Here is a 576,716-nt window from a genome sequence, read left to right on the forward strand (position 1 = left end):
CTCTGAGAACGTGGTTTTTGTAGGAATTCGCTGAGAAGGCAATACCTGCAAAGAATGGGGGCCAGTGGCTCAAGTAAGGGACGATCAACCAAGGTTCAGGTTGATATAATGCCGCGGCCAGTAGGGTCGGCAAAGTATATAATGTGTGAAAAATATGGATCACACGCCGAGGTTTTATGCAATGAGTGGGAACGTATGACTGTGAACGATGGGGAGAAGTTCCCTAGGGTAGGCAGTTTTAATCCTGAGGTTTTGCAAAATTTAAGGAGAAGGATATGTCTGATAAAATCCGGCAAGCAACGGATTAGACATTATGATTATTTACAGTTATGGCAACAGGAAGGTGAGATACAAAGGGAATTAGCTCAAGCAGCTGGTTCCCATCTTAGCAGGAAACTGATGGCAACTGGAGAAACAATGGCTACAGAGAATGGCATACTGGGATATGATGATAATAGTGCACTTAATAAATGAATTAATGATGATAATAGTAAGCGTAATAAATGTGTTAATAACGATAGAAGTAAAACTGATAAATGTACAAATTCTAACCCGTGCAAGTTGCACCCCGTGTTAAACTTCCCTCAGGATTACAAGCAAGAAAGTGAGCCCAGCACGATGTCGACACCTTCTCCAGCAGCCATCATACGAGACACCCAGGTGGGCACGGCCCAATCGGTAAAGGCAGTAGTAAAGCCCCCTTACGGAGGGTCAGGTGAGGTCGTGTCCACAGGTAAGTATGGTATTGTATGTTATGCACAGACAATTGCACCTCACATTGTAGAGTATAGAGAGGTAGCGATTTCTGTATTAATGGATGGTTTAAAGGAAACGTTGAGAACAAGGGTACAGACCACTCAACCTAACTGGAGAGGTATGTCGGTGGCTGCTTTGAGAGAGACCGCTATTGAGCATGATCGGAACATCGTAAAACACAGGGAGTCACAAGGGGGTAAGCAAATGACAATAAGTAGACAGGCCCTGACAACGAAGCCACATCAGTCTAAACCCCAGACCTCTGTTGGTAAGTCGAATGTGATAAAATGTTATAACTGCCAGAGGGAAGGGCATTATGCACGGAGTTGTATGTTTAGAGACCCACATAAGGTATATCAACCCCCTAGACAACGACATAACGCACGTAATTGTAATCAGGGATCATATAGGAAAAATTTTGGGCCGCACCTGTAATTTGCAGCCAGTGAAGTTGATTATTAGCCTTGATAGTAAGCCTGAGGTTACAGTCGATGTAATTGGTAGGTCATTCCTTGTAGACACAAGGGCGGCCAGGTAAACTCTGTAATTATCTTTAAATATTTCCTTTCCCATCTCTGACGTTCACCAGCAGAACTACAGCTCAAACGTCACATGTCTACTTGGTCTTTTCAGAGGTCTACCCAACCCCAGTATATCTTACCAGCATCATTGTGCCTGGCCACGCACAGAGGGTGGAGAGTGGAAATACTGGTGGGGGAGACTGTGCAGAGATACCGATGGACATGTTGGTGTGACAGCCTGATGGTGAACGGAAATCTGACAATTTTTCTCTTTTTCTATTGTTCTCTCTCTTTTTGTTTTGTCATGTTCTACGGATGGTATGTCACACAACAGTTAAACAAATGGTAATGCAAGATTTATGCTCCTTACAGAAAGATTGCTGATTCAGAAAGAATATCGTATCACTGAAGTGTTCGTTTGGGGAAGACTGAGAGGCAGCACTGTTGAGACGGCATCTGAGCAAGAAGAACAACAAGACTAGAGGACAATTATCGTAACAATTTTCTTTCCCTCCTAAGTATTTTCTCTACCCCCATTACCACTCTTTCTTTCTCCTCCTGCAAGATGGACTTGCCCCAAGAGACTGCATTCCGTGTTTTCCTGTTGACCCTGTTGTTGACCAGAGTAGTCTATTTCGGTGAGAGTACCAGTGAGGTCGAGAAAGGATCTGGAATGGGTTCTGATGATCAGGATGGATTCGTAGAATTCCGAGAGCAACACAATCACCGAGCAAAGGCGAGTATCAGAAAACGATCTGGTAGCCATGACACTAACAGACATTGTGAAGGATTGTTAGCTTAAGAGAGTTGTATCTGTAGGAATTGTGACAACATACTTGAGGACGGGTGCATCCAGAGATGTCAGTCCAGCATTAATATCAATATGGACCGTCATCCATTGAGTGACTATCACTCATTAGTGGGTAAGGTTTTAAACCAAACGGAATGCTGGGTGTGCTCACAAGTACCTCAAGGTCATAGAAAGTCAGGACTAGTGCCATACTCTTTAACGATAGATGAGGTACTTGAATTAAGGGGTGGGAGACCGGTGGACAAGAAATTTAATATTTCTAGGCCTCCTAGTTTGAAGCTCCACCAATATCATGTGGATAGGTCCCTAATATGTTTTAACATTTCCAATCCCCGAAAGCCGGGAAATTGGGAAGTGACATGGAACAACCAAACCATGGCATTTTCACACAGAGCCGATATAATGCCCGTATACTCAGAGCTTATACGCCAAACAGCCAACAGTGGGAGATATTTTCAGTATAGGTACACTCTAGGAAGTAGGCCCATGCGAGTTGGAGAAGTATCACCAGGATACTGTGTGCATATCATACAGCCTGATACGTGTACTAGACAAATGAGAGCGTTAGGGATAGAATTTTTCACCTGGAAGGTTTGTAATATGGTGATGTCATATTCTGTCCCATATGTCCTCCCCGATGATGCATATTTCATATGTGGGAGGAAGGCGTATAAGTGGCTTGCCCCAAACTCAGAGGGATTGTGTTACATTGGAAGAGTGTTACCGGAAGTAATGACCATTACCCATGATAGAATGAAAGACGTTCACCGCAATGCTCAAGCTCCTTACACTCACACCCATTACGAACACATTGTAAAGAGACACCTTATAGATAGGACAGAGCATGCAGCCTCTGACTTGATCCACAAATCCACCGGGATTCAACTCCTGCTCGCGCTAGATATCACCCGTACCGCCAGAGGAGTTATAAATTTTAGGTATATTACCGCGCTAGCGAACCTGATAGACAATATCACCGAGATGTATGATGACACCTTCAGGTATACTGGGAGAGAATTGCAAGCTTACAAAACGGGACTGATCCAGCACAGGATGGTTCTCAATTACATCACAGCGGTGACAGGAGGTTATTGTGTCACCCTAGCAACTCAGTATGGTGTGAAGTGTTGTACGTATATCACAAACAGCACTGAGGACCCAACCGAGGTCATAGATCAAAAGATGGACGATATCTTGCAATTGAAGTGGGAGTTCCGAAGGAGACACAACCTTACCCTTGCTTCTGTGGGTAATGAACTGACCGGCTGGGTTTCATGGTTGAACCCACGCAATTGGTTCTCAGGTTTAGGAGAATGGGCTCAAAATGTTATCGTTACTGTAGGGAAATTTCTCTTATGTATCCTAGGAGTTGTCATAATGATTGGTTTGATATTCAGATGTGTTCGGATTTTAATGAATTGCAAGCGCAGTACCAAATTGATGAGTATGAGGAGCGAGGGCATTGTAACAACAACTGGTTTAATTTATGACCCATCAATCGAGACAATGTTGTGATAAGACGTGATTCCACGGTCCGTTTCTTTCACCCGTTTCTCCTTTGTTTTTCTCCAAGGTAAAAAGACACCCACTCGGAAGAAGAATTTGATGAACTTTGTCACAGCCATTTGATGAACTTTTAGAGACTTTAACTTTTATGGACACTTGAAAAACTTTGCTTGCCACTTACAGCAAAGATACAGCAATCCGGACAAGACATCGACAAGACACCAACAAGACACCCAAGGACAAGCACATACAATAATCATAAGAATGCATTTATAACGCATGTTTCTTATCTTCATCTCTACTATCTTCAGGTAGTGACACACATAGTCGACAGGTAATATAGACACATATATTAGCACTCACATATTTTCCCCCCTTCATGTATCATCAACTAATGTGCACCCCATTTGTTGGAACTAAAAAGCCGAAAAGAGCTCGGTAGAGTTTGTTAGCCCACTTACAGACCGTTAATACGGGATAAGAAGGATTCAATGTATACTTCGCAATACCTCGAAGCTTATTTTTTTAGAACATGTACGGCACGATGATACATGACCCCTCAGACATGGATTTCATACATACATGCTTTTTACTATTTCACTAGGTCATACATTTCCCACCTTCTCCTCTCCTCCCTACTTCCAATCATAATAAGGTATCTCATGGTAATATATATTTTTCTGCTTAATTGTTTAGATAGTGGCAGTTATTGTTGACTGCCAAAGGGTGGACTATCAAAGTCGAAAAATATCATGATTCACATGCCTTGTACTAACCCCAATGCACATGCCCGCTGCTTGTGCACCCACTCCCCCGTGCGTACGCATCCCCTCAGGTTGCGTAGGGGACGCTCCAACGTCTCCTGCGCATGGAGATGTGTATTTACGGTGGAGTTTGTAAGCATCTAGCGAGCGACTCGATCGCAACATATTTAACCCATATAGTGTGTTTTATAGATAATATTCCCCTTAACAATGTCAGCAAGTATGTTTAGTTTAAACGGTTCTTGGACAGAGAGATCCCTCTTTGTATGATAGGAAGGGTCAGATAAAGGTTGAACAGTGGTGTCTAGTATCCAGCTGTAGAGTATTTTAATGGTAACATTTCGGTGTTGGTTAGGAAAAGATTGCTCGCTCCTGCGTATAGTTATGTACAAAAGTAGTTTATGGACATTTACTGTATTTGCTGTTCATTATCCATGCGGCGGGAATCCTGAGGATACCTCCCACCTGAGCAGTTGGAGAAAGACACAGCCCACCTGTTCAAACCCACCTATGACCTTTTGTTATAATGCAGAGACACATTCCTGTGTCCAATGAACAATGAGATTATAGGGACCATTGTATTGTTACTGTATGCTGTGTATATAAGGACCACCATTGCCTGGGCCAGTCACTCACTCTCTCTGAAAGGCTTTCTCATTGAATGCTGAGGGCTGGATCCAGGACGCGCTTGCGAATCATTCTCACGTATGTATTGTTCTCTGTAGCCATTTTGTTATCCTTAGTGTTTGCCATTTATTCTTATTCTGTTTGCTTGTGTTTGTAATTGTATGCTATTGTTCATATTATTCCTTGTTATTCTGTTTAGATTTTGATGTTAGTTTTGTAGTGTATAAGATGTACTGTTTTTCCCTTTTACTCTAAAGAATCATCCACGAAGGTGTTAGAGCCGGAGTGGTTTTTAAATCCAAACCAGGTCTTGTGTTTTCACTAGTTACTGTAAAGGGTTTTCTTAGCGTCTCAATCGCTCAAACAGCTTTCATATTATCAAGGTTAATAAGCGTTACATCATTGTAGTATTACATTGCTAAGGTTTAGAGTATAAGCATACCCTTACTGTGTGTTGTTAACAAGGTTTACTGTGTGTCATTCTGTGAGCGTCTGCGCCGCTCGTGTCTCACTCGGACGGCGCAGCGTCCGCTACGCCGATAGCGTAGCATTACGGTACTCGGGACGCCTTTAGCGTGTTCGATACTAAGCGTGAGTCTGTGAACGTACGTGTCGCTCGTGCGTCGCGCCCACGGCCTAGCGTCTGCTACGCTAAGTGCGTACCCTTACGGTACTCTGTGCGCCAATAGCGTACTTAGTCCGTAAATAGTATATTGCTTATGTTTAAAGGTAATATTTGACATTATCAACACACACACACACACACGCACACACACACACACACACACACACACATTATTGTGCAGGATTACGACATCTAAATCACCTATGGATAGGTTAGCCATTTTATTCCTTTAATCCGAGACACCTATGATTTACACTTGTGTTATTCCTTTGCTCATGGATTAAAGGGGTATTGGGGGCAGACTTCAAGGGGGTAAGATACTGAGGGCAAACTACATGGGGACAAGCTACTGGGGGCAAACTACTGGGGACAAACTACAGGGGCGCAATACTACTGGGGGCATAACTACAGGGGAATTACTACTGGAGGTAAACTACTGGGGACATTACTACAGGGGGGGCTAAACTACAAGGGGGCATTACTACTGGGGGCTAAACTACTGGGACAAACTACGTAGAGCTAAACTACATTGGGCTAACTACTGGGGGCTAACTACAAGGGGGCAAGCTACTGGGGGCAAACTACAGGGCGCATTACTACTGGGGGCATAACTACAGGGGCTCATTACTACTGGGGGCATAACTACAGGGCTGCATTACTACTGGGGAAATAACTACAGGGGCATTACTACTGGGGGCATTACTACTGGGGGGCATAACTACAAGGGGGCATAACTACAAGGGGGAATAATTACAAGGGGGCATAACTACAAGGGGCAAACTACATGGGGCTAAACTACAGGGGCTAAACTACTGGGGCATTACTACTGGGTGGCTAAACTACACGGGGCAAACTACATGAGGACTAAACTACAGGGGCTAAACTACTGGGGGCATTACCACTGGGAGGCTAAACTAAAGTGGGGGTAAACTACTGGTGTCATAACTGCAGGGGCTAAACTACTGGGGGCATAATTATTGGGGCTGAACTACAGGGTGCTAAATGAATGGGGCATTACTACAGGCGACATTACTACTGGGGGCATTACCATTAAGGACATTACTAATTGGGGCACTACTAATGAGGGCATTGTAAAGGGGGCACTTCATAAGGGCCATCACTCCTGGGGACATAAGGGGCACTACTACTGGGGCATTGCATAAGGGGCACCACTATTATGGGCTCTATATAAGGGGGACTACCACTACAGTGGACATTGCATAAGGGACACTACAACTGTGGCCACTGTAAAAGTGGTGCTACTGCTGTAGGCATTGTGTATTACGGGGTGCTACTACTGTGGGCATTATGTGTATTAGGGGTGCTACTACTGTGGGAATTATTACTATTGTGTGACCACACCCCTTTCTTTTTGAGACCACAACCCTTTTGGGGGGGGGGGGAGGCACACCGTAGGGCGCCGGGGGGTGAGTTCTACCACCTCTCTAGTACCACTTTAAGCACTGCCTACAGTATGGATACGTACTGCTCCTCCTTCTTTCTCCTTCCAAACATTGACAGTTGTCAGGGTCTAGGCAATTTTAGAAGTCAAATTAAGTCAAATGTACAGTGTAGTATGTGCATTTACTTGTAGGAGCTTCCTCGGCTTCTCCCTCCAGACATCTGTAGTTTACTATGCACATCCTGTACATCCTTGATTCAGTTAGCTTTTCCTATGCCTGCCCTGGCTGACCCCAGTATCATTGTGGAACAAATGGCCAAGGAGGTGTGCTGGCCGAGAGTTTTAAAGCACAATTTAAATGGGCCTTGAATGCTGATCTGTTACCAATTACAGGAATGTACCTGTGGAATAAGTGTTAAGGTTCCTGTAATGTTAGCTTGTTATGAGCTGAGTGGAGTACAGAGGATGTGGGAGTTCAGCCATTAACCTAAACATCCAGACACCATTCAGCCAGTCTGTGTGATTTATAAAGCAATATGCTCATTAATACTTATTAACAGAACATAGAATCTGGTAAAGTTTCTCGGGAGTGTGAAGCCACATAAATTGCTGCTATTACATTACACGTGTGGCTGTAAACTGCAGCCTAATAACGGAAAGCCTAATAAAACTAAAATAGTTCTTTATTCATTGTCTAATTAAAAGTCAGTTCACTAGGATAGGACTATTATGGTCTCACTAGACTTAGATAATATAGAAATTCAGAGAGTACAATAATTTGAAAACAACAAAAAATTAGACAACCCGATGCTTTTACAATTTCAAGTACCTACGTTTATGCAATTGCCTCAGTTTTACAGAAAGCACATTAATCTGTGCAGCTAGATGCTGGTGTCTGCAAAAGGTGGAAAACTTATATTTTCTATATGCATTTATTGATAGTGGATGGCTCCATTGCAAAGGTAACCATCAGGTGTTTGCATCCTCTATGTAGTGAACATTGGTTAAATGCTGAATGTAGTTATCATTAAATATAAGCAGATGCTTACAAGTTGCTGTGAGCAAGGAAGTTAGACTACATACTGGTTCCAAAGCAGAGTAGGTTGTAATTAATAGAAAAGGATACACATAATAGAAGACAAACAGCAGCAAATCTCTTGGGCTAAGTACTGTACAGTGATTCAGCATGATGTTCCAATAGCTCAGTAAAGTCAGTCTTGTGCACATGCAGATACTTTTATAGAGGCATGTAAACAAGTCCTACACCTGGAGACTAAAACAATGTACCCAACACTGAGAACACACTAACAACCTTGAACCTAGTTTCTAGTAAGGCTCCTGGAATATTAGGAATGTCTGATATGAAACCAGTATCAGGGATGCGGTCAGAATGCCGGTGATTGGGATGCTAGCAGCCTGAATCCTGGCACCACAATACCGACATCAGATGAAATGCCGATGCCAGAAACCTGACACCCAGCATCCCAAACCCAAGTACATGGGGCACTGTTACTGTTAGGCTGCGGGGGAGGAGGTTAGGTTTAGTCACCCCCGGAAAGGGGGAAGGTTAGGATTAGGCTGTAGGGAAGGGAGGGTTAGACTGCTGGGAGGGCATGGTTATGGTAAGGGAGATATTGGAGAAGGGTAATTAAACTTATCTAGCCCCTGTCAGGATTCTCTCCATCAGGATGCCACAGTCTGTCTTCTGACCGCTGGCATCCCAACTGCTAGCAAAACGTATCACACCCATATCTACACATACATTCCTCCTATATGTATCAATTTTGGTGGGACAGTCCAAATTTGTGGATGATGTTGTGACTGATGATGCATCTATATACACACCGAGATGGACTAACGCTGCTGCCAGTGGGTGTCTCAGTAAGCTCAGAATTGGTCGCAGCATTGACATAAAGACACAGACACGGATGCAGCAAAAGTTGCAGCTGTGTCCATGTCCCTGCACCCCAGAATCAGGCAATATATCTAGTCATACTCCAAGCATATGTACATGGAAATTTGGGCCCATTATTCACCGGCTTGAAAGCTGTTGTGTCTGGCACATAACTCCTGGGCAGATAAGGACAATGCAGTCCAGTTCGTGATTGGTGTACAGAGCCCTCAAGTACTGTACTGTAGGTACTATCCCTCTCAGAGCCGGCCCTAAGCAATTTGGTGCCCTAGGCAGGATTTTGGCTGATGCCCACTAGCAGATAATACCACCAACAAGCTTAGAGCAACCCTCTATCAGCACAGCATGTCAGCAAACCTCACCCAACACAGTACCTTTCATCCAGCAGCACAGCACACATCACAGTTGTGGCATCCATCAACCTTCTGCCAGTATTGCATGTCAGCACCCCTCTCCCAGCACAGCACCCTCATCCACAGCACATATCATAGCAGCAGCATCCAGTGGCATAACTACCATGGGTGCAAGTGGATGCAGTTGCTGCTCCCCCTGCACCCAGTCATGGGCAGCCTCAAAGGCTCGCCCCCCCCCCCCCCCCCCCTCACCACTGCTCACGGGAAGAACGGCTTCCGCCGATAGCACTCTTCTCACACATTGCTCCCCCCTTGCAGGCTGCAGCAGAGAAGTCACCAGTGCCATGGTTTGCGGGTATTTAGGGGGTGAGGCCTAGTACAGTGAAGTGCCCGTCTCCATCAAAGACCTCTGCTGTAGTCAGTTAATTTATCTCCTACTTGCTCCCCCTCCCTGACACTCTCTCTCTTGCTCCCCTCTCTCAAACTGACACTGTCTCTCTCTCTCTCCCTGACACTGTCTTTCTCCCTGAGACTATCTTTTCCTCACTCTCTCTCTCTCCCTCTCTGACCCTGTTTTTCTTTCTCTCTCCCTCCCTGACACGTTTGTCTCTCTCCCCAACACACTCTCTCACTCTATCTCTCCCTGCCACTCTCTCTGACACTTTCTCTATCCCTGACACTGTCTCTCTCTCTGTCTCTCTCACTCTCCCTGACACTGTCTGTCTCAATCCCTCTCTGACACTCTCTCTCTCTCTCTCTCTCAGCCAACACCCAACACAGCACCCCTCACCCAGCAGCATAGCACGTATCACAGCAGCATCTATCACCCCTCACCCGGTACCCCTCTCCCAGCACAGCATGTCAGCACTCCTCTCCCAGCACAACACCCCTCACCCAGCAGCACAGCAAATATCACAGTGCCAGTCACTCCTCGTCCAGCATCTCTCTCTCAGCACATGTCAGTACATCTCACCAGTAGCACAGTGCAGATCACAGCAGCACCCCTCTCCCAGCGCAGCATGTCAGCACTCCCCATCTAACACAGCACCCATCAGCCAGAAGTACGGCACAGATCACAGCAGCAGCACCCATCATCCCTCACAGCATGCACAACATGTCAGTATTCCCCTCCACCAGTAGCATCAGAAGGCAGGTGCGGGAGGTGCGGCCCGCACCCAGGTGTTCCCCTCGGAAGGGGCGACACCAAAGTGCCAGCTCTTCTGTAGTGACAGGAGCCGAGTGCTGCAGTGAGATAAACCCCTGCAGCACTCGGTTCCTGTCACAGATAAGAGACGGCACTGCACGCTGAGCAGTCTCCGGGGGCAGCCAGCATCTTCGGGGAAGCTGGACATGCCCCCGGAAGAACAAAAAATTTCCGCGGCCATGCCCCCTTTTGATTAGACCACACCCCCTTTTCAGGTGCCCACGGCTCCCGCGGGGGTGGGGTGGGGTGAGGGGTGGTGGTGATAATACAGAGTGCGCTCCGGGTGTCACCACACCCGGTGACGCCTATGCCCTCCACATACTTGCCCACTTTTGAAAAAGCATTTAAGGGAGATGTGACAGTAACACCTATCAGCGCAGACGTGTACTGCTACATCTGAGAGGTGTGTCATGAACATAACTTACATCCAAAGTAAATGAGCCCCAAAGTAAGTAAGATATCCTTGTTGAAGAAAAGACACTGATATTTTTCAGGAATTGTTTGTGTATTGTGTTTTACAAGAGGTTCCATATACTGTAAGTGACCACGAGAAACGTTATTTAAAATGAGTTCAAGGCTCTGTGGGGGCCTCCTTGTTCTTCTTTACGCTAAAGAGCCTTGTTCTTAAAGGCATTGGCTGTATGTTTGGGGTCGTTGTCTTGCTGCAGAATAAATTTGGAGCCAATCAGACGCCTCCCTGATGGTATTGAATGATGGATAAGTACCTGCCTGTATTTCTCCGTGTGGGGAAAATAAATTCTAATAATCAGTGCTAATGCTCAGACCTCGCTCACACTAGGAATATATTACAACACTAGAAAAATATTTCAAGCCAAGGGTATTTTTTCAAGGTAAGCTACTTATAAAGCGGCATGTTGTGGGTACTGAAGGCACACAAGGGGTGCATGAAATCATCTGGTACCACATAAAGAGGTGTGGAGGGGTCTGATATCACATAAGGGGCACGTGGCAGGATTTCATTGCAAATAAGTGGCAAGGTCTAACGACATATACAGGGCACATGGGGGGGGGTCTGATGGTGCATAAGGGGAACATGGAGAGGTAGTTATGCAACTGAGAAATGTCCTTTTTTTTTGGAAATTGCAAGAATTATACACAGAAGGAACAAAGAAATATGAGACTGCGCTTTGACTTAAAAATATATTTATATATTAATACATTAAAAATGCACTACAATACATAGATACCGGCCAGTATCCTAATACACATATATTACATATAAAAAATTTATATAGTATAACACCACTACAGCAATATATTCCAAATCGTCCTATAATAGGATAATATATTAGTAGCAGTACCGAATAAGATTTCAATTAAAAAGTAAAGATGGAGTTAGCCTCAAAAAATAAATGAGCACACTTTGTACCACACCAAAGCTTTTCCTACGATGTTAATGCTTTTTCCAATGGTTAGTATTGAGAGCTTAAAGATTCATGCAATAAGCACATGCATAAACTTCCATATAAGGGGTCAGTACCCAGCAGATATAATTAAAAGCACCCTGCCATGCAGTCACTGACAATGTCTCTCCAAATGATGATGTAAACAAGCAGCTGTATTGAGAGCTCAAAGTTCATGCAATAAGCACATGCATACACTCCAATGTAGGGTTAATAACCAGCAGAGATTTATAGAAAGCACCATGCACTGCAGTCACTGACAATAACTCTCCCAGTGATGTAGTAATCAAACAGCTGTATTTAAAAGCTCAAAATTTGGGGGCGTGGCTTAGCTGTGTGAGGGGATAGAAGTGCTGGGCCCAAGCTCCTGCATGAGACTTACTATTTCACCCATTCCAGCCTTTTCATTTGTTCCCTGAGCCCCATCGGTTGACTACTGAGGCTCCCCTGCACTGGGTAGGTGGGTCTGCGGAGCCGGCGGGTACCTCCTGTGCCCGTGCGGGTTGCGGCCTTCCTGCCTAGTTGGAGCCGGGGACTCGCGCCGGGCACTGACCCGGACCGGAAGTGACGCAGCGGGGCCTTAATAGCGACATCGGATGGCGGCAGGCCTGCTCCTGCCTCCCCTGAAGCTCCCCCAATTGCCTTGGACCTGACCGCCTGTACGGTGGCCCAACTACCCGTCGCAGCACCCACTGTGTGGCTCTGTACGGCGGGAGAGTGTGCGGCTGCGCCCTCAGCGCCGGCCACGGCGGACGCTGCCATCTGCCTTCGCCCTTCAGTATCTGCTGGCTTGTCGTGCGGGGGGGGGGGGGGGGGGTGCTGGGACTGCCAGGACGATCACCACTACCACCAACGCACTGGACCGGGGACCAGGTACCTGCAATATTCAGGCACAGGACGTGAGCCTGAAGGCGCCATCTTGCACACTGGCAAATTGCCTGGCAGATGGCATGTATAGGAATCTGCTGCTGTACAGTGCATTTTTGTCCCCTGTTCTCCAGGCTTTCCAGGCTTAGTTTTCTCCCAGCATACCCCACGTTACTATAGGATACTCTCTGCTCCTGAGACGCCCCATTTATTCTCCCACCTCGTGGTAGCTGTTACACTATTCTACAGGGGACTTTAAGACTTCATTGTCAGAAAACCTTCGGTGCCTATATCCACCCAGTGCCTATATCTGATCCCTCCGACAGTGCACCTCAGTGGTAGGGGACAGAGGTGATATAAACGCCACCGTGATGTTTTGACCTCTCCCTTGCTCCTGATGCTGTGATACGAATCTTAGCAATTATCAAGCCGATATAACTCTGTCCGTCCTCCTGTATCCAATTTGCCAAGTTCACGCCTGCTATAGTGGGATACACCCTCCGGTATTATGCCACCAAAACGCCAGAAAGACCAGACCCCGGTTCGTCCGGTTGCTTTCTTCAAACTATCTCCCGCATCCCAGAGACCGAAAGGATCTCCCATATCAGATTCCCATTCCAAGCCCTCCCTGAAGCGGGATGACGCGTCTGCGAATCTACGTGGGGGTCCGCCGAAAACTCTCATCTGGATGACGATGCACCTCTCACACTTGGTTCTATGCGGCAGCTTCTGGCTACTTTCAAGGATGATATCACGATGGAAGTTAAGACGGCGCTGCAGTGCTGTCAACAAACCGTCGATGCCATAGGCCAGCGCACGGATCATCTCGAGAATAAGTGTGAGGAGGTTGTGAGGTCCCACAATGAGGTGATTACTCAACTTGAAGAGCTACAGTCTGAGGTCGCGGACCTACGGCGGAAGACCTGTGACCTTGAGGATAGGTCATGACGTAACATCAATAAAGCTCTGCGGCATCCCGGAAACGGTCTCCAACTCGGACCTCAAACAATTTGCGACGGATCTCTTCATGAACCTCCTTCCTACCAACTCCATCGATGATTTCCTCATTGACTGCATCCACCGTCTCCCGAAGGCAAAAAATGCCCCAAAGGACGCTCCAAGGGACACTGATGAGGATGCACTATTTCCACATTAAAGAACAAATTCTTTGGGCGGCTATGCAACCGGATCTACAGGCCTCCACCTTGGGGGACCTACAGGTATATGGGGACCTCTCAGCGGCTACTCTAGCTATGCGACACTCATTCTATCCGGTGACCACAGCATTGAGGAGAGCTGATATCCCCTATCGCTGGGGATTCCCAACCAAATTGCTTATTAGAAGGAACGGCACTACAAATGTGATAACTACGCCGGAGGCTGGCTTGGAACTTTTGGACACTTGGAAATTGGAGGATGCACCCGCAAAGGCTCCTAAGACCCTCAAATTGGCTCAAGAATGGTCAATAGCCGGCAGCTCCACCTGGGGTACCGCTGCTACAACCAGGTCGTATGTTGCTGCTGGACTTGATTTCTTTACTCATCCCTGCATTGTTGTAGGTCTTTATTCTGTTCCCCCGGTCAATGCCTTAGGTAGTTACTGAGCAAAGTATTCCCGCTTATATTTGTGAGCTATAAGTTTTGTTAGGGATGTGCGCACAGTATTAACTTTTCCATGATTTTCTTTACTCGTGTATGCCTTTCATCTTCTACTTTCACCCTCCAGCAGGTTGCTCTTGCTATTTTCCATTCACACGTTCCCTTTCTATATATGGTGCACCCTATTACTGGTAGATGGCCTGCGTTCTCAGTCCCGTCCCCCCCCCCCGTTAAACACGACTCGTATATTTTTACTTTTCTTTATTCTCTACTATTTTTACCGTTGTCAGCCGTGGGCGCTTCTCGCGCGCGATCCCAACCTCCTGGAGGAGCGAGCGGGGCTCGCCTGCCTCTGAGATGACCCCATGCATTGCCTGGGACTTTGAATTTGCTTTTGCATTTATTCTCTGTTTTTCTGATATTGCTGTCATATGCTAATTGCTAAAGAAGTGAGGGAGGGGTTCTCGACCCCATGTATTGCCTCTTTAGGCGACCTTGTTTGGCATCCATGTGGTGCCTACTATGTTTTCTACCTTTACTATTTCTCCCCTTCTCCCTGTCTTTCCAAGTTTTGGTACAAATGTGTTCTTGTTTAGCTCGTTATACAGTTCATGCCTGTAGATTGTATATAGCACTGTTACCTAAGATGCCTGATGGTTAAAGTTCTCTCATTGAACGTGAAAGGTCTGAATTCACCCAACAAGCGTCATTTGGCCCTGAACCATTTTGCGAAATGTAGAGCACACATAGTGGCTCTTCAGGAGACTCATTTTATGTCTTCATCACCGCCCTCCCTTATGAACAGAAAATTCACCATATGTTCAACGGCCCAAAGAAAAAAGCGGGGGTGGCCTTGTTATTTTCTAATACATGCGATTTTTCTCTTGAACATCAAATTTCAGATCGGGAAGGTAGATACCTCATCCTGACAGGTAAATTGGAGGACAAACCAGTCACTTTAGCTACACTGTATGCACCCAACACCAAACAAATACCCTTCTTTAGGAAATTCTTTAAGACCCTCCAGACGCACCGCTCGGGTGCGTTGTTATTGTTGGGGGATTTTAACGTTGCCCCTGATCCCACGGTGGATAGATCCTCGACCCGCTCTGTCTCCAGTGCAAGCCCGCTCCGAGATAATTCTCACTACTTCCGGAATATTTTACACGAGTATGATCTCTACGATGTCTGGAGAGCTAACAATCCGGCCTGTAGGGACTACTCGTTTTTCTCCCCGGTACATGGTTCTTTCCCTAGGATCGACCTAGCAATATTGGATAAATGGACCCTTCAACAGGTATCGAAGGCTTCTATCCTGCCAGTATCATGGTCTGACCATTCTGCCCTCTCTGTCCATTGGAATCTTCAACGTAATAGGACCTCTCCTACCCTATGGCGTCTTGGAGACTATCTCCTCACGAATGCGGAAGCATAACAATCGATATCCCAGGCCCTCTTTCTATACATCGAGACTAATATCCCAGCTGACACGTCTAAATTTACACACTGGTGTGCCCTCAAAGCGGTGGTTAGGGGAGCGGCTATACAAGCTGCTGCTTATATTCGTAATACTTCCCGTGAACAACAGATAGAACTCAAAACCCGTCTTAAGGATGTAGAAAGCCAACTTAAGTCGAACCCATCAAATAAGAAAATTTATCGTGATCTAATCCGCATCAGGGATGAGATAAATAAATTGGCCCTAACTGAAGTCCACAAAAACCTTTTCCGATTGCGACAAAAGTTTTATATGCAGGGGGATAGGGCTGGTAGAATGCTTGCCCGCAAGCTGAGGGGGAAGACCGCTAAGGAGAGGGTGAAATCGATTATCGATTTAAATAACATTAAAATAACAGACCCGTCTGCAATTGCTGACGCCTTTGCTGCATACTATTCCACCCTTTACAACTTGAAAGAAGACTCATCTATCCCACAACCCACACCAGCTTCTATTGCAGCCTTTTTGAAAGACATGCGTTTCCCCTCACTTGACCCTGACTCTCTACAAACTCTAAACCAGCCCTGGTCCCGTACGGAAATTGATCAAGTGATTGACGCACTCCCGTTGGATAAAGCGCCAGGCCCTGACGGGTTCATTAATACATTTTATGAATGCTTCAAAAGCTCCCTCACCCCGATTCTAGACTCAGTCTATAATCATGCTTCCTCCGTCGGGAACTTTCCGGTAGAGATGTTGTAGGCTCGTGTAGTTGCCTTCCCCAAGTCAGGGGAAGGCAACTACACGAGCTATGATGCCTAACTATCACCCCATTGCACTACTAAATACTGTCCTCAAAATTTATGCAAAACTAGTGGCCAACAGACTCAACCCTCTTCTTCCCTCTCTCGGTCATTGTGATCAGGTGGGATTTGTCCCCGGTGGACAGTCCCCCGATAACACTAGATGAGTAATAAATGTGATGGACGCCTTCTCCGCTTCAGACGATCCCTTACTATTGCTTTCGTTGTACGCGGAGAAGGCGTTTGATCGCCTCCACTGGGGATATCTTCAAGCTGTGCTACGCAAGTTTGGCCTTGATGGCAGAGTACTTACCTCCATCTTGCCTTATACTCTAATCCCTTTGGCAAGGGTGTGTGTGAATGGACTCCTTTCTCCTTCCTTTTGGATCACAAATGGTACACGCCAAGGGTGCCCCCTATCCCCGCTCGTATTCGCTCTTGCGATAGAGCCTCTAGCTGAAAAATTTAGATCTACGGCCCATAATTAAAGGCGTGGACTATTTAGGACAATCGCATAAGATATGTCTCTTTGCGGACAATGTTCTTTTAACACTTACTGATCCTACTAACTCTCTGCGAGCTTTACACACACTCTTGACCAACTGTTCTGCGGTATCCTGTTATAAACTCAATAATACCAAAACGGAAGCGCTTCCTATAAACTTCCCACCTCCCCTTTTATCCACGTTGAAAGCTGCTTATACGTATTCCTGGCTAGATAGTAGCCTCAAATATCTGGGGATTCATATCACTCAGAAGATAGATGATCTGATCTCTGCAAACTATCCCCGCTATTGCGTAAGTTCACCAATCTGGTCTCCGATTGGATGATGCAACATGTATCATGGTTAGGACGAATAGCCACACTGAAGATGATGGTTCTTCCCAGGCTTATGTATCTATTTCGGGCCATCCCCATTCTCCTACCTAACTATCTCCTATCCAAATGTAATGCTATATTTAGCTCCTATGTATGGAAAGGTAGGAAACCGAGACTAGCCAGGAAAATGATGATCCGGCCCAAACGAGAGGGGGGCCTGGCCTATCCTGATATACATGCCTATCAATTAGCGTGCCGACTTGCACAAATAGGTGCCTGGTATTCACACTCTGTCAATAAACCGTGTGTTCACCTTGAACAGGGACTTGTTTCCCCACTCCCCCTGACAGATATACTGCTGCTCCCGTAATATTAGGGCAAAATATTAATCTCTAGATCCCTCATGGTCCAGTCTACTCGGAAGGACTGGCTGGAAATAGCACTTAGAGACAGGTATTGTCCTCCCCTCCTCGACTCTTTCACTGACAGGCATAGCCTCCCTGATTCCCGATCTGAGATTTGATGCCTGGATATCCAGGGGAATTTTGTCTCTACAAGATGTAATGGTAGACAACACCCTGCTTTCTTTTGCTCAGATACAAGAAAAGTTTTCATTGCCGCATAGGGAATTTTATAAATATTTGCAACTTAGGCACTGGCTTCACGGGAATTCCAGCTCCTCCCATATCATATCCCCATTGCCTAAGCTTGTTCAGAATTTCCTTGATACCGGGGAGGGAGGGGAGGCATCACTAAATGGTATAATTATATTATCAACTCTCAACCGCTACAGAAAGCCCCATTTCAACTGAAATGGGAGACGGATCTTAGATGCTCCATCTCGGAGGAGGAATGGGAGACGATCTTCCAAACATGCTTTAAAATATCCAAATGTATTTCACATATGGAATTATATTATAAATTCCTCCACCATTTATATTTCACCCCTTCCCGCTTGCATGCGATGCAACATTCCACGTCTAATCTATGTTGGCACAACTGTAGTAATGTTGGCACTTTATTGCATGTTTTCTGGGAGTGCCCAACGATTGCCCAGCTTTGGAACTCTGTTTTTCACCTTATAAGCTTGGTGTTGGGCCACCGTTTAACTCCACACCTACAACTGGCTCTTCTACACCTCTATTATGGCGACTTGTCGCCGGGCGATAAATATATCTTGGGTCACATACTTATCACCACCAAACTTCTAATCGCCTGTCAATGGCACTGCCCCGGGGTCCCCCATGTAACTGTGATAGAAAAGACTATACAGTCTCATTGTGAATTTGAAACTGCAGGGGTTGCTTATGCCTCCACTACATCTTGTCCTCTTCTTCTCTGGCTTTCATGGACCACCTACTGGCATAATCGCCCGCCAGGTGTGATACGCAATGCAGAGGCACTTAGTTTAACCAACTGATTTGCAGTTATTGTTGGATGAACTCAGCTCCACATGGACCTATTGTTAGTGGATTCTCTTTTTTTTTTTCTTTATATAATAATGTGCTTGTCGAACTGCTTGTGTACCCCCCAACCCGTCCCCCCCCCTTTTTCTATTCTGTACCCCATTGCCATTTACTTTTGTTCAACTACAAAATAATAAAAATTAATATTGAAAAAAAAAAAAGCTCAAAATTCATGCAATATGCACATGCAGAGACTACAGCAGACAGGGTCAGACGCCAGCAGATATATTAGAAAACATTTTGCAGTGTATTCATTAACAATACCTCTCCCAGTGTTATCTTTCAGCAAGCAGATTTTATCCTAAGCTTGTCTCACTGGTAGGTATTTCTGCTAGCTCGTTTCCCCAGGCAATAGGGTCTGCTAATGATAGCTGTGGCCGGCCGGCTCCGGAGTTTTTGACACAGGCAGAGAATGCTGCAGTGTCTGCACTATTGTCCTGTCCTGTCCCAAATGTGTTTCTCCGCCTCCAAGTGGGTGTCGGCAGCTTGCTCAGTGGTAGAAGTGAGGAAGCTGCGACACCCACTTGGAGGCGGAGAAACCTCTCTACATCTGCGATGCGATCATTGCGACCATCAGCTTTCTTTGCCTTGCCATCACAGTGTTGCGTCCAAGGCCAAGGTAACTGCATCTCATGGCGCAGTCCTTACAAATCGGAATCTTGAGTCAGACGAGCAGCACCTCTGGTATGAACGAGTACTGCATCTGCATGGTGGGGAATGGATACCAGTAACAGAACAGGGGTGGTCATTCCAAGTTGATAGCTCGCTAGCAGTTTTTAGCAGCCGTGCAAACGCTATGCTGCCGCCCACTGGGAGTGTATTTTAGTTTAGCAGAAGTGCGAAGGAAGGGCTCGCAGTGCGGTTACAAAATAATTTTGTGCAGTTTCTGAGTAGCTTCAAATCTACTCAGTGCTTGCGATCACTTCAGACCATTCAGTTCCTGATTTGACGTCACAAACACGCCCTGCGTTCACCCAGCCACACCTGCATCTTTCCTGGCACGCCAGTTGACACCCAGAAACGCCCTCTTCCTGTCAATCAGTCTGCGAATGCCTGTGCGACTGAAAAGCATCGCTAGACCCTGTGTAAAACTACATCGTTTGTTGTAATAGTATGCCACGCGTGCGCATTGCGCCGCATGCGCAGAAGTGCCTTTTTTTGCCTCATCGCTGCACAGCGAACGAATGCAGCTAGCGAAAAACTTGGAATAACCCCCAGTGTCCTAACAATAGAGCAGAGAAAAATAAGTAATAGAAAATAATGCAATAGCCTATGCAGAAATTGAACATAACTAAATTAATAACTTGTTTATTTTTAATTATCAACAGTTATTTATATCAGGGCCGAAACTAGGATTTTTGACACCTGGGGCAAGACAGTAAGCTGGCGGACCCCCTTCCCCTCACCACCCTTGTAACTGTATGTGTGTATGTGTGTGCGTACAAACTCCATATGGGCAAAGGGTTGGTAGCTGCTGTAAAGCTTCTTAACGAGGGGATAGCTAGACTTTTATCTGGGCTAGGGATGAAGAGAAAAAGGAAATAATAACCCATACCTTGAAACATATACGTAAAACCACACACCTATGCACGTGCATACTGTCACACAACTAAATATATACATGCATGAATACATTCACTCACTCACTCACTCACATATATACATATAGTCACAAACCTGTATACATACATACTGTAAATACTGTAGTCACACATACATATATACATACAGTGACACACAAACACACATACAGACATGTAGTCACACACCTATTCACATATAGTGACACACATGCACACATTAATAGAAACACACATATATGGTAGTCACACACACATACAGTGCCCCTTCCTTTACACTAGAGATGAGCGGGTTCGGTTTCTTTGAATCCGAACCCGCACGAACTTCACTTTTTTTTCCACGGGTCCGAGCGACTCGGATCTTCCCGCCTTGCTCGGTTAACCCGAGCGCGCCCGAACGTCATCATGACGCTGTCGGATTCTCGCGAGGCTCGGATTCTATCGCGAGACTCGGATTCTATATAAGGAGCCGCGCGTCGCCGCCATTTTCACTCGTGCATTGAGATTGATAGGGAGAGGACGTGTCTGGCGTCCTCTCCATTAGAATAGAGATAGATAGATTAGATAGAGAGAGATTGTGCAGAGTCGCAGACAGAGTTAGTTTACCACAGTCAGTGACCAGTGCAGTTGCTAGTTAACTTTTATTTAATATAATATATCCGTTCACTTCTCTCTGCTATATCCGTTCTCTGCCTGAAAAAAAAAACGATACACAGCACAGTCAGTCACACAGTGTGACTCAGTCTGTGTGCACTCAGCTCAGCCCAGTGTGCTGCACAGTCATCAATGTATAAATTAAAAGCTTATAATTAATTGTGGGGGAGACTGGGGAGCACTGCAGGTTGTTAGCAGGAGCCAGGAGTACAATTATATTAATTAACAGTGCACACTTTTGCTGCAGGAGTGGTGACCAGTGCCTGACCACCAGTATAGTATTGTTGTATACTACTAATATCTCTTTAAATATCAACCAGTCTATATTAGCAGCAGACACAGTACAGTGCGGTAGTTCACGGCTGTGGCTACCTCTGTGTCGGCACACGGCAGGCAGTCCGTCCGACCAGAATTGTATTATTTATTATTATATACCTACCACCTAACCGTGGTTTTTTTTTCATTCTTTATACCGTCATAGTGTCATCCTAATTGTTACGAGTATACTACTATCTCTTTATCAACCAGTGTACAGTGCGGTAGTTCACGGCTGTGGCTACCTCTGTGTCGGCACACGGCAGGCAGTCCGTCCGACCAGAATTGTATTATTTATTATTATATACCTACCACCTAACCGTGGTTTTTTTTTCATTCTTTATACCGTCATAGTGTCATCCTAATTGTTACGAGTATACTACTATCTCTTTATCAACCAGTGTACAGTGCGGTAGTTCACGGCTGTGGCTACCTCTGTGTCGGCACACGGCAGGCAGTCCGTCCGACCAGAATTGTATTATTTATTATTATATACCTACCACCTAACCGTGGTTTTTTTTTCATTCTTTATACCGTCATAGTGTCATCCTAATTGTTACGAGTATACTACTATCTCTTTATCAACCAGTGTACAGTGCGGTAGTTCACGGCTGTGGCTACCTCTGTGTCGGCACACGGCAGGCAGTCCGTCCGACCAGAATTGTATTATTTATTATTATATACCTACCACCTAACCGTGGTTTTTTTTTCATTCTTTATACCGTCATAGTGTCATCCTAATTGTTACGAGTATACTACTATCTCTTTATCAACCAGTGTACAGTGCGGTAGTTCACGGCTGTGGCTACCTCTGTGTCGGCACACGGCAGGCAGTCCGTCCGACCAGAATTGTATTATTTATTATTATATACCTACCACCTAACCGTGGTTTTTTTTTCATTCTTTATACCGTCATAGTGTCATCCTAATTGTTACGAGTATACTACTATCTCTTTATCAACCAGTGTACAGTGCGGTAGTTCACGGCTGTGGCTACCTCTGTGTCGGCACACGGCAGGCAGTCCGTCCGACCAGAATTGTATTATTTATTATTATATACCTACCACCTAACCGTGGTTTTTTTTTCATTCTTTATACCGTCATAGTGTCATCCTAATTGTTACGAGTATACTACTATCTCTTTATCAACCAGTGTACAGTGCGGTAGTTCACGGCTGTGGCTACCTCTGTGTCGGCAGTCGGCAGGCAGTCCGTCCATCCATAATTGTATTATTATTATAATATATACCACCTAACCGTGGTTTTTTTATACCACCTAACCGTGGCAGTCCGTCCATAATTGTATACTAGTATCCAATCCATCCATCTCCATTGTTTACCTGAGGTGCCTTTTAGTTCTGCCTATAAAATATGGAGAACAAAAAAGTTGAGGTTCCAAAATTAGGGAAAGATCAAGATCCACTTCCACCTCGTGCTGAAGCTGCTGCCACTAGTCATGGCCGAGACGATGAAATGCCAGCAACGTCGTCTGCCAAGGCCGATGCCCAATGTCATAGTACAGAGCATGTCAAATCCAAAACACCAAATATCAGAAAAAAAAGGACTCCAAAACCTAAAATAAAATTGTCGGAGGAGAAGCGTAAACTTGCCAATATGCCATTTACCACACGGAGTGGCAAGGAACGGCTGAGGCCCTGGCCTATGTTCATGGCTAGTGGTTCAGCTTCACATGAGGATGGAAGCACTCAGCCTCTCGCTAGAAAACTGAAAAGACTCAAGCTGGCAAAAGCACCGCAAAGAACTGTGCGTTCTTTGAAATCCCAAATCCACAAGGAGAGTCCAATTGTGTCGTTTGCGATGCCTGACCTTCCCAACACTGGACGTGAAGAGCATGCGCCTTCAACTATTTGCATGCCCCCTGCAAGTGCTGGAAGGAGCACCCGCAGTCCAGTTCCTGATAGTCAGATTGAAGATGTCAGTGTTGAAGTACACCAGGATGAGGAGGATATGGGTGTTGCTGGCGCTGGGGAGGAAATTGACCAGGAGGATTCTGATGGTGAGGTGGTTTGTTTAAGTCAGGCACCCGGGGAGACACCTGTTGTCCGTGGGAGGAATATGGCCGTTGACATGCCAGGTGAAAATACCAAAAAAATCAGCTCTTCGGTGTGGAGGTATTTCACCAGAAATGCGGACAACAGGTGTCAAGCCGTGTGTTCCCTTTGTCAAGCTGTAATAAGTAGGGGTAAGGACGTTAACCACCTCGGAACATCCTCCCTTATACGTCACCTGCAGCGCATTCATAATAAGTCAGTGACAAGTTCAAAAACTTTGGGTGACAGCGGAAGCAGTCCACTGACCAGTAAATCCCTTCCTCTTGTAACCAAGCTCACGCAAACCACCCCACCAACTCCCTCAGTGTCAATTTCCTCCTTCCCCAGGAATGCCAATAGTCCTGCAGGCCATGTCACTGGCAAGTCTGACGAGTCCTCTCCTGCCTGGGATTCCTCTGATGCATCCTTGCGTGTAACGCCTACTGCTGCTGGCGCTGCTGTTGTTGCCGCTGGGAGTCGATGGTCATCCCAGAGGGGAAGTCGTAAGCCCACTTGTACTACTTCCAGTAAGCAATTGACTGTTCAACAGTCCTTTGCGAGGAAGATGAAATATCACAGCAGTCATCCTACTGCAAAGCGGATAACTGAGGCCTTGGCATCCTGGGTGGTGAGAAACGTGGTTCCGGTATCCATCATCACTGCAGAGCCAACTAGAGACTTGTTGGAGGTACTGTGTCCCCGGTACCAAATACCATCTAGGTTCCATTTCTCTAGGCAGGCGATACCGAAAATGTACACAGACCTCAGAAAAAGAGTCACCAGTGTCCTAAAAAATGCAGCTGTACCCAATGTCCACTTAACCACGGACATGTGGACAAGTGGAGCAGGGCAGGGTCAGGACTATATGACTGTGACAGCCCACTGGGTAGATGTATGGACTCCCGCCGCAAGAACAGCAGCGGCGGCACCAGTAGCAGCATCTCGCAAACGCCAACTCTTTCCTAGGCAGGCTACGCTTTGTATCACCGCTTTCCAGAATACGCACACAGCTGAAAACCTCTTACGGCAACTGAGGAAGATCATCGCGGAATGGCTTACCCCAATTGGACTCTCCTGTGGATTTGTGGCATCGGACAACGCCAGCAATATTGTGTGTGCATTAAATCTGGGCCAATTCCAGCACGTCCCATGTTTTGCACATACCTTGAATTTGGTGGTGCAGAATTTTTTAAAAAACGACAGGGGCGTGCAAGAGATGCTGTCGGTGGCCAGAAGAATTGCGGGACACTTTCGGCGTACAGGCACCACGTACAGAAAACTGGAGCACCACCAAAAACTACTGAACCTGCCCTGCCATCATCTGAAGCAAGAAGTGGTAACGAGGTGGAATTCAACCCTCTATATGCTTCAGAGGTTGGAGGAGCAGCAAAAGGCCATTCAAGCCTATACAATTGAGCACGATATAGTAGGTGGAATGCACCTGTCTCAAGTGCAGTGGAGAATGATTTCAACGTTGTGCAAGGTTCTGATGCCCTTTGAACTTGCCACACGTGAAGTCAGTTCAGACACTGCCAGCCTGAGTCAGGTCATTCCCCTCATCAGGCTTTTGCAGAAGAAGCTGGAGGCATTGAAGAAGGAGCTAACACGGAGCGATTCCGCTAGGCATGTGGGACTTGTGGATGCAGCCCTTAATTCGCTTAACAAGGATTCACGGGTGGTCAATCTGTTGAAATCAGAGCACTACATTTTGGCCACCGTGCTCGATCCTAGATTTAAAGCCTACCTTGGATCTCTCTTTCCGGCAGACACAGGTCTGCTGGGGTTGAAAGACCTGCTGGTGACAAAATTGTCAAGTCAAGCGGAACGCGACCTGTCAACATCTCCTCCTTCACATTCTCCCGCAACTGGGGGTGCGAGGAAAAGGCTCAGAATTCCGAGCCCACCCGCTGGCGGTGATGCAGGGCAGTCTGGAGCGACTGCTGATGCTGACATCTGGTCCGGACTGAAGGACCTGACAACGATTACGGACATGTCGTCTACTGTCACTGCATATGATTCTCTCAACATTGATAGAATGGTGGAGGATTATATGAGTGACCGCATCCAAGTAGGCACGTCACACAGTCCGTACTTATACTGGCAGGAAAAAGAGGCAATTTGGAGGCCCTTGCACAAACTGGCTTTATTCTACCTAAGTTGCCCTCCCACAAGTGTGTACTCCGAAAGAGTGTTTAGTGCCGCCGCTCACCTTGTCAGCAATCGGCGTACGAGGTTACATCCAGAAAATGTGGAGAAGATGATGTTCATTAAAATGAATTATAATCAATTCCTCCGCGGAGACATTGACCAGCAGCAATTGCCTCCACAAAGTACACAGGGAGCTGAGATGGTGGATTCCAGTGGGGACGAATTGATAATCTGTGAGGAGGGGGATGTACACGGTGATATATCGGAGGGTGAAGATGAGGTGGACATCTTGCCTCTGTAGAGCCAGTTTGTGCAAGGAGAGATTAATTGCTTCTTTTTTGGGGGGGGTCCAAACCAACCCGTCATATCAGTCACAGTCGTGTGGCAGACCCTGTCACTGAAATGATGGGTTGGTTAAAGTGTGCATGTCCTGTTTTGTTTATACAACATAAGGGTGGGTGGGAGGGCCCAAGGATAATTCCATCTTGCACCTCTTTTTTCTTTTCTTTTTCTTTGCATCATGTGCTGATTGGGGAGGGTTTTTTGGAAGGGACATCCTGCGTGACACTGCAGTGCCACTCCTAGATGGGCCCGGTGTTTGTGTCGGCCACTAGGGTCGCTAATCTTACTCACACAGCTACCTCATTGCGCCTCTTTTTTTCTTTGCGTCATGTGCTGTTTGGGGAGGGTTTTTTGGAAGGGACATCCTGCGTGACACTGCAGTGCCACTCCTAGATGTGCCCGGTGTTTGTGTCGGCCACTAGGGTCGCTAATCTTACTCACACAGTCAGCTACCTCATTGCGCCTCTTTTTTTCTTTGCGTCATGTGCTGTTTGGGGAGGGTTTTTTGGAAGGGCCATCCTGCGTGACACTGCAGTGCCACTCCTAGATGGGCCCGGTGTTTGTGTCGGCCACTAGGGTCGCTTATCTTACTCACACAGCGACCTCGGTGCAAATTTTAGGACTAAAAATAATATTGTGAGGTGTGATGTGTTCAGAATAGGCTGAAAATGAGTGTAAATTATGTTTTTTGAGGTTAATAATACTTTGGGATCAAAATTACCCCCAAATTCTATGATTTAAGCTGTTTTTTAGGGTTTTTTTTAAAAAACACCCGAATCCAAAACACACCCGAATCCGACAAAAAAAATTCGGTGAGGTTTTGCCAAAACGCGGTCGAACCCAAAACACGGCCGCGGAACCGAACCCAAAACCAAAACACAAAACCCGAAAAATTTCCGGCGCTCATCTCTACTTTACACTCACTATTTAGGCTCTTCTGCTGCTGTATAGTGAGCTCTCCTCTCTCCCATGTTGCTGGCTGGCCTGGCACTGTGTATAGTACAGTGCCATGTAGCCCTGCCCCCTTTTCGGACCTCCGGCTGCCTCTTCTTTTCTGGTGCAGCGCACTGCTGCGATGATTAAGGGCAGCAGGGGGGATGCTGGGGAGTCAACTTGTTCCCTGTGCCCCCTCTTCATCCGGGGCAGACACTAGCGACTATATAGAAGAAACTGAGAGTAAACTACAGCTCCCACAGCAAGGGCTCCTGGGAGCTGTAGGTTATTGTCAGGTTCATCACAGCAATGCAGCCACGGCAGCTAGTAGAGTCTGGAGCTTGTGCTCCGTCGGCTCTAAGGGACCACAGCACATAGGGAGAGGGTGTTTGGGGGATTTTTGCAGTCTATATTTCCTACAACATGTTCCTACACACAGGGTTAATTGTTTTGTCAGAATCCACTTAACCTACCAGTATGTTTGTATATTGTGGGAGGAACCCAGGGATCCTGGGGGAATCCCTCACAAACATGGAGAGAACATAAGAATCCACACCGATAAAGCCTTTGTGGGATTCGCACCCAAGACATACTTGCCTACTTTCAATTTCTCCTCTTCGGGAGGAGACGCTGCAGGAGGCTGCAGCTTCCGGGAGAGTAGGCAAGTGACCCAAGACCTCAGTACTGTGATGCAGTAATGCTAAACAGTACTTGTTATATTTAGATGATTTAAATACCAAGTTTATGTGACCTTTTTCTTATCATTAGGGCCCATTCTCAGCAGAAATCTTGGGGCTTGGAACACTCATGTTTTAGAGCTTCTCCCATTCCCGGGTCCACGGCAGGTACTTACCTTACCAGTTGGCTTGAGAGTCTTACTTTCCTACTGTATATAGTAGTTTCCCTGCAAAGTGAACCTCTGAAGAAATTGATCCACCCTGCGCTGGGAGAGATTAACCTTGCATAGATCACATATGGTCAGTGCTATTGTTGTAGGAAAATAGGTTCAGGAACTGTTGGTGGTGATGTGGGTGGAGCTACCAAAGGGGGGCATCAATTAGTGAATAAACTTAAAAAATAATAATGCCCTCAGCAGTGCCATACATACACATAATGCCCTCAGCAGTGCCATATACACACATAATGCCCTCAGCAGTGCCATATATATTGTACACATAATGCCCCCAGCAGTGTCATACATACACATAATGCCCCCAGCAGTGTTGTACATACACATAATGCCCCCAGGAGTGTCGTACATACACATAATGCCCCCAGCAGTGTCGTACATACACATAATGCCCCCAGCAGTGTCGTACATACACATAATTCCCCCAGCAGTACTGTATTGTGTGCCCCCAGTAATGCTAGGGGGTAATGCCAGTTATACATTGCCCCCAGTAGTGCCAGTTACACATTGTCCCCCAGTTTTGCCAGTTACACATTGCCCACCAGTAGTGCCAGTTATGCATTGCCCCTAGTAGTGCCAGTTAAACATTGCCCCCAGTAGTGCCAGTTACACATTGCCCCCAGTAGTGCCAGTTATACATTGCCCCCAGTAGTGCCAGTTACACATTGTCCTCCAGTTTTGCCAGTTACACATTGTCCACCAGTAGTGCCAGTTATACATTGCCCCCAGTAGTGCCAGTTACACATTGTCCCCCAGTTGTGCCAGTTACACATTGCCCACCAGTGGTGCCAGTTTCACACTATCCCTAGTAATGCCAGTTACATATTGCCCCCAGTAGTGCCAGTTACACATTGACCCCAGTATTGCCAGTTACACATTGACCCCAGTATTGCCAGTTGCACATTGCCCCCAGTATTGCCAGTTACACATTGACCTCAGTATTGCCAGTTACACATTGCCCCCAGTAGTACCAGTTACACATTGCCCCCAGTCGTGATAGTTACACATTGTACCCCAGTAGTGCCAGTTACACATTGTCCCCAGTAGTGCCAGTAACACATTGCCCCCAGTATTGCCAGTTACACATTGCCCCCAAGTAGTGCCAGTTACACATTGCCCCCCCAGTAGTGTCAGTTACACATTGTCCCCATAATAGTGCCCACCCCTCCATCCACTGCTGCTGCCTCCGCCTTCATTTTCCGTGTCTGAGCCTGAGGGGAGGAGAGTGCAGCGTGCGTCTCTCCTTCCCCTTGCTGTGTACCGTCTCCGGTGTGGCGGCCATTTGAAATATGGTGCTGGCTTGTGAGCCAATCGAAGCTCACAAGCCAGCAGCCAAACAGGGGCCGCTGCTGCCGGTCTGCGAGCTCTGATTGACCGCCGGAGTTGGGAGACAGCGAGGGTAAGGAGAGACGCACGCTGCACTTTCCTCCCTTCAGGCTCAGACAGGGAAAGTGCCGAAGTAGAGGCAGTAGCAACAACAGGGCAGACAAGGCCGGGCCGCAGACGTTCCGGAACACCGTTCCTGTTGACGTAATTTTAGAAAAGAGCTTCAGGAACAGTGTTCTGGAGCGTTCCATCCCAAAAATAACCCTACGTAGGGTTCTATGTACTAAGCCTTGGAGAGAGATAAAGTGGACAGAGATACGGGGTGGGAAATAATAGAGAACGAGTTTGCCCAATGCGCAGGATGTCGGACAAACTCGGATGTTTTTTTTTTTAAAGGAGCAGTCATTTACAATGCAAAACCATGCCTTGTGTTTGAAAAACTACAGTTAAGAGTTGGTTGGTACTTTATCTCCATCCACTTTGTCTCTCTACCAGGCTTAGTATATAGGGCTTCACGGGTTGCGCACAGCATCTATTCACGGGAGACAGAGGGACTGGGGGCATGCCAGCAGCTCATACAGCTCTGGGCATGCCGCCTCACTGACGAAAACAGGGTGTGGCTCACGATCACGGTACTGCCACGAAGTCCAGTGTCACCTGCAACAGATGTTGGGAGGTATATATGTGTGTGAGAACAAGAGAACCGGCACTCCGCGCTGTAAAGACCATCACAGCGGCCTCACATGGGTAACTAGGCAACGAGGTATGCACAACGCGCTGCCGTGGTGATCCCGGCGGAAGTCGTCTGTTGTGACTGGATGTGACACCCCGCAAGCTCCTGCAGGCGGAAGCGCGGTCTGTGGTGTCTCCTACCTTTTTAGGTAAGTTGTGATTTTGTCTTAGGTTGTTCTTTTGTTTGTTTTGCCAGCCCTGATAATGGTGCTTTGGGCACCGAACCGTCGGCTTTGAGTGCAATTCAGTACATTTATGTAATCTACTAAAAGCAAGTTTTTTTGTTACATTGGAGTGCCGCAGTCCTTCTTTGGTTCTATATATACAGTATATATATATATATATATACACACAGTATATATATATATATATATATATATATATATATATGCGAAAGCCCTCACTCACTGGCTGACATCACTAATGGGCCCTACACACTGGCCAATGTGTGCGGCTGATATGAACAATCTTGTTCGTAATGAACGATAGATTGCTCATATCGCTCAGTGTGTAGGCACCAATGATGAACGATGGTGCCGGGTCGTTTATGCCTGCAAGCCAATGTGGACAATATTGTCCATATTAGCATGCAGGGCCATGGGGCCGGGTGATGTTAGGGAGTGAAGAAATGTCACTCCCCTCGTATCTCCCCCACCCACCGCCGGGTCGTCCGTCCCGTCGGGCACCTCGGCCGCAAATCGTGAAATGTGTAGGCTGCTTAATTCTCTTACTTCCCTATCTGTTAGGAAGCTAAAATTTAACATAGGTATTCTTCAGGTGGGAAATAGGAAGACTCTGTAATTAGAATTTTATAAACCTCCCCTAAGGGGATGAAAAGTTGACATAATGACATAATTACCGATGCGTGGCTTGTGTTGCGAGAACGATAACGCCCAAACGGACGATCAGATCAGTGGCAAACGCAGGATTTGCATGGGGGGGGTTTCCAGAACTGGGCGGAGCCAAGCACCGGGGTGGGGACTGAGGTGACCTAGTATATGCTGGGTCCGTAAAACTAGTGTGTCTGTGTGTATATATATGTGTAGATATGTATATATATATATATATATATATATATATATCTACACATATATATATATATATATATAAATATACCGTATATACTATATACGCCTATGTATACACATATACACATAGCATATTAAACATGCATGCATATCTATATATATATATATATATATATATATCTATATATATATATATATATATTTATATATATAGATATATATACACATACAGTACACGTATATATACGCATGTATATATATATCATATGTGTGTGTGTTTATATGTATGTATGTATATACATATGTATATATGTATGCACAAATTGCACATGGATATATATGTACTATAATTAAAATAAAGTAAACTTTTATTAAGCACTTACAAGTGCCACCAGGAAGAAAGCAGGCTGCAGAGGACGCTAGACAGCCATTAATAATACTCATGCAGCAAAAAAAAAAAAAATTTGTTTTTTTTTGGTGGAGGGGGGTTTCTGGGTGCTCAGAAAACCCCCCTGGGTGCACCACTGCAGATAAAAATTTGGATTGCATTGGATTTTTAACCTTATCTCTCACTCAATCACTGACCTACTGACTCATCACTAATTCTCTTACTTCCCTATATGTTAGGTATTCTTCAGGTGGGAAACATGAAAACTACGTTATTAAGATTTTAACAATCCTCCCCTAAGGGGATGAAAAGGGGTTTGACATAATGACATCATCACCAATGAGTGGCTTGCGTTGCATGAACGATACCGCCCAAACAGACAATCGGATCAAAATTTGGATTGCACCTCCTGTGTGTATAATTTCATTAACTACAAAAATGGTCCTTTCACTTTTTACTGTATCTGCTACGAGTGCTCCTCTGGTAACGCCAAGAACCGTGGATTAATATTTACTTACATTTAGACGTCTCAAATTTATATCTCTATAGATTTACCAAATTTTTAACACTCATGTATATTTACAACGGTGAAAATCACAAACTCCCATGCGAAGAATGGGTAGAACAGCTAGTATATATATGGTCACACGGCTTGCAGGTTTCCGCGACGTCACTTCCGCACCACGTGGTATGCACAAAGCGCCGGGCAGGAAGTGCGACTGGCGTGGCCGTGGCGGATGCTGACGGGGAGACTTGACGGGGGGGGGGTAAGTGTGTGTACTTAAATGTTTGTTCTCACATTGTTAAGTTGTCCTGAAGACGGGGAGGTGGTCCCCGAATTGTTGACCTCACTTGAATACAGTATTTGTTTTTTCACCAGCCTCTGAGTGCCGCCTCTAACTTTGGACATACTCTCTCTCTCTCTCTCTCTCTCTCTCAGTCTCTATATATATATACACACACACACATATATATATATATATATATATATATATGTATATACAGTATATAGCTACTGTATAAAAGTGAAAATTTGTCCTTCTGTCTGTCTTTCTATACAAATCCACAGTTTACAAGCGAAGATAGTGAAATTTTGCATACGAGTGTATTAAAACACACCGGAGGCAACTAAAAAAATTAGAAATCCCTAGCACCCTTAGGGGGCGGGACAGCAGCACAGAGTATATCAGGAGACAGCATAACTCCGGAATTGCTCGACCCATGTACTCCAAAATTGGTACACATATGCCTTACAATCTGGGAACAAACACTGTGGGGGTCAGACACCCCTAGCACCCCTAGGGGTAAGGCAGCAGCACTGAGTATTTCAGCAGACAGCATAACTCTGGAATGCCTGCAGCAATTTACAACAAACTTGGTACATATATGACTTACACTCTGGAAACAAGCGCTGTAGGGGTCAGACACCCCTAGCACCCCTAGGGTTGGGACAGCAGCACAGAGTATGTCAGCAGACAGCATAACTGTGGAAGGCCTGGAGCACTTTACACCAAACTTGGTACACATCTTACTTACAATCTGGGAACAAACTCTGTGGGGCTTAGACACCCCTAGCACCCCTAGGCATGGGACAGCAGCACATAATATTTCAGCAGACAGCATAACTCTGGAATGCCTGGAGCAATTTACACCAAACTTGCTCCACACATGACTTACACTCTGGGAACAAACACTGCATAACACCTGAATGCCTGGACCAATTTACAACAAACCTGGTACACATATGACTTTCAAGCTGGAAACAAACACTGTGGGGTAAGACACCCCTAGGGGTGAGGTAGCAGCACAGAGTTTTTCAGCAGACAGCATAACTCTGGAATGCCTAGAGCAATTTACACCAAACTTGCTACACACATGACTTACACTCTGGGAACAAACACTGTGGGGGTAACACACCACTAGCACCCGTAGGGGTGGGCCAGCAGCACAGACTATATCAGGACATGCATGATATGTCAGTGATGACAGGGCTGCATGTGACAGGGCCAGTGACATGATGTCAGGAGGGGAATGAAGGTAGCACAAACCCACACACAGAGAGTTATATAGTGGAAGTAGCACGGTCTCCCAGCAGCTCAGAGTATAACAGGAGATACATAATGTGCTACACTATATAAGAAATTGCAAAAAGATCAATAATTTCACAGGGGCACTGACATGATGTGAGGAGGGGAAGCAGGAAGCCACAGACTGAGAGTTGTATAGTGGGAAGAGCAGGGTCCCTTGGGGGACCAAAAAGGGGTCCGGCCACTACACAAAGTGCGTCAGGGCAGCAAGATATGCATATATACTAGATCTCCACCCAACATAAATTAATGAACGACTATCATTTTAATTTACCATCCTCATTCCATAGCGAAGCACGGGTATTCAGCTATCTACAATGTTATTTATACTGTTTGTTTAATATTTAAATTTATTTTTGTAAAAAGACATTCTTAAAATCCTTGGCAACGCCGGGTACTCCAGCTAATATATATATACATACATACATACATACATACATACATACATACATACATACATGTTTATGGAGGCGGCACTCAGAAAAATACATACATCTCACGAGCAGTAGATTTCAAAGTTTCGAAGTTCTCTTTATTACTGTACTTCGCCATCACTCCTGGTGACGATGTAATAAAGAGAACTTCGAAACATTGAATTCTTACTGCTCACGAGATGTATGTATTTATCTGAGTGCCGCCTCTATCAACATGCATAGTGGGCTGTAAAGGTACCTAGGAAAGCACCGGAGACTGAGCTTTTGTATTGGGAGTGATGCTGATAATTAGCACACATATATATATATATATATATATATATATATATAATGCATACTTGCCTACTTTTGAAAAAGCATTTCAGGGAGATTGTGAAAGTAACACCTATCGGTGCGGACGTGTACTGCTACATCTGAGAGGTGTGTTATGAAAATGACTTACATCCAAATGTAAATGAGCCCCAAACTTAGTCATATCTATTTGTTGAAGAAAAGACACTGATATTTTGCAGGATTTGTTTGTGTATTGTGTTTTACAAGAGGTTCCATATACTGTGGCCACAAGAAACCTTATTTAAAATGCATGTAGCCACAGGGATCATTGTGCCTTATAACCAATGCAGGGAAATGGCACTGATGAGCCCATTTGAATGTATTTATCTCTGATTTTTTTTTTACCCCTAAGAAAGTAATAGCTACATAATTGGGGTAAGGCAGGCATGGTGTAAGGTGTAATCAGGGAGATTGCTGGACTATTCAGGGAGGGAATGAGATTGCTACTGTTTCAGGGAGTCTCCTGCAGAATGAGGGAGGGTAGGCAACTATGATATAATGTACATGAACAAACATATTATATATGACTAATGTGCAGAAAATTGTATTTGGTAAAAAAAATGACATACTGTAACCTGGTATCCGTTCACATGGTCGATCATGTTATGGTCGACAGTCATTAGGTCGACCACTATTGGTCGACATTGACATGGTCGACATGGACACATGGTCGACACATGAAAATGGTCGACACATAACCTGCACCTTTAGTTTTATTTGTTATAATGCTCATATTGTTTCTTTCCTATCCACAAAACAGAAGTACAGTAGGCTTGTACAATGTAAGAGGGCAGTTCATGGGAGAGGCCTCAGGAATGTGACAGACTTGATGTGATAAGAGAACTGTACTAGTACTACAGAGAGTGAAGTGGCAGAAGTCAGGTAGCAGAATGTATGGACAATATCCAGGAGCTGGGAGAGGATCAAATAGGCAAACTTTCCAAAATAGTGACCAGAGTGGAAACAAAGTTTCTGATGGAGGAGACTATAGTAACACAGGAATGGGAGAGGAGCAGCCCGCATACTCTAATCAGCGTCAAGTAAATCCACAGTCAGCTCCACAGACATTTCAGGAGCCCCAGTAGTAAGTATTACATTCCCTCATGCTTGCTTTGTGTCTGCAGATGGCATATACTGTACATCCATTATACGTATGTATATGTACAGACTTATTACATCCATTATATGTATATGTACAGACTTATTACATCCATTATATGTATGTGTGCAGACTTATTACATCCATTATATGTATTTGTACAGACTTATTACATCCATTATATGTATGTGTGCAGACTTCTATTATATGTATTTGTACAGACTTATTACATCCATTATATGTATTTGTACAGACTTATTACATCCATTATGTGTATGTATATGTACAGATGTATAACAGCCATTTTATGTATGTGTACAGACTAATTACATCCATTATACTATATATATATATATATATATGTATGTATGTATGTATATGTACAGACTTATTACAGTTACATCATGTTTTTGCTTGGAAGTGATTGTGTATATATAATGCATACATAGTTATAGCATATCAAACTCCTGCATGTTTTTCTTATTACAATTACAATATGGATGCAGTGCTGGCTTGTACAGTCTGTTCCTCCCTGTCACATTGCATTACTGTCATTATCACACCAGACTTCTGTGCTTAGTTTCTGTTCACAGAGTCACTGGTGGTTTCAGTTTCGTTTCCTGCAGATTACAAGCTGCGCACTGGGGAGAAGTTTCAGCCTCAGGGAGTTGGCATCCTACACTGAAACTTTCAAGGCATTTATCTCATAAACTGTAAAAGGCCATACACACTAGACGATTATTATGTCCGATACAGATTGTGAACGATATATTGTTCGTACCCTCGCTTGTTGATTGCAGGTTGGCGGTCAGAGGTTCTGCATGCTCAATGTGAGCAATGTCACTTGTGACATCGCTCATCACGGCATGTGTGTACGGAGCCGCGACGAGTGATGTTCACGATGTGAACATTGCATCTGCTCCTCGGCAGCGGCTCCCTCCCCGGCAGCGGCTCCATTCTAGCTGAGCCGCTGACGAGAGCCGTACGCACAGCATCTCCCACTGCCCAACCAATCTCCACTGTGCCACCAACTTAATAAAAAATTCATTATAATGGGATTACAAATATATATACTTTAGAGATGAGCGGGTTCAGGCCCCTGGACTTCACTACCCGTGCCCAGATCCGAGTCAGGCTCAGGTTTTCCCGCCTGACTCTGAAACCAGAATGAGGCAAAACGTCATCATCCTGCTGTCGGATTCTCTTGTGGTTTGGATTCCATATAAGGAGCCACGCGTCCCCGCCATTTTCACTCCGGAATTGGAGAGTGTAGAGAGAGGACGTGTCTCCGTCCTCAGTGGTAGTGTCTTGTGCTGCATCTGTCCGGTCACAGTGGTTGTATCCTCTGCTGCCATATGTCCAGTGCTCAGAGCCGGCCATAGGCATAGGCAAACTAGGCAATTGCCTAGGGCATTTGATGTGCCTAGGGGCATCAGCAGCTTCTGCTGATTAAAATGATATGCGGCATGCCTATATTCTGTGTGTAGCATTTCATATGCAGATACAGCCACAGTCTCACACAGTATATAGGCATGCCGCATATAATTTTAATCAGCAGAAGCTGCTTGTGCATCCTAGCCACATAGCAATGCAAATAAGATGCATTTTCATAAAAAAAAATGTGCCCATCGTTAGCATTGAGGCAAGATTTAGGAGGACACATCTGTATCCAAGCAGAGGCAGAGGGCACAGTGTTAGTGGCAGTGTGAGTGCTATGTGCATGTGAGTGGGTTGGTTGTGCAGTAGTGTTCGGAATATGTGTAAGGAGTATTATGTGTGTCATGTAAAAATGCATTAATAATGTGCAACATATGTGTAAGGGGCACTATGTGTGTCATTATGTGTATAAGGGCATTAATAATGTGCAGCATATGTGTAACAGGGTACTACTGTATGTGTGTCATTATGTGTATAGGGGCACTAAAAATGTGCAGCAAATGTGTAGGGGGCACTATGTGTGTCATTATGTGTATAAGGGCATTAATAATGTGCAGCATATGTGTAAGGGACATTATGTGTAAAAGGGCATTAATAAAGGTTGTCATAATGTGTAAGATGCATTATGTTTATAAGGACATTAATAATGTATCTCATATGTGTAAGGGGCATTACTGTGTGGCATTATGTGTATAAGGTGCTCTACTATGTGGCATTGCGTATAGAAAGGGCACTACTGTGTCGTCTAATGTGAATAAAGAGCAAGAGGGTGTGGTGTAATGTGAATAAGGAGCAATTCAGTGTGATGTAATGTGAATAAGGGGCTCTACTGTGAGCAGTAACGTTTATAAGGTAAAGTGATACTACTGTGGGATGTAATATGAATTATGGACACTATCGCATGATCAAATGTGAATAAAGTTGCAGTACTGTGTGGCGTAATTGGAATTGGGGGTACTATTGTGTGGCCATGCCCCTTGCCAGCAAAAACACACCCCTTTTTGGGCTGTGCGCCAAACGTGCAAACTGTTCCTATTTAAAATATAGGGGGTACAAACACCAAAATAAGGACTGCTATGGATGAGGGGTGGTGGTTCTGGGAAAGAGGTACAAGGTCAGAGGTGGAACCAGCGGTGGTGCTAAGGGGCACCAGCCAAAATCTTGCCTAGGGCATCATATTGGTTAGGGCCGGCTCTGCCAGTGCTGCTGTATAAGTCCAGTCCAGTGGTGCTGTATTGTGCTGCATCAGTCCAGTGGTGGTGTCTTGTGCTGCATCAGTCCAGTCACATTGGCGGTGTCCTCTGCTGCCATATGTCCATTGCTGCTGTATAAGTCCATTGCAGTGGTGCTGTGTTGTCCTGCATCAGTTCAGTGGTGGTGTCCCTGTGCTGCTGTATATGTCCAGTGGTACTGCCGTATATGTCCATTGATACTGCCGTATATGTCCAGCGGTACTGACGTATAAATCCAGTGATCCTGCCGTATAATTCCAGTGATCCTGCCATATAATTCCAGTGGTACTGGCGTATATGTCCAGTGGTACTGGCGTATATGTCCAGTGATACTGCTGTATATGTCCAGTGGTACTGCCATATAATTCCATTGATACTGCCGTATATATACTGTATATACCCTGTTGCAAAGCTGATTACTGAAGCCATAACAACTATGCTGGTGCTAGACGTGCATCCGGTATAGACCATTAGTGCAGTGGGACTGTGCCAGGTGTTTGTGCCGCACACTTGTGTCACGTAGCTTAGTCATACAGCTACCTTATTCCACCTCTTTTACTTCTTGGCATGATGTGCTGTTTGGATACTATTTTTTTTATTGCCATCCTGTCTGACACTGCAATGCCACTCCTAGATGGGCCAATTGTTTGTGTCGCTTAGCTTAGTCATACAGCCACCTCGGTGCAACCTTTTGGCCTAAAAACAATATTGTGAGGTGTGACTGTCTGGGCCGGGTGTTTTTGTGAATCCGTTAACCCTGGACCAATCAAAGGTGTAGTTGCTGGTGTATGATGAAAGCAGGGAGGACGAAGAAAGTTCAGTTTCATATATTTATTAAAGGCAACAATTCCAGTAAGGAGTTAAATGACAATTATTAGTCACCATATATATATATACTGACATATTGCAAATGAATGGTATAATGATAAGCAGGAACAGTCTTAAAGATGCATTGAAGAAATGTTCATACAACAGAGTTTAAACAGGCTTGTGAAGAATTGTCCAAATGAAGCAGTGACTGGTGCCAAACTGTAAGGAGTGCTAACTTAATATTGCAGACATAAATTAATAACTGTAGAGACTTGTACTGAAGCTTAAAGGTTAAACTGGAAGGCTGTGAAGAATTGTTCTTGATTGCAGCAACAATGAAAATACAATACTGAATAGAATACTTGCAAATTGTGAAGATAACACTTGAAGCACTGTGAAACTGCAGCAGAAGAATGAGTGAATGGTGAAGAATGAGTTAAACTGAGAGCTGATTAAACGAGCACCTGAGTTTAGTAGAATTTTCCAAAGGCTGTATGATTGAAGCAGGCAGACAGGGTAACCTCTCTCAAGACTCCGGAATTCCACTTGTTGCCACTGGGAGAGCGATTGACTGACAGCACAGCAGGGAGTTGGTGGATCTTTTGCATTGAAGGCTGCAGGCAGACCTCTGGGAGCGGAGGCGATATCTGGACCACTAGAATCACACAGAAAACCACGGAGAGAGCACAGAGCTAGGGTACAGAGTAACTACAACAAAGCACTGGCTCAGAGTAACATAATCCCAGCCTACTTAAAGGCAGCACAAGCACGGGATTGGCTAACACCCACAGGTGTTTCACAAGTGCTCTCAGTTGCTCATTTGGTCTCCAACACGGCTGCCTCCTATACTGCAGACACACAGCGGTGCCTTTGGCCATTTGGTCCCGCACTCCCGGATCCAAGAACCTGCGTCACCTCTGCCGCTGACCACGCTGCGTCCCCACACGTCCGCATAGCACCGCGAGCAACCGCGCCGGAAACGGACGGACCCCAGAGGTGAGTGATCGGTTCGTGACAGTGAGGTGTTCAGAATAGACTGGAAATGAGTGGAAATGAATGTTATTGAGGTTAATAATACAGTAGGATCAAAGTTACCCCAAGACGTTTTTATGTTTTTTTTCAAAAATCATCCAGATCCAAAACCAAAACATGAAAGGGTGGTTTTGGCAAAACCTATCCAAAACAAAAACACGAGTGGGGAACTAGAACCAAAACCAAAACACAAACCACGAAAAGTGCCGGCCGCATATCTCTAATATATATATATATATATATATAAGCATACAATTCAGCCGGCACTCCACGCTTCTCACCAGCTGGTCCCGGTGTCCAGTGCAATATTCCTCAGCATATCCACACAATAGGCACGGCACTCCAGGGACTCGTTCCAATGAAGCTTTTATTTAGGTGCTGTTATGATAACAGCACCTAGATAAAAGCTTCATTGGAACGAGTCCCTGGAGTGCCGTGCCTATTGTGTGGATATATATATATATATATATATATATATATATATACACAAATTATGCTCCGGCACTCGGCTCTGCCCCTGCTATGGGGCTGACTTGCTCAGGTGCCCTCCTCCAGGGGTAGAAACCCTTTGCATAGAACCAAGAAGAAATGATGAGGCGGCACTCAGAGTCTTGTAAAACGGCAAAACGTGTAATGGTGCAGATCATCGTTTCGGGGTTTCCCCCTTTGTCAGGAATCCTGACGAAGGAGGAAACCCCGAAACGTTGATCTGCACCATTACACGTTTTGCTGTTTTACAAGACTCTGAGTGCCGCCTCATCATTTCTTCTTGGTTATTTATATATATATACTCTCCAAGGCTTAATACATCTGCCCCATAGGTATCTCTCTCCACTTTATCAATCTCCACACACCCTGCATATCATAAAATGGGGGCGTAAAGTGTGACCACATCCCTTTTTCATGTATGCGCTGAAGGCTTGTGGGCAATAACCTGATCCCTGCATCCCAAATGTTGCTCTTTAGGGCATCTCAGTCTTAGGTGCCCTGGGGCCCCCAAAGCTCTGCTTGGAGATAGATACAGTGGAGAGGGGTGTGGATTATGAGATCTACACTAAAATGGTCTACAGTCAATAGGTCTACCACTAATGGTAGACATGCATTAAGTTGACAGGGTCAACAGAGTCAAAAGGTCGACATAGAACAGGTAGATAGTAGGACTGGTCATCAGGGTCAAAAGGTCGACATGGAAATGGTCGACACAAAAAAAGGTAGACAGAATTTTTTTTTATTTTTTTTTTGGGGGGGGGGGCTGTTTTGTCACTTTTCTGCCACATACATGCCCCATTAGTGTACTGCGCCCCCTTGCCTGGCTCACTTCACAGGTTACTATTCCCAATCATAGTCCACGTGATGGTAAAGTATGGCAAAGTTGAAAAAAAATTAAAAAATCTGAAAAAAAAAACCCAAAACCATGTGTCTACCATATGTGTGTCGACCATTGTCATGTCGACTTTTTGACCCTGTCGAGCTTTTAACCTTATCAACCTGTTGAACTGTATCTTTTACATGTCGCCCTTTTGACCCTGTTGACCTAATTAGTGGTAGACCTATTGACTGTAGACCTTTTTAGTGTAGATCTATAGTCGGAAACCGTGTGTACAGTACATCCCTTGCGCAGCTGCTGTGCTGGACCCGGTCTTGTGGGAATATCGGGGGGAGAGCCTTGACTCCCTAACTTTCCTCCTCGTGGGACACTGCAGCCCACACATATACATATACATACAATCACACACATTCATACGTACTATCACACACTGATACACATATATACTGTCACACACATAGTCACACACACACACACACACACACACACACACACACATGTATGTATATATATATATATATAGTGCAGTATAGTAGCACTCTCCAGACAAATAACAATTTTGCAGAAAAAGGTGTTTTTATTGAGAAAAATCAGTCATTCCAGATACAAATCATATTTCTCACCAACGTTTCGGTCCTTCTCCGGGACCTTTCTCAAGGTATCGCCAACAGTCCAACTATGTCAAAAGGGTCACATACATACAAAAAAGTGGAACTGGCCATACACACACATATATATATATATATATACACAGACACATACATAGTCACACACATACATAAATATACATTTACATATTTACATACAGTCACACACAGCCCCATAACAGAGAGTTGCCCCTTGTATGGCGCGTACGCATCATAACTATTAGCTCCAGGACATGGCCACAAATAGGCCCCCGACTAGAATTGGCCCCCGACTTTGAGGAGAAACAGGCTGTCCCCATATTTACCCTCCCTTTCCCAAGCCACCCCCCACCACCACCCCTGCTGTAGCTGCACGCCACCGCAGGACGGCTGAACAGTGCTAGGGTCGGTGGCGGATCCAGCAAATCGCACTCCCTAGCACAGTCCATTCACCTGTGTCTGCAGTCAGCGGCAGACACAGAGCCACTACATCTGCCCCCCAGACCGGCTGCCCCCACACGTACATGGCTGACTGGCTGTGGGAGGGAGACAGGCAGGCAGCAGGAAAGATGCTCCCTGGCCGATCCGTGCTGCCTGTAACGCACCTGGAGGAAGCAGCCAGCTAGCTCCACCCCCTTAAGCCTGTATGCATTATGGGGTTTATTCAGAGATTAACGCAGATGGCTGCATACGCAGCCAGGTCTGCGCTCATCTCCGCACATGTGGAGGCATCGGCTCTAAGGTTGACCCCTGGCTTTGCGATCCGATGGTCAGCGGCCATCTTTTTTTTTTGAGTGGCTGCAGCCGCCCTGAAAACGTTCCCAACACGTGGAGATGCACCTTCCGACGGCCGCCGCTGTCAATCACATTGCGGCTGCATCCTTCCTGGATGCGGCCGCAATGTGTAAGTTCCCGCACGCACACTGAGGTCAGTGCACGTGCGCAGACCAGATGGACGCGGTCACTGCAGCTGAGACAGCTTTTTTGAATATGAGGGAGGAGTGCCCAAAGGGGGGAGGTGTTGTGAGATGTGATTAATTGGCGAATGGCGTGGGGGGGGGGGGGCGGGGTTGTGCTGTGAGAGGAGCTCAATAAAGGGGTTGGGGTGGTGCTGTCAAAGGTGATCTTTTGGGGGGGGGGGTGCTGTCAGAGGTGACCATTAAAAGGGTTGGGGGGGGGGGGGTTGTCAGAGGTGATCATTTGAGGGGGGGGGGGGGGGTTGCTGTGAGAGGTGATCATTAAAGGCCTGGGAGGATAGTGGTGCTGTGAGAGGTGATCATTAAAGAGACTGGGGTGTTGTGACCAGACTTGCCCCACAGATTCTCCCCTGTCATCCACCACATCTACCCCACAGTCTCTACCCTGGTACCCACCACATCTGCCCATTTCTCTTACGTCCTAGAGGATGCTGGCATCCACATTAGTACCATGGGGTATAGACGGGTCCACTAGGAGCCATGGGCACTTTAAGAGTTTAATAGTGTGAGCTGGCTCCTCCTTCTATGCCCATCCTACCAGACCCAGTTTAGAAAATGTGCCCGGTGGAACCGGTCACAGCTAGGGGAGTTCCTAGGAGTTCTTTTAGGTTTTTTTTTAGTTTTTTTTTTTAAAAGAGTTAGGTACAGGGAGGCTGCTGGCAACATCCTCCCTGCTTCGTGGGACTTAGAGGGGGAGTAGGATCCAACCCTCTGAGGTTAATGGCCCCTATCTCCGCTGACAGGACACTGAGCTGCTGAGGGTGTAGATCGCAAGCCCCCGAGGCGACCGCTCGCTCCCTCAGCACTGCCGCCACCCCCTAACAGAGCCAGAAGATGTTGGTGGTGAGTAGGATGCCGACAAGCGGGGAGCCGGTGAGAATGGCGGAATCAGGGTGGGAGTGCAGCGCTAATGCTGTGCTCCGGAGGGCTCAGAGGTACAGTGTGCGGCGCTGTGAGGGGCGCCCTGGGCCAGCGCAAACATCCTTACACTGGTCACTATTGCTATCAGGGACATCTGTACTACTGCTAGCGCCATTACCTCAGTCCAGTATAATCTGTATAAGTGCGGGAACACGTGCCATCTTAGGGGGCGGAGCTTCTCCTCAGAGCGGATCCAGCACTCACCAGCGCCATTTTCTCCCTGCAGATCACACTACAGAGACGCTGACCCTCCACATAACTCCTGCCATCCTGTGTGGTACCAGGGGGTTATAGAAGGGGGGGAGAGTGTTTATTCACATTACTGTGTAGTCTGTTTAGGTTACTCAGTCAGCGCCAGGCATTTATTATAACTGTCTGCTGGGGCGCTGTGTGGGTTGGCTCCCTAACTCTGTGTTTCTCTGAAGGTACTTGGGGTAAACTGTGTCTGACATTTTCGTGTGTGTGTGTGTGTGTGTGTGTGTGTGTGTGTATGCTATATATCTCACATTACCATGTCTAAGGACTCTGTATCTTGTGCTGCAGAGTATGTAACTATCTTCTCCAGAAGAGTCTATTCCATGTACTCAGGAATGCAGTATACTGTCTCAGCCCTCTGAATCTGAACCCCAGTGGGTGGCTTCTATTAAGGATATGATATCCCAAATTTCATCTAGGATAGCTCATTATGAGACTGAAACACAGGTTTTAAAAAGCTCTGTAGAGGTTTTGTCGTATTCTACTCCCACTACCTCAACAAACTCTCATAGTATATGCCCATAAAAGCGTGCTCTTGCCCAGGTAATGCAAGTCGACACGGATACCGACTCTGTGATGGGTGACGATGATGGAGATATACTGCGGGGAGAGGCATCTCTTGCTAAAGGGGTGCAGCTAATAATTGAGGCCATTCGGGACGTTTTATACATTACTGACAAGGTACCTGAACAGGTCGAGGAGGCTTACTTTACAGACAATAAGAAAGTCTCCCTTCCCTTCCCTGCGTCTAGGGAATTAAATGCATTATTTGAAAAATCCTGGGAAAACCTGGAGAAAAAATTCCAGATCCCAAAGAGAGTTCTAGTTGCTTTTCCTTTCCTTGAAGAGGATAGGAAAAAATGGGAAAACCCTCCTATAGTAGACGCTTCTGTTTCTAGATTGTCTAAAAAGGTGGTTTAACCTGTCCCTGAGTCTACCGCTTTGAAAAAAACGGCAGACCGCAAGATTGAGACTATGCTCAAATCCATATACACTGCTTCAGGCATGGCACTTAGGCCCACTATTGCTTGTGCATGGATTTCTAAAGCCATAGTAAAGTGGTCAGGCACGTTACTAGAGGATTTAGATACTATAGATAGAAGTGACATTGAAATGTTTTTATGTCACATACAGGATTCTGCGGGTTTCATGGTGGAGGCATGAAGGATCTTGGTAATCTAAATGCACGGACGTCTTCCATGGCTGTGTCGGCACGCCGGGGACTCTGGCTGTGCCAATGGTCTGCGGATGCGGAATCCAAGAAGAGTGTGGAGAACCTACCCTTCACAGGTCAGGCTCTATTTGGGGAAGCTTTGGATGCGTGGATCTCCACGGTAACCGCGGGTAAGTCAACCTTTCTTCCCTCAGCCGCTCCGACACTGAAAATATCTTTCTCTGCGTCTACAATGCAGTCCTTTCGGACCACAAAGGTTGAGAAGTCCAAGTCCCCTTCCACCTTCTTCAGAGGTGGTCAGGGAAAATCCAGAAAATCTGCACTTGCAGGTTCCCAGGAACAGAAGCCGGGTTCTGTTTCCTCAAAATCCTCAGCATGATGGTGGACCTCCCAGCCTGGAGGTCGGGCAGGTGGGAGCACGTCTAAGAAATTTCAGTCAGGTCTGGGCGTCCTCAGGCCTGGACCCCTGGGTACAAGATATTGTATCTCAGGGGTACAAATTGGAGTTTCAAGAGCTCCCACCTCACAGATTTTTCAAATCAGGCTTACCAGCTTTGCTGACAGAAAGGGCTATCTTACAGGAAGCCATTCAAAAATTGGAAAGGGCAAATGTCATTGTTCCAGTTTTGCCTCATCTGGAAAACAAGGGTTACTACTCAAACGTTTTTGTGGTGCTGGAGCCGGACGCTTCGGTCAGACCAATATTGAACCTCAAATCGTTAAATCCATATTTGAGGGACGTCAAGATCAAGATGGAATCTCTGAGAGCGAGGAGGAGTGGGAATTCCTGGTATCCTTAGATATCAAGGATGCATACCTTCACATTCCTATTTGGCCGCCACACGAAGCTTATCTCAGGTTTGCACTGTTGGACTGTCACTATCAGTTCCAGGTGCTGCCATTCGGCCTATCCACGGCACCGAGGGTGTTCACCAAAGTAATGGCAGAGATGATGCTTCTACTCCGCAAGCAGGGAGTGAACATCATTCCATATCTGGACGATCTGCTGATAAAGGCATCATCCATGGAGAAGTTGTTGTAGTCCATTGTTCTCACAACTTGACTGCTCCGGAATCATGGTTGGATCCTGAATCTTCCAAAGTCACATTTGGAGCCAACAAGGAGATTGTCTTTCCTAGGGATGATCCTTGACACGGAAGGGCAGAGGGTATTTCTACCACTGGAGAAAGCGTTGGTGATACAAACAATGGTCCAGGATGTCTTGAAGCCTACCCGGGAATCGGTTCATCAGTGCATTCGTCTTCTGGGGTAAAATAAAAAACAAGGCAAATCCGGCCAACATGCCGGAAAACTCAGCAACTTGGTTCAGCACTGCCTTGTTACTTGGTTAAGTACATCATTGTTACTTGGTTAAGTACTGTTGGTCAGCTGTTGCTGAATTGTTTCAAGCAGGTTAGCTTGGTTTGCCTTGTTATGTGTGAGCTGGTGTGAATCTCACCACTATCTGTGTATTCCCTTCTCTCGAAGTACAGTATGTCTGTCTCCTCGGGCACAGTTTCTAGACTGGGTCTGGTAGGAGGGGCATAGAGGGAGGAGCCAGCCCACACTATTAAACTCCTAGTGGACCCATCTATACCCCATGGTACTAATGTGGACCCCAGCATTCTCTACGGACTACGAGAAATGGATTTACCGGTAGGTAATTAAAATCCTAATTTGACAATCTCAGCCTGTTACCTACCGCATCTTCCCCTTAGACTATCCTGTCACTCGCCAAATCTGCCCCACAGACTCTACCGTCATCCACCACATCGGCCCCTTATACTTTCTCAACCTATTTTACACCACATCTTCCCCTTACACTATTCTGTCACCCGCCATATCTGCCCCACAGATTCTACCCTAATACCCACTACATATGCCCCACGGTATCCGTTTGATAGACTGTGTCTAGTTAGACAGTCAATAGATAGACACCATATGTTAGACAGACGTTAGGTCAACAAAAGTCGACAGGGTCAAAAGGTCGACATGAAAAAAGGTAGACAGTACAAAAGGTAGACAGGGTCAAAAGGTTGACATGAAAATGGTCAACATAAAAATGGTAGACACAGGTTTTTTTAACTTTACATGTTTCTGGATGTTTTCATATATTCTCTATCCATGTCGGCATAGAGTTGGTTATAAATCTGGTGGCGAACAAAGGCCTTTCTACTATTGGGGGTCCCAGATGACAAAACTATCCACACAAACCCCAAAAATGAAAAGGAAAAAAATATATGGTGTCTACCTTTTTTTATGTTGACCATTTTCATGTCGACCTTTTGACCCTGTCGATCTTTTGTCCCTATCAGCCTTTTGAACTGTCTACTTTTTCATGTCTAGCTTTTGACCCTGTCGACCTTTTGACCTTGTCGACCTTTTCTGTCTAACATGTGGGGCCAAATGTAATAGAGTGAGAGTTTCAGAAAGTGAGAGATTTGGTAAGGTTTTGCAGTTTTTTTAAAGTGGTAATCATTTACACAGCTAGATCAACCTGGTTTTGCAGTGTAAATGACTTTCTCTTTCTGAAACTCTCACTCTATTACATTTGGCCTGTGGTGTCTATCTATTGACTGTCTAACTAGGCACTGTTGATCTATTATACCACTGCCCCTAAGTTGGTACATAGCGATCTCTGCCATGACATGCTCATTGAACTTGATTATAATAACAGTCTTTACATTTTAAATACTGTACTTTATTAAATATGAACATACAGTATAAAGCATACAGAATAACAAGACATGGTAAGAACCGCATCAAGTACACAACATGCAGTAAGCTGGGTAATTGACTTTTTCTAACAAAATGAGTATACTGTATGACTTTAGCTAGATCACTGATAAGCAACAGTCAGCCCTCGGGCAGCCTGAGGTCTTGCAAGCTTTTCCCTCTTGCCTCTAGCACCTTTCTGCTTTATTGTCAGATTTGTTTATTATTGTTTGTACTGTCACTGTACTTGTTTAACATTCCTGCTGGTATGTTATTAAAGGTAGGCATTTCTTTCAGAAATGTATTGCTTCAATTTATTACTGAGATTAATGGTAATGTACAGATCTTTTGAAGGATAGAGGGTACTGAAGGACAGTCTGAAAGGGTGTATTGGTGAGCTAGAAAAACTGGGTCTGTGGCTATAAAATACATTTTATTAAAAAGCTTATTTTTGTTATTAACATTTGAGAATACATCCTGTGGGTGGTATTCAGTATACTGGTTGTTGGGATCCTAGCGCATAGTATAGCGGCGCTGGAATCCCGACAACCGGCATACCAACAACTATTCTCCCTCTTGGAGGTCCACGACCCCCCTGGAGGGAGACTAGATAGTCGTGCACCACCGTGCCCGCAGCGAACCCGCAAAGGGCTCATTTGCGCTTGTCCCTCTGTCGGCAAGCCGGCAGTCGGGATCCTGGCACTGATATACTGGTTGTCGGGGACCCGGACGCCGGCAACTCATACCACACCCATCCTGTGGTGAGCGCATCGAGCCACCAAGCCCACAAGGGAACTCTTAGTGCTCACCCTGCTGCCGGCATTCTGGCGGACAGGATGCCACTGTCGGGATATTGACAGACTGCATCCAATCCGCCAGTAAATCATACTGAATTTGAATAAAGGCATATCCTGGCAGATATGAGCCTGACCAATATGGGCAAATTATTTTGTAGTATTTCAATAAATTACCATTTGTCCCTTATTTACTTTCTTTAAACAATTTCAGTCTTAGGGAAGCTGAAGCAAACTGTCGAGAGAGATGAGTGGTGAAGTTGCCCAGAGCAACCAGATTCTACTGTAGCTTTTACTAATCTAGCACAGACTATAAAATGACAAAAGCCTTACTTTATCTCTCTCAAATGTATCCCTTATAGCAGTGGTTCTCAAACTGTGTACCGTGGCATCCTGGGTTGGTGGTCCAAGACCAATTAAAATTATTTATGGTCAATGTAAAACCAATGCTGGTGGCTGTCAATCATAAAATATGTTGACAGAAGCAAATCTTGTCCCCTACCACACAATTAAACTTAAGGATGACATATAAACACAATTTACTTACTTTAATTTTTCTTTCTAAATTTCTCAATAAGAAACTTTTTTTCCTAGGGGTGCCGTGAAGAAAATTCTGATACTCTAAGGTGCTGTTATTCGAAAAAGTTTGAGAATCACTGCCTTATAGTGAGATTTTATGCTCATTAGAAATATAGAATTATTTATCTCTAGCACCAGAGATCAATAAATCTAACTTCTATTATACATCGCAACCATTTATTATTATTATTGTTGTTATTGATATTATTATTATTATTAACAACAGTTTCTTACGTAGCACACAGAGGCGTAGGTAGGGTCTTCGGCGCCCAGGGCAAGATTGTGAACGGCGCCCCCCCACCTATGAAACTTTGTGTGAGTGCCGATGGCTTGAGCAAAAAGATGGGCGTGGTCACATTCAGAGAGGGGCATGGTCACTGAAAATGAGGAGTGTCAACATGACTCCCCACCTGTTTCTAGTCAGCCTGGAAACATCCCTTTCCATTCCATATGCATCTTAAGAAATGTATCTTCCCTGGGATGACGGCGTCTAAATTCGGTTTTCACAATTCATGTAGGATATCACATTGTCTGGAAGATTCCTGTTTGTGTAAGAATATTAACAAGGTCATCATCATACAACAGCGGTTCAACCAGACTCAAATCCTGCCCCCTGCATCTCTCAGCCATACCATTTCCCCCTTGCTTCACTCAGCCACACCATCTCCCCCATCCGTTGCCTCTCAGCCAAACCATCTCACCCCTGTGTCTCTCAGCCACACCATAATTTCCTCCCTGCGCACACCATCTCCCTCTTGCGTTGCCTCCCAGCCATACCATCTCACCCCTGTGTCCCTCAGCCACACTATCATTTCCTCCCAGCGTAGACTCTTAGCACACTATCACCTTACCCCACCGTTGTCTCTCAGCACACCATCATCTCCAGCCTGCTTCTCTCAGCACACCATCTCCTGCCTGCGACTGCCTGCACACCATCATCTCCCCCCTGCATCATCTCACTGACAGGGTGAGGGTGACAGCAGTGGATCACAAGAAGAGGGTGGCGCCATGGGAGAGTGAAGCAGTGGGAGATAGACAGACGAAATAATATAGACAATATAGTGAAATAAGCATTAGATCCTGTGTCAGCGTGTGTATGTCATTTTGTATGTACAGGTGTCAGCGTCTGTATGTCAGTGTGTGTCGGTGTGTTTGTACAGGTGTCAGTGTGTGTATGTCAGTGTATGTCGGTGTGTATGTACAGGTGTCAGTGTGTGTATGTCAGTGTATGTCGGTGTGTATGTACAGGTGTCAGTGTGTGTATGTCGGTGTGTATGTATAGGTGTCAGTGTGTGTATGTCAGTGTATGTCGGTGTGTGTGTGTACAGGTGTCAGTGTGTGTATATCAGTGTATGTCGGTGTGTATGTACAGGTGTCAGTGTGTGTTTGTCAGTGTATGTATAGGTGTCAGTGTGTGTATGTCGGTGTGTATGTACAGGTGTCAGCGTGTGTATGTCAGTGTGTATGTACAGGTGTCAGCGTGTGTATATCAGTGTATGTCAGTGTGCATGTATAGGTGCCAGCGTGTGTATGTCAGTGTATGTCGGTGTGTATATACAGGTGTCAGCGTATGTATATTGGTGTGTATGTATAGGTGTCTGTGTGTGTATGTCAGTGTATGTCGGTGTGTATGTATAGGTGTCAGCGTGTGTATGTCAGTATATGGCGATGTGTATGTGCATATGTCTTTTAGAAAGAGACTGTACAATTTAGCCAAATACATCCACCATTTCACTACACATAAAGCAAACTACTAGCTATAGAAACATGGTTTACATGTCGATATTGTAAAAGAACCAAAACCCAATGCACACAGAATACAATAGTTCACTGCTGTAACCCTTTATTTGTTATTTAGACACAACACCGCCAACCCAAAAAGCACCACAGTTAAACGTTCCCCAGAGTTTGCACTGTTGTGTCAAACTCTCCTACTGCTGCTTAGCACCCAAGTCATTTTATTTTGGATAAAATAATACATTTATTGGAATTTATTCAGCTAGTAGTGAACCCTACTTTACTTGGTAGTCATAGGCGGATCCAGGAAAGGGGGGGGGGGGGGCACTTGGGCCCGTGCCCCCCCTTCCCCTCTGTCGTTTCTGACTTCTTCTTTTTTTCAAAAGGAGAACAGCAGCATCACTACTGCTATTTCTGTCAGCCAGATTTGATAAAAGAGTTGGCAGGCACTAGGACCCGCCGCGTCTCTAACAGCAAGTCCGTTTGGTAACCAGTGGGGAGTTCACACCGCAACCTACCACCTCCACTGCCAGCCGGCCAGAGTCCAGCCCAGGTGCCGGGTTCAAATGCCAGCATCGAGTAAGACTGTCACTTATGACGGCACAGAATGCTTCATTAGCCCTCACTGTACCGCACAATGGGGGTCATTCCGAGTTGTTCGCTCGCAAGCTGCTTTTAGCAGCTTTGCACACGCTAAGCCGCCGTTTACTGGGAGTGAATCTTAGCATAGTAAAATTGCGAACGAAAGATTCGCAATATTGCGAAAAGACTTCTCTGTGCAGTTTCTGAGTAGCTCGAGACTTACTCTGCCAGTGCGATCAGTTCAGTGCTTGTAGTTCCTGGTTTGACGTCACAAACACACCCAGCGTTCGCCCAGACACTCCTCCGTTTCTCCAGCCACTCCCGCGTTTTTCCCAGAAACGGCAGCGTTTTTTCACACACTCCCATAAAACGGCCTGTTTCCGCCCAGAAACACCCACTTCCTGTCAATCACATTACGATCACCAGAACGAAGAAAAAACCTTGTAATGCCATGAGTAAAATACCTAACTGCATAGCAAATTTACTTGGCGCAGTCGCACTGCGGACATTGCGCATGCGCATTAGCGACTAATCGCTCCGTTGCGAGAAAAAAATAACGAGCGAACAACTCGGAATGACCCCCAATAATCCCAGCGCTTCCTCCTCCACTTCCTTTGCCACCATGCTACAGTAGGTTAAGTCAAACTCAGCCTCAGCTTTGAGTAGGCGGCCCGTGTGATTGTGACAGGGCTGTCCTGCAGATGTCTTATGCTGCTTGTTGGAGAGCCAGCTGGCTGCTTCTGCTAATCAAAGATGGGCAGTTCATGTCCTGCAGTCTGAGTCTCAGTGCAGTGCCCAAAACAAGCTATGCTGCACCTGCCGCCACCAACTAAAAACTTTAATACAGGTTGAGTATCCCTTATCCAAAATGCTTGGGACCAGAGGTATTTTGGATAACGGATTTTTCCGTATTTTGGAATAATTGCATACCATAATGAGATACCATCGTGATGGGACCTAAGTCTAAGCACAGAATGCATTTATGTTACATATACACCTTATACACACAGCCTGAGGGTAAGTTTAGCCAATATTTTTTATAACTTTGTGCATTAAACAAAGTGTGTCTACATTCACACAATTCATTTGTTTCATATACACCTTATACACACAGCCTGAAGGTCATTTAATACAATATTTTTAATAACTTTGTGTATTAAACAAAGTTTGTGTACATTGAGCCATCAAAAAACAAAGGTTTCACTATCTCACTCTCACTCAAAAAAGTCCGTATTTCGGAATATTCCGTATTTCGGAATATTTGGATATGGGATACTCAACCTCAGGGGTGTATCTTCCTATTGGCCAGGATGGCACTTGCCAGGGGCGCAGGACAAGTGGGGGGCGCCGCCCGGCAGTGCCACCCGCACCAGGGGGAAGAATGACAAAGTAGTTCTCACTGAGTACATCCCTTAGCAGTGCTCATCCACTGCCGGACTCTCAGAAGCGTATTGCACTCTGACACTCTCTGTGACTACAGTCACAATGATGGTGAATATAGCCGGGGAGCGGGGCACTTCCAGGTATGGGGAGGGGCGAGGCACTTCCTCTACCTCATCAGTGCTGCGTGAGCATACCTGTACATTTTCTGTGGTACCGTAGCTGTACTGCATGGTCAATCCTGGCAGTCTGGATCACAGCTTACAAAGAGCTCTGTATGGAGAGGTATCTAGACCAGTGACAGCCTGTCCAGCTGTGTTGAGACTACAAGTCCCAGCACACCTTGTCAACTGGATTTGCTGGGACATGTAGTGCCATCACACCTAAAGAGGGTTTTTTAACTGTATGTATGTGTGCATATATCCCCTCAGTGCCCCTGTCCAAACCCTCCTTGTAATTCCCCCTTAGTGTCACTGCCCGCACCATCCCTGAAACTGCCCCCTCAGTGACCCTGCCCATACACTCCTGTAATTCCCTCTCAGTGTCCCTGCCTGCACCCTTCTTATAATTTCCCCTCAGTATCCCTGCCCGCACCCTCCCTGCAATTCTCTCTGTGTCCCTGCCCGCACCCTCTTCGTAATTCCTCCTCAGTGTCCCTGCCCATACACTCCTGTAATTCCCTCTCAGTGTCCCTGCCTGCACCCTTCCCATAATTTCCCCTCAGTATCCCTGCCCGCACCCTCCTTGTAATTCTCCCTCAGTGTCCCTGCCCGCACCATCCCTGTAACTGCCCTCTCAGTGACCCTGCCCATACACTCCTGTAATTCCCTCTCAGTGTCCCTGCCCGCACCCTTCCCATAATTCCCCCTCAGTATCCCTGCCCGCACCATCCCTGTAACTGCCCTCTCAGTGACCCTGCCCATACACTCCTGTAATTCCCCCTAAGTCTCCCTGCCCGCACCCTCCCCGTAATTCCCTCTCATTGTCCCTGACCTCAGCCTATCTGTAACTCTCCGCTCTGTGTCCCTGGGTGGGGGAGGTGGGGGGCGCCATTTCCTTACTTTGCCAGGGGCGCTCAGACCCCTAGATACACCCCTGCTCAACCTGTAATTATATTGTGCCTTCCAGGCTCCCATAAATAATGGAACAGGTGAACAACATTTCAAGGCCCAATCAGCCTTTTCATCAGGGTGAAACATTGGCAATAAACCATGATGTGTTCCTACAATCAATCATTACCTCATGTCGTATTCTATGAGGCCACGCCTCCTGTGATACCACAACCCTTATCTGGGAGCAAGCTAGGTGTATGTAAATATAACTATTACCGTTGCCCCCCCCCCCCCCCCCCCCCTTTCATTTTCTTCTGGATCCGCCCCTGTTGGTAGTACAAAGCTAGGAATGATTAGTCAAAAGGTTACTTTAAAATATGAATAAAAAATAAAAGAAACATTATTTAATGTGACTTTAATATAGAGGTTTTTGTTAATACATTTGCTAATCAAAGTATATGAACATTATAATATTATTATGTGTACTGCTGGAAAAAAAACATGTCTCCATTGGCTAGTTTCTTTAAATCTACTCTCTGTGACCTTCCATTACTAACAGTTACCGTATAGTGGGCCTGATTCAGGTTTGTTAGCAAAATAGCACACAAATGGACAAAATCATGTTGCACTGCAGGTGAGGAAGATGCAACATGTGCAATTCTCTCTGCACATGTTACATCTGCCCTACCTGCGGTGCAACATGGTTTTGCCTAGTTGTGTATTTTTTTAACTTTACTAACAAACCTGAATCAGGTCCCGTGTTCCTTTACCCTGGAAAGGGAGAGAGGTCTGAGGGATTTGCTTACATGCTCCTAGATAACACAAATGCACTGTTAAGACACAAGGACATGATCAGGTACATCACTGCAAGTTAGAGGATCCAGCAATGGTTTGTGATTTGACCCAAATGCATAGTACATGCACACTGGCATTTCCTCTGTGCCCATATTCCAGAAAGGAAAGTTGCAGCCACCTAAATGTGAGCTCAGCTAAAACACATCACTAGAATGGGAACACTGTTCCCTTTGAACATAACTTTGAAGATTAATGGGACAGAAAGAACAGACATGCAGTAATGAACACTTCATTTTAGTGTTTTGATTTTTATTCTTTCATTATAAGTACTGTAGTGTTCATTCTAGCACTATGCACATTACAAAACCTATGCAGTTCCTCTTTCCTGCCTGTGGTGTCACTCTCTGCTCTGGTGCTCCTCAGCACTCTCTAGTCTGTATCTTAGTGCTGAGATACAGATCAGAGTGTGCAGAGAAGCACCAGGGCAGAGAGCGACATCACAGGCAGAAAAGAGGAATTGCGTAGGTTTAGAAAGGTGCAGGGTGCTAGAATGAACACTATAAAATACTTTGTTCAAAAGTAATGGGCCCTACACACTCATATAGGTGTCAGCGTTTGTATGTCAGTGTATGTCAGTGTGTATGTATAGGTGTCAGCGTGTGTATGTCGGTGTGCATGTATAGGTGTCAGCGTGTGTATGTCAGTGTATGCCAGTGTGTATGTATAGGTGTCAGCGTGTGTATGTCGGTGTGTATGTATAGGTGTCAGCATGTGTATGTCAGTGTGTATGTATAGGTGTCAGCGTGTGTATGACAGTGGATGTCGGTGTGTATGTATAGGTGTCAGCATGTGTATGTCAGTGTGTATGTATAGGTGTCAGCGTGTGTATGACAGTGGATGTCGGTGTGTATGTATAGGTGTCACACACCCCTAGTTACGCAACTGATAGCACAGCAAATTCCATTGCCCTTTACAATTGGAAACAACAGTGATAAAACAAAACTGGGTAATAACAGACAGTTATAGAGGTAGGAAGGCCCTGCTCGAAGTTCCTATTCTACTGAGCTGCAGAATACGGGTGTGGATCATAGGGTCGACCACACTTAGGTCGACAGTCATTAGGTTGACCACTATTGGTCGACAGTGACTAGGTCGACACCTGAAATATATCGACACAGTCATTAGGTCGACATGAACAATATCGACATGGAAAAAGATCGAGTTATTTTTATTTTTGGGTGTTGTTTTCTTCATAAAGTGACCAGAACCCCAATTAGTGCAAAGTTTTCCTCGCATGGCGAGCAATTCCCAATAATACTCCATGTGGATCGTAAAGTATGAAAAAGTAACAAAAAATGTGAAAAACTCATGTCGACCTTTCTCCACGTCGACCCAGTACATGTCAACCATGTTGACCTATAGACCATGTCGACCTAATGCATGTCTGAAATAATAATTGCTACTACACCGTGTGAGAATAATGATTTATTTTCCCTTATCTTTCCTTTGTGTTACATTGCAGCAATGACGCCTATGTGGTTATTCCTCCAAATCAAGCGAAGAGAGAGAGACTTCTAAAAAGTAAGAAAGTGTTTAATGCAACTTATTTTAAACCGTATACATTCCACAGAGTATTACTACATGACACTGCAACTGTTTCTAAGTTGGAAGTGACTCAGGCTTCCACCTTTGAATGGCTTAGATGGATACTAGAATGACAGTATGTAGCATTGTTAAATGAGTGAAAGAAGACAGCTACAGTAAATAGATAAATGCATACAAGAGAAAGTGCTCCTGATATCATATAGTGATAGTTGTGTAGCAGGGTCACCCAGAAGCACCAAGTAGGATGGCGGATCTGGACCCACGTGGGTGGGTGCAGCCGTTGTGAGGTCCTTCCACTGCCGCACAATGTCTAGAATGATGGCGTGCTTGAATGTACCAGTACTCAAGCTCAGCCAATCACAGTGCATCATTTCAAATTTGGCACCAGCTGTGAGCCTTTTGCGGATGGCTGGCCGGTGGCCAATCAGAGATGGCCTCAGCAACCAATGCATTATCGTCCTAGTGCTGGGTCATATTAGCCAGCATGGGGAGTTGGAGGTCTATGTACTAAGCCTTAGAGAGCGATAAAGTGGACGGACAAAAAGTGCCAGCCAACCAGCTCCTGTCATTTGTCAAACACAGCCTGTAACATGGCAATTAGAGCTAATTAGCTGGTACTTTATCTCTCTCCAAGGCTTAGCACACAGATCTCTTAGTCCATCGGTTCTCAAACTGTGTGCGGGTGCTGCGGTACACTTGCAGGGGTGCCTCAGGTTGGGGTCCAGGACCAGTTCAAACTATTTGTTTTCAATGCAATAGGCAAAACTAGTGCTTGTGGCTGCCAATCATAAAATATGTGGACACACAGAAGCAAATCTTGTTCCTCACCACATGATTGAACCTAAGAATGACGTATAAATATAATTGACTTCATTTAAAAAAAAATTCTACATTTCCCAAAAAGAAACTCTTGACCTTGGGGTGCCATGAAAGATATTCTGATACTCTAGGGCACTGTGATTTCAAAACGTTTGGGAACCACTGCCTCAGTCTGATGGTGCAGCTGGAGCAAGTAATAGGCCCTACACATTAGGCGATTTCACTGAACAATATGAACGTTCTCGTTCATATCGTTCAGTGTGTAGGCACCAACGATGAACGATGCGTGGCCCCGCACTCGTTCATCGTTGGTACCGGGTCGCTTATGCATGCAAGCCAATATGGACAATCTCGTTCATATTAGCATGCACTGCTATGGAGCCGGGTGATGGGGGGAGTGAAGAAACTTCACTCACCCCGTCACCTCCCCCCCGCCACCAGGTCGCCCGTCGGCCGTATACGCCGTTAGACAGCTCGGCGGCGGATCGCCGAGTGTGTAGGGCCCATAAGAGCTCCTGAAGATAGAAGAAGCAAGAAGCTGCAAGATGTTGCAAAGAGGACCGTGGAAGTCTTGTATCTTTTCCGCTTTCATTAATGGCCCAGTTTGGATATGTAAACAGCAAAAAATGCATCATTTTAGTTTTGTTCTAGGTCTTATTAATTATGCAGATAACACTGTAGCTTACCTTACCAGCACTTCCACTGAAACCGTACATTTTCAGAGGATATACCACAAAAACTGCCAACTAAGTGCAATATTTTATACAGTATACTAGTTGTCTGAACAACATGACAGTAATGTCAGCGCCAGCGGCTGTGTGTGCCCGAAAAGACCATCAATTGAAATGCTCTATCGGGTGCCATCTAGTGGCACCTGACAAAACACTTGAATTCCCCCCCATAGAGAAAGGAGCAGCATTAACCTATTATTATATAGGATTTGTTCAGCTAGATTGCAAAGGTAAGAAGTATACCATTAATAAATGTTTATGATTCTATATATCTTTAAGCTCTGTGATTTGTCTTTAGAGAATTGTGTTTTTGTAATGTATCTGCAATGAACCAGTTTTGTTTGATTTAGTCTGTTGATTTGATTTCTCTGCAGCAGTGCAGATACAGATGTCATGTTGGGAACAAGCATTATCTAAATAGTAATTGCTCAATTACATCTTTCTGTATTAGATTTTTGCAAGAGCTGTTTAAGGTGTTAGGTACAAAATCCCAGCAGTCTAAGGGGTGATACAGAGGCGATCCGATCGCACTCTGAAGGCTTTGCAATGCGCGTGCGCACCCAGTAAGTCCCAGTGAGATGCTAAAAGCGTCTCACTGGTGCCATCGCCCCCGGTCGCGGGGCTGGAGGGGGCGTGCCAACGGCGTTAGAATGCTGTTGGTGGGGCGCAGTCCGGACAACGTAGGCATGTTTGGATCGTTGCAGGGGCGGGCCGTGGCGGCTGCATGATGTCACACGCAGCTGCTGCGATCCAGAACGCGGTGTGTAGCTACCTGCCAGTGCAGGTAGCTACACAGGCAGAGAGCTACTTGGCAGGTGCGAAAGCTCCGAATCACCCCCTTGATCCCAACAGTCAGGAAAGCGACAGTGGGATCCCGACGGAGAGAGGGGGTGATTCAGAGCTGATTGTAGATGTGCTAAATTTAGCACATGTACGATCAGATCCTCTGACATGCGGGGGGACGTCCAGCACAGGGCTAGGCCGCCCCGCATGTTAGGCCTGGCCCCTCCCGCACAGTTGCGAAAGCATCGCACGGCGGCAATGTTTCGCACCCGCCAAGTAGCTCCCTGACTGCGCAGCCCAGCTGCGCTGATAGGTGGCTACATGCCGCATTCAGGGTCGCAGTGGCTGCGTGTGACGTCACGCAGCCACCGCGGCCCGCCCCACCAACGTCATTCAACGCCGTTGGCATGCCCCTTCCCGCCCCGCGACCGTCTCTGCCCGTTAATCAGACTTACTGGGCGCGCACGCTACATAAGCCTTCAGAGTGTGTTAGGGTATTTTAACCTGTTCAGGTTTGGTCTATTAACTCTCTTCAGTAATCAGTCAGAATTCTGTTCCTTTAGCAACCGGTTGAAGGTCAGTGAATGAAAAGATGACACAGGATTATGTGTAACCTAAACAGACCATAGCTGACCTGCTTTAGGGGCCGTTACAGGTTTTTTTTTGATAGCTTAAAGACAAAGGAATCATGCTTGCCAATACATTTAGCCAATCAGAATACACCATGTATGTCTCAGAACCTGAAATACATCAATTGTCATACAAGATTCTAATTAGCAATTAGAACATTCTTGAATATGGTTTATTGCTTTGTGATTATCAGTCTCTCGGACATATGCTGAAAACATTCTTCCCGATCTTCCTGACTAGCCTTGGACACATCGGATACATCTGGCGTTGCATGTCCTTGAACAATTCATGCTTTAAACAAGATATTCGGAGTATATAGTTTTCTGAATATCTGTACAATATATTTAAGGATACATGAACACATTTGTGATTAACAGTAAATATCTTAATCAATGCGAAAAAGCGTGAATCAATATATTTGCTATATTGCGGAAGCTCCTACACCATCATTTCCCCTCTTTTTGATTCCACTTTGTCTCCCTATTCTACCTACACTAGGCCTGAACTACCCCCTTTCAGTAAACCAGTCCCCTGGACTTATAGCCCAAACCTTGGGGATTACCCCTAACAACAACCAAAGGATAAGCAACTTCATTCTTCTGGCTGGAGAGTCACTGTCAACTTCTTTGAGTGGGAGGCGTGTAATCAGGTATCACGACCTTTCACCTTAATTGAGGTAGGCATGGTTAGCAGCACTTGATATGGACCATCATATCTTGGTTCAAAGGTCTTTCTCACGTTTTTTTAAATAGACCCAATCTCCTGGATTTAGCTTATGCGTAGCTGATCCTTCTGGGTCTGGAATGGAAGAAAACACTCGGCAATGGAGGTTAGTCAATGTTTTACAGACCTCCTATACATAACCTGTTAAATCACCATGATTATGTTGTAACTGTTGTGGATAATAACAACCTGTTCTTGGAGCTGACCCAAACAATATTTTATATGGAGTCAGCTTACTAGGTCTCATAGGTGTGGTCCTAATATTGAACAAGACTATAGGTAGGCATTCTTGCCAAGTTCTTTTGGTTTCTGTCATCATTTTCTGTAGTTTTAGCTTAAGGTCAAAGTTCAGATGTTCCCCCCTCCCACTCGCCTGGGGACGGTAAGGCACGTGGAAGGCCTGCTGTACCCCCAAATTTTTCATTATATGCTGCATGACTTCTCCTGTGAAATGTGTACCTCTATCTGATTCTATAACCTCAGGTACCCCAAATCTACATACTACTTCTGCTATCAGTTTCTTTGCAGTGGTTTTTGCTGTGGCTTTGCTTACTGGCCAGGCTTTGGCCCAGTGACTAAACATGTCCGTTGCTACTAGTACATATTCATATGGACCGCTTCGTGGCAACTGTTTATAGTCGATTTGTAGTCTTTGAAATGGGTAAGAGGCTTTGGGTATAGTTCCTAGAGGTGTCTTGGTTCTTTGTCCTGGATTGCTGATTCCACAGATGCAGCATCCTGCTACAAAGTTTGTTGCAGCTTTACTTAAGCCTGGAGCTATCCAATGCTCTTGTACTCTATTCACCATGGCTTCCTTTCAATGATGTACTTGTCCATGAGTTACTTGTAACATAGGTGGAAATAGAGCTGCTGGTAGACAGTACTTCAATTCTCTTGACTTCCAAAGTTCATGTTCATCTTCTTCTGCCCCCGATCGTGTCCATTTTTCCTTTTCTCCTTGTGATGCTTGTTGTTGAATTTTGATCAACTCCTCTTCACTGGGCATTTGCTTCACATCTTGAGCTTCTAAGACTTGCTCAGGTTCTTTTGATTGTAAGGCAATTCTCTTGGCTTCTGCATCTGCAAATGCATTTCCTTTAGCTTCCATGGTTTGGCTCTTAGTATGTGCTTGTACCTTGATTATTCCAATCCTTTTAGGTAGTTCCAATGCTCTGAAAAGTTCCATAATCAAACTGGCATGTTTGATGGGTTTTCCATTTGCACCTTTGAAGTCCCTACTTTTCCAAATAACAGCGTAATCCTGGGACACCCCCCAAGCATAGCGTGAATCCGTGTAGATGTTAGCTGTCATGTTTTCAGCATGTATGCAGGCTTTGGTCATTGCTATGAGTTCTGCTTCTTGTGCTGACATGCTTGGTGACAATGGTCCAGAATCTATGACTTCAGTTTCAGTTGTTACTGCATATCCTGTCCTTGGGGATCCATTATCATAATATCTTGATCCATCGACGAACAGGTTCATGTCTGGATTGTCCAGTGGTGTATCTTGGACATTAGGAAGAGGTAAAGTCTCTAATTCCATGAGGGCTAGGCAATCATGTGGAGATGATTGTGTTGTATTTTCTGCGTCTGTAGCAGCATTTTCCTCCTCATCTGACGATTCACCATCATTACCATTTCCCCCTCTCCTCCCCTCTTTTGAATTGTTGATGGGAAGGAGTGTAGCTGGGTTAAGTACAGTGCATCTTGTGATGGTGACATGGGAGGCGCTTAATAGTGCTACTTCATATTTGGTGAGTCTGGCTGCAGAAAGATGCTTGGTTTTTGCTTGACTTAGTATTTCTGTTACAGCGTGCGGTACTTGTATACACAGTGGATGATCAAGCACAATGTCTGTCACCTTTTCCTTAAGTATTGCTGCTGCTGCCACTGCTCGGACACAGGATGGTGCTCCTCTGATAATCGGATCCAGCTGGGCTGAATAGTATGCCACTGGTCTTTGTTTTGTTCCGTATTTCTGGGTGAGCACCCCTAAAGAATGCCCTCTGTTTTCATGGCAGAATAGGTTAAAAGGCTTTTTGTAATCAGGCAATCCCAATGCTGGGGCTGTTATTATGGCTTGCTTTAGTTTTCTTACTGCTTCTTCAATGGTGTCCCTGTTTTCTGCTGACGCCTCCTTTTTTGTTAATTCATATAGGGGTTGCATCAGTAATGAGGCTGAGGGTATCCATTCTCTGCAGTATCCAATAAGGCTCAGGAAAGCTCTGATTTCTTTTAATGTTCTTGGGGTTTTTTCTTGAGTTATTGCTTTTGTTCTTTCATCAGTAAGGTGCCTTGTTCTTTGGGATATGCAGTGTCCTAAAAAGACAACTTTTTTCTGTACTAGCTGTAGTTTGTCTTTTGACACTCTGCAATCTTCTTCTTCCAAAAAGATGAGTAGTGATACTGTTTCCTTTTTGCACTTCTCTTCTGTCTCTGCAGCAATAAGCAGATCATCGACATATTGAACTAACTGGGTGTCTGTAAAGTGCTGTCTCCATTTCTGCAGGATTAATGCCATTGCCTCTGAGAAATCTGATGGACTGGTTGCTCCCCCCCTGGGGTAATCGTGTCCAACAGTATTGTTTCCTTTGGACCAGAGTTTTTCTGGTACTGCCTTTAACCAGTCAGGTACGTCAGCCAGATCTTGTTTTGGTGCTGGGTTGGAATCTTGTCTTATATGATATATCTATATGGCTGCTTCCATCTGTTGATGAACCTTCTCTGGTAATTTTACTGGAAAATTTAATTCCTTTTGGTGTGTACTGTATGCAGGCTTGAATCAACTTTAGAACATCTGCTCCTAATAAGTTTTACTGGGCAAGTACTAGAGGTGAGGAATTGGACCGGAATGGGAGTTTCAAGTCTTTAATGGTTAATACCATAGGTTTACTTTCCTTTAATTTCACTGTAGTTCCTTCTAAACTAGTTGCTAGAAGTGTCTTAGTGGTCATTAATTTACTTGGTACCTCCTGTTGCTGTAAAATTGTTCGGCTTGCTCCCGAGTCTATAATGCATTGATATTGGTGACCTGTTGGCAGTACAAGGGTCACTTGATCATTTTCTTGTTCAGATGGTGTTTTGGCAGGGAGGTACCTCGGGGAGCCACTTTTTCATGCTTTAGGTTTTTCTTGCTGGTTTTCACACCATTCTTTGTATTTCCTGCAATTTTTTTTAAATGTCCTTCTTGCTTGCAGAAATAACACTTTCTGTCACCTTGCTTGCTTCCTTCTTTTGAGTTCCTTCCGATGGCCCCTTATGATGGGCTTCTGGTCTTCCACTTGCTTTGTACAACGTGTACTGTTACCTTCGGTATTGCATTCTTTTCTTTGGCTTTTCTTATTTTTTTCATTCTCCCTTTCCTCCATTCCTTCTAGCACCTGAACTATTGCGTCAAGTTCCATATAAGAGGTTTCTGGCCTGACCTGGAACAACTGAGTTCTGTAGACTTCTGACAACCCATTTAGGAATTTAGTTTTTAACAGTCTTTTATGTTGAGGGTTATCCGTTGCATAACCTTCATCAGTGTGTCGTATAGTGACTTTATCATAGTAAGTTCTGATGGACTCAGTCTTTTCCTGTTTCAAATCTGGGGCTGCTGGTGCCCTGAGCTTCTGTGCATGACACCATCTCTTAAGTCTTGTCATGTACATCTGTCCACTTTCAAACGTTGTTCTATTTTCCTCTGTCAGAGCGTCCGCTATGGCTGGGCAATCATCTACTGCATCTGCTTTTAACATGGTGCTTACTGTTTGGGCAGTTCCTGGTCCTAGTATAGCCTCACACAACTGGTAGTAGTCGACCCATGCCGGTGTCCATATGGTTTGAATTCTTTCCATATAGGCATAAAATGCTGCTGGATTTTTTTTCTAGGATCTGGGGACTTGGCAACTATACTTGCGAGGTCGTTGCCATACCATGGTTTGTGGTGTTGACTCTGTACGATATATGGTTCGTTCGTCCTGGCTACATCATCTGGGTTGCGTATTCTCTGTACTTGTACTGGATACAGAGAAACAGGCAATGATGACTGTCTTTCAGCATTTCTAGTTGCATAGATATCTTGGCATGGTGGTTCATGGGGTGAAATCCAGTTTCCACAATTTGGGCAGTGTTCATATCCTTCTGGAACGCAAAACTGACATACCGGACACAATCTTTCTGGAAAATATGTCACTTTATTCTGTACATTATGTACTTGGGCATGAAAAGCTGTAAAGGCTGTGTCTTGACCCCTTGCTTCTCCTCTCCGCCTGATTTGCACCCTTTCGCCTATAGTTCCTGATTGTGGACTATTATTTACTGGGCTCATAGCTTGATTCCAGGTGTCCACCACTCGTTTAAACATGAGGGGAGCTTTAGGTGGCCAGTTTCTTTGGTTTGATCTTGTTGGGGTTTCTTGTGATAAAGTATCAGGACACTGGGGCATACTCTGTACACATAGCTCAGGTAAATCATTCGGATTTTCAACCACAGATCCTTTCAAGATAGGGCTGATTATTCGCCACTCTTTTCCTGGCTCATCTCTTTTCAATTTTACTGTTAGTGAGCTTGTAGATGATTCCATTCTGTTCATACTATGGGTACCTTGGTGTGCATGCATGTCTGAGTATAGGGGTGGGGTATAGTGTGGAGGTGCTGTTGCTGAAATTACAGGCAGTAAGTTTAACGCTGGTTGTGGTGCTATTGGGTACTCTGGTACAATGGGGAAATAATTTTCCTCATCTCTTCTTCTATTTTCTGCTTCTAATTCTTTTGCTACAGTGATCCAGATGGATGCTTGATCTCTACAATTATGCTTAATTATCCAACTCTTGTTACAGGAGGCAAATTTTTCCCATTTCTCTAAGTCTAGTGTCCCTTCTGACGGAAAACCTGCTCTTTTGAAAATTTTTACTTATTCCTTTCAGAGCTTTCCTCCCCTCCCTGTTACTAACAATATCCACGGGTTTGTCGGGCCCTGACATCTTTATAGACCGCGCTCCCATGCCTGGGTGTGTGTGCGGAACCCCTCCTGATGTGGTATTTTAGTAACCCCTTATGAGGGAATTAAAATCTCCTTTCAGAGCCTTCCTCCCCTCCCTGTTACTAACAATATCCACGGGTTTGTCGGGCCCTGACATCTTTATAGACCGCGCTCCCATGCCTGGGTGCGTGTGTGCGGAACCCCTCCTGATGTGGTATTTTAGTAACCCCTTATGAGGGAATTAAAATCTCCTTTCAGAGCCTTCCTCCCCTCCCTGTTACTAACAATATCCACGGGTTTGTCGGGCCCTGACATCTTTATAGACCGCGCTTCCATGCCTGGGTGTGTGTGCGCGGAACCCCTCCTGATGTGGTATTTTAGTAACCCCTTATGGGGGAATTAAAATCTCCTTTCAGAGCTTTCCTCCCCTCCCTGTTACTAACAATATCCATGGGTTTGTCGGGCCCTGACATCTTTATAGACCGCGCTCCCATGCCTGGGTCTGTGTGCGCGGAACCCCTCCTGATGTGGTATTTTAGTAACCCCTTATGAGGGAATTAAAATCTCCTTGTGAGATGCTGACTCTGAAGAATCTCTTCTATCCTTGTACCTAAAGAGCTCCTTAAATCCGTCTGTGGACAAATGACTGGGGTTGTAGTGTTGCCCCTTCCTCCCTGTATTGGTGGAAAATCTATTAGTACTGCTCCCCAAGTGAGACCTGCATAATAGATTATTTCTTCTGGATCACTGAGATGCGTCCCTAATATTATTGTTAAGTCACTCCAAAGGTCTATCCCCCTGCCTATATAGACTCCTGCTTGTACCAGTACCCCTGTTGTTCCTTGTGTTTCCTTTCAGACAGTAGCTGTTCTTTATTACTGACCCAATCCTACCCCTTAACTGTCTTGCATAGGGACATACAATAAATACAGTACAATGTGTGCAGGAGAATCTAGTTACTGGCACTGGTTTCATTGTTTAGCAGACACCCGACTCCCCCACCTTTTCAAAAGCATATTGACAGAGTACATACAACAGTGCAAGGATCCAAAAACAAGGATGACAATAAGTGCTATATCTGACAGACTCTCGACCACCTCTTATATCTGGTTTTTCTGTCTTCTGGATACCCTCTTACTGCTATGTCTGTTATCTGTGTGCACGGCAGCTGTTTGAGGCTGTACGGGCAAATGGGTCTTAGACCTGGGATTATGTGGTTCCTAGGCCAATAGGTTATGATGTTAGACTAATCATTCTCAATGTAATGTTCCAACAATTCCCTTTTTTTAATGACTACCTATTGTACAATAAAATTCATCATCATTTTCCACATAACCAAATGAGACTTCAGTGCTTGTAATTGCCACCAATCTCGGTGCTACGGACCCTTTGTATTTTCTTAACACAACAACACAGGTACAAGATTTGCATACACCTCTTTGGTTATTTATCAATTCAAACTGTTTATCAGCATTAGAATACACCTTGGCCATACGCCACCTTTTAAAAATGTAAAACTTTCCTGGATATTTGATTAATTCCCCCTGTACACTTGTGACAAATTAGCTGAAGATATTTACCCACAATTTAACAATATGACACACATGTATGGTACCTTAAAAAATTTCTTCTGACTGACACTGGGCTCTTTAAGATATTCTCTGATCTTCCCAACTGGACTTCCCCAGATACATTCAAGAAGCGCTGAGTCAAGTGAGCAGGTAGAAATCTACACATTAAATCTCACTTACCGTTTTTTTTTATCAGCGGTTCCTGAAAGATCAGAGGATTTGTTGCCAGTGGAGGAGATGCTGGAAAATCCCCGGACGATGCTCCCAAAAATGTTAGGGTATTTTAACCTGTTCAGGTCTGGTCTATTAACTCTCTTCAGTAATCAGTCAGAATTCTGTTCCTTTAGCAACCGGTTGGAGGTCAGTTAATGAAAAGATGACACAGGATTATGTGTAACCTAAACAGACCATAGCTAACCTGCTTTAGGGGCCGTTACAGGTTTAATTTTATAGCTTAAAGACAAAGGAATCATGCTTGCCAATACATTTAGCCAATCAGAATACACCATGTATGTCTCAGAACCTGAAATACATCAATTGTCATACAAGATTCTAATTAGCAATTAGAACATTCTTGAATATGGTTTATTGCTTTGTGATTATCAGTCTCTCGGACATATGCTGAAAACATTCTTCCCGATCTTCCTGACTAGCCTTGGACACATCGGATACATCTGGCGTTGCATGTCCTTGAACAATTCATGCTTTAAACAAGATATTCGGAGTATATAGTTTTCTGAATATCTGTACAATATATTTAAGGATACATGAACACATTTTGTGATTAACAGTAAATATCTTAATCAATGCGAAAAAGCGTGAATCAATATATTTGCTATACTGCGGAAGCTCCTACACCATCAAGTGCGATCGCTGAATCACCCCCAGAATCCCGACACATCCCTATAAATTTCTCCCTTCCCCTAATTCTAACCCTAACCTCCCCCTCCTGCAGCCTAAACCTAATCCCCCCTGATTTAACCCTAACACTAGCCTATTGCCTAATCCCAACCCCTGTACTTCTGGGATGTGTCAGCATTATGGTCGCTGGGATCCCATTGTCAGTCTCCTGACTGTCGGGATCCCGACTGCCGGTGCTTTGACTACATTCCATTTCAAGTGTATATACATATGCCACAAGAATGTATCATAATTTATTTATTTATTTCGCACATACCTGCAAGTGGGTAGATCAGCAGGTCTATTCACGAAGAAGGGAAAAGAGTGGACAGTGTGCCAGTGGAGAAGTTGCCCATGCAACCAATCAGCTGCTACATAAAATTTTATAGAATGCTCTTGATAATTGTTACTTTAAAGTTGATTGGTTGCCATGGTAACTTCTCCACTGGGTCACTTCTCCAATCTTTTCACTGCTTCATGAATAGACCCCCAGATTCCTTAACCTTGTGGTTCTTAAACTTAGGGATGTAGTTATGTGATGACCGACGGTCACATAACCTCCCCCTACAATCCCGCCCCCTCACAATCCCGACGGTCGTCATGCAGACCAACAGGGACTATTCCCACTCGTGGGTGTCCACGACACCCATAGAGTAGGAATAGAACCCGTGGCGACCGCAGGGGGCTTACTGCACTCACCACCCACCGCCAGGATTCCGCTGCCGGGATCCCGGTGTCGGTATGCTGACCGGAGGTCTCCTGACCAGCGGTAACGCATACCACTCCCCTCCAGACTGCAAACAGTTCATGTTTCGAGGTCAAATGTGGATGTTTAAAATGTAACAGTTGGTAATACACTTGTACCCAGCTAGGTGGTCTGGAAAACGTTAAGGGTGGTATTCAATTCTTTTCACCCCCTTCCACACCCGTACTATTTCTGCTGACGAGTGTGGTATAATCATTTCAGCTCACTACCCTTGGGGTAGCGAGAATGCCCAACCCTTTACGCAGCTAAACCTGATTACTATGGATGCGATAACAGCGATCACTTTAGAAAGGAGAGTGGGTGTGGTATATCATTTGAATACCGCCCTAACTGTCAAGGATCCTGAGGTCAGGGTTGAGAAACACTGCTGACCTCCTTTTTGGTTTGTAAGGGTCAGCCTGAACTTTCACTCTTCCATATGCAGTCAGGAACACTCAGACCCATCTCCTTCCCAAACTTACTTCCAGTGGTTTGACACCACATTCTAGTGACACCCCCAAGAAGAATTTGACTCTTCTTTAGCATCCATATCTCAGTGAGCTTGACTTGGACTGGGCCCCTTGGGATGGGATTCCAGGAGCTCATAAGGGGTGAAATCTGAAATGTATTGTGATACATCCCACCCTTATTTGCATGCAAAATACCGGTATGCAGCAATACTTAGCCTATTGCCACCAGGACAGCTTTTCCCTTATAGAGCTGTCCTTTTGGGGTTTCTTCTCATAGGTGAAGTTGAACTTATTTATTCATATTGGCACAGATACAGGTAGATATCTGCAATGGCACAATATACTTGTCACGATCCAGGTAATTCCTTATCAGTATTTACCTTCCAAATGCCTCCTGAGACTGTCCCAGCGTTCCAAGCCTGGATTCCATCTGCACTGTCTGTGTGCAGCACGCTGCATCTCATTGTCTCAAATCTCTTTACTGTGATTCTGGCAGCATCAGGGTTAAGTTTCACATGCAAGTTACAAACAATCTTTCCCTCCAAAAGCTCACATGGGCGCAGCCATGTTTTCCTAGTCACATGTTACCTTTCAGCCTATCAGCTGCACTCTGGTCTCAGCCTAATTATCCAGCAGCTGCACTCTAGACTTTGCTTAATCAGCCAGCCAATCCCTGCTTCCCATCAGGTATAAATATCCTGTTCCTGGGGTGGAAAGATGTCAGTGCTTCAACTGTCTTCAGTGATTCCAGTGTGCAGTTCTCCCATGGACTTTCTCTGCAGTACAGCCTGACTCTGCAGTGTCTCATCATTGCACCCTGTGACTGGCAGTTACCCGACACCGGCTTCCAGCTTCCAGCGGTGCTCTGCCCTGCCAGTAACCATCGGTGTTCCGCCATCGATCTCCAGTCACCATCGATGTTATGCCATCGATCCCTAGTCACCATCGGTGTTCTGACATCGATCCCTAGTCACCATCGGTGCTCCACCATCGATCCCTAGTCACCATCGGTGCTCCACCATCGATCCCTAGGCACCATCTGTGCTCTGTCATCGATCCCTAGTCACTATCGGTGCTCCGTCATCGATCTCAAGTCACCATCGGTGCTCCGTCATCGATCTCAAGTCACCATCGGTGCCCCGTCATCGATATCAAGTCACCATCGGTGCCCCGTCATCGATCTCAAGTCACCATCGGTGCTCCGTCATCGATCTCAAGTCACCATCGGTTTTCTATCATCTGTATTCCTCTGTACTGTGTTTCCTATTACCAATACCAAATCATCAGTATTCTTCTGAACTGTGTTTAATAAACTCTTTATACTTTTTACAAAGTTGTCTTGGTCACGCCTTTGGGCATTTGTTCTAAAGGTTCCCTGCATGTCCAAGAACCCTGTACTGCCTCCCAGATACACATATACCTCAGCCCCTACAATTGAGGCTTCCCCCTGGTCAGCACCAGCCCTCAGTTGTGACAGTAAGCACTGACCTAATGGATCCGGCCGGAGACCAGGTCCAAGCGACCAGGCCGATGCAAGAACTTGCAGCCCGCCTTAAACGTCAGGAGGCTGCACAGGGCCATGTGATTCGCTGTCTCCAGGACCTCTCCTCTCGGCTGAATGGGATACAAACAACCCTCCGTGGTTCAGGGGCGTCCAGTGGGCCGACTGCAGTACCTTTGGTGGTATCCCCACCCACCATTCCCGTTTCTGCTCCTTGTCTCCATTTACCGACACCTGCCAAGTTTGATGGTTCCCCAAAAGCCTGTCGGGGTTTCCTAAATCAGTGTGAGATATATTTCGAGTTACAGCCTGGCAGTTTCCCAACTGACCGCACCAAGGTTGCTTACATCATCTCCCTCCTCAGTGGCTCCGCCCTCGATTGGGCATCACCTCTATGGGAGCAGTCAGATGCCCTGCTCTCTTCATATGCAGACTTCGTGGCAATCTTCAGGTGCATCTTTGACGAACCAGGTCGTGTGACCTCAGCCTCCTCTGATATCCTCCGTGTCAAAGTCAGAAAAATATCACGCTGCACGTTGCCATATATGCACTTCATGCGTGTGTGCACGCTGCATATTTAATCAAAATAATGTATTTTATAAGTTAATATTCCCCTGAGTTCAGCAAAGTATGGTATATTTAAAATGGCTCTTTGACCTTAGAGATTCCCCAAACAATAGTTTGCATGTTGGGAGGGCTTCACATGTTCTTATGCATAGTTAAGCACAGGAATAGTAATTGAAGATTAATTGTATTCCGAATCAGTTTCTTTCCCGCAGACGGAGTACAATAGCCTTTAATTACACTAAGCTTTGAGATTCAATAGAGGGCCAACACCTGTGTTTACGAATGGGTTTAGGATTCTCTCCAGAAGAATGATTGCTGAGATGTCATTGTCTCAACTGAAAGTGGACATTGAGAATACCGAACAAAACCCAGAGACAGGGGTTGTTTTGTATTCGCCAAACAATAGCTTTCCACAAGACAGGAATGTGTTAGTCATCACCCAACGTTTTGCATAACCAAGATCACATGCTCAGCTCACTGATACAGCTAGCCCACATGCTGTGAAAGACACACACTTCCTGTGGTTGACACACCCCCACAGCTGTAATGCAGGTATGATATATCCACTGGAAATCACAGGGCACACTCACTCACACAGCTACATAGCACCCAGAAGCATGGCTGGCTCATCACCAGGACTGACCTCCTTACGAAGGCTAAGTATTGAATTCACATGGCTTAATGGCATAGAATAGTTTAAATATGTGTTTGTGGTAAAGTAGTTGTGAAATGATTGGCATAGAATAGTTAGTTTGGAGATACAAATGGCTTAAGGTTAATGATGCTTGTGCAGTTGTGTGATTGTTGGGTGTTTGGGATGATACTCTATGAAATCTGTAATGAATTGGAACAGTAGACAATCTGTAGCATAGCATCTCTGGTATACATTTATGGATGGTGATTTATAACAGATTATAGTAGTTTTACATGATACATCTTGCTGAAGGTTAGAAGTCAAAACATACTTCCTTTTGTTACTGTAGTCATGTGCTTGTAGCAATAGCAGGCTGATACTTGTGGGTACCTGGTTATTGAGATACTGTGTTGGCTTGAAATTGTGAAAGGTGATTTAGATGGTTTGGAATTGTAAAATCAGAACATATGCATTATATTGAAGCTTAGACATTTTGGAATATAGTGGAGTCTTATGTCTTCTGCTATGTGATTATGGTATAGCAAAGAATGCCATGTGTTTGGACTTGCAAATCTAAAATGGCTGCTAGCATTCCCTTTTAAATCATATGTTACAGACTTTGGAATCATGGGAGTTTTTCCCAAAATGGAGTCTAGCTTCTGTCCCATGTGGTATTGTAGGGACCATTGTGTTGTTGCTGTGTGTGTTGTGTATATAGGGACAGCCAGCCAGGGTGAGCACAAGTTTCTCAACACAAAGGTTCTCAACATTGACTAACTGCGCAGCGATCGCTCCCACATGTGTAAGTTTCTCTGCAACCATATTGTCTCTTATTTAATGTTATAAGCCATTCCCTCTCTCTCCTTCCCCCCTTTAAATGTAATTGTATCTGTATTGTATTTTATGTGTAGTTATCCGGTTAGGTATTTTATGTTATCTTGGTAGTGTATAACTTGTATTGTATTAGTCTTTTGCAATTGAACGTTCAGTCATTTCCTTAAAAGGCGTTAGACCCTTAGCCCGGTATTTGAGTGTTTATTATATTGCTAAGGGGTTCTCTGAGCGTCACATACGCTCATACAGCTTTTAGACTAACAAGGTTACACTGTGTTGCATTTACACCTTATCACTGCACAAGGGTTTACAGTATAAGTACATTGTATATGGTATAGTTATAAAGGTTTAACACTGTTAGCGTCAGCGCCGCTTGTGATCTCCTCGTGGTCCCGAGCGTCCGCTACGCTGATAGCGTATCATTACGTTAGTCGGCAGCCCATAGCGTTCTTGCCTTTACGCTCTAAGCCGTGAGCGAACGTGCCGCTCGTGCGTCTCATCCACGGCTAAGCGTTTGTTATGCTACGTGCGTACTCTTACGGTATTCCATACGCCAATTGCGTACTGTGTTCTTTAACCTTTTAGCGTGTTTTATACAAGGCATAGAATATCCATTGTCATCCGGCTACGTCAGGGGACACAAACAGTCGGTCAATATCTCGTACAGTTCCAGATCCTAGCGTCCAAACTTTCCTGGAATGATGACGCTCTTTACTCAGGGCGTCTGTGTCTACAGCCCTAGGAGGGGCATATAAGTCTTCTCAAAAAGGAGTTTCTGATCTGTCAACCCCAGGAGGGGTGCTGGAGAAAACAACCCTGAGAGAGGTGTGTGATTGTCAACCCCAGGAGGGGTCACCAAAGTTTCAGCCCCAAGGGAAGTATCCAGAGCCAAGTTCCCAGATGGAAATTTTTGTGCTACAGATGCAGTTATGAACTCCTGTTTGCCGTCTTCAGAGAGCACCACCCTGTTGGCATCCAGCATGGACCAGGTCCAGGATGGTCTAACTGAACACTCAGATACCACTCATTCCGGTTCTAACCGGATTCTGACTCTTTCAGTTCCAGCTGATTCAACGGTCTCCAGACTTAATCCGGTTCCATCCGTCTGTCTGTAGAGTCCTTCGGTTCCAGCCGATTCCGATATCTCTGGACCCAATCTGGTTCCATCCGTAGGTCCAAAGACTCCTTCGGTTCCAGACGATTCCAATATCTCTGGACCCAATCCGGTTCCATCCGTAGGTCCAAAGACTCCTTCAGTTCCAGCTGATTCAACTGTCAATCCGAAGACTCCTAGCCGGTTCAAGCTTTTCCGGACCCAATCCGGTCCCATCCGTCTGTCCAGATCAGCCTCCTTCGGTTCCAGCCGATTCCAGCACCTTCAGATCTAATCCTGTCCTATCCGTTGGTCCAAAGTCTCCTCTGGTCCCAGCCAGTTCAAGTTCATCAGGATTCAATCTAGATCCTTCTGTTTGTTAAGGTAAAGAACTTATAAGAAGTGTCCTGGGGCCACTCCTAAAGGAGGGGGTGCTGTCATGATCCAGGTAATTCTTTATCAGTATTTACCTTCCAGATGCCTCCTGAGACTGTCCCAGCATTCCAAGCCTGGATTCCATCTGCACTGTCTGTGTGCAGCACGCTGCATCTTATTGTCTCAAATCTCTTTACGGTGATTCTGGCAGCATCAGGGTTAAGTTTCACATGCAAGTTACAAACAATCTTTCCCTCCAAAAGCTCACATGGGCGCAGCCATGTTTTCCTAGTCACATGTTACCTTTCAGCCTATCAGCTGCACTCTGGTCTCAGCCTAATTATCCAACAGCTGCACTCTAGACTCTGCTTAATCAGCCAGCCAATCCCTGCTTCCCAGCAGGTATAAATATCCTGTTCCTGGGTGGAAAGATATCAGTGCTTCAATTGTCTTCAGTGATTCCAGTGTGCAGTTCTCCCATGGACTGCAGTACAGCCTGACTCTGCAGTGTCTCATCATTGCACCCAGTGACTGGCAGTTACCCGACCCCGGCTTCCAGCTTCCAGCGGTGCTCTGCCCTGCCAGTAACCATCAGTGCTCCGTCATCGATCCCAAGTCACCATCGGTGCTCCGTCATCGATCTCAAGTCACCATCGGTGCTCCGTCATCGATCTCAATTCATCATTGGTTTTCTATCATCAGTATTCCTCTGTACTGTGTTTCCTATTACCAATACCAAGTCATCAGTACTTCTCTGAACTGTGTTTAATAAACTCTTAATACTTTTTACAAAGTTGTCTTGGTCATGCCTTTGGGCATTTGTTCTAAAGGTTCCCTGCATGTCCAAGAACCCTGTACTGCCTCCCAGGTACACATATACCTCAGCCCCTACAACTGAGGCTTCCCCCTGGTCAGCACCAGCCCTCAGTTGTGACAATACTGTACACAGTAGTACGTTGTAGTACGTTGTATATTGGAAACTGTGGAAATTGTGGTGAGCGCCCAGCAATGGTGGCTGGTGCTGAGAGTAACACAGGAGCACACTGGAAACTGTGGTGAGCGCCCAGCAATGGTGACTGACGCTGAGAGTAACACAGGAGCACACTGGAAACTGTGGTGAACGCCCAGCAATGGTGACTGGCGCTGAGAGTGACACAGGAGCACACTGGAAACTGTGGTGAACGCCCAGCAATGGTGACTGGCGCTGAGAGTGACACAGGAGTACACTGGAAACTCTGGTGAGCACACAGTAATGGTGACTGGCGCTAAGAGTGACAGAGGAGCACACTGGAAACTGTGGTGAGTGCCCAGCAATGGTGACTGGCGCTGAGAGTCACACAGGAGTGCACTGGAAACTGTGGAGAGCACCTAGCAATGATGACTAGCTCTGAGAGTAACACAGCAGCAGGTAGAGCTCACTGGAACTGTGGAGCCAACTCTAGAACAACAACACTCAGGAAGCTAGAAAGCAAGCTATAGTAGAAGTATTTCTGGCAAGGAACAGTAGCCAGTGAGAGATTTATATAAGGCACCCTGGCTACTTATAAGCCACTGGAGTCATGTGTAGGAATCAGGTCGTGGATTGGTTGGGAAGCCATCATCGGCACCCATGTCCAAGCGACGGTGGACTCCATGTATGAATACAAACAGCTTTTGGCAGCAACACAGCGAGGGACACATCCAAGCAACCTCAGAGACAGATGTAGTATTATTATTATTATTATTATTATTATTATCCTTTATTTATTTGGCACCACAAGAGTTCCGCAGCACCAACTTACAGAGTACATATGCACATAATCAAAACAGGAAAACAGTGACTTACAGTTGAAGACAATATAGGACATGTACAGGGCGACTAAACATAACTACAATACATCAGCAGATGACACCTAGATAAGTATCAGGGTGGCCGAAAACTGCAGGATTTGGGGCAGATGAAGATTATTAAAGTAGTGATGAGCGGGTTCGGTTCCTCGGAAACCAAACCCCCCCGAACTTCACCCATTTTACACAGGTCCGAGGCATACTCGGATTCTCCCGTATGGCTCGGTTAACCCGAGCGCGCCCGAACGTCATCATCCCGCTGTCGGATTCTCGCGAGATTCGGATTCTATATAAGCAGCCGTGCGTCGCAGCCATTTTCACTCAGGCATTGGAAATGTTAGGGAGAGGACGTGGCTGGCGTCCTCTCCGTTTATTAATCTTGATGCAAAAATATTTGTGCTTACAGTACAGTGTAGTTTTGCTGACAGTGACCACCAGTATACGTTGTCTGCCTGAAAAACACTCCATATCTGTGCTCAGTGTGCTGCATATATCTGTGCTCACACTGCTTAATTGTGGGGACTGGGGAGCAGCTGTATTATATAGGAGGAGTACAGTGCAGAGTTTTGCTGACAGTGACCACCAGTATACGTTGTCTGCCTGAAAAACACTCCATATCTGTGCTCAGTTTGCTGCATATATCTGTGCTCACACTGCTTAATTGTGGGGACTGGGGAGCAGCTGTATTATATAGGAGGAGTACAGTGCAGAGTTTTGCTGACAGTGACCACCAGTATACGTTGTCTGCCTGAAAAACACTCCATATCTGTGCTCAGTGTGCTGCATATATCTGTGCTCACACTGCTTTATTGTGGGGACTGGGGACCAGCAGTATTATATAGGAGGAGTACAGTGCAGAGTTTTGCTGACAGTGACCACCAGTATATATAGCAGTATGGTACGGAAGGCCACTGCTCTACCTACCTCTGTGTCGTCAAGTATACTATCCATCTAGATTCTATACCTGTGGTGCATTTTAGTTTTGCAGTTGGCTGACAGTGACCACCAGTATATTTAGCAGTACAGTACGGAAGGCCACTGCTCTACCTACCTCTGTGTCATCAAGTATACTATCAATCTAGATTCTATACCTGTGGTGCATTTTAGTTTTGCAGTTTGCTGACAGTGACCACCAGTATATATAGCAGTACGGTACGGAAGGCCACTGCTCTACCTACCTCTGTGTCGTCAAGTATACTATCCATCCATACCTGTGGTGCATTTCAGTTGTGCGCAGTATATACAGTAGTAGGCCATTGCTATTGATACTGGCATATAATTCCACACATTAAAAAATGGAGAACAAAAATGTGGAGGTTAAAATAGGGAAAGATCAAGATCCACTTCCACCTCGTGCTGAAACTGCTGCCACAAGTCATGGCTGAGACGATGAAATGCCATCAATGTCATGTGCCAAGGCCGATGCCCAATGTCATAGTAGAGTGCATGTAAAATCCAAAAAACAAAAGTTCAGTAAAATGACCCAAAAATCTAAATTGAAAGCGTCTGATGAGAAGCGTAAACTTGCCAATATGCCATTTACGACACGGAGTGGCAAGGAACGGCTGAGGCCCTGGCCTATGTTCATGGCTAGTGGTTCAGATTCACATGAGGATGGAAGCACTCATCCTCTCGCTAGAAAAATGAAAAGACTTAAGCTGGCAAAAGCACAGCAAAGAACTGTGCATTCTTCTAAATCACAAATCCCCAAGGAGAGTCCAATTGTGTCGGTTGCGATGCCTGACCTTCCCAACACTGGACGGGAAGAGCTTGCGCCTTCCACCATTTGCACGCCCCCTGCAAGTGCTGGAAGGAGCACCCGCAGTCCAGTTCCTGATAGTCAAATTGAAGATGTCACTGTTGAAGTACACCAGGATGAGGATATGGGTGTTGCTGGCGCTGGGGAGGAAATTGACAAGGAGGATTCTGATGGTGAGGTGGTTTGTTTAAGTCAGGCACCCGGGGAGACACCTGTTGTCCATGGGACGAATATGGCCATTGACGTGCCTGGTCAAAATACAAAAAAAATCACCTCTTCGGTGTGGAATTATTTCAACACAAATGCGGACAACAGGTGTCAAGCCGCGTGTTGCCTTTGTCAAGCTGTAATAAGTAGGGGTAAGGATGTTAACCACCTCGGAACATCCTCCCTTATACGTCACCAGGTCCGCATTCATCAGAAGTCAGTGACAAGTTCAAAAACTTTGGATGACAGCGGAAGCAGTCCACTGACCACTAAATCCCTTCCTCTTGTAATAACCAAGCTCCAGCAAACCACACCACCAACTCCCTCAGTGTCAATTTTCACCTTACACAGGAAAGCCAATAGTCCTGCAGGCCATGTCACTGACAAGTCTGACGAGTCCTCTCCTGCCTGGGATTCCTCCGATGCATCCTTGAGTGTAATGCCTACTGCTGCTGATGCTGCTGTTGTTGCTGCTGGGAGTCGATCGGCATCCCAGAGGGGAAGTCGGAAGACCACTTGTGCGACTTCCAGTAAGCAATTGACTGTCCAACAGTCCTTTGCGAGGAAGATGAAATATCACAGCAGTCATCCTGCTGCAAAGCAGATAACTCAGGTCTTGTCAGCCTTGGTGGTGAGAAACGTTGTTCCGGTATCCACCGTTAATTCACAGGCAACTAGAGACTTGATTGAGGTACTGTGTCCCCGGTACCAAATACCATCTAGGTTCCATTTCTCTAGGCAGGCGATACCGAAAATGTACACAGACGTCAGAAAAAGAGTCACCAGTGTCCTAAAAAATGCAGTTGTACCCAATGTCCACTTAACCACGGACATGTGGACAAGTGGAGCAGGGCAGACTCAGGACTATATGACTGTGACAGCACACTGGGTAGATGTATTGCCTCCCGCAGCAAGAACAGCAGCGGCGGCACCAGTAGCAGCATCTCGCAAACGCCAACTCGTTCCTAGGCAGGCTACGCTTTGTATCACCGCTTTCCATAAGAGGCACACAGCTGACAACCTCTTACGGAAACTGAGGAATATCATCGCAGAATGGCTTACCCCAATTGGACTCTCCTGGGGATTTGTGACATCGGACAACGCCACCAATATTGTGCGTGCATTACATCTGGGTAAATTCCAGCACGTCCCATGTTTTGCACATACATTGAATTTGGTGGTGCAGAATTATTTAAAAAACGACAGGGGCGTGCAAGAGATGCTGTCGGTGGCCCGAAGAATTGCGGGCCACTTTCGGCATTCAGCCACCGCGTGCCGAAGACTGGAGCACCAGCAAACACTCCTGAACCTGCCCTGCCATCATCTGAAGCAAGAGGTGGTAACGAGGTGGAATTCAACCCTCTATATGCTTCAGAGGATGGAGGAGCAGCAAAAGGCCATTCAAGCCTATACATCTGCCCACGATATAGGCAAAGGAGGGGGAATGCACCTGACTCAAGCGCAGTGGAGAATGATTTCAACGTTGTGCAAGGTTCTGCAACCCTTTGAACTTGCCACACGTGAAGTCAGTTCAGACACTGCCAGCCTGAGTCAGGTCATACCCCTCATCAGGCTTTTGCAGAAGAAGCTAGAGACATTGAAGGAGCTAAAACAGAGCGATTCCGCTAGGCATGTGGAACTTGTGGATGGAGCCCTTAATTCGCTTAACCAGGATTCACGGGTGGTCAATCTGTTGAAATCAGAGCACTACATTTTGGCCACCGTGCTCGATCCTAGATTTAAAACTTACGTTGTATCTCTCTTTCCAGTAGACACAAGTCTGCAGAGGTTCAAAGACCTGCTGGTGAGAAAATTGTCAAGTCAAGCGGAACGTGACCCGTCAACAGCTCCTCCTTCACATTCTCCCGCAACTGGGGGTGCGAGGAAAAGGCTAAGAATTCCGAGCCCACCCGCTGGCGGTGATGCAGAGCAGTCTGGAGCGAGTGCTGACATCTGGTCCGGACTGAAGGACCTGCCAACGATTACTGACATGTCGTCTACTGTCACTGCATATGATTCTCTCACCATTGAAAGAATGGTGGAGGATTATATGAGTGACCGCATCCAAGTAGGCACGTCAGACAGTCCGTACGTATACTGGCAGGAAAAAGAGGCAATTTGGAGGCTCTTGCACAAACTGGCTTTATTCTACCTAAGTTGCCCTCCCTCCAGTGTGTACTCCGAAAGAGTGTTTAGTGCAGCCGCTCACCTTGTCAGCAATCGGCGTACGAGGTTATTTCCAGAAAATGTGGAGAAGATGATGTTCATCAAAATGAATTATAATCAATTCCTCCTTGGAGACATTCACCAGCAATTGCCTCCAGAAAGTACACAGGGACCTGAGATGGTGGATTCCAGTGGGGACTAATTAATAATCTGAGGAGGGGGATGTACACAGTGAAAGGGGTGAGGAATCGGAGGATGATGATGAGGTGGACATCTTGCCTCTGTAGAGCCAGTTTGTGCAAGGAGAGATTGATTGCTTCTTTTTTGGTGGGGGCCCAAACCAACCAGTCATTTCAGTCACAGTCGTGTGGCAGACCCTGTCGCTGAAATGATGGGTTCGTTAAAGTGTGCATGTCCTGTTTATACAACATAAGGGTGGGTGGAAGGGCCCAAGGACAATTCCATCTTGCACCTCTTTTTTCTTTCATTTTTCTTTGCATCATGTGCTGTTTGGGGACAATTTTTTTTAAGTGCCATCCTGCCTGACACTGCAGTGCCACTCCTAGATGGCCCAGGTGTTTGTGTCGGCCACTTGTGTCGCTTAGCTTAGTCACACAGCGACCTTGGTGCGCCTCTTTTTTACTTTGCATCATGTGCTGTTTGGGGACTATTTTTTTGAAGTGCCATCCTGTCTGACACTGCAGTGCCACTCCTAGATGGGCCAGGTGTTTGTGTCGGCCACTTGTGTCGCTTAGCTTTGCCATCCAGCGACCTCGGTGCAAATTTTAGGACTAAAAATAATATTGTGAGGTGTTCAGAATAGACTGAAAATGAGTGGAAATTATGGTTATTGAGGTTAATAATACTATGGGATCAAAATGACCCCCAAATTCTATGATTTAAGCTGTTTTTGAGGGTTTTTTGTAAAAAAACACCCGAATCCAAAACACACCCGAATCCGACAAAAAAATTTCAGGGAGGTTTTGCCAAAACGCGCCTGAATCCAAAACACGGCCGCGGAACCGAATCCAAAACCAAAACACAAAACCCGAAAAATTTCCGGTGCACATCACTAGTTTCTATAAATGTGTGCGTGTGTGTGTGTGTAATATGGATTAGATATAATACAAATAGAAAGTTCAGCACTCACCATAGCAAGCTCACTTGTCCTCACAACATCAATAAATAAATGATGGGGGTTTAGTTAGTGAATTGGCCAATGCACGGAAGCCTGCCTACCACTCGCCAAGGTACCCCACCTTCATGCAGGTCCTACACTATCACAACGCCTGTTGTGATAGTGAGCTTGCTATGGTGAGTGCTGAACTTTCTATTTGTATGTATTTGGGTAGGTGGCCATGGGCTGCATGCACCCCACCCTATGAGTGGTGAGTGCAGACACTGCACCCCGCTTCTGGGGTGGCGAGTGCTGTGGTTTTCTATATTTGTTTGTATATATATATATATATATATATATATATATATCAAAACGTGGGAAGGGGCATCATAAAATGGGCTTTCCCTGGGATCAATTTTGTCATGCCCCTTCCCCATGAGGCATGCACCTTATATCCCTAATGGAAAAATGGAGGGGGGTGGGGGGCACCAATTTTCTTTCTGGCACAGAGCCCCAAATTGTCTAGTTACGACTCTGCCTGGCAAAAATGTGCTTAAAGAAGATCAGTGAGAAACAGATAATGAAATCTAGCAATCCTGTAGCTAGTAGGCAATTGAAGTAAGGCAGAGGGTTATCAAAATTTGTATCTGGAGAGTCAGCAGGAATTTGGAAGGGTGCTCATGGACAATGCTAGTGACTGATTTCATACAAATACACTTGCAGTATGTTTGTGGTGTTGCACCTAAAATGTCACAATGAGTAACCTCACAATTTTAAATGATTTATTTATAAATAAAACACGGACAACAGTGCTGGCGTTACAGTTATATCAAATGTTATTGACAAATAATAATTCAAATTGGTGGCTGCGTTAAAGGACGGATAGAACAACAAGCTTGCATTCAAAGTCAAATATTGGTGTTCATCTCCCCACTTACCATAACACCCACCCATCAAGGTGGTGTAGCCATTTCACGGACAATACAATTGACCTACAATGTAGAGAGCTCCTAATAAGCCTAATGCTTAACTTTAAAAACCGGATTACCATTCTGTACTACCATAGCAAGGCCTTATCTGACCCACCACCAGAGTGCCCCCTGTACATATAATACTACACACCAGCCGACCCCTATGCATATAGCACTACACAGCTGCCCCACCTGTACAGATGGAGCCGCGCTCATCTGAGGCGGCTCCATCGCATACGAGCACTCCCGGAGTGACTAGGCGATCCATCCGCCTAATCACGCCGGGAGTGCACAGAGACGCTCTCCCATTCAAAGAATAGGACAGCGACGCTCTCCCATTCTAGTGAATGAGGTGCGTCTCCATCACGGGCGCGTGCGACCAGTCGGAGACGGAGATGCTGAATCCTTGGCGTGCCTAGGCACAGACGGAACCACGACTAGCGTGGCTCCATCTGTATATATAATACTATACATCAGCCCACCCCTATACATGTAGCACTACACAGCTGTTTCCCCAATACATTTAATACTACCCCACTGTACATACTGTATAACAAGACACATCTGCTCCCTAAGCACATATAATGCTACAGACAAGTACCCCCCCACCCACCACACACACACACACACACACACACACACACACACACACACACACACACACTCCCTATACATATAAAACTACGTACCTGATTCTACATTTTGTACTGTAAATGTCAATATTTTAAAAAGTATTTAGCAGCTTAGCAGCTCATTCAACACACCCATGAGGTGGCTGCCTAATGTCTGTTTTTTTTTGGGGGGGGGGTGTCGCCAGTAGCCCTAATCCCCAGCTTTCTTTTCTGTTTAGTTATAGTGGGTTATATTTTTTCTATGCAGGGTACATACTAGCTGCTTTTGCATGAAACCCACACATGTTAGCTTTATTTTTATACTGCAATTTAGATTTCAGTTTGAACATACCCCATCCTAATCTAACTCTGTCTGATAAATCTGCCCCAGCTGCAGTGCAACATGGTTTAGTCTTGTTGCCTGCTTTTTTGTCTTACTTATAAACATGAATTGGGCCCTTTGTGGAGTCCACAAAGTTTCTGCCAGCATGCAGGAGCTGCACAGGTAGGAAGCTACTCTTCTAGTACAAAAGCATCGCCGATGTGCAATGCTTTTGTACTTGTGCGGGGGGAGCCGGGCCTGACATGCGCGGCGGACTAGCCCTGTGCTGGACGTCCCCCCGCATGTCTGTGTGACTGATCGTAGATGTGCTAAATTTAGCACATCTACGATCAGGTCTGAATTAGGCCCATTGTGCGACACACAAGACAAACTCTGTTCATCTGTAGCCATTGTGTCAGACAAGGGACATGGAAGGTATGGTGACAGAATAATACAGTCATTTCCATTCCAATTTCAATGTCAGACATGCAGATGGTACAGTACTCTACGTCCTCTCCTTCTGAAACAGTGTGTCTGCTGTAGGTGTGAAGAATGAGCCTCAGGATGTTCTCCAGCCTCAGGAGTGCTTCCCTCATTGCAGTTCCCCGATTTTCACTGGCACTGGGTTCATTTCTTCCTCTTTCTGATAATGGTCCAGCTCTTTCCTTCCCGATAATGGTCCAGCATTTTCTCTTCCCGATGATGGTGCTGTTCTTCCTGATGATGGGCCTGCTCTTCCTTTTCCATGTGATGGTGCAACTGTTCCTCTTTCTGATGATGGTCCACCATTGGATGGTCTTCTGCGCCCTGAGCTCTACCATGTCTCATTGATGTTTGTTCCTCCATTTCCAAGCAGCTGGGCTTACTCCCTTTGGCTCATTGTAGCTGGTGACAGTACCTACCTACATAATTAACAAAAAAAACAAAAAAACAAGTGAAAGAAAAAACACAGGTATGATTGTGATCTGAGATCCGGTCACTGGTGAATTGCTGGCAGCAAATTCTACTGAGCAAAGGTGATCTCTTTTGTGTGTTAGCTTCAGCTTCAACTTAAGAAATGGCAGTGATATTGCTGTGCACTGGGGTTTTGTCAGGAATCGGCGTTCAGCAGCATCTCACTTACCAGCGTGCTGGTGTGCAGGCCTCCAGAGGTCATGGCCCCAGTCGCAGCTGCATGAATGCACTGTCCTCGAGCGCCATAACTAATGTCGCTGAGTACCTCTGATCCGCATCCAGTGTGTGCCCCGCTGTGTGCCGGCGTCTGTCTGGTATGGGCGCCGCCATAACACCGGCGCTCAGCTGATCCGGAAACCAATCCAGCGGGGTGTGTTCTCACAGAGTTCAACATCCAATCATCACAGAGCAAGGGGTATAAGTTCCAGTCCGTGGCTCAGTCCCATCGCCTCGGACGAGTCACATTCAGTGTGCTAGTTCTCCTGGTTCCCGTGTTCCTGTCTTCAAGTGGATTCCCTGTTGTGATTCTCATCGTCTCATTCTCCAGCCTTCATTCCTTCTGCTTGCTTCAGACTTCAGCCACAGTCTGCTACATCCATCTGCAGTAAGAGACTCTCCTCAGGTGTTTACTCATTGCTAAACTTGTGCACCTAATTTACCAGCATTCCATTCTGTGCATTGCATCCAGCATTTAACAAGTTTGCTGTGTTAGGACTGTCTCCTGCCTGGGCCTTGCTTGGCTAAAGAACTTGTATGTTACAGAGACTGTGTGCTTTTTACAATTACCGAAGTTCTGTCTGCTTCAGTCATAATTACCAGTACCGTTTGCATCCAGTTTTCAAGTTTATCGTTATTTCCTATTTCTGTTACCAGTGACTTTTGAATATTCATTCTATTGGATTCAGTTACCGTTAATTATTCCTATTATCAGTGGTACCAGTTATTATCCCTACTTCAGTTTCTGTTATTATTGGCTTCCAAGTTATCATCTATTGCATTTCATCCCATCTGTTATCCAATTACTCTGTGACCTCTGTGACATAATAAATATCAGCGCATATGCTTCGGCCTCCTCGTTTTATACACCACACCTGCACTGACCCACTAGTGCCCCCTCTGGGGACAGACAAAACCCGAGACCTGACAGTTTGTCCGAGGCCCATGGACCCGGATGGTGGTCAGAGTGTGGGGTCAGGCCCGCTCCAAAGTTTGGTGTCATGACTGGATGGTCAAGAGGTTGCACAGCAGCAGATAATACAATTTATGCAAGGGATGTCTTCTTATCTGGACACTCTACAACAAACCATTTCAAATCCTGTCTCTCCAGTTCCATCTACAGTTCCTGTTTCAGTTTCCAGTTCCTCAGTTTCCAGCTCTCCAGTTGCTCCTGCTTCAACATCTCGCATTTATCTTCCTACACCTACAAATTAGATGGTAATCCTAAGATGTGTCGTGGGTTTCTGAACCAATGTGAAGTCCACTTTGAATTGCTGCCGCAGAAATTTCCAACGCCCAGGGCCAAGGTTGCATATATTGTGTCCCTGTTGTCTGGCTCCGCCTTGAACTGGGTCTCCCCGCTGTGGGAGCGAGCAGATGCTCTCCTGAATAATTACACCGATTTTGTTGCTGCATTCCGACGCATCTTTGATGAACCTGGGCGTACAACCTCCGCTTCCTCAGACCTTCTTCAGATTCGCCAGGGAACAAGTACTGTGGGACAATATGTTATCCAGTTCCAAATATTGGCATCAGAAGTAAAGTGGAATAATCAGGCATTGGTTGCCGCCTTCTGGCATGGTCTATCCGACCGTATAAAGGATGAGTTAGTTACCCGAGATCTCCCAGAGCAACTGGAAGCCCTAATTTCTTTATGTATTAAATTGGATTTACGTTTACGCGAACGAACCAGTGAACATTCTCGAGGTGACCTTCGCAAGCATCGAGTTATGCCTCCAGTACAGTCCTTACCCGTTATTCCTTATGAACCCATGCAGGTGAATAGATCACGTTTAACGCCTGAGGAGTGGTCAAGAAGGTTAAGGGAAAGACTGTGTCTTTATTGTGCTGCTGCTGGTCCTCTTATTGGTTCCTGTCCTGCTCGTTCAGGAAACGCCAGGTCCTAACTTGTAATGGAGGAGTCAAGTTAGGGACCTCAATTAAAGCTCCTTCTTCTCAAGATCTTACTTTGCCTGTTACCTTGAAAACACAGAATGGTCTTCAGTCTTGATCCACCTTAGTGGATTGCGGTGCTGCTGGGAACTTTATCACACAAGTCGCATTGGACAGAATCCATCTTCCTGTCTCAAAGTTGTCTCGTCCTGTCTACCTCACTGAAGTGGACGGAAGTCCTATTGGTGGGGGTTCTATCTTTCAGCAAACCAAGCCAGTGGTCCTGGGAGTGGGCTTTCTTCATTCTGAGCTCATTGAATTCCTGGTCATTCCAATAGCTACCTATGAGATTGTATTAGGTATGCCCTGGCTTCAATTACACAATCCATAATTCGACTGGTCCACATTACAGCTTTCTGCATGGAGTCCTTCCTGCTTCCATTCGTGTTTGGCTCAAGTGCATCCAGTGAGATCATCAGGTGTAAAACTTCAGTCTAGTCTTCCAGATGCCTATCAAGAATTTGCTGACGTCTTCAGCTAAAAGGCCGCTGTTGTTTTGCCTCCCCATCGAGAATGGGATTGCCCCATTGATCTGGTCCCGGGGAGTAAGCCACCTAGAGGGAGTACCTACCATCACTCTGTTCCTGAGACCCAAGCCATGAGTGAGTACATAAAGGAGAATCTTCAAAAAGGGTTCATCCGTCCGTCTTCATCTCCGGCTGGTGCGGGGCTCTTCTTCATCAAGAAAAAAGATGGAGGATTACGCCCCTGCATCGATTATCGAGGTTTAAACGACATTACTATTAAAAACAGCTATCCTTTGCCACTTATTACCGAACTGTTTGACAGAGTCAGGGGTGCTCGTATATTCACTAAGTTAGATCTCTGCGGGGCTTACAATCTCATCAGGATCCGAAGTGGCGATGAGTGGAAAACCGCCTTCAATACCCGCGATGGCCACTATGAATATCTAGTGATGCCTTTTGGGTTGAGCAATGCCCCGGCAGTATTTCAGATCTTTGTCAATGAAGTATTTAGATATCTTCTGTACGAATGTGTGGTGGTTTACCTTGATGACATCTTGATATTTTCTCGTGACTTAGTTTCCCATCGCCAGCAAGTGAAAGAGGTTCTTCGACGTCTTCGGCAGAATCATCTTTATGGAAAATTATTTAAGTGCACGTTTGAAGCTTCTTCAATGCCTTTTCTGGGATACATTATCTCTGGTACCAATCTTCAAATGGATCCAACTAAATTAAAGGCTATAGAGAACTGGTATCTTCCTACGACGCTCAAGTCAATTCAACGCTACATTGGCTTTGCCAACTACTATAGAAAGTTCATTAAAGGATTCTCTACGTTGATAGCTCCAATTACTTGCCTCACTCGGAAGGGGGTGAATCCTTCCCAGTGGTCTGAAGAAGCACTGTCTGCCTTAAATAAAATTAAACAAGCTTTTGTTTCAGCTCCTGTGATACAACAGCCAGATGTCAACTAGGCCTTCGTTCTAGAAGTGGACGCCTCAACAGTTGGTGTGGGCGCAGTCTTGTCCCAAGTCGGCACTGATGGTAAGACTCACCCTTGTGGGTTTTTCTCTCGCAGATTCTTGCCTGCAGAGATGAACTACGCCATCGGTGATCAGGAACTTCTAGCAATCAAACTGGCCCTTGAGGAATGGAGGTATCTGTTGGAGGGTGCAAGATCCCCCATTGCCATCTACACGGATCATAAGAATCTTCTTTATTTAAAGGCAGCGCAGTGTTTAAACCCTCGACAAGCAAGGTGGGCCTTATTTTTCTCTCGTTTTGACTTTAAGTTGCTGTTTAGACTAGAGATGAGCGCCGGAAATTTTTCGGGTTTTTTGTTTTGGTTTTGGGTTCGGTTCCGCGGCCGTGTTTTGGGTTCGACCGCGTTTTGGCAAAACCTCACCGAATTTTTTTTGTCGGATTCGGGTGTGTTTTGGATTCGGGTGTTTTTTTCAAAAAACCCTAAAAAACATCTTAAATCATAGAATTTGGGGGTCATTTTGATCCCAAAGTATTATTAACCTCAAAAACCATAATTTACACTCATTTTCAGTCTATTCTGAATACCTCACACCTCACAATATTATTTTTAGTCCTAAAATTTGCACCGAGGTCGCTGTGTGAGTAAGATAAGCGACCCTAGTGGCCGACACAAACACCGGGCCCATCTAGGAGTGGCACTGCAGTGTCACGCAGGATGTCCCTTCCAAAAAACCCTCCCCAAACAGCACATGACGCAAAGAAAAAAAGAGGCGCAATGAGGTAGCTGTGTGAGTAAGATAAGCGACCCTAGTGGCCGACACAAACACCGGGCCCATCTAGGAGTGGCACTGCAGTGTCACGCAGGATGTCCCTTCCAAAAAACCCTCCCCAAACAGCACATGACGCAAAGAAAAAAAGAGGCGCAATGAGGTAGCTGACTGTGTGAGTAAGATAAGCGACCCTAGTGGCCGACACAAACACCGGGCCCATCTAGGAGTGGCACTGCAGTGTCACGCAGGATGGCCCTTCCAAAAAACCCTCCCCAAACAGCACATGACGCAAAGAAAAAAAGAGGCGCAATGAGGTAGCTGACTGTGTGAGTAAGATAAGCGACCCTAGTGGCCGACACAAACACCGGGCCCATCTAGGAGTGGCACTGCAGTGTCACGCAGGATGGCCCTTCCAAAAAACCCTCCCCAAACAGCACATGACGCAAAGAAAAAAAGAGGCGCAATGAGGTAGCTGACTGTGTGAGTAAGATAAGCGACCCTAGTGGCCGACACAAACACCGGGCCCATCTAGGAGTGGCACTGCAGTGTCACGCAGGATGGCCCTTCCAAAAAACCCTCCCCAAACAGCACATGACGCAAAGAAAAAAAGAGGCGCAATGAGGTAGCTGACTGTGTGAGTAAGATAAGCGACCCTAGTGGCCGACACAAACACCGGGCCCATCTAGGAGTGGCACTGCAGTGTCACGCAGGATGGCCCTTCCAAAAAACCCTCCCCAAACAGCACATGACGCAAAGAAAAATAAAAGAAAAAAGAGGTGCAAGATGGAATTGTCCTTGGGCCCTCCCACCCACCCTTATGTTGTATAAACAGGACATGCACACTTTAACCAACCCATCATTTCAGTGACAGGGTCTGCCACACGACTGTGACTGATATGACGGGTTGGTTTGGACCCCCCCAAAAAAGAAGCAATTAATCTCTCCTTGCACAAACTGGCTCTACAGAGGCAAGATGTCCACCTCATCATCATCCTCCGACATATCACCGTGTACATCCCCCTCCTCACAGATTATCAATTCGTCCCCACTGGAATCCACCATCTCAGCTCCCTGTGTACTTTGTGGAGGCAATTGCTGCTGGTCAATGTCTCCGCGGAGGAATTGATTATAATTCATTTTAATGAACATCATCTTCTCCACATTTTCTGGATGTAACCTCGTACGCCGATTGCTGACAAGGTGAGCGGCGGCACTAAACACTCTTTCGGAGTACACACTTGTGGGAGGGCAACTTAGGTAGAATAAAGCCAGTTTGTGCAAGGGCCTCCAAATTGCCTCTTTTTCCTGCCAGTATAAGTACGGACTGTGTGACGTGCCTACTTGGATGCGGTCACTCATATAATCCTCCACCATTCTTTCAATGTTGAGAGAATCATATGCAGTGACAGTAGACGACATGTCCGTAATCGTTGTCAGGTCCTTCAGTCCGGACCAGATGTCAGCATCAGCAGTCGCTCCAGACTGCCCTGCATCACCGCCAGCGGGTGGGCTCGGAATTCTGAGCCTTTTCCTCGCACCCCCAGTTGCGGGAGAATGTGAAGGAGGAGATGTTGACAGGTCGCGTTCCGCTTGACTTGACAATTTTCTCACCAGCAGGTCTTTCAACCCCAGCAGACTTGTGTCTGCCGGAAAGAGAGATCCAAGGTAGGTTTTAAATCTAATTAAAAAATTCTGCACCACCAAATTCAAGGTATGTGCAAAACATGGGACGTGCTGGAATTTGCCCATATTTAATGCACACACAATATTGCTGGCGTTGTCCGATGCCACAATTCCACAGGAGAGTCCAATTGGGGTAAGCCATTCTGCGATGATCTTCCTCAGTTGCCGTAAGAGGTTTTTAGCTGTGTGCGTATTCTGGAAAGCGGTGATACAAAGCGTAGCCTGCCTAGGAAAGAGTTGGCGTTTGCGAGATGCTGCTACTGGTGCCGCCGCTGCTGTTCTTGCGGCGGGAGTCCATACATCTACCCAGTGGGCTGTCACAGTCATTTAGTCCTGACCCTGCCCTGCTCCACTTGTCCACATGTCCGTGGTTAAGTGGACATTGGGTACAACTGCATTTTTTAGGACACTGGTGAGTCTTTTTCTGACGTCCGTGTACATTCTCGGTATCGCCTGCCTACAGAAGTGGAACCTAGATGGTATTTGGTAACGGGGGCACACTGCCTCAATAAATTGTCTAGTTCCCTGTGAACTAACGGCGGATACCGGACGCACGTCTAACACCAACATAGTTGTCAAGGCCTCAGTTATCCGCTTTGCAGCAGGATGACTGCTGTGATATTTCATCTTCCTCGCAAAGGACTGTTGGACAGTCAATTGCTTACTGGAAGTAGTACAAGTGGGCTTACGACTTCCCCTCTGGGATGACCATCGACTCCCAGCAGCAACAACAGCAGCGCCAGCAGCAGTAGGCGTTACACGCAAGGATGCATCGGAGGAATCCCAGGCAGGAGAGGACTCGTCAGAATTGCCAGTGACATGGCCTGCAGGACTATTGGCATTCCTGGGGAAGGAGGAAATTGACACTGAGGGAGTTGGTGGGGTGGTTTGCGTGAGCTTGGTTACAAGAGGAAGGGATTTACTGGTCAGTGGACTGCTTCCGCTGTCGCCCAAAGTTTTTGAACTTGTCACTGACTTATTATGAATGCGCTGCAGGTGACGTATAAGGGAGGATGTTCCGAGGTGGTTAACGTCCTTACCCCTACTTATTACAGCTTGACAAAGGGAACACACGGCTTGACAAATGTTGTCCGCATTTCTGGTGAAATACTTCCACACCGAAGAGCTGATTTTTTTGGTATTTTCACCAGGCATGTCAACGGCCATATTCCTCCCACGGACAACAGGTGTCTCCCCGGGTGCCTGACTTAAACAAACCACCTCACCATCAGAATCCTCCTGGTCAATTTCCTCCCCAGCGCCAGCAACACCCATATCCTCCTCATCCTGGTGTACTTCAACACTGACATCTTCAATCTGACTATCAGGAACTGGACTGCGGGTGCTCCTTCCAGCACTTGCAGGGGGCGTGCAAATGGTGGAAGGCGCATGCTCTTCACGTCCAGTGTTGGGAAGGTCAGGCATCGCAACCGACACAATTGGACTCTCCTTGTGGATTTGGGATTTCGAAGAACGCACAGTTCTTTGCGGTGCTTTTGCCAGCTTGAGTCTTTTCAGTTTTCTAGCGAGAGGCTGAGTGCTTCCATCCTCATGTGAAGCTGAACCACTAGCCATGAACATAGGCCAGGGCCTCAGCCGTTCCTTGCCACTCCGTGTGGTAAATGGCATATTGGCAAGTTTACGCTTCTCCTCCGACAATTTTATTTTAGGTTTTGGAGTCCTTTTTTTACTGATATTTGGTGTTTTGGATTTGACATGCTCTGTACTATGACATTGGGCATCGGCCTTGGCAGACGACGTTGCTGGCATTTCATCGTCTCGGCCATGACTAGTGGCAGCAGCTTCAGCACGAGGTGGAAGTGGATCTTGATCTTTCACTAATTTTGGAACCTCAACATTTTTGTTCTCCATATTTTAATAGGCACAACTAAAAGGCACCTCAGGTAAACAATGGAGATGGATGGATACTAGTATACAATTATGGATGGACTGCCGAGTGCCGACACAGAGGTAGCTACAGCCGTGGACTATTGTACTGTACTGTGTCTGCTGCTAATATAGACTGGATGATAATGAGATGTAGTATGTATGTATAAAGAAGAAAGAAAAAAAAACCACGGGTAGGTGGTATACAATTATGGATGGACTGCCGAGTGCCGACACAGAGGTAGCTACAGCCGTGGACTACTGTACTGTGTCTGCTGCTAATATAGACTGGATGATAATGAGATGTAGTATGTATAAAGAAGAAAGAAAAAAAAAACACGGGTAGGTGGTATACAATTATGGATGGACTGCCGAGTGCCGACACAGAGGTAGCTACAGCCGTGGACTACCGTACTGTGTCTGCTGCTAATATAGACTGGTTGATAATGAGATGTAGTATGTATAAAGAAGAAAGAAAAAAAAAACCACGGGTAGGTGGTATACAATTATGGACGGACTGCCGAGTGCCGACACAGAGGTAGCTACAGCCGTGGACTACCGTACTGTGTCTGCTGCTAATATAGACTGGTTGATAATGAGATGTAGTATGTATAAAGAAGAAAGAAAAAAAAAACCACGGGTAGGTGGTATACAATTATGGATGGACTGCCGAGTGCCGACACAGAGGTAGCTACAGCCGTGGACTACTGTACTATGTCTGCTGCTAATATAGACTGGTTGATAAAGAGATGTAGTATGTATGTATAAAGAAGAAAGAAAAAAAAACCACGGGTAGGTGGTATACAATTATGGACGGACTGCCCAGTGCCGACACAGAGGTAGCTACAGCCGTGGACTACCGTACTGTACTGTGTCTGCTGCTAATATAGACTGGTTGATAAAGAGATGTAGTATGTATGTATAAAGAAGAAAGAAAAAAAAATCACGGGTAGGTGGTATACAATTATGGATGGACTGCCGAGTGCCGACACAGAGGTAGCTACAGCCGTGGACTACTGTACTGTGTCTGCTGCTAATATAGACTGGTTGATAAAGAGATGTAGTATGTATGTATAAAGAAGAAAGAAAAAAAAACCACGGGTAGGTGGTATACAATTATGGATGGACTGCCGAGTGCCGACACAGAGGTAGCTACAGCCGTGAACTACCGTACTGTGTCTGCTGCGACTGGATGATAAATAATGATATAAAAAATATATATATATCACTACTGCAGCCGGACAGGTATATATTATATAATGACGGACCTGCTGGACACTGTCTGTCAGCAGAATGAGTTTTTTATAGAATAAAAAAAAAAACACCACACAAGTCACACGACGAGTGTTTAACTTTTTCAGGCAATCACAATATAGTATACTACTAACTATACTGGTGGTCAGTGTGGTCAGGTCACTGGTCAGTCACACTGGCAGTGGCACTCCTGCAGCAAAAGTGTGCACTGTTTAATTTTAATAATATGTACTCCTGGCTCCTGCTATAACCTATAACTGGCACTGCTCCCCAGTCTCCCCCACAATTATAAGCTGTGTGAGCACAGTCAGATATATACATAGATGATGCAGCACACTGGGCTGAGCAGTGCACACAGATATGGTATGTGACTGAGTCACTGTGTATCGTTTTTTTCAGGCAGAGAACGGATTATATTAAATAAAACTGCACTGTCTGGTGGTCACTGTGGTCAGTCACTACTAAACTCTGCACTCTCTACAGTACTCCTAAGCTCCAGTAAATCAAGTGTCTCTGTCTCAAATCAATCTCACTCTCTCTCTTCTAATCTAAATGGAGAGGACGCCAGCCACGTCCTCTCCCTATCAATCTCAATGCACGTGTGAAAATGGCGGCGACGCGCGGCTCCTTATATAGAATCCGAGTCTCGCGAGAATCCGACAGCGTCATGATGACGTTCGGGCGCGCTCGGGTTAACCGAGCAAGGCGGGAAGATCCGAGTCGCTCGGACCCGTGAAAAAAAACATGAAGTTCGGGCGGGTTTGGATTCCGAGGAACCGAACCCGCTCATCTCTAGTTTAGACCTGGCTCTCAAAATGTCAAAGCAGATGCATTATCTCGCTCTATGAGCTCCAATGAGGAATCTTCTGAACAAGTTTCTCGGCCAGTACTTAATCCTGTTGTGTTTGCCGCTACTAATGTATCCTTAGTTCCACGTCCAGGCAAGATGTTTGTTTCTCCTGAGCTTCGTCCCAATCTCCTATCCTGGGCTAATACGTCCAAGTTCACCGGTCACCCTGGAGTCCTAAAGACTTTTAAGTTTTTGTCTCAAACCTACTGGTGGCCTCACATGAAAGCAGATATTCAAGAATTTATAGCGTCATGTCCTAAGTGTGCTCAACATAAAGTTCCTCGTCAGGCTCCTGCGGGCCAACTGTTGCCAAACTCTATTCCAAGTCGTCCCTGGTCTCATCTGTCGATGGATTTTATTTCCTTCAAAAGGGTATGATACCATCTGGGTAGTGGTCGACAGATTCTCAAAAATGGCTCATTTTGTTCCACTCATGGGGTTGCCCTCTGCTCCAAAATTAGCGCAGTTATTTCTTCATGAAATTTTCAGGTTACATGGACTTCCAACTGAAATAATATCTGATCAGGGAGTACAGTTTGTGGCAAAATTCTGGAGGGCCCTGTGTTCTGCGCTACAAGTCAAACTTAAATTCTCCACTGCCTATCACCCCCAAACAAATGGTCAGACAGAGAGGGTATACCAAGAGCTTGAGACCTTCCTGAGACTCTATATTTCTTCTTCACAGGATGACTGGGTAGATTTATTGCCTTGGGCGGAGTTTGCTCATAATTTCCATTACCATACATCCACAGACACCACTCCATTCTTTGCAGTTTATGGCCAACATCCCAGAGTTCCGGATTTTCAAGATTTACCCATCATAGATGTGCCTGCAGCTTCTTCAGTTCTTCAACAGTTTTCACAGATCTAGAAAAAGATTAATTTATCTCTCAAAAACGTATCTCATCAATACAAAGTTTTTGCTGATCGAAAAAGTCGAGCAGTTCCTAGTTTACAGCCAGGAGACAAAGTTTGGCTGTCTACCCGAAATCTCCATCTTAGAGTTCCTTCAATGAAGTTCGCTCCATGATTCATTGGTCCATTTCCAGTAGAGCGTGTCATCAACCCAGTGGCTTATAAATTGAAATTACCTTCTTATCTGAAAGTTCCCAACTAATTTCATATTTCTCTCCTTAGACCATTAATTCTTAAACGTTTCCAGAGAGTTCTTCCGGCGACTCCAAAGGTCCAGACTCATCGGGGTGTGGAATATGAGGTGGAGAAGATCCTGGACTCTCGGCATCGCTATGGTCGTCTACAATATCTGATGGACTGGTCCGGATGGTCCTGAGGAGAGGAGTTGGATCAACGCCACTGATGTTCATGCTCCATGGTTAGTCCAAGCTTTCCATAGACTGTTCCCCTTCAAGCCTCGGGGGTGTTCGGTGCCCACCCATAAAGGAGGGGGTACTGTCAGGAATCAGCGTTCTGCAGCATCTAACTTACCAGCGCGCTGGTGTGCAGGCCTCCGGAGGTCATGCCCCAGTCGCGGCTGCATGGATGCACTGTCCGTGAGCGCCATAACTAATGTCGCTGAGTACCCTTGAACCGCATCCAGTGTGTGCCCCGCTGTGTGCGTCTGTCTGGTATGGGTGCCGCCATGACACCTGCGCTCAGCTGATCCAGACACCCAATCCAGCGGGGTGTGTTCTCACAGAGTTCAACATCCAATCATCACCGAGCAAGGGGTATAAGTTCCAGTCCGTGGCTCGTCTCATCGCCTCGGACAACGAGTCACATTCGGTGTGCTAATTCTCCTGGTTCCCGTGTTCCTGTCTTCAAGTGGATTCCCTGTTGTGATTCTCATCGTCTCAATCTCCAGCCTTCATTCCTCCTGCTTGCTTCAGACTTCAGCCACAGTCTGCTACATCCATCTGCAGTAAGAGACTCTCCTCAGGTGTTTACTCATTGCTAAACCTGTGCACCTAATTACCAGCATTCCATTCTGTGCATTGCATCCAGCATTTAACAAGTTTGCTGTGTTAGGACGGTCTCCTGCCTGGGCCTTGCTTGGCTAAAGAACTTGTATGTTACAGAGACTGTGTGCTTTTTACAATTACCAGAGTTCTGTCTGCTTCAGTCATAATTACCAGTACCGTTTGCATCCAGTTTTCAAGTTTATCGTTATTTCCTATTTCTGTTACCAGTGACTTTTGAATATTCATTCCATTGGATTTAGTTACCGTTCATTATTCCTATTATCAGTGGTACCAGTTATTATCCCTACTTCAGTTTCTGTTATTATTGGCTTCCAAGTTATCATCTATTGCATTCCATCCCATCTGTTATCCAATTACTCTGTGACCTCTGTGACATAATAAATATCAGCGCATATGCGCAGGACTTTCTTCGGCCTCCTCCTTTTATACACCACACCTGCACTGACCCACTAGTGCCCCCTCCGGGGACAGACAAAACCCGAGACCTGACAGGTTTTATGCCATGGAGAAGTCAAATGTGGCATGCAGGTGGCAGTTGGTGATGGCCGTGCTTCAAATCAACAGCATCTTCACACTGATATTACACAGTGATATGGGAAATGACATGTTAGTGTTAGAGTCATTGCACCAAAATAGGGTGGTTTGGGGCATCTACCAAAATCATCTCAATTCTGCTGCTGGACCCACTGAGTTCAACTGTCATTGCTGCTGCCATCCCTACTCAATTGGCTATCTCTATGGCCTCTGTTGTGATAGCTGCCAATATTATAACATTTATGGGATATATGTGTGTGTGTGTGTGTGTGTGTGTGTGTGTGTGTGTGTGTGTGTGTGTGTGTGTGTGTGTGTGTGTGTGTGTGTGTGTGTGTGTGTGCGTGTGTTCCCCATATTATATATAAGCACAGGAATGTTATATTATCATGTGCAGAGTTAATCCAGTATGCATGTTAGTAGAATAATCTTTCACGCAGCACCCCTCCATTCTCAATTCCTCAAAGTAACAACAGTATCTGCATAAGAATATAAAAAAGGGGACGTAGTGAAGTAAGATTACATTAAATGTAATAAACAACAGAAATGAACATACTTTGAATTAACAACTCACACATTATAGATTGCCTGGCTGGAATCCCCTGCATTTTGAATACCCCTCACTGCTTAAAACCTGTATATACCTAGTCATCTGTGTGATAATTGCACCACTCATGGCAGCTAGTTCTATGCCTTCAGATCTCGTAACATCAGCTCTGATGGTGTCATTAATTGTCCTTTCCTCAGTACCACATATTGCAGGTAAACATGGTTATTTGTAATATATGGTCCTGGGGAAATAACAAGTAAGCCTCCTTTACATTGACCTTAACCTTCAGGATCATATCCAGAGATACTGTATGTCCCAATAATAACATGCTGAATTGAACTGTTTGGTGCCTATAGTGTTTTAGGGGTCCATTTACTAAGCCTTGCGTGGAGGTAAAGTCAACGGAGATAAAGTACCAGCCAATCCGCTCCTAACTAACATTTCAGGGACTGGGTTTGAAAAATGGCAGTTAGGAGCTGGTTGGCTGGTACTTTAAGTCCGGCGACTTTATCTCCATCCAAGGCTTAGTAAGTAGACCCCTAAGTCTTATACTCCTTCGTTGGGCAATATAATGGGGGTCATTCAGTTGCAGTTGGAGTTGCTGTTGCTGCTGCTTACAGTACATAGAGGCAGCAGCAATAGCACTAATATGGTAAAGCAGCAGGAGGCAGCACGGCTCCTGCATGCATTATTGATCCGAGTTGCATCCTGGGACGCAGTATCGGATCCTCTCCGACACTATCAGCTGGCAAATGGTAGCGCTTTTCTTGCCACCCTCTACGAGTAAAATCTGGTCTTCCAATTAATAAATGCCATGACCTATAATCCAACGCAGTGGTGTCTGTGTCTTTATTTCTTAGTTGATAAGTTATCTTAAGTGTATATCAAGGTTCAATTACAATGAAATAATGGACGCCTTAATAACTATAAACAAGTATTTAGTATCATAAATCTACCGCTTAGAAAAAAAGACCACCTGCCACAGTCAGACGTAAATATACTGACATCAGGCGAGAAAGGGTAAAAGATAATAAAATATTGACGTTTGTGCATGAAGTCCTGCACTTTTCAGCAGTAGGGACCAGTGAAGGTTGTAGGGAGCAGCGCTGGAGGATGGGTGTAGGTAGCGGTGCGGGAGGGAGGGTGTAGATAGCGGGGCGGGAGGTAGGGAGGGTGTAGGTAGCGGTGCTGGAGGGTGGGTGTAGGCAGCGGTGCGGGAGGGAGGGTGTAGGTAGCGGGAGGGTTGGTAGCAGCGCGGGAGGGAGGGAGGGTGGGTGTAAGTTATAACACTTACTATTAGTCGGGCGGCCGCGGCAGCCATGGACACACTAAACGCGGCGGCATTTCAAATGAAGCGCCGGCCGCCAGCCAACCAGAGCTGGCGGACCGGCAGCCAATCAGGGAAGCGGCTGTAGCAGTCGCTCCTGATTGGCTGCCGGTCCGCCAGCTCTGATTGGCTGGCGGCCGGCGCTACATTTGAACTGCTGCCGCGTTCAGCTTGTCCATGGCTGCCGCCCGCCTAATATTAGTAAGTAATATTACTTACACCCACCCTCCCGCACTTGCGCAATGTAATCCCTTGAATCCCGGGATTGGAGGCTCCAATTCCGGGATTCAAATCCCGGCATTTTTGGGCCCAATCCCGGGATCCCGCCTATCCCGATCCCGGGATTGGCCTCCCTACCCCCACCCCCCTGCACATGCACAGGCAACCTACCCGGGCTCCAGCACCACTGCATGCACCATACAGTTTGAGCGCTGTCTTACCTGCGGACCAGTACGGAGAAAGAGCCCCATAGGAAGTTACTGCAGGAGAAGAGCTGCTCGCTGCCGCTGCGTCTCCACCTGCATTAGATTCAGGCAGCCGTCTCAGTCGAGCTCCACTTGGTCAGCTGCGCCAATGCTTCGGCGGGCAGGGGGGGGTTCAAGGTACTCAGAAACCCCTGTGGGCACGTATGCGGTGCCTAGCAGGTGTCCCCCCCTCCCGCAGCAGCGGCAGCAGCAACACCTCTTCCAACTCCTACAGCCACTGCAACCGCCAGGGCCGAAACTAGGAGTTTTGGCACCCGGGGCGAGCCATTAACTTAGCGCCCCTCGCGCGCGCGCGCGTGTGTGTGTGTGTGTGTGTGTGTGTGTGTGTGTGTTTATATATATATATAGTAGCAAAAGGTGCGGCACTAAAGCTGATTCTCTGTAATTAAGAGACACACACGGTCCTGCATTTTAAACACAGGACCGTGTGTGTCTCTTAATTACAGAGAATCCACTTCAATGCCGCACCTTTTGCTTCTGTATCTGCTTACACCTGTGAGGGCACCAGCAAAATAATTCATACTACACTGGGAGTGCCGGACCTTTGGTTACACAATGTATATATCTCTCTCTCTAAACTTCATAAGGGCAAAGGGGATCGCTAGGCATTTTCATAATTTCTATTTTAATTTTTTATTTATTTGGGCTACGGATGAAGGAGAAATAAAATAATAACCCATATATTAATACATACATAAAATCACACACCAATACAAAATACATACTGTCACGCACACATACATTCACTCACATACATACATACATACATATAATCACACACCTGTACAAACACATGTATACTGACACATATGTATAGTGACACACAAGCACACATACAGATGGGATGTAGTTATGTGACCGCTGGTCACAGTACCTCCCCCTATATCCCACCCCCTTACAATCCCGACGGTCGGCATGCCGACCAACAGGGACCACTCCCACCCCAGCGTGGCGAGCACAGCGAGCCCGCAAAGGGGCTTGCTGCGCTCGCCACCCCCCCTTTCCCTCGACGGCATTCCGCTCCCGGGATACCAGCGTCCGTATGCCCGGTCACGCATACCACACCCATACAGATATGTAGTCACACACCTATTCACATACAATCACACACATGCACACATACATATAGCAGTCACAGAAACATACAGTGCCCCTTCCCTGAGTTATACTCACTGTTTAGGCTGTGCTGCTCTTCTCCCCTCCTCTCTCCCACGCTGTTGCTGGCTGGCATGGCACTGTGTGTACAGTGCCGTTTAGCCCCGCCCCCTTTTCGGAATTTCTGTTCACTGCAGCAGTGGCTGCAATTATTAAAGTAACTGGCAGTGGGGTGAGCGGGGGAAGGGGGTGGGGGGTTAGTAATTTGTCCCCTGTGCCCCCTCTTAATGCGTCTCTGCTGTACCGATCACTGCACGCTGCAGAGTTGAAACTGAAAGTAAAGTACAGCTCCCGGCAGCAAGGGCTGCTGGGAGATGTAGTTTATTTTCAGTGTCATCTCTACGATGCGGTGAGTTTGCCTGCTGGCTAGGCGGGAGCTTGCAGAGTCTGGAGCTCGAGCTCCCCGGCTGTATGCTATCGCTGCCGCATAGGGAGGGGGCGTTAGGGGGGATTAGTGACAGTCTCGGCGCCCTCTCCAGTCTGGCGCCCAGGTCACATGCCCCCCTAGCCCCCCCCCCCTAGTTTCGGCTCTGCAACCGCGCAGAAGGACTAAGCGCTGGAGGGACATCGTGGCCGACGGGCATACAGGCATGAATCAGTCTGACTCATTACAGCCGGCACAGACCTGAGACAACGGAGGCGAGATGCCCCCTTTAGGCCAGGAGCCCGGCGGCAGCCGACTCCGTTGCCTCCCGGAGTTCCGCCTCTGCACCCTTGTTTATGGCATAGCGGCAGTGATGGGGAACCTTTGCACTCCAGCTGTTGTTGAACTACACATCAAAGCTTGACCTGATACAGTTTTAGCATGGCCAAATAGCAAAACTTTAGCAGGGCATGCTGGGATGTGTAGTTCAACAATAACTGGAGTGCCAAGGTTCCCCATCACTGAGCCTATGTATTGGATACAGACAAACAACACGTCACACTGAAGTCATGAAACAGTCAGTATGCATTTAATGTCGGTTGTGTTTACAAGCTGTTAGTTTAAATTATCTGGAAATGAGCAAACTTTTTAACTTGACTAAGGCAATATACATCTTTATACCATAAATTTAACAGCTGCAATGTGTAAAATGTGTACTGCAAACTGCAGGCTTTTGCAAAATGGTTGCTTTACCTAAAGCTCAGCTCACACATTACTGTACTTTGAATAATTCATGTACTTGAAAATAAGCTCAACAGCTCCCTATAGAGAACATTTTCAGGAGTTGTTCATTAAAGTGACATCTCCGTAAAAAAATCCCAGACAATTAGGAACAAATTTGCATATTCCAAAGTCGCACGGTCAAGCTGTTTTGTTTGATGCCTTATGACTGTATTACTCCAGTGACAGTATCCAGATCTTAGATTCATTAAAATGAGACAAACGCACAAAATAGCTTTTTTCTTTTTTTTTTACAACTGTTTATTATTATTATGCAGGATCTCATACTGCCTGGGAAGCTGCAGGCACAGCATTACAAATTAGTGACTTCCGATATGTAAGCTGGGGGCCGACAAACAGATACGTCCTCATTTGTGTATATCTAAGGGAATTAAATTTAAGTATATTACATGTTGAAGTCACTTTGCCAGATACTCCTTGAATTGTCTTTTTTTATGTTTGTTTTTGCTATAAATGCTACTGTAAGAAGTGTATGTATTATTTAACAGCTGTTTTATGAACTAGAAATTAATTAATATTGACCTCTACAGTCACTCTACAGCAATAAAGAGCTTTGTTAGGGAGATATAATATTTGTTTGGGGGTGTATGTATGCCGAACACCGTGCATGTATGGGGGAAATGTATAATGGGCACTGTGTGGGTTTTGGGGGTGTAAGTAAGCTGGGCATTATGGGGTGCAGGTATGGGGGGAGTGTATAATGGGCACTGTGCGTGTATGGAGGGATGTACATGCTCTGGGCATTTTGCAGGTATGGGGGGAGTGTATAATGGGCACTGTGCGGGTATTGAGGGGCGTATATACTCTGGGCACTATGCAGGTATGGGAGGAGTGTATAATGGGCACTATGTGTGGGTATGATGGACACTGCCACATTCCCTACTCTTTGCATCATTAGCCGCAGCGAAGCCCTCCAAGCAGCCATTCCATGAATCCTCCAGACCAGGAGCTGCTATTGAAGTCCAGCCATGCAAAGATGCCTCTTCTCTTCAGCTCCTCACTGTGATGCTGAGCCACCTTGTGTATATGCTGAGTACCGGAGTCGCCTTCACAATATGCAGTGTGCCAAGTCTGGATTCTCAATATCGCCATACCCAGCCGTGGAGTCCAGAAGTGAAAGGCGCTGACAACGGCTCATCTCCACTTCTTCTAGTCCTCCCGGCAGTCTGGCTATTGAAAGGGCCCGGGAGACATCACAGGAGCCATCAGATTGACCACAGTCCTCATTTTAGGGTGAAATATGCGCTATAGAGCATATATACAATGCCTGTAAGACACCGGGGCCTCTCCACCTGTGAACAAATTAGCAGTGGCTGACTAGAGAAAGCCCAGAAAAGGTCCCAACAATCCTGCATTTTTTTTCTAGCCACCCCCATTTACCCCCCCCCCCCCCAAAAAAACGCTGACTACTTGTCACTCACTGTGCGAATAAATCCACTGTGCGTGCGCTGAAGGTAACCAGTCTCAGAGCATGCGTAGGTGCATAGTTCAGCTTTGCACAGTGGCAAAAATCTGCTCCACTGTGTATGGCAGCGATATTGGGTGCACCTCCAAATCAGGAACAAATATGTATGTACATCTCTTGCTGTGTGATTAGAATATTTAAAGTCATACTTTCTTATTAAATAATTAGAATAAAATAAGAATTGCTGTAGCCTCTGACATTCATTGTGATCTTACTTGTGGTTGTAAATCTTAAACCTTCAATAAAAATACCTTTGAAAAAAGAAATAATATTCAGTTGTTCTGCATCAACAAACCCAATTTTGTTGTCTTCCAGTATCCAGTAAAGAATTAGAGGAATATGAGCGCATGAAGGAAGCTAGGAGGCCCGGGCCTGTAAGCCTCACTCCAATGAAGCTTGGTGAGTGAAGTCAGAGGGATAGATAAATGAAAGATTGGGGGCCAGATGCATCACCGCTTGGAAAGTGATAAAATGGAGAGTGAAAAAGTGCCAGCCAATCAGCTCCTAACTGTCATTTTTCAAACACAGCCTGTGGCATGGCAGTTAGGAGCTGATTGGCTGGCACTTTTTCAATCTCCATTTTATCACTTTCCAAGTGATGATGCATCTAGCCGTGAATTTTGTTCCCTACTATGTTCACTTCAGCTGATTTTTAACATGAGTGTCACGATCCGGGTATCTGGACGCCATTTCTTACCCATCAGATGCCTCCTAAGGCTGGCTCAGCGCTCCAGGACCGGATCCCATCTGTTATCCTAATGTTCACATTCCTGCATCCTCTCCTGTCTCTCTGAGACGCTGTCACAGTAACGCCTTATTACATCTGGCATGGCGTCTCCCGCGGCCTCCGCCGCCGTCCCTGAGCTTCTGCATGCAGAGTGTCAGAGTGGCGATTACGTCAGCCGCGGCCTCCGCTGTGTCCGCGTGGTCGGATGTGCACTTGTCAGCCTGGCGTCTCCTGTCTCCAGTGGCCGGCGCCGCCATTACTGTTTTCATTACCACATGGATTACAAACCAAACTTCCCTCCAAGTGTCTGCATGGGCGCAGCCATCTTGGATTCTGTCAGCTGATCATTTCCTCCAATCTGTTGTCAGTATTGTTAATCTGCATAATTGCCTAGCCAATCCCTTCCTTGCTGCAGGTATAAATACACTGTGCCTGAGCAAGGAAGGCGTCAGTGCTTTGGTTGTCAAACCTAGTTCCTGTTTGTCTCTCTCCTGTGATTGTCTTCCAGGTTCCAGCTCCTGTCTCAAGACTTCCACCATAGAGACCCGCACCAGCATTCCACCTGCGGTGTAGCCTGACTCTCCAATCCATTGTGGATTCATCTGTTTCCAGCTACAACATTACCTGCTTCCAGCTCAGCTTCCAGCAGAGTACAGCTTCCCTTAAAGGGCCGGTGTCCTTTCTACACTTTACCACTCTCCACCGGTATTATTATTTCTCCGCTCTCAAGTTCTACATTTCAGTTCATATTTCATCGCTCCCAAGTTCATTTATTATTTAACTGGTTCCAGCCAGTATCCACTCCGTGCTAACAACAGTCTGGTTCCAGCCAGTATCCACAGCAGCTGTTTTACCTTCAGCAACCCAGCTTTTCCTGGAACACCAGCTGGCACAATCCTGGGTTATCTCCATTGCTACAGTCGGGCCTGGTAAGGACTTTCCATCTAGAAGATCATAAGAACTATCTCACACTACCAGTGCCCTGTGGCTCCTGCCATCCTGTAGTACCCAGGAACTGTATTTATTATTTGCTGACTTTTACGTTTTCTTTTACTGCTGCTGTGTTGCGGAGTTGTCATAATAAACATCATTGACTTTTATCTAAGTTGTCGTGGTCACGCCTTCGGGCAGTTATTATTCATGTTACTTACATGTCCAGGGGTCTGATACAACCTCCCAGGTTCCGGTACATCTCAGCCCCTACAACTGAGGCTGCCTCCCGTCAGCTCAGGCCCTCAGTTGTGACAGTAAGCACTGACCTAATGAATCCAGCCGGAGACCAGGATCAAGCGGCCAGGCCGATGCAAGAACTGGCAGCCCGACTAGAACATCAGGAGGCTGCACAGGGCCACATCATCCGCTGTCTCCAGGATCTCTCTACTCGGCTGGATGGGATTCAGACAACTCTCCGTGGATCAGGCGCATCTGGTGCGTCAACCACAGTGACTCCAGCTATAACCCCACCCACCTTACCCATTTCTGCTCCACGTCTTCATCTTCCAACGCCAGCAAAATTTGACGGATCTCCAAGATTCTGCAGGGGATTTCTCAACCAGTGTGAGATTCAGTTTGAGCTACAACCTGGCAATTTTCCCAGTGACCGTACAAAAATTGCCTACATCATCTCTCTTCTCAGTGGCTCCGCCCTTGACTGGGCATCACCGTTATGGGAGAGGTCCGACACCCTGCTATCTTCTTACACTGCATTCGTGTCAACATTCAGGCGCATCTTCGACGAGCCAGGCCAGGTAACCTCAGCTTCATCCGAGATTCTCCGTTTACGCCAGGGGTCACGTACTGTAGGACAATATCTGATACAGTTCCAGATCCTGGCATCCGAACTGGCATGGAACGACGAGGCCCTGTATGCTGCATTCTGGCATGGCTTATCTGAGCTTATTAAAGATGAGTTAGCTACCAGAGACTTACCTTCTAAGTTAGATGAGCTAATCTCACTCTGCACGAAAGTTGATTTACGTTTCAGAGAGAGAGCAACTGAGCGTGGAAGATCATCTGCTCCAAAATCTTCTGCTCCTCCTCCTCGTCAACTGTCACCATCTAAAGATGAGCCCATGCAAATTGGCCGTTCCCGTTTAACTCCTGCTGAGCGCCGAAGACGTCTCTCTGAGTCTCTTTGTCTTTACTGTGCAGCTCCGTCTCACACCATCAATGCCTGTCCCGAACGTCCGGGAAAACTCCAAACCCTAGCTCGCCCAGGAGAGGGCCGGCTAGGAGTAATGATCTCCTCTCCATCTCCTCATGATTGTAATCTCCCAGTCTCGCTTCAAGTTGCTCAACGTTATCGGAACGTCATTGCTCTCCTTGATTCCGGAGCAGCTGGGAACTTTATTACTGAAGCCTATGTTAAACGGTGGTCCCTACCCACCGAGAGACTTCCTTCCTCCTTTTCCTTAACTGCCGTGGATGGCAGTAAAATTTTTGATACTGTTATTGCTCTAAGGACTCTACCAGTTCGTCTGAGAGTGGGAGTTCTTCATTCCGAACTTATTTCACTTTTAGTGATTCCAAGAGCCACACATCCTGTGGTCCTGGGCCTTCCATGGCTCCGTCTTCACAATCCTACAATTGATTGGACGACTACGCAAATCCTGGCATGGGGTTCCTCCTGTGCAGAGACATGTTTGTTTAAAGTATTGCCTGTCTGTTCTTCCTCCCCCAGGTCGTCTGATGTTCCACCTCCTCCATATCAAGATTTCACGGATGTGTTCAGTAAAGCTTCTGCTGATATCCTTCCTCCTCATAGAGAATGGGACTGCCCGATTGATCTCGTTCCAGGGAAGGTTCCACCTCGAGGCCGAACTTATCCGTTGTCTCTGCCTGAGACGCATTCTATGGAGGAATACATTAAAGAGAACCTAGCAAAGGGGTTCATTCGACCTTCTTCTTCCCCAGCCGGCGCAGGCTTCTTTTTTGTAAAAAAAAAAGATGGTGGTCTGCGGCCGTGCATCGACTACAGAGGTTTGAACGACATTACCATCAAGAACCGTTATCCTTTACCCCTGATTACTGAGCTCTTTGACAGAGTTAGCGGAGCTACCATCTTTACAAAGCTGGACTTGCGAGGTGCATACAATCTCATCCGGATCCGTGAGGGTGACGAGTGGAAGACCGCCTTTAACACCCGTGACGGACATTATGAGTACCTCGTCATGCCCTTCGGATTGAGCAATGCTCCAGCTGTCTTCCAGCATTTTGTCAATGAGATTTTCAGAGACATTCTATACCGTCATGTTGTGGTCTATCTAGACGATATCCTCATTTTTGCCAACGATTTAGAGGAACATCGTTTTTGGGTTAAAGAGGTTCTGTCCCGTCTCCGTGTCAATCATCTCTATTGCAAATTAGAAAAATGCGTCTTTGAAGTCAAGTCCATTCCGTTTCTAGGGTACATTGTGTCCGGTTCCGGACTAGAGATGGATCCTGAGAAACTACAAGCAATTCAGAATTGGCCGGTACCCTTAACCCTCAAAGGGGTCCAGAGGTTCTTAGGGTTCGCCAATTATTACCGAAAGTTTATACGAGACTTTTCCACCATTGTGGCGCCTATTACTGCTTTCACCAAGAAGGGTGCTAACCCGTCCAAGTGGTCTGAAGAAGCCATGCAAGCTTTTCATCTTTTAAAACAGAGGTTCATCTCTGCGCCTGTCCTGAAACAGCCTGACATCGACTCTCCTTTCATCCTAGAGGTGGATGCCTCCTCCGTTGGAGTAGGAGCGGTGTTATCTCAGAGGGCTAAAGATGGCCATTTACATCCTTGCAGTTTCTTCTCCCGGAAGTTCTCCCCAGCTGAGCGCAACTATGCCATTGGCGACCAGGAGTTGCTAGCCATCAAGCTCGCTCTAGAAGAGTGGAGGTATCTGTTGGAGGGAGCTTCTCATTTAATCACCATACTTACAGACCACAAGAACCTTTTATACCTGAAGGGCGCACAATGTCTCAACCCTCGTCAGGCCAGATGGGCACTTTTCTTTTCCAGGTTCGACTTTAAACTCCAGTTCTGTCCGGGCTCTCAGAATCGCAAGGCCGATGCCCTTTCCCGCTCATGGGAGCAAGAAAATGAGTCAGAGTCTTCAGACAAGCATCCTATTATAAATCCGTTGGCATTCTCCACGGTAGGGATGGACTCTACGCCCCCATCAGGGAAAAGTTTTGTGAAGCCGATGCTAAGGAAGAAGCTCATGCATTGGGCCCATGCTTCCCATTTTGCCGGACATACAGGTATCCAAAAAACCCTGGAGTTTATCTCTAGGTCCTATTGGTGGCCAACTCTGAAAAAGGACGTCTTGGAGTTTATTGCATCTTGCCCAAAGTGTGCCCAACATAAAGTATCCCGCCAGTCGCCTGCGGGGCAACTGGTTCCACTATCCGTTCCCCGTCGACCATGGACCCACTTGTCGATGGATTTCATTACAGACTTACCCATGTGCAACAAGTTCAATACCATCTGGGTGGTAGTTGACCGGTTCACCAAGATGGCACACTTCATTCCTCTCACCAGTCTTCCGTCAGCTTCCAAGTTGGCTCAAGTATTCATACAAGAGATCTTCCGACTCCACGGTCTTCCTGAAGAAATTATCTCAGATCGAGGAGTTCAATTCACAGCCAAATTCTGGCGAAGTTTATGTCAAGTCCTCCAAGTCAAGCTAAAGTTTTCCACGGCTTACCATCCTCAGACCAATGGTCAAACCGAGAGGGTGAATCAGGACTTGGAGGCCTTCCTCCGCATCTATGTGTCCTCCTCTCAAGATGACTGGGTTCAATTACTTCCCTGGGCCAAGTTCTGTCATAACAACCAGTATCATTCTTCATCTGCTTCAACACCATTCTTCACTAACTTTGGATTCCACCCTAAAGTTCCTGAGTTCCAACCGCTTCCAGCAACTTCTGTTCCCGCAGTGGATATCACCTTGCATCAGTTTGCCAATATCTGGAAGAGCGTACGATCAGCTCTGCTCAAGGCATCGTTCAGGTACAAGAAGTTTGCGGATAAGAAGCGTCGAGCAGTTCCTGCTCTCAAGGTGGGTGATCGGGTATGGTTATCCACGAAGAATTTGAGGTTAAGAGTTCCCAGTATGAAGTTTGCACCTCGCTATATCGGTCCTTTCAAGATTGAACAAGTCATCAATCCTGTTGCTTACAGACTCCAGTTGCCTCCCTTCTTAAAAATACCCAGGACATTCCATGTTTCCCTGTTGAAACCGCTGATCTTGAATCGGTTTCATTCCTCACTTCCTCCAACTCCGAAAGTCCAAACTCAACGAGGCGTTGAGTATGAAGTGGCCAAGATCCTGGACTCACGTCACCGTTACGGTCAACTACAATATCTTATTGACTGGAAGGGTTATGGTCCTGAGGAACGTTCATGGACCAATGCTTCTGATGTCCATGCTCCTGCCTTGGTCCGGAGATTCCATTCCAAGTTTCCTCAAAAGCCAAAGAAGTGTCCTGGGGCCACTCCTAAAGGGGGGGGTGCTGTCACGATCCGGGTATCTGGACGCCATTTCTTACCCATCAGATGCCTCCTAAGGCTGGCTCAGCGCTCCAGGACCGGATCCCATCTGTTATCCTAATGTTCACATTCCTGCATCCTCTCCTGTCTCTCTGAGACGCTGTCACAGTAACGCCTTATTACATCTGGCATGGCGTCTCCCGCGGCCTCCGCCGCCGTCCCTGAGCTTCTGCATGCAGAGTGTCAGAGTGGCGATTACGTCAGCCGCGGCCTCCGCTGTGTCCGCGTGGTCGGATGTGCACTTGTCAGCCTGGCGTCTCCTGTCTCCAGTGGCCGGCGCCGCCATTACTGTTTTCATTACCACATGGATTACAAACCAAACTTCCCTCCAAGTGTCTGCATGGGCGCAGCCATCTTGGATTCTGTCAGCTGATCATTTCCTCCAATCTGTTGTCAGTATTGTTAATCTGCATAATTGCCTAGCCAATCCCTTCCTTGCTGCAGGTATAAATACACTGTGCCTGAGCAAGGAAGGCGTCAGTGCTTTGGTTGTCAAACCTAGTTCCTGTTTGTCTCTCTCCTGTGATTGTCTTCCAGGTTCCAGCTCCTGTCTCAAGACTTCCACCATAGAGACCCGCACCAGCATTCCACCTGCGGTGTAGCCTGACTCTCCAATCCATTGTGGATTCATCTGTTTCCAGCTACAACATTACCTGCTTCCAGCTCAGCTTCCAGCAGAGTACAGCTTCCCTTAAAGGGCCGGTGTCCTTTCTACACTTTACCACTCTCCACCGGTATTATTATTTCTCCGCTCTCAAGTTCTACATTTCAGTTCATATTTCATCGCTCCCAAGTTCATTTATTATTTAACTGGTTCCAGCCAGTATCCACTCCGTGCTAACAACAGTCTGGTTCCAGCCAGTATCCACAGCAGCTGTTTTACCTTCAGCAACCCAGCTTTTCCTGGAACACCAGCTGGCACAATCCTGGGTTATCTCCATTGCTACAGTCAAGCCTGGTAAGGACTTTCCATCTAGAAGATCATAAGAACTATCTCACACTACCAGTGCCCTGTGGCTCCTGCCATCCTGTAGTACCCAGGAACTGTATTTATTATTTGCTGACTTTTACGTTTTCTTTTACTGCTGCTGTGTTGCAGAGTTGTCATAATAAACATCATTGACTTTTATCTAAGTTGTCGTGGTCACGCCTTCGGGCAGTTATTATTCATGTTACTTACATGTCCAGGGGTCTGATACAACCTCCCAGGTTCCGGTACATCTCAGCCCCTACAACTGAGGCTGCCTCCCGTCAGCTCAGGCCCTCAGTTGTGACAATGAGTATAAAATGAATGTAAAGATAACCAGTAGTGTTACACATTTGATATTATTGTCCTTTTAAATAAGGGCTGCTTCTACAAATATACCCTACATGTGTTCTCATCTAGTACTGACTGCACTAACAGGATCATTGTCAATGGGAAACATTCAGCTGTTCAACAATATGTGTGGCCAAATGGTATATTGATGGTGTCGTTTGGGCCAAACAGCAAGCTCATGTGTGCCCAGCATTAGTTGATCTTTGTGGTAGCTTCTTAATAGCTTATGTAACTTAACCTCCAAATGTCATATTTGTGGCATCCTTCTGAAATCGCTGATTCACCTTTGGCTAAGAAAAGCTGCATTTCTGCTTTGACAGATTGTCAGATTGACAGATTTGACAGATTAGCACATATGGCAGTACAGCTACACTCCATTTCTGTGCCTTTTCCCTCACTTCTCACAAATGTAATACCACCTAGAGTTTTCAAGTTGTGGACATGAAACATGCGGATACAATTCGGTTGTTTTATCAGCTGCAGTAATTACCACTTAACTACCGATTGTTTGCTCAAAACCATTCATAACATTCTTTTTTTTTTTTTTTTAATGGTATTCAATATAGTTTTAAAAGTATTTTTTTAAATGTTTAAATATATTTTTCACATCTGCAGAACAGATCTCCTTGTCAAAAACTGGGGGACACAGTGGGGTGGCGTGGTCGCATGTGATCTGACCATGCCAGTTAAGTGGTTAATGGGGGTGTCCAATGGAGCAATTTAATTGTTCCGAGCACCACTTAATTATTGCACTTTTTGCGTCCAAATAGACTGCATTTAGCCGCATATAGCAGCTAAACACATCTAAGGAAGATTCCATACGGCGAAAAGTCCCATTTTGGCATCCAAACAGGACACTTTTTTCACATATTTCTGCTCACCACCTCAGGAGGCAGCCAGCAAAAATATCAGCACTGGCGGCCCTCCAACCTGAATGGAGTAACAACGCTGCCGGCCAATTCCACAAATATGCCAATTTGAGAATTGCCACATGCGATGTGGGGGTCACTTTTGACACACGGGTTTACTTAAATACTTTAGCTGCCACCAGCAAGAGGAAATTAGCATATAAACGCAAGGTAGCCTTTGCTTCTACCTGTCACACACAAGCTGCAATACTTAGAAAAGTAGGTAGACGTGAGCCACACGGGCCCTGAGTTCATAAGAATCACAGAATCAGAACTAAAATTAGATATTTAATTTCAAGAATACTTCAGAGCTTTAGTTACAAAAAGGTTACAAAGATTATTAAGAATATTTTAAAAACACACACAGAATACAGCAATCTCAATACATGAAAAGGAATAAAAAAAATACAGAAACCCTAGCTCACTTACTCAAACAAATTTAGGTATTTCTGCTGTGAGGGATTTCACAGAATAACTCAGGTTATCGCCAACATTGTTGAGTCCCCAAGATATCACACTTTCTGTCCCCATGAAGGAGACAGATATAGTCTTCAGCTCCAGCAGGCCCCCTCCCTTGGGATTGTTAACTACTTCCCTGCTGGACACTACACATACACCAGTTTTACATACTTGGTGCTTGGCAACAGGGAAGGGGGGAGGGAAGGGGTGTAGCCCAAAGACATACTGTAGGAATCTCTTTCAAAGAGAGTGAGGTCTGGGCCCTGGGGGGCAGTGCGGATGGTGTAATGGTTAGCATTACTGCCTCACAGCACTGAGGTCATGCTTCGATTCCCAACATGGCCCTAACTGTGTGGAGTTTGTATATTCTCCCCGTACTTGCGTGGGGTTTCTCTGGGTACTCCAGTTTCCTCCCACAATCCAAAAATATACTGGTAGGTTAATTGGTGTGATAGGGTAGGGAATATAGATTGTAAGCTCCACTTGGGCAGGGACTGATGTGAATGGCAAAATACCGTATATACTCGAGTATAAGCCGACTTTTTCAGCACATTTTTCTGTGCTGAAAAAGCCCCCCTCGGCTTATACTCGAGTCAATGGCTGCAGCAGACGCCGTGGGCTGTGTGGGCGTCCGCTGCAGCCGGCTCCAGGACAGACACTAGAGGTCATTATTGACCTCTAGTGTCTGTGCGCGTTGCTATGGGAGAGACGTCATGACGTCTCTCCCATAGAGATGATCGGGTGCCGGGGAGCGGGCGGCCGCACAGAGCGGCGGCCGGACGGAGCGTGCGGCCGGACGGAGCGAGCGGACGGACGGAGCGGAGCAGCGCAGCAGCAGAAGAAGCGGTCGGGAAGCAGGAGCGGGGCAGTGGTAAGTATTGTTTTTGTGTGTGTTTGTGTGTTTGTAAGCGGCGACGGGGGCACTGCAACAGGGGGCAAAGAAAGAAGGGGGCACTGCAACAGGGGGCAAAGAAAGAAGGGGGCACTGCAACAGGGGGCAAAGAAAGAAGGGGGCACTGCAACAGGGGGGCAAAGAAAGAAGGGGGCACTGCAACAGGGGGCAAAGAAAGAAGGGGGCACTGCAACAGGGGGCAAAGAAAGAAGGAGGCACAACTACTGGGGGCAATGAAAGGGGGCACAACTACTGGGGGCAATGAAAGGGGGCACAACTACTGGGGGCAAAGAAAGAGGGGCACAACTACTGGGGGCAAAGAAGGGGCATAACTACTGGGGGCAAAGCAACGGCAGCATGTTTTTATCTGGCACTGTGGGGGAATATCTGTTACTGGGGGTATATGTGGCACTGGGGGCACAACCCTAGCAACAAGCATTACCCCTTGGCAACAAGCATAACACCTACCGCATGAAACCCCTGGCAACGAGCATGACACCCTGAGCATGAACACCCCTGGCACCGTACATTTCCCACCCTAGGCTTATACTCAAGTCAGTCATTTTTCCCATTTTTTTGTGGTAAAATTAGGTATCTCGGCTTATATTCGGGTCGACTTATACTCGAGTATATACGGTATTCTCAGTAAAGCGCTGCGGAATATGTATGCGCTATATAAATAACTTGTAGTAATAATAATAATAATAATAATAATAATTGTTCCGTTGGGTGCCAATTACACAGAGCCACCAGCAAAATAATTGATTCACCCCCCTGAGTCAAGAATAAAAGCAGTCACATTGAGCAATCCAACAAGCTCCTAGGAGGGCTGTAAAGCTAGACTTCCTCCTTAGGTGGTAATGCGGCTTTAAATTACCATTGTACTGTATTTTGAAATGTATTGCCTGACTATTTTTCATGTAGTTTGTTTGCTTAATTTACAGTATTTACTGTATTCTGTTTGTTGTAGGAGGAAGGACGTCAGAGTCAGAAGCAAGATGGCAACAACAACAGATGCAGTCTCAGTCCAAATATCAAAAAATGGTTTGTTTCAGGTTATAATTTTTTTAGGATCTTTACATACTGTAGATAACAATACTTTCATATATGAAATGTGAGATTTTTAGTTGCTGTTAGTTTGGGTCTAATATGAAAGGATGTACTATCTGATGGAAATAAGTTAGTAGGGGATGCGGTCAAGATGCCAGCTGTTGTGATCCCGGCAGTCGGAATGCCAATGCCTGAATCCCGTCAGGGCCAGGAGACTAACGCCAGAATCCAAACAGCTGGCATCCCAACCGTAAATTTAGCTGGGGGGTTAGGGGCGTGTGTGTGGGGGGGTGTTTAGATTAAGGCGCCACCCAGCGTGGTTAGGGTTAGGCTGTAGCTGGAGGGTGGGATGTTTAGGGTTAGGCACCACTGGGAGAAGGTTAGGGTTAGGAGGTGGGGGATAGAGGATAACAGTCTTACAGTACCTCCCCCCGTCGGGATTTCAACTGTCAGGATGCTAGTGTTGGTATTCTGATACACCGACATCCCATACACCAGCAAATCATACTCAACCAGTTAGTAGTTGATTGGGGGGAATACAATTGTTTATGTGCACCCAGATGTGCCCGATCTCCCGTCTAATGTGACGGGAGATCAGGGGACGCTATTCAGTTGTTTTTTTATTGTGTCCATCATGCCCAGAAGTGCTGGGTTTAGCTGCGTAAAACAGCTAAACCAACTAAAGTTGTGAGCGCGATGCGAAAAGTGCTGTTTGGGCGCCGGCAGCTGTTTGTGCCCGAACGGAGCAACAATTGAATTGCTCCGTCGGGTGCCATCTACTGACAGCCAGCGTGAAAAACATATGATTTCCCCCCAATGTGTTCATCTGTTGAACTGGTCTAAAAGTGTATGCATTAATGTGTCTTTAACCAACTGCACTCCTGCACTAATTGCACCTATAAACCCTTGGCCAAATCTGCTTAATTTGGCTGCATATACATGTACAGTGGCATGAAAAAGTTTTTGCCCCATTCCCAATTTTTTTTATTTTTGCATATTCATCACACGTAATTGTTTCAGATCTTCATGAATATAAGACAAAGACAACTTGAGTAAACACAAAATACAATTTTTAAAATATCTAATTTATTGAAGGAAAAAAGTTATCCGATTCCTATATCACCCATGTGACAAATTAATAAACTCCCTCCCCCCAAATGTAAAAACTGGTTGTGCCACTTTAGTGGCTCCCAATTAAAAGCTTCTGATTGTTGAAGGATGGAGTTGTTCCTAAATGAAGCATCTATACCTATGCATGTATGGCACTGTCTTGTTACTGTGTATGAGCATCACAGTGAGTATACTGTACCTCTGTATAACCATACCGCTACCCAGTGGTGGGATTCAAATAAATTAACAACAGGTTCTATGGCCCATGGCTCCTCAGTATCCCCTTTGCAGTGAAGTGGGACTAGCAGAGGGGGAAAGGTGGGAGTAGCAGAGGGCGGAAAAGTGAAACAAGCAGAGCGGCGGAAAAGTGGGACTAGCAGAGGGCAGAAAAGTGGGACTAGCAGAGGGCGGAAAAGCAGGACTAGCAGAGGGCGGAAAAGTAGGACTAGCAGAGGGCAGAAAAATGTGACTAACAGAGTGGTACTAGCAGAGGGTGGAAAAGTGGGAGTAGCAGAGGGGAAAAAGAAGGAATACATATACAGGGCCTGCACTTGACTCCTGCACGCTGGTGGTGGGTAGCTGACCACCCCACTGCACTCTGCTGTCCGCTCCCGCAGTCACACCCGCCCGCCAGCACAGACCGCAACAGGGCAATGCAGCCGCGTCTCTGTGTAGTACTGCAGAGTTCCTCCACGCCCAGTCCACCCTCTCTCAGCGTCTTGACATGCTTACTGCGCATGTCAGGACTCAGGACACTAGGGAGAGGAGGAATGGCCAGGGCCAGGTGCGGAGGAACTCCTGTTGCGGTCGCTGGCCTGTGCTGGCGGGCGGGTGTGTGGGCGGCGCTCATTAGCAAACGGTTCGCAGAACCATACCTAACATTAGGTATCGGTTCTGCAAAACTGGTGCGAACCGGCTGAATCCCACCACTGCCGCTATCCACACACATGACCGGCTGGTCCTCTGTATGCTCCACACCAGTGTGTAACTGTGAGTACGGTTGTACAAACATCTACTGCTACCCATCAAAGAAACCAAATAATATCTTACATTGTAGTAACTATTCCTCCAACTGGTACTTTAATACAAGCCCATCTCCATTTTCTTCATTTAGTTTAAGGGTATCTGGGTGGTAGGTTGACAGCACTTAGGTCGAAAGCAAATAGGTCGACCACTATTGGTCGACATGGGTTAGGTCGACATGAACAAAACGTCGGCCTTGTTAAAAGGTTGACATGGCAATGGTCGACACAGGAAAAGGATGTCATGAGTTTTTTACATTTTTTTTTTACTTTTTCATACATTACCATCCACGTGGACTATGATTGGGAATAGTAATCTGCACCTTGCCTGCAGCATTCAAGGGGACGCGGTGCACTAATTGGGGTTCCTGGTCATGTTCTGGAGAAAACAACACCAAAAACCATTTCAAAAAGTCATGTTGACCTTTTCATGTGTCGTTCTGTCCCATGTCGACCTTTTCATTGTCAACCTTTTTCCCATGTTGAACTTGTCCACATTGACCAATAGTGTTCGACCTATTGACAGATGACCTTATCCAGGTCGACCCATTGATCCATAACCTAGTTTAAGTGCTTACAGCAGATGGGTGTGTGTGTGTGTGTGTGTGTGTGTGCGCGCGCGCGTGTGTGTGTGTGGGGGTTTGTGGGGGGGTGTATTTGGGCGGTAATGGACTATTAATTTAATTATGAGAGATATTTATTGGTCGGGAGATGGTTGGGGCAATTTTATATACATGGGGAGTGATAATAGTGTCCAATTAAGTAAAGCTGGAGTAATGCTAGGGGGTTTAGGGGCTAATACATAATTATTTGTCTGAGTTTGTAGAAATGGGAGTACTATTAATTAAATGTGAATATTTTTACACTTGTAAGGGGTCCAGGCTGTCTAGTATAATGGTCATTGCGATAATCTATGGTGGGTGAGATAGTGTAGGAGAACATTTGAATCTTGAGACAGCCCAGGACCACAGAATAAATGGAGCTGGCGCTGGTACCTTAATGTAACAGGACTAAACATGGGTCTTTACAATGTAGATGTCCATCTTTATTCATGCAAGTCAAGGATGACTATGAAATACAGGGGCTGGGGGTTTTGGGGTTGGTGTTTGCCAACCATGACAGAAAAAGCAAGCTTTATTTCAGCAAAACCTGCTTTATATTAATGTGGTATAAGGATGGGGTCAAAACATCCGAAAACTTAATGGGAGAATGTAATAGGGTGTAAGAATCAGAAAGCAAGAGATTTGGGGAGAATTCTAATTTTTTTTAAAGTGACAATCATTTACATGGCAAATCAATCTGGCTTTGCCATGCAAATTCTTGCCATTTTTTTAAAAAAACTGGAGAATTCTCCCAAAATCTCTCACTTTCTGATTCTCACACCCTGTTACATTCCCCCTGGTGTTTTAGTTCCTGCATCATGTCCAGTAATTAGATCTACTGGTAGGTTGATGCAAATCTGATGGATTCCAGTAACATTTTCATTAGGAAAAACAATTTTGTGGGCTCTATACACAAAGATTTATTAGACCCATCTGGTAGGAACAAAGTGAGCTGAGGGTTATACACAGAAAGGTTCTAGGAGTTCAGGGTCCAAACCCTGCCAAAGAGGCGCTTCCAACATAGTTTGGCTGTGCTCACTACAGTAGTATCGGAAGCACAGCATGGTGTGGCCGCACACCCTTCGTACAGTGTCCATCGATTCTCATGGCCGGCCGTGTTAAGAACAGGATACATTATTAATAATGACTGTAGTTGAACCATTCGAATACCCAAGCTTTTTCTGGCATCCAGGGACAGTGAACTGCTGTAAATGCCTGTTATGCACACCAGTGCCTGCAGGAAAGTACTGGTGTCAGAACTGTTATGCACTCCAGTGTCTGCAGGAATGTACTGGTGTTTGAACTGTTATGCAAAACAAATGGACTCACAGACAAACTGGGAAATATGACATAACGTACACAGAAGGTAATAGGGTAACAAAATACACACAAAGTGAACAGAGAAGCCCAGAGGCTAAGGAACTGGGTATCTCCCTTGTATTAGAACTGCACAGATGGAAAAAGCAAGATGTTGTGTTTTAATACGTAGAGAACCCGAAATGCTGTTGCTAAGGGCAACAGCAAAACCCTAAAGGGTTACCAACGGGTGTGGCAGTAAACTCCTTGGTCAGAGATGGAATGATAGACACAAGGAGAGTCTCCACAATCCTATTTCTCACTTGCAGTGCACAGGTTTTAGCTTACTGCCACTAAACTGACCCCTGACACCTAGCACAGTGAGACAGGATTAGACAGGCAAGTCTTAGAATACAGCCGCAAACTTGCTAAGTTCACAGAGTAGTAACAGAACCCCAGCAAGCTAAACGACTGACTCCAGTCTTACTGCTAGGTCTGGATTGGCAGAGTGTAATACCAAATCCCCAGGCCTATTTGCAGTAAGCAACAAACAAATACAAAGCTACACAGTACTGGCTAACTTTCATGAACTGACTAACCAACAAAGATTCAGCAGCATCTGCTTACCCTGAAAAGAGGCCTTATAAAGCAGGTGCTGTCCACGCCCCACTCAGACCTCACAGACTGTGAGCACAAAAACCAGCACCGGATCCCCTGCCGTGCACAGAGCCTATAACCACTGCACAGCAAAAGACCCGAACCGGAGTATCAGCTGCGCTCAGGTTACTCCACTAGCACTTGTCTCCCGGTTGCCATGACGACGTGGCAGCACAGGGCAGGAGACCCTAACAGTACCCCCCCTCTGACGAGGGGTCAAAGAACCCCTACCACCGGGTTTATCGGGGAACTGCGAGAAGAAAGAGCGTATCAGTCTGGGGGCATGAAGATCACAACTGCGCACCCACGACCGCTCCTCCGGGCCATACCCCTTCCATTGCACCAAAAATGACAGCCGACCCCGAACCACCTTGGAGTCAAGAATCCTTTCAACAACAAACTCCCTCTGGCCACGTATCAGAAGAGGGGAAGGTCTTCCACTGGAAGAAGGATTACTAATCGCCCGTTTTAAAAGGGAACAATGAAATGTTTTATTGATACCCAAAGAACGGGGCAGATCTAACTGAAATGCCACCGGATTGATAACCCTGGTGATCTTATAAGGGCCGATGAACCGGGGCCCTAACTTATGAGATGGCTGTCTCAACTTCAAATTCTTGGTAGACAACCAGACGAAGTCTCCTAATTTGAAGCTGCAGGGTCTTTTCCGCTTATCAAAAACCCTTTTGGTCACTAATGACACAGACACAAGGGCTTTCTTCACTTTCCGCCAAATACCTCTAAGGACCGAAACCACAGAGGAACCACCAGGCGTGGAGTCCAGGGGGTCAAAAGAATTGGCCTTAGGATGATGCCCATACACACAAAGGAAGGGAGAGATCCCTGTAGCAGAGTGAGCTGCGTTGTTATAGGCAAACTCCGCCATGGACAGATGAGCAACCCAGTCAGTCTGACACTTGGAGACATAACACCTGAGGAACTGCTCCAAGGACTGGTTCACCCTTTCAGTCTGCCCATTAGACTGCGGATGGTAGCCTGACGACAAGCTGACAGAAATCTGGAGATCGGAACAAAATGCCCTCCAGAATTTGGCCACAAACTGGGATCCGCGGTCAGAGACCACATCAAGTGGCAACCCGTGGAGACGCACAACATGCAGCATAAATAATTCAGACAGGCGTCTGGCTGATGGCAGCCCAACCAGTGGAACGAAGTGCGCCATCTTCGAAAACCTGTCAACGACAACCCAGATGGCTGTCATCCCCGAGGATTTGGGCAAGTCCACCACAAAATCCATTGAAATGTGGGTCCATGGCTTAGATGGGATAGAGAGTGGATGTAATGGGCCAACAGGAACCCCTCTAGGAGTCTTATTTCGGGCACAGATGTCACATGCCCGAACCCACTGATCCACATCCTTAGCCACCGAGGGCCACCACACCGCCCTAGATAGCAACTCCCGAGTTCTGGCAATACCCGGGTGACCTGCCGACTTCTTGGCATGGAATTCCAGGAACACTCGCTGTCTTAACCTAGGAGGCACAAACAAAAGACCTACCGGAAGGTCTGGAGGAGCCTGCTCCTGTGCTCTAAGGACTAATGATAAGAGGTCCTGGGTAATGCCCACTTTAATACATGATGGGGAAACAATGGGCAACGGCTCCTCGGTGGTCTCCTGGATTGGAGCAAAACTCCGCGAGAGCGCATCAGCCTTGATGTTTTTTGACCCAGGGCGATATGTTATCAAAAAATTAAAGCGAGCAAAAAACAAAGCCCATCGTGCCTGCCTGGCATTGAGACGCTTCGCTGACTCTAAATATGCCAGATTCTTATGGTCAGTGAGAATTGAGACCACAAACTTAGCCCCCTCAAGCCAGTGTCTCCACTCCTCGAGTGCATCCTTAATAGCCAACAATTCCCGGTTACCCACGTCATAATTCATCTCGGCAGGCGAAAATTTACGGGAAAAGTAAGCACAGGGATGAAGGCGATTATCAGACACTCCCATCTGAGAAAGCACTGCCCCAATACCCATCTCAGAGGCATCCACCTCCACCACAAAAGGACGCTCTGGATCTGGGTGTCGCAGCACCTTGGCCGAAACAAATGCCCTTTTGAGACGGGCAAAAGCTGCTTTAGCCTCACAAGACCAGTGAGCAACATCCGCCCCTTTCTTAGTGAGTGCCACCAAGGGCGCCACTATAGACGAAAATCCAGCGATAAATCGTCTATAAAAATTCGCAAAGCCCAGGAAACGCTGAAGCGCCTTCAAACTAGTGGGCTGCACCCAATCCAGGACTGCCTGTACCTTGGAACCCTCCATTTGGAAACCTTCTGGGGAGATAATATATCCTAGAAATGCGATTTGCTGAACTTCAAATTCGCACTTCTCCAGCTTCGCCCCAAGCCGGTGGTCTCTGAGTTTCTGGAGGACTAAGCGTACATGCTTCCGATGTTCCTCCAGGGAATGGGAGAAGATTAGGATGTCATCTAAATATACAACTAAGAATCTATCCAAATATTCCCTGAGCACATCATTCATGAAATCCTGGAAGACTGCCGGGGCATTACAGAGCCCAAAAGGCATCACCAAATATTCATAATGCCCTGAGTGGGTATTAAAGGCAGTCTTCCATTCATCCCCCTCTCTTATTCGGATTAGATTGTACGCACCGCGTAGGTCAATCTTAGAAAAAATGGTGGCAGTACGAAGCTGGTCAAACAAGACCGAAATGAGAGGCAGTGGGTATGAGTTTTTAATCGTGATACGGTTCAATTCCCTGAAGTCGATGCAGGGTCGCAACGAACCGTCCTTTTTACCCACGAAGAAGAACCCCGACCCAACTGGAGACTGTGAAGGTCTGATAAATCCCTTAGCCAAGTTCTCCTGAATGTACTCTGCCATAGCCTGAGTCTCAGGACGTGACAGGGAGTACAACCTGCTCTTGGGAAGCTTAGCATTTGGCAACAAATCAATGGCACAGTCATAGGGGCGATGGGGAGGTAGTACCTCTGCAACTTTTTTGGAGAACACGTCCGCAAAATCTGCATAACACCCTGGCAATCCTGGCAAACTTAGCTGCGAGAGCCTGACTGGAAGGCTCAAGCAACTCCTGAAACAATCAGTACCCCAACTAAGAATCTCCCCAGAGACCCAGTCAAATTGAGTATTGTGGGCCCTTAACCAGGGTAACCCCAACACCAATGGGGCAAAAGTACAGACAGTCACATAAAAGGACAATTTTTCAGAGTGTGTGGCTCCAATAAACAAAGAAATCTGGCTAGTGCAAGAGGTAATTTTACCTTGGGATAATGGTTCCCCGTTTAACCCACAAATCTCAATTTCCGATGCCAAGGGTACTAAGGGAACAGAGTGTTTCAGGGCGAATTGGCGGTCCATAAAAACCCCGTTGGCCCCACTGTCCACAAAGGCCTCAGTCTTGACAGTTTGACCGAGGATCTTCAAGGTCACCGGAATGATAAAAGTCTTCTTGGGAAATTCTGACTTCTGGCCTGACAGGATATTTCCCATCACCCTCAGGCCCTGAAGTTTTCCGGCTTTTCTGGGCATGATACTACCACATGACCTTTATTCCCACAGTACAAACACAACCCCTGCTGTCTCCTCCGCGTCTTCTCACGCGAGGAGAGGCGGGTAGCCCCAATCTGCATAGGCTCCTCAGAAAATTCCTCAGAGTCTGAGGTTCCCTTGGGAAGGAAGGAAATCTCAGTCTCCCTTTCAAGCCTACGCTCTCTCAGCCGTCTATCCACCCGGATGGATAACTGCATGAGCTGATCCAAGCTATCAGGCAAGGGATATTGTACCAGTTGGTCCTTTATCTGGTTAGAAAGACCTCTTCGGTACTGGTGTCTCAGGGCTGGGTCATTCCACTGGGTATCATGGGCCAACCTCCGAAACTCCGTACAGTAAACCTCAACTGGCCTTCGCCCTTGCTTAAGGATCGAAATCTGAGCCTCGGCTGAGGCCGTCTTGTCAGGGTCATCATACAACATGCCCAGTGCCGTAAAAAAAGCATCAACACTTTTAAGCGACGGACAGTCAGGCTGCAACCCATATGCCCAGACCTGTGGGTCTCCTTGTAGCAAGGAAATCACTATGCCCACCCGCTGAATCTCCGACCCAGAAGACTGAGGCCTAAGCCGGAAGTATAGCTTGCAGCTCTCCTTGAAACAAAAGAACTGCGAGCGATCTCCAGAAAAACGATCCGGGAGATTTACTTTCGGCTCCTTAACCCCTGCAGGTGCTGCTGCTGCGGGAGCTCCGCCAGCAGCCTGGGAGGTGTGCATTTTAATGGACAAATCATTAAATTGTCGAGTCAGGACCTGCACCTGATCGACCACCTGTTGCAACGTATTTTGAGGGGTATGCTCCATATTCCCACAAAATTTCAACAGGAGTATTGGGCTGCTGAATATGTTATGCACACCAGTGCCTGCAGGAAAGTACTGGTGTCAGAACTGTTATGCACTCCAGTGTCTGCAGGAATGTACTGGTGTTTGAACTGTTATGCAAAACAAATGGACTCACAGACAAACTGGGAAATATGACATAACGTACACAGAAGGTAATAGGGTAACAAAATACACACAAAGTGAACAGAGAAGCCCAGAGGCTAAGGAACTGGGTATCTCCCTTGTATTAGAACTGCACAGATGGAAAAAGCAAGATGTTGTGTTTTAATACGTAGAGAACCCGAAATGCTGTTGCTAAGGGCAACAGCAAAACCCTAAAGGGTTACCAACGGGTGTGGCAGTAAACTCCTTGGTCAGAGATGGAATGATAGACACAAGGAGAGTCTCCACAATCCTATTTCTCACTTGCAGTGCACAGGTTTTAGCTTACTGCCACTAAACTGACCCCTGACACCTAGCACAGTGAGACAGGATTAGACAGGCAAGTCTTAGAATACAGCCGCAAACTTGCTAAGTTCACAGAGTAGTAACAGAACCCCAGCAAGCTAAACGACTGACTCCAGTCTTACTGCTAGGTCTGGATTGGCAGAGTGTAATACCAAATCCCCAGGCCTATTTGCAGTAAGCAACAAACAAATACAAAGCTACACAGTACTGGCTAACTTTCATGAACTGACTAACCAACAAAGATTCAGCAGCATCTGCTTACCCTGAAAAGAGGCCTTATAAAGCAGGTGCTGTCCACGCCCCACTCAGACCTCACAGACTGTGAGCACAAAAACCAGCACCGGATCCCCTGCCGTGCACAGAGCCTATAACCACTGCACAGCAAAAGACCCGAACCGGAGTATCAGCTGCGCTCAGGTTACTCCACTAGCACTTGTCTCCCGGTCGCCATGACGACGTGGCAGCACAGGGCAGGAGACCCTAACAATGTCTTGTATACAGGACTAACTATTCTGAAAGCTGACTCACGGGGCGGTATTCAAATGATATATCACGCTCAATCTCCTTTCTATCCCCGTTATCCCCGTTATCACTAATATTGCACACATAGTAATCAGGCTTAGCTGTGTAAAAGGATGGGTGCCCTCGCCATCCTAGGAGATAGCGAGCTGAAATGATTATACCATGCCCATCAGCAGAAATAGAACGGGTGTGGAAGTGGGTGAAAAGAATTGAATACCACCCACAGACTTATATTGTAAAGATGTGATTCAAAAAATCCACCTTGGAGAGAATTACATCATGCAGCATTCATATTGAAATTTAGCTTGTCCTTTTCTTATGACTGGTATATAAATATTAGCTAATTCAATTAGAAATATAAATGTGAAAGGTTGCTTATTATGACACATTAACACACAACAGTATATCTGACACATTACAATTATAAACACAGACACAAAACAATTATTTGCCAAGGAAAATGTTTCATTCTCTTTAATGAACAAGTCATTTATTAAATATATGCATTACTATGATATATTATGTAATCACTGAACAGCAAGAATAATAATGCAGGTGATTATTACTGTTGTCACATAGCCTTTGTTCTATGTTTAACACCATAACATTACTTTTTCAGCAAGGCTTTTTATTCTTTGTTGTAAATTTTCTGAACATACAGTACTTGATCACAAAGAAAAGAGACTGTCTGTAGCCTGCAGTAGACATGAGGAATTTCTGTAATGATCAGCATCATTGATCAGTGTGTTAGATAGAAGACAATACCTGGGAGGGAACTAACATAAGTGGACACAGGGGCGAAAATACAGGAGACAATGGAAGGCAGTCGCCTCTGGCCGCCAACCCTGAAGGGAGCACGCTGACCTCTTCCTTTGCTCCAGATGCTGCTGAGTGGTTAAAGTGAATGTGGAGGCAGGGCCCTTCCGACAGCAGCCAGCACCTATGAGGAGAGACTTCATCACTCCACACACTCTAACATCCCCCTCCTCCTCGCAGCTGTGCAGGGGGCACAGGGAGCCACAGAGGGGGACCCTGCCCTTAGCAGATGACCTGGGCTGGGCCCCTCTAACAAGCCCTGGCCCCGGTAATTAGTACACCCCCCCCCCCCATCTGGAGTGTTAGTAGTGAATGTAGACTGGGGGAGGGGAGTGCACCAACAACTATCTCGCCTCCACATTCCTAGTGTGAACATACACCTCTGAGTAGACATACTGTAATGTGAAGACTGATTGATTATGCAGTGAGGGAATATGGTTTGTGTTCGCAGCTAGACTGATCTGGTAACCAAGGGGATTAGTCACTAGAAGAAAATACCCTGAAAAGCTAGTATCAGGATTCAAGTGATGAAATTCATATAGAAGAATCAAGCTAGCTAGTCACATATGCAGGACTGAATACCAGAAGTCATGCAATCAGGAATGAGACAAAGCTAAAGAAATAAGAATCATGAATAACAAGCATGGTGAAGGCAAGGACCTTTTGGTCAAAGCATAGCTGGGGAACAGAGTGTGCTTCTGGCCCTTTTTTTCTCTTGGACTATCTTTGGAAACTCACATGAACCTAAAACTTGCATAATATAGGCACCTTTCAGTCCATAGGCCTCTCTAGCACTGTCTGTGTCTGGTTCACCTCTTACCTTGTTAAACAAGCCTTCTCTGTGTCTGCCTCCAGGTCCACCTCACCCCCTGCCAACCTCCCGGTTGGTGTCCCCCATAGTTCTGGGCTTGTCCACCTTCTCTTCTCCCTGTACACCTCTTAATGGATGCGCTCATAAGCTCTTTCGGCATTCAATACCACCTCTATGATGATGATACACACTATACCTCTCCTCCCCTGACCTCTCCACCTCTGTCCTCACTCTACCATCTCCTCCTGGATGTCTGAGTGCTCCCTGAAGCTCAGTATTAACAAAATTGAACTCATCATCTTTCCCCCATCCAGAGTCTCCTTCCCCCAATATCTTTATCACTGTTGACAACACCATCATCTCCCCTGTTCCCCAACTCCACTGCTTGGGTGTCACTCTTGACTCCTCCCTCTTCTTTGCCCCCCACATCCAGTCTCTGGCTCAATCTAGTTGTTTCCAGCTATGCAACATCACTCGCATCAGGCCGTTCCTCTCCCACAGTGCGACTAAACTTATTATCCACTCACTAGTCATCTCACGGCTTGACTAATACAACATTCTTCCCACTGGCCTCCCACTCTCCCATCTTGCTCCACTCCAATCTGTTCTCAACCCCGCAGCTATCTTCCTTTACTGTTGCTCCACATCTGCCACTCCCCTTCGACAAAACCTGCACTGGCTTGCATTCCCCTACAGAATCTTCTTCAAATTCCTCACCCTCACATACAAGGCCCTCTCTAACTCTACTGTATCTCCAACCTCATCTCCCTATATACTCCCTCCTGCCCTCTCTGGTCGGCCAATGACCATTGCCTCACCTCTACCCTGTTCACTGCATCCCATGCAGAAATCCAAGATTTTGCCTGCACTGCCTCCCTTGACTGGAACAAGCTCCCTTGGTCTACTAGACTCTCTCCAACCTTGCAAACCTTCAAACAGGCACTGAAAACTCACCTGTTCATCAAAACGTTCCCTTCCACATTACCTAGTCTCGAGGCTGCTCTCACAACCACCTACCTCAAACTTTGGCCATCTCTGCCTCTCTGCCACCAGGCGACATTCTGCTTGCTTGTGCTTCATGTCACCTGTCTGTATCCCCCCTCCCACTAGATTGTTAGCTCCTTGGAGCAGGGCCCTCCTGTTATCACAACCCTCTTCTCTTGCACTTCCATTACAGTTCTCTTCTACTCAGTGACGGTACATTTCCTCTCGCTCGTAACCGTTCATTTCTCCCAACAGCTGTTCGCCCCTAGTAATACGCCGATTACTCCTTTGCTTCCTTACATCTCAGCTGTATTGTGCACTGAGAACTGTGGTGCTAATTGTTACCTGTACTGTTTTTAGTTTTTCTGTTTCTGTAATGTTACGTTCTGTGTACCCTGTACTGTTTTAATGTGTGTATGGCACTGCAAAACACTTGTGGTGCCTTATAAATAAAATGTAATAATAATAATAATAATAATACTTGAGTCTTAAGAACTCTAGAAGCTGTATTTCAGTAGTGTTAACAAAGAACCGGTGAATCTTAATGCTTAGTCATTTCTTGGTACCTCTATAAAGCAGGTAGTGACAACCTGTGACTCTCCACTCCAAACTCAAGCCCTAGCAAAGTGCCAGATGTACTAAGCCTCGGGGAGAGATAAAGTGGACGGATATAAACTACCATCCAATCAGCTACTAACTGTCATTTTCAAACACACCCTGTAACATCGTAGTTAGGAGAAGATTGGCTGGCATTTTATCTCTCTCCACTTCATCACTCTAAAGGTCTTAGTACATCTTGCCCTCTGGCTGAGACTGATAGTCCCACAAGTTCAAGATAGTCACAGGTTGCCTACCTCTGCCCTGTGACTTGATTTCCAAATTCAATCTATCAGTTAAGCACTAAATCATACACTCCTATCCAGCTCCAGAGAGAAGACTACAAAAGGAAATTAAAAGAGGAGGAAGAAGTCAAGATACAACAAATGAAAGACATTCAGCGACAAAAGGTATGACCTATGGAAGCTCAACACTCTGACACCTTCTTTCTTCTGGACAGTAATACCCTGTTAGCAAGTGTTTACTTGACCCTCTCTGCTAGCTACTGATCCTATACCTGTATATGACTCTCAGACAATGATACAAAGATTAGAGTTAGGAAGCATAAAGAAGTTGTGAGTGGCTTATCAAAACTTTTCAATTGTATTGACATATAGAATGCAACCTGTTTTACTGGCTTATGGCAGTGTGCTGGGTTGGCTCTTGTGTTTTTCAGCGTTAGACAGTCTGGACTAATTTCCTGTAGAACTGTGATACATTGACATCACAGATCATTATTTCAAAGAGTAAAAGTTCCCACACAGACACATACACAGTTTAATTAAATGTACACTTCCCCAAACCTTTGTCTAAATATAAAAACAAACTGGAAAATCCCCAATAAAAATATGACCAGCCGGCTTAACCATCTACAATACCAACAACCACTACAAAATTGTCAAACCTATTCCACCCCCCAGGACTCACTATCACCATGATCACCAAATGTATGGGAAAACTATTAGATTGGCAAAGAGAGTCTTGATTACTCTTTGTCATAGACATTTAATATTCATTGTTTACAGCTGTTTTTTTTTTATCAGGGGAGGGGGAAGGGGGGTGTAGGTTTTCCAAATGAAGGACTATTCTTATTTTAATTGTCTGATAAGTCCCAAAGCTAAAAATGTTACCTGTGAACCATCAAGGTGAAAATGTGCAAGAAGTTCAGTCGAAATTCCAATCATATTGATATTGAGAAAGACACAACTCCATCCCAATGTGATTACTGCTAATTTAACTTTGTGCAAGCAAAAAGATGTGTTCCTTACAGTGAAACAAGGTAAATTCCCTGGATTGATTTAGCCAAATAATATGCTCATATATAGATAACTATTACAAAGCTGCCCTCCCAGATCTCCATGGGAGTTATTTCTGCTCACCACTTCTAAATGGCTGCAGAGTGGTGTGTGAGCAGGAGGACCAATCACAAGTTGTAATCTCCATGATATGATCAGGATTGCTACTTCTATTTTATCATCTTGCTCCCATTCCCCTCTGCAGTATCATATACAGATGTGTCCTCATACATCTTGCCTCAATACTCCATGCAGCGGAAGATGACAGACGTGAGTGAGCTGACAGGTCCCGTGCAACTCTGTTAGCATTGGGCATCTTCTTTTGCTGAAAATGCATCTTATTTGCATCACTATGCGAATAGGACGTACAAGCAGTTTATGATGATTAAAATGATATGCGTCATGCCTATAGTATATTCTGTATGTGACTGCGGCTGTATCTGCATATGAAATGATACGTTACAGTGATTTCTAGGAAAACACTGTACCACTTTCTATGCAGATATAGCCGCGTTTTGCGAATAAGAAGCATCTTAATGGAAAAAGTCACATGTAAAGACACTTGGCACTACCGAGCCACACCATGGCATGGCGTGACTAGAAGGGCTGCTTTTTGTGCATGGAGGCTAGATGTACATGGACACATCTGTAGCCCCGATATTTGTGTAAACCAAGGAGCCACAAGAAAAAAACAGCTGCACGGAGCAGCTCCAGGGCTCCAGTTCCTTCCTGGAACTTAGGTTTTTTTTTCCTTTTTTTTTTTAAACAGTTTTTTATGTTTGCATTAATGTTTTAATGAAAAACAAAATGAATCCTGCTTATTGTATTAATACTGTGAAACAATGCTATGTAATGCATTCTAGCATTAACAATCCAATGTTATTTGGCTTTGATGTGATTTATGTTACATCTTTCAATAAAACCATTTTTTTACTGCTTTATTCCTATTACATCTGAATATATGTAGATAGACTAAACATATTAAATCACTGTACACTCAGAGACATTTCAATAGAACTGAAGGTTTTTAAACTGAAATAAACATAAGGGAGATTAAACCATGAGATGTATCTCTGGCCCTCATTCCTAGTTGTTCGCTCGCTAGCAGATTTTAGCAGCATTGCACACGCTAGGCCGCCGCCCTCTGGGAGTGTATCTTAGCTTAGCAGAATTGCGAATGAAAGATTAGCAGAATTGCGAATAGAAAATTCTTAGCAGTTTCTGAGTAGCTCGAGACATACTCCTACACTGCGATCAGCTCAGCCCGTTTCGTTCCTGGTTTGACGTCACAAACACGCCCTGCGTTCGGCCAGCCACTCCCCCGTTTCTCCAGACACTCGGGCGTTTTATCCTGGCATGCCTGCGTTTTTCCACACGCTCCCAGAAAACGGTCAGTTTCCGCCCAGAAACACCCACTTCCTGTCAATCACACTCCGATCACTTCAACGATCGAAATTCTTTGTTCGGACGTGAGTAAATCTACTAAGTTTTGTGCTAAAATACTTAGCGCATGCGCACTGCGTACCATGCACATGCGCATTTTCGCCTTAATCGCTCCGTTGTGAAAATCGGTAATGAGCGAACAACTCGGAATGACCCCCTCTGTGTATTGCCTCTTTAATGTGTTAGAGTTGTTTACTGTTTGAGATTGACAGGTTTAGCTTCATTTCAGCTCAATATTGATGATCGCTGAACGACGTGCGGGAGCGCGCCTCGTTCATCCTTCACCATAATTACCCCCATACACACTGGGCGATTTCAGCCTTAAAAAGTAATCTATAATGACATAAATGTCATTATCGTTTATTTTATGGCTTATAACGTCCAGTGTGTATGGGGGTAATTATGGTGAAGGATGAACGAGGCGCGCTCCCGCACGTCGTTCAGCGATCATCAATATTGAGCTGACATGAAGCTAAACCTGTCAATGGGGGTAATTCCAAGTTGATCGCAGCAGGAAATTTTTTAGCAGTTGGGCAAAACCATGTGCACTGCAGGTAGGGGAGATATAACATTTGCAGAGAGAGTTAGATTTGGGTGAGTTATTTTATTTCTGTGCAGGGTAAATACTGGCTGCTTTATTTTTACACTGCAAATTAGATTGCAGATTGAACACACCACACCCAAATCTAACTCTCTCTGCACATGTTATATCTGCCTCCCCTGCAGTGCACATGGTTTTGCCCAATTGCTAACAGAATTCCTGCTGCGATCAACTTGGAATTACCCCCAATGTCGGGCTGAGCTGCATGTCCAGGAATTCCGGCATTGACATCACTGATCATTATTGTTGAACGATAACGTTTAGTGTGTACGCGCTATATCGTTGGATGCTTAATCGTTCAACAATATAGTCGTTCATTGCCGACATTTCAGAATCGCCCTGTGTTTACCCGGCTTGAGAATGTTATTTGTGGTTTTCTCCTGTCCTATAATATTGTTAGGGGAGGAGTTTGTGGAGTCTTAGCTGATTCTAGGCACCTCTAGTAACTGTCTCTGATCTGGTTCATCCTGCCATCCTCTCTGTTATGTCAGTGAATTTATTGCATTGGTTTAGCTCACTCACATGAAGACCACAGGCAACAAGAATGTGGTATAATACCAGGGGTATTCTGGTATAATACCAGGGGTATTCCTTATAATATGCTTTTTTTTTTTTAAGAAGTCATGGCACGGTCATGCCTGTAGCCGCACAGGGCAGGTGTACATGTGTGTGGTTGTTACAGCATGCCATTTTATATTACAGAATGTCATCATTTCGGGGAGATGTACTATGCCTTGGAGAGTTAGAAAGGGAATACAATACCAGCCACTCAGATCCTAACTGCTATGTTACAGGCTGTGTTTTAAAAACGATAGTTAGGAGGACCTAATTGGATGGTACTTTATATCTCCACGTTATCACTCTCTGAAGCTTTAGTACATCTTCCCCTTTATCTTGGATAAAATGGTACTATTGGCCCTTTGGGGATAAGCTTTACTCTCCTGTGTAATTAGGTAGCTGGGTGGGATGTATTAATATACATTGCTGATCATCACAGCGATCCTAATCGCATATGTACTCACGTAGACAGAGGCCCCTGCGATACCAGTGAGAGGGTTGGCAGGGGTCTCTGTCTGGTCCGTCACCTCCCAGCCCCAGGAGGTGACGTGTGCAGGGAGTCCATTGCTCCTCCTCCCTGCAGCCAGAAGGACAAATGGCAGTGTTGCGGAGGAGGTTGGGGGATTGTGGAGTGTACCAGGAGGCCAACAGGACGCAGGTGAGGGGAGACGGTGTGAGTGGCGTGGGGCGGCGGAGTCAGCAGAAGGCCCATAGGGTATCTATAGGGTCTCGCCATAAAAAGATGGTGATACCCTCCACATCAAAACGTGGGCGGCCAGGGGTTAGTACATTTGAAAATACGGTACAACCCCTGAAACCGGTAGTACATCCCTCGACCTGTGCTCTACCTCACATGGGAGAGGGCAGAGCAGTGGTGAATTTCCCATTAGGAACGTGAGGCACAAGCCTAGGGGCGGCACTTGTTTTGGGGCCGGCCTTTTGTAATATACAGCATTGTCAATTAATTAATATTTTTATGTCCTATGCACTTCTTATAGGCTGAGAAACTAGAGGAAAAAAGGCGACAACAGGACAAGGAGAGACGGGAACGATGGCATGAAAGCAGGAGCATGTAGGTTACATACAGTAATTCCAAACTTTTACCATAAGAACACAGCATTCCCAATCATAAAGTAAACATTTGGTCCAGTAAGGGCATTTACAGGAAAACTTCTACATATACTGTAGTGACACCTTTCAATGAATACAATACATTAAAACAATGTTTAATGTTGATAATAATCTATGAAGACCATTTTCACAAAATCTAGTCTAGAGCAATTGTGACATATAGAGGCTGCTAGAAATCCAACTGCCCACAGATCAATGCAGTGTATTCACAAACATAATGGTAGCAAAATTGGTTAAGTCTATTGATGTGGTTTAGGCCTAATTCCATCCGCCCCTGCAGATATACCCATACTCAATATCACTCTGACCCAGCATCTGCATGTGCAGGAGAAATCGGGATTCTTCAGACTAAGCAGCGTTATTTCAATCTTCAGCTGTCCAGTGTTGCCTGTGTTACCTGTTCTAAGTTGACAGGAATGGAAACCAGTGTGGTCTCCTGCTGTAGTAGCCCATCCACTTTAACCACTTAACTAACTCATATTATTTCCGAAAATGTCCCCAAAATTGTGGTTTGTTTTCATTATCAAATAATATACATAAAAAACCTGATGCAGATTTGTTAATAAAAACATACTAAATAAGGGTTAAATAGCTCTTATATAATTTGATAAAAATTTTTTAAGTAGGGACAGTGTGCGTCGAAGGTGTGCGTGTCAAAAAAGGGTGTGGTCTCATTGAGATGGGTATAGCCACACAATAGTACCCTTAATTCAAATTATGCCGCACAATAGGACCCTTACATTATACTGCATAGTAGTGTCCCTTATTCAAGTTACAACACACAATAGTATCCTTATAACTGTTACACTACCCCTTATACTACACAGTAGTACCACTTATGCACACTATGCCACACAGCAATGCCCCTTATACATGTGGCTGACACAGTAGTAGTACCCCTTACACAACACAGTAATAGTACCCCTTACACATTATACCCACACAGTAGTAGTGCCCCTTACAAATTATGCCCACACAGCACATATAGCATATAGCACTATAGAATCTTTTCTTCCCTGGGTATCTGCCCATTAAGCCCATACGGAAATATGGCCCTGGGTATAACATACTGTGGGCGGGATGTACTAATGTACATCGCCGCCCATCGCCGCCCTGCGCCACGATGCTGATCGCATATGTACTAACATATGCGATCAGCATTGCGGAGGACAGCTCTTCCGATAAGAGCTGTCCTCCGCGATGCGCAGCGGCAGCCTGACTTCCGGGATTCGGCCCCAGGAGTCAGTCTGCGCATGCGCGGGGTGACGGGGGCGGCCGCAGGGCATGCTGGGAGGGATCCGATCGGATCGCTCACACAGCGCCGCGGAGAGAAGCCCATAGGCTTCTATGGACTATTGCCAGCTAAAGCTGGCGTACCCCGCCGCGGCGCTGTCCTACCGGCCGGGGGTTAGTACATCAGGAAAATGCAGTAAACAGGGAGTTTACCGCATTTTCCGCTTAGTACATCCCGCCCTGTGTAACCATGGCAGCATCACTGGATGGCAGAGTGTCTGTACTGCAGAGATGGAATAACAGAATGAATGGGAACAATGAAGTGTACTGAGGCCCTCATTCCGAGTTGTTCGCTCGCAAGCTACTTTTAGCAGCTTTGCACACGCTAGGCCGCCGCCTACTGGGAGTGAATCTTAGCTTATCAAAATTGCGAACGAAAGATTAGAAAACTTGCAAATAGACACTTTTAGCAGTTTCTGAGTAGCTCCACACTTACTCGGCATCTGCGATCAGTTCAGTCAGTTTCGTTCCTGGTTTGATGTCACAAACACACCCAGCGTTCGGCCAGACACTCCTCCGTTTCTCCAGCCACTCCCGCGTTTTTCCCAGAAACGGTAGCGTTTTTTCGCACACACCCATAAAACGGCCAGTTTCCGCCCAGAAACACCCACTTCCTGTCAATCACATTACGATCACCAGAACGAAGAAAAAACCTTGTAATGCCGTGAGTAAAATACCTAACTGCATAGCAAATTTACTTGGCGCAGTCGCACTGCGGACATTGCGCATGCGCATTAGCGACTAATCGCTCCGTTGCGACAAAAAAATAACGAGCGAACAACTCGGAATGACCCCCTGAGTGTGGTGGGCTGCCTGTCATGTGGGGGGTTGGGGCCACATGACAACACACAACAGAGGCCCCACAGACACGTCAGCCTACCAGGATTCTTTCTGGTGAGCCCTATGGCCCATTCGCCCCTGCATATACCCATACTCAATATCACTCTATAGTAACTTCCTGTAATTTTATAGTTTTTATGTAATAAAAATAAAATTGTAGGTTCTTTTTTTAAAGTTTGGGTAAAGGAAAAATACTGTGGAGGCAGAAATTCTGCAATTATATCTTTAATTCTGCTTGATTGCTACTTAGCACAGCTGTCATTGATTTACTTGAGTTGTTGAATTAGGCATAAACTAATTTGTTCTTCTTACTGCTTATCAAATTGTCAGTTTTAAATTGAAATGGAAAAAAAGAGGCACATTAAAAGTAAATCAGGATATGGCTGCAGCTCATGTCAGTATTTAGAAAATGCAGTGCTTCGCGGGCTGCAGAGATCCCTGCATAAGCAGTGCTAAAGTTGCTTTGTTAACTCTGGGGCTAATTCAGACCTGCTCGCTCGCTAGGGGTTTTTTGCAGTCCTGCTTTCACATAGTCGCCGCCCATTGTGGAGTGTATTTTCGCTTTGCAAGTGTTCAAACGCATGTGTAGCAGAGCTGTACAAACAGATTTTGTGCAGTCTCTGAGTAGCCCAGGACTTACTCAACAGCTGCGAACACTTCTGCCTGTCCGGGATCGGAACTGACATCAGGAACCCTCCCTGCAAACGCTTGCACACGCCTGCGTTTTTCCAACCACTCCCTGAAAATGGTCAGTTGACACCCACAAACGCCTTCTTCCTGTCAATCTCCTTGTGAATGCCCGTGCGAACGGATCCTTCGCACAAACCCATCTCTGAGCGACGATTTGCTTTGTACCCGTGCGATGCGCCTGCGCATTGCGGTGCATACGCATGCGCAGTTTAGACCTGATCGTCCGCTGTACGAAAACGCAGCCTAGCGATGAGGTCTGAATTAGCCCCTGTATTGTCTGTATTATACATAGTTGCCAACATTTCAAAATGCTTTCCAGGGATATTTTGCTGCTGAGACAGTACATCCATGCAGGTTACTGTAGTCACATGCAAAGTGGGTATAGTTGTTGGCAGCTGCAGAAGCCTGATTTAACTACCTTATGCCATACATCCCAACTTTCTGGATTCGGAATGCAGGGGTGGAGCTTTGGGAAAGGGGCCGTGTCTTCGGGGAAAGGGTCGGAGCCTCACGAATACCCCGATCGTGTCACTGTGGGGGGCCTGCCCAGAACTCATCCGAGATGCTGGGCTACACACAGGCTCTCCCCGTCACTGTGAATAGACGGCATCTACTCTACTCCTCTCCTGATGCTTTGCATGATGCAGAGCAGCGAAGTGTGTGCCACCCCCATCTCCCCCCCCCCCCACGCGGGACACTGCTGTCCCCAGGTGGGACAGCGGGACAGTACCAGGAAAACGGGACTGTTCCGCTGAATGTGGGAGAATTGGGAGGTATGCCTTATGCTACAGTAGTACAAGAATCTGTTTGACTAATACGTGGGTTTGTGCCGCTGCAGCACCAGCCCCATGCTATGTGCAAGAGATACGTTATAAATAGGCTTCCCTTCCACATGCACACAAGCTACACACCCACTACACTCCCACAAGTCAGGGCGGTTATATTATCACCCAGTACCGAGGGCCGTCTTTTCGTATGGGCTCATTGGGCTCTTGCCCAAGGGCCCCAAGAGTATAAGGGCCCTAGGCTGATAGCTGAGGGTCCCCTCTTTCCAGGGGTACCAGATTTTTGAAAATCGGCCCTGGGGAACCGGAGATATCCAACGTGAAAGCAGTGGTCCCCATCTGAGCCTGTTAATTGCTCTTCCCAGCCAGATATCTCAGGTTCTGTCTGACTTAGAGTTTTTTTGAGGGTATAATCCAAAAGCTGGGACTCTCCCCTTTCAGTGGACACTGACAGCTTGTCTCTACTATGCCCAGAACCAGAGATATCAGCCTTCCAGCAGCTGGTCCCTGCTCCAGCTCCACACGCCTAATATGCAGTTTTATACTTTCATCTGTGAATTGCTCTGGCACCTGACCTCTGATCCCCAAGTCCCTAGTACCTCCTGACAGGTGTCCCCAGTACCTCCTGAAAGGTGTCCCCAGTACCTCCTGAAAGGTGGGACTCTTTAGTGTTTTTAGCCCATTCAAAGCTAAGAAATCTATTTTCAGGAACTGGAGATATCTGCAGTCAAGTAAGCTGCCCTCCCACCGGAAAATTATGAATATTAAGCCCACTCCACTATCCACCCTCCCCTACGTATTAAGCACCCCCTACCACCCTTCATTCAGCCCAATGCCCCCTTCTACAGTTAAGCCTCATCTGTGCAGTAAAGGAGTAATTAGCAGAAATGACTGCTCCAGGTCCTACATGCTCAGCGGAAGATAAAACACCCCCTACCGCCCGCAGGACATCAAAGCTGCCGCTGAGGGCACCCCCCACCCCTACCGCTGGAGGATAGGTAGGGGGCCCAGTGCATTGCTGTGCCCAGGGGCCTACACTTCTGTTAAGACGGCCCTGCCAGTACCCATTCTGAAATGCCCTATTTTACAGAAAGACAGATCCAGCCAAGTTCAGTCCGACTCAGAATGAGATACGAAACAATGCATAAATTCACATTTGCGCATACTCTGTATGCAAAAACATTTGCAAAAATATCTGACTCATAATCAGGCCCAGTGTGTTGAGCTGGGTAAAATGTGTGGTGAATTGTTGGGTATAATGTGTTTAACATCACTTGATATAATGTGTGGAGTATTGCTAGGCTAGGTACATGTATAATGGCCCTCATTCCGAGTTGTTCGCTCGGTATTTTTCATCGCATCGCAATGAAAATCCGCTTAGTACGCATGCGCAATGTTCGCACTGCGACTGCGCCAAGTAACTTTGCTATGTAGAAAGTAATTTTACTCACGGCTTTTTCATCGCTCCGGCGAACGTAATGTGATTGACAGGAAATGGGTGTTACTGGGCGGAAACACGGCGTTTCAGGGGCGTGTGGCTGAAAACGCTACCGTTTCCGGAAAAAACGCAGGAGTGGCCGGAGAAACGGTGGGAGTGCCTGGGCGAACGCTGGGTGTGTTTGTGACGTCAACCAGGAACAACAAGCACTGAACTGATCGCACAGGCAGAGTAAGTCTGAAGCTACTCTGAAACTGCTAAGTAGTTAGTAATCGCAATATTGCGAATACATCGGTCGCAATTTTAAGAAGCTAAGATTCACTCCCAGTAGGCGGCGGCTTAGCGTGTGTAACTCTGCTAAATTCGCCTTGCGACCGATCAACTCGGAATGAGGGCCAATGTGTTGGGTTGGATATAAAGTTTGAGCATGACTACGTACAATGTGTTATGGTAGATATAAAGTTTGAGCCGAAGATGCTTGGATGTCCTCAGAGACTTGTGCCTGCAATGCCAGCTCCTTCCCAGGGACTGGAGCTGGTTGGTACAGGATGATTTCACACGTCAGCACCCGGCTCCTGTTACTGCGGAGGAGTCGGCATTTTGGTGTAACCCCCTCCGATGGTGTGGCCGCCCTTCCCCCTTGTGACGCTTGTGGCTGGATATAATGTATTGGGTTGGACAGAGCCGTAACGAGAGATTTTTGTGCCCTGTGCCAGAAAGTGCATTGGTGCCTTCCTTCCATTTTTTAAATAGGGGCCGCGCATGAAGAGGCGTGGTCTCATGGGGAAGGGGCATGACCACACAATAGAACCCTAAAATTCAAATTATGCCATACAGTAGTGACCCTTACTCACATTACACGACATAGTACTGCAGTGTCCCTTATTAACATTACACCCACAGCAGTGTCTCTTATTCACATTACACTGTACAGTAGTACACCTTGTATACATTATGCCACACAGTAGTATACCTTATATTCGTTACACCACACCTTATGTACGTTATGCCACACAGTAATACCCCTTATACTGTACATGTTATGCCACACAGTAGTACCCCTTACACATTGCGCTACACAGTAATACCCTTTATACATATTATGCCACACAGTACTGCTCCTTACACATTATGCCACACAGTACTGCCCCTTACACATTGTCGCACAGGAATAGTGCCCCTTTCATAGTATTACCTTACCTGGCCATTAATAACTCCCCTTCCTATGCCTCTCTCTCTCCTTTATCTCCTTAATACCCCCCCCCCCCCACACACACACACACACACACACACACACACACACACACACACACACACACACACACACACTCAATCAATCAATCAATCAATCAATCAATTAATCATAAATGTCATGATGAATCAGGAATCATTGTCCTATTAATAACAGTATCAGGGGACTGGCCTGTACCCATCTATACACATTCAGTATGGATAAGTGGATCTGGCACAGTAGCCTCATAGGGAGCCATGAGGAGATAATGGGCACAATGACAGGGGGATGGGTCACTGCAGAGTGATGGTGCCCATGGAGGGGTGTCAGTGACCCGGCAGTCATCCACCCCCATCGTCTGGGTGATACACGGAGACTAAAGGCCCATACACACGGTGAGATTCGGGCTATGCCCGATTCTCACTATGTGACAGGGGCTAGGTCGGCATCGCAAGCACATAATGAGTGTGCTTGCGATACTGGCTATGTGCGATTTTGGCTGTCAATTTTGACTATCTCTTGTATAGAGATAGTCAAAATTGACTTGCCTGCACAGTCTATCTAGGCTTGCAATGCCGACTGTGCGGGACCGCGCATCGGCATCGGATCGGGATCGCAAGGTGACTTTCACCTTGCGATCTGCACTAACTTTTCTTACGATTTTGACTATATAGTCAAAATCGTAAAAGAAAATATCTCACCGTGTGTAGACACCATTAGCTGACTGGTACCATGGATTGTCAGGTTGGGGAATTCTGGGAAGGTGAGTCTTCCTGTTACAGAGATCCCAGTGTCTCCCACAGAAAGCCAGTGCCGGTAGGACTACATCTTCCTGCATGTTGCGTGACACTGTTCAGCAGCAGCCAATGGGAAGAGCCAAAGGGGCTGTGGTTTAGTCGGCACTGCAGAATGAATTAAGGATGCAATGGGCCATGTGTAGATGGCGGGGGGGGGGGGGGGGTTAATGCAGTGATAGGGTCCCCTACTTAGGGGTTATGCATTGGAGTGTGCATGGTCCTGGCCCCTTTATAAATGTACAGTATATACTTTATAGTAAATACTGCTAGTGCATGCATGAAAATGTACCTAATTAATAACAGCAGTGCACTGTAGAAATTACACCATAGTCCTGTGCAGTATCATATAACATATGTATAATATATAATTCAAGTGCACAGTCTGGATCCTGAACAGCGCATGCGTCCCATGATATTCACAGAGTCGCAGTAGCGATTGATCTTCCCTGGGCAGTGCCTGGGAGTTGGCTGTGTAGGCTCACAGAGATGTACCGTTATGGGTGTGTTATGGGATTGTTGCAGGCATGTTGCATAACTAGTTGTGAACTCCAACACTTACTTGCTTACTGTGGAGCCATACTCTAGTAATGGGGCAGGTGCAAATTTCGCTGGTGCATCTGATGGAAGCTCCTAAAGGCACATCAATCGGGATTGTTGCCTCTAAAGATACATAAATGAGGCATCCCAGTCCTTGCATAGGCAGACATACACTTATATTCCGGGGAAAAGGCTTTTACTAGCAATAGTGGCAAAAGATGCTAAAGCGGTCCTAGCAGTGTGTGACTCTGAAATCAGCCCCATATTTGTTGAACATGGCTGAGTGTAATGCATTGGGTTGAATACTTTCCGCATGGCAGTACATAATTAGTATAATGTGTAGGTTTGGCTGAATGTAATGTAATTTGCATTGTGTAGTTTGTTTGTTTCTTATATTTTAAAACTGAGCACATTCTGGTTTTATACTGCTATGGATTTGTTTGTTTTTGGGGGGGTGGGGGGGGGGGGGTGTTGTAGAGTTTGTTATAGATATTCCGTCACAAATTATTATATTTTTTTTTGTTTCTATTTTTCAAAAAGAATTTTTAACCACAAGCATTCTGAACTATAGTTCAAAATTGTAACGTTTTGAATTCCGTAGCATACAGTATGCAATTTACAAAAATATGTGTATGTTAGCACAGACATGACTCCATTATAATGTTAGTGGCACACAGGCATGCACTATGGGGGTAATTCAGACCTGATCGCTCGCTAGCAGTTTTTTGCAGCGCTGCGATTAGATAGTCGCCGCCTACAGGGGAGTGTATTTTAGCTGTGCCAAGTGTGTGATCGCAAGTGCAGCCGGGCAGTACAAAAAACTTTGTGCAGTTTCTGAGTTGCTCAGGACTTACTCAGCCGCTGCGATCATTTCAGCCTGTCCGGGGCCGGAATTGATGTCAGACACCCGCCCTGCAAACGCTTGGATATGCCTGCGTTTTTCCAACCCGTCCCTGAAAACGGTCAGTTGCCACCCACAAATGCCTTCTTCCTGTCAATCTCCTTGCGATCGGCTGTGCGAATGGAATCTTCGTAAAACCCATGGCGCAGCAACGATCCGCTTTGTACCCGTGCAACGCGCCTGCGCATTGCGCTGCATATGCATGCGCAGTTCTGACCTGATCGCAGTGCTGCAAAAAACGCTAGCGAGTGAACAGGTCTGAATTACCCCTTATGCCTCTTCTATAATTTCATATGTTGGGAGGTATAGCTTCTGTTATAACAGACTTTTATATTTAAAAGGTACATATAAATACTGTTGTATTCCGGACACTTCTGAATAAGGTCCATGGCTCAGGTACAATTATATTCTCCTTGTTAACCTGGCTATGGCAACAGAAGAGCTAGATTAAGTACAGAATATTTAGTATTAAAACAACAGTTCACATTAATGATCCTCGTATCTAAGAGGGCAATGTATCAATTGTCCTTCTTTATAAGGATATCCTTATGTCTATCCCATGAATGTTTAATTTGCTCTACCGTCTTGGCCTCTATCACCTCTGACGGGAGGCTAATCCACTTGTCCACTACCCTTTCTGTGAAGTTATTTTTTCTCAAATCCTCCCCCACCCCCTCTCCAGTCTCAGTGCATGTCCTCGTGTTCTAATACTTCTCTTCATTTGAACAATGTTTCCCCCTGTACCTTGTTAAAACCCATGATAGTTGAAAGTTTTGATTATGTAATATATCCTTCTGAATATATGGCCTCCAGAATTGAGCATAGTATTCTAGATGAGGTCGTACCAATGACTTATACAGTGGCTTACTTCTACTACTTATACAGTGGATTACATATTTCTTTCTGCTGCTGATTCTTCTTCCCATGCAACCAAGCATCTGACTAGCCTTCCTCATTGCTTGTTACATTGCTTTCCTGCCTTTAAGTCACCTGAAATAGTGACTCCTAGGTCCCTTTCCTCTTCAGTAGTTTCCAATATAGTGCCGTTAATACTATATTTAACCTTTGGATTTTTGAGACCCAAGTACATGATTTTGCATTTTTTTGCCACACTCTTTACCATTCCTCTAGTCTACCTAGATCCTCAATCATTTGTTTTGCCCCTTCTGGTGTGTCTACCCTGTTGCATACTTTTGTACATACTTCCCAACTGTCGCCGTGAAATCACACACACTGTCACAGAGGCCACGCCCCCTTTTTGGGAACACACATCAAGCACGCGAGAAGTCCTGAATCTACCTTTCAGCATGTTGGGAGGTATGCTTTGTGTCGTCTGCAAAAAGGCATACTTCTCCTTCAATACCATTTGAAATGTTACCAATAAAGATGCAAAAAAGCACTGGACCAAGTACAGATGCCTGGGGTACTCCACTGGTAAACACGTGATCTGTTTTATCCATACTTGCCTACCTGACTCTCTCCATGAGGGAGAAAATGCTCTGTTCCTGGACTTTCCTGGTAATGTATGATTGCCATCACCTGTGGTGAAACAGCTTTCTTATCAATTAACTAGCTCACCACAGGTGATGGCAATCATACATTACCAGGAAAGTCCAGGAACAGAGCATTTTCTCCCTCATGGAGAGGGTCAGGTAGGCAAGTATGGTTTTATCCATAGAATGACTGTACATCATACAATACACTCTAAACTTTCAAACAGCTTATTTTAACTCCTTTAGTTTTAGGCAAATTACTCCCTCTGGTGATTTAATTATTTAGCTAACAGGCAGAAAACTAGACTTTTATAGGTTTTTGAAGAGGCTCTCCAGAGTGTAATAATGAATGCAATTTATTGAAGGCTGTGAGCTTACTTTCCGAGCTGTGCACATTAATCTAGCAGTGCTTTCTAGTGTAAAGTGTGCAAACAGATTGCACCAGTTAATAGATATCCACTTCCACTTTTTGCATAGAAAGTGAGCATATTAACATATTTAAAACTATCTATATTATTTCTGATTTCTGTGATGGATTGTTGAAATGTAAGCTAGCATTCTGTGATAATATAATTTTATATGAATTGTTGACACATCCTATATATACAGATCCACTGTGGTTCTGCAAGTGATAAAGTGGAGATGGATAAAGCAGAGGTGGCCAAATGGTAGATCGCGATCTACCGCTAGCTCGCGGAGCATCCACCAGTAGATCTCAACAGACTTAACAGAAAATAACTGTAAGGCACCTGCCACTGCTGCTTCTCAGGGTGCGCGGGTGACGTAATGACGTCACACGCAATGTGAGGAACCTGGATGGTAGTTAGATCCAGTTTGATTCAGCCGGCGGTGGCGACGATAGGAGAAGCAGCCAGCGGGAGGCCATGCAGCGTGAAAGCGGGAGCGTGACTGCGGGAGATGGAGGACTGAAGCTCGGCAGCGTGACAACTTGTCAGGTAAGTTATGCAAAGGGGGGTTTCTTCACAAGGGGAGGGACGATCTGCAAAGGGGGGGATCTGCAGAGAGCGTGGTATCTTCACAATGGGTTTTTTGTACACAAGGGGGGACCTGCAAAGGGTGGAGGATCTGCACAGAGGGGATTATTGTACAGGGGGCTATTATGGAGGGGACTGGAAGGGGGGTATCTGCAAAGTGGGGGATTTGCACGGAGGAGGGTATTGTACAGGGGGCTATTATGCAGGGGAGTGGAATGGGGGGTCTGCACAATGGGAGGATCTGCAAAGGGGGCATTTGCACAGAGGGGGTTATTTGATGTTGTCATTCTTAATGCTGTTTTTAAATGTGAGAGTTATTATTGGTGTTATTTGACAATGGTAGATCACCGGTAAGTAAGTGAACAAAAAGTAGCGGCTCTGCTTGAAAAATTACAGTTAGGGGCTGATTGGCTGGTCATTTATCACTCTATCAGTCTCCACTTTATCACTTATTAAGGCTTAATACATGTGGGGGCATGTGGAGAAGGTGCCCAAAGCAACCAATCAGCTTATAACTGTTATTTTTGTACCACAGCCTGTAAATTGATAGTTAGAAGCTGACTGGTTGGGTGTGGTATGGTATGCCGGTGGCCGGGCTCCCGGCAACCAGAATAACGGCGCCGGAATCCCGACCGCCGGCATACCGACAGTGTGGTGAGCGTAAATGAGCCCCTTGGGGGCTCGCTGCGCTCGCCACGCTGCGGGCATGGTGGTGCGCTACACGCGCCACGCTATTTATTCTTCCTCCAGGGGGGTTGTGGACCCCCAAGAGGGAGATAAAGTGTCAGTATGCCAGCTGTCGGGATTCCAGCGCTGGTACACTGTGCGCCGGGATCCCGACAGCCGGCAGACTGAAGACCACCCGATTGGTTGGTGCTCTAACTCTGTGAAAGATTTGATAAATCTTCCCCTATATTTACATCAGTATTGAAAGCATATGCAGCCACTTTCTTTCTGCACACTTGAGTTTCGCACTAGCTGCAAGAAATCATATCTCTGACTATTAATATTAACAAGACATATTTTTCAACTTCTTGCAGCACGCAACACTTCCAATATATTTAAAAAAAACTTCAAGCACAAAAGTGTCACATGCTAAAAAGGCACAATGATTATCCATACACTGTTCTGATTAATCTATCCGATAAATGAGGCTAAACCAAGCAGTACTCTGGGACACAGGTTCTCAAACTCGGTCCTCAGGACCCCACACAGTGCATGTTTTGCAGGTCTCCTCGCAGAATCGCAAGTTTAATAATTAGCTCCACACGTGGACCTTTTAAAATGTGTCAGTGAGTAATTAATACACCTGGACACCTGCTGGGTTACCTGCAAAACATGCACTGTGTGGGGTCATGAGGACCGAGTTTGAGAACCTATGCTCTAGGAGATTAAATTAATAGTTTATATAGAGGTAGTAAACAATAGGTAGCCTTAGAAAGTTGCTTCATTAAATCACCCATTGAGAAAACTCTGTGGCTTCCTTCTTTATCTAAACTTTCTCCTTCGCACCTGACAATTTCCCACTGACTATATGAAAATCTCTTCGCAGCTTACCATACAGCTTTTTCCAGCTTTGGTCCCCTCACTTCTTTTCTTGCTAATCCCTATACCCACCAGGCTTGCATCTTTCCTTTATTCCTACTTGAGTTAATGAGGGGCTCTTCAGAGTAAACAAGCTGGTGCTTAGCTTGGGGCTTAACCAGTTTAAGGAACTCCGTGAGACCTGGGCTATCCCCCAGTCTGACTTCGCCACTTCCTGACATTAGAAAATAGGTTGGTCCTAACTAAAACAGATCTTACTACGTTTAAAAAAAAAAGTGTCTCTCCCTCATCCCCATCTCACACGGTCTCAATCCTATATAAACTATTATTAACAAACGAGGATTCGCCTGTTCCCCCTTTTGGGCTAGAGCTTGGGAAAAAGATTTAGGAGTCACTCTTTCGGACTTAGAATGGCAAAATGTCTTTATAAAGGCCCACTCAAGTTCTATATGTATAACAATCAGGAAACAGTACAAGATTCTTTTGCGTTGGTACTGACATCACTCCTTACTCGATGCCATTTTCCCGTCAGTTTACAAATTATGTTGGAGGTGTCTTTAAGCCACAGGAACATTGAAACATATTTGGTGGGACTGCCCACGTATAAATACTTTCTGGTCTGATATAATCAGTCTCTCCCAAAAAATCCTGGATACCTCAGTTCCAACAGGACCTGTATTCTGGCTACTTAATCACTCTCATATCCCACTGCCCGAGTACAAGACATCTCTTCTTCGACATCTGAGCAATGCAGCATGCTCTACCATTCCTGTTTTATCGAACTCTGTTAAACCACCCAGTTGCATAGACTGGTTTAATAAAATAGTTTATTTTATTTCTATGGAGGATATATCAGAATCCACATCCGATAAACCCTCACACTTCTCCGGTACATGGCTACCTTGGTTGGAATCTATGTCTTCAGACAAATGCAAATCCTACATGTCTCGTACACAATTACTTTTAATAAAGCCGATCCCTTGCTAATGGGAGATCTCTTATTCCCCCCACCACCACCACCACCACCACCACCACCACCACCACCTTTCTTTCTATTCTCCTTGTTATGTTTTTTGCATACTAAGCTCATTGTTATATTTCCACATTGAAAGACACAAATGCCTTGCTCTTCCCAACATTATTTGTCTTGCTTTATTGTCTACATGCGATCTGTATGTATGCCTTTTGTTTCTTGCAAAAGTTAATAAAAACAGATTATACAAAAAAATAATAATAGTTTAATCTGTTGAAAAGGAAAAGTGATAGTAAAATGATGACGAATTTACAATCACTGTGGCCTGGAACTTCCATCTCACCTAGGTGCAATACTAGTTTGTGGAGGCATCGCGCGAGATCATTGGGTATGTTCCCTAGAGTGCTAGGAAGATCATCTAGTTGCAAAACTTAAGATATTTGTGGTACACATCAGAAATGAAGAAAATAGGAGAATTGTGCTACTAATACTAAATATCTGTGGAAATGACACAAGAATAGCTAGCTGCTCTCTGTAAAGAGGGAAATGTTCCTTACCTTCTACAAAAAGTCCCACTTACATAATAATATACTCCCGGTCAGTGGTTTATTAAGGCGGAAATGGTTGAACAATCTTTTATTAAAAACAATATAATATAAATATATATCATGCACAACGAAAAGAATAGGGGGCACTAACCACAGTGAGATTGTTCCCTCCATTAAAGAACATGGTAAATTAATTCAGTAAGCCTCTGCTGCTGCTGCTGTTGTCCCAGTGCTGTTAATTGGATTTTTTTGGATTGGCATTACTATATTTTTATATTGTAATGTGGGACACTACTATATATTTCTATTATTATGGGGACATTACTATATATTTCTATTGTAATGTAAAATGGCCGCCGCCAAGGAGGAGACAGATGCTAGAGGTCACATTTGACCTCTAGCACCTGTCTCCTCGGCGGCGGGCATTTTAAGAGGGTATTTTTTTTACACTACTATGGTACAGAAGCGCTTCCACAGCCCCCAGCGTGTCTCAATCTACTGCAGGGGCTAGCAGTAACCACTGATGCCCGCACCCACCCTCCCTAACGTTACTGATGCAGCGACCAGGAGATACCTGGCAATACGCAGGAAAGCCCTGGCAACGCACAGGAGACCCCCTAGCAACACATATGAAACCCCTGGCAACGCACAGGAGACCCCTAGCAATGCGCATGAAACCCCAGGCAATGCACAGGAGACCCCTAACAACGCGCATGAAACCCCTGGCAACGCACAGGAGACCCCTAGCAATGTAAGTGGCATTATTGTGTGTGGGCATAAAATGGTGTTAGGGCCATAACTGTGTGTATCATAATATGTAATTGACGTTACAGTGTGTGGCATAACGCATAATGGGTGTTATTTGAGTATTAAATGCATGAATTATTAAACTACCTTTCGGTATACTTAAAATGGTCATTAGGACATAGAACCTGTTGTTAATTTATTTGTATCCCACCACTGGGGACACTACTATATATTTCTATTATTATGGGGGCATTACTATATATTTTTATTGTAATGTGGGCACTACTATATAGTCTATTATTATGGGGACATTACTATATATTTCTATTGTAATGTGGGACACTACTATATATTCTATTATTATGGGGGCATTACTATATATTTTTATTGTAATGTGGGTGTCACGATCCGGGTATCTGGACGCCATTTCTTACCCATCAGATGCCTCCTAAGGCTGGCTCAGCGCTCCTGGACCGGATCCCATCTGTTATCCTGATGTGTACATTCCTGTATCCTCTCCTGTCACTCTGGGACGCTGTCACAGTAAACGCCATATTACACCTGGCATGGCGTCTCCCGCGGCCTCCGCCGCCGTCCCTGAACTTCTGCATGCAGAGTGTCTGAGTGGCGATTACGTCAGCCGCGGCCTCCGCTGTGTCCGCGTGGTTGGATGTGCATCTGTCAGCCTGGCGCCTCCTGTCTCCGGTGGCCGGCGCCGCCATTACTGTTTTCATTACCACATGGATTACAAACCAAACTTCCCTCCAAGTGTCTGCATGGGCGCAGCCATCTTGGATTCTGTCAGCTGATCATTTCCACCAATCTGTTCTCAGTATTGATAATCTGCATAATTGCCTAGCCAATCCCTTCCTTGCTGCAGGTATAAATACACTGTGCCTGAGCAAGGAAGGCGTCAGTGCTTTGGTTGTCAAACCTAGTTCCTGTTTGTCTCTCTCCTGTGATTGTCTTCCAGGTTCCAGCTCCTGTCTCAAGACTTCCACCATAGAGACCCGCACCAGCATTCCACCTGCGGTGTAGCCTGACTCTCCAATCCATTGTGGATTCATCTGTTTCCAGCTACAACATTACCTGCTTCCAGCTCAGCTTCCAGCAGAGTACAGCTTCCCTTAAAGGGCCGGTGTCCTTTCTACACTTTACCACTCTCCACCGGTATTATTATTTCTCCGCTCTCAAGTTCTACATTTCAGTTCATATTTCATCGCTCCCAAGTTCATCTATTATTTAACTGGTTCCAGCCAGTATCCACTCCGTGCTAACAACAGTCTGGTTCCAGCCAGTATCCACAGCAGCTGTTTTACCTTCAGCAACCCAGCTTTTCCTGGAACACCAGCTGGCACAATCCTGGGTTATCTCCATTGCTACAGTCGGGCCTGGTAAGGACTTTCCATCTAGAAGATCATAAGAACTATCTCACACTACCAGTGCCCTGTGGCTCCTGCCATCCTGTAGTACCCAGGAACTGTATTTATTATTTGCTGACTTTTACGTTTTCTTTTACTGCTGCTGTGTTGCGGAGTTGTCATAATAAACATCATTGACTTTTATCCAAGTTGTCGTGGTCACGCCTTCGGGCAGTTATTATTCATGTTACTTACATGTCCAGGGGTCTGATACAACCTCCCAGGTTCCGGTACATCTCAGCCCCTACAACTGAGGCTGCCTCCCGTCAGCTCAGGCCCTCAGTTGTGACAGTAAGCACTGACCTAATGAATCCAGCCGGAGACCAGGATCAAGCGGCCAGGCCGATGCAAGAACTGGCAGCCCGACTAGAACATCAGGAGGCTGCACAGGGCCACATCATCCGCTGTCTCCAGGATCTCTCTACTCGGCTGGATGGGATTCAGACAACTCTCCGTGGATCAGGCGCATCTGGTGCGTCAATCACAGTGACTCCAGCTATAACCCCACCCACCTTACCCATTTCTGCTCCACGTCTTCATCTTCCAACGCCAGCAAAATTTGACGGATCTCCAAGATTCTGCAGGGGATTTCTCAACCAGTGTGAGATTCAGTTTGAGCTACAACCTGGCAATTTTCCCAGTGACCGTACAAAAATTGCCTACATCATCTCTCTTCTCAGTGGCTCCGCCCTTGACTGGGCATCACCGTTATGGGAGAGGTCCGACACCCTGCTATCTTCTTACACTGCATTCGTGTCAACATTCAGGCGCATCTTCGACGAGCCAGGCCGGGTAACCTCAGCTTCATCCGAGATTCTCCGTTTACGCCAGGGGTCACGTACTGTAGGACAATATCTGATACAGTTCCAGATCCTGGCATCCGAACTGGCATGGAACGACGAGGCCCTGTATGCTGCATTCTGGCATGGCTTATCTGAGCTTATTAAAGATGAGTTAGCTACCAGAGACTTACCTTCTAAGTTAGATGAGCTAATCTCACTCTGCACGAAAGTTGATTTACGTTTCAGAGAGAGAGCAACTGAGCGTGGAAGATCATCTGCTCCAAAATCTTCTGCTCCTCCTCCTCGTCAACTGTCACCATCTAAAGATGAGCCCATGCAAATTGGCCGTTCCCGTTTAACTCCTGCTGAGCGCCGAAGACGTCTCTCTGAGTCTCTTTGTCTTTACTGTGCAGCTCCGTCTCACACCATCAATGCCTGTCCCGAACGTCCGGGAAAACTCCAAACCCTAGCTCGCCCAGGAGAGGGCCGGCTAGGAGTAATGATCTCCTCTCCATCTCCTCATGATTGTAATCTCCCAGTCTCGCTTCAAGTTGCTCAACGTTATCGGAACGTCATTGCCCTCCTTGATTCCGGAGCAGCTGGGAACTTTATTACTGAAACCTATGTTAAACGGTGGTCCCTACCCACCGAGAGACTTCCTTCCTCCTTTTCCTTAACTGCCGTGGATGGCAGTAAAATTTTTGATACTGTTATTGCTCTAAGGACTCTACCAGTTCGTCTGAGAGTGGGAGTTCTTCATTCCGAACTTATTTCACTTTTAGTGATTCCAAGAGCCACACATCCTGTGGTCCTGGGCCTTCCATGGCTCCGTCTTCACAATCCTACAATTGATTGGACGACTACGCAAATCCTGGCATGGGGTTCCTCCTGTGCAGAGACATGTTTGTTTAAAGTATTGCCTGTCTGTTCTTCCTCCCCCAGGTCGTCTGATGTTCCACCTCCTCCATATCAAGATTTCACGGATGTGTTCAGTAAAGCTTCTGCTGATATCCTTCCTCCTCATAGAGAATGGGACTGCCCGATTGATCTCGTTCCAGGGAAGTGAGGGTGACGAGTGGAAGACCGCCTTTAACACCCGTGACGGACATTATGAGTACCTCGTCATGCCCTTCGGATTGAGCAATGCTCCAGCTGTCTTCCAGCATTTTGTCAATGAGATCTTCAGAGACATTCTATACCGTCATGTCGTGGTCTATCTAGACGATATCCTCATTTTTGCCAACGATTTAGAGGAACATCGTTTTTGGGTTAAAGAGGTTCTGTCCCGTCTCCGTGTCAATCATCTCTATTGCAAATTAGAAAAATGCGTCTTTGAAGTCAAGTCCATTCCGTTTCTAGGGTACATTGTGTCTGGTTCCGGACTAGAGATGGATCCTGAGAAACTACAAGCAATCCAAAATTGGCCGGTACCCTTAACCCTCAAAGGGGTCCAGAGGTTCTTAGGGTTCGCCAACTATTACCGAAAGTTTATACGAGACTTTTCCACCATTGTGGCGCCTATTACTGCTTTCACTAAGAAGGGTGCTAACCCGTCCAAGTGGTCTGAAGAAGCCATGCAAGCATTTCATCTTTTAAAACAAAGGTTCATCTCTGCGCCTGTTCTGAAACAGCCTGACATCGACTCTCCTTTCATCTTAGAGGTGGATGCCTCCTCCGTTGGAGTAGGAGCGGTGTTATCTCAGAGGGCTAAAGATGGCCATTTACACCCTTGCAGTTTCTTCTCCCGGAAGTTCTCCCCAGCTGAGCGCAACTATGCCATTGGTGACCAGGAGTTGCTAGCCATCAAGCTCGCTCTAGAAGAGTGGAGGTATCTGTTAGAGGGAGCTTCTCATTCAATCACCATACTTACAGACCACAAGAACCTTTTATACCTGAAGGGCGCACAATGTCTCAACCCTCGTCAGGCCAGATGGGCACTTTTCTTTTCCAGGTTCGACTTTAAACTCCAGTTCTGTCCGGGCTCTCAGAATCGCAAGGCCGATGCCCTTTCCCGCTCATGGGAGCAAGAAAATGAGTCAGAGTCTTCAGACAAGCATCCTATTATCAATCCGTTGGCATTCTCCACGGTAGGGATGGACTCTACGCCCCCATCAGGGAAAAGTTTTGTGAAGCCGATGCTAAGGAAGAAGCTCATGCATTGGGCCCATGCTTCCCGTTTTGCCGGACATACAGGTATCCAAAAAACCCTGGAGTTTATCTCTAGGTCCTATTGGTGGCCAACTCTGAAAAAGGACGTCTTGGAGTTTATTGCATCTTGCCCAAAGTGTGCCCAACATAAAGTATCCCGCCAGTCGCCTGCGGGGCAACTGGTTCCACTATCCGTTCCCCGTCGACCATGGACCCACTTGTCGATGGATTTCATTACAGACTTACCCATGTGCAACAAGTTCAATACCATCTGGGTGGTAGTTGACCGGTTCACCAAGATGGCACACTTCATTCCTCTCACCGGTCTTCCGTCAGCTTCCAAGTTGGCTCAAGTATTCATACAAGAGATCTTCCGACTCCACGGTCTTCCTGAAGAAATTATCTCAGATCGAGGAGTTCAATTCACAGCCAAATTCTGGCGAAGTTTATGTCAAGTCCTCCAAGTCAAGCTAAAGTTTTCCACGGCTTACCATCCTCAGACCAATGGTCAAACCGAGAGGGTGAATCAGGACTTGGAGGCCTTCCTCCGCATCTATGTGTCCTCCTCTCAAGATGACTGGGTTCAATTACTTCCCTGGGCCGAGTTCTGTCATAACAACCAGTATCATTCTTCATCTGCTTCAACACCATTCTTCACTAACTTTGGATTCCACCCTAAAGTCCCTGAGTTCCAACCGCTTCCAGCAACTTCTGTTCCCGCAGTGGATATCACCTTGCATCAGTTTGCCAATATCTGGAAGAGCGTACGATCAGCTCTGCTCAAGGCATCGTTCAGGTACAAGAAGTTTGCGGATAAGAAGCGTCGAGCAGTTCCTGCTCTCAAGGTGGGTGATCGGGTATGGTTATCCACGAAGAATTTGAGGTTAAGAGTTCCCAGTATGAAGTTTGCACCTCGCTATATCGGTCCTTTCAAGATTGAACAAGTCATCAATCCTGTTGCTTACAGACTCCAGTTGCCTCCCTTCTTAAAAATACCCAGAACATTCCATGTTTCCCTGTTGAAACCGCTGATCTTGAATCGGTTTCATTCCTCACTTCCTCCAACTCCGAAAGTCCAAACTCAACGAGGCGTTGAGTATGAAGTGGCCAAGATCCTGGACTCACGTCACCGTTACGGTCAACTACAATATCTTATTGACTGGAAGGGTTATGGTCCTGAGGAACGTTCATGGACCAATGCTTCTGATGTCCATGCTCCTGCCTTGGTCCGGAGATTCCATTCCAAGTTTCCTCAAAAGCCAAAGAAGTGTCCTGGGGCCACTCCTAAAGGGGGGGGTGCTGTCACGATCCGGGTATCTGGACGCCATTTCTTACCCATCAGATGCCTCCTAAGGCTGGCTCAGCGCTCCTGGACCGGATCCCATCTGTTATCCTGATGTGTACATTCCTGTATCCTCTCCTGTCACTCTGGGACGCTGTCACAGTAAACGCCATATTACACCTGGCATGGCGTCTCCCGCGGCCTCCGCCGCCGTCCCTGAACTTCTGCATGCAGAGTGTCTGAGTGGCGATTACGTCAGCCGCGGCCTCCGCTGTGTCCGCGTGGTTGGATGTGCATCTGTCAGCCTGGCGCCTCCTGTCTCCGGTGGCCGGCGCCGCCATTACTGTTTTCATTACCACATGGATTACAAACCAAACTTCCCTCCAAGTGTCTGCATGGGCGCAGCCATCTTGGATTCTGTCAGCTGATCATTTCCACCAATCTGTTCTCAGTATTGATAATCTGCATAATTGCCTAGCCAATCCCTTCCTTGCTGCAGGTATAAATACACTGTGCCTGAGCAAGGAAGGCGTCAGTGCTTTGGTTGTCAAACCTAGTTCCTGTTTGTCTCTCTCCTGTGATTGTCTTCCAGGTTCCAGCTCCTGTCTCAAGACTTCCACCATAGAGACCCGCACCAGCATTCCACCTGCGGTGTAGCCTGACTCTCCAATCCATTGTGGATTCATCTGTTTCCAGCTACAACATTACCTGCTTCCAGCTCAGCTTCCAGCAGAGTACAGCTTCCCTTAAAGGGCCGGTGTCCTTTCTACACTTTACCACTCTCCACCGGTATTATTATTTCTCCGCTCTCAAGTTCTACATTTCAGTTCATATTTCATCGCTCCCAAGTTCATCTATTATTTAACTGGTTCCAGCCAGTATCCACTCCGTGCTAACAACAGTCTGGTTCCAGCCAGTATCCACAGCAGCTGTTTTACCTTCAGCAACCCAGCTTTTCCTGGAACACCAGCTGGCACAATCCTGGGTTATCTCCATTGCTACAGTCGGGCCTGGTAAGGACTTTCCATCTAGAAGATCATAAGAACTATCTCACACTACCAGTGCCCTGTGGCTCCTGCCATCCTGTAGTACCCAGGAACTGTATTTATTATTTGCTGACTTTTATGTTTTCTTTTACTGCTGCTGTGTTGCGGAGTTGTCATAATAAACATCATTGACTTTTATCCAAGTTGTCGTGGTCACGCCTTCGGGCAGTTATTATTCATGTTACTTACATGTCCAGGGGTCTGATACAACCTCCCAGGTTCCGGTACATCTCAGCCCCTACAACTGAGGCTGCCTCCCGTCAGCTCAGGCCCTCAGTTGTGACAGTGGGGCACTACTATATATTTCTATTATTATGGGGACATTACTATATATTTATATTGTAATGTAGGGCACTACTATATATTCTATTATTATGGGGACATTACTATATATTTCTATTGTAATGTGGGACACTACTATATATTCTATTATTATGGGGGCATTACTATATATTTTTATTGTAATGTGGGGCACTACTATATATTCTATTATTATGGGGACATTACTATATATTTATATTGTAATGTGGGGCACTACTATATATTCTATTATTAAGGGGACATTACTATATATTTCTATTGTAATGTGGGGCACTACTATATATCCTATTATTATGGGACATTACTATATATTTCTATTGTAATGTGGGGCACTACTTAATATTTCTATTATTAAAAGGCATTACTATATAATTCTATTGTAATGTGGATACTACCATATATGTCTATTATTGCAAAACTAAAGATATTTGTGGTACACATCAGAAATGAAGAAAATAGGAGAATCATGTGCTACTAATACTAAATATCTGTGGAAATGGCTCAAGAAAAGCTAGCTGCTGTCTGTAAATAGGGAAATGTTCCTAACCTTCTACAAAAAGTCCCACTCACATAATAAAAAAACTCCCAGTCAGTGGTTTGTTACGGCGGAAATGGTTGAACAATCGTTTATTAAAAACAATATATAAATATATATCATGCACAACGAAAAGAATAGGGGGCACTAACCACAGTGAGATTGTTCCCTCCATTAAAGAACACGGTGAATGAATTCAGTAAGCCCCTGCTGCTGCTGCTGCTGTTGTCCCAGTGCTGTTAATTGGATTTTTTTGGTTTGGCATTACTATATATTTATATTGTAATGTGGGACACTACTATATATTTCTATTATTATGGGGACATTACTATATATTTCTATTGTAAAATGGGGCACTACTATATATTTCTATTATTAAAGGGCATTACAATATATTTCTATTGTAATGTGGGAAACTACTATATAATCTATTATTATGGGGGATTACTATATATTTCTATTATTAAAGGGCATTACAATATATTACTATTGTAATGTGGGACACTACTATATATTTCTATTATTATGGGGGGATTACTATATATTTCTATTGTAATGTGGGGCACTACTATAAATTTCTATTATTAAAGGGCATTACTATATATTTCCATTGTAATGTGGACACTACTATATATTTCTATTATTATGGGGGCATTACTATTGAGTTCAATTGTAATGTGGGGCACTACTATATATTTCTATTATTATGGAGTGTTACTATATATTTTTATTGTAATGTGGACACTACTATATATTTCTATTATTATGGGGGCATTACTATTTAGTTCAATTGTAATGTGGGGCACTACTATATATTTCTATTATTATGGGGCATTACTACATATTTCTATTGTAATGTGGATACTACCATATATGTCTATTATTATGGGGCATTACTATACTATATATTTATATTGTAATAAGGGATTCTACTATATATGTCTATTATACCGGGTGCACTACTACAGTATATATTCCTGTTATAATGGGGGCATTACTGTATAATGGCCCTCATTCCGAGTTGTTTGCTCGCTAGCTACTTTTAGCAGAAATGCAAACGCAAAGCCGCTGCCCTCTGGGAGTGTATCTTAGCATAGCAGAAATGCTAATGAAAGATTAGCAATTCTGCTATTAAGTATTTCTTTGCAGTTTCTGAGTAGCTCCAGACCTACTCCTAGATTGCGATCACCTCAGTCCGTTTAGTTCCTGTTTTGACGTCACAAACACGCCCAGCGTCCGGCCAGCCACTCCCCCGTTTCTCCAGCCACTCCTGCGTTTTTACCTGGCACGCCTGCGTTTTTTTAGCACACTCCCTGAAAACGGCCCAGAAACACCCACTTCCTGTCAATCACACTATGATCAGCAGAGCGATTGAAAAGCTTCATTCGCCCGTGAGTAAAATAGCATAGTTTTGTGTAAAAATACTTAGCGCGTGCGCCCTGCTGTGCATACGCATGCGCAGAACTGCCAGATTTTAGCCTATTAGCAATTCTGCTATAAATAGCAGCGAGCGAACAACTCGGAATGAGGGCCATTGTTATTAAATTGGGGGCATTACAATATATTTCTATTATACTGGGGTTATTACTATATATTTCTATTATACTGGAGATAGTACTATATATTTTTAGCCTTGCCTGTCAGAGTGCAAAGAAATGGAACTGTGCTGTGTGGACACACCCCTAGTGTAATGTAGCTACTCCTCCTAGTGTCATGTGGTCATGTCCCCTCATGACATGTGACCATGCCTACGCCCACGCTCACACTCAGTACCACTAAGAAAATATTTCTACTTGCACCACTGAAAAAGGTGTCACTATAGCCAACGCCAATACAGGATTGATATTGCTGCTTCCCACCAACACCCTTATGGGGGTGTTGAGCTCGATGGCTAGGACCTCACAACTCGCAGATTGATGTGGCATCAGAAACCCTAAGCATAAAGGACTTCTGGGATAATTTTAAAAAATATAAACGTGCAACGTGCAACAGATGAAGAGAATGTTTCACTGAACGTTTAGAGTGTAGAGGGGGAGAGCCGCTATATTGTTCACAGATATCATAGCTCTGAGGGATTTTTCATCAGACAGTCTCACTGTTTATATGTATATGTGAAACGCTGACAGCCTCTGGGTGCGCTGGTGTCCTCTCTCCTGTGTCTCCTCTCACATGCAATAGGGCAGGCTTGTATTGTATTTCAGGCTGTGTTGTATGTGTATTATACCTGTTTCTCATACGTCCTAGAGGATGCTGGGGACTCCAAAAGGACCATGGGGTATAGACGGGATCCGCAGGAGACATGGGCACTTTAAGACTTTAAATGGGTGTGAACTGGCTCCTCCCTCTATGCCCCTCCTCCAGACTCCAGTTAGATTCTGTGCCCAGAGAGACTGGACACACAACAGGGGAGCACTCCTGAGTTTCTCTGGAAAAGACTTTAGGTTTATTATTTTCAGGGAGCACTGCTGGCAACAGGCTCCCTGCTTCGTGGGACTGAGGGGAGAGAAGCAGACCTACTTCTGTGAGTTAAAGGCTCTGCTTCTTAGGCTACTGAACACCATTAGCTCCAGAGGGTCTGATCACTTGGTATAGCCTAGCTGCTCGTTCCCGGAGCCGCGCCATCGTCCCCCTCACAGAGCCAGAAGAAAGAAGCCGTGTGAGTAACCGAAGTACAGAAGACTTCAGTAAAGAGGGCAGAAGACTTTAGTCTCAGAGGTACCGCACAGCGGTCGCGCTGCGCGCCATTGCTCCCACACACAAGCGGCACTACATGGGTGCAGGGCGCAGGGGGGGCACCCTGGGCAGCAATAAAACCTCAATTTCAGCCTGGCAAAATTGATATACAGTGCATAGGCACTGTATACAGACCCCCGCCAGTATAAAAAATAGCGGGACATAAGCGAGCCATTAAGGGGGCGGGGCTTGGTCTTTCCAGCTCTAATCAGCACCATTTTCTCTTCACAGTGAGCAGCAGAGACGCTGGTCCTGGCCTCCTACACTTCTGTCACAAGTCTCTAATAGGCCTTATTGTGGGTCTGTGCCCTATAGCCCAGTGTGATAGTGGGTGTCGGTACAAGTGTGTCGACATATCTGAGGCTGAATGGCTGGGGAGCAGTCACATAGGGGAAAAATTTCCAGGGAAACTGGTCAAGCCAGGAAGCTTGTCTGCACATAAACATTCTGGAATTAAGAGCCATCTACAACGGCCTTCTACAAGCGGAACATCTTCTTTGCGGTCTGCCCGTCCTGATTCAGTCAGACAACATAACAGCAGTGGTGTACATAAACCACCAGGGTGGAACAAAGAGCAGAGCGGCGATGGTGGAGGCCACAAAAGTTCTCCGGTCTCAACGGTCTTCATTCCGGGCGTGTACAACTGGGAAGCAGACTTCCTCAGCAGACACGATCTCCATCCAGGAGAGTGGGGTCTTCATCAAGAGGTCTTTGCAGAAGTGACAAGTCATTGGGGAATTCCTCAAATAGACATGATGGCGTCTCGCCTCAACAAGAAGCTTCAGAGATATTGTTCCAGGTCAAGGGTCTCTCAAGCCAGTGCAGTGGACGCCCTGGTGACACCGTGGGTGTTTCAGTCGGTATATGTGTTCCCTCCACTTCCACTCATTCCGAAGGTGATAAGGATCATAAGAAGAGCAAGGGTTCAGGCGATACTCATTGTTCCAGATTGGCCACGGAGGGCCTGGTATCCGGATCTTCAGGAATTACTCATAGGAGATCCCTGGCCTCTTCCTCTAAGAGAGGACCTGTTACAGCAAGGGCCGTGCGTGTTCCAAGACTTACCGCGGTTGCGTTTGACGGCGTGATGGTTGAACGCCAAATCCTAGCTCGAAAGGGTATTCCCGGTGAAGTCATCCCCACTCTACTTATAAGCTAGAAAGGAAGTAACGGCGAAGCATTATCACCATGGAGGTAATTCCAAGTTGATCGCAGCAGGAATTTTTTTAGCAGTTGGGCAAAACCATGTGTACTGCAGGGGGGGCAGATATAACATGTGCAGAGAGAGTTAGATTTGGGTGTGGTGGGTTCAATCTGCAATCTAATTTGCAGTGTAAAAATAAAGCAGCCAGTATTTACCCTGCACAGAAACAAAATAACCCACCCAAATCTAACTCTCTCTGCAAATGTTATATCTGTCACACCTGCAGTGCACATGGTTTTGCCCAATTGCTAACAAACTTGCTGCTGCGATCAACTCAGAATTACCCCCCATATTTGGAGAAAATATGTGTCTTGGTGTGAATCCAAGAAGGCTCCTACGGAAGAATTTCAGCTGGGTCGTTTTCTCCATTTTTTGCAAGCAGGTGTGGATGCAGGCCTAAAGTTAGGCTCCATTAAAGTGCAGATTTGGGCCTTATCAATTCTCTTTCAAAAAGAATTGGCCTCCCTTCCAGAAGTTCAGACTTTCATAAAAGGTGTGCTGCACATCCAACCTCAATTTGTGCCCCCAGTGGCACCGTGGGACCACCGTGGTGTTGCAGTTCCTTCAGTCACATTGGTTTGAACCTTTACAGAAGGTTGAGTTTAAATTTCTCACTTGGAAAGTGGTCATGCTTTTGGCCTTGGCGTCCGCAAGGCGGGTGTCGGAATTAGCGGCTTTTTCTCACAAGAGCCCCTATTTGATCTTCCATGTGGATAGAGCGGAATTGAGAACTCATCAACAATTTCTGCCAAAGGTGGTTTCTTCATTTCTCATGAACCAACCTATTGTGGTGCCTGTGGCTACTGAAGCCTTGGCTGATTCAAAGTCTCTCGATGTAGTCAGAGCTTTGAAAATGTATGTAGCCAGAACGGCTCGTATTAGGAAAACGGAGGCTCTGTTTATCCTGTATGCTTCCAACAAAATTGGGGCTCCTGCTTCTAAGCAGACTATTGCACGCTGGATCTGTAATACGATTCGACATGCTCATTCCACGGCTGGATTGCCGTTACCGAAGTCAGTGAAGGCCCGTTCTACCAGGAAGGTGGGCTCATCTTGGGCGGCTGCCCGAGGAGTCTCGGCGGTTCAACTTTGCTGAGCAGCTACTTGGTCGGGTTCAAACACTTTTGCTAAGTTCTACAAGTTTGATACCCTGGCTGATGAGGACCTCATGTTTGTTCAATCGGTGCTGCAGAGTCGTCCGCACTCTCCCGCCCGGTCTGGAGCTTTGGTATAAACCCCATGGTCCTTTTGGAGTCCCCAGCATCCTCTAGGACGTATGAGAAAATAGGATTTTAATACCTACCGGTAAATCCTTTTCTCTTAGTCCGTAGAGGATGCTGGGCGCCCGTACCAGTGCGGACTTAATCTGCAGTACTTGTTGATAGTTATTGCTTTTGTTGCACAAAGGTTGTGTTTCGGTTATGTTCAGCCTGTTGCTATTTTTGGTTCATGCTGTTAACTGGTATTTTCTTAAAAGCCATGTTGTACGGTGTGTTGTGGTGTGAGCTGGTATGTATCTCACCCTTAGTTTAACAAAAATCCTTTTCCTCGAATTGTCCGTCTCCCTGGGCACAGTTCCTATAACTGGAGTCTGGTGGAGGGGCAGAGAGGGAGGAGCCAGTTCACACCCCTTTAAAGTCTTAAAGTGCCCATGTCTCCTGCAGATCCCGTCTATGCCCCATGGTCCTTTTGGAGTCCCAAGCATCCTCTACGGACTAAGAGAAAAGGATTTACCGGTAGGTATTAAAATCCTATTTTTTCTTTATCACAATGGGAAAACAGAAGTTATGCATTGTGTGTAATGCGAGATTTTACCCTAGCTCATCTGGCTCAATATCATGTGAGCAGTGATCACAAAATGCTGATAACAATGTGGGGGAGAGTCCAGATCCCTCCTGGCTGGGGGCTATCAAAACTATGATGTCTGATATGTCATCTCAACTCACTGCAAATGCCAATAAAACTCAGGAACTGCAACAAGCAGTGGCAAATCTAGCTGCTAAACATCCCCCTTTGTCCACTAGAGGTTCACAAAAACCAGGATGATGGAGATAATGTGGACCCCATAAGTGGGGACTCCACCCCTACACAGGGTATTGAACCCCTCACATTGGCTGTACGGGATGTGTTAAAGCTCCCCCTGGACGATGCTAACAATCAGCAGTCATTTTTCCTCCCACAAGACTATCTGACAGTCACATTTCCTGACTCCTATTTATTTAAAATAGCCTGGAAAAATCCAGATAAAAAATATCAGGTGTCCAAATGATTTTTGCATACATTCCCCTTTGCCCCTGAAGGCAGGAAATTCTGGGAAGAATCTCCAGCAGTAAACGTCTCAGTCTCTCGCCTTTCTAAAAAGGCGGTACTTCCTTCTCCAGGCTCCTTTACGGTAAAGAACCCGGCAGATAGGAAAAATGGGGACCTCTCTGAAATCTATCTACACTGCTGCAGGTGTAGCTCAAAGACCGGTCATTGCAGGTTGTTGGATGACACATGCCATTCATTTCTGGGCTACTCAGATTCAGGAAGGTCTTTCGGGTGATATGACCTTAGTTACTACTGTAACTTTCCTAAAACACATTCAGGACATGGTTAGGGTCCTCTGTGACTCCCTTAAAGAGATTGGCAATATTAATGCTAGGACCATAGCTATGGCTGTGTCTGCGTGCAGAGCCATATGGTTGCGTCAGTGCATTGCTGATGCTGACTCCAAACGTAATGTGGAATCTCTTCCCGTCACAGGTGACTGGCTCTTTGGAGGTGAATTGGACGCATGGATCTACAAAACTACTGCTGGAAAATCCATGTTTCTCCCTTCGGGGGCTCCACCTGCTAGACGTACCTACCCGGGCCCGTCTACTCAGTCCTTTCGGTTCTCCAGATTCCAATCTAGGGCCAGGGGGGCCTCCAACGCAGCTAGAGGCACCAGAGGTAATCCTAAAAAAACAGCCATTACCGGCTCCCAGGAACAGAGCACCAGTTCAGCTTCCACAAAGACTTTGGCATGACAGTGCCCACCCACCCCAAGGGGATCTCGTGGTGGGAGCTCAGTTACGTCACTACAGCCACATCTGGGACGTTTCCTGCCAAGATGCTTGGGTAAGGGACCTTATCTCTCAGGGTTACAAGCTGGAGTTCGACGGTGCTCCTCCCCAACGATTTTGTAAATCCGGCTTACCACCTTTGGAAAATATGCGTGGTACGCTACTACTGGCCATAAACAAGTTGGTCCAGTCCCAGGTCATTGTTCCAGTACCTCTGCAACAACGAGGACAAGGTTACTACTTTAGTCTGTTCGTGGTACCAAAACCAGATGGGTCTGTGAGACCCATTCTGAATCTGAAGTCCTTGAATCCTTACCTGAAGGTTTTCAAATTCAGGATGGAATCTTTGAGAGCAGTGATCGTGGGCGTGGATCAACAGGAATTACTAGTGTCCCTTGATATCAAGGATGCTTACCTCCATATCCTCATTTAGCCTCCTCATCAGGCCTATCTGCGGTTCACCCTACTGAACAATCACTACCAGTTTCAGGCGTTACCCTTCGGCCTGTCTACAGCTCCTAGGGTGTTCACGAAGGTAATGGCGGATATGATGTTTCAGCTCAGAGTCCAGGCGGTCAACGTAATTCCATACCTGGACATCCTCCTGATAAAAGTGAGTTCCAGGGAGCTTCTATTGCTCCATATATATCACACTATCCAACTTCTGACTCACCACGGATGGATCCTCAATCTGGAGAAGTTCCACCTGGAACTGTCTCTGCGGATCCTGTTTCTGGGGATGCTACTGGATACAGTAGCACAGAAAGTGTTCCTCCCAGAGGACAAAGTGAGAACACTTCAAGAAATGGTTCGCACGGTTCTCCGACCTTCTCGAGTATCCATTCATCTTTGCATAAAAGTTTTGGGAAAGATGGTAGCCTCGTACGAGGCAATACAGTTTGGAAGGTTTCATGCCAGACCTTTCCAATTGGACATCCTGAACAAGTGGTCCGGTTCCCATCTTCAGATGCACCGGATGATTCGGCTGTCATCCCAGGCCAGGATTTTACTCCTGTGGTTGCTAGAATCTTCCAACCTGCTGGAAGGTTGACGCTTTGGGATTCAGGATTGGATCCACCTCACAACGGATGTTTGAGAGGATGGGGAGCTGTCACCCAGGGGGCACAGTTCCAGGGCAGGTGGTCTGCTCAGGAGGCCCTACTTCCGATCAACATCCTGGAACTTTGGCCCATCTACAATGCTCTGATTCAGGCCTCCCCTATGCTCCAGGATCGGGCGATCCAGGTTCAGTCGGACAACGCCACGGCGGTGGCGTACATCAATCGACAAGGAGGGACAAAAAGAAGAGCCTGCATGCGAGAAGTGACAAGAATACTCTTCTGGGCAGAAAGACATGCAAGCGCACTGTCGGCAATCTTCATTCCGGGAGTGGCCAACTGGGAAGCGGACTTCCTGATTCACCACGATCTCCATCCAGGGGAGTGGAGACTACACCCTCAGGTGTTTCAACAGGTGATCGACAGGTGGGGCTGCCCACAGATCAACATGAAGATGTCTCGCCTCAACAAGAAGCTTCGCTGCTATTTCTCGCTAACCAGGGACCCTCAGGCGAGCACAGTGGATGCGCTGATGTCGCCTTGGCCTTACCAGCTGGTCTACCTATTTCCTCCGATTCCATTGATCCCACGGGTGCTCAAGCGGATCAGGCATCAAGGAGTGCAAGCAATCTTAATTGCCCCGGATTGGCCCCAAAGAGCGTGGTACTACCTCTAAGAAGAGATCTTCAGCAAGGACCGTTCATCTACCCGGACTTACAGCGACTTCGTTGGACGGCATGGAAGTTGAGCGGAACATCCTAGCTCACAAAGGGCTTTCAAAAAAGGTTATTGCCACTATGATGCAAGCCAGAAAATCTGTGACGTCAAAACACTATCATCATAACTGGCGAAGATATGTCTCTTGGTGCGAGGAACGCTCTTATCCATCTGCAGAATTCCACTTGGGAAGATTCCTTTGTTTCCTGTAGACTGGAGTGGATAAAGGTTTACATCTTGGATCCCTTAAGGTCCAGCTTTCAGCTCTTTCCGTCTTCTTCCAGAAGAAGTTGACTATCCTGCCAGAGGTTCAGACCTTCTTCCAAGGGGTGCTTCACATACAAAAGGGTTGACCTGCCTCAAAGCAGTCTATTGCTTGTTGGATTCGGCTTACTATCCAACAGGCCTATGTGTCGGCAGCCTTCCTGTTCCACAGTCTCAGAAGGCCCACTCTACGAGATCAGTGGGGTCTTACTGGGCGGCTGCCCGTGGAGTCTCGGCACTGCAACTATGCCAAGCTGCTACCTTATCGGGGAAGAACACCTTTGTGAAGTTCTACAAGTTTGATACCCTGACCAAAGAGTATACCCAGTTTGGGCAGGTGGTGCTGCAGATGTCTCTGCATGTTCCCGCCCATTCTGGAAGCTTTGGGACATCCCCATCGTACTGAGCTGTCCCCAATATCCCTTATGGATGCTAGAGAAAATAGGATTTGAAATACCTACCGGTAAATCCTTTTATCGTAGTCCTTAAGAGATATTGGGCGCCCACCTCTGTGCGGTGACTTTCTGCAGGTTCTCTGTTATGTGTTACCTGTCCAGCTGTTGCTGTTCCTGTTGCCAGCCATTGCTGGCCTGGTTATGTTATGGTGTGCTGGTGTGTAGATCTCACCACACTTATTGTTGTTATGTTCCTTCTCTCAAGTATGTCATTCTCCTTCGGGCACTGTTTAACCTATAACTGACCTGTAGGAGGAGGCATAGAGGGAAGGAACCAGCACACCCAGTTGAAGAAATTTAAAGTGCACTGGCTCCTTTGGACCCCGTCTATACCCATCGTACTAATCTGTCCCCAATATCCCTTATGGACTACAAGAAAACGATTTACCGGTAGGTATTAAAAATCCTATTATAAACACTAGGTGCTAATTGTTCAGTTTCAATAACATCTCCTGAGAGACTTCCCACAAATACTGACTATTCTTCTTACAATAGTCTGTATCTAATGCACATTTGGAACTAATTGTCCCACATGAAAATTAGCTTTCTATTTGATAGTATTATCTCATGGAGAAAAGCAACCAATTACCAGTTCTCTGAGGTTGTATGTTGTTGATGTTTACCCTGAAGAAATGTTCCCATATGCAGTAAAAAAAAATATTTTTATATATATACTGTGTGTGTGTGTGTGTGTGTGTGTGTGTGCGTGTGCGTGTGCGTGTGCGTGTGTGTGTGTGTGTATATATATATATATATATATATCTTTATCAAGAGCAGCTAATTAGAATCCACACACAGCAAAATACCTCTGTGTAGGTGGCATATTTACTTCTGTAGTGTTCGTCTGAGGCCATCTCTTCTGAGCAGTACACTTCCAATCAAGCGGTAGTGAGAACAGTGGTGCACTCTCTGTCATCTATGAGAAATCGAGACATAAGTCTGAGCTTTTAGCAATACATGTATCTAATGCGTTTTGTCTTTTCTGTAGAACAGTTTCAAAAATGCACTTTGTATCCCTCTCTTTATTTACTCTACTGAAGTATCTTTTGTGAAACTACAGAACTGACAAGAAAATGGAACTTAGACATACTGTGGGAACATAATGAAAAACAATCATAAACATTGTAACAGCCTACAAATGTAAGTCATGCAGTAATTAATTTTTTTCCCCCTTGATCTAGAACAAATAATGAATTTCTGGACCGACTGTCACAGCTTGAAAATAACAGCAGAAATCACAGTAGCATTGAGAAGACCACAAGTGAATGGGTGAGAATGAAATCATAAAGGGGTTTACTTAGATTCATTGTACCCATATAAGAAACCCTAGTAAGAAACTGTGGCTGAAATCCATTAACCTTATGGTGACTATTTACTAATATACTTGCAGCTTTTGTATGCAATAGTTTAGACAAAGGCTTTTCTTTTCTTGTATTATATTTACATTATATGTTTTATCCAGGTGGCCACACAAGTGTTTGGCTAGAGATAGTGTACAGTTAGCTATACTGGTGGTCCTCTAGCAATTTTAGATTTAGGAAACCAAGTTCAAGATGTGTCAAACAACTGCTTTCATCCACTGGGGCCTCAGCCTCTTCTCACCAGGAGGTGTTTGACAGATAGTGTAGACCAGGCATCAGGGTCGGACTGGCCCACAGGGGTACCAGGGAAACCACCAGTAGGCCCCACTGCCTGAGGGCTCACTACTTCCTCTAGGGATCAGGTTCCAGACTGTGCACTTGTATTATACTTGGTAGATATGCTGCATTACAGTGCACTAAACTATTGTATATTTCAAGCCTCTGTGGAGGCTGGCCACACACCCTTTGTAGGCTGGCCACACCACTAAGTATGGGCCCCTATCACTGCATTCCCCCCGGTGGGACCTTCATGCCCCAGTCCGACACTGCCAGGCATTCCCAACCACAGTCCTCAAGGCACACGAACAGTGCAGGTTTTAGTGCTATCCAGGCTTGAGCACAGGTGACTTAATTAGCACCTCAGTTATTTTGATTTAACCATCTGTGCTGCGGCCTGGATATCACTAAAACCTGCACTGTTAGTGTGCCTTGAGAACCGTGGTTGGGAATGCCTGCTGTAGACAGTTAAAAGGTCGACAGTCAAAAGGTCGACAGGGTCAAAATGTCAACAGCCAAAAGGTTGACATGAAAAATGACGACACATATATGGTCAACACAGTACAAAGGAAATTCAGTTAGATACCAACATCCATTGTCTTCCACTTTAAATATCAAATTGGTCCATTTTTAACAGCTGTGGGCGAAAATAAAATATCAGTAAAGTAATGTGAGTAAATAGCCACCACACCATAACATAATATAGCAGCCACTCTAGTGATGTGTCAGTGGAAGGGGTCCAGTCACAATGAGCTAGTCAGATGTGACTACCAATCATCATCATCATCATCATCATTATCATCATCAGTGTATATTTTTGCACTTGCATAAGAAAATATTGTGTTTGAAAAAATACTATTCCATGCACAGTATATGCTGACTAGGATGCATCTGATCCCATTTGTCCGTAGCGTTTGTGGTGCTACACTGCTAGTTCTAGAAGCACACTTAGTAATGTTAGTTTATTCTCATTACTGCACTTTTCATAGATCTGAAAATTCTGTACAGTAGAGTGGATGCTGGAAAGAGGGATTATTTTTCCCCCCTCAAAATATTAACGTATTTTAATAAACCTAGAAAAAAGTGGGGCCAACATCTAACCTCGATAAATGAAAACATAGGAGTAATTTAACTTTATATAATTCACTCATCAAATATATATTTAACAGCTTAATCATTGCAGTAGACTTGCTTATCTATAACTGAAATAAAATTTGCTCTATAAGAAATAATATCTTTGCTACCTAAATTAATTTTTTATTGACGTAATTCTTTAACAGACTAGTGATGTCGAATACCTCCCGAGTCTTTTTTTTTTCACAATCCGCAAAAAAATATTGATCATTTTTTGTGATATGCATAAAACATGTTGGAACCGTCTCAAGAAATAAACGGTTGGAATATCAAATTGTAAACAGCCACATTGATCAGTTTTTATGTATTTACAAACAATTTCTGAAAATTGCTTTTAGTGGATGTGGTTTGTGATTAAACTTGTATACATGTGAGCAAAATTTAGAGCTTCTAGAAAAATATTACAAATAAAAACTACTACAGATTTTTTCTAAGGATCTTTCATACAGCTAGAATTGTTGTAGACATTTTTCCTCACTTAGATTTAAGGGGGTCATTCTGACCCAATCGCACGCTGCAGTTTATCGCAGCGGTGCGATCGCGTCAGAACTGCCGTAGTGCGCCGGCGCATGCCAGATGGCTGAAAGCCATTGGGCCGAGGCGGTCGCGGGGGGGGGGGGGGGGGGGGGCGGAGCGGCGGCATTTTTCCGCCATTTCGTGGGCGCGGTCCGGCCAACGCAGGCATGGCCTGTCCGAACGGTGGGCGGGCCACAGTGGCTGCGTGACGTCACACACAGCCGCTGCAGGCCGGGGAACGATGAGTAGCTCCCGGCCAGCACGCTAAAGCAGCGCTGGTCGGGAGCTACTCTTGAAGTGCAAAGGCATCGCCGCTGTGTGATGCCTTTGCACTTCTGCGGGGGGGCCGGCACTGACATGCGGGGCGGGATAGCCCTGTGCTGTGTGTCCCCACGCATGTCAGTGTGAATGATCATAGCTGTGCTAAATTTAGCACAGCTACGATCATCTCGGAATGACCCCCTATGTCTCCAGCTTTCGCTGTTATGGTGCCAGTACACTTATGAGGTATTAGGTGCTATCCTTTGATTTCGACCGCATCTGTGAGAGAAATCGAAGGATTGTATGCACATTTAAGGTACCATGAGATGCGACCAGAGGCTGCTCCCACTCAGCGGTGATGTGCCCATCACGTGATTACCATGCGATCTATCGCATGGTAATCAGTTAGGCATTTCAGGTGCGATTTCATCGCACCTGAACTGCCGGTGCGATGCCCCGCGATGTCATGTTGCGGGGCATCGCACAAGTGTATGGGCACCATTAGATGTGAACCCCCTTTGAATGAGATCACATTAACAATACTATACAGGTGGTGGACAAAATGTTAACACAAGTGACAAGATTAGTACTGTATGACTAATATGATGTTGGACTCTAATTCACATTTAATACAGCCTGTATAACAGACTCAAGTCTTCAACTGTTCTGGGCAACAGACTGAGTAACGCTGGTGCCGGAAGCACGCCATAGTCAGTATGCAGGAGGGCTGGGCTATTGGTAGTACAGCTTAGGCAGACTGCTGCAGGTATAGGACTTGGGTGCTGTGCACATTGGAGCAGACTGCAGATGGTGTAAAAAATGAGTGCTATGCACCCTGGAGGCAGAATGCAGATGGTGGGCTGGATGTAATGACACCCAAGTTCGGCGTGCGTGTGGGATGCCTGCCGAACTTTGACTTTTTTTGCCCCTTTAAAAAAACAGCCGAGTTCAGCCAGCATCCCGCTTAGCCACCGAACTTGGGTGTCATTATCCGTCCCACAATTGAAGCAGACTGCAGATAATGTTTGAAGCTGAGTGCTGTGCACAATGAAAGCAGGCCACAGGTAACGTGCTGTGCACAGTGCAGGTGAGGGGGAGTGGTCCTAATTACCTGTCCAGGGATTGCAGGAGGAGCCTGGGTGAGCCCCCACCCTCAACGTCCTTACCTATCACTGTTAGCAGCAGCCCAACACATACTGCATACTGATCAGCAGCAGTCTCCTATGCTTGGGGGGGGGTGGATGGGGGGGGCACTGATCTCCCCTCTCCTTTTAAGCGTCATGTTTCAACCACTTTTTTCCTATAGCATGCCTCCAGCGATTATCCATTCCCCCAAGCCAGGCCTGGCCCAACTTTCTACAGCCTGGCTGTGCACAGTGAAGTTAGGATGCAGATGATGGTTAAAGAATGTTTGATTAGCAAATCAAGAAGACTTATGACACAGTCTGAATACTGTTAGGCAATACAGGAGACAGGTGACAGGATCAGTTGCTGAACATAAATGGAGGCAGGAGCCAGGAGATTGATCTCTAAGCAAAGAAGTTGTTGTGGCAATGATTACACTACATGTCCAGGTTTGAGTAGGATGTTCAAGGTGCTGATCTGAGGTTTTAAGTGACACTAGCGGGGTCAGGTCATCTACTACTAGGCATTCCCACCACCCATCTCCTCTTTCACCTCCTTCCCTCATAGAAGATAGCCTTTTGGCATGCTATACCCTCTCTCCAAACCAAATAACCAAATCATGCTTGCATACACAGAGAAGCACAAAAGTGGAAGCAAGGAAGAGGCAAACAACTACAGACCAGTGAGTCTTACATCAGTAGTAGGGAAATTGATGGAAACACTCTTAAAAGAAAGAGTTGTAGATTATCTCAAATCCGGCAATTTACTGGATCCCAAACAGCATGGATTCACTGGGGGGAGATCATGTCAAACAAATCTTATTGACTTTTTTGATTGTGTGACTAAAGTGATGGATAAAGGTGGAGCCATGAATATAGCTTATCTAGACTTTAGTAAGGCTTTTGACACAGTTCCACATCGCAGACTGCTAAATAAACTTGAAAGTTTGGGATTGGATATAAGGATTATTGAATGGATAAGATCTTGGTTGAAGGATAGAAAACAGAGAGTTGTGGTAAATGGAGTGCATTCACAGGAGGGAAATGTTACCAGTGGAGTACCCCAGGGATCTGTACTTGGACCAGTGCTTTTTAATATCTTTATTGGTGACATTGCAAATGGCATTAAAGGGAAAGTATGCCTTTTTGCAGATGACACAAAGGTATGCAACAGGGTAGACACACCAGGTGGGGTAAAACAAATGATTGAGGATCTAGGTAGACTAGAGGAATGGTCAAGAGTCTGGCAATTACAGTTTAATGCCAAAAAATGCAAAATCATGCACTTGGGTCTCAAAAATCCTAAAGCTAAATACAGTATTAATGGCACTATACTGGAAACTACTGAGGAGGAAAGGGATCTAGGAGTCACTATTTCAGATGACTTAAAAGCAGGTAAGCAATGTAACAAGGCAATGAGGAAGGCTAGTCAGATGCTTGGCTGCATTGGGAGAGGAATCAGCAGCAGAAAGAAAGAAGTAATAATGCCACTGTATAGGTCATTGGTACGGCCTCATCTAGAATACTGTATTCAGTTCTGGAGGCCATATCTTCAAAAGGATATTAATACATTAGAAACTGTACAACGGAGGGCAACTAAAATGGTGCATGGCCTACATCACAAAACATACCCAGAAAGACTAAGAAATCTCAATATGTATAGTTTGGAGCAGAGAAGGGAAAGGGGGGACATGATAGAAACTTTCAAATATATGAAGGGTTTTAACAAAGTCCAGGAGGGAAACATTCTCCAAATGAAGAGAAGCAATAGGACACGAGGACATGCACTGAGACTGGAGGGGGGGAGGTTCAGGGGAAATTTGCGGAAAAATTATTTCACAGAAAGGGTAGTGGACAAGTGGAATAGCCTCCCATCAGAGGTGGTAGAGGCTAAGACAGTAGAGCAATTTAAACATGCATGGGATAGACATAAGGATATCCTTACAAAGAAATAAGGATCAAATAAGGTTAGTGATAAAAAATAATATAAAAAAAAAAAAAGGGGCAGACTAGATGGGCCAAGTGGTTCTTATCTGCCGACAAATTCTATGTTTCTATGTTTCTATGTTTAAGCCTGAGCGACTGGTGACTGAACCCGGCCACACTTATAGGCCCTACACATTAGGCAATTTCACTGAAAGCTATGAACGATCTCATTCATTAATGAACATGGTATCCTTCATATCTTTCAGTGCGTAGACACAAGCGATGAACTATGCACTCGTTCATCGTTGGTGCCAAGTCACTTATACATGGAGGCCAATAAGGACAATCTCGTCCATATTGGCATGCATTGCTATGGGGCTGGGTGACGGGGGAGTGTAGAAACTTCACTCCCGCCATCATTTGCCCCCCCCCCCCACCTGGTCACCCGTTTCCGCCGTTGGGCAGCTCGGCAGCATATCGCCTAATGTGTAGGGCCCATTAGTCCTGCTCATATCTGAATAACAGTACACAATTCTGAAGCATGCCTTTGTCACTAAACTGAAAATTGTAAACCTAACCAGAGCAAACTAGCTTCAAAAAAGGAAGGACAGTGAAGCCACTGACACATTTTGGGGCTCATTTATCAACAAGTGATAAAAATCGTTATGGATGCTAAAACTCATTGCGTATGATAAAAAGTTCTCCAGCCAATCAGCTCCCAACTATCATGTGTACAGTTCCTAACTGTCATGTGTTTGAAAAATGTTGGGAGCTTATTGGCTGGAGCACCATTTATCATATGCAATGAGCCTTATCAGTCACAAGTTTTAATACTCGTTGATAAATGGGCTCTTTAGTACCCATCTATTAAAAGATGCTTACTCCTTTAATAATACATAGTGTTTCCATTATTTTATCAACTTCCTACAATATTCCTTCACCTGCTATTGTAGCAGGGCTAACGATTTAGATCCAATTCTCAAATATTTGGAGTATAGTATTCTAAGTTATTATAATTATAGTATTATAATAGGGAAGAGATCTAGCAGAAATTCACCACTGCCTTTTAGTGATCGTTATGACAGCAGTATAATTTGCTACACAGCATAATAATTAGTTCTTCCTCGTACAGAGAAAAAGGCACGCCGTGGAACAAGAGCAGACATCCTAGGAAATAAATGGAAGAGTTAGTTGGGAAGAATGGCCAAATACAAAAACACTGTACATTCTTTTCTAGATGATCTATTATATTACCTGATTAATACATTTTCACATAAGAATGTGTAACTTTTCTTACAGGTTAATGAACAAGACGAAGACTATATACTTCAGCAAGTACTGAAAGAGTCGAGGCAAATGGTATGATAACACTCTGTAACATGTTATTGGCAGGTTATATAATAAAGTGAATGTGATATACTTTATATGAAATAGCTAATGCTGTACATGAGAGGGCTTAGAGTAGAAGAGCAATGACAGTTTAAAAACCTTGTGTTGATAGAACAGAGGAGGTCATTCAGATCTGATCGCTGGGCTGCGTTTTTTGCTGTCCTGCATTCAGATAGTTGCCGCCTACAGTGGGAGTGTATTTTCGCCATACAAGTGTGTGGTGCTATGTGTACGCAGAGCTTCTAAAATTCTGTGTGTGCAGTCTCTGCGCAGCCCAGGACTTACTCTTCCAGTGTGATTGAATCAGGCTGATTGGGTCCAGAGCTGACGTCAGACACCCTCCCTGAAAACGCTTGGGCACGCCTGCATTTTCCAGAACACTCCCAGTAAATGGTCAGTTACTACCCACAAATGGCTTCCTCCTGTCAATCACCTTGCAAACTCCTGTGCGATCGTATTTTTCACAACATCCATTGCTGACCGGTGATCCCCGTTGTTGTCCGACGCGCGTGCAAAAACGCACAGCAGCGTTCAGATCCGAATTACCCCCAGAGTTCAGAAGAGCTGTATTATTTCCAGAAAAAAGAGATTTGTTAGAAGAAGGCATTATAACTTTGGGGAATAAGATGACAAGTAAATGTTAATTGCAGGGCTGCCATCAGAAATTATGCCCCCCCCCCCCCCCCTCCCCCGTCCTATAGGCACAGCGCCCACAGAGCCATTGTAATATTCTTTCTATTAAGCTGGCCGTGAGCCAAACGGAGCTCACGGACTGACAGCCAATCAGGAGCTGCCAGTCCGTGAGCTTCCTGATTGGCTGCCAGTCCGTGAGCTCCGATTGGCTCACGGCCGGCTCAATAGAAAGAATACAACTGCAGCTCTGTGTGCCTCCGTGGCTGCCTGCCCTGCTGGTGCGCAGGCAGCTAGCCTGTCCCCGCGATCCTAACTGCTGCCACCCAAACCCCCTCTCAGTCAGGGCCCGGGACTGGATTCCCCACCGTTCCCCCTTGATGGCAGGCCTGTGTCATACTTGCCTACCTGACCCTCTCCATGAGGGAGAAAATGCTCTGTTCCTGGACTTTCCTGGTAATGTATGATTGCCATCACCTGTGGTGAGCTAGTTAATTGATAAGAAAGGTGTTTCACCACAGGTGATGGCAATCATACATTACCAGGAAAGTCCAGGAACAGAGCATTTTCTCCCTCATGGAGAGGGTCAGGTAGGCAAGTATGGCCTGTGTCAGTGTGTACATATATGGATAAAATAAAAAATAAATGTTGCACGTAGTCACTAAATATCAGTTTTAGTTTGAGGAGCTAAACTTTTGTAGAACAAAATGCAATAGTTAAAAAGTGTTTGAGAGGGGATGGTATCAGGATGCTGAGGAGGCCGGCACCTACTAGGTAAGTATGCTATCCCTAATCCCCAAACCCCCTAACCCTAAACCCCCCTCCCCGCAGCCTAACCCTAACCCCGCAGTCTAGACCAAATCCCCCATACGCGGCGTGACCCTAAGCAACCCTGCATACTTACATTCGGGATCCTGGCGTTCAGAATTCTGTCGCCAGCATTGGGATCCGTATCAGCATTCTAGCGTTGGGATTCTGAACACCAAGCCAGATGTCTTTCAGAGTCATCGGCATATCTACAATGGGTGTAGGGTGTGTGGTGCACACAGGTCCCTGGGTTCAGGGAGGCCCACACTGCACACCTTGCATCCATATAATTATATTTACCTTTCCGATATCTCACGTTAGCCGCGCAGCAGACAGAAATCACAGGGAAAATGGCACAGCGGCCATTTTTACTGTTCCCTCAGTCCCAGCGATGTTGGCAGTGATTCAGTCACCGGACATGAGTGGCTAAATGGCTAGATCTCATCCTATTTGACTACCTGTGTACGTGGCTAATTCAACATGGATTATGTTGCCAGCTTTATGTAGACTTGTATTACATAGATGAATTGTGTCTCTAGATATGCTGTATATTCTAAAATTGTTATATTACTATACCTTTTGTTGCATTTTAAGAAAAGTTCAGTGATCATCATGTATCCCCTCCTTCAGTGTGCAAAGTGGTGCAAGGTGCAGCTTGCTGTGATACACCTCCATTTTCCCCAGGCTAGCTCTCCAGGATGTGGGCAATCTCTCAGAAGCTGTCTCTGCCCATGCAGGCTTTCTAGCTGTCACATACAGTACCTGTATACAGACACAGGTATAGATTATGCAGCAGAGTTCATGTTGAAATGACTTGGACGCCAGACCTCCTCTTATGAAAATATACTCCTTTATTTATCTCTTGCACATGACTTTGAAGGACATGAATAATGTTACAGTGAACTTCTCTTCTCCCTCCAACACAAATACTTGGCATGTCTTACGAATATGGTTACATTACACTTCATCTTCCTCATCAGCACAGTCTTAAAGCACAGTGACAAAAACACAGTTGGCATTTTACAAATGCAGGTCCATAGCTGGCTGGTACTTGTAGTTCTCTAGCACATTTGTCACTGCTCTCCAGGAGCTCTAATTTCAGCTTTAATTGAGGAAACATCCTACGCAAGTATATTTCTCCCTCATCCAACAGGGGACACTGGAGCTCAAGACACTGGGGTATTGACAGGTAGATGAGTGGAGCTGGCACTTAAAATTTAGAAAGTGTGAGTGACTTCTCCCACTCTATTCCCCAGCAGCCCCAGTTGTAGAAATCTGCCCAAGGGATTCAGTCACTTGGGACTGGTCTCCAGCCCTCCTTTGATTTTATTTTTTATTTTGCTTATGACATTGAGGACAGGTTGGTAGCAAGTTGCTGCTGTCAGCCGGCTACAGGGAAGCCTTGGGAGGAACCCACCACCACTTCTAGAGGCTGGTGTCTGGGTCTCTGGCCACCTGAAAGTTGCGGCAGGGGGTACCTGCCGCAACTTACAGGTATATAGAAGGCTGTGTCCACGTCCCCACGGCCCTCCACTACTGAGCCCTCTGGTTCAGCAGTAGTAAGTAGTCCACGTCTCCCTGGCTAGCAGGGGGATGGGGTTCTAGTTACTGCAGATCCTCTGCACCCCTCTGCAGACATGACCAGCGCTGCCCCCAGAGTGACTTGGAGGTGGCTTACAGTAAGCACTATATCGTGCTGTGCTTAGGCATTTTCATGACATTTTAAATCTGGCAGGTCCTGGCGCTAGTGGGAAGGATCTGGGGGAGCTTTAACAGCATTTACATTCGTTGACCTCAGACGGCTGGGGCGTGCTTTCTCTCGGCCATATCTCCCCTTTCTTGGTCTCTCCTGAATTTCCTGCCTCCTGACTGCAGTGTGGCACAGCGTTTGCATCTCAGGCAGCGCTGCCTCTTCTGCATACAGTGCAGACAGGTGAGAGAGCAACATCTAAAAGTCCATACACATTAGACGATGTTGCTCTATGAGCGACGTCGTCTAATGTTTCCCCTCCCGGGCTGGCCAGTCGGCGGCCGCCTGTACACACTGAGCGATATGACCACTCATATCGTTCAGTACGTCACGCCTCTGCCAGCCGTGCATGCAGGTCCTGGACGACAGTCCAGATCCTGCATGCATGCACTGCCGACAGCGATGATCGATTTCGACCCACGGGGCCGCGCATCGGTCGTCGCTGGCGGCATACACACTTGCCGATAAAATGAGCGACATCGCTCAGGGAGGGGGAAAATTAGCAACGTCGCTCATTTTATCGGCAAGTGTGTATGAGCCTCAAGGGCCCTACACACTGCACAATCCGCCGCCAAGCTGTCCAACGGCGGATACGTTGGTGGGGGGGCAGTGACGGGGGGAGTGAAGGTTCTTCACTCCCCCCGTCACCCGGCTCCATAGCAGTGCAGGCAAATATGGACGAGATCGTCCATATAGGCCTTCATGCACAAGCGACGGGGCACCAGCGATGAACGAGCGCGGGGCCGCGCATCGTTCATCGCTGGTGCCTTAACACTGAAAGATATGAATGGTATCTCGTTCATTAATGAACAAGATCGTTCATATCTTTCACTAATATCGCCCAGTGTGTCGGACCTATCAAGACATCCCAAAAAGTGTTTGTTTGTACTAAGTGCAACATAAAATTGTCTCATGTCCATTCTAACAGCGTGGCCTTATGTGACTCCTACAAGTCTGGGATGTCCACCCAAGCGGAAAGCCCCCTTGATCTGACCTGACTCCGCCTTGGGTGTCCACTTTGGCAGGAGTCTGACCTCATTTCTGAATTGGCAGTATCCCATCGAGAGAGTGAATCTGCATGGAGCGAGGGTCCCAGTTCAGGGACATTACCAGACTGGGTGAAGGGTTTGGCCTGATTTGTTGAGAGCCTGGTTCAGGTCATAGTATCATCTTCCAAGGTTGCCAGCAGCACTACATAGAACCTGTCACAAAATCGACTACTCCCAGTGGTCCTACGGTCGGATGACTCGGACGGGGAGGCTCTTTCCCAAGAGGAAGAAGGTGATTTGGGGGGAGAATCAGAGTGTGTGATTTCCTTCAGCAGGACATGGGATACTCTATTTGGTCCAGAACTTGAGGCAGAGCCATAGGTTATCAGTCTGACACTTCCCATTGACAGGATCCCAAGCCTGCCAACAAACCTGTAGCATGTTGGGCTCCCATCCCACCAGGGGCTTCCACGATTGGTGCACGTCTCTTGCAGTTCAGGGAGGCTTGGCTGCATACGTGGCAGTCCGGATCCACAATCTCTTGTCTCATGATTACAAAATCGATTTTGTAGCTTCTCCTGCTTGGTTTTTGACCACAGGTGTACATGTCACCAAACAGAGATGGAAGAGGTTTCAGCAGGCTATCAAAAAGCTTCTGGATTCTGGGGTGTTGATTCGAGTCCCAGTACATCAGCGACTGACAGCAAGGATTCTACTCAAATCTTTTTGTGAGTCCAAAGCTGGATTGCTCTGTCAGGCCTTTCTTGAATCTGAAATAGTTAAATTTCTATTTAACGTTCTACCAGTTCAAGATGGAATACCTTCACTTGGTAATTGCGGGATTGGAGTCTGCAGAGTTCCTTGTGTCCCTGGACCTAAAGGATACTTACAGTATCTGCACATCTCCATCTGGGAACTACATCAGGCGTTCCTTCGATTTGCCATCAAAGAGTCCCATTTTCAGTTTCGAGTTTTGTCGTTCAGGCTGTCAAGAGCACCCAGGGTGTTCACCAAGGTAATGTCGGTATGATTGCTCATCTGCGCTAGCTGGGGTGACCATTGTTCCATATGTGAACGACATCCACATCAAGGCTCCATCAGCGCAGACCCTTCTGGAATACGTATCCCTCACTCACCAGGTACTAATCTATCATGGGTGGTTAGTCAATTTCCAGAAATTCAGCTTAGTACCATCTCAGCATCTCCAGTTTCTGGGAATGGTTCTGGATACGGCCATACAGCATGTCTTCCTCCTAGCAAACAATCTCTGCGATGTTCATCCCGAGTGTGGAGAACTGGGAGGTAGACTATCTAATATGCCAGGATCTCCATCCCAGGGAATGGGCCCTTCATTCAGACAACTTCCAGGAGTTAGTTCGGCGCTGGGGCAGGCTCCAGATAGATATCATGGTCTCCCGGCGCAACCACTAGTTGCCCCCATATTGCTCCAGAACGCGAGATCCGACTGCAGAGGTGGTGCCATGGACATACAGGTATGTGTACCAGTTTCCTCCTTTTCCTCTCCTTCCACGAGTACTCAAACGAATCAAGCATGAGTCCGCCACCGTCATTCTCGTAGGCTCCATATTGGTTGTGTCGGGTATGGTTCAAATGCTGCTCTCCAATAATCCATGGCCATTGCCTCTACTCCCTGACCTTCAGCAACAAGGTCCATTAGTTTACCTCGACTTATTGTGGCTGCATTTAATGGTATGGTTATTGAGGTCATTCTCTTGAGATGCAGAGGTATTCCAGAGTCTGTTATTCCTACCATGCTCCATGCTCAAAATCCATTATCATCGCATTTGGAGATCTTATGTGGCTTGGTGTGAGGGTCGTGATTTTTAAGCTGCTTCCTTCCATCTTCCCTATCTTCTTCTTTTCTCCAGGCAGGAGTGGACACTGGTCTGTGCTTGGGGTCGCTAAAGGTTCAATTGTCTGCTTTATCTGTTTTCTTTCAGCGATGCTTAGACCTGTTACCAGAGGTTCAGACTATTTCCAGATAGTCCTCTGGGTTCAGCCTAATTTTTTTTCCGCCTACGGCCCCTTGGGACATCAACCTTGTGTTGAATTTTCTACAATCGAGCCGTTGGAGGAAGTGGACCACAAATTCTTGCCCTGAAAGACGGTCCTTCTGTTGGCCTTGGCGTCGGCTCGGCGAGTGTCAGAGTTCAGGGCCCTTTCCTGACGGTTTCTTTACCTCATCTCTCATGATGATCGGGCAGAGCTTTGTATAAAACCAGCTTTTTTACCCAAAGTTGTTTCCGCCTTCCACATCAACCAGCCGTTTGTGGTCCCTGTGTTGTCGGCTGACCACGATGTCTTTTCAGTCTCTTGATATGGTCCGGGCTCCTTGTGTCTATGAAGCCCGCACAGCAGCATTGCGCAAATCAGACACCTTATTTGTGCTTTATGATGCTGCTCGGCACAGTTGATCTGCTTCTAAGCAAACGCTGGCACGGTGGTTCCGAATGGCCATCCGTCCCCTAGTGGGTGAAGGAGAAAATAGTATTTTGGTACTTACCGATTTATTTCTTTGATTCCACAGGAGACAGTGGATGCCCATACAGCGCTGCTTCACCTGACGTTGTTGTTGCCTGCATGTGTTGTTTGTAGTGTGTTGTATCTTTGTTCGGCCTTTGCTGCTGTCGTGTTGATTCTTTCTCCTCAGTTACTGTATTCCGCGTCTGTTCTCTGTCTCCTCTTGGGCTCAGTTTCTTTAACTGGAGCTGCTGGGGTATAGAGGGGGAGGAGTCACTCACACTAATTTTAAAGTGCCAGCTTTACTCATCCACCAGTCTATATCCCAGTGTCTTGATGCCCAAGTGTCTCCTGTGTATACTGAGGTTATTTCTAAGTACCAAAATCCTATTTATTCCTCACTGGTGTAACACTATATTCTGCCTCTCTGCAGACAATATACAGAGTGCTTCACACCCAATCTGCCTCTCTCTGCTTCCTAATGGCCAGCAATATACAGATAGTCACACAGATATCTGCCTCTCTTTGCACCCCTTCTCCTTCACATAGGGCAGCAGTATAGACTTCTACATTTACAGCTCTGACACTCTCAGCAGTGTACTCCAATCTGCTGGCCACTCCTCTCCTCTATAGTCATACTGTTCTCACAGTGATGATCCCCCCCCCCCCCCCCCAATGGCTGCTGGGGGCTTTTGTGCATAGGGGACTCTTATTCCCCCTTAATAGTAAAATTCTATATCATTAAGGGATTCCTTCCCCTCTCTCAGCAATATCACTGCAGCTCTTACCCTCTCTTGGGTGTTGCTTTGTGGAGATCTCAATGGGCTGCTCACACGGCAGGATTCAGGCTTCAGGTTCTCTCATTCCCCAGCTCTTTCTCTCTCTATCGGTCTTTATCTCCTTGGAAAATAGATGGGCACTGCCAATACCCCGCCCTTTTCCCTTGGCGGGGGACCACCAGAGCTATCTTCCTACTCTCCAGCTCCAAGATGTCTCTCCTAAAGGTGGGAAAACTTCTCCCATTTATAGACTAAGGTTCTACTGCGCCTTTAATGATGTTTCCCATTTGGTCACACCACTTTTTTGGGTCCCATGGTTTGTCCCATTTTTCCTACAAATCCCTCCCAGGGGCACAGGCATGCAGTATCTGGAATAGGCAGATACATTTAACACTGAAAGGGATGTAATTATATTAATATCCCCTAGAGGGTGTTACATTCAAATCCTTCAGCAGTATAAAAAATAGTTATCTTCATATGTTCTAAAATTTGTGGGTAAACTTATGAGGAGAATGCAGTTTTGGGCAAAGACATCCGCACGGCCAAATCAGCACGGCAACAGCCGCCCAAACTTACACCAAACTGCTCGTACCCCCATAGGATAGCGAGCACTTTTGTGCAAATTCGGCCGGGCGGGTGATGGGTAAGAGATTTGGTGCCGTTGCTGGTGTTTAAACGGCAATTAGCACCCTTTACTTGCAGTTGAATTTCCCCCATAGTGAGATAAAATATTAAATGTTATTTTTGTTTTAATATTGCGTGTATTCAAAGTTTTGACCAATTTACACGAATCACAAGACCCAGACTAAATACTAATATAGTCATTGAACATATAACGGATATACCAGCAGGGAGTCGTGTCTCACACAACAATGCAGTGTCTGTAAAGAATTATACATTGTTAATAGTGAGCAAGACCAGCATACAAAACAATGTTGAAGGAGTAGTGGCCTAAGAACACTTGGGCACCCGACAACAATCCGGCTAGCCGAGCACTATACTGCAAATACCAATAGCACACATATATGTTATCTACCTACTCCATAGAGAGGCATACCTGAGGAGGGCACTGAGACTGAGGGCCTAATTCAGACCTGATCACTGGGCAGCGATTTTTACTGTCCTGCGATCAGGTACTCGCTGCCGACAGGAGGAGGGTTTTTTGTGTGTGCAGATGTGCGATCACATGGGCTGGACAACTGCACAAACAGCAGTTTGTGCAGTCTCTGCACAGCCGAGGACTTACTCACCCGCTGCGATGATCGGGGCCAGAGCTGACGTCATGAATCATCCCACAAAATGCTGGGTCCCTCCTGCGTTTTTCCGAACACTCCCTAGAAACGGTCAGTTGCCACCCACAAACACCCTCTTCCTGTCAATCTTCTTGCGTTCACCGGTGCGATTGGATTTCTCGCACCATCCCGTCACTGACTTGCGCTCCCCGTCGCTGCGGACAGTCTCGTCTGCGCATTGCAGTGCATACGCACGCGCAGTTCAGACCTCATCGCCCGCTGTGCGAAAACGCACAGCAGTGATCAGGTCTGAATTACCCCCTGAGACAAACCACTCATGCTGCACAGTGTCAGTAACCAGTGACATTCAAGCATCAATGCCAAGGCCTGAAACCTCCATCAAAATCCTCGCCATAGAAATTATAGAAAAAGCAACCCAGAAATATCAGCAAATAAACAACAATACCTTCCTTGAACACGATGCACGAGGATCACGAAAAACCTCCCAGTCCAAGGTCCCTGAGTGGTGAGAGTCCTGCCTCCCACTAAATACAAGTCCATCTACGGTAATCAGAATTACACAGTAAAGGATTAGACACTCTCCCATCAAAATTGAATCAGAAACCACCTAGGTGCAGAACAGAGACCATGTCATTGAAACAGGAGTTAGCAAAACACATAACATCTAAGAAGGGCAACAAACGCCACCAAATACCTCCCCCGCCATGTATACCAAACCCCAGCTGGGGCATGTCTCTAACTAAGAGTCAAAGAATAAGCATAATAATGCAGACAGGAGCAGCCACATGAAAGGCCATAGGGAAATGAACTCTAAGCCATACAGCAAATAAATACGTACATAATCAATAAAAGTAATAACCTTGGAAACACAGTGTAAAGTCGGTGGGAGGTGTCATAGCAGCATCCTTAAGGAAGAAGCTCTCCAGCAGTACAATCCCTCGGCATAAGCAGAGAGTAGCAACAATCGATATAGCACTGTTCTATCCAGCTTGTGACCTAGTGGAACTGAAAAAGAAGGAGTTAAATACAACAGAAATTCCCAAAGTCTAGTCCTCAGGCCGCCACAGCCAAGCCCACCTGTGCCAAAAAGTTTTTTTATCTGCACGCCAGTAAACTTTGGTGGGTTCCACTTATATTGGGGCAGATGTTTTACGCCTTGGAGAATGATAAAGCGGAGAGAAGTAGATAACCAACCAATCAGCTCCTAACTGTCATGTTACAGGCTGTGTTTGAAAAATAGGAGCTGATTGGCTGGAACTTTATCTCTCTCCACTTTATTATTCTCCAAGTCTTAGTGCATCTCCCCCAAAGTCTTTCATCTGAACGGACAAGTTATTGGTCCCGACCCCAGCAGGTTCCACATAAAACATTTTGTCTTTCCATACATAAAAGTGATAGGTTCATAAAAACTTTCCCCCAATCCCCAACCCTGAACAAGCCCAGAACAAGTAGGAGAGAGTATATCCTAATTAAGGGGGTAATTCAGATCTGATCGTAGCAGCAAATTTGTTAGCAGTTGGGCAAAACCATGGGGGTAATTCAGACCTGATCGCATGCAGGCTTTTTTTGCAGTGCTGCAATCAGGTAGTTGCCGCTTACAGGGGGAGGGGGTAATCGCTGTGCAGGGGTGCGAACAGATGTGCAGTCTCTGCACAGCTCAGGATTTACTCAGCCGCTGCGATGATCCGGCCAGGAGCTGACGTCAGGAACCCTCGTTTAAAACATCTGGACACGCCTGCGTTTCTTCGGACACTCCCCAGAAACAGTAATTTAACACCCACAAACGGCCTTATCCTGTCAATCTCCTTGCGATCGCCAGTGCGATCACTTTCTTCGTAAAATCCGGCGAAACCCGCCGCCGGTGGCCGACGCGCCTGGCATTGCGGTGCATACGCATGCGCAGTTCAGACCGATCGCACCGCTGCAAAAAAGCTAGCGTGCGATCGGGTCTGAATGACCACCCATGTGCACTGCAGAGGTGGCAGATATAACATGTGCAGAGAGTTAGATTTGGGTGGGGTGTGTTCAAACTGAAAGCTGAATTGCGTTGTAAAAATAAAGCAGACAGTATTTACCCTGCACAGAAACAATATAACCCACCCAAATCTAACTCTCTCTGCACATGTTATATCTGCCCCACCTGCAGTGCACATGGGGGGTCATTCCGAGTTGTTCGCTCATTGCCGATTTTCGCTATACTGCGATTAGTCGCTTACTGCGCATGCGCAAGGTACGCAGAGTGCATGCGCTTAGTTATTTTACTAAAAACTTAGCTGTTTTGCTGTGGCTTCTGCAGCGCTTTTCAGTCGCACTGGTGTTCGGTAAATGATTGACAGGAAAGGGGCGTTTGTTGGTGGTAACTCAGCGTTTTCCCGGAGTTGGCTAAAAAACGCAGGCGTGTCAGGGAAAACGCGGGAGTGTCTGGAGAAACGGGGTAGTGGCTGGGCGAACGCAGGGCTTGTTTGTGACGTCAAACCAGGAACGAAACGGCCTGAGCTGATCGCAGTGTAGGAGTAAGTCTCGAGCTACTCAGAAACTGCTAAGAATTTCCTGTTCGCAATTCTGCTAATCTTTCGTTCGCAATTCTGCTAAGCTAAGATACACTCCCAGAGGGCGGCGGCCTAGCGTGTACAATGCTGCTAAAATCAGCTAGCGAGCGAACAACTCGGAATGACCCCCAAGGTTTTGCCCAACTGCTAACAAATTTGCTGCTACGATCAGGTCTTAATTACCCCCCTAAGGCCATAAAACATACCTGACAAGTTTATGTTTCAACAGGTAAGTGACATTTGGTATTTTAGTAATTATTATTTAAAATTACTTGCACTGTTTCTGAGCATGTTTTTTTCTGATTCTGAGTAGTATTTATTAACTACAATCCTATATATATATATAACAGCACAAGGCAGAAGAAGAAGAGAGGCAGCGGAAAATGAAGGAGATGCAGCATACACAGGTAAAACCACAGACTAATGGTACTGGGTGGTCTTCAGGTTGCCGACTGTCGGGATGCCGGCAAACAGTATACCAGCGACGGAATCCCGACAGCCGGCATACCGACAGTTTTTCTCCCTCGTGGGGGTCCACGACCTCCCTGGAGGGAGAATAAATAGCATGGCGCGCAGTGCCCACAGCGTGGCGAGCACAGCGAGCCCGCAAGGGGCTCATTTGCGCTTGCCACGCTGTCGGTATGCCGGCGGTCGGGCTTCCGGCGCCGGTAAGCTGTTCGCCGGGAGCCCATACCACACCCATGGTACTGCATGTTCCAGTTACAGTAATATTGTTCATGTTGATGCTCTGTGATCCAGCAAAATACACGCAATAACTTCTTATTTACTGATCTGACATATTTCCTGTTCTTAAAGATTGTCTACTTCTTTTGCAGTCAAGGAGCCATGCTGTTGCACAGGACCTGGACGAGGAAATATGTACAATGCAACGTGTGCAGATTGGAGAAAGTTCTAAGGTACAAAAGTAAATTATTGCTTTATCTCTATGGAAACTATGAAATCACCAGTAAATTGTCAGAGATAAATAAGTTCATGTAAAACAAGGGAAAAACAAGGACATCTACAATCTACAGAAAAGCATGGAAAAATGTGGTTTGTACAGAATGTTGGGGCAGATGTATTAACCTTGAGAAGGCATAAAGAAGTAATAAACCAGTGATAAGTGCAAGGTGATAAACGCACCAGCCAATCAGCTCCAATATGTAAATGAACAGTTAGGAGCTGATTCGCTGGTGCGTTTTATCACCTTGCACTTATCACTGTTTTATCACGTCCTTATGCCGTCTCCAGGTTAATACATCTGCCCTGTTATACCATAGAGCAGCGGCTAAACGAAATGTTTTCATCATGTTCCCTCCCTTCCCCAGATTACAGAAATAAGCACACCCCCATAATCCCCAATGTTCTAACTGCTGCCTGCACTGTGCCCTCCACACACACCAGCCACTGCAGCGGGTGAGAAACACTGACTAGGGAGAGGGAAGGGACAGGACTCAGAAGGATACATGGACCATTCGAAGGTGGAAGGGTCTCTTTACTGATGGCAGCACCAGGGCTGTATTATCCATAAGGATGACTAGGCATGTGTCGCGGCCGTGGACCTGTGATGTCCCAGTGAGAAGGGACAGAACCATCCATGAAAGCAGATATGCCTGCAGTGCAGCAGAACACTGCTAAGAAAGAAGAAGCTGCCCATTGGGATCAATAGATTAGGCTGTGGGTTGCAGGGTAAGTGGGAGGCCAGGGCCCTGGAGGCGCCCAGGCCCCTGTAGAAGCTGAACCCCCTGTACTTACAGTAGCTTCGCCTGTGCCATAGAGCAGTGGTTTCCAAACTCGGTTCTCAAGGACCCCCAACAGTTCATATTTTCAAGGTCACACAGAGATGCACAGGTGTATTCATTAATCATCGACACATTTTAAAAGATCCATAGGTGGAGCTAATTTTTTCACTTGTGATTCTGTGAAGAGACCTAGAAAATGTGAACTGTTGGAGGTCCTTGAGGACCAAGTTTGAGAACAACTGCTATAGAGTTGCACAAACCCAAGTTATATTAACTATTATATCATATTAAAATTGAAGCGTATGCAAACATAGGTGACATGCAGATGAAGGTGCTATGTCTATGTAGGCTGAAGCAACACATTGAGAAGAGAACCATTTGACATACTGTACTGCAAAATGATTACAGTAGAGGGTGTGGATCATAGGGTCGACAGTCATTAGGTCGACCACTATTGGTCAACAGTGACTAGGTCGACACCTGAAATAGGTCGACATGGTCATTAGGTCGACATGAGTTTTATATATATTTTTTGTGTCGTTTTCTCCGTAAAGTGACCGGGAACCCCAACTAGTCGACTGGGAACCCCAATTAGTCAAACGGGAACCCCTCACATGACTCGCTTTGCTCGCCATGCTTTGGGCAAGGTTACTATTCCTATTCGTAGTCCATGTGGATCGTAAAGTATGAAAAAGTTAAAAAAATGAAACAAAAAATTTGAAAAACTCATGTTGACCTTTTCATGTGTCGACCTTTGCCATGTTGACCTAGTGACATATCGACCTAATGAGTGCCGACCTAAAGACCAGATACCACAGCAGACCACTGAATGACATGAAAAATTCCAACTAGTTTTTTGATAACATAAGATAGAATTTGGCCCGCAAAATTCATTATCAAGACGTGTCAGCTAAGACTGGTCATTTTTAATGTGATATATTCAAATTTTGCCATTGTACTGCAGCCCATTGATGCACTGTATCATTTTAACTGATTAAAATGATTTACTGTTATAGGTGCAGTTGTGTTACTTACTATTGGTAACTACACATTTGCACCTATGTTGGAGTGATTTTTACATGCACTACACTGGGATACTGTATGAGCACTTTATATATTCAATATTTAACTTCTGTTTGTCAGAGATGTCATCACTTTTCAAGTGTATAGAAATAGAACAAAACACATTAAACAAAAGCATGATTTTAGAAAAATGTTTACAAAATGTTTAAGTTGATGATGAGAGTAGTCCTGAAGTTGCAGCAGTACGGACATTCTAGTGTAGAGGTTCTCAAACACGGCACCCCAACGGTCCAGTTTTTTTTGTATATCCATGGATCAGCACAGATGGTTAAATTAAATTGACTGATGTGCTAATTAAGTCAACTGTGGCCAAGTATGGATATACTTAAAACCTGGACCATTGAGGTGCCTTGAGGAACATGCCTGAGATCCTATGTTCTAGTGCAGAGGTTCTCAAACTCGGTCCTCGGGGGCACACACAGTGCATGTTTTGCAGGTAACCCAGCAGGTGCACAGGTGTATTAATTACTCACTGACACATTTTAAAAGGTCCACAGGTGGAGCTAATTATTTCACTTGCGATTCTGTGAGGAGACCTGCAAAACATGCACTGTGTGTGCCCCCGATGACCGAGTTTGAGAACCTCTGTTCTAGTGCATCCTATGTTCTAGTGCACAGGTTCTCAAACTCGGTCCTCAGGACCCCACACAGTGCATGTTTTGCAGGTAACCCAGCAGGTGCACAGGTGTATTAATTACTCACTGACCCATTTTAAAAGATCCACAGGTGAAGCTAATTATTTCATTTGCGATTCTGTGAGGAGACCTGCAAAACATGCACTGTGTGGGGTCCTGAGGACCGAGTTTAGGAACCTGTGTTCTAGTGCATTTCCACCTGGTTAACCCTTGCAGCCCATTTGTGCTATACTGTATGTACCTCCAACATTTGCAAAGCACTACATTGCAAGGAATATAATTGCTATTAGATAAAATGATTCGGAGCCACTATATACAGGGAGTTCAAGAAGTCCCTACACAGTGACTGTGAGCCATGCAAGTATCTCCACAGAGAATGTGTGCTAAGTAATATGACAACATTGTTTTTAAACACTTTATTTACATAAAATAAAACAGATTGTGTTACGTACATTTCTACATTAAACGTTGTGCCTCTCTGGCACCCCACAGCTGCCGGGAAAATCTGCAGCCGAAGACAGTGCACACTGTGGAGGGACTTTCCGTACTCCCTGTACAAGAGCAAATAAACAAGACTTTAAAAAAAAAAAAAAAACCCGCAGAAATTGAATGAATTGAACGTACATGTTTCTCACATATTAAAAACTTAAAGTTACAAGAAAAATATAGTCCAAATATGCTTCCTTTTACAGAATTACAGGGTTAAACATTTTCACTTTGTTCTCAGGGCATTAGAGAACACCAAGATACTGTTTTGCCTACAGTATGGTGTAAATTTACTACGATGGGAGTTCTATTTAAGATGGAATGTTGCCCATAGCAACCAATCAGATTCTACTTCTCATTTATCTAGCACCTTCTAGAAGATAATACCTGGAATCTGATTGGTTGCTGTGGAAAACATCCCATCTAAAATAGAACTCCTATCTTAATAAATTTACCCGTATGTGTCTAATTATCACTTGGGTGTTCCAACCCTAATGCCATTACAGAGTACCGGTGTATGTCACAGGGGCTACCTCCAGGGGGCAGTGAAGGATCCAGAACAAAATGGCAGGGGGCACCATAACAGGGAAAGGGAGAAGTGGGGGTGCATGCACACTCCGAGATCAGTGGGTGTCGGCTCACAGCAAGGGCCATGGCTTCAACGGGATTCTCGTATCCGTATGATGGGTAGAGGGTTATGTCTTTGAGATAATGATGCAGGGGAAAGGCAAAGGGTAGTGGGGAGAGATATTGGGAGAGGGTGACAGTGAGAGGCAGTTAGTGACACCAGGGAATGGGTGACAGGCAGAGGCAGTGGGTGACGCCGGGGAATGTGTGACAGGGGAGACAGTAGGTGACCCCAGGAAAAGCGTGACAGAGGGAGGAAGTGGGTGACACCGGGAAAGTGTGACAGAGGGAGGAAGCGGGTGATGCCAGGGAATAGGTGAAAGTTGAAGACAGTGGGTGACGCCAGGAAATGGGTACCGGGGAGGAAGTGGGTGACACCAGGGTGAAGCAGTTGGTGACATAGAGGATGACGGGGAGATTCTGAGGTGACTGAGACAATGGGTGACAGGGAGATAGAGGGTGGCAGGGAGATAGTGGGTGACTGGGTAGACAGTATATGACAGCTGTGAAGTGGCTGCAGCTGTAAGGTTACTTACTGTTGGCTCGGGGGATGGGCCCAGAGCAGCATGCCAGGCTGGTTGTGGCTCAGTCTGAGATAATGGCACAGGGGACAAGGCACAGAAACTGCAGATAGGATGGATTGTGACGTCACCCAACTAGTCCCAGCCACATAGGAGGCAGAGAGAAGGGAAGGCCTCCCTGCCATTACTCCACATCCTCTTCCTCCAGCCCGACCACACCTCTGTGTCACAGAGCAGCCATGCGGCAGCATACGCTTCTACTGAATACATAGGCAGCAGACAGGATTAAGCATAAGGGAGCACACACTGTATATGCATGCATTGCTCAGATATTATTTATGTGCAGTCAGCCATCAACAGATATCACAATCTATCCAATGCTAACTGGTGTGAGAAAACACATTTAATTGGATACATGCTATTTTAATCTGTATTGTTTCTAAATTGTGTTCGCTCTTTTCTCTTTGAAAGAGAAACAATCTGTTACTATGTATGTGGTGTCTTTAGAGAGCTAATATATGCAACATAGAGATAACATTTCTCTCTTTAGATTTATTCTGGTAGTCTAATTACCTATTACATAGCTGTTGATTGGTTCAGGATACCGGCTGTACAGTATGTGTGCTGTACTTACAAACGTGTTTACAGAGGTATCTCACTGACAATTCATACATATCTGGAGTGGCCAATACTTGGATCGGGATAGACGGGATCCCAGGATTTAGGCCAAAAATCATCCTGGATTCAATCCCGGGATTGGAAGCTCCAATCCCGGAGATTTCGGGATCAGGTAGTCCTTTGTTTTTTTAATGCCGGGCAGCGTTGAGCGTCTTAGGAGGCTAAAGACGCTTGCCAACTCCCCCTGGGCAGCGTGCCGTGAAGTCAGATGTCACGCTGCACAGCCAGCCACTCGCCTGCCGCACGGACCTTGTATCACCTTGATACCCAGGTTTGAAAAAATGGCCCGGGATTGGCCACCCTATACATATTGAATGACTAAACATTGTACACTAAATTATATACTGTACTTTTTTGAGAGTTCTGTACAATATACCAGATATGTGAAATACCATATGCTGTTTACCCGTATGGGGAACAACCTCCTCCTTCCTCCTCCTCCTCTTCCTCCTCCCTCCTTCCTCCTCTTCCATATTTTTGCCCCACAAATCCTTCTGTGATCCACAAAGCCTAAATTTTGATGCTTTGCAAAAAAAGACATCACAGACTAATAAGGAGATATTTTTATTTATGTTTTGTAGTCTACTAAGATGGCAAATTACAAACTCTGTCAGACTTATACAAATAATTTTTAAGCTAATTGAATCAAATGTAAATTTTAAACAATAAAACATTCTTGTTAAAGTGTGCCCCCCAAAAATAGGTTTTCTGGTAATGTAATTTTTATTACAGCCATCGCTGCAGACTTATATGCAACAGCAAAAGGAAGAAGAAAGGCAGCTGAAGCATATTAATGAACAGCAGAGTAAAAAGGTACTATCTAATCATGTATATCATCCTGTGCACATATTTGTATGTTCCTCACACTCTCAATAAAACACACCAATGTATCCATTCAGTGACCTTTAATGGAAGACCAACCTTACGGATTATTTCAAAGTACATTTCTTACCTGCACAAAGAAGGCAGCCATATTGTGGGCTGAGCAAACATTCTGGAGAATGCAGCCAATCAGTTCAGTAGAAATTAGCAAAGTTTAGAATGATTCGATAATCATGAAAAAGCAGGCTGTGAATTCACTCGAAATTAGCGACATTACTAAGGCCATGTCCCAATGTTCTATGCTAATGTCATTAGTTTCTAGCAGACTTTTGTTAAAAGGAGAACACAAATTAAGTTTCTACCTTAAGGATACTACTTTCCCCTGTAGATTAAGTGGGAACGTTTATTTCAAGTCCTGATCCATTACCTCACATTCCTGGAACCTAAGACGATTGTCACAGTTCTTGATCCCACAGAACCAGGTTGAAATGGTGCCACAGAGCCATTCAGTGTACAATCCTCTTTTCATGCTGTTAGACGCTTACCAGTGGTTACACCTGTGACTGAAAAGTGAGGGACCCCCTCCAAACATCTACATGAGGAAAGCTCCCTCAGAGGGGAAACTATATTGTGTACAGGTAATCGAATGTGGATTTAGCTTTTCCTGCTAACACTGTCTAGCTATATCCCCATGCTATTATAGAATGTAGGTATACCTGCTTGTACTATTGGTGAAAATGTTACTATTTACAGTATATACGTAATGCATTTGAGTAAAAATGTGTGCAACTCTAATTAGACTCTATGGGTGGAATTCAAATGTTTAAAAAGTCGGTTGGGTGTCTGTTTTTTCTTGTCTATTAGATAGAAAACAGACTCCCAACTGACTTTTCAAACATTTGAGTCTTCCCCCATGAACGCTCATATCAGGTTTTGAAAAAGCTTTGGAACAAAGCGTGTTAGACAGTGAGCACTTCTTTAAATGTATTTACCATTGTGGCAATAATTTGCTGATGACATACGCTATTTTATATAGAAATCTACTAGAAAAGATAGTAATAGCAGTCAGGTCTAGCCCATAGAATGTCAGTTAGATACAGCAGTATGAAAGGCTATATATTAGGACTATGATAGATAGGAATGGGCTAAAACTTGCTATCTGAGATGCATGCATTAAGAACTATAATTCCCATTGCAGTCATTTTCTACCTCAGTGAGAACTCTGCAACTTTAATTCCATTAATTAGATTGGCTATATAAATTAAGAATTCTTTCTTATAACTGATTTGATATCATATTAGGGACAGGCTCAGATTAAAGTCCCTCACATGCCAACCAAACAAAATTGTGTTCTGTGATGAATAACCATGATATGATTGGGTGATGATAAGTTATTACTGATGGTAGGGCGCTATTTATATGAATGATCTGATGAGATAGCACCCATGTCACCTGTCACTGACACATATGGTGACCTAAGAATTATTCCAATAGCTGTGCTTCAACAGCGGGATTGCAATTCTAGCAAATGAGATTAAAAGATTACAGGACAATGAAATCTCACATAGGGGTTCATGTACTAAACCTTGGAGAGCGATAAAGTGGAGAGAGAGAAAGTACCATCCAATCAGCTCCTAACTGTCACACACGGAATATAGGCATGCTGCATATGATTTTATTCAGCATAAGCTGCTTGTGCATCTTATTCGCACAGCAACGCGACTTCGATGCACGTAAATGAAAAAAGTTGCACATAAAGACACTTGGCACTACCAAATCACAGCATGGTGTGACTAGAAGGGCTGTTTAACATGACTACAGCAAGGAAGTAGGAGGACATATATGTATGGGCATAGATGATGATCACTGGAAAAGCCCACAAGGGTGCAAGCCATTAATAATTGTCAGCAGGGCCGCCATCAAAGGGGGAGACTGCCAGGACGGGAGTTCCGGGCACTGACAAAACAAGGGGTCTACACTTGGCTCACAGCAGCAGCATATTCTCAGGTCCGGACAGGACAGAATCCCGGGGGCCCAAACATTGCCCTGAACGCCGTCTCCCTGCACCAATGCAGTCCATATAGGCTGAGCTTTGTCTCTGTCTCTAGAGTGAGTGGCTGTAGCTGACCCTGTCGGGATAGGGGGGTATAACCAGGGCCATCTTTTCATATGGGCTCAATGGACAGTTGCCCTGGGCTGATAGCTGAGGGTCCCTTTCTTCCTGGAGCACCACATTTTTGAAAATTGGCCCTGGGGAACTGGAGATATCTGACTTCAAAGCAGTGGTCCCTATCCAAGTCTGTTAATTGCTCTTCCCAGTCAGGTATCTTGGGTTCTGTCTGACTCTGAGTTTTTCTGAGGGTATACTCCAAAAGCTGGGACTCTCCAATTTTGGAGGACACTGGCACCTTGTCTCTATTATGCCCGAAACCAGAGATATCAGCCTTCCAGCAGCTGGTCCCTGCTCCACACGCCTGGTATGCAGTTTTATATTTTCATCGGTGGATTGCTCTGGCTCCTGAACTCTGATCCCCAAGTCCCCAGTACCTCCTGAAAGGTGGGACTAAGAAATCTATTTCCAGGAACTGAAAGCTAAGAAATCTATTTCCAGGAACTGGAGATATCTGCAGTCAAGAAAGCTGTCCTCCCACCGTAAAATGATGAATAACAAACCCACTCCACAATCCACCACTCCCCTACATATTAGACAGCCGCTACCACCCTGAAAGTCATGTACCCGGGCCCCTTCAGTCAGCCCAATGTTCCTTTCTACAGTTTAGGGTTCTCCCTCCCACCCCATCTCCCACCATCTGTGCAGTAAAGGAGTAATTAGCAAAAATTACTGCTCCAGGTCCTACATGCTGAGCGGAAGATAGAACACCCCCTACCGCCCGCGGGACATCAAAGCTGCTGCTGATAGCACCCCAAGGGCCTGCATTGCTCCTAACATAGCCCTGGTTCTAATGCTGTAAAGGGGGTCATCCCCATCTAAGACCTGCTGCTATAACAGTAAGTGTTTCCCTCTCACTCACACACACACCCTCGGTCTCTCCCTCTTTCACACACCCTGTTAGGGTCTCCTCCCTGTGCTGCCACGTCGTCATGGCAACCGGGAGACAAGTGCTAGCGGAGTAACCTGAGCGCAGCTGATACTCCGGTTCGGGTCTTTTGCTGTGCAGTGGTTACAGGCATGGGATCCGGTGCTGGTTTTTGTGCTCACAGTCTGTGAGGTCTGAGGGGGGCGTGGACAGCACCTGCTTTATAAGGCCTCTTCTCAGGTTAAGCAGATGCTGCTGAATCTTTGTTGGTTAGTCAGTTCCTGAAAGTTAGCCAGTACTGTGTAGCTTTGTATTTTGTTGTTGCTTACTGCAAATAGGCCTGGGCATTTGGTACTACACTCTGCCAATCCAGACCTAGCAGTAAGACTGGAGTCAGTCGTTTAGCCTGCTGAGGTTCTTGTGCTATTCTGTGAACCCAGCAGGTTTGTGGCTGTACTTTCAGACCTGCCTGCATAATCCTCTCTCACTGTGCAGGGCGTCCATGTGTCAGTTTAGTGGCAGTAAGCTGAACCTGGGCCCTGCAAGTGAGAATTAGGATTGTGGAGACTCTCCTTGTGTCTATTATTCCATCTCTGACCAAGGAGTTTACTGCCACACCCGTTGGTAACCCTTTAGGGTTTTGCTGTTGCCCTTAGCAACAGCATTTCGGGTTCTCTACGTATTAAAACACAACATCTTGCTTTTTCCATCTGAGCATTTCTAATACTAGGGAGACACCCAGTTTCTTAGCCTCTGGGCTTCTCTGTTCACTCTGTGTTGGTTTTGTTACCCTATCACCTTCTGTGTACGTTATGTCATATTTCCCAGTCTGTCTGTGAGTTCATTTGTTTTGCATCCCTCTCTGTTCAGACACCAGTACATTCCTGCAGGCACTGGTGTGTATAACAGTTCAAACACCAGTACATTCCTGCAGGCACTGGTGTGCATAACACACCCTCAGCCTCCCTCTCTCCTTCTATCTCAATTGCCAGTTGCCTCCATTCCGTTTGGCCGCATGTCCCTGCTGCTCACAGCCGCTTCTCGCTTAGCAGGATCCGACAAGCGGGAGCTTCTGTGTGCTGCGCTCCCGCGCGCCCCCCCGCCGCTCCTGTTTTCTCAGCCCCGGCCCTCTGTCGTGGTCCCCCTGTGCTGGACAGTCTGACTTCCCTCCTGGCTGGCCCCCGTGCTGATCTCCAGCGCCCCCCCCCCCCCCCCGCTCCTCTTGGCCTGCAGTCACAGTGTACAGACATGGAGCACCAGGTCAGGAGCCTGCAGCAGCGGCGGAAGATGGAATCATGTAAGTGGCTGCACTACATTACACTACATTACAGTACACTATACTACACTACATTACAGTACACTATACTACACTACATTACACTACATTACAGTACACTATACTACACCACATTACAGTACACTATACTACACTACATTACAGTACACTATACTACACTACATTACAGTACACTATACTACACTACATTACACTACATTACAGTACACTATACTACACCACATTACAGTACACTATACTACACTACATTACACTACATTACAGTACACTATACTACACCACATTACAGTACACTATACTACACTACATTACAGTACACTATACTACACTACATTACAGTACACTATACTAAACTACATTACACTACAGTACACTATGCTACACTACATTACACCCTAAGGGTAGAGGGGGGATGTAAAGTGCTCTACCTGCCGTTATGTGTAAAAAAAGAACACAGGCTGCCGTAATGTGTAAAAAGGGGGAATCTGTCCGCCGTAGTGTGTAAAAAGGGGACGCTGTCCACCGTAATGTGTAAAAAGGGGACGCTGGCTGCCGCAATGTGTAAAAAGGGGACGCTGTCTGCCGTAATGTGTAAAAAGGGGGGCGCTGTCTGTCATAATGTGTAAAAAAGGGGACACTGTGTTCCGTAATGTGCAAAATGGGGACGCTGTCTGCCGTAATGTGTAAAAAGGGGACACTGTCTGCCGTGGAGTGTAAAAAGGGTATGCTGTCTGCCATTATGTTTAAAAAAGGGGTCGCTGCCTGCCGTAATGTGTAAAAAAGGGGAATCTGTCTGCCGTAATGTGTAATAAGGGGGACGCTGTCTGCCGCAATGTGTAAAAAGGGGGATGCTGTCTGCCGTAATGTTTAAAAAGGGATCTCTACCTGCCGTAATGTGTAATAGGAGGCTGTACCTGCCGTAATGTGTAAAAGGGAGCTCTGCCTGGCGTAATTTGTCTAAGTGGTGCTACTGTGCAGCGTAATTTGACTAATGGAAGCCCTGGACAACAAAATTGCATTCATGTCCTCCTCCCACTCCCTTCCCAAACATTTATTATTATAATTTTTTCTATAAAAATGTACAATATATCCCAAGTATGATGAGCAGGCAGGCAGCGGGCATTGGCGGCAGTGGCGGCATCGGACTGAGATGCAAATTAGTGGCGGAGGACTGGGTCAGTTGATGGTGGGCGAGTTTGTAAGCCATTGGCGGTGGCAGCAGGCATCGGCGCAGGAGCAGTAGCGGGCATTGGCTCAGCGGCGGTAGGGGTCATCGTCAGGATTTGGCGGACATTATTGCTGTAGTGCCTCACCAGCCACTGACCTCACCGCACGCCACTGCCGTCCACTTTATCAGTTCACCAGGCTTAATAAATCTGGGATATAGTTTTGAATTGCTGTTAATATCTACTACTATGTGCAAAAGTCTTATCAGTTACTCTTACCTGATATATAAGCACGTTCATGTATCAAGAAGTAACAGCTGTTATAATACTAGGTTGTATTAAAGACCTGTTATCAACAAAGCAGTTACCTACAGTGGAGCTGTCCAATATAATATGTACTATTACTATACAGACATTTATCATATGATAAGTATCTCCCTGTAAGACAGGAGCATATCTATAAAACATAGATAGTTTGCTATACATGAAGACACATTCCTCATTTCTGAATGATATTCCTGCCATGCTCTGTTTTATATGAGATCTGCCATAAACTGCATTATGATATATGAGATATCAGTCTATGGGCGGGATGTACTAAGGGAAAAATGCGGTAAAACCACCATTTTCAAATGTACTAAGACCCCACCGCCGGTTTTTCGCCGCCCAGGGTATCGCTATCTCTTTTTATTGCCTGCTGCCGCAACCCGCCACAGACGCCGACCCTTCCCCCCGGCATACTTTCCTCCAGGCAGCCCTGGTCCCGGAAGGTAATCTCCTCCTCCCCCTAGCAACGCAGCTGGAGGTCTTTCCGGGTGCAGGGGGGCGGAGGAGGCGCCGGGGACAGTCTGCTGCCTTGTTCCCGGCAGCTGAGGAGAGGGAGAGCCCATGGAGGTGACGGAGACCCCCGCACACCACCTTACAGGTATCGCAGGGGGCCTCCATCACCGCATTGCGATGTTGATAGCATATGTTAGTACATATGCGATCAACATCGCTGCGATGGGCGGCGAGAGGCGGCGATGTATGTTAATACATCCCGCCCCAAGAGAGAACAATTGGTCTATATAATATTTTTTACAGCCTCTGCTTTCATACAGTATTTCACCTTGTTATAAGAGCGTCTGCTTTCATATTTCACCTTGTTATAAGTGGACTACTGTATTTTATTATGCAAACCATTAGAATCTATATTTTCAGCCAGTAAAAACACACTTGTGACTCCATTTTCCTCCATTTTCTATCATTTATAATGCTAAAGAATTTTGGTATGGCCGTCAGATTTGTGGGAAGATTCCAATCCACTACATCTCGTTCTATGGCCATGTCCATTTTTCAAGGTGGGGTAGATTTAAAGACAGATTTAGATTTATAAGTTCACAAATAAATCTGTCCAGCATGTATGTGTAGACTACATGCAACAGCAGCCAGTATTTACCCTGCATCCAAAAAAAAAAAAAGAATGTATTGTAGCCCTTCCATTACAACATGGTTATCCAAAGTTACTTGCTTTTTTTGCTTTTGCTTGCAACTCAGAATCAGATCATCAGCGGGATGTTATGCAGTCTGAGATCGCCGGGGGTGCAGGTTGGCGGCCAATCTCTGACGTTTTTTAAAAGGGACAAGCACTTACAAGGCAAAACCATGCCTTGTAAGTAGAGATGAGCGCCGGAAATTTTTCGGGTTTTGTGTTTTGGTTTTGGGTTCGGTTCCGCGGCCGTGTTTTGGGTTCGACCGCGTTTTGGCAAAACCTCACCGAATTTTTTTTGTCGGATTCGGGTGTTTTTTTCAAAAAACCCTAAAAAACAGCTTAAATCATAGAATTTGGGGGTCATTTTGATCCCAAAGTATTAACCTCAAAAACCATAATTTACACTCATTTTCAGTCTATTCTGAATACCTCACACCTCACAATATTATTTTTAGTCCTAAAATTTGCACCGAGGTCGCTGTGTGAGTAAGATAAGCGACCCTAGTGGCCGACACAAACACCGGGCCCATCTAGGAGTGGCACTGCAGTGTCACGCAGGATGTCCCTTCCAAAAAACCCTCCCCAAACAGCACATGACGCAAAGAAAAAAAGAGGCGCAATGAGGTAGCTGACTGTGTGAGTAAGATAAGCGACCCTAGTGGCCGACACAAACACCGGGCCCATCTAGGAGTGGCACTGCAGTGTCACGCAGGATGTCCCTTCCAAAAAACCCTCCCCAAACAGCACATGACGCAAAGAAAAAAAGAGGCGCAATGAGGTAGCTGACTGTGTGAGTAAGATAAGCGACCCTAGTGGCCGACACAAACACCGGGCCCATCTAGGAGTGGCACTGCAGTGTCACGCAGGATGGCCCTTCCAAAAAACCCTCCCCAAACAGCACATGACGCAAAGAAAAAAAGAGGCGCAATGAGGTAGCTGACTGTGTGAGTAAGATAAGCGACCCTAGTGGCCGACACAAACACCGGGCCCATCTAGGAGTGGCACTGCAGTGTCACGCAGGATGGCCCTTCCAAAAAACCCTCCCCAAACAGCACATGACGCAAAGAAAAAAAGAGGCGCAATGATCTAGCTGACTGTGTGAGTAAGATAAGCGACCCTAGTGGCCGACACAAACACCGGGCCCATCTAGGAGTGGCACTGCAGTGTCACGCAGGATGGCCCTTCCAAAAAACCCTCCCCAAACAGCACATGACGCAAAGAAAAAAAGAGGCGCAATGAGGTAGCTGACTGTGTGAGTAAGATAAGCGACCCTAGTGGCCGACACAAACACCGGGCCCATCTAGGAGTGGCACTGCAGTGTCACGCAGGATGGCCCTTCCAAAAAACCCTCCCCAAACAGCACATGACGCAAAGAAAAATAAAAGAAAAAAGAGGTGCAAGATGGAATTGTCCTTGGGCCCTCCCACCCACCCTTATGTTGTATAAACAGGACATGCACACTTTAACCAACCCATCATTTCAGTGACAGGGTCTGCCACACGACTGTGACTGATATGACGGGTTGGTTTGGACCCCCCCCAAAAAAGAAGCAATTAATCTCTCCTTGCACAAACTGGCTCTACAGAGGCAAGATGTCCACCTCATCATCATCCTCCGATATATCACCGTGTACATCCCCCTCCTCACAGATTATCAATTCGTCCCCACTGGAATCCACCATCTCAGCTCCCTGTGTACTTTGTGGAGGCAATTGCTGCTGGTCAATGTCTCCGCGGAGGAATTGATTATAATTCATTTTAATGAACATCATCTTCTCCACATTTTCTGGATGTAACCTCGTACGCCGATTGCTGACAAGGTGAGCGGCGGCACTAAACACTCTTTCGGAGTACACACTTGTGGGAGGGCAACTTAGGTAGAATAAAGCCAGTTTGTGCAAGGGCCTCCAAATTGCCTCTTTTTCCTGCCAGTATAAGTACGGACTGTGTGACGTGCCTACTTGGATGCGGTCACTCATATAATCCTCCACCATTCTTTCAATGTTGAGAGAATCATATGCAGTGACAGTAGACGACATGTCCGTAATCGTTGTGAGGTCCTTCAGTCCGGACCAGATGTCAGCATCAGCAGTCGCTCCAGACTGCCCTGCATCACCGCCAGCGGGTGGGCTCGGAATTCTGAGCCTTTTCCTCGCACCCCCAGTTGCGGGAGAATGTGAAGGAGGAGATGTTGACAGGTCGCGTTCCGCTTGACTTGACAATTTTCTCACCAGCAGGTCTTTCAACCCCAGCAGACTTGTGTCTGCCGGAAAGAGAGTTCCAAGGTAGGTTTTAAATCTAGGATCGAGCACGGTGGCCAAAATGTAGTGCTCTGATTTCAACAGATTGACCACCCGTGAATCCTTGTTAAGCGAATTAAGGGCTCCATCCACAAGTCCCACATGCCTAGCGGAATCGCTCCGTGTTAGCTCCTCCTTCAATGTCTCCAGCTTCTTCTGCAAAAGCCTGATGAGGGGAATGACCTGACTCAGGCTGGCAGTGTCTGAACTGACTTCACGTGTGGCAAGTTCAAAGGGCATCAGAACCTTGCACAACGTTGAAATCATTCTCCACTGCACTTGAGACAGGTGCATTCCACCTCCTATATCGTGCTCAATTGTATAGGCTTGAATGGCCTTTTGCTGCTCCTCCAACCTCTGAAGCATATAGAGGGTTGAATTCCACCTCGTTACCACTTCTTGCTTCAGATGATGGCAGGGCAGGTTCAGTAGTTTTTGGTGGTGCTCCAGTCTTCTGTACGTGGTGCCTGTACGCCGAAAGTGTCCCGCAATTCTTCTGGCCACCGACAGCATCTCTTGCACGCCCCCAAATTCAAGGTATGTGCAAAACATGGGACGTGCTGGAATTTGCCCATATTTAATGCACGCACAATATTGCTGGCGTTGTCCGATGCCACAAATCCACAGGAGAGTCCAATTGGGGTAAGCCATTCTGCGATGATCTTCCTCAGTTGCCGTAAGAGGTTTTTAGCTGTGTGCGTATTCTGGAAAGCGGTGATACAAAGCGTAGCCTGCCTAGGAAAGAGTTGGCGTTTGCGAGATGCTGCTACTGGTGCCGCCGCTGCTGTTCTTGCGGCGGGAGTCCATACATCTACCCAGTGGGCTGTCACAGTCATATAGTCCTGACCCTGCCCTGCTCCACTTGTCCACATGTCCGTGGTTAAGTGGACATTGGGTACAACTGCATTTTTTAGGACACTGGTGAGTCTTTTTCTGACGTCCGTGTACATTCTCGGTATCGCCTGCCTACAGAAGTGGAACCTAGATGGTATTTGGTAACGGGGGCACACTGCCTCAATAAATTGTCTAGTTCCCTGTGAACTAACGGCGGATACCGGACGCACGTCTAACACCAACATAGTTGTCAAGGCCTCAGTTATCCGCTTTGCAGCAGGATGACTGCTGTGATATTTCATCTTCCTCGCAAAGCACTGTTGGACAGTCAATTGCTTACTGGAAGTAGTACAAGTGGGCTTACGACTTCCCCTCTGGGATGACCATCGACTCCCAGCAGCAACAACAGCAGCGCCAGCAGCAGTAGGCGTTACACGCAAGGATGCATCGGAGGAATCCCAGGCAGGAGAGGACTCGTCAGAATTGCCAGTGACATGGCCTGCAGGACTATTGGCATTCCTGGGGAAGGAGGAAATTGACACTGAGGGAGTTGGTGGGGTGGTTTGCGTGAGCTTGGTTACAAGAGGAAGGGATTTACTGGTCAGTGGACTGCTTCCGCTGTCGCCCAAAGTTTTTGAACTTGTCACTGACTTATTATGAATGTGCTGCAGGTGACGTATAAGGGAGGATGTTCCGAGGTGGTTAACGTCCTTACCCCTACTTATTACAGCTTGACAAAGGGAACACACGGCTTGACAAATGTTGTCCGCATTTCTGGTGAAATACTTCCACACCGAAGAGCTGATTTTTTTGGTATTTTCACCAGGCATGTCAACGGCCATATTCCTCCCACGGACAACAGGTGTCTCCCCGGGTGCCTGACTTAAACAAACCACCTCACCATCAGAATCCTCCTGGTCAATTTCCTCCCCAGCGCCAGCAACACCCATATCCTCCTCATCCTGGTGTACTTCAACACTGACATCTTCAATCTGACTATCAGGAACTGGACTGCGGGTGCTCCTTCCAGCACTTGCAGGGGGCGTGCAAATGGTGGAAGGCGCATGCTCTTCACGTCCAGTGTTGGGAAGGTCAGGCATCGCAACCGACACAATTGGACTCTCCTTGTGGATTTGGGATTTCGAAGAACGCACAGTTCTTTGCGGTGCTTTTGCCAGTCTTTTCAGTTTTCTAGCGAGAGGCTGAGTGCTTCCATCCTCATGTGAAGCTGAACCACTAGCCATGAACATAGGCCAGGGCCTCAGCCGTTCCTTGCCACTCCGTGTGGTAAATGGCATATTGGCAAGTTTACGCTTCTCCTCCGACAATTTTATTTTAGGTTTTGGAGTCCTTTTTTTACTGATATTTGGTGTTTTGGATTTGACATGCTCTGTACTATGACATTGGGCATTGGCCTTGGCAGACGACGTTGCTGGCATTTCATCGTCTCGGCCATGACTAGTGGCAGCAGCTTCAGCACGAGGTGGAAGTGGATCTTGATCTTTCCCTAATTTTGGAACCTCAACATTTTTGTTCTCCATATTTTAATAGGCACAACTAAAAGGCACCTCAGGTAAACAATGGAGATGGATGGATACTAGTATACAATTATGGATGGACTGCCGAGTGCCGACACAGAGGTAGCTACAGCCGTGGACTATTGTACTGTACTGTGTCTGCTGCTAATATAGACTGGTTGATAAAGAGATGTAGTATGTATGTATAAAGAAGAAAGAAAAAAAAACCACGGGTAGGTGGTATACAATTATGGATGGACTGCCGAGTGCCGACACAGAGGTAGCTACAGCCGTGGACTACCGTACTGTGTCTGCTGCTAATATAGACTGGTTGATAATGAGATGTAGTATGTATAAAGAAGAAAGAAAAAAAAAACCACGGGTAGGTGGTATACAATTATGGACGGACTGCCGAGTGCCGACACAGAGGTAGCTACAGCCGTGGACTACCGTACTGTACTGTGTCTGCTGCTAATATAGACTGGATGATAATGAGATGTAGTATGTATAAAGAAGAAAGAAAAAAAAACCACGGGTAGGTGGTATACAATTATGGATGGACTGCCGAGTGCCGACACAGAGGTAGCTACAGCCGTGGACTACCGTACTGTGTCTGCTGCTAATATAGACTGGTTGATAATGAGATGTAGTATGTATAAAGAAGAAAGAAAAAAAAAACCACGGGTAGGTGGTATACAATTATGGACGGACTGCCGAGTGCCGACACAGAGGTAGCTACAGCCGTGGACTACCGTACTGTGTCTGCTGCTAATATAGACTGGTTGATAATGAGATGTAGTATGTATAAAGAAGAAAGAAAAAAAAAAACCACGGGTAGGTGGTATACAATTATGGATGGACTGCCGAGTGCCGACACAGAGGTAGCTACAGCCGTGGACTACTGTACTGTGTCTGCTGCTAATATAGACTGGTTGATAAAGAGATGTAGTATGTATGTATAAAGAAGAAAGAAAAAAAAACCACGGGTAGGTGGTATACAATTATGGACGGACTGCCGAGTGCCGACACAGAGGTAGCTACAGCCGTGGACTACCGTACTGTACTGTGTCTGCTGCTAATATAGACTGGTTGATAAAGAGATGTAGTATGTATGTATAAAGAAGAAAGAAAAAAAAACCACGGGTAGGTGGTATACAATTATGGATGGACTGCCGAGTGCCGACACAGAGGTAGCTACAGCCGTGGACTACTGTACTGTGTCTGCTGCTAATATAGACTGGTTGATAAAGAGATGTAGTATGTATGTATAAAGAAGAAAGAAAAAAAACCACGGGTAGGTGGTATACAATTATGGACGGACTGCCGAGTGCCGACACAGAGGTAGCTACAGCCGTGGACTACCGTACTGTACTGTGTCTGCTGCTAATATAGACTGGTTGATAAAGAGATGTAGTATGTATGTATAAAGAAGAAAGAAAAAAAAACCACGGGTAGGTGGTATACAATTATGGATGGACTGCCGAGTGCCGACACAGAGGTAGCTACAGCCGTGGACTACTGTACTGTGTCTGCTGCTAATATAGACTGGTTGATAAAGAGATGTAGTATGTATGTATAAAGAAGAAAGAAAAAAAAAACACGGGTAGGTGGTATACAATTATGGACGGACTGCCGAGTGCCGACACAGAGGTAGCTACAGCCGTGGACTACCGTACTGTACTGTGTCTGCTGCTAATATAGACTGGTTGATAAAGAGATGTAGTATGTATGTATAAAGAAGAAAGAAAAAAAAACCACGGGTAGGTGGTATACAATTATGGATGGACTGCCGAGTGCCGACACAGAGGTAGCTACAGCCGTGGACTACTGTACTGTGTCTGCTGCTAATATAGACTGGTTGATAAAGAGATGTAGTATGTATGTATAAAGAAGAAAGAAAAAAAAACCACGGGTAGGTGGTATACAATTATGGATGGACTGCCGAGTGCCGACACAGAGGTAGCTACAGCCGTGAACTACCGTACTGTGTCTGCTGCGACTGGATGATAAATAATGATATAAAAAATATATATATATCACTACTGCAGCCGGACAGGTATATATTATATAATGACGGACCTGCTGGACACTGTCTGTCAGCAGAATGAGTTTTTTATAGAATAAAAAAAAAAAACACCACACAAGTCACACGACGAGTGTTTAACTTTTTCAGGCAATCACAATATAGTATACTACTAACTATACTGGTGGTCAGTGTGGTCAGGTCACTGGTCAGTCACACTGGCAGTGGCACTCCTGCAGCAAAAGTGTGCACTGTTTAATTTTAATAATATGTACTCCTGGCTCCTGCTATAACCTATAACTGGCACTGCTCCCCAGTCTCCCCCACAATTATAAGCTGTGTGAGCACAGTCAGATATATACATAGATGATGCAGCACACTGGGCTGAGCAGTGCACACAGATATGGTATGTGACTGAGTCACTGTGTATCGTTTTTTTCAGGCAGAGAACGGATTATATTAAATAAAACTGCACTGTCTGGTGGTCACTGTGGTCAGTCACTACTAAACTCTGCACTCTCTACAGTACTCCTAAGCTCCAGTAAATCAAGTGTCTCTGTCTCAAATCAATCTCACTCTCTCTCTTCTAATCTAAATGGAGAGGACGCCAGCCACGTCCTCTCCCTATCAATCTCAATGCACGTGTGAAAATGGCGGCGACGCGCGGCTCCTTATATAGAATCCGAGTCTCGCGAGAATCCGACAGCGTCATGATGACGTTCGGGCGCGCTCGGGTTAACCGAGCAAGGCGGGAAGATCCGAGTCGCTCGGACCCGTGAAAAAAAACATGAAGTTCGGGCGGGTTCGGATTCCGAGGAACCGAACCCGCTCATCTCTACTTGTAAGTGCTTGTCTCTTTAAAAAAGGCCAAAATCGTCCAGCAACTCGCACCTCCAGCGATCTCGGACCGCATTACATCCTGCCACATATGTGTTCAATGGTACTTAGTTTTTCCCAGGACTTAATATGAAGGTTGTGCCAATCCAAAGTACTTCAGGAGAATTCCCGGATATTGCACCAAAGGACTAAGAGACACAGTACATAAGGCCTAATTCAGACCTGATCGCAAAAGCATAATCTTTCTCTAATGGGCAAAACCATGTGCACTGCAGGGGGGGGGGGGGGCAGATATTACATTTGCAGAGAGAGTTAGATTTGGGTGGGTTATTTTGTTTCTGTGCAGGGTAACTACTGGCTGCTTTATTTTTACACAGCAATTTAGATTTTAGTTTTAACACACCCCACCCAAATCTAACTCTCTCTGCACATGTTATATCTGCCCCCCTGCAGTGCACATGGTTTTCTATACAAGCAGGAAATTATTTTGTGTAGCAGGCAAGGCAGAGTAGGGATCATAAGTAAGAGGTTAGTCCATTCAGCAGATAGTGAGGAGTTAAGATCACAAGCTAGGATCAGAATACAGGCTATACATGTAAAGGAAACATTAGAGCACAGGGATGCTAAAGTATACATGCTATAACCAGCAAGGTCAGAGCAGGGACCCCCGGATCAGATGCAGGAGAAATTCTATGTTTTTGCTTATTGAATGCAATTCTTATCCTCCATGCTTATTCTTTTAGTTAAGATATGTGGTTAAAATTCAAGAAGTCCGACGGAAGGCAGATCCTATAAGCGCTGAGGTGACATTAAATCACAAGGGGTTTTTGAGTGTTACCACTTTAAATGATATGCTGGTATTTCTCTTTTAAGTAGTTAGTCTTCAGCTGATAGTTATCAAGTGGGGAGGAGATTTTTGTGTTGAGAATAGTGTGAGGCAGAATATCTGCCTCTTTGTCCCAGTCCCAGTACGTTCGTCTGACAAACCCCTCCCCCTCCTCAACCCCCTTTTTGTGTGTGGTTTGAAATTTGGTGCCTGTAGGTAAAGAACGGTTACTTGTTTGTTAAGTTTTAGGCCTTAACTCAGTGTTTCCCAACCTTGGTCCTCAGGGCACACTAATACCCCTTTCACACAGCCATAAATTTCCCGGGTTAAAACACATGAACGCGCATCAACCCCGTATAATTCTTGGTGTGAAAGGGTACAGGGACAAAAACCCGGGATTTCTGTCCCTGCATTTTAACCCTGCAATCGACCAGGGTTGGTCCCGGGATGATCCCTGGACCCTGGATAGTGTGAATGGGGCAGGGACATGTCCCACCTTCCCGGGTTGCCTCTGCTGATGCTGATTGGCTATTCAGGGCACTTCCTGGTCTTGTGGTTTTTCTGAAACGCCCATTCTCAGAAAATGCAGGGACATCCCGGGTTCAGTATGAAAGGTGCAGACCCGGGATGTCTCGGCAAAAAATGCTGGTGTGAAAGGTGCCAACCTGGGAATGTCCCTGCATGAGCCCGTGGCAGAATTCCCGGGTTTTGCCCCTACATTTCTGGTGTGAAAGGGGTATAACAATCCTGGTTTTAGTGATATCCAGGCCTGAACACAGGTGACTTAATTAGTATCTCAGTTATTTTGATTTAACCATCTGTGCTGAAGCCTGGATATCACTAAAACCTGCACTGTTGGTGTGCCTTGAGGACCGCGGTTGGGAATGCTTGCCTTAGCTGATGCACTCTTCTTATAGTGGGGTATGTCGTAAACCAGTTGTCCTGGACAGGAAATGGTTACACCAGCTGAACGGGTGGGTTGTGGCACGTGTGTGTTTCCCTGTCTGTTCTTTATTGCTGCCGCCATTTAAAAGTTAAGATAAAATATAGTACTTGTCAATAATAAATTTGACAAAGAATTTTCAACGCTAACACTGTTGTCCGTGTCGTTATTCTTAAGGCCCGTACACACTGGTCGACATATATCGGCCGTTCTCCTGAACGGCCGATATATCGCGGGACCGTCGGCCAGTGTGTACGGCCGATACGTCTGTGAACTCCGTCGTTCACAGACGTATCGCGTCGGCCGCACAGCACAGCCGACGGCCAATATATCTACCGATATATTGGCGCGTCGCTGTGTGTGTACGGGGCGGTCGGCCGACCGCCCGTACACATGCTGCGGCGGCCGGCGGTGATTGACAGGTGAACTGGGCGGGCATGTGTACACGCCCGCCCAGTTCAGGACGGCAGTCCCCAACGGATCGAGCAGTGTGTATGCTGAACACACTGCTCGATCCGTCCATAGATATATCTGCAGATCAATTGATCTGCAGATATATCTGTGTGTACCCACCTTTAGTTGTTAATATTAGGTCATTGTTTACAGATAACATGTAAAGGGAAACACAAAATAACTGAGTTTGCAGTGCACCAAGAGCCACCGCTATACTATAGCATGTTACATAGTGTCAAGTACAAAGTGTAACTGGAGACTATTTTAAGATATTGGCTACTAATTTTAGGGGAAATAATACCTTCATTTCACCATATCTGTAGGAGAGATACTGGCCAGGATTTACTAAAGGGAAAATGCGGTAAAACCCCCGTTTTACCGCATTTTCATATGTACTAACTCCCGATCGCCGCGTTTTCGCACCATAGGGTATCGCCATCTTTTTATGGCGATACGCTATAGAAGTCTATGGGATTCTTACCGCCAGATCCCGCCGCATCCCTCCACCGCCCCGCACCGCTCACGACGACCCCCCCTATCCCCCGGCATACCTGAGCCGCTGCTGGTGTGGCCCCCCTCCTCCTTCTCCCCCGCATCACAGCCTTGTCTCCTTCCGGCTGCAGGGGGGAGGAGGAGGAGCCCAGGGTCTCCCTGCACACGTCACCTCCCGAGTCTGGGAGGTGACGGAGACCCCCGCCGACCCCCACTGACCCTGGCAGACATCATCGCTGGGAGCCTCCTATACCGCATTGCGATACTAATCGCATATGTTAGTACATATGTGATTAGTATTGCTGCGGTAGGCGGCGAGGGGCGGCGATGTCTTATAGTACATCCCGCCCACTGTATCAGGATAGCACTCCACAATACTGTGCATTTTACCTTATCAGTTAATATATGAATATTTGGGGGTTTAGTGCTGCTATCAGCGATGAAGAAATGATGCCTAAAGGAATATCAGCAATTGCTAATGACATTTTACATATAATCCACAAACCTTTAAAGGCCTGGCTTTTCTGTGTGATCACATTTCCTGCGCCTCTCACATATCCTGTCACCATACCTCCCAACTGTCTCGATTTTTCGCGGGACAGTCCCGTTTTTTGGGGGGTCTGTCCCGCTGTCCCACCCACGGGCCGCAGTGTCCTGCGGTGGGGAGGGGCAGTTGGGAGGTTCCCTAGCACTCCCTGCACTGCTCAGTTCAGAACAGAGCAGTGGTGAATAGACGCTGTGCACATGCCCCATTTTCGGCGCCGAGCGGCGCCTTCACACTTCACAAAGTTGGGAGGTATGTGTCACCCTTATACCATACCTTCTGTTGCAGAAGACAGTGTAGTTTTGTGTTTTCCCAGGCAATATTCATTATAGACTGCCTCCTAGGTATTTATGGAGCACTTAGATTGAATACTGGTTAGATTACTGGAAAGCTATTAAGAACACTGAGAAATATTAGTAAGTTTCAGGTGCTTATCATATATGGAGATACAGTATAGTATATTAGATAGTATATGAGATAGTGTTGTGTTTGTGGAGTTAGGGCCTTATTCAGCTTCAGTTGCAAAATTGCAAATTGGATGATTATCAGACGACTGCGCATGTGCTGTGATGTATGCGCAAAGTGTGATCACATGGCGATTGCCAGGAAGTGATCGGTTACATGGCGTTTGTGGGGAGTGGTTGGGAAAACGCAGTCATGTCTTGGCTATTTTTGAGGCGTGCATCTGATGTCAGCTGCGATCACTGTCATTACAAACATAGCACTGCTGCAACTGGGGGAGGGGGCGCAGTGCCACCAGCATCACTATTGGAGAAGGTTCGACCACGCAGCATCAAAATGGGGGCATGCCCAGACATCGGTGTCACTAATGGAGCCATGCTCAGCTCACCCAACCTCTCTCTTTAATGTGAATATGCGCATGGCATGTATTCACACGGCGGCACGCAACAGGTAGTCTGTTTTAGCAGTGCGCCGGTAAATGGACAGGGAACATACTGGCCTTTACATACCGGGCATGGCGCAGCGCCCTGCTAAAACAGACTAACGTGAGCAATACACACCCTGCTTTGGTGGTCCTACACTATATGATAATACCTCCTGCTTTGGGTCATATGGTTATTTATTTATAAATTGAGAGATAACCTACCTGAAGACCCCCCAAAATCCTCCAATATGGCACTACAAGGATCAGCATACTTTCTATCTACTGACAGCAATACTAATGAAGTAAACACGGTGTATTTTGTTCTGAATAGTATCGCCTTTTTAAATTTCCTGCTTACACGCACCAAAAAGCTTTTAATTTACCCCTTTGCTTTAATCTTTATTTAATATACCTAGTTATTAGTTGACCTATAAAAAATCCATCAGATCTACTTCCTTATGTACTGTAAGTCCTGTCTAGTAATCTGTGATATTTATTACAGCCAACGCGGCAGACTTACCTACAACTGCAAAAGGCGGAAGAAGAAAGACGACTGAAGCAGCATAAAGATGAGCAGCGCAGAAAGGTAGCATATAATTATTTATATCGTAATTACAGTATGAGACTTGACTTGCATTTGCACTGCTGCAGGCCATCCAGGAGAATTATAAAAATGGAGAGAAGTGTCCGTGGCGCACAGAAACTGTAAAAGGTGCACTGCGGTAATTAACAGGCAAACAAGTTGTAACAGTGGACGACTGGGCATCATCAACCTAATGGGCCTATTTCTATATTAAGGCTGTTGTCCCATAATTCCCTTTTATTAATATAGCACTCAGCATATCAGTTGACTAGGGACTACTGACATTGTGACTGAAGGGACTCCAAAGTGTGATGTGATTTTTCAGTAAAGGTCCCATGAAGGCCGCCTTTTGTGTATATGCATATGTGTGAGTATAGAAGTCTGTCAAGTGAGTTGATATATACATTTTTGATGTTTCAGCCGCATTGGGATTTGTTTTGAGTTCTATACTCACACTTCTCGTGGTGGTTGGTGATATACCCTTTGACCTGAGATCCTGTTGCTTTACATCGCTTCAGGGCCTGGGAAGCAAAGTTCTGATTGTATGTTCTATCCTTCACAGATGAACAATGTGTTCCAGTAGTATTTATGTACTTGAATTCACTGTATCGCCGGTCTTCAGAAAGGTTCATCAATTAATCGAAACGTCGACTAAAAGGCTACCTTTTTACCATAATAAATAATGAACTGAATTTGCAAATTGAAGTTATTTATGTGAGAGTGCACCCTCCACTTTGTGGATCTTATGGTGTGTGTGTGTGTGTGTGTGTGTGTGTGTGTGTGTGTGTGTGTGTGTGTGTGTGTGTGTGTGTGTGTGTATGTGTGTATGTATGTGTATATATATATATATATATATATATAAAAGCAAATATAAAACCACAGCACTCGCCACCCCAGAAGGTTCACGGGCCTGGAATTGACGTTGCGGTCTTCCAAAGTCATTGAACAGCGCCATTCAGCATGAGTCTACCACTAAACAGTTGCTAAGCAACACCAAAACAACGGTGCTTATGTGCTTTAAAAGTTAGATCAGACATCTCAGATTGGTTCATAAGGTACATTTCACAAAACCTTTGTTTAAACAATGAGTACCCCTGTACAGGGGTGTATTTACCCCTTGGCCAGGATGGCAGTCGCCAGGGGCGCTAGCCAAATGGAGGCGCTGTCATCCATGGCCAGGGGTTAGATTCATGCCCAGATGCAGAACGGACCTCAATAGAGATGCGGCATCCACTAATAAAAAAAAGCTGCAACCACATACGCGATTGCAGCTGCAGCTACAGAGAGCTCTGGGCAGAGCTCGGCATACAGAATATATGACGTCCAGCCGCAGCAGCAGCTCCTTTCGGCCTCAAAGCAGTTCATGTCGCACTGGTCAGGGTGCTGTCCGATTTTCCTATATATGTATTTCTGTTTGTTTTTTTTATATTTGTTATGATGTAATTATATGTTGTTGGGGTATGTGTAAAGATTGCCTTTGAGGTTGATTTTGTTCACTATGTAATCCTTGCTCATTTTTATCAACCTGTATAGTTTATCAATAGAACAGCAGCTTGTTACCACTTGCTATAGATTTCCCACTATTAACCTTGCTGCTAACACTCCTGAGCACACTGGCAGTGTATATTTAGTTATTGATTTAACATGGCACTGTCTTTTGTGTTCTTTCTTTTTCATCCACTAGGGGTCACTGGAGTACTCTTGGGATATGGACGGCTTTAGCAGAACAAGGCACTGAATATTTAAATTTAGTAACTCTCCTCCCCTCCATATTCCCAGAGTACCTCAGTGTTTTTTTCTGTGCTCACAGCAGTGACAAGCACGGGTGCTCACTCTGCAGCACATATACCTAATTTTATTTTTTATTTTATTTTTTCTAAACTTTCTTTACACATCCATTCCCAGCTTACCAAGAAGCGTGGGTCCGGGATAGTAGAAGCTGCTACAAGCAGCTGCTGGCGTGTCGGTCCTCACTAAAAGAGCACCCTCACAGCCAAGAGCAGAACAACCTGCAGGAAAGGCTGGACGGAGCTTACAGAAGAAGCCCCGTCATAGCCCCTCACCACAGGAGTTCAGGTATGCTGGGGGACGGAGTGGTCAGCTCACGCTGCCGCCCCGCTGTGTGGGGAACATTGCTTAGATGCGCGCCAGTGCTCCCTGCTAACTGCTGCCCGCCACCACCGCCAGAGCCGCTCAAAGTCACTCACAGCCCACACGCTACTCACAGCGCCGGTCGCACATCCGGCTCCCAGCACCCGCTCCCCGCTGGAAGGCCACACCACCGCGTCACACCGCTCTACAGCGCACTCCATGGCTCCCTGCAAAATCTCCGGTTCACTGCACGGTACACGGAGCACAGGGAGGGAGGGGGGGACGAGTCTCCTCACAGAGCGCGACTGCAAAGGGGGGGAGAGATGTATGTATTGCATAGAAAGGCAAGGCTGCTGGGTTGTGGTTTAATTACATAGGCTGTTAAGCCTATATTAACAGGGTTGGTTTTGAACTTTAGACGTGTGTTATAACCTGAACTGTGATTATAAGTGTAAGCATGGCATGGGGGCCATTTTAACCATGCTTCCTGTTCAATCCTGTTTCTCTTTCAGTTTTGGAAGATCCTATCCTACAACACTACTCCACCGGATGGCGCAGGGGTGTTAGTGGGAATTTTGAATCAGGTTTCATATAGTACTGGCCACGTGCACTGCACTTCGGCCATATATATATAGACACACCTTAGTAACAATTTTACTGAGTCGTGACAGTTGTCTGTCTTTGTATATTGTATTGTCTGTCTGCATAATGAGTAAGGCACCAGCAAAAGCAAAAAATCAGTTTAACTGCAATGTCTGTAAGAGTGTGTTACCGGATGGTTCTACCACATGTACAGTATGTTTTGTGAATTCAGCTACAAATACAGTTTCCGCTCCGGTTTCGAATCCGGTTTCATCCCCGGACCCTCCATGGGCTATGCTAGCAGATGTACTGGCTGGGTTGCAATCAGAATTGGCCGCCGCTCGACACGAGCAGGAAGCGGCAAGATCTGAGTCTCGGGTGAGACCACCAGAACTACCGGAGGGGTCTCAGCCTTTGCAAAGGTCCAAGTCCACTTTGGGTAGAAGGGATAAATTTAATTTGTCTTATGATTTACCAGTTTCTGCTATGTTGCATTCTGACGATTCTATGCCATACCTCACTGCACAAGATGAGGGTGAGGAGGGCGAATTAGACCAGCAGTCAGATAGTGAAGATTTTGACAGCCCAGGCATTGATAATCTCATCAGGGCGGTGCGTCAGTCTCTGAAGTTTACAGAGACTGAGGAGCCTCTCACAAATGATGAGGTGGTCTTTACTAAACGACACAGATCTCCAATGTGTTTTCCTGTTTCGGAATCTCTTAATAAGATGTTAGTAGAAACATGGAAGAATCCATATAAACGGTTTTCTATACCTCGCCGATTTAAGTCTAGTTACCCGTTTCCAGAGTCTGTGACATCTACATGGGAGAATCCGCCAATGGTGGATTCGTCTGTGTCAAACTTACAAAAAAATTAACCATACCAGTACCAACTGCTACTACGCTTAAAGACCCTTCAGACCGTAAAATAGAAGCTGTGCTAAAGTCCATGTATATAGCAGCAGGAGTGTTGCTTAGACCTGGGTTGGTTGGCATTTGGGTAACTAAGGCGCTAATTGTATGGATAACAGAACTCAAGTCTGGCCTACATGACAATCACCTTATACTTCTCGCTGATCAAATCTGTGAAGCTGCTGAGTATCTATGTACAGCTTCTACTGACGTCTGTCAGCTCACTTCTCACCTTTCATCGTCGCTAGTTACGGCACGACGAGCACTCTGGCTGCGTTCTTGGCAAGCGGAGGCAGAGGTTAAGAGAGGTATAGAGGCGTTACCTTATGGTGGCGAGAAGTTGTTTGGTCCTGAATTGGACAAATGGATTTCTGAGGCAACGGGAGGGAAGTCTGTTTTCCTACCATTGCCTCCAACGGTACCTAGACGGAAATACTCTGGGCCGGTATTCAAATCCTTTAGACCTCAGCCCTTTCGAAGCCGTGGTAGAGGAACAGCCACGCCTGGTAGACGAGGTCGAAGACGTGGTTTTCAACAAACCACCACCAGTCATCAGGACGCTAAGGTCACCGACAAGCCAGTGGCATGACGGGCTCCCAGCCCATCTCGGATCTCCAGTTGTGGGGGCACGCCTTCAGACGTTCCATTTGGCATGGTTCCAGACATCCACAGATGGGTGGATCCGCAATTTAGCGTTAAAAGGTTACAAGATAGAGTTCGACTGTCTCCCGCCACTGCGGTTTTTCAAGACAGGACTGCCTGTGTCGGACGACAAGAGGGCGGTTCTGCAAATTGCCATTCAGTCTCTGCTGGATTCAGCAGTTTTGATTCCGGTCCCTGTACACCAACAAGGTCAGGGTTATTATTCCAGTCTGTTTGTGGTACCAAAGCCGGATGGCTCGGTCAGGCCAATATTGAACTTAAAGGGCCTCAATCAGTACGTCACTTACTACAGATTCAAGATGGAATCTCTGCGGTCAGTAATTGCAGGTTTAGAGCCACAGGAATTCATGACTGCGCTGGATCTCAAGGATGCGTACTTACACATTCCGATTTGGCCACCTCATCAGAGGTTCTTGCGTTTTGCGATACGGCAAAACCATTACCAGTTTCAGGCTCTACCGTTTGGCCTCTCGTCAGCGCCTCAGGTATTCACCAAAGTGATGTCTGTGATGATAGCTCATCTAAGATCCCTGGGAGTGATAATAGTTCCGTACTTGGACGATCTGCTCATCAAAGCTCCGTCTCAACAGATGCTCCTCCAACATGCGTTGCTGACGTACAATGTACTAGTTCATCACGGATGGATTGTCAACTTCAAGAAATCACATCTGATTCTGTCTCAACGACTTCAATTCCTAGGAATGATTCTCGATACAGTAGATCAAAGAATTTACCTACCAGAACTGAAAGTACGGAGTATTCGTCATCTGGTACAATTAGTGCTCAAGCCACGCACAGTCTCGGTACATTTGTGCATTCGCCTGTTAGGCACAATGGTGGCGGCTTTCGAAGCGCTTCAGTTCGGAAGATTTCACTCACGTCCTTTTCAACTGGATGTGCTTGCACAGTGGTCGGGCTCGCATCTGCAGATTCACCAGAGGGTGAGGTTGTCTCCACGGGCCAGAGTATCTCTCCTCTGGTGGCTCAAAGTACACAATCTAACCGCAGGGAAACGGTTCGGCACCTGGAATTGGATAATTCTAACGACGGACGCGAGTCTCAGAGGTTGCGGAGCTGTTGTCCAAAATTGTCAGCTCCAGGGTCTCTGGGCGGATCACGAAAGATTGCTGTCTATAAATGTCCTGGAACTCCGGGCAATTTACAATGCGCTACGACAAGCAGTGCACATGCTCCGGTCTCAGACTGTCCAGGTGCAGTCAGACAACGCGACGGCGGTCGCGTACATCAACAAACAAGGAGGAACGAGAAGCCGCATGGACATGCGGGAAGTAGCTCGAATCCTCAATTGGGCCGAGCATCACCAAGTGATATTGTCGGCAGTGTTCTTTCCGGGAGTGGACAACTGGGAGGCAGATTATCTCAGCCGCCGGGATTTTCATCCAGGAGAATGGGCATTAAATCCAGAAGTGTTTCACATGTTGGTCCAGAGGTGGGATTACCCACAAGTGGATCTGATGGCATCGCGCCACAATCACCAAACGCCCCAGTATGTGTCCAGAACGCGAGATCCAAAGGCAGTGGCGGTGGATGCTCTCACAATCGCGTGGCCGTACAGCCTCGTGTATCTGTTTCCACCGTTTCCGCTGCTCCCTCTGTTGCTAAAACGGATCAAACGAGAGTCCGCCACAGTCATACTAGTGGCGCCTCATTGGCCTCGGAGAGCTTGGTTCTCGGATCTCCGCGGACTACTCGCAGACGATCCTTGGCCGCTCCCGCTACGTCCGGACCTGTTACAACAGGGTCCATTCCTTTACCCCGATTTAGCGCGGCTGCATTTGACGGGGTGGCTGTTGAGACCGCCCTCTTAAGAAGAGAGGGCATTCCAGAATTGGTTATACCAACCATGTTACGTGCTAGGAAGCCAGTTACGGCAGCTAATTATTACAGAATTTGGCATGCCTATATAGGTTGGTGTGAAGCTCGGAAGTTTCCGACATCATCTTTCAAGTTATCCCGTCTTTTGTTATTTCTACAGACGGGGTTAGATGGAGGACTGCGTTTATCTACACTAAAGGTGCAGGTCTCTGCTTTGTCAATTTACTTTCAAAGACGTTTGGCTCTATTGCCGTCTGTACACACCTTTCTGCAAGGTGTCCTTAGAGTACAGCCTCCATTCATTCCACCTACAGCGCCATGGGACTTGAATATGGTTTTAGATTTTTTTTACAGTCTTCATATTTTGAACCCTTACAACAAGTGGATATTAAGTTTCTCACTTGGAAAACAATTTTTCTCCTAGCCTTGGCTTCGGCAAGGCGTGTTTCAGATTTGGGTGCCTTGTCATGCAAGCCACCGTATTTGGTGTTTCATGATGACAGAGCGGAACTTCGGACGAATCCCGCTTTCTTGCCAAAGGTAGTGTCATCTTTTCACATCAATCAACCAATAGTAGTTCCTGTGTTAACAGGAGATTCTGGAACTTTGGATGTGGTACGCGCACTACGCGTTTATGAATCCCGAACGTCTACAGTTCGTAAGACGGATACTTTGTTTGTTCTCTGTGATGCTGCCAAGATGGGTTGGCCAGCTTCTAAGCAGACCTTATCCAGATGGATTAAACTGACCATACGTCAGGCTAACCTTCATGCTAGGTTACAGCTGCCTACATCAGTAACAGTTTATTCCACACGTTCGGTGAGAACTTCATGGGCAGCTGGTCGTGGGGCTTCTACGACGCAGCTTTGCCGTGCAGCTACATGGTCATCAGTGCACACGTTTGTGCGCTTTTACAAGTTTGATATGTTTGCGGCATCAGCATCTAGCTTTGGCCGCCTAGTGTTACAGGTGCCAAACAGCTCTCCCGCCCACGGGGGAAGCTTTGGTACGTCCCAAGAGTACTCCAGTGACCCCTAGTGGATGAAAAAGAAATAGGATTTTGGTACTTACCAGGTAAATCCTTTTCTTTGAATCCATAGGGGCACTGGACGCCCACCCAGAGCAGTTTTACTTGGTTTGTGGTAAGTTCAGTGGATCTTATGGTAACACATTCTCACCAATTTGTTCAAATTTTCAAGTTCTATCGGTTATGGTGTCAACTGTTTAGTTGTCAGTAACGTTTTGTGTCAACTTTATTGTTGTCCGTTATGTTATAATGTTATATGTAATTCTCCATTCTTCATCCTCTCTATCGCTCCTATTCGGCTCAGTAAAAAACACTGAGGTACTCTGGGAATATGGAGGGGAGGAGAGTTATTAAATTTAAATATTCAGTGCCTTGTTCTGCTAAAGCCGTCCATATCCCAAGAGTACTCCAGTGCCACCTATGGATTCAAAGAAAAGGATTTACCTGGTAAGTACCAAAATCCTATTTTTTGTCTATGTTTACCTAAGCAGACTACATCGGAGCACCCTGCACCAACTATTAAGGGATCACCCATTTATTATAAATAAAATTGCATGCCCAGGATCATGATCTGGGTGCCAGTGTATTGAGCATGAATATCCAACGGCTCACCCTCTGTAATAATAACATGGCTCTATTGCCTCTTGCAAACATCGGAACATGATCTATAATAATAGTTCTCATTGTAGCTATGCTAGGTTTGGCCATCAAGAAATGTCTTGCGACTGGCTGGTCGCTTGTGCCCGATTCTAGTGCTTGTCTGTTGGCCATTCTGTGCAGTGCCATACGTTCTTTAAATTATGCTGTGTCTCGCCCACGTAGGACAGCCCACATGGGCAAGACAACATGTATATAACGAAGGTGGTAGTGCTTGTTACTGGATATCTTATTTGATATTTCTTTCCAATATATTGGTGGTTAAATGTGCTGCTAGCTACCATGGATCTATAGGTGGTACATCCTAAACACCTGAAACAACCTGGCTTCCTACTTAGGAAATGGGTAGGTTCACAATATAGCAGCCACCATAGAAATCTATGGGGCCACTTTTGAGATTGGAAACAGTGGACCCACAGCAGATATCTCAAATCTGCTACAGAGCCCCAGTAATATATCCATAAGATGCTTACATTTTGCATCATTTCCCACATATGCCCCAAAGTCACTAGGCCATTCACAAAACCGCACCAACCTACATGTCTGCTTATCTCAGGTATCTCCAAACTCACTCTACAGAGATCTGCTCCTTTCCCCTACCCTCCAACTGTTCCCTGAAAACTCCCCTTGTCAGAAAGAATTATTACAGTCGTTGACTGCGTCCTTACCCACCGTAGATGTTGTTACCAGGTTATCACTCCTCTGCATTGTTCATGCATAACATCACATTGTTTTCTCTTTGCATATTCAAGAAACACACCCACTTCCTAGCCAGCAGTGCAGTGCTACTGGATCATAGCCTCACTTAGCTCTTTTCACCATCACCGTTTTGCCTCATGTATAGTATAAAACTATTTTTGTTCCCTAAATTGTAAATTTGCAATCAGAGTCCTCTTCTCTTTTTTTGTCTGTTTATTAATCCAGTCTTGTTTTATTACTGTGTTTGTTCCCACTTGTACATGTGGAGCATGCTAGTGCTATGTAAATAGCTGTTAGTAATAATAATTCAGCAGCCAAGGAAAACCTTATTTACTGTAAGGCTTCCAAGTAATTAAGTTCTCTGTCACCTCGTAATAGAATTTTAGGAGAGCTGCCAAATATTTCAATTGTAACAATCTTCAGCGTATAGTGAACAGTCTCATTTACAATGAACTGATTGAAATAGAAATCTTATACTTTTGAGTATAAAGGTGGAAGGATCTCTTACTGATATAATGCATTATATGCTAACACGAGTCCATCTGTACAGACCGCAGTTGGGATTAGCAACACATGCCAAGACTGTATCAGAATCTGCATGTAAGGTGTGGCTGGGTGTCAGAGGGGACATCACAGCTACAATGGCAAGAATCAATGGCACTGATAACTTCTGTGTCTCAGAATCAGATGCTGAGCCAAATTCGCAAAACTACAACTTCTTCCAATAGCATGCGGGGTCCATCCAGCACAGGGCAAGGCCGTCCCACATGCCAGGTCCTCCCTCCCCCCGTTAAAATCTGAGCGCTTTGATAAACAGCGAAGCGGTCGCATCTTTAGGGTAGACTGCAAAGGCAGTCGCCGGGCTGACATGTTTTTGGTTGCAGCGGATGCATGTGACATCACGCATCCGCCACAGCCCATCCCACAAATAATCCGGACATACCTCCATTGTCCGGACCATGACCCCCCAACGCCACATCAACACCCTGAAAACGCTGTGATGCCACCCCATCATCTTACATACCCGCAAGCGACCGCAATCTAGGTCCTCGCGCATGCATGCAGTGGTGTGTGCTTGCGCAGAAGTGCGGAAAATGTAGAATAGTTCACAAAAGGATTTAAATATCATATTGTAGGTTGTATAGTGAGCTAAATAATACCCCTTTTACACTGAGCTGACAACCAGGGTAATTGCCTGGACAAACCGGCATGACCCAGTTCCCAGCTCTGTGTAAAAGGGCAGACGCAGGTCTTGCACACCGGGTCTGACCTGGGTCATGACCGGGGTTGTTCCCAGGTCCGACTCAGGTCGACTACAGTGTGAAAGGCAGAACCGAGGCATTGATGACCCGGATCATGCTAACAGGCTGCCGATTGGCTGGCTGAGGAGCACATGGAGATGACGTCATCTCCAAGTGCCTGTGTGAGCGAAGATGACCCAGTCCCGGTGGGGGTGTGAAAGGGGTAAGTATGTCTGATGTCCCGGTTCTGACCCGTGTTCAGATCCCGGGTTGGACACAGGTTGGAGCCGGGGCTTCAGAGTGAATAGGGGTATTACATACAGTACTATACAAATGAAGATGAAATATTTTTCCTTTAGTCTAACTTGTGCAATAGTGATCAATGCAAACACCATGTTCTCGTATTTGCCAGACTGTACATTTTGCCTCAGTTTTTACCCTTTTCTAGCTTGCTCTGTGTTAATGGATTATCTGTGATCAATGATGTCTGCTAAATTACACATAGCTCTCAAGAAAGTTTGTCCTTTTCAATTCTAAATATCAACACTGAGAAATATTGTAAGGTCACCCAGTAATTTTGTACGAAACATTAGTCAATCCTGAAATTCGACCCTTCGGCTGTTTTTGAATCTGGTATGCCACCAGTGTGACATGTATATTGAAATTCCAACATAAATCCCGCAGCAACTGACACATAAAATTGATTAGTTTTGTTAGCTAACCTTTATTTTCCTTAGCATTTATAAATCTGTCACCAAGGTGTTATTACATTAGCTTCTGTCAGCTGCTCACATTTGCCATCGGTGTTCCACAAAGACATTGTGTTTTTTTTCTCTACTTAATATTGCATTAAGCCTCTTCTCAAAGCCTTTTTTCCTATTGCATCAATCATTCTTCTCTCTTGTGATGTATCTTTTATGGTTCCTTCAAACCATTATTCTCTTCTGCATTACCCTAATCATCCCGCTGACTTGCTTCCACATTTGTTAAATCACCTTTTATTCTTACCGGTGTTTCATCAACTTCAGATAATCCTCTGGCTATTTTCTGAACGACATCAGGTTTTTAACTTCTGTTTTGAAAGAGTAATTATATTTCCTCTTACAGTTTTAATATCATGTCCTGAGATTTTAATGTCTGTTATATGCACATCATTTTCCTGATTTACACAGATGTAAGTGGCATTCATTTTATCCAAGTTAATAGAAATATTCAGTAGCCTATTTCCTAAGCATTGCCATGTGCACACAGGTTAACCAGCATCTTATACACTGCAACATCAAAGGGCTCCTGTTGATCACCATGAGAATACAGATTATCAATATTAATGAGAATGATGTCATTAGTTCATTGTGATTTAACAAGCTGCATCCCAATTAATATCTCTTCACCACAGACACAACTGTAGCACGTGTCAAATTGTCTAACACTGGGTCATTTTATTAATCTTCCTCTTAATCTTAGCTCTCACATTAAAGAAACTTATCACATCAAGTCGGATGCTGAGTTGGGCACATGTGCTTGTCCCCTTGGTAGTTTTTGCTGGTAATCACTAGACAGTAACATACGGCATTGCAGAGTGCGTTATGTTTTCTATTGTCGGAGGATGTTATAATGCCCAGATCTCCCCCCCTCCTGGCTCAACTAAACTCAGCAGTCCTTTCATTTGATGTGGTGGGTTATATAGTTTTCAAAACGTACAGTTTACCTTGCTGGGCTACTACTACAGATCTCATGTATTTCATCCACAAGAGTGCAAACTAGCAAACAAAAATGGGAATACTTTATCATTTTCACGTGCAGTTCCTATGTGCTGTCTTGTGATATTCGCTGTCTCAGAAAGGTGTATTGCATACTTACCTACCCTCCTGGAAACTGTAGGAGACACAATTTCTGGGGTAGTCCCCAGTGGAAGAGCAGGCAGATATCCAGGATCCTGTCCGCTTCTGAGTGGATAATTATCACCAGCAATTGAGGGGCTGCGGGAAGGAGGGGGGCTAAATGACTTGAATTACGCATTTAGCTCCACATTTAGCTCCACCCTTCACTGTGGATCCACGAATTACAGGTGTTTACCTGTGTTGGGGGTGGGGCCTTTAGCTCCATCCCTGGCCAAGGATCCCTGAATTATCTGTGTTTCCCCAGTGTTGCGGCCTGGCCTAATGACGAGACTGCTCGGTCCTGCCCCGCAAAGTGACTGTTAGGCGCCGGGGTCCGCTTGTCTGCGCGGCCCGGCGCCTAGCAACTAGAGACGCCGTGCGCGTACAGCCGCCGGCTCCCTAGCAACGCTAGACGCCGGGCGCGCTGAGCCGCACGGACCCTAGCAACAGGGACGCCACTGGCGGACAGCGTTCCCCGTTGCTGGGTTTTTTGTAGTAATAGGTTCACATGCTCTCTGGCCGTGCAGCAAGGCAGCTGCACGGCATTTATTATAATCAGTCCTTGTTGCAGCTGATTGGAGGACTCCTGGTTAAATACACTCCCAGGGCTTCTCACAGACGCCGGTAATAGCTTCCTGCATGCTGCCTTTGTTTGCTGAGAGTCTGTTTCCAGTCCTGCTGTATCCGGTCATTCCAGTTCTCTGAAGTCCTGTACTCGGGAGTTGTCATCTCGTCCCTGGAGTCCTGACTGATCACCGTTTAACATCCAGTGGTGTTCGTGAGTCGCGGCTCTGCCGTGTGTTGCGGCTCGGCCGCTTTACCTTTTATATTTTGTGTTTGGAGCATTTGCGGAGGGTTCCGCTTCCACAGGTCCACTCTGGTATTCGGCGGTGCCGGGTAGGAGTATTGGACAAGTGGATTTTGGTTGTCCTTTTCCCTGGCGGTTTCTCCGCACATACTTTAGGTTTTTAGTTAGCTCGTAGCCCCTGGCTTGTTTGTTTAGTTAGATGGCCTCTTGTTATCATCCTGTCTCGGATTTCCCTTTGTCTCTCACTAAGACCGGGGGGCATCGAAGTTGGGCAGACATAATCCGCCCTTCAAACGCGGCTGCCAAGGGCTCAAGAAACCATAGTCTCGCAAGGGATTTCTGACAGCACGGGTGAGACAACAGAGTTAGGGCGCCAGGGGCTATTGTTCTTTCCTGCTCCCTTCCCCAGCATTCCGTTCCAGTGCTCCGGTCCTTGCCATAAGATCTCCTCTGACCAGGAGTGCTGGAATCATAACATTATTACCGGCCATACCAAAACTTAAAATTAAACGGGGTTTAATTTTTTCTCATTCAGTTTTGTGAGAGGTTATCGGCCTCATGAATCCGACAGGTTTAGGGCCAAATTCCGGTCAGCTCTTAGTCAGCCAGATGCAAGAACTTACTCAGATGTTTCAGGATCTTTCTCTTCGGGTGAGATCGCAGGAAGATCTTTTGCGAGCCTCCCCGAAGGTAGTCCCTGAACCAAAGATGCATTTGCCAGACCGTTTTTCTGGCGACAGAAAAGAATTTTTTAATTTCAAGGAATCCTGTAAACTATATTTCCGTTTAAGACCTACTTCCTCTGGTACTGAATCTCAGCGGGTTGGGATAATTATTTCTTTACTCCAGGGGGATCCTCAGACCTGGGAATAAGGTTTAAGGGCAGAGGATCTTGCGTTGTTGTCAGTAGATGCTTTTTTTGAGTCTTTAGGGCTTTTGTATGATGACCCTGATAGAGAGGCGTCCGCTGAAAGTCAGCTGCGCGCTCTCAAACAAGGTAGAAATCCTGCGGAGGTTTATTGTACGGAGTTTCGCCGCTGGTCGAACGACTGTGGCTGGAATGACCCAGCCCTGCGCAGTCAGTTTCGCCTCGGCTTATCAGAGTCTATAAAAGACAGTCTCCTCCAGTACCCCGCTCCTGAGACTCTCGATAGACTCATGGAGCTTTCTATTAAGATTGATCGTCGTCTCAGAGAGCGGAGGGCTGAAAGAGGAGCACCTATAAGGTCAAGTCCGTATGTATATTCCATTCCTGAAGACATAGAGGAGCCCATGCAGATGGGTCTCTCCCGGCTGTCCCCTGAGGAAAGAGCCAGAAGGCAAAAATCCGGTCTTTGTCTGTACTGTGGGGGTAAGGGACATTTTGCTCGGAACTGTCCGAACAAGTCGAGAAACGCTTTTGACCAGGTGAATTGTGAGGGGGTTCACCTAGGTCTGCAGCTTATCTCCTCGAATAACTCCCTTTTAGTCCCAGTTAAGGTTTCCTTTGACAGCCTCAGTTCTTTGGTGTCGGCTTTTGTCGACAGTGGAGCTGCAGGAAACTTTATGGATTTAACTTGGGCTAAGGCCTTAGGCATTCCTCAGTTACCTTTGGATAGGTGTGTCACCATGCATGGCTTAGATGGGAGTCCACTGTCCAATGGGGTTATTTCTCTCCGTACACCCCCTGTACTACTTACAGTAGGAGCTCTACATTCTGAAAAAATCGAGTTCTATCTTACACATTGCCCAGCAGTTCCAGTTGTTCTGGGTCACCCTTGGCTGGCCTTTCATAATCCCACCATTGGTTGGCGGTCAGGGGAGATTTCACAATGGGGTACCTTTTGTGCTAAGGAATGTATTACGTTTCCAGTCAGGGTAGCAGCTATCGTTCCCGAACTCATTCCTGTGGAATACCAGGAGTTTGCTGATGTTTTTTCCAAAGGCAATGCGGACATTTTGCCTCCCCATCGGCCTTATGATTGTGCTATTGAGCTTATTCCTGGTGCCGCTTTGCCAAAGGGAAGATTATATGCATTATCCGGGCCAGAAACTGCGGCTATGAATGATTATGTTAAGGAGAGCCTAGAGAAAGGATTTATTAGACCATCAAAATCTCCTTTAAGTGCAGGCTTCTTCTTTGTGGAGAAAAAGGATGGCTCGCTTAGACCTTGCATTGACTTTAGAGCTCTGAATAAGATCTCAGTTAAAAACACTTATCCTTTGCCGCTGATTTCTGTACTCTTTGATCAGTTACGTTCGGCTGTGATTTTTTTCTAAAATTGACCTTAGAGGAGCGTACAACCTCATCCGAATTAAATCTGGAGATGAGTGGAAGACGGCCTTCAGTACTCAGTCGGGTCACTACGAGTACCTGGTTATGCCGTTCGGCCTGTCTAATGCTCCAGCAGTTTTTCAAGACCTCATTAACGATGTGCTCCGTGATTTCCTAGGGAAATTCGTGGTTGTTTACTTAGACGACATCCTGATTTATTCTGAATCAATGGAACAACATGTTACACAGGTGCGTCTGGTTCTTCAAAAGTTACGTGAGAATCATTTATATGCCAAGCTGGAGAAGTGTGAGTTTCATGTCACAGAAGTATCTTTTTTAGGGTACATTATTTCCCCTCTGGGATTTTCCATGGAACCAAAGAAGCTCCAGGCTATCCTTAGTTGGGCGCAACCCACCAATTTAAAAGCAATTCAGTGCTTTTTAGGGTTTGCGAATTATTATAGGAGGTTCATTCATTCTTTTTCTGACCTGGTTGCTCCCATTGTAGCTCTGACAAAGAAAGGAGCGGATCCTACCAACTGGTCTCGTGAAGCTGAGTTGTCCTTCCGGGCCTTGAAACAAGCCTTTGTCTCGGCTCCAGTCCTCAGACATCCCAATCCGGAATTGCCCTTTGTTGTGGAGGTTGATGCCTCGGAGGTTGGAGTGGGGGCTATCCTTTCTCAAAAGGATCCAGAGTCTCTGGAGTTACACCCTTGTGCCTTTATGTCCAGGAAATTCTCCTCCGCTGAATCCAACTATGACGTTGGTAATCGGGAGTTACTGGCGGCAAAGTGGGCTTTCGAGGAGTGGAGGCATTGGCTGGAGGGAGCAAAACATACTATTTCCGTATTGACTGACCATAAGAACCTGCAATACATCGAATCGGCTAAGCGGCTTAATGCCCGGCAGGCACGTTGGGCATTATTTTTTACCCGTTTCAAATTTATAATCACTTTCAGGCCTGGTACCAAGAATACTAAGGCTGATGCCCTGTCACGCAGCTTTCTTCCGGTTCACAATAACAGTCCTGTTACCCCCATACTTCCATGCTCGGTCATCTGGGCAGGCCTCACACAAGATTTATTTACCCAGTTAAAACAGCTTCAACACCAAGCTCCTGGAAATACTCCTGCTGGTCGTCTTTACGTCCCTGAGTTTTTGAGAGCTACTGTTTTAACGGAATTCCATGATAACAAAGTTTCCGGGCATCCGGGAATCTCTAAGACTTTGGAGTTAGTCTCTCGCTCAGTATGGTGGCCTGGTCTTTCTAAAGACGTTAAGGAGTTTGTTTATTCATGTCAGGTCTGTGCACAGCATAAGGTTCCCCGTTCCTTGCCTATCGGGCAACTTATGCCCTTAAATGTTCCTCTCAGGCCATGGTCTCATATTTCCATTGATTTTGTGGTTGACCTTCCCCTTTCAGCCGGATTCCGAGTCATATGGGTGGTAGTGGACCGTTTTAGCAAGATGGCTCATTTTATTGCTCTTCCCCGATTGCCTTCTGCCCAAGGGTTGGCAGTTTTGTTTCTCCGCCATGTTTTTAGACTTCATGGGTTGCCTACTGATATTGTTTCTGATCGGGGTCCACAATTCATCGCACAATTCTGGAAATGTTTTTGTGCCTCATTAAAGATGAAATTGTCGTTAACATCCGGTTACCACCCACAATCCAACGGGCAAACCGAGCGAGTTAACCAATCATTGAAACAGTATTTGCGCTTGTATTCTGCCAAACTCCAGAATGATTGGTCCGAGTTTCTTCCGTTGGCGGAGTTTGCTTACAATAATTCTTGTCATTCCTCCACTAAAGAGTCTCCATTCTTTTCAGTTTTTGGTTTTCACCCCAGAGCTAATTCTTTTTTTCATCATTCCTCAGTCTCCTCGCTACCCTTAACCTCCCATCTCAGAGCCATTTGGAAAAAAGTGCACCTTGCTCTCAGAAAAGCGGCCTTTCGAGAGAAGAAATTTTCTGACAGGCTCCGACGTACTTGCACTTTTAAGGTGGGAGATAGGGTATGGTTGTCGACTCGTAACATCAGGCTTCGACAATCCTCGGCTAGATTGGGACCCAAATTTATTGGGCCATTTCTTATTATTAAAAGAGTTAACCCAGTTGCCTTTCGGTTACGTTTACCAAGATCTCTCAGGATTGGAAATACGTTTCATTGTTCCCTGTTGAAACAATACGTTTCTTCCAGTAGATTTCCTCAGAAGATCTCTCAGGGTAGATCTCCAGTGGATGTACAGGGACAACAGGAGTTCTTGGTAGAGAAGGTTCTCGATTCCAAATTGTCCCGGGGTCGGCTGTATTTTCTAGTTCACTGGAAAGGCTATGGTCCGGAGGAAAGGTCTTGGGTCCTGGATAAGGATCTTCATGCCCCGAGGCTCAAGAGGGCATTTTTTCGGGAATTTCCTCAGAAACCTGGCTTTAGGGGTTTCTTGACCCCTCCTCAAGGGGGGGGGGTACTGTTAGGCGCCGGGGTCCGCTTGTCTGCGCGGCCCGGCGCCTAGCAACTAGAGACGCCGTGCGCGTACAGCCGCCGGCTCCCTAGCAACGCTAGACGCCGGGCGCGCTGAGCCGCACGGACCCTAGCAACGGGGACGCCACTGGCGGACCGCGTTCCCCGTTGCTGGGTTTTTTGTAGTAATAGGTTCACATGCTCTCTGGCCGTGCAGCAAGGCAGCTGCACGGCATTTATTATAATCAGTCCTTGTTGCAGCTGATTGGAGGACTCCTGGTTAAATACACTCCCAGGGCTTCTCACAGACGCCGGTAATAGCTTCCTGCATGCTGCCTTTGTTTGCTGAGAGTCTGTTTCCAGTCCTGCTGTATCCGGTCATTCCAGTTCTCTGAAGTCCTGTACTCGGGAGTTGTCATCTCGTCCCTGGAGTCCTGACTGATCACCGTTTAACATCCAGTGGTGTTCGTGAGTCGCGGCTCTGCCGTGTGTTGCGGCTCGGCCGCTTTACCTTTTATATTTTGTGTTTGGAGCATTTGCGGAGGGTTCCGCTTCCACAGGTCCACTCTGGTATTCGGCGGTGCCGGGTAGGAGTATTGGACAAGTGGATTTTGGTTGTCCTTTTCCCTGGCGGTTTCTCCGCACATACTTTAGGTTTTTAGTTAGCTCGTAGCCCCTGGCTTGTTTGTTTAGTTAGATGGCCTCTTGTTATCATCCTGTCTCGGATTTCCCTTTGTCTCTCACTAAGACCGGGGGGCATCGAAGTTGGGCAGACATAATCCGCCCTTCAAACGCGGCTGCCAAGGGCTCAAGAAACCATAGTCTCGCAAGGGATTTCTGACAGCACGGGTGAGACAACAGAGTTAGGGCACCAGGGGCTATTGTTCTTTCCTGCTCCCTTCCCCAGCATTCTGTTCCAGTGCTCTGGTCCTTGCCATAAGATCTCCTCTGACCAGGAGTGCTGGAATCATAACAGTGACATGTAGTGTCTCCCCTCTGGGTTTCTCCCAGAGAGGAGACTTAAAAAAGTATGTAAGTTTGGTGTATTGATGTCAAAATAAGAACCACATTTTTTGGTAGTGTTTGTAAATAAAAATACACATATTTCCCGTTTTGCAATTTAAAAAAAAAAATATCTATCCATTTGTTGGACATGTTTTGCTGGTCAAGAAACATTAGCAAACTATTGGTATTTTTTTTTAAATTCAAAGCATTGTAAAATTGTTTTTAGAATTTGTATGGTTACAGCATATATACATTAGAGTTAGGACCATTCGTAGCAGAAGCACATTTAATCAGCAAATGGCTTATAATAGAACATGTTTAAAAATGTGTGTGAAAATGTTCCTTTTACAGTGTTTGGGAGCAAATAGTCAATTGTCATTTGCTCTCGATTACCAGATTTTCATTCCAACCAACTGGATCTGGCAGATGATCTGCCAGATAATTGTGTAGGGCATACCCAAGCAAAAAAGTAATCAACTGGGCAAAACCATGGGCAATATTTACTAATATTCGTGTTTTGGTCGTTTTGAAGGGTGTTTGAACTCGAATGGTATCGGGTGCATTTTACTGCAACTTTTTGAATCCTGATACGATCATTCACTAAGCTGCCGAGTTTTGCACAATCGTTTTTTCCGATGTCGATGTGATTCGTAATATCAGGCAGTGTTTTACGGGAGTGATGAGTAAAACACTGCCTGAAAAAACACAAGGAATCCCGGCCGGATCTGTGAGATCCGTGCAGGGCTTCATTGTGTACCTTAAAAAGTTGAAAAAAATTGCGTGGGGTCCCCCCTCCTAAGCATAACCAGCCTCGGGCTCTTTGAGCCGGTCCTGGTTGAAAAAATATGGGGGGGAAAATGACAGGGGTTCCCCCATATTTAATCAACCAGCACCGGGCTCTGCGCCTGGTCCTGGTTCCAAAAATACGGGGGACAAAAAGCGTAGGGGTCCCCCGTATTTTTAAAACCAGCACCGGGCTCCACTAGCCAGGTACATAATGCCACAGCCGGGGGACACTTTTATACTGGTCCCTGCGGCCCTGGCATTACATTACATAGCCTTGTGAAAAATTGTGAATATTGTTTTTAGTAGCAGTACTACAAGTCCCAGCAAGCCTCCCCCGCAAGCTGGTACTTGGAGAACCACAAGTACCAGCATGCGGTGGAAAACCGGGCCCGCTGGTACCTGTAGTAGTACTACTACTAAAAAAATACCCCAATAAAAACAGGACACACACACCGTGACAGTACAACTTTATTACATACATGCACACCAACTTACACACATACTTACCTATGTTCCCACGAGGCTCGGTCCTCTTCTCCATGTAGAATCCTAGGGGTACCTGTGAAAAAAATTATACTCACATAATCCAGTGAAGAATCCGGCCTTTGAATAATCCACGTACTTGGCAAAAAAATAAAACGGAAACCCGACCACGCACTGAAAGGGGTCCCATGTTTACACATGGGACCCATTTCCCCGACTGCCAGGACCCCCCCTGAATCCTGTCAAAGAGGGTCCCTTCAGCCAATAAGGGAGCGCCACGTCGTGGCACCCTCCTGATTGGCTGTGTGCTCCTGTAGTGTCTGTCAGGCAGCACACGGCAGTGATACAATGTAGTGCCTATGCGCTCCATTGTAGCCAATGGTGGGAACTTTGCGGTCAGCGGTTGACCGAAAGTAACCTCACCGCTGACCGCAAAGTTCCCACCATTCCCAGACTATGGGGTATATTTACTAAAAATCATATTTTCCCGTTTGAGGTCAAAGTTCAATCACGAATGACATCGAAAGTGTAAATATGCAACTTTTTGAATTTAGTACGACTAATTTACTAAGCTGCCGTATTCTGCATTTTCGGTTTTACCGATGTCGATGTCATTCGTTTTTTTAGGCAGTGTTTTACGTGAGTGACTTGTAAAACACTGCCGACTTTAATACAATGAATCTCGGCCGGATCTGAGAGATCCGTGCTGGGCTTCATTGTGCACCTTGTTAAAAAAAAAAACAGTGTTAAAATAAAAATAAAAATTGCGTGGGGTACCCCCTCCTAAGCCAAACCAGCCTCGGGCTCTTTGAGCCGATCCTGGTTGCAAAAATATGGGGGGGGAAATGATAGAGGTTCCCCCATATTTAAACAACCAGCACCGGGCTCTGCGCCTGGTCCTGGTTCCAAAAATACGGGGGACAAAAAGCGTAGGGGTCCCCCATATTTCTGAAACCAGCACCGGGCTCCACTAGCCAGATACATAATGCCACAGCCGGGGGACACTTTTATATAGGTCCCAGCGGCCCTGGCATTACATAACCAACTAGTCACCCCTGGCCGGGGTACCCTGGAGGAGTGGGGACCCCTTCAATCAAGGGGTCCCCCCCCCCCTCCAGCCACCCAAGGACCAGGGGTGAAGCCCGAGGCTGTCCTCCCCATCCAAGGGCTGTGGATGGGAGGCTGATAGCCGTTGTGTAAAAAAAATGAATATTGTTTTTAGTAGCAGTACTACAAGTCCCAGCAAGCCTCCCCCGCAAGCTGGTACTTGGAGAACCACAAGTACCAGCATGCGGAGGAAAACCGGGCCCGCTGGTACCTGTAGTACTACTACTAAAAAAATACCCCAATAAAAACATAAGACACACACCTTGAAAGTATAACTTTAATACATACATCCACACCTCCATATACACATACTTACCTTATGTTCACACGAGGGTCGTCCTCTTCTCCATGTAGAATCCTGTGGAAAAAATTATACTCACAAAATCCAGTGTAGAAGGCTCTTCTTCTTGTAATCCATTTGTAATCCAGGTACTTGTCAAAATAAAAAAACGGACACCCGACCTCGCACTGAAAGGGGCCCCATGTTTTCACATGGGACCCCTTTCCCCGAATGCCAGAAACCCCCTCTGACTTATGTCTAAGAGGGTTCCATCAGCCAATCAGGGAACGCCACGTTGTGGCATCCTCCTGATCGGCTGTGTGCTCCTGTACTGTATGACAGGCGGCACACGGCAGTGTTACAATGTAGCGCCTATACGCTCCATTGTAACCAATGGTGGGAACTTTGTGGTCAGCGGGTGACCGAAAGTAACCTCACCTCATTCGGGGAAAGGGGTCCCATGTGAAAACATGGGGCCCCTTTCAGTGCGAGGTCGGGTGTCCGTTTTTTTATTTTGACAAGTACCTGGATTACAAATGGATTACAAGAAGAAGAGCCTTCTACACTGGACAAGAAGAAGAGCCTTCTACACTGGATTTTGTGAGTATAATTTTTTCCACAGGTACCCCATGGATTCTACATGGAGAAGAGGACCGACCCTCGTGTGAACATAAGGTAAGTATGTGTATATGGAGGTGTGGATGTATGTATTAAAGTTATACTTTCAAGGTGTGTGTCTTATGTTTTTATTGGGGCATTTTTTTAGTAGTAGTACTACAGGTACCAGCGGGCCCGGTTTTCCTCCGCATGCTGGTACTTGTGGTTCTCCAAGTACCAGCTTGCGGGGAGGCTTGCTGGGACTTGTAGTACTGCTACTAAAAACAATATTCATTTTTTTACACAACGGCTATCAGCCTCCCATCCGCAGCCTCGGGCTTCACCCCTGGTCCTTGGGTGGCTGGAGGGAGGGGACCCCTTGATTGAAGGGGTCCCCACTCCTCCAGGGTACCCCGGCCAGGGGTGACTAGTTGGTTATGTAATGCCAGGGCCGCCGGGACCAATATAAAAGTGTCCCCCGGCTGTGGCATTATGTATCTGGCTAGTGGAGCCCGGTGCTGGTTTCAGAAATACGGGGGACCCCTACGCTTTTTGTCCCCCGTAGTTTTGGAACCAGGACCAGGCGCAGAGCCCGGTGCTGGTTGTTTAAATATGGGGGAACCTCTATCATTTTTTTCCCCATATTTTTTCAACCAGGACCAGCTCAAAGAGCCCGAGGCTGGTTTTGCTTAGGAGGGGGGACCCCACGCATTTTTTTTTCAAAAAAAATAACACTTTCCCATCCCCTTCCCACTGATAAACATGCACGGATCACATGGATCTGTGCATGCCTATCCAAACACGGGATAAAAAAGCAGGTCTGGTTTTTTTTAGCACTTTTTCACGATTTGTATTTCTGCACGGCAGTGTTTGGCTATTGTCGGCAGTGTTTGTGATTTGCACTTTTTAGTAAATTACCGATTTCTACCAAATTGCAGGCGTATTTGACCGATGGTGTATTGATTCGTGATTTTTTCCTAGGACTTCCAAAATATTACGAATGCCCTCATCACTGCCGAGATTTTTGCTTAGTAAATTCCCGACATGACACTTTGAAGAAAAAACGGCATCTCGGTCAAAATCGGGACCTTAGTAAATATACCCCAGTGTCTGTGAACAAGCCACCTTCAGGTGAAACGGCCGTCTGTGTTTAGTGGGGCTGAACAGTGCACGGTTCAGCCCACCCACCTCCTGGTATCGTATAATTGACGTCATTTTGGTTATCAAATTATCTAATATCTGGTAATCTGCTATTTTTCTATCCAACTACAATGCTAAATATCCAACGTTTTCAGTGAATGCTTTTTAGTCTTATTCTTACATTGCAAATTTCAATTTTGTTATGTAGATGGTTAATTTATACCTACAAATCATAACACATTGTTAAAAAAATAATTTTTGATCACATATGACTATGGGATATCTCCAATAGCGAATTTTGTTCCCTACTGTTGTACCCTAGGTGCATCGCCAATAGCAAATTTTTGAATTTGGATGTGTTTTTGGAAACTTTAAGATACCTGTGTAATTCCACACTAATTTTCAATAGGCCCAGGTAACCCGCCCCTCTCATCCACTGTCCGCTATATCTTTATATGGCAGTGGACAGTAGAAGGCGGGCCCTGAACCTATATGTTTCCTGTATCTTGCTCTTTCAGTACTCTCTCATCCAGATGCCAGTCATACAATTTCTCTGCAATGCGAAAGTAACAGAGAGACTGTGCACAATAATGGACAGCAGAAGTACCCTTTCTGGTATGTGCCAATAACCATACACCCTCTCATTCACAACCCATGTGATATTACTGCCATATCTCACTGGTTACGCCCAATCTCGCCCGATCTTGGAAGCTAAGCAGTGAGGAGCCTGATTAGTACCTAGATGGGAGACCGCTAGGGAATCTTAGGTGCAGTAATTAATACCTCTGTCCTCATGTGAAAAGCAGAAGTGTTGGAGCAACCTTTGACCCTTACCGATTTCACATCTATATTCCTTTTTCAATTTGTCTGATCCTAGACTCTCTTAGAGTTTTTTCTTTCACTGTACATGTTTACCAGAAACTTAGCAATAACAGTTTAACCCCTACCAGGATACATCATCACAATAGGCATTGGTTAATGGACCAAATTCATAGTCTAAACTGTTATATCAAATGCCTATGTGCTATATGTTGGAATCTTTTTCTGTTATGTTGAAATTGAATTTCTGATATTTTCATCTTGGGTGTCACTGTCACCTTAAATACCGATATAAATTGGAGAATTGATACTCCTATTCATATCTATCTTTTTTTCCCATTGATATTAGAGAATCTGTCTTCAGATTCAAAAATACAAGTGGAGAGAGGTTAAAAATTCCTTATGACCTTCTCTTAAAGTATTATATGTGTGTTTGTCTGTGTACCATAATCTTATCATATTCTAATTAAAGGTTAAGTTTTATTTTTAAGCGTGCCCGAACACAGAGTCTCTCTTTTCTCTTTTGAAATATTGACACGTACTCTTGACTCTGGGTGCACCACCAACAACAATAACTCCTTGGATACCGATTTCAGGCATCTCTTATGCATATGCACTGTTGGTTACAAGGGACAAATTTTATAAGAGCCCATTACAAAGAGACTGTTTTTAGTCCTGTGCGGCACCAAATCGACCGTTTTCTTGAGGACCTGTTACAGCAAGGGTCGTGAGTGTATCAAAACTTACCGCGGCTACGTTTGACGGCATGGCGGATGAACGCCAGATCCTAGCCTGAAAGGGTATACCCAGTTAAGTCATTTCCACACTTATTCAGGCCAGGAAAGAAGTAACGTCTAAACATTACCACCGTATTGGAGAAAATATGTTTTCTTGGTGGGAATCCAAGAAGGCTCCTACGGAGGAATTTCAGCTAGGACGTTTTCTCCATTTTCTACGGGCAGGTGTTGATGCGGGCCTAAGTTTGGGCTCAATTAAGGTACAGTTTCAGCCTTATCAGTTTTCTTTCAAAAACAATTGGCCTCCCTTCCAGAAGTTCAGACTTTCGTGAAGGGTGTGTTGCACATCCAACCTCCATTTGTGCCCCCAGTGGCACCATGGGTTCTTAATGTGGTGTGGCAGTTCTTTCAATCATATTGGTTTGAACCTTTACGAAAGGTGGAATTAAAATTCCTCGTTTGGAAAGTGGTCATCCGGTTGGCCTTGGCATCCGCGAGGCGGGTGTCTGAGTTAGCGGTCTTGTCTCACAAGAGCCTTATTTGTTTTTCCATGAAGTTAGAGCAGAGTTGAGAACTCGTTCACGATTTCTGCCGAAAGTGGTTTCATTTTTCCACATGAACCTACCTATTGTGGTGCCAGTGGCTACTGACGCCTTATTTGAATCGAAATTTCTGGATGTGGTCAGAGCTTTGAAAAGTTTCTGTTGCCAGAACAGCTCAGATTAGGAAAACAGAGGCTCTGTTGTCCTGTATACTCCCATCAAGATTAGATGTCCTGCTTCCAAGCAGACCATTGCACACTGGATCTGTAATACGGTTCAGCAGGCTCATTCCACGGCTGGATTGCCGTTACCGTAATCGGTGAAGGCCCATTCTACTAGAAGGGTGGGCTCGTCCTGGGCGGCTGCCCGGGGGGTCTCTGCGTTACAACCTTGCCGAGCAGCTACTTGGTCGGGTTCGAACACTTTGGCTAAGTGTTACAAGTTTGATACCTTGGCCGATGATGACCTCAAGTTTTGTCATTCGGTACTGCAGAGTCATTCGCACTCTCCCGCCCGTTCTAGAGCATTGGTATAACCCCATGGTTCTGAATGTGATACCAGCATCCTCTAGGACGTATGAGAAAATAGGATTTTAATACCTACCGGTAAATCCTTTTCTCTTAGTCCGTAGAGGATGCTGGGCGCCCCTCCCAGTGCGTACTGTATCTGCAATTATTACTTGTGGTTACACACATATGGTGTTACGGTTCTTGTCAGCATGTTGCTGACATCGTTCATGCTGTTGGCTTGTATTCTGTTGAATGCCACGTTCTGCGGCATACTTGAGGTGTGAGCTGGTAAGATGCTCACCGTGGTTTAACAATATATCCTTTCCTCAAAATGTCCGTCTCCCTGGGCACAGTTCCTATAACTGGAGTCTGGAGGAGGGGCATAGAGGGAGGAGCCAGTTTACACCCTTTGAAAGTATTAAAGTGCCCATGTCTCCTGCGGATCCCGTCTATACCCCATGGTTCTGAATGTGACCCCAGCATCCTCTACGGACTAAGAGAAAAGGATTTACTGGTAGGTATTAAAATCCTATTTTACTTCACTCAGATCATAGGTGTTGCTTATTTACTTATGGTTGCAGGAGCCAGATGGATCCCATGGAGCAAATAAGAGGTAGGGTGGGAGAGAACGCTGTCCTTAGTCTCCTTCCTCCTGAAAGGTGCATCTGATTGGCAGCCCAATTGAGTCAGTGATTGGCTAAGAGCACAGTGCAATATGATTGGTCAGAGTGCGTCCTGCATCCATTTTAAAGCATAATGAGCGTTACAGCATGTAAATGGGAACACTGTACATTTCTCATTTGGTAATAGTTAAAATTATTAATCGAAGAGATATTTGAGGATGTTCCTTCCTTCTTGACTATGCCCTAAATGCTACAATATGAATATATTATATAATATGTATGTTTGTGTAGTATTAGGCTCCAATGGAGCAGGAACTGATGTGAATGATGTATAATATCATTGCCACTATATGAATGAACTATATTAATAATCGAATGAGTCATATACAAAATTATGTAGAATACAATCAAATGATTGTACTGTAATATGCATTATGTAGGCAGTGTCGGACTGGGGCATGAAGGGCCTACCGGGGGAATGCAGTGATAGGGGCCCATACTTAGGGGTGTGGCCAGCCTACAAAGGGGGTGTGGCCAGCCTCCACAGAGGCTTGAAATACACAATAGTTTAGTGCAGTGTAATGCAACATATCTACCATGTATAATACAAGTGCACAGTCTGAAATCTGATCCCTAGAGGAAGGAGTGAGCACTCAGGCAGTGGGGCCTACCGGTGGTTTCCCTGGTACCCCTGTGGGCCAGTCCGACCCTGTATGTAGGAGACCAATACTTAGCTACCCATGGTCTGTATTTAATGAAAATGTTGGCAAATTCAGTATGTAGATATTTGTGGATTAATTTATTTTGTAAGTTATCTGTATTTTACTTTTAAAACCACTAGACTTTTGAGATCACTTGATGTATTACCACCCCTTGATATTTATATGTTCCTTGCATCTTTTATATTCTTTGGATATTTCATTTATATTTCATAAGGGGAAAAAAACAAGTCGGAATGATGGCTCATAACCCAATTAACGATGTTCTGTAAACAACACTATGTGCTTGCCCAGTGTAGCTATTTTTACCACCATAAGGTCACCACTTTTTTCAGCATAATAGAACAGAAGGACAATAAAATGTTAACATTATTTAAAACAAATTCATTCTTTCTAGTGGATTATTCAGATGTTCTTACTCCGAAAAATCATTTTCTTTCTTGACAATTCATCATGCTCAGAGCCATTTCCTGTAAATATGCAGAGATTCCTGGGAAAAGTCATGGCACTAATGCAAGCATTAAGCTTTTTGTTGACCTTTTTTAGAGTAGATGGTCGATTCTTTGACAAAGTAACTTTTAGTGTTGTGACATAAGAGCTCTGTAATGGTTTTGACTTGAATTATTTTCTACATTATAATGCCTCTCATTATACAAAACCATTCTTTCTCTTATTTTTTACTAAACCGTCATTGGGACTGTGATCCTACAAGACCCTATACATTTCTCAAGAGCCAAGACTGTAATTATCATTATCCTTATTCAAAGTCAAAAATATAGCTAATTTAATTTCTGATATTTTTTTCATGTTTGTTCTGTTCTTTTTTCTTTTTTTTTTGTATTATTCTTTTATTTACACACTCCATTATTGATCGGAATAAGTTTAGCAGCCCTGTATGCTTTCAGTTATTTTAGGGGTCTGCCAATACCACATTCACAACTTCCAGCAGTAAAGTGTCCTTTACACACTAACAGGAAGCAGGAAAATTATTTTTTTTCCACCTGCAAAAGATGATAATGTCAAGGGGTCGTGGTTTTACCTGTCAGCGTCCGTGGTCTTACCGGCACCTGGGGCTGTTGGGCTGGCTTCACAGGCGGCTGGGCAGCGGCGGAGGTGGGCTGTTGCGCCGGGTCCAAGGGCAGCGGTAGCAGCGGTGAGGATGTCCGCTCGTGGCGGCGGGATGCCGCTGCAGCGGGTCTCTCTTGCTGAGCCGTTGCTAGGAGACCAGGGGCAGTGAGCTGTGTGGCTATGTAAAAAGGTCTGCATTACTGGGCGCCGCTATGTTGGAGACCAAGTTTGAGGCATAGTTCTTGCTTCCTGTTCCTTCCAGCCAATCCAGGGAAACTTCTTCCTATAAAAGGGGGCTGGTTTAGGACAGGGACGCCAGTGCTTCAAGTTACAACCCTGTTGTAGGTGCTTTAGCCCTGTGCTCCCAGGATTCTTGCCGTATTCTGGTTACTCCTAATCCTGCTTAGCCGGTTCTCAGTTGCTGCTGCAGTCCTGCCGTTCCTAACCCGCTGCTGCCTGTGGAAACGCTCCTGGAAAATCCGGTCCAGTAAGACCCTTTGGGCACGGTCAGCCTCGGGTCTCCTGCCTCGTCTTTCAAGCCACAGTCCGCAGATCTTTGTCTCCAGCCACGTCTTTGAAACCACCATCCACAGTCCGCAGCTCATTATCTCCAGCCTCGTCTTTCAAACCACAGTCCACCGTTCCTTGTCTACAGCCACGTCTCCAACCACCATTCGCAGTTCCGCAGTTCATTATTTACAACCTCGTCTTTCAAGCCACAACCCGCAGTTCTTTGCCTACAACTACATCTTTAAGTCATTGTTCACCAGCCACAGTTCTCCACCTCAGCCCTGTCCACAAGAACTACAACCCACTAACTCTTAACCCCACCTACGTTCTTCATTGCCCCTTGTCCTATGAGAAGGAACTATATCCAACCCCCTCGTCTTGTTCACCCACAGACAACTACCTCCTTGGGTAAGTCTCAGCTGCCGGATCCTCAAACCTTGCCAGACGTGACATTACCTACACAACCCTTTCACTAGTTATCAAAGTTTTTTGAGTCACATGCGATACCAATATTTGCGCAAATGGATGTAAGTAGCTAAAAAGTCGTACAGCACGTGTCCAATGGTGTGTATACACTCAGTTGAGGTAGCAATTGTCATGCACAGTCTCACAGATGTATTGGAAATGTATTTGGCTTTTCTGTGCCGCCACTGGGAGGTGTCTATTTGGACGCACAGAGATGTACTGTCTGAGGCGGGGGGGGGGGGGTCGCGGGCGTGTCGCATAGCGGGTTATAATCTCAGACACTTATACATTTCTATTTGAGGTCATACTCTGACAGACTCTGCACCTAGCATGGTGCAATTGCTAGTAGCATCTAAAAGAGCACCCATTGGTGTTGTTGTGTCTAAGGGCTACATTTACTAAGTGTTGGGTTTGACTCTAAAAGGACCCAGACGGTGTTTAGCTGTCTAAAAAATGACTAGTTACTATATAATCTGAGTTTCAGCTTCAATTGAAACCCAATGTCAATGTCATTCATTTTTTTGCAATTCTACAGTCTGTCAGTTTCGGTCTTTCGGTTCAAAACCAACAGCAAATAGATTTACAAAAACAGCAAATGTCTCCAAAATATAGACCTGCCTGGGTGAGGCAGGTAAATTTGGCAGAAGCGCTGCACAGATCAATATGAGTAGTCCTCGTTAGGTTTCAAATCTTAGAAAGAGTTAGAATAACAACAGGGGAAAAAAAATACATGGGCCCAATAACCAGCTCCAGACCTCTCAACCTGGACTGGTATGGGAAAATAGGGGGAACAACGGAGTGGGGTTCCCCCTATTACCAGCACCAGGCTTAGCTAGCCAGGTCACGGATGCTATAGCAGGAGGACACACAGCATAGGGTCCCCCTGCCATAACGGCAACCAGACCCAATCTGGTCAGCCCAGGGCTGAATTTCCTCGGAAAGTGGGGACCTGTTGGCAGTGGGTGCGTTGGTAATTGGAAAATAATATATAATGATAATAATAATGTTTTTTACAGGTGGACTATAAGTCCCAGCAAGCCTGCTCCAACATGCAGACACTAGTGGAACAAAAAGCCATCATGCCCGGACATTAAGGGCCCACTGGCACCCGTTGTTCGCTTGGTAGTCCACCTGTAAAGAAATTATTAAAATAACCAAAGTACTCACACACTAACTGTAGTAATCCCTCAGCAAAAGAAAACAATAAAAAAAACTGATGAATGTTTGGATATCCATACTAAATATACAGTATTTGGTCTGAAAAGTATGTATTACAAAAACAATTTTACAATGGATAAGATTTTTGCGAGTCGTAATAACTGATATCTGTGTTATGCAATCTCAAATAGATGCTCTGCTCTTTCTTTTGTGCAAAATAGTTTTCTTCAAATCCATCACAGGGACGTTACATATTACAATCTATGTTAATTTTTAAGCATTCATTGGTTCAGAATAATCAGGTGACAGTCTCTGTGTCTATCCATGTGGTTGTCCAAGCATCATCGGATCATTGGTACTCAGAAAAAACTAAAAGGAATGTCCTTCTTCAACAATAGATTCCATATGGCATTTAACAAGACACCCTAAAGGTCACTTACAGAAATGCATGTTATTACAATGTTACATTCTGCTATCTAAGAATAATAGATCTTTATATCAAAATTTGTTTATTAATACTTGCCAAATCCTTGGATGAACTCCTGTTCTGTCCAAGTAGGCAATCCAATGGTCGTGGTAAAATGTAAAAAACAATTGGAGCCAACTGGACACACACTGTAGACTGTAGCTGAGACTGCTGCATCCAAATGAATGAGGAAGCGCTGACTGGTGGAGAGTGCTCACTGCCATATCACCCGTTCCCACGCTCTCAGCACATTAGCACTTCCCTATTCATCCTATGGCAGTGAATGTGATTTGGCACTGTACACAGTGGACTTCGACCAATAGTAAATCTAGTATTGATCTTATATTAGTAAATCTATGGATCCTATTCTTGTCTATGTTAAAACATTGATTGTTGGACGATGTTTTGACTTTAGTTTGCAAAACTGATGGAAAAATGCTAAAAACACACAATTTACCTATAAAGATGCACAAAGTTGTCATCCCAGTCCTTGCACAGTCAGACGCACACTTGTACACGAGGGAATGGGCTTTTACTAGTATTAAGGGGGTAATTCAGATCTGATCGCTGCTGAGTGTTTTCGCACAGCGGGTCATCAGGTCCTAACTGCGCATGCATATACACCTCAATGCGCACGTGCGTCGGACAACAACAACAGGCATTGCCGGTCAGCGACGGGATGGTGCGAAAAATCCGATCGCATGGGCGTTCACAAGGTGATTGACAGGAAGAGGCCAATTGTGGGTGGCAACTGAGAGTGTTTGGAAAACCGCAGACGAGCACAAGGGAGAGTGTCGGACATCAGCTCTGGCCCCGATTGGCCTGTTCTCATCGCATTGGAGGAGTAAGTTCTGGGTTGCGCACATGTGGCACCCCACAGCTGTGGAACTATATGTCCCAGCATGTCCATGACTGAAAGTCACTGGAGACATGCAGCCCACAGTACACAGACTTTGCCACATAAGATGCAGGGACAACAGGGGTTAACAAAGCTAGGGGATAATACATTGCTGCCAGCTAAAAGCTCCCTACCTGATTGGTTGTTACAAGAGCGGGAATCCCTGGGAATGGAATGTTGCCCTGGATCCAGAAAACAGTAAATATACCCTGCACAGGATAGGTAGGTGTGAAGTGCACAGTGTCAGTACATAGAAAGTGTCACAGTGAGGTAGGGAGAGTGTCATTGAGGAGTGCCAGAGTGAAGGGAGCCAGCACGGCTGCTGTAGAAAGTAGAGAGTGCTGTTCAGCTCAGAAGGGACAGCCGCAGAGTCAGGAGCCTCAGGTCCCAGCAGCCCGACGTGTGTGGAGACCCCGGCCAGGAGTGAGCAGTGGGTATGTGTGGGGACAGCCTTCGGAAGCTGTGACAGCAGCATCCTGGCCCATGTGGGGGCAGCCCAGCATCAGTAGAGATGCGGACTGTCTGACCAGCCAAAGCGTACGGGTTAAGAAGCCACAGGAGGTACTGCAGGGTCAGAGTGTGGGCCCAGCAGCAGCAACCAGGCGAATGGTGGGGTAAGCAAACAGTGCCCTATGATAGGAGCCCACAGTGCCCTGTACCCCTGTCAGCCATAAGTCTGTTTACAGCCAACCCATCTCTGACAGATAACAGCCAGCAAGGTCCCGTTACACTAACAGGGATAAGAGTGCCCCAACTAAGTAGAGACTATTCCCTGTATGGTCTGTGAGCCACGCCAGGGCTAATCACCCGCCACAGCGACTCCACAGACATTTAGAGAGACCAAGGGCATGGAAGTACTAACTTCACCAGGACCTAGCTTACACATTTCCAGTTAAGAGGGATCTTTACTACCCAAACTGTGTCCAATGCTAATTGCAGAACACTGATAGTGTTAAAGGGAGCAATGCCTTGCGCTGTTCAGAAGTACATGCACTACCTTGTTCATTTAAGGGACCAAGTACAGGTCCAAGGGTTTTATGTATATGCATATACATCCCTGCTTACATTGGGATCCTAAACTCTGAGCTATGGATCCCTGAAACTATCTTCCAGGAACATTGCTACCGTGAACTGTGTTAGAATGATATTATACAGTACTTATTGCATGCATATTGATTTTTGCCAATATGTTAGAAAATTGTCTCTATTGCATAGAGTAATTGAAAGTGCTTTATATCGTGAATAGTTGAGAATATTTAAAGGTATCTGATGCAATCACAGATATTAGTAGTTAGTGATTTGTGATGTCTATTTAAAGACGATTTATATAGTCAGAATATTGTTGAAGTGATTACTGTTGACCTTGACTGATTTGCATAACAGGTGTCTGTATTGCGTGATATTGTGTTGGTCCCGTCTTGTGGGTAGTGTTTCTGTGGCTTAGCCTTAACCTCGTTAGTTTAATAAAACAACCTCACTGAGGTTTTGCACGACATCCCCAGAGACTGGTCCAGTACTGTCATCTCTCTGCCACTGCCCGCGAACCTGTAGCAGAAGTAACTCGGCTGAAGAATTTACTGAGGTTAGTGACATTTGCATACACTGTGAATTATCCCTAGCAGGGTATTACACACAGACTGCACAAGGTGGATTTCGCAGCTCGGCATACACATGTGACCGCACACTTGCATGGTGTATTTACACTCCCACTGGAGGCGGCTACTATCTGATCACAGGACAGTAAAATTAGTAGCCCAGCGATCAGATCTAAATTACCCTCCCAAGTCACAGATGCAACTAAGGCAAAAGACCCTAATACAGTCACATCAGCTCTCACTCAGACTAGGTGATTGATAAAATAACTTCATACTACCCTTCTTTCTTCTCCCTTAATGTTGCTTATTACAGTATATGGTATCTGTGAATTAAATGTTAAAAACATTTTCTAAAAGAGTGTATGTACTGCTTCAGAATTTTCCAGGCATTGCTCCCACTAAGCGTGGATTAAAGAACTTTTGTTTGCTCATTAATATTAACCATAATATTAATTATATCTTTCTAGAGTGAGTTGCTAGAACAGCAAGATGAGGCAAGAAGACAGTCACAACAAGAAGACCGTAGGAGGTATGTGGATTGTTTTGGGGGTTTTTTGCAAGTAAAGTTTATCGAGATTTTGGTACACAAAGACAAATAAACATTACACCTTGACATATTAGTATGTTTCCATGACAGTAAGCAAAAACAAAACATACTGTAGTAGCCAAGAGAATCCACTGCATATACAACCTAAAGAAGCCCATAAAAATACAACTGGACAGTGTAGTTAAAAGATGATAGCCATAGAAAAAACTTACAAACATAAATAGTATTTCCGTGTGTATTGTTTTTAAATAACCTTTTTAAAACTGTTCACATACAGTAGTGTTTTTTTATACAGATCTTTATTATAGTAGTGTACAAGTTGCTTAATTCTGTAATACTATATACCAGTGGTTCTCAAACTGTGTGCAGGGGCACCCTCTGGTACCTCGGGGTACTTGCAGGTGTGCCCTGGGTTGGTGGTCAAGGACAAATTTCAATTTTGTATGGTCAATGTAATAGGCAAAACTAGTGCTGGTGACTTTCTACAGGTTCTCTGATATGTGTTTCCTGTTCAGCTGTTGCTGTTTTCTGTTGCCAGCCGTTGCTGGCCAGGTTATGTTATGGTGTGCTGGTGTGTAAATCTCACCACACTTCTTGTTGTTATGTTCCTTCTCTCAGGTATGTCCTTTCTCCTTCGGGCACTGTTTTACCTATAACTGCCTGTGGGAGGGGACATAGAGGGGAGGAGCCAGCACACCCAGTTGAAGAAATTGAAAGTGCACTGGCTCCTTTGGACCAATCTATACCCCATCATACTAATCTGTCCCCAATATCCCTTATGGACTACGAGAAAAGGATTTACCGGTAGGTATTAAAGTCCTATTTCTCTTACGTCCTAGAGGATACTGGGGTCCACATTAGTACCATGTGGTATAGATGGGTCCACTAGGAGCCTTGGGCACTTTAAGAAATCAATAGTGTGCACTGGCTCCTCCCTCTATGCCCCTCCTACCAGACCCAGTTTAGAAAATGTGCCCGGAGGAGCCGGTCATGCTTGGGAATCTCCTGAAGAGTTTTCTGCATTTATTTTCTTTTTTATTATTTTCAGGCAGCTCTGGCTGGCACCAGACTGCCTGCTTCGTGGGACTTAGGGGGGGAACGGCCCAACCTCCCTAGGGTTAATGGTCCCATTCACTGAGCTCTAAGGGTCCTATTTGTAAGCCCCACCACTGCGAGCGTACGGATCCGCAGCACACCTCCACCCCTAACAGAGCCAGAAGACTGAAGAGTGGTGAGCAGGTGGCTGGCGGCCCGGTTAGTGGGTCGCCGACTGTAATGGCGGCATGAGGGTAAAGCGCAGCGCTGCATGCACACTGCGCTCTGGCTTCAGGGACACTGCAGTGACCGCTGTGAGGGACGGCTGAAGCCATGCTTATTACCCACGACTGGCACTGTTTACAGGGGTTCTAATCCACTGTAACCATTTTAATTCAAGTTACCTCAGCCATTATAAAAGCGGGAAGGCTGCGCGCCATTAAGGGGGCAGTGCCTTCACTATGAGCAGATCCAGCAGCTCACCAGAGCCATTTCCATTCTGCAAGCTTACACAGGCAGCCTGACTGGACGGTGCAGCTCCTCCACGCGGACTCCAAAGCACCTCTATGGTACCAGGGGGTCATAGCAAAGGGGGGAGCAATAATTTTGTATACTAAACCCTATTAAGTGTTTTTAGTTGGCGACCCAGTTAGGTCTATACCTTAGCTATAGGGGCGCTGTGTGGCTGGCTCCATTTCTCTGTGTTTCCCTAGAAGGGCTCTGTGTGAGTTAACTGTGCTTCTAACCTATTCCTCACTGTGTGGGTGTGTGTTCTTTTGCATTATCATGTCAAAGTTTTGTGTCTCAGTGCTTTTCTCAATCGGAGGGATCATTACAGTGTACATAGGATAGTACACATTCTCAGGCTAGTGGATCTGAACCAGTATGGTTAGATTCATTAAAAGGGATGATTTAAAATACAGTATTTCATATAAATTATCCCAAAATGAGAAGGAGACACAATACTTAAGGCAATCTGTAGATGACCTGAGGAATAGAGATTCAGTGGTCGTTCCGGCGTCTCAGACCCCTGCTATTTGTCCACAGAAGCGTACGCTGGCCTAAATCATGGAGGCTGATACCGATGATGATGTATTAGACCCAGAGGAGGGGGAGGTGGACTTGGTGGGCGGGATGCAGCTTTAGCACAGGGAATACAGGCCCTGATTGAAGCTAGAAGAGAGGTTTTGCATATTCCTAACAAGGTGTCAGAGGACGAGGAGGAATCCTTTTTTAATGTAAAAAAGAAATCCTCTGCTACTTTTCCTGCTTCCAAGGAATTAAATTCCCTTTTTGAAGCAACTTGAGTTAATCCTGACAGGAAGTTTCAGATTCCAAAACAGTTGATTACATCCTTCCCATTTCCTTAGGATGACAGAAAAAAATGGGAAAACCCGCTGATAGTGGATGCGTCAGTTTCAAGACTGTCACGTAAGATTGTTTTACCAGTTCCCGGGGCAGCTTCGTTGAAGGATGCTGCAGACCGCAAAATTGAGACCACTCTCAAATCTCTGTACACAGCGGTGGGGGCGGCCCAAAGACCCACTAAAGCTTGTGCATGGATCACTAGGGCCATTGCAAAATGGTCTGGTGATCTAATTGACGGGTTAGATTCCTTGTCCAGGGGGGAGATTATTTTACTCTTACAGCATATACAGGATTCCGCTAACTTTATGGTGGAGGCCATAAAATAGATTGGATTGCTCAACTTGCGCACTACTGCCATGGCAGTGTCAGCACGTAGAGGATTGTGGCTACGCCAGTGGACTGCGGATGTGGATTCCAGGACAGGCGTGAAAAGCCTACCTTTCACAGGGGAAGCCCTTTTTGGAGATGAACTGGATACGTGGATATCCAAGTGGGTAAGTCTACATATCTTCCTGTCGCAGCTCCCCCGGCTAGGAAATCCTATTCTGCACCAATGTTGCAGTCCTTTCGGACAGCAAAGTTTAAAGGTAAGGCCAAAGGGGGTCATTCCGAGTTGATCGTAGCTGTGCTAAATTTAGCACAGCTACGATCATGAACTCAGACATTCGGGGGGACGCCCAGCACAGGGCTAGTCCGCCCCACATGTCAGTGCCGCCCCTCCCCCATGCCCCCCCCCCCAGCAGAAGTGCAAAGGCATCGCACAGCGGCAATGCCTTTGCACTTCAAGAGTAGCTCCCGGCCAGCGCAGCTTTAGCGTGCTGGCCGGGAGCTACTCATCGCACCCCGGCCCGCAGTGACTGCGTGTGACGTCACGCAGCCACTGCGAGCCACTCCCAGCACGGTCCAGCCACACCTGCGTTGGCCATACCGCACCCACGAAACAGCGGCTAAAAGCCGCTGTTTCGCCCCCTCCCGCCCATCGACCGCCTCTGCCTGTCAATCAGGCAGAGGCGATCATAGTGCAGCGACGGGCGGCCATACGCCAGCGCACTGCGGCGCCCGCGCATGTGCAGTTCTGACCCAAACGCTACGCTGCAAAAAACTGCAGAGTGCGATCGGGTCAGAATGACCCCCAAAGGCTCTTCTACTGTCTTTCAATGGCAATAGAGGTAAGCCCAGAAAATATGCAAATACAGTCTCACAGTATCAGACCTCCGGTTCTGCTTCCGCAAAGCCTTCAGCATGATGGTGGACCACACTGCCTGGTCAACAGGCAGGTGGGAGCCCGGTTACGATATTTCAGTCACGTATGGACCACGGCCAGTGGCGGATCCAGCAGGGGGCGATGAGGGCGATCGCCCCCCGTAACTCAGCGACCTAGACCCGCCTACTTATTCCTGCGGGCAGCAGAGATGGGGGAAGTTGTGTGTGACGGCCGGGATCTGGCCGCATTGACAGGGCAACTGACATGGCGCTGGGCTGGACCACCCAGTGTGCCCCAGCTACCAGTGGCAGCAGCAGCACAACTCCCCGCACCGCAGCCTAGTTCGCTCCTTCAGCTGCGGAGGAGCTGCCTCCACCATGTCTGGCAGATCAGGAACCGCAAGGACGCACAACAGGTGAGGGGCGGGGAGAGGAGGGGGAGGCGATTGGCTGGTGTGGAGAGAGCGGCCGGAGTTCTGTCCTGCGGACAGACAGGGCAGCAGAGACAGGCGGCCTGTCCCGGCAGATGGAGGAGCGCTGGGTAGACGGGACTCTACTGTATCCTATTGTGTCTGTGTATGTACTGTATGGTACATCACTAGTGTCTATGTGCATGGAGTGTTACTAGGGGTTGTGTATGCTAGGGGTTGTGTATGCCGTGTATCACTAGTGTGTGTGTGTGTGTGTGTGTGTGTGTGTGTGTGTGTGTTAGTAGTGTATGTATGGTGTATCAATAGTGTGTGTGTGTGTTATAGTAGTGTATGTAGTGTATCACTAGTGTGTGTGTGTGTGTGTGTGTGTGTGTGTGTGTGTGTGTGTGTGTGTGTGTTAGTAGTGTATGTATGGTGTATCACTAGTGTCTGTGTGTGTGCGTGTGTGTGTGTTAGTAGTGTATGTATTGTGTATCACTACGGCCTAGCAGACTGGAAGGGGGAGGCGTCCAGATTAATTTTAAAACCGCCCCCCCTATAGGAGAAGTCTAGATCCGCCCCTGGGACCACCCCATGCCTGGCTCCATGGGTTAAAGATCTTATCGTCCAGGGCTATAGACTGGAGTTTCAGGAACTCCCACCTCAAAGATTCTTCAAATCCGGCTTACCAGCTTCAACCGAAGCAAGTATGAGCTTACAAGCAGCAATTCAAAAACTGGTACAGACTCAGGTCATTGTTCCAGTTCCACTTCACCTACAAAACAAGGGTTTCTATTCCAACCTGTTTGTGGTACTGAAACCGGATGGTTCGGTAAGACCCATTTTAAACCTGAAGTCACTGAACCCGTATTTACGGGTGTTCAAATTCAAGACGGAGTCGCTGAGAGCGGTGATCTCAGGCCTGGAGGAGGGAGAATTCCTGGTATCTCTGGATATCAAGGATGCGTACCTTCATATTCCGATTTGGCCGCCTCATCAGGCTTATCTAAGGTTTGCGTTGCAGGACTGTCACTACCAGTTCCAGGCCCTGCCCTTTGGGCTCTCCACAGCTCCAAGGGTATTTACCAAGGTTATGGCGGAGATGATGTTTCTCCTCCGCAAGCAGGGAGTGGCCATAATACCATACCTGGACGATCTACTGATAAAAGCACCGTCCAGGAAAAGGTTGTTACGCAGCATTGCCCTCTCCACACAACTACTCCAAGATCACGGTTGGATTCTTAATCTGCCAAAATTTCACCTGAGACCAACACAGAGGCTTCCGTTCCTAGGGATGATCCTGGATATAGAGGTACAGAAGGTGTTCCTTCCTCTGGAAAAGGCATTGGTAATTCAGTCAATGGTAAGAGTCGTCCTATGGCTGCCCCGGATATTAGTACATCTGTGCATTTGCCTCCTGGGAAAGATGGTAGCCTCTTACGAGGCACTGCAGTATGGAAGGTTTCAAGCAGGACCCTTCCAGCTGGATCTTCTGTACAAATGGTCCGGATCGCATCTACACATGCACCAGAGGATCTGTCTGTCCCCAAGAGCTAGGATTTCTCTTCTGTGGTGGCTACAGACTTCTCACCTGACCGTGGGCCGAAGGTTCGGGATTCAAAAGTGGATTCTGCTAACCACAGATGCAAGCCTCAGAGGGTGGGGAGCAGTCACCCAAGGGGAACGCTTCCAAGGAAGATGGACAAGTCAGGAAGCCATTCTTCCAATCAACGTGTTGGAATTAAGGGCAATATACAACACCCTTCGGAAAGCTGACATACATAAACCGACAGGGCGGAACGAAGAGCAGAGCAGCAATGTCGGAGGTGACAAGGATTCTCCTCTGGGCAGAGGGACACGCCGTAGCGCTGTCCGCAATCTTCATTCCGGGAGTGGACAACTGGGAAGCAGACTTCCTCAGCAGACACAACCTCCACCCGGGAGTGTGGGGCCTTCACCCGGAGGTGTTCGGGTGCTTGACACATCGGTGGGGAATTCCACAGATCAACATGATGGCCTCTCATCTCAACAAGAAACTCCAGCGGTATTGCTCCAGGTCAAGAGACCCACAGGCAGTGGCGGTGGACGCTCTGGTGACTCCGTGGGTCTACCAGATGGTGTATGTCTTTCCACCACTTCCGTTGATCCCAAGAATTCTGAAAAGAATAAAAAGGGAAAGGGTTCTATAAATTCTTATTGCTCCGGATTGACCAAGAAGGGCTTGGTACGCAGATTTACTGGAACTACTTGTGGAGGACCCGTGGCCTCTGCCTCTTCAGGAGGATCTTCTACAACAGGAGCCATTCGTCTATCAAGACTTACCGTGGCTATGTTTGACGGCATTTAGGTTGAGCATCAAATTCTAGCTCAGAAAGGGATTGTAGACAAGGTACTTCCTACCTTGATCCAAGCCAGGAAAGGGGTAACGTCTAAACATTACTACCGGATTTGGAGAAAATATGTCTCTTGGTGTGAGAACAGGAAATTTCCTGCAGCAGAATTTCAGCTGGGTCATCTTCTGCTTTTTCTGGAGTCTGGTATGGATGTGGGACTGCGTCTGGGCTCCATAAAGGTCAAGATTTCGGCCTTGTCCATTTTCTTCCAGAAACCGTTGGCATCCCTTCCTGAGGTTCAGACCTTCTTGAAAGGAGTTCTGCACATCCAACCACCCTTTGTGCCACCCACGGCACCTTGGGATCTTAACGTGGTGTTGCATTTTCTGCTATCGGATTAGTTTGAGCCTTTACAGGAGGTGGATTTAAAGGGGGGCCTTGTCTCACAAGAAACCCTATTTGAATTTTCATGAGGATAGAGCTGAACTCAGAACTCGTCAGCAATTTCTTCCAAAGGTGGTGTCTGCGTTTCACATAAACCAACCTATTGTGGTTCCGGTGCTTACTGACACCTCTTCTACTTCAAAGTCCCTGAATGTTGTGAGGGCTCTGGGAATCTATGTCAAACGGACAACTCGTCACAGAAAATCGGACTCGCTGTTTGTGTTGTCTATGATCCCAAGAAAATTGGGTGACCAGCTTCTAAGCAGTCTATTGCTCGCTGGATCACGCTGATTATCCAGCATGCTTACTCTATGGCAGCTTTGCCGGTTCCTAAATCAATTCATGCCCACTCTACTTGGTCGGTGGGTTCTTCCTGGGCAGCTGCCCGAGGTGTCTCGGCTTTACAGCTCTGCCGAGCAGCTACTTGGTCTAGTTCGAACACGTTTGCTAAGTTCTACAAGTTCAATACCTTGGCCTCTAAGGACCTTCAGTTTGGTCAATCAGTTCTGCAAGAACCTCAGCACTCTCCCACCCGGTTGGAGAGCTTTGGTATATCCCCATGGTACTAATGTGGACCCCAGTATCCTCTAGGACGTAAGAGAAAATAAGATTATCCTACCGGTAAATCCTTTTCTCGTAGTCCGCAGAGTATACTGGGCGCCCGCCCAGTGATTTGTGTTTCCTGCAGGGTTACTTGGTTAAGTGTTGTTCTTGGATAAGCTGTTACTGTTCTTGTTCATGTTGTGTTAACATGGTTTTTCTTCTGTGTGTGTGCTGGTTCGAATCTCACCACTATCTTTTTCTGAATCCTTCTCTCAAGATATGTCCGTCTCCTCTGGTACAGTTTCTAAACTGAGTCTGATAGGAGGGGCATAAAGGTAGGAGTCAGTGCACACTATTGATCTCTTAAAGTGTCCAAGGCTCCTAGTGGACCCGTCTATACCCCATGGTACTAATGTAGACCCCAGTATCCTCTATGGACTACGAGAAAAAGATTTACCGGTAGGTAATTAAAATCCTATTTTTTGTAAGACATGTAAATTAAACTGTTATTGTTAAGTCACTTCCTTCAACATTCCGAATGTAAGTAATAGGAACAGTCCCTCAAAAATTCAACAAGTAAATATAAATAAAGCAAAGATTATATAAATAAGAGTAGACAGTCATACAGATGTGTCCACATAGACCTATCCTCAAGTAGCTCTATTAGGCGCACCACAGACTTTGCGATTTAGCTGCACCATTGTACTTTTTCTTAATACATGCATAATCTGCTACTTTATAACAATTTCTTTACAACAGAAAAACAGTAATCCCAACTACTTAGTTCACTATAAGAGGTGAGCAATAAGTTTGCGGATGTACAAATAATATTATCTTTACAAATAAAATGAACATTACATTTTTTACAACATATTCGCCGTAGTCTATGCAAAGTTGAATGCGCTCAAACCAATCTGAAGCAGGTATGTCATCTACATACTAGATGAAGGCCTCTACTGCAGCTTCCACTGACTCAATATGAATCCCACATATCTTGTGCTTCATTTGTGGGAACACAAAATTGCGTCGGTACAGGTCTGAACTGTACGGTGGATAGCCAAGCTCCTGGATGTGTTCATGGGCCAGAAAATCTACCACTTTCCTGGACTTGTGGACAGGTGTATTGTTGTGATGGAGAAGGGAACCATGAGTGCAAGTTCTTGAATAGCATGTGTGTACTAGTCCCCAGTGACAGTGCGCTGTTGCACAAATGGTTTGGTAGCAACATGACTAGTCAGCCACAAAAACAGTCACCATTTGCTTTGCCGTGCTGTGCCCATGTCAGCACTTCTGTGGCGGCTCCCCTCCAACTAGGGTCCACTGTGCCGACTGTTGTATGGTCTCAGGGTCGAAACTGTAGATTCAGGATTCACCACTACTGATGATCTCCCCGACAGAGTTAAAGCGACTGGTTGTGCTGAAAGGGCAGGTGAGAGGGTACTAATTACCTGGGCCCAGGTCTGATGGAGGGGCCCAGTGGGAGCCAAAATCTCGCTTCCCCCCATTACCAGGCAGCATGAACTGCAGCTCTTCTTCTCAGCCCAGCATATGCTGCTGTGTGTTGAGCTGCATTGCTACCTGGGAGGAGCTTAAAAAACAATTATTCTGTCTTTTTTTCTAAGGGTGCATGGCCACGACTCTGGTAATTAGGCTACACCCACTGAAAAGTACCTGGGCCCAACCAGGCTCTCTACTGCCCTGAAAGTGAGCGCAATCAAACCTTACCAGCATATTGTGGCATCAAGACACCTTCTGCCCTCAAGTCTGCTGATAGGGCACCCAGCATGCAGAAACCTTGCTAATGCCAAGCTTTTTGTCAGAGCCGGCCATAGGCATAGGCAAACTAGGCAATTGCCTAGGGCATTTGATATGCCTAGGGGCATCAGCAGCTTCTGCTGATTAAAATGATATGCAGCATGCCTATATTCTGTGTGTAGCATTTCATATGCAGATACAGCCACAGTTTCACACAGTATATAGGCATGCTGCATATCATTTTAATCGGCAGAAGCTGCTTGTGCATCCTAGCAGAAGAAAAAAGTGCCCAGCGTTAGCATTGAGGCAAGATTTATGAGGACACATCTGTATCCAAGCAGAGGCAGAGGTCACAGTGTTAGTGGCTGTGTGAGTGCTGTGTGCATGTGAGTGGGTTGGTTGTGCAGTAGTGTTCAGAATATGTGTAAGGAGCATTATGTGTGTCATGCAAAAATGCACTAATAATGTGCAGCATATGTGTAAGGGGCACTATGTGTGTCATTATGTGTATAAGGGCATAAATAATGTGCGGCATATGTGTAAGGGACATTATGTGTAAAAGGGCATTAATAAAGGTTGTCATAATGTGTAAGGCACATTATGTTTATAAGGACATTAATAATGTGTCTCATATGTGTAAGGGGCATTACTGTGTGGAATTATGTGTATAAATGAATTACTAATGTGTGGCATTATGTATATAAGGTGCTCTACTATGTAGCATTGCATATAGAAAGGGCACTACTGTGTCGTCTAATGTGAATAAAGAGCAATAAGGTGTGGTGTAATGTGAATAAGGAGCAATTCAGTGTGATGTAATGTGAATAAGGGGCTCTACTGTGAGGAGTAATGTTTATAAGGTAAAGTGACACTACTGTGGGATGTAATATGAATTATGGGCACTATCGCATGATCAAATGTGAATAAAGTTGCAGTACTGTGTGGTGTAATTGGAATTGGGGTTACTATTATGTGGCCATGCCCCTTGCCAGCAAAAACACACCCCTTTTTGGGCTGTGTGCCAAATGTGCGAAATGTTCCTTTTTAAAATATAGGGGGTACAAATACCAAAATAAGGACTGCTATGGGTGAGGGGTGATGGTGCTGGGAAAGAGGTGCAAGGTCAGAGGCGGAACCAACTGTGGTGCTAGGGGGCACCAGCCAAAATCTTGCCTAGGGCATCATATTGGTTAGAGCCGGCTCCGCTTTTTGTTGAGTATAAATCAGATGGATCCTGCTGGAATGCCTATCTCCTTCTCTAACTCAGCTGTGGCCCGCACAGCACCAATGTTGTCCTTGGTGATAGCAATACAGGTTGGATGCAGCGCTCCTCATCTTCCAGGGACCATCTCCCAGAATTCTACAAACAACTCAAACACAGTGGTTTGGGATGGTGCTTTCTCCCCAAAAGCAGCTTGCAGGTGGTAAAATCTCTCCGGCTGTCGCAGACCACCCTTGTAATCGTAGAAGATCATTGCTCTCAAGTGACCTCTGTTGAGCTCCATAACAAGTTCATGAAGGAAGTGCAAAAGCAGACTACTTCATGTGAAGTGATACTTCTATATGTGCCTTGATATTTCAGAAGAACTTTTGTCAGAGATTACAGTCCACAACCAGACAGTCAGACTGTGTCTATTCTACCTATGCACTACACATCCGGAAACTTATTGCACACCCCAAATATTAGCAAATTAAGATGCAATATTCAGAAAATATGTAATCTGGGTAAAAAGACAAAAGACAGAGGTCCTGTATGAGGATATCTGGACTATAAATCTACAGTCAATAGGTCTTCCACAAATGGTAGACATGCATTAGGTTGATGGGGTCAAAAGGTCGACATGTAATAGGTAGACAGTTCAACAGGTTGGCAGGGTGAAAAGGTCAACATGACAGTGGTCAACGCATATATGGTAAACACAAGTTTGTTTTAATTATTTTTAATTTATTTAAACTTTTTCATACTTTACCATCCAAATGAAATACGATTGGGAATAGTAACCCTTGCCCGAACCATGGGGGTCATTCAGAGTTGATCGTAGCTACTCCTCGCTCCCTGGCCCGCAGCGGCTGCATATGATGCCCCCCCGTTCAGTCCGGCCACCTCCCGCCCATCGATCGCCTCTGGCTGTCAATCAGGCAGAGGTGATCGCTGTCCTGCTACGGCCTTCGGCCATCCCGCATGCACACACGCACTACGGCACAGGTGCATGCGCAACAGGGACCCGTTCGCTCTGCTGCGTTAAAACGCAGCGAGTGAACGGGTCGAAATGACACCCCATGAGCCATGCAAGGGGATGCGGTACACTAATGGGGCTTGTTTGTGGTAGAAAAGCGACAAACACCCCCTCCCAAAAAAAAATCATTGTGTCTGTCCTTTTGTGTAGACCATATTCATGTCGACATTTTGATCCCATCGACCTTTTGACTTTCCCTACTGTCTACCTATTCTTTGTCGACCTTTTGACCCTATCAACCTAATGCATGTCTACCATTAGTGGTAGACCTATTGACTGTAGACCATTTTAGTGTAGATTTAATAATCCACACCTGTGTATGAGTGACTCATTCCATACATAAACTTATTCTGCTCTTTATACGGGGGCAGATCAATAAAGGGGAGGGCTTGTGTGCATCTTCCATCAAGCCCCCTCATCGCTCTCACCGGCTTATTCTGCGGTAGAGTCTGGCACTTGCCAGAGTCTATTGCTCAAGCTCTGATCTCCAGAAAAATGGTGCAAGGTGCCATTTTCCTGGTGATTTCTGTACTGGGAATGTGCAGATGTCTGGGGCAGATCTCTGCACCATATACCCGGTGATACCTGCGGGGCTGATGGAGAGGTAAATATTTAGAATGTGTGTGGTGTGGTCCCATATGCACTGCACACCCTGCACCCATTATGGATACACCCATGACTTTATATCAATTCCTGTGCAACAAAAAATACTAATCCTAGGTATAGTACTTTGTACGCTATTAACAGCGTAGTATACTAGAAGCAGATTAAGATGCACCAGGCGTCTCATGCCATATAGCGCAAAGATATGGATTACCAAGTGGTACAAGGCATAAAACTATGACTTCAGCCTCATCTATACTTAAATTAAAACTGAGAAAACAGAATTAAGAGGCCTATTTATTAACATTATTTTTACTAAAATAATGTGAAAAAGAGTGTTTTCACACCCTTTTCACATTATTTTAGTATCACTTGCATGTATTAAAGGGCTTTTGGAGCAGTTTTCATGAAAAACTGCTCCAACCCCTTTAATTCACTTTTTGTTTTAGTAACTCACATCGTATTTCCCATACTTATAATGGTGAAATCACAGGGCAGCACTGCAAGATCCCTACTTTTGCCCAGCTTTCTCTGCCCCCTGGCAGAGAAAGCTGTGCAGGGACCCAGCAGTGTGATCAGCTCTGTGTGTCCGATGGACACACAGGCTGATCACCGGTAAAAAGTAAAAAAACAAACCATACTTACCAGTCCAGGAGCCGGTGTTCAGTGCTGCAGTGCGGGCTGCCGGGCGCTGGGTCCTCCATGTGCTGCACTGTGACCTCTGATCCAGTTAAGGGATGCTGCAAAATGGCAGCTGACTTTACAGCATCGGGGGTCACAGAAGCGCACAGGATCCGGCGCCCGACAGCCCTGCAGGAGCAGTGATCACCGGCTCCCTGGAATGGTAAGTATATTTACCGTGCGGGGGGGGGAGTGTCTGCTCGCAAGCTCTGTCCCTGCGTGCGATAATTGATACATCCGTGCGATGTATTCAGTTATCGCAGTGCGGATTGGGGCGATTTTATCACCTCACATCTGCATCTATGGATGCCCCTTAGTCATTATTTCTCTAACGTCCTAAGTGGATGCTGGGGAATCCGTAAGGACCATGGGGAATAGCGGCTCCGCAGGAGACTGGGCACATCTAAAGAAAGCTTTAGGTCTATCTGGTGTGCACTGGCTCCTCCCCCTATGACCCTCCTCCAAGCCTCAGTTAGATCTTTGTGCCCGAACGAGAAGGGTGCACACTAGGGGCTCTCCTGAGCTTCTTAGTGAAAGTTTTAGTTTAGGTTTTTTATTTTCAGTGAGACCTGCTGGCAACAGGCTCACTGCATCGAGGGACTAAGGGGAGAAGAAGCGAACTCACCTGCGTGCAGAGTGGATTGGGCTTCTTAGGCTACTGGACATTAGCTCCAGAGGGACGATCACAGGCCCAGCTTGGATGGGTCCCAGAGCCGCGCCGCCGGCCCCCTTACAAAGCCAGAAGGCAGAAGAGGTCCGGAAAATCGGCGGCAGAAGACGTCCTGTCTTCAACAAGGTAGCGCACAGCACTGCAGCTGTGCGCCATTGCTCTCAGCACACTTCACACTACGGTCACTGAGGGTGCAGGGCGCTGGGGGGAGGCGCCCTGAGACGCAATAAAAACACCTTGGATGGCAAAAAAAAATGCATCACATATAGCTCCTGGGCTATATGGATGCATTTAACCCCTGCCAGAATACATAGAAAAACGGGAGATAAGGCCGCCGATAAGGGGGCGGAGCCTATCTCCTCAGCACACTGGCGCCATTTTCTCTCACAGCTCCGTTGGAGGGAAGCTCCCTGGCTCTCCCCTGCAGTCACTACACTACAGAAAGGGTTAAAAAAGAGAGGGGGGCACTAATTAGGCGCAGTATTAACTATACAGCAGCTATAAGGGGAAAAACACTTATATAAGGTTATCCCTGTATATATATAGCGCTCTGGTGTGTGCTGGCAAACTCTCCCTCTGTCTCCCCAAAGGGCTAGTGGGGTCCTGTCCTCTATCAGAGCATTCCCTGTGTGTGTGCTGTATGTCAGTACTTTTGTGTCGACATGTATGAGGAGAAAAATGATGTGGAGACGGAGCAGATTGCCTGTAATAGTGATGTCACCCCCTAGGGGGTCGACACCTGAGTGGATGAACTGTTGGAAGAAATTACGTGACAGTGTCAGCTCTGTATAAAAGACAGTGGTTGACATGAGACAGCCGGCTACTCAGCTTGTGCCTGTCCAGACGTCTCATAGGCCGTCAGGGGCTCTAAAGCGCCCGTTACCTCAGATGGCAGATATAGACGCCGACACGGATACTGACTCCAGTGTCGACGGTGAAGAGACAAATGTGACTTCCAGTAGGGCCACACGTTACATGATTGAGGCAATGAAAAATGTTTTACACATTTCTGATAATACGAGTACCACCAAAAAGGGGTATTATGTTCGGTGAGGAAAAACTACCTGTAGTTTTCCTGAATCTGAGAAATTAAATGAGGTGTGTGATGATGCCTGGGTTTCCCCCGATAACAACTGATAATTTCTAAAATGTTATTGGCATTATATCCTTTCCCGCCAGAGGTTAGGGTGCGTTGGGAAACACCCCCTAGGGTGGATAAAGCGCTCACACGCCTGTAAGGGCTCTACCCTCTCCTGAGATGGCCGCCCTTAAGGATCCTGCTGATAGAAAGCAGGAGGGTATCCTAAAATGTATTTACACACATACTGGTGTTATACTGCGACCAGCAATCGCCTCAGCCTGGATGTGCAGTGCTGGGTTGGCGTGGTCGGATTCCCTGACTGAAAATATTGATACCCTAGATAGGGACAGTATATTTTTGCCTATAGAGCATTTAAAAGATGCATTTCTATATATGCGTGATGCACAGCGGAATATTTGCCGACTGGCATCAAGTCTAAGTGCGTTGTCCATTTCTACCAGTAGAGGGTTATGGACACGTCAGTGGTCAGGTGATGCGTATTCCAAACGGCATTTGGAAGTATTGCCTTATTAAGGGGAGGAGTTATTTGGGGTCGGTCTTTCAGACCTGGTGGCCACGGCAACAGCTGGGAAATCCACGTTTGTACCCCAGGTCGCCTCTCAACATGAGAAGATGCCGTATTATCAGGCGCAGTCTTTTCGTGGACAAGCGGGCAAAAGGTTCCTCATTTCTGCCCCGTGACAGAGGGAGAGGAAAAAGGCTGCAGAAATCAGCCAGTTCCCAGGAACAAAAACCCTCTCCCGCCTCTGCCAAGCCCTCAGTATACGCTGGGGCTTTACAAGCAGAATCAGGCACGGTGGGGGGCCCGTCTCAATGAATTTCAGCGCGCAGTGGGCTCACTCGCAAGTAGACCCCTGGATCCTTCAGGTGATATCTCAGGGGTACAAATTAGAATTCGAGACGTCTCCCCCTCGCCGTTTCCTAAAGTCGGCTTTACCGATGTCTCCTTCTGACAGGGAGACAGTTTTGGAAGCCATTCACAAGCTGTATTCCCAGCAGGTGATAATCAAGATATCCCTCCTGCAACAGGGAACGGGGTATTATTCCACACTGTTGTGGTACCGAAGCCGGACGGCTCGGTGAGACCGATTCTAAATCTAAAATCTTTGAACACTTACATACAGAGGTTCAAATTCAAGATTGAATCACTCAGAGCAGTGATTGCGAACCAGGAAGAAGGGGACTACATGATGTCTCGGGACATCAAGGATGCTTACCCTTCTCACCAAGGGTACCTCAGGTTTATGGTACAGAACTGTCACTATCAGTTCAGACGCTGCCGTATGGATGGTCCACGGCACCCCAGGTCTTTACCAAGGTAATGGCCGAAATGATGATATTCCTTCGAAGGAAGGGAATTTTAGTTATCCCTTACTTGGACAATTCCCTGATAAGGGTAAGATCCAGGGAACAGTTGGAGGTCGGTGTTGCACTATCTCAGGTAGTGTTGCGGCAGCACGATTGGATTCTCAATATTCCAAAATCGCAGCTGGGTCCGACGACTTGTCTTCTGTTCCTAGGGATGATCCTGGACACAGTCCAGAAAAAGGTGTTTCTCCCGGAGGAGAAAGCCAGGGAGTTATCCGAGCTAGTCAGGAACCTCCTAAAACCGAGCCAAGTCTCAGTGCATCAATGCACAAGGGTTCTGGGTAAAATGGTGGCTTCCTACGAAGCAATCCCATTCGGCAGATTCCACGCAAGAACTTTCCAGTGGGACCTGCTGGACAAATGGTCCGGGTCGCATCTTCAGATGCATCAGCGGATAACCCTGTCACCAAGGACAAGGGTGTCCCTCCTGTGGTGGTTGCAGAGTGCTCATCTTCTAGAGGGCCGCAGATTCGGCATTCAGGACTGGGTCCTGGTGACCACGGATGCCAGCCTGCGAGGCTGGGGAGCAGTCACACAGGGAAGGAATATCCAGGGCTTATGGTCAAGCCTGGAGACATCACTTCACATAAATATCCTGAAGCTAAGGGACATTTACAATGCTCTAAGCTTAGCAAGACCTCTGCTTCAAGGTCAGCCGGTGTTGATCCAGTCGGACAACATCACGGCAGTCACCCACGTAAAACAGACAGGGTGGCACAAGAAGCAGGAGGGCAATGGCAGAAGCTGCAAGGATTCTTCGCTGGGCGGAAAATCATGTGATAGCACTGTCAGCAGTATTCATTCCGGGAGTGGACAACTGGGAAGCAGACTTCCTCAGCACGACCTCCACCCGGGAGAGTGGGGACTTCACCCAGAAGTCTTCCACATGATTAAAAACTCAACAGGTATTGCGCCAGGTCCAGGGACCCTCAGGCAATAGCTGTAGACGCTCTGGTAACACCGTGGGTGTACCAGTCAGGGTATGTGTTCCCTCCTCTGCCTCTCATACCCAAGGTACTGAGATTGATAAGATGGAGAGGAGTAAGCACTATATTCGTGGTTCCGGATTGGCCAAGAAGGACTTGGTAACCGGAACTTCAAGAGATGCTCACGGAGGATCCGTGGCCTCTACCTCTAAGAAGGGACCTGCTCCAGCAAGGACCCTGTCTGTTCCAAGAGTTACCGCGGCTGCGTTTGATGGCATGGCGTTTGAACGCCGGATCCTGAAGAAAAAAAGGCATTCCGGATGAAGTCATCCCTATCCTGATCAAAGCCAGGAAGGATGTAACCGCAAAAACATTATCACCGCAATTGGCGAAAATATGTTGCGTGGTGCGAGGCCAGTAAGGCCCGACGGAGGAAATTCAACTGGGTCGATTCCTACATTTCCTGCAAACAGGAGTGTCTATGGGCCTGAAATTGGGGTCCATTAAGGTTCAAATTTCGGCCCTGTCAATTTTCTTCCAAAAAGAACTAGCTTCAGTCCCTGAAGTTCAGACGTTTGTAAAAGGGGTACTGCATATACAGCCTCCTTTTGTGCCTCCAGTGGCACTTTGGGATCTCAATGTAGTTTTGGGTTCCAAAAGTCACATTGGTTTGAACCACTTAAATCTGTGGAGTTAAAATATCTCACATGGAAAGTGGTCATGCTGTTGGCCCTGGCCTGGGCCAGGCGCGTGTCAGAATTGGCGGCTTTATCCTGAAAAAGCCCTTATCTGATTTTCCATTCGGACAGGGCGGAATTGAGGACTCGTCCTCAGTCTCTCCCTAAGGTGGTTTTAGCGTTTCACCTGAACCAACCTATTTGTGGTGCCTGCGGCTACTAGGGACTTGGAGGACTCCAAGTTGCTAGACATTGTCAGGGCCCTGAAAATATATGTTTCCAGGACGGCTGGAGTCAGGAAATCTGACTCGCTGTTTATCCTGTATGCACCCAACAAGCTGGGTGCTCCTGCTTCTAAGCAGACTATTGCTCGTTGGATTTGTAGTACAATTCAGCTTGCACATTCTGTGGCAGGCCTGCCACAGCCAAAAATCTGTAAATGCCCACTCCACAAGGAAGGTGGGCTCATCTTGGGCGGCTGCCCGAGGGGTCTCGGCTTTACAACTTTGCCGAGCAGCTACTTGGTCAGGAGCAAATACGTTTGTAAAATTCTACAAAATTGATATCCTGGCTGAGGAGGACCTGGAGTTCTCTCATTTGGTGCTGCAGAGTCATCCGCACTCTCCCGCCCGTTTGGGAGCTTTGGTATAATCCCCATGGTCCTTACGGATTCCCCAGCATCCACTTAGGACGTTAGAGAAAATAAGAATTTACTTACCGATAATTCTATTTCTCGTAGTCCGTAGTGGATGCTGGGCGCCCATCCCAAGTGCGGATTGTCTGCAATACTGGTACATAGTTATTGTTACCAAAAAATCGGGTTATTGCTGTAGTGAGCCATCTTTTCTAGAGGCTCCTCTGTTATCATGCTGTTAACTGGGTTCAGATCACAAGTTGTACGGTGTGATTAGTGTGGCTGGTATGAGTCTTACCCGGGATTCAAAATCCTTCCTTATTGTGTACGCTCGTCCGGGCACAGTATCCTAACTGAGGCTTGGAGGAGGGTCATAGGGGGAGGAGCCAGTGCACACCAGATAGACCTAAAGCTTTCTTTAGATGTGCCCAGTCTCCTGCGGAGCCGCTATCCCCATGGTCCTTACGGATTCCCCAGCATCCACTACGGACTACGAGAAATAGAATTATCGGTAAGTAAATTCTTATTTTTTCTTTTTTTAAAGAGGTAATTAAATCTACAAAGGAGTGTGTTTACTCCTGGACTTACTCATTTTTCTTGTTAATACTTTAATTAAAGTTACTTTTGATTATTAATTGTTTGATAAATATCACAGAGTTACAAAGGTGACCACCATACTGTACTTCTATTACGATAGCATCAAGTAGTCTGTTGACTGACTGGCTCAGACAAATAGATTGGGATACACTATCATGGAAACACTTGTTTTGTGCAGTGACTAATGTAAAAGTGAGTTCTAGAGAAACCTGGAAAAGTGATTATCAGTTTTGAAAAGGTAGAAAACTTGGAGTTTAAAGAATAAAATGTATATGTGGAATTGCACCTTTAAGAAAATAATAGTCTGTCTGCTTCAAAAGGTTTTGTTTATTATCTGCTTATCATTCAGCATTGTATACATCTATATCTCAGCATTATCATGTAAATGCTTCATGTAAGACTTGAGAATTGTACTTTATAAGCTCTAACTGCATGTTTTTATATCTTGAAGAGTAAACCGTGCATTTTTGGATAGACTTCAAAGACAAAATACAAGTGCACATGATTATTCCGGAGTGTCAAATACATGGGTGAGATTTCCTATTAAATTGCTGTTTTTCTTTATTTATTTCATATTGTTTTATAATGTAGATACAGATGTGTCCACTATTACCTTTCTGAAAAAAGTATCATGGCCTGCCGTTCATGGCACGAGATAAGCTTTCCTCTTAAGATATACACGGCAAGCCATGTGTATCTCCTCTGAAATATAGTGCAGTACCACTTTTCAGACAGCAGGTGGCATTTTCAGAAACTGAGCAAGCAGAAAGTCTGATAAAGAGATTCTAGAGGGAGTAGTTCAGACCTGATTCTAGCAGCATTTTATTTGCAAATGGGCAAAACCATGGGGGTCATTCCGAAATGATCGCACGCTAGGTTGCTTTGCAGCATTGCGATCAGGTCGAAACTGCACATGCGTATGCACCTCAATGCGCATGTGCGTCGTACGGGTACAAAGCGGATCATTGCTGAGCAATGGATTTAACGAAGAATCGATTCGCACAGCAGATCGCAAGGAGATTGACAGGAAGAGGGCATTTGTGGGTGGCAACTGAACGCTTTCTGGGAGTGTTTGGAAAAACGCAGGCGTGTCCAAGCGTTTGCAGGGCAGGTGTCTGACGTCAATTCCGGACACGAACAGGCTAAAGTGTTTGCCCCGAATTTACATCAGACACCCACCCTGCAAACGCATAGACACACCTGCGTTTTTCCAAACACTCCCAGAAAACAGTCAGTTGACATCCACAAATGTTTTCTTCCAGTCAATCTCCTTGCGATTGTCTGTGCGAATGGATTCTTCATTAAATCCATTGCTCAGCAACGATCCACTTTGTACCTGTGCGACGCGCCTGCGTATTGCGGGGCACACACATGCGCAGTTATGTCCTGATCGCAGCTCAGCAAAACAACCTAGCGTGCAATCAGGCCTGCATGACCCCCATGGTTTTGCCCATCTGCTAACAAAATTGCAGCTATGGGGGGGTCATTCCGAGTTGATCGTAGCCCTGCAAAATTTTGCAGGGCTACGATCAGGAACAGAGACATGTGGGGGATGCCCAGCACAGGGCCAGTCCGCCCTGCAGGTCAGTTACGCCCCCCCCTCCCTGCAGAAGTGCAAAAGTATTGCACAGCGGCGATGCTTTTGTACTTCAGGAGTAGCTCCCGGCCAGCGCAGCTTTAGCATGCTGGCCGGGAGCTACTCATTACTACATGGCCCGCAGCGGCTGGTCAGCAGCAGCGATCGGGTCAGAATAACCCCCATGAGCCGTATGTGCAGGGCAGTTTATCCATCATGCACACGGGAATATCAGCTGCAGCAGCTAATTGAGAAGTATTAATATTTTTCCAATACATCTCTCATACTAACTTCCAACATGTACCTGGCTCAATGTTGCCTATATGTTTAAATAAATCTTTTTCCTTGTGATTAATAATGTGCTGATGAAGAGTTCATACAAACTCCACACAGAGATTCAATATAGAAATTATGATACTAACTAAAAGGCACTATTGATACTTGTCATTTTTTGCAATTGTTTGGTGGTTAAGGTGCGAGTAGAGAGAATTTTTGGTATTTCAATACCACATATATTTCACTGGGATCCGGTCTGAAGATCGACAGTGTCTGCCATACAAGTGGGTGCTGCGTCTGTCTGCCACAAATCGGTCCAGTGCTGAGGCTGTGTTGCCATAATAAATCACTGGGTGCTCTGTCTGCCATACAAGTGGGTGCTGTGCCTGTCTGCCACAAATCAGTCCTGTGCTTGGGCTGTGCTCCATAATAAGTCACTGGGTGCTCTGCCTGCCATACAAGTGGGTGAAGAAACATGAGACCCAGGGCCAGATCAGCCATAAGCCTGCAGCCGGAATGGCTGAGTCCTGGGGGGGCACCGGCACAATAGATGCTTAGGCTCTACCTACTACTGGAAGCTGCAGATTCCATGCAGACAGCATGGAAGACGGCCCTTATAGGAGACAGATGCCAGGGGTATTACTAGACCATTACCCAGCGCTACCCAGAATGAGCATGTAACCCCCTGGCTCTAAGCATATAACCCCTATGGCAAAAGGCATATGTAACCCCTGGCAACGAGCATGTGACCGGGTCAGACTTCCGGTCAGCAGAATCAAGGATGCCGGTGGCTTCTCCTCCCACCTCTAGCCACCAACAGCACCGTGGGCAGCAACATGGACATCCATATGTGCAGGGCAATTTATCCATCAGGCACACGGGAATATCAGCAGCGGCAGCTGATTGTGAAGTATTAATATATCTCCAATACATGTGGGAGTGCCAGTAGTGTCCTCGGTGCAGAGGTGTAGGTGGTGTAATCAGTGCAGGGGGGCTGGCAGTATCCCCAGTGCAGGAGTGTCAGTAGTGCGGGAGATGTCCTCCTTGCACTTGGTTGATGGTACCGTGGACACTTCTTGCACTCCCGCACTGAGGACACCTCAGCAGGAAGCGTCCTGCTATGCAAAACCATTCACTCCCGCTGACATCGCTGGGCAGGCGGAAAATCACTCAGTATGTATGCGCTGAGTGGTTTTCTGCCCAGCGATATCGGTGATCACACGGGCTCAGCAAGATCACTCAGCACACAGAGCTGCACCAGCGATGTGTGCTGAGCGATCTGTCACTGCCCGTGTTTGCAATAGAGAAAACATGGGTGATGACTAGATCTTTCAAGCATGCAGGGACGCACATCACTATCGCTATAGTCCATACACACATAGCGATTTGTGCTGTATTTCTAAGTGACTCAGCAAATCAATTAGAAAAGCAGCCCAAATCGCTATGTGTGTGTGATTGTATTCAGGTCGTTCTGATGTACAGTATTGCCAGCTTTAGAGTCCAGTTCTTAATTGTGTAGGTGTGAAAATCTCAGTGTGAGAGGCCTTTGAAGTAGATTCCTTGGGGAATAGAGATACAGCACAGTAACATGTATTCTGGGTGGGGGAAGGGCTGCTGTCCTGGAATTTGAAATAAACAGTGAACTTTTAGCAATTCAGAGCCTCAGTTTATTAATACAAAAATTGGAGTTATTTGTTACTCAGAGCACAGAGGTGAATGAAGTCTAAAATGACATTAAAGAATAAGTTAATTAAAACCTAATAGTGCTACAAGGTAACGGAACATATTATAAGACTTTGCAATGATAAAATAATTCCAACTAAATAGTATAAATATACTGTAAGTTAGACAAAACTGAATGCAATCACTTGGATGCTTTGTACAATCCATACACAATTACAGTATACAGTGTTGCAGAGGTGACTACTTTTTTTTTTAAACAATTTTCAAGATTGCATAACAAATGTAATACTAGGGTGAAGTACATGTTACAGATAAAATATAACAAATTAATTAATTTAAGCAGGTAGTCTAATTTTGATATTTCAAGCATTTGCAGAAAGGATGAGTACGATAGGTAAAGGGTCCTTTATGCAAATTCTATGCATTATTCGTTTGCGTACTGTCTTTTTTGATGTGTCGACATATGGCCTGTCGACCAATATTGGTCGACCTAATGACTGTTGACCTTTTTGTCGACAATATGATCCATTCCAATTACATGCAGCTGGCTTGTCCATTTCTTTCTATAATCACTGGCAGCACAGAAAATAAATGGTCTACATAATTATTACAGGTCTCCAATGTAAGTACGTTTTTCCAAAATGTATTGATGCCATCAATCAGTTGCTCTTTTGTCCTTGGCTTACATTGAGAACGAATATAACTTTTCATTTGAGACCACACTAGCTCGATAGGATTCATGTCCGGTGATCTGTGAAAAGTCAATAAAGGGAGAGAATTTAAAAATGGAATATTTGGCATTTCATGCTTTACAGTGCGGGAGGTGTCCTCAGTCCATGAGTGCTAGCAATAGGTGTGCCGGCAGGGCAGGGGTGTCGGCAGTGCAAAAGGTGTCCTGATTGCAGGAGTGCCGGCAGTGAGGGCGGTGTCCTCATTGCAGGAGTTCAGGGGTGCCAAGCAGTGTGGGAGTGCCGGAAGTGTCCTCAGTGCAGGGGTGCCGGCAGTGTCGGCAGTGCAGGAGGTGTCCTTAGTGCAGGAATTCTGGCAGTATCCCCAGTGCAGGAGTGTCAGCAGTGCCGGTGGTGTCCTCAGTGCAGGGGTGTCGGCAGTGTCGGAGTACTGGAGGTGTCCTTAGTGCAGGAGTTCAGGGGTGTCGGCAGTTTGGGAGTGCCAGAAGTGTCCTTGGTGCAGGGGTTCCAGCAGTGTTGGCAGTGTGGGAGGTGTCCTCAGTGCAAGAGTTCAAGGGTGCTGGCAGTGTGGGAGTGTCTGAAGTGTCCTCGGTGCAGGGGTGCCAGCAGTGCGGGAGGTGTCCTCAGTCTAGGAGTGCTGGCAGTATCCCCAGTGCAGGTGTGCCGGCAGTGTCGACAGTGCGGGAGGTGTCCTTAGTGCAGGAATTCTGACAGTATCCCCAGTGCAGGAGTGTCAGCAGTGCAGGCAGTGCCGGTGGTGTCCTCAGTGCAGGGGTGTCGGCAGTGTCGGCAGTGCGGGAGTACTGGAGGTGTCCTTAGTGCAAGAGTTCAGGGGTGTCGGCAGTTTGGGAGTGCCAGAAGTGTCCTCGGTGCAGGGGCTCCAGCAGTGTTGGCAGTGTGGGAGGTGTCCCCAGTGCAGGAGTTCAGGGGTGTTGGCAGTGTCGGCAGTGTGGGAGTGTCAGAAGCGTCCTCGGTGCAGGGGTGCCAGCAGTGCGGGAGGTGTCCTCAGTCTAGGAGTGCTGGCAGTATCCCCAGTGCAGGTGTGCCGGCAGTGTCGACAGTGCGGGAGGTGTCCTCATTGCAGGAATTCAAGGGTGCCGGCAGTGTGGGGTTGCCGGAAGTGTCCTCGGTGTAGAAGTGCCGGCAGTGCGGGAGGTGTCCTCAGTCCATAAGTGCTAGCAATAGGTGTGCCGGCAGGGCAGGGGTGTCGGCAGTGCAAAAGGTGTCCTCATTGCAGGAGTGCTGGCAGTGAGGGCGGTGTCCTCATTGCAGGAGTTCAGGGGTGCCAGCAGTGTGGGAGTGCCGGAAGTGTCCTCTGTGCAGGGGTGCCGGCAGTGTAGGTGTCCTCAGTGCAGGAATGCTAGCAGTATACCCAGTGCAGGAGTGTCGGCAGTGCGGGAAGTGCCGGCGGTGTCCTCAGTGCAGGGGTACCGGCAGTGTCGGCAGTGCGGGAGTACTGGAGGTGTCCTTAGTGCAGGCGTTCAAGGGTGTCGGCAGTGTGGGAGTGCCAGAAGTGTCCTTGGTGCGAGAGGTGTCTTCAGTGCAGGAGTGCTGGCAGTATCCCCAGCGCAGGGGTGCCAGAAGTGTCAGCAGTCAGGGGTGCAGGCAGTGTGGGAGTGTCCTCGGTGCAAAAGTGCCGGCAGTGTCGGCAGTGCAGGGGGTGTCCTCAGCGCAGGAGTGCTGGCAGCATCCCCAGTGCAGGGGTGCCGGCAGTGTGGGCAGTGCCGGTGGTGTCCTCAGTGCAGGGGTGCCGGTGACTTACTTACCTGCTGCAACGTTTTCAGCCTGTTCGGTCCTGGCTCTGACGTCAAACACCCGTCCTGGACACGCCTGCGTTTCTCTCACTACACCCGCGTTTTCTTACCCCCGCCCCGAAAACGGCTGCAAACGGTGAGTTGATGCCCAGGTACCCCCTCCACCTGTCAATCTTCGTGCGATCATTGCAGCGATCGCTTTTTTCGGTTCCAGCGTCGTTTCCCGTCGATGGCCGTGCGTGCGCATAGCGGCCGTCGCACATGTGCAGTAGGGACCCGATTGCAGCTGTGCGAACGACAACACGCTGCGATTGGGTCATAATGACCCCCTAAGTCCAGAACTACTTAGAAACTGCACAACATTTTTTACCATAACAGGCCTGCACAAGTGATCAAAGCCTTGGTATGGGAAAAAAAACAACCCCCATAGGCGGAGGTTAGTTTGTCGCACGGGCTGAAAAAAGCATCTTCGTCTGATCAACTCGTAATGAGGCCCTTTATTTGGAAATATTTTATCATTGCAAAATCTTATATGTTCTTTTACTCTATAGCACTAAGGTTTTTATTAACTTATTATTTAATTTCACTTTAGATTTCATTCACCTCTGTGCTTTGAGCAACATACTGTATACTGTAGTAAGCAGGGACGTGCCCACCGCACGTCACTGATAGTAACATCCCCCAGCCAGGATAAAATCTGTAACCCCCAAGGAGTCTACTTCAAAGGCCTCTCACACTGAGATTTTCACACCTACACAATTAGCAATTAGACTTTAAAGCTGGCCATACTGATTACAGTGTCTATTTAACAGCAATGTTAGTGCAAAGCTATGTTACGTGATGCACTGCCCACCCAGTGGTGAAACTATCAATTGTCACGAATTGTCACGGCACAATATGACGGCACAAAAGCACAAGGAATATATGTCATGCCAAATTTACTACCATAGCTCTGTTTTCAGAAAGGTAATAGTGGACACATCTGTAAGATCCTATGCCATTAATTATATCATGGAATTCCCAAACAGATGTAAATAAATATTCTTTAAAAGAAATAATGGTACAGGCGAATTAATCGGTTTAGATTTCTTTGTCATACACATTTAAATAAAAATGAAATGAAATGATAAGTCATCATAAATGGCGGGCATATGAATACAGCGCATACGCAAATGCGAGTTTATGTATTTTAAATAATCCTTTTTTATATGGCGCCATAAGTCGTCCAGTGCACCTTACAGATTATGTAAACAGAGGCAGAATGAACAAAATAATAAAAAGTGATTTACAAGACATTGGAGAACATGGACAAGGATAATAAATCTGCAGCAGCATAGTGCCCCAATTAGCAGCGAGGTGACCAGACCTAAAGGTGCTGTTGGTAGCAGTGGGAAGGTGATGATGGTTTAAGTGAGGAAAAGTACATGAGGGAAGAGGGCCCTGCTCATGAGCACTTACAATCTAAAGAGGAGTGGGAGACAAACACCAAGAGTCAGATCTTGGTCAGATGTGTCTTTCTCAAAAATTGGGAATTTCAGGATGGGAACTGGGCACCGCCATTGCCATTTCATGGTACCCTCCTGTCTAAAGCTCCATGCGGGTCTTCACTAAGGGGTACATTTACTAAGAAGTGATAAGAGCGGAGAAGTGAGCCAGTGGAGAAATTTCCCCATCAACCAATCAGCAGCTCTGTATCATTTTATAGTATGTAAATTATAGATGTTACTTCAGTGCTGATTGGTTGCCATGGGCAACTTCTCCACTGGCTCACTTCTCCGCTCTTATCACTGCTTAGTAAATGTACCCCTTAGTATGGGGCTGGCCCAAATGCTAATACTAATGATGATAGATGGGGCGTCTGTCGTGAATTCAATGGGCTGCGTGGCTGTCTGCTTGCAGATGCATGGAACCCCAGATTAGCTGTGCGGAATCTCATATTACCATAAGGTAGTAAATCCAGCTTCCGTGGCTGCCCTCAACTACAGCCCCTTTGCATCTGAATCCGAACCAGCCCCACTGTGTGTTCACACAACGTAACACAATATCAATTCAGATTGTCACTTATCAAAATATTCAGTATATTCAATTTAAGAATATTTCTTGATAAATATTCTTGATAAACACATCCCCAAATAGCAAACCATGGAGAATGGGATCCCTTCTCTGGGAACTCTACCACTGCATGAAACCACTTGCTGATAGTTCTGTGATTTTGCAAAGCAAAATGAGGAAGTTTGTCTGGTCACCTCTATTCAGCTCTATGGGGTAAATTTACTAAGAATCATGTCAGGCCGAGATTGCATTCTTGTGGGAGTTTGGGCTTTTTTTGCAACTCAGAAATGTACTAAATCCAAACATGGGTGTAAAAACATACTTCGATCTGAAAATCACAGCCAAACAAGCAAATAGAAGTCCAGTGCCGTAACTAGACATCTTAATGCTGTGTGCCAGGGACAACATCGCCCTCTCGAACCCCCCCCCCCCCGACACCATAAAATAGTGGCGAAGCTCCATGGGAAGGGGCGTGGCCACAAAATAATACCAATTCATATTATGCTGCACAGTAGTCTCCATTATTCAAATTACACCACACAATGGGGGTCATTCCGAGTTGTTCACTCGTTGCCGATTTTCGCCATACTGCGATTAGTCGCTAACTGCGCATGCGCATGGTACGTAGAGCGCTCGTGCTTAGTTATTTTACAAAAAACGTAGCTGTTTTGCTGTAGTGTCTGCGGCGCTTTTCAGTCGCACTGGTGTTCGGTAAATGATTGACAGGAAAGGGGCGTTTCTGGGCGGCAACTCAGCGTTTTCCCGGCGTTTGCTAAAAAACGCAGGCGTGTCAGGGAAAAATGCGGGAGTGTCTGGAGAAACGGGGGAGTGGCTGGCCGAACGCAGGGCGTGTTTATGACATCAAACCAGGAATGAAACGGGCTGAGCTGATCGCATTGTAGGAGTAAGTCTCGAGCTACTCAGAAACTGCTAAGAATTTTCTATTCGCAGTTCTGCTAATCTTTCTTTCGCAATTCTGCTAAGTGAAGATACACTCCCAGAGGGCGGCGGCCTAGCATGTGCAATGCTGTTAAACGCAGCTAGCGAGCGAACAACTCGGAATGAGGGCCAATAGCACCACTTACACACATTACGCCAGGTAGAACCCCTGTCATACATTACACCAGGTAGAGCCCCTGTCACACATTACGCCAGGTAGAACCCCCTTTTACACATAACGGCAGGTAGAGTTCCCTTTTACACATTACAGCAGGCAGAGTCCCCTTTTACACATTATGGCAGGTAGAGTCCCCTTTCACACATTACGCCAGGTAGAGTCCCCTTTTACACATTACGGCAGGTAGAGTCCCCTTTTACACATTACAGCAGGTAAAGTCCCCTTTTACACATAACGGCAGGTAGAGTCCCCTTTTACACATAACGGCAGGTAGAGTCCCCTTTTACACATTACATACACATAAAGATACACCAATACACATACAGATACATCAATACACATACAGATACACATATACACATACAGATACATCAATACACATACAGATACACCAATACACATATACACATACAAATACACCAATACACATATACACATACAAATACACCAATACATATACAAATACACCAATACACATACAAATAAACCAATACACATACAAATAAACCAATACACATATAAATACACCAATATCCATATAAACATACAAAAGCTACAATAGTCAGGGAGCAGGACAGGAGGGAAGAGAACTGCAGGATGCTGTATAGGATGGACCACCTGCTGCTGCTACCAAAGGCTTGAACCTCTGCTGCAGAAACCACAACCAGACCTCCCCCGCCTACCCTCCCCAGGAGCAACTCACCATATTAAGTCCACTGGCCAGCTGCTGCACGCCTTCATCACCCGGCGAGGAGACAGAGCGGACACCCGGCGAGGAGACAGCGGATACCCGGCGAGGAGACAGAGTGGCACCCGGCGAGGAGACAGAGCGGCACCCAGAGAGGAGACAGAGCGGCACCCGGAGAGGAGACAGAGCGGCACCCGGAGAGGAGACAGAGCGGCACCCGGAGAGGAGACAGAGCGGCACCCGGAGAGGAGACAAAGCGGCACCCGGAGAGGAGACAGAGTGCCAGAGAGGAAACAGCGCAGACTTGCAGGCAAGGCAGCACAACACAGCGACCCGCCGTCCGCTATGGCCACATAGCGGTAAATTCTCTACGGCCAATACGGCCGCCCCTGTCACACCACCATTATTCCTGCCCTGCCTGCGGGTGTTGCCGGCGGTCCTGCGCCCTCAGTGCACTTGTGCTGTGTGCCAAGCACGGCTGGCACACACCAAGTTACGGCCCTGTAGAAGTCAATGCACCACTGAACGTGCAACCACTTTCCTTAGGGTACAATATGATTGCGGATTTACTAAGAATCCTGTTTCCAAACACGGAAGGGAACTCAGACCAAAATAGAAGTTTTAAATAGACCTGCCATTGTACACCCACTGTAAAGCAAATATAAATAAAACAGACAAGACATGCCCACTGAATGATTTAATGCTTTTATGGCTAACCTAAACCTGCACTGGCTGTGTTGGTTATACGTTTGTTTGTTTGTTTGTTTGTTTGTTTGTTTGTTTGTTTGTTTTTGTGGGGGAGACAAATACATTTTTTCTATTTTTTTAACCATTTAATTACACACAAACACAAATCTGTCCGGGCTGCAGCAGAACACACTGCTCATACGCAGGTCTATTGAATTCGGACAAATATAACTGCACTCACACATGATTAAACATGACTACATACGATTGCAAAGACCATTGGAAAATACAATTAATTCATGCACGATTCTTAAATAAATTTGAGTGTTTGATCTTAAAAAACTCTCACATATTCCAGTGATGCCTAATGTTTAATCTTAACGAAACACAATTCTAATAAATTTACCCATATGGGAGAAGGCTGGCCACACTGGCACACAGTCATTTGGCTTTAGGATGTGGTAAAGGGCAGGCAGTTCACCAAATGTAGACTTCCCTTTCAACTTATGTATACCGGGTTCCAAAGGGAATATACAGTACCAGTATTACAGAAATAGCCAATTTACAGTAATAGCAGTTGGTGGTCTCTGTGTGATAATGAAAGAGAAACGGAAAGTAGACTTACCATTGTTAACTCTCTTTCTGCAACGTACATTGGGTTCCACAGGGAAACATCGGGGTAGAGCGGATCTTGATCCAGAGGCACCAACAGGCTAAAGCTTTAGGCTGTCCCAGGATGCATTGGGGCCTCCTCTATATCTCTGCCTCCAGGCAATGTGAGCTCAGTTTTGTTAACCACTCCAATGCTGGAGCAGGTAAGAGGGAAGGTAGATGTTAGTCACATAGAAACACATTCTCATGACAGGAGAAGGGACCAGCAGCTAATGCCATACAAACCCATAGAAGCTAGGTGCGTCAGGGTGGGCGCCCTGTGAAACCCAATGTACCTCACAGAAAGAGAGTTAACAATGGTATGTCTACCATAACTCTCCTTTTCTGCAGCAGGTTACATTGGTTTCCACAGGGAAACATCAGGGATGTCCTAAAGCATTTCCTTAAGGGAGGGGATGCGCCTTAGCAGGTATGAGAACCCGGCATCCAAAGGAAGCATCATGGGAGGCGGAAGTATCAAAGGCATAGAACCTAATGAACGTGTTCACAGAGAACCACGTAGCCGCCTTGCACAATTGTTCTGCGGACGCGCCACGGCGGGCCACCCAAGAAGGTCCAACAGACCGAGAAGAATGGGCATTAATAGCAGCAGGAGCTGGCAGACCGGCCCGCGCATAAGCTTGTGCAATCACCATTCTAATCCATCTGGCCAAGGTTTGCTCATTCACAGGCCAGCCACGTTTGTGAAAACCAAACAAAACAAAAAAGGAATCTGAACTCCTGATAGAGGCAGTCCTCTCCACATATATATACGGAGAGCCATACCACATTCAAAGACCGCTCTTTGGAGGACAAATCAGAAGAGATAAAGGCCGGAACCACAATCTCTTGGTTAAGGTTAAAAGATGACTCCACCTTAGGTAAATAACCTGGGTGAGTTCTAAGAACTGCCCGGTCACAATGAAATATTAGAAAGGGTGGACGACAGGACAATGCACCTAAGTCCGACACCCTTCTAGCAGAGGCAATAGCCAGTAAAAACAAGACCTTGGCTGTGAGCCATATATGGTCCACCGTCTCAAGAGGTTCAAATGACTCTTGCAGGGCATTCAGGACAACAGACAGATCCCATAAAGCTACAGCAGGAACATAGGGAGGCTGAATCCGTAAGACATTCTGAGTGAATGTGTGAACATCAGGTATAGACGCAGTTTTTCTCTGAAACCATACCGTCAAGGCAGATATGTGAGCCTTGAGGGAGGCCAGACGAAAGCCAAAGTCCAGACCTCTTTGCAGAAAAGCCAGAATTCTGGAAGTTCTGAATCTGTATACATCATAATTCTTATCAGCACACCAGGTGAAGTAAGAATTCCAGACCCTGTAATAAATCCAAGCAGATGCCGGTTAGCAGGCTTTTAACATAGTTTGGATGACCGCCTCAGAGAATCCTTTGGCTCTCAGGAGTGATGCCTCAAGAGCCACACCGTCAAAGCCAGCCTGGCCAGGTCCGGATGAAGACAAGGAACGTGTACGAGGAGGTCTAGGCACTGAGGAAGTAGAAGAGGATGCTCTGTCGATAGACCCTGCAGGTTTGAGAACCAGTGCCGTCTGGGCCACAGTGGAGCAACTAAAAGTAGAAATTCTCCTTCTTGTTTGAACTTCCACAGGACCCTGGGCAGGAGTGACCCTGGAGGGAACACGTAGGGCAGCCAAAAGTTACATGGAATTGCCAGTGCGTCCATGAAATGCTGCTTGAGGATCCCTGGTCCTTGATCCGAAGATCGGAACCTTGTGATTGTGTCGAGACGCCATTAGGTCTACGTCTGGAAAGACTTTTGGATGAAGACTCCACTCTCCGGCGTGCATGTCCTGGTGACTGAGGAAGTCCACTTCCCAGTTTAGGACGCCCAGAATGAACACTGCTGGCAGATGGCGTTCCGACCAACTAGGGATTTTTGACACTTCCATCATAGGCATGCTGCTATGAGTGCCGCCTTGATGGTTTATGTATGCCACCATAGTGGCATTGTCTGACCATACTTGAACCGACCTGTTCTGTACCAGAGGCAGGGCGAGAGTCAATGCATTGAACACCGCCCTCAACTCTAGAATGCTTATTGGGAGGAGTGACTCTTCCTTGGTCCAGCGACCCTGAAAAGAGTGTTGCTCCAACACAGCACCCCATCCCCTCAGACTGGCATCCATTGTCAGCAGGACCTTGTAGTGGATCCAGAAGGGACGGCCCCTGCTCAATTGCTAGTTGTCACGATCCGGGTATCTGGACGCCATTACTTACCCTTCAGATGCCTCCTAAGGCTGGCTCAGCGTTCCAGGACCGGATTCCGCTGTTCCTGAGTTTCCACATGCAGAATGTCAGAGTGGTGATTTCATCAGCCGCGGCCTCCGCTGTGCCCGCGTGGTTAAATGTGCGCTTGTCAGTCTGGCGTCTCCTGTCTCCTGTGGCCGGCGTCGCCATTACTGTTTCAATTCTCACATGGATTACAAACCAAACTTCCCTCCAAGTGTCTGCATGGGCGCAGCCATCTTGGATTTTGTCATCTGATTATTTCCACCAATCTGCTGTCTGTATTGTTGATTTGCATAATTGCCTAGCCAACCCCTTCCTTGCTGCAGGTATAAGTATGCTGTGCCTGAGCAAGGAAGGCGTCAGTGCTTTGGTTGTCTAACCTAGTTCCAGTTTGTCTCTCTCCTGTGGTTGTCTTCCAGGTTCCAGCTCCTGTCTCCAGACTTCTGCTATAGAGACCCGCACCAGCATTCCATCTGCGGTGTAGCCTGACTCCCCGATCCATTCTGGACTCACCTGTTTCCAGCTACAACAATCACCTGCTTCCAGCCCAGCTTCCAGCAGTGTACAGCTTCTCTTAAAGGGCCGGTGTCCTTTCTGCAGTTTACCACTCTCCACCGGTATTATTATTTCACCGCTCTCAAACAATCACCTGCTTCCAGCCCAGCTTCCAGCAGTGTATAGCTTCTCTTAAAGGGCCGGTGTCCTTTTCTGCAGTTTACCACTCTCCACCGGTATTATTATTTCACCGCTCTCAAACTCCAAACTTCATTATTATTTCATCGCTCTCAAGTTCGTTTATTATTTAACTGGTTCCAGCCAGTATCCACTCCGTACCAACAACAGTCTGGTTCCAGCCAGTATCCACAGCAGCCGTTTTACCTTCAGCAGCCCAGCCTTTCCTGGAACATCAGCTGGTACGATCCTGGGTTCTCTCCATTGCTACAGTCAGGCCTGGTAAGGACTTTCCAACTAGAAGATTATAAGAACTGTCTCACACTACCAGTGCCTGTGGCCCTTGCCACCCTGTAGTACCCAGGAATTGTATTTATCCTCTGTTGACTTTTATGTTTCCTTTTACTGCTGCTGTGTTACGGAGTTTGTCATAATAAACATCATTGACTTTTATCCTGGTTGTCGTGGTCACGCCTTCGGGCAGTTATTCTACATGTTACTTACATGTCTAGGGGTCTGATACAACCTCCCAGGTTCCGTTACATCTCAGCCCCTACAACTGAGGCTGCCTCCCGTCAGCTCAGGCCCTCAGTTGTGACAGTAAGCACTGACCTAATGAATCCAGCCGGAGACCAGGATCAAGCGGCCAGGCCGATGCAAGAACTGGCAGCCCGACTTGAACATCAGGAGGCTGCACAGGGCCACATCATCCGCTGTCTCCAGGATCTCTCTACACGGCTGGATGGGATTCAAACGACCCTCCGTGGACCTGGCACGTCCGGTGCGTCCACTACAGTGACACCAGCTGTAACCCCACCCACCTTACCCATTTCCAGTCCACATCTTCATCTTCCAACGCCAGCAAAATTTGATGGATCTCCAAGGTTCTGCAGGGGATTTCTCAATCAATGTGAAATCCACTTTGAGCTTCTACCTGGCAATTTCTTCAGTGACCGTACCAAAATTGCCTATATCATCTCCCTTCTCAGTGGCTCAGCCCTTGACTGGGCATCACCTTTATGGGAGAAGTCTGATCCCCTGCTATCCTCCTATACTGACTTTGTAGCTACATTCAGGCGCATCTTCGACGAGCCAGGCCGGATAACATCTGCTTCATCTGAGATTCTCCGTTTACGCCAGGGAACACGTACTGTGGGACAGTATCTTATACAGTTTAAAATCCTGGCATCCGAACTGGCATGGAACGACGAGGCCCTGTATGCTGCATTCTGGCATGGCTTATCAGAACGCATCAAGGATGAGTTAGCTACCAGAGACTTGCCCTCTAAGTTGGATGAGCTAATTTCTCTTTGCACGAAGGTTGATCTACGTTTCAGAGAGAGAGCAACCGAGCGAGGAAGATCATCTACTCCTAAATCTTCTGCTCCTCCTCCTCGTCAACCATCTCCATCCAAGGATGAGCCTATGCAAATTAGTCGTTCCCGTCTATCTCCCGCTGAGCGCCGAAGACGTCTCTCTGAGTCTCTCTGTCTCTACTGTGCAGCTCCGTCGCACACTATCAATGCCTGTCCCAAACGTCCGGGAAACTCCAGATCCTAGCTCGCCAAGGAGAGGGCCGGCTAGGAGTAATGATCTCCTCTCCATCTCCTCATGACTGTAACCTCCCAGTGTCGCTCCAAATTGCTCAACGTTACAGGAACGTTATTGCCCTCCTTGATTCCGGAGCAGCTGGGAATTTCATAACCGAAGCTTATGTTAAACGGTGGTCCCTACCCACCGAGAGACTGTCCTCGTCCATCTCTTTGACTGCCGTGGATGGCAGCAAGATTTTTGACGCAGTCATTTCCTTAAGGACTCTTCCAGTTCGTCTGAGAGTGGGAGTTCTTCATTCTGAGTATATTTCTTTTTTAGTGATTCCAAGAGCCACACATCCAGTGGTTTTAGGCCTTCCATGGCTCCGTCTCCACAACCCATCAATTGACTGGACGACTACGCAAATACTGGCATGGGGTCCCTCCTGTGCTGAGACTTGTTTAGCCAAAGTTCTTCCTGTTTGTTCTTCCTTCCCCAGGTCATCGGATGTTCCGCCTCCTCCATATCAAGACTTCACGGACGTGTTCAGTAAAGCCTCTGCTGATATCCTTCCTCCTCATAGAGAATGGGACTGCCCAATCGACCTCATTCCAGGGAAGGTTCCACCGCGAGGCCGAACTTATCCGTTGTCTCTGCCTGAGACACACTCCATGGAAGAGTACATCAAAGAGAACCTGGCGAAGGGTTTCATCCGACCATCTTCTTCTCCAGCCGGCGCAGGCTTCTTCTTCGTTAAGAAGAAAGACGGTGGTCTGCGTCCGTGCATCGATTACAGAGGTCTGAACGACATTACCGTCAAGAACCGATACCCTTTACCCCTGATTACCGAGCTCTTTGATAGAGTTAGTGGTGCAACTATTTTCACAAAGCTGTACTTGAGGGGTGCCTACAATCTCATCCGAATCCGTGAGGGTGACGAGTGGAAGACCGCCTTTAACACCCGTGACGGACATTATGAGTACCTCGTCATGCCCTTCGGATTGAGCAACGCTCCAGCAGTCTTCCAGCACTTCGTGAATGAGATTTTCAGGGACATCGTGTACCGCCATGTCGTGGTTTATCTAGACGACATCCTCATCTTTGCTAATAATCTCGAAGATCATCGTTTCTGGGTAAAAGAGGTTCTTTCCCGTCTCCGTGTCAATCACCTCTATTGTAAATTGGAGAAGTGTGTGTTTGAAGTTAAAACCATTCCGTTTCTAGGTTACATTGTGTCCGGTTCCGGACTAGAGATGGATCCTGAGAAACTCCAAGCAATCCAGAATTGGCCTATACCCTTAAGCCTCAAAGGGGTCCAGAGGTTCTTAGGGTTCGCCAATTATTATAGAAAATTTATACGAGACTTTTCCACCATCGTGGCGCCTATCACTGCATTAACCAAGAAAGGTGCTAATCCGTCCAAGTGGTCCGAGGAAGCTACACAGGCCTTTCACCTTCTGAAGCAACGGTTCATCTCTGCACCAGTTCTGAAACAGCCCGACACCGACTCTCCTTTTATCTTAGAGGTAGATGCCTCCTCCGTTGGAGTAGGAGCGGTGTTATCCCAGAGGGCCAAAGATGGACATCTACATCCTTGCAGTTTCTTCTCCCGGAAGTTCTCCCCAGCTGAGCGCAACTATGCCATTGGCGATCAGGAGTTGCTAGCCATCAAGCTCGCTCTGGAGGAGTGGAGATACCTGTTGGAGGGAGCTTCCCACTCAATCACCATACTTACCGACCACAAAAATCTTTTATATCTCAAAGGCGCACAATGTCTGAATCCTCGTCAGGCCAGATGGGCACTTTTCTTTTCTAGGTTTGACTTTAAACTCCAGTTCTGTCCGGGTTCTCAGAATCGTAAGGCCGATGCCCTTTCCCGCTCATGGGAGCAAGAAAATGAGTCCGAGTCTGCAGACAAGCATCCTATTATTAATCCGTTGGCATTCTCCACGGTAGGGATGGACTCTACGCCTCCACCAGGGAAAAGTTTTGTTAAGCCAGTTCTAAGGAAGAAGCTCATGCATAGGGCCCATGCTTCCCATTTTGCTGGACATACAGGCATTCAGAAAACCCTTGAATTTATTTCTAGGTCCTACTGGTGGCCAACTCTGAAGAAGGACGTTATGGAATTTATTGCCTCCTGCCCAAAGTGTGCCCAACACAAAGTCTCCCGCCAGTCGCCTGCGGGGCAACTGGTTCCATTACCCCGTCGACCTTGGACCCATTTGTCGATGGACTTTGTTTCCGATCTACCTATCTGCAACAAGTTTAATACCATCTGGGTGGTAGTTGACCGGTTCACCAAGATGGCACATTTCATCCCTCTCACCGGTCTTCCGTCAGCTTCCAAGTTGGCTCAAGTGTTTATACAAGAGATCTTCCGACTTCACGGTCTTCCTGAAGAGATCATCTCGGATCGTGGAGTACAATTTGTAGCCAAATTTTGGCGAAGTTTGTGTCAAGCCCTCCAAGTCAAGTTAAAGTTTTCCACGGCTTACCATCCTCAGACCAATGGTCAAACCGAGAGGGTGAATCAGGACTTGGAGGCCTTCCTCCGTATATATGTGTCTTCCTCTCAAGATGACTGGGTTCAACTCCTTCCTTGGGCCGAGTTCAGCCACAACAATCAATACCATTCCTCATCTTCTTCTACACCATTCTTCATTAATTATGGATTCCACCCTAAAGTACCAGAATTCCAACCGCTTCCCGCAACTTCTGTTCCAGCAGTGGATGTCACCTTGCGTCAGTTTTCAAATAACTGGAGGAACGTCCGCGCAGCCCTGCTTAAAGCCTCATTCAGGTATAAAAAGTTTGCCGATAGGAAGCGTAGAGCGGTTCCTGCTCTCAAGGTGGGTGATCGTGTGTGGCTGTCCACGAAGAATTTGAGGTTGAGAGTTCCCAGCATGAAATTTGCACCTCGCTACATCGGACCCTTCAAGATTGAACAAGTCATCAATCCTGTTGCCTACAGGTTACAGTTACCATCCTTCTTGAAAATACCCAGGACATTTCATGTTTCTTTGTTGAAACCGCTGATCCTGAATCGGTTTCATTCCGCACTTCCTCCAGCTCCCAAAGTTCAGACTCAACGGGGAGTCGAGTACGAGGTGGCCAAGATTTTGGACTCACGTTTCCGTTACGGTCAGTTACAATACCTCATTGACTGGAAGGGCTATGGTCCTGAAGAACGCTCTTGGACCAATGCCTCAGACGTCCATGCTCCTGCCTTGGTCCGAAATTTCCATGCAAAGTTTCCTTTAAAGCCTAAGAAGTGTCCTGGGGCCACTCCTAAAGGGGGGGGTGCTGTCACGATCCGGGTATCTGGACGCCATTACTTACCCTTCAGATGCCTCCTAAGGCTGGCTCAGCGTTCCAGGACCGGATTCCGCTGTTCCTGAGTTTCCACATGCAGAATGTCAGAGTGGTGATTTCATCAGCCGCGGCCTCCGCTGTGCCCGCGTGGTTAAATGTGCGCTTGTCAGTCTGGCGTCTCCTGTTTCCTGTGGCCGGCGTCGCCATTACTGTTTCAATTCTCACATGGATTACAAACCAAACTTCCCTCCAAGTGTCTGCATGGGCGCAGCCATCTTGGATTTTGTCATCTGATTATTTCCACCAATCTGCTGTCTGTATTGTTGATTTGCATAATTGCCTAGCCAACCCCTTCCTTGCTGCAGGTATAAGTATGCTGTGCCTGAGCAAGGAAGGCGTCAGTGCTTTGGTTGTCTAACCTAGTTCCAGTTTGTCTCTCTCCTGTGGTTGTCTTCCAGGTTCCAGCTCCTGTCTCCAGACTTCTGCTATAGAGACCCGCACCAGCATTCCATCTGCGGTGTAGCCTGACTCCCCGATCCATTCTGGACTCACCTGTTTCCAGCTACAACAATCACCTGCTTCCAGCCCAGCTTCCAGCAGTGTACAGCTTCTCTTAAAGGGCCGGTGTCCTTTCTGCAGTTTACCACTCTCCACCGGTATTATTATTTCACCGCTCTCAAACAATCACCTGCTTCCAGCCCAGCTTCCAGCAGTGTATAGCTTCTCTTAAAGGGCCGGTGTCCTTTTCTGCAGTTTACCACTCTCCACCGGTATTATTATTTCACCGCTCTCAAACTCCAAACTTCATTATTATTTCATCGCTCTCAAGTTCGTTTATTATTTAACTGGTTCCAGCCAGTATCCACTCCGTACCAACAACAGTCTGGTTCCAGCCAGTATCCACAGCAGCCGTTTTACCTTCAGCAGCCCAGCCTTTCCTGAAACATCAGCTGGTACGATCCTGGGTTCTCTCCATTGCTACAGTCAGGCCTGGTAAGGACTTTCCAACTAGAAGATTATAAGAACTGTCTCACACTACCAGTGCCTGTGGCCCTTGCCACCCTGTAGTACCCAGGAATTGTATTTATCCTCTGTTGACTTTTATGTTTCCTTTTACTGCTGCTGTGTTACGGAGTTTGTCATAATAAACATCATTGACTTTTATCCTGGTTGTCGTGGTCACGCCTTCGGGCAGTTATTCTACATGTTACTTACATGTCTAGGGGTCTGATACAACCTCCCAGGTTCCGTTACATCTCAGCCCCTACAACTGAGGCTGCCTCCCTCAGTTGTGACACTAGTCCTATAGCCACCAGGTCATGACAGACGAACCTCCGGAGTCAAAGTGATCATGTGAGATCTGATCCGATGAGGTAGGCCATCCCACTTGGAAAGGATTAACCTTTGCAGAGGGCGAGAATGAAATTGAGCGTTCTCTACCATGTCGAATGCCGACACCATCAGGCCAAGTACTTGCATCGCTGAGTGTATCGACACTCTGGGATGACAAAGGAAGCATCTTATCCTGTCTTGAAGTCTCAGGACTTTTTCTGGAGACAAAAACAGTAGTTGACTGTGTGTGTCCAGGAGTGCCCCCAGGTGCACCATGCTCTGAGCTGGGACCAGCGAGGATTTCTTCCAATTGATGAGCCACCAATGGGCTTCTAGGAAGCTTACTGTCTGTTGTAGATGACTGAGGAGGACATCATGGGAGTTTTCCAGAATTAGCAAGTCGTCCAGATACGGCAGTATGCTGACTCCCTGGCAATGGAGATGGGCTGTCATAACGGCCATGACCTTGGTGAAGATCCGATGAGCCGTATCCAGTCCAAATGGCAGAGCCTGGAACTGATAGTGGAGGTTGCCAATAGCAAACCGCAGATACTGCCGATGCGACATGGCAATAGGTATATGCAGGTACGCATCCTGTATATCCAGGGATACCATATAGTCTCCAGGTTCTATAGCCAGTATAATTGAGCGCATTGTTTCCATATGAAACTTGGACACTTTCACAAACTTGTTCAGTGATTTGAGGTTGAGTATTGGCCAGAAAGACCCATTGGGTTTCGGAACTAGAAACAGGATCGAGTAGTATGCTCTGCCTCTCTGTATTCAGGAGTGAACTCACAACCTTTTGCAAAACTCGCGCTTTAAACAGATCTGAAGGGATAGCCGTGGTGCAAAACTGATGAGGGAGATTTCTCTTGAAGGAGACTGTCTACCCGTGAGAGACAACTTCTCGCACCCATGTGTCTGACGTGGTCATTAACCAGACCTGGGTGAACTGCAGAAGTCGACCTCCCACCCTGGGGTCCCCCTGGGGGAGGCCCGCCTTGTTTAGAAGCAGGCTGACAGGCCACCTAGGACTGCTTGTTCTTGGGCTTAGTGGTTTTGGGAGCACAAGATTGTCTCGGGTATGCCTGACCTTTTGCTTTCCCATGAGGCCGAAAGGAACGAAAAGTGGTACCTTTAGCCTTCTGTGCAGAAGGATTAGTATTTGGGAGAAAGGCAGTCTTAGTAGCTGCCAATTCAGACACAATTTAATTTAGGTCTTCCCTAAACAAAATGTCCCCCTTAAAGGGAAGTCTAGGTCCACCTTCCATGACCTCAACCATGGAATACAGCGAGCCAGGACAGACGTAGGTGATGCCTTGGCTGCCCACACACCCGTCTCAGAGGATGCCTCCTGCAGGGCCGAAACTAGGGGGGGTCTAGGGGGGCAGGCGACCTGGGCGCCGGATTGGAGGGGGCGCCGAGACCCCCTAACACCCTCTCCCTATTCTTTGTACTTTGAAACCCCCTTCTCCCTCCTCCCGAGTGCCCTGCTCGGGGGGGGGCGGGGTTTCGCGGAATGACGCGATTGTGTCGTGACGTCACGACGCAAACGCGTCATTCCACGAAACCCCGCCCCCCCGAGCTGGGCACTCGGGAGGAGGGAGAAGGGGGAGCCGCGCAGACGAGGAGGGAGAGGCGGCTGAAGAGCGGCGAGAACCGCTTCAAATGTAAGTCAGCCCCTCTCCCTCCCTCTCTCTCTCTCTCTCTCTCTCTCTCTCTCTCCCTCCCTCTCCCCACCACCTGCCGGAATGTGTAAAATGGGGACCTGTCTGCCGCAATGTGTAAGATGGGGACACTTTTTCCTGCCGCAATGTGTAAAATGGGGACACTTTTTCCTGCCGCAATGTGTAAAATGGGGACACTTTTTCCTGCCGCAATGTGTAAAATGGGGACACTTTTTCCTGCCGCAATGTGTAAAATGGGGACACCTGTCCGCCGCAATGTGTAAAATGGGGTCACCTGTCTGCCGCAATGTGTAAAATGGGGACACTTGCCTGTCGTACTGTGTAAAATGGGGACACGTGTCTGCCGCAATGTGTAAAATGGGGACACTTGCCAGCGTACTGTGTAAAATGGGGACACGTGCCTGCCGCAATGTGTAAAATGGGGACACTTTTTCCTGCCGCAATGTGTAAAATGGGGACACCTGTCTGCCGCAATGTGTAAAATGGGGTCACCTGTCTGCCGCAATGTGTAAAATGGGGACACTTGCCTGTCGTACTGTGTAAAATGGGGACAATTTTTCCTGGATATGAAATTTATGTTAGAAAAGGCAATTTTTCAGGTAAAAAAGTTCTGAAAGAGATATCTATATCTATCTATATATATATATATATATATATATATATATATAATATTTTTAATCATTTATTTATTTATTTTAAAATGTTTAGTTCTTTTATTTTTTTATTGTAAAAAAAAATCTTTTTTTTTTTTTTTTGGGGGGGGGTGTCAAATGACTACCTTGCCCCGGGTGACAAAAATCCTAGTTTCGGCCCTGCCTCCTGAATGGAATAAGCGGCGGTGGTAATGTGAGACAGGTATTGTCTAGCATTGTCAGATATATCATCGGGCAGCTCTTCCTCCAAAGCCTGAACCCATGCTTCAATTCCTTTTGCAGCCCAAAAGACCGCAATAGTAGGTCTATGTACAGCACCTGTAAGGGAGTAAATAGATTTCAGGCATCCCTCCACACGCTTATCTGTTGGTTCCTTAAGTAAAGTGACAGTGGTGACAGGTGTTAAGTTTGTTTAACTTACAAAGAAAAGCAATACATACGCACACTGGGGTTTGAGCCACTGCGGCCGCTAATCATATACATATATCAGGAAAATTGTGCATATACGTTGCGTATACACGCCATCACGTTATGCGCACGATATAGCGACACCTGTGGCTGAATACACTTTACCCCAAACAAGAATGGAATGCGACACCAGTAGTTAAATGTAATGTTGTGGTCCAATGCATGTGCACTGCAGGGGAGGCAGATATAACATGTGCAGAGAGAGTTAGATTTGGGTGGGTTATTTTGTTTCTGTGCAGGGTAAATACTGGCTGCTTTATTTTTACACTGCAAATTAGATTGCAGATTGAACACACCCCACCCAAATCTAACTCTCTCTGCACATGTTAAATCTGCCTCCCCTGCCGTGCACATGGTTTTGCCCAACTGCTAACAAAATTCCTGCTGCGATAAACTTGGAATTACCCCCTATATGACTAAGATATTATATGGGGTATATGCAATTGCGGTCGAATTCCCGAAAATGTCGAAAAACGGGACATTTTCGCCCAAAAAAAAATTTGTCAATGCAATACAGTACTTTTCGCCAAAAAAACGGCCATTCCAAATTCGACTTTTTGAAATTCGACATTTGTCAAATTCGACATTTCTGCAATGGTACAAATGCGACATTTCAACAAAAGTATATTCAATTGAAGATTGTAAATTCGACAACAGTGCTTTTAGACAGTAAATTCGTCATTTTCAATCCGCCACACTTTGCTGGCGGAATCTAATAAAAAATTTTAAAAACATGTTTTTTTTTTGGTAATAGCATATCTATTTATATTAGAAGGGATTAGGTACTTGGTTTGTCTATTTAGGAGGCACAAGTATTATTTATATTTTTTAAAAATATATATATATTTTTTTAAAATGGAATGGTGTAAAAATCAGAAAAAAAATTGCGTGGGATCCCCCCTCCTAAGCATAACCAGCCTCGGGCTCTTTGAGCCGGTCCTGGTTGCCAAAATACGGGGGGAAAAATGACAGGGGTTCCCCCGTATTTTAACAACCAGCACCGGGCTCTGTGCCTGGTCCTGGTGCAAAAAATATGGGGGACAAAAAGAGTAGGGGTCCTTCGTATTATTTGGACCAGCACCGGGCTCCACTAGCTGGACAGATAATGCCACAGCCGGGGGTCACTTTTATACAGCGCCCTGCGGCCATGGCATTAAATACCCAACTAGTCACCCCTGGCCGGGGTACCCTGGAGGAGTGGGGACCCCTTCAATCAAGGGGTCCCCCCTGCCACCCAAGGGCCTGGGGTGAAGCCCAAGGCTGTCCCCCCCATCCAAGGGCTGCGGATGGGGGGCTGATAGCCTTGTTGAAAATGGAAGAATATTGTTTTTTGCAGAAGAACTACAAGTCCCAGAAAGCCTCCCCCGCAAGCCGGTACTTGGAGAACCACAAGTACCAGCATGCGGGGGGGAAACGGGCCCGCTGGTACCTGTAGTTCTACTGCAAAAAAAATACCCAAATAAAAACAGGACACAGACACCGTGAAAGTATAACTTTATTACATACATTCCGACACACATACTTACCTATGTTGACACGCCGACTCTGGGCTCGTCTCCAATGTCGACGTCCGGGGTACCTGAAAATAAAATTATACTCACCTGATCCAGTGTCTGGTTCTTTTATTGTAATCCACGTACTTGGCAAAAAAACAACAACGCATTAACCCAAACCAGACGGACTGAAAGGGGTCCCACCTTTCCCCCGAATGCAGAGACCCCCCATGACTCCTGTCACAGAAAGGTCCCTTCAGCCAATCAGGAAGCGCCACTTCGTGGCACTCTCCTGATTGGCTTTGCGCGCCTGAGCTGGTAGACAGCTCATCGCACAGCACCCTCCATTAGTTTCAATGGTGGGAACTTTGCGGTCAGCGGTGAGGTCACATATATGTCTTTGTGGCTTTTCTGTGCAAATGCGTATGCTACCGTATATAACCTGTGTACGTAACGTGCGTGTATGCGCATGCACGGCGGTAACGCGCACGAACAGAGGTCACTTTGTTTGGAGTTTGTATGTTGTGTGTATGTAATATTTTTGACTTTGACACAGGCAGAGTGGACGACACCACTAGGCAGGTGACATGAGAATCCACCAACAGTGAATTTTTACACTTTTTACTTAACTCTGCATGGAGAGTATAGTGAGCCAAGGCTCATTTAAACAGAGGAAATTTCTTCCCTGGATTAGACATGGGTTCCTGTCTGGGGTAGATTTTTGTCTGACCAAGGATTGATTTAATTGCTGCAACTGGTTAGAGAAATTTTCCGCCCATGAAGGATTAACCATAGGGACAATTTGTGGCTGTATTGGCACTGGTGGTCCCATAGGGGGCGTAAGGCATTCCACCAGAATACCCATTAGATTTGTGAACGCAGCCCAGGGTGGCTCCTGATTGGTTACAGGAGCTGCGGACTGACTGGGAGATGTATGATGCATAGTACACAGACCATCATACACAGCTTCCCCCTCTGGTAAATCTTTGGTACATGCTCTGTATGATGCAGGAGCATCCACAGACTTACAGCTCTTCTTGTTAAACATTGTACACAAATGCAACAACAGAGTGAATTAGTACGCTAAAGCCAGACAGAGTACAATACCTGCAAATAAATCCGTTAGGATGTTACTGTAGACACAGTACACAACACCAGCGAATAAATTCTGTATTATGTGCCTGAGTACACAGTAGAATACATGTAACAGGTAAATACTGTGACGCACTATATATTTATCTATATATATATATATATATATATATATATATATATATATATATAGTTTCTAATGGTTGGCACTCACATCAATCCAATATATGAAAACTTGCCACAGTGCTACATCAAAGAAGAAGCATAGAGATATACCCACAGATGGCACTCACTGGACCTGTAATAACTGCACGGACGCAGTCCTTTATCAACGTTTCGGGTTTATTTCAATCCTTCATCAGGATACAAATTATGTGTATCCTGATGACGGGTTGAAATAAACCCGAAACGTTGATAAAGGACTGTGTCCGTGCAGTTATTACAGGTCCAGTTAGTGCCATATATGACCCTGACGCACCTAGTCCCTTAGGGTACAGAATATATGGATAGATATAGCTGGGAAACACTGAAAGTGAAACCACACAGCAGATACAGGCACACCCAATCATAGGCAATGCAGATAATTATTATGGCAATAAAACTGCACTGGACTAGTATATGTACCTGGAGGTATATATCAGAAAACTCGTACAATATATCCTGTAATAGGTACACTTTTTCTTAACTAACGCTGTCTGTATAAAGACATGTAGAATACTCAAGATTTTGTAAAGTCACAACGCTGTATACAGGCGGCTTTACAAAGGAGACCTTGCCCTGCAGTCCCAGAGACTAGCGCCAACTATGCTTATAATATGGCACCCAGCGTCTCAGTCAGGGAGTGAGGGAGAGTGCGAGGCAGCTCCAGGTTGGGAAAGTCTGCAGTAGATGTCGCCCTGGGCCGGGGAGAGGCTACAGGTCAAGCGCCAGCTTCCCTATGCTGGACTTCCACCCCAGGTAGTAGCAAGCCTTATTAAATGTGGCGTTAGTACACCGGACCTGTGCTCTATTGCCCTTGTGGTCTAGTGAGGTCCCTGCTCGGTGACAGTATCCACGCCAGCGCCGCGACCCATCTCCCTAAGTCATGGACAGAACGCGATTTAATAACAGGTCCCGCCTCTTACCTCCTCCCCATAGCAGCCACGCGAACCAGGAGAGCGGCTGCGACCGTGTGCCTAAAGCCAGAGTGTCTCTGCCTCAAGTACCCGGAAACAGGCAGCGACGCTGCTTGGGAGGTGATGGAGCTGCAGCGCTGAATTGTCCCCATGACATACAGCGCTGACAGCCCATTTTTGAAGAAATTTTCTGTCAGAAAAAGCTTTTTTTCGAGGGCTGCCCAGTGCAGCCCACCTGTTAAGTGACCTGCTGCTGCAGACACCAACTGAAACTGAGCTCACAGTGCCTGGAGGTGGGGTTATAGAAGAGGCTGCAATGCATCCTGGGACAGCCTAAAGCTTTAGCCTGTGCACCAACAGGCTAAAGCTTTAGGCTGTCCCAGGATGCATTGCAGCCTCTTCTATAACCCCACCTCCAGGCACTGTGAGCTCAGTTTCAGTTGGTGTCTGCAGCAGCAGGTCACTTAACAGGTGGGCTGCACTGGGCAGCCCTCGAAAAAAAGCTTTTTCTGACAGAAAATTTCTTCAAAAATGGGCTGTCAGCGCTGTATGTCATGGGGACAATTCAGCACTCTACCCCGATGTTTCCCTGTGGAAACCAATGTAACCTGCTGCAGAAAAGACAGTTGTGAATTTTAAAGTTGCTTTACTGACATTACTGCTTGTTTTGCTGATGTATCAGTGGAGCAGTGAGTATTGTAACATCCCTGATACTTTAGGATGAGGGAGAATATATCAGAACCAGAATCTTGTATAATTCATACATTCATAGATTGTTGGATAAACGTTGGGAAAACTGCTTCTTGGTTGTTGTACACCACATGTGATATCCACAGAGCCTTTGCTCTAATCTAAAAAGAAAATCCTGTATTTTACCATTTACTTACATTTTTAAAGCTGCATTTTAGAGCATGGAAAATAAAGTAAGGTTCTATTTACAGTACACCTTGCAGATTGGATTTGTCTGATATAAACATGATTACTAATCCCAGAATATTCCTTTCTATTTCAGACTTAACGTTCATAACGTTCACTTGTGGAGATTTCACAGCCAAAAAGATCAACTGTCCAAAAAATATTCTGCACGCCTATATTTGTCAAACAGAAATGATCAACAATTTACATTACTTTTAAGTCAATTAAAGACAATAGATTTCATGACTGTATTTAGCTTGTATAGACATGTAGTTATCGCTACAAGATCAATTAGTTTGCTCAATAATTATAGAGAAATGTAATATTTACACCCCAGTAATACACTCCTTCCACACTCCAAATGTTTCACATAGACTCCCTTTTACCACCCCTGCACAATGCACATGAGCTTCTCATCTCACAAAGGGTTGTATGAAAGCTCTTCTCAGCCATTTTCCCCCAATTCCAATTTACAAAAATCGATATCTCATTTTATATATGCCTCCTAAAGCCACAAATCAAGATGAGAAGCCGTCACATAAATACTTCCTGTGGGGTCTTGATATCCTGGATCTACAGAATAATATCTAGTGACCCAAAATGGCACAGTGTACTAGGTGCATTCTTTCCTTGGTGCTATCACTCTGTGATGAATCTCTGGTGGCCTCTACCATTTTTCTGGATTCCTCATCACCAGAGACCAACAGCTGTGAAAAGTCATCCAGTACCTGTGTTTTCATGCCTTACTTTTGAGCAGCCATGTAAACTTACAGCAGTGGCGTAAGTAGAAATTTTTCTCCACTAAGCTAAAACATTCTCTGCCCCCCCCCCCCCCCCTTCATAATTGGCACTAGTAAAGTGATGGATCTGCGTGCGTGCAAAAAAAAGGGCATGGCATTGCAGAAAAAAATACCTTATACCCCAGTTTTGAAACCTGCACGCCCAGACGTTGGCCACCACAGGAAAAAAAATAATCCTTATTCATGCCCCTTACATTATTTGTAATTTCTCTATCGTCCTAGTGGATGCTGGGGTTCCTGAAAGGACCATGGGGAATAGCGGCTCCGCAGGAGACAGGGCACAAAAAGTAAAGCTTTAGGATCAGGTGGTGTGCACTGGCTCCTCCCCCTATGACCCTCCTCCAAGCCTCAGTTAGATTTTTGTGCCCGGCCGAGAAGGGTGCAATCTAGGTGGCTCTCCTAAAGAGCTGCTTAGAAAAGTTTAGCTTAGGTTTTTTATTTTACAGTGAGTCCTGCTGGCAACAGGATCACTGCAACGAGGGACTTAGGGGAGAAGAAGTGAACTCACCTGCGTGCAGGATGGATTGGCTTCTTTGGCTACTGGACATTAGCTCCAGAGGGACGATCACAGGTACAGCCTGGATGGTCACCGGAGCCTCGCCGCCGGCCCCCTTGCAGATGCTGAAACAAGAAGAAGGTCCAGAATCGGCGGCATGAAGACTCCTCAGTCTTCTTAAGGTAGCGCACAGCACTGCAGCTGTGCGCCATTTCCTCTCAGCACACTTCACACGGCAGTCACTGAGGGTGCAGGGCGCTGGAAGGGGGGCGCCCTGGGAGGCAATGAAAACCTATTTTTGGCTAAAAATACCTCACATATAGCCTCCGGGGGCTATATGGAGATATTTAACCCCTGCCAGAATCCGTTAAGAGCGGGAGACGAGGCCGCCGAAAAAGGGGCGGGGCCTATCTCCTCAGCACACAGCGCCATTTTCCCTCACAGAAAGGCTGGAGGGAAGGCTCCCAGGCTCTCCCCTGCACTGCACTACAGAAACAGGGTTAAAACAGAGAGGGGGGGCACTAATTTGGCATTAGAAATATAAAAAAAAAGATGCTATAAGGGAAAACACTTATATAAGGTTGTCCCTATATAATTATAGCGTTTTTGGTGTGTGCTGGCAAACTCTCCCTCTGTCTCTCCAAAGGGCTAGTAGGTCCTGTCCTCTATCAGAGCATTCCCTGTGTGTGTGCTGTGTGTCGGTACGTGTGTGTCGACATGTATGAGGACGATGTTGGGGAGGAGGCGGAGCAATTGCCTGTAATGGTGATGTCACTCTCTAGGGAGTCGACACCGGAATGGATGGCTTATTTAGGGAATTACGTGATAATGTCAACACGCGGCAAGGTCGGTTGACGACATGAGACGGCCGACAAACAATTAGTACCGGTCCAGACGTCTCAAAAACACCGTCAGGGGTTTTAAAACGCCCGTTTACTTTAGTCGGTCGACACAGACACAGACAGGGACACTGAATCCAGTGTCGACGGTGAATAAACAAACGTATTCCTTATTAGGGCCACACGTTAAGGGCAATGAAGGAGGTGTTACAAGCCCAGCGGTGAAACGTACGTCGGGATTCTGACGTCATCGAGGACGTTGTGCGGCCACACACCCCCTTTCTTTTGATCGGGTAGCCGCGGCATCTCGGTGGACACGAGAGGTGTGAGAGGAGAGGTGCGGACGGACCACGCCGAAGCAGCTGATAAGACGGACAACTACGCCGGCATCCAAACACATTTGGAGCGGCGAGTGGTAAATTAATACCCATTAACGTCCATTACTTAATCACGGCTATATCTGTCTCTGCTCCCTGCTCCCTCCCCCCGCATTAGTGCGTGTAGGACTATCACCTGGGTTCCATTGTATATCTATGCATATTCCTCTATGAGAGGTGTGTGAGGTGAAGTATGAATAGACAACGCCGAAACAGCTGATGAGACGGACAATAACGCCGGCAGCTAAACATATTTTAGAGCGGCGAGTGGTAAAGTAATGCCCATGAACGTCCATCACTTAGTCACGGTTACATTTGTCTCTGCTCCCTCTTCCCTCCCCCCGCATTAATGCGTGCAGGATTATCACCTGGGTTCTATGTATATTTATGCATATTCCTCTATTACCACTTAGGTGCCTTATCAATTTTGTTACACATGTTGCAAACTTTCCCTATAAGGGATTTTGATTTAATACTACATATATTGTAGATCATTAGTCAAAAAGTGCCTGAATTGTCATTGATCTAAATCAATTGATGAATGAAATATAAGAATCAACTAACTCTATGATCTTTGAGTATATACCTCATGCAATTTAAATTTTATTTATGATTATCAACTAAGGATACATGTACAGTGATACTTTGTCTCTGATTATTTACTTCTAAAGCCCCAGAATTCGTTTAGACTCATTTGGGTCATTAGAAAATGAAGAAGCTGATTGGAATGAATTGATTTATTCAGTTAATTATTTCTGAGGACTTTTTTTCTATTGTACCGGGCTAGTCACGAGCTCCATTGAGCAGCCCTGCACATGTGGCCATATATTGTGCATGGCACCAACAAAGGCCCACCATATTAGATGGGATCAATGTTGTATAATAATTGATTGCTGATGCCGCTACAACATCACTTGAGGTTTTCAAGTGAGAAATCAGAGCTTGTGCACTTTGATACCTCTATGAATCTGATGAGTGGGGTTTTGAACAAATCATTTTGTATGATATACCCCTCATCATATTGTGTTACCCTACTAGTTCAAATTAACACAATTTTTCTGTACATGTGGAAACTGTTGTGCAATCAACACAGACTCTAAGGACTAGACTAATGAACTCAATTCATATACTGAATATATTGTGGATATCTTTGCAACATTGTTTTAATTTATATGTGAGACCAGAGTTGTCTTTATCAATTTACCATGCAGATATGATTTGAATGAATAATTGATCATCTTCACAGATATTATCACCTTTGCTCTTACCACTAGTTGGATCATTATTTAGTGTTGAATGTTATCAATTTACCATGTAGATATGATTTGAGTGAATAATTGATCATCTTCACAGATATTATCACTTTTGCTCTTACCACTAGTTATATTTTTTAGTGTTGAATGAACAATGCCCAGTTAATATAACAGAACTATTTTCAGTGAGTGTATACCTAGCTGTCCCATTCTTCATTCTTTTTTCCATCACGCTCTCATCTGGTTGACAGCAACACTGACTAGGGTTCTGCCCTTCTCAGCACACATTCACTGTCACAACAGAAAGTAGAAGTGCTTCTTTCTTTCTTCCTTTTCCTGTCTCCCATTTCAGGAGCAAGAAAAATTTACATTCAATCCCTTTTTCTTCACTCAACTTGGTTCTTGTTTCCAACACTCTCTCATCTGGAAAAGCCTGGGGAAAATTCCCATAGTGACGTATTACAGGCAGAGTACAGACAGCAGAAGTGGGTTCTCTCTTCCTTCATATATCATCTTACTATTCAAGGTCGTACTATCCTGAAAGTAGCCCGATCTTCAATCTCGGAAGCTGATAGGATAGACCTGGCTAGTACTTTGAAGGGGGACCACTCAGGAATACCAGGCACTGTGGATATCACCAAGATGATCACCTGCATTTTCTACTGATCAACACTGGTGGAGCAATTCTATACTGCTCACTCTCACTAACTCTATTTTATATTTTCACCTTCCCTATCTCTTTATCTCAATTTTAGATAGAGATATTAACAAAAATAAAAAATAAAAAATATTTTGTGAACAGAAGACCATACTGGTCAATATTTTAAGCAACAGAATAAATGTTAAGTTTTAGATTATTTATCTTTACATTTTCACTGTACATCATGGTTTAATATTATACTATTTTTCAAATAAGAGTGCCCCCAAAAAGAATTTCTTTTGTCTTTTCTTTCTTATATATGTACTACAAGTACCACAAAAGAGGGTATTATGTGGGATGTGAAAAAACTACCGTAGTTTTTCCTGAATCAGATAAATTAAATGAAGTGTGTGATGATGCGTGGGTTCCCCCCGATAGAAAATATGGGCGGTATACCCTTTCCCGCCAGAAGTTAGGGCGCGTTGGGAAACACCCCTTAGGGTGGATAAGGCGCTCACACGCTTATCAGAACAAGTGGCGGTACCGTCTATAGATAGGGCCGTCCTCAAGGAGCCAGCTGACAGGAGGCTGGAAAATATCATAAAAAGTATATACACACATACTGGTGTTATACTGCGACCAGCGATCGCCTCAGCCTGGATGTGCAGAGCTGGGGTGGCTTGGTCGGATTCCCTGACTAAAAATATTGATACCCTTGACAGGGACAGTATTTTATTGACTATAGAGCATTTAAAGGATGCATTTCTATATATGCGAGATGCACAGAGGGATATTTACACTCTGGCATCAAGAGTAAGTGCGATGTCCATATCTGCCAGAAGATGTTTATGGACACGACAGTGGTCAGGTGATGCAGATTCCAAACGGCACAAAGGTGTATTGCCGTATAAAGGAAGAGGAGTTATTTGGGGTCGGTCCATCGGACCTGGTGGCCACGGCAACTGCTGGAAAATCCACAGTTTTTTACCCTAAGTCACATCTCTGCAGAAAAAGACACCGTCTTTTCAGCTTCAGTCCTTTCGTCCCTATAAGAGTCATATCTGCCCAGGGATAGAGGAAAGGGAAGAAGACTGCAGCAGGCAGCCCATTCCCAGGAACAGAAGCGTTCCACCGCTTCTGACAAGCTCTCAGCATGACGCTGAGACCGTACAGGACCCCTGGATCCTACAAGTAGTATCCCAGGGGTACAGATTGGAATGTCGAGACGTTTCCCCTGCGCAGGCTCCTGAAGTCTGCTTTACCAAGGTTTCCCTCCGACAAGGAGGCAGTATGGGAAAAAATTCACGAGCTGTATTCCCAGCAGGTGATAATTAAATTACCCCTCCTACAACAAGAAAAGGGGTATTATTCCACACTATATTGTGGTACTGAAGCCAGAAGGCTAGGTGAGACCTATTCTAAATCTAAAAAAAATTTGAACACTTACAAAGGTTCAAATCAAGATGGAGTCACTCAGAGCAGTGATAACGAACCGGGAAGAAGGGGACTATATGGTGTCCCGAGACATCAGGGATGCTTACCTCCATGTCCCAAATTTGCCCTTATCACTAAGGGTACCTCAGGTTCGTGGTACAGAACTGTCACTATCAGTTTCAGACGCTGCCGTTTGGATTGTCCACGGCACCCCGGGTCTTTACCAAGGTAATGGCCAAAATGATGGTTCTTCTTCGAAGAAAAGGCGTCTTAATTATCCCTTACTTGGACGATCTCCTGATAAGGGCAAAGTCCAGGGAACAGTTGGAGGTCGGAGTAGCACTATCTCGGATACTGTTACAACAGCAGGGGTGGATTCTAAATATTCCAAAATCGCAGCTGATCCCGACAACAAGTCTCCTGTGCTTAGGGATGATTCTGGACACAGTCCAGAAAAAGGTGTTTCTCCCGGAAGAGAAAGCCAGGGAGTTATCCGAGCTAGTCAGGAACCTCCTAAAATCAGTGCATCATTGCACAAGGGCCATGGTAAAAAAAATGGTGACTTCCTTCGAAGCAATTCCAGTCGGCAGATTTCATGCAAGAACTTTTCAGTGGGATCTGCTGGACAAATGGTCCGGATCGCATCTTCAGATGCATCAGCGGATAACCCTATATCCAAGGACAAGGGTGTCTCTCCTGTGGTGGTTACAGAGTGCTCATCTTCTAGAGGGCCGCAGATTCGGCATTCAGTTTTGGATGTTGGTGACCACGGAGGCCAGCCCGAGAGGCTGGGGAGCAGTCACACAAGGAAAAAATTTCCAGGGAGTGTGATCAAGTCTGGAGACTTTTCTCCACATAAATATAGCTAAGGGTAAATTTATAATGCTCTAAGCTTAGCAAGACCTCTGCTTCAAGGTCAGCCGGTATTGATCCAGTGGGATAAAACATCACGGCAGTCGCCCACGTAAATAGACAGGGCGGCACAAGAAGCAGGAGGGCAGTGGCAAAAACTGCAAGGACTTTTCGCTGGGCGGAAAATCATGTGATAGCACTGTCAGCAGTGTTTCATTCCGGGAATGGAAACTGGGAAGCAGACTTCCTCAGTAGGCACGACCTCCACCCGGCAGAGTGGGAACTTCATGGGGAAGTTTTCCACATGATTGTAAACCGTTGGGAATTACCAAAGGTGGACATGATGGCGTCCCGTCTGAACAAAAAACGGGACAGGTATTGCGCCAGGTTAAGAGACCCTCAGGCAATAGCTGTGGACGTTCTGGTAACACCGTGGGTGTACCAGTCGGTGTATGTGTTCCATCCTCTGCTTTTCATACCTAAGGTACTGAGAATTATAAGACGTAGAGGAGTAAGAACTATACTCATGGCTCCGGATTGGCCAAGAAGGACTTGGTACCCGGAACTTCAAGAGATGCTCACAGAGGACTTATGGCCTCTGCCGCTAAGAAGGGACTTGTTTCAGCAAGTACCATGTCTGTTCCAAGACTTACCGCAGCTGCGTTTGACGGCATGGTGGTGGAACGCCGGATCCTAAGGGAAAAGGCATTCAGGAAGAGGTCATTCCTACCCTGGTCAAAGCCAGAAAGGAGGTGACCGCACAACATTATCACCACATGTGGCGAAAATATGTTGCGTGGTGTGAGGCCAGGAAGGCCCCACGAAGAAATTTCAACTCGGTCGATTCCTGCATTTCCTGCAAACAGGAGTGTCTATGGGCCTCAAATTGGGGTCCATTAAGGTTCAAATTTCGGCCCTGTCGATTTTTCTTCCAGAAAGAATTGGCTTCAGTTCCTGAAGTCCAGAAGTTTGTCAAGGGAGTATTGCATATACAACCCCCTTTTGTGCCTCCAGTGGCACTGTGGGATCTCAACGTAGTTCTGGGATTCCTCAAAACACATTGGTTTAAAACCAGTCAAATCTGTGGATTTGAAGCATCTCACATGAAAAGTGAACATGCTCTTGGACCTGGCCTGGACCAGGCGAGTGTCAAATTGGTGGTTTTTTTTCTCAAAAAAGCCCATATCTGTTTGTCCATTCGGACAGGGCAGAGCTGCGGACTCGTCCCCAGTTCTCTCCCTAAGGTGGTGTCAGTGTTTCACCTGAACCAGCTTATTGTGGTGTCTTGCGCCTACTAGGGACTTGGAGGACTCCAAGTTGCTAGATGTGGTCAGGGCCCTGAAAATATAGGTTCCAGGACGGCTGGAGTCAGGAAAACTGACTTGCTGTTATCCTGTATGCACCCAACAAACTGGGTGCTCTTGCTTCTAAGCAGACTTTTGCTAGTTGGATGTGTAATACAATTCAGCTTGCACATTCTGTGGCAGGCCTGCCACAGCCAAAATATGTAAATGCCCATTCCACAAGGAAGGTGGGCTCATCTTGGGCGGCTGCCCGAGGGGTCTCGGCTTTACAACTTTGCCGAGCGGCTATTTAGTCAGGGGCAAACACGTTTGTAAAATCCTACAAATTTGATAACCTGGCTAAGGAGGACCTGGAGTACTCTCATTCGGTGCTGCAGAGTCATCCGCACTCTCCCGCCCGTTTGGGAGCTTTGGTATAATCCCCATGGTCCTTTCAGGAACCCCAGCATCCACTAGGACGATAGAGAAAATAAGAATTTACTTACCGATAATTCTATTTCTCGGAGTCCGTAGTGGATGCTGGGCGCCCATCCCAAGTGCGGATTATCTGCAATACTTGTACATAGTTACAAAAATCGGGTTATTATTGTTGTGATCCATCTTTCAGAGGCTCCGCTGTTATCATACTGTTAACTGGGTTCAGATCACAGGTTGTACAGTGTGATTGGTGTGGCTGGTATGAGTCTTACCCGGGATTCATAAATCCTTCCTTATTGTGTACGCTCGTCCGGGCACAGTATCCTAACTGAGGCTTGGAGGAGGGTCATAGGGGGAGGAGCCAGTGCACACCACCTGATCCTAAAGCTTTACTTTTTGTGCCCTGTCTCCTGCGGAGCCGCTATTCCCCATGGTCCTTTCAGGAACCCCAGCATCCACTACGGACTCCGAGAAATAGAATTATCGGTAAGTAAATTCTTATTTTTTCTTCCTTATAGTAATGCCCAGTATACACTATGCCACATACTGCAATGGCCCTTAGACATTATGCCACACACGATAATGCCCATGACACAATATGCCACACACCATAATGCCCCCGACACATTATGCCACACACCGTAATGCCTGTGACACATTATGCCACGCATCGCAATTCCCGTTATACATTATGCTACACACTGCATTGCCCCTGATACACTATAGCACATACAATGCCTGTGACACATTATGACACACACCGCAATGTCCGGGATACATTAGGCCACACACTGCAATGACCCTGAGACATTATATCACATACCACAATGCCCGTGATATAGTATACCACACACCGTAATGCCTGTGACACATACCGCAATGCCCGTTATACCCTATGCTACACACCGCAATGCCCGTTATACATTATGCCACACACTGCAATGCCCCAGAGACATTATACCACATACCACAATGCCTGTGATATAGTATGCCACATACCGTAATGCCTGTGACACATTATGACACACACCGCAATGTCTGTGATACATTATGCCACACACCACAATGCCAATTACACATTAAGCCCTACAGTAAGGCTTCTAATTACTTTTAAATTACCTGCTCGTTGCCAGGGGTTTCATGCTCTTGGTTCCATGCACGGTGCCAGGAGTTTTCATGCTCAGGGTGTCATGCTCGTTGCCAGGGGTTTCATGCACTAGGTGTTATGCTTGCATGTGCTGGGTATCAAGCTTGTTGCCAGGGATTTCATGAGCTGGGTGTTGTGCTTGTAACCAGGGGGTAATGCTTGTTGCTAGGGCTGTGCTCCCAGTGCCACATATGCCCCCAGTGCCAGATATTCCCCCACAGTGCCAGATACACATATGCCCCCAGTGCCCCATATGCCCCCCCAGTGCCAACTACACACATACCCCAGTGCCAAATATGCCCCCCCAGTGCCAGGTACACATATACCCCGAGTGCCAAATATGCCCCCCCAGTGCCAAGTGCACACATACCCCCAGTGCCAAATATGCCCCACCAGTGCCAGGTACACACCCTTCCCGGGCTGCCGCTGCTTTGAGTTTTGGGAAGGAACCGGAGGGGCGGGAGGGCACAGCGCGCTCCTCTCCTGTGTATCCCTCCTGTGTCTCCAGGGGCATGTCTGTCAAATGAAGCCTATCAGAGCTCACAAACCAGCACTTCATTTAACAGACCCGCCGCCCGAGACCCAGGAGGGACACACAGGAGAGGCACGCGCTGTGCCCTCCCGCCCCTCCGGCTCCTTCCCAAAACAGCAGCAATCAGTGGCGGCGGCGGCGCCCCCGCAGCCCTGCGCCTCCATGCCTCCGCAGTGGCTGCTGTGGCAGTAGTTACATCAGTGACTTACAGGTTACTCTCAAAACATCCAAATGTTTTCCCTAGAATAATATATATAATTTTCCCAGATATGAATTTTAGCACTTTATTGGTGCGGATTTCAACAAATAGATTACTTTATAGATGATATACCCAGATAAAATGTTTTTACTTTTTGATCTTGTTATGTAGTTTGCGTTTTATACATATTTAACGTTTACCTGTTTAAATGTAATACACTATGTACAGTAGGTGTATTACAGCCCTGGATATTCTTGAATGGTGTATAAACTATTGTCAGCTCTCTACTTTTCTTCTGAATTCTTCATATTTGGACTTTGAACATATACTGTACTGTTTTAAGCACCACAACACAAGCGGAATTCAGAAGTACAGTAAAAGAGAAACTTATTGTTTGACAAAAAGAAAAAAATAGCAAACTGAGTATTTCAACATGGCCAGCAACATAATTAAACCCTATAATTTTATGTTGGTGATTAAACTTTTGCACAGGTGCTATGACTCCCACACGGTCAGCGTGGGCTATATGAATATGGTGCTACTTCTCAATTTATATTAGGCTTACATCTTCCCTTGAATGTTGACACTGTGCCATTATGATAAAGCTTCCATAACCAAAAAGCCTACAATTTATTGTGTAAATATTAAGAATTATCGTTAACAAAAAATCATATCATTTTCTATATCTTTTATGATTTTTTAGATTGTTTAGCTTCTATAATTAAACAACAGTGTGATTGAGATTGTCTGACTCTTTCATTTAAGTGTACATATTGACATAAATGAAGCATTTTGAGACATTTTCTAACTCTCAATAATTATCCAACACTAAAAAGGTAATCCTTAGCCTTGGTAAATGCTATAGGGGGATATTCATCAAATGTTAAAACCATGTAGAAACAGTACCTTTTGTAAGGTTTAAGGATCAAAAATGTTAACAAGAGGGGGAGTGGCTTGGACGCGGACGGGAGCGGCTGTGGACCTGTGTAGCTCCGTGCTACGGAGCCTTTCTGGAAGTGTTTCTCCATTCCCTCCCGGCCTGACCTGCCTGATCAACAACAGTGAGCCTGCCTAGCCACCGCTAAATTGCTCGGGTGACCGCCGGAAGCTTCCGCTGCCCGGAGCCGTGTGACTACGCACTGAGGCCTGCTCGGAGCGTGGCCTGGGGTTGGTAGTGTTGCACTCGAGCTCCCCCACCTCTGTTCTCGATCACTCTGGGAGCAGCTGACCTGTCCCAGGGTGTGGGGAGTGGGTACCAGCAGTCTCTCATGGCTGGGAAACCATATGAAGCGGAGGTGCTTGATACCCTGCAGGACTGCTAGAGGTATTATGCTGCACTGCTAGGCGCCATCTTACCAGACTACCCTGTGCTGATATTTACACAGTAAATTCTGCATGACCATTTGTTCTACCTCCAATAATTTGCTGGTCCTTTTATGTTGCATTACCTGCTTGGCTCAGAAGATGGGAGCCATGAATACTGCCATGTAATGTACTGATTGGATTCCCAGCCTCCTTCCTTATTTGTTCTGACAAAATTCTTCCTCCTGGATATTAATGCCTGCATGTGACTGTCTCTCCCCTGCATCTTTCACATACTATACATTTCAGCCATTGTCCCTGGCTGCATGTTTTTTCTGAAGAATTGCCTGTCTCATTTCTGATAATATTTTGGAATACCTGACTGCAGCTTTTCTATATATAATTGCTACATACAGAGCTTTAGATATTGTTGATTGCTGAATCTGATATGGAGAAATTTGTGACACCCGCTACGCCTGTGAGACCAGCAAGGGGCAAGCAGGGCAAAAAAGGGGAGTATGTTAATGCATTGAATGCTTCTGACTCGGAACAAGGAGGTCCCGCTTTGTCTCAGTTATCTCATGTTTGAACCTCTTTGAGCTATGATGACATGGTTAGGGCTATAACTGCTACTATAAAGCCCCTCTTGGATAAACAAGCTGCGAAATCTGCTGAAGCCATCAAGGATATAAAATCCCACCTGGAGTCCACTGATTTGCAACTGGTGGAGAACCAATATAAAATAGAGGGACATGACCAAGCACTTTATGAGCTACAGCAGCAACTTGAGGAAGAACGGAAACATACTCTCCGCCTCTCTAATAAAGTGGATGATCTTGAAAATCGTTCCAGGTGGAACAATTTGAGCGTGGTGGGCCTCCCCGAATCCATACAGGGCCCCGACCTCTATAGATTCTTATCTAAAGATATTGTACAAATGTTGGGTCTCCAGGACACGTTGAAAGATTTTTCAGTTGAACGAGCACATCGACTTGGCCCTGTCAGGAATACTAGGCATCCCAGAGTTGTTATCTTTAGATGTCTCAATTTTGCCCACAAGTCGTTGATCTGGACTGCTGCACATAAACTTAAATCATTGGAATGGCAGGATCACCGCCTACTCTTGTTACAGGACTACTCCTCTGAAGTGTCCAAAGCATGTAAAAATATGTCACCAGTCTGCTCCAGGCTAGTTCAGTCACAACGTAGATTTGCCCTTCTTTTTCCTGCAAGACTGTGTATATTTACAGGTTCGGACGTTAAAGATTCTCTGGAATCGACAGATGCCTTGGCCTCTCTAGATGGAGATTCGTCAACTGCTGCTCTCGGGTTTACTTGAAATTAGTGCTTCATGTGTTGCAATAACCTTACTTGATAATGCCCGTGCTGAATGTGTGATTTTGTCTTATTGACCTACGGGTCCGTATTTAGCTTGCTTCTCCATGGTTCAGTATAAGATTGCTACATTACCGGCATTGGTTATATATATATATTGCAGGTTACCTATTTTATGTTGTATATTACATACATCTTATATGCTCTCTCGAGCTGTTCAATATACTCTGTAGTTTGGAGGCTGCGATTACCTGGGTTGGGATCTGAGTGATTCCACTTGTTTTGTTATGTGTTTTTTTGTAAACTTGATGGTTTGGTTTGCTGTTTTATCTTTCTTCACCGCTTTTTGGCATGGGATCTGCCTCTGGCAGAACTTTTTCTTTTTCTTTCTCTTTCTTGTATTTCCTTTTCTTGTTCCTTTTCTCTTCTCTCGTCTCTTTGTATTATCTTCATCCCCCTCGTGTCCTTTCTCTATGGAGGTCATTCCGAGTTGATCGCTCACTAGCTATTTTTTGCAGCGCTGCGTACAGATAGTCGCCACCTATGGTGGGGTGTATTTTTGCTTTGCAAATGTGCGAACGCTTGTGCAGCCGAGCACTACAAAAAAGTTTTGTGCAGTGTCTGAGTAGGTCTGAACTTACTCAGCTGCTGCGATCACTTCAGCCTGTCCAGTCCCGGAATTGACATCAGACACCCGCCCTGCAAACGCTTGGACACACCTGAATTTTTCCAACCACTCAATGAAAACGGTCAGTTGACACCCATAAACTCCTTCCTGTCAATCTTCTTGCGATCGGCTGTGCGAATGGATTCTTCGTTAAATCCATCACCCAGCGCCGATCCGCTTAGTACCCGTACGACGTGCCTGCGCATTGTGGTGCATACGCATGCGCAGTTTTGCCGAGTTTTGACCTGATCGCAGCGCTGCAAAAAATAGCTAGCGTGCAATCAGGTAGGAATGACCCCCTATATCCATTGGATTGCATTATGTGTGGCAACCTGTTTCTGTGAATTTTGCGGAATGTTTGTGGGAATTACGTATTGTGGCTGCTATTTGGATTTTGATCTCTGCAGGTTTATTCAGGGTTTTTTTTATACAATGAATGACATAAAAATTGCTCTTGGAATATACAGGGTATCCACTCTCCAGCTAAACGGCGCAAGCTTCTCTCTTATTTGAATTTTCACAAAATAGACATCTCTTTTTTTGCAGGAGACACACTTGACCGATTTGGAGCATCAGAAACTACTGTATCTATGTTGGGTTTCAAAGTTGCAGCTTTTGCTTCCTATAATTCGAAATCATGGGGTGTCGCCATTCTGATAAAGAGGGGTGTACCCTTTAATATATCTTTGCAGAGATCGGATCCAAATGGCCGCTATGTGTTACTAAAAGCTGAAATTCATGGTATAACTTATATTTTTTGTAACTTGTATGCACCCACGTACTATGATAGGAAATTTTTTACTAATATTGTTAATTTGCTATACCCTCACTTGGACTCCCCAATAATTCTTGGTGGTGATTTAAATATGGTAATAGATCCTTATATGGATAGACAATCTATTGCTTCTTTGCCTTACCCGGTGCGTAAGTTTGGTATTTCTTAGTTAATACGTAAATTGCACTTAATAGACATCTAGCGGGTGCAACACCCAGTTGATATGGATTTTACTTATTCGGCCCCCCATGCTATGTTCTCTAGAATAAGCTATTTGCCACCAGCATCAGAACTGGTGGTTAGATACCTCTGATATGGAAACTTTGGGATTGACGGACCATGCTCTCATTTGGTTTACTTTGGCCCCTTTGACCCCCTCCGGTAGGTACAAACTTTGACGCTTTCCTTCCTCTCGCATTCTCCACTTCATTCAAGGAAATGCTCCAGACCACCTGGAATGATTATATGTTTGCTAATGCTGCACATGTCCCAGTTCTATATTGGCAAACTGCCAAAGCGGTTCTCTGCGGCCAAATTCTGTCCTGTGCTTCTCACCATAAAAAACATAGACAATACTTGCTCCTCGAATCTCAATCAGCTCTAACACAGACATATCGGAACTTGAGACAAGATCCATCCCCCACTCATAGATCGAGCTATGAAGAATTTAAATTAGATTTTGATAATTTAATGCAACAAATGGGTGATGTAAAGGTCAGGTCCAATAAATTCTTGTTCCATAAATATGGCAACAAAAACAGTAAATTATTTCTAACCTTTAGAGGAGCGAGAGGGCTAATTCTACTATTTTGTCCCTGAAAGATTCCAGGGGTGTGTTTCATACGGCAGGGCCGGCCATTATTATCATTTTGCATTCTTTTTACTCTGAATTATATTCTCAAGATCCAATTGATGTCAACAATAAACATATTTTTTGGAGTAAAATTTATCTTCCTAAATTTACAGAATCTCAATCTGCAGCTGTGACTTTCCCTATCTCAGTGGGCGAGGTGCTCTCGGTTATTAAGAACTTTAAACTTGGTAAATCCCCAGGTCCAGACAGGTTTACTTGGGAATTTTATAGGCTCCTCCAATCCTCACTCTCTCTGCCCCTCAGTAATCTATTTAATTCCTTTCTTCTGGATAATAAGCTTCCCCCCTATTTCAATTAGGCCATTATTAAAGTTTTGCCAAAGCCAGGCCACCTCACACTTCCCGGTTCATATCGTCCCATCTCATTATTGAACATAGATTACAAGCTTTTTACAAAGATCATTGCGGAGCGGCTCAAACGGGTGGTCCCCTCCCTGGTACACCAAGACCAAACAGGCTTTGTTTGGGGCCACAATGCGGTTAATAATATCAGGAAGGTTCTAGCTGTCCTCCAGCTTTAGGATGATATTCATGTAAATGATCTCCATCTCCTATTATCATTTGATGCTGAGAAAGCGTTTGACCTTGTGGTTTGGGACCACCTATATGATACTCTACGTAAATTTGGATTTCCATCCCAAATAATCTATTTAATTCAACTGTTGAATTCGGCCTCCACCTCCAAAATACTGAATAATGGTTTTATTTCAGATCCCATTTATGTACAGAGGGGTACTAGGCAAGGGTGTCCCCTCTCGCCTCTCCTGTTTGCACTTGCCTTAGAACCCTTTAGCCATAGGTTTGCGAGCAAATCCTCTATTTACGGGTATTAAGCTAGGTAAGTAGGATCTTAAACTGTCACTATTCGCAGACGATATGTTATTGTTTGTGTCGCAGCCTTCCGTTTCCATCCCAGCTATTTTACTTGATATTTCTGCTTTGAGCTCTTTTGCCGGTTACAAGGTAAACACAGTTAAGTCAGAAATGTTTCCTCTGACTAGACCTGATCTTTTGCCCTCTTGTCCAGCGCTCTCCTCTTTTCATGTAGTTTCATTACAACTGAAATCCTTAGGTGTATTTATCACTCCTACCATTCAGAATATATATTCGGCTAATTTTCCCCCCATAATTTCAGGCATTACCCAATTTATCAAAAACTGGATGCCATTACCCCTATCTTTAATGGGTAGGGTAGCTGTCATAAAGAGTGTGCTGCTCCCCAAATTATCTTTTGTACTCCAAATGTTACCCTTGTTTTTATCCAAGTTGAATCAAAATAAGTGCAATAGTGTTTTTCAAAAATTTATATGGAATAATAAAAAAAACGAGGATAGCTAGGGCTAGATTGCTCTTACCCAAAGAAAAAGGTGGGCTTGGCCTTCCTGATATTTCTACCTTCTCCTGTGCAGCTGCATTCCGATACATTTCTGATTGGTGCCTAACCCGCTCCCATTTTCCTAATTTACCTTTGGAGGAAGCACCTTTTTACCCCTTATTCTCCGACTGCATTGCTACATTTACCAAGAAACAAACTGCCAGAGGGAGTCAAACATAATATTTTCTTTAGGGATACTTAGAGACATATAGATTGGTAAATGCTCAATTAGCTTAGTGATATCATTCAGGTGCTCGAAAGGAAGGGGTATTTCTGAGCAAGAAAAAAGGAATTGGATTCCCCAGCACCCTGGATGATAACAGTAACCAGATATAAATCCCACATGATAATAGAATTCAGAGATCTTCGTTACACATATTTGCGCAAATGTGTGGTTAAGCCCCAAAGCCGCATCAAGGCCTCTCTGTATATTTGGGGTCCCTAGCGCTATATCTAGGTGCAGGGTGTGGCACCCCAAAACACCAGAATGAGCCAGAAAGCCCAGCGTGGCATACCAGTGTAAAAAACTATAGTGTTAATAAATTAGTATTTAGGAAGCCGAAGCTATAGAGAGGGTGATACAAACATAAAATGTAATTAAAATAGAGAAATAGTGTTAGAAAATTAATAAGTGAAAAGTGTTAATAGAATGTAAAGGTATGCCACACTAAAGCCATCCAGCTTAGCCAGTCCAGAGGCACCACACCTCACACCTCAATTACCCCATTCTGGGTCTAATATCAACCAGCAAGGAGCCACATGATAATGGCTCCTTACTAAAATATGTCTAAGCTAAGAGCTACCTACCTTGGAGCAACCCCATAATGCTCCATGTGGCATGTCAGGGCCTGCACCTCCTCCTAATGCGAGAGGTCCTGCATTAGGAGGAGGTGCAGGCCCTGACATGCCACATGGAGCATTATGGGGTTGCTCCAAGGTAGGTAGCTCTTAGCTTAGACATATTTTAGTAACGAGCCATTATCATGTGGCTCCTTGCTGGTTAATATTAGACCCAGAATGGGGTAATTGAGGTGTGAGGTGTGGTTCCTCTGGACTGGCTGAGCTGGATGGCTTTAGTGTGGCATACCTTTACATTCTATTAACACTTTTCACTTATTAATTTTCTAACACTATTTCTCTATTTTAATTACATTTCATGTTTGTATCACCCTCTCTATAGCTTCGGCTTCCTAAATACTAATTTATTAACACTATAGTTTTTTACACTGGTATGCCACGCTGGGCTTTCTGGCTCATTCTGGTGTTTTGGGGTGCCACACCCTGCACCTAGATATAGCGCTAGGGACCCCAAATATACAGAGAGGCCTTGATGCGGCTTTGGGGCTTAACCACACATTTGCGCAAATATGTGTAACGAAGATCTCTGAATTCTATTATCATGTGGGATTTATATCTGGTTACTGTTATCATCCAGGGTGCTGGGGAATCCAATTCCTTTTTTCTTGCTCAGAAATACCCCTTCCTTTTCGAGCACCTGAATGATATCACTAAGCTAATTGAGCATTTACCAATCTATATGTCTGTTGTGAGAGGCAGAGAGGTCCTGCATTAGGAGGAGGTGCAGGCCCTGACATGCCACATGGAGCATTATGGGGTTGCTCCAAGGTAGGTAGCTCTTAGCTTAGACATATTTTAGTAAGGAGCCATTATCATGTGGCTCCTTGCTGGTTAATATTAGACCCAGAATGGGGTAATTGAGGTGTGAGGTGTGGTGCCTCTGGACTGGCTGAGCTGGATGGCTTTAGTGTGGCATACCTTTACATTCTATTAACACTTTTCACTTATTAATTTTCTAACACTATTTCTCTATTTTAATTACATTTCATGTTTGTATCACCCTCTCTATAGCTTCGGCTTCCTAAATACTAATTTATTAACACTATAGTTTTTTACACTGGTATGCCACGCTGGGCTATCTGGCTCATTCTGGTGTTTTGGGGTGCCACACCCTGCACCTAGATATAGCGCTAGGGACCCCAAATATACAGAGAGGCCTTGATGCGGCTTTGGGGCTTAACCACACATTTGCGCAAATATGTGTAACGAAGATCTCTGAATTCTATTATCATGTGGGATTTATATCTGGTTACTGTTATCATCCAGGGTGCTGGGGAATCCAATTCCTTTTTTCTTCCTCAGGGATACTTAGAGAGCATGGTCCGTTATTCACAAACGCATGGGAACAAATCCCTTCTTAACTAAATATTTACCTCTATGGGGTAACCCGGACTTCCCACCTTCCCTATTGTCCCTATTTCTCCTTTCCTGGAAATCCAAAGGAATAGCATCGTTTCGGAATGTTTTCGATCCAGGGGGTGATCTATTTTCATTTCAACAACTTAAGGATACCTACGATATCCCGAACAATTTTTTCTGTATTTGCAAGTGAGGCATTATATAAGCAGTAAGAAGGTTTCTGGTACCTATGATTCCTTTATGGATTATTTTAATCCATCTGCTCTGTCCACCCTCTTTACTTTAATTTCTCAAAGTTCATTTAAAATGATTTAGTTGCCTCACCTTCTCATGTGCTTTGGTAGAAAGTTTGGGAGGTATGGTCCCGCGATTTTCCAGATTTCATTAACCCTAATCCTATTGTGAAACAATTTTCCTATGTATATAAATGGATGGGTTCGGCCCATTCACAAGAAATACATTTTAAGTTTCTCAATAGAGCATATATTTCTCAAGCACAGAGGAGTCATATGCTCCCAAATGTACTTAGCACTTGCCCGAAATGCTCTACCTCAGTCGCTAACTTTATACATAATGTTTGGAAATGTCAGAAAGTAAAGAGATTCTGGTATAAAGTTCATGATTTCTCCAGCAGGTTACCAAGCTTAGACTGACATTCGCTTGGAAATCCTTTTTACTGGCTGATTTCTCTGACTGGGTACCCTACCACATAGGTCTATTCTCCCTTTTTTGACAATATTGGTAATGCTATCCAAAAAACTCATACTGTCCTTTTGGATTTTGAAATCTGTACCTACAATAACATTATTGAAGGCTGAACTTCTTAATATCCTTTATTTCGACCGTAAAGCGGCATTGTCCGATATCGAGAAAGGAGTCGAGAATTTTCTGTAAAATGGCGTTTTTATTTAGACTTTCTACCACAAGATGTAAATCTCCGCATTATGCAAATTTTTGACAACATTACTTGGTCTCTTAAACGTAATTTGTCATAGACCTAATTTGACTGACACTGGTCTTTTTACCCTTACCCTTATAGTATTTCCTGGCATTGCTCCCATATGATGTATATCTTACAGTAAATCAAATGCAAACTCTGGTGTATGTTGAGGTATTGCCACTATGCTGCAATTGTTTTTTCTTTCTCTCCTCCCTCTCCCCCCTCTTATGTCTTGTATCTTTTCCTCTCTGTCTTCTTCTTTTCTCTTTTCTATTGTTTTCTTTTCTTAACTCTTATCCGCTATTCTCCTATAAAAAAAAAAATGGTATTCTGTTATGATTACCGGTATTACTGGATTGCTTTATTATTTAGTTTTTCTTTGATATGGAAGAAACTAACTTTTTCCTTTATTACCTCCTGGATGTTTTAGATAATGAGTCATAATTTTGTCGGATATGTTACTTTGCTCTGAGGTTTATTATGTACTTCCTGATTTCTTCTGTATTTTCCTGAATACGTTAATAAAAATAAAAGAAATGTTAACAAATCCTGAACACAGAAGAAATCACAGATATCTCCTGATTTTGGCTGACAAACTAATACTGCAGATCACAGTCCCCACTATTATCAATGAAAACTGTGGTTTGAACCAAGTTTAACAAGCACTGAATATATTAGATGGCATTAGCTGATGTAAGCCTATAAAGGGAGTTTCTCTGACGGGGGATCGGAAGATCCCTCCCTGGCAGTCTTCATGTTCCCCTACTCCCAGTTATTTCCAAAATGATACTGCTCATGTGAGTCTTTATGGCTGTCCATGTGCATGTCAGAACGGTCAGTAAAGTGATTGTGATACTGTAGCTACTATTTAAATGCCAACCTCTTTGCTACTATCATAGCTGATGCAAGAGATTTATTTATTTTCTTTTAGAGAAAGCCCAGAAAAATAATTCCTTATCATGATATTTGTATGTGGCAATAAGGAAGGATACTTTTTGTAGGCACACCGTCATCTGTGATAAATAGGCCCCTTAATGCACTAAGCCATTGGTGACACAAACAAGCAGATATAGAGCTATGGTTATCTCACATTCTAATTAGTTTGGTATATGCTGAAGTTCTATTTTCATAATCTGTTTTACTAACTTATGATTACACACTTACCATAATATAATTTGTGACTACTCACATTTGATATTTTGTTTTATGTTACGTATACGAACAACCTAGTTTCACTTATGTAACTATGGAAAGAAGTATGGATTATTGTTGAAGTTGGTGATTCTCTTTCATGAAAATTATCTGCTATTGTACATTGCTTGTGCTACTAAACTTACATTTCACCAAAAGTTGTCCATACCTGAACATTTTCCTATACTGTTTACTGATACTCTGTCTTACGTGATTTCACTGTAACTGAACTTTCTCATCTACCGTTCACTGTCTCTGGTAAACAGTGTAAAGCAGAAGTTATGACTCATCTCCACATAGCCCCTTTTTATCCCTAACTGTCCCGTGTACAGGGCTGTATCTCTGCACATGCGACTATCTCATCCCCTGTTACTATCTCACAGGCGACAGCACTTTTTTAAATTATTTACTAACAGTTATTTATATAGTGCACATATATTCCACAGCACTTTACAGAGAATTTTTATACCTTTCCCAGTTGATCTTGCAGTCTATATTCCGTAGTACATGTACACCACACCTATTCACGCTAGGGTTACTTTTGTTGGGAGGCAATTAACCTACCAGTATATTTTTTGATTGTGGGATAAAACCAGAGTACCTAGAGGATACCCACACAAACGGCAGAGAATATACAAACTCCATACAGTTATGGCCATGGTGTGAATAATTGATCTTCCTTCTTGGGCAGTGGTTCCCAAACTTTCTTGAATCACAGCACCCCTAGGATAAAAGTCTTTTTATTAATTAAGCTTGGAAAAAGTAGCTTGTGTCTACCTGCCATCCTTAGGTTCAGTTGTGTTTCTGATTGTCCACATGTTTTATGATTGGCAGCCACTGTCACTGGTTTTAACTATCACTTTGACCATAAATAATTTGATATAGTCCCCTGGACCACCAAACTGAGGCAAACCTTCAATAGCCTCATGGCACCCAGTTTGGGAACCACTGTCTTTGGGAATAGTCACGTACTTGGATTGAGACTCTCTATACATACACTACTTAATATTGATAAACACGATTTAATGGGATCAGTATGACTGACCACCGGACAGTCACAGTGCCAATGCCAGAATCCCGAAGTGTGAAATACCGACTGGGGTGAGGTAAATATGTTCCACCTGGGATCCCGAAAACCGGCATCTTTAACGCATCCCAATTTAAAATGTTGTTATTCTTTTGTTGATAATTCAGAGACCTCCTTATTTTAATGCATATTCATTAAACGTTTTAATTTTATATTCTGATATCTGCTAAGTGTGCCCTCCACACAGTGAGTACTTGGTTTCTTTCTGTAGTTACATGTGTCATTATGGTTTACAAGGAGCACCACCAGCACATTCATACCAGCCCAGTTAAGCTTCTCATCTTTATGACTTATGTCCAGGGCCGGCTCTATCATTAGGCAGCTTTAGACGGCTGCCTAAGGGCGCCAGTCCCTGGAGGGTGCCACTGAATTCATCTAGGTAAAAACTGAAGGATGTCTCTGTATGCATCCTCCTTTTTTTACACTGCACTGGCTGCTGCTGCGGGTCTAATCAGGTGCAGCCATCGCTATCAGGCTGTACCACAAAGTGCCTCGGTGCTTCCTCTGACACGTGTAACATCAAGTCATATGAAGACACATAGGAGGCGGATGTAACTATGGCTCCCAAGGGCACCCCCACGGCTGTTCCTCATAGCCCTGATGTACCTCCTCCAGGTCCCTGGATTCCGACACTCCAGCAGTAAGCAGCATCTGACTACATGTCTGTACCAATCAGCATCGCTGTAATGCTCCTGCCGCCTGTAAGAGGAACCATGCCAATTTTGGGTAAGTAAATCATAGGGGTTTCTGCGGGACCACAGACAGTACAGATCTTACAGGCCACTTTTTAGCCATAGCCGCAACTCCCTGAAACTTAGCCAGAGCCACCACCCACCCCCACATTTAGCCCTAGCCGCCACCTAAGGATAGTTAGGGTAGGGTGGGGGAGGGTTAGTTTACTTATTTCCGCCAAAAAACTGTCCACATTCTCGGATTCGGGATGCCAGGGTCCGTCATGTGACCGCCGGCATCCCAAACGCCGGGATAATGTATCACACCCAGAAATATCTATCTATCTGTATATCTATATCCTGGCATTCTGCAAAAATGTAAAATTGGTCTCAGTGTCCTATACAATTCCTAATGTGTTGGCTAGTGTGTATACGTAAAAAGGGGGGCCTGGACTGCACACCCTAATACTAAAGATTTCAAGAGGTGCTATCATGCTGAGGCTTCTTATACTATGCTGGAGGAAGAGAGATGCAGATGCACACTCCTAGCACTAAGAACACTGATAGTAAAAATAATTTAAATAAACTCTCACAATTAAAATGGAGTATAATTGAAGTTCTTAGCACACATTTGCGCAAATATGCGGGCCCATGTACCGCGGCCAGGTGACTTCATCACATGGGTCCCTAACATTCCTAATGCTATCACATTATATAAATTTATACAGGACTTACCTCTAAATAGTGCCCTTACAATGTGTGATCTGAAATGCAGGAACCTAGCTAATTAAAACACCTGAGGGTAAATGGGAGGGGTGCCAATACCAGAAGAAGGAAGCCTTGCCTTCCAGTGTACAATATATACACAAATATAGAGGAAAAAGGGGGGCCTGGACTGCACACCCTAATACTAGAGATTTCAAGAGGTGCTATCATGCTGAGGCTTCTAATACTATGCTGGAGGAAGAGAGATGCAGATGCACACTCCTAGCACTAAGAACACTGATAGTAAAAAGAATTTAAATAAACTCTCACAATTAAAATGGAGTATAATTGAAGTTCTTAGCACACATTTGCGCAAATATGCGGACCCATGTACCGCGGCCAGGTGACTTCATCACATGGGTCCCTAACATTCCTAATGCTATCACATTATATAAATTTATATAGGACTTACCTCTAAATAGTGCCCTTACAATGGCCCTCATTCCGAGTTGTTCGCTCGCAAGCTGCTTTTAGCAGCTTTGCACACGCTAAGCCGCCGCCTACTGGGAGTGAATCTTAGCATAGTAGATTTGCGAACGAAAGATTAGCAGATTTGCGAATAGACAGTTCTTAGCAGTTTCTGAGTAGCTCAAGACTTACTCTGCCACTGCGATCAGTTCAGTCAGTTTCGTTCCTGGTTTGACGTCACAAACACACCCAGCGTTCGCCCAGACACTCCCCCGTTTCTCCAGCCACTCCCACGTTTTTCCCAGAAACGGCAGCGTTTTTTCGCACACTCCCATAAAACGGCCAGTTTCCGCCCAGAAACACCCACTTCCTGTCAATCACACTACGATCACCAGAACGAAGAAAAAAACTTCGTAATGTCGTAAGTAAAATACCAAACTTAATAGCAAATTTACTTGGCGCAGTCGCACTGCGGACATTGCGCATGCGCATTAGCGACTAATCGCTCCGTTGCGGAAAAAAAATAACGAGCGATCAACTCGGAATGACCACCAATGTGTGATCTGAAATGCAGGAACCTAGCTAATTAAAACACCTGAGGGTAAATGGGAGGGGTGCCAATACCAGAGGAAGGAAGCCTTGCCTTCCAGTGTACAATATATACACAAATATAGAGGAAAAAGGGGGGCCTGGACTGCACACCCTAATACTAAAGATTTCAAGAGGTGCTATCATGCTGAGGCTTCTAATACTATGCTGGAGGAAGAGAGATGCAGATGCACACTCCTAGCACTAAGAACACTGATAGTAAAAAGAATTTAAATAAACTCTCACAATTAAAATAAGAATTTACTTACCGATAATTCTATTTCTCGTAGTCCGTAGTGGATGCTGGGAACTCCGTAAGGACCATGGGGAATAGCGGCTCCGCAGGAGACTGGGCACAAAAGTAAAGCTTTAGGACTACCTGGTGTGCACTGGCTCCTCCCCCTATGACCCTCCTCCAAGCCTCAGTTAGGATACTGTGCCCGGACGAGCGTACACAATAAGGAAGGATTTTGAATCCCGGGTAAGACTCATACCAGCCACACCAATCACACCGTACAACCTGTGATCTGAACCCAGTTAACAGCATGATAACAGCGGAGCCTCTGAAAAGATGGCTCACAACAACAAAAACCCGATTTTTGTAACAGCAACTATGTACAAGTATTGCAGACAATCCGCACTTGGGATGGGCGCCCAGCATCCACTACGGACTACGAGAAATAGAATTATCGGTAAGTAAATTCTTATTTTCTCTGACGTCCTAGTGGATGCTGGGAACTCCGTAAGGACCATGGGGATTATACCAAAGCTCCCAAACGGGCGGGAGAGTGCGGATGACTCTGCAGCACCGAATGAGAGAACTCCAGGTCCTCCTCAGCCAGGGTATCAAATTTGTAGAATTTAGCAAACGTGTTTGCCCCTGACCAAGTAGCTGCTCGGCAAAGTTGTAAAGCCGAGACCCCTCGGGCAGCCGCCCAAGATGAGCCCACCTTCCTTGTGGAATGGGCTTTTACAGATTTAGGCTGTGGCAGGCCTGCCACAGAATGTGCAAGCTGAATTGTACTACAAATCCAAAGAGCAATAGTCTGCTTAGAAGCAGGAGCACCCAGCTTGTTGGGTGCATACAGGATAAACAGCGAGTCAGATTTTCTGACTCCAGCCGTCCTGGAAACATATATTTTCAGGGCCCTGACTACATCCAGCAACTTGGAGTCCTCCAAGTCCCTAGTAGCCGCAGGTACCACAATAGGCTGGTTCAGGTGAAACGCTGAAACAACCTTAGGGAGAAATTGAGGACGAGTCCTCAATTCTGCCCTGTCCGTATGAAAAATTAGGTAAGGGCTTTTATAGGATAAAGCCGCCAATTCTGACACACGCCTGGCCGAAGCCAGGGCCAACAGCATTATCACTTTCCATGTGAGATATTTTAAGTCCACAATGGTGAGTGGTTCAAACCAATGTGATTTTAGGAACCCCAAAACTACATTGAGATCCCAAGGTGCCACCGGAGGCACAAAAGGAGGCTGTATATGCAGTACCCCCTTGACAAACGTCTGAACTTCAGGAACTGAAGCCAGTTCTTTCTGGAAGAAAATCGACAGGGCCGAAATTTGAACCTTAATGGACCCTAATTTTAGGCCCATAGACAGTCCTGTTTGCAGGAAATGCAGGAAACGACCCAGTTGAAATTCCTCTGTAGGGGCCTTCCTGGCCTCGCACCACGCAACATATTTACGCCAAATACGGTGATAATGTTGTGCGGTTACATCCGTCCTGGCTTTGATCAGGGTAGGGATGACTTCATCCGGAATGCCTTTTTCCTTCAGGATCCGGCGTTCAACCGCCATGCCGTCAAACGCAGCCGCGGTAAGTCTTGGAACAGACAGGGTCCCTGCTGGAGCAGGTCCCTTCTTAGAGGTAGAGGCCACGGGTCCTCTGTGAGCATCTCTTGAAGTTCCGGGTACCAAGTTCTTCTTGGCCAATCCGGAGCCACGAGTATAGTTCTTACTCCTCTCCGTCTTATAATTCTCAGTACCTTGGGTATGAGAGGCAGAGGAGGGAACACATACACTGACTGGTACACCCACGGTGTTACCAGAGCGTCCACAGCTATTGCCTGAGGGTCCCTTGACCTGGCGCAATACCTAGTCTAGTTTTTTGTTGAGGCGGGACGCCATCATGTCCACCTTTGGTTTTTCCCAACGGTTCACAATCATGTGGAAGACTTCTGGATGAAGTCCCCACTCTCCCGGGTGGAGGTCGTGCCTGCTGAGGAAGTCTGCTTCCCAGTTGTCCACTCCCGGAATGAACACTGCTGACAGTGCTATCACATGATTTTCCGCCCAGCGAAGAATCCTTGCAGCTTCTGCCATTGCCCTCCTGCTTCTTGTGCCGCCCTGTCTGTTTACGTGGGCGACTGCCGTGATGTTGTCTGACTGGATCAGCACCGGCTGACCTTGAAGCAGAGGTTTTGCTAGGCTTAGAGCATTGTAGATGGCCCTTAGCTCCAGGATATTTATGTGAAGTGATGTCTCCAGGCTTGACCACAAGCCCTGGAAATTTCTTCCCTGTGTGACTGCTCTCCAGCCTCTCAGGCTGGCATCTGTGGTCACCAGGACCCAGTCCTAAATGCCGAATCTGCGGCCCTCTAGAAGATGAGCACTCTGCAACCACCACAGGAGAGACACCCTTGTCCTTGGGGACAGGGTTATCCGCCGATGCATCTGAAGATGCGATCCGGACCATTTGTCCAGCAGGTCCCACTGGAATGTTCTTGCGTGGAATCTGCCGAATGGGATTGCTTCGTAGGAAGCCACCATTTTTCCCAGGACCCTTGTGCATTGATGCACTGATACTTGGCCTGGTTTTAGGAGGTTTCTGACTAGCTCGGATAACTCTCTGGCTTTCTCTTCCGGGAGAAAAACCTTTTTCTGGACTGTGTCCAGGATCATCCCTAGGAATAGAAGACGTGTCGTCGGGATCAGCTGCGATTTTGGGATATTGAGAATCCAACCGTGCTGCCGCAGCACTACTTGAGATAGTGCTACTCCGACTACCAACTGTTCCTCGGATCTTGCCCTTATCAGGAGATCGTCCAAGTAAGGGATAATTAAAACTCCTTTCCTTCGAAGGAGTATCATCATTTCGGCCATTACTTTGGTAAAGACCCGGGGCGCCGTGGACAATCCAAATGGCAGCGTCTGAAACTGATAGTGGCAGTTCTGTACCACAAACCTGAGGTACCCTTGGTGAGAAGGGTAAATTGGGACATGGAGGTAAGCATCCTTGATGTCCAGAGACACCATATAATCCCCTTCTTCCAGGTTCGCGATCACCGCTCTGAGTGACTCCATCTTGAATTTGAACCTCTGTATGTAAGTGTTCAAAGATTTTAGATTTAAAATAGGTCTCACCGAGCCATCCGGCTTCGGTACCACAAACAGCGTGGAATAATACCCTTTTCCCTGTTGCAGGAGGGGTACCTTGATTATCACCTGCTGAGAATACAGCTTGTGAATGGCTTCCAATACCGCCTCCCTGTCGGAGGGAGACGTCGGTAAGGCAGACTTTAGGAAACGGCGGGGGGGAGACGTCTCGAATTCCAATTTGTACCCCTGAGATACCACCTGAAGGATCCAGGGGTCCACTTGTGAGTGAGCCCACTGCGCGCTGAAATTCTTGAGACGGGCCCCCACCGTTTGTAGAGCCCCAGCGTTATGCTGAGGACTTGGCAGAAGCGGGAGAGGGCTTCTGTTCCTGGGAACTGGCTGTTTGCTGCAGCCTTTTTCCTCTCCCTCTGCCACGGGGCAGAAATGAGGAGCCTTTTGCCCGCTTGCCCTTATGGTGCCGAAAGGACTGCGCCTGATAATACGGCGTCTTCTTATGTTGAGAGGCTACCTGGGGTAAAAATGTGGATTTCCCAGCAGTTGCCGAGGACACTATGTCCGATAGACCTACCCCAAATAACTCCTCCCCTTTATAAGGCAATACTTCCATATGCCTTTTGGAATCAGCATCACCTGACCACTGCCGCGTCCATAACCCTCTTCTGGCAGATATGGACAGCGCACTTACTCTTGATGCCAGTCGGCAAATATCCCTCTGTGCATCACGCATATATAAAAATGCATCTTTTAAATGCTCTATAGTCAGTAATATACTGTCCCTATCCAGGGTATCAATATTTTCAGTCAGGGAATCCGACCAAGCCACCCCAGCACTGCACATCCAGGCTGAGGCGATTGCTGGTCGCAGTATAACACCCGTGTGAGTGTATATACATTTTAGGATATTCTCCTGCTTTCTGTCAGCAGGTTCCTTAAGGGCGGCCGTATCAGGAGACGGTAGTGCCACCTGTTTAGACAAGCGTGTGAGCGCTTTATCCACCCTAGGGGGTGTTTCCCAACGTGCCCTATCCTCTGGCGGGAAGGGGTATGATGCCAATAACCTTTTAGGAATTATCAGTTTTTTATCGGGAGAAACCCACGCTTCATCACACACTTCATTTAATTCCTCAGATGCAGGAAAAACTACAGGTAGTTTTTTCTCACCAAACATAATACCCTTTTTAGTGGTACTTGTACTATCAGAAATGTGTAAAACATTTTTCATTGCCTCAATCATGTAACGTGTGGCCCTACTGGAAGTCACATTCGTCTCTTCATCGTCGACACTGGAGTCAGTATCCGTGTCGGCGTCTGTATCTGCCATCTGAGGTAGCGGGCGTTTTAGAGCCCCTGATGGTCTTTGAGACGCCTGGACAGGCACAAGCTGAGTAGCCGGCTGTCTCATGTCATCAACCGTCTTTTGTAAAGAGCTGACTGTCACAACTGAGGGCCTGAGCTGACGGGAGGCAGCCTCAGTTGTAGGGGCTGAGATGTACCGGAACCTGGGAGGTTGTATCAGACCCCTGGACATGTAAGTAACATGAATAATAACTGCCCGAAAGCGTGACCACGACAACTTGGATAAAAGTCAATGATGTTTATTATGACAACTCCGCAACACAGCAGCAGTAAAAGAAAACGTAAAAGTCAGCAAATAATAAATACAGTTCCTGGGTACTACAGGATGGCAGGAGCCACAGGGCACTGGTAGTGTGAGATAGTTCTTATGATCTTCTAGATGGAAAGTCCTTACCAGGCCCGACTGTAGCAATGGAGATAACCCAGGATTGTGCCAGCTGGTGTTCCAGGAAAAGCTGGGTTGCTGAAGATAAAACAGCTGCTGTGGATACTGGCTGGAACCAGACTGTTGTTAGCACGGAGTGGATACTGGCTGGAACCAGTTAAATAATAAATGAACTTGGGAGCGATGAAATATGAACTGAAATGTAGAACTTGAGAGCAGAGAAATAATAATACCGGTGGAGAGTGGTAAAGTGTAGAAAGGACACCGGCCCTTTAAGGGAAGCTGTACTCTGCTGGAAGCTGAGCTGGAAGCAGGTAATGTTGTAGCTGGAAACAGATGAATCCACAATGGATTGGAGAGTCAGGCTACACCGCAGGTGGAATGCTGGTGCGGGTCTCTATGGTGGAAGTCTTGAGACAGGAGCTGGAACCTGGAAGACAATCACAGGAGAGAGACAAACAGGAACTAGGTTTGACAACCAAAGCACAGACGCCTTCCTTGCTCAGGCACAGTGTATTTATACCTGCAGCAAGGAAGGGATTGGCTAGGCAATTATGCAGATTATCAATACTGAGAACAGATTGGTGGAAATGATCAGCTGACAGAATCCAAGATGGCTGCGCCCATGCAGACACTTGGAGGGAAGTTTGGTTTGTAATCCATGTGGTAATGAAAACAGTAATGGCGGCGCCGGCCACCGGAGACAGGAGGCGCCAGGCTGACAGATGCACATCCAACCACGCGGACACAGCGGAGGCCGCGGCTGACGTAATCGCCACTCAGACACTCTGCATGCAGAAGTTCAGGGACGGCGGCGGAGGCCGCGGGAGACGTCATGCCAGGTGTAATATGGCGTTTACTGTGACAGCGTCCCAGAGTGACAGGAGAGGATACAGGAATGTACACATCAGGATAACAGATGGAATCCGGTCCTGGAGCGCTGAGCCAGCCTTAGGAGGCATCTGATGGGTAAGAAATGGCATCCAGATACCCGGATCGTGACAGCACCCCCCCCTTTAGGAGTGGCCCCAGGACACTTCTTTGGCTTTTGAGGAAACTTGGAATGGAATCTCCGGACCAAGGCAGGAGCATGGACATCAGAAGCATTGGTCCATGAACGTTCCTCAGGACCATAACCTTTCCAGTCAATAAGATATTGTAGTTGACCGTAACGGTGACGTGAGTCCAGGATCTTGGCCACTTCATACTCAACGCCTCGTTGAGTTTGGACTTTCGGAGTTGGAGGAAGTGAGGAATGAAACCGATTCAAGATCAGCGGTTTCAACAGGGAAACATGGAATGTCCTGGGTATTTTTAAGAAGGGAGGCAACTGGAGTCTGTAAGCAACAGGATTGATGACTTGTTCAATCTTGAAAGGACCGATATAGCGAGGTGCAAACTTCATACTGGGAACTCTTAACCTCAAATTCTTCGTGGATAACCATACCCGATCACCCACCTTGAGAGCAGGAACTGCTCGACGCTTCTTATCCGCAAACTTCTTGTACCTGAACGATGCCTTGAGCAGAGCTGATCGTACGCTCTTCCAGATATTGGCAAACTGATGCAAGGTGATATCCACTGCGGGGACAGAAGTTGCTGGAAGCGGTTGGAACTCAGGGACTTTAGGGTGGAATCCAAAGTTAGTGAAGAATGGTGTTGAAGCAGATGAAGAATGATACTGGTTGTTATGACAGAACTCGGCCCAGGGAAGTAATTGAACCCAGTCATCTTGAGAGGAGGACACATAGATGCGGAGGAAGGCCTCCAAGTCCTGATTCACCCTCTCGGTTTGACCATTGGTCTGAGGATGGTAAGCCGTGGAAAACTTTAGCTTGACTTGGAGGACTTGACATAAACTTCGCCAGAATTTGGCTGTGAATTGAACTCCTCGATCTGAGATAATTTCTTCAGGAAGACCGTGGAGTCGGAAGATCTCTTGTATGAATACTTGAGCCAACTTGGAAGCTGACGGAAGACCGGTGAGAGGAATGAAGTGTGCCATCTTGGTGAACCGGTCAACTACCACCCAGATGGTATTGAACTTGTTGCACATGGGTAAGTCTGTAATGAAATCCATCGACAAGTGGGTCCATGGTCGACGGGGAATGGATAGTGGAACCAGTTGCCCCGCAGGCGACTGGCGGGATACTTTATGTTGGGCACACTTTGGGCAAGATGCAATAAACTCCAAGACGTCCTTTTTCAGAGTTGGCCACCAATAGGACCTAGAGATAAACTCCAGGGTTTTTTGGATACCTGTATGTCCGGCAAAACGGGAAGCATGGGCCCAATGCATGAGCTTCTTCCTTAGCATTGGCTTCACAAAACTTTTCCCTGATGGGGGCGTAGAGTCCATCCCTACCGTGGAGAATGCCAACGGATTTATAATAGGATGCTTGTCTGAAGACTCTGACTCATTTTCTTGCTCCCATGAGCGGGAAAGGGCATCGGCCTTGCGATTCTGAGAACCCGGACAGAACTGGAGTTTAAAGTCGAACCTGGAAAAGAAAAGTGCCCATCTGGCCTGACGAGGGTTGAGACATTGTGCGCCCTTCAGGTATAAAAGGTTCTTGTGGTCTGTAAGTATGGTGATTGAATGAGAAGCTCCCTCCAACAGATACCTCCACTCTTCTAGAGCGAGCTTGATGGCTAGCAACTCCTGGTCGCCAATGGCATAGTTGCGCTCAGCTGGGGAGAACTTCCGGGAGAAGAAACTGCAAGGGTGTAAATGGCCATCTTTAGCCCTCTGAGATAACACCGCTCCTACTCCAACGGAGGAGGCATCCACCTCTAAGATGAAAGGAGAGTCAATGTCAGGCTGTTTCAGAACAGGCGCAGAGATGAACCTTTGTTTTAAAAGATGAAATGCTTGCATGGCTTCTTCAGACCACTTGGACGGGTTAGCACCCTTCTTAGTGAAAGCAGTAATAGGCGCCACAATGGTGGAAAAGTCTCGTATAAACTTTCGGTAATAGTTGGCGAACCCTAAGAACCTCTGGACCCCTTTGAGGGTTAAGGGTACCGGCCAATTTTGGATTGCTTGTAGTTTCTTAGGATCCATCTCTAGTCCGGAACCGGACACAATGTACCCTAGAAACGGAATGGACTTGACTTCAAAGACGCATTTTTCTAATTTGCAATAGAGATGATTGACACGGAGACGGGACAGAACCTCTTTAACCCAAAAACGATGTTCCTCTAAATCGTTGGCAAAAATGAGGATATCGTCTAGATAGACCACGACATGACGGTATAGAATGTCTCTGAAGATCTCATTGACAAAATGCTGGAAGACAGCTGGAGCATTGCTCAATCCGAAGGGCATGACGAGGTACTCATAATGTCCGTCACGGGTGTTAAAGGCGGTCTTCCACTCGTCACCCTCACGGATCCGGATGAGATTGTATGCACCTCGCAAGTCCAGCTTTGTAAAGATGGTAGCTCCGCTAACTCTGTCAAAGAGCTCAGTAATCAGGGGTAAAGGATAACGGTTCTTGATGGTAATGTCGTTCAAACCTTTGTAGTCGATGCACGGCCGCAGACCACCATCTTTCTTTTTTACAAAAAAGAAGCCTGCGCCGGCTGGAGAAGAAGAAGGTCGAATGAACCCCTTTGCTAGGTTCTCTTTAATATATTCCTCCATAGAATGCGTCTCAGGCAGAGACAATGGATAAGTTCGGCCTCGAGGTGGAACCTTCCCTGGAACGAGATCAATCGGACAGTCCCATTCTCTATGAGGAGGAAGGATATCAGCAGAAGCTTTACTGAACACATCCGTGAAATCTTGATATGGAGGAGGTGGAACATCAGACGACCTGGGGGAGGAAGAACAGACAGGCAATACTTTAAACAAACATGTCTCAGCACAGGAGGAACCCCATGCCAGGATTTGCGTAGTCGTCCAATCAATTGTAGGATTGTGAAGACGGAGCCATGGAAGGCCCAGGACCACAGGATGTGTGGCTCTTGGAATCACTAAAAAAGAAATAAGTTCGGAATGAAGAACTCCCACTCTCAGACGAACTGGTAGAGTCCTTAAAGAAATAACTGCATCAAAAATTTTGCTGCCATCCACGGCAGTTAAAGAAATGGACGAAGGAAGTCTCTCGGTGGGTAGGGACCACCGTTTAACATAGGCTTCGGTAATAAAGTTCCCAGCTGCTCCGGAATCAAGGAGGGCAATGACGTTCCGATAACGTTGAGCAACTTGAAGCGAGACTGGGAGATTACAATCTTGAGGAGATGGAGAGGAGATCATTACTCCTAGCCGGCCCTCTCCTTGGCGAGCTAGGATTTGGAGTTTCCCAGACGTTTGGGACAGGCATTAATGGTGTGAGACGGAGCTGCACAATAGAGACAGAGAAACTCGGAGAGACGTCTTCGGCGCTCAGCAGGAGTTAAACGGGAACGGCCAAGTTGCATGGACTCATCTTTAGATGGTGACAGTTGACGAGGAGGAGGAGCAGAAGATTTTGGAGCAGATGATCTTCCACGCTCAGTTGCTCTCTCTCTGAAACGTAAATCAACTTTCGTGCAGAGTGAGATTAGCTCATCTAACTTAGAAGGTAAGTCTCTGGTAGCTAACTCATCTTTAATACGCTCAGATAAGCCATGCCAGAATGCAGCATACAGGGCCTCGTCGTTCCATGCCAGTTCGGATGCCAGGATCTGGAACTGTATCAGATATTGTCCTACAGTACGTGACCCCTGGCGTAAACGGAGAATCTCGGATGAAGCTGAGGTTACCCGGCCTGGCTCGTCGAAGATGCGCCTGAATGTTGACACGAAGGCAGTGTAGGAAGATAGCAGGGTGTCGGACCTCTCCCATAACGGTGATGCCCAATCAAGGGCTGAGCCACTGAGAAGAGAAATAATGTAGGCAATTTTTGTACGGTCACTGGGAAAATTGCCAGGTTGTAGCTCAAACTGAATCTCACACTGGTTGAGAAATCCCCTGCAGAATCTTGGAGATCCGTCAAGTTTTGCTGGCGTTGGAAGATGAAGACGTGGAGCAGAAATGGGTAAGGTGGGTGGGGTTATAGCTGGAGTCACTGTGGTTGACGCACCAGACGCGCCTGATCCACGGAGAGTTGTCTGAATCCCATCCAGCCGAGTAGAGAGATCCTGGAGACAGCGGATGATGTGGCCCTGTGCAGCCTCCTGATGTTCTAGTCGGGCTGCTAGTTCTTGCATCGGCCTGGCCGCTTGATCCTGGTCTCCGGCTGGATTCATTAGGTCAGTGCTTACTGTCACAACTGAGGGCCTGAGCTGACGGGAGGCAGCCTCAGTTGTAGGGGCTGAGATGTACCGGAACCTGGGAGGTTGTATCAGACCCCTGGACATGTAAGTAACATGAATAATAACTGCCCGAAGGCGTGACCACGACAACTTGGATAAAAGTCAATGATGTTTATTATGACAACTCCGCAACACAGCAGCAGTAAAAGAAAACGTAAAAGTCAGCAAAGAATAAATAAGATTTTACTTACCGATAAATCTATTTCTCGGAGTCCGTAGTGGATGCTGGGGTTCCTGAAAGGACCATGGGGAATAGCGGCTCCGCAGGAGACAGGGCACAAAAAGTAAAGCTTTTCCAGATCAGGTGGTGTGCACTGGCTCCTCCCCCTATGACCCTCCTCCAGACTCCAGTTAGGTACTGTGCCCGGACGAGCGTACACAATAAGGGAGGATTTTGAATCCCGGGTAAGACTCATACCAGCCACACCAATCACACCGTACAACCTGTGATCTAAACCCAGTTAACAGTATGATAACAGCGGAGCCTCTGAAAGATGGCTTCCTTCAACAATAACCCGAATTAGTTAACAATAACTATGTACAATTATTGCAGATAATCCGCACTTGGGATGGGCGCCCAGCAGCCACTACGGACTCCGAGAAATAGATTTATCGGTAAGTAAAATCTTATTTTCTCTATCGTCCTAGTGGATGCTGGGGTTCCTGAAAGGACCATGGGGATTATACCAAAGCTCCCAAACGGGCGGGAGAGTGCGGATGACTCTGCAGCACCGAATGAGAGAACTCCAGGTCCTCCTTAGCCAGAGTATCAAATTTGTAAAATTTTACAAACGTGTTCTCCCCTGACCACGTAGCTGCTCGGCAAAGTTGTAATGCCGAGACCCCTCGGGCAGCCGCCCAAGATGAGCCCACCTTCCTTGTGGAGTGGGCCTTTACAGATTTAGGCTGTGGCAGGCCTGCCACAGAATGTGCAAGTTGGATTGTGCTACAGATCCAACGAGCAATCGTCTGCTTAGACGCAGGAGCACCCATCTTGTTGGGTGCATACAATATAAACAACGAGTCAGATTTTCTGACTCCAGCTGTCCTTGCAATATATATTTTTAATGCTCTGACAACGTCCAGTAACTTGGAGTCCTCCAAGTCACTTGTAGCCGCAGGCACTACAATAGGCTGGTTCAGATGAAATGCTGACACCACCTTAGGGAGAAAATGCGGACGAGTCCGCAGTTCTGCCCTGTCCGAATGGAAAATCAGATATGGGCTTTTGTAAGATAAAGCTGCCAGTTCTGACACTCTCCTGGCCGAAGCCAGGGCTAGAAGCATGGTCACTTTCCATGTGAGATATTTCAAATCCACCTTCTTTAGTGGTTCAAACCAATGAGATTTTAGAAAGTCCAAAACCACATTGAGATCCCACGGTGCCACTGGAGGCACCACAGGAGGCTGTATATGTAGCACTCCCTTAACAAAGGTCTGGACTTCAGGGACTGAAGCCAATTCTTTTTGAAAGAAAATCGACAGGGCCGAAATTTGAACCTTAATAGATCCCAATTTGAGACCCATAGACAATCCTGATTGCAGGAAATGTAGGAATCGACCCAGTTGAAATTCCTCCGTCGGAGCACTCCGATCTTCGCACCACGCAACATATTTTCGCCAAATTCGGTGATAATGTTGCACGGTTACTTCCTTCCTTGCTTTAATCAAAGTAGGAATGACTTCTTCCGGCATGCCTTTTTCCTTTAGGATCCGGCGTTCAACCGCCATGCCGTCAAACGCAGCCGCGGTAAGTCTTGAAACAGACAGGGACCCTGCTGAAGCAAGTCCCTCCTTAGAGGTAGAGGCCACGGATCTTCCGTGATCATCTCTTGAAGTTCCGGGTACCAAGTCCTTCTTGGCCAATCCGGAACCACTAGTATCGTCCTTACGCCTCTTTGCCGTATAATTCTCAATACTTTTGGTATGAGAGGCAGAGGAGGAAACACATACACCGACTGGTACACCCAAGGCGTTACCAGCGCGTCCACAGCTATTGCCTGCGGATCTCTTGACCTGGCGCAATACCTGTCCAGTTTTTTGTTGAGGCGAGACGCCATCATGTCCACCATTGGTCTTTCCCAACGGGTTACCAGCAAGTGGAAGACTTCTGGATGAAGTCCCCACTCTCCCGGGTGAAGATCGTGTCTGCTGAGGAAGTCTGCTTCCCAGTTGTCCACTCCCGGGATGAACACTGCTGACAGTGCTATCACATGATTCTCTGCCCAGCGAAGAATCCTTGCAGCTTCTGCCATTGCACTCCTGCTTCTTGTGCCGCCCTGTCTGTTCACATGGGCGACTGCCGTGATGTTGTCCGACTGGATCAACACCGGTTTTCCCTGAAGCAGAGGTTCTGCCTGGCTTAGAGCATTGTATATTGCTCTTAGTTCCAGAATGTTTATGTGAAGAGACGTTTCCAGGCTCGTCCATACTCCCTGGAAGTTTCTTCCTTGTGTGACTGCTCCCCAGCCTCTCAGGCTGGCGTCCGTGGTCACCAGGATCCAATCCTGTATGCCGAATCTGCGGCCCTCCAATAGATGAGCACTCTGCAACCACCACAGAAGAGACACCCTTGTCCTTGGAGACAGGGTTATCCGCAGGTGCATCTGAAGATGCGACCCTGACCATTTGTCCAACAGATCCCTTTGGAAAATTCTTGCGTGGAATCTGCCGAATGGAATTGCTTCGTAAGAAGCCACCATTTTTCCCAGGACTCTTGTGCATTGATGTACAGACACCTTTCCTGGTTTTAGGAGGTTCCTGACAAGCTCGGATAACTCCTTGGCTTTTTCCTCCGGGAGAAAAACCTTTTTCTGAACCGTGTCCAGAATCATCCCTAGGAACAGCAGACGAGTTGTCGGCATTAACTGGGATTTTGGAATATTCAGAATCCACCCGTGCTGTTTTAGCACTTCTTGAGACAGTGCTAATCCCATCTCTAGCTGTTCTCTGGACCTTGCCCTTATTAGGAGATCGTCCAAGTATGGGATAATTAATATGCCTTTTCTTCGAAGAAGAATCATCATCTCGGCCATTACCTTTGTAAAGACCCGAGGTGCCGTGGACAATCCGAACGGCAGCGTCTGAAACTGATAGTGACAGTTTTGTACAACGAACCTGAGGTACCCCTGGTGTGAGGGGTAAATTGGAACGTGGAGATACGCATCCTTGATGTCCAAGGATACCATAAAGTCCCCCTCTTCCAGGTTCGCTATCACTGCTCTGAGTGACTCCATCTTGAACTTGAACTTCTTTATGTACAGGTTCAAGGACTTCAGATTTAGAATAGGCCTTACAGAGCCATCCGGCTTCGGTACCACAAAAAGAGTGGAATAATACCCCTTCCCTTGTTGTAGAAGAGGTACCTTGACTATCACCTGCTGAGAGTACAGCTTGTGAATGGCTTCCAAAACCGTCTCCCCTTCGGAGGGGGACGTTGGTAAAGCAGACTTCAGGAAACGGCGAGGTGGATCTGTCTCTAATTCCAACCTGTACCCCTGAGATATTATCTGCAGGATCCAGGGATCTACCTGCGAGTGAGCCCACTGCGCGCTGTAATTTTTGAGACGACCACCCACCGTCCCCGAGTCCGCTTGAGAAGCCCCAGCGTCATGCTGAGGCTTTTGTAGAAGCCGGGGAAGGCTTCTTTTCCTGGGAAGGAGCTGCCTGTTGCTGTCTCTTCCCTCGACCTCTGCCTCGTGGCAGATATGAATAGCCCTTTGCTCTCTTATTTTTAAAGGAACGAAAGGGCTGCGGTTGAAAAGTCGGTGCCTTTTTCTGTTGGGGAGTGACTTGAGGTAGAAAGGTGGATTTCCCGGCTGTAGCCGTGGCCACCAAATCTGATAGACCGACTCCAAATAACTCCTCCCCTTTATACGGCAAAACTTCCATATGTCGTTTTGAATCCGCATCGCCTGTCCACTGTCGCGTCCATAAAGCTCTTCTGGCCGAAATGGACATAGCACTTACCCGTGATGCCAGTGTGCAGATATCCCTCTGTGCATCACGCATATAAAGAAATGCATCCTTTATTTGTTCTAACGACAGTAAAATATTGTCCCTGTCCAGGGTATCAATATTTTCAATCAGGGACTCTGACCAAACTACCCCAGCACTGCACATCCAGGCAGTCGCTATAGCTGGTCGTAGTATAACACCTGCATGTGTGTATATACTTTTTTGGATATTTTCCATCCTCCTATCTGATGGATCTTTAAGTGCGGCCGTCTCAGGAGAGGGTAACGCCACTTGTTTAGATAAGCGTGTTAGCGCCTTGTCCACCCTAGGAGGTGTTTCCCAGCGCTCCCTAACCTCTGGCGGGAAAGGGTATAATGCCAATAATTTCTTTGAAATTATCAGCTTTTTATCAGGGGCAACCCACGCTTCATTACACACGTCATTTAATTCTTCTGATTCAGGAAAAACTATAGGTAGTTTTTTCACACCCCACATAATACCCTGTTTAGTGGTACCTGTAGTATCAGCTAAATGTAACGCCTCCTTCATTGCCAAAATCATATAACGTGTGGCCCTACTGGAAAATACGGTTGATTCGTCACCGTCACCACTGGAGTCAGTGCCTGTGTCTGGGTCTGTGTCGACCGACTGAGGCAAAGGGCGTTTCACAGCCCCTGACGGTGTTTGAGTCGCCTGGACAGGCACTAATTGATTGTCCGGCCGTCTCATGTCGTCAAACGACTGCTTTAGCGTGTTGACACTATCCCGTAGTTCCATAAATAAAGGCATCCATTCTGGTGTCGACTCCCTAGGGGGTGACATCCTCATATTTGGCAATTGCTCCGCCTCCACACCAATATCGTCCTCATACATGTCGACACACACGTACCGACACACAGCAGACACACAGGGAATGCTCCTAACGAAGACAGGACCCACTAGCCCTTTGGGGAGACAGAGGGAGAGTTTGCCAGCACACACCAAAAGCGCTATATATAACAGGGATAGCCTTATAATAAGTGCTCCCTTATAGCTGCTTTATATATATCAAAATATCGCCATAAATTTGCCCCCCCTCTCTGTTTTACCCTGTTTCTGTAGTGCAGTGCAGGGGAGAGACCTGGGAGCCGTCCTGACCAGCGGAGCTGTGAGAGGAAATGGCGCCGTGTGCTGAGGAGATAGGCCCCGCCCCTTTTCCGGCGGGCTCGTCTCCCGCTATTTAGTGAATCCAGGCAGGGGTTAAATATCTCCATATAGCCTCTGGGGGCTATATGTGAGGTATTTTTAGCCTTTATATAGGTTACATTTGCCTCCCAGGGCGCCCCCCCCCAGCGCCCTGCACCCTCAGTGACTGCGTGTGAAGTGTGCTGAGAGGAAAATGGCGCACAGCTGCAGTGCTGTGCGCTACCTTTAGAAGACTGCAGGAGTCTTCAGCCGCCGATTCTGGACCTCTTCTGACTTCAGCATCTGCAAGGGGGCCGGCGGCGCGGCTCCGGTGACCATCCAGGCTGTACCTGTGATCGTCCCTCTGGAGCTGATGTCCAGTAGCCAAGAAGCCAATCCATCCTGCACGCAGGTGAGTTCACTTCTTCTCCCCTCAGTCCCTCGTTGCAGTGATCCTGTTGCCAGCAGGACTCACTGTAAAATAAAAAACCTAAGCTAAACTTTTTCTAAGCAGCTCTTTAGGAGAGCCACCTAGATTGCACCCTTCTCGGCCGGGCACAAAAATCTAACTGGAGTCTGGAGGAGGGTCATAGGGGGAGGAGCCAGTGCACACCACCTGATCTGGAAAAGCTTTACTTTTTGTGCCCTGTCTCCTGCGGAGCCGCTATTCCCCATGGTCCTTTCAGGAACCCCAGCATCCACTAGGACGATAGAGAAAATACAGTTCCTGGGTACTACAGGATGGCAGGAGCCACAGGGCACTGGTAGTGTGAGATAGTTCTTATGATCTTCTAGATGGAAAGTCCTTACCAGGCCCGACTGTAGCAATGGAGATAACCCAGGATTGTGCCAGCTGGTGTTCCAGGAAAAGCTGGGTTGCTGAAGATAAAACAGCTGCTGTGGATACTGGCTGGAACCAGACTGTTGTTAGCACGGAGTGGATACTGGCTGGAACCAGTTAAATAATAAATGAACTTGGGAGCGATGAAATATGAACTGAAATGTAGAACTTGAGAGCGAAGAAATAATAATACCGGTGGAGAGTGGTAAAGTGTAGAAAGGACACCGGCCCTTTAAGGGAAGCTGTACTCTGCTGGAAGCTGAGCTGGAAGCAGGTAATGTTGTAGCTGGAAACAGATGAATCCACAATGGATTGGAGAGTCAGGCTACACCGCAGGTGGAATGCTGGTGCGGGTCTCTATGGTGGAAGTCTTGAGACAGGAGCTGGAACCTGGAAGACAATCACAGGAGAGAGACAAACAGGAACTAGGTTTGACAACCAAAGCACTGACGCCTTCCTTGCTCAGGCACAGTGTATTTATACCTGCAGCAAGGAAGGGATTGGCTAGGCAATTATGCAGATTATCAATACTGAGAACAGATTGGTGGAAATGATCAGCTGACAGAATCCAAGATGGCTGCGCCCATGCAGACACTTGGAGGGAAGTTTGGTTTGTAATCCATGTGGTAATGAAAACAGTAATGGCGGCGCCGGCCACCGGAGACAGGAGGCGCCAGGCTGACAGATGCACATCCAACCACGCGGACACAGCGGAGGCCGCGGCTGACGTAATCGCCACTCAGACACTCTGCATGCAGAAGTTCAGGGACGGCGGCGGAGGCCGCGGGAGACGCCATGCCAGGTGTAATATGGCGTTTACTGTGACAGCGTCCCAGAGTGACAGGAGAGGATACAGGAATGTACACATCAGGATAACAGATGGAATCCGGTCCTGGAGCGCTGAGCCAGCCTTAGGAGGCATCTGATGGGTAAGAAATGGCGTCCAGATACCCGGATCGTGACACTGACACTTTCACGTAATTCCTTCCATAAGCCCATCCACTCAGGTGTCGACTCCCTAGGGGGTGACATCTACATTATAGGCAATTGCTCCGCCTCCACATCATTTTCCTCCTCATACATGTCGACACAGTCGTACCGACACACAGCACACACACAGGGAATGCTCTGATAGTGGACAGGACCCCACTAGCCCTTTGGGGAGACAGAGGGAGAGTATGCCAGCACACACCAGAGCGCTATATATATGTTGGGATAACACTATACAGAGTGTTTTTCCCCTTATAGCTGCTGTTTATATTATACTGCGCCTAATTAGTGCCCCCCCCCCCCTCTTGTTTTACCCTTTTCTGTAGTGCAGGACTGCAGGGGAGAGTCAGGGAGACTGTGAGGGAAAATGGCGCCAGTGTGCTGAGGAGATAGGCTCCGCCCCCTTCTCGGCGGACTTTTCTCCCGCTTTTTTCAGGAATCTGGCAGGGGTTAATATACATCCATATAGCCCTGGGGGTTATATGTGATGTATTTTAGCCAGCCAAGGTGTTCATATTGCTGCTCATGGCGCCCCCCCCCCCAGCGCCCTGCACCCATCAGTGACCGGAGCGTGTGGTGTGCATGAGGAGCAATGGCGCACAGCTGCAGTGCTGTGCGCTACCTTGGTGAAGACTGATGTCTTCTGCCGCCGATTTTCCGGACTTCTTCTTGCTTCTGGCTCTGTAAGGGGGCCGGCGGCGCGGCTCTGGGACCGGACTCCGAGGCTGGGCCTGTGTTCGGTCCCTCTGGAGCTAATGGTGTCCAGTAGCCTAAGAAGCCCAAGCTGGCTGCAAGCAGGCAGGTTCGCTTCTTCTCCCCTTAGTCCCTCGATGCAGTGAGCCTGTTGCCAGCAGGTCTCACTGAAAATAAAAAACCTAAAACTAACTTTTCCTAAGAAGCTCAGGAGAGCCCCCTAGATTGCACCCAGCTCGGTCGGGCACAAAAATCTAACTGAGGCTTGGAGGAGGGTCATAGGGGGAGGAGCCAGTGCACACCAGGTAGTCCTAAAGCTTTTCTTTTGTGCCCAGTCTCCTGCGGAGCCGCTATTCCCCATGGTCCTTACGGAGTTCCCAGCATCCACTAGGACGTCAGAGAAAATAATTTAAATAAACTCTCACAATTAAAATGGAGTATAATTGAAGTTCTTAGCACACATTTGCGCAAATATGTGGGCCCATGTACCGCGGCCAGGTGACTACATCACATGAGTCCCTAACATTCCTAATGCTATCACATTATATAAATTTATACAGGACTTACCTCTAAATAGTGCCCTTACAATGTGTGATCTGAAATGCAGGAACCTAGCTTCTTAAAACACCTGAGGGTAAATGGGAGGGGTGCACTGCCAATACCAGAGGAAGGAAGCCTTGCCTTCCAGTGTACAATATATACACAAATATAGAGGAAAAAGGGGGGCCTGGACTGCACACCCTAATACTAAAGATTTCAAGAGGTGCTATCATGCTGAGGCTTCTAATACTATGCTGGAGGAAGAGAGATGCAGATGCACACTCCTAGCACTAAGAACACTGATAGTAAAAATAATTTAAATAAACTCTCACAATTAAAATGGAGTATAATTGAAGTTCTTAGCACACATTTGCGCAAATATGCGGACCCATGTACCGCGGCCAGGTGACTTCATCACATGGGTCCCTAACATTCCTAATGCTATCACATTATATAAATTTATACAGGACTTACCTCTAAATAGTGCCCTTACAATGTGTGATCTGAAATGCAGGAACCGAGCTAATTAAAACACCTGAGGGTAAATGGGAGGGTTGCCAATACCAGAGGAAGGAAGCCTTGCCTTCCAGTGTACAATATATACACCGACCCTGCTTATGTCTTTGTCTCACCTATTTCACTGTATAATACATTGCAGAACTGGTGCTGGGTAGTGTAATTACTTATTAATTATTACATCACTAAGATAATGGCACCTTCATCACTGAATATTTCCATGTATTCACCATTTTCTGTATTCTTGTCTCTGCTACATTTTGATTAAACAGTGTAATTTCCTTCTTGTGACTTTCATTTTTATTACAGTTCTGCAGAAAAGGTCTTTAATCAGAAAAAAAGCAGAACATGAATTCTTATTTTCGGCAAGAGGCTAAGAATTCCTGCATGCCGTCTGGAAAATGACCTTGTTACTCCAAATGGTTTAAAATATGTATGAGATAATACATTGTGTTGTTGGTCATTGTTAATGCCATTCATTCATATGGGTATCTTCTGTTTGAACGTACAGTATGTGGCTAAAGATGTTTCTAAATGTACTATAAAATTAATGTACCAGAGATGTACAGATACATTAGGTGAGAAGGTTACAGTCCATGAGTAAATGTTATTACTTGAGTTAACACAGAAATATATTTTAGTTTATTACTGTAATGTTACTCAGACTAATTCTAGAGGAGGTTACTTTGAAAGTTATAAAAGTTGTTATCCCCTTCAGGCTTTGGTGGCATCACACAATGCATTACCCACATTAAATAACGCTATCATTATTATTTACAATTCCATGAATAAATACTTTTAAAGAGGAAACGGAAACTGTTTTAATCCATACAGAAAGGTTACATTGACTTGAAAAATAAAGGATTGGGTGAGAGTGAATAAAAGAAAAATGCATCGCAATGCACACTGCCTGATGCCCCTTCAGGGTGAATAGACACCTGAAAAAAAGAGGTCATACTGTACCTATGGCCCATCCAGAAGTCACTATAAAATAGTTATCATTGTTACAAAAAATAAATCTTCAACATATACATAACAATTTATTGTATCTCACACTATTAAATAAAAACAAATTGTATGGAGTATATCTCCAGTATACCTCACAATACCTAAAGTAACCATATGGCCCCCATGGACTGCTCATCATGGCACACCCTCTCTAAAACTAAATTATAAGACTTCTCTCGGACATTTTTCGGGTATTTGTGTTTTGGTTTTGGATTCGGTTCCGCGGCCGTGTTTTGGATTCGGACGCGTTTTGGCAAAACCTCACCGAAATTTTTTTTGCGGATTCGGGTGTGTTTTGGATTCGGGTGTTTTTTTAAAAAAAAACTAAAAAACAGCTTAAATCATAGAATTTGGGGGTCATTTTGATCCCATAGTATTATTAACCTCAATAACCATAATTTCCACTCATTTCCAGTCTATTCTGAACACCTCACACCTCACAATATTATTTTTAGTCCTAAAATTTGCACCGAGGTCGCTGGATGGCTAAGCTAAGCGACACAAGTGGCCGACACAAACACCTGGCCCATCTAGGAGTGGCACTGCAGTGTCAGACAGGATGGCACTTCAAAAAAATTGTCCCCAAACAGCACATGATGCAAAGAAAAAAAGAGGCGCACCAAGGTCGCTGTGTGACTAAGCTAAGCGACACAAGTGGCCAACACAAACACCTGGCCCATCTAGGAGTGGCACTGCAGTGTCAGACAGGATGGCACTTCAAAAAAATAGTCCCCAAACAGCACATGATGCAAAGAAAAAAAGAGGCGCACCAAGGTCGGTGTGTGACTAAGCTAAGCGACATAAGTGGCCGACACAAACACCTGGCCCATCTAGGAGTGGCACTGCAGTGTCAGACAGTATGGCACTTCAAAAAATTTGTCCCCAAACAGCACATGATGCAAAGAAAAAAAGAGGCGCACCAAGGTCGCTGTGTGACGAAGCTAAGCGACCCAAGTGGCCGACACAAACACCTGGCCCATCTAGGAGTGGCACTGCAGTGTCAGACAGGATGGCACTTCAAAAAAATTGTCCCCAAACAGCACATGATGCAAAGAAAAAAAGAGGCGCACCAAGGTCGCTGTGTGACTAAGCTAAGCGACACAAGTGGCCGACACAAACACCTGGCCCATCTAGGAGTGGCACTGCAGTGTCAGACAGGATGGCACTTCAAAAAAATAGTCCCCAAACAGCACATGATACAAAGAAAAAAAGAGGTGCACGAAGGTCGCTGTGTGACTAAGCTAAGCGACACAAGTAGCCGACACAAACACCTGGCCCATCTAGGAGTGGCACTGCAGTGTCAGACAGTATGACACTTAAAAAAATTGTCCCCAAACAGCACATGATGCAAAGAAAAAAAGAGGTGCACCAAGGTCGCTGTGTGACGAAGCTAAGCGACCCAAGTGGCCGACACAAACACCTGGCCCATCTAGGAGTGGCACTGCAGTGTCAGACAGGATGGCACTTCAAAAAAATTGTCCCCAAACAGCACATGATGCAAAGAAAAAAAGAGGCGCACCAAGGTCGCTGTGTGACTAAGCTAAGCGACACAAGTGGCCGACACAAACACCTGGCCCATCTAGGAGTGGCACTGCAGTGTCAGACAGGATGGCACTTCAAAAAAATTGTCCCCAAACAGCACATGATGCAAAGAAAAAAAGAGGCGCACGAAGGTCGCTGTGTGACTAAGCTAAGCGACACAAGTAGCCGACACAAACACCTGGCCCATCTAGGAGTGGCACTGCAGTGTCAGACAGGATGGCACTTCAAAAAAATTGTCCCCAAACAGCACATGATGCAAAGATAAATAAAAAAATAAAAAAAGAGGTGCAAGATGGAATTGTCCTTGGGCCCTCCCACCCACCCTTATGTTGTATAAATAGGACATGCACACTTTAACGAACCCATAATTTCAGCGACAGGGTCTGCCACACGACTGTGACTGAAATGACTGGTTGGTTTGGGCCCCCCAAAAAAGAAGCAATCAATCTCTCCTTGCACAAACTGGCTCTATACAGAGGCAAGATGTCCTCTTCATCATCATCCTCCAATTCCTCACCCCTTTCACTGTGTACATCCCCCTCCTCACAGATTATTAATTCGTCCTCACTGGAATCCACCATCTCAGATCCCTGTGTACTTTCTGGAGGCAATTGCTGGTGAATGTCTCCACGGAGGAATTGATTATAATTCATTTTGATGAACATCATCTTCTGCACATTTTCTGGAAGTAACCTCGTATGCCGATTGCTGACAAGGTGAGCGGCTGCACTAAACACTCTTTCGGAGTACACACTGGAGGGAGGGCAATTTAGGTAGAATAAAGCCAGTGTGTGCAAGGGCCTCCAAATTGCCTCTTTTTCCTGCCAGTATACGTACGGACTGTCTGACGTGCCTACTTGGATGCGGTCACTCATATAATCCTCCACCATTCTTTCAATGGTGAGAGAATCATATGCAGTGACAGTAGACGACATGTCAGTAATCGTTGGCAGGTCCTTCAGTCCGGACCAGATGTCAGCACTCGCTCCAGACTGCCCTGCTGTTACGTTCCTGATGCTCAGAACTAGAAAGATGTTGCGAAGTGAGTCCAGAGCACCAGGACGTGACGCTGAAATAGGGAAGGAATGGGAATAGCCCCTAGCAACCTACCTCCGTTGTTTTACCCGTGTGGTCAGTTCACGCCTGAGTGACTATGGTTTCTTGGGCCCACGGCAGCCGCATTTGAAGGACGGATTAGGTCTGCCCAACTCCGATGCCCCCAGGTCTTAGAGTGAGACAAAACGTGAACCGAGACAGGATAATAACAAGGGGACCTCTAACTAAAGCAAACAGAAGCTAGGGGCTACTAACTACCCTAAAACTAAATATATGTGCGGCACGCCGCCAAAGGAAAAGAACAACAAAAGATATCACTGTCCACTCCCCCACACGGCACCGCCGAGTTCCGGGGAGGACAGTGAAAAGCGGAAACCTCCGCAAAAACCACCAATACAAAAAGTACCAAAAGGACTAAGCGGCTTAGGCCGCAACACGCGGCAGAAGCCGCTACTCACGAAACCGGGAGAGAACCCCAACAAACGAGAACCCCCAGATGACGGCAACAGGTTCACTTGAACAGGAAGGATTCCCAGGACCGGCTTCAGAACTCCAGGACTCAGGAGCACAGGGAGCAGGATCGACCAGATACAGCTGACCAGGAACAGACGTTACAAGGCAGGAACAGCATACAGGAAGCTATCACCGGCGTCTGTGCCAGGTAGTGAGGGAGAATATAACAGGGAGCCCTCCAATAGCTGCAGCGAAGCTTAATTAGTAATGTCGTGCAGCTGCCCTGCTGCACGACCAGAGCTAACAGGTGTATTGATTGATAGGAAGCAACGGGGAACGCGGTTCGTCTGTGGCGTCCCCGTTGCTAAGGGTCCGGCAGCTACGCGCGCACGGCGTCCCAGCGTTGCCAGGGACCCGGCGGCTCAGCGCGCACGGCATCCTGGCGTTGCCAGGGACCCGGCGGCTCAGCGCGCACGGCGTCCTGGCGTTTCTAGGTGCCGGGCGGGCAGGAAGGGAGGTGCGGCGGCCGTGAGCGTCGCTCGGAAGCAGACCGAGCGGCGCCCTGGACCGCGTCACCTAACAGTTCCTCCCCTTGAGGAGGGGTTAAAGAACCCCTAAAGCCGGGTTTCTGAGGAAATTCCTGAAAGAATAATCTCTTAAATTTAGGGGCATGTAGATCCTTATCCAGGACCCAAGACCTTTCTTCCGGGCCATAGCCTTTCCAGTGAACCAAAAAATAAAGCCGGCCCGAGAAACTTTGGAATCTAAAACCTTCTCCACCAAGAACTCTTGTTGCCCCTGAACATCCACCGGAGGTCTACCCTGGGAAGTCTTCCGAGGGAATCTCCTGGAAGAAAAATACTGCTTCAGAAGGGAACAGTGAAAAGTATTGCCAATTTTGAGTGATTTAGGCAAGCGTAGCCGAAAAGCAACTGGGTTGACCTTCTTAATGATAAGGAACGGTCCAATAAATTTGGGTCCCAATCTAGCCGAGGGTTGTCAGAGCTTGATGTTGCGGGTTGACAACCACACCTTATCTCCCACCTTAAAAGTGCATGGGCGTCGGAACCTATCAGAATTTTTTTTTTCTCGGAAGGCAGCCTTCTTAAGGGCAAGGTGCACCTTTTTCCAAATCATTCTGAGACGGGAAGTTAAGGTCAACGAGGAGACTGGAAAATTAGGGTAAAAAGAATTGGCTCTAGGATGAAAGCCCAAGACCGAAAAGAATGGGGACTCCTTGGTGGAAGAATGACAAGAGTTATTATAGGCAAACTCGGCTAAAGGAAGAAATTCAGACCAATCATTCTGAAGTTTGGCCGAATATAGCCGTAAATACTGTTTTAACGACTAATTAACACGTTCAGTTTGTCCGTTAGACTGTGGATGGTACCCAGATGTTAAAGAGAGTTTCATATTTAATGAGGCACAAAAACGTTTCCAGAAACGGGCGATGAATTGCGGTCCCCGATCAGAGACAATATCCCTGGGTAAACCATGGAGCCTGAACACATGGCGGAGAAATAAAACTGCCAACCCTTGAGCAGAGGGTAATCGGGGGAGAGCAATGAAGTGGGCCATCTTACTAAAACGGTCTACTACCACCCAAATGACTCGAAATCCAGCTGAAAGAGGAAGGTCCACCACGAAATCCATGGATATATGTGACCATGGCCTGAGAGGAATGGCTAAAGGTATGAGTTGCCCGACCGGAAACGATCGAGATACCTTGTACTGAGCACAAACCTGACAGGAACGGACAAATTCCCTTACATCTTTAGAAAGATTAGGCCACCACACTGAGCGAGAGATTAACTCCAAGGTCTTAGTGATACCCGGATGACCAGAAACCTTATTATCATGAAACTCAGCTAGAACAGTGCCTCTCAGAAATTCAGGGACGAAGAGACGATCTGCAGGAGTGACTTTGGGAGTCTGCTGCTGAAGCTGGACTAGCTGTGTAAATAAATCATGTGTGAGGCCAGCCCGGATGACAGACGATGGAACTATGGGGGTAGTAGCCGGGTGGTTGTTGTGAACCGGAAGAAAACAACGTGACAGGGCATCGACTTTTGTATTCTTGGAACCGGGCCTGAAGGTGATAATGAACCTGAAACGAGTAAAAAACAACGCCCAACGTGCCTGTCGAGCATTAAGCCGTTTAGCTGACTCAATATACTGCAGGTTCTTGTGGTCAGTAAACACCGTAATGGTATGCCTAGATCCTTCCAGCCAATGCCTCCACTCCTCGAAAGCCCATGTAACTGCCAACAATTCTCGATTACCAACATCATAGTTGGATTCTGCGGAGGAGAATTTCCTGGACATGAAGGCACATGGGTGTAATTCCTGAGACTCCGGGTCTTCCTGAGAAAGGATAGCCCCCACTCCAACCTCTGAGGCATCTACCTCAACAATAAAGGGGAGCTCCGGGTTAGGGTGTCTGAGCACTGGAGCTGAGACAAAGGCCTGCTTTAAGGCCAGAAAGGCAGACTTGGCTTCAGGCGACCAATTGGAAGGGTCCGCTCCTTTTATAGTCAATGCTACTATAGGAGCAACCAAATCAGAGAAGGTATGAATAAAACGCCTATAGTAATTTGCAAACCCTAAAAAGCGCTGAATTGCTTTTAAGTTCGTGGGTTGTGCCCAATTTAGGATGGGCTGGAGTTTTTTTGGTTCCATGAAAAACCCCTTAGGAGAAATAATATACCCAAGGAAGGACACTTCTGTGATGTGGAAATCACATTTCTCCAGTTTGGGGTATAAATGATTTTCCCATAACTTCTGAAGGACCAGTCGCACATGGGTAATATGTTGTTCTAAAGACTCGGAGTAAATCAAAATGTCGTCAAAATAAACGACCACGAACTTTCCTAGAAAGTCGCGCAGGACGTCGTTAATGAGATCTTGAAATACAGCAGGAGCATTTGACAGCCCAAACGGCATCACCAGGTATTCATAATGTCCTGACTGTGTGCTGAAAGCCGTCTTCCACTCATCCCCAGATTTAATTCGGATGAGATTGTAAGCCCCTCTAAGATCGATCTTGGAAAAGATAACGGCAGTCCGGAGCCGATCAAATAGTACTGAAATCAGTGGCAAGGGGTAGGTGTTTTTAACAGAGATTTTATTCAAAGCCCGAAAATCAATACATGGTCTGAGCGACCCATCTTTTTTCTCAACAAAAAAGAACCCTGCACTCAATGGAGATTTCGAGGGCCTAATGAAGCCTTTTTGTAGGCTCTCCTGTACATAATCATTCATTGCCGTAGTTTCCGGCCCAGACAGGGCATATGGTCTCCCCTTAGGTAAAGAGGCACCGGGAACTAAGTCAATAGCGCAGTCATAGGACCGATGAGGAGGCAGAATATCCGCATTACCCTTGGAGAAAACGTCGTCAAAGTCCTGATATTCCAAAAGAATAAGTTCTGGGGTGACTGCCGCAACCCGGACTGGACGGGAAATACATTCCTTAACACAAAAGGGACCCCATTGGGAAATCTCCCCAGACTGCCAATCTATGGTGGGATTATGAAAGGCAAGCCAGGGGTGACCCAGAACTACGGGGACAGCCGGACAATGGGTAAGGTAAAATTCGATTTTCTCTGAATGTAGGGCCCCCACTGTCAGTTGTACTGGAGGTGTGCGGTGAGTGATTACCCCGTTAGAAAGCGGACCACCATCCAAGCCGTGCATGGTGATACGTTTATCCATAGGTATCTGTGGAACGCCCAAAGCCTGAGCCCAACCAAGATCCATGAAATTTCCCACAGCTCCACTGTCGACGAAGGCCGACACCAACGAACTGAGGCTACCAAAGGAAATTTTTACAGGAACTAATAAGGAATCATTAGAGGAGATTAACTGCAGACCCAAGTGAACCCCCTCACTATTCACTTGGTCAGAGCGTTTCCCTGCTTATTCGGGCAATTACGTGCGATATGTCCCTTGCCACCACAATACAAGCAAAGACCAGAATTTAGCCTTCTGGTTCTTTCCTCTGGGGACAGCCGGGAGAGACCGATTTGCATGGGCTCCTCGACGTCCTCAGGGAAAGTATACACACATGGACTAGGCCTGAAACTAGCTCCTCTTTCAGCCCTCCGCTCCCGGAGACGACGATCATTTTAATAGCAAGCTCCATGAGTTTGTCTAGAGTCTCTGGAGCGGGGTACTGAAGGAGACTGTCTTTAATAACTTCAGACAAACCGAGGCGAAACTGACTGCGCAAGGCCGGGTCATTCCAGCCACAGTCGTTCGACCAACGGCGAAACTCGGTACAATACGCCTCTGCTGGATTTTTCCCTTGCTTAAGTGCACGCAGGTGGCTCTCAGCCGATGCTTCTCTATCAGGGTCATCATACAAAAGGCCTAAGGACTTAAAAAAGGCATCTACAGATAGCAAGGCAACATCATCGGCTTTTAGCCCAAAATCCCAGGTTTGTGGATCGCCTTGTAGTAATGACATCACAATCCCGACCCGTTGAGACTCAGTACCAGAGGATCGGGGCCTTAAACGAAAATAAAGCTTACAAGCTTCCTTGAAATTAAAAAAATCCTTTCGGTTACCCGAAAAACGGTCAGGTAGATGCATCTTTGGTTCTGGAATCATACTCGGGGAGGCTCGCAAAAGATCTTCCTGCGATCTCACCCGAAGAGTAAGATCCTGAACCATCTGAGTTAGTTCCTGAATCTGGTTGTCCAAAAGCTGGCTGGGATTCGGTCCTAATACTGCCGGATTCATGAGGCCGAATTTCAAAGCCCACCAAATACAAATAACTTTTTTTTTTGTGTGTGTTTTTGGGCCGGTGATAATGTTACGTTCCTAATGCTCAGAACTAGAAAGATGTTGCGAAGTGAGTCCAGAGCACCAGGACGTGACGCTGAAATAGGGAAGGAACGGGAATAGCCCCTAGCACCCTACCTCCGTTGTTTTACCCGTGTGGGCAGTTCACGCCTGAGTGACTATGGTTTCTTGGGCCCACGGCAGCCGCGTTTGAAGGGCGGATTAGGTCTTCCCAACTCCGATGCCCCCAGGTCTTAGAGTGAGACAAAGCGTGAACCGAGACAGGATAATAACAAGGGGACCTCTAACTAAAGCAAACAGAAGCTAGGGGCTACTAACTACCCTAAAACTAAATATATGTGCGGCACGCCGCCAAAGGAAAAGAACAACAAAAGATATCACTGTCCACTCCCCCACACGGCACCACCGAGTTCCAGGGAGGACAGTGAAAAGCGGAAACCTTTGCAAAAACCACCAATACAAAAAGTACCAAAAGGACTAAGCGGCCTAGGCCGCAACACGCGGCAGAAGCCGCTACTCATGAAACCGGGAGAGAACCCCAACAAACGAGAACCCCCAGATGACGGCAACAGGTTCACTTGAACAGGAAGGATTCCCAGGACCGGCTTCAGAACTCCAGGACTCAGGAGCACAGGGAGCAGGATCGACCAGATACAGCTGACCAGGAACAGACGTTACAAGGCAGGAACAGCATACAGGAAGCTATCACCGTCGTCTGTGCCAGGTAGTGAGGGAGAATATAACAGGGAGCCCTCCAATAGCTGCAGCGAAGCTTAATTAGTAATGTCGTGCAGCTGCCCTGCTGCACGACCAGAGCTAACAGGTGTATTGATTGATAGGAAGCAACGGGGAACGCGGTTCATCTGTGGCGTCCCCGTTGCTAAGGGTCTGGCGGCTACGCGCACACGTCATCCCAGCGTTGCCAGGGACCCGGCGGCTCAGCGCGCACGGCGTCCTGGCGTTGCCAGGGACCCGGCAGCTCAGCGCGCACGGCGTCCTGGCGTTGCTAGGCGCCGGGCGGGCAGGAAGGGAGGTGCGGCGGCCGTGAGCGTCGCTCGGAAGTAGACCGAGCGGCGCCGCGGACCGCGGCACCTAACACCTGCATCACCACCAGCGGGTGGGCTCGGAATTCTTAGCCTTTTCCTCGCACCCCCAGTTGCGGGAGAATGTGAAGGAGGAGCTGTTGACGGGTCACGTTCCGCTTGACTTGACAATTTTCTCACCAGCAGGTCTTTGAACCTCTGCAGACTTGTGTCTGCCGGAAAGAGAGAAACAACGTAGATTTTAAATCTAGGATCGAGCACGGTGGCCAAAATGTAGTGCTCTGATTTCAACAGATTGACCACCCGTGAATCCTGGTTAAGCGAATTAAGGGCTCCATCCACAAGTCCCACATGCCTAGCGGAATCGCTCTGTTTTAGCTCCTCCTTCAATGTCTCCAGCTTCTTCTGCAAAAGCCTGATTAGGGGAATGACCTGACTCAGACTGGCAGTGTCTGAACTGACTTCACGTGTGGCAAGTTCAAAGGGTTGCAGAACCTTGCACAACGTTGAAATCATTCTCCACTGCGCTTGAGTCAGGTGCATTCCCCCTCCTTTGCCTATATCGTGGGCAGATGTATAGGCTTGAATGGCCTTTTGCTGCTCCTCCATCCTCTGAAGCATATAGAGGGTTGAATTCCACCTCGTTACCACCTCTTGCTTCAGATGATGGCAGGGCAGGTTCAGGATTGTTTGGTGGCGCTCCAGTCTTCTGTACACGGTGGCTGAATGCCGAAAGGGGCCCGCAATTCTTCGGGCCACCGACAGCATCTCTTGCACGCCCCTGTCGTTTTTTAAATAATTCTGCACCACCAAATTCAATGTATGTTCAAAACATGGGACGTGCTGGAATTTGCCCAGATGTAATGCACGCACAATATTGCCGGCGTTGTCCGATGTCACAAATCCCCAGGAGAGTCCAATTGGGGTAAGCCATTCTGCGATGATGTTCCTCAGTTTTCGTAAGAGGTTGTCAGCTGTGTGCCTTTTATGGAAAGCCGTGATACAAAGCGTAGCCTGCCTAGGAACGAGTTGGCGTTTACGAGATGCTGCTTCTGGTGCCGCCGCTGCTGTTCTTGCTGCGGGAGGCAATACATCTACCCAGTGGGCTGTCACAGTCATATAGTCCTGAGTCTGCCCTGCTCCACTTGTCCACATGTCCGTGGTTAAGTGGACATTGGGTACAACTGCATTTTTTAGGACACTGGTGACTCTTTTTCTGAGGTCTGTGTACATTTTTGGTATCGCTTGCCTAGAGACATGGAACCTAGATGGTATTTGGTACCGGGGACACAGTACCTCAATCAAGTCTCTAGTTGCCTCTGAATTAACGGTGGATACCGGAACCACGTTTCTCACCGCCCAGGCAGCCAAGGCCTGAGTTATTTGCTTTGCAGCAGGATGACTGCTGTGATATTTCATCTTCTTCACAAAGGACTGTTGGACAGTCAATTGCTTACTGGAAGTAGTACAAGTGGTCTTCCGACTTCCCCTCTGGGATGACGATCGACTCCCAGCAGCAACAACAGCAGCGCCAGCAGCAGTAGGCGTTACACTCAAGGATGCATCGGAGGAATCCCAGGCAGGAGAGGACTCGTCAGACTTGCCAGTGACATGGCCTGCAGGACTATTGGCTTTCCTGGGTAAGGAGGAAATTGACACTGAGGGAGTTGGTGGTGTGGTTTGCAGGAGCTTGGTTACAACAAGAGGAAGGGATTTAGTGGTCAGTGGACTGCTTCCGCTGTCATCCAAAGTTTTTGAACTTGTCACTGACTTATGATGAATGCGCTGCAGGTGACGTATAAGGGAGGATGTTCCGAGGTGGTTAACGTCCTTACCCCTACTTATTACAGCTTGACAAAGGCAACACACGGCTTGACACCTGTTGTCCGCATTTGTGTTGAAATAATTCCACACCGAAGAGCTGATTTTTTTTGTATTTTGACCAGGCATGTCAATGGCCATATTCCTCCCACGGACAACAAGTGTCTCCCCGGGTGCCTGACTTAAACAAACCACCTCACCATCAGAATCCTCCTTGTCAATTTCCTCCCCAGCGCCAGCAACACCCATATCCTCATCCTGGTGTACTTCAACAGTGACATCTTCAATTTGACTACCAGGAACTGGACTGCGGGTGCTCCTTCCAGCACTTGCAGGGGCTGTGCAAATGGTGGAAGGCGCAAGCTCTTCCCGTCCAGTGTTGGGAAGGTCAGGCATCGCAACCGACACAATTGGACTCTCCTTGGGGATTTGTGATTTAGAAGAACGCACAGTTCTTTGCTGTGCTTTTGCCAGCTTGTCTTCTCATTTTTCTAGCGAGAGGATGAGTGCTTCCATCCTCATGTGAATCTGAACCACTAGCCATGAACATAGGCCAGGGCCTCAGCCGTTCCTTGCCACTCCGTGTCGTAAATGGCATATTGGCAAGTTTACGCTTCTCATCAGGCGCTTTCAATTTTGATTTTTGGGTCATTTTACTGAACTTTTGTTTTTTGGATTTTACATGCTCTCTACTATGACATTGGGCATCGGCCTTGGCAGACGACGTTGATGGCATTTCATCGTCTCGGCCATGACTAGTGGCAGCAGCTTCAGCATGAGGTGGAAGTGGATCTTGATCTTTCCCTATTTTAACCTCCACATTTTTGTTCTCCATTTTTTAATGTGTGGAATTATATGCCAGTATCAATAGCAATGGCCTACTACTATATATACTGCGCACAACTAAAATGCACCACAGGTATATAATGTAGATGGATAGTATACTTAATGACGACACAGAGGTAGGTACAGCAGTGGCCTTCCGTACCGTACTGCTATTTATACCGGTGGTCACTCTGTCAGCAAACTGCAAAACTAAAATGCACCACAGGTATAGAATGTAGTTGGATAGTATACTTAATGATGACAGAGGTAGGTACAGCAGTGGCCTTCCGTACCGTACTGCTATATATAGTATAGTGGTGGTCACTGTGTCAGCAAACTGCAAAACTAAAATGCACCACAGGTATAGAATGCAGATGGATAGTATACTTAATGACGACACAGAGGTAGGTACAGCAGTGGCCTTCCGTACCGTACTGCTATATATAGTATACTGGTGGTCACTGTGTCAGCAAACTGCAAAACTAAAATGCACCACAGGTATAGAATGTAGATGGATAGTATACTTAATGACGACACAGAGGTAGGTACAGCAGTGGCCTTCCGTACCGTACTGCTATATATAGTATACTGGTGGTCACTGTGTCAGCAAACTGCAAAACTAAAATGCACCACAGGTATAGAATGTAGATGGATAGTATACTTAATGATGACACAGAGGTAGGTACAGCAGTGGCCTTCCGTACCGTACTGCTATATATAGTATACTGGTGGACACTGTGTCAGCAAACTGCAAAACTAAAATGCACCACAGGTATAGAATGTAGATGGATAGTATACTTAATGACGACACAGAGGTAGGTACAGCAGTGGCCTTCCGTACAGTACTGCTATATATAGTATACTGGTGGTCACTGTGTCAGCAAACTGCAAAACTAAAATGCACCACAGGTATAGAATGTAGATGGATAGTATACTTAATGACGACACAGAGGTAGGTACAGCAGTGGCCTTCCGTACCGTACTGCTATATATAGTATACTGGTAGTCACTGTGTCAGCAAACTGCAAAACTAAAATGCATCCCAGGTATAGAATGTAGATGGATAGTATACTTAATGACGACACAGAGGTAGGTACAGCAGTGGCCTTTCGTACCGTACTGCTATATATAGTATACTGGTGGTCACTGTGTCAGCAAACTGCAAAACTAAAATGCACCACAGGTATAGAATGTAGATGGATAGTATACTTAATGACGACACAGAGGTAGGTACAGCAGTGGCCTTCCGTACCGTACTGCTATATATAGTATACTGGTGGTCACTGTGTCAGCAAACTGCAAAACTAAAATGCACCACAGGTATAGAATGTAGATGGATAGTATACTTAATGACGACACAGAGGTAGGAACAGCAGTGGCCTTCCGTACCGTACTGCTATATATAGTATACTGGTGGTCACTTTGTCAGCAAACTGCAAAACAAAAATGCACCACAGGTATAGAATGTAGATGGATAGTATACTTAATGACGACACAGAGGTAGGTACAGCAGTGCCCTTCCATACCGTACTGCTATATATACTGGTGGTCACTGTGTCAGCAAACTGCAAAACTAAAATGCACCACAGGTATAGAATGTAGATGGATAGTATACTTAATGACGACACAGAGGTAGGTACAGCAGTGGCCTTCCATACCGTACTGCTATATATAGTATACTGATGGTCACTGTGTCAGCAAACTACAAAACTAAAATGCACCACAGGTATAGAATGTAGATGGATAGTATACTTAATGACGACACAGAGGTAGGTACAGCAGTGGCCTTCCGTACCGTACTGCTATATATAGTATACTGGTGGTCACTGTGTCAGCAAACTGCAAAACTAAAATGCACCACAGGTATAGAATGTAGATGGATAGTATACTTAATGACGACACAGAGGTAGGTACAGCAGTGGCCTTCCGTACCGTACTGCTATATATAGTATACTGGTGGTCACTGTGTCAGCAAACTGCAAAACTAAAATGCACCACAGGTATAGAATGTAGATGGATAGTATACTTAATGACGACACAGAGGTAGGTACAGCAGTGACCTTCCGTACCGTACTGCTATATATACTGGTGGTCACTGTGTCAGGAAACAGCACAACTGAAATGCACCACAGGTATAGAATCTAGATGGATAGTATACTTGACGACACAGAGGTAGGTACAGCAGTGGCCTACTGTACCGTAATGCTATATATTATATACTGGTGGTCACTGGTCAGCAAAACTCTGCACTGTACTCCTCCTATATAATATTATACTGGTGGTCCAAGTGGCGTAAGTTCGTCACAGTTGCCCGGAGGCAAGATAAATTTTGGTGCCCCCCTATTTCCTATATTAAGATACATATATGTATGTGTTTGTGTGTGTGTATATGCAGTGTTCTGAAAAAAAATTATATACTGTATTTATACATTTAATTGTCTTTTATTTTAAATCACAAATTTCTTAGCAGTCATACCCAGGATTAGAACCCATGACCTGTTACACTAGCAGCAGACACTTTACTGATGGAGTTATTTGCTCCTGTAGAGGAAGCATGAGAATTCTAACTATATGAAGTTACATGTAATTGTCAGAGAAGTATCTTCATATAGTTAAAATTCTCATATTTCCTATACAGGAGCAAACAGCTTCATCAGTAAGGTGTCTGCTTCCAGTGTAATAGGGTGTGGTTTCTAATCCTGGGTGTGATACTTGTAAAATGTGTATATTCAGTATAATAAAGAGGGTGTGATTTGTAAGGTGCAGGGACCAGTGGGGAAGTCGGCCACTGAAAAGACAGCGACAGCTATCAATTAACTTAGGCCCTCATTCCGAGTTGATCGCTCGCAAGGCGATTTTAGCAGAGTTACACACGCTAAGCCGCCGCCTACTGGGAGTGAATCTTAGCTTCTTAAAATTGCGACCGATGTATTCGCAATATTGCGATTACTAACTACTTAGCAGTTTCAGAGTAGCTTCAGACTTACTCTGCCTGTGCGATCAGTTCAGTGCTTGTCGTTCCTGTTTTGACGTCACAAACACACCCAGCGTTCGCCCAGACACTCCCCCGTTTCCCCGGCCACTCCTGCGTTTTTTCCGGAAACTGTAGCGTTTTTATCCACACGCCCATAAAACGCCGTGTTTCCGCCCAGTAACACCCATTTCCTGTCAATCACATTACGATCGCCGGAGCGATGAAAAAGCCGTGAGTAAAAATACTATCTTCATTGTTAAATTACTTGGCGCAGTCGCAGTGCGAATATTGCGCATGCGTACTAAGCGGATTTTCATTGCGATGCGATGAAAAATACCGACCGATCAACTCGGAATGAGGGCCTTAATTCAATGGTGTCACAGAATGGGAGGAGAGGTGCCCCCCTTCAGAGCAGGAGCCCGGCGGCAGATGACTCCGTTGCCTCCCAGAGTTCTGCCTCTGGGTGGTCCCCAGTCCCCACAATAAAGCAGCACACTGAGCACAGATATGGAGTGTTTTTCAGGCAGACAAGGTATACTGGTGGTCACTGTCAGCAAAACTCTGCACTGTACTCCTGCTATATAATACAGCTGCACCCCAGTCCCCACAATTAAGCAGTGTGAGCACAGATATATGCAGCACACTGAGCACAAATAAGGAGCGTTTTTTTCAGGCAGAGAAGGGATAAAACTGGTGGTCACTGATCAGCAAAACTCTGCACTGTACTCCTCCTATATTATACAGCTGCTCCCCAGTCCTCCCCACAATTAAGCAATAAAGCACAATCAAGTTCAACAATAACGGAGAGGACGCCAGCCACGTCCTCTCCCTAACATTTCCAATGCACGAGTGAAAATGGCGGCGACGCGCGGCTGCTTATATAGAATCCGAATCTCGCGAGAATCCGACAGCGGGATGATGACGTTCGGGCGCACTCGGGTTAACCGAGCCATACGGGAGAATCCGAGTATGGCTCGGACCCGTGTAAAAAGGGTGAAGTTCGGGGGGGTTCGGTTTCCGAGAAACCGAACCCGCTCATCACTAGTATATATATTTTGTCTTATTTCCTATTGCATGCTTACTTATGCTATGTATCAGGCTATTTTGCTCCGCACCCCCATTGTTATATTCCAATGTAAATTCCTGCTTGCTATTTCTTCTCTGTTTAATATGTTATGCTATCCACCCCTACTTCTTCTGTACCTTTCCTTTTTATATAATTGATTCAAAGAATAATAATAAAATAAAAATTCATAGAAATGCGTTTACATGAATTGGTTAGGTTTTCCTGATATTTGAGAATAGATATAATCAAGCCAGTGACTTTGTTCCTCATTCAGTGAGTCAATATCTACCACAATAAACAACCCTTTTGTTTAATAAAAACACTTCATATACAGCGAATGGGGATAAATAGGTTCTAAACACTGACTCATCCTTAAACCTGGACAAAATCTGTCATCTTATCATATATTCATTTTCTACATCATTAAATATAATCTATTACTATTAAATAGCTACTTATATACTATAATGGATACATATATTATGTCAGTGATTGAAATGTCGACATACAGTATGTCAACAATGGGCTCAGTATGATTGACCGCTGGACGGGATACCGGCGGACACAATACAGATGGCCAAATCTCAATTTGGAAAATCCTGACAGAGGTTAGTATGTTCCCCCCTCTCCCCTAACCCTCCCTTCCCGCAGGTTAACCTAACCTCCTCCCTTAGTGCCTAACTGTAACTGTCCCTCGGTGGTGCCAAAACCTAGCCCCTCTTCCCCACAGCCTAACCCTAACACTGTTAGGGTCTCCTGCCCTGTGCTGCCACGTCGTCATGGCAACCGGGAGACAAGTGCTAGTGGAGTAACCTGAGCGCAGCTGATACTCCGGTTCGGGTCTTTTGCTGTGCAGTGGTTATAGGCTCTGTGCACGGCAGGGGATCCGGTGCTGGTTTTTGTGCTCACAGTCTGTGAGGTCTGAGTGGGGCGTGGACAGCACCTGCTTTATAAGGCCTCTTTTCAGGGTAAGCAGATGCTGCTGAATCTTTGTTGGTTAGTCAGTTCATGAACGTTAGCCAGTACTGTGTAGCTTTGTATTTGTTTGTTGCTTACTGCAAATAGGCCTGGGAATTTGGTATTACACTCTGCCAATCCAGACCTAGCAGTAAGACTGGAGTCAGTCGTTTAGCTTGCTGGGGTTCTGTTACTACTCTGTGAACTTAGCAAGTTTGCGGCTGTATTCTAAGACTTGCCTGTCTAATCCTGTCTCACTGTGCTAGGTGTCAGGGGTCAGTTTAGTGGCAGTAAGCTAAAACCTGTGCACTGCAAGTGAGAATTAGGATTGTGGAGATTCTCCTTGTGTCTATCATTCCATCTCTGACCAAGGAGTTTACTGCCACACCCGTTGGTAACCCTTTAGGGTTTTGCTGTTGCCCTTAGCAACAGCATTTCGGGTACTCTACGTATTAAAACACAACATCTTGCTTTTTCCATCTTAGCAGTTCTAATACAAGGGAGATACCCAGTTCCTTAGCCTCTGGGCTTCTCTGTTCACTTTGTGTGTATTTTGTTACCCTATCACCTTCTGTGTACGTTATGTCATATCCCCCAGTTTGTCTGTGAGTCCATCTGTTTTGCATAACAGTTCAAACACCAGTACATTCCTGCAGACACTGGAGTGCATAACAGTTCTGACACCAGTACTTTCCTGCTGGCACTGGTGTGCATAACATATTCAGCAGCCTAATACTCCTGTTGAAATTTTGTGGGAATATGGAGCATACCCCTCAAAATATGTTGCAACAGGTGGTCGATCAGGTGCAGGTCCTGACTCGACAATTTAATGATTTGTCCATTAAAATGCACACCTCCCAGGCTGCTGGCGGAGCTCCCGCAGCAGCAGCACCTGCAGGGGTTAAGGAGCCGAAAGTAAATCTCCCGGATCGTTTTTCTGGAGATCGCTCGCAGTTCTTTTGTTTCAAGGAGAGCTGCAAGCTATACTTCCGGCTTAGGCCTCAGTCTTCTGGGTCGGAGATTCAGCGGGTGGGCATAGTGATTTCCTTGCTACAAGGAGACCCACAGGTCTGGGCATATGGGTTGCAGCCTGACTGTCCGTCGCTTAAAAGTGTTGATGCTTTTTTTACGGCACTGGGCATGTTGTATGATGACCCTGACAAGACGGCCTCAGCCGAGGCTCAGATTTCGATCCTTAAGCAAGGGCGAAGGCCAGTTGAGGTTTACTGTACGGAGTTTCGGAGGTTGGCCCATGATACCCAGTGGAATGACCCAGCCCTGAGACACCAGTACCGAAGAGGTCTTTCTAACCAGATAAAGGACCAACTGGTACAATATCCCTTGCCTGATAGCTTGGATCAGCTCATGCAGTTATCCATCCGGGTGGATAGACGGCTGAGAGAGCGTAGGCTTGAAAGGGAGACTGAGATTTCCTTCCTTCCCAAGGGAACCTCAGACTCTGAGGAATTTTCTGAGGAGCCTATGCAGATTGGGGCTACCCGCCTCTCCTCGCGTGAGAAGACGCGGAGGAGACAGCAGGGGTTGTGTTTGTACTGTGGGAATAAAGGTCATGTGGTAGTATCATGCCCAGAAAAGCCGGAAAACTTCAGGGCCTGAGGGTGATGGGAAATATCCTGTCAGGCCAGAAGTCAGAATTTCCCAAGAAGACTTTTATCATTCCGGTGACCTTGAAGATCCTCGGTCAAACTGTCAAGACTGAGGCCTTTGTGGACAGTGGGGCCGACGGGGTTTTTATGGACCGCCAATTCGCCCTGAAACACTCTGTTCCCTTAGTACCCTTGGCATCGGAAATTGAGATTTGTGGGTTAAACGGGGAACCATTATCCCAAGGTAAAATTACCTCTTGCACTAGCCAGATTTCTTTGTTTATTGGAGCCACACACTCTGAAAAATTGTCCTTTTATGTGACTGTCTGTACTTTTGCCCCATTGGTGTTGGGGTTACCCTGGTTAAGGGCCCACAATCCTCAATTTGACTGGGTCTCTGGGGAGATTCTTAGTTGGGGTACTGATTGTTTCAGGAGTTGCTTGAGCCTTCCAGTCAGGCTCTCGCAGCTAAGTTTGCCAGGATTGCCAGGGTGTTATGCAGATTTTGCGGACGTGTTCTCCAAAAAAGTTGCAGAGGTACTACCTCCCCATCGCCCCTATGACTGTGCCATTGATTTGTTGCCAAATGCTAAGCTTCCCAAGAGCAGGTTGTACTCCCTGTCACGTCCTGAGACTCAGGCTATGGCAGAGTACATTCAGGAGAACTTGGCTAAGGGATTTATCAGACCTTCACAGTCTCCAGTTGGGTCGGGGTTCTTCTTCGTGGGTAAAAAGGACGGTTCGTTGCGACCCTGCATCGACTTCAGGGAATTGAACCGTATCACGATTAAAAACTCATACCCACTGCCTCTCATTTCGGTCTTGTTTGACCAGCTTCGTACTGCCACCATTTTTTCTAAGATTGACCTACGCGGTGCGTACAATCTAATCCGAATAAGAGAGGGGGATGAATGGAAGACTGCCTTTAATACCCACTCAGGGCATTATGAATATTTGGTGATGCCTTTTGGGCTCTGTAATGCCCCGGCAGTCTTCCAGGATTTCATGAATGATGTGCTCAGGGAATATTTGGATAGATTCTTAGTTGTATACTTAGATGACATCCTAATCTTCTCCCATTCCCTGGAGGAACATCGGAAGCATGTACGCTTAGTCCTCCAGAAACTCAGAGACCACCGGCTTGGGGCGAAGCTGGAGAAGTGCGAATTTGAAGTTCAGCAAATCGCATTTCTAGGATATATTATCTCCCCAGAAGGTTTCCAAATGGAGGGTTCCAAGGTACAGGCAGTCCTGGATTGGGTGCAGCCCACTAGTTTGAAGGCGCTTCAGCGTTTCCTGGGCTTTGCGAATTTTTATAGACGATTTATCGCTGGATTTTCGTCTATAGTGGCGCCCTTGGTGGCACTCACTAAGAAAGGGGCGGATGTTGCTCACTGGTCTTGTGAGGCTAAAGCGGCTTTTGCCCGTCTCAAAAGGGCATTTGTTTCGGCCAAGGTGCTGCGACACCCAGATCCAGAGCGTCCTTTTGTGGTGGAGGTGGATGCCTCTGAGATGGGTATTGGGGCAGTGCTTTCTCAGATGGGAGTGTCTGATAATCGCCTTCATCCCTGTGCTTACTTTTCCCGTAAATTTTCGCCTGCCGAGATGAATTATGACGTGGGTAACCGGGAATTGTTGGCTATTAAGGATGCACTCGAGGAGTGGAGACACTGGCTTGAGGGGGCTAAGTTTGTGGTCTCAATTCTCACTGACCATAAGAATCTGGCATATTTAGAGTCAGCGAAGCGTCTCAATGCCAGGCAGGCACGATGGGCTTTGTTTTTTGCTCGCTTTAATTTTTTGATAACATATCGCCCTGGGTCAAAAAACATCAAGGCTGATGCGCTCTCGCGGAGTTTTGCTCCAATCCAGGAGACCACCGAGGAGCCGTTGCCCATTGTTTCCCCATCATGTATTAAAGTGGGCATTACCCAGGACCTCTTATCATTAGTCCTTAGAGCACAGGAGCAGGCTCCTCCAGACCTTCCGGTAGGTCTTTTGTTTGTGCCTCCTAGGTTAAGACAGCGAGTGTTCCTGGAATTCCATGCCAAGAAGTCGGCAGGTCACCCGGGTATTGCCAGAACTCGGGAGTTGCTATCTAGGGCGGTGTGGTGGCCCTCGGTGGCTAAGGATGTGGATCAGTGGGTTCGGGCATGTGACATCTGTGCCCGAAATAAGACTCCTAGAGGGGTTCCTGTTGGCCCATTACATCCACTCTCTATCCCATCTAAGCCATGGACCCACATTTCAATGGATTTTGTGGTGGACTTGCCCAAATCCTCGGGGATGACAGCCATCTGGGTTGTCGTTGACAGGTTTTCGAAGATGGCGCACTTCGTTCCACTGGTTGGGCTGCCATCAGCCAGATGCCTGTCTGAATTATTTATGCTGCATGTTGTGCGTCTCCACGGGTTGCCACTTGATGTGGTCTCTGACCGCGGATCCCAGTTTGTGGCCAAATTCTGGAGGGCATTTTGTTCCGATCTCCAGATTTCTGTCAGCTTGTCGTCAGGCTACCATCCGCAGTCTAATGGGCAGACTGAAAGGGTGAACCAGTCCTTGGAGCAGTTCCTCAGGTGTTATGTCTCCAAGTGTCAGACTGACTGGGTTGCTCATCTGTCCATGGCGGAGTTTGCCTATAACAACGCGGCTCACTCTGCTACAGGGATCTCTCCCTTCCTTTGTGTGTATGGGCATCATCCTAAGGCCAATTCTTTTGACCCCCTGGACTCCACGCCTGGTGGTTCCTCTGTGGTTTCGGTCCTTAGAGGTATTTGGCGGAAAGTGAAGAAAGCCCTTGTGTCTGTGTCATTAGTGACCAAAAGGGTTTTTGATAAGCGGAAAAGACCCTGCAGCTTCAAATTAGGAGACTTCGTCTGGTTGTCTACCAAGAATTTGAAGTTGAGACAGCCATCTCATAAGTTAGGGCCCCGGTTCATCGGCCCTTATAAGATCACCAGGGTTATCAATCCGGTGGCATTTCAGTTAGATCTGCCCCGTTCTTTGGGTATCAATAAAACATTTCATTGTTCCCTTTTAAAACGGGCGATTAGTAATCCTTCTACCAGTGGAAGACCTTCCCCTCTTCTGATACGTGGCCAGAGGGAGTTTGTTGTTGAAAGGATTCTTGACTCCAAGGTGGTTCGGGGTCGGCTGTCATTTTTGGTGCACTGGAAGGGGTATGGCCCGGAGGAGCGGTCGTGGGTGCGCAGTTGTGATCTTCATGCCCCCAGACTGATACGCTCTTTCTTCTCGCAGTTCCCCGATAAACCCGGTGGTAGGGGTTCTTTGACCCCTCGTCAGAGGGGGGGTACTGTTAGGGTCTCCTGCCCTGTGCTGCCACGTCGTCATGGCAACCGGGAGACAAGTGCTAGTGGAGTAACCTGAGCGCAGCTGATACTCCGGTTCGGGTCTTTTGCTGTGCAGTGGTTATAGGCTCTGTGCACGGCAGGGGATCCGGTGCTGGTTTTTGTGCTCACAGTCTGTGAGGTCTGAGTGGGGCGTGGACAGCACCTGCTTTATAAGGCCTCTTTTCAGGGTAAGCAGATGCTGCTGAATCTTTGTTGGTTAGTCAGTTCATGAACGTTAGCCAGTACTGTGTAGCTTTGTATTTGTTTGTTGCTTACTGCAAATAGGCCTGGGAATTTGGTATTACACTCTGCCAATCCAGACCTAGCAGTAAGACTGGAGTCAGTCGTTTAGCTTGCTGGGGTTCTGTTACTACTCTGTGAACTTAGCAAGTTTGCGGCTGTATTCTAAGACTTGCCTGTCTAATCCTGTCTCGCTGTGCTATGTGTCAGGGGTCAGTTTAGTGGCAGTAAGCTAAAACCTGTGCACTGCAAGTGAGAATTAGGATTGTGGAGATTCTCCTTGTGTCTATCATTCCATCTCTGACCAAGGAGTTTACTGCCACACCCGTTGGTAACCCTTTAGGGTTTTGCTGTTGCCCTTAGCAACAGCATTTCGGGTACTCTACGTATTAAAACACAACATCTTGCTTTTTCCATCTTAGCAGTTCTAATACAAGGGAGATACCCAGTTCCTTAGCCTCTGGGCTTCTCTGTTCACTTTGTGTGTATTTTGTTACCCTATCACCTTCTGTGTACGTTATGTCATATCCCCCAGTTTGTCTGTGAGTCCATCTGTTTTGCATAACAGTTCAAACACCAGTACATTCCTGCAGACACTGGAGTGCATAACAGTTCTGACACCAGTACTTTCCTGCTGGCACTGGTGTGCATAACAAACACTCCTCCTTAGTGCCTAAACCTAACCTCCCCCAGGGAGTGCCTAACTCTAACACCCCCTCCCCGCAGCCTAACACTAACCGCCCCCCCGCCACGCAGCCTAACCCTAACATTCCCCAGGTGGCGCCTAAACCAAACCTCCACCCTCCCCTCCCCCCTCCCCCGGGCCCTAACCCCAATCTGTCCGCTTTATTTATGATGGGATGCTGGCTGTCGGGATCTGCATTTTGACGGGTGTTGGGATTCCAGCGTTGGTATGCTGACTGCCGGGATTCCGACAGCCGGCGTCTTGACCGCATGCCGTCAACAATATTATGCCAGCATATACTATATGTCGATAGAGTAGGACTACATGTCCATCATATCGACATGTCAACTTGTAACATGTCTGCATTACCATATGTTGACATGATCACAATAGGGGCATTTAAGCCTTACTCTAATGGTAATGTCAACATTTTTACTATGTCAACATGGCATATGTCTACATTTTGGCCATGTCTATTATACAGATATCTACATGATGGGTTGCGTTTATGTCCCATGGTCACAATACCGAAACCAGGGTCCCGGCATCTGAAAATCCTGATGGTGGGCATGCCGACCTGCAGGGACTATTCCCATTCGTGGGTGTCCACGACACTTATAGAGTGGGAACAGGGCCAGATTAACAATGGGGCGGATGGAGCTCCAGCTCCTGGCCACCACATAAAATTAGGCACATCATATTAGCAGCAGGATGATGATCAGGCACACAGCTGGCCAAAAAATCATAAATCATAAGTATTAAAATTGTTTGTTTTTTTTCTCACAAAATGATGCATATTTTCTAGGTTTATGTATTTAGGGAGACATTAGGGCTCATAGTGTATAGGGTGTACACATCCACATGGCTCTGGCCACACCCACACAGCACTAGTCACAGCTCCTCCCCTTCTCAGTTTAGGCCCTTGAAAATTTTCAGATCCAGGCCTACGTGGCCCTTAATCCAGCCCTGAGTGGGAATATAACCTGTGGCAAGCGCAGTGAGCCACCGAGCCCGCAAGGGGCTTCATTCCGCCCGGCCCCCCATCAGCCATCTGACAGCCGTAATCCCGCCGTCGGTATTGTGACCGGTGGTCTCCTGACCGCCAGTCACACATACCCAACACGACATGACATCAGCAAATGAACCCAAAAATGAAAAGAGACTCTCATACCGGTGAAAAAACATAGATAAATAGTAATGTATGCAGCTCTTTTAAGAACTTAATAGTATTGGTGGTGTTTTCTTATTTATTAGGTGTAGAGTGTTCCATTATAGTGTCCGGTTCATTGGTGCTTTGTCATGCACTAGGACCACAATCTGTCTGTCCCTGCTTGCCCTACTTTCCGTGAGCCGCTAACCGCGGCACACTGTTGGTTTCCTGGCTCTGGTTCCCTTTTGCGGCTTTCGGCATCCGTGGCACTTAGCGATGACGTGGCTAACATGTCTCCTTCCTCCGTTTGCTCTCTCCAACGCATTTCGGGCTTACAAGCCCTTTGTCTAGGAACGAGGTGTCTTACAAGCCCTTTGTAAGCCCGAAACACGTGGGAGAGAGCAAACGGAGGAAGGAGATGCGGGAGACGTGGGAGTGACATCATCGCTAAGTGCCATGGACGCCAAAAGCCGCAAGAGGGAACCAGAGCCGGAGAAACAACAGCGAGCCACGGTCAGCGGTTCACAGAAGGTAGGGTGAGCAGGGACAGACAGATTGTGGTCCTAGTGCATGACAAAGCACCAATGAACCCGGACACTATAACGGAACCCTCTACACCTAATAAGTAATAAAACACCTCCAATACTATTAAGTTCTTAAATGAGCTGTATACATTACTATTAATCCCTTTTTTTTCCACAGGTATGAGCGTTCATAATTAATTTACAAGCACTTCTTTTATAGAATTATACCGTATTTGTTTTATTGAAGCCGCTGACACATACACAAGCGCAGTATAAAGTGTATATTTAAATTAGAAAAGAGATGCCCACCAGAGCAACCGCAACTCATTTGGTACACATACACAGCCTATATGCAAGAACAAGGAACATCGGGCTGAAGGGTAGACCTATGGGGGTGGTCTTCAGTTTGCCGGCTGTCGGGATCCTGGCGCGCACTATACCGGCGCCGGAATCCCGACAGCTGGCATACTGACAATTTACGACTCCCCTGGAGGGAGAATAAATAGCACAGCGCGCGTAGCGCGACACCGTGCCCGCAGCATCGTGAGTGCAGAGAGCCCGCAAGGAGCTCATTTGCGCTCGCCACACTGTCGGTATGTCGGCGGTCGGGATCCCGGCGCCGGTATGCTGGCTGCTGGGAGCCCGGACGCCGGCATACAATACTACACCCGACCTATGGCTATGCAGACTGGACCCAGCAGTAGTCACACAGGTGGTATGTTTTTGTATGTTAGGGCTCGCAGCTGATGTCCGATACACGCCCTGAAAACGTCCATGACACGCTTGCGTTTTTACAACCACTGCATACGAACACCATGTTAACAGCCTCAAAGGTCACTTCCTGTCAATCACTTTGTGAAGGAATCCTCATTGCACGCGGGTTCACATCGGCACTTTGACGCATGCCAAAAATCGCTCGGTTCCGCAGAATATTGGCTTTGCGTACTTCTCTCAATCAGGCCCTTAGTAAATACATAGCATATATTTTGTTGTATGTAACATGTTTAATTCTTTTGTGCGTTACGGGCCGTGAGCTGGATGCATGCAAGTTCATGCTTGGCATTTTACTTGTTTTTATGATTGTGCACTTTTTTAAATGACATCAGTCAGTGGGGGTAATTCCAAGTTGATTGCAGCAGGAATTTTGTTAGCAGTTGGGCAAAACCATGTGCACTGCAGGATAGGCAGATATAACATGTGCAGAGAGAGTTAGATTTGGGTGGGTTATTTTGTTTCTGTACAGGGTAAATACTGACTGCTTTATTTTACATTGCTAATTAGATTGCAGAATGAACACACCACACCCAAATCTAACCCTCTCTGCACATGTTATATCTGCGTTCCCTGCAGTGCACATGGTTTTGCCCAACTGCTAACAATGGCCCTCATTCCGAGTTGATCGGTCGCAAGGCGAATTTAGCAGAGTTACACACGCTAAGCCGCCGCCTACTGGGAGTGAATCTTAGCTTCTTAAAATTGCGACCGATGTATTCGCAATATTGCGATTACTAACTACTTAGCAGTTTCTGAGTAGCTCCAGACTTACTCTGCCTGTGCGATCATTTCAGTGCTTGTCGTTCCTGGTTGACGTCACAAACACACCCAGCGTTCGCCCAGGCACTCCCACCGTTTCCCCGGCCACTCCTGCGTTTTTCCCGGAAACGGTAGCGTTTTCAGCCACACGCCCCTGAAACGCCGTGTTTCCGCCCAGTAACACCCATTTCCTGTCAATCACATTACGATCGCCGGAGCGAAGAAAAAGCCGTGAGTAAAATTACTTTCTTCATAGTAAAGTTACTTGGCGCAGTCGCAGTGCGAACATTGCGCATGCGTACTAAGCGGATTTTCACTGCGATGCGATGAAAAATACCGAGCGAACAACTCGGAATGAGGGCCAATATTCCTGCTGCGATCAACTCAGAATTACCCCCAGTGTGCGCAGAGTGAGCCATAGTTAATTATTCCTGCTAACATATTTTATATGGCCTAAATGACCAGAACATCTGTTCGTATTGTGCAATGTCACAAATTTATAGAAAATTATATTTTACCCAAGTGAATTATGGAATTATGAATAAGTGAATTATGGCTGAGTAGCAGATTCTGCTAAAAAGCATAATCTGCTGCTCAGTACAATTGCATGCTGGCGGCCGCCCAGCACAGGGAAAGGCTGCCCAGTATGCCAAGTCTCGCCCAGCGCAGCAATCGCAATCTAACTGCAATCACATCTCTGACCAGGGAATTGCGGATGCCCCCTGCATACGCAACATGGCTGAGTATGCAGCCGCAGTGCCTCCATTTTCTTTATCGGTGCGGCTGCATGTGACATCACGCAGCCGCTACGAAAACGGTCTGGCCATGCTTGCGTAGGATAGACCACTTCCCTGCAATGACCTGTCGCCCCCTCCCTCCCCCCTTCATTGCGTCAATCACAGCACAATTGCTATAATGTAAATTATATGGTCACCGTGTTTGAATCGTAACAAGCAGCTCCGTTAAAAATAAATAGAAATATAGTAGGTGATAATGGAGCGCTGGATATGTGATTAGCATATGTGTTTGCTAATAATAATCATTATGCCCGTGCAAATACCTGTAAAGAATAAAATAAGATTAGTAATATAATGTTTATAATGTTTAGAGCACTTTAAAGTGCAGTTGTGTGAGTCCATAGGTGGTACGTTTATAAGCCCGCGGTCCGTCCCACAATTAGGTAGTGCTGCTGAAGAAACCTGTCTTACTTTCCCTACAGCTTGGAAAAAAGTTCTCAGCGCTCACCTTCCCCCTATATTATTTTATATATGGAATATGCTATTCTGATAAAATAAATATTCACAATCAATAAAATTCAAAATAGTTTATTAAGAGTATATAAAGATATAAAGTTTAGGTATGAATGAGAATTATGATAAAAATAAATTAATAATATCAAGTTCGGGTATGAGTGATAATTAGGATAAAAATAAAAACAATTCAGAATAAAAGATCAAAAAGGACCTGTAGGACTGATAGCTATGTAGTTATATATATCAAAGTATGTATTTCATGTATTTACACCCTATTATGAACGGGTGTAGTATGGTATGCCAGCGGCAGGGCTCCCGGCGACCAGCATACCGGTGCCGGGAGCCCGACCGTCGGCATATCAACAGCGTGGCGAGCACAAATGAGCCCCTTCGTCACGATGCCATCCTAACGAAGCCTAGCATTAGGCAAAACGCGTCGATTGCGGAAAAATCGATCCCTGCACGGAGTCCGGAAGCAGAGGGACACGGAGCAGCGGCTGTCTGCCGGCAGACCACGGAAACCTCACCACACCACCAACGGAAAAACGTACTACAGGACTTATTCCCTGCAAGGAATTAGAATACCTACCAGGAGATTTAAGACATACTGAAGTGTACCTAGTTACAATACAGCACAGACTGCACACAGTGTACACCAGGTGCATGCCCCAGATTGGATCATATAATCCTACACATCAGAAACTTAATCAGTTTATGCACCCAACGGGGTAAAACGCTGAGAGTGTACCCGTAGGTGGAATTCTTGCAGCTTATGTCTACATTTGTGTTTGTATTTGTGCTACACGTCTGTTTTGTATACCGGTATTAGGCTTGTTCATAATAGGGTGTAAATACATGAAATACATACTTTGATATATATAACTACATAGCTATCGGTCCTACAGGTCCTTTTTGATCTTTTATTCTGAATTGTTTTTATTTTTACCCTAATTATCACTCATACCCGAACTTGATATTATTAATTTATTTTTATCATAATTCTCATTCATACCTAACTTTATATCTTTATATACTCTTAATAAACTATTTTGAATTTTATTGATTGTGAATATTTATTTTATCAGAATAGCATATTCCATATATTAAATAATATAGGGGGAAGGTGAGCGCTGAACACTTTTTTCCACACTATATAAGATTTGAGTGGGTGCCTATAGTACACTCACTAACTGTTCCACAGCTGCCACCTAAACCCTACAGTTATATATACGAGTGGCGCAGTCCCTCACACAGCCTCTTTTCCCTACAGCTGCCTACCTTTGCAATGCCTCTCCTGGGCTTCTCTCCATCTGGCTGGTTCCCGCTGGTGTCTTCGTGCTTTCTCGCCCGTCGGCGCAATGCAGATGACGTGGTGGATCATTGGACCTGGTCTCTGGCGCTTACCAACGTGTTTCGGGTCACTGGGCCCTTTGTCAATACTCAGGCAGAGGCGATCGCATTTTCTGCAGCCCCCCGCATCGCTGTGCATGCGCCCGCATCTTTTTCTCAATAATTCCGGTTGGATCGCACACTGCTATCCAACCTGAATTAGGCCCATTATCATTAATATCAGTAACAGGCTAAAACAATACATTTATTTTAAGAGACACCTATTGTAATTAATCATGGGTTTTTTATTTAAGTTAATGCACATCACACAGAGGCGGAACTACCGGCAGTGCAAGCAGTGCGTTGCACTGGGGCCCGCCTCTGTCCAGGGGCCCAAGCATGTAATGAGTCAAACTGACTCATTACATGCCGCTGTGCGCTGCAGGCAACCGCTGCCCGCAGCGCACAGCCGCCCAGAGAGGAGAGGAGCAGCGGCACGGACGGGGGAAGGAGGAGGAGGGAGGTGAAGGAGGGAGCTGCAGCAGCGCTTTGTTACTGGTGGAGGCGCTGCTGCTGCTGCCCCTCTGCTTCACTATAGGCTGTCTTGCGAGAACAGCCTATAGGGAAGCAGAGGGGCAGCAGCAGCAGCGCCTCCACCAGTAACAAAGCGCTGCTGCGGCTCCCTTCTTCACCTCCGTCCTCCACCTCCTCTACTGCCCGGGAATCGTCTGACGCGGCTGCACCGAGGAGCCTGAGCCGGCGGAGAGGGTAAGTATAATTCTTCTTTCTTTCTTTTTCTCTTTTTCTTTCTTTCTTTCTCTTTCTTTTTTCTTGGGCCTGCCTGCCGCTATGTGTAAAAATGGGGGACTGCCTGCCGCTATGTGTAAAAGGGGAATCAGCCTGCCGCAATGTGTAAAAAGGGGGGACTGCCTGACGTAATGTGTAAAAAGGGGGAATCAGCCTGCCGCAATGTGTAAAAAGGGGGGACTGCCTGACGTAATGTGTAAAAAGGGGGAATCATCCTGCCGTAATGTGTAAAAATGGGGGACTGCCTGCCGCTATGTGTAAAAAGGGGTAATCTGCCTGCCGCTATGTGTAAAAAGGGGTAATCTGCCTGCCGCAATGTGTAAAAATGGGGAATCTGCCTGCCATAATGTGTAAAAATGGGGACGCTGTCTGCCGTAATGTGTAACAAGGGCACGCTGTCTGCCGTAATGTGTAAAAAGGGGACGTTGTCTGCCGTTATGTATAAAAAGGGGATGCTGTCTGCCGTAATGTGTAACAAGGGCACGCTGTCTGCCGTTATGTGTAAAAAGTGTACGCTGTCTGCCGCTATGTGTAACAAGGGCACGCGGTCTGCCGTTATGTGTAAAAAGAGCACGCTGTCTGCCGTTATGTGTAAAAAGGGCACGCTGTCTGCCGTTATGTGTAAAAAGTGCATGCTGTCTACCGTTATGTGTAAAAAGGGCACGCTGTCTGCCGTTATGTGTAAAAAGTGCACGCTGTCTGCTGTAATGTGTAAAAAGAGGAATCTGTCCGCTGTAAGGTGTAAAAGGGTCTCTACCTGGTGTAGTGGTACTACTGTGCGGCGTAATTTGAATGATGGAGACTACTGTGTACCGTTTTATGAATTGGTATTATTTTGTGGCCACACCCCTTCCCCACGAAGCCACGCCACTATGTATTTTTGCGCGCGCCTACGGCGCGCACTGCCCCTGTTTTGCATGCAGGGGTGGGGCTCCGATGCCGTTTCTTGCACACAGTGCTAAAATGTCTAGTTACGGCACTGTTGCTAGGTATTCATTTCTCTGGCCCTGAGCAGGTCCCCCTCACCAGATCCTCTCCAGGGGTGAGGGGGTGGACTTGGATGGGATGTGTGTGGGGGGGGGGATGTGGGGGAACAAAGCATTTTGTGACGCACCTGGGCCCACCGCTCGCTAGTTCCGCCACTGATATCACACATACATGAAAATGAATCAGAAACAAGCTGGGGGCCTCAGGAGAAAGCTGGGGAGGGCTTCATGCGGCCCGCCACTGCTCTAGAACACAGGTTCTCAAACTCGGTCCTCAGGACCCCACATGGTTCATGTTTTGCAGGTCACCTGTAGATTTTTAAAATGTGACAGTTGGTAATGCATAGTGCAGTTGCTGGGTGACATGGAAAACGTGAACCGTGTGGGGTCCTGAGGACCGAGTTTAAGAACCACTGCTCTAGAACAATATGAACAAATGCACCACTGCGTTGGTTTATACAGAAATGATCATGGAAAAATGGGTGGTATTTACTTTGCCGGCTGTTGGGATCCCGGCACACTGTATACTGGCGCCGGAATCCCGACACCCAGCATACCGACACTTTTTCTCCCTCTTGGGGGTCGACGACCCCCCCTGGAGGGAGAATTGATAGCGTAGCGCCCGTAGCGCACCACCGTGCCCATAGCAAGGCGAGCGCAGCGAGCCTGCAAGGGGCTCATTTGTGCTCGTCCAGCTGTTGGTATGCCGGCGGTCCAGATTCCGGCGCCGGTATGCTGGCCGCCAGGAGCCCGGCCACCGGCATATCATACTACACCCTGGACAAATAAGTGCAATTACACATGAGAAATGTTTAGCATTGTCACATATTCTTCCTGCTAAAGAGCTCATCTTCTGAAAACTGAAAAGGATTTGTTCTGAACAAAATCCTGCAAATACTGTAGATCAGATGGAATGTATTTAATGCCCTTTTAAACTATAGAGATTAAAAGTGTTTTATTGGTAAATCGTAAAGAAAAATGCAGCACTTTTAAAAGTTTAGTGCAGTAGAATTTTCAAAGGGACACTGATGAGATAAATGTTCACTGGTATAAAATACATGGTTGCTCTAACTAATTCTTTCTTGTTTTTGCAACATAAAAATAGCAGCGCTGAAACAAATGCTCTGCCTAGCAAGATGATTTTTAGCTTTGATAAAATTAAAAGCTACTGAATTATACTTACAGAAGATTGTGATAAATTTAGACTATAACATCAGCACAGAGAGGACTTTAATTCAAAATACACCTATAGAGTTTTCAGTGTTTAGTCTGGATTTGGAAATAAGGAACCAAGGAGAAGTTAATTATCAGGCATCCCTGAGAAGTTAAAGAATGTTTCAAAGGTTTAGGAAGTTTCTCAGAAAATAATCTCAGTGACATAGTATACACAGGCCAAAGAGTGGAGAATTAGAGATTTTATGACCAAACATAATGGCAGACTTTGGTACTTAGGGGCCAATTCAGTAAGGATTGTAAAAATTACAAATTTGCGAGCAATCACAAAATTGCGAAAGCACACCCAAACGGAAAAACTGCAACACTAATTTAATGTTACAAAAAGAAGGTGGGCTTGTGAAATGTGCAAATTTTGCGAAGACCTAAAAAAGTATGCATTATTTGCATATAAATTTACAATTTTACGCATTTTTTGCTTACATGTTTCTGATGTTGCAATTTTTGCAAACAACTGTGTTTAAACCTCAAATATTGCACTACCTACTTTCCGGGCCAAAAAAAAATGGTGTTGCTGTTCTTGAACATATGTTTGTGTGTATAAAAAAAAAAAATAACCAAATGTATGTGGGTATGTTTCGTTAACAAAAAACGTGTTGGTTGCTTAAAAAGCATAAAAAAAACTGTTAGGAAGCTAAAAGACATTAAGCAGATCCTACAAAACAAAATGCTTGGAAATGTTAATTAACGTTTGCTTTTAAAAAATAGTGTGGTTGTCATACCTCGATTGTTAGTAAGTGTAAAAACAATTACCTATATTTTATAAATAAACATGTGTTACAGAGTTTAAAGCTCCCTTACATGTTTAGAAGTTTCAATACAGCTGAGTGAAGTGATTTGTGGTCTGAGGTGCAGTGGCGTCACTTAGTGGGTGCGGGGGGTGCGGCCCGCACCCCGTGTCACCCTTCAATAGGGTGACACCAAGTACAGGCACTCTCACGTCCGCACCCCCTCCTCCTAAAGCGGACCGCAGTCACTCACGCCCGCTATGTTTAAAGTTAAACAGACACCGGACAGCGCGCTTCGTGTGCGCCGCCGCCCGGGGTATTGTCACTGCTACTGGGGTCCGGCAGCCGCAGCGCAGCGGCACTGTGTCTCAGTCTGTGCCGCTGCGGAGCTATCGACGGAGAACAGATTTGTGAGATGATGACATCATCATCTCGCGAGTCTTTCTCTCTGCACTGTAGCGGCTGTAGAGGGAGGCTGGGAGGCGCTGGGAGGCGCTGGGAGGAGCGGGCGGGGACTCTGCGGGATAAGCTGACACTGTGTGGGTCGGTGCATGTAGCTGAGTCCTGTGGCGCAGCTCACATCTTGAAGCAGGGGCTGGGCTGGCCTGTATTTTCATCTGGAGCTGAGACTGCAGTGCTGAGTAAATGGATATAAGCTTCTCCTGTACAGTCTCAGGGTGGGATGTACTAACCTCCCCCACCATGTTATTTGGCTTTTCTCAGCGCTATTTTTGTATTATCTTTGCGGCTACTGGTCACCGCTCCGCTGCCTGGCGCTACCCGTTGCGCCCCCACGCTCCCCATCTTCATTATCCTCTCTGCCATCCGCATCATCACCGCCGCGGCCACTGATTCCTCTGCTCTCCGTAGAGCTTGGTCTGCGCTGCGCTCCCCCTGTCAGCTGCGCATGCGCACTTGTCACAACTTCCTGTTAGGCAGATGACAGGGGGAGCGCAGTGCTGACTAAGCTCTACGGAGAGCAGAGGAATCAGTGGCCACGGCGGTGATGATGCGGATGGCAGAGAGGAGAATGAAGACGGGAAGCAATGGGTAGCGCCGGGCAGCGGAGCGGTGACCAGTATCCGCAAAGATAATACAAAAAGAGCTCTGAGACAAGCCAAATAATACGGCAGGGGAGGTTAGTACACCTATGTGACTGTTAGAGTCTAGATTCTCTTCGTGCAGAGGACCTTTCCCATAACCCCCTGGGTCCATGTCACAATCTATTTGGAATAGAAAAGTGTGGCGAGCGAGACACCGAGCCGATGCGTGGCGAGGGTCCAATGCTGCATAGACAAAAAAAAATACCCCAATCAGAGAACAAAGAAAACATGTAGGAGCTGTAAGGGCGGAAGTTCTCTCATGCCCACTCATTTTGTCACGTCCAGGTCCTTTGCACGAAGGCAACATAGACACAACCCTATGTGACTGCTGTACAACTGATACTAAATGTTTATTTGATTATCAAAAAGATAAAAGGTAATTTAGATTAGATTTTGTAAGTGTGTATTGCATGGCACGACAAATTCCGGCGGCCAAGACGCCATGGCGACCAGGTATTGGTGCCTGGCGACCAGGGCCGTGAACACTATGAGGAGGGGACTGGGAATGTAGTGAGGATGGGGCCGGGCATGCGGTCAGGTAGGGTAACGTCTAGTTATCTTTCGTGAGGGGACCTTTCCCATAACCTCCTGGGTCCATGTCACAAACTATTTTTAATAGTAACCTGTGGCGAGCGAAGCAGAGCGAGACACCCAGCCCAAAGCGTGTCGAGCGTCCAATGGTGCATAGGTAAAACGAAATAACCACAAACGAACGGAGAATGGAGAAAACATTAAGGTGCTGTAAGGGCGGAAGTAATCTACTGCCCTCTCGTGCTGTCACTTCCTGGTCCTGATCACGAAGGGAACATCGACACAAGCGGTAAGGCAGGGGCTGGACAGCTATGGATGATAGCACTGACGATACTTCAAATGAGGCGCCGACCTCCAGCCATTCTGAGCTCACGGACCGACAGCCGATCAGGAGCGTTGCCGGACCGCAAGCTCCTATTGGTTCGCAAGTAGGCGCCACATTTAAAATGGCTCCTGGCCGCCCACCACTGTGCCTGGTTATCCCCATCCCACTGATGGCCTGATGCATTGCAGCTTCGCATTCCTGCTGCTTGGTCTCCCACAGCCTGCCCGTTTGTGAGCTCCACGGTGAGGGACCCGCATAACAGTAAGACTTCAGCCAATGGTGAGTATAGTGCTGTAACTTTTTTTTTTTAAGTGTATATGGCTTTTACGGGGTTTTTTTTTGTTCATGTGGGCTGTGCATATGATATTGTAATTTAAAGGTATGATATTAATTTTGTTAGCTGTTTATGTCACTACTATTGCCATTGCATTCAGTGATATACAGGAATTATGATTTACAAGTAAAACTAGTACTAGTACATTACTAAGGGTTCCGTGTGGTGTGATACAGGAGGAGGATCATGGGGGGTGACACCATGAGTTACCACACCGGGTGACACCAACCCTAGTGACGCCTCTGCTGAGGTGTGAGCTTCTGCAGCTTGGTGTAATGAAGCAATGATTGCAGTATACATCGAACAGTCTACAACTGAGGTCAGCTTGTGCAGTTTTTAAGATAGACCTGTAGTCACTCAGAAACTGCACACCATAAATGTGCGATCAGTTGTAAAAACTGCGTATGCACCGCCCACCGAACATCAGCATACACCCACAACACGCCCCTGCTCATAGTTTTTGCGAGTCCAGCCCTTTAGTACGTCCCCTACATGTCTACTTTTTGTAGTGCATACGCAGTTTTTGCTTCATATCAGAAGTTGCATTTTTTTTCTCAGTTTTTGTGGTATATGGTGCAGCTTTTGCGATTTTCCACATTTTCTGCAATTTTTGCTGCTTTGCGATCCTTGCTGAATTAGGCCCTTAATCTCCTATAGTATATAAAGACCATTCCAAATTGTGGTGTGACTTTGATGTTCTAACCTTTATTTCCACAAAGCACCCAATGATAAATGAACTGTATTGTACTTGTAACCTGCTACTTACTGTAGGATGTATGATCTTTCTGCTGTGACCTATTCTGTGTGTGGTGATCCTTATGGTGGGGTTACTGGTGTAGGTACTTTTACAGCCACATGCTGACTGATCCACCCATAAGTCATGTTAGGTATCACCCTTGGACTTTCCAGTACCTCAACATGGGTTAATTCATTAATTAATCTAGACAAATACTGAGTAAAAAATACATCCTTTTATTTTATATTTTTTTTGTATCAAAAAATAAAAATAAAAATCACAAATAATAACATAAGACACTAATACCAAAGGGTCTGACCATACCACCACTGCCAAGAAACACTCCTGTATCTCACTAATGTCTTTTCCCAGTCACTACAATTCATAATCCCAGCTGCGGAACCATGCTATTCCCCCCACTACTCACATTGTAAGAATATAACTCAATATTTTCCCGCATTTGGCAGATGCACTATGTAGCAAAGTCTGTGAAGTCTACTCAAACCACTTGCAACCCTCTTCAAATCATTTGTTGCTTCCTTGTAGCCATCTTCACTTCTCTGCATCCCATCTGGCCGGACTGGTGACTCAGAGACGACACTGTCACAATTCATCCACCTCCCAAATGTCTACTCCACATGACCAGTGCCGGAATGATGAAGGTCAATATGTACAGTCATACTGTATATGTATAATCTTTAAATTCAAGAGTTTAGGTGGCTATGACAGCTCACGGTAGTGTAGCCTGCAGTATTCTTTAGCAGATACCAGCTTTAAATTAGCTATTGGCATTAACAGATTAGTTTGCATGTTATCTAATGTCACATATGATACGAATAGCTGAATTATAGTGGTTCATTAATTGACATTGGTTGGAGATCTAGTATATAGACATATCTTGCTTCCCTGACCAACTTTGTATAGCGGCCGAACCCCTTTTTACTCCCCTGCTGTTCCCACTATACAACTCTCAGTCTGTGGCTTCTTGCTGCCTTCATTCTCCTCCTCACATCATGTCAGTACCCCTGTGAAATGATCGATTTATTTACATTTTCTTATATAGCGCAGCACATTATGCATCTCCTGATATACTCTGTGCTGCTGGGGGACCCTGCTACTTCCACTATATAAATCTTAGTGTATGGGTTCATGCTACCTCCATTCCCCTCCTGAAATCATGTCACTGGCCCCTGTCACATGCAGCCCTGTCCTGCCTGACATATCATGCATCTCCTAATATACTCTGTGCTCCTAGGGTCCCTGCTCCACTATATGACTCTCAGCGTGTGGCTTCCTGCTACCTCCATTCCCCTCCTCGCATGATGTCACTGCCACTGTCGCATGAATCCCTGTCATCACTGACATATCATGCATGTCCTGATATAGTCTGTGCTGCTGGAAAACCCATAAGAGTGCTAGGGGTGTGTTACCCCCACAGTGTTTGTTCCCGATTGTAAGTCAAATGTGAACCAAGTTTGGTGTAAATTGGTCCAGGCATTCCATAGTTATACTGTTTCCTGAAATATTGCTGCTGTCCAACCCCTAGAGGTGCTAGGGGTGTCTTACCCCCGCAGTGTTTGTTCCCAGATTGTAAGTCATATGTGTACCAAGTTTGGTGTCAATTGCTCTAGCGATTCCAGACTTATGCTGTCTACTGAAATACTCTGTGCTGCTGCCACACCCCTAGGGGTGCTAGGGGTGTCTTACCATCACAGTGTTTGTTCCCAGATTGTAAGTCATATGTGTACCAAGTTTGGTGTAAATTGCTGAAGGCATTCCAGAGTTATGCTGGAACATACATATACACATACATACATACATACATACATACATACATACATACATACATACATGTTGGGCTAGATGCATCATCGCTTGGAAAGTGATAAAATGGAGAGTGAAAAAGTATCAGCCAATCAGCTCCTAACTGCCATTTTTCAAACACAGCCTGTGACATGGTAGTTAGGAGCTGATTGGCTGGTACTTTTTCACTCTCCATTTTATCACTTTCCAAACGATGATGCATCTGGCCCATATTCTGTATATACATACATACATACATACATACATACATACATACACAAATCAATTTTTGGCATTTTCCGTGGATGAGCAGTGACATTTATAAAACTGGTTCTTAGCAAGCACCTGGGACCTAAGGAGAAGCTACCTGCCAAGTTTCAAGATTGTAGGCCTTGTGGTTTAAGAGATTTTGTGATGAGTTAGTCAGTGAGTCAATCTCCTTTTTTACCTTTTATATATATAGCTGGGCCCCATTTAATTACAAATATGCTTGTTATCACTCGTTACTAATCCTAAGGTGTGATCCAATCATTCAGCTTTCATTTTTAAAACACAGCCTGTAAAAAAAATAGTTAGGAGCGGATTGGTTAAAGCACTATTTAAGATTAGTAACGAGTGATGATAACAAGCATGTCACTAATTATTAAGTGGGGCCCAAAGGGGGAGATGATCAAATCTTGGAGAGAGATAAAGTGAAGAGAGATAATGCACCAACAGCTTTAAACTGTCATTTTACCGGCTGCGCTAGAGAAATGACAGTAGCTAATTGGTTGGTACTTTACTCTCACCAATTAATCTATCTCCAACATTTGATAAATCTTCCCATAAACATAAACAGTGCAGCACTTCAGTTTTCCATACTTGGAGAAAAAAGAAAAGGCTTCCAAGATGGAGTGTAACTACAGTGGGTGCTGGGGATGCTGTTGCTATGACACCCATAGCAAGAGTGGGCCCGCGTTTTTACTACACCTTGCTGGATGTACCTGTATATATGTATTCAGCAGACACTCAGTATCACTGAATACACTATTTTGAATACACTGCAGATAGGTTAGTCTACTACTGTACCATACTTGCCTACTTTAAATTTCTCCTCTCCAGAGAGAAGACACTGCAGGAGACTTTGGGGGTGGGGCCGGGCTGTGACATCATCAAGCTCCTGTCACAACTGAGGGCCTGAGCTGACGGAAGGCAGCCTCAGTTGTAGGGGCTGAGATGTACCGGAACCTGGGAGGTTGTATCAGACCCCTGGACATGTAAGTAACATGAAGAGAAACCGCCCGAAGGCGTGACCACGACAACTTGAGTAAAAGTCAATGATATTTATTTATGACAAACTCCATGCATCACAGTAGCAGTAAAAAGAAACATAAAAATCAGCAGAGAAATAATAATACAGTTCCTGGGTACTACAGGGTGGCAGGGGCCACAGAGCTCTGGTGGTATGAGACAGTTCTTATTATCTGCAAGTTGGAAAGTCCTTACCAGGCTCAACTGTAGCAATGAGGAAAGCCCAGGGTCGTACCAGCTGGTGTTCCAGGGAAAGCTGGACTGCTGTAGATAAAATGCTGCTGTGGGTACTGGTTAGAACCAGACAGGTGTTGGCACGGAGTGGATACTGGCTGGAACCAGTTAAATAATAAATAAAGCTTGAGAGCGATGCAATATAGATGAAATGTAGAATTTGAGAGCGGAGAAATAATAATACCGGTGGAGAGTGGTAAACTGCAGAAAGGACACCGGCCCTTTAAGAGAAGCTGTACACTGCTGGAAGCTGAGCTGGAAGCAGGTGATGTTGAAGCTGGAAACAGGTGAGTCCAGAATGGATCGGAGAGTCAGGCTACACCGCAGATGGAATGCTGGTGCGGGTCTCTATAGCAGAAGTCTGGAGACAGGAGCTGGAACCTGGAAGACAATCACAGGAGAGAGACAAACTGGAACTAGGTTTGACAACCAAAGCACTGACGCCTTCCTTGCTCAGGCACAACCTATTTATACCTGCAGCAAGGAAGGCATTGGCTAGGCAATTATGCAAATTAATAATACTGACAACGGATTGGTAGGAAAGATCAGCTGACAGAATCCAAGATGGCTGCGCCCATGCAGACACTTGGAGGGAAGTTTGGATTGTATTCCATGTGGTCTGGAAAACAGTAATGGCGGCGCCGGCCACCGGAGACAGGAGACGCCAGGCTGACAGATGCACATCCGACCACGCGGACACAGCGGAGGCCGCGGCTGACGTAATCGCCACTCTGAATGCAGAAGCTCAGGGACGGCGGCGGAGGCCGCGGGAGACGCCATGCCAGATGTATAAGGCGTTACTGTGACTGCGTCCAGAGAGACAGGAGAGGATGCGGGAATGTGCACATCAGGATAACAGATGGGATCCGGTCCTGGAGCGCTGAGCCAGCCTTAGGAGGCATCTGATAGGTAAGAAATGGCGTGCAGATACCCAGATCGTGACAGCACCCCCCCCTTTAGGAGTGGCCCCAGGACACTTCTTTGGCTTTTGAGGAAACTTGGAATGGAATCTCCGGACCAAGGCAGGAGCATGGACATCAGAAGCATTGGTCCATGAACGTTCCTCAGGGCCATAACCCTTCCAGTCAATAAGATACTGAAGTTGACCGTAACGGTGACGTGAGTCCAGGATCTTGGCTACTTCATACTCAACGCCTCGTTGAGTTTGGACTTTCGGAGTTGGAGGAAGTGAGGAATGAAACCGATTCAAGATTAGCGGTTTCAACAGGGAAACATGGAATGTCCTGGGTATTTTTAAGAAGGGAGGCAACTGGAGTCTGTAAGCAACAGGATTGATGACTTGATCAATTTTAAAAGGACCGATGTAGCGAGGTGCAAACTTCATACTGGGAACTCTTAACCTCAAATTCTTCGTGGATAACCATACCCGATCACCCACCTTGAGAGCAGGAACTGCTCGACGCTTCTTATCCGCAAACTTCTTGTACCTGAACGATGCCTTGAGCAGAGCTGATCGTACGCTCTTCCAGATATTGGCAAACTGATGCAAGGTGATATCCACTGCGGGAACAGAAGTTGCTGGAAGCGGTTGGAACTCAGGGACTTTAGGGTGGAATCCAAAGTTGGTGAAGAATGGTGTTGAAGAAGATGAAGAATGATACTGGTTGTTATGACAGAACTCGGCCCAGGGAAGTAATTGAACCCAGTCATCTTGAGAGGAGGACACATAGATGCGGAGGAAGGACTCCAAGTCCTGATTCACCCTCTCAGTTTGACCATTGGTCTGAGGATGGTAAGCCGTGGAAAACTTTAGCTTGACTTGGAGGACTTGACATAAACTTCGCCAGAATTTGGCTGTGAATTGAACTCCTCGATCTGAGATAATTTCTTCTGGAAGACCGTGGAGTCGAAAGATCTCTTGTATGAATACTTGAGCCAACTTGGAAGCTGACGGAAGACCGGTAAGAGGAATGAAGTGTGCCATCTTGGTGAACCGGTCAACTACCACCCAGATGGTATTAAACTTGTTGCACATGGGCAAATCTGTAATAAAATCCATCGACAAATGGGTCCATGGTTGACGGGGAACAGATAGTGGAACCAGTTGCCCCGCAGGCGACTGGCGGGATACTTTATGTTGAGCACACTTTGGGCAAGATGCAATAAACTCCAAAACGTCCTTTTTCAGAGTTGGCCACCAATAGGACCTAGAGATAAACTCCAGGGTTTTTTGGATACCTGTATGTCCGGCAAAGCGGGAAGCATGGGCCCAATGCATGAGCTTCTTCCTTAGCATCGGCTTCACAAAACTTTTCCCTGATGGGGGCGTAGAGTCCATCCCTACCGTGGAGAATGCCAACGGATTTATAATAGGATGCTTGTCTGAAGACTCTGACTCATTTTCTTGCTCCCATGAGCGGGAAAGGGCATCGGCCTTGCGATTCTGAGAGCCCGGACAGAACTGGAGTTTAAAGTCGAACCTGGAAAAGAAAAGTGCCCATCTGGCCTGACGAGGGTTGAGACATTGTGCGCCTTTCAGATATAGAAGGTTCTTGTGGTCTGTAAGGATGGTGATTGAATGAGAAGCTCCCTCCAACAGATATCTCCACTCCTCTAGAGCGAGCTTGATGGCTAGCAACTCCTGGTCGCCAATGGCATAGTTGCGCTCCGCTGGGGAGAACTTCCGTGAGAAGAAACTGCAAGGATGTAAATGGCCATCTTTAGCCCTCTGAGATAACACCGCTCCTACTCCAACGGAGGAGGCATCCACCTCTAAGATGAAAGGAGAGTCGATGTCAGGCTGTTTCAGGACAGGCGCAGAGATGAACCTCTGTTTTAAAAGATGAAAAGCTTGCATGGCTTCTTCAGACCACTTGGACGGGTTAGCACCCTTCTTGGTGAAAGCAGTAATAGGCGCCACAATGGTGGAAAAGTCTCGTATAAACTTTCGGTAATAATTGGCGAACCCTAAGAACCTCTGGACCCCTTTGAGGGTTAAGGGTACCGGCCAATTCTGGATTGCTTGTAGTTTCTCAGGATCCATCTCTAGTCTGGAACCGGACACAATGTACCCTAGAAACGGAATGGACTTGACTTCAAAGACGCATTTCTCTAATTTGCAATAGAGATGATTGACACGGAGACGGGACAGAACCTCCTTTACCCAAAAACGATGTTCCTCTAAATTGTTGGCAAAAATGAGGATATCATCTAGATAGACCACGACATGACGGTATAGAATGTCTCTGAAAATCTCATTGACGAAATGCTGGAAGACAGCTGGAGCATTGCTCAATCCGAAGGGCATGACGAGGTACTCATAATGTCCGTCACGGGTGTTAAATGCGGTCTTCCACTCGTCACCCTCACGGATCCGGATGAGATTGTATGCACCTCTCAAGTCCAGCTTTGTAAAGATGGTAGCTCCGCTAACTCTGTCAAAGAGCTCAGTAATCAGGGGTAAAGGATAGCGGTACTTGATGGTAATGTCGTTCAAACCTCTGTAGTCGATGCACGGCCGCAGACCACCGTCTTTCTTTTTTACAAAAAAGAAGCCTGCGCCGGCTGGAGAAGAAGAAGGTCGAATGAACCCCTTTGCTAGGTTCTCTTTAATGTATTCCTCCATAGAATGCGTCTCAGGCAGAGACAACGGATAAGTTCGGCCTCGAGGTGGAACCTTCCCTGGAACGAGATCAATCGGGCAGTCCCATTCTCTATGAGGAGGAAGGATATCAGCAGAAGCTTTACTGAACACATCCGTGAAATCTTGATATGGAGGAGGTGGAACATCAGACGACCTGGGGGAGGAAGAACAGACAGGCAACACTTTAAACAAACATGTCTCAGCACAGGAGGGACCCCATGCCAGAATTTGCGTAGTCGTCCAATCAATTGTAGGATTGTGAAGACGGAGCCATGGAAGGCCCAGGACCACAGGATGTGTGGCTCTTGGAATCACTAAAAGTGAAATAAGTTCGGAATGAAGAACTCCCACTCTCAGACGAACTGGTAGAGTCCTTAGAGCAATAACTGTATCAAAAATTTTACTGCCATCCACGGCAGTTAAGGAAAAGGAGGAAGGAAGTCTCTCGGTGGGTAGGGACCACCGTTTAACATAGGCTTCGGTAATAAAGTTCCCAGCTGCTCCGGAATCCAGGAGGGCAATGACGTTCTGATAACGTTGAGCAACTTGAAGCGAGACTGGGAGATTACAATCTTGAGGAGATGGAGAGGAGATCATTACTCCTAGCCGGCCCTCTCCTTGGCGAGCTAGGATTTGGAGTTTCCCGGACGTTTGGGACAGGCATTAATAGTGTGAGACGGAGCTGCACAATACAGACAGAGAGACTCAGAGAGACGTCTTCGGCGCTCAGCAGGAGTTAAACGGGAACGGCCAATTTGCATGGGTTCATCTTTAGTTGGTGACAGTTGGCGAGGAGGAGGAGCAGAAGATTTTGGAGCAGATGATCTTCCACGCTCAGTTGCTCTCTCTCTGAAACGTAAGTCAACTTTCGTACAAAGTGAGATTAGCTCATCTAACTTGGAGGGTAAGTCTCTGGTAGCTAACTTATCTTTAATACGCTCGGATAAACCATGCCAGAATGCAGCATACAGGGCCTCGTCGTTCCATGCCAGTTCAGATGCCAGAATCTGGAACTGTATAAGATATTGTCCTATAGTACGTGATCCCTGGCGTAAACGGAGAATCTCAGACGAAGCTGAAGTTACCCGGCCTGGCTCGTCGAAGATGCGCCTGAATGTTGACACGAATGCAGTGTAAGAAGATAGCAGGGTGTCGGACCTCTCCCATAACGGTGATGCCCAGTCGAGGGCTGAGCCACTGAGAAGAGAGATGATGTAGGCAATTTTTGTACGGTCACTGGGAAAATTGCCAGGTTGTAGCTCAAACTGAATCTCACACTGGTTGAGAAATCCCCTGCAAAATCTTGGAGATCCGTCAAATTTTGCTGGCGTTGGAAGATGAAGACGTGGAGCAGAAACGGGTAAGGTGGGTGGGGTTATAGTTGGAGTCACTGTGGTTGACGCCCCAGATGCGCCTGATCCACGGAGAGTTGTCTGAATCCCATCCAGCCGAGTAGAGAGATCCTGGAGACAGCGGATGATGTGGCCCTGTGCAGCCTCCTGATGTTCAAGTCGGGCTGCCAGTTCTTGCATCGGCCTGGCCGCTTGATCCTGGTCTCCGGCTGGATTCATTTGGTCAGTGCTTACTGTCACAACTGAGGGCCTGAGCTGACGGAAGGCAGCCTCAGTTGTAGGGGCTGAGATGTACCGGAACCTGGGAGGTTGTATCAGACCCCTGGACATGTAAGTAACATGAAGAGAAACCGCCCGAAGGCGTGACCACGACAACTTGAGTAAAAGTCAATGATATTTATTTATGACAAACTCCATGCATCACAGTAGCAGTAAAAAGAAACATAAAAATCAGCAGAGAAATAATAATACAGTTCCTGGGTACTACAGGGTGGCAGGGGCCACAGAGCTCTGGTGGTATGAGACAGTTCTTATTATCTGCAAGTTGGAAAGTCCTTACCAGGCTCAACTGTAGCAATGAGGAGAGCCCAGGGTCGTACCAGCTGGTGTTCCAGGGAAAGCTGGACTGCTGTAGATAAAATGCTGCTGTGGGTACTGGTTAGAACCAGACAGGTGTTGGCACGGAGTGGATACTGGCTGGAACCAGTTAAATAATAAATAAAGCTTGAGAGCGATGCAATATAGATGAAATGTAGAATTTGAGAGCGGAGAAATAATAATACCGGTGGAGAGTGGTAAACTGCAGAAAGGACACCGGCCCTTTAAGAGAAGCTGTACACTGCTGGAAGCTGAGCTGGAAGCAGGTGATGTTGAAGCTGGAAACAGGTGAGTCCAGAATGGATCGGAGAGTCAGGCTACACCGCAGATGGAATGCTGGTGCGGGTCTCTATAGCAGAAGTCTGGAGACAGGAGCTGGAACCTGGAAGACAATCACAGGAGAGAGACAAACTGGAACTAGGTTTGACAACCAAAGCACTGACGCCTTCCTTGCTCAGGCACAACCTATTTATACCTGCAGCACGGAAGGCATTGGCTAGGCAATTATGCAAATTAATAATACTGACAACGGATTGGTAGGAAAGATCAGCTGACAGAATCCAAGATGGCTGCGCCCATGCAGACACTTGGAGGGAAGTTTGGATTGTATTCCATGTGGTCTGGAAAACAGTAATGGCGGCGCCGGCCACCGGAGACAGGAGACGCCAGGCTGACAGATGCACATCCGACCACGCGGACACAGCGGAGACCGCGGCTGACGTAATCGCCACTCTGAATGCAGAAGCTCAGGGACGGCGGCGGAGGCCGCGGGAGACGCCATGCCAGATGTATAAGGCGTTACTGTGACTGCGTCCAGAGAGACAGGAGAGGATGCGGGAATGTGCACATCAGGATAACAGATGGGATCCGGTCCTGGAGCGCTGAGCCAGCCTTAGGAGGCATCTGATAGGTAAGAAATGGCGTGCAGATACCCGGATCGTGACAGCTCCATCCCCACACTGCGAAAACACAGCGATTTCGCGGGTCCTCTGGATGGGTCTGGGCTAAAATGACGCGATTCGAGTCATTTTAATAACCCCTTCCACACCCCATGGACCAGTGAATTCAGAATACTGGGGCAGATGTATTAACCTAGAGACAGCATAAGGAAGTGATAAACCAGTGATATGTGCAAGGTGATAAACAAACCAGCCAATCGGCTCCATTATGTAAATTAACAGTTAGGATCTGATTGGCTGGTGCCTTTATCACCTTGCACATATCTCTGGTTTATCACTTCCTTATGCCTTCTCCAGGTTCATATATCTGCCCCAGTATCTCTCCATCCTGCCCGCATCACTAGGGTGTGAGCAGAGCCGGATTAAAAGGGGAGCCCTGGTCCAATCTGAGGTACTGCGCTCCTGTTCCTGGCTCCCGAGTGCCAGCGTGGTGGCTCCACATGCAGGGCAGATGAGCGATGGCTGACTCCCGGCTCCCCGCGGCATTGAAAGGAGGCTGGCGCCGTACGGCTGCAGGAGTGTGTATTAGGAAGGACAGCTGAGCGATGGCTCAGCTGTCCAATGATTTGAGCAGCAGCAGCCTGCGGCTCAGTCATTGGCTGGGCGCGCAGGCTGCAGTGAGCAAGGAGGACGGCGCCCAACCAGCTCTGCTACTATACTGCACCCAGGCCCGGCGCTACCCGCTCAGCGAAGGGATGCAGTGCAGGGAGGCGCTGGGATGGAGAGGCGCTCCCCCTGCTCTGCATCCCCTCCCTGCTGCTGCTCCATCCTATCCCCCCTGCTGCTGTAAGCGGCCTGTCCCCCCTGTGCCTGTCAGCGGCGGAACGCAGTCGGCATCGGGATTCTACGAAGGAGAAGGAGGTGGTCCGGGGCTTCCCCTTCTTTCCATTCCCCTCCTCGCCTCTGACACTGTGGCTTCTGGCCGGGAGCTGACGTCTGATATCATGACGTCCCCGGCGCAAAAAGTGAGGAGAGGGCACTGGGCAGAGCCAGGCTGCCTCTTCCATTGGAAGGCTTGTGGACGTACTCCACCCACCCTGCTGGACAGAACAATCCCTGCTCACTGGAGAACAGAGACTGCAGCGCGGAGGATAGAACACCCCCCTCCCACCCGCTAGACAGAACAGCCGCCGCCGCTGCTTAAAGCAACCACCCCTCCCCTGACCGCTAGATTCTTGGGGGTGTACGGGTAGTGGTCCATGCTGTTAGCACTTGGAAGCATAGTGGGGTTCAAGAACACACGGACCCTGCAAACCCATCTGGCCACCGCAAGGTACCAGCTTTTGCAAGTGTAGTAAATAGCAATAGACCAAAAACCAGCCAGTGCTTACCTGTGCAGTGTCAGATATTAACTTATGTATGTGGGGCTGAACTGTGGTTCTGAGTCCGCTTGCACCAGAATACAGTGTATATTATGCAACTGACTGCACACTCTGACTGCTTTTTACAAAAATGTATTTATTATTATGTTTACTCACACAATACTGTAGTGGCATATGCTTTATATGGGATGACATAGGGATGATGGCGGCCAAAAGACCGACAGCGGCATCCCCCATACACAGAATCCCGATACATGGGAGGCAAGTATCCTAACCCTCTCTGTCTAACCCTCCACCGCCTAACCGTCCCACCCACCCCTCCACAACCTAACCCTCCCTCACCACAGCCTAACCCTAACTCTCCCCCCCTTACTGCCCAACCCTAACCTTCCCTTATAAGGACGCTACTACTACTGGGGGGGCATTATGTATAAGGACGCTACTACTACTGTGGGTGCATTATGTATAAGGATGCTACTACTACTGGGGGGGCATTATGTATAAGGACGCTACTACTACTGTGGGTGCATTATGTATAAGGATGCTACTACTACTGGGGGGGCATTATGTATAAGGACGCTACTACTACTGTGGGTGCATTATGTATAAGGATGCTACTACTACTGGGGGGGCATTATGTATAAGGACGCTACTACTACGGGGGGCATTATGTATAAGGACGCTACTACTACTGTGGGTGCATTGTGTATAAGGATGCTACTACTACTGGGGGGGCATTATGTATAAGGACGCTACTACTATGGGGGGGCATTATGTATAAGGATGCTACTACTACTGGGGGTGCACTACGTATAAGGACGCTGCTACTACTACTGGGGGGGCATTATGTATAAGGACGCTGCTACTACGGGGGGGCATTATGTATAAGGATGCTACTACTACGGGGGGGGCATTATGTATAAGGACGCTACTACTACGGGGGGGTCATTATGTATAAGGATGCTACTACTACGGGGGGCATTATGTATAAGGATGCTACTACTACTGGGGGTGCACTACGTATAAGGACGCTGCTACTACTACTGGGGGGCATTATGTATAAGGATGCTACTACTACTGGGGTGCATTACATATAAGGACACTACTACTACTGGGGTGCATTACATATAAGGACGCTACTACTACTGGGGTGCATTACATATAAGGACGCTACTACTACGGGTGGGGCATTACGTATAAGATTAATAAGATTGTGCTACATTGTGGCGTAATTTTAAATGGGGGTACTGTTGTGTGGCCATGCTCCTTACTTGTGAGACCACACCCCTTTTCCCGGCGCGTGCCAAAGGAATATGGGAGGGCGCAAATTTATAGTTTGCAGGGGGGCGCCGAACACCCTAGCACCGGCCCTGACTGCACCCCATCTGTGCAGCCTGCCAGGAGGAGAGTAAAAAACACGTAAGGCTAGCTGTATTAGGGTCTGGGTCATATATATATATATATATATATATATATATATATATATATACACATACACACACACACATGGGTGGCGATTCCGTGGGTGTTCGGGCCCGGGATGTTAAGCGTGTTAAGCATCTAAAAGATCCACCCGGCACCGGCCGGCTCGCGATGTGATGCTGACGTCACACCACGTGCCCGCCCACCCTGTACTGTGCTCCTGGCCTCCCTGCACTGTGACGTGCTGACGTCACTCTGCGCTCCTGCCCGCCCTGTGCTGTCCTCCTGCCCGTGGTGTAATGTCAGCACGTCACACAGCGCTCCCTCATGGCCGCCCATCCTGCGCTGTCCTCCCACCCGTGGCCCGCCAACGCACACGCAGAAGAAGTGTTCTGCGGCTGACGGAGCCATTAATCAATAAGGGGAGTTCCGCTGGATCAGTGGCCTACATAACAGCTGGATATTCCCACTGGGAATGTCAACCTGGCATTACTGAGGTGAGGATGACCTCTGTCAGCCAATTAGATGCGTCATCCATACAAAAAACCTGGAGCTTATTAGATATAGCTCTTGTGCAATATCTGGTTGCCCCTTCCTTTAATAACATCTCTCTCCTAAATGTCCCCCCCCACCCCCCACCCCTCCTTCCCTCCTTTTCCTGGCAACGCGCGTGAAACCCCTGGCAATGTGCATGAAACACCTGGCAACATGCAGGAGACCCCTGACAACGCGCATGAAACCCCTGCCAACGTGCTGAAGACCCCTGCCAAGGAGACCCTGACGAGCATGGAACCCAGAGCATTAAACCCCTAACAATGTATATGAAACCCTTGGCAACGAGCATGAGACCCCTGACTGCAGGCTGGTAATTTAAAAGTAATTAGAAGCCTTACTGTGGGGCATCATTTGTAAGGTGCATTATTGTATGTGGGACATAAAATGGTGTCAGGGCCATAACTGTGAGTGGCATAATACTGTATGTAATTGACGTTACAGTGTGTGGCATAACGCACAATGGCCCTCATTCCGAGTTGTTCGCTCGCAAGCGGATTGTAGCAGATTTGCTCATGCTAAGCCGCCGCCTACTGGGAGTGAATCTTAGCATCTTAAAATTGCGAACGATGTATTCGCAATATTGCGATTACACACCTCGTAGCAGTTTCTGAGTAGCTTCAGACTTACTCGGCATCTGCGATCAGTTCAGTGCTTGTCGTTCCTGGTTTGACGTCACAAACACACCCAGCGTTCGCCCAGACACTCCCCCGTTTCTCCGGCCACTCCTGCGTTTTTTCCGGAAACGGTAGCGTTTTTTCCCACACGCCCATAAAACGGCCTGTTTCCGCCCAGTAACACCCATTTCCTGTCAATCACATTACGATCTCCAGAACGATGAAAAAGCCGTGAGTAAAATTCCTAACTGCATAGCAAATTTACTTGGCGCAGTCGCAGTGCGAACATTGCGCATGCGCATTAAGCGGAAATTCGCTGCGATGCGAAGAATTTTACCGAGCGAACAACTCGGAATGAGGGCCAATGGGTGTTACGGTGTGTAGCATAAAGTGTAATAGACATTACGGTGTGTGGCATAATGTGTAATAGGCATTACGGTGTGTTGCATAATGTGTAATAGGCATTACGTTGTGTGGCATATTGCGTAATGGGCATTACGGTGTGTGGCATAATGTGTAATGGACATTACGGTGTGTTGCATAATGTGTAATGGGCAATACAGTGTGTTGCACAATGTGTAATGGGCATTACGGTGTGTTGCATAATGTGTAATGGGCATTACTGTGTGTTGCATAATGTGTAATGGGCAGAAGTCACTGCAGCGGCCGCCCGTTCACTCCTGCTGCCGCCTCCCGCCGAGCACCCAACAGCAAAAACATAAATCGGCACCTATGTGTGTGTGTATATATATATATATATATATATATGTTGGCTACGTGTGACCGGTCATAATACTGACGGCGGGATCTGGGCTGTTAGGTAGCCAGCAGGGTGGTGAGCGCAATGAAGCCCCTTGAGGGCTTGCTTTGCTCGCCACACAGCGGGCTCGGTGGCTCACTGCACTTGCCCCAGGTTCCATTCTGTGGAATGGGAATAGTTCCCAACCAGCGAGATTTTCAGATGCCGGGATCCTGGCATTGTTACACAAACGCATCCCTGTTTCCTTCCTGTTGTACTAACTAATTACAGAAGGCACGGGTGGTATTTGCTCCTTTCAGAGAGATTGTATATATATATATATATATATATATATATATACAAACACTCACTTCTTCCAAAATAGAAAAAAGAATTAGACCAGCACTCACGTTTAGTAGGTGAAAAAAAGGGGTTTTATTCCTGACAAACCATCTGGAAATACCCACTGCTACAGTCCGCCCTATATATATATATATTTATTTATAGCTTATTTATAGCTTTTTGTGTATCCACTTCCTGGACTAACGGTACCATTCACCTGGGTGCATTCACGTAGTGCATTTGCTTACACCCCTGTATGCATAGATAGATAGGGCGGCACTCCCGAATTTGAAAAAGTGAAAAAAATAGTGGTTTATTTAAACATTTTGGGGGATGATACCCCGTCACCAGGGCTGTTTATTCCTGATGACGGGGTATCAACCCCCTAAACGTTGAAATAAGGAAATTTATGATTGACTTACCATGGTTAAATCTCTTTCTGTGAGGTACATTGGTTTCCACAGGGAAACATCAGGGTGTAGAGATGGATCTTGATCCAGGCACCAACAGGCTAAAGCTTTAGACTGTCCCAGGATGTATTGGGACCTCCTCTATAATCCCGCCTCCAGGCACTGTGAACTCAGTTTTGTTAACTAGTCCAATGCAGGAGCAGAAAAACAAGAAGGTAGATGTTAGTCACATAGAACCACGTTCTCAGGACAGGAGAAGGGACTAGCGGCTAATGCCATACAAACCCATAGAAGCTAGGTGTGTCACGGTGGGCGTCCTATGGAACCAATGTACCTCGCAGAAAGAAATTTAACCATGATAAGTCTACTATAACTCTCCTTTTCTGCTGCGGGGTACATTGTTTTCCACAGGTAAACATTGGGGATGTCCCAAAGCAGTTCCTCGTGGGAGGGGATGCGCCATAGCGGGTATGAGAACCCAGTGTCCAAAGGAAGCATCCTGGGAGGTGGAAGTATCGAAGGCATAGAACCTAATAAACATGTTCACTGAGGACCATGTAGCCGCCTTGCACAACTGTTCAGCGGACGCCCCTCAACGGGCAGCCCCTGAAGGTCCAACAGACCCAGTAGAATGGCCTTTGATAGCAGCAGGAGCTGGGAGTCCAGCCTGTGCATAGGCTTGTGCAATCACCATTCTAATCCATCTGCCCAAGGTTTGTTAATTTGCAGGCCAGCCACGCTTGTGAAAACCAAAAAGTACAAAAAGGGTATCTGACCTCCTGATAGAGGCAGTCCTCTCCACATAAATATGGAGAGCCCTTATCACATCCAAAGACCACTCTTTGGAGGACAAATCAGAAGAGATAAAGGCCGGAACCACAATCTCTTGGTTAAGGTAAAAAGATGACACCACCTTAGACAAATAACCTGGGCAAGTTCAAGAAACTCCCCGGTCACGGTAAAATATCAGAAAGGGTGGACGACAGGACAGAGCGCCTAGGTCTTACACCCTTCTAGCATAGGCAATAGCCAGTAGGAACAGGACCTTGACTGTGAGCCATTTAAGGCCCACTGACTCAAGAGGTTCAAATGGAGACTCTTGCAGGGCATTCAGGACAACAGACATATTCCATGGAGCCACAGGAGGGACATAGGGAGGCTGAATCCATAAAACACCCTGAGTAAAAGTATGAACGTCAGGAATAGACGCAATTTTTCTCTGAAACCACACTAACAAGGCAGAGATATGAACCTTGAGGGAGGCCAGACAAAGGCCTAACTCCAGGCCTTGTTGTAGATAAGCTAGAAGTCTGGAAGTACTGAATTTGTAAGCATCCTAATTCTTAGCAGCACACCAGGTGCAGTAAGAATTCCAGACCCTGTAATAAATCCGTGCAGAAGCCGGTTTGCGGGCCTTCAGCATAGTTTGGATAACCGCCTCGGAGAATCCTTCGGCCCTTAAGAGTGAAGCTCCAAGAGCCACACCATCAAAGCCAGTGTGGCCAGGTCTGGGTAGACACAAGGGCCCTGAACGAGGAGGTCTGGGCATTGAGGAAGTAGAAGAGGACTCTCTATCGATAGACCCTGCAGGTCTGAGAACCAATGCCGTCTTGGCCATGCTGGTGCGACTAGAAGTAGTATTCCTCCTTCTTGTTTGAACTTTCGCAGTACCCTGGGCAGGAGTGACACTGGAGGGAACACGTATGGCAGCCGAAAGTTCCATGGAACTGCCAGTGCATCCACGAACGCTGCTTGAGGATCCCTGGTTCTTGATACGAAGACCGGAACTGGAACTTTGTGATTATGTCGAGATGCCATCAGGTCTACATCTGGTAGGCCCCACTTGTCCACTAGGAGTTGAAGACTCCACTCTCCGGCGTTCACATCCTGACGACTGAGGAAATCCGCTTCCCAGTTGATGACTCCCGGAATGAACACTGCCGATATTGCTGGCAGATGGCGTTCCGCCCAACGAAGGATTTTTGACACTTCCATCATTGCCATGCGGCTTCAAGTGCCACGTTGATGGTTTATGTATGCCACCGTGGTGGCGTTGTCTGACCGTACTTGAACAGGTCTGTTCTGTATCAGAGGCAGGGTGAGAAACAAAGCTTTCAGAATGTTTATCGGGAGGAGTGATTCCTCCATGGTCCACCGACTCTGGAAAGAGTGTTGCTCCAACACCGCACCCCATCCCCTCAAACTGGCATCTGTAGTCAGTAGGACCCAGTCGGGGATCCAGAAGGGACAGCCCCTGCTCAACTGCTGCTTCTGTAGCCACCAGGTCAGCGACAGTCGAACCTCCGGAGTCAAGGAGATCATGTGAGACCTGATCCGATGAGGTAGGCCATACCACTTGGAAAGGATTAACCTCTGCAGAGGGCAGGAATGAATTTGAGCATACTCTACCATGTCAAATTCTGACACCATGAGGCCTAGTACTTGCATCGCCGCGTGTATCAACACTCTTGGGCGAGAGAGGAAGTATCTGATCCTGACCCAAAGTTTCAGGACCTTCTCTGGAGACAGAAACTGTTGACTGTGTGTGTCCAGCAGTGCACCCAGGTGCACCATGCTCCGAGCAGGGACCAGGGAGGTCTTCTTCCAGTTGATGAGACACCCCTGGGCTTGTAGGAAGTTTACCGTCAGTTGTAGATGACTGAGGAGGACATCGTGGGAGTTTGCCAGAATCAGCAAGTCATCCAGATACGGCAGGATCCTGACTCTCTGGGGACGGAGATGAGCCGTCATCATGGCCATAACCTTGGTGAAGATCCGAGGGGCCGTAGCCAGTCCAAACGGCAGAGCTTGGAATTGATAGAGAAGATTGCCAATAACAAACTGCAGATATTGCTGATGCAATATGGCAATAGGTATATGCAGGTAAGCATCTTGTATATCCAGGGATACCATATAGTCTCCGGGTTCCATGGCCAGTACCATTGCGCACAGTGTTTCCATATGGAACTTAGACACTCTCACAAACTTGTTCAGTGATTTGAGGTTGAGTATAGGCTGGAAAGACCCATTGGGTTTCGGGACTAGAAACAGAGTCGAGTAGTATCCTCTGGGACAGGGGTACCTGCACCACCACTCCTGTATCCAGGAGAGAACACACAACCAGTTGTAGAGCTTGCGCCTTCAACGGATCCGAAGGGATAACCATTGTGCAGAACTGGTGAGGGGGACGTCTCTTGAAAGAGACTGCATACCCGTGAGAGACAACTTCTCACACCCATGCGTCTGAAGTGGTCTTCAACCAGACCTGGGTGAATCGCAGAAGTCGGCCTCCCACCCTGGTTTGTCGTGTTTAGAATCAGGCTGATGGGCTGCCCAGGATTGTTTTGCCTTGGGCTTAGTGGTTTTGGGAGCACGATATTGTCTCGGGTATGCCTGACCTTTTGCTTTCCCTTGAGGTTGAAAGGAGCGAAAAGTGGTACCTTTTGCCTTCTGTGCAGAAGGATTAGTATTTGGGAGAAAGGCAGTCTTAGCAGCAGCTAAGTCAGTCACAATTTTGTTGAGATCTTCTCCAAATAGGATGTCCCCCTTAAAAGGGAGTACCTCCAAAGTCTTTTTGGAGTCCAGGTCCACCTTCCATGAACTCAACCACAGAATACGGCAAGCCAGGATGGACGTAGTTGATGCCTTGGCCACCAACACACTCGCCTCAGAGGATGTAATAGGCGGCGGTGGTAATATACGACAGGTATTGTCTGGCAGTTTCAGGGATATCCTGAGGCAGCTCTTCCTCTAATGCTTGAATCCATGCTTCAATTCCTTTTGCAGCCCAGGAGGCTGCTATAGTGGGTCTATGAACTGCACCTGTAAGGGAGTAAATAGACTTCAGGCATCCCTCCACACGCTTATCTGTCGGTTCCTTCAGTGAGGTGACAGTGGGGACAGGCATAGTAGAAGACACCACGAGACGGGTGACATGGGAATCCACCGACGGTGAGTTTTCCCACTTGCTACATAACTCTGAAGGGAGAGGATAGAGAGCTACCATCCTTTTAGATAGGGAGAATTTCCTTCCTGGAGAAGACCAGGGTTCTTTACGTATATCTACTAAATGGTCAGAATGCGGCAATAAAGTTTTAGTTACCTTCTGACGTTTAAACTTATCAGATTTCTTAGACACCGTCAGTGGCAAACGCAGGATTTGCATGGGGGGGTTTCCAGAACTGGGCGGAAGCCAATCACGGGGGTGGGGACTGAGGTGACCCAGTATATGCTGGATCCGTAAAACTAGTGTGTCTGTGTGTGTGTGTGTGTGTGTGTGTGTGTGTGTGTGTGTGTATATATATATATATATATATATACATATACATATATCTACATATATATATATATATATATATACATATACATATATCTACATATATATATATATATATATATATATACACACACACACACACACATATATATATATATATATATCATACTTGCCTACCTGACCCTCTCCATGAGGGAGAAAATGCTCTGTTCCTGGACTTTCCTGGTAATGTATGATTGCCATCACCTGTGGTGAAACACCCTTCTTATCAATTAACTAGCTCACCACAGGTGATGGCAATCATACATTACCAGGAAAGTCCAGGAACAGAGCATTTTCTCCCTTATGGAGAGGGTCAGGTAGGCAAGTATGATATATATATATATATATACACACACACATACATATACATAGCATATTAAACATGCATACATATATATATATATATATATGTGTACACACACATACAGTACATATATATATATATACACATGTATATATATATATCTCATATGTGTGTGTGTTTATATGTATGTATGTATATATATATATCCAAGCAAGGACGTGGCACTCGTGCATAACAAAATCACATAATCATATGTAATATGTAACGTTTCAGTGGACTCGCCACTGTCGTCAGACTTTATTGAAAAAAACAGATAAAACATACCTATTTAAACCACCCGCGTGAACTCTCTCAGCTGATCCACGCCCGAACATCCGGGCGGGAGGAAATGATGTCATAGTGCTGATTAACATATTACGTGCATGAAACCATCACCATGGAAACCAGCAGAGAAGCGTATTTAGCGCTATAAAATGAATGAAACAGTAGCAATGTGTGGTATATACAGTATAACAATAAACATATCAGAGAAACAATGAAATATAACGTTAGTACTATGGTTTAGAGTATCTTTCTAAAACCAAATACAAAAACGAAAATCCTGCAGCGCTACATCAAATACAATATGGTAAATACGGCTAAGGAATCAGTGTAATCTGGTAATAGTGCCATTCAGGCGCTTACACCATATATATACAGAATGAAACCTACAGGTAAAGTACACAAACTTCACCCCACAATTTTACAAAAAATTAACTGATAATGAACAACATCAAAATTTGTAAAGGCAAAGTTTATAAAAAACAGGCGTATGATAGATGTTCATTAAGACCTCTTGGATGTATTACATCAAGTTTAGATATCCATCTTGCTTCAAGTCGTAGCAATTTAGAACTACGGTCACCTCCTCTTATGTCATTGGGAACATGATCGATCATCCTGTAGCGAAGACTGCTAATAGGATGTTTACAGACTGCAAAATGTCTTGCAACGGGTTGGTCACTGCTCCCCGTTTGCAAGGCATTCCTGATGGCTGAGCGGTGGCATGTCATTCTTTCCTTAAATTTCCTATCTGATTTCCCAATATAACTCAGCCCACAAGGGCATATAATCTGATACACTGTATGCGTAGAGTTGCATGTAAGCCGATATTTAATCATGATTTTTTTACCGGTGTGAGGGTGATTGAAAGAATCGCCAGCCAATAAAAATTGGCATGTTACACACGTACATCTGATGCACCCTAATTTAGTATTAGGGATTGACAAAAAATGTGTAGCAGATTGTCCAGCGTTAAGATTCATTTTGGAGACATCAGTCTTAACCAAATAGTCCCTGAGATTTTTACCCCTAGAGTAACATGGCATTAAATTGGTGTTAGTCAGATGTAGCTGTTTATCTGTTTCAATAATTGGCCAGTTCTTCTTAGAAACCTTGGCAATTGCTTCTGATTTATTGGTGAATTTATTGACCCAAGGAAACCTCGCTCTTTGTGGCCCATTGGTGCTTTTCTTCTTCAATAGTGAAGATCTATCCAATGACAAAGCTTTTGTTTTGGCTGTCAACAGCAATTTATGTGAGTAACCCCTACTCAATAATTTTACAATCAAGGTGTCAATTTGTTGTGTCGCCAATTTAGTATCACTATTTAATCTCACAATCCGAATCATCTGGGAATAAGGAAGCCCTCTTTTAAGAGATGATGGATGGCAGCTGTGTGCGTGTAATAATTGGCTGCGGTCAGTTGGCTTAACATAAATTGTAGTGATTAATTTACCATCAAGGATCTTAATTTTAGCATCTAAGAAATGAATCTCACTTTGATTCATATCAAATGTGAATTTAATGGTACTGTTGCTCGCATTATGTTGATCTAAGATGTCAATTAAAGAGTTTCGGTCTCCTTTCCAAATCACAAACAGGTCATCTATATAGCGGCAAAAAAGGATGGCTTGAGCTTTAAAAATCTCATTGTTATAAAATAAATCTTCCTCAATCGCAAACATCAAAATGTTTGCGTATGTCGGAGATACAGCCGATCCCATTGCACACCCCTGAATTTGCATAAAAAATTGTCTGTCATAAAGAAAAAAGTTATTGGTCAGGACTAATTCTAGCAATAACAGGATTATTTCAATCTTGCCAGCATCAAACGCCTGCCTTTTGACAAGAAATCTTTTAACTGCTGCTAGTCCCATGTCATGCGGAATGGAAGTATATAAACTCACAACATCGATGGTTACCAACCAGCAACCATCAGGTACCGATTCTACAGACTCTAATCTGTTGAGAAATGCTGTGGTATCCATCAAAAAACTAGGTTCTTCAAATAATAGGGGTTGCAGCAGAGAATCAAGAAAAACAGATAAAGGTTGTAATAATGATCCCCTGGCCGACACTATCGGTCGACCAGGGGGAGGATATACCTGTTTGTGGATCTTAGGTAATAAGTAAAACAAAGGCACAATTGGAAAATGAGGGACCAAGGTAATCATTACTTCATTAGAAATCAACTTAACGTCAAATGCATATGTCAACAATTCAAGTAGTTTTTTCTTACAACACTCTGTGGGATTGACCTGCAATTTCATATAAACATCAGTAGATGATAATTGACGTAATACTTCAGTGTTATAATCACAAAAATCTTGAAGCACTATCGATCCACCCTTATCAGCTGGTCTAATAATAAGCTTGTCGTTCATGGATAATGCCTTAAGGGCGTCTCTTTCCAATCTGGTAAGATTTGGATGTGTTTTAGCACCAGAAGAGACTGTTTCTTTAACTTCATGATCTAATAATCTCATGAACGTTTTCAAGCTAGAATTATTAGACAAGGGGTCAAACACTGATTTATTACGAAATTGTTGTAATTTAGGTGGAAACGACACCTGCGAGTCAGAACTCTCTTTAGAGCCAAAATGCTCCCTGAGTTTAATTTTACGTTGCAACGAATATTTTTCAATATTCCATTGCAAACTATCAAAAGGGACAGAGGGCACAAAAGAGAGACCTTTGCTCAATAGTTTAAGTTCTGTATCAGAGAGTTCGTACGATGACAAATTATGTACTATTTCTTGGTTTTTGTGCGCGATGGCCTGCTTCCTCGTCCTCTGCCTGTCGCATTGGTGGCCCCTCCGCGTGAATCTTCGTTTTCTATGGCGATTGGGGCCTTTATATTCACCCCTAAAGGGGCAGCAGCAGACTGGGATTTTTCTGATTCACTCGTAGTTTCCTGTGAGGAATCAGTGTCAAACCGAGATTTATACTTCTGTTGTCGACGAAAAAACGGACGTTTATTTCCATCAGGTCTGTTCCCAGAGAGCCATCTGTAGACAGAGTGTCTTTCATAGTCCTCTTCTACTTTTGCTAATTTACGTCTTTTAAAGTCAATCAAATCCTTCTTGTATTGTGATATTTGGGCTTGTAACTTATTCACCCAGTCCCCATCTTTGTCTGCAATTAACGTAGTCATATTGGAACTTTCAAAGGCTGCGATTTTGGTTCTAGTAATTTCCAGTTCTTTAGTAGATTGCTCGATGACTAAAAGAATTAAATCTAAAGAACATTTGTTCAGGATAGCTATCCAACGGCGACAGAAACTGGCATCCTGTCTCCCAATAGTGGGACAGTTCCGTACCCTGAAACCTCTGGGGACCTTCTTAGAACGAAAATAGTCGCTCAGTGATAGACTATGTAAATCAAAATCTACCTCTTTTTTCTTTAAATTGAGAAGATCTCTGAAGATGATATTCGGGGCCATGGATATTCGGGGCCATATATATATATATGTATGCACATGGATATATATATGTACTAGAATTAAAATAAAGTAAACTTTTATTGCACTTACAAGTGTCACCAGGAAGACAGCAGGCTGTAGAGGATGCTAGACAGCATTAATAATACTCATGCAGCTAAAAAATAAAAAAAATATATATATTTTTTTTTTTAGTGGAGGGGGGTTTCTGGGTGCTCGGAAACCCCCCCTGGGTGCGCCACTGACCGTAGTGGAATCCTCATCATCATCATAATCAGTGATCTGTGGGATCTGCTTAATAGCAACCACTTCTGAGAGATTAGTGGATTGTGAGGAGGAAGGAGCCCGCTTAGATGACCCCATGACACGAGAGTTTTATGTCTAACCAAGGATCGATTCAATTGCTGCAACTGGGTAGACAAATTATTCACCCAAGGCGGATTTACCATAGGGACAATATGTGACTGTAATGGCACAGGAGGTCCCATAGGAGGCGTAAGGCGTGTCACAAGCTTATTTAACATAGATGAGAACTCTGCCTAAGGTGGTTCCTGATTGGTTACAGGAGCTGCGGACTGACTGGGAGATGTATGGCACATAGTGCACAGACCGTCATACAAAACTTCCCCCTCAGGCAAATCTTTGGCGCATGCTTTGCATGATACAGGAGCGTCCACAGATTTCACGCCCTTTGTGTTAGACATTTTCAGTGAATGTAACTGCAGAGCGTATGAGTACGATACAGTCAGACAGAGTACAATACTTGCGAATAAATCTCCAGTATGTGACAGCTCACACAGTACACAACACCAGCGACTAAGTCTGGTACAATGTGACTGTGTACACAGTACACAACACTAGTGAATAAATCCAGTAGTATGTGACTGAGTACACAGTAGAATACACCTAACGGTAAATACTGTGAAGCACTATATATGTGACCCAGACGCACCTAGTCCCTTAGGGTACAGAATACAGTGATAGCTAAAGCTGGGAAAAACTGAAAGTGAAATCCACACAGCAGATACAGGCACACACAGTCACAGTGACAATGCAGATTGACAATGCAGATAATAATTTTAGTAAGACAATAAAACTGCACTGGACTATTAAATATGTATATATATATATATATATATATATATATATATATATATACCGTATATACTCGAGTATAAGTCGACCCGAATATAAGCCGAGGCACCTAATTCTACCACAAAAACCTGGGAAAACGTATTGACTCGAGTATAAGCCTAGGGTGGGAAATGCAGCTCTAGCCGTACACAGCCCTCAGTGCCAGATATGCCCTCATACTGCCAGATATGCCCCCACAGTGCCAGATATGCCCTCACACTGCCAGATATGCCCCACAGTGCCTGATGTGCCAGATATGCCCTCATGCTGCCAAATATGCCCCACAGTGCCAGATGTGCCAGATATGCCCTCATGCTGCCAAATATGCCCCACAGTGCCAGATGTGCCAGATATGCCCTCATGCTGCCAGATATGCCCTCATGCTGCCAGATATGCCCCTCATGCTGCCACATATGCCCCACAGTGCCAGATGTGCCAGATATGCCCTCATGCTGCCAGATATGCCCCTCATGCTGCCAGATATGCCCCACAGTGCCAGATATGCCCTCATGCTGCCAGATATGCCCCTCATGCTGCCACATATGCCCCTCATGCTGCCACATATGCCCCTCATGCTGCCACATATGCCCCTCATGCTGCCACATATGCCCCCTCCTCCAGTGCCTGTTACTTACCCCTCTGTCGATCCCGCGCTGTCTTCTGAAGGAGGGACACGGAGCGCACAGCGCGCGCCTCTCCTGTGTCCCTCCTGCATCTCCGGTGGCCGCGGCGGGTCTATTAAAGGAAGTGCCGGTTCGTGATCAGAGGTCACGAACGGGTACTTCCTTTAATAGACCCGCCGCTGCCGCCGGAGATGCAGGAGGGACACAGGAGAGGTGCGCGCTGTGCGCTCCATGTCCCTCCTTCACACTGCTCTGCTTGTCACACTGCACTGCCACTGACTCGAGTATAAGCCGAGGTGGCTTTTTCAGCACAAAAAAAAGTATATACGGTATCTCAATGCATGGTCTGAGACCGAATGTATATATCAGAATACTCGTACAATATATTTTGGCACAGGTACACTTGTTCTTAACTAACACTGTCTTAATATCGACATGTAGAATACTTAAGTGTATGTAAAATCACGGCGCTGATATTCAGGCGGATTTACAGAGGAAACCTTGCCCTGCAGTCCCAGAGACCAGTCGCAGCTATTCTTAGAAGATGGCACCCAGCGTCTCAGTCAGGGAGTGAGGGAGAGTATGAGGCAGCTCCAGGGCGGGAACACCAGCAGAAGGTGGCACCTGGACTATCTATGTATCAATGTGTCCCCGGTTTATATTATGCCACATTACAGCCTCCTTTACCTTTATAACATCCACTATACGTTATGATTTTAATTTTAAATCTTAGGGCCCCCCTGTCTTAAGTACCCCAGGCCCCCGAAGCCTTAATCCAGCTCTGGGTGCGAGCAGCATGCAGTAGACCTGCCTACACTTCCTGGGGTGCGGGGTACTACCCCAAAAAAACTGGAGCCTCCCGCAGCTTCCGGGAGAGTAGGCATGTATGCTGTACTTGCCATGATACTAGTGTGCACAGTACAGTGTATTAAATACACTAGATCATGAGCTCAACCACAGCATGCACGTGGAGCTTTAGCAGGAGCTCATCAAACACAGTTACCACTGCTGTACAATAGGGGATGAATGATGCTGTGTCCAGGACACCCATACAGTGGGAATAGAACCTGTGGTGAATGCAGCGAGCCACCGGGCCCTCAGCGTGCCTAAAGCAGCGAGCCTGCAAGGGGACTCTTTGTACTCGCCCCGCTGCCGGCATACTGACGGCCGGGATGCCGTTGTCGGTATACTGACGCCGCCGGTATATCATACTGATTCCGTATCAAATATAGGTATCAGAGTCAAAACAGAAGGCATCGAGAAAATATTCAAAGTATTGGTATACGTAACAGCAACCTCACATAGGTAGTAAATATGGTACTGTATATGACACAAGAACCGAAAAGAAATTTGATATTAAAGATCCAGAAGTGAAAAATAGAAGCGCCGTATAAAGAGGATATCTATATAAGGTTAGGAATAAAAGCACGCTGATGTATAATACAAAAAGAGACAAGACTACAGTCTAAGTGAGAGGGCTCATACACTTAGAAAAGTAGGAAGGAAAGAGTTAAAAAGAGGTACCGTTAGTAAGAGCTTCCAAATTATACCAGGAAGAAAAATGAAAGCAGTTCCTTAATGAGACTTTAATGGCAGTGGATAAAGTGTGTAAATAAGATAGCCATATATAAAAAAAATTCTTCCCGCTCTCCCTAGTCCTAGGTGTATTTTAGCCCAGCTACGACACAAGGACATAGGAGTCTCGCCTAAACCCGCCCCATGACACAGACTGTTTCACATACACTGGCTCAAACTCTTAATGGTTTTTCGCCAATGGTTTCCATTGATGGGGAACTCTAGTCTGAGCCACAAAGCTAAAAACTTGACAACCAATTGAATTATGAGAGATTCTAGGTACCACTAATGGTCCATCATCTGCAGATTGAGATAAGCAAATGAGAGCATAAGGTATCAGAAGCTGCTTCAATTGCCTTAGTCCCTGAGAAACTCTACACTTAGAAACTAATTTCCTGAAAATGTATAGAAGTGTCCAAGACCCAGTAAACAATCTCAATAAATAAGGTGCAAAGTTCAACTTATGCTCATCTACATAGTATACAATATTGCAAACATTTTACTGAGTTGAGAATGCTCATGTCCAGGAGCATAATGCTCTTTTCCAGGAAGAAAGCTCTTGCCCCCACCCCTGAATTTTGGAGAGTCCTAGGTGTCTCCTATATGTTTCCCTCTGTTCTTGGACCCCGTATGATTTCGGAGGCCGCTGTGTTACCTCCTGTAGACTCTAGCAGCCTATCCTATCACTGCAGAGACCAGGACTCCTAGCAAAAGTCTCAAGAAAAGGTAGATGGTGACTCTGTAAGTGCATAAGTATGGGGGCAACAAATGTATGGTAGCACAGTGTGTACTGCCCACCACCCTCATGATTATACAGACCAACCCACCACTTGACACCCCGCTACTCAATGCCGGCCTGTCTACCCTCATGATTACATACCAACCCACCTCCTGACACCCCGCTACCCACTGCTGCCCTAACTACCCTCACGATTACATACCAACCCACCATCTGACCCCCAGGGGCATAGCCAGAACTTTGTGGGCCCCATAGCAACATTTCAAGGGGCCCCCGTCCCAGTGCTTCTAGAGAGACACTTCTCTGCAACAGTTGCTAATTTTATGCCCAATAATAGTTAATTTTCTGAACCATAGCAGAGCCTTATTTAATGTTATGCCCCATAGTAGTGCCCTAGTTTATTTTATGAATCGCAGTAGTGCTTAAGATCACCCTATGTCACATTTCAGAGCTGCCAGTACACATTATGCCGCACAGTACCCCCAATTCACATTATGATATATAGTGTTCCCCGTTCATATTGTGCCTCATTACAGTGCCCCATTTCATATTATATAACATTAAAATGCCCTCCAGTTCATTTTATACCACACTACAATGAGCAGGTCCAGGGGCATACCTAGATATATGGCAGGCCCCAAGGAAAACATTTTAAAAGACCCCTACGTACCACCCAATGATGAAAAATGTATACAACAACACATGTAACTTTGACAGGGAAGGTGGCCCCTCTCAGCTCTGGGCCCCATAGCAGCTGCACTGCCTGCACTTATGGTAGCTACGCGCTTGCTGACACACCCCTAACCACTGCTGTCCTAAAAATACCCATATTACATACCACCCCACCCCTGCACACTGCTGTCTATCTTTATTTTAATAATTATACATATACTGTATATTCTCTCTCCTTCTACAACTACACCACCCGGTACCTGTCTATTGCCCTTGGTTATAATAACATTTCTCTGCATTTCATATACTCTTGTACAAATAGTCATTTATAAAACAAACATGATAAGAAGATACGGTGCATTCAGTATACAGAATAAGAGCAATAAATTAGTGTGGAAGAACAGGGACATTTATTGAAACAAATCTATAAGGCTGGTACTGACCCTGTGGTTCCAGGACACTTGGTAACCCAGTAAATTGGACATTACACAGGAAACAGCTCAGTATGCAGATTTGTAGAAGACAATTCCTGGGATGTGTGGCAGGATCAGGATCACCTGGCAATTTGATCAGGATGCAGGAGGTACAATAGCAGCAAACAGGCACACACTTACTGAACCTGCCCATCCATATTGCTATACACAATACATACCTCCCAACATGGGGGGTCATTCCGAGTTGATTGTTAGCTGCTTTCATTCGCTGCGCAGCGATCAGGCAAAAAAACGGCACTTCTGTGCATGCGTATGTGGCGCAATGCGCACTATTACAGCAAACAATGTAGTTTCACAGAAGGTCTAGCGAAGCTTTTCAGTCGCAGTGCCAGCCGCAGAGTGATTGACAGGAAGAGGGTGTTTCTGGGTGTCAACTGACCGTTTTCAGGGAGTGTTCGAAAAAACGCAGGTGTGCCAGGAAAATTGCAGGCGTGGCTGGGCGATCGCAGGGCGTGTTAGTGATGTCAAAACAGGAACTGAACAGTCTGAAGTGATCGCTAGTGCTGAGTAGGTCTGAAGCTACTCTGAAACTGCACAAAATTATTTTGTAGCCGCTCTGCGATCCTTTCGTTCGCACTTCTGCTAAGCTAAAATACACTCCCAGAGGGAGGCGGCATAGCGTTTGCACGGCTGCTAAAAACTGCTAGCGAGCAAATAACTCGGAATGACCACCATGACCCTCTCCAGGAGGGACAAAATGTTCTGCTTCTGGACTTTCGTCTTACTGTATGATTGCCGGCACCTGTTTTGAACAGATTAATTGATAAGAAAGGTGTTTCAGCACAGGTGATGGCAATCATAAACTAAGAGGGAAATCCAGGAACAAAGCATTCTGTCCCTCCTGTAGAGGGTTATGTGGGTCATTCCGAGTTGATCGCTCGCTGACGATTTTTGCAGCGCAGCGTTCAGGTGAAAAATTGGCATTTCGCGCATGCGTATCGGCCGCAATGCGCACGCGCATCGTACAGGTACAAAGCCCATTGTGGTTGTGCACAGGTTGTAGCGAAGTTTTCAGTCGCACTGACGGTTGCAAGGAGATTGACAGGAAGGGGGCTTTTCTGGGTGTCAACTGACCGTTTTCAGGGAGTGTTTGCAAAAATGTAGGCGTGTCTGAAAAAATGCAGGCATGGCTGGGCGTTCTCTGGGCGGGTGTATGACATCAAATTCAGACACGAATAGGCTGAAGTGATCGCAAGCGCTGAGTAGGTTCAGAGCTACTCTGAAACTGCACAAACTGTTTTTTGCAGAGCTCGGCTGAACAAGCGTTCGCACTTCTGCTAAGCTAAAATACACTCCCCAGTGGGCGGCGGCATAGCGTTTGCATGGCTGCTAAAACTAGCTAGTGAGCGATCAACTCGGAATGACCTCCAATATTGGGAGCTATGCACAATGGGGGTGATTCCGATTTGAACGCTCCCTGCCGATTTTCGCATTGCAACGATCAGGTGAATAAACTGCATTTATGCGCATGCGTATGGGCCGCAATGCTCACGAGTGTCGTATGGGTACAAAGCCTGTTGTGGTTGTGCACAGGTTCTAGCGAAGTTTTCAGTCGCACTGATGGCCGCAAGAAGATTGACAGAAAGGGGGCGTTTATGGGTGTCAACTGACTGTTTTCAGGGAGTGTTTGTAAATGCGCAGGCGTGTCTGAAAAAACGCATAGGCTGAAGTGATTGCAAGCGCTGAGTAGGTTCAGAGCTACTCTGAAACTGCACAAACAGTTTTTGCAGAGTTTGGCTGCACAAGCGTTCGCACTTCTGCTAAGCTAAAATACACTCCCCAGTGGGCAGCGGCATAGCGTTTGCACAGCTGCTAAAACTAGCTAGCGAGGTATCAACTCGGAATGACCCCCAATATCTGACACATACACAAACACACGTCTTACTTAGCTGAAACACACACACTTGTTACTTAGCTGCCATGTGTGTGCACGAGGGCTGGCTGTGAAATGCACAAGCCAGGTTATGGATGGTGGGTTTTGGACTGCAGGCTTAGCCCCACACACCTTGTGAAGATTGGACCTACAAGTACAAGGGGCCTATGAGTACAGGGGGCCACCGGGGTTTTCCCTGGAGCCCCACCATGACAGTCTGAGCATGCATTCACCCAGACATCCCCCATTAGTATGGCTCTGCTGCACTACCGTGCTGGACATCCAAGCCTCCAGGCTCCTCCCAGTTGGATGAGTGTGAATGTTCAAGAACAGCAGGCAGCACTGTAGCAGCTCCTGGCTTTGAGCCTATTTTAACTGTTGTAGCACAGCGTGACTGGGTGTAGGGGGAGTGGCTGGCCCCGGAGACAGTCTGGACCTCATAGCAGCTGCATCCTTCACCCATAGTAGTTATGTCACTGCTCTTGTCGTACCGCATAATGGGGTTTATTCATGTGCGGATGCAAAGCGGCTGCTGCACGCATATCGATCATGTGATAGTGTGGTAACAGGAAAATTTTAGTTGCAAAGTGAGTAACATGAAGTCTGCATTTGGGGGTGGCTCTGCGTGGCAAAATTATGTTGTTTCACTGACATCCTAGTGGATGCTGGGAACTCCGTAAGGACCATGGGGAATAGACGGGCTCCGCAGGAGACTGGGCACTCTAAAAGAAAGATTAGGTACTATCTGGTGTGCACTGGCTCCTCCCTCTATGCCCCTTCTCCAGACCTCAGTTAGAATCTGTGCCCGGCCAGAGCTGGGTGCTCCTAGTGGGCTCTCCTGAGCTTGCTAGAAAAGAAAGTATTTGTTAGGTTTTTTATTTTCAGTGAGATCTGCTGGCAACAGACTCACTGCTACGTGGGACTGAGGGGAGAGAAGCAAACCTACCTGCTTGCAGCTAGCTTGTGCTTCTTAGGCTACTGGACACCATTAGCTCCAGAGGGTTCGAACACAGGGCCTGACCTCGATCGTCCGTTCCCGGAGCCGCGCCGCCGTCCCCCTTGCAGAGCCAGAAGACAGAAGAGAAGCGATGAAATCGGCGGCAGAAGACTCCTGTCTTCATTAAGGTAGCGCACAGCACCGCAGCTGTGCGCCATTGCTCCCACAGCACACCACACACTCTGGTCACTGTAGGGTGCAGGGCGCTGGGGGGGGGGCGCCCTGGGCAGAAATTATAATACCTTTTGGCACTTAAAATACACATAATACACTCTGAAAACTGTATATGTGTAAAAACCCCGCCATTAAGTTACATAAAACGCGGGACAGAAGCCCGCCACTGAGGGGGCGGGGCCTTCTTCCTCAGCACACCAGCGCCATTTTCCCTTCACAGCTCCGCTGGAAGCAGCTCCCCAGGCTCTCCCCTGCAGTATCCTGATACAAGAAGGGTAAAAAAGAGAGGGGGGGCACATAAATTTAGGCGCAAATAAGATATTTAAGCAGCTATTGGGTAAATCACTTTTTATAGTGTAAATCCCTGTGTTATATAGCGCTGTGGTGTGTGCTGGCATACTCTCTCTCTGTCTCCCCAAAGGACTTTGTGGGGTCCTGTCCTCAGTCTGAGCATTCCCTGTGTGTGTGTGCGGTGTGTCGGTACGTCTGTGTCGACATGTTTGATGAGGAGGGTTACGTGGAGGCGGAGCAGGGGCAGATAAGTGTGGTGTCGCCCCCGACGGGGCCGACACCTGATTGGATGGATATGTGGAAGCTCTTAACCGACAGTGTCAACTCCTTACATAAAAGGTTCGATGACGCAGCAGCCTTGGGACAGCCGGGGTCTCAGCCCGCGCCTGCCCAGGCGACTCAGAAGCCGTCAGGGGCTCATAAACGCCCGCTAGCTCTGATGGTAGACACAGATGTCGACACGGAGTCTGACTCCAGTGTAGATGAGGATGAGACAAATGTACAGTCTACAAAAGCCATCCGATGCATGATTACTGCAATGAAAGATGTATTGCACATTTCTGACATTAACCCGGTTACCACCAAGAGGGGTATTATGTTTGGGGAGAAAAAGCAGCCAGTGATTTTTCCCCCATCTGATGAATTAAATGAATTGTGTGAAGAAGCGTGGAGTTCCCCTGATAAGAAACTAGTGATTTCTAAGAGGTTACTGATGGCGTACCCTTTCCCGCCAACGGATAGGTTACGTTGGGAAACATCCCCTAGGGTGGACAAGGCGCTAACACGCTTATCTAAAAGGGTGGCACTGCCGTCTCAGGATACGGCCGCCCTAAAGGAGCCTCCAGATAGAAAGCAGGAAGCTATCCTGAAGTCTGTGTATACACACTCTGGTACTCTACTGAGACCTGCTATTGCTTCAGCCTGGATGTGTAGTGCTGCAACAGCATGGACTGATTCCCTGTCAGACAACATTGATTCCCTCGACGGGGATACTGTTTTGCTAACCCTCGAACATATAAAAGACGTCGTCTTATATATGCGGGATGCCCAGAGGGACATTTGCCTGCTGGCATCTAGAATTAATGCAATGTCCATTTCTGCCAGGAGACTGGAGTATTATGGACTCGGCAGTGGACAGGTGATGCTGATTCTCAAAAACACATGGAGGTTTTGCCTTATAAGGGTGAGGAATTGTTTGGGGACGGTCTCTCGGACCTCGTATCCACAGCAACTGCTGGGAAGTCGACTTTTTTACCTCAGGTTCCCTCACAGCCTAAGAAAGCACCGTATTATCAAGTGCAGTCCTTTCGGCCTCAGAAAGGCAAGCGGGTCAGAGGAGCATCCTTTCTGGCCAGAGGCAAGGGTAGAGGAAAGAAGCTGCACCAGGCAGCCAGTTCCCAGGAACAAAAATCCTTCCCTGCTTCCACTAAGTCCACCGCATGACGTTGGGGCTCCACAGGCGGAGCCAGGTGCGGTGGGGGCGCGTCTCCGAAACTTCAGCAACCAGTGGGTTTGCTCACAGGTGGATCTCTGAGCTGTACAAATTGTATCTCAGGGATACAAACTGGAGTTCGAGGCGACTCCCCCTCGCCGTTATCTCAAATCAGCCTTGCCAGCTGCTCCCAGGGAAAGGGAGGTATTACTGGCGGCAATTCACAAGCTGTACCTCCAGCAGGTGATAATCAAGGTCCCCCTCCTTCAACAGGGAAGGGGTTACTATTCCACAATGTTTGTGGTACCGAAACCGGACGGTTCGGTGAGACCCATTCTGAATTTAAAATCCTTGAACACTTATATAAAGAACTTCAAGTTCAAAATGGAATCGCTCAGGGCGGTTATTGCAAGCCTGGAAGAGGGGGATTTTATGGTGTCGCTGGACATCAAGGATGCTTACTTGCATGTCCCCATTTACCCACCTCACCAGGAATACCTCAGGTTTGTGGTACAGGACTGTCAATACCAATTCCAGACGTTACCGTTTGGTCTCTCCACGGCACCGAGAATATTTACCAAGGTAATGGCCGAAATTATGATACTCCTTCGGAAGAAGGGAGTTATAATTATCCCGTACTGGGACGATCTCCTCATAAAGGCGAGGTCCAGAGAGCAGTTGTTGGTCAGCGTAGCACTCTCTCAGGAAGTGTTGCAACAGCACGGCTGGATTCTGAATATCCCAAAGTCGCAGCTGATTCCTGCGACGCGTCTGCTTTTCCTGGGCATGATTCTGGACACAGAACAGAAGAAGGTGTTTCTACCGGTGGAGAAGGCCCAGGAATTGTCATCTCTGGTCAGGGACCTCCTGAAACCAAAACAGGTATCGGTGCATCACTGCACGCGAGTCCTGGGAAAGATGGTGGCTTCTTACGAAGCAATTCCCTTCGGCAGGTTCCATGCAAGGATCTTTCAGTGGGATCTGTTGGACAAATGGTCCGGATCGCATCTTCAGATGCATCGGTTGATCACCCTGTCCCCAAGGGCCAGGGGGTCTCTGCTGTGGTGGCTGCAGAGTGCTCATCTTCTCGAGGGCCGCAGGTTCGGCATACAGGACTGGGTCCTGGTGACACGGATGCAAGCCTCCGAGGATGGGGGGCAGTCACTCAGGGAAGAAACTTCCAAGGACAGTGGTCAAGTCTGGAGACTTCACTACACATAAATATACTGGAACTAAGGGCCATTTACAACGCCCTGAGTCAAACAGAGCCCCTGCTTCAAAACCACCCAGTACTGATTCAGGCAGAAAACATCACGGCGGTCGCCCATGTAAACCGCCAGGGCGGCACGAGAAGCAGGATGGCAATGGCAGAAGCCACAAGGATTCTTCGATGGGCGGAGAATCACGTGCTAGCGCTGTCAGCAGTGTTCATTCCGGGAGTGGACAACTGGGAAGCAGACTTCCTCAGCAGGCACGACCTCCACCCGGGAGAGTGGGGACTTCATCAAGAAGTCTTCACACAGATTGTAAATCGCTGGGAACTGCCACGGGTGGACATGATGGCGTCCCGCCTCAACAAAAAGCTAAAAAAATATTGCGCCAGGTCAAGGGACCCTCAGGCGATAGCTGTGGACGCACTAGTGACACCGTGGGTGTACCAGTCGGTTTATGTGTTCCCTCCTCTTCCTCTCATACCCAAGGTACTGAGGATAGTAAGAAAGAGAGGAGTAAGAACTATACTCATCGTTCCGGATTGGCCAAGAAGAACTTGGTACCCAGAACTACAAGAAATGATCTCAGAGGACCCATGGCCTCTGCCTCTCAGACAGGACCTGTTACAGCAGGGGCCCTGTCTGTTCCAAGACTTACCGCGGCTGCGTTTGACGGCATGGCGGTTGAACGCCGGATCCTAACGGAAAAGGGCATTCCAGATTAAGTGATTCCTACGCTGATAAAAGCTAGGAAGGATGTGACACAGCTAGGCGTGTGTCAGAATTGGCGGCTTTGTCGTGTAAAAGCCCGTATCTGATCTTCCATATGGACAGGGCAGAATTGAGTACTCGTCCCCAATTTCTCCCAAAGGTGGTATCAGCGTTTCATTTGAACCAACCTATTGTGGTTCCTGCGGCCACTCGGGTCTTGGAGGATTCCAAGTTGCTGCACGTAGTCCGGGCTTTGAAAATGTATGTTTCCAGGACGGCTGGAGTCAGGAAAACTGACTCGCTATTTATCCTGCATGCACCCAACAAGCTGGGTGCTCCTGCTTCAAAGCAAACTATTGCTCGCTGGATCTGTTGCACGATTCAGCTGGCACATTCTGCGGCTGGACTGCCGCATCCTAAATCAGTAAAAGCCCATTCCACAAGGAAGGTGGGCTCTTCTTGGGCGGCTGCCCGAGGGGTCTCGGCTTTACAGCTTTGCCGAGCTGCTACTTGGTCGGGTTCAAACACATTTGCTAAATTCTACAAGTTTGATACCCTGGCTGAGGAGGATCTTGAGTTTGCTCATTCGGTGCTGCAGAGTCATCCGCACTCTCCCGCCCGTTTGGGAGCTGTGGTATAATCCCCATGGTCCTTACGGAGTTCCCAGCATCCACTAGAACGTCAGAGAAAATAAGAATTTACTCACCGGTAATTCTATTTCTCGTAGTCCGTAGTGGATGCTGGGCGCCCGTCCCAAGTGCGGACTCTCTGCAATACATGTATATAGTTATTGCTTTACTAAAGGGTTATTGTTATGAGCCATCCGTAAAAGGAGGCTCAGTTGTTGTTCATACTGTTAACTGGGTATGGTTATCACAAGTTGTACAGTGTGATTGGTGTGGCTGGTATGAGTCTTACCCTGGATTCCAAATCCTTTCCTTGTTGTGTCAGCTCTTCCGGGCACAGTTTCCCTAACTGAGGTCTGGAGGAGGGGCATAGAGGGAGGAGCCAGTGCACACCAGATAGTACCTAATCTTTCTTTTAGAGTGCCCAGTCTCCTGCGGAGCCCGTCTATTCCCCATGGTCCTTACGGAGTTCCCAACATCCACTACGGACTACGAGAAATAGAATTACCGGTGAGTAAATTCTTATTTTCTGCAATCATGTGTTGCCATATGCAAAAGATGTGATCACAATGAGCTTCTGCCCGTATTACTATACCATCGCAATTGCATACGGCAAATCATTGCATCAGGAGTAGAAAGAACAACCGCACTTGAATGATTCCCAATGTTATGGCTGAGGATCGGTATGCGAGCCCGAAGAAGGGATGGCGGCGTTCACAGTACCGACGCTGGCATCCCAATGGCCACGGTGCCAACGGGGGAAGGTAAGTATGCAAACTCCGCCCCACTTACCTCCTTAACCCTTCCTTACCGCAGTCTAACCCTTACCTACCCCCGTGGTGCCTAAAGCTAACCCCCACCCCCAGCGGTGCCTAACCCTATCTCCATCTCCCTGCAGCCTAAACCTAACCTGCCCCCCCATCCCACAGCCTAACCATAAGCCCCCCAGGTGACACATAAAACCTAACCCCCAAAGCAGCCAAACCATAACCCTCCCGGCTATACTCACCTTACGGATTCTGGCTGTCAGGATTCCAGCATCAAGATTCTGACCTGTTCTGGATTCCAGTGTTTTGCCGGATTTTAGGACTCCGGTGTTGGTATCTTGACTGCCGGGGGCCCGACAGATATCTTGAACGTATACCTCAGGCTATTAGTGTAGCATCTATGCTACTAAACTGTTTGTTAATTTGAAGGAGGAGGAGAAGAAGAAGAAAGAATCATTCATCTCAAAATGTTGGTTCACTGCACTTAAAGCAAATTTGGTCCTTAGTATTTAGAAACAGCAGCTAAATAGCTATTTACAGCTTCAAGAAGAAGGCAGCAGATAAAATCATTTGGTGTTACCGGTTGGGGTGACCACCTGTTGATGTTCCATTTAATCACTAATACTGCCTATCCTGCAGAGTATATTTGTGTTTGACTGCTTGAGTCACGTCTAACACAGGGAGGAGAACACTAACGCATTTCAGGGACTTCTTCAAAGTGAACTACTGTACTGTATCTTATTCTTAGCTCCTCCTTAAATACCCTTAAGACATACAGTATATTCTAACATCATTCAATGATCAACTTGACATGTGTGTTTAGCAGTAGGAAATAAAGGTAGACACATTCAAGAGGAAGAAAAATAAATAAATATTTTTGTTAAAATATACAGTATCTATATATATATATATATCTATATATATATATATATATATATATATATATATATATATCAAACGAACGGCGGCACCCTGGACCTCCGAATCGAGTACATAATCACCAACTCATCCTGGTTTAAATCAATATTTCAGTGCTTCCGCACTTTTATCAAGATTCGGTGAACAACATAATACATAGTAGTGCACACTTACCATTTAAATACCCATGGTGAACCAAACAAATACTGCGTCTCCTTCCTGCCGTTCAATCAAACGGGGGGACGCAGTTTAGTGACGTCATAATAACGTGACATCTGTTGCATAGCAACAGAATAAACCTGGACATTAACATCGTGAAAAACAAACAGCGCAAACACTTATTGGCTCAGCATGGTAGGTCACATACACAATTCATAATCGTCATCATAGATTAAAAAATCATTGACAAGCGTCGTGACTGTCACAATCTCACTGACTACACCACTGACAACCACGGACATAGTCTAGGGATCGTGTCAGACACATAATCATATGGATGCATTCTCACAATTAGTAAACAGACCCCAGTCAATAGTAACATAATTGTAACAGTATCATAGAGTACATTGTAGCCAATCCCTCCACCGAGACCAGCTTTCCTAAGCCTGTAATTAGACCCACAAGGCATATATATGCATACCATAAAACACCCGTAACTCACAGGAAGCAGTGTAAGCCCAATGATTCATTTAACCCCTCAGGGGCCAATGTTCCCAATCTCCCAATCCATTGGACCTCTCGTTGGAGTAATAGTTTTTTTCTATCACCTCCTCTAGACAATACCGGTACGTGATCGATGATTCTATATTTAATGGATGTTAAACTATGTCTCGCCTCAGCAAAATGTCGGGCTAACGGTTGATCACTTGTACCCTTAATAATGGCCGCTTTTATTGCAGAATGGTGCAAGGCCATTCTCTCCCTAAACTGACATTCAGTCTTCCCTACATATTGTAATGAGCAGGGGCAAGTGATGACATAAATGACATATTGGCTAGTGCAGCTAAGGTGATAGCGAATAGAGAACTTCTTCCCCGAAAACGGATGAAAGACATCCGTACCCTGCTGCATAAAGCCACAGGTTGTACAGTTAGGGCATCGGAAACACCCTTGTTTGGGATTACCTAGGAATGTGCCCTTTATCTTAACGCCCATATTGGTAATATCAGTACGTACAAGGGAGCTCCTAAAATTCTTACCCCTGCGATAACACGGCATTAGATCAAAATTATTCAAATTCAAGGCAGGATCTGATTTAATTAAGGGCCAATACTTTTTAGCAGTTTTAGTGATGGCAGGACTCAGATGTGAATACGTTACCGGCCACCCAAACTTATTTTCTCTCTTTTTAGTTCTGCTACCCTTAAGCAATTGATCAACAGGGACAGATAATGTTCTTGTTCTCATATCATTAAGCAATTTGGGACAATAACCTCTTTCCCTAAATTTCAACATCATTTTGTCAACTTCTAAGATGACTTTGGATCTATCACTAGTGATCCTTAATGCTCGTAAAAATTGACTGTAAGGCAAAGCGTCTTTCAAGGCTTTAGGATGGGCACTTGACGCCAGTAATAAGTTATTCCTATCAGTGGGTTTAGTGAAAAGGGCAGTTTCTACCCCCTTTCCTACCCTCGTAATTGCCACATCCAAGTAGTTCACGCCGCTTTGACTGCTGAGATTGTATATAAATTTCACTGGGCTGTCACTCATATTGTGAGATTCCATCAAAATCTAAAACGCATTTTCAGACCCGGACCAGAAAATTAATATGTCATCTATGTAGCGAAAGTAAGCTACAATGTTGTTGGACACTGACACATCAGCAAAGAATAAATCTTGCTCTATCAAGAACATGAAACTATTTGCTACAGACGGAGCCACAGATGAACCCATCGCTACCCCTGCTTTTTGCAAATAGTATTTTCCATCAAAATAAAAATAATTTTTGAGCAGAACCAATTCCAATAATTACATAAATAGATTAATATCTGGACCCACATAATTAACATTGTTCGTTATCAATGACTTGACCGCCAATAAACCTAAATGATGAGGAATACAGGTGTAAAGACTACATACATCCACTGAACATAATCAGCAATTATCAGGTAGATCAGGTAAATTGCTCAGTGCTATCAACAATGATGTAGTATCTTTCAAATGTGTTGGGCTAGCTTGTATTAACGGCTGTAAAAAAACGTCAAGGAAATCAGGAATTAGCTGGAATAACGACCCCCGTGCCAATATAATCGGCCTACCTGGGGGTGTGGTTGGATGTTTGTGTCGGAGAGGAAGTTTCTCATTGCCTGGGGAGCAAGCTACTGGCTTGCACAGAGAGACACCATTAGTGCCTGAACCTTGAGGAAGGGAGAGATCCCGAAACGCGTCGGCATTACATGACAGGAGAACAAATGTGGGAAGGAGACTCATCAGACGGACAGATTTGTGTGGACTTTGGAGACAGGTTCCGGAGCCAGTATCTCCCTATCTTGACATCTTAAAGGCACACACCTCATGAAAATCTGGTAATTCTCCACCTTTACTTCTACGCACTAGGATGTCTGTTCTATATATTGACACCAGCTATTAACATCAGAAAGGCACTGTTAAAGGCTTTGATTTTACCTTAACTCTGGTAAACCTCCACCTATTACCATATATTTTTGAATTGCCTGTTCATTTGGCTATATTCACAAATTTTTATTGTCTGAATAAAAAATTGTTTTATTTAACATACTACACTATATTTGGAATTATCTCTTTCACGCCCACATGTGGATTCCATTTACCCGAAGTACCGGTTAGAACCTACGACAGAGACTACATAAGGGAAGTATCAATTGTATATTGTCACTTGATAAGCGCACCGCATCTGGTCTAACTTTCTGCATACTTATATTAATTTTCTGGCCCGGGTCTGAAAATGCGTTTAAGATTTTGATGGACTCTCACAATATGAGTGACAGCCCAGTGAAATTTACATACAATCTCAGCAGTCAAAGCGGTGTGAACTTCTTGGATGTGGCAATTACGAGGGTAGGAAAGGGGGTAGAAACTGCCCTTTTCACTAAACCCACTGATAGGAATAACTTATTACTGGCTTCAAGTGTCTATCCTAAAGCCTTGAAAGACGCTTTGCCTTACAGTCAATTTTTACGAGCATTAAGGATCACTAGTGATAGATCCAAAGCCATCTTAGAAGTTGACAAAATGATGTTGAAATTTAGGGAAAGAGGTTATTGTCCCAAATTGCTTAATGATATGAGAACAAGAACATTATCTGTCCCTGTTGATCAATTACTTAAGGGTAGAAAAAGAGAGAAAATAAGTTTGGGTGGCCGGTAACCTATTCACATCTGAGTCCTGCCATCACTAAAACTGCTAAAAAGTATTGGCCCTTAATTAAATCAGATCCTGCCTTTAATTTGAATAATTTTGATCTAAAGCCGTGTTATCGCAGGGGGAAGAATTTTAGGAGCTCCCTTGTACGTACTGATATTACCAATATGGGCGTTAAGAAAACGGGCACATTCCTAGGTAATCCCAAACCAGGGTATTTCCGATGCCCTAACTGTACAACCTGTGGCTTTATGCAGCAGGGTACGGATTTCTTTCATCCGTTTTCGGGGAAGAAGTTCTCTATTCGCTATCACCTTAGCTGCACTAGCCAATATGTAATTTATGTCATCACTTGCCCCTGCTCATTACAATATGTAGGGAAGACTGAATGTCAGTTTAGGGAGAGAATGGCCTTGCACCATTCTGCAATAAAAGCGCCATTATTAAGCGTACAAGTGATCAACCGTTAGCCCGACATTTTGCTGAGGCGAGACACAGTGTTTGGTTCACCATGGGTATTTAAATGGTAAGTGTGTACTACTATGTATTATGTTGTTCACTGAATCTTGATAAAAGTGCGGAAGCACTGAAACGTTGATTTAAATCAGGACGAGTTGGTGATTATTTACTTGATTTAGAAGTCCAGAGTGCCGCCGTTCGTTTGATCCATATGTGGCTGTGTGCTGTGCAGCCTAAAGCTCGGAGGGCACCTGGCAAGTTTTCTAGGGGACTAAGTCTGAGTGCCGGATTTTGGTTTGGGATATATATATATACAGTACTGTGCAAAAGTTTTAGGCAGGTGGAAAAGATGCTGCAAAGTAAGAATGCTTTCAAAAAGAGAAGTGTTAATAGTTTAGTTTTATCAATTAACAAAATGCAAAGTGAATGAACAAAAGAGAAATGTACAGTGCATCCGGAAAGTATTCACAGTGCTTCACTTTTTCAACATTTTGTTATGTTACAGCCTTATTCTAAAATGTAATAAATTTGTTTTTTCCCTCAAAACTCTACACACAATACCCCATGATGACAACATGAAAAAAAATTTGGGAGATTTTTGCTAATTTATTAAAAATAAAAAACTAATAAATCACATGTACATAAGTATTCACAGCCTTTGCCATGAAGCTCAAAATTGAGCTCAGGTGCATCCTGTTTCCACTGATCATCTTTGAGATATTCCTACAGCTTAATTGGAGTCCACCTGTGGTAAATTCAGTTGATTGGACATGATTTGGACAGGCACACACCTGTCTAAGGTCTTACACTTGACAGCGCATGTCTGAGCAGAAACCAAGCATGAAGTCAAAGGAATTGTCTGTAGACATCCGAGACAGGATTGTCTCGGGGCACAAATCTGGGGAAGGGTAAAGAAAAATATCTGCAGCTTTGAAGGTCCCAATGAGCACAGTGGCCTCCATCATCCGTAAATGGAAGAAGTTTGGAACCACCAGGACTCTTCCTAGAGCTGGCCAACCGTCTAAACTGAGTGATCGTGGGAGAAGGGCCCTAGTCAGGATGGTGACCAAGAACCTGATGGTCACTCTGTCAGAGCTTCAGCATTCCTCTGTGGAGAGAGTAGAACCTTCCAGGAGGACAACCATCTCTGCAGCAATCCACCAATCAGGCCTGTATGGTAGAGTGGCCAGATGGAAGCCACTCCTTAGTAAAAAGCACATGGCAACCTGCCTGCAATTTGCTAAAATGCACCTGAAGGACTCTCAGACCATGAGAAACAAAATTCTCTGGTCTGATGAGACAAAGATTGAACTCTTTGGCGTGAATGCCAGGCATCATGTTTGGAGGAAACCAGGCACCGCTCATCACCAGGCCAATACCATCTCTACAGTGAAGCATGGTGGTGGCAGTATCATGCTGTGGGGATGTTTTTCAGCGGCAGGAACTGGTAGACTAGTCAGGATAGATGGAAAGATTAATGCGGCAATGTACAGAGACATCCTGGATGAAAACCTGCTCCAGAGCGCTCTTGACCTCAGACTGGGGTGACGGTTCATCTTTCAGCAGAACAATGACCCCAAGCACACAGCCAAGATATCAAAGGAGTGGCTTCAGGACAACTCTGTGAATGTCCTTGAGTGGCCCAGCCGGAGCCCAGACTTGAATTTGACTGAATATCTCTGGAGAGATCTGAAAATGGCTGTGCACCGACACTTCCCATCCAACCTGATGGAGCTGGAGAGGTGCTGCAAAGAAGAATGGGTGAAACTGCCCAAAGATAGGTGTGCCAAACTTGTGGCATCATATTTAAAAAGACTTGAGGCTGTAATTGCTGCCAAAGCTGCATCAACAAAGTATTGAGCAAAGGCTGTAAATACTTATGTACATGTGATTTCTTAGTATTTTATGTTTAATTAATTAGCAAAAATCTATTAAAAAAAATTCACGTTGTCATTATGGGGTATTGTGTGTAGAATTTTGAGGGGAAAATGAATTTATTCCATTTTGGAATAAGGCTGTAATGTAACAAAATGAGGAAAAAGTGAAGCACTGTGAATACTTTCTGGATGCACTGTAAATCAAATCAATATTTGGTGTGACCACCCGTTGCCTTCAAAACAGCACAGCCTCTATCAGTTGCTCAGGAAGCACTGGGAATGCACCCAAAATTACGTAAATGGGGATCACGGTGTTAGGCCCCATCCCTCCGCCCAAAGCCCCGTCCACCCCTCCCAATGCCCTGCTCTCTTTTCAACTGAGGCCACGACTCTGGCGCGACAGGTCCCGACTCCCTAGAGTTGAAAGTTGGAAAGTATACTATTATTCGATATAAACTATTCGATACAGGTGAATTAACCCCTTAGTTCCCCTACTGCTCATGGCAAAAGGTGGAAAGCAATACATTTCATACCAAATCTTTCATGAGAACTACTTCTAGACAATCACAGTTAATATGCGGATATGATTACCTTCTAAATTTCATATATTAGATGACATCAAAACAATATATGTGATAAAGGGAACAAATATAAATATACAACCGGATATAATTATATACAGTCCTCCTCCATTCCGGAAATGCAGTGGACGCGCTCTATGTTACACCATAAAGACCAGCCCGAGGATTCTTTGTTCACCAATGAATCTTTGCAAAATGATCCCTGAACATACCCACTATGATTGGAACAGGCATCTTATTTCATTGCTGGGTATTTCACTGGAACTAGAAACATTTTCATTTATTTCTTATCTGTCTGGATGAACATTTGTACCATTTGATCACCCTGAATGTGATAAGACCATTATTTCTATCTTCTTCATTAAGGACATAACAGGTCCTCTGTTAATAAGTCACACTGATTTCAGTTTGTTTTTTTACTTTGGACTAAAAGTTGAGACCTGACAGTTAGGGCAAAATATTATTTTCATAATTTTATTTTTAATGTGATACATGTATACATTGGTGGATATATTGTAATTTATATTAAATTAGTATCCTTTTAGTCTGCGCTAATGAAACATTAATATTTAGATTTATTTGGTACAGTTTATCGCAGTTTCCTTTCTATTTCCTATTATTTACTCATACCCCTTTTCCACTAAAGTCGCGGGTCTGACCTGGGATTTGGAACATGATTCCAAGCCAGGTCAGACCTGAGACATGAACCCTTTTCCACTGCTGCACGACCTGGGAATATCCCGGGTTGGCGCTGTTTACACTGCCCCCGTGTGCAGTGTCTTCTGGCCGGCTTTTGGAGATGTCGTCATCTCCAAGCGCCGGGAAAACTGGCAGATTGGGACCCTCGGGGCATGTCCTCAGCTCCGTTAGGCCATTCGAAGGTGCCCTCCGTCACGCTGGGGGCAAGCCCAGCACTCTGGAAGCTGCTAGGCTGCCCCCAGTGTCCGGCACACGACTTTCCCGGCCAACGCTGCTGTCTGCATAGCAGGACAGACAGCAGCGCTGACAGCATGCGCTGTCCCCCCAACCTCCAGCCCGCCCGCTGGACACTGCGGTCAGGGAGGTATGGGCTCTAGGCATGCTGTAAACGTGTCCCGGGTCGGATTACCCGGGTAACCCGTTTACACTACACCCTTACCCGGGTCATTCCCGGGTCCAACCCAGGTAGCTACATGGGTAGGATTCCCGGGTCACTTGACCCAGGTTTTTTTTTGAGGGAGCCGTTTACACTACCAAAAAACCCGGATCGATGTGCGCCCCGTGCAAAACCCCAGGTTTTTTAAGCTAGTGAAAAAGGGTTATTAGTTTGAGCTATTAGATTGACACCCTCCTGTAGAAACAACTGCTGTCCAGCCTCTCTGGTAGCTCTGTTTTAGGGCCCTGTCTTTCTCCCTTTTGTATCTGGGAGGTAAACTCTGAGGCTTCCACTGGTAACTGTATTACAACTTGCATCATTATTGGGCAAATAAGTACTGTACAAACTGTAGAGTCAACTTTTTATTTATAAATTTATTAGTAATTTTGGTAACTATAAATTGTATATTTTTTATTATTTGCAAAATACATACAATGCAGATTGGATGTAAACTATAGTATCTATGCTGTTACACCCAAGTCATATAATTAATTAGCCAAGAAGCTTGCGAAAATTGTTAAAATGCTGCAAACAGATGTAAGTGTTAATGTGTGATCACTTCTAGCATTACAAGGAATAATGATGGTTTCATACTAGTGTATATAATAAAAGCTCTACAGAAAAGCAGTTCTTGGAGGAGTTTTCCACATTAAATATGACTTTTACTAAGTACTGTATCACTCAATTCCCAGTTATAGCCATTTAGCAGGGTCCCAGTCCTTACTTATAGTTAAAGCCTCTGGACAACCCCTTTAACTAAATCTAAAATATGCTGCTGTAACTAAAATCTTCTGCATATATGACATTTCACAGTGCCATCTACTGGATATAAGGTAGAATGCAATTCCTTTATCTTTGCTTAAAATAACCAGTTCAAATTAAAAATAATTATTTACAATGCTTTGAGTATTTTTAGTTTTGCACTAAAACACCTCAGATTCAGTAGTTATACACCTTTAAAAACTGTTAAAAGATATAACAATTATGGTCCTAGTGGCGTTTCTCGAAGTACGCATCACCACGACACCCTAATTGTGGTAACTTCCTCTGTTGTAGTATAAACCCTTCGCATCATTCATTTTATCTCCGAAACCATACTGTACTATATTCTTGCTTACAATACTGACGTATTTTTGTCAAAGGTCTGAAACCCCTCTCCCTTTGGACTGATGGATTATTGTCAAACTTCTGAATTCCCTCTCCCTTTGGACTGCTCCATACCTCAATGTTTTGAGATATGTGATTTTTTTAATATATGTATGTATGCTGCTGCTATGTTCTTTCTATTTTGTGTTTACATCACTTTATGTAATATCTGTTTTCCGAATACTCGAGTTTATGTCCATATATTAGCTTACTCGCCTTCTACTTTTATATGTCGGATATTCTGGATTCAAACGTGGCCTGAGGTGACACACCTTTTTTTTACCTTTATACAGATGTAACCCTGATATTTTTTATGTTGTTTTTTTTTTTTAATGCAATCTGTTTTAATTTGAGATGAGCGGGTTCGGTTCGTCGAGATGCGAACCCCCCCGAACTTCACCTATTTTTTACACTGGTCCGAGGCAGCCTCGGATCTTCTCGCATTGCTCGGTTAACCCGATCGCACCCGAACGTCATCGTCCCGCTGTTGGATTCTCGCGAGATTCGTATTCTATATAAAGAGCCGCACGTCGCCGCCATTTTCCACTCATGCATTGGAGATTGAACGGAGAGGACGTGGCTGCGTTCTCTCCCTGAAAAGCTCCGTAATCTGTGCTCAGTGTGCTACAAATCTCTGTGCTCAGTGTGCTGCAAATATCTGTGCTCAGTGTGCTGAAAATTAGAGATGAGCGCCTGAAATTTTTCGGGTTTTGTGTTTTGGTTTTGGGTTCGGTTCCGCGGCCGTGTTTTGGGTTCGAACGCGTTTTGGCAAAACCTCACCGAATTTTTTTGTCGGATTCGGGTGTGTTTTGGATTCGGGTGTTTTTTTCAAAAAACACTAAAAAACAGCTTAAATCATAGAATTTGGGGGTCATTTTGATCCCAAAGTATTATTAACCTCAAAAACCATAATTTACACTCATTTTCAGTCTATTCTGAATACCTCACACCTCACAATATTATTTTTAGTCCTAAAATTTGCACCGAGGTCGCTGTGTGAGTAAGATAAGCGACCCTAGTGGCCGACACAAACACCGGGCCCATCTAGGAGTGGCACTGCAGTGTCACGCAGGATGTCCCTTCCAAAAAACCCTCCCCAAACAGCACATGACGCAAAGAAAAAAAGAGGCGCAATGAGGTAGCTGACTGTGTGAGTAAGATTAGCGACCCTAGTGGCCGACACAAACACCGGGCCCATCTAGGAGTGGCACTGCAGTGTCACGCAGGATGGCCCTTCCAAAAAACCCTCCCCAAACAGCACATGACGCAAAGAAAAAAAGAGGCGCAATGAGGTAGCTGTGTGAGTAAGATTAGCGACCCTAGTGGCCGACACAAACACCGGGCCCATCTAGGAGTGGCACTGCAGTGTCACGCAGGATGTCCCTTCCAAAAAACCCTCCCCAAACAGCACATGACGCAAAGAAAAAAAGAGGCGCAATGAGGTAGCTGACTGTGTGAGTAAGATTAGCGACCCTAGTGGCCGACACAAACACCGGGCCCATCTAGGAGTGGCACTGCAGTGTCACGCAGGATGTCCCTTCCAAAAAACCCTCCCCAATCAGCACATGATGCAAAGAAAAAGAAAAGAAAAAAGAGGCGCAAGATGGAATTGTCCTTGGGCCCTCCCACCCACCCTTATGTTGTATAAACAAAACAGGACATGCACACTTTAACCAACCCATCATTTCAGTGACAGGGTCTGCCACACGACTGTGACTGATATGACGGGTTGGTTTGGACCCCCCCCAAAAAAGAAGCAATTAATCTCTCCTTGCACAAACTGGCTCTACAGAGGCAAGATGTCCACCTCATCTTCACCCTCCGATATATCACCGTGTACATCCCCCTCCTCACAGATTATCAATTCGTCCCCACTGGAATCCACCATCTCAGCTCCCTGTGTACTTTGTGGAGGCAATTGCTGCTGGTCAATGTCTCCGCGGAGGAATTGATTATAATTCATTTTAATGAACATCATCTTCTCCACATTTTCTGGATGTAACCTCGTACGCCGATTGCTGACAAGGTGAGCGGCGGCACTAAACACTCTTTCGGAGTACACACTTGTGGGAGGGCAACTTAGGTAGAATAAAGCCAGTTTGTGCAAGGGCCTCCAAATTGCCTCTTTTTCCTGCCAGTATAAGTACGGACTGTGTGACGTGCCTACTTGGATGCGGTCACTCATATAATCCTCCACCATTCTATCAATGTTGAGAGAATCATATGCAGTGACAGTAGACGACATGTCCGTAATCGTTGTCAGGTCCTTCAGTCCGGACCAGATGTCAGCATCAGCAGTCGCTCCAGACTGCCCTGCATCACCGCCAGCGGGTGGGCTCAGAATTCTGAGCCTTTTCCTCGCACCCCCAGTTGCGGGAGAATGTGAAGGAGGAGATGTTGACAGGTCGCGTTCCGCTTGACTTGACAATTTTGTCACCAGCAGGTCTTTCAACCCCAGCAGACTTGTGTCTGCCGGAAAGAGAGATCCAAGGTAGGCTTTAAATCTAGGATCGAGCACGGTGGCCAAAATGTAGTGCTCTGATTTCAACAGATTGACCACCCGTGAATCCTTGTTAAGCGAATTAAGGGCTGCATCCACAAGTCCCACATGCCTAGCGGAATCGCTCCCTTTTAGCTCCTTCTTCAATGCCTCCAGCTTCTTCTGCAAAAGCCTGATGAGGGGAATGACCTGACTCAGGCTGGCAGTGTCTGAACTGACTTCACGTGTGGCAAGTTCAAAGGGCATCAGAACCTTGCACAACGTTGAAATCATTCTCCACTGCACTTGAGACAGGTGCATTCCACCTCCTATATCGTGCTCAATTGTATAGGCTTGAATGGCCTTTTGCTGCTCCTCCAACCTCTGAAGCATATAGAGGGTTGAATTCCACCTCGTTACCACTTCTTGCTTCAGATGATGGCAGGGCAGGTTCAGTAGTTTTTGGTGGTGCTCCAGTCTTCTGTACGTGGTGCCTGTACGCCGAAAGTGTCCCGCAATTCTTCTGGCCACCGACAGCATCTCTTGCACGCCCCTGTCGTTTTTTAAAAAATTCTGCACCACCAAATTCAAGGTATGTGCAAAACATGGGACGTGCTGGAATTTGCCCATATTTAATGCACACACAATATTGCTGGCGTTGTCCGATGCCACAAATCCACAGGAGAGTCCAATTGGGGTAAGCCATTCCGCGATGATCTTCCTCAGTTGCCGTAAGAGGTTTTCAGCTGTGTGCGTATTCTGGAAAGCGGTGATACAAAGCGTAGCCTGCCTAGGAAAGAGTTGGCGTTTGCGAGATGCTGCTACTGGTGCCGCCGCTGCTGTTCTTGCGGCGGGAGTCCATACATCTACCCAGTGGGCTGTCACAGTCATATAGTCCTGACCCTGCCCTGCTCCACTTGTCCACATGTCCGTGGTTAAGTGGACATTGGGTACAACTGCATTTTTTAGGACACTGGTGAGTCTTTTTCTGACGTCCGTGTACATTCTCGGTATCGCCTGCCTAGAGAAGTGGAACCTAGATGGTATTTGGTAACGGGGGCACACTGCCTCAATAAATTGTCTAGTTCCCTGTGAACTAACGGCGGATACCGGACGCACGTCTAACACCAACATAGTTGTCAAGGCCTCAGTTATCCGCTTTGCAGTAGGATGACTGCTGTGATATTTCATCTTCCTCGCAAAGGACTGTTGAACAGTCAATTGCTTACTGGAAGTAGTACAAGTGGGCTTACGACTTCCCCTCTGGGATGACCATCGACTCCCAGCGGCAACAACAGCAGCGCCAGCAGCAGTAGGCGTTACACGCAAGGATGCATCGGAGGAATCCCAGGCAGGAGAGGACTCGTCAGAATTGCCAGTGACATGGCCTGCAGGACTATTGGCATTCCTGGGGAAGGAGGAAATTGACACTGAGGGAGTTGGTGGGGTGGTTTGCGTGAGCTTGGTTACAAGAGGAAGGGATTTACTGGTCAGTGGACTGCTTCCGCTGTCACCCAAAGTTTTTGAACTTGTCACTGACTTATTATGAATGCGCTGCAGGTGACGTATAAGGGAGGATGTTCCGAGGTGGTTAACGTCCTTACCCCTACTTATTACAGCTTGACAAAGGGAACACACGGCTTGACACCTGTTGTCCGCATTTCTGGTGAAATACCTCCACACCGAAGAGCTGATTTTTTTGGTATTTTCACCTGGCATGTCAACGGCCATATTCCTCCCACGGACAACAGGTGTCTCCCCGGGTGCCTGACTTAAACAAACCACCTCACCATCAGAATCCTCCTGGTCAATTTCCTCCCCAGCGCCAGCAACACCCATATCCTCCTCATCCTGGTGTACTTCAACACTGACATCTTCAATCTGACTATCAGGAACTGGACTGCGGGTGCTCCTTCCAGCACTTGCAGGGGGCGTGCAAATGGTGGAAGGCGCATGCTCTTCACGTCCAGTGTTGGGAAGGTCAGGCATCGCAACCGACACAATTGGACTCTCCTTGTGGATTTGGGATTTCGAAGAATGCACAGTTCTTTGCTGTGCTGCTTTTGCCAGCTTGAGTCTTTTCATTTTTCTAGCGAGAGGCTGAGTGCTTCCATCCTCATGTGAAGCTGAACCACTAGCCATGAACATAGGCCAGGGCCTCAGCCGTTCCTTGCCACTCCGTGTGGTAAATGGCATATTGGCAAGTTTACGCTTCTCCTCCGACAATTTTATTTTAGGTTTTGGTGTCCTTTTTTTTCTGATATTTGGTGTTTTGGATTTGACATGCTCTGTACTATGACATTGGGCATCGGCCTTGGCAGACGACGTTGCTGGCATTTCATCGTCTCGGCCATGACTAGTGGCAGCAGCTTCAGCACGAGGTGGAAGTGGATCTTGATCTTTCCCTAATTTTGGAACCTCAACATTTTTGTTCTCCATATTTTAATAGGCACAACTAAAAGGCACCTCAGGTAAACAATGGAGATGGATACTAGTATACAATTATGGACTGCCTGCCGACTGCAGACACAGAGGTAGCCACAGCCGTGAACTACCGTACTGTACTGTGTCTGCAGCTAATATAGACTGGTTGATAAAGAGAAGATGTCTATGTAACTATGTATGTATAAAGAAGACTGAAAAAAATCCACGGTTAGGTGGTATACAATTATGGACGGACTGCCTGCCGAGTGCAGACACAGAGGTAGCCACAGCCGTGAACTACCGTACTGTACTGTGTCTGCAGCTAATATAGACTGGTTGATAAAGAGAAGATGTCTATGTAACTATGTATGTATAAAGAAGACTGAAAAAAATCCACGGTTAGGTGGTATACAATTATGGACGGACTGCCTGCCGAGTGCAGACACAGAGGTAGCCACAGCCGTGAACTACCGTACTGTACTGTGTCTGCAGCTAATATAGACTGGTTGATAAAGAGAAGATGTCTATGTAACTATGTATGTATAAAGAAGAATGAAAAAAAACCACGGTTAGGTGGTATACAATTATGGACGGACTGCCTGCCGAGTGCAGACACAGAGGTAGCCACAGCCGTGAACTACCGTACTGTACTGTGTCTGCAGCTAATATAGACTGGTTGATAAAGAGAAGATGTCTATGTAACTATGTATGTATAAAGAAGAATGAAAAAAAACCACGGTTAGGTGGTATACAATTATGGACGGACTGCCTGCCGAGTGCAGACACAGAGGTAGCCACAGCCGTGAACTACCGTACTGTACTGTGTCTGCAGCTAATATAGACTGGTTGATAAAGAGAAGATGTCTATGTAACTATGTATGTATAAAGAAGAATGAAAAAAATCCACGGTTAGGTGGTATTACAATTATGGACGGACTGCCTGCCGAGTGCAGAGACACAGAGGTAGCAACAGCCGTGAACTACCGTACTGTGTCTGCTGCGACTGGATGATAAATGATATAAAAAATATATATATATCACTACTGCAGCCGGACAGGTATATATTATATATTATATAATGACGGACCTGCTGGACACTGTCTGTCAGCAGAATGAGTTTTATTTTTATAGAATAAAAAAAAAAAAAACACACAAGTGAAGTCACACGACGAGTGTTTAACTTTTTCAGGCAATCACAATATAAGTATACTACTAACTATACTGGTGGTCAGTGTGGTCAGGTCACTGGTCAGTCACACTGGCAGTGGCACTCCTGCAGCAAAAGTGTGCACTGTTTAATTTTAATATAATATGTACTCCTGGCTCCTGCTATAACCTATAACTGGCACTGCAGTAGTGCTCCCCAGTCTCCCCCACAATTATAAGCTGTGTGAGCTGAGCAGTCAGACAGATATATATAATATTATATATAGATAATAGATGATGCAGCACACTGGCCTGAGCCTGAGCAGTGCACACAGATATGGTATGTGACTGACTGAGTCACTGTGTGTATCGCTTTTTTCAGGCAGAGAACGGATATATTAAATAAACTGCACTGTGTGTCTGGTGGTCACTCACTATATAATATATTATGTACTCCTGGCTCCTGCTATAACCTATAACTGGCACTGCAGTAGTGCTCCCCAGTCTCCCCCACAATTATAAGCTGTGTGAGCTGAGCAGTCAGACAGATATATATAATATTATATATAGATAATAGATGATGCAGCACACTGGCCTGAGCCTGAGCAGTGCACACAGATATGGTATGTGACTGACTGAGTCACTGTGTGTATCGCTTTTTTCAGGCAGAGAACGGATATATTAAATAAACTGCACTGTGTGTCTGGTGGTCACTCACTATATAATATATTATGTACTCCTGGCTCCTGCTATAACCTATAACTGGCACTGCAGTAGTGCTCCCCAGTCTCCCCCACAATTATAAACTGTGTGAGCTGAGCAGTCAGACAGATATATATAATATTATATATAGATAATAGATGATGCAGCACACTGGCCTGAGCCTGAGCAGTGCACACAGATATGGTATGTGACTGAGTCACTGTGTGCTGTGTATCGCTTTTTTCAGGCAGAGAACGGATTATAAAGTAAACTGCACTGTCCTCACTAGTAAACTCTCTCCACTCAGTCTCTACACTTCTACAGTAACAGTACTCCTCCTAGTCAGCTCCAGTAAATCTCTCTCAGTCTCTTATAATCTAAATGGAGAGGACGCCAGCCACGTCCTCTCCCTATCAATCTCAATGCACGTGTGAAAATGGCGGCGACGCGCGGCTCCTTATATAGAATCCGAGTCTCGCGATAGAATCCGAGCCTCGCGAGAATCCGACAGCGTCATGATGACGTTCGGGCGCGCTCGGGTTAACCGAGCAAGGCGGGAAGATCCGAGTCGCTCGGACCCGTGAAAAAAAACATGAAGTTCTGGCGGGTTCGGATTCAGAGAAACCGAACCCGCTCATCTCTACTGAAAATATCTACGTTCTCTGACTGAAAACGCTCCATATCTGTGCTCAGTGTGCTGCAAATATCTGTGCTCAGTGTGATGCATTGTGGGGACTGGGGAACACCAGTATTATAGTAGTACAGTACAGTAGGCCATTGCTGTGTATCTTGCAGCTCTGTGTCAAGTATACTATGTCTGTGCTGCATTATTGTGAGCAGTATATAGTAGGACAGTGCAGCATTTTGGTGACCAGCAGTATACATATATAGTATAGTACAGTACAGTAGGCCATTGCTGTGTATCTTGCAGCTCTGTGTCAAGTATACTATCTCTGTGCTGCATTATTGTGAGCAGTATATAGTAGGACAGTGCAGCATTTTGGTGACCAGCAGTATACATATATAGTACAGTACAGTAGGCAATTGCTGTGTATCTTGCAGCTCTGTGTCAAGTATACTATGTCTGTGCTGCATTATTGTGAGCAGTATATAGTAGGACAGTGCAGCATTTTGGTGACCAGCAGTATAAATATATAGTACAGTACAGTAGGCCATTGCTGTGTATCTTGCAGCTGTGTCAAGTATACTATCTCTGTGCTGCATTATTGTGAGCAGTATATAGTAGGACAGTGCAGCATTTTGGTGACCAGCAGTATACATATATAGTACAGTACAGTAGGCCATTTCTGTGTATCTTGCAGCTCTGTGTCAAGTATACTATGTCTGTACTGCATTATTGTGAGCAGTATATAGTAGGACAGTGCAGCATTTTGGTGACCAGCAGTATACATATATAGTACAGTACAGTAGGCCATTTCTGTGTATCTTGCAGCTCTGTGTCAAGTATACTATGTCTGTACTGCATTATTGTGAGCAGTATATAGTAGGACAGTGCAGCATTTTGGTGACCAGCAGTATACATATATAGTACAGTACAGCAGGCCATTGCTGTGTATCTTGCAGCTCTGTGTCAAGTATACTATGTCTGTGCTGCATTATTGTGAGCAGTATATAGTAGGACAGTGCAGCGTTTTGGTGACCAGCAGTATACATATATAGTACAGTACAGTAGGCCATTGCTGTGTATCTTGCAGCTCCGTGTCAAGTATACTATGTCTGTGCTGCATTATTGTGAGCAGTATATAGTAGGACAGTGCAGCATTTTGGTGACCAGCAGTATACATATATAGTACAGTACAGTAGGCCATTGCTGTGTATCTTGTAGCTCTGTGTCAAGTATACTATCTCTGTGCTGCATTATTGTGGGCAGTATATAGTAGGACAGTGCAGCATTTTGGTGACCAGCAGTATACATATATAGTACAGTACAGTAGGCCATTGCTATTGGTATATTACTAGCATATAATTCCACACATTAAAAAATGGAGAACAAAAATGTGGAGGGTAAAATAGGGAAAGATCAAGATCCACTTCCACCTCGTGCTGAAGCTGCTGCCACTAGTCATGGCCGAGACAATGAAATGCCATCAACGTCGTCTGCCAAGGCCGATGCCCAATGTCATAGTAGAGAGCATGTAAAATCCAAAAAACTAAAGTGCAGTAAAATTACCCAAAAATCTAAATTAAAATCGTCTGAGGAGAAGCGTAAACTTGCCAATGTGCCATTTACGACACGGAGTGGCAAGGAACAGCTGAGGGCCTGGCCTATGTTCATGGCTAGTGGTTCAGCTACACGAGGATGGAAGCACTCATCCTCCCACTAGAAAACTGAAAAGAGTTAAGATGGCAAAAGCACAGCAAAGAACTATGCATTCTTCTAAATCATAAATCCCCAAGGAGAGTCCAATTGTGTCGGTTGCGATGCCTGACCTTCCCAACACTGGACGGGAAGAGGTGGCACCTTCCACCATTTGTACGCCCCCTGCAAGTGCTGGAAGGAGCACCCACAGTCCAGTTCCTGATAGTCAAATTGAAGATGTCACTGTTGAAGTACACCAGGATGAGGATATGGGTGTTGCTGGCGCTGAGGAGGAAATTGACAAGGTGGATTCTGATGGTGAGGTGGTTTAAGTCAGACACCCGGGGAGACACCTGTTGTCCGTGGGATGAATATGGCCATTGACATGCCTGGTCAAATGACAAAAAAAATCACCTCTTTGTTGTGGAATTATTTTAACAGAAATGCGGACAACAGGTGTCAAGCCGTGTGTTGCCTTTGTCAAGCTGTAATAAGTAGGGGTAAGGACTTTAACCATCTAGGAACATCCTCCCTTATACGTCACCTGGAGCGCATTCATCAAAAGTCATTGACAAGTTCAAAAACTTTGGGTAGCAGCGGAAGCAGTCCAGTGACAACTAAATCCCTTCCTCTTGTATCCAAGCTCCCAGTGCAAACCACACCACCAATTCCCTCAGTGTCAATTTCCTCCTTAGACAGGAAAGCCTATAGTCCTGCAGGCTATGTCACTGGCAAGTCTGACGAGTCATCTCCTGACTGGGATTCCTCTGATGGATCCTTGAGTGTAATGTCTACTGCTGCTGGCACTGCTGTTGTTGCTGCTGGGAGTCGATTGTCATCCCAGAGGGGAAGTCGGAAGACCACTTGTACTACTTCCAGTAAGCAATTGACTGTCCAACAGTCCTTTGCGAGGAAGATGAAATATCACAGCAGTCATCCTGCTGCAAAGCGGATAACTCAGGCATTGGCAGCTGTGTTGGTGTTAGACGTGTGTCCGGTATCTACCGTTAATTCACAGGGAATTAGACAATTTATTGAGTTAGTGTGTCCCTGGTACCAAATACCATCTAGGTTCCACTTCTCTAGGCAGGCGATACCGAGAATGTACACAGACGTCAGAAAAAGAGTCACCAGTGTCCTAAAAAATGCAGTTGTACCCAATGTCCACTTAACCACGGATATGTGGACAAGTGGAGCAGGGCAGACTCAGGACTATATGACTGTGACAGCCCACTGGGTAGATGTATTGCCTCCCGCAGCAAGAACAGCAGCGGCGGCACCAGTAGCAGCATCTCGCAAACGCGAACTCGTTCCTAGGCAGGCTACGCTTTGTATCACCGCTTTCCATAAGAGGCACACAGCTGACAACCTCTTACGGAAACTGAGGAACATCATCGCAGAATGGCTTATCCCAATTGGACTCTCCTGGGGATTTGTGACATCGGACAACGCCACCAATATTGTGCATGCATTACATCTGGGCAAATTCCAGCACGTCCCATGTTTTGCACATATATTGAATTTGGTGGTGCAGAATTATTTAAAAAACGACAGGGGCGTGCAAGAGATGCTGTCGGTGGCCCGTAGAATTGCGGGCCACTTTCGGCATTCAGCCACCGTGTGCCGAAGACTGGAGCACCAGCAAACACTCCTGAACCTGCCCCGCCATCATCTGAAGCAAGAGGTGGTAACGAGGTGGAAATCAACCCTCTATATGCTTTAGAGGATGGAGGAGCAGCAAAAGGCCATTCAAGCCTATACATCTGCCTACGATATAGGCAAAGGAGGGGGAATGCACCTGACTCAAGCGCAGTGGAGAATGATTTCAACGTTGTGCAAGGTTCTGCAACCCTTTGAACTTGCCACACGTGAAGTCAGTTCAGACACTGCCAGCCTGAGTCAGGTCATTCCCCTCATCAGGCTTTTGCAGAAGCAGCTGGAGAGATTGAAGGAGGAGCTAAAACGGAGTGATTCCGCTAGGCATGTGAGACTTGTGGATGGAACCCTTAATTCGCTTAACCAGGATTCACGGGTGGTCAATCTGTTGAAATCAGAGCACTACATTTTGGCCACCGTGCTCGATCCTAGCTTTAACGTCTACATTGTATCTCTCTTTCCGGCAGACACAAGTGTGCAGAGGTGCAAAGACCTGCTGGTGAGACACTTGTCATGTCAAGCGGAACATGACCCGTCAACAGCTCCTCCTTCACATTCTCCTGCAACTGGGGCTGTGAGGAAAAGGCTAAGAATTCCGAGCCCACCCGCTGGCGGTGATGCAGGGCAGTCTGGAGCGAGTGCTGACATCTGGTCCGGACTGAAGGACCTGTCAACGATTACTGACATGTCATCTACTGTCACTGCATATGATTCTGTCACCATTTAAAGAATGGTGGAGGATTATATGAGTGACCACATCCAAGTAGGCACGTCAGACAGTCCGTACGTATACTGGCAGGAAAAAGAGGCAATTTGGAGGCCCTTGCACAAACTGGCTTTATTTTACCTAAGTTGCCCCCCCTCCAGTGTGTACTCTGAAAGAGTGTTTAGTGCAGCCGGTCACCTGGTCAGCAATCGGCGTATGAGGTTACTTCCACAAAATGTGGAGAAGATGATGTTCATCAAAATGAATTATAATCAATTCCTCCGAGGAGACATTCACCAGCAATTGCCTCCAGAATGTACACAGGGACCTGTGATGGTGGATTCCAGTGGGGACGAATTAATACTCTGTGAGGAGGGGGATGTACACAGTGAAAGGGGTGAGGAATCGGAGGATGATGATGAGGTGGACATCTTGCCTCTGTAGAGCCAGTTTGTGCAAGGAGAGATTGATTGCTTCTTTTTTGGTGGGGGCCCAAACCAACCAGTCATTTCAGCCACAGTCGTGTGGCAGACCCTGTGGCTGAAATGATGGGTTTGTTAAAGTGTGCATGTCCTGTTTATACAACATAAGGGTGGGTGGGAGGGCCCAAGGACAATTCCATCTTGTACCTCTTTTTTATTTATTTATCTCTGCATCATGTGATGTTTGGGGCTAATTTTTTTAAGTGCCATCCTGTCTGACACTGCAGTGCCACTCCTAAATGAGCAAGGTGTTTGTGCCGCCCACTTGGGTCGCTTAACTTAGTCATCCAGCGACCTTGGTGCAAATTTTAGGACTAAAAATAATAATGTGAGGTGTGAGGTGTTCAGACTGGAAATGAGTGGAAATTATGGTTATTGAGGTTAATAATACTATGGGATCAAAATTACCCCCAAATTCTATGATTGAAGCTGTTTTTGAGGGGTTTTTGAAAAAAAACACCCGAATCCAAAACACACCCGAATCTGACAAAAAATTTCAGGGAGGTTTTGCCAAAACGCGTCCGAATCCAAAACACGGCCGCGGAACCGAATCCAAAACCAAAACACAAAACCCGAAAAATTCCCGGTGCACATCTCTAGTTTTAATTGAAATTGGCAATAAGAGAGACATACTGTACAGGGGAAATAGCAAAAGAAAAATCACATACCAAACATAACATAGTGAACATTAGTATGAGAGACAGTGGCACGAATGTAACAGAGAGGCCACATATCCTAAAAGTTTACAATGAAACACAAGAAGTCACGTAGTAATTCCAAAACATATTGAGAACTGTAGAAAATATAAAGAATATAAGACAAATAAATGATGGAAAGAGAAATGTAGGGAAAGGAAGAAAGAGAGAAAGAGAAGAGGGGGGGGGGGGTCACTGCATTCATTAAGGAAGAGTAGTAGAGGGAGGCATTTTATGAGCATCATATTCAGGGGTCTCCTTATATCTCAACCAATCATACCAGGTGGCAGTGCAGTCAGACGCAGTTTAACAAAGGATGTGAGGTCCTGCATAGTCATATGACTGGGGGTACAACAGAAGATCGCCAGAAACATGGACAGTCACTTTAGCCGCATTAAGGAGATGTCGAAGAAGAGATTTTTTAAATTGGGAGAGAGGCATATCCACAAGGCTGAGAAACCTGAACTCAGGGGTGTCTGGATAAGGAAGACATGTAATCACTATTGATAATTTACGAACTGCCCACCAAAACCTAGCCAGGACTGAACACTGCCACCAATTATGATACAGAGTGCCCAGTTTCCAGTCACATTGCCAGCATAGGGCCGAAAGGCTAGGAAACATCTGGTGAATATGAATGGGACACTGGTACCACCTTGGTAACATTTTGTGTTGTGTTTCTACAACCTTGGGGTGAGGAAGAACTAGCAAAGGTGTAACGGATTTGGGACCATTGTCTTCCGTCAGCTCTCCCGTCTATTTTCTATTCCATGCTGAAACATTTGGGGACAACACAGGGGCCAAATTGGCTAGGCAAAGTTAATATAGCTGAGAGACCAAATGTTTAGGCAAAGATCCTGACAGACAGAGACATTCAAATTGGGTTGGGGGCCCAACCAATAATGTAGGTGGGCAGAAAGGAAATATAGTGCCTCAGCTGAAAGTAGAACCAGAATGAATGAGATGGCAGGCCAAATGTCTGTTGAAGATCCATGAAGGAATGCAGACCACCTCAGAAAGTTAAGCAAACTGAGCGTGTGATACCCACCAAGGACCAAGCAGACATGGAAGCTGGAGTAAGACCTGGAATGAAGTCAGGGTTATGTAGCAATGGTAAGGTCAGAGAGGCTCCCAGGCTTAAACAGATAAGATATATGAAGTTTTTCCAACACAAGATGGTGGGGTCCAATGTTTGGGACCTCTCCAGTTTGTATCCAGGGAAGGACATGGGAGGTGGTCTTAGCATTGTGGGCACCAATGAAGGGCCATCGTTTGGCTGTCGTAAACCATGACAACTCAGCTATACTGGCTGAAGGCCCCCTCTGGAGCAGCTTTGAAGAATTAACACAGTTTGGGACAGCCGAGGTTTGCTAGTTCCTCAGACAAACCTCTTCACTAGAACTTTCAGAAAAACATTAATTTTGATAGTGTTAATTCAGACCATCCAGGAGAGCTTTAGAGATGAACATTTCTGGAAGTCAGTTTTGAGTTTATTAAGTAAAGGAAGAAATTTAAATGAAACAGATTAGAATTAGTATTCGATAAGATAAAAATCTAGATATTTAATTTGGGATGGAAACATCTGGAAAGGAAAGACTTCTAAAGACCCTCCACTATCATAATTGGAGTATTAACATTCATGGCCACTGATTTAGTATAGTTTTATAGAGCTAAACCGATGGAACTCCTGAATTAGGAAGGGGAGAGAAGTCACCGGGTCAGAGATGGTGGCAAAGAGATCATCAGCAAAGAGGACCAACTTTTGATCCAGGTCGGCAACTGTATCTCCATTAAGCCGGATGGCCCAAGCCAACACCTGCATACAAATACAAGAGGGGAGGGGGGGGGGGGACGACGACAACAAGGGGGAAGCCCCTGCCTGCCATGTGCCATTGTGAATTAAAAAATAAATTAAAGGGCCACCATAACACGACTCTAGCAGCGGGAGAGTGATTTAAAGCTAGCATATAATACAAACAGTTGGTACCAAGACCCAAGTGCTCAAGGAGGCCCTTCCATGACACATCTGTCTATTCTATCCAATGCATTTTCTCATACGTCCCAGAGGATGCTGGGGTCCACTTCAGTACCATGGGGTATAGACGGTTCCGCAGGAGCCATGGGCACTTTAAGACTTTTCAAGGGTGTGAACTGGCTCCTCCCTCTATGCCCCTCCTCCAGACCTCAGTTTAGTAAATGTGCCCAGGCAGACTGGATGCACTCCAGGGGAGCTCTACTGAGTTTCTCTGAAAAGACTTATGTTAGGTTTTTTATTTTCAGGAAGAACTGCTGGCAACAGTCTCCCTGCTTCGTGGGACTTAGGGGGCAGAAGTAGGAACCAACTTCCTGAATAGTTTTTTGGCTCTGCTTCTGGCTGACAGGACACCATTAGCTCCTGAAGGGAACTGAACGCTAGCTGCAGCTATGTGCTCACTCCCACAGCCCGCCGTCACCCCCCTTACAGAGCCAGAAGTCAGAAGACTAAGTGTAAGAAGAAATCTTCAGACATCGTCACGGCTAAAAGGTACCGCGCAGTGGGTGGAAACGCTGCGTGCCATGCTACACACACATACACAGGCACTGCAGGGTGCAGGGCGCGGGGGTTGGGGGCACCCTGAGCAGCATGAAACCTAGAAACTGGCAAAAATAGAGGGCATAAGATGCCGAGGCACAGCACTACCCCCGCCAGTATAAATATTGGTATCAAAAGCTCTGAGGAGAAACGCGACATTGTGGGGGGCGGGGCTTCCTCCTCAGTCAGCCAGCACACTGCTCAGCGCCATTTTCTTTCAGCAAAAAGCAGGGGAAGAAACGCTGATCCTCCTCTCAGTTTCTGTTTAGTATCAGAGTACAAAGAGGGGGGAAAGTGTATATTGTGATATTATGGCAATATATGTATAAATACACTGCTCAAAAAAATAAAGGGAACATTTAAACAACACATCCTAGATCTGAATGAATGAGATATTCTTATTAAATACTTTGTTCTTTACATAGTTGAATGTGCTGACAACAAAATCACACAAAAATGATCAATGGAAATCAAATTTATTAACCCATGGAGGTCTGGATTTGGAGTCACACTCAAAATTAAAGTGGAAAAACACTACAGGCTGATCCAACTTTGATGTAATGTCCTTAAAACAAGTCAAAATGAGGCTCAGTGGGTGCCTGTATGACCTCCCTACAATGCCTGGGCATGCTCCTGGATCGGAACCGGTACTTAGGTGGAAAAGGTATTAAGGATCAGACTCCGACAGAGACGTGGACTAGAAGACCAGGGGACCGATAGGCATTGAGTCAAGCCGTAATCCGGTACGCAATATTATTCTTGCTTGTGACAAAAACTAATTTAAGGGATACTACACTATAGGCGCTCTGTTGTTTCTTCCTCTACTTTCATATATATATATATATATATATATAGAGAGAGAGAGAGAGAGAGAGAGCGGAAAGTCTCTGTGTACAAAGTACACGACACAGGGATTTTTGATTTAAGCACTGAGTTGTGGGCTGGCAATGTTTTTCTGTGTCCCTCTGACAGTGCGTCTGTCCCCTATAAGCCCGGAGTGTCTGTGGTGTGATTGTGCATGTGTGTGACATGTCTGAGGCAGGGAGCTCTTCCTCTGTGGGAGCCATGTTAGGGACACAGAGTTGTAATATGACACCAAGAGCCTGACTGGGTGAAAGGTTACGTGATAGTATGAATCATATCAGTAAGAGGTTGGACTGAATCTCATGCAGAAAACTGAAAATAATCTGTTGAAGATGTGATTTTTACTAGTTCTGCTTTTTATCCACAGGGTCCCCTCTGGGTCACATACAAATTTGCAAAAGTAGTACAAACTGATACTGACACGGACTCTGATTCCTGTGTCGACACTAGTTATAGTAGTATAGTGAACCGCTTTTCATCAAACTTTTGACAGGTGCCCCGCCCCCTTTAAAGCCCCACCCCCTTTTAATTGTGTTTAATATAAAACTGATATCAAATGATATAAAACTGATATCAAATGATTATTGATTGGCTATTAAGAACAGAATCTGACCCTTAGACAAGCCGCATTTATATTAAATGGCCAGCTAATAGCGCTGTAATCTATACATCTTTGTAAAATGACATGTATACAATTATGTGAACCAAATGTAGGGTATTTAGGTATTAAAGATTATTGATGGGCAGTGCATTAGGAAACTAACATTGTGTGAACCAGATGCGAATGTTTTAGAATCGGCTCAGAGGATGGGGGATGATCCATCTGCACAAATGGTCAGCGTCTGGCTACGTAATACATCTGCCACTCATTATGAAGGCTGTAGAATCCCTGGACATATGGACAACTATTTGCCATGTAACCAATATTTGGGAAATGTAATGTATACCACCATTTATGTGAACCAAATGTAGGGTTTTTAGGTATTAAACATTATTGATGGGCAGTGCATTAGGAAACTAACATTGTGTGAACCAGATGCGAATGTTTTAGAATCGGCTCAGAGGATGGGGATGATACATCTGCACAAATGGTCAGCGTCTGGCTACGTAATACATCTGCCACTCATTATGAGGGCTGTAGAATACCTGGACATATGGACAACTATTTGCCATGTAACCAATATTTGGGAAATGTAATGTATACCACCAATTATGAGGGCTGAAGTATCTGGACAAATGGCCGGCTATTTGATGTCTTTGTTAAATGTAATGTATACCACTTATGTGGTCAAGCAGATGGACAATTAGCCCCTATGCAAGCATTGCGGTTTGTGTTGTAATAGTGACATCTATCGGTCAGTGTGTGAAACAACAGGTATAGTTTATAGATATTTGTATATTATCTTCTGATTTAAATTTAAAGGGATAGGGCGTTTTTTATATTTTATAATCATGTCTGGGCATGTATTTGTATGATTTACGCATTAGAAAACTATATATTTGTATTATACAGCAATGTGGTATTATCTAATATAAGTTACGGTTTGAGCAGTTAACGGTCTCAATGTGCATTGTATAGTTACAAATATTTTTTCAGATCAACATTTAAAATCTATATAGTGTATGTGAAATTTACATTTATTGAACTATTTTTTGTTATCAATTGTAGTCACATATCATGTTTGAACTTAAATGATAGGAAAAAATTCAACAATTTTGATTTTATCAAATAAAACTTTATAGAACACACAAGACAAAAAATATGTTTATGTGAAGAAATTAAGCAATTCCACTGGATATTTATCCTATAATTTGGGTATAAATTTTTAAACAAATAATACTATGTGATCATGTGCAATCTTCCTATCTACACCAGTATTATGTGTTCCAGAATCATAATATATATGATAAATATATATCGGTTAAATAAGATACAGTAATCTCACACTGACATACATATGAAAACCGTGTTAAATGAAAGACACAAACGTTATTGTGGCTTATAGAATATTAGTTCATCACATCATATGTACTTTCAAAAAGGGTCATGTTCAGACATGTTTTCTATATGTCTATATATATATATATTAGATATATCAGTTTATCACCTGTGCATATTATATTGTTACACTGATATGTATCATAAAGGTCTGAGTATGTGATAAAATTGTTACTGTTCCCTTGATATTTTAGAATATAAGTCATGTATATTAACGAAAAAAAGATTTACACCATTTATATCATTGCATACATACCACATATTACGGTGTATTAAACCATGTCTATCATTGCATACATACAACATATTACTGTGTATTAAACAGTTTATATCGCTGCATATCATATATTACTGTATATTACATCGTGACATGTCCAGACATGTATATTAACGAAAAAAAGATTTACACCATTTATATCATTGCATACATACCACATATTACTGTGTATTGTACCGTGTATATCGTTGCATACATACCACATATTACTGTGTATTAAACCGTGTATAAAAATGCTTACACCAACAATGTTGTCAGGCTGTGATTAGTCAATCGGTAATACGATGGCAGGCATTTACTCTAACTCTACATCCATAGCACGCTGTTACCCGCCTACCTCCTGTTCCCCGCGCTGTTTGCGCTTTCTCAAACTGGTTAATGTTGTTACAGCCTGTTTTACCTTTACACGCCGGAATAACTGTGAGATTTTGTATATTACACAGGTTTAATTCGTGGTTTTTTACAGACATTTAAATTTAAAACGTGTTTCAAACGTAGCCGATTATGTCTAGTCACGGATCGGTTTCAATTATTTCTGCAAAATGATGTATGTTGGCTTTAATAAAAGCAGTTGTCTTAACTGACCGATCTATGTATTTTGGCAGGCCATTCATTTACGTCTCAACAACTTCTTTAATAATGTCATGTTTACATTTAGCACTGTGGCTCGCACCTTTAATGGGTTTTAACAAATATCCGGCATTTACACCCATGTTCTCAACATCTTCCCGTATCTTATCCATCAACGCATAAAATTGAATTTCAGCGTATTGGTCTACTTGTTCTGTACTTTGAATTCCACCAGCCATGTCGGGTGATAACCAGTGCTCCTGGACTACTACATCGGGGCAAAGTATGGCCTTGTGATAAACCGTGTGCCGAAACACACACGTCTGTCGATGTGCATGCCCCGGCGTCCGTGGTAAAAATTTTGGTTGTTGCTGCTATACAATCAACCGCTGTAGTATTACCAGGAATACCTGAAACAACTATTAACATTTCACCAGAACTATTCTGCTGTTCTTGTGTCATTGTCTCTATTTTGCTGTTACAGCGGCCACGTTACTGATGCTTGATACAGTTTGTAACGCAATCCTAATCCGTTGAGGCATATCATCTTCGGAATATGACAATTTCTTTTAAGATTGGTAAAATGCTGAATTATAACCTTTGTCTTCATTCTTGGTCGAGGCGGTCTGCGTTTGTTCGGGTTGATACAGCCGTGATGTATCCCCATAACCAACGGCCTAGCATTCTTCTTTAGGCTGTTATGTCCAAACGAGGGCATTGCAAATTGTTCGTTCGCCATTTCAGCGACTGTTGTGCGAATTGTTGTTTTCCCAATTATGCTAGGCCTGTGCATTAGCGCATCTGTAACATTGCAACTTGGTATCGTTGAATTATATCGTTTCGCTACAGCATCATCTGTAATACATATATTATACAATAATTATAATAGCAGACACATGTAAAACAACATTTAAGTTACATTTGTGTCAATATGTTAATATAGCATATAACGGTATTAAAAGTATACCTATAAACAATGTTTTAATAATTTTGATACTAGTGTACATAATAAATACATTTGGTCACTATTGAAATCCATTAATGAAAATTAATAAAAATGAAAGATAAAGTACTTCAAGTAAAAAACATTTAATTCATATTTCAATGTGTATTGTACATGGTTTACCTAAATAAATTATATGTGGTTCACTAATCATATGTGAAAGTACAAAAACAAATAAACAATAAAAAACAAGTGAAAGATTCATGAGAAAAACAAAAAATGACAGTATATGTATAGTAATGTGTTGACAAAAAATAGAGAAGAAATATTGTGTTATACAGAATTATGATAAAAGAAGGGATGCATATTCATAATAAAAATAGTGAGAAGAAATATAGTGTAAATATGTGAGAAGAGCTATTGTGATCGATCGATACATATGAATGGTATTGAATGTGAATAAAAAATAAAAAAAATCATCTCTAGGGAACAGGCTATAATAAGTAGCTTGTGTCACAAGCCCAGGGTTGTGATAATCTCCAGGGCAATTCCACTGGATATTTAACCTATAATTTGGGTATAATTTTTAAACAAATAATGCTATGTGATCATGTGCAATCTTCCTATCTACACCCGTATTATGTGTTCCAGAATCATAATATATATGATAAATATATATGTATTATGTGTTCCAGAATCATAATATATATGATAAATATATAGCGTTTAAATAAGATACAGTAATCTCACACTGACATACATATGAAAACTGATAATAAGCAGTTCCAGCTACTGTAATCCTTTACATGATGATTTTGGCATATACACATATACTACAGGTCACTACAAAGATATGAATCATGATATATAAGATCGCTAAACAAAAGAGATCTGTAATGATTTCTGACTAACTAGTAAACTCACTATACAGTAATCATATAGGTCCCTGTGTCATATAGATATGTGCTTGGCATAAATATTTCCAAACGTTCCGAAATCTAAGATGTTTCATGCATGTTGTACCACTAATTACTGTAAATAGAATATCAACATGACAGATGATATTACTGAATTTATCATGATGACTCTTATATATTCCTATATTTTACTAATGTAGTACCCTTATGGGTATAATTTTTAAACGAATAATACTATGTGATCATGTGCAATCTTCCTATCTACACCAGTATTATGTGTTCCAGAATCATAATATATTTGACAAATATAATATCATTTAAATAAGACACAGATGAGTTACATTTAATAGTAACAATACTCATATGTTATGTTGGTAATAATGTAATGGGTTATTTTAACACAACAGATCCTATTTAGGAAAATGATGACATGATATGCCTAGTGACCCAATAGTTATTAAAACTTTTTACTGTAAATATAATGTTTGTGCATGCAGACCCCATGAGATATGTCCTTCTATTAAGCACAATCAAACATATTGGCATTCTACTCTAACATTTAGGGTAAAAGATTAGAATGGATCAAGGTAGCATAGCTTAAGGCCAGATATAGGTTCAGCGGCCTCTTTGCCAATCCATGTTATGGTTATGAAGTAAACCCACCATTAATAATCATTAAAAATGATATCAAGAATATGATTTTGACATATGGTCCCAGATTTTCAAATAAAGGATGTGTAGTGTATCTCCTTATTTAATCCTAATGGAGTCATAGTATTCAACAGGCAAATGTAACTAGATTTTTTCTTTAGTGACTACTTAGTAATGTTACCACCACTTATCCCTAACTCAACCTGTTCTAGATCATACATTTTCACCTTTTTTTGGAATCGTAGAAAGTGTCTCGCCACACTTTTAATTTTCTTCATGTTGCTTATATCTCTGTGTATTTTTAATGATATATACATGATCCAATATTCATTTTTAAAAAGCATCTTAGTCATGCCAATATATTTATATACACTATCATCCAATAATTTGCTATGGTACCCTTTGTGCATCTTTTGCACTTTGTGTAGATTAAATAACATATTAATTATTGGTCTGTATCTACATTTTGCTTCAGAATACAGTTATGCTATCTGCTACATATTTCATTTGTGTCTCTTTTGCACTCTGTGTAGATTAAATATATTAATTATTGTGCTGGCTGGAGAATACTTCAGTGATAGCTGTACTTGGGTGCATATTTGAGGGATAGGGAAAAAGTAATTTGATTTTTTCATAGGATTGGTCTGGAGTAATCTATAACATCTGAGGTGGATTCCTCACCTACCTCTGCCAGCTCCCGTAGAGTGTTAATAGAATCCCTTCTAGAAAAATTATTCAACTTCTTAATAATAGATACTTAGTACTTAAACTTACATCGGATATAAGTCACAATAGTAATACTTTTCCTGACTTGAAGATTTCCAAAACAGCCGTTGGAGAAATCAGCACTGATGTTTTCGGTAAGACCACGGCCGCCAACAGCATTTTACATCACATCAGTTCCCATTATCCCACCACTCTGAGATCAGTTCCAAAAGGAGAATATATCCGAACCAGAAGAAATTGATCGGATGTTGAAATTTATAGAAAAAGAGCAAGATAAGTTAAAGATATACACTAAGCTGGTCTATGAAAAACAGAACCTACAGAAAGCTTATAATGCCACCAGTAAAACCTCAAGTATATCCTTACTTATACCCAAGACAAGAGAACCAACCTTGTGCCAAATAAGATACATCGTTACATACTATAAAGAGTGGATACACATCAATGCGTCATTACACAAATACCGATATATACTCAACACGGATGATGATCTGAAGAAAGAATTTGATAAGAACATACAGATCATCTGGATTTATGGGATAATTTGTTTAGAAGTCACTTTTCCAAGCATCAGAGGAAAAATCCATCAGTATCTGTCTGTTATTCCTGTGGCAAATGTCAAGCATGCCAATATATTCATATCACTCAGAAGTTCTCTGACAGAAATAACAATAAAACAGAAATAAAAAGCTTCATTAACTGCTCCACACATTTGGTATAATTTACTGCTTAATAGGCCCATGCGTTTATAAATATATCGGCATGACTAAGATGCTCTTTAAAAACGAATATTGGATCATGTATATATCATTAAAAATACACAGAGATATAAGCAACATGAAGAAAATTACAAGTGTGGCGAGACACTTTCTATGATTCCACAATAGTAATAACAAAAAGGTGAAAATGTATGATCTAGAACAGGTTGAGTTAGGGATAAGTGGTGGTAACATTACTAAGTGGTCACTAAAGAAAAAATCTAGATACATTTGCCTGTTGAATACTATAACTCCATTAGGATTAAATAAGGAGATACACTACACATCCTTTATTTGAAAATCTGGGACCATATGTCAAAATCATATTCTTGGTATCATTTTTAATGATTATTAATGGTGGGTTTACTTCATAACCATAACATGGATTGGCAAAGAGGCCGCTGAACCTATATCTGGCCTTAAGCTATGCTACCTTGATCCATTCTAATCTTTTACCCTAAATGTTAGAGTAGAATGCCAATATGTTTGATTGTGCTTAATAGAAGGACATATCTCATGGGGTCTGCATGCACAGACATTATATTTACAGTAAAAAGTTTTAATAACTATTGGGTCACTAGGCATATCATGTCATCATTTTCCTAAATAGGATCTGTTGTGTTAAAATAACCCATTACATTATTACCAACATAACATATGAGTATTGTTACTATTAAATGTAACTCATCTGTGTCTTATTTAAATGATATATATTTATCAAATATATTATGATTCTGGAACACATAATACTGGTGTAGATAGGAAGATTGCACATGATCACATAGTATTATTTGTTTAAAAATTATTCCCATAAGGGTACTACATTAGTAAAATATAGGAATATATAAGATTCATCATGATAAATTCAGTAATATCATCTGTCATGTTGATATTCTATTTACAGTAATTAGTGGTACAACATGCATGAAACATCTTAGATTTCGGAACGTTTGGAAATATTTATGCCAAGCACATATCTATATGACACAGGGACCTATATGATTACTGTATAGTGAGTTAACTAGTTAGTCAGAAATCATTACAGATCTCTTTTGTTTTGTTTAGCGATCTTATATATCATGATTCATATCTTTGTAGTGACCTGTAGTATATGTGTATATGCCAAAATCATCATGTAAAGGATTACAGTAGCTGGAACTGCTTATTATCGGTTTTCATATGTATGTCAGTGTGAGATTACTGTATCTTATTTAAACGCTATATATTTATCATATATATTATGATTCTGGAACACATAATACATATATATTTATCATATATATTATGATTCTGGAACACATAATACGGGTGTAGATAGGAAGATTGCACATGATCACATAGCATTATTTGTTTAAAAATTATACCCAAATTATAGGTTAAATATCCAGTGGAATTGTCCTGGAGATTATCACAACCCTGGGATTGTGATACATGCTACCTATTATAGCCTGTTCCCTAGAGATGATTTGTTTTTTTTAAATTCACATTCAATACCATTCATATATATCGATCACAATAGCTCTTCTCACATATTTACACTATATTTCTTCTCACTCTTTTTATTATGAATATGCATCACTTCTTTTATCATAATTCTGTATAACACAATATTTCTTTTCTATTTTTTGTCAACACATTACTATACACATACTGTCATTTTTTGTTTTTCTCACAAATCTTTCACTTGTTTTAGATTGTTTTTTGTTTTTGTACTGTCACATGAATATGCATCCCTTCTTTTATCGTAATTCTGTATAACACAATATTTATTCTCTATTTTTTGTCAACACATTACTATACATATACTGTCATTTTTTGTTTTTCTCACGAATCTTTGACTTGTTTTTTATTGTTTTTTTTTGTTTTTGTACTTTCACATATGATTAGTGAACCACATATCATTTATTTAGGTAAACCGTGTACAATACACATTGAAATATGAATTAAATGTTTTTTACTTGAAGTACTTTATCTTTCATTTTTATTAATTTTCATTAATGGATTTCAATAGTGACCAAATGTATTTATTATGTACACTAGTATCAAAATTATTAAAACATTGTTTATAGGTATACTTTTAATACCGTTATATGCTATATTAACATATTGACACAAATGTAACTTAAATGTTGTTTTACATGTGTCTGCTATTATAATTATTGTATAATATATGTATTACAGATGATGCTGTAGCGAAACGATATGATTCAACGATACCAAGTTGCAATGTTACAGATGCGCTAATGCACAGGCCTAGCATAATTGGGAAAACAACAATTCGCACAACAGTCGCTGAAATGGCGAACGAACAATTTGCAACGCCCTCGTTTGGACATAACAGCCTAAAGAAGAATGCTAGGCCGTTGGTTATGGGGATACATCACGGCTGAATCAATCCGAACAAACGCAGACCGCCTCAACCAAGAATGAAGACAAAGGTTATAATTCAGCATTTTACCGATCTTAAAAGAAATTGTCATATTCCGAAGATGATGTGCCTCAACGGATTAGGATTGCGTTACAAACTGTATCAAGCATCAGTAACGTGGCCGCTGTAACAGCAAAATAGAGACAATGACACAAGAACAGCAGAATAGTTCTGGTGAAATGTTAATAGTTGTTGCAGGTATTCCTGGTAATACTACAGCGGTTGATTGTGTAGCAGCAACACCCAAAATTTTTACCACGGACGCCGGGGCATGCACATCGACAGACGTGTGTGTCCCGGCACACGGTTTATCACAAGGCCATACTTTGCCCCGATGTAGTAGTCCAGGAGCACTGGTTATCACCCGACATGGCTGGTGGAATTCAAAATACAGAACAAGTAGACCAATACGCTGAAATACAATTTTATGCGTTGATGGATAAGATACGGGAAGATGTTGAGAACATGGGTGTAAATGCCGGATATTTGTTAAAACCCATTAAAGGTGCGAGCCACAGTGCTAAATGTAAACATGACATTATTAAAGAAGTTGTTGAGACGTATATGAATGGCCTGCCAAAATACATAGATCGGTCAGTTAAGACAACTGCTTTTATTAAAGCCAACATACATCATTTTGCAGAAATAATTGAAACCGATCCGTGACTAGACATAATCGGCTACGTTTGAAACACGTTTTAAATTTAAATGTCTGTAAAAAACCACGAATTAAACCTGTGTAACATACAAAATCTCACAGTTATTCCGGCGTGTAAAGGTAAAACAGGCTGTAACAACATTAACCAGTTTGAGAAAGCGCAAACAGCGCAGGGAACAGGAGGTAGGCGGGTAACAGCGTGCTATGGATGTAGAGTTAGAGTAAATGCCTGCCATCGTATTACCGATTGACTAATCACAGCCTGACAACATTGTTGGTGTAAGCATTTTTATACACGGTTTAATACACAGTAATATGTGGTATGTATGCAACGATATACACTGTACAATACACAGTAATATGTGGTATGTATGCAATGATATAAATGGTGTAAATCTTTTTTTCGTTAATATACATGTCTGGACATGTCACGATGTAATATACAGTAATATATGATATGTAGCGATATAAACTGTTTAATACACAGTAATATGTTGTATGTATGCAATGATAGACACGGTTTAATACACCGTAATATGTGGTATGTATGCAATGATATAAATGGTGTAAATCTTTTTTTCGTTAATATACATGACTTATATTCTAAAATATCAAGGGAACAGTAACAATTTTATCACATACTCAGACCTTTATGATACATATCAGTGTAACAATATAATATGCACAGGTGATAAACTGATATATCTAATATATATATATATATATATATATATATATAGACATATAGAAAACATGTCTGAACATGACCCTTTTTGAAAGTACATATGATGTGATGAACTAATATTCTATAAGCCACAATAACGTTTGTGTCTTTCATTTAACACGGTTTTCATATGTATGTCAGTGTGAGATTACTGTATCTTATTTAACCGATATATATTTATCATATATATTATGATTCTGGAACACATAATACTGGTGTAGATAGGAAGATTGCACATGATCACATAGTATTATTTGTTTAAAAATTTATACCCAAATTATAGGATAAATATCCAGTGGAATTGCTTAATTTCTTCACATAAACATATTTTTTGTCTTGTGTGTTCTATAAAGTTTTATTTGATAAAATCAAAATCGTTGATTTTTTTTCCTATCATTTAAGTTCAAACATGATATGTGACTACAATTGAAAACAAAAAATAGTGCAATAAATGTAAATTTCACATACACTATATAGATTTTAAATGTTGATCTGAAAAAATATTTGTAACTATACAATGCACATTGAGACCGTTAACTGCTCAAACCGTAACTTATATTAGATAATACCACATTGCTGTATAATACAAATATATAGTTTTCTAATGCGTAAATCATACAAATACATGCCCAGACATGATTATAAAATATAAAAAACGCCCTATCCCTTTAAATTTAAATCAGAAGATAATATACAAATATCTATAAACTATACCTGTTGTTTCACACACTGACCGATAGATGTCACTATTACAACACAAACCGCAATGCTTGCATAGGGGCTAATTGTCCATCTGCTTGACCACATAAGTGGTATACATTACATTTAACAAAGACATCAAATAGCCGGCCATTTGTCCAGATACTTCAGCCCTCATAATTGGTGGTATACATTACATTTCCCAAATATTGGTTACATAGCAAATAGTTGTCCATATGTCCAGGGATTCTACAGCCCTCATAATGAGTGGCAGATGTATTACGTAGCCAGACGCTGACCATTTGTGCAGATGTATCATCCCCCATCCTCTGAGCCGATTCTAAAACATTCGCATCTGGTTCACACAATGTTAGTTTCCTAATGCACTGCCCATCAATAATGTTTAATACCTAAAAACCCTACATTTGGTTCACATAATTGGTGGTATACATTACATTTCCCAAATATTGGTTACATGGCAAATAGTTGTCCATATGTCCAGGGATTCTACAGCCTTCATAATGAGTGGCAGATGTATTACGTAGCCAGACGCTGACCATTTGTGCAGATGGATCATCCCCCATCCTCTGAGCCGATTCTAAAACATTCGCATCTGGTTCACACAATGTTAGTTTCCTAATGCACTGCCCATCAATAATCTTTAATACCTAAAAACCCTACATTTGGTTCACATAATTGTATACATGTCATTTTACAAAGATGTATAGATTACAGTGCTATTAGCTGGCCATTTAATATAAATGCGGCTTGTCTAAGGGTCAGATTCTGTTCTTAATAGCCAATCAATAATCATTTGATATCAGTTTTATATCATTTGATATCAGTTTTATATTAAACACAATTAAAAGGGGGCGGGGCTTTAAAGGGGGCGGGGCACCTGTCAAAAGTTTGATGAAAAACGGTTCACTATACTACTAGTTATTCCAGGGGAATAGGTCCTAAGTTAGCGAAATGCATTCAAAACATGTTTTAGCTATAAAGGAGGTGTTAAAAGTTACAAAGTGCCCTCTTTTACCACAGGAGAGGGTTTACTTTAGTAAAGAAGTAATATAATTTTCCCTCCACCTCATGAGTTGAACAGTCTTGGAGGGAGTGTGATTTAACCTGAAAATAAATTTCAGATTCCCAAAAGGAATTCAGGCAGCTTACCTTTTTCCAAAAAGTCACCCCACATTTTAGACAGGGCCCTGTCATAAAAGGAAAAATGTGTTTCTCGCTGCGCCTGGAATTGCTTCACTTAAGGAGCTGGCAGACCGCAAGTTCGTGAGGTGATCTATTGATGTGGCCAATGGGACACTACTCAGCCGTACCATTGTGAGTGGGTGAGTAGTGCTATTGAAAAGTGATCAGAAAACTTGTCATTAGACATTCACACAATAGATGGAGACGAGATACTCCTAACGTTAGGTCATATCACAGACGCTGCTGCGTACGTGCTAGAAACCATGTAAGATATTGGTCTCTTGGGATCAAGAAATGCTACCATGGCAATCTCAGCATGGAGGGCATTGTGGATTAGCCAATGGAATGCTGACAGAGACTCCAAAAGGAATATGCAGGCTCTCCCGTATAAAAGTGAGGCCTTATTTGGAGATGGGCTGGATGCTTTAGTTCTGCGGCAAACGCAGGTAGAGTCGACATTCTTGCCTAATGCTCCTGCGCCGGCGTAAAAGACACATCACTCTTAGATGCAGTCTTTTCGACCCCAAAAAAATAAATAAAAAGGGGTAAAGGCCCCCCTTTCTTTGTGGGTAAAGGTAGGGGAAAAGGAAATAAAGTCCACAGTGTCTCATAGGAGCAGAAATCAACCTCTGCTTATGCCAAATCTTCAGCATGACGCTAGGGCTCCCTTGCGGGAGTCCGCTCAGGTGGGGGAACGTCTGAAACTCTTCAGTCAGTTCTGGGTTCAATCTGGCCTAGACACGTGGGCCGTACAAAGAGAGTCCCACTGGTATAAACTGGAGTTTCATGACATTTCCCCAGGCCGTATTTACGAATCGACCTTACCAGCTTCTGTCCCGGATAGGGAAGTGGCAGCAGCAGCAGCAATACAGTGATTGTGTCAGCATCAAGTCATTGTCCTGGTTCCCTTGTCTCAACAAGGGAAAAGGTTTTTATTCAAGCCTATTTGTAGTTCCGAAGCCGGACGGCTCGGTCAGACCATTTCTAAACCTGAAAAATCTGAATCTCTACCTGCAAAGGTTCAAGTTTAAGATGGAATCTCTGAGGGCAGTGATTTCCAGTCTGGAGGAGGGGGAATTCATTGTGTCAGTGGAAGTAAAAGATGCCTACTTACATGTTCCCATTTATCCTCCGCATCAAGCTTATCTGAGATTCGCAGAAGAGGATTGTCATTACCAGTTTCAGATGTTGCCGTTCGGAGAGAGACTCTCTCTCTTGGAGGGTATTCACCAAAGTAATGGTGGAGACAATGGTCCTCCTTCGTCTGCAAGGAGTCAATATAATTCCTTATCTGGACGATCTCCTGATAAAAGCGAGGTCCAGGGAAAAGTTGATGCAGAACATTGTACTCTCCCTGACAATACTCCAACGTCACGGTTGGATCATAAATTTTCCAAAGTAACAACTGGAACCGATGACAAGATTGTCCTTTCTCGGGATGATACTGGACACAGAAGTACAGAGGGTATTTCTTCCAGTAGAAAAGGCTCTGGAAATCCAGAGAATGGTCAAACAAATTCTGAAACCAACAAGAGTGTCGATTCATCAATGCATTCGGTTGTTGAGAAAGATGGTAGCGGCCTACGAGGCCATACAGTTTGGCCGATTCCATGCCAGAATATTCCAGGGGGACCTATTGGACAAGTGGCCCGTTGCCCATCTACGCATGCATCAGAGGATAATCCTGTCATCCAAAGCCAGAATTTAGCACCTGTGGTGGCTACACAGTTCTCACCTCCTAGAGGGACGAAGGTCCGGGATTCAAGACTGGATCCTGGTGACCACGGATGCAAGTCTCCGAGGCTGGGGAGCAGTCACACAGGGGGAGAGCTTCCAAGGAAGATGGTCAAGTCAAGAAACTTGTCTTCACATAAACGTTCTGGAGTTGAGAGCCATTTACAACGGCCTTCTACAAGCGGTACATCTTCTTCAAGATCAACCCGTACAGATCCAGTCGGACAATGTAACAGCAGTCGCGTACATAAACCGTCAGGGCGGAACGAAAAGCAGAGTGGCAAGGGCAGAGGTGACAAAGTTCCTCCGCTGGGCAGAAAGACATGCAAAAGCTCTGTTGGCAATTTTCATTCCGGGAGTGGACAACTGGGAAGCAGACTTCCTCAGCAGACATGGAATGGGGTCTCCACCAAGAAGTCTTCGCAGAGGTGACAGGTCTTTGGGGAGTTCCTCAAGTAGACATGATGGCATCTTGTCTCAACAAGAAGCTTCAGAAATATTGTTCAAGCAATAGCAGTGGATGCACTAGTGACCCAATGGGTGTTCCGGTCGGTATATGTCTTTCCTCCACTTGCACTGATACCAAAAGTTCTCAAAATCATAAGGAGAACAGGAGTTTGAGTGACCCTCATGGTCCCACACTGGCCAAGAAGGGCTTGGTATCTAGATCTTCAAGAAGTTGATCATAAAAGATCCTCGGCCTCTTCCTCTTCACGAGGACCTGCTACAGCAGGGGCCGTGCGTGTATCACGACTTACCATGGCTACGTTTGACGGCATGGCTGTTGAGCGCCGGATCTTAGCCCGAAAGGGTATTCCCAAAGCAGTCATTCCCACTCTTATTCAGGCCAGGAAAGGAGTAACGTCTAAACATTACCACCGTATTTGGAGAAAATATGTGTCTTGGTGTGAAACCAAAAAGGCTCCAATGGAAGAGTTTTAAGTTAGGAAGTTTTCTCCATTTTCACCAGGCGGGTGTGGATGCAGACCTACGATTGGGTTCAATCAAGGGCCAGCTTTCGGCTTTGTCTGTTTTCTTTCAGAAACAATTGGCCTCCCTTCCAGAAGTTCAGACTTTCGTGAAAGGGGTGCTACACATACAACCTCCATTTGTGCCTCCTGTGGCACCATGGGATCTTAACGTGGTGTTACAATTCCTTCAATCGGATTAGTTTGAACCTCTCCAGGAGATGGAGTTGAAATTTCTCATTTGGAAAGTGGTCATGCTGTTGGCCTTGGCATCCGCAAGAAGGGTGTCTGAGTTAGGGGCCTTGTCTCACAAGATCCCTTACCTGATCTTCCATGAAGATAGGGCTGAGTTACGAACTCGTCAACAATTTCTTCCAAAGGTGATTTTCTTCTTTCCATATACACCAACCTATTGTGGTGCCAGTGGCTACTGACACCATCGCTGCTTCAAAGTCTCTTGATGTGGTCAGGGCTTTGAGAATCTATGTCGCAAGAACGACTCGGATAAGGAAAACAGAGGCTCTGTTTGTCCTGTATGCTCCCAACAAGATTTGACACCTTGGCCAATGAGGACCTACAGTTTAGTCAATTGGTGGTGCAGGGTCATCCGCACTTTCCCACCCGTACTGGAGCTTTGGTATAACCCCATGGTACTGAAGTGGACCCCAGCATTCTCTGGGACGTATGAGAAAATAGGATTTTAATACCTACCGGTAAATCCTTTTCTCCTAGTCCGTAGAGGATGCTGGGCGCCTGACCCAGTGCGTTATATTTCCTGCAGTTATTAGTTTGTATTTACACAAGTGTTGTGTTTACGGTTATTTTCAGCATGTTGCTGCAAAGATTGTTCATGCCCGTTGGCATGTGTTATGTTGAATGCCATGTAAGCGGCATGGTTGAGGTGTGAGCTGGTATGAATCTCACCGTTAAATTAAAAGTAATTCCTTTCCTCGAAATGTCCGTCTCCCTGGGCACAGTTCCTATACTGAGGTCTGGAGGAGGGGCATAGAGTTCACTCCCTTGAAAAGTCTTAAAGTGCCCATGGCTCCTGTGGAACCGTCTATACCCCATGGTACTGAAGTGGACCCCAGCATCATCTACGGACTAGGAGAAAAGGATTTACCGGTAGGTATTAAAATTAGGGATGAGCAGGTTCGGTTCCTCGGAATCCGAACCCGCCCGAACTTCATGTTTTTTTACACGGGGCCGAGCGACTCGGATCTTCCCGCCTTGCTCGGTTAACCCGAGCGCGCCCGAACGTCATCATCCCGCTGTCGGATTCTTGCGAGGCTCGGATTCTATCGCGAGACTCGGATTCTATATAAGGAGCCGCGCGTCGCCGCCATTTTCACACGTGCATTGAGATTCATAGGGAGAGGACGTGGCTGGCGTCCTCTCCGTTTATAGAGAAGAGAGTGAGACAGTAGAGAGAGACACAGTAGTAATTTTGGGGAGCATTAGGAGGAGTACTAGTTACTTGCTGAAGTGATAGATAGTGTGACTGTATATTATCTGACTTGTGGGGGAGACACTGACAGTGGGGAGCAGTTAGAGTCTGAGAGCAGGACTCAGGAGTACACATAACGTACAGTGCACACTTTTGCTGCCAGAGTGCCACACTGCCATTGTGACCACACTGACCACCAGTATAATATATATTGTGATTGTCTGCTTAGGAGTACTACTTGCAAGTTGCTGATAGTGTGACCAGTGACCTGACCACCAGTCACCACCAGTTTAATATATATATATATATATATATATATATAATTGTATATAATATATATATAATATTGTATACCACCTACCCGTGTTTTTTTTTTTTCTTTCTTCTTTATACATACTACTATAGTAGCTTACTGTAGCAGTCTGCGGTGCTGCTGAGCTGACTGTGTCCAGCAGGTCCGTCATCAGTCATTACATAATAAATATATATACCTGTCCGGCTGCAGTACTAGTGATATTATATATATATATATTGATTTCATCTCATTATCATCCAGTCTATATTAGCAGCAGACACAGTACGGTAGTCCACGGCTGTAGCTACCTCTGTGTCGGCAGTCGCTCGTCCATCCATAATTGTATACCACCTACCCGTGGTTTTTTTTTTTTCTTTCTTCTTTATACATACTACTATAGTAGCTTACTGTAGCAGTCTGCGGTGCTGCTGAGCTGACAGTGTCCAGCAGGTCCGTCATCAGTCATTACATAATAAATATATATACCTGTCCGGCTGCAGTACTAGTGATATTATATATATATATATATATATATATATATATATTGATTTCATCTCCTTATCATCCAGTCTATATTAGCAGCAGACACAGTACGGTAGTCCACGGCTGTAGCTACCTCTGTGTCGGCAGTCGCTCGTCCATCCATAATTGTATACCACCTACCCGTGGTTTTTTTTTTTTCTTTCTTCTTTATACATACTACTATAGTAGCTTACTGTAGCAGTCTGCGGTGCTGCTGAGCTGACAGTGTCCAGCAGGTCCGTCATCAGTCATTACATAATAAATATATATACCTGTCCGGCTGCAGTACTAGTGATATTATATATATATATATATATATATATATATTGATTTCATCTCCTTATCATCCAGTCTATATTAGCAGCAGACACAGTACGGTAGTCCACGGCTGTAGCTACCTCTGTGTCGGCAGTCGCTCGTCCATCCATAATTGTATACCACCTACCCGTGGTTTTTTTTTTTTTCTTTCTTCTTTATACATACTACTATAGTAGCTTACTGTAGCAGTCTGCGGTGCTGCTGAGCTGACAGTGTCCAGCAGGTCCGTCATCAGTCATTACATAATAAATATATATACCTGTCCGGCTGCAGTACTAGTGATATTATATATATATATATATATATTGATTTCATCTCCTTATCATCCAGTCTATATTAGCAGCAGACACAGTACGGTAGTCCACGGCTGTAGCTACCTCTGTGTCGGCAGTCGCTCGTCCATCCATAATTGTATACCACCTACCCGTGGTTTTTTTTTTTCTTTCTTCTTTATACATACTACTATAGTAGCTTACTGTAGCAGTCTGCGGTGCTGCTGAGCTGACAGTGTCCAGCAGGTCCGTCATCAGTCATTACATAATAAATATATATACCTGTCCGGCTGCAGTACTAGTGATATTATATATATATATATATATATATTGATTTCATCTCCTTATCATCCAGTCTATATTAGCAGCAGACACAGTACGGTAGTCCACGGCTGTAGCTACCTCTGTGTCGGCAGTCGCTCGTCCATCCATAATTGTATACCACCTACCCGTGGTTTTTTTTTTTTCTTTCTTCTTTATACATACTACTATAGTAGCTTACTGTAGCAGTCTGCGGTGCTGCTGAGCTGACAGTGTCCAGCAGGTCCGTCATCAGTCATTACATAATAAATATATATACCTGTCCGGCTGCAGTACTAGTGATATTATATATATATATATATATATATATATATATTGATTTCATCTCCTTATCATCCAGTCTATATTAGCAGCAGACACAGTACGGTAGTCCACGGCTGTAGCTACCTCTGTGTCGGCAGTCGCTCGTCCATCCATAATTGTATACCACCTACCCGTGGTTTTTTATTTTTTCTTTCTTCTTTATACATACTACTATAGTAGCTTACTGTAGCAGTCTGCGGTGCTGCTGAGCTGACAGTGTCCAGCAGGTCCGTCATCAGTCATTACATAATAAATATATCTACCTGTCCGGCTGCAGTACTAGTGTGATATAATATATATTGATTTCATCTCATTATCATCCAGTCTATATTAGCAGCAGACACAGTACGGTAGTCCACGGCTGTAGCTACCTCTGTGTCGGCAGTCGCTCGTCCATCCATAATTGTATACCACCTACCCGTGGTTTTTTTTTCTTTCTTCTTTATACATACTACTATAGTAGCTTACTGTAGCAGTCTGCGGTGCTGCTGAGCTGACAGTGTCCAGCAGGTCCGTCATCAGTCATTACATAATAAATATATATACCTGTCCGGCTGCAGTACTAGTGATATTATATATATATATATATATATTGATTTCATCTCATTATCATCCAGTCTATATTAGCAGCAGACACAGTACGGTAGTCCACGGCTGTAGCTACCTCTGTGTCGGCAGTCGCTCGTCCATCCATAAGTATACTAGTATCCATCCATCTACATTGTTTACCTGAGGTGCCTTTTAGTTGTGCCTATTAAAATATGGAGAACAAAAATGTTGAGGTTCCAAAATTAGGGAAAGATCAAGATCCACTTCCACCTCGTGCTGAAGCTGCTGCCACTAGTCATGGCCGAGACGATGAAATGCCAGCAACGTCGTCTGCCAAGGCCGATGCCCAATGTCATAGTACAGAGCATGTAAAATCCAAAACACCAAATATCAGTAAAAAAAGGACTCCAAAATCTAAAATAAAATTGTCGGAGGAGAAGCGTAAACTTGCCAATATGCCATTTACCACACGGAGTGGCAAGGAACGGCTGAGGCCCTGGCCTATGTTCATGGCTAGTGGTTCAGCTTCACATGAGGATGGAAGCACTCAGCCTCTCGCTAGAAAACTGAAAAGACTCAAGCTGGCAAAAGCACCGCAAAGAACTGTGCGTTCTTCGAAATCCCAAATCCACAAGGAGAGTCCAATTGTGTCGGTTGCGATGCCTGACCTTCCCAACACTGGACGTGAAGAGCATGCGCCTTCCACCATTTGCACGCCCCCTGCAAGTGCTGGAAGGAGCACCCGCAGTCCAGTTCCTGATAGTCAGATTGAAGATGTCAGTGTTGAAGTACACCAGGATGAGGAGGATATGGGTGTTGCTGGCGCTGGGGAGGAAATTGACAAGGAGGATTCTGATGGTGAGGTGGTTTGTTTAAGTCAGGCACCCGGGGAGACACCTGTTGTCCGTGGGAGGAATAGGGCCGTTGACATGCCTGGTGAAAATACCAAAAAAATCAGCTCTTCGGTGTGGAAGTATTTCACCAGAAATGCGGACAACATTTGTCAAGCCGTGTGTTGCCTTTGTCAAGCTGTAATAAGTAGGGGTAAGGACGTTAACCACCTCGGAACATCCTCCCTTATACGTCACCTGCAGCGCATTCATAATAAGTCAGTGACAAGTTCAAAAACTTTGGGCGACAGCGGAAGCAGTCCACTGACCAGTAAATCCCTTCCTCTTGTAACCAAGCTCACGCAAACCACCCCACCAACTCCCTCAGTGTCAATTTCCTCCTTCCCCAGGAATGCCAATAGTCCTGCATGCCATGTCACTGGCAATTCTGACGAGTCCTCTCCTGCCTGGGATTCCTCCGATGCATCCTTGCGTGTAACGCCTACTGCTGCTGGCACTGCTGTTGTTGCTGCTGGGAGTCGATGGTCATCCCAGAGGGGAAGTCGTAAGCCCACTTTTACTACTTCCACCAAGCAATTGACTGTCCAACAGTCCTTTGCGAGGAAGATGAAATATCACAGCAGTCATCCTGTTGCAAAGCGGATAACTGAGGCCTTGACAACTATGTTGGTGTTAGACGTGCGTCCGGTATCCGCCGTTAGTTCACAGGGAACTAGACAATTTATTGAGGCAGTGTGCCCCCGTTACCAAATACCATCTAGGTTCCACTTCTCTAGGCAGGCGATACCGAGAATGTACACGGACGTCAGAAAAAGACTCACCAGTGTCCTAAAAAATGCAGTTGTACCCAATGTCCACTTAACCACGGACATGTGGACAAGTGGAGCAGGGCAGGGTCAGGACTATATGACTGTGACAGCCCACTGGGTAGATGTATGGACTCCCGCCGCAAGAACAGCAGCGGCGGCACCAGTAGCAGCATCTCGCAAACGCCAACTCTTTCCTAGGCAGGCTACGCTTTGTATCACCGGTTTCCAGAATACGCACACAGCTGAAAACCTCTTACGGCAACTGAGGAAGATCGTCGTGGAATGGCTTACCCCAATTGGACTCTCCTGTGGATTTGTGGCATCGGACAACGCCAGCAATATTGTGTGTGCATTAAATATGGGCAAATTCCAGCACGTCCCATGTTTTGCACATACCTTGAATATGGTGGTGCAGAATTTTTTAAAAAACGACAGGGGCGTGCAAGAGATGCTGTCGGTGGCCAGAAGAATTGCGGGACACTTTCGGCGTACAGGCACCACGTACAGAAGACTGGAGCACCACCAAAAACGCCTGAACCTGCCCTGCCATCATCTGAAGCAAGAAGTGGTAACGAGGTGGAATTCAACCCTCTATATGCTTCAGAGGTTGGAGGAGCAGCAAAAGGCCATTCAAGCCTATACAATTGAGCATGATATAGGAGGTGGAATGTACCTGTCTCAAGCGCAGTGGAGAATGATTTCAACGTTGTGCAAGGTTCTGCAACCTTTTGAACTTGCCACACGTGAAGTCAGTTCAGACACTGCCAGCCTGAGTCAGGTCATTCCCCTCATCAGGCTTTTGCAGAAGAAGCTGGAGGCATTGAAGGGGGAGCTAAAAGGGAGCGATTCCGCTAGGCATGTGGGACTTGTGGATGGAGCCCTTAATTCGCTTAACAAGGATTCACGGGTGGTCAATCTGTTGAAATCAGAGCACTACATTTTGGCCACCGTGCTCGATCCTAGATTTAAAACCTACCTTGGATCTCTCTTTCCGGCAGACACAAGTCTGCTGGGGTTCAAAGACCTGCTGGTGACAAAATTGTCAAGTCAAGCGGAACGCGACCTGTCAACATCTCCTCCTTCACATTCTCCCACAACTGGGGGTGCGAGGAAAAGGATCAGAATTCCGAGCCCACCCGCTGGCGGTGATGCAGGGCAGTCTGGAGCGACTGCTGATGCTGACATCTGGTCCGGACTGAAGGACCTGACAACGATTACGGACATGTCGTCTACTGTCACTGCATATGATTCTCTCACCATTGAAAGAATGGTGGAGGATTATATGAGTGACCGCATCCAAGTAGGCACGTCAGACAGTCCGTACTTATACTGGCAGGAAAAAGAGGCAATTTGGAGGCCCTTGCACAAACTGGCTTTATTCTACCTAAGTTGCCCTCCCACAAGTGTGTACTCCGAAAGAGTGTTTAGTGCCGCCGCTCACCTTGTCAGCAATCTGCGTACGAGGTTACTTCCAGAAAATGTGGAGAAGATGATGTTCATTAAAATGAATTATAATCAATTCCTCCGTGGAGACATTGACCAGCAGCAATTGCCTCCACAAAGTACACAGGGAGCTGAGATGGTGGATTCCAGTGGGGACGAATTGATAATCTGTGAGGAGCGGGATGTACACGGTGATATATCGGAGGATGATGATGAGGTGGACATCTTGCCTCTGTAGAGCCAGTTTGTGCAAGGAGAGATTAATTGCTTCTTTTTCGGTGGGGGTCCAAACCAACCCGTCATTTCAGTCACAGTCGTGTGGCAGACCCTGTCACTGAAATGGTGGGTTGGTTAAAGTGTGCATGTCCTGTTTATACAACATAAGGGTGGGTGGGAGGGCCCAAGGACAATTCCATCTTGCACCTCTTTTTTCTTTCATTTTTATTTGCGTCATGTGCTGTTTGGGGAGTGTTTTTTGGAAGGGCCATCCTGCGTGACACTGCAGTGCCACTCCTAGATGGGCCAGGTGTTTGTGTCGGCCACTAGGGTCGCTTAGCTTACTCACACAGCTACCTCATTGCGCCTCTTTTTTTCTTCTTTGCGTCATGTGCTGTTTGGGGAGTGTTTTTTGGAAGGGCCATCCTGCGTGACACTGCAGTGCCACTCCTAGATGGGCCAGGTGTTTGTGTCGGCCACTAGGGTCGCTTAGCTTACTCACACAGCTACCTCATTGCGCCTCTTTTTTTCTTCTTTGCGTCATGTGCTGTTTGGGGAGTGTTTTTTGGAAGGGCCATCCTGCGTGACACTGCAGTGCCACTCCTAGATGGGCCAGGTGTTTGTGTCGGCCACTAGGGTCGCTTAGCTTACTCACACAGCTACCTCATTGCGCCTCTTTTTTTCTTCTTTGCGTCATGTGCTGTTTGGGGAGTGTTTTTTGGAAGGGCCATCCTGCGTGACACTGCAGTGCCACTCCTAGATGGGCCAGGTGTTTGTGTCGGCCACTAGGGTCGCTTAGCTTACTCACACAGCTACCTCATTGCGCCTCTTTTTTTCTTCTTTGCGTCATGTGCTGTTTGGGGAGTGTTTTTTGGAAGGGCCATCCTGCGTGACACTGCAGTGACACTCCTAGATGGGCCAGGTGTTTGTGTCGGCCACTAGGGTCGCTTAGCTTAGTCATCCAGCGACCTCGGTGCAAATTTTAGGACTAAAAATAATATTGTGAGGTGTGAGGTATTCAGAATAGACTGAAAATGAGTGGAAATTATGGTTTTTGAGGTCAATAATACTTTGGGATCAAAATGACCCCCAAATTCTATGATTTAAGCTGTTTTTTAGGGTTTTTTGAAAAAAACACCCGAATCCGACAAAAAAAATTCGGTGAGGTTTTGCCAAAACGCGGTCGAACCCAAAACACGGCCGCGGAACCGAACCCAAAACCAAAACACAAAACCCGAAAAATTTCAAGTGCACATCCCTAATTAAAATCCTATTTTCTACATCTGTAGAGAGGAGAATCATAAGGGTTCCAGGGTGTCTAGCAAGGTGGATGATGAGGTCAGTGATCTTTATAGTGGAATCTTTGGCTTCTCATTTAACAACAAAGCCCACTTGGTCCCCATGCACCAAACTGGAGAGGAGAGGTCAGAGCCGGCCATAGGCATAGGCAAACTAGGCAATTGCCTAGGGCATTTGATATGCCTAGGAGAAGCAGCAGCTTCTGCTGATTAAAATGATATGTGGCATACCTATATTCTGTAGCATTTCATATGCAGATACAGCCACAGTCTCACACAGTATATAGGCATGTTGCATATCATTTTAATCGGCAGAAGCGGCTTGTGCATCCTAGCCCCATAGCAATGCAAATAAGATGCATATTCATTAAAAAAAGGTGCCCAATATTAGCATTGAGGCAAGATTTATGAGGACACATCTGTAACCAAGCAAAGGCAGAGGTCACAGTGTTAGTGGCAGTGTAAGTGCTGTGTGTGGGTGGGTTGGTTGTGCAGTAGTGTTCGGAATATGTGTAAGAAGCATTATGTGTGTCATGTAAAAATGCATTAATAATGTGCAACATATGTGTAAGGGGCACTATGTGTGTCATTATGTGTATAAGGGCATTAATAATGTGCGGCATATGTATAACAGTACTACTGTATGTGTGTCATTATGTGTATAGGGGCACTAATAACGTGCAGCAAATGTGTAAGGGGCACTATGTGTGTCATTATGTGTATAAGGGCATTAATAATGTGCAGCATATGTGTAAGGTACATTATGTGTAAAAGGGCATTAATAAAGGTTGTCATAATGTGTAAGGCGCATTACATTTATAAGGACATTAATAATGTATCTCATATGTGTAAGGGGCATTACTGTGTGGAATTATGTGTATAAATGCATTACTAATGTGTGGCATTATGTGTATAAGGTGCTGTACTATGTGGCATTGCGTATAGAAAGGGCACTACTGTGTCGTCTAATGTGAATAAAGAGCAATAGGGTGTGGTGTAATGTGAATAAGGAGCAATTCAGTGTGATGTAATGTGAATAAGGGGATCTACGGTGAGGAGTAACGTTTATAAGGTAAAGTGATACTACTGTGGGATGTAATATGAATTATGGACACTATCGCATGATCAAATGTGAATAAAGTTGCAGTATTGTGTGGCGTAATTGGAATTGGAGTTACTATTGTGTGGCCATGCCCCTTGCCAGCAAAAACACATCCCTTTTTGGGCTGTGCGCCAAATTATGCGAACTGTTCCTTTTTAAAATATAGGGGGTAGGAACACCAAAGTGAAGACTGCTATGTGTGAGGGGTGATGCTGCTGGGAAAGAGGTGCAAGGTCAGAGGCAGAACTAGCTGTGGTGCTAGGGGGCACCAGCCAAAATCTTGCCTAGGGCATCATATTGGTTAGGGCCGGCTCTGGGAGAGGTCCCAAACGATTAGCAAGCATTTTAGCATACAGCTTTATATTGACATTTAAAAGAGAGATTGACCTATAGCTCGAGTACTGGGTTGAGTAAATAGTAAAAGGCTGTGCAAGGTAGACAAGATCTTCATTCAGCAAGTCAAGGGAAGCCAATAGAGGCACAGTAAGGTAGTCTCTAATCACCTCCCAAAGCAAGGAACATGCAGAAGGAGGCTGGTCCCCCTTTAGATTATAGAGCAGGGTGGGGAACGTCCAGCCCGCGGGCCATATGAGGCCTTCAAAAATATTTTGTTTGGCCCTGCCAAGACAATCGTAGGCAGAACTTGAAAACCGCAATTATCTTTTCATTGTTAACTGTAAAAATCACTCCATTAAAAAAAAAAAAAATGCTATGACAATTGCTATGACTATTATATAAGTGTCTGAGCAATTATTTATAAAAATAAATAAATACAGTAATTAGCAAAAAAAAAAAAAAGCAAAATTATAGGTTTTATTATCCCACATTCACTAAAGCATTTCCTTTTTATCAGGAGATTCTTAATATAATAAATTGAAGCAGATTAAACAACGTAAGGTAATGATATTGGGTAATACTGAACAGTTCCTAAGAAACAATTGAGTCATTATCTAGCTTCCTCTGGTGATAAGAAAAACAGAGGCGACGACGTCTGTGTCAGGCCTAGGTAATGGGAGGGGGCGTGTCAATGCAAGGAGGTGTGACCAGCCTCCCTCCTTAAGAAATATTAAAAAATGCGACTGTGCACACCACACAGGGGAGCTTCGGGTGAGGACCAATGAGAAAGCAGTGGCAGCTAAGAAAGAGGGTGCAATCGCTCACCCCCTGCACATCACGAAGGGAGAGAGAAAACACACCTTCTGCTCCTCTCCCCAGAGCAGCACACGGCAGCCCTTGTTTTCCCCAAAGCAGGACTTTTCTCTGCTTCATGAATCGACCCCAATATATGGATAGCATTGCTCAATATGCAATGTGTTACCGAAATTCTCTCACATGGAAGTTGGTATTCTTATGTAATATAAAGAAAAAGGTCTAGTGCATACCTCCCAACTGTCACGAGTTTTGTGGAACAGTCCCGTTCCTTTGGGACAGTCCCATTTTTTTGAGTTTCATGGGACAGTGTCCAGCGTCGGTGGTGGTGGTGGTGTGGGGGGGGGGGCAGTTGGGAGGCTCCTGTCAGAGAGCAGCGGTGAATAGACGGTGTGCACATGCACACACCGTCTAGTCACGGGGGACAGAGGGACTGGGGGCATGCCAGCAGTTTGCAGGGCGCTGAGCATGCCCCCTCAGTTACGGAAAATGCCCCGTTTTCTATAGGCCACACCCCTTTTCGGCGGTTTCGCCGTGCCAGAGAGTCCAAACTTTTCTCCCGATGTCGGAAGATATGATAAAAGGGTCACTTATTTTGCATATACATAGAGACCATAAAGGAATAAAACAAAAAATCCATAAGGATAAACGGGTGGATTGGCCCACCAGGACACCATGACAGATTCCAATGGGCCAGTCCCATATCCCCCTCAGCCAGGCTGATTCACACTCAGGCTGGGCTGGCTCTCACTGCTTCCAGTACTTGTGGTTCATTGGAATGCAATCTGGAAGTTAGGCTAGCGGGCACTTCCAGGTGCCGCTAGCCGTGAAAAGTGGTGAAGTTGTTCTACCAATGGGGGACCTGGAGAAAGTTAACCAGCCCAGCAGAATCCTCTCCCTGGCCCCGTGCAAAGGTCTCTTCAACATGCCCACCCCAGGAGCAGCAGCAAAGCGATGGTCGGAGCCGGGTTCACTACACCCGCTGCCACCCCAGCTTGCGCACTCTCACTGAACTGCCCAGAATGGCGAATAAGCACTGAAGGGGACCCGGCAGAGAGGTTATTTTTAATTGCATTATTTACATTATCATGTTAGTGTAAGGGTTAGGGCGTCCCCGGTCACAGTGAATGGTTTGGGGACTGGACAGGAGCAGGATGTACTTTGTTCTCAGGATGCCAGCTGATCAGGCAGCATTCACAGCCAGCCCTGGGACAATCTCTAATGCAAAGTCCTTCAGCCCTATAGCTGCCCAATGTCTGTCCATGATGTTGGGCCTATTTATGCGGTGTCTACGTATGTAATTCGGTGGCTACGTATGTAATGCGGTGGCTATGTATGCAATGTGGTGCTAGTCATATAATGCGGTGCTATACGTGTACTGCGGTGCTATACCTGTAATGTTGTGCTATTCGTGTTATGTGGTGCTATTTGTGTTATGCAGTGATCGCTCGCTAGCTACTTTTAGCAGCCGTGCAAACACATTGTCGCCACCCACGGGGGAGTGTATTTTCGCTTTGCAAGTGTGCGATCGCATGTACTGCCGAGCGACACAAACACATTTTGTGTGATCTCCACCTCCTGTGACATGATCCTTCTGCTGGTGCTGTGACTGCCTACCAGTGCAATGCCTCAGCTACAGGTGTGATCTCTACTTCCTGGGACATGATCATTCTCTACAGGTGATGTGACTGCCTACCAGTGCAATGCCTCAGCTACTGGTGTGATCCCCACCTCCTGTGACACGATCCTACTGCTGGTGCTGTGACTGCCTACCATGCTGCATTAGCCTTGATTACTACCACTCAGTGGCGTAACTACTGCCCCCGCAGTCCTCGCGATGGCTTGGGGGCGAGGGGCTGCGGGGGCGCCACTGACTTAGCACAGATTGACATGCGGACGAGTGTCCGCATGTCAATCTGCGGTCTCCTTCCCTCCGCTGCTGTGTTGGAGGGACACGGAGGGCACAGCGCGCGCCTCTCCCGTGTCCCTCCTGGCTCTCCGGCCTGTCTAATAAAGGAAGTGCCGTTCGTGAGCTCTGATTGGCTCACGAACCGGCACTTCCTTTATCAGACCGGCCGGAGAGCCAGGAGGGACACGGGAGAGGCGCGCGCTGTGCCCTCCGTGTCCCTCCAACACAAAGGAGCAGGGGGGGGGGGAGCAGGCACTGAGGAGGGCATATGTGCCACTGTGGGGGCATATACCTGGCACTGGGGGCATATACCTGGCACTGTGGGGGAATATCTGGCACTGGGGGCATATACCTGGCACTGTGGGGGAATATCTGGCACTGGGGGGAGCAGGCACTTAGGGGGCATATGTGGCACTGGGGGGAGCAGGCACTTAGGGGGCATATGTGGCACTGGGGGGAGCAGGCACTGAGGGGGCATATGTGGCACTGTGGGGGAATATCTGGCACTGGGGGCATATACCTGGTACTGTGGGGGAATATCTGGCACTGGGGGCATATACCTGGCACTGTGGGGGAATATCTGGCACTGGGGGGAGCAGGCACTTAGGGGGCATATGTGGCACTGTGGGGAATATCTGGCACTGGGGGCATATACCTGGTACTCTGGGGGAATATCTGGCACTGGGGGCATATACCTGGCACTATGGGGGAATATCTGGCACTGGGGGGGAGCAGGCACTGAGGGGGCATATGTGGCACTGTGGGGGAATATCTGGCACTGGGGGGCATATACCTGGCACTGGGGGGAGCAGGCACTGTGGGGGCATATGTGGCACTGTGAGGGAATATCTGGCACTGGGGTCATATACCTGGCAATGTGGGGGAATATCTGGCACTGAGGGGAGCAGGCACTGAGGGGGCATATGTGGCACTGTGGGGGAATATCTGGCACTGGGGGCATATGTGGCACTGGGGGGGTATATTTGGCACTGGGGGGCATGTACCTGGCACTGTGGGGGAATATCTGGGACTGGGGGCATATACCTGGCACTGTGGGGGAATATCTGGCACTGGGGGCATATGTGGCACTGGGGGGGTATATTTGGCACTGGGGGCATGTACCTGGCACTGTGGGGGAATATCTGGCACTGGGGGCATAAGGGGCACTGGGAGCACGGCCCTAGCAACAAGCACTACCCCCCAGCAATGAGCATGACACCCAGTGCATGAAACCCCTGACAACGAGCATGACACCCTGAGCATGAAAATCCCTGGCACCGTGCATGGAACCAAGAGCATGAAACCCCTGGCAACGAGCAGGTAATTTAAAAGTAATTAGAAGCTTTACTGTAGAACTTTATGTGTAATGGGCATTACGGTGTGTGGCATAATGTATCACGGACATTGCGGTGTGTGTCATAATGTGTCAGGCATTACGGTGTGTTGTATACTATATCACGGGCATTGTGGTATGTGGTATAATGTCTCAGGATCATTGCGGTGTGTGTCATACTGTGTCACAGACATTGTATGTGCTATAATGTATCAGGGGCATTGCAGTGTGTAGCATAATGTATAACGGGCATTGCGATTCCTGTCATAATGTGTCACAGGCATAACGGTGTGTGGCATAATGTGTCGGGGGCATTACAGTGTGTGCATATTGTGTCATAATGTCTGAGGGCCTTTGCAGTATGTGGCATAATGTATACTGGGCATTACTATAAGGAGGAAAAATTACAAATAATGTAAGGGGCATGAATCAGGATTATTTTTCTTTCCTGTGGTGGCTAACGTCTGGGCGTGCAGGTTGCAAAACTGGGGTATAAGGTAGTCTTTTCCTGCAATGCCACGCCCCTTTATGCGAAGCCACGCCCATTTAAACAAAGCCACACACCCTTTTTGGCGGCGCACGCCTTCGGCGCGCGCATGTTTGTCCCTTTACTAGTGCCAATTATGGGGGGGGGCCAAAGAATTTTTTGGCTTGGGGGAGAAAAATTTCTAGTTACGCCACTGCTACCACTGTGGGTAACACTATCAATTTGCTTAAGCCCAATTTGTGTTGGAACCCTGCTTATAGCTCACTTACTCCAGCCTACATGAGGCCACTTTTCATATATTTCCAGGGCCACTTTACGTTCCCAATCCACCCCTGTCTGGCATGGAAGAAATGTGAATGATAAATCAATGTAAATGTACCAGGAGGTATTGACAAGCCTTTATAACATTATCTTATACTGTAAATTTCTTACCCTGTTTCAAAGACAATTAATTAATTTAACTTGTTAATTAAGTGAAAGGAAGACATGATATTTCCCGGGAGATGTATCAAGCTGTGGAGAGAGATAAAGTTGATAATTTGCCCAAATCAAATGAAGCTTCTAACTACAGGTATCATTTCACGTACTGTGCTAGATAAGTGACAGAAGATGATTGGGTGGTTTGGACATCTGTACTTTATCTCTCTCCAAGGCTTGATACATCTTTCCAAGAATGCTGTATATTAAATATATGTCTGGCTGCTATGCAGCAGGCCAGGAGCACCAGCAGGACAGTAGAGTAACAGTCATATCAGTAATAATTTGCGGACCCTGTGAAATTAGCTTTCAGTAAAGACGGGAAACTGTCAATGAATACATAAAACATTTTTTAGTTTATGTTAAAATATAAAAAGTTTATTAAGTGGAATATTTAATAAATAATATTTGCGAGACATCTCTAAAAACAAATGGTTTTGGGGGCAGCCCACAAATATTAACCAGCCCCTGAATGTATGTATTGGGGACTGCAATGGATATTTGAGATATCTATTGCGTTCCTCCTATTTTGAACACAAAAGCAGCCACCAAAAGTTTCTACGGCAGATGGTAAACTGTGAAACTCACCAAGCTCCAGAATGCAAAGCATTTCTGAGCTTGGCCCGGCAGCTAATGCCATTTCTAAATGGCTTTTGTAGCCTGTGGGCTACATTATGCAATAATTCCCAGGAGAAGGATCCTTGGGATCACTCTGCATTACTGTCTGCTCTCACATACGAAGTCTGACTATTGCACAAGTGAAGTAGTACAGCCGGGGTCTAAACCCAGAAGTTAATTGATCGCATTAGCAATTATTTTACTTCTTATACATTGCAGGGGCGGGCATGAGATTGGTACTCATTATGGCATAAAAGCCTCACCTCTGGACTCACAAAGAGTTATCCTTCAGCACTCAGGAGAGGAAAACCCCCTTGGGGGGAAACCTCTGGGGAACCATGGCCTCAGGATCACCCTTCCCTCTGGGCATTAAGAGGTGTACTAATAGGGGGATCAGTATGATATCCCAGCGCATGGGATCCCAGTGGTTGTCATACCGATGCCGGGATCCCAGTACAGAAAAGACCGACAGGGGTGAGTAAGGGGTGTTCTCCCCTCTCCCCACCCACTAACTCTGCCTGTCCGCAGTCTAACCCTAACCTCCCCCCTTTGTGCCTAACCCTCCCGCGCAGGTGCCTAATTCTAACCTCCATCGCCGGTGCCTAAACCTAATCCCCGCAATATAACCACTCCCAGGGGTGCCTAACCCACCCTACCAACAGCCTAACCCTAACTTCCCCCCACCCGCAGCCTAATCCTAACCCCCCGCCTGATGCCTACACCTAACCCTCCCTTCCCGCAGCCTAATCACCCCCAGGGGTGTCTAACCCTAACCCACTCTAACGGCAGCCTAATCCTATCCTCCCCCCCACCCGCAGCCTAACCCTAACCCAGTGCCTGATGCCTAAACCTAACCCCCAGCCTGATGCCTAAACCTAACCCTCTCTCCCCCGCAGCCTAACCACCCCCAGGGGTGCCTAACCCACCCTACCCGCAGCCTAACCTCCCCCCATCCACAGCCTAAGCTTAACCCCTCCACCTGACGCCTAAACCTAATCCCCCCGCCTAAACCTAACCCTCCCTCCCCCGCAGTCTAACCACCCCCGGGGGTCCCTAACCCACCCTAACCGCAGCCTAACCCTATTCTCCCCCCACCCGCAGCCTATCCCTAACCCCTCCGCCTGATGCCTAACCCTCTACCTTTCCCCACCCCCCCTATCCCTGCCTGTTCGCAGTCTAACCCTAATCAACCCCTTTTGTGACTAACCCTCCCGCGGAGATGCCTAATCCTAACCTCCGTCCCTGCTGCCTAAACCTAAGCCTCCCTCCCCCGCAGCCTAACCAACCCCGGGGATGCCTAACCCACCCTATCCGCAGCCTAACCCTAACCTCCCCAGACCTGCAACCTAACCCTAACCCCCACCTTACGCCTAAACCTAACCCCCCTGCCTGACACGTAAACCTAACCCTCCCTCCCCCGCAGCCTAACCATCCCCCTCCACCCCGTGCCTGATGCCTAAATCTAACCCCTTTGCTTAGTCCTAAACCTATGATCGTGGAGATATGGGCGTCGGTATTCTTGCCCATTCGGAGTTCCAACGTCGGGATTCTGAAGAGTGTCGGGATCCCAGTGTCCGTATTCTGACTGCCGTAAACCCGATAGCCAGCATCTTTACTGCATCTCCTAATAGGTAATGCATATGTCCCAACATTTAGAGCATGTGTCCGCAGCTCTCCTCTCAGGGCAGCTATTCAGGGATCACCCACTGCATGTAGACAAAGAGGAAGAGATGAAAAATCATTATTAGTGGATGAACAAGCAGAGAGACAAACTGCAAACAGTGGTGTGGTTGTGTAGAGAGAAAAATCTCTCTATGTAAATATGTTACTCTAACTACTGAGGACATTGAAAATACCTAAAATAAGGACAATTATCCCAAAGGGCCCATTGTTTTTATACAATACACACATTGGGGGGATAAGTTCTCTCTTATAGTAATTAATAGGTACCTTCAGAAAAGAAATTTGACCAGTAAATAATAAAGGGGGTCATTCCGAGTTGTTCGCTCGCAAGCTGCTTTTAGCAGCTTTGCACACGCTAAGCCGCCGCCTACTGGGAGTGAATCTTAGCTTATCAAAATTGCGAACGAAAGATTAGCAGAATTGCGAATAGACACTTTTTAGCAGTTTCTGAGTAGCTCCAGACTTACTCGGCATCTGCGATCAGTTCAGTCAGTTTCGTTCCTGGTTTGACGTCACAAACACACCCAGCGTTCGCCCAGACACTCCCCCGTTTCTTCAGACACTCCCGCGTTTTTCCCAGAAACGGTTGCGTTTTTTCGCACACACCCATAAAACGGCCAGTTTCCGCCCAGAAACACCCACTTCCTGTCAATCACATTACGATCACCAGAACGAAGAAAAAACCTTGTAATGTCATGAGTAAAATACCTAACTGCATAGCAAATTTACTTGGCGCAGTCGCACTGCGGACATTGCGCATGCGCATTAGCGACTAATCGCTCCATTACGAGAAAAAAATAACGAGCGAACAACTCGGAATGACCCCCAAAAGCTATAAATTGCTAACATTTAGGGGTCAATCCAATTAGGGACGAGTTACCATTGCTGTAACGTTTCAACAGCATCCAAACTCACACCATTCGTGGCCAGATTCAGTCTATGGGGCTACTGGAAGTGCGGCTGTTGTAAGACAAAGTCGCACCTAATTAAACTGACTCCTTAGTTGTTAAATGTGATAAAATAGTAAAATCTAATGGTGTAATTAATTGTGAGCCTGATTCAGTTGTGGTTGTTGAAGCGATCTCTGCTGCAATCTTGCTGTTCACAATTGCATCGTGAGTCTGAGCAGTCATAGGCTGAGCAAGTCTCCTAGACACAGGGGCCTCTCCAGCAGCAACACAGGTCACAATGGGTAATTTATGCACGCACATGGAACGGCGTTTGAACGGACCTGACACGCCCGTATACAGTTAGCCACCACCGCTACCACCTCAAACGCTGACTTCCTATCAATCACTTTGCGATGGGATCCTCTATGTGAGCTTGATTTAATTTTGTGCACAGTGCAGCTTACAGGCATGCACAGTGAAAAAGCATTGAGCCACTTGAGACAACAGCAGCTCTGTGTCCGCATCTGAATCAGGCCCCCTGAGCGGTAAGGAGAAGGACTCTAGGGAAAGGACTATGTCACCTTTATTATATGTAAAGATAGGGAAACAGTCACTTGTTACAGCTCCAATTCTCATCATTTATACCATTCTGTACCGTTTCATCATTTGGTTATTCTATGGGGGAGATGTATTAAGCAGAGTGATTAAGTGGAGAGAGGTAAAGTACCAGCCAATCAGCTCCTAACTGCCATGTTACAGGCTGTTTGAAAAATCACTCTCCCAGGCTTTATACACCTGCCCCCAGTTCACTGATATACTGTAAATGTCAGCCATTTCACTATCTCCCCTGATCTGTATTGTTCTTCCCACGATCTGTATGTTCTGTGTCATGCTCTCCCCACCCTTCCTGTTTTACTGTATTACAGTATGTACTACATATCACAACCCCCAAAAGTGTATGTTCATCCTCTATATGTCCTATAGAGTACGCCACATTTTCTATGTTTTTGTATTGTGCCCACACACTATCTGTATGTGCTATACCAAGTTGCCCCCTTCTGCATGTTTTGTATTGTCCGCTCTCCCCCACCATAGAGCCCATGTTTTGTACTGTGCTCTCAATACCCCCCACCACACACACAATTACACAAATATAGTAACTTACCTCCTGCATGCTATTCTCCAGTCACTAATTCCTCTGCGACCCCTCCCGTCGTCTTCAACTGACACTTTGCAGATCTCATTGCCGGTCACCCGACACTCTGCAAATCTCTTTGCCAGATGATCTAAAAAACACAAAAGACTATCATTAAGCATAGTACTAGTTTAAGTACAATAAAATGTCCATGAGTCAACCAGTTTCTCAATTTTCCTTAAACCAAAGAAGATACTTTCACATTTATCAATATCCTATTTTCTCTATTTTATTAACTTTTTCATCCCAAAGCCACGATCTTGCCTCATAGAGACCCAGGTTACCTGCATCCCCTGTATGTGTGCGTATCCTCCATACTGCCCTCTTTATTCCTGTAATGCTACATTTTTATTCCTAAATATGTTGTTCCTTCCTGCGCTTCTCCTATTTATGTGTCCTTGTACCTGTATTCCCTGGTCTGTCTATCTTGTTTTGCCTTTCAGCTGACTATACTGCATTCTGTCTTCCTTACCCCTCTACATCATACCCTGCTATGTAGGACTCACCTCCTCCTACCTGTCTTCCTGCATGGTAACTGGAAACGTCAGCAGCTGTAGATAGAATGTTACAGGAAGAAGCATTGTGATGTCACAGGCTAGTGATGTCACAGGCTATCACAGTGACCAGCAGCAAAGCTACAGAGTTACAGCTATCTTACATATACATTTTCTACATCAATTACAACTGGATATACATGAGTTTCTAGTTTAAAAAAAGAGACTAGTGTAGAAAATTAAGTATAAGGCAATGTTGTACAGAGTGCCTCAATATATAGGTAAAGGGAAAACATAAGTGACAGGAATTTCTAGACTAAATCACCGCTTATATTTTATAAGGAAATAAAGCTCTTTATCTAAGAGGCTGAATTAATCATTTTCCATTATGTGTGTGTGGTGTGTGTGTGTGGTGTGTGTGTGTGTGTGTGTGTGTGTGTGTGTGTGTGTGTGTGTGTGTGTGTGTGTGTGTGTGTGTGTGTGTGTGTGTGTGTGTGTGTGTGTGTGTGTGTGTATATACCCAGTAACGTGCACGACCCGGTATGTAATTTATATCATCAGATGCCCTTGTGGGTACTACTATGTAGGGAAAACCACCGGTCCCTTCAAAGAACGAGCAATACAACACCGCTAAGCAATCAAAGCAGCTTTACAGAGTGGTAACAGTGACCAACCGGTCGCGAAGCATTTCGTGGAGAGAGGACACTCTATGGCCTGTGTGAAATATATGATTATTGACCATCTCCCAGAAAACAAATGTGGGGGCGACAGGAATAAGCAATTGTTAATAATGGAGGCGAGATGGATAGTACGTTTAGACACAGTGGCACCAAAGGGACTAAATGAAAAGATTTGTTGGAATACATTATTATAATCACTATTTCTGGGGTACCTGTGTTAAAACAATTTCTGTGTATATATATGAATTATATCATGTCCGATGTTAGACTGCAGCATTTATTGTGGGTCACACCGGAGTAATTTTGGTTTTCCTTGTTGCTCTATATAATATAATACTTTCCTATTTTGTATAGTAGATTAGATTTTCCTAATATGCATTTGTTTTTAATAACATATCCATCGTGCTTAGATTGGTTTGTTTTTTTAACAGTGCATTACTCTATTCAGTGTGTGCAGACCGCCGGAGCTCTGACAGTGTCTACCCGGGTAGTCAAGGTGACGCTACGGCGTCTCCTCTATCTGGGCAAGTAGCGTCTTGAGTCTCCAGGGCAACGTGACGACGCTGTAGACGGTGTGATCTCTGGTGGCCCGCAAGCTTCCGGGAACGAGGGTCACGTCACCTCCGCGCGCCATGGAGCCGCTGGCCGGGTCTCGCCGCCGCATGTGCAGTTTATTGGTTTGTGGGGTATATAAGTAGGGTAAGTTTACACTATATGTTTGTCTGTCATGTATGATGATTTATTGCATGTACATCCTGAAGACGGTGAGATGAACACCAAAACGTCGATGATGATGTAATTAAGATTAATTTTTGAATACAAGCATTTTCACTTAAATCCTCTGAGTGCCGTCCCTTTCGTTTGGTATATATATATATATATATATATAGAGAGAGAGAGAGAGAGATAGCTATACTAACTATACTATCCCATTAAACCAGGAAACTCACAAATTATACAGTTTCTGTGGCTGGCTGACCTCAAGTCTGCATTTCACCTGGTTTAATCAGCCACAGAACCTGTGTAACCCATGAGCGTATAAAGAGGAGAAGAAATAAGAGTTGTCTTTTTTGTTGCGCACTAGAAATGTATTATTCAATACCAGTGTATATAAAACTGTAAGGCGGGCCTGCAAGGTGACATTCACAGGGAATAGGTAATGACATCCACTCGACATGTTCACACCTGCTGGACATGTTGGAAAGAGGTTGAATGGACAGTGAGCGTGGCTGTGCCCTGTGGCATCACCTGGTACCATTGTACTGACAGCCGGACTGCTGAGACCGGAACCTGGAGGGTACATAACTATTTTGTTTTCATTTCATCTCATGACACTCCACCCAAAGCTACTCTTCTGGATATCCTATCAACTAGGACAACAATTATGGTGACTCCATAACATTTCTTCAGTGGCGGATTGGCCCACCATGACACCATGACAGATTCCGATGGACTGGTCCCATACTCCCCCTCAGCCAGGCTGTTTCATACTCAGGCTGGGCTGGCTCACACTGCTTCCAGAGCTTGCAGTTCATTGGAACGCAATCCAGAAGTTAGGCTAGAAAGGACTTCCGGGTGCCGCTAGCCGTGAAAAGTGGTGAAGCTCTTCTACCAACGGGGGACCTTGAGAAAGTTAACCAGCCTAGCAGCATCCTCTCTCTGGCCCCAGCCAAAGGTCTCTACAATGAGCCTGGCCCGGGAGCAGCAGCATAGCGATGGTCGGAGCTGAGTTTTCTATACACGCCGCCACCTTAGCTCCCGCACTCTCACTGGACTGGCCAGGGTGGCATCCGAGCACTGAAGGGGACCCGGCAGAGAGGTTATTTTTAATTACATTATTTGCATTATCATGATGGTGTAAGAGTTAGGGCATTCCCGGTCACAGTGTATGGTTTGGGGACTGGACAGGAGCAGGAGGTGTCTTGTTCTCAGGATGTCAGCTGACCAGGCAGCACTCACAGCCAGCCCTTGGACAATCTCTAATGCAACGTCCTTCAGCCCTATAGCTGCCCAATGTCTGTCCATGATGATGGGCCTATATATGTAAAGCAGTGGCTATATGTGTAATGTGGTGCTATTTGTATAATGCGGTGCTATACGTGTAATGTGGTGCTATTCATGTTATGTGGTGTTATTTGTATAATATGGTGCTATACATGTAATGTGGTGCTATACTGGTAATGTGGTGCTATTTGTGTTATGTGGTGTTATTTGTATAATGCTGTGCTATACGTGTAGTGTGGTGCTATACATGTAAAGATGTGCTATACATGTAGTGAGGTGCTATATGTGTAATGTGGTGCTATTCGTCTTATGTGGTGTTATTTGTGTAATGCAGTGCTATACGTGTAGTGCCGTGCTATACATGTAATGCAGTGCTATATATGTAATGTGGTGCTATTCGTGTAATAATGTGGTGGCTATGTATGTAATCAGGGGCGGATTGGCCACTGGGACAGATTCCACTGCACTGATCCCCTGTGTCTGTGTTTCACTACTTGTGTGTGCTCCCCCCCTGTACTGTGCTGTATGTAGTGTGTGCTCCCTCCCTGTACTGTGCTGTATGTAGTGTGTGCTCCCTCCCTGTACTGTGCTGTATGTAGTGTGTGCTCCCTCCCTGTACTGTGCTGTATGTAGTGTGTGTGCTCCTCCTCCCTGTACTGTGCTGTATGTAGTGTGTGCTCCTCCTCCCTGTACTGTGCTGTTTGTAGTGTGTGCTCCCTCCCTGTACTGTGCTGTATGTAGTGTGTGCTCCCTCCCTGTACTGTGCTGTATGCAGTGTGTGCTCCTCCTCCCTGTACTGTGCTGTATATAGTGTGTGCTCCCCCTCCCTGTACTGTGCTGTATGTAGTGTGTGTGCTCCTCCTCCCTGTACTGTGCTGTATGTAGTGTGTGCTCCCCCTCCCTGTACTGTGCTGTATGTAGTGTGTGTGCTCCTCCTCCCTGTACTGTGCTGTATGTAGTGTGTGCTCCCTCCCTGTACTGTGCTGTATGTAGTGTGTGCTCCCCCTCCCTGTACTGTGCTGTATGTAGTGTGTGCTCCCTCCCTGTACTGTATGTAGTGTGTGCTCCTCCTCCCTGTGCTGTGCTGTATGTAGTGTGTGCTCCCTCCCTGTACTGTATGTAGTGTGTGCTCCCTCCCTGTACTGTGCTGTATGTAGTGTGTGCTCCCTCCCTGTACTGTGCTGTATGTAATGTGCTCCTCCTCCCTGTACTGTGCTATATGTAGTGTGTGATCCCTCCCTGTACTGTGCTGTATGTAGTGTGTGCTCCCTCCCTGTACTGTGCTGTATGTAGTGTTTGTGCTCCTCCTACCTGTACTGTGCTGTATGTAGTGTGTGCTCCCTCTCCTTTTACTTTGAAACATATAAGATTAAAAAAAGGGGTTTGTAGAATGAAAAATCAATAAAATCAGAAGTAGATTAAAGGCATGACTGCAGTGTCAGTAGACACTGAAAGTGGGCATATCAGTCCTTGTATATTCAGACGTAGAGATGTACATCAGGGAAGGGTACTGTAGCAGCATATGCATATTGCATAAAGGCACAGGTAAACATTGGCATAGTGTAAAGCAAAGGAAGCCCCAACTATGTCTATCTCAGAATCAGGACCTCTGAGGAGGGACCCCGTCCTCCTGCCAGACCCCTCCCCCTTATCAGACTCTGCTCCCATTAGGGCTGCTTCCATAAATTTCCTGGGCTGGTGTTTGATCCCAATCCGCCCCTGAGGATAAATGACTGGTTACCCTACTAGAAAAATGATTAAGAAATCAGCCTGGGTCTTACAAGGTACAGGTCCGGATAACTGGAACCACAGTAAAACCATAAGTCTGGTGGGCAATCAACAATCACAGGAAAAAACAGCTGTACCTCAGCATACTGTGTTAAAAATAGTGACAGGTGCACAACAAAACAAAGAGTGCAGCTTGAATTCAATGCATGTACATCCAAACCACTGAAGACTAAACCACAATAAAAGGACTTATGCATTCAGTAAGTAAAAAGCGCTTTCAGAGTATGCACGTTTTGATAGGTACATAAATGAACACCCCAGTCACATACCCTCCAACATTTTACACTTGAAAAACTGTACAAATTTGGTAAGGGGGCGTGGTCACGCCTCCTTACCTATACTTTTAATGTTAACGTGGAGAGTCAAAAATCGGTGCAAAGCCCATTTTGGCAGGTACAGACCACAAAAAAAAGGTACTGTACTTACCAAAAGTTGGAGGGTATGCAGTCAGTGAAACTGACACGAGTTAAAATATCAAAACAAACTACTGTACCAGTGCCGTAACTAGGCATTTTAGCGCTGTGTGCAAGAAACGACAGTGGCGCCCCCCCCATGTAAGACAGAGGCAGTGCACGCCGTAGGCGCGTAAAAAAAATAGAGGGGCGTGGCTTCATGGGGAAGAGGCGTGGCCACAAAATAATAGCAATTCATACTACGGTGCACAGTAGTCTACATTATTCAAATTACGCTGCACAGTAGCGCCACTACACCAGGTAGAGCCCCTTTTATACATTACAGCAGACAGCGTCCCCCTTTTGACACATTACAGCAGACAGTCCCCCTTTTTACACATTACAGCAGACAGCGTCCCCGTTTATACACATTACGGCAGACGGTGTCCCCCTTTATACACATTGCGGCAGCCAGGCCCCCTTTTTACACATTACGGGAGCCAGTCCCCCTTTTTACACATTGCGGCAGCCAGGCCCCCTTTTTACACATTACGGCAGACAGTCCCCCTTTTTACACATTGCGGCAGCCAGTCCCCCTTTTTACACATTGCAGCAGCCAGTCCCCCTTTTTACACATTGCGGCAGCCAGGCCCCCTTTTTACACATTGCGGCAGCCAGGACCCCTTTTTACACATTACGGCAGACAGTCCCCCTTTTTACACAATGCGGCAGCCAGTCCCCCTTTTTACACATTGCGGCAGCCAGTCCCCCTTTTTACACAATGCGGCAGCCAGGACCCCTTTTTACACATTGCGGCAGCCAGTCCCCCTTTTTACACAATGCGGCAGCCAGGACCCCTTTTTACACATTATGGCAGACGGTGTCCCCCTAAAAGAGAGAGAGAGAGAGAGAGAGAGAGATACTTACCTGACAGGCTCCTCGTGCTGGCAGCTCCCTCGGTGCAGGCAGTGAGATGAGAAGGAGGAGGAGGGAGGGGGAGCAGGGAGCCGCAGCAGCGCTATTTGATTGGTAGTAAGCGCCGCTGCAGCATCCCCCTCTTCTTCTGTATTGGCTGCCTGGCGCTGCTGTGGATGCTGGGATGAAGGAACCGCATCCCAGCATCCATAGCAGCGCCGGGCAGCCAATACAGAAGGAGAGGGGGATGCTGCAGCGGCGCTTACTACCAATCAAATAGCGCTGCTGCGGCTCCCTGCTCCCCCTCCCTCCTCCTCCTTCTCTCCGCTGCTCGGCGCTTCTGTCTTCCCCTCCACAGCGCGGCGGCGGCGCACACAGCAGAGGCGGCATGTAATGAGTCAATTTGACTCATTACATGCCGCTGGCCGTTGCGCCCTCAGGGCAACTGCGCTGTGTGCCAAGCCCCCTTGGCACACACGTAGTTACGGCCCTGTACTGTACTGTAATCACTGTGGGAAAATTACTTGGAGTCTTAGCAATAATCAGTCCTAATGATCCTAATTAGCCATCATTTGGAATTCAAATAATATACGGTTTGTAGAAACTTATACTTTCTCTTCCTTCTTTTATCTGAAACAGACAAGTGTCTCACTCTTCTCATGGGTTATGGTAGGTCGACCATAAAAATGTTGACTGTCTAAGTTGACATCAAAAGGTCGACGTTGGTAAAAGGTCAACATGGAAATGATCGACACATGAAAAGGCTGACACTGGTTTTTATGTTTGTTTTGGTAGTAGACATCTTGTTAATCCTTGACAATCTGCAACAAACAAATGTATCCCTTCCCCATATACTTTGCAGTAATATGGGTTGGAAGAACAAACAGAACATAGCATAGTGCAGTAATCCTTTACAATAAAAGATATTTCATAAGACAATGCACTTACAAAACACACAAGTAAAAGTGTTTGAACCTTCCCAGTGGCACAACAGCAGCAGCTTGTGATGATTCCTGTAAGTCCCAGATGTAATAAGAGAGTTCATGGACCATGGTTCCGGATATCATAGCCACCACAGGAGACCACTTCAGCAGCACAGGTCACTAGGAGCCACAGATGAGAGCCACGCTTTACGCGTTTCAGACCTGGGGGTAACTTTACTAAAGCTTCTAAAAATGAAAAGTGGTGATGTTGCCCATAGCAACCAATCATATTGTGTCTATCATTTCTCTGTTGAATCTGATTGGTTGCTATGGGCAACATCATCACTTTTCAATTTTAGAAGCTTTAGAAATATACTCCCTGGTTGGTCCTTCCTCAGAACTGTTCATTTATGTATCTATCAAAAATGCATACTCTGACAGCACTTTGTATTTATGCAAAATGTCTTTGATTGTGGGCAACATAGGCCCTCATTCCGAGTTGTTCGCTCGCAAGGCGAATGTAGCAGAGTTACACACGCTAAGCCGCCGCCTACTGGGAGTGAATCTTAGCTTCTTAAAATTGCGACCGACGTACGCGCAATATTGCGATTACAAACGAGTTAGCAGTTTCAGAGTAGCTCCAGACTTACTCTGCCTGTGCGATCATTTCAGTGCTTGTCGTTCCTGGTTGACGTCACAAACACACCCAGCGTTCGCCCAGGCACTCCCACCGTTTCCCCGGCCACTCCTGCGTTTTTTCCGGAAACGGTAGCGTTTTCAGCCACACGCCCCTGAAACGCCGTGTATCCGCCCAGTAACACCCATTTCCTGTCAATCACATTACGATCGCCGGAGCGAAGAAAAAGCCGTGAGTAAAAATACTTTCTTCATAGTAAAGTTACTTGGCGCAGTCGCAGTGCGAACATTGCGCATGCGTACTAAGCGGATTTTCACTGCGATGCGATGAAAAATACCGAGCGAACAACTCGGAATGAGGGCCATACTGTATATAAGAAACCTCCTTACTACAGTAAAAAATCAATCATTGCCACAATTACAAATAAAATGTAACCAGGACAGCTGAGTGATATTCATCACTTTGGTAAAACAGGCTGGCAGTACCAAAAAGTCCTGTATCCATTCATACATGCCAACCTTTGTCTGCCTCTTCCGGGAGAGGGCAGCTAGGTTGGCACTATGAAGAGGGTAGCGCAGAGCTTTGTGATTATGCAGTTGCGCCATTGTGGCCCTGCTTAAGTCTGATTTGGCACACGTGCAGTCCGCAATAAAAAATGTTGTCGCATGTGCAATATGGTGAAACCTGTGTGAACCGTCCGCATTGCCACAGACTCAGAATCAGCCTCATTTTGTGTAACATAAGACATGATAAATGCTGAAACAAAAGATTAAAGCAAAATATTTTGAATGGGTTAATATTTAAAGTTTACGAAATAGCTCCTTATGACCGTACACCTGACTTGGGGGTAAATTTACTAAGATTCGTAATTTCCGAAAAAAGGTCAAAGTTCAATCACGAATGACATCGACAGTGTAAAACTGCAACTTTTTGAATTGATTACGATGGATTTACTAAGCTGTCGTATTCGGGTTTTTCTTTTCTTCCGATGTCGATGTCATTCGTGGTTTTTTACCTAATTTTACGGCAGTGATTAGCAAAACACTGCCGTTTTTTTTTACAATCAATCTCGGCCGGATCTGTGTGATCCGTGCTGGGGTTCTTATTTTTTTTTAATTTAATTAAACAATGTAAAATAAAAAAAAAAAATGCGTGGGGTCCCCCCTCCTAAGCATAACCAGCCTCGGGCTCTTTGAGCCGATCCTGGTTGCAAAAATATGGGGGGAAAAATGACAGGGGTTCCCCCATATTTAAGCAACCAGCATCGGGCTCTGCGCCTGGTCCTGGTCCCAAAAATACGGGGGACAAAAAGAGTAGGGGTCCCCCGTATTTTTAAAACCAGCACCGGGCTCCACTAGCTGGACAGATAATGCCACAGCCGGGGGTCACTTTTATATAGTGCCCTGCGGCCGTGGCATCAAAAATCCAACTAGTCACCCCTGGCCGGGGTACCCTGGGGGAGTGGGGACCCCTTCAATCAAGGGGTCCCCCCCCCCCAGCCACCCAAGGGCCAGGGGTGAAGCCCGAGGCTGTCCCCCCCCCATCCAATGGGCTGCGGATGGGAGGGCTGATAGCCTTTGTTGTAAAATAAAAGATATTGTTTTTAGTAGCAGTACTACAAGTCCCAGCAAGCCTCCCCGCATGCTGGTACTTGGAGAACCACAAGTACCAGCATGCGGCGGAAAAACGGGCCCGCTGGTACCTGTAGTACTACTACTAAAAAAATACCCAAAAAAAGACAAGACACACACACCGTGAAAGTAAAGATTTATTACATACATACACACATACATACATACTTACCTATGGCCCCACGCAGGTCGGTCCTCTTGTCCAGTAGAATCCAAGGGGTACCTGTTGAAGAAATTCTACTCACCAGATCCAGTGGTCCAGGCTCCTCGGCAAATCCAGGGATAATCCACGTACTTGAATAAAACAAAAAAACGGTTGCCCGACCACGAACTGAAAGGTGACCCATGTTTGCACATGGGTCACCTTTCCACGAATGCCAGAAACCCACTTTGCCTTCTGGCTAAGTGGGTTTCTTCAGCCAATCAGGGAGTGCCACGTTGTAGCACTCTCCTGATCAGCTGTGTGCTCCTGTACTGAGTGACAGGCGGCACACGGCAGTGTTACAATGTAGCGCCTATGCGCTCCATTGTAACCAATGCTGGGAACTTTCTGCTCAGCGGTGACGTCACTTTAGGTCAACCGCAGGGCAGAAAGTTCCCATCATTGGTTACAATGTAGCGCATAGGCGCTACATTGTAACACTGCCGTGTGCCGCCTGTCAGTGAGGACAGGAGCACACAGCTGATCAGGAGAGTGCTACAACGTGGCACTCCCTGATTGGCTGAAGAAACCCACTTAGCCAGAAGGCAAAGTGGGTTTATGGCATTCGTGGAAAGGTGACCCATGTGCAAACATGGGTCACCTTTCAGTTCGTGGTCGGGCAACCGTTTTTTTGTTTTATTCAAGTACGTGGATTATCCCTGGATTTGCCGAGGAGCCTGGACCACTGGATCTGGTGAGTAGAATTTCTTCAACAGGTACCCCTTGGATTCTACTGGAGAAGAGGACCGACCTGCGTGGGAACATAAGGTAAGTATGTATGTATGTGTGTATGTATGTAATAAAATTATACTTTCACGGTGTGTGTGTCTTGTGTTTTTTTGGGTATTTTTTTAGTGGTAGTACTACAGGTACCAGCGGGCCCGTTTTTCCGCCGCATGCTGGTACTTGTGGTTCTCCAAGTACCAGCATGCGGGGGAGGCTTGCTGGGACTTGTAGTACTGCTACTAAAAACAATATCTTTTATTTTACAACAAAGGCTATCAGCCCTCCCATCCGCAGCCCATTGGATGGGGGGGGACAGCCTCGGGCTTCACCCCTGGCCCTTGGGTGGCTGGGGGGGGGGGACCCCTTGATTGAAGGGGTCCCCACTCCCCCAGGGTACCCCGGCCAGGGGTGACTAGTTGGATTTTTGATGCCACAGCCGCAGGGCGCTGTATAAAAGTGACCCCCGGCTGTGGCATTATCTGTCCAGCTAGTGGAGCCCGGTGCTGGTTTTAAAAATACGGGGGACCCCTACTCTTTTTGTCCCCCGTATTTTTGGGACCAGGACCAGGCGCAGAGCCCGATGCTGGTTGCTTAAATATGGGGGAACCCCTGTCATTTTTTTCACCATATTTCTGCAACCAGGATCGGCTCAAAGAGCCCGAGGCTGGTTATGCTTAGGAGGGGGGACCCCACGCAATTTTTTTTTTAAAAATAAGCACTTTCCCACCCCTTCCCACTGATATACATGCACGGATCTCATGGATCCGTGCATGCCTATCCAATCACGAATAAAAAAAAAAGGTCTGTTTTTTTTTAGCACTTTTTTACGAGTTGTAATTTTTCACGGCAGTGTTTGTTCTTTTTTGGCTTTGCACTTCTTAGTAAATGACCGAGATTCATACTTAAACAGCCGCGTTTTGACCGATGGTGTATTCATTCGTAATTTTTTACCTGAACTTGCAAAAAATTACGAATGCCCTCATCACTGCCGTGATTAGTGTTTAGTAAATGACCGAGATTAACCGAGATGACACTTTGAAGAAAAAACGGCATCTCGGTCAAAATCGGGAGCTTAGTAAATATACCCCATTGGGGTACATTTACTAACATTCGTATTTTCCGAAAAAAGGTCAAAGTTCAATCACGAATGACATCGACAGTGTAAAACTGCAACTTTTTGAATTGATTACGATGGATTTACTAAGCTGTCGTATTCGGGTTTTTCTTTTCTTCCGATGTCGATGTCATTCGTGGTTTTTTACCTAATTTTACGGCAGTGATTAGCAAAACACTGCCGTTTTTTTTTACAATCAATCTCGGCCGGATCTGTGTGATCCGTGCTGGGGTTCTTATTTTTTTAAAATTTAATTAAACAATGTAAAATAAAATAAAAAAATGCGTGGGGTCCCCCCTCCTAAGCATAACCAGCCTCGGGCTCTTTGAGCCGATCCTGGTTGCAAAAATATGGGGGGGAAAATGACAGGGGTTCCCCCATATTTAAGCAACCAGCATCGGGCTCTGCGCCTGGTCCTGGTCCCAAAAATACGGGGGACAAAAAGAGTAGGGGTCCCCCGTATTTTTAAAACCAGCACCGGGCTCCACTAGCTGGACAGATAATGCCACAGCCGGGGGTCACTTTTATATAGTGCCCTGCGGCCGTGGCATCAAAAATCCAACTAGTCACCCCTGGCCGGGGTACCCTGGGGGAGTGGGGACCCCTTCAATCAAGGGGTCCCCCCCCCCAGCCACCCAAGGGCCAGGGGTGAAGCCCGAGGCTGTCCCCCCCCATCCAATGGGCTGCGGATGGGAGGGCTGATAGCCTTTGTTGTAAAATAAAAGATATTGTTTTTAGTAGCAGTACTACAAGTCCCAGCAAGCCTCCCCCGCATGCTGGTACTTGGAGAACCACAAGTACCAGCATGCGGCGGAAAAACGGGCCCGCTGGTACCTGTAGTACTACTACTAAAAAAATACCCAAAAAAAGACAAGACACACACACCGTGAAAGTAAAGATTTATTACATACATACACACATACATACATACTTACCTATGGCCCCACGCAGGTCGGTCCTCTTGTCCAGTAGAATCCAAGGGGTACCTGTTGAAGAAATTCTACTCACCAGATCCAGTGGTCCAGGCTCCTCGGCAAATCCAGGGATAATCCACGTACTTGAATAAAACAAAAAAACGGTTGCCCGACCACGAACTGAAAGGTGACCCATGTTTGCACATGGGTCACCTTTCCACGAATGCCAGAAACCCACTTTGCCTTCTGGCTAAGTGGGTTTCTTCAGCCAATCAGGGAGTGCCACGTTGTAGCACTCTCCTGATCAGCTGTGTGCTCCTGTACTGAGTGACAGGCGGCACACGGCAGTGTTACAATGTAGCGCCTATGCGCTCCATTGTAACCAATGCTGGGAACTTTCTGCTCAGCGGTGACGTCACTTTAGGTCAACCGCAGGGCAGAAAGTTCCCATCATTGGTTACAATGTAGCGCATAGGCGCTACATTGTAACACTGCCGTGTGCCGCCTGTCAGTGAGGACAGGAGCACACAGCTGATCAGGAGAGTGCTACAACGTGGCACTCCCTGATTGGCTGAAGAAACCCACTTAGCCAGAAGGCAAAGTGGGTTTATGGCATTCGTGGAAAGGTGACCCATGTGCAAACATGGGTCACCTTTCAGTTCGTGGTCGGGCAACCGTTTTTTTGTTTTATTCAAGTACGTGGATTATCCCTGGATTTGCCGAGGAGCCTGGACCACTGGATCTGGTGAGTAGAATTTCTTCAACAGGTACCCCTTGGATTCTACTGGAGAAGAGGACCGACCTGCGTGGGAACATAAGGTAAGTATGTATGTATGTGTGTATGTATGTAATAAAATTATACTTTCACGGTGTGTGTGTCTTGTGTTTTTTTGGGTATTTTTTTAGTGGTAGTACTACAGGTACCAGCGGGCCCGTTTTTCCGCCGCATGCTGGTACTTGTGGTTCTCCAAGTACCAGCATGCGGGGGAGGCTTGCTGGGACTTGTAGTACTGCTACTAAAAACAATATCTTTTATTTTACAACAAAGGCTATCAGCCCTCCCATCCGCAGCCCATTGGATGGGGGGGGGACAGCCTCGGGCTTCACCCCTGGCCCTTGGGTGGCTGGGGGGGGGGGACCCCTTGATTGAAGGGGTCCCCACTCCCGCAGGGTACCCCGGCCAGGGGTGACTAGTTGGATTTTTGATGCCACAGCCGCAGGGCGCTGTATAAAAGTGACCCCCGGCTGTGGCATTATCTGTCCAGCTAGTGGAGCCCGGTGCTGGTTTTAAAAATACGGGGGACCCCTACTCTTTTTGTCCCCCGTATTTTTGGGACCAGGACCAGGCGCAGAGCCCGATGCTGGTTGCTTAAATATGGGGGAACCCCTGTCATTTTTTTCACCATATTTCTGCAACCAGGATCGGCTCAAAGAGCCCGAGGCTGGTTATGCTTAGGAGGGGGGACCCCACGCAATTTTTTTTTAAAAAATAAGCACTTTCCCACCCCTTCCCACTGATATACATGCACGGATCTCATGGATCCGTGCATGCCTATCCAATCACGAATAAAAAAAAAAGGTCTGTTTTTTTTTAGCACTTTTTTACGAGTTGTAATTTTTCACGGCAGTGTTTGTTCTTTTTTGGCTTTGCACTTCTTAGTAAATGACCGAGATTCATACTTAAACAGCCGCGTTTTGACCGATGGTGTATTCATTCGTAATTTTTTACCTGAACTTGCAAAAAATTACGAATGCCCTCATCACTGCCGTGATTAGTGTTTAGTAAATGACCGAGATTAACCGAGATGACACTTTGAAGAAAAAACGGCATCTCGGTCAAAATCGGGAGCTTAGTAAATATACCCCATTGGGGTACATTTACTAACATTCGTATTTTCCGAAAAAAGGTCAAAGTTCAATCACGAATGACATCGACAGTGTAAAACTGCAACTTTTTGAATTGATTACGATGGATTTACTAAGCTGTCGTATTCGGGTTTTTCTTTTCTTCCGATGTCGATGTCATTCGTGGTTTTTTACCTAATTTTACGGCAGTGATTAGCAAAACACTGCCGTTTTTTTTTACAATCAATCTCGGCCGGATCTGTGTGATCCGTGCTGGGGTTCTTATTTTTTTTTAATTTAATTAAACAATGTAAAATAAAAAAAAAAATGCGTGGGGTCCCCCCTCCTAAGCATAACCAGCCTCGGGCTCTTTGAGCCGATCCTGGTTGCAAAAATATGGGGGGAAAAATGACAGGGGTTCCCCCATATTTAAGCAACCAGCATCGGGCTCTGCGCCTGGTCCTGGTCCCAAAAATACGGGGGACAAAAAGAGTAGGGGTCCCCCGTATTTTTAAAACCAGCACCGGGCTCCACTAGCTGGACAGATAATGCCACAGCCGGGGGTCACTTTTATATAGTGCCCTGCGGCCGTGGCATCAAAAATCCAACTAGTCACCCCTGGCCGGGGTACCCTGGGGGAGTGGGGACCCCTTCAATCAAGGGGTCCCCCCCCCAGCCACCCAAGGGCCAGGGGTGAAGCCCGAGGCTGTCCCCCCCCATCCAATGGGCTGCGGATGGGAGGGCTGATAGCCTTTGTTGTAAAATAAAAGATATTGTTTTTAGTAGCAGTACTACAAGTCCCAGCAAGCCTCCCCCGCATGCTGGTACTTGGAGAACCACAAGTACCAGCATGCGGCGGAAAAACGGGCCCGCTGGTACCTGTAGTACTACTACTAAAAAAATACCCAAAAAAAGACAAGACACACACACCGTGAAAGTAAAGATTTATTACATACATACACACATACATACATACTTACCTATGGCCCCACGCAGGTCGGTCCTCTTGTCCAGTAGAATCCAAGGGGTACCTGTTGAAGAAATTCTACTCACCAGATCCAGTGGTCCAGGCTCCTCGGCAAATCCAGGGATAATCCACGTACTTGAATAAAACAAAAAAACGGTTGCCCGACCACGAACTGAAAGGTGACCCATGTTTGCACATGGGTCACCTTTCCACGAATGCCAGAAACCCACTTTGCCTTCTGGCTAAGTGGGTTTCTTCAGCCAATCAGGGAGTGCCACGTTGTAGCACTCTCCTGATCAGCTGTGTGCTCCTGTACTGAGTGACAGGCGGCACACGGCAGTGTTACAATGTAGCGCCTATGCGCTCCATTGTAACCAATGCTGGGAACTTTCTGCTCAGCGGTGACGTCACTTTAGGTCAACCGCAGGGCAGAAAGTTCCCATCATTGGTTACAATGTAGCGCATAGGCGCTACATTGTAACACTGCCGTGTGCCGCCTGTCAGTGAGGACAGGAGCACACAGCTGATCAGGAGAGTGCTACAACGTGGCACTCCCTGATTGGCTGAAGAAACCCACTTAGCCAGAAGGCAAAGTGGGTTTATGGCATTCGTGGAAAGGTGACCCATGTGCAAACATGGGTCACCTTTCAGTTCGTGGTCGGGCAACCGTTTTTTTGTTTTATTCAAGTACGTGGATTATCCCTGGATTTGCCGAGGAGCCTGGACCACTGGATCTGGTGAGTAGAATTTCTTCAACAGGTACCCCTTGGATTCTACTGGAGAAGAGGACCGACCTGCGTGGGAACATAAGGTAAGTATGTATGTATGTGTGTATGTATGTAATAAAATTATACTTTCACGGTGTGTGTGTCTTGTGTTTTTTTGGGTATTTTTTTAGTGGTAGTACTACAGGTACCAGCGGGCCCGTTTTTCCGCCGCATGCTGGTACTTGTGGTTCTCCAAGTACCAGCATGCGGGGGAGGCTTGCTGGGACTTGTAGTACTGCTACTAAAAACAATATCTTTTATTTTACAACAAAGGCTATCAGCCCTCCCATCCGCAGCCCATTGGATGGGGGGGGACAGCCTCGGGCTTCACCCCTGGCCCTTGGGTGGCTGGGGGGGGGGGGACCCCTTGATTGAAGGGGTCCCCACTCCCCCAGGGTACCCCGGCCAGGGGTGACTAGTTGGATTTTTGATGCCACAGCCGCAGGGCGCTGTATAAAAGTGACCCCCGGCTGTGGCATTATCTGTCCAGCTAGTGGAGCCCGGTGCTGGTTTTAAAAATACGGGGGACCCCTACTCTTTTTGTCCCCCGTATTTTTGGGACCAGGACCAGGCGCAGAGCCCGATGCTGGTTGCTTAAATATGGGGGAACCCCTGTCATTTTTTTCACCATATTTCTGCAACCAGGATCGGCTCAAAGAGCCCGAGGCTGGTTATGCTTAGGAGGGGGGACCCCACGCAATTTTTTTTTTAAAAATAAGCACTTTCCCACCCCTTCCCACTGATATACATGCACGGATCTCATGGATCCGTGCATGCCTATCCAATCACGAATAAAAAAAAAAGGTCTGTTTTTTTTTAGCACTTTTTTACGAGTTGTAATTTTTCACGGCAGTGTTTGTTCTTTTTTGGCTTTGCACTTCTTAGTAAATGGGGGACATTTACTAAGCTCCCGATTTTGACCGTGATTGCGTTTTTTCTTCTAAGTGTCATCTCGGTCATTTACTAAACAGTATTTACGGCAGTAATGAGGGCATTCGTGTTTTTTTCCTTGGTCAAGTCAAAAATTACGAATGAATACACCATCGGTCAAATTACGCCTGTTTAGATGCGAATCTCGGTCATTTACTAACCATTCGTAATTGTATTTGCTGCCGCGAAAATGCATTTGCGGCCGCGAATATTTACGAATCGCATTTTTTTCCTAAAAAAAAACGCGCCTGCCTTTGAAAACCGCGTTTACATGTGAACTTAATTTTCCATTACTCACACCTGAATTTTTGGGCCTATAAAAGAGTTTCAACCACATTCTGAACTACTCTCACTCTGAAATGGCGGCTGTAGTGTGTGGCAATGGTTTTTTGTTGGCTGTGGGATACGTTAGACTGCTCCATGAGGCTTCCAGGAATCAGGACCAGGTAAGTGAACATGGCCAACAGGTTGTCCAGGTACCGCGGAGGCTGCGCCAGCCTCGTTTTTTTAAAGGGCGTTTAAACTTAAATGCATTGTCCGATGATAGGGTCATACAGATGTTCCGCCTAAATAGAAACAACATTTTCCACCTGTATGACCTTGTCAAACTGGGCATAGACCCTGAGACAGCACGCTCTCGCTCTGTCTCAGGCCTACACAAACTCCTGGCTGTGTTACACTTTATGGCTACTGGGAGCTACCAGGCTGTGGCAGGCGACGTCATTGGGATCTCACAGCCCACCTTTTCAAGATATTTGATGCAGGTGAGTCTACAAATACCTATGCGGTTATGGCTAAGTGTTGCTTGTGTAATTTGAAACACCACAGTATTGTAGAGACTAACATAACATGACACTCACCTTAGCTTCTTTAATGTCCACTCAGGTTTTGGATGTGTTGGAGCCACACATTAAAGCATCAATCTGCTTCCCTACAGAGGAGTCGGAGTGGAGTGCTGTCAGGGTAGCTTTCTATGAGCTTGCTGGCATGCCCAATGTGCTGGGGGCCATAGATTGCACACACGTTCAGCTGAGATCACCTAAGGGCCGCCAGTATATATATACTAATAGGCGTATGGATCCATCAACTAATGTCCAGGTGGTCTGTGATGCAAATTTAAAAATTATGAGTGTTGTTGCTGGTTACCCTGGTGCCTGCCATGACTCCTTCATCCTCAGTCAGTCATCGCTCTTCGATAAATTTGAGGAGGGACAAATGCCTGATGGCTGGCTGTTGGGTATGTTGTAAATGTTATGTGTGTCTGTCTTTTAACCACAGGCTTGATTTTGAAGGAGGTGAGAGAATCATCTCACATATGTCCTAATGTTGACTATATATGTTTTTCAGGTGATGGGGGTTACGGCTGCTACTCTTGGCTCCTTACTCCATTGTCCCAACCTGATTCTCCTGCTGAACACAGTTATAATCATGCACATAAGGCTACACGGAATGTGATAGAAAGATGTTTTGGGGTGCTGAAGTCACGTTTTCGGTGTCTAGATAAATCTGGTGGCCTTTTGTTGTATAGTCCCTCAAAGGTGACTAGGATTGTGTTCTGCTGCTGTTTTCTCCATAATCTGTGTTTAAGTCAAGATCTTGAACATGGTGAGGGAGAAAGCAGCCAGCAAGCAGAGGAGTTAGAACCATCTGGTGACAGTGTCAGTACAAATGTAGGGAGGCAGGTACGTCAAGAAGTGATCCTGCGATATTTTACAGGTTAGTTTAATTATGCTGTAATTAGCCTTCTCTAAACACTTTCATATACTTTCTATTGTGTGTTCTGTTACTTACTGTTTGTTGTTTATAGTGCTGTGTCCCTTGTGCTTAGTTGATGCTAACAAAACATTTACAGTCATTACCCTTGTAAAACATAACATCATACATACAGACCAGCTTCATACATTTTTGAGTCGGACCCAGGAATGTGTTTTTAAATCAAAAGCTTTTATTTTTTCTTAACAACATTTTTCAGTTATTTTTTTCTCTTGTGTGTGCTGGGTGCTGGCTCACTGGCACGTGCTCTTGATGAACGCCGGACAGGGGAGGTGACTGGCGTTTGAACCGGGGTTGTGGTTCCAGAGCTGGAGGTAGCTTGATGGCCACCCATGTTAGCAATATTGCTGCTGAGATTATTCAAACTGGCAATCAGCTGTGTGTTTGTAGCAGTGTGGCTGGCTACTATTCTGGATAAGGCCTCATTCACCACTTGATTGTGTTGTATTATCTGTACAAGTGCCTGCTGATGTCGCTGTTGGTCATCTATAATGCGTGTTAAGTTTGCGTTCATTTGACTATTTTCCGCCCTAATTTGTTCCATAGAGGTCGCCATTCTCCCTACTTGGACTATTAGTCTGCCTGAGTTGCGACTAAGACGCGGAAGATGATGGGGCAGACTGGCAAGGTGTTGTGTGTGTTGGGTGAGTGTGGCATTGCTTTGGGCCTGTTGGCTTGTCCAACTTGCCCAAAAGTCGTCTGGAATTTGGGTTTGGGGCGGAGCTTGTGCCAGTTGTGGACTGCTGGTTGGTTGGGGTATATCCTGCAACTGGATTGGCATGCTTGGATCAACAGCTGTAAGTTGCAGTGTGAATGATGGCTGTTGTTCTGGTCCCTGCTGCTCGTCACCGGACATCAAGTTGTGCTCTGTATGGGGGAGGCAACATGCAATGTTGTTTGTTTTTCAATTTGGTGTGCCGAATACAACACATTAATACATTCCTAATACTACATTTTTGTAATCTTACCTCTTGTTTTTCTCTACGTTAACAATTTTTCACTTTTTTTAACCATAAACCCCACACAGGCACAGATATTGTCAAATTTGCATATTACTCACCTAACTAACTTCCCTCCACAACATTACACTGTTAGATTCCCTCCCCTCACCACGAGCTAGACTACTTACCTGTATAGTGCCGAGGAGCAGAGCAAGTAAGCCATCTACATACTGGTCAGGGACGATGTGTGCTCACTATTTATGCTTTTGTGTTTGGTAAATAAATTTAATACACTTCATAATTTTGAACATGGAAAAGTGGGTGTGCTTAATGTATCCTCAAAACTGTTTTTAACAAACAACTAGATTGTCTAAACCATCCACTAAGACCTTAGTTATTTTAAGCAAATCACCTTGAGCAATAGAAGACATTACATCCCATTGATTGCAGGTGAAAACATGTAAACTCCAAACCCACTAACATCATCATAAATGTACTGTGTATATTCTTGCTTATGTGTTTTGTTTAAAATTTAACTCACCAGATAACTGAGGTGATCTGGGCTCATCACTCTGCGAACTCGCCAATAGTGCCAGTGGTGGCTGGGATGACACTGCCGATAGCCTTCGCCTGGGTGGGGATGATGGAGGTGCAGATTCAGACCCAAGACGCCGAGTCTTAGTTGGCCTCCTTGGTAAGTGGCCCGAGCCCTGTGATGGGCGCCTTACAGGAGGTCGGCTGGCAGAAGCAGAACCTAGGTTGAAATGTTTAAATTATTATTTTGTACTTCTATGTTTTTTCAGAAAAAGTGACTAGAGTGAAGACTTACCTGCAATACCGGCATCATCACGACTGGTCTGAGGCCTTTCTGGGCGGCTGGGCTGTGTGACTGTGAAAAAAGGAACATCAACATTATTTTATTTTTATTTTGTAAAAGGACCCAGTGCAAACCATTGATGTACTGTAAGCATATATTTGGTTTGGTTTACACAACAATAAAAAGCTTACGTGGTTTTGAATTTACTTTTTTTGAGTGGATAAAATAAAAGTAAGTCATGTGGGCCACACTTTTTGTCATAAACAAACATCAATGTAGCAAAATAGTGCAGAGATTCAGTACTTTCTAAGTTGAACAAAATGTACTGTTTTGGAAATTGACAAGTTTTACAGTGGTCTGTTTAAGTTAAATCCAAATTAGGCATACAAAAAAACACACGTTACAGCATTTTCGCCAAAAATAGGGCCATAAATTTGAAAGCAACATATGCAAGCCGCAAAAATTAGGGAAATAACAAAAACACACCTTAAGGGAGCATAGGCCTGCAATTGTTCAAAAAAACCAAAAAAAACCACACAAATTGCACCAAAAATTAAAAAAATAAAAAACATTTAATATCAACATTAACAAACAAACTTACCATCCTGCGTGGGTCGGTCCGAATCCCGGACGTGAGTAGCAGACACCACTTCGCTTGGAATCAATGCCCGCACAGGCTCCTCCCAGTCCCGATAGGCGACACGTAAAGGTGGGCCACCTCCGGTCCTACGTGCAGCTTTGGCCTCTTTGGCCATCTTGGCCTTGACACGCCGCTTGATATCATAGAAACGCTTGCGGCACGTGTCCTCTGTCCGCCTCACCACACCCTCACTATTGACAGCAAGTATGACTTGCCCCCACAGGGCAGACTTCCTGCGGGAGGACACCCTGGCAGCATCCTGACCAAACAATTGGCGATGGTGCTTCATCAGCTCACGCACCAACGCCATGTTTTCAGCATAGCTGAACTTTATATTCCTGCCAGTCTTGGTAGTGGTGCGTGGCTGCGGAGCCACAGCACCATCACTATCACTAGAAAACTGACCAACAGGCACCCCCTCCTCCTCACTCACCTCCTCCCTCTCACTACCCCCCTCCACCTCACTACGAGCCTCCACCTCACTACGAGCCTCCACCTCACTACCAGCCTCCACCTCACTACCAGCCTCCACCTCACTACCAGCCTCCACCTCACTAACCTCCGCCACCACACTGACCTCTGAGTCGGACATGACAAACAACAGAAAACACTGAAAAAATAAAACACAAAACACACTCCGCCACTACTCCTACTACACACCACACAGCCAACACACACGCTCACTCACTCACAAACAAAGACAAAAGACTGAAAAAAAAAAACAAGGACAAAAATGTTTACAAACTGGAAAAAAACAATACAACAAAGTTCACAAGACTACTAACACACACAGTACAGCACTCAACAATCACCAAACTCCTCTCCAAATCCACCAAAAAATCCACCAAACTCACCAACTCCAAATACACCTTCCTCTCTCCTCTCCACTAGCTAAACCCACGAGGTGCGGAGTGTTTGGGGCGTTTTTATAGTAACATGCACAGACACTCCTCCTTCACGAATACAACCAATCACGGCCGCGTGACGAAAACACTGCCGTAACAGACTTGTGACGCAGCCGTAAAAAAAACCCCAACGCGGCCGAAAAAACACTAAACGCGGCCGCATTCTACAGCAGAAAAGCACGAATGACATCGACATCGGAAGATACAAAAAAGACGAATACGAATGCTTAGTAAATGAGTCGTAATCAATTCAAAAAGTTGCAAAATTACACTGTCGATGTCAGTCGCATTTGAACTTGAACATGATTCTGAAAAATACGAATCTTAGTAAATGTACCCCAATGACCGAGATTCATACTTAAACAGCCGCGTTTTGACCGATGGTGTATTCATTCGTAATTTTTTACCTGAACTTGCAAAAAATTACGAATGCCCTCATCACTGCCGTGATTAGTGTTTAGTAAATGACCGAGATTAACCGAGATGACACTTTGAAGAAAAAACGGCATCTCGGTCAAAATCGGGAGCTTAGTAAATATACCCCTTGGTGTTTACTTTTAATGTGGCATAATTCTTTCCCGCTACATTATCTAGCAATCTTCAAGAAGATTCCAGTCACCTTACAGGGAACTTGTGTTTGCAATAAGTTAGCATAGACTTGTTTCCAATGTACCATGACAACACTACTGGTACAGGAAGTGCTGAGACCTCCCGGGGAACATTCCTCTCTGCTCACCAACAGATCATCACTTTCATGAAGAGTATTTAGCAATTACTTGTTTACACCTTTTAATGAATAATACACTGCAGCAAGAATAATCTCTAATAAGACTTATGTGCTAAATGTAATTTAAATTGTTTAATTTTAAATGTTCTAAGGATATGATCGAAATATGCACATTTCAATATAAGCACATTTCAATATAATCCTTTAATATACGAAGCTACATACAGTAATTAGACATCTTTCTCACTGGGTTATAAAACTTTTTGGGAGAAAGTTGCAATCTTGTCCGTTTTGCAGATAGATCTTGTGTACCTTCACACAGCATAGGTTTTATGGCTGAGCAAATGTATCCATGGTTGCAATCCAGTCATATATCGACTTGTGGGTGAATAGGCTAAATTTAGCTAGGGCGTGTTGGTGGAATTGCTGGCTATGTAGAATTGTGCGTATACACCTATTTTCAGATGGCTCTCTTGCAGCAGTGTTTAATACTTACTTTTAAGAGGGGGATTGCGGCTACCCCCGTGCCCAGAGAGGAGACAGCCAGCCCCGGATTCCAGCACCTGCGCAATGGATCTGGCAGGTGCTGGGACCGGTGCATGCACAGAGGCATCTCTATTTAGGGACTTGTTGCTGAAAGAAAGCCATATGCTTCAATAGGCAATGCTTTTCCACTTTCCTCATTGTCCCTTAAAGGGACGCGAGAGTGCTTTCTGGGGGCAGAGAGAAAGGGAATGGGATCTTATACCCATTCCTTTCTCTCTAATGGGTGCAATAGGCGTTTCTATAATGGGTGCAATGTGTGCGGTGCACACAGCACACACTGCTCCCATATAGTATACTTACCCCTCCAGAGGCCCTGCAATGCGGGCACAAATCACTTGGAAAATGGCCAAAATGGCCATTTCTGAGTGATTTGCACATGCACACTGGAGATGTCCCCGGGAACAAGGTGCGGGTGCCATGTTCCCGAAGACCTGTGCATGTGCAGTAGACTCTGGCATTATGCCAGTCCCCTCCCCTCTTAAAACACCCCTGCAATGTACAGTATATGGGACAAATACTAATTTTGCACATAAGGAAATTGTGGTATGCGGTTAACATACTGCTCGTCGGGATCCCATCTGTCTCAATTCCGACGCCGAAATCCCAACGGGGGTACTAAAATGCTGCTGAAATACCAGCGAGGTAGAAGATTCCCCTCTATGGGTGTCCACGACACCCATAGAGGGGGAATAGAACCTGTGGCCAGCAAAAGCTTGCCACCGAGCCCGGCGAGTACAGCCAGCCGCAAGGGACTTCGTTGCGTTTGCCCCCCTGCCGGCATTCTAGCGCCCGGGATGCTGATGTCAGCATACTCACATCCGGCATCCCGAGCGGCGGGATCACATACCGATCCCGAAATTGTTGCTGATTGACATTTGAACATTTTCCTTAATATCTGCATAATCATGTCAGATAGATGATATTTTTCCTTGTAAACAATGAAATCCAATGTTGTTATCTTTGTTATATTTGCATTGCCTGCTTTCCCACGCTTACATTTCAGTTTCTTATGCCTTGACTAAGTAAATACTATCCAAGCTAGTGAAACTCTACAATATAATTCTCTCTGTATATATTGATTTATGTTTTTTGTGGTTTCCTGTTAACCTATGAACATGTTTTTGGCTGGAGGTCAACCACAATTGCTTTCACATCCACTTACCCTAACTACACCGAGCAGGATGCACACGTGATTACCCAAGATGTGAAATTAGAAATAGGAAATGTGCCAATCTGCAAGATGTTTCTCACATCTATAGCAACAAGAATATACAATGTTTTATTGCAAAAACATATATCTAATAAAGAACCTAAAAAGTAAATACTCTTACTACTCATTATATTGTGGTCAGTAGGCATTTGTGGCTGCAGGAGAGGTGTAAGTAGCCAGGAGTGGCAGCTTTAGCCTCAGTCACCTGGGGAGGGAAAAACAAACATTAGCATACAGATTATTAAAGACAAAGAGCATATACATACATGTGTCATCAGGGGCGTCAGAACGTTTTTCGGTTGGGGGGGGGCAAAATAAAATCTTAGTTTGGCGCCCCTAATTACTGTCCACCTTAGACGGGTTACTTGTACCTGTACTGATCTCTATGGAGCAGCTGGGAGTGAGTGGCCCCTTATATACATATCTGGTAGAACCCCCTAACACACAATTTGCCTGACAGAGCCCATTATAAACATTGTAGAGCGCCTCCTCCTCCTCCTCATTCATCTCTTCTCTCCTTTTCATCCCTGTTCTCCACTTCCCTACCCCACGGTCAGTATATATACACAGGGTGACAGAGGGACATACACAGCGTGACAGAGGGACATATACACTGGGTGACAGCAGCACGTATATACAGGGAGAAAGAGTGACATACACAGGGTGACAAACACAGGGTGACAGTGGCACGTATACACAGGGTGACAGCAGCACGTATATACAGGGAGACAGAGGGACATATACACATGGTGACAAACACGATGACAGTAACATGTACAGTATATACTGGGAGACAGAGGGACATACACAGGGAGACAGAGGGACATATACACAGGGTGACAAACTGATTGCTGGAAAGCACAAGGAAAGGCAGCCAATCACACTCCCCGCAGCTGCAGCTGTCACACAGCACCACATATACATCCAAAGAGAGGTATGCATACTTACTGTATGCTCAGTTTCTAATTGAGTGGCAGCTCTGACAGGGCTTTCAGGGACCATCCATTAATCTGCATGCCTACTTCCCTAATGCGGCTACAGTCGGGTCTAGAACGGTTCACACTGCCAGCGCCGCTTCCAGTGTGTAACAGCGATGGTCGTCACTGCTGCACCGCATGTCAACAGCAAGGTAGCAGTGCAGGGAGAGCGCCTCTACAGGCTGGCACCCAGAGCTGGCCCTTACTAATTTGATGCCCTAGGCAAGATTTTGGCTGCTGCTCCTAGTCCTGCCTCAAGTTCCAACTCTGACCCTGCAACCCTCTCCAAGCATAGGACCCATCACCCAGCAGCACAGATCACAGCAGCAGCCAGCAACACCCATCACCCCTCTCCCATAGCAATCCTTATTTTGGTGCCCTGTGGCAGCAAAAATCATTGGCATCCCTACCCCTCATATTCTAAATAGGAACAGTGCACGCTGAAGGTGCATGTCCCTAAAAAAGGTGTGTTCTTTCTGGGAAGGGGAGTGGTCATACAATAATAAGAATTTACTTACCGATAATTCTATTTCTCGTAGTCCGTAGTGGATGCTGGGGACTCCGTAAGGACCATGGGGAATAGCGGCTCCGCAGGAGACTGGGCACATCTAAAGAAAGCTTTAGGACTATCTGGTGTGCACTGGCTCCTCCCCCTATGACCCTCCTCCAAGCCTCAGTTAGGATACTGTGCCCGGACGAGCGTACACAATAAGGAAGGATTTTGAATCCCGGGTAAGACTCATACCAGCCACACCAATCACACCGTACAACTTGTGATCTAAACCCAGTTAACAGCATGATAACAGAGGAGCCTCTAGAAAAGATGGCTCACTACAGCAATAACCCGATTTTTTGGTAACAATAACTATGTACCAGTATTGCAGACAATCCGCACTTGGGATGGGCGCCCAGCATCCACTACGGACTACGAGAAATAGAATTATCGGTAAGTAAATTCTTATTTTCTCTAACGTCCTAAGTGGATGCTGGGGACTCCGTAAGGACCATGGGGATTATACCAAAGCTCCCAAACGGGCGGGAGAGTGCGGATGACTCTGCAGCACCAAATGAGAGAACTCCAGGTCCTCCTCAGCCAGGATATCAATTTTGTAGAATTTTACAAACGTATTTGCTCCTGACCAAGTAGCTGCTCGGCAAAGTTGTAAAGCCGAGACCCCTCGGGCAGCCGCCCAAGATGAGCCCACCTTCCTTGTGGAGTGGGCATTTACAGATTTTTGGCTGTGGCAGGCCTGCCACAGAATGTGCAAGCTGAATTGTACTACAAATCCAACGAGCAATAGTCTGCTTAGAAGCAGGAGCACCCAGCTTGTTGGGTGCATACAGGATAAACAGCGAGTCAGATTTCCTGACTCCAGCCGTCCTGGAAACATATATTTTCAGGGCCCTGACAACGTCTAGCAACTTGGAGTCCTCCAAGTCCCTAGTAGCCGCAGGCACCACAAATAGGTTGGTTCAGGTGAAACGCTGAAACCACCTTAGGGAGAAACGGAGGACGAGTCCTCAATTCCGCCCTGTCCGAATGGAAAATCAGATAAGGGCTTTTTCAGGATAAAGCCGCCAATTCTGACACACGCCTGGCCCAGGCCAGGGCCAACAGCATGACCACTTTCCATGTGAGATATTTTAACTCCACAGATTTAAGTGGTTCAAACCAATGTGACTTTTGGAACCCAAAACTACAATGAGATCCCAAAGTGCCACTGGAGGCACGAAAGGAGGCTGTATATGCAGTACCCCTTTTACAAACGTCTGAACTTCAGGGACTGAAGCTCGTTCTTTTTGGAAGAAAATTGACAGGGCCGAAATTTGAACCTTAATGGACCCCAATTTCAGGCCCATAGACACTCCTGTTTGCAGGAAATGTAGGAATCGACCCAGTTGAATTTCCTCCGTCGGGCCTTACTGGCCTCGCACCACGCAACATATTTTCGCCAATTGCGGTGATAATGTTTTTGCGGTTACATCCTTCCTGGCTTTGATCAGGATAGGGATGACTTCAACCGGAATGCCTTTTTTCCTTCAGGATCCGGCGTTCAACCGCCATGCCGTCAAACGCAGCCGCGTTAAGTCTAGGAACAGACAGGGTCCTTGCTGGAGCAGGTCCCTTCTTAGAGGTAGAGGCCACGGATCCTCCGTGAGCATCTCTTGAAGTTCCGGTTACCAAGTCCTTCTTGGCCAATCTGGAGCCACGAATATAGTGCTTACTCCTCTCCATCTTATCAATCTCAGTGCCTTGGGTATGAGAGGCAGAGGAGGGAACACATACCCTGACTGGTACACCCACGGTGTTACCAGAGCGTCTACAGCTATTGCCTGAGGGTCCCTGGACCTGGCGCAATACCTGTCAAGTTTTTCCCAACGGTTTATAATCATGTGGAAGACTTCTGGGTGAAGTCCCCACTCTCCCGGGTGGAGGTCGTGCTGAGGAAGTCTGCTTCCCAGTTGTCCACTCCCGGAATGAATACTGCTGACAGTGCTATCACATGATTTTCCGCCCAGCGAAGAATCCTTGCAGCTTCTGCCATTGCCCCCCTGCTTCTTGTGCCACCCTGTCTGTTTACGTGGGTGACTGCCGTGATGTTGTCCGACTGGATCAACACCGGCTTACCTTGAAGCAGAGGTCTTGCTAAGCTTAGAGCATTGTAAATGTCCCTTAGCTTCAGGATATTTATGTGAAGTGATGTCTCCAGGCTTGACCATAAGCCCTGGATATTCCTTCCCTGTGTGACTGCTCCCCAGCCTCGCAGGCTGGCATCCGTGGTCACCAGGACCCAGTCCTGAATGCCGAATCTGCGGCCCTCTAGAAGATGAGCACTCTGCAACCACCACAAGAGGGACACCCATGTCCTTGGTGACAGGGTTATCCGCTGATGCATCTGAAGATGCGACCCGGACCATTTGTCCAGCAGGTCCCACTGGAAAGTTCTTGCGTGGAATCTGCCAAATGGGATTGCTTCGTAGGAAGCCACCATTTTACCCAGAACCCTTGTGCATTGATGCACTGAAACTTGGCTCGGTTTTAGGAGGTTCCTGACTAGCTCGGATAACTCCCTGGCTTTCTTCTCCGGGAGATACACCTTTTTCTGGACTGTGTCCAGGATCATCCCTAGGAACAGAAGACAAGTCGTCGGAACCAGCTGCGATTTTGGAATATTGAGAATCCAATCGTGCTGCCGCAACACTACCTGAGATAGTGCTACACCGACCTCCAACTGTTCCCTGGATCTTACCCTTATCAGGGAATTGTCCAAGTAAGGGATAACTAAAATTCCCTTCCTTCGAAGGAATATCATCATTTCGGCCATTACCTTGGTAAAGACCCGGGGTGCCGTGGACCATCCATACGGCAGCGTCTGAACTGATAGTGACAGTTCTGTACCATAAACCTGAGGTACCCTTGGTGAGAAGGGTAAATTTTGACATGAAGGTAAGCATCCTTGATGTCCCGAGACATCATGTAGTCCCCTTCTTCCAGGTTCGCAATCACTGCTCTGAGTGACTCAATCTTGAATTTGAACCTCTGTATGTAAGTGTTCAAAGATTTTAGATTTAGAATCGGTCTCACCGAGCCGTCCGGCTTCGGTACCACAACAGTGTGGAATAATACCCCGTTCCCTGTTGCAGGAGGGGTACCTTGATTATCACCTGCTGGGAATACAGCTTGTGAATGGCTCCCAAAACTGTCTCCCTGTCAGAAGGAGACATCGGTAAAGCCGACTTTAGGAAACGGCGAGGGGGAGACGTCTCGAATTCTAATTTGTACCCCTGAGATATCACCTGAAGGATCCAGGGGTCTACTTGCGAGTGAGCCCACTGCGCGCTGAAATTCATTGAGACGGGCCCCCCACCGTGCCTGATTCTGCTTGTAAAGCCCCAGCGTATACTGAGGGCTTGGCAGAGGCGGGAGAGGGTTTCTGTTCCTGGGAACTGGCTGATTTCTGCAGCCTTTTTCCTCTCCCTCTGTCACGGGGCAGAAATGAGGAACCTTTTGCCCGCTTGTCCACGAAAAGACTGCGCCTGATAATACGGCGTCTTCTCATGTTGAGAGGCGACCTGGGGTACAAACGTGGATTTCCCAGCTGTTGCCGTGGCCACCAGGTCTGAAAGACCGACCCCAAATAACTCCTCCCCTTAATAAGGCAATACTTCCAAATGCCGTTTGGAATACGCATCACCTGACCACTGACGTGTCCATAACCCTCTACTGGTAGAAATGGACAACGCACTTAGACTTGATGCCAGTCGGCAAATATTCCGCTGTGCATCACGCATATATAGAAATGCATCTTTTAAATGCTCTATAGGCAAAAATATACTGTCCCTATCTAGGGTATCAATATTTTCAGTCAGGGAATCCGACCACGCCAACCCAGCACTGCACATCCAGGCTGAGGCGATTGCTGGTCGCAGTATAACACCAGTATGTGTGTAAATACATTTTAGGATACCCTCCTGCTTTCTATCAGCAGGATCCTTAAGGGCGGCCATCTCAGGAGAGGGTAGAGCCCTTACAAGCGTGTGAGCGCTTTATCCACCCTAGGGGGTGTTTCCCAACGCACCCTAACCTCTGGCGGGAAAGGATATAATGCCAATAACATTTTAGAAATTATCAGTTGTTATCGGGGGAAACCCACGCATCATCCCACACCTCATTTAATTTCTCAGATTCAGGAAAACTACAGGTAGTTTTTCCTCACCGAACATAATACCCCTTTTTGGTGGTACTCGTATTATCAGAAATGTGTAAAACATTTTTCATTGCCTCAATCATGTAACATGTGGCCCTACTGGAAGTCACATTTGTCTCTTCATCGTCGACACTGGAGTCAGTATCCGTGTCGGCGTCTATATCTGCCATCTGAGGTAACGGGCGCTTTAGAGCCCCTGACGGCCTATGAGACGTCTGGACAGGCACAAGCTGAGTAGCCGGCTGTCTCATGTCAACCACTGTCTTTTATACAGAGCTGACACTGTCACGTAATTTCTTCCAACAGTTCATCCACTCAGGTGTTGACCCCCTAGGGGGTGACATCACTATTACAGGCAATCTGCTCCGTCTCCACATCATTTTCCTCCTCATACATGTCGACACAAAAGTACCGACATACAGCACACACACAGGGAATGCTCTGATAGAGGACAGGACCCCACTAGCCCTTTGGGGAGACAGAGGGAGAGTTTGCCAGCACACACCAGAGCGCTATATATATACAGGGATAACCTTATATAAGTGTTTTTCCCCTTATAGCTGCTGTATAGTTAATACTGCGCCTAATTAGTGCCCCCCTCTCTTTTTTAACCCTTTCTGTAGTGTAGTGACTGCAGGGGAGAGCCAGGGAGCTTCCCTCCAACGGAGCTGTGAGGGAAAATGGCGCCAGTGTGCTGAGGAGATAGGCTCCGCCCCCTTATCGGCGGCCTTATCTCCCGTTTTTCTATGTATTCTGGCAGGGGTTAAATGCATCCATATAGCCCAGGAGCTATATGTGATGCATTTTTTTTGCCATCCAAGGTGTTTTTATTGCGTCTCAGGGCGCCCCCCCTCAGCGCCCTGCACCCTCAGTGACCGGAGTGTGAAGTGTGCTGAGAGCAATGGCGCACAGCTGCAGTGCTGTGCGCTACCTTGTTGAAGACAGGTCGTCTTCTGCCGCCGATTTTCCGGACCTCTTCTGCCTTCTGGCTCTGTAAGGGGGCCGGCGGCGCGGCTCTGGGACCCATCCAAGCTGGGCCTGTGATCGTCCCTCTGGAGCTAATGTCCAGTAGCCTAAGAAGCCCAATCCACTCTGCACGCAGGTGAGTTCGCTTCTTCTCCCCTTAGTCCCTCGATGCAGTGAGCCTGTTGCCAGCAGGTCTCACTGAAAATAAAAAACCTAAACTAAAACTTTCACTAAGAAGCTCAGGAGAGCCCCTAGTGTGCACCCTTCTCGTTCGGGCACAGAGATCTAACTGAGGCTTGGAGGAGGGTCATAGGGGGAGGAGCCAGTGCACACCAGATAGTCCTAAAGCTTTCTTTAGATGTGCCCAGTCTCCTGCGGAGCCGCTATTCCCCATGGTCCTTACGGAGTCCCCAGCATCCACTTAGGACGTTAGAGAAAGTACCCTTAATTGAAATTACGTCACACAGTAGTGCAACCTTATTCATATTATAATACACGATAGTGTCCCTGTTCACTTTACGCAACTTAATAGTGTCCGTTATTCACATTACACCGCACCGTATCGCTCCTTATATACATTACACCGTACAGTATCACTCCACGCTGTATCGCTCCTTATACACATTACACCGCACTGTATCGCTCCTTATACAAATTACACTACACCGTATCGCTCCTTATATAAATTACATCACACCGTATCGCTCCTTATACAAATTACACCACACCGTATCGCTCCTTATACAAATTACACCACACCGTATTGCTCCTTATATAAATTACATCACACCGTATCGCTCCTTATATAAATTACACCACACCGTATCGCTCCTTATATAAATTACACCACACCGTATTGCTCCTTATATAAATTACATCACACTGTATCGCTCCTTATATAAATTAAACCACACCGTATTGCTCCTTATACATATTACACCACACCGTATTGCTCCATATATAAATTACACCACACCGTATCGCTCCTTATACAAATTAAACCACACCGTATCGCTCCTTATACAAATTACACCACACCGTATCGCTTCTTATATAAATTACACCACACCGTATCGCTCCTTATACAAATTACACCACACCGTATCGCTCCTTATACAAATTACACCACACCGTATCGCTCCTTATATAAATTACACCACACTGTATCGCTCCTTATACAAATTACACCACACCGTTATCGCTCCTTATATAAATTACACCACACCGTTATCGCTTCTTATATAAATTACACCACACCGTATTGCTCCTTATATAAATTACATCACACTGTATCGCTCCTTATATAAATTACATCACACTGTATCGCTCCTTATACATATTACACCACACCGTATTGCTCCATATATAAATTACACCACACCGTATCGCTCCTTATACAAATTAAACCACACCGTATCGCTCCTTATACAAATTACACCACACCGTATCGCTTCTTATATAAATTACACCACACCGTATCGCTCCTTATACAAATTACACCACACCGTATCGCTCCTTATACAAATTACACCACACCGTATCGCTCCTTATATAAATTACACCACACCGTATTGCTCCTTATATAAATTACATCACACTGTATCGCTCCTTATATAAATTACACCACACCGTATCGCTCCTTATATAAATTACATCACACGTATTGCTCCTTATATAAATTACACCACACCGTATCGCTCCTTTTACAAATTACACCACACCGTTATCGCTCCTTATATAAATTACACCACACCGTTATCGCTTCTTATATAAATTACACCACACCGTATTGCTCCTTATATAAATTACATCACACTGTATCGCTCCTTATATAAATTACATCACACTGTATCGCTCCTTATACATATTACACCACACCGTATTGCTCCATATATAAATTACACCACACCGTATCGCTCCTTATATAAATTACACCACACCGTATTGCTCCTTATATAAATTACATCACACTGTATCGCTCCTTATATAAATTACACCACACCGTATCGCTCCTTATACATATTACACCACACCGTATTGCTCCATATATAAATTACACAACACCGTATCGCTCCTTATACAAATTACACCACACCGTATCGCACCTTATATAAATTACACCACACCGTATTGCTCCTTATATAAATTAAACCACACCGTATCGCTCCTTATATAAATTACACCACACTGTATCGCTCCTTATATAAATTACACCACACTGTATCGCTCCTTATATAAATTACACCACACCGTATTGCTCCTTATATAAATTACATCACACTGTATCGCTCCTTATATAAATTACACCACACGTATCGCTCCTTATACAAATTACACCACACCGTATCGCACCTTATATAAATTACACCACACCGTTATCGCTCCTTATATAAATTACACAACACCGTATTGCTCCTTATATAAATTAAACCACACCGTATCGCTCCTTATATAAATTACACCACACCGTATCGCTCCTTATACATATTACTCCACACCGTATAGCTCAATATATAAATTATACCACACCGTATCGCTCCTTATACAAATTACACCACACCGTATCGCTCCTTATACAAATTACACCACACCGTATCGCTCCTTATACAAATTACACCACACCGTTATCGCTCCTTACATAAAATACACCACACCGTATTGCTCCTTATATAAATTAAACCACACCGTATCGCTCCTTATATAAATTACACCACACTGTATCGCTCCTTATATAAATTACACCACACCGTATTGCTCCTTATATAAATTACACCACACTGTATCGCTCCTTATATAAATTACACCGCCCCTCATACAGAAACTCTGCCCTCTCCGACCACAGCTCACCTGACCCAGCAGAATAGATCACACCCAAGAGCAATCACACCAATGGCCCCTCACCCAGCCAACACACAATACCCGTATATCCACCACAGCAGGCAGTTCGGCACCCATAACTTCAAGCTGAGCTGACTATAAGTTTAAACAAAACATTTTTTTACAAAAGTAAAGCATACTGGCTAGCTGTGTGTCTGTGCTTAAGTCTCTGCTCCCTGTGCGGGTGGGGGGCGGCCGCGCGCGCGGAGGATAACAGCGGCTCCGTGGTTGGCAGGCTGTAGTGTAAGGACTGGGAGTCAGTGTTTGGGAGGAGGAGGAGCTGTTGCGGCTGAGCAAACGCAGCAGCCCTCCTCCAGTGCCCATTTTTATTTTCTGCCCTTACTGCTCTGCTTCCCGCTCCAGCTGCTGGCTGCTGTATAAGCACAGCACATCCCGGACACATAGCAACAACGGTCGCCTCACTAAGCAATAATGCGGCCGCTGCTGTATAACACGCTGTTGTACGAGCTGCCCGATCGGAGCCGAGCTCCGATCGCGGTAGTGATAAGCAGTGATACAGAGGGGGGACGGAGGTTACCGGTGTACGACCTACTGGATGCACCGTGTGCCGCATTTTCATGCTGTTGATCCGTGAACGGTGCCACACACCAGTGGCCGCGTTATTGCTAAGGGAGGCAGGCGCCCGCTGTATGGCCGGAACGTGTTGTGCACATCTAGAGAGGAGGGCAATCATGGGTCCGGGTGGATGGCGCCTCTCTCATTTTTGGGGGGAGCGAGCTGCCCCCTTGCCCCCCCCATTCCGACGCCCCTGCACGGTGTCATATAAAGACACTTAAGAGATACTCAGTATCTGGCAAAAATCCTTCATCAGACTTGTGATGTAGGGACTAGTGTTATGAGTATGTAGCAATCATGAGATGAGCCAAGGTGTCCTGCAACAAAACCCACCCTTTACAAAAGGTGACCTCTGCCCAACATGACCCTCCCAACATGACCCTCTCCAGGAGGGATAGAATGCACTGCTTCTGGACTTTTCTCTTAATGTATGATTGTCTGCTCCTGTGTTGTACAGGTTGATGGATAAGAAAGGTGTTTCAGCACAGGTAATGGTAATCATAAATTAAGAGGGAAGTCCAGGAGCAGAGCATTCTGTCCATCCTGAAGAGGGTCATGTTGGGAGGTATGCATATGTGTAGTCTGTAGCTCCCAGGACATTAGGCATTCCTGCAAGACTATAAAATAGCTCCTGCCAATGTGACTCCTGGCTGGGGAAGCAAATTGAGGAATACAATACTCGCTTCAGGGCAATCTGAAGTGATGCTGCAGTCTCATCACTATTGATTCTTTTCAATCTAATCATCTGTGAATAAGGGACTCCATCCTTCAAACTCCTAGGATGACAGCTATTAGAATGAAGGAAGGTATTCTGATCTGTCTCTTTCATAAAGACAGTGGTATGTATCTCATTATCTTTCATCATAATCTTAACGTCTAAAATATCAATTTCTTGTTGACTCATCTTATAAATTAATTTGACCGGACAATCAGTTAGATTATGTGTCTCAAACATAGTCTTTAATTCCTGTTGGCTACCACACCAAAAGAATAAAAGATCATCAATAAAACAAGAATAAAACAGAATTTTATCTTTGATAACAGGATTCCTAAAGAATATGTCATTCTCGATGTCAAACATGTAGATGTTTTCATAGGTGGGTGCCACTGAGGATCCCATAGCTCACCCCTTTATTTGCATATAAAATTTGGAATCAAACAGGAAATAATTCCTGGTAAGGATCAACTCTAACAATTTGACCCAAACATCAAACATATCCCTATTCATCAATAATTTTTTCACTGATTGAACACCCGCCTCATGCGGTATAACTGTATAGAGGCTGGCCACATCTGCCGTGACTAACCATACATTCTCTGGCAATCGGCCTAATTGATGCAATTATTTCAACAAAGTTGTGATGTCGATCAAAAAATGAGGATGTTCATGTATTAATGGTTGTAAAATAGAATCCAGATACATAGAAAAGGGCTGAAAGAGAGATCCTCTCACGGAAACAATAGGTCTTCCCGGAGAGGGATTTAACCCCTAATGAATCTTCGGGAGGGTATATACAATTGGAGTTATAGGATATTCAGGTAAAAGAATCTTAAAAACATCCTCATTAATTACATTTGCATCCACAGCCAGAGTTAATACCTCCCGTAATTCTGCGCAAAAAACATTTGTAGGGTCACCCCTAAATTTACATTAAACCCCTGGTTCATTAAGTTGCTTATATATTTCTGTTTTATAATCACTTAAGTCTTGCAGCACAATTGTACCACCCTTATCTGCTGGACGGATTATCAACATCTCATTCTGCCTTTCTCTCTTGTGAGGTTAAAGTTTGGATAACCACCTGTAGATTTTTTCACCAGACTCTCTGACTCCTGAACTAAACATCTCATGAAGGTTTTAATCGTTGAATTAAAAGATAAGGGTTCAAAATTGGACTTTTTTTGCAATTTTTTAAGATTTTCCGGTATTTGACACGGTCTGTGTGCAATAGGAGTTGATTAATTCAAAAATAATTCATGCAGTTTCAATTTACGATACAATTGTTGTTTCTCAGACATCCTAGAGGATGCTGGGGATTCCAAAAGGACCATGGGGTATAGATGGATCTGCAGGAGCCTGGGCACACTATAAAGACTTAAACTGGGTGTGAACTGGCTCCTTCCTCTATGCCCCTCCTCCAGACCTCAGTTAGACTTTGTGCCCAGGAGTGATGGGTCACACACTAGGGCAGCTCTCCTGAGTTTCTCTAAAAGACTTTATGTTAGGTTTGTTATTTTCAGGCAGACCTGCTGGCTACAGGCTCCCTGCAGCGTGGCAGTGAGGGGAGAGAAGCAGGACCTACTTCTACTTAGTTTAAGGGCTCTGCTTCTCGGCTACTGGACACCATTAGCTCCAGAGGGTTCGATCACTTGGTGCGCCTAGCTGCTTGTTCCCGGAGCCGCGCCGTCAATCCCCTCACAGAAGCCAGAAGAAGCCGGGTGAGTATTGGAAGAAAAGAAGACTTCAGTGACGGCAAAAGAATTCAGTAACGGAGGTAACAGCAGCGGTAGCGCTGCGCTCCATGCTCCCACACACCAACGTCTCTGGCAAGGTGCAGGGCGCTGGGGGGGAGCGCCCTGGGGGCATGTTGCTGAGGTTATAAAGCGCTGGCAGGAGGACATATTTATGTGCCCGGGCACCGGGTATGTTCACCCCGCCAGGGGGCCGCGAAACGGGGGGAGCAGCAGTGGTAACGCTGCGCTCCCTGTTTCCACACATCATCGCCTCTTGCTGGGTGCAGGGCGCTGGGGGGGAGCGCCCTGGGCGGCATCTATGTATATATATATATATATATATATATAGATCACTGGCGGGGGGACATACTTAGGTGCCCGAACACCAGGGGTGTTCACCCCGCCAGTGTGCAGCGAAAAGGAGGGAGCAGCAGCGGTAGCGCTGCGCTTCCTGCTCCCGTACACCATCGGCTTGCAGGGTGCAGGGCGCTGGGGGGGAGCGCCCTGGGCGGCATATACTGTAGATCACTGGCTCGGGACATATTTAGGTTCCCGCCCAGCCAGTGTACCGCGAACAGGAGAGAGCAGCAGCGCTGCGCTCCATGCTCCCGCACACCATCGGCTTGCAGGGTGCAGGGCGCTGGGGGGGAGCGCCCTGGGCGCCATTTCTTGAGTGATCCCTGGCGGGGGAACATACACGGGCACCGCTATGCTCCATTGCTCCCACACACCAACGGTTTCTGAGGGTGCGGGGCGCAGGGGGGGGGCGCCCTGGGCTACGTTTTATATATATATAGGGGTATATACAGGGGGTTACTCCCTGTATACAGATTCCACCAGCTCAGTATAGGGATATATGTATATATATTGTTTGAGCAGGCTTAAGCGCGCCGGGAAGGGGCGGAGCTTAGCCCTCACAGAGGAGTCAGCGCCATTTTCCTCAGATCCCCGCCAGGACTTTCTGTAAAGTAAGAAGGAGGGGGGCACAGTGTTTTAATGCTATATGGGTCTCATATAGCATTATGTTTGATAATGGATGCATAATCCTTGTGGCAATACATAAATTCACTGTTTCCCTGTTTGTTTACCCACCATCGGTTAGTCGACATATGTAGACAGGTGTGAGCGCTTGGTCACAAGCTGCTATGTGGATAACTGTCGGCTTCGCCGTCGCATGGCGGTACTTGATTCGGAGACTTAAGTATTAGAAAGTTGGTGTTTGTGTGCTTAAAACAGTAAACACGCTAGGGGAGACACAGTTGTTTGTGGATGCCCCGTTGGCATCAACGGTATTTCCTGGGTAAAAAAAGTATCAGGCTGTTATTGCCTTGTATATATATATATTTATAGGTACATGTGGGGGGAGTGTTATCGAAATTGTATTTGTGTGCTTCCCTCAGACCCCTCGGGGTTCCAAGATTATTATTATTTTTTGCCCGCTTACTATTCCTTGCTATCGACATTTACTAAGTTTCTGTCGACCTTAACGTTCCTGGTAGATCCACATCGGGGGCATGTCAGTACATGGTCATACACATTCACAACACATTACTGTCACTAGGGACCTGTCAGGTCTGGACAATCCACTTGCGTATAGGTTATATCTATATGTGTATATATGTAGATATAGGTTTATATATGCATGGTTAGGATTAGAGATGAGCGGGTTCGGTTTCTCTGAATCCGAACCCGCACGAACTTCATGTTTTTTTTCACGGGTCCGAGCGACTCGGATCTTCCCGCCTTGCTCGGTTAACCCGAGCGCGCCCGAACGTCATCATGACGCTGTCGGATTCTCGCGAGACTCGGATTCTATATAAGGAGCCGCGCGTCGCCGCCATTTTCACACGTGCATTGAGATTGATAGGGAGAGGACGTGGCTGGCGTCCTCTCCATTTAGATTAGAAGAGAGAGAGAGAGAGAGAGATTGACCTGATTTACTGGAGATTAGGAGTACTGTAGAACTGTAGAGAGTGCAGAGTTTACTAGTGACTGACCACAGTGACCACCAGACAGTGCAGTTTTATTTAATATATCCGTTCTCTGCCTGAAAAAAACGATACACAGTGACTCAGTCACATACCATATCTGTGTGCACTGCTCAGCCCAGTGTGCTGCATCATCTATGTATATATCTGACTGTGCTCAGCTCACACATCTTATAATTGTGGGGGAGACTGGGGAGCACTGCAGTGCCAGTTATAGGTTATAGCAGGAGCCAGGAGTACATATTATTATTAAAATTAAACAGTGCACACTTTTGCTGCAGGAGTGCCACTGCCAGTGTGACTGACCAGTGACCTGACCACACTGACCACCAGTATAGTTAGTAGTATAGTATACTATATTGTGATTGCCTGAAAAAGTTAAACACTCGTATCTGACTGTGCTCAGCTCACACATCTTATAATTGTGGGGGAGACTGGGGAGCACTGCAGTGCCAGTTATAGGTTATAGCAGGAGCCAGGAGTACATATTATTATTAAAATTAAACAGTGCACACTTTTGCTGCAGGAGTGCCACTGCCAGTGTGACTGACCAGTGACCTGACCACACTGACCACCAGTATAGTTAGTAGTATAGTATACTATATTGTGATTGCCTGAAAAAGTTAAACACTCGTCGTGTGACTTCACTTGTGTGGTGTTTTTTTTTTTATTCTATAAAAAACTCATTCTGCTGACAGACAGTGTCCAGCAGGTCCGTCATTATATAATATATACCTGTCCGGCTGCAGTAGTGATATATATATATTTTTTATATCATTATTTATCATCCAGTCGCAGCAGACACAGTACGGTAGTTCACGGCTGTAGCTACCTCTGTGTCGGCACTCGGCAGTCCGTCCATAATTGTATACCACCTAACCGTGTTTTTTTTTTCTTCTTTATACATACATACTACTACTACATCTCTTTATCAACCAGTCTATATTAGCAGCAGACACAGTACAGTACGGTAGTCCACGGCTGTAGCTACCTCTGTGTCGGCACTCGGCAGTCCGTCCATAATTGTATACCACCTACCCGTGGTTTTTTTTTCTTTCTTCTTTATACATACATACTACTACTACTACATCTCTTTATCAACCAGTCTATATTAGCAGCAGACACAGTACAGTACGGTAGTCCACGGCTGTAGCTACCTCTGTGTCGGCACTGGGCAGTCCGTCCATAATTGTATACCACCTACCCGTGGTTTTTTTTTCTTTCTTCTTTATACATACATACTACTACTACATCTCTTTATCAACCAGTCTATATTAGCAGCAGACACAGTACAGTACGGTAGTCCATGGCTGTAGCTACCTCTGTGTCGGCACTGGGCAGTCCGTCCATAATTGTATACCACCTACCCGTGGTTTTTTTTTCTTTCTTCTTTATACATACATACTACTACTACTACATCTCTTTATCAACCAGTCTATATTAGCAGCAGACACAGTACAGTACGGTAGTCCACGGCTGTAGCTACCTCTGTGTCGGCACTGGGCAGTCCGTCCATAATTGTATACCACCTACCCGTGGTTTTTTTTTCTTTCTTCTTTATACATACATACTACTACTACTACATCTCTTTATCAACCAGTCTATATTAGCAGCAGACACAGTACAGTACGGTAGTCCACGGCTGTAGCTACCTCTGTGTCGGCACTGGGCAGTCCGTCCATAATTGTATACCACCTACCCGTGGTTTTTTTTTCTTTCTTCTTTATACATACATACTACTACTACATCTCTTTATCAACCAGTCTATATTAGCAGCAGACACAGTACAGTACGGTAGTCCACGGCTGTAGCTACCTCTGTGTCGGCACTCAGCAGTCCATCCATAATTGTATACTAGTATCCATCCATCTCCATTGTTTACCTGAGGTGCCTTTTAGTTGTGCCTATTAAAATATGGAGAACAAAAATGTTGAGGTTCCAAAATTAGGGAAAGATCAAGATCCACTTCCACCTCGTGCTGAAGCTGCTGCCACTAGTCATGGCCGAGACGATGAAATGCCAGCAACGTCGTCTGCCAAGGCCGATGCCCAATGTCATAGTACAGAGCATGTAAAATCCAAAACACCAAATATCAGTAAAAAAAGGACTCCAAAACCTAAAATAAAATTGTCGGAGGAGAAGCGTAAACTTGCCAATATGCCATTTACCACACGGAGTGGCAAGGAACGGCTGAGGCCCTGGCCTATGTTCATGGCTAGTGGTTCAGCTTCACATGAGGATGGAGGCACTCAGCCTCTCGCTAGAAAAATGAAAAGACTCAAGCTGGCAAAAGCAGTAGCACCGCAAAGAACTGTGCGTTCTTCGAAATCCCAAATCCACAAGGAGAGTCCAATTGTGTCGGTTGCGATGCCTGACCTTCCCAACACTGGACGTGAAGAGCATGCGCCTTCCACCATTTGCACGCCCCCTGCAAGTGCTGGAAGGAGCACCCGCAGTCCAGTTCCTGATAGTCAGATTGAAGATGTCAGTGTTGAAGTACACCAGGATGAGGAGGATATGGGTGTTGCTGGCGCTGGGGAGGAAATTGACCAGGAGGATTCTGATGGTGAGGTGGTTTGTTTAAGTCAGGCACCCGGGGAGACACCTGTTGTCCATGGGAGGAATAGGGCCGTTGACATGCCTGGTGAAAATACCAAAAAAATCAGCTCTTCGGTGTGGAAGTATTTCACCAGAAATGCGGACAACAGGTGTCAAGCCGTGTGTTCCCTTTGTCAAGCTGTAATAAGTAGGGGTAAGGACGTTAACCACCTCGGAACATCCTCCCTTATACGTCACCTGCAGCGCATTCATAATAAGTCAGTGACAAGTTCAAAAACTTGGGCCGACAGCGGAAGCAGTCCACTGACCAGTAAATCCCTTCCTCTTGTAACCAAGCTCACGCAAACCACCCCACCAACTCCCTCAGTGTCAATTTCCTCCTTCCCCAGGAATGCCAATAGTCCTGCAGGCCATGTCACTGGCAATTCTGACGAGTCCTCTCCTGCCTGGGATTCCTCCGATGCATCCTTGCGTGTAACGCCTACTGCTGCTGGCGCTGCTGTTGTTGCTGCTGGGAGTCGATGGTCATCCCAGAGGGGAAGTCGTAAGCCCACTTGTACTACTTCCAGTAAGCAATTGACTGTCCAACAGTCCTTTGCGAGGAAGATGAAATATCACAGCAGTCATCCTGTTGCAAAGCGGATAACTGAGTCCTTGACAACTATGTTGGTGTTACACGTGCGTCCGGTATCCACCGTTAGTTCACAGGGAACTAGACAATTTATTGAGGCAGTGTGCCCCCGTTACCAAATACCATCTAGGTTCCACTTCTGTAGGCAGGCGATACCGAGAATGTACACGGACGTCAGAAAAAGACTCACCAGTGTCCTAAAAAATGCAGTTGTACCCAATGTCCACTTAACCACGGACATGTGGACAAGTGGAGCAGGGCAGGGTCAGGACTATATGACTGTGACAGCCCACTGGGTAGATGTATGGACTTCCGCCGCAAGAACAGCAGCGGCGGCACCAGTAGCAGCATCTCGCAAACGCCAACTCTTTCCTAGGCAGGCTACGCTTTGTATCACCGCTTTCCAGAATACGCACACAGCTGAAAACCTCTTACGGCAACTGAGGAAGATCATCGCAGAATGGCTTACCCCAATTGGACTCTCCTGGGGATTTGTGGCATCGGACAACGCCAGCAATATTGTGTGTGCATTAAATATGGGCAAATTCCAGCACGTCCCATGTATTGCACATACCTTGAATTTGGTGGTGCAGAATTTTTTTAAAAACGACAGGGGCGTGCAAGAGATGCTGTCGGTGGCCAGAAGAATTGCGGGACACTTTCGGCGTACAGGCACCACGTACAGAAGACTGGAGCACCACCAAAAACTACTGAACCTGCCCTGCCATCATCTGAAGCAAGAAGTGGTAACGAGGTGGAATTCAACCCTCTATATGCTTCAGAGGTTGGAGGAGCAGCAAAAGGCCATTCAAGCCTATACAATTGAGCACGATATAGGAGGTGGAATGCACCTGTCTCAAGTGCAGTGGAGAATGATTTCAACGTTGTGCAAGGTTCTGATGCCCTTTGAACTTGCCACACGTGAAGTCAGTTCAGACACTGCCAGCCTGAGTCAGGTCATTCCCCTCATCAGGCTTTTGCAGAAGAAGCTGGAGACATTGAAGGAGGAGCTAACACGGAGCGATTCCGCTAGGCATGTGGGACTTGTGGATGGAGCCCTTAATTCGCTTAACAAGGATTCACGGGTGGTCAATCTGTTGAAATCAGAGCACTACATTTTGGCCACCGTGCTCGATCCTAGATTTAAAACCTACCTTGGATCTCTCTTTCCGGCAGACACAAGTCTGCTGGGGTTGAAAGACCTGCTGGTGAGAAAATTGTCAAGTCAAGCGGAACGCGACCTGTCAACATCTCCTCCTTCACATTCTCCCGCAACTGGGGGTGCGAGGAAAAGGCTCAGAATTCCGAGCCCACCCGCTGGCGGTGATGCAGGGCAGTCTGGAGCGACTGCTGATGCTGACATCTGGTCCGGACTGAAGGACCTGACAACGATTACGGACATGTCGTCTACTGTCACTGCATATGATTCTCTCAACATTGAAAGAATGGTGGAGGATTATATGAGTGACCGCATCCAAGTAGGCACGTCACACAGTCCGTACTTATAGTGGCAGGAAAAAGAGGCAATTTGGAGGCCCTTGCACAAACTGGCTTTATTCTACCTAAGTTGCCCTCCCACAAGTGTGTACTCCGAAAGAGTGTTTAGTGCCGCCGCTCACCTTGTCAGCAATCGGCGTACGAGGTTACATCCAGAAAATGTGGAGAAGATGATGTTCATTAAAATGAATTATAATCAATTCCTCCGCGGAGACATTGACCAGCAGCAATTGCCTCCACAAAGTACACAGGGAGCTGAGATGGTGGATTCCAGTGGGGACGAATTGATAATCTGTGAGGAGGGGGATGTACACGGTGATATATCGGAGGATGATGATGAGGTGGACATCTTGCCTCTGTAGAGCCAGTTTGTGCAAGGAGAGATTAATTGCTTCTTTTTTGGGGGGGGTCCAAACCAACCCGTCATATCAGTCACAGTCGTGTGGCAGACCCTGTCACTGAAATGATGGGTTGGTTAAAGTGTGCATGTCCTGTTTTGTTTATACAACATAAGGGTGGGTGGGAGGGCCCAAGGACAATTCCATCTTGCACCTCTTTTTTCTTTTCTTTTTCTTTGCGTCATGTGCTGTTTGGGGAGGGTTTTTTGGAAGGGACATCCTGCGTGACACTGCAGTGCCACTCCTAAATGGGCCCGGTGTTTGTGTCGGCCACTAGGGTCGCTTATCTTACTCACACAGTCAGCTACCTCATTGCGCCTCTTTTTTTCTTTGCGTCATGTGCTGTTTGGGGAGGGTTTTTTGGAAGGGACATCCTGCGTGACACTGCAGTGCCACTCCTAAATGGGCCCGGTGTTTGTGTCGGCCACTACGGTCGCTAATCTTACTCACACAGCTACCTCATTGCGCCTCTTTTTTTCTTTGCGTCATGTGCTGTTTGGGGAGGGTTTTTTGGAAGGGACATCCTGCGTGACACTGCAGTGCCACTCCTAAATGGGCCCGGTGTTTGTGTCGGCCACTAGGGTCGCTTATCTTACTCACACAGTCAGCTACCTCATTGCGCCTCTTTTTTTCTTTGCGTCATGTGCTGTTTGGGGAGTGTTTTTTGGAAGGGCCATCCTGCGTGACACTGCAGTGCCACTCCTAGATGGGCCCGGTGTTTGTGTCGGCCACTAGGGTCGCTAATCTTACTCACACAGCTACCTCATTGCGCCTCTTTTTTGCTTTGCGTCATGTGCTGTTTGGGGAGGGTTTTTTGGAAGGGACATCCTGCGTGACACTGCAGTGCCACTCCTAAATGGGCCCGGTGTTTGTGTCGGCCACTAGGGTCGCTAATCTTACTCACACAGCTACCTCATTGCGCCTCTTTTTTTCTTTGCGTCATGTGCTGTTTGGGGAGGGTTTTTTGGAAGGGACATCCTGCGTGACACTGCAGTGCCACTCCTAGATGGGCCAGGTGTTTGTGTCGGCCACTAGGGTCGCTTAGCTTAGTCATCCAGCGACCTCGGTGCAAATTTTAGGACTAAAAATAATATTGTGAGGTGTGAGGTATTCAGAATAGACTGAAAATGAGTGGAAATTATGGTTTTTGAGGTTAATAATAATATGGGATCAAAATGACCCCCAAATTCTATGATTTAAGCTGTTTTTTAGGGTTTTTTGAAAAAAACACCCGAATCCAAAACACACCCGAATCCGACAAAAAAAATTCGGTGAGGTTTTGCCAAAACGCGGTCGAACCCAAAACACGGCCGCGGAACCGAACCCAAAACCAAAACACAAAACCCGAAAAATTTCAGGCGCTCATCTCTAGTTAGGATATGTGTGTTTTATTGTGTATTACATGATGTATATCCATGAATGCTGAAATAATGGTATTCTTCTCATGTGCTGGTCGCTCTGTTGATTAAGCTCTAGATTGGCCGTGTCGAGTTGGTTTTCGATCCTCTCAAGGAGTCTGAATATTATTCTCTTCCCGACGCGGAGGGAACATTATGACAGTCAACTCCTGGTCGACGCAGAGCCCGGTCGAAAAGGATCATACACAGGAAGCTAAGTGATATTTTATTTCTATACTTTGACCTTATTTGCACTGCATGCACTTGAGGAAGTGTTGTATTCGGGTAGGCATCCGATAGAATTACCCTACCCAGAGTTGGTAAGCTTGCCTATGTTGATTCTACCTTATAACATTGCAGCAGGCTGCCACGTGACAGCAGGAGGTGTGACCGTGAAAATGCTGAGGATGTCTCCGAGAGATACTGGAGGGAGGTGTGCAGCTGTTTGGTGAGGCCTCTGTTCAGTCAATCTCGGCGGATACCACTGGTAAGTCTAACTTCGTGAGTTAGCCTCCTTCACAACGGTTGGTGACGCGTTCTTTTGTGGGATGCAGTCATTTTAACCGGTTCGATACCGTTCTTTTTTTCCTTTTCTGTGCAGACAGTGGAAGGTGAAAAGATAAGAGTTCTGCAGCCTTGTTAGGTTCGCAGAAGTGGATGTCGTTTTCTGTTTCCTCCACATCCACCACTTGTCGCTGTGTCTATGGGGCTGGCCCCCACTCCGGTGGGCACTCGTCTACTAATTTTCAGTTGGTCCAGGAATAGACTAGGACCTGTGGGTTATTTATAGAATCCAAAGGGGGAGCATTCTAAGTTACGGTTGTTTCCCCTTACTGTTTTTCGAATAGATCTTGCCGTTCCACTCTGGATGGGGAGATAGTACGTGACGCCATACAGAGGTGCGTCAGGATCAGGACATTGTCCGGTTGTCCCTGTATAAAGGTGCAAATCGTTGTTTCTCTCTGACTGTTCTTCGACACAGGGATTGGATGTTGTTTCCAATGACACAGATGTCGGAGGTGGGTTTCAGAGTAGATAATGACCGGTTAAGGTTCGGTGTTTTTCCTGTGAAAAGAGGTCTGAAGATCCAGAGTTGGATCAGCTTTGCTGTGACACTTCATCAATGTGTTCCGTTGCTAAAACAGTTGTGTGCGGAATGAGAGGCCTTTTTTGGTGAGCAGGTCTAATGCCAGAGTGGCTTTCCAGAGACCATTTGGAAATGTGGTCCGGGGCTCACCTGCACATGCACCTGAATATAATCCTAACGGCTAGGACTTCGCTCCTGTGATGTCTGCTCGGTTCTCTCCTTCTAGAGGGATGAAGGTTCGGGTTCCGGGTGTAGATCCTGGTGTCCGTGCATACAGATCTCCGAGGCAGGGGAGCAGTACTTGCAAGGGACGTATTTCCAGGGCATAAGCTCAAGTCGGAAAGCTTGTCTGCTATAAGCTTTCTTGAATTAGGAGTTAGTTTCGACGAACGTATTCTTCGTGTTTTGCCCGTGTTAGTTCTGCCAGATGACTTGTCAGCAGTGGCGTAAGTAAGCCGCTATGGCGGAACAAGGAGAAAAGCGGCTATGGCAGAAGATGCACAGTTTTGCAGTTGGGTGGAAAGTCTGGTAAACACTATATTAGCAGTTTTCGTTCCGGAGGTGAACGACGGAGAAATAGATTTCCTCTGCTGACGCAATCTCCATTCGGGAGAAATTCAGTCATCTTCGAGAAGTTTCACAGACGGGACAAGTCTTTGAGTAAGGTCGCAATTGGATATGTTGGCGTCTCGCCTCAATGAGAGGCCTCAGGGATATTGTTCCAGGTCAAGGGACACTCAAGCTATAGCAGTGGACACCCTCGTGACACCGTGGTGTTTTTAGTCGGTCTCTGGGGCCTCTCCGCTTTCACTTTTTCTGAAGGTGATTAACGTGAGATGAACAAAGGTTCAGGCGATCCTCTTGGATCCGGTTTAGCCAAGGAGGGTTTGCTATCCAGTTTTTCATGATTTACTCATAGAAGATTCCTGCTCTCTTCCTCTACGTGAGGATCTGATACAACAGGATCAGGCCGTGTTTCAAGTCTTACCGCGGCTGCATCTGACGGCGTGGCGGTTGAATGCTATATCCTAAGCCGAAAGGGTGTTCCCAGTGAAGTCATTTCCTCAATTCTTCAGGCTAGGAAAGAAGTAACGGCTAAGCTTTACCACCGTAGTTAGCGTAACTATGTGTCTTGGTGTGTATCCAGGAAGGCTCCCATGGAAGACTTTCAGCTAGGTCGTTCTTAACCATACTTTACAAGCCGGTGTGGATGCAGGCCTAAAGTTGGGCTCCATTTCAGTGCAGTGTGGCCTAATAATTTCTTTACAACAATTTCTCTCTTGGAAAGAGGTCATGCTATTGGCTTTGACATCCGCAAGGCGGGTGTCGGAAGTGGTGGTTTGTCTCACAAGAGCCTTGGTTGTTCTTTCAGGTGGATAGAGAGGAATTGAGAACCCGGTTAGTAGTTCTGCCAAGAGTGGTTTCTGTTTTTTGCAGAAATCGGCCTATTTTGATGCCGGTGGTTACTTAGGCATTAGCTGATTCAAATTCTCTCAGTGTAGCCAGGGATTTGATTATTTAGGTCGTCAATTTGGCTCAGTTTGGAGAAACAGAGACTCTGTTTGTCTGGTATCTTCTCAGCGTGGTTTGGGTGACGGCGTTATGCAGTCTGTTTCACGCTGGATCTGTGATGCTATTTGGCATGTTCGGTCTACGGCTGGATTGCCGTCACCGAAGTCAGTGGAGGCCCATTCTACTGGGAAGATGGGCTCTTCTTGGGCGGATGCCCGAGGCGTCTCGGCGGTTCAACTTTGCAGAGTGGATACTTGGTCGGGTTCAAACGCTTTTGCTATGCTCTACAAGTTTGATACCCTGGCTGAGGGGGACCTTTTGTTTGCTCAATCGGTGCTGCAGAGTCGTCCGCACTCTCCCACCCGTTCTGGAGCTTTGGTATAGACCTCATGGTCCTTTTGGAATCCCCAGCATCCTCTAGGACGTATGAGAAAACAGGATTTTAGTACCTACCGGTAAATCATTTTCTCTTAGTCCATAGAGGATGCTGGGCGCCCGTCCCAGTGCGTACTGTGTCTGCAATTATTGGGTTTGGTTACACCCTGGTGGTGTTTCTTCTCTGTCTGGCGGTTGCTGCCGTTGTTCATGCCATGGCATGCGGTGTCTTATTATTGGTTGTGTTGACACACAGGTTGTGTTACATATTTTCTCAGCATGTGGCTGTGTATTGTTCATGCCGTGGGCTGGTTTTCTGTTGAATTCCACGTTCTGCGGTATGTTCGTGGTGTGAGCTGGTATGACACTCACCGTGTTTCTAAATTCTTTCCTCGAAATGTCCATCTCTCCTGGGCACAGTTTTCTAACTGAGGTCTGGAGGAGGGGCATAGAGGGAGGAGCCAGTTCACACCCAGTTTAAGTCTTTATAGTGTGCCCAGGCTCCTGTGGATCTGTCTATACCCCATGGTCCTTTTGGAATCCCCAGCATCCTCTACGGACTAAGAGAAAAGGATTTACCGGTAGGTACTAAAATCCTATTTTTTCACCTTGCCACCTCAAGTCACAAAAGTCATTAGATGGTACAAATGACAAACCTTTCCCCAATAAGCTTTTTTCACTATCTGATCATGAATGTGAAGATAGATTAAAAATTATTTATTCTTTTGCTGTGCACGTGGCTTTTTTCCACTGCCCTCCTCGCTTAAACTGTCCCCCTCTCCTGGTATGCCTTCTCGGGCTCCTTGTTTGCGGGTAGTAACCCCTAAAGGGACATTCTGTCTAATATTTTGTGATGTTCCCTCTCTTTCACTTGCTGTGCTGTTACTCTCTGCTGAAGTCACAGTATCCACCCTTGTTTTGGGGTATTTATGATGTCTAAAAAAATGGGCGTTTATTCTCCTCACTGTTACCTCCTGAAAGCCATCGATAAACCTGGTGCTGTTCATAATCAGCCTCAACTTTATGTAATTTATCACATTTGAATTTAATAAGATCCTTCTTGTAAATCGCTAATTGGCTGTTCAATTTATTAACCCAATCAGTTTCCTCATCGGCAATCAAAGTGGGCATATTAAGTGTTTCAAAATTCCTAATTTTCTCCTGTAAAATGTTTTATTGATGATCTTTTATTCTTTTGGTATGGTAGCCAACAGGAATTACAGACTATGGCCAATATTTACTAATATTCGTGTTTGAGTCGGTTTGTGTAGTGTTTAAACTCGTTTTGTATCGGGTGCATTTTCATGCAACTTTTTGAATCCATATACGCAAAGTTACGAAGCAGTTGACTTTATGGTTGTCGTGTTTTCCGATGTCGATGCCAGTCATTTTTTTTTGGCACATTTACGGCCGTCATTGTCGTTTGCGTACGTGTTTTTGTTGTATTTGCTGTTTTTTTTCCTAAGTTAAACGCGGCAGGTTTTTTTTTCCTGCGGCCGCATTTTCACTTTCAGTTTCGATTTTCATCCCCGTTCGTGATTGGTTGTGTTTCAGATGGTAGGAGTGTCTGTGCGCAACCATATAAATATGCCCCAAACCGTCCGCACCTCCTGGGTTTAGTTAGTGGTGAGGAGGAGGGAGGTTGTGCTGTGGAGGTAGGTGAATTTGTGGTTTGGTGAGGAGTGTTGGTAGCGATTTCTGAGTGTGGTATTGTGTTTGAAAGTCGTCTTGTCATTCTTGTTGTCTTGTATTTTGTGGTTTTGTCTCATTTTTAGTCCAAGTTATTTTTCTTTATAGTCCCTTGTCAGTGTGTGTGTGTGTGTGTGTGTGTGTGTGTGTGTGTGTGTGTGTGAGTTGTGTAGTGGTAGTGGAGGAGTGTGTTGTTTGTCTTTTTTTTTCCTGTGTTAACTGTTTAGACACACAATTATGTGTGACTCAGAGGTGGAGGGTGTGAGTGAGGGGGAGGAGGTCGGTCAGGTGGAGGAGGTGAGTGTTAGTGAGGTTAGTGAGGTGGAGGAGGTGGGTGAGGTTGCTGCAGCAGCCTCAAGTGATAGTGACAGTCAGAGAGCTCCGCAGCCACGCACCACTACTAAGACTGGGCGGAATGTAAAGTTTAGTTTTGCTGAAAATGTGGCATTGGTGCGTGAGCTGATGAAGTATCAGAGGCAGCTATTTGGCCCTGAGTCCGCCAAGGTGCCAACACGGAGGAAGACGGTGTTGTGGGCGAAAGTTGTTGCTGCTGTCAATAGTGAGGGGGTGGTCAAGCGGACGGAGGACACGTGCCGCAAACGGTACTATGACATAAAGCGACGTGTCAAGTCCAAAATGGCCAAGGAGGCCAAGTCGGCTCGGAAAACCGGTGGTGGGCAGCCCTATATTGCAAGATATCTGGAGTATGAGGAGCCCATGCGGAGTGTAATCCCTCCAGAAGTTGTCTCTGCAGCCCATGTCCGGGATTCAGATAGGCCCAGGAAGAATGGTGAGCATGTGTATTTGCATTTACATTCTATGGTTTTTTGTTTTTTTTTAAATGTGTGTCATGTGACGTTGCATATTACTCCCATCTTCAAGTGTGTGTCAGCAAATACATTGTTTTGGTTAATGTTTTATACAAAAGCCAATGTAACATCTTACTTTATTGTATGTCATGTGTTTTTCTGACAGATATTTTGCATGTGTAGTTTGGACTTGGTGTGTCTCTGAATTGTCCTGCAATAATGTTTTCCTTTTGTCCGATTTTTCAATTAAAATTGTGACTATGTTTTATATTTAAGTGATCCATGTGCAATGTTTTAAAAACAGTGGTTGTCATGTTAGAGGCTGGAGTACTGGAAAGTGGTTTATAATCCACTTACATGTGTAGTGTCATTATTAGATAATGTTAATTATTTAATTAAATTAACAATATATTTTTTTTTTGCTTGTATTTGTACCGTGACACCACACTGCAGTGTAATTTTTGTGAAAAATTGCTACATTTTGTTTTGGCTCATATAGTGGTAATGTGTCTTTGGAGTGCCACATCACAGGGCAATTTATATATTGCATCTGTAATATTTTTCCTTTCAATACAAAATGAAGATGTGTGTTTTTTTGGGGTTTTTTTTTTCTTTAACTTGTGGCCTATGTCAGTGTCCTGTACATGTTTTCCTGTGTTGATGTTGCCATAGTGCATATGTGTTTTGGTCAATGTTTTTAGTTTTTTGTATTTTATTTTTGTATTTCCAGTCCTTATGTTTTTTATAAATAAAACCAAGCATTTCTTCAAGAATAAATGTTTATAAGCATAATGGGTGGATGTATACACAATAGCATGATTATTTTTTTTATTTTTTTTATTTTATACAGTGTTAGAAAAAAGCAGTACTACTCGTCGGCCAGTAACTCCTATAACATCTGATGATGATGACGCTGCAGAAGCAGGTAAAGTAGGTAAAGTAAAGCAGGTAAAGTCCATTGTAGTATAGGGTATGCTTGTAAAGGAATGGCCATAACAAAATTGCACTTTCATTAAAAGGTCCATCAAAAGAAGTATGGAGCAGCAGAAGTGGCACTTCTGAAAGATATCACCACAAAAAACATGTGGCCGAAAAGAAAGCAAGGTCGTATGTCCCGGCCCAAACACAGCAGGCTACCCCGCCACGAAGATTATCGTCCGTATGTTCTGTCCCCCCACTCCAAATTTTGGACACACCTCCAAGACATCATCCACACTCCCCTCATCTTTATTGTGAGTATCAAACTGAAAAAAATGTGTAAAATTTCAGTACGTAATCAAAATATTTAATAACCGCATTAAGTCAAAACACATCAAAAATGTAAATACTTACCGCAGTAAGTAAAAGCTGAAATGTAATCCAAGCTAAATGTCCTTGTCCACATCCAGTAAAGATATGTATGTCCACTTGAGCCATACAGTATGACATTGTGTGTAAGATGCTGCAACAAAAAAGCATGTTGGTTTTATTGTAAAAAGTAAGGTTGTTTTTCCACATTTCACATGTGTGTTTGAGGTAACATTGCAAAATACATATAAAAACATTACTATGTTTGTTTTAACAAAGCTATAAGGTAACACATTATGTATTCCAATGTGTTTTTATGGTGGAGTATGTGTGAGCTACAATAAAACTAAAGTGTTTGCTTTCACAATTAAGTAACCAGACACATTTGCCACAAACAGGCATATGTATGTATTTAAGCTATGAGTGATGATGTTGCTAGGCAGAATAGTTGTAAGCAACAGTGAATCACATGTGTTCCATGTGTAGTGATTTGGTAACATTTCTGAAACATATGGATAGCTAACGGAGATTTGTTTAACATTTCAGCTTCTAGTCCTAGGAACAGCATCCCTCCGCAACAACAGCAACACAGTGACATGGAGGAGACAAACATCTTAGAAATGCAGCCATTAATGCAAGGAATGAGCCCCCCAGCACCTGTGAGTACACCACCACAGCAAAGCATACCACCACCACAACACAGCCCAACAACACCAGGAACACAAGGCCCTGATCAGGTGTTTTGGACCATTTGGGCTAGACAGCAGGCCACTAATGAAGATTGCCTGCGTAAGCAGACACAAATGTTTGCAAGCCTACCATCTCACCTCAGAAGAATATCAAGAAATCTGAGTAGACAAAATGAACAAACAACCAGAATAGGCAATACCATGGAACTCATGCGTACAGACATTACACAGGTCATGGGCAACTTACAGCGCATAATGGAAGAACAGCACAGACAACAGCAAAGTTATATGAGCATTTTTCAAAACAATCAAAAGATTAATAAAAGTTTATTCCGAATAGTAGACAATCAAAATGCTGCTACACGTGAACTCAATGCCACCCTCACTAACCTGAATGAAACACTCAGATGCATGCACCAACAGCAAACAAGCAGCAGTTCTGGTACGACTACTCCAAATATCATGCCAGTCTCATCACCACCAAGACGCTCCACCAGAGCACGACAACATGACAGTGCTAAAAGCAAAGGGCAGGACAAGCAGCCACCAAAAAAAAACGTGAAAAAAATACAAGTTAGACATTTGGGATAAGTAACTCAAAATAGTTAGTAAGTGTATTTTTGGTGAAAAATATATAACACTTAGCTCCTTGACACTTTTTTCAACATCATTAATTATAAGTGCTACAAACAAAAACAAAAAATGTGAACGCACATTTATTCTTTACCATTTTTTTTTATTTTGGAGGAGGGAAATGTTGATGGAGCCACACATACATGTTAGCAGGAAGCAAACTGACCCATTGATTTTTTTTCTAATCATTACTCTTTCTAGATTCCAATCATTCTCTTTTCCTGCAGACACAATAATTGGCAGCCAGGCAGAATGTCTTTAGCAGGAAGTAAACTGACCACTTGATTTTTTTCTAATCATTACTCTTTCTAGATTCCAATCATTCTCTTTTCCTGCAGACAATCCAAATTACAATGTTATTGATACATATTTTAGCTTTCTTCTCTATACAACATTACAAGAAGAACACAATTGAGTTGCGTAAAAAACTTGTAATATGTTGCCTTTGTTTTGTTTTAAAAACATTGTCAAAATGAATGTCAGTATTGTTGGGCCATGTATGTGTGTGTTAAAAATTAGTAAGAATGTTTTTACACATGATGCTGAAACAAAAAAATATGTACTTTTACATCAAAAATCAAAGAATGTGTGTAATAATGTATATGTGTGGCAAACTGTGTATTTACTTACACATCAGAAAGTTTACAGCATCAAACATTAGGAAATAAATTATTCCTGATTACAGTAAGTTTGTGTGTCTTAAATATGATGGTGCATCACACATAGGGACACATGTATTCCTCAAGGCTAACATATTATATGTTGAGGAGTGTTTTTTGGGGACACAGGTTCTCAAACTCGGCCCTCAGGAACCCACACAGTGCATGTTTTGCAGGTCTCCTCACAGAATCACAAGTGACATAATTAGCTCCACCTGTGAACCTTTTAACATATGTCTGTGAGTAATTCATACACCTGTGCTTCTACTGGGTTACGTGAAAAACATGCACTGTGTGTGGTCCTGAGGGCCACGTTTGGGAACCTGTGCATTAGGATGTTACACACAATTATAAAGTGAAATACTAAATGGATTATGTGGGCTTGTAAGAAATTAGCACTGCAAGTTTACGATCACTTATCCAGACTTAATGCACGCCACTCATAATCTGTTGTTTTGAGAATAAAAATACACATAATACACATGCGACATTTGTTTTTCATAAAGCGAGGGTATGTTTGTATGTGTCAAGGAGACAGACACATTCTGAGTAATGGTTTTGGGGAAAAAAGGCAAAACATCTATTTATGATTACACAACAAATGAAATAAGCAAACCAAGCTTACCTTAGAAATAGCGATTGATGATCTCTTGCATAACCTGCCTCCCTACATCTGTACTCCAAGTATCACCAGATGTCTCTAATTCCTCTGCTTGCTGGCTGCTTTCTTCCTCCTCCTCCTCAACATGTGGCAGATGTTGTTGCAAACACATGTTATGAAGAAAGCAGCAGCAGAACACAATTTGAGTCACCTTGGAGGGACTATACAACAAAAGGCCACCAGACTTATCCAGACACCGAAACCTAGATTTCAGCACACCAAAACATCTTTCTATCACATTCCGCGTGGACTTATGTGCATGATTGTAATTGTGTTCAGCAGGGGTATCAGGTCGGGACAATGGAGTTACAAGCCAAGAGAAACAGCCATATCCTCCATCACCTAAAAGACAGATATAGTAACGTGATTCATGTTAACATACAGCAACACATAAGTAACACACTGTGGGGCAGATGTATTAACCTGTAGAAGGCATAAGGAAGTGAAAAACCAGTGATATGTGCAAGGTAATAAAGGCAGCAGACAATCTGTTCCTAAATGTTCATTTACATATTGGAGCTGATTGGCTGGTGCCTTTCTCACCTTGCACAGATCACTGGTTTCTCACTTCCTTATGCCTTCTACAGGTTAATACATCTGCACCTGTATTTGGACAAAGCATACGCAGGCCTACACATATCAAATTACATACCCAGCAGCAAACCATCTGGCATTTGTCCATCCTCAAACTTATCAAAGAGGGATGACTGACTGAGGATGAAGGAGTCATGGCAGCCCCCAGGGTAACCAGCAACAACACTCATTATTTTGAGATTTGCATCACAAACCACCTGCACATTTGTGGAGTGTTCGAAATGGCGGTTTGTATATATATGCTGCCTGCCCCTAGGTGGTCTCAGCTGAATGTGTGTGCAATCTATGGCTCCAAGCACATTGGGCATGCCAGCCAACTTATAGAAATCTACCCTGACGGCATGCCACTGAGACTCCTGGGTAGGGAAGCAGATTGAGGCCTCGATGTGGGGCTTGAAAACAGCCAACACCTGTGTGTATATTTAAAAGAACAATAAACATGAGATTTTAGGACAGAACTGGCCACCGAGAAATTAAAACAAACACAAAACAGAAGAGGTAGTTAGGTATACATCACCTGTGTTAAGATTCTGGAAAATGAGGGCTGTGAGATTCCTATGACATCCCCAGACACAGCCTGAGAGCTGCCAGTAGCCAGAAAGTGCAACACAGCCAGGAGTTTGTGCAGGCCTGAGACAGAGCGAGAGCGTGCTGTCTCAGGGTCTAGGCCCAGTTTGACAAGGTCATACAGACGGAAAATGTTGTTACGATTTAGACAGAACATCTGTATGACCTTATCATCGGACAATGCGTTCAAGTTTAAACGCCCCCTAAAAAAACGAGGCCTGCGCAGCCTCCGCGGAACCTGTACAACCTGCTGACCATCTTCAGTTTCTTGGCCCTGGTTACTTACAGGCTGATGTCTGAGTCTGAGGAATCCCACAGCGCACAAAAGATCACTAGCCCACAGTCCTGCTGCGATTTCTGAGTATAGGTGTATTGAAATGGGCCTAACATCCTTTTATAGGCATCCTAATTCAGGTGTGAGTGATTTTTTATTTGCAACACATGTAAACACGACTGAAAAAAGCAGGTCTATTTTTTTGCCGCTTTTTTTAACGAATCGCAAAAAAATACGACCGCATTTGAGCACTCAGAGACTAACACCCAAATACGAATGAATAGTGAATTCCCGTATTCTATGTAATAACAGCTGCGTTTGACCGATGGTCTATTCATTCGTATTTGTGAACGTTGTCATTCAAACCATTACGAATAGTCCAAACACTGCCGAGATTTGTGCTTAGTGAATTCCCGGATTGGGACTTAGAAAAAAAAACACAAATCGGACAAACTCGGATTCTTAGTAAATACTGGCCTATGTTTGAGGCACATAAGCTAACTGATTGTCCGGTCAAATTCATTTATAAGATGAGTCAACAAGAAATTGATTTTTTAATCGTTAAGATTATGATGAAAGATGAGAAACATACCACTGTCTTTATGAAAGAGACAGATCAGAATACCTTCCTTCATTCTAATAGCTGTCATCCTAGGAGTTTGAAAGAGGGAGTCCCCTATTCACAGATGATTAGATTGAAAAGAATCAATAGTGATGAGATTGCAGCATCACTACAGATTGACAATCTTATTGAAAAATGTATTTTACGAGGTTATGTATGTAAATCCCTGGAAAAAATTAAAGCCAAGGTCATGACTTTGAACCAACAAGTTTTGTTAGACAAAAAACCCAGATCAGACAAGCAAAGAAATTTGCTTCGACAACTCAATTTAATACCCTATCTTCAGGTATTAATCGAGTGTCCAAGGAACTCTGGTCTTTGGTAAAGACTGATCAAGAATTGTCCATGCAAGATACTAACTTAATGCCATGTTATTCAAGATCTAGCAACCTAAGGGATATGTTGGTTTGGACAGATATTTCGAACATATGCAAGAATAAACCTAGACCAGGCATTCCCAACCACGGTCCTCAAGGCACACTAACAGTGCAGGTTTTAGTGATTTCCAGCCTTCAGCACAGGTGATTTAATTAGTAGCTGAGCTATTTTGATTTTACCATCTGTGCTGCAGCCTGGATATCACTAAAACCTGCACTGTTGGTGTGCCTTGAGGACCGTGGTTGGGAATGCCTGACCTAGACATTTCCTTGCGGACAAAAAGGGAGGTTGTTTTAAATGTTCTTGTGTCACATGTAAACATCTTATACCTGGAGACACATTTTTTCATCCCCACTCTGGTAAAAAAAAATTACCATCAGACATCACTTAACGTGCGAGTCACAATTTGTAGTATATCAAATTGTATGCCCGTGTGGCTTAACCTAACATATATAGGTAAAACTACCAGAAAATTTAAAGAGAGGATGGCCACCCACAGGTCCAGTATTAAATCAGCATTATCTACCAGAGCCTCAGAACAACCTGTAGCGAGACATTTTTTTGTCAGCAGGACATAATTTGGTCTCCCTCAAATATAGGATGATCGACCATATCCCCCCCGCTTTCTAGAGGGGGTGATAGGGGTGCTATACTTTTAAAAAGGGAGGCCTTCTGGATTCACCACCTAGATGTGGTCTCTCCTAGAGGCTTGAATGAGATGAGACCGGTGGTCTATTCCTCATAATAATAATAATAATAATAATTATAGAATCTACATAATTGTATCGGGACTCTCATCCTAACAATAACGGTGATATAATGTGCCGTGGGTGTCATATATATATGTATTTTGTTTTGTTTTGCTGTATAAAACTGTATTATTTCTGTATACTAATTGCTTGATTAGCATTCTTTAATACCCTAGGTTTGTATTAACCAATATATGTGTGCTTTTGATACAGTTATACTTGATATATATCTGTTGTAATTTTGTAGCTTGATACACATTGATGTCATCACTTTGCGCTGCCATCGGACCGGAATTCCGGCGAGTAGGCGTGCATTTGACTGTATGGTGTGGGGTTTATAAGGTAAGCTGTATACAATGTGTTTTATTCTATTCCTGACGAAAATCCAATAGGATTGAAACATTTAAGCATACTTTGTGCAGCGTTTTTTTCTTTATTTATTCCGGAGTGCCGCACTTGATGCCACTATCTACCTTTCTTCCGTGAGGACACCCAGGCCATTGTGGTTTTAATCGTGAGTGCTGTACCACATGTCAGATATATATATATATATATATATATATATATATATATATATATATAGAAAATAGGAGTATAGCGCCACGTGTGAGGGAAAAAAACACCTAAAAATGAAAAAATATATTTATATGTAAAAAACACTCCCTTATGAGTAATAGGGTGTCAGCCGTCCCCTAAAATTTCAGCACTGGTAAGATGCTGTGTGAGATTAAGGTGAATATGGGTAGGTAGGGGCTCTGGCGACCAACTGGTGTTTATAATAAAAAATATTTAGCGGACTAAAATGCAATTTACGAAGGACATGATAAAAAGACCTTTTTTTTGTAAAAGAATAAAAAACATTTATTTTGCAAAACGTAAACAAAACGTAAAAAACACTAATTTTTTAAAAAAAACTGCTTTTTTGCACAGAACTGCATATATGATAAAAAAAAATATATAGTAAAACAGAATGTATACTAAAAAGAAACGGATGTATAAAAATCTTAAGACATAAAAAGAATAAAGAAATTTGTAATTAAAAAAACTGCTTAACTTAAGATGGAGGGTCATACAGGATATCCCAACGCGTTTCGTCTATCTGACTTCATCAAGGGGTGTATATATATAAATTTACATAAAAAAATAGCGACACAGCTGGCTATGTACAAATACATTTGCATTTACACAAAACACTAAAAACTCTCAATAATGATAATGGTGCCAATAGAGCAATGCATTAAACAATGGGTGCATAACCTGTATAGGATGTGAACGATCTGTTTAGTAAATATATAGTTGCCATATGTGTGCAACTTGGAGTATATGGTAAATATCCGATGGTATGTCGAACATACCCTTTACTTCTCCCAAACACAATGGAAACAGTGCACCGAATATAGGGGGTGATTCAGACCTGATCGCTGCTGTGCATTTTCACACAATGGGTGATCAGGTCCTAACTGTGCATGCGTATGCACCGCAATGCACACACGCGTCGGACAACAACAATGGGCATCACCGGTCAACGTCGGGATAGTGCAAAAAATCCGAACGCACCGGCATTCGCAAGCTGATTGACAGGAAGAGGCTGTTTGTGGGTGGTAACTGAGCGTTTATTGGGAGTGTCCGTAAAAATGTAGACATGCCCAAGCGTTTTCAGGGAGGGTGTCTGACGTCAGCTACAGTCCTGATCAGCCTCTTCACATCGCACTGTAGGAGCAAGTCCTGGGCTGCGCAGAGACTGTACAAAGTGGATTTTTGCAGCTCTGCGTACACATGGGATCACACACTTGCACAGCGAATTTACACTCCCCTGGGGGCGGCGACTATCTGAACGCAGGACAGCAAACTTTCAGCTCAGTACTCAGGTCTGAATCAGCCCCATAATCCTCTGTACTTTTGTGCACAACTTCTCCATTTTTTAAAACCAAATGATAGTTCTATCTGGTGTATCCCTGGTCTGAAATAGACCTGGTAATGTGGATAGACGTGTCCTGCCCAATCTCCAGTAGAACCGTATCTCCAGCAGAACCGGCGCTGGAATTCCAACAGCCAGGATCCCGAATGTCCACACACCGCTGTGCTGGAGAGGTAAGCCGCGGAGGGGTTTAGGTTTAGGCTTCAGGGGATGGGTTAGGCTGTACCCCATGGGGTTAGGGTTAGGCTGTGCCCCAGGGGTTAGGGTTAGACTGCAGGGAGGAGGAGGAGGGTTAGATTTAGACTGTGTGAAGGGGTGGTTAAGTATATGCACCACTGGGGAGTGTTAGGGTTAGGCTGTTGAGGGAGGAGGGTTAGGTTTAGGCTGCGGGAAGGGGGTTAAAATTAGGCAGCCAGGGGGGGAAGGTAAGTATACTTACCTTCCCCTGTTGGGATTCTGAACATCGGGATGCCGCAGTCAGTATGCCGCCAAATTATACCCAACCCAGCTCAGCTGGTGTAACTGCCAGCTAGCAGCTTCTGCTTCCTGATTATTTCTGCACATGCTATCTGGGTCTGTTGTATTAGAACCTGTTTCCCACTCCGCCTATTCTCTGTGCTCACAAGGTTTCTACATTAACTCCTTCTATCCCAGAGCTGTGTGTAAGTCCTTGCAGCATCCAAGTACCGTTTAGAACTTATTTCTTCTGGGAATGACGGCTGTTATAGGTGAAGACCCCTCTAGTCAGATATTGTGAGTTTCTGGGGTTCCCTAACACTAACAAGTGCTTCACAGAATGTACTGACCTTTCTGCTAATCCATTGGACTGTAGATAGTGAGAACTGCTGGTGTCATGTGAGATGTCACATTCACTGGTGTAAATCTGGAACTCACCAATCATGAACTGTATGGAATTGTCAGTAGGTAGCTTGCTTGGTATGCCATGTGCAGAAAAGTGTCTTTTCATTTTGTTGATGATTGCCAGTTTGGGAAGATACTGTAGATAACGATCTTGAACAAACTGGAATATGAATCCACTAACACAAGGTGCCCTTTTCCCCTCCATTTAAGATCTGCAGCAATGATGGACCAATGGCGGTCAGGAATCTCTTGGAGAATGAGCTGTTAGTTGACACGATGTAAAGCATTGCAGAGGGCACAGGCAGACAGCTGGTGAAGGTGAAGGCATAGGAAGACTTGAGGTCACAAGACAGTTCCCTAGAGGAAGACCAGCCATGCAGGACAATATGAGACAAACGTTGGCAAAGGTCATCTCTGAGTGTGTCATCCTTGAACTCCTCCATGCGCCTGGAAGATAGGACATCACAGTTCATGACAATCATGTCATCATCAGCATCAGGGAAACCTGAGTCTGGGAGCTAAGTACATGATAGGCGTCAGTGATATGGAGGTCCTCTCCACATCTATACACCACATCAAGATGGTTTCTTTGGAGCTTGAGCATAAAACTTGAATTTGTGCTGAGGCTGTATGCAGAAGTTTGCGGAGAATGGTAATCAGGGGTTGGTGGTCTGTCTCAGCCAGCTCTGGATGCTCATAGATGAACTTGTGAAACTTTTGACAAGTAAAGACCTTTTCAATCTAAGCATAATGCGACGCAGTTTCAGTAAGGGCCCTGGAAACAAAACTAATGGGTTTATTATGCAGCAGGCAAATAGCATGAAAATGCTGGGAGGCATCGTCAGAGATCACAGCAACAATATGCTCATCAAGAAATTGGAGCACTAGGCTGACGGTGAGCATTGAAATAGCAACGGCATGGCAGTACAACCAAAATAATTCAGACCTCACTGTAGCAATGCAGAAATTTTAAAAGGCAGTAGTCAAACCCAAAAAAATTCTTCCAACTCAGCTTATCATGTTGATAGCCTTTGAATTAACACCCTGTGACGTTTGGAGATATACAGTTGAGATGCGTCCTCATACATCTAGCCTCAATACACCATGCAGTGTGAGATGCCTGGTGTGAGTAAGCTGGCAGGTCCAATGCAACTCTGCTAACGTCAGGCGTCTTTTTTTTTTTTGCCAAAAATGCATCTTAGTCGCAACGCAATGCTACTAGAATGCCCGAGGAGACTGTGCTGATTCATTTAATCTATTTAATATATGACACTTGTATATTGTTTGTGACTGAGTCTGTATACAGAGCCCAATGGAACTTGTATTGGGAAAAAAACTGCGGCTGCTACATTGTAACACTTCGTAAACAGATTCAGAGACTCAGTTGCACACAGATATATAAGTGATAACACTTACTATTATTGTCAAATTAATCAGCACAGTCTCCTTGTGCATCCTAGTCATATTGCGTTGTGAGTCCAGTAGCAGATTTTATCTATGGGTTGCAAGGCTCTAGCCACCCTTTCCCCCTCCCTCCGCCCCAGTAAAATCTGCCACTTTAGTGAGCTCAACTGAGTCAGTTGCAGTCTGTGACCGCACTAGCTACTCTGTAACTGGCAGTGACTTCCCATTGGAAGTGCTACCTGCCAGTCACCTGCAGGACAGGTAGTCCCATTGGGATATGTTTTCTCCCACTGGGACTGCGAGTTTGGGCTGCAATTAGCAGAGAGCATGCTTCCTGTGTGATAGGCACTCCTTGCAGCCCTACCCAGCATCTATGGGCTGCAGCTGATGCAGTCCATTTAAGCCAGTGTTTTGCACACGCGATGGTCCCGATGCCTGTCAGATCCATTGCACAGGTGCTGGGACCAGGCTGGCCTGGGCTTTCCCCTCCAGGTAGCATGGGCATCGGTAACCCCCTCCTCCAAAGAGGTTGGAGCAGCCACTGGTTACGACTAAGATGCATCTTTGGCAAAAAAGGCGCCCAACGCTATAAGATTCTCACGCGACCTGGTGTGCCAAGAGGGGCTATTTGGCATAACTGCAGCAAAGATGAATGAGGACACATCTGTTGGTGACCTTTAGTGGCTCTGAAATGACACTTGTCAGGGTTTAACTGCATGTTAATTTCACGGATTCTTTGGAGGACGTTTTGTGGGCGCATGTTTTGTTCTTCCATGGTGCAACCCCAAATGAGGATATCACCACAATAATATCACAAGGGTGTCCCTCGAAGAGATTCTCTGTGCAACATTGGACTACCTCAATGCTCCTCCAGAGGTCAGAGCTCCTCTGGGTCCTAGTGCCCGTCTTGAATGCAGTATAGGAAACTGTGCTGGAGCACATTGCACTCTAACAACCCACTCGCTCTGAGTTGTCTCTGATAACATAAAAGCATATATATTATATTTTACTCGAAAACATTTTGAGAAAGTCCATCTGTAACCAGAAAAGTGGGGTTATGCATGAAAACAACAATAAAACATACAGTATCTATATATTAAGTATATACTTGCCCACAACCTTTCAGAAAAACACTCAGAAGCTGTGATGTCACTGGGCATTCAGACCCAGACATATGTGTAATTATTTATGGGGTGGGTGTGGAGTGTGTTGGCCCCTGTGTCGGTATGGCTGGGCGGCTTCAGGTTGGCACACCCTAACACTTTATTAACACCTAAGATTTTCCCTATCACTTTGTATATATTTTTGTATTATTTTAATCACACTTCACTTACATAGCACTTATGTGCTCCTTATTAACCCTTATTAACTTTCACCTGTGTGCTGACTTGAGGTAGCCGACCTGTGCCAACGTGATGGGGTCCATTCCCCTCCGGACCCATACCTAGTATTAGGGACCCCCAGTGATGGAGACGCCTTGCCGATCGGCCTGGGGGCTTAACCCTATATCTGCAGATATACGCAACTAAGATCTCCGTATTATCTGATTATTATGTAGTATTATTTTTCACTCAGTGTGCATTAGGGAAAACAAAATGTTTTTTTCTTACACAGAATTACCCTTCCCTTTTCGCACCTGAGTGACATAAAAATCTGATTGAGCAGCTTGCCAATATATGTGTCATGTAAAGATGCCATTTCTCTGTCTATCGCTGACTTCCATTCTTCCCAGTCATGGCTTGATTTTGCCTCTTGGATAATTTTGGGCTCACAGAGGACGATATCTGCTCATGATATATCTTACTGTATGTGGCTTTCCTTTGTTGTTTTCACAGAAGTCCTGTTCTGCGATTGGATATGCACACTGGCAATCTCTAATTCATACATACTTCCAGCTGTAGGCATAGCCAAGTAAACAAACTTGCTGCTCGACTGCAACGTAGCAGTTACCAGTCAATGACATGTTCAGGCTGACCAGGGGACAAAACCCTAGCCCTGTGAACACACCCCACAACATTATGAGACTACCACCAGCCTGCACGGTGCCTTGTTGACAATTTGGGTCCATGGCTTCATGAGGTCTCACCACACCCGAACGCTACCATCATCCTGAAAAAAACTGGAACCATGAGTCATTGGACCACGCCACATGTTGCCAGTCCTCCAAAGTTCAATTACCAACATTACGAACCCAGGTGAGGCGCTGTGCCTGGTGTCGTAGTGTTAACAGGGCACTCTGGTGGTCTTCTGCTCCCATAGCCCATAAAACTAAAGAATGCTGCATTGACCTGCTGGATATGCATCTGGTACCTCTTGCATTGAATGTGGAAGAGATTTTAGCCAGTGTCGCTTGTCAGTTACCACGGACAATGCTGGCAAACGCTGCTGCTCTCATGGCCGGCTACTGTGCTGTCTAAGATGGCTGGTAATGCATGCCATGAGGCGTTCCAGCTACACAAGTGACACCGTAGACCAAGGAATGTTGAATGTCTGCACAACTTCAGAAATGGAATGTCTCATCTGTCGGACACCAATTATTATGCTCCGATCAAACTCCAATAATTCACATAGCCTTGCCATAAGCAACTTAGTTGGTGTACAGTCTCATGAGATGTCAGATTACAACTAATGCAAGGCTGGTCATTTCTAAGATGTCACAGTAGAGTGGCAGCACCTACCATTACCTTTACATACTGATATCCTATGACTTTTGGCACTTCAGTGCTGACAACTGGACTTATGATGTTGCTAATTAGACCCTGGAACACTGGCAATACATGGTGTAGTCCAATGAGGGAAAGTTCCTTTTTTTCAGCTTGATGGTATTGTTTGGGTGTGGTGCAGGCCTCATGAGGCCAGGGACCCCATCTGTCAAAAAGGCACCGTGCAGGCTGGTGGTTGTTCCACTATTGTGTGGGGGGTGTTCAAATGGCATGGGTTGGGTCCGCTGGTCTACCTAAACATGTCCTTACCGGTAACTGCTAGGTTTCAGTGCTTGGTGACCATTTGCAGCCCTTCATTGACTTCATGTACCCCCACAGAAATGGAACATTACAGCAGGATAAGGCACTGTGTCATCTGTCCCAAGTTGTCCAGAACTGGAAAGAGTATTCTGGAGAGTTCTTATGAATGGTGTGGCCACCACATTCACCTGACATGAACCCAATTGAGCATTTATAAAATGTGATGGAGAGGTTTACTTGCACCAAAGACTGGCTCCAAATTTATTCTGCACTAGAACAATGACCACAAACATACAGCCAATGTCATTAAGAACTATCTTCATTGTAAAGAAGAACATGCAGTCCTGGAAGTGGAGATAGGGCCCCCTCAGAACCCTATCTTAACATCATCAAGTCTGTCTGGGATTACATGAAGAGACAGAAGGATTTTAGTAAGCCTACATCCACAGAAGAACTGTAGTTAGTTCTCTAAAAGGTTTGGAACAACTTCCCTGCCGAGTTCCTTCAAAAACTATGTGCAAGTGTATCTAGAAGAATTTATGCTGTTTTGAAGGCAAAGGGTGATTTGATTTTGATATTGAAATATTGATTTGATTTAGATTTCTCTTCTTTTCATTCACTTTCCATTTTGTGAATTGATCAAAATAAATTACTCGATTTTTGAAAGTATTCTTGCTTTGCAGCATTTTTTCCACTCCTGCCTAAAACTTTTGACAGTACAGTATTTATACACTGTATAGACAGACCCCTTTGCAAGTCCTACTTTTGCTGATGGCAGGTAAGGGGTGTAATATGTGCACATGTGAATATGTAAATATGATGGAGCCTTAATTCTTTTGTAAAGAACTTATAGGAGGGTGCCCGATCTTTTGTCTTTAACTTGGACCCTCTCATGTTTCAAAGCAGCTGTGTGCCTCAGCAATACACATATACATATAGTATATATCATATTGGCGGTCACATTACAAAGCAGGGCCCATTTAGCAAACTCGGGGGTAAATGTAATAGGATCCAAATTTTTCCTGTGGAACAAACTCGCACCTTCTCACACAATTGAAGAATTGAGTTTGTCCCACAACTCGCCAAATGTAATTGCCTGCAAATTTGTGTGCTTCTGTCTGGTAAGGATAGGAAAGAGTTAAACAAACAAACAAACATAATTGTGCCCCCAACCCCCATCAAAACCATAATCAGCCCAGGGCTGTTTGAGCCAGTCCTGGTTTAAAAAATACAGGGGGGAAAAATGTGTAGGGTTCCCCTGTATTGTAAGAATCAGCACCGGGCTCTTGTACCAGCAGTCCTGGTTCTAAAAATACAGAGGAAAAAATGTGTAGGGATCCCCTGTATTCAAAGAATCAGCACCGGGCTGTTGGACCAGCAGTCCTGGTTTTAAAAATACAGGGGGGGGGGAATGTGTAGGGTTCCCCTGTTTCCCCTGTATTCTAAGAATCAACACCAGGCTCTTGGACCAGCAGTCCTGGTTCTAAAAATACAGGGGGAAAAATGTGTAGGGTTCCCCTGTATTATAAGAATCAGCACCGAGCTCTTGGACCAGCAGTCCTGGTTTTAAAAATACAGGGGGGAAAATGTGTAGGGTTCCCCTGTATTCTAAGAATCAGCACCGGGCTCATGGACCAGTAGTCCTGGTTCTAAAAATACAGGGGAAAAAAGACGTAAGGGTCCCCCATATTTATAGAACCAGTACTGGGCTCCACTAGCCAGGGACGTAATGCCACAGCCAGGGGACACAATTATAATAGGAAGGGGGGGGGATAGGAAAAAGATATGCAAAATAATTCTATTTTACTTTTCCTATTCCCCCCTCTTTTTTTTCCCCTTTTTCCACTATTGTCATTTATTTATTGTTTCCCTCTTTTTCTATTCTACATTTCAAATTTGTGCACACGTGTTTTAAATTGTAATTCAGTTAATAGGAAGTAAAGGATTCTTACTAGATACAAGTCTTTTTCCATGTCATCTAACTATCAGGGAGGATTTAGAGGTAACCCCCCCTTTGCAAGTCTGTGGCCCAAAACAGTCATATCCATATTCGTGAGCGCGAAGTGAAACTATCTACTCATTATTATTAAGATTGATACCAGGCCTTATATAACCTTGACTCTCCTGTGCAACTCACATCCCTTATGGATGACACACATTAATATTTAGACTTGAGTACCTTAACTCAAATTGATGGTTTCGTCCGTAGTCTCTTAAACACTGATATTTCAGTGACAGAAATTGAAAATGCCATTAAATCTCAGAAGCCTTCTAAAGTGCTGGGCCCAGGCCGCTACCCAGTGGTGTATTATAAGACTTTCACCCCACAATTACTCTCACACATGGTTCACCTATTCATACACTGCACGTTTCATGTTGCTCCACAGTCTCATGCATAATAGTTATGCCCAAATCCAGGAAAGATTCTTACTTTTGTACCAATTATAGGCCTATTTCTTTGCTAAATACTGAGCTTAAACTATTTGCTAAAGTGCTAGCTAGAAGATTAAACAACGTGATGGCGTCCTTAATTGACCCTGACCAAGTGGGTTTCATCCTGGGCCATTAGGCTTCGGACAATATGAGCCACACTGTCAATTAGTGTGTCTCATATTGGCCCTTCTTATTCTCCACCCTGTCCTGCGGTGCATACGCATGAGCAGTTAGGATCTGATCACCCGCTGTGCGAAAACGCACAGCAGCGATCAGATATGGAATGACACCCCATTGTCTCCATGGTTCCAACTGCAAGCTCTTTATATTCCTGGACTCCGCTGATTTCTCCTTTCCCACCCAGACATCTCCCTCTTCCCTCCTTCCCTATTTCTGTATCAGTTTACTGTCTTATATCTCTTTTCTGTGGTTTTCTTGCTCTCTTTACTCTTTATTTTATTCTTTCCCCTTTCTTCTTTTTCCTTAATTATTGAAAATTCTGGGGTGACCACTGAAGTACAAGGTCCAGAATTTATACAGTTCAGTGTAGATGCATTAAGCAAGCAAGCTGACCGCATAACATTTGAATTTGTATTTATATTTTAGTTTTGCTTAAGTTCGACTGCATGATATGATTATATTTTGACACGATTTCATACCTCCCACAATGACCCTCTCCAGGAGGGACAGAATGCTCTGCTCATGGACTTACCTCTAATTTTATGATTGTCATCACCTGTGCTGAAACACCTTTCTTATCCATTAACCTGTTCAAAACAGGTGCCGGCAATCATAAATTAAGAGAAAGGTCCAGGAGCAGAGCATTTGTCCCTCCTGGAGAAGGTCATGGTGGGAGGTGTGCGATTTGTACTCTGTATACTGTTTATGTACTTGTACTGTTTTTGGTCTTCCCCAATAAAATTCTCTTGTCTAAAATAAATAAATGAAACCATTTTTTAAAAATATGGTCTTTTACAGGATGGATTACAGATCCCTGCAAGCCTCGGCTCCTCCGCATGCTGGTACTTGGAGAACCACAAGTACCAGAATGCAGGGCATTAAGGACCCGCTGTTACCTATAGTACCTCTGTAAAATACATATTTTAAAAAAGCAAGACACACATAAAGTGATAGTACAACTTTAATAATAATTAGAGAGAGCACAGGGTCTGCTGTAAATTTGTGTTTGTGGCAGCTGAAATGTGTTTTACTTAATTCCGAGTGACAGGGTGTAGTCTCCTTCCCCTTTCTACTGAATTGTTTCAGGAGTAGAACATAAGAAATGTTTTAGTATGACAGTGTTAATCTGTATTTTTTACAATCTCCAAATAATGGATTCCTGGAATAAATACTACAGATTATTAATGAAAACTGAATTATTGTTTGTATAGTTGCCATTCATTTTACAGGCAAATAGTGAATTTTGTGCATCATCTGTAAGATGATCTAAATAGCTAGAACAGGTGTAGATAATAGCAAATGGTTATGTTTTATCTCCCTACTGTTACCACGGCCACCTTAACATATAGACACACTGGACAGCTGCCTAGGGCCCCACAATCTTAGGGGCCTTTGAGCAGGGGTGGGCTGGGCCAGGGGGGCATCACTGTGCTGTTGCCTTCAGAACTTTTTGGAAGGCAGGTAAATAATGCTACCAGGCTGCTCTTATTGTGAAGTACACACAATCAGAGCAGTCAGGCAGCATTCTCCATCTGCCTCCCAGCCTACAGCTAGACGGTGCTGATTGGTGGATGGCTGGAGCTATCCCCCAATCAGAGTGCTGACAACCATCCACTGTATAGAAGCATGTGGAGAGACGGTGTGGGATTGCAGGAGGGGTAAGTTAGAATTTTCTTTTAATTGATTCCCATGAATTGGTGAGTATGGACCCCAGTGCATTGCTTTGTCCAGGGCCTGCAGTGCTGTTAAGATGGCCCCGACTGTGATTTCATATCTAGAAAATGAAGGGGAAGTTATTAGGTTTACAATGTTGAAATTCAAAATGTCAACACCACAATGTCAACAGTTATGATGTCGACATTGTCAGAAAGTTGACCTTAAGGATATGTTGGGCGCAGGGGTGTTAGGGTTAGGTTCTAGGGGGAGGTTAGGGATAGGCTGTGTGGGTTGTATGGGGGTTGGGGAGAGAGGTTGGGGTTAGGCACTAGAGGAAGGGGTTAGGGATACAGATAGCAGAGGAGTACTCACTGGAACGGTGGTGGATAGCAGGTCTGTCAGTCACGTGACCACTGGGACCCGGAAGCTGCACCCACATCAGCAATCTGGAAAAAGTGACCACTAAGCCACCAGGGATGCAGGATGAATGTTGATATGATGGATGTCAACATTATGACTGTCAACATATCATACGACACCACATCAATATGAGGGAAGGGGGCGGCTATTGTAAGTATTCCACACCCTAGTAGTGTACAATTGGTAAATAAATCATGTACTTCCTATCACTCCTTTGACAATTTTTTGCACTTAAATTAACCACTACAACTTACAAATAGGTGGACTATTCCTATTCAACCTGTGAATGGAGATAACTCCCCTTGGACATAATAGGACATATCATAGCTATCTTTCCCTTTGGTCAGAGGGCCCCAGATGCTACTACCTATATTTTGCACTGTAGTAGACAGGTTATGACAATATAGTTAAAGGGGTGACATTACAGTGCCGTTTCTTGCGGCGGGCGAGCCGTGCAACCGCACAGGGGCGCCTGCCGCGGCACTTCTTGAGGACTTTCAATCCCCCCTCCCCTCTCCTCCCGAGTGCCCAGCTCGGGGGGCGGGGTTTCGCGGAATGACGCGATTGCGTCGTGACGTCACGACGCAATCACGTCATTCCGCGAAACCCCGCCCCCCGAGCTGGGCACTCGGGAGGAGGGAGAAGGGGGAGCCAAGCCGCAGCGTTGTGCAGACGAGGGAGAGGCGGCTGAAGAGCAGGAAGAACCGCTTCAAATGTAAGTCAGCCCCTCTCCCTCTCTCTCTCCCTCCCTCCCCCCTCACCACCACCACCTGCCGTAGTACTGTGTAAAATGGGGACACCTGTCTGCCGGAATGTGTAAAATGGGGACTCTTGCCTGCCGGAATGTGTAAAATGGGGGCACATGCCTGCCGCAATGTGTAAAATGGGGGCACGTGCCTGCCTTAATGTGTAAAATGGGGACACTTGCATGTTGTACTGTGTAAAATGGAGGCACGTGCCTGCCGGAATGTGTAAAATGGGGATGCAGTCTGCCGTAATGTGTAAAATGGGGGCACATGCCTGCCGCAATGGGTAAAATTGGGACACTTTCCTGCCGCAATGTGTCAAATGGGGGCACGTGCCTGCCGCAATGTGTAAAATGGGGGCACGTGCCTGCCGCAATGTGTAAAAGGGGGACACTTTCCTGCCGCAATGTGTAAAATGGGGATACTTTCCTGCCGCAATGTGTAAAATGGGGGCACGTGCCTGCCGCAATGTGTAAAATGGGGGCACGTGCCTGCCACTATGTGTAAAATGGGGACACTTGCCTGTTGTACTGTGTAAAATGGAGGCACGTGCCTGCCGCAATGTGTAAAATGGGGACACTTTCCTGCCGCAATGTGTAAAATGGGGGCACGTGCCTGCCGCAATGTGTAAAATGGAGACACTTTCCTGCCGCAATGTGTAAAATGGGGACACTTGCCTACCGTGCTGTGTAAAATGGGGACACTTGCCTGCCGTGCTGTGTAAAATGGGGACACTTGCCTACCGTGCTGTGTAAAATGGGGACAATTGCCTGCCGTGCTGTGTAAAATGGGGTCGCGTGCCTGCTGCTTTTTTTTTTATCCTGTGGTGGCCGTGATGATGAGATCAGATGAGGCCACACTCATCTTAACAAAGCCACGCCCATTTTAACGAGGTCACGCCCCCTTGCCGGGAGCGCGCGCGCCATCGGCGCGCATGCTTTTACTCTTTATATCTATGGGGGGGGGGGGCGCATTTTTTTATGTGAATGGGAGGAGGGGGGGGGGCGCATTTTTGAATCTCGCACTGGGAGCCAAATTGGCTAGAAACAGCCCTGGGTGACAATGCCGTTTTATATGCAGGAATGAAAGCTATACCTTAAACACACCTTAAATACACTTTACCATGGAGCCGCTGCGGCCACTGTACTTAATACACACTCTACGTACTTTGTACGCTATTAGCGTACAAAGTCCCGTGCTGTGTACGGACTTAGCGTACAAACGCCGCGCTGACAGTACAAAGTACACACAGCGCGTACACACCCAATGAACACACTTTAAACCTTATACAGCAATGTGATGCGTTATTACTAATACACTTTAAACCTTATGCAGCAATGCAGTGTGATGTTATTACACTTTAAACCTTATGCAGCAATGCAGTGTGATGCTATTACACTTTAAACCTTATGCAGCACTGCAGTGTGATGCTATTACACTTTAAACTTTATGCAGCAATGCAGTGTGATGCTATTACACTTTAAACCTTAGCAGGGAAGGAAAGACACGACACCAATCTGTGGCTAAACCACTGGGTTCCGACACCATAGCGTATTATTGCTGAAAGGGGGTTACAATACAATCAATACAATACAATACAATACAATACAATATATATATATATATATATATATATATAACAGAGTAAATGGCTACAGTCAATGTTACATACATGAGTGGATTCGCCGCGCTACCCAATCTGGCCCTCCATCATCTGATAGATAACGTTGTGAGTGTTGTGTCTGACCAGGCCTGCTGCAGGCTCTCTTTATACAATTCATCCAAAACTTAACACAATGGATACTGTAATCTCTTTGTCCATTGGACACAGGGATGCACATTTACAGTACAGGAGAGGTCATAGGTCGGTTTGAATAGGTAGGCGATGTCTTTCCCAACTGCTCTTGTGGGTGGTCTCCTCTGGATTCCCGCCGCATACATAATGTACAGTAAATACAGTTTATATCTATATTCTGCTCCTGCACATAATTATCCGCAGGAACATGCGATCTTTCTCAAACCAACACCGGAATGTTACCCTTAAAATACCCTTCAGCTGGATACCAAATACCACCTTATAACCTTGTTCTGTCCCCTCCTATCCTGTAAAGGTGAATCCCTTTGTTTTAATACCATTTAAACTGCTGCTACTTTCTGATGTGGTGCAGGGATACTATGTGTACATTGTGCACTATTTGGATTAAATATGTAATGTGTTTTGATAGCCTTCCATGCGTTCACAAACTCTACCGTAAATACCCATACCACGCGCTAATGCGCGGGACCGCGGGAGCGACCATACGCAAATTGCGAATATGTGCACGCACAGAAGAGCAGGTACGCGCACGGAGGCCATCTGTGCGTAGTTTGTACGTGATGTGTGTACTGCAATATTTTTCGACTTTGACAGTCCACCCTTTGACAGTCCACCCTTTGGCAGTCACCAATAACTGCCACTATCTAATCACTAAACAGAAAAAGATCAATACAATATCTACAGATGATCGGGGAGAGTTGTAGGTGGGAAATGTATGACCTAGTGGGATATTAAAAAGCATGTATGTATGAATCCATGTCTGAGGGGCATGTATCATCATGCCGTATATGTTCTAAATAAGCTTCGAGGTATTGCGAAGTATAAATTAAATCCTTCTTATCCCATATTAAGGGTCTGTAAGTGGGCCAACAAACACTACCGAGCTCTTTTCGGCTTCTTGTTCCAACAAATGGGGTGCACATTTAGTTGATGATACATGGAGGGGGAAACATATGTGAGTGCTAGTATATGTGGATATCACCTGTCGACTATGTGTGCCATGGTTGCAGAGATGAAGAGATGAAGGTTGCAGAGATGAAGATAAGACATATAAATAAAATACATTCATATAACATTTTGGGTAGGGCTGATGTCTTTTTCCGGATGGATGTATCTTGGCAGAGGGGGAGACAAAAGAAAAATGGGTGAACGAAACAGGCCATGAAATTCATTTGCAATCCTTATCATATCACAGTCTCTATGGATGGGTCATAAACTAAATCTGCTGCTGTAACAGTACCCTTGCTCCTTAGACTCATGAATTTTGTGCCGTGCTTGCACCGCGTCAGAATTCGAACACACCTAAATATCAAACCAATAATTATGACGCCTCCCAGGATACAAAGGAGAAACTTCCGTACACTCATGATGACATTTTGACCCCACTCTCCTAAACCTGAGAACCAATTGCGTGAAATCAGTTCCTGCTTGTAAGCTTGTAACTCCCTTCCCGTATACCTGAAGGTGTCGTCATACATCTCAGTGATATTATCTATCAAGTTCGCTAGCGCATGGATATACCTATAATTTATAATTCCTCTGGCAGTACGGGTGATGTCTAATGCGAGAAGGAATTGAATCCCGGTGGATTCGTGGATTACATCAGAGGCTGCGTGCTCTGTCCTATCTATGAGGTGTCTCTTGATGATGTGTTCATAGTGAGTATGAGTATAAGGAGCCTGAGCACTGCGGTGAACGTCTTTCAATTTATCATGGGTTATGGTCATGACCTCTGGCAGTACTCTCCCAATATAACACAATCCCTCTGAGCTCGGGGCAAGCCACTTGTACGCCTTCCTCCCACATATGAAATAGGCATCATCTGGGAGAACATAGGGGACAAAATATGACATCACCATATTACAAACTTTCCAAGTGAAGAAACCAATCCCTAGTTCTCCCATCTGCTCAGTACAAGTATCGGGCTGGATGATATGGGCACAATACCCTGGCGATACTTTTCCAACCCACATGGTCTTGCTTCCACGAGTATACCTATACCGAAAATACCTTCCACTGTTGGCTATTTGGCGTACAAGTTCAGAGTCTATGGGTATCCTATCAGCTCTGTGTGAAAAGGTCATTGTTTGGTTATTCCACGTCACTTCCCAATTTCCCGGTTTTCGGTAATTGGAAATATTAAAACACAATAAGGACCTGTCTACATGATACTGGTGGAGCTTCAAACTAGGGGGCTTAGAAATATTGAATTTCTTGTCCACCGGTCTCCCACTCCGTAATTCGAGTACCTCATCTATTGCTAAAGGGTACGGTACTAATCCTGACTTGCTCTGACCTTGAGGTACCTGTGAGCACACCCAGCATTCTGTCTGGTTTAAGACCTTACCCACTAGTGAGTGGTAATCACTCAACGGATGACGGTCCATGTCGATATTAAGGTTGGACTGACATCTCTGGATGCACCCATCCTCAACTATATTCTCACAATTCCTACAAATACAATATTCATCAGACAATAACCCCTCACAGTGCCTCCGAGCTCCCTGACTACCAGAGCGCTTACTGATGCCAGCCTTTACTAAAGTGATGCGCTGATCCTGAGATCCTACAAATTCATACTTGCCATCAGAACCCATTCCAAATCCCTGCTCGACCTCTCTGGGAACCTCACCAAAACAAACTGTCCTTGATCAAAACCAGAATTACTAATAGAACCCTAAACGCAGTCTCTTGTGATCAATCCATTTCGTTTAGGGAAAGGAGGAAAATAAGAAGGGGAAAAGACAGGAAAATGCAGGGGGAGGTGAAAAAAAAAATGATACTACAACCGTTCTAGATCTGTGCTCGGATGCCCTTCAACAGTCCTGCCTCTCAACCTTCCCGGAACAGACACTCCAGTGATACGAGGTTCTCTACACTCTGCTCTTTGTCATGAGTCCTCTCCGGGTCAGCGGCCTTTCTGTAGGGAACATAAATCTTGCATTTCAATGTGTTTAACTGTTGTGTATTATCAGTTGTGTGAAGTAAACCATCTGTGGAAAGTGAAAAGAGAAAGGAAATAATAAAAAGAAAATTTTTCAGATTTGCGTTCACCATCAGGCTGTCACGCCATCATGCATATCGGTGTCTATATACAGTCTCCCTTCACCCATATTCCCATTCTCTACCCTTTGTGCATGACCAGGCACACTGATACTGGTGTCCCTATGCTGGTGAGATATACTGGATTTGGGCAGAACTCTGAAAGACCGAGTAGGCCTGTGGCGTCTGAACTGTAACCCTGTCGGTGAACGTAAGAGATGAAGAGGAAGCTTTGAAGACAAATCACATAGAGTTTAGTAACAGATAAGTTGGTAGAGGCAAAGAAGATTTTACAAAGTTTGACATCTGGATTGGGCACTAAGGGGAATGATTCTCTACTCGGTCTGTCCCCCCCAAAAAAAATCTATGTGTGTTATATCTCTACTGGGACTATCCCAGCCATCAATCCAGTGTCCTGTCCATTCTAAATTCATAGGGAACCCGGTATCTTTGAGATAATTTCCTCTACCTGTGATGGACATGTATCTAGAACAGCGAAATGCAACCTTAGTCTTCGTGGGTATCCAACATAATTCGTACTTCCTGGGCGGGAGCACGCTATATGTATACCATCTCTAACAAAACTTCTGTTAAATTAATTAGAGGTCACTTCTGCTAGAGAAAGAAGCAGAAGTTTAGAGACCTCCTCCTAACCCCAGTAAGTTCTGTCAAAAGGGTAAAGTTGCATTTATTCCATTCTTCCCATTAACCGAATCTGTGTTTTCTATATGGCTCGTGACTCCTTACTATATGTCCCTTGATCCCGTCTATGTGTTTAGTAATGTGGCTTGTTTTCTCTGTCTAGGGGTCTATATTGGCTATGTGCTCTACTACTCTTGCAATCTGTAGCAAAATGTCCTTTATTTTTTTACAAATGTAACAATTTCTCGGTCTTTTCATACCACCAGGGTTTTTGGGGTTAAGGCTGATGAGACTCTGGTGTAAGAGCCTGTATACTTTCAATCCCCAGCCTCTCCTCCTGCAGTTCTCTACGCCTAGCAATATTCTTATGGTGTTCAATCGCGCACTCTCTACGACAAGCTACTGTGGCCCCTCTCCAATCAGGCAAAAAATGTTTGTACCCTGTCCCTTACTGTCTGATTGAGTCCATCCATTAATACAGAAACAGCTACCTCCCTGTAATTCGCATCGTTCCCTGTATCTGAGACCCCCATGTATCTATTATTTGCAGGTCCCGATGGAAGTATTCAGATGTCATTTCATTTTCCCTCTGTTTTATGGAGAAATTTTTTTTCCACTTAACAGTTGTGGGGAAATACAACTCTAGTTGCATGTTAATTTGCTCTAAGTTCTCCTGATTGTGTTTTGTCAGTCATAATACTATCCGACTCTAATCTACAATCAGTGATACATTTTTGGGTGTCAATATTAGGAGGTAGGCACGCTTTCAAAAATATCCGCCAGTGTTTGTTTGTCGGTTCATACGCATTACCCAGTTCTCTGAAAAATTTCTGACATGTGGCTAAATGCTTCCGAGGGTCGGGGAATTCTGAAATGATTGATCGCAGCTCATCTCTGGGCCACGGGTAATACATTGCATTATTCCTGGTGAGGATTATTCCCTGATTATCGGTTCCCCCATTGGGGGTTACTATTTCCAAGACAGGGTGTAATCCTACCATTCCGTTCCTAATCTGTTTACTGTGAGGTGTTGTTGTCTCTGCGCAATGAACTGTCTCACACTTACCGGTAGCTGTGACCTCACCAGTTCTTTCATTGGGGAATATTGTTACTGCTCTACCTGGTTGGACAGGCCCCACCTGAGTTTCCTGGAGCGAGATGACTGCTTGGAGGAGAGCTGCGATTTGGCTGGATATATTTATTATTAAAAAAAGAGATAAAGATTCAATATATATATTACAAAGTACAGTATACCTATAGTTACAACTCTTAAAGTAAGCAGTTAAAACATACAGTTACATACAATTACAGTTACAGGCCAGCGATACAATTACCATTCCCTCCAATGCATCTTATGTCTCTCTCTCTCTCTCTCTGTAAATAAATACAGGAACTGATCTGCCAGCAAGTCCATCATCCTCTTGTGACCTATAACCTTGAAAAGACTTCAAAAACAGGATACATCTTGCAAAAAAAATAATTAGGGTTAATACATTGTTTTTACATACTACTATATTTTACGGATATACCATTGACTGTAGCCATCTTCTCCCCCGCAACATACGGTAGTGGTGGTGGTGCAGTCGCCATTGCTTTCCCGCTAGGTTTGGAATCTGCTGCTTTGTATATCCCCCTCCTGTTGCCATAAATTTAAACAATCTGTATGTCTAATCCTTTGTTTTCTTGAATTTTATCAGACATATCCTTAACCTTAAGTTCTTTAATACCTCTGGTTCAAAGCTGCTCAGCTTAGGGAATTGTACCCTATCATTGTTAGTCATACATACCCACTCATTGCATAAAACTTCTGTGTGTGAACCATATTTTTCACACATGATAAACCTTGCTGAGCCTTTTGGCCACAATTCTGCCTGAACCCTGTCTAAACGTCTCTTACTTGAGCAACTGGCTCCCATATTTGTGGGTCTTTTCCAATGACTTTAAAAAATTCCCACAAACACCAAAATACTCAATATAAGTAGACGGTGGAAGTATACCCGAGCGCCTTCCACTCACTCTCGCCCACGCAGGCCAGTACAACGATACACTGTTGGTAGCGGATTGCAATGTACCCAACTTAGGGCTCCTATCAGACCTTACACCGTAATTTCTTTCGGAAGTTCTGTTTGGAATATTTTCCTGAGAGAGGCAGCGAAAAATTCCTTTTCGGTATCTTTCAACTGGAATTGTTTGTAGGGTGAAAAACAGAGAAATTAGATAACTATCCTTCACCCTTTCCAGTGAAGCCCACCAAGGAGATTTCCCGACATTGTCAAAGAAAAACCCCTTTTTGTCTATTCAATCACGTCTGCGTATGCTCTTCCACAGCGCATATGACATAATGGTATCACGTTGTGCTGTGCAGAACACACGGACATGCGATGCAATAGCACAGCCTATAGATACTAGTTATCTATATGCCCTACAATTGCTGTAGACCACTTTAGCCTAGACCACTCCTGACCACTTTAGACCAATTCAGTTGTATGGGATCACTTCAGACCACTTCAGTTCCTAATAATGCAGGGTAGCGAACCCTACGCCACCGTGCCTCTACTAACCCAGTGTTACCACTTCAGACCACTTCAGTTCCTAATAATGCAGGGTAGCGAACCCTATGCCACCGGGCCTCTACTAACCCAGTGTTACCACTTCAGACCACTTCAGACCACATCAGTTCTTGGGTTCAGTATCCACTCACTCCTGCATTCGCTCACTCAAATACACTTTATTTTTCTGTACAGAAAATTTGGATTCATTCAAGTTGGCAGCTTTACCCCCAGAGGCAATTAAAAAAAATATATTTATACTAAATTTTGTTTTTTTTATATTAAATTTCTTTAGAAACTGGGTAGTTTGGTGCTATTGTAGCGTGGCTACTGTCCCGCCTTTAAACTAAACGAACTATTGTGTAATTTGTACTTAGCGACCGTACTTCTTACGCAATTTGCGTAAACACGCTACCGTGCGTGTCACTTACGCCGCGTGTGCAGTTCCGTACTGTGTCCGAGACACGTGTACAAAACCGTACGTCCGCAATTAAACAAATCCCACAACTTCTATAAATGTGAGCAATACCAACTATAATTGCTCACTTAACACAACACACATTCTTTCTGTATAAACCCTATTACGACTGGGCCAGACCTGCGTTTTGTGTCTTTTACATTTACTTCCTTAAACATTTATTTTAGTTTTAACTATATAGCAACAAATAACTCCGGTTTCACACAGGTCTAAATGAATCTAGCAATGATCAATAATTTAAATGATATGATTCAGATTGGATAGCCATCTTGCAGAATATACATTGATATAAACACACACATAATTATAATATTATATATATGTACCATTCACTGGTCTCCTATGGGACTCATTTACCCATTCAGTGCTTCTAATTTGCATATCAATGTTATGTGCTTTTGGCTGCCTGTAAAGGTGGTTTTCACTGCTAGGAAAAAGCAGTTACACAGGTTAATTTGCATTTTAATGGCTATCTTATAGCAAGCAGAGTTAACTAAATCCTAGAGGTAAAAGGAAAAAAAAACTTTGTTTATATATGTGTGTAATTCTTTCATCAAGTATTCATCTCACTATTAACTTTCACTAGGCCCCATTGAAACTATTTGTAATTGACTATGGCATGGGTTAAATAAATGCATTGGTAACTCATAAATCGTGTTTCATGTGACCAAGGAAAGCTGATTATTCTGAGCAGACTGAAAATCAGCCATTTAGAAAAATGACCTTCCCAAAATGGCCGCTGCTCCTCCCCCTTCCACATCCATGAGGGTTACACAAAATGGTGGACAGGCCATGTGGTTAGTCCAAAATGGAGGACAGACCATGCGGCTTCCTTTGTCACAAAGAAATCACACATCATACAAGCACCAGAAGATATTTTAGGCCTGAGTTAAAAATAAAAACTATATCAAGGCTATGCAGCAACTTTTAAATGTACTTTTAAACCTACTTAACAGATAAACAATCCAATCTGAATCAAACACAATATGACTTATTTGAACCTTGTTTTGCAACAATGAAAATACATTTTAGCATCTTAAATATTATGAGAAACGCATTGTCCCTTGAATTTCATATCAGCGGCTTACTGATACCACAACAATACATTAACGTGGATGTCATTTTCATCAGCTTCTCAATGCGTCCATTGGAGCCGGTCAATTACAGCCACGTTTGTTATGTACAGTGCATCATTAAGAACGTGATATCCCGTGAGAGCCCCCAATTGACAATGCCGTTTTATATGCAGGAATGAAAGCTATACCTTAAACACACCTTAAATACACTTTACCATGGAGCCGCTGCGGCCGCTGTACTTAATACACACTCTACGTACTTTGTACGCTATTAGAGTACAAAGTCCCGTGCTGTGTACGGACTTAGCGTACAAACGCCGCGCTGACGGTACAAAGTACACACAGTGCGTACACACCCAATGAACACACTTTAAACCTTATACAGCAATGTGATGCGTTACTAATACACTTTAAAGCTTATGCAGCAATGCAGTGTGATGTTATTACACTTTAAACCTTGTGCAGCAATGCAGTGTGATGCTATTACACTTTAAACCTTATGCAGCAATGCAGTGTGATGCTATTACACTTTAAACCTTATGCAGCAGTGCAGTGTGATGCTATTACACTTTAAACCTTAGCAGGGAAGGAAAGACACGACACCAGTCTGTGGCTAATCCACTGGGTTCCGACACCACAGCGTATTATTGCTGAAAGGGGGTTACAATACAATCAATACAATACAATACAATATATATATATATAACAGGGTAAATGGCTACAGTCAATGTTACATACGTGAGTGGATTCGCCGCGCTACCCAGTCTGGTCCTCCGTCATCTGATAGATAACGTTGTGAGTCTTGTGTCTGACCAGGCCTGCTGCAGGCTCTTTTTATACAATTTATCCAAAACTTAACACAATGGATACTGTAATCTCTTTGTCCACTGGACACAGGGATGCACATTTACAGTACAGGAGAGGTCATAGGTCGGTTTGAATAGGTAGGCGATGTCTTTCCCAACTGCTCTTGTGGGTGGTCTCCTCTGGATTCCCGCCGCATACATAATGTACAGTAAATACAGTTTATATCTATATTCTGCTCCTGCACATAACTATCCGCAGGAACATGCGATCTTTCTCAAACCAACACCGGAATGTTACCCTTAAAATACCCTTCAGCTGGATACCAAACACCACCTTATAACCTTGTTCTGTCCCCTCCTATCCTGTAAAGGTGAATCCCTTTGTTTTAATACCATTTAAACTGCTGTTACTTTCTGATGTGGTGCAGGGATACTATGTGTACATTGTGCACTATTTGGATTAAATATGTAATGTGTTTTGATAGCCTTCCATGTGTTCACAAACTCTACTGTAAATACCCATACCACGCGCTAATGCGCAGGACCACGGGAGTGACCATACGCAAATTGCGAATATGTTCACGCACAGCAGAGCAAGTACGCAAACGGAGGCCATCTGTGCGTAGTTTGTACGTGATGTGTGTACTGCAATATTTTTCGATTTTGACAGGGGCTTCATAGTAATATAAGCACCACTTAATTTACACTTGACCAAAGTTTGTGGAATTGAGGAGACCTCACAGGGCTGGGTCGGTGGTGAATAGTAGGATCAGATGATTTGAATACTGCCCATGTCCCTGAGCAAGGAGGAACAAAAGCAAAAAAAATCTTCTAGTGCAAGCATGGCCAACCTGTGGCTCTCCAGCTGTCGTGAAACTAGCATACCCTCCCACTGATCAGCTGGTAAAGCATGCTGGGACGTGTAGTTTTACAACAGCTGGAGAGCCACAGGTTGGCCAGGCCTGTTCTAGAAAGACCTCTGAGAAGTCTGTACAGTGGTGACATGTTGTATGAGCTGAGTCAAGTTTCAGCCCATCGTTAGTCTTGAATTTATATGATTCAAGTAAGATAGTGGAGATAAGTGATGAGACAGTTACAGGAAAGAATCTTGTTGGTTACAATTCTAATGGAAGAATAACAAAAAGGGGCAGAATACTACATTGACGGGTCCATAGCAAAATTCTGACTAAAAGTTCAACAAGCGAAGAGTTTATCTTCAATCTGCCTAAAATGTAGAGACATTGAGGATAAGACACCTAGATGTCTATTCATTTTCCCTTAGTTTCTACAAAAGTACAGACATAGCCAGACTTATCGTGGCTACATATAGGCGCTTTCACGCCTTGTTTGCTGCGACCACGTTCATGTCTAAGGCGCACATGTGCCATAGACGCACACGAGCCCCATTCACTTTGAATGGGGCAGCAAAAGAAGCATCTCGGCTTGGAAGCGTCTACCCGTGCCGGAAGTGCACATAGCCGCAGATGTAGCCACTATACATCTGTAGGTAAATATTAAAATGCATACCCATTTTTGTAGAAATTGCCATTCATTTTAAGTTTAATGCAGAAGATATCATGGACATCTCCTACTTACCTTTCAGTCCCAATCTGACCCACTGTATCCATACTTTATTATGGAGACCTAAATTCATGAAGCTCCAAAAATACTGCATTCAATTACACTATTCAATTAGCCCTGATAAGCCGGTGTGAGCCGTGGCTTATTTGGGATTTAGTTTCACTTGCCTCAGGCAAGCAAAACCAAATCCCCGAAAATAACCCTATTTTCGTCAGAAAACGGGACTGTTTCTAGCAAGAACACACAGGTTTTATGTTTTTTATTTTTTCAAAGAGACCAAATTCGATAGCGTGAAAAAAAAATATTGGAGACACATCAGGAAAAATCGGAAAAAAACTAGAGATGTGCACTTGAAATTTTTCGGGTTTTGTGTTTTGGTTTTGGGTTCGGTTCCGCGGCCGTGTTTTGGGTTCGACCGCGTTTTGGCAAAACCTCACCGAATTTTTTTTGTCGGATTCGGGTGTGTTTTGGATTCGGGTGTTTTTTTCAAAAAACACTAAAAAACAGCTTAAATCATAGAATTTGGGGGTCATTTTGATCCCAAAGTATTATTAACCTCAAAAACCATAATTTCCACTCATTTTCAGTCTATTCTGAACACCTCACACCTCACAATATTATTTTTAGTCCTAAAATTTGCACCGAGGTCGCTGGATGACTAAGCTAAGCGACCCTGGTGGCCGACACAAACACCTGGCCCATCTAGGAGTGGCACTGCAGTGTCACGCAGGATGGCCCTTCCAAAAAACACTCCCCAAACAGCACATGACGCAAAGAAGAAAAAAAGAGGCGCAATGAGGTAGCTGTGTGAGTAAGATAAGCGACCCTAGTGGCCGACACAAACACCTGGCCCATCTAGGAGTGGCACTGCAGTGTCACGCAGGATGGCCCTTCCAAAAAACACTCCCCAAACAGCACATGACGCAAAGAAGAAAAAAAGAGGCGCAATGAGGTAGCTGTGTGAGTAAGATAAGCGACCCTAGTGGCCGACACAAACACCTGGCCCATCTAGGAGTGGCACTGCAGTGTCACGCAGGATGGCCCTTCCAAAAAACACTCCCCAAACAGCACATGACGCAAAGAAAAATGAAAGAAAAAAGAGGTGCAAGATGGAATTGTCCTTGGGCCCTCCCACCCACCCTTATGTTGTATAAACAGGACATGCACACTTTAACCAACCCATCATTTCAGTGACAGGGTCTGCCACATGACTGTGACTGAAATGACGGGTTGGTTTGGACCCCCACCGAAAAAGAAGCAATTAATCTCTCCTTGCACAAACTGGCTCTACAGAGGCAAGATGTCCACCTCATCATCATCCTCCGATATATCACGTGTACATCCCGCTCCTCACAGATTATCAATTCGTCCCCACTGGAATCCACCATCTCAGCTCCCTGTGTACTTTGTGGAGGCAATTGCTGCTGGTCAATGTCTCCACGGAGGAATTGATTATAATTCATTTTAATGAACATCATCTTCTCCACATTTTCTGGAAGTAACCTCGTACGCCGATTGCTGACAAGGTGAGCGGCGGCACTAAACACTCTTTCGGAGTACACACTTGTGGGAGGGCAACTTAGGTAGAATAAAGCCAGTTTGTGCAAGGGCCTCCAAATAGCCTCTTTTTCCTGCCAGTATAAGTACGGACTGTCTGACGTGCCTACTTGGATGCGGTCACTCATATAATCCTCCACCATTCTTTCAATGGGGAGAGAATCATATGCAGTGACAGTAGACGACATGTCCGTAATCGTTGTCAGGTCCTTCAGTCCGGACCAGATGTCAGCATCAGCAGTCGCTCCAGACTGCCCTGCATCACCGCCAGCGGGTGGGCTCGGAATTCTGAGCCTTTTCCTCGCACCCCCAGTTGCGGGAGAATGTGAAGGAGGAGATGTTGACAGGTCGCGTTCCGCTTGACTTGACAATTTTGTCACCAGCAGGTCTTTGAACCCCAGCAGACTTGTGTCTGCCGGAAAGAGAGATCCAAGGTAGGTTTTAAATCTAGGATCGAGCACGGTGGCCAAAATGTAGTGCTCTGATTTCAACACCCGTGAATCCTTGTTAAGCGAATTAAGGGCTCCATCCACAAGTCCCACATGCCTAGCGGAATCGCTCCCTTTTAGCTCCTCCTTCAATGCCTCCAGCTTCTTCTGCAAAAGCCTGATGAGGGGAATGACCTGACTCAGGCTGGCAGTGTCTGAATTGACTTCACGTGTGGCAAGTTCAAAAGGTTGCAGAACCTTGCACAACGTTGAAATCATTCTCCACTGCGCTTGAGACAGGTACATTCCACCTCCTATATCGTGCTCAATTGTATAGGCTTGAATGGCCTTTTGCTGCTCCTCCAACCTCTGAAGCATATAGAGGGTTGAATTCCACCTCGTTACCACTTCTTGCTTCAGATGATGGCAGGGCAGGTTCAGGCGTTTTTGGTGGTGCTCCAGTCTTCTGTACGTGGTGCCTGTACGCCGAAAGTGTCCCGCAATTCTTCTTGCCACCGACAGCATCTCTTGCACGCCCCTGTCGTTTTTTAAAAAATTCTGCACCACCAAATTCAAGGTATGTGCAAAACATGGGACGTGCTGGAATTTGCCCATATTTAATGCACACACAATATTGCTGGCGTTGTCCGATGTCACAAATCCACAGGAGAGTCCAATTGGGGTAAGCCATTCCGCGATGATCTTCCTCAGTTGCCGTAAGAGGTTTTCAGCTGTGTGCGTATTCTGGAAACCGGTGATACAAAGTGTAGCCTGCCTAGGAAAGAGTTGGCGTTTGCGAGATGCTGCTACTGGTGCCGCCGCTGCTGTTCTTGCGGCGGGAGTCCATACATCTACCCAGTGGGCTGTCACAGTCATATAGTCCTGACCCTGCCCTGCTCCACTTGTCCACATGTCCGTGGTTAAGTGGACATTGGGTACAACTGCATTTTTTAGGACACTGGTGAGTCTTTTTCTGACGTCCGTGTACATTCTCGGTATCGCCTGCCTAGAGAAGTGGAACCTAGATGGTATTTGGTAACGGGGGCACACTACCTCAAGAAATTGTCTAGTTCCCTGTGAACTAACGGCGGATACCGGACGCACGTCTAACACCAACATAGTTGTCAAGGCCTCAGTTATCCGCTTTGCAACAGGATGACTGCTGTGATATTTCATCTTCCTCGCAAAGGACTGTTGGACAGTCAATTGCTTGGTGGAAGTAGTAAAAGTGGGCTTACGACTTCCCCTCTTGGATGACCATCGACTCCCAGCAGCAACAACAGCAGCGCCAGCAGCAGTAGGCGTTACACGCAAGGATGCATCGGAGGAATCCCAGGCAGGAGAGGACTCGTCAGAATTGCCAGTGACATGGCCTGCAGGACTATTGGCATTCCTGGGGAAGGAGGAAATTGACACTGAGGGAGTTGGTGGGGTGGTTTGCGTGAGCTTGGTTACAAGAGGAAGGGATTTACTGGTCAGTGGACTGCTTCCGCTGTCGCCCAAAGTTTTTGAACTTGTCACTGACTTATTATGAATGCGCTGCAGGTGACGTATAAGGGAGGATGTTCCGAGGTGGTTAACGTCCTTACCCCTACTTATTACAGCTTGACAAAGGCAACACACGGCTTGACAAATGTTGTCCGCATTTCTGGTGAAATACTTCCACACCGAAGAGCTGATTTTTTTGGTATTTTCACCAGGCATGTCAACGGCCCTATTCCTCCCACGGACAACAGGTGTCTCCCCGGGTGCCTGACTTAAACAAACCACCTCACCATCAGAGTCCTCCTTGTCAATTTCCTCCCCAGCGCCAGCAACACCCATATCCTCCTCATCCTGGTGTACTTCAACACTGACATCTTCAATCTGACTATCAGGAACTGGACTGCGGGTGCTCCTTCCAGCACTTGCAGGGGGCGTGCAAATGGTGGAAGGCGCATGCTCTTCACGTCCAGTGTTGGGAAGGTCAGGCATCGCAACCGACACAATTGGACTCTCCTTGTGGATTTGGGATTTCGAAGAATGCACAGTTCTTTGCGGTGCTTTTGCCAGCTTGAGTCTTTTCATTTTTCTAGCGAGAGGCTGAGTGCTTCCATCCTCATGTGAAGCTGAACCACTAGCCATGAACATAGGCCAGGGCCTCAGCCGTTCCTTGCCACTCCGTGTGGTAAATGGCATATTGGCAAGTTTACGCTTCTCCTCCGACAATTTTATTTTAGATTTTGGAGTCCTTTTTTTACTGATATTTGGTGTTTTGGATTTTACATGCTCTGTACTATGACATTGGGCATCGGCCTTGGCAGACGACGTTGCTGGCATTTCATCGTCTCGGCCATGACTAGTGGCAGCAGCTTCAGCACGAGGTGGAAGTGGATCTTGATCTTTCCCTAATTTTGGAACCTCAACATTTTTGTTCTCCATATTTTAATAGGCACAACTAAAAGGCACCTCAGGTAAACAATGGAGATGGATGGATACTAGTATACTTATGGATGGACCAGCGACTACTGACACAGAGGTAGCTACAGCCGTGGACTACCGTACTGTGTCTGCTGCTAATATAGACTGGATGATAATGAGATGAAATCAATATATATATATATATAATATCACTAGTACTGCAGCCGGACAGGTATATATATTTATTATGTAATGACTGATGACGGACCTGCTGGACACTGTCAGCTCAGCAGCACCGCAGACTGCTACAGTAAGCTACTATAGTAGTATGTATCAAGAAGAAAGAGAAAAAAAAAACCACGGGTAGGTGGTATACAATTATGGATGGACCAGCGACTGCCGACACAGAGGTAGCTACAGCCGTGGACTACCGTACTGTGTCTGCTGCTAATATAGACTGGATGATAATGAGATGAAATCAATATATATATATATATATAATATCACTAGTACTGCAGCCGGACAGGTATATATATTTATTATGTAATGACTGATGACGGACCTGCTGGACACTGTCAGCTCAGCAGCACCGCAGACTGCTACAGTAAGCTACTATAGTAGTATGTATCAAGAAGAAAGAGAAAAAAAAAACCACGGGTAGGTGGTATACAATTATGGATGGACCAGCGACTGCCGACACAGAGGTAGCTACAGCCGTGGACTACCGTACTGTGTCTGCTGCTAATATAGACTGGATGATAATGAGATGAAATCAATATATATATATATATATATATAATATCACTAGTACTGCAGCCGGACAGGTATATATATTTATTATGTAATGACTGATGACGGACCTGCTGGACACTGTCAGCTCAGCAGCACCGCAGACTGCTACAGTAAGCTACTATAGTAGTATGTATCAAGAAGAAAGAGAAAAAAAAAACCACGGGTAGGTGGTATACAATTATGGATGGACCAGCGACTGCCGACACAGAGGTAGCTACAGCCGTGGACTACCGTACTGTGTCTGCTGCTAATATAGACTGGATGATAATGAGATGAAATCAATATATATATATATATATATATATATAAATAATATCACTAGTACTGCAGCCGGACAGGTATATATATTTATTATGTAATGACTGATGACGGACCTGCTGGACACTGTCAGCTCAGCAGCACCGCAGACTGCTACAGTAAGCTACTATAGTAGTATGTATCAAGAAGAAAGAGAAAAAAAAAACCACGGGTAGGTGGTATACAATTATGGATGGACCAGCGACTGCCGACACAGAGGTAGCTATAGCCGTGGACTACCGTACTGTGTCTGCTGCTAATATAGACTGGATGATAATGAGATGAAATCAATATATATATATATATATATAATATCACTAGTATTGCAGCCGGACAGGTATATATATTTATTATGTAATGACTGATGACGGACCTGCTGGACACTGTCAGCTCAGCAGCACCGCAGACTGCTACAGTAAGCTACTATAGTAGTATGTATCAAGAAGAAAGAGAAAAAAAAAACCACGGGTAGGTGGTATACAATTATGGATGGACCAGCGACTGCCGACACAGAGGTAGCTACAGCCGTGGACTACCGTACTGTGTCTGCTGCTAATATAGACTGGATGATAATGAGATGAAATTAATATATATATATATATATATATATATAATATCACTAGTACTGCAGCCGGACAGGTATATATATTTATTATGTAATGACTGATGACGGACCTGCTGGACACTGTCAGCTCAGCAGCACCGCAGACTGCTACAGTAAGCTACTATAGTAGTATGTATCAAGAAGAAAGAAAAAAAAAAACACGGGTAGGTGCGGTATACATATACAATTATATATATATTATATACAATTATATATATATATATATATATTAAACTGGTGGTGATTAATTAAACTGGTGGTCAGGTCACTGGTCACACTATCAGCAACTTGCAAGTAGTACTCCTAAGCAGACAATCACAATATATACTGGTGGTCAGTGTGGTCACAATAGCAGTGTGGCACTCTGGCAGCAGAGTGCCAGCAAAAGTGTGCACTGTACGTTAAAATATGTACTCCTGCTCTCAGACTCTAACTGCTCCCCACTGTCAGTGTCTCCCCCACAAGTCAGATATACAGTCACACTATTTATCACTTCAGCAAGTAGTAGTACTCCTCCTAATGCTCCCCAAAATTACTAAAGTAAATAATACTGTGTCTCTCTCTACTCTAGTCTCACTCTCTATAAACGGAGAGGACGCCAGCCACGTCCTCTCCCTATCAATCTCAATGCACGTGTGAAAATGGCGGCGACGCGCGGGTCCTTATATAGAATCCGAGTCTCGCGATAGAATCCGAGCCTCGCGAGAATCCGACAGCGGGATGATGACGTTCGGGCGCGCTCGGGTTAACCGAGCAAGGCGGGAAGATCCGAGTCGCTCGGACCCGTGTAAAAAAATCTGAAGTTCGGGCGGGTTCGGTTTCCGAGGAACCGAACCCTCTCATCTCTAAAAAAAAACCATCAGTTTTTCGCTCCCGATGTTTCTCCTAATTGAATACCTTAATAAATGATGAAGACACAGGGGGACTATGTCTTCATCATCTGCATTACATAGCAATCAGCTGGACTGTGCTTATTATGCATACAATGAGCCATATGCTAGCAGTGTTCTTTGGTGTACTGATTAAATTTTTTCTTTGTAGTACTGGTAGAACCAATAGAAGGGCAATTACTGGTAGCTATTTACCATACAGGTTTGGAGAAACGAGTTTGCAGAGTTAAGAAATAAATATAAACAGGCCATTGTTTCGTACAAAAAACTATTGTGAAACCACAGGCATATTCCACCACATCAGCCAACTAGGACAGTTACAGTGTTTGTTTCCTAACCAATGGGAGGCCCAATATGTTCTTGCTTCCAGGCAGCTATTTTCTTCTGCTCATCTGAGGTCAGACAGTTTACGCTAACAATAGATCTCTTGTGCTTGTCCTGTGTATAACAGCAGTGTTAACAGGTTAAAGACACAGTTTTAGCAACATAACATTGTGTTGTGTCTTAAGGCTCAAGATCTCAAAATATGTCCATACACAAGACTGGCAGCCTTTGCGGTCTGACCGATTATTATTCTCAGAGGTCAGCGTGTTTTGAAATATTTCTGAGCACCACATGGTAAACACTGATCGGCATGGTGCAATTACAATACAGGTGACTGGAGCCAGGCCAGTGAGTGGTTGACTTATAGCAAGATAATCTAATGAAATGGGTACAAACATAAACTAAGAGAAAGCACAACGCTGCTGAAGGTCATTTCCTTCAACAGCCTCTAGTTAGACTTGCTCTAGGCAATGATATTTTATTTTGTAATTGGATTCTTTTCACACACTCGCAAAGCCATCATAAGCTTTGTCAGCTTGCACTGTGGTAGATTTATGTATTCGTCGTAATGTGGTATTTCCAATACAATGAATATAGATTTATGCAGCATGGAGCATAGGGCCTGATTCAGAGATGTACGTAAACTCGATGTGGGACTGCACATGCAAAGGACTTAATTGCACACTGTCCCCCCTAAGCCGCAGCCTGATTGACAGGCTGCCACCATTTAGTGGCAAGGAGGGGTTGGCATTGGGGATCGTTCTACAAAACGAGGTGGGAGGGTACTAATTACCTTTGCCTAGGTCTGATGGAGAGGCCCAGTGGGGGCCCCGGGCCCACTCCTCCTTACCTGGCAGTAGCAGCTGTAGCTCTTCGCCTCGGCCCAGCACACTACTCTGTGCTGGCCTGTAGTGTGGCCAGGGAGGCGCTTAAAGTACAATTTTTTCACATTTTTTCCTGTGTGCATTGCCACGCCTCCTGTGATTAGGTCACGCTCCCTGAAAAGTACATGGGCCCAGCCAGGCTTTCTACTGCCCTGGCTACACCGCACACACTGCCCCCATATCGCTTACTTACTCCTCCAGAGTCCCGATGCGGTGGCCCTGCAGTGTGGGCACAAATCACTTGGAAAAAAGCTGGTGCGGCCATTTTTGAGTGATTCACACATGTACACTGCAGATGTCCTGGAACAACGCGCGGGCGTCATGTTCCCGGAGACCTGCGCATGCGCAGTAGACTCTGGCATTATGCCAGAGTCCACTAGCTGCCGGAGAGGAAGGGGCCCACAACAGAGGTTGCACGCGGGTCACCTCCTCTCTTAAAACACCCTGAATATAACAATTGACACCTTTATCCATATATTGGGCAAACCATCACAGCCCCCATATACAGTATCAATTAACCCTTTTATTAATATTGGGCATACTGTACCAGCACAGTCCCCGTTTATCTTATTAACACCTTAATCCATGCATTGTGACAACCAGCACAGCATCTGTCTTTAACCCCTATTTTATTAACCCCATCACCCCAGGCCTCATTATCCCTAGCACATCTGAATGAATGCAGTGGCAATGATAGTAAATGTCGGCAGCAACAGCAGCTGGATAATAAGCCCAAACATGCCACCCTGCTGGTGCCTACACAACAATAGGTAGCAATGACATGCACTACTACTTAACCCTCCAAAAAGATGTGTGGTGCCAGGCAGATGTAGGGATGGCAGGACTGCCATGCAATGTCCACGAGGATGTGCTTGGGTTGTGGGCATCGCTGGCGATCCTTACCTGTTGGTCGCACTGAGGACAGGACTTGGTAGGCATATTTGCTTTCGTGGCTCTGGTGGTGGTGGCCAGGGACATGCTCACCGCCGGGTCCCCTCTGCTCTCTCTCTTCCTGTCAGTTCACTTCAAGATGCAGGCTAGGCAAACGCGCATCGCCGTGCACACGCTTATCTCCAGCAAGGCCAATCATGTGCTGTCCACTGCTCTACCTCATTGCCTGGCTCTGCTGCAGCTCCTGCCTCACGAAAATGTGCCTGGCTGCCCAATCCATGCTTGACTGGGTGCAGGGGGAGCAGCGGGCCCAAGAGGCAGACTGGGCACCATAACAGCCACATCCCCAGCACCCATGGGAAGCAATTGCGGCAAGCGGGGATGAAAGAGCAGCTGGCTGATGGAACAGGACAGAGTTCTCGCCACCGCCTCATTCTGGCACCCTGGGCACATGACCCCTTAGCCCACTTCTAGTTGCAGCCCTGTTGTAAGTAACCCTAATTACTAATCATTTGTAACCCTAATTATTATTCATGTAATTGCCACATTTTACAATGAATACCCATGTACAATTAGGTTGTGAGAAATAACATTTTTCAAACCCTTCACAGGGAAAGGTGTAGCAGGACCAAAATTTGTCATGGGGCCCATAATTCTTAAGAGTGGCCCTGCTCCACGGACACCAATTTGAGATCACCCAGGTGTTTAAACTACAAAGAAAAGGAAGTAATCATAAACAGTAGAGATATGCGCCAACCCCTGTGGTTTGGTTTTGGTTCTAATTTGTCGTCAGGTTGTGGTTTTGCCAAAACTGCCCTCACGTGTTTTCGTTTTTGATCTGTATTATTTTTTTTGTTAAATGCTAAAAACTCATAAAATCGTGGGCCTGTTTTGGTTCCTACAGTATTATTATCCTCAATAACATTCATTTTCAGTCATTTCCAGTAAAATTTGACCACCTCTTAGCTCATAATATTGTTATTACCAGTATTGGCCAAAGGCTGCAGTGAGCTGGCGGTTACTAAGCGACAGAGCAGCGGCACGAACACACAACAGTTTATAGCACATCTATAAACATTGCCACACAGCAGTGGCAAAAAAGAAATTTGGTGCAAGATGAAATTGTCCTTGTGCCCTCCCACCCATCCTTATGTTGGATATTAAAAAGAACATGAACAGTTTAACAAGCCAAGCACTTCGGTGATAAGGACTGCCACTTGTATAGCTGAAGTGCTTGCTTTGTTTGGGCCCCACAAAATAATGTTTTGGTCACTAAAGACGAGGTTGATGACAATGGTGTTAATTGCAAATTATTATAATTTTGTAAAATAAATTTCTGGAGCTGCCGCAAATAATGTAACATTGAGGAGGTGCCTATATGGTTAACCCTACCTCTACTAACTTTGGCCTCACAAATAGAGCAAAGCCTTTCACAAATATTCTCAGGATTTGGGTAAAAATAATCTACCACCCAAGAAGGTGTTTTTTTGGTCTTATGCCCAGGCATCACAATAAGTATCTTTTTATCATGGGCGAGAACTGCTGCCACTGTTGGCTGACTTACACAGTTAGCATTATCAACATCTTCATCAGCGTTAGATAGTACACAAATATGCCTCTAACCTTGTTCCACACAAACATCCTCAATTTCTGTTATGTTATCATCACCAACTTGCCCATCACCATATTTACAGATGGTACAGAAATTGTGGAAGCAGGTGAAGGAAGAGTCTCTATGAGTACCTTTAGTAGATATTGTAGTACTATAATGACTGGCAGCAGCCACAGCACCAGAGGTGGATTTAGACTTCATCAGGCCCTAAGCAAGATACCGATTTAGGGGCCCTTACCTTATTTGTTGTTTTTCCTCCTTATATTCTATTACAGTTTTATTACTTCCCCCTAAACCAGTGGTAGCCAACCCTGGTCCTCGAGAGCTACCAACAGTTCACGTTTTCCAGCTCACCTGGCAGGTGCACATGTGCAGTCATTACTGTCACATTTTAAAAGATCCACAGGTGGAGCTAAATCATTTAACTTGTGATTCTGTGAGGAGACCTGGAAAACGTGCACTGTTGGTAGCTCTCTAGGACCAAGGTTGGCTACCCCTGCCCTAAACTGATTGTGCCATGGGCCTAATTCAGATCTGATCACTGGGTTGCGGTTTTTGCTGTCCTGCGATCAGATAGTCTCCGCCTACAGGGGGATTGTATTTTCACTGTGCAAGTGGGCGTTCCTCTGTGTAGCAGAGCTGCTCAAAATCAGTTTGTGCAGTCTCTGCAAAGCTCAGGACTTACTCTTCCAGTGCGATTGAATGCTGCTGATCGGGGCCGGAGCTGATGTCAGACACTCTCCCTGAAAACACTTGAGCCCGCCTGCATTTTTCCAGACGCTCCCTGAAAATGGTCAGCTGCCACCCACAAACGGCCTCTTCCTGTCAATCACTTTGCGAATGCCCATGCAAATGGATCCTTCGCACAATCCCGTCGCTGATCGCCAATGTCCGTTGTAGCCGTCCGACGTGCCTGCGCATTGCGGCTCAGACACTTGTGCAGTTCGGATCTAAACGCCCGCTGTGAAAACGCACAGCAGCAATCAGATCTGAATGACCCTCCCATGTCCCTTCATCTCTAATTTTATTTATTTATTAACAGTTTGTTATATAGCACAGCATATTCCGTTGCGCTTTACAATTGGAAAAACAGTAATAGCAAAAACTGGGCAAAAACAGAAAGACATAGAGGTAGGAAGGTCCTGCTCGCAAGCTTACAATCTAGGATATAGGCAGTGAATACCTATTGTATAATGGTCCACCAGATTGCTAGGTTCTTAATGGGTTGTATGGTATGATCACCCAGCAGTGTTGGACAAGGGTCAGGAGGGTGTGAGAGTAAAGAAAAAATATGTGAGGTTATGTGTTCTGTACAGAGGGGATGTAATTAGATAGGTAGGCATTGAAGGTTATGTGGGTGGGTCTGGAAATTGATAGGCTCGGCTGAGAGGTGAGTTTTCAGGGAACGTTTAAAAGTTTGGAGACTATGGGTGAGTCTTATTGTGCATGGGAGGGCATTCCACAGAGTGGGTGAAGCCCAGATAAAGTCCTGTAATTTTGAGTGGGAACATGTAATATGTGTGGATGAGAGACGTAGATCTTGTGCAGAGCATTATTACACCACTCAGTTACTGCATTTTAGATCTGTGCTCTCCTCACTGATTGTAGCAGGTCCCCATACCCCATTATTACACCCTCTGTCACTGACCGCATTGTATATGAGTGATTGAGGCTTACAACACTGCAGGACTGGAGACACAGGCATGTGCTGGAGCCAGCAGCCAACAGCTGTCTAATCACTGACAGCCTGCTTGGAGTATTCAGTTAGCCCAATGCGCCAACATTTTTTGCAGCAGTCGCGGTCAGCCGGAAATGCCCTCCATACAACCTAATCAGCAGGTTCCCCTGGGACCCACATGGGCCCCAAGACCTACAGGTCCCTAAGCAGCTGCCTTGGTTGCCTTGTGGTAAATCCTCCTCTGCACAGCACTAGTACTTAGTTGCTGCTCCTACTCTCTATTAACTAATTGTGATTCATATTAACTCAGTCCTTATATTTATTAACGTACTGGTACAGCTACTACTTAGTTTTACTGAACAAGTTTGTTTTCACAAATGATAACTCACACTGTGGAGTCACAGTGCTTATATTTATGAACGCAGTGCAGCACGGCACCGATTGAACATTATTGAACGCACATGTTGTTCTAAAGAATTAAAAACAACTCTTTTTACTTTTGTCACAAATGACAACTCACACTGCTTATATTTATGAATGCAGTGTGGCACGGCACCAATTGAGCGATGAGGTGAAAACAGGTGCAGGTCCGGGCTGTTTTTGTGGTGCCCACGTGACATGACATGCGGCCACTGTGACAGGGAAAATGGTGGTGGCTTTACTGTCTTCGCAGTTAGGGGCTTCCCTTTTTCAGCAATCACCATTAGTATGCTGGGCGGCCCCCAGCATGCAACTGATAGCAATTGCAGTTTTGCTAAATTAGCAAAACTGCAACTGATAGTGAATCAGGTCCAGTGTCCTGAGTCTCCTGACTCTCATGTGGGCGCCCATTGAACATTGCTCTGACTCTCCCCTCCGGTGGTCCACTGTGAAATGGCGCCCGAATCACGATGGGAGGAACTTATATGAAATCCAAAACCTGCGACATTCTGGGATGATGATGTTTTGACTCGATTTGGAATCTAAGTCTGGTAGGAAAACCAGCTCAGATTCCCTCAGATCCTGGAAGTTCGGATGGGCTCAGGTTACATGAGAACTGAGCCTGCTCTGAATTAATAATGCACCAGATACTTTTAAACATTTTCTATGGCAGCACCTGCTTATTCAATACTAGAAGCTGGTACTCAGTAACTTGTGTGGTTTCTTAGCACAACAAGGTAACTTGTTGCTCACTGTTCCAAACTGACACTCTCCACCATCCACATTGTGACAGTCATAATAACATTTATTCTTGTCATTTTGTTTTTTGTTCCTTCTTTACTTATCTAAAAATGATACTAAAATAGACAAGTTTCCAAATCGTTTTATAGCAAGTAAAGTTCAGAAGGTTTGTTTTGACATACTCCAAATGGATAGACAGAATTGTAGTCACAGGTTCATTATGTTTTATTGCACCTGACAATTAGAATTATTGACTTATCCAAGCTCATCACACATTTTTACACAATCTATAAAACCAACAAATAACAACTAGAATAATCTTTGTGGTAGAAGTTCCCAACTACTATTATAAAATCTAAACATTAGTAAACTAGTGATTCAACTAATTCACAGCAATTCCTGAGACTGGACTATATCTACCTGGTGGGGATGGGGGTCCCAAAAGCATCAGTGTTCTGGTCACTGACAGGGTACTTTCTTATAGGCAAAGTTCTGAGAGGTCATGCTAATGAATGAATAATGGAAGTTGTGCATATGAATAAATATGACTGTTGCCAGAAGAATCTTTTACACCTGGTATTGGGTGGTGCAAGTGTGCACTGATGATGATGATGATGATGATGATGATGATAGTTATCACCCTAAGTGTACGGATAAGCAGAGAAGCATACAATGCTGCATACACAATGGGGGTCATTCTGACTGATCGCTCGCTGCCGTTCATCGCAGCGCAGCAATCAGGTCAGAAGTGCGCATCATCTGCAGGAGTGCTGTAAAGCTGTGTGTGATATATATATATATATATATATGTGTGTGTGAAACAACTATATTCAATCCCTGCGCTGCATATCCGTGTTTTCCAGAGTCTCTTTCAACAAATGTCCCAATGCAGCTCAATCCAGCTCCAAGCCAAGGATCAAAACGATATTGGTGCTAAAACAAGGATCAAAACGGTATTGGTGCTAAAACAAATCAGGAGAGTGCACTGGTAAATGTAAAAGCATTCACTTTATAAAGAATAAGTAATATCCACATACATTGCAGTTTAAAATTCCAAGCTCAGTAAAGTTCAAAGAACCGTCACCGTTGTGCCCAGTCAAGCTGAATCTCTCTCGCCGGCTCTGGACCCGGCGGGTGACGTCACAACGTCCACAGCAGGTAGCCACGCCCAACGCGTTTCGACCAACCACAGTCTTCATCAGGGGATGTGAGACGAAGACTGTGATTGGTCAAAACGCGTTGGACGTGGCTACCTGCTGTGGACATTGTGACGTCACCCGCCGGGTCCAGAGCCGGCGAGAGAGATTCAGCTTGACTGGGCACAACGGTGACGGTTCTTTGAACTTTACTGAGCTTGGAATTTTAAACTGCAATGTATGTGGATATTACTTATTCTTTATAAAGTGAATGCTTTTACATTTACCAGTGCGCTCTCCTGATTTGTTTTAGCACCAATACCGTTTTGATCCTTGTTTTAGCACCAATATCGTTTGCTCCGCCAGGTCGCTATTGCTGCTAAAAATAGACTGTGCAGGCAAGTCAATTTTGACAAGATCGCTGGAAAAGAAAATGCATCCCCTTGCTTAAATGAGTTAGCCAAAATCTCCCATAGCCAAAATCGCTGGTAAAGTTAGTCAAAATCTCCTACTGCCAGTTCAAGGGAAAACGATCAGTCAAAATTTCTCATAGTTAAAATCTCTGTGTGTATGCACCTTTAGATAAATCACTCCTTAGACAGGCTTGTGTAGTAACGTTTCAGTGCCTATTTTATTAATATAGCACCACTTTCATCAGACCGCGCCGCTATATTAACAAGATTGTCACTGAAACGTTACAACACAAGCCTGTCTAAGGAGTGATTTATCCAAGTTTGTGAGTACAGCACCTGGAGGGATTATATTTACATATGCTGTGAGGGCACCCAGATCAGTAATTACAGTACAGAGAGAGCCAGACCAAACGTGACTATATATATATGTATATATATATATATATATATATACAAACAACTATAAGACCACAACACTCGCCACCCCAGAAGCGAGGTGCTATGTCTGCACTCACCACTCATAGGGTGGGGTGCATGTAGCCCATGGCCACCTAAGTGAGCTTGCTATGGGGAGTGCTGAATTTTCTGTTTGTATATATTTAAGTAGGTAGCCATGGGCTACATGCACCCCACCCTATGAGTGGTGAGTGCAGACATTGCACCCCGCTTCTGGGGTGGCGAGTGCTGTGGTTTTATATTTGTTTGTATATTGCAGAGTTAATCTTTGGTTAACTCTTATTAACTGTGGCCACAAGCTTTTTCATGCACCCCTATGTAAACTCAATTGTCCTAAACCTGTGTCAGCTGTTCCTTAGTAATTTATCAGCTAGTGTCAGGTGACTAGTGTGCCTTTGAGAGCCATAAGGTATGTGGCAGGTGCACATTAAACCTAGTGGGCATATTTGCAGTTATATTATGTGTGATACAGTTGCCAGGTTTTAATTTTTTAAGACTCTGTGATAGTGTAGGATCTGCAAGAAGGTGGGGTACCTTGGCGAGCGGTTTGCAGGCTTCCGTGGATTGGCCAATTCACTAACTAAACCCCCATCATTTATTTGTTGATGTTGGGAGGATAAGTGAGCCTGCTATGGTGAGTGCTGAATTTTCTGGGGGTTTTATATATATATATATATATATATATATATATACTGTGTGTATATATATATATATATATATATATATATATATACAGTATAGTGTGTGTGTATATATATATGTATTTATATATGGATATATCTATCGTAGTGATTCCGAACTCACATCTGATTTATACAGTCCATTCCTGGGTGCACCATGAGGGCCTAACAAACGTCAGTCCACATACACAAATCCAAGTTTGCCTCTCAGTGGAGGGGGCACTCACAGATCCAAGAATTCAAAATTCATACATTTTTAATACTGTATAGAATGGTTCAGTTCACAGATACGCCATTGGTCGACGTTTCGACCCAACACATGGGTCTTTATCAAGACTGGCAAGTACAGTAATTGTTTGAAGAATTCATGTATATACAATATGTTAAGAGAAAGATTCTGCAAGACACAAGTGAACTGAACCATTCTATATTAAACATTTATGAATTTTGAATTCTTGGATCTGTGAGTGCCCCCTCCACTGAGAGTGGAACCTTGGATTTATATATATATATATATATATATATATATATATAAACCAGGGAAGTCCCGCACTCTCACCCAACACAGGTAACTGCTGGGGTGCCAATCAAAGCCTGGCCCAGTATGGGGTCAGACTCATAGTACAATACAGAGTACATCCACAAAGAGTGGAAGACAGATAGCACTCTCCAGACTTGCGTGATTAATACCAGAAAAATTTATTCAAAAAAAATGGTTCCTTATGCTTCCATAACAAACAGAAAATGAAAGGGCTCACCAACGTTTCGGTCCCATGCTGGGACCTTTTTCAAGGTAGTAGCAAATTAGAGAAAAGTCCAATGCAGTCACAACGTCATCAGAGATGTAGACAAGGAACCAGGAGCACTGCAATGTGCCTCCCAGGTCCCCTATATATGCCCACATGTAAATCTGTTAATTCTATTGGGACGGCCGCGTCCGGTTGCGTCACTTCCGGTCAGGGCCGGAAGTGACGTTGCGTCAGCGTCCGTCTAACATTACAGCACCATGGTGCTTCAGCGGTGCTTAGCAGCTAATGGGTGATGCGGTTCAAGCCCCATTGATGAAGTAGTGATCGTGCTACAATAATGAATACATCTAGAATTATGTAACTATCGCGACGTCTCATAGCCGCTACATCACTTCCGGTTATACCGGAAGTAGCGGTTACCATGGTGACGTCGCCGTGTGTATTTTTGGCCCCACTTTCCCCCACCCGCACTCGGGACGTCTTATTAAAATTAAGTATAAACTACATTGTCTCATGGACCATGTCATCTATATACTCACTTGTCCCTGTGGACTATACTATGTCGGTATGACTTCCAGGCGGTTTCGTGACAGGATGGCGAACCATAGAATGACCATTCATCAGGCGATTACATCCAAAACAACAGACCAACCAGTACCGAGACATTTCCTGTTACATCAACATCAAGTATCCAATCTTCGGTGCAAACTAATTGATTGGGTTCCCCCACTTGCACGGGGGGGTGACCGTGTTTTGGCATTAAAAAAGAAAGAGAGCTACATGTGGGCATATATAGGGGACCTGGGAGGCACATTGCAGTGCTCCTGGTTCCTTGTCTACATCTCTGATGACGTTGTGACTGCATTGGACTTTTCTCTAATTTGCTACTACGTTGAAAAAGGTGCTAAGCACTGCTGAAGCACCATGGTGCTGTAATGTTAGACGGACGCTGACGCAACGTCACTTCCGGCCCTGACCGGAAGTGACGCAACTGGACGCGGCCGTCCCAATAGAATTAACAGATTTACATGTGGGCATATATAGGGGACCTGGGAGGCACATTGCAGTGCTCCTGGTTCCTTGTCTACATCTCTGATGACGTTGTGACTGCATTGGACTTTTCTCTAATTTGCTACTACCTTGAAAAAGGTCCCAGCATGGGACCGAAACGTTGGTGAGCCCTTTCATTTTCTGTTTGTTATGGAAGCATAAGGAACCATTTTTTTGAATAAATTTTTCTGGTATTAATCACGCAAGTCTGGAGAGTGCTATCTGTCTTCCACTCTTTGTGGATGTACTCTGTATTGTACTATGAGTCTGACCCCATACTGGGCCAGGCTTTGATTGGCACCCCAGCAGTTACCTGTGTTGGGTGAGAGTGCGGGACTTCCCTGGTTTATGTTTAGAGAGACTCAGTTCTCTGTGTGTCTCTTTTCCTGCACCCACCATTTATATCACTGAATCGGGCACACTGCAATACCCGCTCCTAGTATTTCCCGTCCTGCTTAGTCACTGTTGTTGATGTATATACTTTTGTTCCAAGTGTGCAGTTGATTGTGGATATCCACCAGCCACAGGTTTGTATCGGATTCCATTTTCTACAGTCATACAACACTGGTAATGCCCAACTCCTTCTGAACTTGGAAGCCAAGCAGTGTGGGCCTGGGCAGTACCAATTAGGGTGACCTTTGGGAAGACCAGGTACTGTAGCAGTTTGGTAAAGTACTCCGGTCTGAGATCATTATTATGGCACATGGCAGCGCTGGATTCCTGGACGACAATCTTTTGACGCAGGCAGAACATGGTATAGTATCACTAACAGATGATGATGCAGAAAAAGTTCTGTTTGACCAAATAGACTTTGACACTCTACCGGCTGAGACGACTACTGACTTGTACCATCAGCTGCTCAGACTAAGCAAGAGGGAGGTCGACCTTAATCTACATGGTCAGTTCCTGTCCGAATACCATCGCAAAAAACAAATACCGAGGGGATTTAGGGTCAGTAATATCCCTACCATAGGTAGAAACAACCCCACATTCTGCAGCCACTGGTGTGGCGTGCTTAATAAGTGCTCATTAGATCTGATGCTACTTGTAGTGGAGGAGGTAGGCACCGAATTGACCAAGGTTAAGACGTCCATTGATACCTTTAACAACACGCACTTAGAGACTATTAGAAACGATAAATCCTGTAATCATTTTGAAAAATTGAAAATCCAGATTGACAACTATAAAAAAGAACTTACCGCCTTTAAACGCAATAAACTTGCCACGGTTGTCTCTGATTATCAAAATCATACTGTATACAGGTGGCTTCTGGGGGACACCCATCCCAACAGACCACAGAGGACCTTCAGACAACGCCGACAAGGCAGGCGCCAATACACTCCCACAGACACTGGGTCTTCAGCATCCACATCAGATACTGAACACTCCGATAATCGACGACCTAGAAATACTGCTTTTTTAGGACAAACGGCCGAGGCCGGTGCGCAGTCCACACCTTAGGAAGGGGGGATATGTGGAGAAGGTGTCGAGACAAAAACAAGATCTAGTCTTTAATCTATCATCTAAACCCTTAGATGAGGCTACCGTGAGCTTACTCTCTCGGGGCCTCTCTTTTGTACCCACTTGTTCCCATAAACCATTTGACACGGCCATCGATATGTACAAGTTCGGACGCAAGTTGAGGTTGCGCGAACATTTTGGGGACTCAGGTGATAACAACAGATCCCCCTTCCACCCACCATCTACGTATGACCCTCCTTCCTCCAATCCAAGTATCAGAACCTATATCCGCCTAGTAGAACAAGATCTTCATACCGGTAAACCTACCAGGACTTTTGACAACCTATCTAGACAGGAAAGGCAGGCACTAGAGACCCTAAGAAAAGACACCTCCATAGTTATCAGACTCGCTGACAAAGGGGGAGCGATTGTTGTACAAGATTGGGTGGACTACAACAATGAGATCTGTAGACAATTATCCGACACCTCTACTTATTTAAACTGTGACACAAATCCGATACCAAATTTCAAGGGCAGAGTAGACTCCATATTAAAACAAAGCCTTGAAGCCAAATGGATTGACAAGCAGACGTTTGACTACCTGACGGTCGCCCACCCCGTATGTCCAATTATCTATACGTTACCCAAAGTCCATAAAGCACTCTCACACCCACCGGGTAGGCCGATCATATCGGCACGCCACTCATTGTTGCAACCACTGGCAATATATGTGGATCTTTTTTGCAACAAATAGTGCAACAGAATGATAGCTACATAAGGGACACCATGGACTTTCTCACTAAACTCTCCTGTACACCACGAACAACTGGTGACATCCGACTTGCAACCATGGACGTATGTTCGCTCTACACGATTATCCCACACGAAGATGGCTTACAAGCACTAAAGAATGCGCTTACAGCGGATCCTCCAGCGAATACACCAATTGACTTCATTATCCAACTGGCCGAGGCGGTCCTGAAATTCAACCACTTCTCCTATCTGGACAAGTACTATATACAGCGCTCTGGGACCTCTATGGGTTCAAACTTGGCACCAGCGTACGCCAATATTTATATGGCGGCATACGAGACTAGGCACATCATGCCACACTTTGGAGAGCATATCCTGATGTATAAACGCTTTATCGACGATATTTTCATCCTATGGACAGGTACCACCGATAGGTTTAACCAGATGGTGCAGACGCTCAATGAACTAGACAATCCGGTGAGGTTTACTTTCCAGATTGACGACCATCAGATCAATTTCTTGGATATCACAGTCACCATAAAAGAGGGAGCGATCAGTACCTCGTTATACCGAAAACCAACTAAACAATATATGATATATAATAAAGGGTGAAGAATATTAAAAGATATTAATGATAAAAAATATTAATATCTGTGCACTGGGAGAACCCCGTTAAGTGCCATCAAAAAAGGTGAAATATACCTCTAAAAATGGGTCCCACTAAGTGAAATAATAGTAAAAGTTGAAACAACGAAAAAAATCCTTAATATACTATTAAAGTGACTGCTGTATAATAATTTAAAGGTAATCTCAAAGTGCATATGTGCAATGTGAAAACCTCCATAAATAAACGAAGGTCCGTTATATTAGTCCCTACATTAATGGTTCAAAATCCTGGCGGGCCCCTTTTGAGGCTCACAGGAGGTGTACCAGTAGCATAAATCACACCTAAAGAAGACAATAGTTAAAACCAGCAAGTATCATAATGGACAAGCTAAACAGCACAAGAAAGAAAACTGACTGAGAACCAATAACCGCTGACTCTGACTGCCACAGCAGGTTAAAGGTCTCTACAATTAGCAGAGTCCCCGAAATATCCAGTTCACTGGCCTTCAAATACGTCACTTTTAAAATTAAAGAAAGGGGATGATAATGACTATAATTATAGGGGCAGTCACTGGACTATACTTCTAGGCATAAGCTCTTCACAAGAAGACATTCCATGAGAATTTCTCATTCAGTCCTCCTGGACTGACAGTGCCCAGTTCATGGATCCACTTGAACTCAATTTGCAACAATTTGCGGTCCCAGTCGCCTGCTCTAATACTCTTGGGAACGTGGTCAATGATCTGATGTTTCATGTCATTGAGCGAATGACCGACGGCCGCATAGTGACGTGCCACCGGCTGTTCGGATGCTTTTCCTGATAGTGCTTGCTTAATTGCCGACCTATGCATGGCCATCCTCTCTCTCATAGTCCTTATAGATTTGCCAACGTAGAGCAACCCGCAAGGGCATTTTAGCAGGTATACTATATGCGTCATTGTGCATGTCAATACGTGTCTGATCTGGTATAACTTATCTTTATGGGGATGTTTAAAGGATGTCCCAACTATCATACTGGAACATGTTTTGCATTTGAGGCACTTATAGAACCCTGGTACTTTGGTCAAAAAAGAAGAAAGTTTTTTCTCTACTTCTCCTTGAAATCCCGTGATATCAGTATGGACAATGATGTCTTTAATGTTTTTGCCCCTAGAAAACACAACATAGTGTTATGCACACCAGTGCCTGCAGGAAAGTACTGGTGTCAGGACTGTTATGCACTCCAGTGCCTGCAGGAATGTACTGGTGTTTGAACTGTTATGCAAAACAAATGGACTTACAGACAGACTGGGGAATATGACATAACGTACACAGAAGGTGATAGGTTAACAAAATACACACAAAGTGAACAGAGAAGCCCAGAGGCTAAGGAACTGGGTATCTCCCTTGTATTAGAACTGCTCAGATGGGAAAAGCAAGATGTTGTGTTTTAATACGTAGAGAACCCGAAATGCTGTTGCTAAGGGCAACAGCAAAACCCTAAAGGGTTACCAACGGGTGTGGCAGTAAACTCCTTGGTCAGAGATGGAATGATAGACACAAGGAGAGTCTCCACAATCCTAATTCTCACTTGCAGTGCACAGGTTCAGCTTACTGCCACTAAACTGACCCCTGACACCTAGCACAGTGAGACAGGATTAGACAGGCAAGTCTTAGAATACAGCCGCAAACTTGCTAAGTTCACAGAGTAGTAACAGAACCCCAGCAAGCTAAACGACTGACTCCAGTCTTACTGCTAGGTCTGGATTGGCAGAGTGTAATACCAAATCCCCAGGCCTATTTGCAGTAAGCAACAAACAAATACAAAGCTACACAGTACTGGCTAACTTTCAGAAACTGACTAACCAACAAAGATTCAGCAGCATCTGCTTACCCTGAGAAGAGGCCTTATAAAGCAGGTGCTGTCCACGCCCCACTCAGACCTCACAGACTGTGAGCACAAAAACCAGCACCGGATCCCCTGCCATGCACAGAGCCTATAACCACTGCACAGCAAAAGACCCGAACCGGAGTATCAGCTGCGCTCAGGTCACTCCGCTAGCACTTGTCTCCCGGTTGCCATGACGACGTGGCAGCACAGGGCAAGAGACCCTAACAGTACCCCCCCTCTGACGAGGGGTCAAAGAACCCCTACCACCGGGTTTATCGGGGAACTGCGAGAAGAAAGAGCGTAACAGTCTGGGGGCATGAAGATCACAACTGCGCACCCACGACCGCTCCTCCGGGCCATACCCCTTCCAGTGCACCAAAAATGACAGCCGACCCCGAACCACCTTGGAGTCAAGAATCCTTTCAACAACAAACTCCCTCTGGCCACGTATCAGAAGAGGGGAAGGTCTTCCACTGGAAGAAGGATTACTAATCGCCCGTTTTAAAAGGGAACAATGAAAGGTTTTATTGATACCCAAAGAACGGGGCAGATCTAACTGAAATGCCACCGGATTGATAACCCTGGTGATCTTATAAGGGCCGATGAACCAGGGGCCTAACTTATGAGATGGCTGTCTCAACTTCAAATTCTTGGTAGACAACCAGACGAAGTCTCCTAATTTGAAGCTGCAGGGTCTTTTCCGCTTATCAAAAACCCTTTTGGTCACTAATGACACAGACACAAGGGCTTTCTTCACTTTCCGCCAAATACCTCTAAGGACCGAAACCACAGAGGAACCACCAGGCGTGGAGTCCCGGGGGTCAAAAGAATTGGCCTTAGGATGATGCCCATACACACAAAGGAATGGAGAGATCCCTGTAGCAGAGTGAGCCGCGTTGTTATAGGCAAACTCCGCCATGGACAGATGAGCAACCCAGTCAGTCTGACACTTGGAGACATAACACCTGAGGAACTGCTCCAAGGACTGGTTCACCCTGTCAGTCTGCCCATTAGACTGCGGATGGTAGCCCGACGACAAGCTGACAGAAATCTGGAGATCGGAACAAAATGCCCTACAGAATTTGGCCACAAACTGGGATCCGCGGTCAGAGACCACATCAAGTGGCAACCCGTGGAGACGCACAACATGCAGCATAAATAATTCAGACAGGCGTCTGGCCGATGGCAGCCCAACCAGTGGAACGAAGTGCGCCATCTTCGAAAACCTGTCAACGACAACCCAGATGGCTGTCATCCCCGAGGATTTGGGCAAGTCCACCACAAAATCCATTGAAATGTGGGTCCATGGCTTAGATGGGATAGAGAGTGGATGTAATGGGCCAACCGGAACCCCTCTAGGAGTCTTATTTCGGGCACAGATGTCACATGCCCGAACCCACTGATCCACATCCTTAGCCACCGAGGGCCACCACACCGCCCTAGATAGCAACTCCCGAGTTCTGGCAATACCCGGGTGACCTGCAGACTTCTTGGCATGGAATTCCAGGAACACTCGCTGTCTTAACCTAGGAGGCACAAACAAAAGACCTACCGGAAGGTCTGGAGGAGCCTGCTCCTGTGCTCTAAGGACTAATGGTAAGAGGTCCTGGGTAATGCCCACTTTAATACATGATGGGGAAACAATGGGCAACGGCTCCTCGGTGGTCTCCTGGATTGGAGCAAAACTCTGCGAGAGCGCATCAGCCTTGATGTTTTTTGACCCAGGGCGATATGTTATCAAAAAATTAAAGCGAGCAAAAAACAAAGCCCATCGTGCCTGCCTGGCATTGAGACGCTTCGCTGACTCTAAATATGCCAGATTCTTATGGTCAGTGAGAATTGAGACCACAAACTTAGCCCCCTCAAGCCAGTGTCTCCACTCCTCGAGTGCATCCTTAATAGCCAACAATTCCCGGTTACCCACGTCATAATTCATCTCGGCAGGCGAAAATTTACGGGAAAAGTAAGCACAGGGATGAAGGCGATTATCAGACACTCCCATCTGAGAAAGCACTGCCCCAATACCCATCTCAGAGGCATCCACCTCCACCACAAAAGGACGCTCTGGATCTGGGTGTCGCAGCACCTTGGCCGAAACAAATGCCCTTTTGAGACGGGCAAAAGCCGCTTTAGCCTCACAAGACCAGTGAGCAACATCCGCCCCTTTCTTAGTGAGTGCCACCAAGGGCGCCACTATAGACGAAAATCCAGCGATAAATCGTCTATAAAAATTCGCAAAGCCCAGGAAACGCTGAAGCGCCTTTAAACTAGTGGGCTGCACCCAATCCAGGACTGCCTGTACCTTGGAACCCTCCATTTGGAAACCTTCTGGGGAGATAATATATCCTAGAAATGCGATTTGCTGAACTTCAAATTCGCACTTCTCCAGCTTCGCCCCAAGCCGGTGGTCTCTGAGTTTCTGGAGGACTAAGCGTACATGCTTCCGATGTTCCTCCAGGGAATGGGAGAAGATTAGGATGTCATCTAAGTATACAACTAAGAATCTATCCAAATATTCCCTGAGCACATCATTCATGAAATCCTGGAAGACTGCCGGGGCATTACAGAGCCCAAAAGGCATCACCAAATATTCATAATGCCCTGAGTGGGTATTAAAGGCAGTCTTCCATTCATTCCCCTCTCTTATTCAGATTAGATTGTACGCACCGCGTAGGTCAATCTTAGAAAAAATGGTGGCAGTACGAAGCTGGTCAAACAAGACCGAAATGAGAGGCAGTGGGTATGAGTTTTTAATCGTGATACGGTTCAATTCCCTGAAGTCGATGCAGGGTCGCAACGAACCGTCCTTTTTACCCACGAAGAAGAACCCCGACCCAACTGGAGACTGTGAAGGTCTGATAAATCCCTTAGCCAAGTTCTCCTGAATGTACTCTGCCATAGCCTGAGTCTCAGGACGTGACAGGGAGTACAACCTGCTCTTGGGAAGCTTAGCATTTGGCAACAAATCAATGGCACAGTCATAGGGGCGATGGGGAGGTAGTACCTCTGCAACTTTTTTGGAGAACACGTCCGCAAAATCTGCATAACACCCTGGCAATCCTGGCAAACTTAGCTGCGAGAGCCTGACTGGAAGGCTCAAGCAACTCCTGAAACAATCAGTACCCCAACTAAGAATCTCCCCAGAGACCCAGTCAAATTGAGGATTGTGGGCCCTTAACCAGGGTAACCCCAACACCAATGGGGCAAAAGTACAGACAGTCACATAAAAGGACAATTTTTCAGAGTGTGTGGCTCCAATAAACAAAGAAATCTGGCTAGTGCAAGAGGTAATTTTACCTTGGGATAATGGTTCCCCGTTTAACCCACAAATCTCAATTTCCGATGCCAAGGGTACTAAGGGAACAGAGTGTTTCAGGGCGAATTGGCGGTCCATAAAAACCCCGTCGGCCCCACTGTCCACAAAGGCCTCAGTCTTGACAGTTTGACCGAGGATCTTCAAGGTCACCGGAATAATAAAAGTCTTCTTGGGAAATTCTGACTTCTGGCCTGACAGGATATTTCCCATCACCCTCAGGCCCTGAAGTTTTCCGGCTTTTCTGGGCATGATACTACCACATGACCTTTATTCCCACAGTACAAACACAACCCCTGCTGTCTCCTCCGCGTCTTCTCACGCGAGGAGAGGCGGGTAGCCCCAATCTGCATAGGCTCCTCTGAAAATTCCTCAGAGTCTGAGGTTCCCTTGGGAAGGAAGGAAATCTCAGTCTCCCTTTCAAGCCTACGCTCTCTCAGCCGTCTATCCACCCGGATGGATAACTGCATGAGCTGATCCAAGCTATCAGGCAAGGGATATTGTACCAGTTGGTCCTTTATCTGGTTAGAAAGACCTCTTCGGTACTGGTGTCTCAGGGCTGGGTCATTCCACTGGGTATCATGGGCCAACCTCCGAAACTCCGTACAGTAAACCTCAACTGGCCTTCGCCCTTGCTTAAGGATCGAAATCTGAGCCTCGGCTGAGGCCGTCTTGTCAGGGTCATCATACAACATGCCCAGTGCCGTAAAAAAAGCATCAACACTTTTAAGCGACGGACAGTCAGGCTGCAACCCATATGCCCAGACCTGTGGGTCTCCTTGTAGCAAGGAAATCACTATGCCCACCCGCTGAATCTCCGACCCAGAAGACTGAGGCCTAAGCCGGAAGTATAGCTTGCAGCTCTCCTTGAAACAAAAGAACTGCGAGCGATCTCCAGAAAAACGATCCGGGAGATTTACTTTCGGCTCCTTAACCCCTGCAGGTGCTGCTGCTGCGGGAGCTCCGCCAGCAGCCTGGGAGGTGTGCATTTTAATGGACAAATCATTAAATTGTCGAGTCAGGACCTGCACCTGATCGACCACCTGTTGCAACGTATTTTGAGGGGTATGCTCCATATTCCCACAAAATTTCAACAGGAGTATTAGGCTGCTGAATATGTTATGCACACCAGTGCCTGCAGGAAAGTACTGGTGTCAGGACTGTTATGCACTCCAGTGCCTGCAGGAATGTACTGGTGTTTGAACTGTTATGCAAAACAAATGGACTTACAGACAGACTGGGGAATATGACATAACGTACACAGAAGGTGATAGGTTAACAAAATACACACAAAGTGAACAGAGAAGCCCAGAGGCTAAGGAACTGGGTATCTCCCTTGTATTAGAACTGCTCAGATGGGAAAAGCAAGATGTTGTGTTTTAATACGTAGAGAACCCGAAATGCTGTTGCTAAGGGTAACAGCAAAACCCTAAAGGGTTACCAACGGGTGTGGCAGTAAACTCCTTGGTCAGAGATGGAATGATAGACACAAGGAGAGTCTCCACAATCCTAATTCTCACTTGCAGTGCACAGGTTCAGCTTACTGCCACTAAACTGACCCCTGACACCTAGCACAGTGAGACAGGATTAGACAGGCAAGTCTTAGAATACAGCCGCAAACTTGCTAAGTTCACAGAGTAGTAACAGAACCCCAGCAGGCTAAACGACTGACTCCAGTCTTACTGCTAGGTCTGGATTGGCAGAGTGTAATACCAAATCCCCAGGCCTATTTGCAGTAAGCAACAAACAAATACAAAGCTACACAGTACTGGCTAACTTTCAGAAACTGACTAACCAACAAAGATTCAGCAGCATCTGCTTACCCTGAGAAGAGGCCTTATAAAGCAGGTGCTGTCCACGCCCCACTCAGACTTCACAGACTGTGAGCACAAAAACCAGCACCGGATCCCCTGCCATGCACAGAGCCTATAACCACTGCACAGCAAAATACCCGAACCGGAGTATCAGCTGCGCTCAGGTCACTCCGCTAGCACTTGTCTCCCGGTTGCCATGACGACGTGGCAGCACAGGGCAGGAGACCCTAACACATAGGTCTTTTGTCCTTCATTGACGGTAGCGTCTTATCCGTTGAGACAATCGGCCATAGGGCCCTGGCCGCTCTTTGAATCACTGGGCTTGCTGTGTTAAAGGTGTTTACAAACGGGATCACTGCCTTAGTGGGCTTGGGGGTAGGTTTAAGAAGTGTCTCCCTCGGGATCAACATAATCTCTGCCTTTTGTTGCTGCAGCCTATGTTGATCATATCCCCTCTGTACAAACTTCATCACCATCAGATCTAACTCCTGGTCCAGGAAGGAACAGTCACTGATAATTCTAGAGGCTCTTATCATTTGTGACCTCGGAAGGCCATCTTTTATAGGCTTGGGATGGTGGCTGTTGGCCCGCAGTAGTACATTCTTATCTGTCGGCTTAGAATATAGGCTGGTTGTCAGCCTATCTTCAGTTATGGTCACTCTGACATCTAAATAGTTTAATGTCACCCCGCTCACTTGATATGTATACTTGGTCACTCTGACATCTAAATAGTTTAATGTCACCCCGCTCACTTGATATGTATACTTGATTGTTGACTGCCTGTTATTGGTATCCACCATCAGTTGTTCAAAGGTCTCGCGGCCACCAGTCCATAATAGAAACAGGTCGTCTATATTGATGTTGACCTGTTTCTATTATGGACTGGTGGCCGTGAGACCTTTGAACAACTGATGGCGGACACCAATAACAGGCAGTCAACAATCAAGTATACATATCAAGTATATATAGGTATATGTGTGAGTATATATGAGTCAGCCACACAGCTGCTGTGGGACATTACAGAGTGGGACACAGTGAGTTCTCATCTGGTCCCCCTCTCCCCCTGCCACCGGCACCCATCAGCATGCGAGACTGAGACATACCTGCAGTGCCTCACCCAGCCAGCTCTGTCTCAAAGCCCCATCATGGAGCTGCGTCTGCCTGAGAGGAGCTGTGCACTGCAGCTCCCCCTACAGTACATTCAGCATGCAGCCCAGCCTCTCAATGTAAATGTAAGGAGGCTGCAGCTTCCGTGTTAAAGACACAGCCTCCAGCCTCCACTCCTCCATCTGCATAAAAAAATCATCAGCTGCTCCAATGGATCAGCGGGCATGGGGGTTTCCAGGTACTCGGGAACCCCCCCCCCTGCATGCTCGTATGGTTAGGGCTACAATCACCTGAAAACGCTATATTGACATGACAACTGTAGACATCACAATGTTGAATGTTGACATTCTGAAGGTTGACATTTTTGTAACACACTCCTTATAGCACAGACAGAAGAGGGAGGGTGTGATAAAAGCTTACAGTATAGTAAGGATACATGAGTAGTGAATCCCAGAGAGTCTGCATAGCCTAGTGCAATGGGGGAATTTAGCATGCACCTCACAAGCACAAGTCTATCCTAAGGGCAGAGGCGTTAGTTACCGCCGTGACAACTGGTGCGGCTGCACGAGTAGGGAATGTGGCTTTCCAAGAAGGGTGTGTGGCTTCAT

General features: G+C 45.7%; 2 protein-coding genes, 2 long non-coding RNA genes and 1 pseudogene across 6 annotated transcripts; 3 read left to right on the top strand and 2 right to left on the bottom strand.

Moving 5' to 3' along the window:
• The first annotated feature begins 34,988 nt into the window (after positions 1–34,988).
• On the top strand, positions 34,989–287,982 carry EPSTI1 (epithelial stromal interaction 1). Of its 3 annotated transcripts, XM_063952858.1 has the most exons (15): positions 34,989–35,243; positions 56,206–56,264; positions 102,559–102,642; positions 113,048–113,121; positions 126,713–126,796; positions 131,282–131,355; positions 164,422–164,509; positions 171,138–171,197; positions 182,816–182,872; positions 183,302–183,382; positions 188,970–189,050; positions 208,188–208,271; positions 241,353–241,414; positions 260,470–260,548; positions 287,837–287,982. In XM_063952858.1, the coding sequence occupies exons 1-15, from the start codon at positions 35,050–35,052 to the stop codon at positions 287,840–287,842; spliced, it is 1,167 nt and encodes a 388-aa protein (XP_063808928.1). In that variant the 5' UTR covers positions 34,989–35,049; the 3' UTR covers positions 287,843–287,982. The 3 variants fall into 3 exon arrangements, with proteins under 3 accessions (XP_063808928.1, XP_063808929.1, XP_063808930.1); XM_063952859.1 differs by lacking the exon at positions 102,559–102,642; XM_063952860.1 differs by lacking the exons at positions 241,353–241,414; positions 260,470–260,548; positions 287,837–287,982 and adding an exon at positions 208,831–208,960.
• On the bottom strand, positions 47,729–99,934 carry LOC135016368 (uncharacterized). The gene is made up of 2 exons (XR_010214505.1): positions 99,632–99,934; positions 47,729–49,679 (listed from the first exon to the last, which is right to left on the bottom strand). It is a non-coding gene; the product is annotated as an uncharacterized LOC135016368 (long non-coding RNA).
• Positions 231,437–231,555, top strand: LOC135052708 (5S ribosomal RNA; annotated as a pseudogene).
• Positions 287,983–483,052: 195,070 nt separating the features above from the next.
• On the top strand, positions 483,053–485,115 carry LOC135050729 (uncharacterized). The gene is made up of 3 exons (XR_010241772.1): positions 483,053–483,154; positions 484,697–484,846; positions 484,956–485,115. It is a non-coding gene; the product is annotated as an uncharacterized LOC135050729 (long non-coding RNA).
• LOC135050728 (uncharacterized) lies at positions 483,386–485,038 on the bottom strand. Its single transcript, XM_063957111.1, has 3 exons — positions 484,982–485,038; positions 484,694–484,906; positions 483,386–484,078 (listed from the first exon to the last, which is right to left on the bottom strand). The coding sequence occupies exon 3, from the start codon at positions 484,065–484,067 to the stop codon at positions 483,411–483,413; it is 657 nt and encodes a 218-aa protein (XP_063813181.1). The 5' UTR covers positions 484,068–484,078; positions 484,694–484,906; positions 484,982–485,038; the 3' UTR covers positions 483,386–483,410.
• Positions 485,116–576,716: the final 91,601 nt, after the last annotated feature.

The sequence above is a fragment of the Pseudophryne corroboree genome, chromosome 2, assembly GCF_028390025.1.
Source record: "Pseudophryne corroboree isolate aPseCor3 chromosome 2, aPseCor3.hap2, whole genome shotgun sequence".
NCBI lineage: Eukaryota > Metazoa > Chordata > Amphibia > Anura > Myobatrachidae > Pseudophryne > Pseudophryne corroboree.

Excerpts from the sequence above, each read along its gene's own strand:
- EPSTI1 (XM_063952858.1), top strand. The coding sequence starts at position 35,050 with ATGTATGGACAATATCCAGGAGCTGGGAGAGGATCAAATAGGCAAACT. Across the intron at positions 171,198-182,815 it reads TGAAAGAGTCGAGGCAAATG|CACAAGGCAGAAGAAGAAGA; the intron begins GTATGATAACAC and ends TATATATAACAG. Across the intron at positions 183,383-188,969 it reads AGATTGGAGAAAGTTCTAAG|CCATCGCTGCAGACTTATAT; the intron begins GTACAAAAGTAA and ends TTTTTATTACAG.
- LOC135050728 (XM_063957111.1), bottom strand. The coding sequence starts at position 484,067 with ATGTCCGGTGACGAGCAGCAGGGACCAGAACAACAGCCATCATTCACA.